Raw genomic sequence first — 525,404 nt, 5'->3', positions numbered from 1 at the left:
GCAAAGCAGGAGACTTATACCTTTGCATATTCAAAATGGATTTGCAATTGGAGCCGTAGATAGGCCGTTTGCAGAGAAAATTGAATTTTGTTAGAAATTTGCTAATGCGAGTTTCAAACCAACGGTCTAGTTTCACTCTCTGGCCATCTGATTATTTACTGTAGCTATAAGATAGCTTGCTAAGTGTATCACTAGTTGACATAGTTTTCTATTAAAAAAAATCAAGATATACGTAGTGTGTCTGTTGTTTAATGCGTCTTTTCTCTCATCATTTGATAAAATAGTGTCCATTAATGTTTCGCTATAACGTGATTCGCTTCTCACACTCTTGCTGCTTCACAGATATGGATTGTGGCTTGTGTCCTACATTCCGTTTGGCTAAGCAGCTTTTGTTAAAAAAATTGTTATTATGTATGGAATGCATTACTTTTAGTTGTAAAAAAATCATGGGAATCTACGATGTTTGGGGTAAAAACAAATGAAAAGAAGTGAAATACATGTACTTACTTTATTAGTTAAATGTTTTTTAACTGATAAATGTATTCTATTCATCCATTATCTGCACCGCTTATCCTCAAGGTCATGGGATGGGCTCCAGCACACCCGCAAACATCTGAGGATAAGTGAGGTGCTGGAGCCCATCCCAGCTTTCTTAGGGCAGTGAGAAGGAGACACCCTGAACTACTTTCCAGCCAGTTGCAGGGCACATAGAGACAGACAATTCACTAACTCATTCACACCTAGAAATTTGGACCGGACAATCAACCTGATATGCATGTTTTGGGAATATGGAAAGAAACTTGCGCAAGAACATGCAAACCTCGCACAGATAAGCTGGTGATAACCCCTCAGCCGCCGTGCAAATTTATTATCACCTATATGTATTGGATTTTTTTAGTCAAGCGGTTACAATTTTTTTAGTAGTAGCTTGGTTTATTGGTTGGCCTTGATTATTTGATTATATGGTTAGGACGACACCTTTGTTTTTGTTAGCTTTTGGTTTACTGAGGTGGATTCTCACGTGAGTGAGTGAGTGAGTGAGTGAGTGAGTGAGTGAGTGAGTGAGTGAGTGAGTGAGTGAGTGAGTGAGTGAGTGAGTGAGTGAGTGAGTGAGTCCGTTCGTCCGTCCGTCCGTATGTCAGTCAGTCAGTCAGTCAGCCAGTCAGTCAGTCAGCCAGTCAGTCTGCCCGTCCATCCGTCAGTCCGCCCGTCCGTCAGTCCCTCCGCCCGTCAGTCCCTCCGTCTGTCCGCCCGCCCGTCCGTCAGTCCATCTTTCAGTCGGTCAGTCCCTCCGTCCGTCCGCCCGTCCGTCCGTCCATAAGTCCATCTTTCAGTCGGTCGGCCGGTTGACCAGTTGGCCGGTCATCCGGTTGATTGGTGGGTTGGTTGGTTGGCTGGTTGGCTGGTTGGCTGGTGGGTTAATTGGTTGGTTGGTTGGTTGGTTGGCTGGCTGACTGGCTGGCTGGCTGGCTGGCTGGCTGACTGGGAGGCTGGTTGGTTGGCTGGCCGGTTGGTTGGTTGGTTGGTCGGTTGGTTGGTTGGCTGGTTGGCCGGTTGGTTGGCCGGTTGGTTGGCCGGTTGGTTGGCCGGTTGGTTGGCCGGCTGGTTGGCCGGTTGGTTGGCCGGTTGGTTGGCCGGTTGGTTGGCCGGTTGGTTGGCCGGTTTGTTGGCCGGTTGGTTGGTTGGCCGGTCGTTTGGTCGGTTGGTTGGTTGGTAGGGAAAATCATTTTTTTTACTGTTTCTTCCATTTGTGGGTTGGTTAATTTGGAGAGGTTCTAATATGATGTAATCATCGCCTGGTTCATCACTTTCAAACTTTGCAAGGGTTTTGCGGTTTCATTGTTTTATTCATAAATGCTACTCCAGGGGAGAGTACTTTTTGTCCATTACAATATATATTCACTGTGTCAGTGTCCTTATTTTTGCAGTTTTTGTCAAAGTGTTTTTTTCCGTTTGTTATTGTGCTTACTCTTGATCTCTTAACATTGGAATTTGTTTCCACTAAAGTAGGGAGCATTTCGTTTCCAACGGCATTTAGTGTTTCACATGTCTTGCCCTCAGTTCGACCCAGATAGTTTGCAAAAGCTCAGCTGCAGAATTCCTGCTGGGAACGTCGCTAACCTGATGTTGATGAGTCGGCGCCGTGCTTTGCCATGACTGACGCTTGAGTCAACAGTGGAGGCGTGCGGCCAGAGAGCTTCCAGGTTCAGCCAAAAGTTAGGAAAGGCACCCTGGCACGGACCAAGACGCTTTCCATCTGCTGCAAGCTCACAAAGAGGCCGGTTCACTTAAAGTTCAGCTGCGTTTAGGTCCGCCCGCCGGTTCACGCCGGGGTCGTTCTTCGGACCTGACATCCGTCTTCTCGTCGGGCCTGGGTGTCGTAAAAGCAGGTCACGCAGAGGGAAGGCCAAGGTAGGATTCTGAGAACAAAGTCAACTTGAGGCCAGTGTGCCACGCTGCCTGCTTTGGGATGCGTAGAGCAGGCCTGCTGTTTTGGATGTGCTTGATTACTCAAAATGTACTTAAAGGCGGAGAAGGGAGTAATAGAGTTTTTTTTCCTGTAAAAAAGGCTTCTCTTAAAGGAAAAAACACAGTAGTTATTTATGATGAATAAATAGTGTGTATGTCTATTTATTTCTTTGTTTGTTTGCATGTTAAATGTGCATAAACTAGAATTTTATTTTTGAATTAGTTGTGCGGAATTTGGAACTTTGTTGCACTCTGCCGCCATCTCTTGGCTTGTGTTATAATTGCAGCACCATTCAGCTCATTCATGATGCGCGTGCAGGTGCGTGCATTTCTTAGGCGCACCTGAACAAACCCTTTTTCAGTTTTAGGTTGCTGTTTGGATTGTAACAGAAGCATGCCTTTTCTTATTTTTACCATTCTTATGCTACACTGACAAAAATAAGTTTTTGGAAAACCGGCGCGGACGAGCATGACATCACACTCTCCAGAACTTCCCTCAGCCCCCATTCCTTGAACCTAACATGTTCCGCCCCGCCCCGAACAGCTCTACTAAAAGTCAAATTAAAGCAGTTAGGTGCAGTGGAAAATAAAGAACAAGGGCATTGCTAACACATACTTATTAGAGAAAGTACTCAACTTTCAGACAAATGAACCCTTTTAGGACATGCAAAAAATAATTACATAAATCAATATGCTGTTTGTTTATCTATCGCTTTGTTTGCCTTTTTGTTTGTAAAATGAGCAAAAAAAACGATTTTATTTCAAAGATTCTTGAAAAGTAGAATATTGTTTTGTGAGGTTGAAAAATGTCTAATAATAAAAAATGTAGAAAATTAAAATATAAATATTAATAAAAATACTATTTACTATTCGTATTAATTTAGTGTAAATTAATCGTAGTAGGGCAGTGCGGCACAGTTCATGTCATGGGAACCTTCCGTGGGTTCAAATCCAGCTCCAGACTTCCTGTGCGGAGTTTGTATGTTCTCCCCGTGCTTGCGTGTGTACCATTTCAGGTGAATTGGCCGGTCCAAATTGTCCCTAGGTGTGAATGAGCGAGTGAGTTGTCTGTCCCCGTGTGCCCTGTGATTGGCTGGCAACCAGTTCAGGGTGTCCCCTGCCCACTGCCCGATGATTGCTGGGATGGGCTCCAGCACCCCCGCGACCCTAATGAGGATAAGCGGTACGGCTAATGAGATGAGATGAGTAATCGTAGTAGTAGTATTAGTAGTAGTAGTGGTAGTAGTAGAAACTATAGTACAAAATAAATTACATATATTCTGCTGGATTTTTGGTTTGAAAAAAACAACATAATTTTAATGTTTTTTTTCAGTGTCAGGAATTTTGTTTTGTTTTTTTCCTTTTTCCACAAATATTTCGTGAGAGGCTTCTTAGTCAATTTTAGTAGTTAATGAATACATTTAGAAAGTGTTGTTCCTAAATACAATATTCCCTAAAATGCAGTTCAGCTTCCACAGCATCGCTGCTTCACAGATGTTCATAATATACTGTGGTCTGTATTCTGATTGGCTAAAAAGTTCTTATGAGAGTAGCTACTGGTAACAAAATAAATGCAAAAAATCTATCTATGTTTACAGGTACTCTAGACAATACTTTTATTTGTTAAACAAATGTTGGGATTTGTGAAAGAGTTTGTTATTTGGTTTTCTATGTGTAGTAAGAGGATTTAATTATGTGATGATTGTAAAAGAATAATTAAGGTTTTTACTTCACAGAATTTGCTTATCCTGGGTTCTAATTGGAACATAACTCACACGATAAACGAGGGTCAACTGTAATTTAATCGCATGAGACAAAAATCAGTGCAAGCCTTTAACTTTGATTCCTTGCAGCACAGCCCCCACTTGTGGTTTCAAATCATACTGAAACTCGATTACAGAATACACCAAATTAAGCTTCAAAATCAAAATTTGAGAAAAACTGCATCCTCAAAGCTGTTTTTTTCAATAGTTTAAAGAACCTTTGATCTGGACTGATGACACTTACATCATAATCCTATCTACTAAATGCATGTCTCATCGTCTGTTTATTTTTCCATTACTGTTGCAAAGACAAACAGATTTAGGACAAATTCCTGATGGGGTGTATGCTCCAAGGGGAACACATTACCCCTAAAATGAAAATGTTGAATACCTTAGACATGGATGTAAAAAAGTAATCTTTATTGTTAGGCGTAGCTTTCATCCAAGACAGCAGATTGCTGCTTCCCCTGGCTAATCTCGTTGCAAAAAATGTTCAGTGCGTTGTTATAAATGACAATAAACTACTCAATTAAATTTAATTCAATTCATCCATCCATCCATTTTCTTCCGCTTATCCAGGGTCGGGTCGCAGGGGCAGCAGCGTCAGCAGGGAAGCCCAGACATCCCTATCCCCAACCACTTCATCCAGCTCATCCAACAGGATCCCGAGACACTTCCTGCCGGTGGGACATGCCTGCAACACGTCCCGAGGAAGGCGTCCAGGTGTCATCCATATCATATGCCCAGGCTACATCAACTGGCTCCTTTCAATGCGGAGGAGCAGCGGCTATACACCGAGTCCCTCCCGGATGACAGAGCTTCTTATTTGATCTCTAAGGGGAGAGCCCAGCCACCCTGCGGAGGAAACTCATTTCAGCCACCTGTATCCGGGATTGTGTTCTCTCGGTCATGACCCACAGTTCATGACCATAAGTGAGGGTTGGAACATAGATCGACCGGTAAATCGAGAGCTTTGTCTTTCGGCTAAGCTCACTCTTCACCAGGGCGGACTGGCACAGGGTCCGCATGATGGCAAAAGCTGCACCGATCCGTCTGTCGATCTCCTATCCTATCCTACCTTCACTTGGGAACAAGACCCCAAGATACTTGAAAGCCTCCACTTGGGGCAGGATCTCATACCCAACCCAGAAGGAGCATGCCACCCTTTTCTGGCTGAGTACCATGGAGGTGTCAAACTTCATCCCGGCTGCTTCACACTGGGCTTTATGTTCAATTCAATTCAGTCCATTTCAATCTAATTCTATTCTATTCTATTCTATTCTTCCTGCTTTAGCTCTTCTTATCTTTCCTTCACGGTTCACGGATCATTTAACCACATGGGTCATCGGGACTCTGAAGACACAACTTTGGATGGCTTTCTCCACGGTTGACGGTCTCTGGCCTGTACTTGGGTCATGGCAAAGTTGGCACCAGTCCATTCCTAAATGGACCAGCTGTCAACCAAACAAACCAGAGCCAAAATAATCTTTTATGTTTTAGAGCGAGCTCAGTGTATCTGGTCTGAGACTAAATGTCATAGCATTATTATTCTGTGTGCGTAGAATCGTGCTCATCCAGGTTGATTGTATCTTCAGCGGCCTTTATGATTTTTAGCTTGAGGTCAGCAGTATAGGACATACTTTTTTTTCTCAAAGCATGATTAATTGCAATGGCCCTGGGGAAGAAACTATTTCTAAACCTCTCAGTCCTTGTTTTAAGGGATCTGTAGTGTCAGCCAGAGAGTAGCAGGTCAGGGGGTGCGAGTAGCCCTTGCTAATGTTTTTATCTATGTTCCTGTTTTGCGAGCCGCCTTTGTCCTCCGGACAGGGCAGAGAGCAGCTGATGATTTTCTGGGCTCTGTTTATGCTCGTTATATTCAGCTGTGCTCCCAGCATACCACTTGGTGATGCCATACGCCACAATGGCCCTGTGACAAGACACAACAGCTTCTGTCCTTGGTCATTTTTCCTGTACACTTCTCTACCACACAGTTCTGGTGTTGGCAGACCAAGAGAGGTCTGATGTGTAATGCGCTCTTTTAGGGGTCTCGAGAAAAATACAAAAATATCAATACCAAAACAGAACGTTTAGTGTCTCTCACTCATTTTCAACACTGTCAAGTCTGGGAAATGATCCGAGTGGACATTTGAGTCACGGACAGTGTGCGTGGGTGTGTGTCATGTTTACATTTGAGCCTCTCGTCAAACACCCCACAAAGGACCTTGCCCCCGATAAATATGCCATGGCAGTGGGTTGAGGCGCTTCAGACTCTTCGAGAAGGACAAAGACCAGGACACAAAATGGTAACATCGTTGGTAGCCCGTGCTGGGCTCATGCTGCTGCTTTTCTCCTTGGCGTCTGCTGTAAGTCGAAAACAAAATTGGACATTTTAAACAGTTGGGGTAAAAGGATGACCAACTACGGGGTACAGAGAAGCTGCAAATGTATGCTACAATAGTCTTTATTATATTGTGTGTGTGTGTGTGTGTGTGTGTGTGTATGCATAGCCAAGAACGTTTGGTTTTAGAGCATTTGACCAAAATTAAGAATGATTTCCTTTTTAAGATATCTTTGGTGTCTATGGAAAAAAAGATGGTGTTTGGTGTTTGGTTTATAGAAAGTTGGTCCTTTACAACTATTACTATACTAAATATATGTTTGTTTGATCTAAGAACACATGCTTTTTAGAGGCTTGAAAAAAAATTCAACAAGATAAATGCCTTTGTTTGAAATTTGTTTTGTGGGGCTTTTTCTAAGTGAAGAATTAAACAAAACAGTTGTCAGAATGTATGAATTTTCTCCATAGTACTTTTCAGCAGGGAACCATGTTGCTTGATTTCTTTATTTATGTTTGGATCATTTATTTACTTCTACAAATTTACATATTTTAAAAAAGTCAAGTAACTTTTTTTTAAAAATAAAAACGATTTTAGGAGCTAGAACTTGGAAAAAATGGTGATACCCAAAGAGACAGCAAATTTCAAGTTTCATAGCCCTTACGGTGGGCGGCATTAGCTCAGGTAGAGCGCTCGTCTTGGGATCAAGAGGTCGCAGGTTCCATTCCCCCGATAGCAGGTAGTTGACTTGCATGGCTGTCACTGCCATCGGTTTGTCAGTGTGTGTAAAAGGGAAAAAAAGTGTGACGCACATTGTAAAGCGCTTTGGGAGGTCTTCATTGACTTGAAAAGCGCTATATAAATGCAGACCATTATTCAATCTTTTTCCAGCAAATCCGAGGAGATAACATTGCTGTTAGAAACGACAACAGCATGACGTGCCACACCAACGACGGTTTTGTGAGTACTGGCCCGAAACTGCACGACTGCCTTCTAACTGCCGCCACTTATGTACCGAACGGCCATTTGTAGGACAAGTACTGTCCCACCACGTGCGGCGTGGCCGACTACATGGGGAAGTACACGTCCAGGGCGCACGACAATCTGGATACTCTGCAAAAGGAGCTGGACGGCATCGCTAACCTGACGAGAGGAGCGGAGGAACGTGTCGTTTACATGAAAGATAGTTTTCAAACGGCCCAGAAGAACATACAACCTGGTAAGTCACTTCAGTTATACTGTCAGGCCTCAACGTCAAACAAGGAAAATCCCAATTTGTATAAAGGAAGAAACGATTTGCTCCCTGAATGCCAGTGAGGTTAGGTTAGGGTGACCAAACGTCCTCTTTTGCCCGGACATGTCCACTTTTTATACCCCGTCCGGGTGTCTGGCAGGGTTTTACAAATTCAAGAAAATGTCCAGTTTTAGTTATTTTTCACGAGACCAATTGACTGACGCTTGCACGGAATACGACGGCACCGGGTTGCCTGTGACTGGTTCCCTGGGAGCCTGCCTAGAGGTTGCTTCTGCTGTGCGCAGTAACAGAGAAAACGAGAATGCCTAGGCGAAAGTGCATCTTCACGGATGAGCTGCAAAAGAAATTCCCCACATACCGTCCTGATCGCAACAGATGGGAGGCAGAGTGTACCGTGTGCGAAACTGGCACATATGTTTCCGTGTCTAACAAAGGTGCCGGAGACCTGACAGCTCACACGGACACAGAGAAACACAAAAAAAGCTGTGCGTGGTGAGAATTCTTCTGCTAAACTGACCGACTTTCTTTTAAGTCCCGGGGAAACCATGGAAAGCAAGAAGAATTAAGACTTAAGTGATGTTTTTTATTTGTTAAATTAAAATAGATTGAGAAATGAAATTGTGAGAGACAAAACTGGAGTAGCAGTGGAACTGAGTAATCGTGTGGTTGAGACAGTACTCGGTTGGTTTTGGCACATGGATGGGATGGATGAGGAACGTATGTTGAAGAGGATCTACTGAGCAGAAGTAAATGGAAGGAGATGTGGATGAATGGTGTTATGAGCACCCTGGAGGAAAGAGGTCGAAATGTAGTGGAAGCTAGAGCGCTTGTTGTTGATAGGAATAGGTGGAAAGGTATTGTGAAAGGATAATGGGATGTTTGGACGTGTTCTAAGGGATGGGAAGGGCACCTGTATGATGCGGCAGGGGTAAACCAGTGAAAACTGTCGGGCCCTGCTGTTGAACAGAAGAGTGTGTTGTGTCACCCTGACCCGAGTGACATGGCCGCTTTCTCGTGTCTCGTTTCATCTGGAGGGACAAAAGCATGACCAACTTGGGTGCCGAGGTGCTTAACTTGTTTTGGTGTTTGGGCATTTGGTATTTTTTTTGTTTTTTGCTGCTTTTTCCTTTTTTCTTTTCTTTATTTTTGTGTATTTGTTTGTCTTGTGGTCGGTCACCCCTCTTGAGGGATATGACCAGGGTAGATAGAGAGATACAGTAGAAAGAAAATAGTATCGTTGTGAGGCCACTGTTTGATTTACATGATTTCACTGAAAAAAGCTTTTTGTTAAAGCTGGATATTCTACAGAAGAAGTTTTATTTAGAACATTGTTTCAGATTATTTTTACAGTAAAAGACAGTTATTATTTTGTTCAAGGTTTATCTGCTAATACAGAGGAGGCATTCGTTTTTATTAGTATTTCACTTGAGTTTTTTTACGTTATTATTGTTCGACTATTTTAGGAATAATAAAGTCTGTTGGGAAACCTTTAAGAATTTAAATTCGTGTATTTGGTTATATAATTATTATTTTGTTATAAAACTTGAATTTCAATCCATATGGAGGAGGCTGACTGTAAATATAGTCAAGTCAAGTCAAGTCAAGTCATTTTTATTTGTATAGCCCTAAATCACGAAGAGTCTCAAAGGGCTTCACAGATTGTTACAGTAGCAGTAGCTCAGGAGGTAGAGCGATCGTTTTAGGATTAAGGGATCCCAGTTCGAATCCCGGCTTGTCCGTGTTACATGTCGAAGTGTCCTTGGGTAAGACATTGAACCCCCATTACCCCCAATAAGCAGGTTAGCGCCTTACATGGCTGCACAGATCACGGCCGCTATTGGGAAATGTGAAGCACAATGTAAAGCGCTTTGGGAAGTCATTGACTTGAAAAGCGCTATATAAATGCAGATCATTTCATTTCATTTACACTATATTACACAAACTATTTTCAACCGACAAGAGGAGTAGGTTATTCGTATGCAATGGAGTAGAAGTGAGTTTTAAGTTTAGATTTAAACATTTCCACTGAGGTTGCAGATCGAATCTCAGGGGGAAGAGCATTCCACAGCACCGGTGCCCGGATGGAGAACGCTCTCGAACCAGCAGAAGACTTCTTTGCTCTCGGGATCATCAGAAGACCAGCACTCTCAGATCGTAGGCTTCGGACCGGGACATAGTGGCAGATCAGATCTGAAAGATAAGAGGGAGCAAGTCCATGTATGATTTTGTACAATACTAAGAGAACTTTGAAGTCACATCTTTGGCTAACTGGGAGCCAATGCAGGTTAGCCATAATCGGTGTTATGTGATCGTACTTTTTTGTCCTAGTTAAAAGCCTCGCTGCGGCATTTTGTACTAGCTGAAGAGACTTGATTCTGGACTTCGGGAGACCGGAGAGTAGTGCATTGCAGTAATCGAGACGGGAGGTAACAAATGCATGAATTATTGTTTCCGCATCAGACTGAGACAGTATTGAACGGATTTTAGCAATGTTGCGAAGATGGAAGAAGGCAGTTCTAGTAATTTGCTTTACATGCATCTCAAAGGATAGATCAGGGTCAAATATGACACCTAAATTTTTAACTGAGTCACTCTGTGTGATGTGACATTTGTCAATGTTCACAGCAGTTTTTGCGAATAAGTCCCGGCATTTAGAAGGACCAATGATTAACATTTCGGTCTTTTATTATTGTGATAAGGCATCTTTGAGTGAACTTCAAGTATATTTTAAGTATCCCGAGGCCGGGCCGAGTGGCCTCTTTTTTGGAAATCAAAATATTGTCACCCTAGGTAAGCCTACCTTTTATCCAATATTTGATTGGCAGAGCAAGGAAACAATATATAAACTGAAGGATACAGAAAATGTTTCATTGTCTTACTTTAACTCGTACATGAAGTCTATGTGCTGCTTCTTTTGAATAAAAGCATAAAAAAGTCCATGTGATGAGAAATTAGTTTGTTGGCTTAGTTAGATTACTATCACTAATTCTGTTGTTTAGGGCGGGTGTGTGTGCCAAATCACAATGCCTAGTCTCACTATCGCCCTCTGCCATGAGGCAAGAGAATTGTGTGCCTCACTGTGCATCTGCAGATTGTCAGCACAATGATTTGTTACATACTTGTTGTTTATAGAATATAATAAAACGTGAAATTGTATCCGTTTCGGAAAATAAAATCCAAACATTGTGAAGTTCAAGGAGAAAAAATGTTAACACTGAATAGATATAACCAATTAATATATTGTGTTTTTTATTTCTATGATGACAGGTAAGGCTGTGTCTCACCTGCCTTCCCTGACTGCACGTCAACACTGATTGTATTGCTAACATATAAAAGGAAACTCCTCTGGCTCACAGAATAATGATTAGCATTGATTTACTGTTATCTGTTACTTGCAGAAGTAGACACCTTAAAGGGACAGTGTGTATTATTTAGCACCTACTAATGTTGAAAACATTTTTGATAGTTTATAAAATCAATATTGATTTGAACTCTAAGCAGAAATACACGAACTATCAGATTAATTTGTTTTAAAAAAAAAATACTTGTACTTCAAAACATTTGTATCTATTTTGCATAACAAGAGGCTAGACTAGAGGAAGCTGTCATTATTTTCAGACATCTTGCTGCTCAGGGAAACCCTCAAAAAAACAAAACCTGTATTTTTTCTTCTTTCTTTTTTCTTTTGTCTTTGTTTTATTCTCTTTTACAGTTTTTGCTTTAATTCATTTTTTGTTTTTCTTTTTTCTCTTTTTTCATATTTTTCTGCTTTAACCCTTTTTCTTTGTCATTTCTACCTGTTTTTTTATTGTTTTCCTTCTCTTATTTCCTCATTTTTTTTCATTCTTTTTTCTTTTGTCCTATATTTTCTTTTTTCCATTTTCTTTTTCTTCTTTTTCTTTCTCTTAGTTTTTTTTTTTTTTTTAACTTTTTTTGTCTTTCCTTTTCCTTATTTTTGTCTTTTTCCTTTGTTCTTTCATATTGCATTATTTGTTTTTGTCCCTTTTTCATTTATTTGTATTACCCTTCCCCTCTTTTTAACTTCCGGTCTGGTCTTCTCGAAAGGCTAAGCAAAAAATTATTGTAGTTTGGTCCCTTTGAGTCTCTATTATATGTTATCTTTCTTGTGCTCGTTTGCGGTTGAGTGGCATCTAGTGGATCAATATACACAAGGTTTCTTTAAAGGTGTCATATGTTTTGTTGTTCCTAAATTAGAAATGCATAAACACTCTTCTCTATAAATTATGTCATGTTCTCATCCCAGGTGGTTGAGTATAATTCAGACTCAATTGTTTCTGTGCAGAATTACTAGACAATTTTGGCAGTAATATTAGCATTTAATGTGTGGTTTTTTTTCTATTTATTTTTTCAACAAACAACATTTGGCCAGAAACAAGAAAGTGAATGTCGTATTTGTCTTTTCAGATGTCTACTTCCAAAAATCGTCCAATATGCTAAACGACGTCATCCGCTTTGAGAGGACCATCATTGAACAAGAAGCGCAAATATTGTAAGTTGCTCAAGCGCTAGTATTTTAGAAGTATGGTAGAGTTTCAAAATACTACGGTGGATTTTTTGACATGGGTCGAAATGCAACTAGATACCCTTGGTTCCAAAAGGTGTTTGCCACAGAATGTTACATAACATTTGAACATTGTTCTAGCTCAGGATTTTTTGACCTATTACAAACACTTGATTCACTGTGAAATAGATTATGAAAGGGAAGAAATTCCTATACGGTTTTATTTATTTTTTTTACTTTTTAATTTGTCCATCATATGGTTTAGTGTAACATGACTTTACAAAGTTGTTTTCTTTTAACTATGATTAATTATTTGCGGTGGCTATGACTCTGGAGGCATTATGGGTTAATCATTTGGTTTAAGATGATGATTGAGCTAACAATCGTATGCTTAATAATGCTAACGCCACCACTTCATGAAGCATCTGTGTATCACTCCTCTCAAAGTGCATAATAAACAGCGATCTGATGCCCCCTACTGATATGGAAGAATATCACAGAGATACTTAAAATCAGTTGGTGTTTTAATTAGCTATATTTTGTCGAGAAATTAGACTATTTCCTGCAACGCATTTGACAAAGTCTGGGTTGAGAAACAATGTTATATCTAGCTATTAGATTTAGAATTGTCTTTATTGCCGTTGATAACAATGAAAACATAGTATTTTGCTCTCCCCAAAGTTCGTTACGTCACGTCTTTTGGGATTGTGTCACCATTCAAAATGGCGACTACCATTTAGTTATATGCTTATTACAAATACAGCATTTACAAAGCGCCGAAAGAATAGGCGAATTGGTGAATGAGGCAACCAACTCCCATCGTTTGCGAACGAAACGGCTCTATGAGATATCTCTTGGAAGTGGGAGCCGGATACCCGCCAATCGAGAGCCGGTTCACGTCAAGATGTTATTTTTCTCAAAGATTCTGTGTTGTTGACTTTGAATTTGATGTCATAAAAAGGTTAAAATTGGTTTGTATTTCTTTTTTTCTTTGTAGATTTATTAATATTTTTCTTTGTTTTTCAGTTTTAATGTTTAACTGTTAATCTTGCTTCATTCATCCCTTTTCTAGTTATTTATCATAATACATAACAAATGGTAATATATGGATCATACAACAAAAACAACCTGAAGTGCCATTTGGGAGTCGAAAGAGCTGGCTCTTTTACGTGACCCAACACTGATTACAACAATATTAGACGCACTACAGGATAATCATGGAATACAGACTTAAAAAGGAATAATAAGATGAAAAGAATACAAAAGCCAAAAAATTATTTAGAAGGTAGTGCTTGGAGACTGGCCTAAGTTGTAAGTGCGTCAGAATAAATTTGCAATGAAAAAGTAGTTCAATGTCATTAAACAGCCACATAATTCCCAAATAAGTAAGAAATAAGATAGAAATACTCATTTTTCTATGCATAAGCAACATTTTTTCATAGTCTTGTGCGCTTGTTTAGGGTGGTGATGGCCCTGTTATGCACTGCTAGTTATTGCTACTTATCCGTCTGTTCTAAAATGATTGTACTCATGCCTGATTGCCATAGTTTTCCAACGATTTCCTCATGCTTGGAAGATTCGTGAACATTTGAATGACTCCGTGTGTGATCTTATTGCGACTTCACCTTCCTACCTCAGCGAACTTCAGGATGCGGTCTCCGCCAACGAAAGGAGAATGGCCGACTTGAAGACGCTCTCCATTCAGTTGCAGAAAACCTGCAGCGAGCCCTGCCAGGACAGCGTTGAGATTCAGCCCCTCACAGGAACAGGTAGAAATAACTAAAGAACATTAGACGAATGACCTTTAGAATATTTCCCAATCTGTGTGTCTTTCGGTGTTTAGCCAGAGGCAGCAATCATCGATAAACTTGCTGAGTTGAGGGCAAACAGATACAATTTGTTGCCCGGCTTTGACATAGCAGGAACACACTGTGATTTAGTAAATAAAAGCAATCATAATTGAATTACTTGTATTTTCTTTCAAAGTACAATGACCTCATTTTTTTTCCATTAGATTGCCAGGATATTGCCAATAAAGGTGCGACCGTCAGCGGCCTTTACTACGTCAAACCCGCCCAGGCTGCACAACAGTTCCTGGTCTTCTGTGAGATTGACAGCTTTGGCCGTGGATTCACTGTCATTCAGAGGGTTGGTATCACTCAAAACATACTGATTGGTTAAAACATACAGTACTACATTGATTATACTACCACATGAAATATGTTACTGTCCTTGGCTGAGTTATATTCAAATATTTAAATAAATAAGAGACAGCAAAACAAAACACAGGAACCCCCATACGAGTTGGTGCGTTCTATGGTCTATACCTCTTTCAAGACAAAATTCGTATCGGACTTTCAACAATATAAGTACCCCAGGAATAAAAAAAAGAAAAAAAATGAATTACTATACATTTATTGTACAATGTTAGACCCAAAATTCCAGAACCAACGTTTTTAAGATCTGTTATCAGTATTGTCACAAGCCACTGCTCAATGCCGAAGTGTGGCTGATCTCGGAAGAACAGGCTGATGATTTACACCCAAAAAATAACGGCAAACAGATGATGGAGGTGCTGTATCTGAGTCAGATCAGGAGCCTTCTCCTGCTACTGGTAACCATGGGAACCACTACTATCTGTTTCATGTGGGGGAGCAAAGGCCTACCCAAAAAACAGCCTGGAGAGGGATGGACACAGCAAGGCTTTACTTGCATAAGGAACGCTACAGATAGTGGGGCCCCAACAACCCAGTTAAGGGACCAAAGAGCCGTGAGAAATTTATATTCATATTATGCTGTTGTATGGATGCAAAACAAAATTATAATCAGAAAAATAATGCTGTAAATGAACACTATTTGCCAAATCAGACAAATTTCCTACTGAAATTGGAAAAACAGCGAGAGAAATTAAGTATAAAAATGTACAATAAGAAAACCAATACCAAATAAATTGTACCTCTCTATCTGTCCTACAAAATAATTTTGCTCAATTTTTGGTAGAACGATAGGAAAGTAATATAGTTAAGTCATGTTTATTTGTATAGCCCTTAATCACAAGGAGTCTCAAAGGGCTGCAAAAACCAGAGATTATTGCAATCCACCGACTATTATTACACCATCCCCTGATCTAAAACTTACATGAGTGCAAGGAAAAAAAATAAAAACCTCAACATGAGGAAAATGAAGAAGCCTAGAGAAGGGACCACACATTTTCTCTCTCTTTATGTTTAGTTTTTCTGTTTCTATTTATTTATCTTAATTTTCTCTCCGTTTTTTCTTTTCTCTTGTTTTTTTTTATAACTTTCCCTTTTTTTTTTTACAGTGTAAAATCGTAAATTGATACTTAAAGTAAGCTAAATTGATGGATAATTTTGTCTTGGTATCAATAATTGTTATATTTAGGGAGAAAATGATGCAATTTTCAATATCAGATAATTTTGCTCATTCCAAGGATCATTTTTTTATTAGAGAGGTTTAGAAAACACATTTTAAAAATGAAAATGTTTCCAAAAACAGGAATTTAGTGTTTGCAGCCTATAAAAATGATATAATAATGTGAACAGGGTACCGAGCAGGACCATCGGGCATGACTAAATCAGGAATATAAGAGGGGGCAAGTCCATGCAAACTCGTGTATGTTAGTGTCAGAACCTTAAAGTCACATCTTAAACTGAAAGGAAGCCATTGCAATTCAGCTAAAATTGAGGCACGGTGGAGGGGTGGTCAGCGCGCAGCCCCACGGTGCATGGGGTTCAGGGTACTAGTCCAGCTGCCGCAACCTCCCCGTGTGGAGTTTGCATGTTCTCCCGGTTTCCTCCAGGCACTCCTGTTTCCTCCCACATTCTCAAAAACATGCATAATTGGCTGATCGCTAGGTGTGCATGAGCCAGTGAGTTGTCACTCTCTCTGTGCCTTGGCAAGTAGTTCACGGTGTCCCCTGTCCATGGATCGAAGACGGCTGGGATAGGCTCCAGAACCCCCACGACCCGACTGAGGATAGGCGGAGCAAATAATGGATGGATGGATGATCAAACTTTGTGTTTTAGTCAAGAATTTCGCTAAACCACAAATGTTGGTCTGATGAATATCATGCAAATTTATACAATACCGCCAATGTTTCCTTTCTGGAGTAGGAATCTGAGAAAGATACAGGTTTTTTTTTGGGCCTTTGCAGAGGCGGGACGGCAGCGTGGACTTCAACAAAGACTGGATCCAGTACAAAGAAGGCTTTGGCCACCTTTCTAACGATGACACCACTGAGTTCTGGCTTGGAAACGAGAAGATCCACCTCCTCTCCACGAGCAGCCCTATCCCGATGGTGCTCAGGATCGACCTGGTGGATTGGGAGGGCAACAAAAGGTATGCCCCCCCTCAGACGTATCCAGAATCTTCTCCGAGCGCTTTTTCAGACAAAAAAACACCTCTTCCAGGTATGCCGACTACGCAATGTTCCGCCTGGCACCAGAGGTGGATATGTACCGCCTGACCTACGGTTACTACTTCGGGGGCGACGCCGGAGACGCCTTCAACGGCTTCGATTTCGGCGACGACCCCAGCGACAAGTTTTTCACGTCGCACAACGGGATGCAATTCAGCACCTTCGACAAGGACAACGACAAGTACGACGGCAACTGCGCTCTGCAGGACGGCTCGGGATGGTGGATGAACCGCTGCCACGCTGCTCACTTAAACGGAAAATACTACCAGGGTTAGTCGACAAAACGTGGCACTTTCATATTTGTTCCAATCTCAAACGCTTCATTTCGACTCAGGCGGGCGTTACTCCGAAAAGGATACGGGCGAGTTCGGGTACGACAACGGTATCATCTGGGTGACGTGGCACAACCGTTGGTACTCCCTGAAGGAAACCACCATGAAGATCATCCCTGTAACACGCATTGCGGCAGGTGGCGGACAGCAGGCGGGCATGAAGCAGTTTGGAGTGGTCTAAAAAAAAATCTAATAATAAAGGATTAGTTGTTTGTTCTTAGTTGGGGCACTGAATAAAGTTTTGTTGGTTTTTCCTCTGTACAGTATTGCGATGGTTTAAATCAGTGGTTCTGACTACACACCGTCCCACCCTAATTGCAAGGCGTAACTCAAATCAATAAGAAATTCCACTTCTAAAATGTCTTTCTTTTTATGCATTTTTAAATCACATTTAGTAGAATGTATTTACACAAAAAAAGAAAAATGAACAAAACCAAAACAACTTCAAGTTATAATAGTCATTTCAATTAGCTGCATTTTTAAGGAAATTGAAAACGTTACACTTCTGTGGCTTTGGCTTCAAGATGATAAAATCCATTTATTATGAAGTTTTTTTATTCTCAACATGTGTAAACAAACTGTATTTTTCTGTGGGGGTTGCAACTCACATTTGCAAGGAATTATCACCATCTACTGTTAGGGAGCTTAAATGACCCTCAGTTATGTTAGGCCATAGCCTGTGACCCACTGAAAACGGGTCCTGGACCCACTTTGGGATAACGACCTACCAGTTCAGAAACACTTGTTCAAATCATTTACCCAAGCTTTGGAATTAATCTGGACCCTTTTTCTATGAGCCTCTTCCCCCTGACCCCTCCCTTTATGGCAGGTTTTTTTAACCACTGTTCCGCAGTACACTAATGTGTTATGAGACCTTGTCTAGTATGCCACAGGAAATTGACTAATTTTATCTTTTTTAATATGCAAAAAAAACATGTCAATGATCAGTGTCTTTGCTTTTTTTCCAGAGATCAACTGAGAAACTGTAACACTAATACATAGCATTAGGTGGCAGCAGCTTAATTATTCTTTCATATCCTAATTATCTTCCTGTGAGTGAGTATGGGGAAATATATTAAACAAGTTAGTTGAGTAAAGCTGTTCTAGATAAAACTACAAAAAAAAAAAAAACCTATTATTTTTGCAGATTTTTTTCTTTTTTCCAATTATAATAAAAAAATGAAAAGGTTAGAACTTAGTAAAACACTGTTTTGTTCCAATAACGGATCTTTTTTTGCTAATTTTATCCTTTTTTTTTTTAGAAAAACAAGCTGAAGGCTGTAGTAATGAATAATCAGTATTACTTCCTGATCCACCGTGACAACCAAATCTATATACTGTCAATTTAGGCAACATGATTTTAAAACCCTTTTTAAAAAAAAGCATTCATTTTTAAACATTTTCTTCTGACAGTGTGCCTAAAGGTTTTTGAATGAAAAAAAAGTGTGCACAGAAAAAGGTTAGGAAACACTGTTTTACAGCACCGGACACAGTACAGAAATAAATTGATTTTTTTACTTTTGCTTGTTTTGTTGTATTTCAAATCACGCACTTGAATTTGTTTGTTTACAAAAAACTGTTTGTACCATCCTACTTCACATATTGGCAAATTGCATTTTAAAAATTCTCTTCATTTCGTTAATCATTAATTGGCAAACATGAGTTAGGACATAGAGGTCACCAAACTTTGAACTTACGACTTAGAAAAATGAAAGGTAATACCGGTAAAAAACTATTAACTAAAAACATATGTTCTCTGGTAACCAGGGATGTGTTTAACTATGAAATAGAATTATTTCACAAGTTTTCAAATGGTTATGTCATCGGCATGTCTTAAGATGAAAAAACTCACCTATCGTTTACCTTTATTTGTACTTAAACACTAATTTCTGGTAATACCTGCTTTTTCCAATCAATTTAGAATTGTTATTTGCACCTACATTGTTTACCAGAAAATAAGGGCCTAAATAGTCTATGAATCCGATTCTCATTTCACTTTGTCTGTGTTTGCACTGGCCTAAATGTTTTCTGTCAGCTTCAACTTTAATGCCCCCTACTGGAAATGATTCCAATTCAGGGCTCAATAAGCTCTCTGTTGCTCCTGAGTGGAATGCAAAGGTCTGATTGTGCTGCAATAGAGCAATGTTTACTTTTAAATCTAAGCCCTATTGTCTCTCAACAAGTCTATGAGCTTGAACGATGTCTTGGACTGAAACACTCCCAAACCTAAACTTATTTATTTCACTCTTACTTACATTTAAAATGATACACAATCCCCAATTTGGTCTTTACCAATGTAATTGATAGACTAGTTTAAAGCTAAGATTGTAGTTTTAGCATATGGAAGTGTCCCTACCAATATCAAGCAACCATTGTTTTTTTTTTGCCCACCAAAATGTGATCACTTAAAAACATGTGCTATGCCCCGACCAATGCCACGACAAAACCTACGCCCTGGTTTAAAACTAAAGTCACAATCAAATCGATGTAACAGAATGTCCCGTTGTGTTTTATTCATGAGCACCCTCAGTGCACTATGACGTCTGGCAGCAGCGTAATCTGGCGGCCTGATTAGCAGTGTGATCGTGGCAGCAGGCGGCACAGATGGGGGCACTTCCAGTCAGCCGGGGCGAGTTCAGGCGTTGAGGAGTTTGCACCAGAGATGCGCATAATTGAGAAGACTATTTTTTTCAGATCTGCTTCAGGGTTGTCCAAAAAAATCAACCTAAATCTTATCGTTCAACTACGGTGTGAACCTTTCTACATATGCTGGCCATGGCAGGAGAAGGAATTGCTATTTTCTCTCCTACTTGTTTTACTTTGTTTTCTACCATTTATTGGGTAAGGCGTGTAATTGTTTACTGTGAAGGTGAGTAAAGTACAAACTCCCTATTTTTGTAGAATTGATGTACTTTACATTAATTCTTATTTGAACTATAGTAATGAGCTGCAAGCTGCTTGAACAGCTACTACCTAAGTAGAGCGTTACTTTGTAACATATGGATCGGTTTCGGTTAAGCATATTAGAGCGATATATCACTGTGGCACTCAAGTTTCTTGACTATTTTTTGCATGTTTTTTGAAAAAAAAAAATCATTTGGAAACCGCTAATCTAATTTAAAAAAAACAGAGATGTACGACCAAAGTGCATACTTGATGTTGGTTCTTGCGTTCCTATGGGCAACCTCTTGGGCAGACGTCTGTAACCTGACACTCTCTGTCCCAGAGGGACTCCCTGCTTACACTGTAGTTGGCGATCTGGCCACAGGTCTGAGCGGGACCACTGTGGGGTTCTTTATTTCAGAAAGCCGTGACTCAGATGTTTTCCATGATTTAGAGATAGACCCAGATACGGGTATCATCTCCACGACAGGAGTCCTAGACCGAGAAAGCCGTGCGAGCTATGACTTTGTGGTAGCCACCTTAGCAGGGGAGGTGGTCAGGGTTTGCATTGACGTGATGGATGTCAACGATAATTCGCCGGTGTTCCCTTCAGAAATTGTGGACCTGAGGGTGTCTGAGTTGAGCCCGGTGGGAAGCCACTTCCACCTCGAAGGAGCTCAGGACCAGGATGAAGGGGAGTTTGGTATCCAGGGATACAGGGTCCGAGGGGAATATACGGGGGGGGTGTTCCGGCTGGAGCAGCATAGTGCTTCTGAAAACTACCTCAGCTTGGATATGGTTCTGGACAGGACATTGGATAGAGAAGTGCAAGAGTTGTACAGCATGATCATAGAGGCTTTCGATGGCGACACTCCCGCCCGAATCGGGACTCTGCGTGTTAACATCTGGGTTCTGGATGAGAACGACAACGCGCCTGTGTTCAACAAGAGCAAATATGAAGCATTTGTATGGGAAAACTCTCCAGTTGGGTCGACTGTGTGCCAAGTTCGCGCTGTTGATGAAGACAAGGGGGAAAATGCCAGGGTCAGCTATGAAATCAACCGGCGCCAGAGTGTGAGCGAAGATTTCTTCTCTGTTGATGAGACCACTGGGATTGTGTTTCTCAGTAGGCCTCTGGATTTTGAAGAACAGGTGGAGCATACATTTAATTTAGTCTTTTTTACCAGACCATTGCTGATTTCTTTAAGATGATAATCATGTGTACTCAACATGTTCGGACAGGCTTTCCACGAAGTGATTGTCACAGCCAGAGACAACGGAGTCCAGCCAGAGACAAGCAGCACCCTTGTGGTTGTGAATGTACAGAACGTCAACGACAATACCCCTACAATCAGCGTGCTTTTTCTTAGCGAGACCGGAGATGCAATTGTCACTGAGGCAGCTGATATTGGAGACTATGTGGCGCGGATTTCCGTGTCCGACCCGGATGGCCAAGGGGAGAGGGTGTCAGTGCAACTAGAGGGTGGAGACGGGAAGTTTGCCCTCAAGCAGACAGAGGACTTTCTTTACGCACTGTGGGTCTGCGGTGAGCTGGACAGGGAAGAGAAGGATCTGTATGAGTTGAAGATTCAAGCCTTGGATTTTGGCAGTCCCCCTTTGAGATGCGAAACTATTCTCCTTGTAAAGGTGGCTGATGCTAATGATTGTGCCCCGATCTTTGATAAGGATGTCTTTTTGGTCCGGGTCACTGAAGATGCTTCTAAGGGGACTTCAATCATCAAGCTGGAGGCCTATGACTCTGACATTGGAGTCAATTCTGACATCTCCTACTCAGTCCTCAAATCTGACTGGGACTGCCCGGTGGCCGTAGAAGCAACATCCGGCCTGGTCTTTACAATAGGAGATCTGGACTGGGAGAAGCAGCCGGAGGTGTGTACACTTTTAGTGATAGCGGAAGATCAAGGGGAACCATCCATGTCGTCTACCACCACCGTCAGCCTGGTGTTGGAAGATGTCAACGACAATGAGCCAGTTTTTCAGCAGAGACTCTACAATGCCAGCGTGATCGAACACAGCCCTGCAGGAACATGTTTTTTACAAGTGAGTAACAGACACCCAACAAATTCTCAATAAAATGTTTGCAAAATGTGGCAATGTTTGCTGTGTATAAAAGGTTTTATTAGGTTTGATGAAGATTCTCAAATGTTTTTTTTAGTTATTTTGAAGAATTATCTTTATGAACAAGACAAAATTGCAATTCATTCTAACAAAAAAGTAAAAAAAAAATGCAGGTGATTTTGCATGGACTAAATTGTTTTGAACTTTTACGAAAATACATGCTTCCAGTTGAGCAGAATAAGTTTTTGGAAATGTGAACATTGCCATAGATTTGATAATAGTTCAAGCAGCATGGCGCAAGGATATACGTTCAGCTACCAATCTCCCCGTGCTGAGTTTGCATGTTTTCCCCTACGTAAGTTTCCTTCTGGCACTCAGGTTTCCTCCAACATTTCAAAAACATGTGCGGCAGTTTGATTGGCAGGTCCAAATTGTCCCTACATATGAGGGAGTGTATGAATGGTTGTATGTTTCTATGTGCCCATTGACCAGTTCAGGGTGTCCCCTGCCTACTTCCCCAAGTCAGCTAGGATGGGCTGCCCTTGTGACCCTGGTGAGGATAGGTAGTGAAAGAATTGGATACATTGATTGATGGTTGGATGGATGGATGGATGGATGGATGGATGGATGGATGGATGTGTGGGTGGGTGGATGGATGGATGGATGGATGGATGGATGGATGGATGGATGGATGGATGGATGGAAGGAAGGATGGATGGAAGGAAGGATGGATGGATGGATGGGTGGATGGATGGATGGATGGATGGATGGATGGATGGATGGATGGATGGATGGATGGATGGATGGATGGATATTGAGAGAACAAATGTTAGCTCCATTTAGTTTTCAGTTTGTGTTCCTCGATAGTTCATAAAGAGAATTTTTATTTTCTTAAGTCCTGATTCAATTCCAAAATGTATGAGGGTCCATCAGTGTTGTTGTTGTTTTTTAAACAATGGTTCCAGTGTTGTTAAACAACAGAAGACACGTGTTGCCTGTTACCACAAGACAGCATTCTTGTATGTGCTGATAGAATGAGTAACAGCAATATGAAAAGTCCAATGTTTTTAACTGGTAAAAGTAAATAAATTGTGTTAATAGTATTATGTGAGGTATAAGTATGGCAGACAATTGTGGCCTACATTTTTGCCACTGCTTAAGAAATGTTGTTAGTTTTTGCTCGAGACAGAATTGACTTAAACGTTTGCAAAACATAAGTACAACCAAAACATGATATAAGCTTCTGTTTCACATGTTTACATAGTGGATTTTCCTGTATTTTTACTAGGTTTCAGCCAATGACGCAGACGGACCAGGCTTTAGTGTTCTGGTCTATTCTTTGCTTGATGACTTTGAGGAGTTGAACCAATACCAGAACCAGAACTCTAACCTGTTCCACATTAACTCACATACTGGAGAGCTTTGTGTCTCCCGGGACATCGACAGAGACACTGGACAGACTGTCTATGACATCCTGGTCAAAGCAGAGGATCCGGTCTGTAGAAAATTACATATATTAAATAAATCTCAAAGCTTGTCTTGGATGTTAGGTCAATCGACGATCCGTAAATGGTTTCTGTTTCTATGAAGCCATAGAATAATCGAAAATCAACTGTTTTTCATATTTACTAAATGTTAAGCCAGAACAACAAAAATTGAACTGAAATATCTGTTTTGTTTTTTGAATGCAGAAGGTTAATGTATGTACATACTGTATATTATTTCATTAAATATAGTGTACGTATTATCCTATTGTACGTATCCATAACTCTGTTCCATTCCTGCCTTGGTAGGGAGGCCTTTATGCACACGTGTATGTGCATGTTGAGATCCAAGACCTGAATGACAACACGCCAGTGTTCCACCCAGAGCATTACGTCACCAGCATCAGTAGTCATGCGGCACCTGGAACTGAGATTCTTGGAGTGGTCGCAACGGACGCTGACTCTGGTCAATTCGGCCAAATCACTTATAACATCTTGCCAGGCAATCTCTCTGCTCTGTTTGCTCTCGACAAACAAACAGGTAATCAAAACTGCCTGGTAATGAAACATATTTACATAGATTCAAATCCATCTACTTGCATTCCCTCAGCAGGGATGCTGTACCTCGTGTCACCTTTGAGTCACATGGGAGCCTCCACCATCAGGTTGAACATCATGGCAAAGGACGGCGGGGGCATGTCCTCAGTTCGATCGGCACAGGTTATTGTCCATATTTTGGCCAGCATCCAGGCTCCGCCTATCTTCCGGAAATCCCGCTACGCCTTCACCGTGCCAGAGGATGCCCCTCAGGGAACCAGCGTGGGCACAGTACTAGCTACAACCCCAAAAGGTACATTTTGTAAGTCAAATTTATTCAAAACTGTCTTCAGGTGTCCCTGTTTATAAATAAGGTCAAGAAAAACATTTCAACGTAAATTGTTAACATATCTATCTTTTGCAGTTTTGTAAACAGAAAAGACAGTTTAGCCTTAAATTAACTATGCACGTATTTTGTTTCTGAACATCAAGCTCTTGATACTTACAACAACATATTTAAAAAAACAAAGTGTGCTTTTTCGTAATAATCCAGAGCACCACATTTATGTGACCAATGAGTCCTCTGTGCAGCATCTTTGAGGGTCTATAAGTGCGGACTGCATCTAAAGCATTTTTGTTATTGGTAACTGTCATGTTTCTCTTGGCATCAAAGTCACAGTTAGGTTTAACATGTTTTCTAACTGTTGCATTAACAAATCATTGTTTTACTCATGAAAGCAGTGAAATCAAGGTTTTCAAATCATCAAAGGTAAAACATGTGTTAACACCTCAAAAGTCTTTGATGTATAAAGTTTGACATACATGAACTACTCTTTTGCAGAAATGATCAAAAACAAGAATGGTGGCGAGATCGCAATTTCCTGCTAATAAAAGAAAGTACTAAATGTTAAAGTCGGAGAAGCACTAGCTATGTAATTATTTTTCTAAACAAAAAGCCATTTAAGTATCTGTAACACAATCATCCAAAGTGGTAAGTGTTGAAATTTTAACATTCGTGTTTTAAACCTCCAACACATAGCAGTATTTGGTGTACCCATTTATGATCATCATAATTATCATTTGTGTTCTTTAAAAAGTGCCAGTGCTACTTCCAGACAACGCTGCCCTTTAATCTCTAATCCCCTACAAATAGATTATCGGATAACAAACACCAGGAGAGCGCCAATAAATGCATGTACAATTGTGTGTTTGAAGTTAAAGGAAAAACCTGGCAGTGTGTGAAGCTTAACAGTTGCGCAGCAGTCACGTGAGGCCACTTAATTAATTAATGGCATCATTCCTTCAAGATTAAACAACAAGGTAAATCCAAAGCGTCATTAAGCCAGTCTGCAATCTTAGTACGAGTGTCTGAGTGTGATATGACAAACACTTAATTCAAAGGTTTTAAATCCGCTGTAATTACTCTTTGCTTAGTGAGGACGCCTTTGGTGTCCACGGAGGCAAATAACTGTATGACATTTTTTCAAATTTTAAAAAGAAAGAAATAGTTTGCAGTTGGCCAAGGGATCTCACAGCCTTCAATGATCCATCCAGAGTGCATCACCCTTTCCAAAGGTGAGAGCAGCGGGTAAATTTTAATGTTATTTCTTATTGCTTACAGACTCGACAGATTCGGTATCCTATCGAATCGCCTCTGGCAACCCACAGGGTCTGTTCTCCATGGAGTCAAAGTCGGGCCAGATCAGCACAATGAAATCTCTGGACCACGAGTCTGTACCGTACGCCTTACTCTTCCTGCAGGCTTACACCCAGTCCTCCCCTGTCTGCAGTGAGGCGCAGGTCAACGTTACTATCGCCGATGTTAATGACGCGTCACCTGCGTTCCTTAAAGCCCGCGATGCCATCTTCATGTCAGAAAACACCATGCCTGGCACTACAGTGTACATTGCCCACGCACACGATGATGACAGTGGGCCTAACGGACATGTGACTTATCATTTAAGAGGTCAACACTCTGGGCTGTTCACAGTGGACATGAATCTTGGAACCGTTACTCTCGAAAAAAGCCTGAGAGCAAAACCTCGGGAAAGGTTTGACGTTACAAAAATTACCGTTCCTTTATGTTTTTTTTTAACTACTGCTTCATCAATAATAATCATTTTGGTTCTTGTGATTTTTCAGTCCAATTCTATTAGACATCACAGCCGAAGACAGAGGAAATCCCGTGCGTAGCAACACCCTGACGCTAACAGTGAATGTGGACCAGGTTGCACTGGGCGACTGTTTGGCCTTTGAGTCGCTTGTCTACCAGGTGGAGATTGGCGAGGCCTACAATAGAGATTCCAGGGTGATCCAGGTGAAGGCCCACCACACCCATGAGGCCTGCAACACCATGGATCTAGTTTACTCCCTGGAGGAGGAAGCGGGCCTACCTCCACTACCGTTTCGTATCCATCCCAAAAGTGGTTGGTTGTCCGTTTGTGACGATCTGGACTATGAAACGAAATCATCCTATCGCTTCAGAGTTGTCGCTACATCAGACAAAAACAACACTACAGCAACAGTCTTGGTTCTGTTGCTGGATGTCAACGACAACCCACCGGTTTTCAGCAGGGCCACATACCACTTCCTACTGTCGGAAGGGCCGTTACCCCAGGGTCTGGTAGGACAGGTCAAGGCCACCGACCGTGACTCAGGGAAAAACGCTCGGCTGTCATATATCTTGCTTTCAGATGGAAAGTCCTTCCGTATTAATGCTGAAACAGGTAAAACTACCTACCCGACATATTAATAGCATCAGCAGGTGTGCCATTTGAAGATACACTATATTTTGCAAGTGGCCAGGATACTCAGCTCAATAATATAAGACTCACTTTCTGCGATTTGCAGGCGAGATTGTCAACTGGGTAAAGTTAGATAGGGAACAGCACAGCCAACACACTCTGGAGATTTTGGTTTCTGACCAAGGGAGCCCACGGCAGACCGCCAATGCTACTGTCCACATCCTTGTCACTGATGTCAACGACAACTCACCACAGTTCATTCACATGCCGGCTAGCAAAGAGCGCACTGTGCAGGTCAGCATTATATTTGAATGTAGATGGACAGGTGTGCAGATATTCTGTTGAATAAACAGAAGTAACATTTTATTTCTGAGAATGAATATTTTTTTATAGAAATGTTACTAAAAAATGATAAAAATTGCAAAAATTGGTAATAAGAAGTTACAAATAATACAAGTAAAATAAAAAAATGCAACAAAAGTTACCTAAACAACTTACCCCATACTACCTCCTGGGATTGAGCCTCAACAAATAATGAATTCTAGTCAAGACACTTGTTGAGAACAATTTGAAGGAACAACTTATATTTAGTACATCATGGCTTGTGTTCACGACATAGACCTTAACAAAGCAAAAAGAAGCAGAGTATTGGTTTTCTGGAAGCAATTTCTAAGGGTGGTATGGCTCTAAGCATTTTCAATCGAAATTTGCTTTGGTTTGAAGAAGAAACACTGCTTTACACTATATGTTTCAGAAAGAAATAACTGTGCATTAGGGTGGTCCTTAATGGGGGTCGAAATTTTTTGGGGGGAAATATTGGGCTCTGACCCCCCGCGTATGTTCTTATATCGATAAAAACACACTGTGTGCAATTTTGAACAATTTGGATAATATTTAGAGGTAGCTCAACGACTTTGAAATTTCCCAAAATGGTAAAATTTTGGCAATTTTCGAGAAAAAACGGAAATCTTAACCCTATGTGTACGGCGTTTTAGAACATCCAATTTCAGTCCATTGCTTATAACACAAGAAAAGTTACAAGTAACTTTGTACACTAGGTCTGATATAATGTGCGAAAAATCCTTATTTTTCATACCAAAATTTCAGAGGCCTTGAGCGACCTCTAAATATCCTTTGATTGTGATGAAACTTTGCCTAATTACGTTTTGTATATATTGGAACATATTCAAGGGGTCAGAGCATGAAATTTTAAAAGTCGAAAAATAAGGACCACCCTACTGTGCATATCCCTACTTTCAATCATAATTTTTTAAACAATTAAAAAATAAAAATTAGATGCCATTTTCAGATGGCTAGTGACACCAGTACAAGGCATTTTTTCTGCCCACAGATGTGAAAAAAAAAAAACAAGGTGAATTTTGAGGTAATGTTCACAAAAATACAGTTTTACTCAGAATAACTCATTGTTTTATTTTACTGTTAGATACTTCCTGGAGTACCATCCGGGTCCTTGGTGACAAATGCATTTGCCAAAGACTTGGATGCTGGTGAAAACGGAACTGTCACTTTTTCATTGCTGACTGGTAAGTAATTTTCTCCCAAACCTAAATTACTCCATTTGTCTGTTTCTTTAACCTTCTATTGTGTGTTTTAGTCTGGAATGAAGGTCAACATTTGAAACATTTTGAGATTGATGGAAGAAGCGGCGACATTAGGACAACTTTGCTGTTCCAGCCCAGTGCAGAAAGGACATACACCCTCCAAGTGACAGCCAGAGACGGAGGAACTCCTTCACAAGAGGAAACTGCACTCATTTACGTAAAGGTACGCTTATGGCTTGATTTTACACGCACCAAATTAATTTGTGCCATACAATTGCACAAATTTACCATCAGAGGGTAGCATTGGACACGTTTACCTTTTGTAGCAGTTGAGGCTTCATTGCCTGCATGAAAACTCCACACAGAAACTTAGTCCAGGGTTTCACATCAAACTCTGGAGTACTGAATTGTGAGGAAGATCAAAACAATGATCATAAACTTCCAAATCTAACCAAGAGTCACTTGCATGTCACTTTTAGAACAATATCTCATATTCTACTTTTAAATTTGTGCATCCTTCCCAGGTTTGTGAGTCAGAGGTCCAATCATCCCAAATTGTTGTGAGACACTTGTGGGTCAGAGAAGACGAATCACCGGGAACTATTATAGGTTCTGCTAACATCGTGTCTCTTGGAAGGAACCTTAGTTACTCCATTACGAATGGCAATGGAGACTCCCGCTTCGGCGTCAAATCCCAGTCAGGCAATGTCTATGTCTACCAGCCCCTGGACTACGAGGCGGCTACCCAGTACTTACTAACTGTGAGCATTGAGGACGACGTTGGCAATAATGTCACAGTGCAAGTGTTTGTGACCATACAGGATGTGAATGACAACCTGCCTTGGTTTCCAAACAAGATGATAGAATTTGCATTGAAGGAAGATGCCGTCATTGGGACTCTGGCATTTGCCTTTTGCGCCAGAGATGAGGATGGGACATACCCAAATAGTGCCCTGCGGTACTCCCTTACCTCACCACCGGGCCTCCCCTTGCATTTGGACCCTTGGACAGGGAGATTGACCGTGGCGGCGGTTCTGGACCGGGAGTTAAAGACGGACTATGCCTTCACTGTAACTGCGGAAGACCAAGCCAAGAGGCCGGAGGAGCGTATGCAAGCGTCAGTGATAGTGAGAGTCTTTCTGCTGGACGTCAACGATAATCGTCCCACGTTCAAATCGGCGGATGTAGTCCAAGTGGCAGAAGATGCAGCGGAAGGAAGTTTGCTCCACCGTTTTGTAGCGGTTGATTTAGACAAAAGTGAAAATGAGTCAGTTTCTTACGTGATACTGGCAGGAAACCAGAGAGGGTTGTTCACTCTGGAAGAAAAATCAGGTACACACACACACCTGTAGACCATTCTACTGTAACCATAGTAAAATCAAAAAGTTGAACCCAGAAGTGATAAAACACACACGTTCATTGTTCAGGACTCTTGCGGCTGTCTGCACTGTTGGACTTCGAAACAGCACGGTTTCACAGACTGGAGGTGGGCGCGGTAGATGCAGGGCTGCCTCCTCTCTCATCTAGCCAGATGTTAACAGTAGAGGTTCTCGACGTCAACGACCAACCGCCCATTTTCAGTCGCGACGTCTACCTCGCAAGCGTGGCTGAGAACAGAGAGCCCACTGAGACGGTGGTCCAAGTGTCTGCCACTGATGAGGATTCAGGTACGATGAAGTCATTATTAGTCGCTGTTCTTTTCCATGTGAATCAAAATGACCAGCCCTGATTCGTGACAACTTCTGTCAGGAATCTCCAAAAATACCCAATAGCCCCAACTCAGCTGCATGTCCATGGTCTTCCTGACATGAAAAACAGCACAATTGAAATCAGTAGTTGTACAACACAGTTGAGCTTGTATAAATAGTTCATTGAGTAAAAAAAATAGTCCACGCTAGGGTCAGTCACGCACTCACTATGTTGCTGTGCCATGCACTCACTGCAATAGCATCGTTTTTTTTGCCAGCAGTTCACGAAAACCTTGCAGAATAGAAATAAACAACAGAACGAGAAATAATTTCACGAGTCTAAGCTCTAATCACGGACGTTTATTTTAACACGGGCCGCCTTCTCCATCCCATTTATTTGGTTTGCTGCTGTCGACAGAGGAGCTCTGTTGAAGTGCTGTTGACGGGTGTTTTGGGAAGGGGTCTGGGGGGGCATCACCAGGGGTTCTTGCAAACATTCTAGGAGGTGCTTAGAGTCCAAAAACAGCAAGCAGGGGGCTTGAGGGTGGATTTTGGGGGTAGGGTGGTGCTGGCCAAGGAGTAAGGGAGGGTCTGAAAGGACTTTTCTGGTGATGTTGTTTAAAATCCAAGCCATCTGTGCCAATATAGAATGTGGTTTTGGCCACTATTATTGACCTTAAATATCAAGATAAGAAAAACATAGAAGCTAATCAGCCTTTTTTTCTGAAGAAACATTGAGTATCATAAACATTTTTAAAGGAAAATATGAAACAGATTTCTTTTTTTTCTTTTTATATAAAGAAAATTGTGTTAGACAAAATGCTTTCTATTATAATCATTTATATTTGTACTAGTTCTTTCTCTTGGTTCTCTATCTATCTATCTATCTATCTATCTATCTATCTATCTATCTATCTATCTATCTATCTATCCATCTATTCATCTATCTATCTATCTATATTTGTCTTTGTCTAAGCTCAATTGCATGTATAGTAAATGCCATAAAATAAAATTATTTACAATAAATAGTATTGTATAGTATTATAGTAATAAAGTATAATAAATATAAATATAATAAATAAACTATAGTATAGTAATAAAAAAAATGTAAATCATATTGTCATGTAAAATTTGGCACTGGCAGTGCAGTACAAGGACTATGTCCTCAAACTTGTTTATAATTTGTATTGGGAAAAAAATGGAGGGAAAAAAATAATTTAAATCATTATCAATCATTATCAATCATTGCAATCTTTATTTGAAGAATTAATTCTTTATTTTTTTAAAAAATTGTTGATTAAAGGTATATTAAGGTTGTACTATTGATATAATATTTTTTCATCAGAAAAGTCTGAAGCAGACTTTTAAAGGCTATTATATTGAATTGTCTGATTTTATGTTTTCGGGGAATTTCCCCCTGTTATTTTCTGAATGTTGTTTTGCTTTGTTTTATTCTGTTTTAAATTTCAAAATTAAAAGAAAAAGTCTTTGTTAAAGGGGGTAATTACTGCAAATAGGAATACATATACATATATACAAAAAAAACAAAAGGTAGTAATAAATAATCAATCAACACCTCAAACCAACCTTAATCATTTAATTTCTTTCCAACATTTGTAAGACTCTTTCCCTCTAAACCTTTTCCGAACATTTTTAACACCATAAGAAAATGAAACCGTGAAAATGTTTCCTAAAAACCCAAAAAAGTACGAATGAAATATATCCAAAACTTGTCCCATCACCTACCAAACGAAATGTCAGAGTATTTTAAATAAATGCGATATCCCTCCAAATGTTTATCTTCAACCTGACCGAAAAGGTCTGCTAAGTCTCCATTTTTGTTTTCTCTGCTCAACGCATTCCCCAGAGGAAAATGCAGTGGTGTGGTACAGTCTTTTACCAGGCCCAGGTTACGAGCTCTTCAGCATCAACCCATACACCGGCTTAATCACCACGTCGACCTTCTTGGACCGCGAGCAGCAGTCACAATTCACCTTGCGAGGTAGGAGTTGGACCAGACGTCAGAGCTCCAATCAACACATTCATTCCATGTCACTCATGCAGACCAAATTGTTTGCAGATGTGCCCTCAGTCAACATGCTGAACCATTAGGCTCAATCATGAAACCTAAAAACAGGAAAAATGGTCGAAAGCTGTGACAGAATTACACAGAGCTATTTATCAGTGACAAATACTCAAACATGTGGAGGAAAAGCAGAGGCAAAGACAAAACATACCATATATATTTACTTTTGCTTGAGTTGAACAATAATAGATAGAGGACTATGGGGATCTTAGTTATCATCGGTATATATTAATTATTCTCCGAGACGAGCCATTTTGAAGACATCGTGTCTTGTCTTCCTGAGCTGTGATGTCATTGGAGGAACACCAGCACCTTGCCAAGCGGTCACCGTATCCTATATGTATATATGTAACGCCTTAACCCCTCGGAATGAACCAAGGGACACGGCGAAACCGCCGCTGACGTCATGCAAGCTGGCCAAACAACGACGTCAACCAGAGCAAACCAAACAGGAAAGCCCTCGGCAGCCCCGACGCTAAGGGGAGCTAGCGGACATAATAATACAAACAGTGACACACGCAGCGAAACTCACAAGCGAGAAGAGCAAAAATAAGCGATATGCAATGGCTCTTCATTACAATTTCTATCTGTTTCTGAGGTGGCCTCAAATGTTTTGTTAATGGGATTCACCATTTTAAAAGTGTTTTGTTCCTTCAATGACATCACAGCTCTACATCGAACAAGCCAGATGGGTCAGCTTTGAGACAAAAGTTTTCAAGTCTCCCGATGCATGAAATATTTTACAACGTATCTGCAAAAATTGTGGGGAGGAACACTACAGGTTCTTTGCCTAATTTAAAAAATCTGTCCTCAAAGACCGAAAGCGATGAAATACCTCTGGAATCCTTCCAGTCGTGTCAGGCTTTTTACCACTGTTAAGAAATCAAATATGTGGAGAAAAAAATTGGACAAAGAAAAAATGTGTCAGAAAGTAGAGGAGCTTCAGTTGTTATATCCTGATTTCTGTCCTCAGTCCAGGCCCGTGACAGCGGCCCACGGGCCCTTTCCAGCACCGCCACGGTCCTGTGCTCAGTGCTGGACGACAACGACAACCCGCCAAGATTCTCGCGCTCTTCCTTCCAGGTCAGCATTCCGGAAAACCTGCCGCCCGGCATCGTGCACACAGCCCGGGCATCTGACACGGATGTTGGAGAGAACGGCACCGTTCGCTACTCCCTCTTAGGTGAGGACGTTATGTTTGTAGAAAAAATTGCTTTAAAGTATATTTATTTGATTCAGAATCTAATTCGGTGGTTACCTAATTGACCAGAAGATTGGGCCCACGGTTTCCCAACAGAAGTAATTCGACATAGCCTCATATTTTCTCCAGCATTTTCTTAAAGGAAGCGATACTGTAAACGTTTTTAAATTTTAGCGTTAAATTGTCGATTTTTCAGTTCATTGATATGGATAATGGTTGATCAGTCCAGAAGGAAAATAGTAGAAGCACAGAAATAAACAATGCACGTGTTTGACACTAACAAACTACAGGGCGGCATTATCTCCAGGTAGAGCGCTCGTCTTGGGATCTAGAGGTCACAGGTTCGATTCCCGGCTTGTCCGTGTTATATGTCGAAGTGTCCTTGGGCAAGATACTGAATTCCTAATACCCCCAATAAGTAGGTAGGCGCTTTGCATGGCTGACTCCCTATTGGTGTGTGAGTATGTGTGAATGGGTAAGTGTGAAGCACATTGTAAAAGGCTTTGGGAGGTCTTCATTGACTTGAAAAGCGTTATATAAATGCAGACCATGTGCCATTTACATTTATTTACATGACGAATGAGAATTGAATCCTACAAAAGAAAAAAAAGGGCATTGTTGACAAGCAGAAAACGGGAACGGGAAAAGAAATTCGGTAGAATTAGTGAAATGATTGATCCATAAACGGTGTTAAAACACTTAACTTACTTAATTGATCAAGAATTATTTTCATAGCATGTACGAGCTACTTTCTTATTAAATATGTTGAAGTCAATTAAGTCAATTCTTATGCATACGTTTTACATGTGTTTGTCTTCAGGCGAGGACTATGGCGCATTTGCAATAGACAGCTTCTCGGGCGCCATCAAGACGCTTCGGATTCTGGACCGCGAAGACCATCCAAAATACACAATGACCATACAAGCCCGTGACAGTAGTCTGGCCCCTCTCAGTTCCACCACGCAACTACAACTAATCCTCCTGGACCAGAACGACAACGCCCCGACTTTCACGCAAGACAGCTATCGTGCCACCATTAGCGAAGGTCTTCCAGCTGGAGCGACAGTCCTGAGCATCACAGCTCTGGATCCTGACCATGGACCCAATGGTGATGTGACGTACTCACTGGTGGAAGATAGCAACCATGGTGCCTTCACCATCCACGCCACCACCGGAACAATTTGGACCACTAAGACCCTTGACCGGGAGACCAAATCCCAATACTCACTGAAAGTCTTGGTAACAGATAGTGGAAATGAAGGCCGGATGAGTTCGTTGGTGTCTGTGATGGTCCTGGTGGACGACATAAACGACAACGCTCCTGTCTGCCAAAGCAATCCTGTCAATGCGCGAGTCTCTGGTGAGACACTTCCAAACCAAGTGGTCGGCACTGTGACAGGGATAGACCCCGACCAGGGCCTCAATGGAACTGTTCGGTATTCCCTGCCTGATGGCAACGAGAACCTGTTTGATATCAACGGGGAGACGGGCGAAATTTCAATGAGACGGCGGGTGAAGGCTGGGTTCCCAGGCAAGGAGTTGCGGGTAGCGCTAACAGACCGTGGAAATCCCGCCCTAACATCTAGCTGTGTGGTGTTCGTCCGACTCAAGGGTGACATCCAAGACTTGCAATTCACACACAATGTTTACAATGTCACTATTGCAGAAAATAGCAAAAAGGGTAAGTGGCATTGTTTTTCTTTTTTGACAATAATACCTTTTTGTATTTGGGTAAACGTATTTGAATCCAGATCGAAAATCGGGGGAGATCTTCATTTTTCTGGGTATACTCATTGTGTGTATTGCATTTTGGAGGGGGGTCAGATCTATGATAAATTCTGTAGTCTTAGAAAAAATTGTTAAAGGTGCTGTCTGAAATTAGAAACTTGGTTATTCTCTGTCGCCATCACCTCATGATCGTAGCCTTGGTCAGATCAAGCATGGTGCGCAAGTACTCGCATTTTAAATTAACTCCTTTTTCATCTTTTTGGGGTTTTGGATTGGCGTTTGGACTGTATTTGAATTTCATATATCTGACCCTCCACTGAGTTTATTTCTGTTTTCACACTGCAACTATTGTTTGGACAGCAGCCCCTTCTTCCCTTTTTATAACGTCAATTCTTTTTTCAGGAACTTGGATCTTAACAGTTGATGCCAGTCATCAATCTTTTGGCCAAATGGAAAATATATTATATTCCATATTCCCCAAAGACAGCGATGGTGTGTTTTCCATTGATCCCCACACAGGTAACGACATGCTGAAGTAGTGGAACCTTTAGCCTTGCACATAAGAAATTTCACAATATCTTCTAATCATCGAATTTCATTTTCCATGATGCAATCCGCAAAAACATCTTTGAAATGAATTTGTGCCATTATTCTTTGCTAAGCGCTTGATCTGGGAATTATTTCCAGGCCCCACAATTGGGAGTCATGTTCCAACCTTCTTGATATAAGAGAGCAATGAGATACCTATGTTGTTCAAGAGGTCGTGGACTGGACTGGAATGAAGTCCATAGCTTGCTTCGTTGAAATTGAGAAATAGAACAACGATGTTACATGTTCACTAAACTTGTTTACTGATGTGCAAGGTGAGATCCGAATATGCAAGGACGATGCTTTGGATTTTGAGACAACCCCCCAGTTGGAGCTACTGGTCTTGGCAGAGAGCGGCGGGCAAACAGCCCACTGCAAAGTAGTGGTGACCCTGCAAGATGCCAAAGACAAACCACCCATTTTTCTACAGGAGGCCTACCATGCGGCCGTGTGGGAGGGCCTAGAACGCAACACTTACGCCATGCAGGTGGGTGGCCGGAGAGTTAAAGATAATGGTTAAATCACCGTCCTTTACCATCCTTACATAAATCAGTCCCAACTTTTTCAGGCCCCCTCAACATTGTTAATTTTTATGTCAATTTTTTTTCTATTTCCCTCAGGTTTCTGATCACAATACAGGCAGTGAGGCAAAAGGGCAAACTGAGTTTTCCATCATCTCGGGGAACCTTAACGACGCATTCACTCTAAACTCACTCAGCGGGATCCTCACCACCAACGTGATGCTTGACCGTGAGATCACGTCCTTATACAAGTATGCTAAATTTCAAACGGTTAAATGATGAGTCCATAACCCTGGTTTGAATTGTAATGAGTTATAATCCCCAGCAGGGCCAGGACATGCAAGAAAGACCAGTCACCTTACAATTTGTTTCATTATAACCAGAGTTGGGTAGGGTTACTTTAACTGGATTACTTTTGGATTACTCCAATACAAAATATGCTAATAAAAGACAAAATAAACTAAATATGAATAAAACTATGACTCACAACACGTGGTAAGCTTTCTCTCCTGGCTTTGATCTCTGTGATCTCTGGCAAAACTAACATAAAATGCGACAGAAACAAAATGAAAATAAATCGAAACAGCTTGCCAACATCATTTTTGCCGTTCCATGTATTCCGTTACTCCCCAAGCCTGCACAAAATTTAGTAGTTTTATTCATATTTAGTTTATTTTGTCTTTTATTTGCATATTTGGTATTGGAGTAATCCAAAAGTAATTGAAAGTAATCCAGTTAAAGTAACCCTACCCAACCCTGATTACAACTTACTGACATATTCTTCCAATTGTTTAGATATTTAGCGTTCTGGTACATTGCCCTTAAAGGGGTTACGATTAACCAACATCCTTTTATTAACAATGAGTACGGAAACCATGGTATATATTGCCGGGATTTACATCGAAGAAGTAAGATGACTTGTCTTTTTCTGAAATCCTGCGCTAACAGTCCTCATATATGATTGCCTGGTGACTAATTCTAGGATTTCACCAGTTTAATGGCCAAAAGTCTGCTTCAGTAAATCATGATTCATGTATGGATCTTGTTCACATTACAGGTTGATGGTTCAAGCGTCTGACAAAGAAAAGCCTAACCTCAGCAGTACTGCCACCATATGGCTCCAAGTGATGGATGTCAATGACAACCGTCCTGCCATCCCCCCAATAGACGCCGTACTTATATCTGAAAGTAAGACCATTACTGACTAATAAGACCTTCAAAAAGTAAGATCCTCCTAATGTCAACTCTATCTGGCAGATCTCCCAGCCGGGTACGTGGTGACACAGGTGGTGGCAAACGACGTGGACTTGGGCCCCGCTATCACCTTCAATTTTGCAGGAGACACTGGTATGGAAGGCCCCTTTGCTATGGACCAGTACACCGGTGTGGTCACACTGACCCGAGAGTTGGATTTTGAGGAAGACGCCGAGCTCACGCTGACCATATGGGCATCGGATTCTCTCCACCAAACGCCCGGGAAATTGATAGTTCAGGTTGTGGACGTTAACGACAACAGTCCAGTCTTCAACCAGGTTTCATACCAGGTTTGTGTGAAAACAACATAGTGACTGTAACCACTTTCCAATTATTTGTGTAGGGGGTCAGTAAAACTTACAGATTGCTCATTGATTTTTGAGTTTAGGTGCAGTTGTCCGAGTTGGCTCTGGAGGACACGTTTGTCTTAAACGTGACAGCAACAGACAAGGACTCAGGGTTGAATGGCAAGATCACCTATAGGCTTCTCTCATCTCCTTTGCAAGGCTTTTACATCCAAGCACACACTGGTAAGAACTTGTAAGTGTTCAATAAAATCTTGTCCGTTTGCCAAAACCACTATGCAAGTTGTAAAAAGAATCCAGTTCAAGTTACAACAATGAAGCTCTTTGTGAGTTGAAATGATTAGCTCCAATTCCAGTTCCCACAAAAGATTGCAAAGTCTGGACTGGGAAGCATTTTCTTCATACTTTTGGAAAAGTATCATATCACAAAACGTAAAAATACTATAAATCGCCACTTAAGTACCACATTAGTAGGCGATGATGTTTTTTTGTAAAATAACAGAGTACCATTACACTTCCTTTTAATGTCACATTTTTGCTCTAAGATTTTTCAAGAGCTTAAGTTCATTTATTTAGTTTTTTTTCCAATATGCTCAGGAACCTCAGCATTAAATACTGTGTTGGAATAAATTCCCAGCTTCCGGTGTAACAAGTCAAACCTATACTGCTATCCGATACGCAACTCTCCAAGCTGAAATGGTCTCCTTATGTTTGCAAAACAATAAATAGCCCAGAGAAAATTAATGAAGCCAATGTGTAGAGAATTCAGCAGGGCAATGCACTGAAGTAGGACCATAAATCAGTCAGTGGGGTAATACGTTACCACTCCAGAGCTTTGTAATGGTGTGCACATGGTTTTGGTTAAAACAAAGGAGGTGCACGGGTAATGCTAACAAGCGAAAGGACGTGTTAATAGTTCATGTGTTGTGTGGCCCTACAATAGCCGTACTGAGACTTCAATGAAGTAGACATTTTTGGAGCAAACTATCATTTTCAACATTGGAGTGTTCTGATAAACTTACGACTGTTGAGTCGATATTAGCTTAGGATTTTTATTTGACTCCACGTACCCTTTTTACACTGCACTCGATTGTTGCATCAGAAAGGAAAACCTTTTCTTTGTGGAAGAAACAGGCAACCGTAATACAAATGGCGCACCCTTTCTTAATGAATTATAGAGAATTTTGAGTTTTTAAGTTCTCTAATACTGAACAGGGGCAAAAAATCTTGAACAGTACTCTTTATGTCACTTTTTCTGTGTCACAAATCCCAGGAAGAGTCCACATTTCTTATGGTTTTGTTCATTCCCTTCATGGTGTAAATAAGTAACCAAAATACAATGTTTATCCTTTCTACCTAGCTTATGGTATTAATTATTTTGTCTTTTAGGTTCTATTTTCACCAATAAGCCCATTAAGGCAACAGACAACGGCAACCCTGTTCGACTTATTGTCGAGGCCCGGGACAAAGGAAACCCCATGCTCTCTACCGTTACCTCTGTCGACGTGCTGATCCTGGACGCTAACGACCACGCACCGCTCTTTCACCAGAATGTATACACCGTCACTGTGCCAGAGGACACACCCATTACCTCCACGCTCTTGACCTTATTTGCTTCTGACCAAGATTGGAGCCCCGAAAACATTCATCTGGATTACGCACTGGTGGCAGGAAATGAAAGGAGGCGTTTCTGCTTGGAAGTAAAAAAGACACAAGTGGAGAATCGGATGAAAAGTGTCGGCCTGTTGGTGCTGTGCAACCCGCTGGACCACGAGACTGTTAACAACTACTCGCTCACTGTGAAGGTATCTGATCGAGGGACGCCTCAACTAAACAGCTCTGCCTATGTCATAGTGACTGTCTTGGACTGTGATGACTATGCGCCGTTTTTTGCAAGTACAGAGTACCACACTCAAGTCAGTGAAAACAGCCACCTGGGTACCAGCCTATTGTGGGTCAATGCATCTGATCCAGATGTACAAGTCAACAGTCTGCTGCATTACGATATTATATCAGGGAACAGCAGGGGGCATTTCAGGCTTAACCCAGAGTCTGGACTTTTGGTGGTTAATGATTCATTAGACTATGAGAAACACTCTGAATACATCCTCACCATTCGGGTGACAGATGTCACAGACTCTACAGAGCATCTGAAAGTTGCATTTACTGTGGTGTTTATTACAGTATTGGATGAGAACGACAATAGTCCCTTCTTCCTGTTCCCCATTTTTAATTGTTCCGTGCTGGAAAACCTTCCGGCATTTTCCCATGTCTGTTCCATCCGAGGTGTCGATAAAGACATGGGTGCCTATGGTCAACTTACCTACTCAGTCCTGTCCACCTGTTTCGGCGATTTTGATGCAATGACAATCAAGGAGTCTGCCTTGGCTTTGGACCCCCACACTGGTGATATTCACACCCGGCAGACGTTGGATTACGAACATAAGAGCGAGTACTGCTTGTTTGTGGAAGCCCGGGACAAGGGCAACAAGGCAGCCACAGTCAGAGTCCAAGTGTCTGTCAAAGGAGTGGACGAATTTAGTCCACTCTTTGCTCAGAATCAGTACCACTTCCCGCTACCCGAAGACACGCAGCTGGGAGACACAATCGGCTACGTAATGGCAATGGACCAGGATCAAGGTGTGGACGGGTTGGTGGAATACTCGCTTTTGGACCCACCGCCGTTTTTCTCTATCAATAAGACCCTTGGCCGCATCTATATTTCAGCACCTGTGTTCCGCAAATGGGGCAGTAGAGATCTGGTACAATTGGTTGTGTCTGCCAAGAGTCCCAGACTAGGGTCCAGGACGAGTTTGTGCCACGTTTATGTTAATGTCTCAAACTCAGCCAGGACAATCGTCGGCCTGCCACTCGACAGCCACTTGCTTATTCTGAGCATCTCGCTCGCATTAGTTCTTCTGATCCTCGTTGTCTTCGTCATTCTGGTGCTCAAGACAAAACTGAAAGAGGCTTGCCTCAAAAAGATGACCCCAAATCTTAACCAACCAGACCGTGCCTTCTCCCTGCAAGATATGAAACCTTGTATTTTGATCAAAAACTGTGATGAATCCAACCGCCATACGCCGTCCAACTGGAGTGGCCGTGGTTCGGCAGAAGGCGAGACAGCCGAGGATCAGGAGATCAAGAGGATCAACGAGTACCCTTGCTCCATACGAGACGTTAATCATACTTTGGAAAACGCAGGCGGTAATGACTCTCAATGCCACGCTTTGGATGTTGGTCCGAGAGACTTTGTATCTTCTGGGGACTGCTTGGTATCGGGGATGGCCAGCATGGAAAGTCTGCACCATTTCAGAGAAGAAAGAGGAGGCGAGGCACTACTTGTAAGGATTAGAGAACCAAATTTAGAATCGAAGTCTGCAGATTCCCTTTCCTCCCTGGAAGCTCTGAATGGGGGCAACACAAGGGACTACCTGCTGGACTGGGAGCCTTGCTTCCAGACTCTGGCATCGGTCTTTAGGGACATTGCAATGCTCCCAGACCAGGAGCTTCAAATGGGCTTTGAGAACTCGGAACAACCTCCTCCGCTTATTACATCCGTGGCCCAGCCGGGGCTGCGGACCGTTCTTCCCCGCAAAGCGTCATTGGCAACCACTCTGGGGCGGCGGCCCTCCTACCCCAGGTACATCTACTCCCCCATGATTAGGAACACAGGACTAACACCGACGGCCATGACACCAACGTTCTCCCCTTCCCTTTCGTCGCTCACCCTTAGGACCTCTCCAATCACATCTGACGCGGGTGGTATCAGGCTAGACTCGGGGCCCCTCACCACAAGCCTTTTAGAGACAGAAATCCAAGTATGAGAACGCATTAAGCTAGAGCGCATTTGAGCCTTCAAAACATGAGCTTTGTAACCAAGAAAGACATTCCCATCATGAGGACAAATCCACTCCTGTGAGAATTTCAACTGTACCACTTATCTGTTTGTCATTGTGAAGAAGGTAGAAGTCTACCTAACACAAATATTACCTTTTCTCGAGTTTTGGGGGGGATTAGGTAGAGGTCTACGCTCTGCTATGTAGCATTCTTGCTGTATTGACCAACAAAGCTGTAATTATAACAACAAAAAGGACTGTGATGCAGCTTTCCTTATTTTAGTTGACTTACTAGATATGTTTTCTGTTGCTATTTTGCTTTAAAATTAAAACTGTTGCATTTTGGATTGGGATCTTTATGGCTTCCAATGAATTTACTTTGAACCCATTTTTTTCTTATCGGGGCCTCCAAAACATAGTTACATAGGCCTCTAGCCTCAACCTATGCCTGTAAAAGGGTCCTAACTCAGTTGTTAGCGGAGAATACAATATAGTCCGCAGTACCTTAAACGTAGCAAAGCACAAGTCTTAACTTACTCTGCATTCTGTACATCATTTTAGAATTTTGCAAAATGATGGAAGTTCACATATCGGCCTCTGCCTGTTTTACTGCTCAGGCTAAGCAAACATTGAGGCGTACAGCTGCTGAAATCTCTGCCAGAGGTTTGGGCTGGAACAATAAACACTGCAGCCCTGAACCTACGTGTAATCACCTGTAGGCTCACTGTAATTTATTGACCCGCGTTTATGCACGGCTTAGTTCTTTGTTTCCCATTTGTGATTCCAGCCCAAAGGAGAAGATCTCTCACCAAATCAGGTAATCTGGCAGACCAGAAACAGAGTATTTTTAGGAGTTGCTGGTAAGGAGCGGTGAGCTCATGTGCACCCTCTTCAAAACACTCTTACTTCTGGCCTGAGGTGGATCGTTATCACAAACTCATTCCATTTGCAATATTTAAGGAAATTGCTTGAACATGCTTAGCAGTCAGGAAAAAAGGCAAAAACATTCTTATGTACTAATGTACAACGTGGCACCGTGAGTAAAAATAGTATGATGATGAGATCAAATCTAATGCTTTTTCTATTCTCATCTACAATCCAAATAGCCTGATGCAAGCATGTTCAAAGTCTGCCCCAGTGGCTAGTTACGGTTTGTAATATAAATGTTACTGGCCTGAGGCCTCTGTCATAGAATTGATCATTTGTCGCGCACCAGTAATTTTGACTGCAGTATAAAATACATTGGTACAAAAAAAAAAGCAACACATTTCACCAGATAATGGCATTAGCCCTTTGACCACCTTGCTCTTGGCTTTCTGTGAGAATTTTAGCCCACCCCATTTCTGACATGAGACTGTAAAAATAAAAGGTAAGTTGACTGTGAGGGCCGTTGCTTCCAGGACATGTGGAGATTGAAGTATTTTCTTCACTCAATTTTCTTGGAGACTGTGGCTGTTTTTAAATATCTAGAGGTACGCTGTGGAAAGGTGAAGAAACTAGAAGCTGTTTTAACGGAACAGCAGGGCTTTTTCAGGAGACCCCACGGGTCAAATGAAAACGTTACACAGCTACGAGGTCGAGATGATGATTGTCAAGCACTGCAACCGTCTCACAGAGGGTAAATTTATTGGAGACTGTTCAAAGAATGCCAGGCTGAATAGTTGACCCTACCCTCACACATTTTTAGCTTACCAAATCTGGAAAAAAATTTGGACACCCCTGGCCTACTGGTTTTGATTCAGTACTCTCGCAGGGTTAAATTCCTATTGCGTCCAATGCTGAACAAATGAGGTCAGCATATTTGTGGAGTGATCAAATCGTTGCTCAATTAGGGTAATATTCTACCGTAAAACCTCTGGAAAAACACCAAAGAGCTGGTATACACGAATAAAAACGGTATAAGCAAACAATAAGCTTCAATACCAGACGAGCCATAGCCCGTTACCGGTCTGCAGCCTACCGGTTACCAAGCCCTGTTTTAGAACACTTGTTTCAATTTTGATGACAATCGACACAAAAAGAAAGTATAGAAAATGTCCATTATTGTTTTTACCAAGACACACAAAGGCAGCAGCAAATTGTTTGCGCAATCCCGCTGACGGACATCTAAACAATAAACAGCGTCGGCCTCCTTGGAGGAGGTAATTCATCACAGAGGTCCTTACGCTCATGAGAAGCATGTGGAAATTTTGCTCCCCAACGCTTTCCGCACGGTCCCAAAGGGGCACGGAGAAGCTAGCTTGTTATCGCTCACTGACATTTGGAAATCACTTAAAGCCTTTTTAGGGAAGCTCGTGTTCCAGTCCCAAACTTTGCCGTTCTGACCTCTGGCAAAAATTAAGTTGGTCAAAATGTGTTTCTCTTTTGGACCAAAACACAGAAATTAAATTTGTTGATGATCTTACGTTACTTTGGGTGTCCTTAGTGTTCCTTCTAAAACAGGGGTGGATATACTACGGCGCACAGTCCACATGTAGCCCAGCAGGATATTTAATTTGACCATCGAATGAAAATACTGAAAATACAATGACAACATATATACTAGTAATAATAGTACGATTAATAAAAATATTTTCTCTGTGTCTACTACAAATGTATTACTACAGAACTACTACAAAGCTAAACATCAAAACAAGGACCTCATATATTTTGCTTTCACTCTAAAAAGAAAAAAAATTACAGGAATACTACGTAATACTACTACAGTAATACAATAATGCAAAAATACTGCCACAGAAATACTGCTATGAAATACTTTTAGAGTATTGCTACAAAATACAACTACAGTAACACTACAAAAAAGTAAATAAATATTATAAAGATCAGCATCCATTAGAACAATGTACTGTACAACTGCCACTGTGAATACAGTATACACATATTTATTACATATCATTATTTTACTTTTCTATCGTTTTACGGATTTTTTTATCTTTTGAATATGTTTTACCTGCCCTCAAATTCCATTATACTATTGTAGAAGGACTATTAAGGCCATTAATTTATCAATGTATAAATACTACTGCAGAAATACTACAAAATACAACAGTAATACGACTAAGAAAATACTACAAAGCTAAATATCTAATGTAGTGCTTTAATACAGGGACCTAAGATATTATCTTGCTTTTGGTCTGAAAATAAAAAGAAATACTACAGAAATACTACTACAGAATTACTCCAAAAATATAAAAACAGTAATACTACAAAAATATCTACACAGAAATATGTCTACAAAAATACTTTAAAATACTACAGTAATGCTCCAAAAAATACTTCCGCTCTAAATATCAAATTAGTCTACAAAGGGGACATTTTTTTTGTTTTACTTTCATTCTCAAAAGAAAAGTAATGCTGGAGAAATACTACTACAGTAATACTGTAATACAAAAAAATGTATAGAAATCCTACTCTCAAAATACGACAAAACTAAATCTAAAATTTTGTGTTTGAAAACAGATCTCTATTTTCTTATTTTACTTTCATTCTGCAGAAGGCAAACTACGGCCCGCGAGCCATATGCGGCCCATCAGACTTCTTCATCCGGCCCACCAAACAAAAATGGTCCGAAAATAGTGAAACTAATAATAGTTAATATAGTAATATAATAAAACACCTTGTGTTTTTTTGTGCCACCATCATCGCCATTGACCTTTTGTGTGTCCGCAACAAAAATACTCCAAAAAACCTCAAAAATTACTGCTAAACTGAATACCAAATTTAGTGCTTGAAAACGGGACATGATATATTACAGTATTTTATCTTCATTTTGATGAGAAAAAAATTATAAAAAAACAATGAAAAAATACTACTAAAATAATACTATGATACAAACATATAACTAAAGAAATATTAAAACAAAAATACTACAAAATACAGCTATGGTACTATTAATAAATTACTAAATGAATACTACAAAAATACTAGAACAGAAACACTTTAAAATACTTCTACAGAAATACTACGAAAATACCAATACAGTAGCACTTTAATACAAAAACACTGCTACATAATTATAACGACAGGTATACTACAACTACAATAATAATACGGATATACTACATAAATTTGTCTATGGAAATACAACAAAAATACTACAGAAGAAATACTCAAAAAATACAGTCAAACTATAAAAATACTACAAAAATACTAAAAGAAAATCTGACTGCAAAAATACTACAAAATACCACAAAACCACAACTCGAGTCATACGACAAAAATACTACAGATATAGTTTACCCTCAAAAATACAACTGCATAAATACGACAAAAAATACTACAAAAATAAAACATCAGTAATTCTACAGCAGTACTTTAAAATCATGACTCCAGGAATATTACAAAAATACTACTACTGTGATACTATTTTATTTTTTCCTCCTTCCCTGGTCCTAATGCCACATTTCTTAACTCAATGTGGCCCGCGAATGAAAAGGATTCACCATCGATGTTTTATGACATTCATTAAAAACACAAAATTGGTAGATTTTCAAAATAAAAACGAAATTATAATAGACACAATATATTCAAAGTTTTTCAAATTCATATGCCAAAAGTTGGAGACTGGATGTACACTGTATTTATTTATTCATTTATTTATGTATGTATTTATTTATGTATTTATTTTTTTCGGTAATTCAAACTCAACAAAGTTTATAGAAATAATTAGCTACGGTACTTTAGCTGTCGGAATCGAACTAGAAGGTCCATCTGAGCTCCTATTGGCCAAGGCCACAGGTTATAAAGGGGTGTGGGTTTGGGGGGCAGACAGAGAGGGTCAAAGTTGGATACACGAAGCAGCCTCAAGCGTCACATTTGGATTCAATCAAACCGCTCGTGTGTTTTTGTTTTTGCTTCTTTTTTTTGTTGCTTCTGCAATAATATGAAACAGATGGTACCAATCTGGTAGTAGTGCCAATGGAACCCCCAATCCCCCCCTCCCCGAAAAAAAACTTTTAACAAAATATACATTTGCTTTTAAAGTGCAAACAGTATGAATATCTATATTTTAAAATGAAATTCCATCATACCAAAAACGAAATAATTACACTATGTCATTAATGTTTATAGAGTAACGACCCTACGTTGTTGGGCATTCTACTTGGGCGAGGCGGTCGGGACTGTGGTTTGTTACAAAAGGGCCAGGGAGCCACTTTGAGAACCAAAGAGCCGCATGCTGCTCCAGAGCCGCTCGTACATGAAAGCAGATGTTTATAGATTTTTTTTGTAACTACTGGGGATGCCTTGAACCTAACTAAAGACACTCGAAGAGTTCTAAAGTCCATTTCTGAGTCTATAAGTCAGATATAAACACACACGTGCACATATGGATTTATAAAGAAGTTAACATACCTGTCAACCTCCACAGCTCCATGCCCTTACAAACGTCGTATTTTCCCTTACAAAATAATCTTACACCATTTTTTTTAAATGTGTTTATCTATGTAGTTTAACATGTTATATTGTACATGTGTTTCGTTATATCATATATATTGGCAATTAACATTTTGTTGTGAGATACTGAGTTGCTCGACATGAATGAGGTTTAATATTAAAAAAGTTCAAACATTAAGTAGCTTGGACGTTCACTGTAGAAGAAATAAATACATGCAAATATAATTAAGAAGAATTTTCTGATTCAAATTATGAATTCATTTTCTGCATTAAATAATTGTTGGTAATATACTGATCAAATGGATAACTATAAACCTGTCTTTTTTCATTTTCTCCTTTTATACTTCCTTTTTTTCTTAACTTCCTTATACAACATCACAATTCGTAATATAATGCATCAAAGCAAGTGAGCCGTTTGAGAGCCGGCTCTCTTTAATGAGTTGAGCCAAAAAAGCCGATTCTGTAAAAAGAGACGGACTTCCTTTCACTATACAACAACCACAGTTTTGTGATAGTCGGTGTATACCGGATGGTACCTCTAATTGACAAATTTGCGTTTTTCCGTACAGATTTTCTTGTACGTCGTACACGTCTTAAAATGCATAATAAACGTACTTTGTTCGGCAAAAACGTACAGGTTGACAGGTATGAGTTAAGATTAGATCGATTTGGATTAGATTGCTGGATTGGATTTAGATTTGGATAAAATGTCCGCAAAACATTTATACATTTAGTTATATATATATATATATATATATATATATATACTGTTTGAATTAACCCATTGATTTATAGTTACAGTCTTCGAAAGGCCTCCAGGTGACCTCAACTGTGAATGTCACCTCTTTAACAGCGTGTCCATGACAACCGAGCCAGTTGAACTTCGACCCTTTGTAGAAAGCGCCATTTGCTGTTAAGGGGCTCGAAACAGGCGACCCGTGGACCTTCTCCTGCTCGCCCGCTCTTAAAATACTTCCGTGACAGATGGGGTTTGGAGCACTTCCCGACATTTTTAAACCAGCCCAGAAAATGTCTACCCCCTCGATAATTTTGATGTTCATTTTAGCTGTTGAAGACATGCCAGGAATGAAAAAAACCCGAGTTGTTCCAAGACCCCTCCTGCGTGGCCCTGACATTGAACTAACTTGTCTAAAAATGGCTTGTGGACCCCCGTTGTTCTGTTTTTGCACAGGCAGATGACGAGGTACTAAATAAAACCCAATTAGGACCCCATGTTGTGCTCATTGACGTGACGCACAAACTCCACCATTTCATCGAAAAAAAATGAACGTTTTGCATTTGTAAAATGCATTTGCCGCAACCAGAATAGAATAGAATAGAATAGGGGGCAGCACGGCGGCGCAGTGGTTAGCGCGTGTGCGGCACAGTTCTAAGGTCTTGGGAACCCTCTGTGTGGGTTCAAATCCAGCTACCGGACTTCCTGTGCGGAGTTTGTATGTTCTCCCCGTGCTTGCGTGGGTTTCCTCCGGGCACTCCGGTTTCCTCCCACATTCTAAAGACATGCATTTCAGGTGGATTGGCCGGTCCAAATTGTCCCTAGGTGTGAATGAGCGAATGAGTTGTCTGTCCCTGTGTGCCCTGCGATTGGCTGGCAACCAGTTCAAGGTGTCCCTTGCCCACTGCCCGGAGATGGCTGGGATGGGCTCCAGCACCCCCGCGACCCTACTAAGGATAAGCGGTGCAGCTGATGAGATGAGATGAGATGAGATGAGATGAGAATAGAATAGAAGAGAGGAGAAGAGAAGAGAAGAGAAGAGAAGAGAAGAGAAGAGAAGAGAAGAGAAGAGAAGAGAAGAGGCGGGGCGAGGAGAGGCAAGGCAAGGAGAGGAGAGGAGAGGAGAGGAGAGGAGAGGAGAGGAGAGGAAAAGTTAAAAGATAAGAGAATAAATAAAAAGAAAGGGTAACAAACGAAGGGAGAAGAGAAGGGAAAAAAAGAAAAAAAAAGAGGATATAAGGAAATAAAAGAGAATAGAAGATAAAAAGTGGGTGGAAAGGCAAATTTTTTAAAAAGTAATGGAAATAACAAAACAAATGAAAAGAGAAGAAATAAAAGGCAAAGCTCAGAAAACAAAACAATAGAAAAAAAGGGAAACGTGTTACAGTACCCATTACAGTACTGAGAGATGTAATTACATTCCAGGTAGCTGTTCTTTTCTAAGCGTTAGTCCCAATAATGAGGTAAACCCTGCATAATAGTCAAAATATCCACCCGGCAACCTGTGCAATCTCCATTGCAGGTGTCCAATACAAAAAACAGAATCAACTTATCACTATGGAAAATGAAATCCCATTTCGCCGCATGCTGCCCACATGTTTCTGCACAGAGGAAGCAGAAAGTTGGAGGCCTGAGACAAAGCAGAAGTTTGGAGTTCGGATTGGGTTACATACAACAGCCCCTCCTACGTAACCCCCTCGTCCCCTTTTTCAACGACACCCAACATTGCACCCCCCGAGTGCACCGCAATCCTCTTAATGATGGAAAATGAACGCTCCATTGAGCGGACTTAAACATTGACGTTTCCTGACAATTCGCAGCAAGCCTCAGGACCACAGACAGATGACCTGACCCATCGGCTGATTTAGCTGCAATACGGCAAACATGTCAAGGCCGTTTTGTTTTGATTTCCACCATGAAGCCTGAGAAATGAGATCACAGATCGGGACAAAAATAACGCTGGCGCTAAAATTAGATATGTTCACGCAACATCAGACACACGAAAGACGATTGAGTTTTGCAATAAAAAGTTTAATCCTGAAGAAGGATCGTTTGTTTAATTCCGTGTGTGGAGATTGTCATTAAATTAAGAGGCTGGAGATGAACTGCTTCTCGAGAAGTTTTTAACTGGCAGAATATATTCTGGGGACAACCGCAATACAAGTCTTCAATCGGACAATCTTAGAAGTAGTCGTTCTATGACATTTTAGACATTTTTTAAGCGTTTCATAGGTCAACAGGAAACCGCAACTTCAGTTTTCTGCTTGCCATCTGTTTGCACATGTTTGTGTTATCAGCCAATTCTTAGTTTCAGTAAGGGTTTTTTGAGAAGTTGTATAGGTCAGCACGAAACCAAAACTTCAGTTTTCTGCTTGCACCTTGGTCTAGTGTTTTTTTGACATATTTCTCAAAAAGTTCCTGACATTACTTTAAACTTGTAGTTTATTGAAAAGATCCATTTATAATAAAAGCTGCTATAGTTCATGTATAATAGGTCTACAATACCCAAAACATTTCAAGAGCAAAAAATTGGAAGTAATGAAACACGTAAAATATTTCTTGGGCATGTTTTCACCTGTACAAGAAACATATTTACATTTTGTTTAGTTTGTTCCAAAGTTATCTTTCAAATTATGTTGTTTTTCCTCATGTTCTTTAAAAAAAAAGTATTTCAAGTAATTGATTTGAATTCACAATCCACTTCAAACAAAACACACACCAAAAAATACTTACATTTCGTTGAATAAAAGCCCATTTGGACAGATCATTTTTTTGTCTTTGTTTTAATATTTAATTATGTCACTGCATATATAAATAGTCATTAATGTGAGTTCCTCATTCATAACCTCTTTATTATTTCAGCCATTTTTATTTTCTTCTTTATTTAGTCATAACCTCACCATTTATGGATGTATTTGGTTGTAATTATTCAAATCCTCCATTATCTCAGAAGTGTTTTATTTAGTAGCCAGAAAATGGGATCCTCATATAAGTTCCTGTTAAAACCGGTTTGGACAAAATATCTTTGTTTTGGGGAATACCAATCAAAAGAAATCAACAATTTTTTTGAGCACTTGTTAATCATACAGCCTCGTTCTGTACCTAATCTCTGACCAGAATATTCTGTAGTAAAAACCTAAACTGAACTGCTCAGCTTCAGCATATGTTTTGGCCATCTCACAACCGGGATGTAAACGACATGCAGAGGAAGAAGCCATTTTTCTTCAATAAAAGCACAAATAATAAAACACATTGAGGCAACCAGTGCAGGAGCAGTTGGATAACATGTAAATATAGAATTTTGGAATGCCTGGATTTTTACAAAAAGGTCATCATACTAAAAAGTAGTAGTGTACTATAGCTGTTTGTACAATACCGCTAACAATATTTCTGATACTAGTTCAAATATTGTCTTGTAAGTTCCATGATTAAGCATGCCAAAATGTCACATGGAAACTGAGCTGCCAGGCCCCACAGAAATTAACTCTTCTGGCCCCAAGTAGTAGCTATTGTAAACAGAAGATAATTGATTACGGCCACAACTGTGCATTTAATTTTAGATGGGCCAAAACAGCACATTTATGGACAAAGGTGCCTTCTGTTGGTCCATACTTACAGTAACATGGGATCAGGGATAATGGTTCACGGCCACACAAGTGCAGTTCATTTTAGTAGAAAATACAGAAATGGCAAAAAGAAAGCCACCAGGCCTGACAAAAGTGTGCATTTCTACTCCCCACTCACAGAAATATTTAGTCAAGGATAATGGATTACGGCCACAGCTCGCATTTCTTCTTAGGTGGGCCAGGATAGCACACTTACAGACAAAAGTGCCTTCTGCCGGTCCATGCTTAGAGTTACATGTGACTGGGGATAATGGTTCATGGCCACACCACTGCAGTTCATTTTAGTTGGAAATGCAGCAATGGCAAAAACAGAGCCACCAGTGCTGACAAAAAAGTGTGGTATTCTGATCCCCTCTCACGGAAATATTCTATCAAAGATAATGGATTGCGGCCACAACAGCAGTTTACTTTATGTTGAACAGAACGTCCAAAAAGTCACCAGACTTTACAAAAATGCGCTCTGCTGCCCACTATTTGCAGCGGGGATAATGGATAGTAGAATATTATTCAACTCGCGATATACTGAGGCCGCAAAGTACAAAGCACGAAGTAGCAAGTGTTCACAACATTTTTTAAAGAGTTCTTTAATCTAAGATTGTGACATAAAACATATGACATTGTGTTTTTGATTTCTGAATTTTTCTTACTCGTTTTCCATTCTAAACGGGGAAAAAGGTACTTTGAGTTTCGTCGATTTGCGGTCATGAATAGAACTATATCAAAATTAGATGCGATTTAAAGAAGCACTTCTCACCACACATACACTGAACCAGGGGCGATTTTAGGTTCGGAGCACCCAGATCAGGGGAATGCCTATTACGGCCCGCGGCCCAAGTGCGGACCATAAGGCTTCTTCTTCCGGCCTGCCAAACAAAAATGGTCAAAATACAATGAAGATATATATCATATTAAATATAGTACCAGTAATAAAACATGATTGTTTGTGCTAATTTTGTCCCTATTGACCTTTTATGTGTCTGCAATAAAACTACAACAAAAATACTACAAAATTACTAAAAAGATGAATATAAAATTTTGCACTTAAAAAAATGGACTTAACATATTATTTCATCTTCATTCTGTTAAGAAAAATATACTATAGAAATAATACAAAAATACTACTTCAGTAATACTATGATACTAAAACACCACTACAGATATATTACAAAAAATACAGCTACAGTACTATAAAAAAATACTAAAGAAATACTACAAAGATACTAGAATGGAAACACGTCAAAATACTTTTACAGAAATTCTACAATACTGTACTACCAACACAGAGCAATATAAGACAAAAAACTGCTACATAATTATTACGACAGAAATACTACAAAAATACTTCTACAGAAATATTACGACACACATACTACAAAATTACAACTACAATAATCATACAAATATACTATGTATATTTGTCTATGAAAATACTACAAAAATACTACTGTGGAAATACTACATACTTATATTTCAAAATAAAAGTACAGTAACACTATAAAATATTACAAAAATAAATGACTGCAGAAATACTTCAACATACCACAAAAAAATACAACTAAAATAATACTACAAAATTCTACAATGGAAATACCACAAAAATACAACTGCAAAAATACTACCAAAAAATACTACTAAAATCAAACAACAGTGATACTAAAAATAATAATATAAAATCATGACTACAAAAATAATAAAACTTTATTAATACTGCAGATATATGACAAAAAATCGACGAATAAATCACTACAAAAATACTACTACAGAAATACTATAAATGAGCTGCTAGGAATTAAATAGACTCAAGCTTTTCAAGGCAGTGGAGTATTTCTGAAGCTGCGTTGTTCACGATTTTTGTTTGGTTTTATGTTTCTTTTTTTTTCAATTTAGCGTTTTTCATCCTATTTAAGCTTATCTTGTACTTTTTTAGGTAAAAGAGAATTTTGAAAATTCTCTGATATTCAGGGGGTGCTTAGGTTGAATTTAGGGGTGCTTGAGCACCCCCAAAAACGGTCTGGTTACGCCCATGCATCGAACTAAGCTTTTCGGGACAGTCTCCGCCTCGGTCCGACCCCCTTCTTCCGAACTACCGACTCCTCCCAGAATCAGTACTGAAGAAAAGCATCTCCAAGCGCTTGACTCTGCCAGTCTAGCACACACCCAAGCTGACAATGACGCCGCCAGTGGCTTTGGCCGCGGCTTGGGCCCTGCTGGCCCTGGCGACGACGTCACGTTCCGGGGCATCCGGGGGCCCGTACGACGCGGGACCCCTGCCGGACGACTCGGAGGAGCGGCCGTACAAGCGCAGCCAGTGCAAAGCCATCCCGGCCTCGCTGCAGTTGTGCCGGGACATGGAGTACAGCGACATGCGGCTGCCCAACCTGCTGGGCCACGAGAGCATGAGCGAGGCGGTTCAGCAGGCGTCCTCGTGGATCCCTCTGGTGCACAAGCGTTGTCACCCCGACACCCGAAAGTTCCTGTGCTCGCTCTTCGCCCCCGTCTGCCTGCCGGACCTGGACGAGGCCGTGCAGCCGTGCCGCTCGCTGTGCCAGGGCGTGGAGCGAGGATGCGCGCCCGTCATGGCCGCTTTCGGCTTCCCCTGGCCCCCCATGCTGGACTGCCGGGCCTTCCCAGCGGACGACGGAGACCACCTCTGCATCCCGCCCTCCGACCTCCGCAACGCCGTGCCGGACGCCGTCGGGGAAGGTGAGAGTGAGAAACAGAGGCACTGAAACGTTAGGAATGTTATTTTTATTAGTGGTTATTTTACGAGGAATATCGTTCTCACATAGATAAAATGAAAATAGCATTATCTTTATTGTCATCGATTATCAAAGAGATAACTGAGATAAGAAGGATGTTAGTATAAATAGACAAAATTCTGAATGGTAACATAATTGCTATGTAGTTTGTTTTTCAACAAAAATAGCAAAGCCAAAATTAACACAACGCATATTGTACGATTGAGAACAAAACAAGCCTACTTAAAATTTCGGAACAGAATCGAGCTTTTTATCCCATTTGTTATAGTTTAAAACAAACCAACCCCCAAAAAATTCCAGTGATTTAGGATTTGTAATCAGTATCATCACACTCTTCTCTGAAGAGCAGGACACTTTACACAGACCACAATGGCGACCAGATGATGAAGGTGTTGTATCTGAGTCAGGAAGCATATTCTGCCACTGGTATTCATAGAAAAAGGTCTGTTTTGTGTGGGGGAGGCAAACTCCAATCTAGAAAAACAGCCTGCAGAGGGATGGGCACCAACAGGCTGTATTTGCCCAAGACACACCACAGGAAATGGGGACCCGATGACCCAGGCGGTTAAAGAACCTTGATCTTGGAGTTGTGAGGATAGTGCAATGAAAAATTCACAAATCAGAACAAAAATATAAATTTTAAAAATATGTATGTATATTTTACTCAAAACTAAGGTTAGAATAACTCAGATCTCCAATAATTTTACCATTTTCAGTTACACTTACAATAACTATAATCTCAAAATAATTTTAATGGAAAAAAAATATTGTAAAATATGAATTTGTTCTGTGAAATGTTGTCTTTTTCACGCTTACTCTTAAGACAAATAATTAGATTTTTCTGTTATGACTCACAAATAGCCTATTCTATGAGATATTGCGTGGTTTTTGTTTGTTTGTTTTGTTTTTCGTTTCTAGTTTCGGGTTTACTGTTTACTGTTTCCTGTTTCTTGTTTTGTGTTTTTTTTTTCTCATTTTTGTTTCCTGTTTCTTGTTTCTTGTTTGTTTTTGTTATCTGTTTCTTGTTTTTTCTGTCTTCTTGTTTCTTGTTTGTCTGCGTGTTTGTGTTTCTTTTGCTTGATTTGCCTGTTTTTTGTGTTGAATGTTGATCACCACTGTTCCTTCTGGCAAAGTTAAGTGAGACTCTAAAATATCATACTCATATTCCTGTTAAAATGTACTTGTTTTTGCTGGTGGGCGCTATAGCTCACAATTCGTCTTCAGGGAAATTATTTATTATTCGACATGAGCTACGGGAAGTTTTCACCCATGTTGAATACTGTGCATGTTACGCACAAGTAACTGGATTTTGTGAAGATTTTGTTTTCACTTCATAAAGAAATTTAATCTGTGATTGTCTTTTCCTCCCAAAAAATGGAGTAGATAAGTTTAAGTGTTGAAGTCATTCAGTGGCATCTATCATCACTGATTTATTTTAATTGTGCCTGAACCAGTCAAGAAATAAGTCATAAATCATGCAAAAAATTAAAGTTTTACCATCACAACCACTATTACTACTCTCACATGCAGAAGAGTAATTGCAGGTGTTTTTGTGGTTTTGGTGCATGTATATGTCATGTTCTCTTCTTTAACACAGCCAAGTTGGTGCAAATGACTCAAGAGCACCTCTGTTGGTTACACGAAAGAGTGCACAAGATTTTCATTTTACTTGAGAAATTTTGTGTGTGTTTCAGTGCCTCGAGTATGTGACGCCTGCAAGGAAACAGATGAAAATGACAACGAAATCGTGGACAACTTGTGCAAAAACGATTTTGGTAAGCGTTGAGTATCCTTTGACTTCCATTTTTTTGTGTTAGCAAAAAAAATTTACACGTTTCCCAAAGAATAAATAGCACCCCATTCGTTTCTACAAATATTTACAGTAAATGTCTTTCCTATTTCAGTACTCTTTGTCATTTATACACTAAAGCGTGACTGTACGCATTTGACTTGTTACATTTTGGAAAATACAGAAAGTGTTTGTTCAGAAAGAGTCATTGCACATTATAAAATATCCATGGGAAGCTGACACGGTTTTCAAAAAATCTGGTTCAGTAAGAAAAGCTATTCATTGGGCTTTTGGGACAATGCCCCCTGTCTCATTTTGCCTGGATAGTCCCGGTTCTGCAGTGGGAAGCACTAAACAGAGCTCCGATTGCACAGCCACTCAAGTAAAAAATTAAATATATATTACCATTCAAAGGTTTGCGGTCACCCATAGAATTTTGTGTTTTCCATTAAAAGGTATCTGATGAGTTATCAGTTAAGTTGTCCAATGTTATTGTTCTTTTGACCATAATAATCGTTTGGTTTTGTTGACCAGTCTCAGATGCGCTTTTTTTGCCGCTCTGCCTTGAAAGCCAGCATCTCGGAGTCGCTTCTTCACCCGAGATTTTGACACTGGTGTTTTGCGGGTAGTATTTAACAAAGCTGCTAGTTGAGGCCCTGTAAGGTGTCTATTTATCAAACTAGACACCCCTATGTACTTGTCCTCTTGCTTCGTTGCGGCCTACAATTCTCTTTCTACTCCATTTAGAGCCTGTTTGTGCTGTTCTCTGATGGGAGTAGTACACACCGTTGTAGGAGATCTTCAGTCTCTTGTCATTTCTTGCATTTAATAGCCTTCATTTCTTAGAGAACACTCTGTTGGGTATCACACATATGTTCTTTTTTACTGGCCATTCTGAAAGTTTAATCACACCCACAAATATGATGCTCCAGATAACTGACCAGCTCAAAGGAAAGTTTTTTTTTTTTTACCTCATTTACCCAGTTAAACTGTTTTCAGCTGTGCTAACATCATTGCACAAGGGTCTTCTAATCATCCATTGGACCTCTAACACAATTAGCGAACATAATGTACTATTAGAACACTGAAATGCTGGTTGCTGGAAATTGACTTCTTGTCACGGTTGCCATGGCGCCCAATTGGCCCCGCCCGTGTGGCGCCAGCTCTGGCTCGTTGTCAGTTTGGCTTCCTTTCTATTTAAACCCAGTCCTGTCACACTTGGTCAGCCCGTCAACAAATGTCTGCCCCGCAAGACGTGGGTTTCGACTTGGTCCTGTTTCTGTTGGTATATCCTGTCCGGTATTGATCCCGTTTATTTTGTCCTGTTTAATTTTGGTTTCCAGTTTTGTCCTGTTTTTTATTTTCTCCAGTTTTCGTTCCCGTCTAGTTTCTCCTGTTAATTTCAAATACTCGATTCATTATTTATCCTGTCTGTCCCGTCCTGTCCGGTATCGACCCCATCTGTCCGATATCAACTCGGGCAATTGGAATCTATCACATCGCTCTCTGGCTTCCTATCTTTTCACGCCAGACCGCTGCCTAACGTGCATGACTCCCCATTTCCCATAAAATAAAAGGCTTGTGTGAGAACGTCACGCGTTTGGGTCCTGCTCCTGTTCTGGTTCATGACACTTCTATACTCCTATGTAGATTTGCATTTGCATTCAAAAGCAGTCATTTGCCACATCAATGTCTGGGGTGAATTACTGATTAGTTTCATGTTATCTTCGCTAATAAAAACAGTATTTTTTTCCTTGAAAATATGGACATTTCTAAGCAACCCTTCACTCCCAAAACTCAAACGTTCTTATGGAAACTCATTAAAATAGCAGCTTAGTCCTTTTGGATTGTAACCGTGCTTATTTTTCACCACCTAGCTCTAAAAATCAAAGTAAAGGAGATCTCGTACACGGACGGCGACATGAAGATCGTGCCGGAGAACAAAAGCAAGACCATCTACAAACTGCACGGCGTGAGCGAGCGCGACTTGCGCAAGACGGCGTTGTGGCTCAAAGACGGCCTTCAATGCGTTTGCGACGAGATGGACGACATCAACGCCGCTTACCTGGTCCTGGGACGAAAGACGGACGACGGGCGGATGGTGCTCACTTCGCTTAAACGCTGGCAGAAAGGCCGCGGCGACTTCAAGAGAATTTCGCGCAGCATACGCAAGCTGCAGTGCTAGAAACGTAAAAAAGGAAAAAATAAATGGTCGGATAATTGAATTAATTTGGCAACATCTTGAAAATGTCCAGGTATTTTTACACTAGGAGAAGAAAATTACATAAAAATACTTATCCCTGAATACCGTATTTATCCAAGTGCGTGTACACGTTTATAATGCGCACCCCTAATTTTCGGAATAAATAATCTTTCAAAGTTTTAGGTTTCTTGTGGGTCAAAAGATGTGGTAGCATTCTGTTAAGGATATGTCAGAGTGTGTAGTTTCCTTATTTCGACATTGTGGTTCAGCCTTCGGGCATATTTATTCCTCAACAGCAGGGTTGGGTAGGGTTACTTTAACTGGATTACTTTCAATTACTTTTGGATTACTCCAATACCAAATATGCTAATAAAAGACTAAATAAACAAAATATGAATAAAATGACTAAATTTTGTGCAGGCTTGGGGAGTAACGGAACACATGAAACGGCAAAAATGATGTTGGCAAGCTGTTTGGATTGATTTTCATTTTGTTTCTGTTGCATTTTATGTTAGTTTTGCCGGAGATCAAAGAGATCAAAGCCAGGAGAGAAAGCTTACCACGTGTTGTGAGTCATCATTTTATTCATACTTAGTTTCTTTTGTCTTTTATTAGCATATTTGGTATTGGGGTCATCCAAAAGTAATTGAAAGTAATCAAGTTAAAGTAACCCTACCCAACCCTGCTCAACAGCAACAAGAACACGGCTCACGGAAATCTCCAATAGCGTGCGTGCGTAATTACGTCACACAATGGAAAACTTCTTACCGTAATACTACAAGTAAGAGCGTTATTAAATTGACAAATCTTAACACGTTCAATATTTCGCGAACGCAGTCAGGGATATCGTCGACTAGCAAATCATTTTGAAAATACTATAATATTCTTCCGTATACAATAATAAAAGTGCCAAATTTTGAGGTTTTTTTTTTTAGGTTTTAAAAAATGTTGCGCGTTAAACTCGAATAAATATGGCAGGTCGTTTTCGTGCAGAAGTTCATTAAATACACCAAGAGTGTTAGGTGAAATTTTGTTAGCGTAAAATAATTTTTCGTCATACAAAAACTTTGTCTCAAATATCAAAAACACATTATGCATTTATAAATGTTTTACAAGCATTCTCGTCATGATTTAGGTTAGTAGTTTCAAAAGAACAGAGAAACATCAGACTTTTTTTAACGCTACCTGAAAAAAATAATTTGCATTTCTATACATTTTTTTTTCTCTCAGACATAGGAATTTTCAATTATAATTTTAAAACACCACTAATTTCTTTCAAACGATGGAACACATTTGCAATTAAATACTGTTGTTTTTGTTTTTAGGTCAACAATGTTTCAGACTGCAGCCTAAAATTCATATTTTCAAGAGACATCGCCATTTTTTACTATAGTGATTAAATTGAGGTAGGATAACAATAATACACCCTTTTTATTTCACTTTAAATGACAAATGTTAACCTTTTTTAAGGTTAAATTGTAGAATTGAAGACTGTTTTTTGAGATTGGATCCATTTCGCACGTTTCATGGTTAACTCATGGTCGAATTTGTTCAGAATACGTCTCCAAATTGAGCACATTGGTTGAATTTTGAGCTGAAATTTTTAAGGAAGAATCTATGGAGGTAGATTTGTGTTTTTATTATTCAGTTAAAATAAAGTTGTTTCAATCAAATAACATATGTTCAAACAAAACAAACCTTCACGTCAATCGTAAAAAAAACTGTTTCAATCAATAAAAAAAGTATTTTAAGTAAACAAATATTTGATACTCGAAAAATTAGATTTAACCACTTTCTTTTTTTTTTAAATGTTTTCTTTTATTGAAGTCATATTTTCTGTGTTTGGATCACGTTTTCGGTAGGACATTTGTGTCTTTATTAATTCAATCCAAACAAAAGTTGTTTTAACCCCCCAAAAAAATTTGAACTCAAAAATACAATACAAAAATAAAAACAAGTGTTTATTTAATTGAACTTATTTTGGAACGAAATTAAAAATGTTTTGAAGTCGTTTTTTTTTTCGGTAGACTCATTTTGACACAAATATCCTGCAGTGGGCGGGTGCTTCTCCATTGGTCAGACATGTTTGAGTGACAAGTCTATGCACCAACGACGTCTTTTTATTTTTGATTGACGTGAAGGTTTTTTTGTTTGAAAATATTTAGTTTGATTGAATAATAAAGACACAAATCTCCCTCCATAAAAATCGAGCTGACATTTTAATTTCAAAGTGGATCATTTGACACAAATACCTTGCAATTCTGAAACTAATTCCACCAAATTCCCTATTTTTCTCAATAGCACTGTTTTTTTATTGTTGAAGTTTCTTTTCATGACTTCCTTCAAAGGTAATTTTTGATATGTGTGCAAATATTCGAAGCAGATTTCCTTTGAAATGGAAAACTATTTGTACGAATTTCTAGACGGTCAGAATCAATTTGAGTCACGTTTAGTAAAGTCATGTTTATTTGTATTGCCCTTAATCACAAGGAGTCCACAGATTATTGTAAGATACTTTTTGTGTTTTTCTTCTCTCTCTTTTTTCTCCCTATCTTTGCCTATTGCTGTCCCTTTTCCGTTCCGTCTTTCCTTTTCTATATTTTTCTCTCTTTCTCTTTTTTTCTCTACTTGTCATGATTACCGATGTGAATCTCCTGTGCCCGCTCCTTTGGCGCCAACTCCCTTGGACTCTGATTGGCTGTTCCTATTTATACCCACTCCTATCTGTCCCCATTTGTCAGTCCGTCTGCGAACCTCAGTTAAAACTAGGCAAGCCTTTTCGACCCTGACTCCCACCTGTTTTTGCTCCTGTCTGTCCCCCGGCTTCAACCCGTTTTTCGATACTGACCACGTCTACTCTCCCGTCCCGGCTTTCGACCTCTTTTGTCCCCGACCACTTCTACTCTACTCTCCTTTCCTGGCTTATGACTCGCTTACGACCACGACCACATTTTTGCACGCCTGTCCCGGCTACTGACCCGTTTTTCCGTTCCCGACACCGCCATCGCTCGCCACAGAAGATCCACTTTCGCGTTCAGAGCGACCTACTTCCCGCCTATAGCAAGCCCCGGATCGTGGGCGCAACCCTTTCTCGTTCTACCAATAAAACTTGTGAGAAACGCAACGCAAGTGGGTCCTGTCTACGTTCCGGTCCTGACACTACTTCTCACAGTCTTTTTTCTCTTTTCTCTTTTTCCTACTCTTTATCTCTCTTTTGCTCTCTCTCTTTTTCTATTTCTTTGACGTTTTGTATCACCGAACACTCAAAATACGTTGATAAAATGCAAGTGAGTTCTCGTTGCTTTTGTTATCTTCACGATTTCTCGAGCCAAAAATGAGAGATAGCTGGCTATGTTCTCCATTTTTTATATAGTATACTAAGTTTTTACATTTAAATAGTACATATAAAGATTTTTTCATTTTCATTTCGGACTTAAACAAAAACATGTTTGTCTCGTAGATATGTAGCATTTTGGTTTGTTTTCAATTATAAATGTTGATTTTGCTAATAATCATCTTGTCATGTGTATGTGCAATATTTGTCTTTAAAGTTTGGATTTTGTGAATATCTCAACTTGATTTTTTTGATTTATGTGTTTTTTTTGGGGGGGTGATTGAAATGCCAATAAACAAAATGATCGGTAAACAGATAAATGAAATTATTTTTGTGTTTTACATTTGATGAATCAAACTAAATAAACACATTAATAATATTAATATTTTATGTATTAGGATTTTCAACCAAAATAATGTAATCAATTACTTGTATTTAAATATCTGTGTTTAATTTTCAGCACACACTAATGGTAAAATAATGTTGTGTTTTTAGCATTCTAATTTAGCTGCATGACACAATACAGTGAAAGTGACATCTAGTGGTCAAGTAATAGACACAGGACCTTTTAAATAGATTTACATAACATGAGCCTCTTCTGGGGGGCTGGCAATTGTCGGCCATCTTTCTGCCATGGGTACCCCAAAAAAACAAAATAAATGGCCCAAAAAAAGAAAGGAAAATTGTGATTTGGTCTCTTTTAGTCTCTGTAGTTACTTTGAGTTTTGTAGTTTGTATTCTTATGTTTTAGCACTCTAACTTGGTCGCACAACACAATAAAGTGACGTCTATTGGTCACTTAATACACACTGTACCTTTAAAAAAACTACATAACATGAGCTTCTTCATGGGAAGGTGACAAACTTGTCGGCCATCTTGCTGCTATGGGTACCCGAAAAAACAAAAACCTGGTTAAAAAATGAGAAGAAAAATGTGTCTTGGTTACTTTGAGTCTCTGTAGTTACTTTGAGTTTATGCAGTTTGCATTCTTGTGTTTTAGCACTCTAATTTGTCTGCACGACACAATACAGTGTCATCTAGTGGTCACGGTAGTTCAAACAGTACCTTTGAAATTTTTTTTTACATAAAATTAGCCTTTACAGGGGGAGCTGACATATTTGTCAGCCATCATGCAGCTATGGGTACCAGAAAAAACAAAATCCCGGCCCAAAAAAATGAGAAGAAAAATGTGATTTGGGCACTAGTTTGCATTCTTGTGTTTTTAGCACTCTAATTTGGCTGCACCACACAATACAGTGAAATCTTGTGATCAAGTAACACACACTGTACCTTTAAAATGGGGTATCCATTGACGATCTACTTAATGTTATATTGTCTTTGAGTATCAACAGCCGATATCAGTTTCCTCTGGCTGCCTTCATGATGAATTTCTAGAAAGTTATGTCATTGAGTGTTAATTCAAAGACTCAAACACAAAATGTGACAACATAAACAGGGACTTTATTGTTTGTTTAATGGGTTTCATTCTTCAATATAGTGGCGTATATAAGTCCAATTTCAACAGCTTTACATTCATTCATATCTTTCCTGGCGTGTACAGTCTTTAAATAAGATATTTTTCATCTATTCTGTTTGGTACCAAGCATATTCAAATGGGAAGGTCGGGGGGATTATCACAGTGCCTGTGTTGCACTTACAGGACTGGCTTTGGGTTTGCTGTTGAAAGTTTGCGCGAGAAAAAAACACACCAACGCTATAATTTAGTCGATAAATACAGTCCAATATATATATATATATATATATATTTATATGTAAAATAAGATGTCATTCTGTGCTCAAAGCTAAGCTGTGCTGCAATCGTCGGTAAAGAAGATGGTAGTGCTTTTTTATGAAACAGTGTTTTCCTCTTTGTCATCAGTCTTTTATTACTCAACGTTTTTTGTGCGAATATGTCTGTGTCTGCAGTTTGTCAGTTATGGGGATGGTTGCCATGTTTATAAACCACACACAAGAAACAACAAAATGACACAACAGCGAACAAGTTCCTTTCCTTAGTGTTTGTACGTGTGAGTGTGTGTGTGTTTGTCGATTGAATATTTAAACATGAAGGAGGATAAAAGGAATGAAAGGAGCGACGGGAGCAAATGTTTAGAAGTTAAGCGTCTCGGACATCATTTTCCACCAGTCCATCAGCTCTTCTCTCTCCTCTTCCTTGCGTTCCATCAGAGATTCAAGCTCAAAGTCAACCTGTTGGAGAAAAAAACAAAATCATGGTAAACAGAATTTAATGGCATTCCAAACACTTGATTTTAAATGTCCGAGGCATACGCGAGCTAGGTGGCTGCTTAGGGCCCTGCAACCACTAGGGGGCCCCCAAGAGTGGTTAACTATTTTGGTGCAAACATCTTTGCGTGTCTACTCAAAAATACTTCTACAGAAATACAACAAAAATACTACACAATAATTACAAAACTAAATACCAAATATAGTGCTCGATAACAGGGACTTCATATATTATATTGCTTTTATTCTGAACATGCTACTACAGAATTATTTAGACCAAAAACACTACAAAAGGTCAATTACATTAATATTACACAAATACTTAAAAAAAGACAAAAATAGTATTGTGGAAATACCAAATTTTAAACAAATAAATACTCCTAAACTACTGCTTTGTAAATACATAAGTTATACGTCTACTGAAATACTAAAAGAATACCTTTGCATAATACTATAATATAAAAAACTACTAGAGAAATATTACCACAAAAATACTACTACAAGAGGATTGCAACAAAAATACTGCAAATTACACCTATAGCAATACTACAAAAATTCTCCTATGGAAATATAAAAATACACGACAAAAATAAAACTGCAGTCACATTCTAATTTGGAAATACTACAAAATACAACAGATATAATACAAAAATACTTAAAACATACTACTGCAGTAATACTAGAAAAATACAATAATTATAAGACTCCTGTAATACAAAAATACTACAAAAATACTACGGATGTACAACAAAAAAACTACTTTCTAAATTCAACAAAAGTACTACAGAAATACTAAAACAAAATACTACTGTACTATGGAAATATGACGTAAAAATTACTTCAGAAATACTACAAAAATAGTGCAAAAATAAAACTACAGTAACACTACAAAAAAACTACAGAAATACCACAGAAATACAACAAACATTCTTATATGGAAATACAACAGAAATAGTACAAAAATACTAAAAAAAATAATACCACAGTATTACTACAAAATACTATAATCATAAAACTACTGTAATAATTGAAAAACTACAAAAATACTACAGATATACAACAACAAATCTACTTTCGAAATACAATAAAAGTACTACAGAAATACTAATAAAAAATACTGCTATGGAAATACCACATAGAAATTACTTCAGAAACACTCAACAATAGTACAAAAATAAAACTACAATATCACTACAAAAAAACTTCAATAAAAATCCAACTTCAGAAATACTGAAAAAAAAACTTAAAATAACCAAAGTAATTCCTTCAAAAGTACACAAAAAATGAATTGCTTAAAACAGGGATTTAATATACTTTTTGCTCTAACTGTGGTCATTTTAAAACCAATTTGATGAAACTAATCTATTTCAAAAGACGTATAACATAGATGCAGCCCCTGACTCCACATAGTTGCCCACCCCTGGAGTAAAACATGGAATGAGATCTAGTAGGTATAGAAATGATCAAGTAATAGGGGGCCCCAAATCTAATTTTGCTCGAGCCCCATAAAGGCTTGGGCCGGTCCTGACCCCTAGGGTCGTCGGGCCACCACTTCCTGTTGTGCGTACAGGCTGGCGGCGCCTATCCCTCTCGAGCTGTTTTTTTATTTTTTTGATAGGGGTTTGCTCCACCACATGAGTTTCCGGTAGCAGGAGAGGCCTCCTGATCTGACTCAGATACAGCACCTTCATCGTCTGGCTTCCGTTGTTTTTGGGTGTGATGCCTCATGAAGTGCTTCAGAGATAAGCCGGACCTCAGCATTGACATGCAGCGGCGTGTAAAATTACTAACCCTAATGTACATGCAGTTTATTTCATTATTATTATATTGTGCAAATGTTTTCCGTATGATATCAATATTTAGGTTTTCAAACAGCGCTAGTTTATATATATACTGTACTTAATTTAGTACAATAAATTAGGCCTTTTGGGGAGGTAAAATATTTCATTTAAATTTTCATTTGACATATATATATATATATATATATATATATATATATATATATATATATATATATATATATATATATATATATATATATATATATATATATATATATATATATATATATATATATATATATATATATATATATATATATAGGCAGCACGGCGGCGCAGTGGTTAGCGCTTGTGCAGCACAGTTCATGTCATGGGAACCTGTCGTGGGTTCAAATCCAGCTCCAGACTTTCTGTGCGGAGTTTGTATGTTCTCCCCTTGCTTGCGTGGGTTTCCTCCGGGCGCTCCGGTTTCCTCCCACATTCCAAAGACATGCATTTCAGGTGAATTGGCCGGTCCAAATTGTCCCTAGGTGTGAATGAGCGAATGAGTTGTCTGTCCCTGTGTGCCCTGCGATTGGCTGGCAACCAGTTCAGGGTGTCCCCTGCCCACTGCCCGATGATTGCTGGGATGGGCTCCGGCCCCCCCGCGACCCTACTGAGGAAAAGCGGTGCAGACAATGGATGGATGTATGATTAGTAAAAAAGAAAGTGTACGGCTAATGAGATGAGATATATATATATATATATATATATATATATATATATATATATAATTTGTACATATCTGACTGGCTTCATATTAAACCATACATTGATTTCTTTATCATTTCTAATAAAATCATGTCATGTGACTGCGTTGACTGTGAATCTTATTTGAAAATATTAAATAATGATGATAAGATGTGAACTGTTATAAGTATTGTGTTTATTTTTATTGATATTATCACTGGTGCCGCAGTGACATTATGCGCATTATGACGTTGAGGGATGGGTACTGCGAAGATTAGTGTATAAAATATGTGATTATTGTAACTATTATAATTCTTGATATCTGACCTATGTAATAAGTATATCCATGAGATTTTGTTGTATTGGACACAAGAGGAGCTATCTACAGTATAAAATGTATTTAATAGGGAAGATAAAGGGGTAGGAAAAATGAGCATCTGCTTCTGACTACCCCTTTTCGAACATGTTGTGTGACATTATTTCGTTGTTGACTCATTGTTTTTGTCCTTTTTTTATTTTTATGTTCGAAATAAAGTTTTCATTCATTCATTCATCTATTTTTACATGTAAAGCAATACTATGTATTCATAATTTCCTGAAGACACAATTTTAACAAGTGTTAAGTCCATCAATAGGACTAGACCAAGATAAGCGTTGGCTTTTGCCGTCACCCCCTTTTTTTCTTTCTGTTATCTAAATTGTTTCATGTAGTTTTTTATTTTGAATTCATTGTAATACATTTTGAAATATGTAATACAGTACTACAAATGTAGTTGTTTTCAGAAGTTACCTTTAAATAAGATTTTTCCAAGACTGGTGCGTCCTCTGCGGGTTGACAATATTAATGATTCAAAGTTCAGTACAAGTGGCATCAACATGGAGTACAACTTGTAATTTACATGTACTCCATGTACAAGTAAAGTTCAAGTGCTGGTTTTGGCATGGACGAATAAGAATATTGGGAAATCACTTGATCCCAAGAGCCAAGAAGAGATCTGCAGGTTCGAGAGCCTTCTCCAAACGGGCACCAGTGCTGTGGAATCCTCTGCCCTCTGAGAATTTTACTGCAACCTTGGTAGAACTGTTTAAATTCAGGCTTTAAACACACTTCTACTCTATAGCTTATGAATGAAAAATATTTCAGGTTGACAATGTCTTTGTATTATATGTTAATGCAACATCTGTTTGACTCAGTCATCCTGGAAGTGGGAATACCTCATGCGTGGTCCCTTCTCAAGATTCCTTGACTTGACTTGAAAAAATTAGCTATTGTTCTACCGATGTCAAGACCAAACCTAAGCCCTTGTACTACAATACTGTATGCAGAAAACAATAGATGCAGTAAAGTTAGATGCAATTCAAGGTTTCAAGCTGTGGATTGATTTAAATGCATTAGTTATTGAACCTAAATGAAAAACACCCATCCCTCCATTATCTACTCCGCTTATCCTCAGTAGGGTGGCGGGGATGCTAGAGCCCATTCCAGCCATCTTCGGGCAGTAGGCAGGGGACATCCTGAACTGGTTGCCAGCTAGTTGCAGTATATGAAAAACATTTACCATATTTTCAAGACCATAAGGCGCACATAAGTCTACGATTTTCTTCTAAATGTAGGGCCCGCCCTATCGGGCAGTGTAGACCATCTTAGTGGCCTTAAAGTTGGGCGCCCACCCCCGAGGCTGAGAGGTCAAAGGTTCTCGAGTCTTGGCTACGTCAAGACTTACATCATTTTTGGGTGAAATCCGATGTTTTTGTGAGATCGTTTACATTTCTGACTAAAGGCGACTTCTACGCAATCTTCTGTGACTGTTAGGCCTTCTCCCTTGTTAGGCACAAGTTTTCCACAAGAAGAAGAGGACACTTGACGTCACCCGCAATGCATTGTATGCGGAAATACTCATGGATGCTAACGCCTTAGCGTATCTAGAAAATTTATCGTCATCATCTTTGTGCTTGGTAAATGCATTTTCAAGATGAGGATGTTGCCACTTTGGCATGTTCCATACCCTGGTGGCGGGGCTGTGCGGAACGGCGACCTTCTTGATGACAGTCAGATAGCCTGGAGCTGAGGCTGCCACCTTGTAGTTGCCAGGAGTCAGCAGGCGCCAGTAGTCGCCATCTTTAGCTAGGGGGAAAAAGCGCAAATGGTCTTGTCAAACTAACGCTGCAGAAGTGAGAAATCCCAAACGTGACCATTAGATAAAGCCATGCACTCAGCATTTTAAAAGCACTGTCTGTTAAGCAGAACGCATCTCATTGGGGGTAATCAAATTTGATTCCCAGTAGTCACAGGCCGCATTTTCCCAACTTAGTCATTCCCGAACAATCAAGAGTAAGCAAAGGAATCGAGGGTTATTAAAAACTGTTATTTTACTTGAGTATTTTGTCCACAAATATGCATTTATTTTTAACATGGGTATTTTTCAAAGGAGTTTGGTGTTTCTTGATCATGTAATTGTTTTTGTCTTATGCATCTCTATAGTAATACATTTTGCATCATCATAATGGTGATATTAAGTTACTTAAATTGTAATCCCTTGTTTACCATGCTTAATGGGGACCAGAGGCCCCCGAGATATGCAAAAATCCACAAAGTAGACCCCCTTCCATTTTTAATATGATTTCTGCTGGCCCCCACTCGCAGCAATAAGGGAATAAGGAATCACGAATACTGTTCGTTTTAAAAAGAGAAAGAAAAAATGGCCCCTTGCATGACATCAATATTTTCTCTCGGTCTGTGCTCTCAGCAATAGTCGACTGGTGATAATTGATTGTGGCCAAAAGCGTGCATTTCATCTCAGGCGGGTGAGAATGTTACAGCTCCCATCGAAAGGGCCTTCTCCTGGTCCCCGCTCACAGCAATATGTGATCAAGGATAATGGATACTCGCCATATGGGTGCTGTTAATTTTAGGAGGAATAAGGAGAAAGAAAGAGCCACCACACATGACACAAATGTTCAATCTTGGTCCCCACTCAGCAATACTCGACCGGGGATAATGGATCGTGGCCAGAACTATTTCATTTCATTTTAGGCAGGGAAAAAACAACACGCCTCCAGACAAAAGTATGCTCTATACAAGATGTTATCAATATTCTCAGTTTTCTAGCAGCACTTACATTTTTACGTATTTATTTTCAATAGTTAATACAATGAATTAAGCATTTTTGGCCATTAAATACTCAATTTTAATTCTTCACATTTTTAAAATAAACGAAAACTGTCATAATTTTTTTGATTGAATCTCTTTTGTTGTTCCTCTTTTTTGGGAATAAGAATCTTGATTAAAGAGTCATTTATTGAGAAAATTATGTATAAGCATCATACTTTGACAGTAATACACGATCAGGGATAATGGCCGCTCGAGTGCAATTCACTGTCTGGTTGAGAGAACGGCATGAAAGAGCCACCAGGCCCCCGCTCACAGCAATATGCGATTGGGGATAATGGATCGCGGAATATTTTGCAAACCAAGGCTGCAAAGTAAGATGGGCCAAGTAGCTAGGTTACAGTAAAATATTTTGCATGATAGATTGTGATAAGAATTTCAGTAGTGTTCAGTAGTGTTTCTATGTTTTTTGTTTTTTCAAAATAAAATAATATCCTTATGTCAACACCTTGGTAATTTTCTTCTACCCAATAACGTCATGTTAAATTATGTTTTGGTCTTTTTAAATACTTATGCCGGAAATTGAAATGTATATTTTAGAATTGATAAAGACAATTTTCATATTTTGAATTTCTTTTCGAAGTAGCATTTAAGAGCACGTTTTTAACTTGAAAGTGCCGCTTAGATAACTCTAAAGGAACACGCACACCAAACCTGCTGTTACTGCAAGTGTCCAGTAGATGGCCCTAACGCACCATAAACAACCATGGAACGATTGACATTCTACAGTATACATAAATGACCATTGCTTTATTCCTTTTTTTCAATTTTCGTAGTTTTCATAGATAAAGCGAGTTTCCTAATTTGCTATAAGCTAGTGTGGTAAACCACGGATGATTTCTCGCATTTGGGAGGAATGTTGCTTGCGTATGTTTGCATACCTGTCAACCTGTATAGTTTTGCTGTACAAAGTACGTTTAATATGCATTTTAAGACGTGTACGACGTACAAGAAAATCTGTACGGAAAAACGCAAATTTGTCAATGATGGGTACCATCCGGTATACACCGACTAACACGAAACGGCAAATCAATCAAGTCAAACGAGTTCCCCGCAGAAGCCTCTATCTCGGTATCGTTTTTTCGTTGCAAACGAAGCGAGCGGTTTGATGTAGTGAAAGGAAGTCCGTTTCTTTTTAGAGAACCGGCTTTTTCGGCTCAACTTATGAAAAACTAAACAGCTCACTTGCTTTAATGCATTATATTACAAATTATTATGTTGTATAAAGAAGTTAAGAAAATGAAAAATGACAGGTTTGTGGTTATCCCTTTAATCAGTATATTACCAACAATAATTGAATGCAGAAAATGAATTCATAATTTGAATGAGAAAATGTATTATTCTACTTAATTATATTTGCATGTATTTTTTTCCTTCTACAGTGAACGTCCAAGCTACTTAATCTTTGAACTTTTTTTATAATAAACCTCATTCATGTCGAGCAACTCAGGATCTCACAACAAAATGTTAATTAACAATAAATATGATATAACGAAACACATGTACAATATAACATGCTAAACTACATAAATAAACACGTTTGAAAAAAAAATGGTGTAAGATTATTTTGTATTTTGTAAGAGAAAATACGACAGTTTGTAAGGGCCTGGAGCAAAAGTATGCATAAATGAGCATTGCTTTATTCCTTTTTTTCAATTTTCGTAGTTTTCATAGATAAAGTGAGTTTCCTAATTTTCTATAAGCTAGTGTAGTAAGCCACGAAAATGTTCTAGCATTTGGGATCAATGTTGCTTGCGTATGTTTACGAGGCTACCTGTGGTGATGTCATGCTCGATTCCCTCCACAGAGATTGTAGCGTTGCTAATAGTGTTTCCCTGCAAGTCCCGCACGAAGCCCTTGACGCCGCGATGAACCTGAATGCAACAAGCACACTACCTGCTCAAAAAATCGCTTTTTAAAATTCAAATCCCAAGCGAGTCTGTTGATGTCCACCCACCTGCTCCATGTAGCTGACCAGCGAATTACGGTTCTGGTCCCAGTAGCTCTTGAGCAAGTCTTCGGCTGGGAATTTGTCGCAGCTCAGCTCCAGCGTCACCTCGAAGCAGTTGCTGCTCAGGTAGTTGAAGTCTTGCATTCCTGAAAACAAAGCCATGTTCGCTAGTTTGTGTATTGAGAATCAGCTTAATGCTAACCAGGGAAGATATCGGACTGTTTATTCCAAAAAGTGATTAAGGTCATTCAACACTGTTCAGAAGAGTCCCTTCTCATGAATGAAGATCACATTACACATCAAACTGATCCACTGATTAACACCAGTGTAGGACACGTTACTTAAAAAAAGTAACTATGATTACTCACTACTTCATACCTGTCAACCTGTACGTTTTTGCCGTACAAAATACGTTTATTATGCATTTTAAGACGTGTACGACGTACAAGAAAATCTGTACGGAAAAATGCAAATTTGTCAATGATGGGTATACACCGACTATCACGAAACAGCAAATGAATCAAGTCTAACGAGTTCGCCGCGGTAGTCTCTATCTTGGTATAATTTTTGTCGTGGCAAATAAAGGGAGCGGTTTGATGCTACTTTGCGCATGCGTCTGCCGCCTGGGTATTTCCCATCATGCATCATTCTGAAAAAAAAAAAATGGTGTAAGATTATTTTGTATTTTGTACGGTGAAATACGACAGTTTGTACGGGCATGGAGGTTGACAGGTATGCTACTTCTTCCAAAAAGTAACTGAGTTAGTAATTGAATTACTCGGTAGTGAAACTAACTAATTACCAGGGAGAGCAACTACTCCTGTTATTTTGAAAATAAGTTGTTGTATGTCAAAGAATTAGAAAAATGTATGAGCAAATACGAAACACTGCGTTTACGTGAAGAGATGGTAATTTCAGTGATTTTTATGGAAACGGCTTTTTCGGCTCGGCTCCCTAAAAAGAGCAGTCTCTTTAGCGTCCCGAACGGCTCTTCAGGTTATTTTTGTTGCTTCAATGCCTGCATTACCAATTATTATGTAACGTTATCCACAGAATGACTTAAAAAGACGGAGAAAATACACAAAACAAAAAGAAGAGAAAAAAGAAAAGAAAGAAAGGGAGAAATACAATAACAGAAGGGAAAAAAAGAAGAAAAAATAAATAAACTTTACATTTTGATGCAAACACATTAACACTGGAAACCACAGGAAAGCTTATCAACATATTAAATGTCTTTTTTTAAAAAAAAAGATAAAATACAAGATCATTTTAACCTTTTTATGCTCAACAAATCCAAAGTCAACTACACAGAATCCCCCAAAAGTGCATATTGACCAATCACAAGAGAAAACAGGCATCTCGCGGGGAGCCAGCTATTGATTGGTGGGTAGCCGGCTCCCTTCGATCACTTCCATAGAAAACTTTAGTTTGCGAACGACGTGAGTAGGATGCTGTCAAAAATCAGCCCTAATTTGCCTTTTCTTTCGGTGCATTCTTTAATACTATATTTGTAATCGCCATCTAACTATACGGTAGTCGCTATTTTGAATGGTGACATGATCCAAAAAGACGGGTCGTGAATAACTCTGAGGGGAGTGAAAAATCGCCGTAGGTTTGCGAGGGCAAGCCGCCGTTGACGTTTTGCCGTCAAAGTAACTCACCACTTTTGCCCATTATTAACATAATTTGTTAGATTACCTCGTTACTGAAAAAATAACGCCGTTATGTAATGGCATTATTTATAACAGCGTTATTCCCAAAACTGGTTAACACTGACAACTATATACAATTAAATTAGGGGGAGGTTTTGTGTATTTCATTATAGTTACAGTGGGTAAAGCAATTTCAAGCACTTTTTAAAGACTTTCAAAGTCAATTTTTCATTTTTTCCAGTACCGTTAAAAGAGGAAATCCAGTGCAAGTCAAAAGGAAAGAGGGCCTAAACTTTAGTTTCAAACCCTAACTCCATCCCCAACCTTATTTCAGTACCCTAAAATAGGTTTAAAATCCTAATTTGCAGCCCAACCCCTAGCTCTTAACCCTAAACCTACACCTAACCCTAGGTGTAACCCTCCCCGAAACCCTTTTTAAAACTGTCAACCTAGCTCTTAATGTATTTTGGAACCCTACATTAATTTGAGAAACTAATATGGAGTTTAAACTCTAGTAGCCATAAACCTAGCCCCAACCATATTTCAGACCCTAAATCCAGTATAAAACCCTAATAAAGCGCTAAAACCCTAGGTTTTAGAGCCTAGTCATTTTCTGAACCATAAAATAAGTTTAAACCCCTTATTTGAACACCTAAACTAACAAGCATGGTAACAATTTGAAGCAATCACTTTTCAAACCTTGAAAACATAACATTGAAATTCAAGCATTTTCAAGGATTTCAAGAACTCTTACGAACCCTGTAATAGACTCACCTGATCATGGGGTTTTTTTTTAAGAAAAAACTGCAAATGTCCATGCTAGGGCTCATAGCTTACACATACGCTACAATTAAGCTAGGCTGATCTCAAACAGGTGGTAAATGCGGCCAAACCGACAACTTGCCAGTTCGACCCGCTCCCAGGTTCACTTATTAAAAGTCTTTTTGGCGTCCTTGGACCTTCAATTCTAAATATTATAAACATATCACTCTCCTCAGGTGTAGTTCCAACAGCTTTTAAGTCCGCCGTTATTAAACCCACACTGAAACGACCCAACCTTGATCCAGAAATATTAAGTAATTACAGACCTGTGTCAAACCTACCTTTCCTCTCTAAAGTACTCGAAAAAGTAGTGGCACAGCAGCTGAATGCTTTCATATCCGAGAATAACCTTTTTGAATCCATGCAATCAGGATTCAGGGCTAACCACTCTACTGAGACAGTTCTGATCAAGGTAACAAATGATCTCCTAATGTCAATGGATTCTGGCGCTTCATCACTTTTGCTGCTGCTGGATCTTAGTGCTGCTTTTGACACAGTGCACCACAATATCCTACTAGAACGGTTGGAAAAATGGATTGGTCTCTCAGGAACCGTCCTCTCGTGGTTCAGATCCTACCTCTCAGATAGGACGCACTGTGTTAAATATGGTGAAATGACATCTGAGCCCTTTAATGTTACCTACGGTGTTCCGCAGGGTTCAGTGCTTGGCCCCCTTCTTTTCAACATTTACATGCTTCCATTAGGTGACATTATTCGCAAGTACAATATCAGCTTCCATTGCTACGCAGACGACACTCAACTCTATCTTCCGTTGGAGGAATCTTCCACACTAAACTGTGGAAATTTGGAGGCCTGCCTCACTGAGATAAAAGAGTGGATGTCACTCAATTTCTTGCGTCTTAACTCTGAAAAGACCGAAATGTTAGTCATTGGTCCATCTAAATGCCGTGACTTATTCTCAAAAACTGCTGTGAACATTGACAAATGTCACATCACACAGAGTGACTCAGTTAAAAATTTAGGTGTCATATTTGACCCTGATCTAACCTTTGAGATGCATGTAAAGAAAATTACTAGAACCGCTTTCTTCCATCTTCGTAACATTGCCAAAATCCGTTCAATACTGTCTCAGTCTGATGCGGAAACTATAATACATGCATTTGTTACCTCCCGTCTCGATTACTGTAATGCACTACTCTCCGGTCTCCCGAAGTCCAGAATCAAGTCTCTTCAGCTAGTACAAAATGCCGCAGCGAGGCTTTTAACTAGGACAAAAAAGTACGATCACATAACACCGATTTTGGCTAACTTGCACTGGCTCCCAGTTAGCCAAAGATGTGACTTCAAAGTTCTCTTAGTATTGTACAAAATCATACATGGACTTGCTCCCTCTTATCTTTCAGATCTGATCTGCCCCTATGTCCCGGTCCGAAGCCTACGATCTGAGAGTGCCGGTCTTCTGGTGATCCCGAGAGCAAAGAAGTGTTCTGCTGGTTCGAGAGCGTTCTCCATTCGGGCACCGGTGCTGTGGAATGCTCTTCCCCCTGAGATCCGATCTGCAACCTCAGTGGAAATGTTTAAATCTAAACTTAAAACTCACTTCTACTCCATTGCTTATGAATAATAACCTACTCTTCTTGTCGACTGAAAAATAGTCTGTGTAACATAGTATACTAATCTGTGAAGCCCTTAGAGACTTATTGTGATTAAGGGCTATACAAATAAAAATGACTTGACTTGACTTGACTTGATTGTTGCATTCGATTCAATGCAGCTAAAATGAGGACTAATATACGTTGATGATAACAAAGTCCCCTGAATATTGGGTGGTTAAACAGTTGTTCAATATAAACACTGTATAACACAGTCTTACTGTATTATACCCGAGCCTCCACAGACTCGGCCACTATGCTGCAAGTGACACTGGCCGAGCAGAAGAGGAGCAGGGCAAGGAATCAAATACAGTGGAACCTTGGTTTTCGAACGCCTCTCAGTTCGGAAAAATCAGTGTTCGAACAAAAATTTCGAGAAATTCTTGCTTCGCTGTTCGGTCAAAAAATCGGAGTTCGAACGCCGGTACGCCAGGGTGCGATGCTGAGCGGCGTACGGGTGTTTTAGCCCCTGATTATGCCTCCGAAGAAGGTCGGTGCAAGCAGGACAGGTGAAAAAAGACAAGTTGTTCGTACAACTATTGCCTTTAAGAAAGACATAATAGCTAAATATGAAAGAGGTGTACGAATTTCCGATCTTGCTAGTGAATACAGCATGGCTAAATCTACTATCAGTACGATAGTAAAGAATAAGGAGGCTGTGAAATCGAGTGATGCGGCTAAAGAAGTTAGCGCTATAAGCAAGCAACTGTCGCGAAATTTGGAAGAGGTTGAAAAACTTTTGATGATTTTTCTCTCCCCACCGTCCACCACAAAGGTAAAAAATCCTATTCATAATCCTTTTTTTTATTTTTACACGTTCACGTTAGCCTAATCTTTCGTACAGAAGATTACGATAACGCGAATGTACGGTTAGCCTGGGTTAGCTTTGTTTACGTAAAACATTCAGGGTGTTGGAACGGAGCTCCATTTCCAATGAAGCGCTAGCCACTTTTTGTGGAGACCCGGGTGCTAAATGACGTGTAAACGACCTGATTTTTTTATTTTTACACGTTCATGTTAGCGTAATCTTTCGTACGGAAGATTACGCTAACGCGAACGTATGATTACCCTGGGTTAGCTTCATGATTACGTTCATGGTAAACATTCAGTGTGTTGGAACGGATTAAAACGATTTTACATTACTTTTAGTGGGAAAAACGATTTTGGTGATTGAACATTTCGGTTTTCGAACAGGGTTCTGGAACGGATTATGGTCGAGAACCGAGGTTCCACTGTATGAAATATTTCCGACGCTGATTTGTTCTTGACTTTTTATTTTTTTTCATCATATTTAAGGCTATCCTGTCTTTTATGAAAGAAAATTGAGTTTTAAAAATGCTATAATTTTTCGGAGTGCTTGGGTTGAATTTGGGGGTGCTTGAGCAAAAACGAGCTGGTTATTTTGTTTCACTATTTCTCAGCTCAAACTTTTTATTCATGGTACCAGAGAAGAATGTTAAAATTGTTGCGAATTTCACACGTTACAATGACAAAAAAAATTAAATCAGTTATTGATAAAGTAAACTATTAAAAAAAAAAAAAAAAGTCAGAAATGACTCTAGCCACATCCCACTAGGGGGATATGGCTGTGGTATCTATATAATATAAACTATTAACACAATACCAACATGATATTTATATAAAGTCCTTAAAAGTCCGATTCATGATCAGATACGCCAAAGAGTTGTTTCACCTGTTGGGCATTTTTGCTTTTATTTATATCATTTAGGACAACTTTCTGTTTTCTCCATTCTCTAACATTCGTGCGATAATGAGATAATTTGCCGTCTATATCACTGGCGGTCTAGTGGGTAGGATTAAGTCCTCTCCTTCAAGTGACCCGGGTTAAGTTCCCGCTGCATCCAATGTTTTGCAATTGTAGTCAGCGATATTTTTCGACTGATAAATCATTGCACAAATATGGTAATAGCTCGTGTACGGCTCGCACCCGAACTTTGAGTTTCTTTTTAGGTAAGCATATGAATAAATGAATGAATGAATGAATGAATGAATGAATGAAAGAGAGAAAGAAAGAATGGATGAATGAAGCTTATTTGTGCACAGCACAAATAAAAATAAGACAGCATCACCACTAATTAACCTAAGGCAACAACAAAACAACAAAAACAGCAAAACAATTAACAAGTAATTTCTATAGAACATAAAAAACAAGGTCCTAACACAGACCCTTGAGGGACTCCAGAGCAAATGCTCATAACACTTTAATTGCTATCACCAATCTTATTTGAGAGTCATGATTTTACACAGTGATTAGCAATTCCTCTTATTCCAGCTTCAAAGCATATTGTGATTTATTACGCCAAAATCGTTCCTTAATTCTATGAAAATACGGACGGAATACAGCTTTTGCGTTATATCATTCACAAGATCATAGAACACTGGAGCCGTAGGATATTTTTCTTGACTGTCATTTAGACATTTATGATTGTTGATGACGTTTTTCAAATGCACTTTATACAAGAATAAAAACGGTAGTTTCTTACCCCCAGGAACGCTGTACCAGGCTCCCCCGTTGGTGATGCCGTCCTTGAAGCTGGAATCGTCGTCGTTCTTGCGGCAGGGTGCACGGTTTGGGTCGGACATGACGGGGTTGTAGACGGAGTAGGCCTTGGCCAAGGATTTGAAGATTGCGTCGTCGGGGCTGGCGCTGTACTCGTGGGCCGAGCCTTCCAAAGGGAACGAGCGGTTAGTTGCGTTCATTACGTGTGAAAGGCAGGATATACCGTATAGCAGTGGATTACCGGTGCGGGTCTCGTCGTAGGGGTAATTGGCCACCACGTCCCCGCCGTGCAGGTTAGCCGAGAGGACGAAAGGGATGTCCATGATCCAGTGGATCACGGCCTTGGTTTCCGGGGCCAGCTACGATTAGACATAATTTTGTATATAGATTAACACAATTCTGTAGAGAATGCATTATGGTTTGGAGATACTCGATTTTTATTTTTTGCTGAGTCTACATTAATGAAAAATGGTTGAAAGAACCTTGTTTTTTGTACCCACCTTGGTGTTTTCATCCACAGACTTCTTCATATTTTGCAGCAGATGGTTGTTCGCCCCTCCATCCCGCTCGTTGACATATACGATCCTGTCCAGGTCGGGGAAGTTGCGATTCAGGTCCACCCCCTGGGCGTTGGTGCGTCCCACGAACCAGTCCTTCATCTCTCCAGACTAAAAACAAGAAGGGCTCGATGGCTTAGTAACCCAGTCAACATTCCTCGACAAGTCAAACGTTTTACCTGGGAGGCGGCTTTCTCGAACCCATCCGGGTTCATGGAGGGCATGAGGTGTATGCGCGTGCTGTGGATCAGGTCTATGATGGTCTCATTACCCTGTTGGTACTGGTTGCAGAGGTACTGCGCCAGGTAGACCAAAAGCTCACGGCCCACCGCCTCGTTTCCATGCATGTTGGCGATGTACTTGAATTCTGGCTCACCTGCGCACAAAAATAAAAGAAGAATATTTAAAAACTTATGTTTGTGTGTTAAATGGTAGGTTAGTAATCGGTCATTATGGTGGTTGGTTGGCGAGTTAGCCAGTAATCAACGACGTCAGTAAATAAGTGTTTCAATCTGTCAGTAAGGTAAGCAGATAAAAGTGAGTTAGTCCAATAGTTGGGTGGTCATTCTTCCTGTCTGTTGGTTAATTAGTGAGTCCCTCTGTTACTCAATCAATCAGTCCCTTTCTATCACTTACAAGTTTGTTAGCTGGGAGGTCACTACATCAGTCCGTAGGTTAGTCTGTCAGTTAGATTTGCCAGTCAAAAATTTGGTTTAAAGTGTGGTAGTGCCTCTTTATGTTTGTCTGTAGGTTGGTTAGCTAGTTGGTGATTCACTTCATAGTGCATTGCTCAATTTAGCGAATCCACAATTGAAGTAACTTAGCCGATTTATTGATAATTTATTCTAGGTTGTCAGTCAATGTTTTACCGGGTGTTAATTTGCCAGTCATTGAATTGCTTGGTTACCTATTGAGCCATTTTGATAGGTCAGTCATTGAGTTATTTGCCTGGCATTCAGTTGGTTAGTAATTAAGTCAATTTACCAATGTCAGGTGTTGGTCATTATATGAATTGGCTTCTGATTTAGTCTAGTCCGTTCGTCAATAATTGGTCAAAGATTTAGATTAGTTGGTCACTGAATCTGTGCGAGAGCTGGACTGGTGGACATCTGATCCTCTTTTGGGAAAATAATTCAATTGATTAATATGATAGTCAGTTAGTGGGTTGGTAAATCTGTTGTAGATGAGTCAGCAAGAGCATTACTCTGCCTCGGATGGATGAATAATCGTTCAACTTATTTGACAGTTAAATAGATAGTTGCATAGCTCGGTTGTCGGCTGTTTGGTCCGTCAGTTAAACATTTAATTAGTCAGTCTGTCCACCAGTTGATTAGTTGGTAAATGTGTTGGTCTTAAAATTTAGTCAGTAGGTCAGTCAGTGTGTTATTCAGTTATTCGGTTAGTAATTTGGTTAGTTAATTTGGTTAGGTATTCAGTCACCAGTCAGAGTCAGTTAATCAAATGCGCCAATTACACTTATTTGGCAAAGAGCAAATCCGCAAATCCATAATGACGTCAATAGGTGATGGAAAGTCATCTAAATGTCACAAACAACATGATAACACACTGACACACACGCACTAGCAGACTAACACACACTCACACACAAATGCACACACACCACATTGTAGCAATGACACACTGACTCATCAGTGGAAAGGTTAAACGGGATTGACCGTCACAGCCCGGAAATCCATTTCGGCAAATAGGATGTAACACACTCGCCCACACACAAAGTGTTCTGATTGAGCTCGATACGAGCAAATGGATTTTCATCGGGCTTTTTTCACAGAAAATTATTTTGAAAAGCAAAGGTGTGCAAATACTTGCTTTCATTGTAGAAAAAGTGCTTAAACATATAGCAAGATTGTATTTTGCTGCATTTCATTTCACACAGACATGAAAAAAAAAACAGTCAGCAAAGGCCTTTTACACTTCTGGAGGTAAGCTTGAACCTGTCACGAAATTGAAATATCTTGAAGTTGTCATGTAAGAAGAGGAAATCATGGACAGGATAGCTCAAACCACAGCTGCACTTGCCAGACTTAAACCCAGCTGGAGGGACAGGAGCATAGCAGTGAATTTAAGGACTATACTCATGCAAGCGCTGGTTACTTCCATCTACCTCTACGTTTTCAGGACATGGACTTGCACGGCAAAGCTGGAAAGGAAAATCCAAGCTACGGAGATGCGGTGCTACAGAAAACTTCTAGGCATCAGCTACATTGTCCAAGTGAAAAACGAAACGGTGTGCAACACCATCAAAGGGCACATCGGACCTTATGACCGATGTCAACTGTGCGCGGACAAAAACTGCAGTGGTATGGTCATGTCACAAGATCAACAGGACTGGCTAAGATCATTCTCCAGGATCTATTCCAAGGAGGCAAGAGGAGAGGAAGACGGAAAAAAAAATTGGGCAGACAACATCAAGGAATGGACTAGCCCTAACTTTGTCACAACCCAAACCCAGGAACCTTTAGCAGTCGACAAAGCTGTCCAGAATTGCGTCCTTAGTGGTGCCCCAATGACCCGGAGAGTTAAGGGACCTGTGAACCCATGATTTGAAGAAAACATGTATTAGGTTGAGACAGAAAAGTAACAGTATTACACTCAACGCGACCGTAACGAAGATTCGATGCAGCATTTCTGTGTGAAAGGCAAAGGATGTCTGCGTCAAAGGCACCACCACTGTGTTGGTTGTGGAAATCTTCATGACTAATGAGCGAGTAAATCCCAGCGGCTTCTCGGCTGAGTAACAATCAAACCCCCATGCACAAGTCAAGAGCACATCTGGTGGTCAGGTTATTTTCAACACCATCAATCTGGCTTTGATTATGACTTTGCAGTAATGATTCCAAGGTAGCAATTAACTCTTTACGTGCTCATGCGGCTTGAATGGTTTCCAAGAAGACCCAAGCACACATGAGTGGATTTAAAAAGTCTATACACCCGTTTTCAAATGACGGGATTTCGCAATTTGAAAAAAGTAGTAAGAGCAAGAGAAGTCAAGTCAAAGTGAGTCCTGTAACAAACTAAAAAGTACGAAACCCTGATTACTTACAATGAATGGCTTTATGAAGTTTGAGTGAGACCTGCTAAAGTGACTTGGCAAATATAACAAGCTCAGCAAACCATTAGTGACTTTAACGGTAACATCCATTATGAATTTTGTGGGGTTTTTTTTTGTTTTGTTTTTCAGTTTTTAGAGAATATTATAAAAGAAAGTGCAATCTGTTAAAAAACGGCATCACATTATTGAGAAATGATGATACTTGGCCTTTGATTTTTTCATTCAGGAGATGGAATAAGAGCTTACTCTGTCCACTCCACGCATCGGCCCGGTATTGCAGTACCTCCGGGAACGGTGCATTCGCAATGATCGCAGCAAGGCTTTAGGGCTAGGACCTTAGCTTGGCCTTTTGGCTGAGAGTAAGTGTCCCGGCTCCTAGGCTTTGTAGCGTATTATGAACTGACCGATAACGGATAATGGATAATGAATAACGAAGATAGATCAATAACCCTTAAAAACCCCAAACCAAATACTACGAATCTTCTGTATTTTATTACGCTTGTTCATAACAAATTAAGAAATATGTTTTTCGATGAAAACTACAAGAATCAAATTCTCATTTTTGTATTGACAATGTTGATAGTTCTTTGGTTATTTATGGTGCATTATTGCCATCTGCCTTATACTTGCAGTAAGAACAAGTTAGGGGTGTAGTTTCTTGCTGTCTCGAACCACTTTTGCATCAAAAATACTTCACTTAAATCAGGGGTGGGCAAACCTTTTTATTCGTACTCCACATTTACTTAAAGAAAATTCAGCTAAGGGGCCGAGCATTAAGGAAAAAATGATTCATTAATTGATGGATTGATTGATGTTTTTTTTCAATATGCTGATAGAGAGTCACAAATGTGATACCTTGAGCAATACATGAGGAAAAAAATGAAATGTTTATCCAATTTTTCTCATGTATTTACAAATAAATATGCATGAAAATATTTATATTTACTCGTCATATTTCATCTAAAACCTTTATTGAATTGGTTTAGAAACATTCAGTATTAAAGTTAAGTAATACAGATGCTACCCTACTTACGAACAAAATTCCGGACGATCGTTCGTAAGTTGAATTTGTTCGAAAGTTGCCTCAGTGCTATATTTTGTATGTTTAAGGTTTATATAAGTATGTTTAAGGCTTGTATAAGTAACCTGTATTGTTTTGTACTAAAAAATAAACATCTCGTAAAATAATATGCTCTATAAAGATAAATTAAGTTGAGTTTAACTTACTTTTAGAAGATGGGCTTCAAGAGTTAGGCGACTTCCTCCACCGTGGTGGAAAGTGGCCGAAAAAAAGTCACCCAACCATTTTCTCAACCGCATCCAGCTTTCTTACTCCACTTTTATTTCAAAAGAAACAACTACCCTCTTCCTTACACCAACCATATTGAGTGGATGCACAAGATATTAAACAATAAAAATGTCAAAGTTCATAGCCCGTTGGAGATACAGTATAGAATGTTTACACACGAACTAGGAAGAGAAAGCGACCTCTAACAGTGCCACCACACGACAGTCGCGGCGAGAAGCACTACAGTAATGTCCTGTACTCGGAAAACGGTGCACACAATACAAAATCTAACTTACAGCAATGTCCGGATATTTTTCGACATCCCCAAAAAAATGTTCGTATCTACCGCTTTACGTAAGTCCAATGGTCGTAAGTAGGGGAGCGTCTGTAGAAGGTTTTTTTACACTACATTTGCACTGAAAAAACGAATATGCAATAAGGCTAGCTTTAAAAATGTCTCTGCATTAAATGTGATAAATATCTTCAAATAAATTGTTTGAAATATAGCATGTACAGAAAAATGTCACCAGCTTTTTGCACGTTGGTCTTGAGCGCAGTCGACAGGAAGGTACACTAGGGACAAGAGTAACACTGTATTTCAATTAGTTGTACTTTTTTGACTATACATAATATTTTCCCAATTTGTATTTGGCATGCCGGATTAAAAAGCTATTTGTTTGATAGTTTCCTTTACAGAACAGCTCCATGTGAAAATGGCCTATAAGAATGAAATTTCCACATTTGGTAGAGCTGTTCCAGTTTTATCTATAGGAGAATTTTTGAATAATTACAATTTTATAGAAAGTATAAAGTGGGTTACAGAAGCCGGCTTTCTTAGTACATATGCAGTATACAATAAATAAAGAATTCTCCCTGAAAAACAACGATGCATACACTACCGTTCAAAAGTTTGGGGTCACTTTTGAAATGTCCATTTTTTTGAAAAAAGCTAAATTAGATGGATAATTTTTTTTTTAAAAAAATCATTATTTCTAACCTTAATATAGAGTATACTTTCTATTTATTTTGCAAGTCATATGATGAGTGAAGTGGCACGGCAGATGGGTGGTAAGCGCATCCGCGGCACAGTTCTGAGGTAATGGGATCAAATTCAGCTACCTGCCTTCATGTGCGGAGTTTGCATGTTCTCTCCACGCTTGCGTGGGTTTACTCCGGGCACTCCCACATTCCAAAAACATGCATGTCAGGGAAATTGGCCAGTCCAATTTGTCTCTAGGTGTGAAAGAGAGAGTGAGTTGTCTGTCTCTGTGTGCCCTGCGACTGGCTGGTAACCAGTTCAACGTGTCCCCTGCCCAATGCCGGAAGATAGCTGGGATGGGCTCCAGCACCCCCGCGACCCTACTGAGGAAAAGCGGTGCAGACAATGGATGGATGTATGATTAGTAAAAAAGAAAGTGTAATTTTCATAGAAAACACTCCAGACTAATGAAACAGTTGGGTATGTCAGCTGATTGTTGGAATAGCTGATGGAATTTTGAATTATTTAACACGGTGAATAAAACATACTTGTCAATGACCTGAGTAATAAAACAAATAATACGAAATACTGACACGTTGTCTCAAGGTGGTATTTCTCCTTCTTTTCTTGTACCAAAGCAATGGTAAACTCTTTTCACTTTCGAAAAGAAAATGTAGACTTCAATGTCCCACAAGGTTTTCTGAATAAAACATCCCTTTTCTGCTCTTTGGCATGAATAATCAGGTAAGCCATTCTCTCCTTCCGCGTAATTTTTTACGCACCAACTTTCCAGTTGGGTTTCCTTCGCAATGGCTGAATTACGTCATCAGGGACAGTTGGGTCGCTGGGAGTTGCCATGGTAATCGTGAATGGGTAGAGAGAGTTTATAGACGACTGGCGAAAAGGCACAACTTTTTAACGCTAAGTGATCGTTAGCATGCCTGCTCACACACTGGATGAAAGGTGCCACAATGATATAGTTTCTCCCTTACTTTCTTTTCACTGACTCTAAGAACAACCCGTTTTGTACTAATGACACGGAGGTAGTGTCTGTTCTCAGATACTGAAATTATCACTGTGTGAAATTGCTCAAGAAAATATATTAATTTAACAGGGGTCAGTGGGAAAGGCAACATTGGTGATGAAGGGATGTCTGTATGAAAAAAGCTCCAGACGTGAAGTGAAGTCGGACACATGTTGTAGGTTATGAATATTGAATACGGCCTGCCTCGTTCTCTTACATGATTCATAACCCTTTTTCTATGGTATATCATTAAATGGCGCTATAGCAATTTTTTTCTCTATGAGTCAAGTCATTAGAGGTGGGTAGTAATGAAGTACATTTACTCTGGTAAATTTGCTTGAGTATGTTTCGAGAACTTTTGTACTCCTAGGAGTATTTTTTAATCCCTATACTTTTATTTGAGTAAATTTGTGAAGAAAAAAAACGTACTCTTACTCTGCTACATTAGGCAACATTGAAGTTGTTTCTTTGTTACTTAATAAATCCACTCCACGTAAGTACATGTCTGTCTGTCTGTCTCCGCTAAGGCGCATTTATTTTGACAAAGAACTCCGTCAGGGTCTACCATATTTAACCAATCCAACGTAGCAGCCTTGTCACGTGACCATATTCAACTTCTCTACGGATGAAACAGATCGAAAATGTCGCTTAGCAATACAGACTATGAAAACACAGAAGAAGAGGAGCACCCCTGGCCTTACATCAAAAGCGTGTTCCCCTTAAAAAGGGTGACAAACACAAGCTCCAATATGAAGTGTCTCCTTTGTTCGAGTTCATGGGCTAGCTTTTTGTTCTGCTAGCAGAGCCTGTTAAGCTAAGTATCTGGGCTTTAAATCTGCTACTTGGTGCTACATGTGCTTAATTTATTTATTTCATTTATACTATTTTCGGGGTAAAGAGGAGGAAGAGGAGGAAGTTTAATAAAGTAATTTGTAAAACAAAAAAAGAAGAGACAGACGAAAAAGAAGAACAAGACAGAAGAGGAACAAGAGGAAGAAGAAAAAGATGAGGAATTAAGAAGAGGATGAGGAGGAGTAAGAATAATAAAAAGAGGAAGAAGCAGATGAAGAAGAAGAAGAGGAAGAGGAAGAGCAAGAGCAAGGGGAAGAAGTCTAATTAAGTAATTTGTAAAAAAAAAATGAAGAAGAGACAGAAGAAAAATAAGAACAAGACAAAAGAGAAAGAAGAGGAAGAAGAAGATGCAGAAGAAAATTAAGAAGAGGATGAGAAGTAAAAAGAAGAGGAAGAAGAAGATGAAGAAGAATAAGAGGAAGAGGAAAATAGGAAGAGGAAGAAAAAGAGTAGGAGAAAGATGTCTAATAAAGTCGTTTGTAAAAGACACAAAAAGTCTGACATTTGGGTTTAAGGTAAGATTTACTACAAAGACTGACTAAAATCCATTTACCCCTTAATTCAACAAATCTACTGAACCAATAGGTGACATCATTAGTGAGCCGTCTGGGTCTGCAAGGCCTTATATGCTGGCCTAAAAAATATCTTAATCATGTGATGCTAATTCCTTTTTTTCTATAAATACCTATTAAGTAATTCCAAATCGAATGTCAGTTTCCTTTCATTGCTTTCCCCTAGTTGTGCTGCTTCCAGATTTGAACTTTCATATTCAAGCATCACATTTCAGCCATTCCAAGTTGCCAGGGGCAGAAATTTACCCAGAGGCCTTCGCAATCACGTTTTCAGGCCCTGAGTCTTAACAACAGTGTCAATAAAGCTTTTGACTTAGCCAATAAGATTTCGAGTTGGCAGAGCAGGTCCTTCTGAAAGGCGTAAGGAAATGTCAGCGGTTCCACCAACTATGATTGGCTAGGAAAAACTATAGGAAATAACACAACAAAAAAAGAAAAGAAAGAAAATCCCTGTGTCCACTGCTTCTGTCAAACTGACTTTTTCAGCCCTAAACCTAAGAAGACTTTATTCCAGATATAAAATCTTCTTTAGGAAAGAAAGGAGGATGCATATTGTGGACGGATACAAATTATTTTTGGTGAGTAAAATGTGACTTTATTCCTAAGTAATAATGCAATTTTTGAGGTTATTATTGATGTTTTTTCAATATTTCGCAGATGGGGAAATAGATGCACCATTTCCTGTGGTGTGTCTTGTACAAGTACAGCCTGATGACACCCATTCCTCCCCAGCCCAACAAATGTTTCCACCCGGTCTCGAACTGGGGACCTTTTTCTTGTAAGGCGAACGTGCTAACCACTACCTGCGGCAAATGTTTTATAGCCAAAAAATAGTTATTAAGGGTTGGATTGATTTAGACTTAGCAGGACTGAAGGCCTTGGTGTGAAATGCACAGCCCACCACTGTTATCATATTTTAAACCTTTCCCTTTGGCAGGATGAAATAGGCGGAAGCATTTGCTGTTACATCCAAACAGGACAAGGTTTCTTCATTTTCCTCATCCTGGGGTTTTGAGTTTTTCCTTGCCCTCATGTAAGTTTTAGATCAGGGGATGGTGTAATAATAGTATGTGGTGTGCAATAGTCTATGGTCTGTGCAGCTCCTTTGAGACTCCTTGTGATTAAGGGCTATACAAATAAACAGGACTTGACTTTGTTTACAAAACTGCAGAGGGTTTTGACGTAATGGCGCACTGAAGAACCCGACAGATGGCCGCTTCCTAACACAGGCAGGTGGTGGAGGATAGGACGGGGAGGTGGAGGGTAGGAAATCATCAGCGGGCAACTCCCTCTAGAGACAGCCCACCAGCCAACCACAAGCTAGCTGTCGGCTCATCGGGCTAAGCCGATCTGTTGCCACGGCAACTGCTATTCCCGCCCCTCCTCGGGCAGCCACCTTTCCGGGAGCTTTAAAAAAACATGGCTGCACTGAATCTGTTGGGGCGATCTCGAAGGGGGGAAAGACATCTGGTTGCAATGGAAGAAAGACAAAAAAATGACATGCTACTCATGTTTGCGTGCCACCACCTCTTTTTGCTGCAGGGCAGAAATACTATAAATGTCTGCTAAATTGTGTTTTTCTTTGGGGGTAAGGGAGCTTCTACTTGTCTTTTATTACTTGCATTCAAATAAAAGACTGCACTATAGAAGATTTTAAAGCTGATGTTCTTTTCATTAAACTGAATTTGCTTGACACTTTGCTTTCAATGACTTGTAACAGCCAAAGGGAAAGTGACTATTATATAGCGCCTCTTAGGGGTTAATAACTATTCATCCAAAAACAGTGTTGATTCTAATAATAAGCAAAGATACATAGACTCAAAGGCAGCACGGCAGCACAGTGGTTAGCGCATGTGCGGCACAGTTCTGAGGTCATGGGATCAAACCTTTCTGTGTGGAGTTTGCATGTTCTCCCCCTTGCGTGGGTTTCCTTCAGTCACTCAGGTTTCTACCCACGTTCCAAAAACTTGCTTTCCAGGTTAATTGGCCGGTTCAAATTGTCCCTAGGCGTGAATGAGCGCGAGTTGTGTGTCCTCTGCGACTGGCTGGCAACCAGTTCAGGGTGTCCCCTGCCCACTGACCAAAGATAGCTGGGATGGGCTCCAGCACCCCCGCAACCCTACTGAGGATAAGGGTTGCAGATAATAGATTGATGGACATGAACTCGTTGACCAATTTGTATTTATTTCACATAACGTGACGCTCACCAGTCCAGAGCTTTCGCTCCGAAAATGCTGGTCTACTAGTGATCCCAAGAGCCAAGAAGAGAACCGCAAGGTTCGAGAGCGTTCTCCATTCGGGCCCCGGTGTCGTGAAATGCTCTGCCGCCTAAGATTCGATCTGCAACCTCAGTGAAAATGTTTAAATCTCGGCTTAAAACACAATCATATTCTATAGCTTATGAATGACAAATATTCCTGTTGACAATATCTGTGTATTATTTGTTATTGCAACATCCATTGCAGCCTGATCATCCTGGAAGGTGGAAGACCTCATGTGTGGTCCCTTCTCAAAGTTTCTCCATTTTACTCATGTTGAGCTTTTTGAGTTTTTCCTTGCCCTCGTGTAGGTTTTAGATCAGGGGATGGTTTAACAATAGACTGTAGTTGGCAATAATCTGTGGTCTGTGAAGCCCTTTGAGACTCCTCGTGAATAAGGGCTATACAAATAAACATGACTTGACTTGACTTGATTGTCTGCCATCTTACTGTGAAGCGTACCCAGAAAACCAAAAAACTTGTAAAAGGCTGAGTAAAAAAATGAGATGAAAAGTTTCATTCACTTTCATTCACCGTAGTTTTGATTCTACCTTGTGCTTTGTAACACTTGTTTTTGGTTACAACATAACAAAGCCTCCATGTCCACAATCGTTTCAACCAATGTTACATCTATAAATAAACTGAAACATCAACATGATGTGATAAATGTGATCGTATTCAATTTGAAAAAAGCAACACAAGAGTGCTGTACCATACCTTACTCTGCAACTGATGACATAAAATGACTTCAGTTGTTTGTTCACACTCAAACTCAATCTCCCAAAACTCAAATATGATTGGACTTGGTCTTATTTTGAAGTGTGTAGGTACCGGCATCAGGTATTGTATCAGTGCAGATACATCATATATTTCTGTATTCTCTATACTCGCAGGATCACTCAGGATCCTTGAATGTGAACTTCTGTAAGACTATGAATTATACTTAAAGGGGAGGGACGTAATTTTATTGTGGAGCGGTACCAGTGCAAGGTATCATCAGTATTGATGACAACTGAAGAGTTGAGTAATGGCATTGGTCTAAAAACATGAAACGATGCACCCACCCGTTGTAGTCTATTATCTAATTCAACATTTTTAATAAACTGTGAAAACTAAAAATTAGGTCTAATAAAGTTTTTTTAAATACATTTAATTGGCTCTAAAAATGCCATAAATAAGTGAAAACATGAATTATGCAGAAAAATACAGAAATTGTTCAGATGATACACTTACTGGCCACTTTATTAGGTACACCTGTCCAACTAAAACTTCATTTCTAAGCAGCCAATCACATGGCGGCAATTCGGCGCATTTAGGCATATAGACAGGGTCAAGACTATCTCCCGCCGCTCAAACCGAGCATCAGTATTGGGAAGAAAGGTGTTTTGAGTGACTTTGAAAGTGACATGGTTGTTGGTGCCAGAAGGGCTGGTCTGAGTATCTCAGTAACTGCTGATCTACTGCACAACCATCTCTAGGGTTTACAGAGAATGCTCTGAAAATTAAAAAATATCCAATGAGTTGCAGTTGTGTGGCCAGAAATGCCTTGTTAATGCTAGAGGTCAAAGGAGAATGTCCAGACTAGTTTTAACTGATAGAAAGACAATAGTGAATCAGATAACCTCCTGTTACAACCAAGGTAGGCAGAAGAGCATCTCTGAACGTGCAGTATCTTGAACTTTGAGGTGGATGGTCTACAGCAGCGGAAGACCATGTCGGGTGCCTGTCCTTTCGACTAAGAACAGGAAACTGAGGTTTCAATCTCCACAAGCCCATCGAAATTGGACAATAGAAGATTGGGAAAACGTTGCCTGGTCTGATGTGTCTCGATTTATGCTGCGAAATCCGGACGGTAGGGTCAGAATTCGGCATCAGCATCATGAACGCATGGATCCATCCTGCCTTGGATCAAGGGTCCTGGCTGGTGGAGGTGGTGTAATGGTGTGGGGAATGTTTTCTTGGCACTCTTTGCGCCCCTTGGTACCAATTGAGCATTGTTGCAACGCCACAGCCTACCTGAGTATTGTTGCTGAACATGTCCATCCCTTTATGACCACTATGTACCCAACTTCTAATGGCTACTTTCAACAGGACAATGCGCCGAGTCATTTAGCTGGAATCATCTCAGACTGGTTTCTTGAACAGAGTTCACTTTACTCTCTGAAGAATGCTTCCAGCACCTTGTGAATCCATGCCACAAATAATTGAGGCAGTTCTGAAGGCAAAAGCGGGTCCAACCAGTTACCAGCATGGTGTACCTAATAAAGTGCCCGGTTAGTGTATATCGGAAATGTTAAATCATGTACATACATAGTTTTAAAAGATTAACAATTTTTATAACCAGATTAAAAGGTAAGCAGATTTCTGCTTGTCTTATAGTTAAAACAACATATTTAATATTTAAACCAGTGTTTTTCATTCAATCTATTAATTACCTGCTCATGAGGTTGTACAGGATATTCAATAGTGTAACTTATTTTGTTTGATGAGGCAGTTTCAATTCCACTGCAAAAATAAACAACATTAAATAGCGTAAAACCAATTCCTTTTTTAAACTAAAAATTGATAATATAGAATACAGTAATCAAAAACTGTTCCATTGGCAAATATTTTTTGCTCATGTTAAGTATCCTTTTTTATTATTTTTTTAAAACAAGATAAAAAGAAGTTAAATCCAAAATTACAGCAAAATTATGAACCAAAATAATTAACTTGTAATACTTCCTGAGTCACGGTATCGACAAATTATAGGAAAATGTCATACTGTCAATGAAAACAACATGATAATTTAAGATTAATTTAAGCTTTAAAACGAGTGAAATAGGTAGCCAGGAATATTTAAACAAGTTGTCTTTTTTTCTCAAAAAGGATAAGAAAGACTGATGTAAACTGTTCAGCGCTGTGCTTGGCTGGCAGTAGGTTGGGCTCCTGCACTTCTGCGACCCTCGTGAGGATAATGGTTGGGTGGTGAAAGCGTTGGTTAAATATTACCCCTGATAATATGAACACCAATATATTTTACATATTGGTGTATTGATTGGAGGGGTAAGGTTCGTCCCTTTTCCTCAGCCAAAAAACTAATATGGAAAAGTGGTTGAAGTAGATAAAGGCATGCTGTCGCCCTCGTGTTCAACTCAACATGAAGATGATTGATGGGAACTGGGACAAAGTTATTTGTTCTAAAGAAGGTGTTCTATTTTTATTAAATTAAAGTATACGCTGCTGTTGGGTCTGTTCTAACACAGCACGCTACCTCACAGCATGACGTTTAGCTCCTTGCTGCAACATTAATTTGGTACAGACGCTGCCCTGCTTACGATCGTTCGTAAGCTAAATTTGTTCGTAAGTTTCTTCAGTGCTATATTTTGTATGGAATGTATGTTTAAGGTTTATATAAGTATGTTAAAGGCTTGTATAAGTAACCTGTATTGTTTTGTAGTCAAGTTTAACTTACTTTTGGAAGATGGGCTTCAAGAGTGAGGTGGCTTCCTCCTCCGTGGTAAAAAGTGGCCGAAAAAAAGCAATCCAATCATTTTATCAACCGCATCAAGCTTTCTTATTCCACTTTCATTTCAAAAGAATCGGCTCACCTCTACATTACACTTTACACCTCTCGTATTGAATGGATGTACGAGATAATAAACAATAAAAAAGTCGAAGTTCTTAGCGCAGCATACTAGGAAGAGGAAGCAAATTTCTTCTTTGGGGTTGATGCTGGGTGACCTCTCACAGCGCCACACGCCAGTAGCGGCGGAAAGAAGCACTACAGCAATGTCCTCTACTCAGAAAAAGGTGCACACAATACGAAATCTAGCTTACAGCAATGTCCGGATATTTTTTGACACCCTGAAAAAAATGTTTGTATCTACTGTTTTTCATAAGTATAATGGTCGTAAAGAGGGGAGCGTCTGTATTTTACCATGAAAATAAAAGCTGAACATGCCTCAAAAAATCCAGGATGGGTTCGTTCTGTCATAAGTTATGAACTTATAAAGTGATCTGCAAACACAGCTGAAAGAAAACTTTGCTTCTTTTCTAGATGTGTCAAGAAATATGATGGCGGTGACCTAAAACTCATTAAGAAGGGAAAACAAAAAAGTGTACATAGACTGTTTTACATTTGCAGTAAGAGTCCATCAGAGGTGACAAATCTGAAACAATTCCTATGTTACGCAACTACGGGGCTGACGACTTTGTCATAGAACGCCAACATTACAAGGTTTTTAAGCGTTTTTGGACACCTTGATCCCATGAATATAACTCTGGATATAATAATAAAGACACTTTTTTACTGTGTTTTGCGATGAGTCTGCATAATAAGGAAGAAATTATATGACCATAAAGGGTTGCTCTCTGTTGTTTCGGCCACTTTATTTGCTCCGCTTGTGATACATGGATCCCGTACCTATGGTGGGCGCGGCTTATCGTTCTGTCCGATCTATTAATAGCGCTTCGGCCTGCGGCTTCTACCAAGTAACAATCACGACCGCGGATCAGTGTCGAACTGCAAAATGGCGTCTCAAGCTCTCCGCATTTTTCATTTTTTTCTAATTTGTGCAATTTGTTCTCGGTGATGCGCTCTAATACGCATGCACTAACGAATGGTTCAATTAATGTCATTCATCTGCAACACACACGCACCCCAAAAAGAAGAATGGAAATAAACAAACAGAACCACCCCAAAAAAATCCAAATGGACCAAAAAGACTGACCCGGTTCATGCGTTCCGGGATTGTCAGACATCTCCAGGACGAGCAGCTCGCGTCCTTCGGAGCTCTCTCCGATGGTGTAGATGCGCGCAATGGTAGGACATTGCAGCCACACGGACACCAAAGCCTTGCGCAGTTCGTCGTAGCGATGGTACTCGAAGGAGATCTCGCCCTCCGCAGAAAATGCGCCAGACGTCGCGCACGCCAACACAACCAAGACGAGCGCCTTCATGGCCGTCACAGAGTCCAGGCCAAATTAGGAATGTCAAACTCGCTTGACGGATTGATAAGGACGCGGTAGAATGAGAGGCGCTTCTTTTTCTTCCTCCTCTTCTGTTGGACACGGAGAGGATGCGTACCTGAGTGAGCCAGTGTCAAGTTAAAATAGTCCAGAGGACTTGAGAAAAAGCGCGTCCGGTTTTCCAAAATAAAAGGCAGGTGACTTGTGCGATGCCTGGGCTTGGAATGGCGTCATGTGCGAGATATTTTTCTTTGAATATGACTTCTAACAAACATTTTGAATGAATGTGTAATGGGTAATAGATTATAATGGTCGCCCAATTAGTATTTAGAGCTGTTGGATCATCAAAATAACAAAAGGACATCACGGAGCTTTCACGAACCAGAACATGATCAGGACCCAAACGCATGACGTTTCTCACACAAGCCTTTCATTTATGGGAAATGGGGTGTCATGCAGGTTAGGCAGCGGTCTGGTCAAGTATTACTCTTGTCGTATTTATTTTTTTTGTTTGTATTTTTTGAGTTGAGTTTTTATTTAAGTTCTGTAGTTTTTTTTATTACTGTAGTTTCTCTTTTTCCAGTATTTTTGTAGCAGTTGGTTTCTTCATTTTCTTCATGTTGAGGTTTTTGAGTTTTTCCTTGCCCTCATGTAGGTTTTAGACCAGGGGATGGTGTGCAATAATCTGTGGTCTGTGCATCCCTTTGAGACTATTTTTGATTAAGGGCTATACAAATAAACATGACTTGACTTGACTAGTTATGCAGTAGTATTTTCTAAATATTTCTGTAGTATTTTGTTGTGTTTCGATAGATTTTTTTGTTGTATATCTTTGGTATTTCTTTTGCATTACAGTAGTTTTTTTTATGGTTTTAGTAATTTTATAACATTACTGCATTTTTGTACTATTTATATTATATTTTTAGTATTTACATAATAGAATTTTGTTCTGTAGCTGTAGTATTTCTCTAGAATTTTTATAGTACAGTATTACTGTAGTTTCATTTATGTGGTATCTTATTCGTATTTCCATTGTAGAATTTTTGTAGTGTTGCTGTAATTGTATTTTTGCAGTATTTCGGTTGTGATGCCTCAGTAGTAGTATTTCCGTCGTAATATTCTAGTAGTGTTGTATTATGGTATTATGTAGTGGTATTTCTCTAGAGGTATTTTTTCATCTGTTTCCGACGCAGTACTTTAGTGGTATTTTTGTCCATTTACTGTAGTATTCCATATTGATGAAATGAAATGATCTGCATTTAGATAGCACTTTTCAAGTCAATGACTTCCCAAAGCGCTTTACAGTGTGTTTCACATTTCCCAATAGCGGCTTTGTATTGCAGCCATGTAAGACGCTAACCTGCTTATTGGGGGTATTAAGGGTTCAGTGTCTTACCCAAGGACACTTCGACATGTAACACGGACAAGCCGGGATTCGAACTGGGATCCCTTGATCCCAAGACGAGCGCTCTACCTCCTGAGCTACTGCCGCCCCTAATGGTCAAAAAACCGCCATCTCCCGCTACGGAAGATCCACTTTGGTATTCGGATCACGATCCGATTGCATGAGCCGCTTGCTTCCTGCGTCTAGCGAGCACATGATCGTGTGCGCTGCCTTTCCTCTTTCTATCAATAAACTTGTGGTTAACGCTACGCATTTGGGTCCCGATTCCGTTCTGGTCGTGATAGTTAATCAATGCACACGAAAGGGCATTCTGTGCATGCTGTGGAATGCTCTTCCCCCTGATATTCGATCTGCAACCTCAGTGGAAATGTTTAAATGTAAGCTTAAAACACACTTCTTACTCTATAGCAGGGGTATCAAACATGCGGCCCGCGATTGAATCCGGCCCGCGAGACAACGCTCAGTGAAGCGCAAGGGAAAAACGAGCTGCAGGTCTAAATAAGGCCACTTGATGTTGCCAAATCCAGGTGCCTCTCACAAAGACAGTGTACTAGTATTCCTTTCTTTCTCTCTCTCTCTCTCTCTCTCTTCCTCCCTTTTTCTCTCACTCTCTGTGTCTCTCTATCACTTTCTGTGTCTATTTCTCTTTCTTTGTTTCTCTTTGTCTTTTTACCTTCTTTTGCCCCCTCTTCCATTTTTCCTTTTCTCTCTTTCGCTCTCTCCTGCTTTCCCCTTCTCTCCTTCTCCCATTCTCTCTTTCTCTCCTTCTCTTTTCTTTCCTTCCCTCTTTCTCTCTTTCTATTTCTCTTTGGATATCATTCTTTCTCTCTCTTTCTTTCCCCCTCTCTCACTATTTGTCTTTATATCTTTTTTGTTTCTCACATTCTCTCTCTCTCTCTCTTCTCTCTCTCTTTCTCCCTTTTTCTCTTTCATTGTCCCACCCTCTCTCTTTTTCTCTCCTTCACTTTGTCTTATTTCTTTCTCTCTTTTCCTTTCCCTAGTCCGGCCCCCGGGAGAATGTTTGTACTATCGTGTGGCCCCCGAGGTAAATTGAGTTTGACACCCCTGCTCTATAGCATATGAACAACCTATATTTAATGTTGACAATATCTGTGTATTATTTGCCCTCGTGTAGGTTTTAGATCAAGGGATGGTGTCATAATAGTTTGTGGTTTGCAATAATCTGTGGAGCCCTTTGAGACTCTTTGTGATTAAGGGCTATACAAATAAACTTGACCTGGCATTTAATTGTTGTAACATCCGCTTTGTTAGCTGCAGCAGGCTAACTTTACGGAGGAGCGTGTGTGTGCATCTCAGCAGGGGTGTGTCCTTGACGCAGCACTGCTATTATATAGAGAAAAACGACACAATCCTCAGGAATACTAGTAACCATAAGACAGGGAACAAATAGTCACGCATATTTAGCATTTTAAAAATATATCAGAGTTACTTTACAGGATTCATAAAAAGGTAAATACAGACGCATCATACCTCACACACCGTATTACCTCAAATCATCTCTGGGATAAAATACAAATAAAATCGTGCTTAAATAGATTTCTGTCTTTTACTCTTAGGGGAGGAAAGAAACAATCTAGTAGTTAGCAAAAGCAAAGCATTATAAAAACGCTTTTCTGGTGCTTATACAAGAAAGAAAGAACAAAACAAAATCACTAAAACAGTTTTACCGGACACACATTTTTTATTGTGGAATAGGAATGAGACAGCAGTTTTAGGGCAAAATCATTTTGCCCTGTCTGCATTTTGCTGTCTGATGAACATGATCTTGAGGCTACATGATAATTGAGAACTGAAACCAGATTCATTTCTATTTAAAAAGCCGTAATGGGAAGAGTAAGACTCAAGATTTCACCCTCATTGTCATAAAAAAAAATCGTATTATGTCAGTAATCAAACCAGCAGTATATAGTAAATTGCTGATGCTCTGCGTTCATTTCATTTAATGAACCCTTAGATGCAAAAAAAAAAACACCATGGGTTTTTATTCTTCACAATCTATAAAGATAAAAAACAAGAAGTTGTAATATCGTCATTTTCCATAAAACATGTCTATGACATGATGCCATTCGTCTTTTCATTTTCCACCTCACTCACTTTCGACGCCACTCATTGTAGAGTGCAAGTATTGGTAGGCCATGCATCCAAGAGTTAACCATGCTGTATTTGTACAATGTATTTTGAAATTGCCGCTTCGATGCCATCTAGCGGCTCTTTGTTTGTAAAGCAATTAAAATGGGGAGCTCCATTAAACCAAGTCATGTTTATTTGTATAGTCGTTAATTGCAAGGAGTCTCAAAGGGGTACACGGACCACAGATTATTGCAAAACCAAGAATATTATGACACCATCCCCTGATCTGAAACATACATGACGGCAAGGAAAAACACAAAAACCTCAACATGAGGAAAATGAAGAAACCTTGAGAAGGGACCGCACATGAGGTTAATCCTCCTTCCAGGATGACCAGTTTTGTAATGGCAAATATCCTCAGATTTTGGTTGTACCGTGTTTGTTGTGATCATGATTTACCTTGCTCATAAAAAACACATGTTGGGAAAATCATTTTTTTCTGTTGTTTATATTTTAAAAAGGGATAGAAAATATTACAAATATCAGAATTAGCACTGTCCAAATGGCCTCAATCAGTCAAGCCCATTGCCAGCTTGCAGCAGAGCCAACATTATAAATGCCTCCTTTCCCCCTGGACACCACCTCTTGGACCTGCTGCCTCTGGTAGGTGTTAGATGTTCCTTAGAACAAAAACTAAAGCCCCTTTTCCACTACACAGTTCTGGCCTTCCTAGCTTTTATCGGCCTCTCCCTGGGTACCTTTTCCATCATTTGTCAGTACTGCGCCTTGACGCCATTTTAGCATCATATTTGGCGCAAATCTCCGTCACGAATCAGAATCACACTCAGACTCAGACAAGCTACAATGGATGGACAGTAGAAACAGTGCACCTCGTCAGAAGACCACAGAATTTTGTGCGGTAGCCATTATTTCAAAATAGTGTTCATTGCAGCGAAAACACAAACACGCCACGCTATTTAAAAAAAATGACGGGGTGGACGAGCCGAACCTTCTTTTCGCTACTACCTTCTCTGAACAATCATTGGTCAGCAGTGCCCCAACGTAGCACACCAATCACTTGTTGGGAGTGAGGCAAGTGACATTTTAAGTCCCTGGTGCGGGTTATAGAACCGCAACAGAGAAGACACCTTCGGCCGTGTTCCCAGAGACTAAGAACCTGTTACTTTTTTTAAATGGGAAACCAAAAAAAGACTGGAGAGGCAAGGCAGGCCAAAATCATGTGGTGGAAAAGTGGCATAACGGTGGCATAACAGGGTCAGAGGCGGTTTCTTCCCCAGCTCCATGACCACCCTAAACAAGCGCACAAGAGTATGAAAAAATATATAACTTGCCTATGTATATAAAAATGGGTATTCATATCTTATTAGAGATACTGACTTAATTTTGAAAATTTGATGCTGTTATTGCACTTGTATTCATTGCACTATTGATTCTGATGCACTTTCAACATAAGCCAGTCTCAAAGTGCTACTTTGTGAACATGTCTATTTATCCTGACATTCTTTTTATCTTCTTCTTCTCTTTTGTGCCCTTCTTAGGACCTGTAGTGCCATGTCTAAACTCATTGTAAACAATGTTCACTACATTGTTATCAATGACAACAAAGACAATTGTAATTCTATTAAATAGCATGTAAAGATCAAATGGCAGACCAAAAAGAGATTATTGACCGTTGTATTTCTGGATCAACAGGAGACCATTCTACTCTTATTGTGAAATCGAGGCACATTTGGTCAATCTGACATGAAACCAGATCGGATTCCTGGCGTTGTGCTGTTTTACTGCATCTTCTTGTCCTCTCCCTTATTATGCATGTACTTATTGTACTGGTTGTCCGTGTTTAAAAGCTTGTCCCACCAGGTGAACGTGGATGAGTAGTTGCCCACAAAGTTCATGTGATGGAAGTCATGGAAACGGGCGCCAGCATAGAAGGGAATCAAGTGCAGAGGGTTGATTGGGATGTCGTACCCGCTGGGGACGGAAAAAAACATTTCAGCGAGTTCATTTCGAGCAGTTGACTTTTGAGACTGATGTTTGTAGAGTACCTGTGCACATCGATGGTCTCGAGCAGGCGCACTGCCACCCAGGCCCACAAGAAGAAGACGTGGTTGCAGAAGATCATGATCCCGATGAAAAAGCCAGCGCCCAGGATGATGGTCTCGGCGGGGTGGGCATACTCGGCCTGCATGCCGAACGGCGCCTAGCCGAGAAAAAAGGCGGCACATCAGCGAGGTTGCCGAATGTCGATGGTTTTTAGGGAAGTGTCCACAGGACTTACGGTGAACTCGTGGTGGACTTTGTGGATGTACTTGTAGATTCTGCGGTGGTGGAGAAGTCGATGGAGGAAGTAGTGCCATGCGTCTTCCACCACGGCGCAGCCGAAGCATTGAGCCAAGATATATGGCCTGTACACATGCATGTTTAAAGGGACACTGTGTTATATTTTGTCACTACATGTCGCAGAATTGTTTAGTGTAACCGAAAATGAGTGATACAAAGCACATGGAAGAAAAAAAAACAACAGGAACTCAAAGTGACCAAACCGCACTACTTATATTCTCCACTTATATTCTAATTTTTAGCCCAGCTTTTGACAAGACTTTTGGGGATATCCTTAGCAGCAAAATGGCAGACCATTATGTCAGCCTCCAGCCTCATGTTATGTAAAAGAAATGCAAATTTCTCAATCTAAAAGTATTTATTTTAGTCTAAATACAACATTGTGATTAATACAGCAATTTGATTTAATAAGCAGAAATGTGGTGCCCAGCGAATAGGTAACAACCAATCACATTTGAGTCATTTTTCCCATGTGACATTTGCAAACGACGCCATGATTTTCACGTTGTCACCTTTAAAAAAATAAATTAGAATCGATTTCAAAATACTGAATTTGCATTAACTTTCCAACAAAGTGAATTTACAATGTAGCACTCAAAAAGAAAAGAAAATAGTGGTTGCCTAACTTTTTTAGGATGATTGTTCAATCCTCTATTCAAAAAACCCCTCTTCCTTCCGAGTCCTCACAAATAAAATACAAAAATTGGGGTTTGTCTGGGCTCGCTCTCTCAAATCAAGTTAACTGGACGGGTTTGGGCTTTAATGCCCGCAAACTGGGTCAGGCTGTTATTTTTAAGCCCAATCTTACCTCTAATGGAGGTGTTGTCTGTGCACACAGATAGAGACATTCACTACCATCTTACTTAAAAGGACAGTGTGTATTATATACCACCCCCTTATGGTAAAAACAACTTCATTCATCAAAGACAATAAGGATTTAGAGATAACACAAAGCTATATGAACTATCATATAAACTTAAATATTTAAAAAATACTCTAAAAAAAGTGTGGTTTGATCACCATCAGTCTGTGTAGTTAGTATTTTCTTGTGCTTTTTAGAACTCTGTTGTTTCGGATGCACTACACGAGGGGTCTCCAACCTTTTTCAAGCCAAGAACTACTTTTTGATACTAATTAGCGCAAAAGGCCACCCATTGTTATATGCATTTCTAAAATAACTTATCATGTTATTACATGCTGTTACTAACTTATTACTATGTTATTAACAGGCGTATTATTGGAAATAGGATAATTAGTCTCAGTCAGTCACTAATCATTTTACTAAAAAAAAAAAAAAAAATCACAATAAACCAGCACTGATGAGCTATTTTCAGAACAGGTCCGTGGGCACCTCAGCTGTCCTTAGAGGACACCCTGGTGCCCACGGGAACCACGTTGGAGACCCCCTCACTACACAATGCAATGACATCTAGTGTTTGAATAATACATAAATGATTGATGATGACTGTTGCACCAAGTGTTTGTATTCCAAGCAACATAAAGCCAAATCTCAGCTCGTCCATTCACACGGCACTGACCATCGTGGCATGGAGTCCCAATCATAGGGGATGTTGAAGAACTCTGTGAAGTAGTATGTGCCGCAGATGAGAGGAAGCTGGATGAAGAAGTGGTTGAACAACAACATCCTAAAGCACCGCCACTGCTTCTCCCATGTTTCTGGTTTATCCTGAGCAAGCACACATACAGTATATATATCACAATATATGTAAAATTATGAAGTGGATTTAATCAATAGTGTAACATGGTTTTATGGTTTTATTGGTGCGTTCCATTACAAATGCTTTGCCGCCATCTAATGAAACCCTAACAGTTACAACCCCATATAAAAGAGAACAAAAGAGAAGAAACCAACACTGACCTGCTGGATTTTGTACTTCTGCATGAATGGTAAAAACTGAAAGACGAAGCCAGGGAGGCAAAATAGGAAGTAGATGAGCTCATGCACAATGAGCGAACCCCAAGTGGCGATCTGAAATTTAGTGTAGTTGCTCATCATGTAGTCCCACACGTGCTTGAAAGGAGATTGCAAGGGATTTCCTGGTAGGGCGGCATCCACATACTCCGCCGCCAGGTAGGCAGAAGTTAAGATGTTTGCTGTGCTGTTGACCTCCATGACTGTTACATTAAAGAGAAAGGATACAATATTGAACTCATTGGTTCAGCAACTTGGATCCCTGGGAAGCCCAATTGTTTCATTTAAAAGATCTGCGGGAAAATATGTAGCAGATAATGTCGCTCCTGACCTACTACAGTGCATTTGAACGGTAATTATGTTGCCATTTAAAATTCACTTAAAAATAAATATATATTATCTTTGACCTTTATATCTCAATACGGCATAACGACATGGCTCAGAGCCACACCATCTTATGTGGCCTGTGAGAGCTTAAAATATCTGAGGGTCTAAAAATTAAACAGTCAAAAGCATGATTGAACAAAAAACGCCATTTCTCACAATACCGGTCAACCACAACACCCGCAAATTGACAGCCAAATGCTTCTACATGCCAGTATTCTCATATCAATGCCAATGGGTGGAACTGAGACATCAACGATCCTAAAAATGTTCAAGAAGATTTTGGTAAATTGTTATGTTTAGAGTATAACATACCTGTACATGTGTGATGATGTTTTCATTGCAATACTAATGCTTGTGATTTGAATGAATATGAGGTCCAGTTAAGTCAAGTCACGTTTATCTTTTATACCCCATAACCAAACGGAGTCTGAAAGGGCTGCACAGACCAAAGACTTTGCAAACTACAAACTATTATTACACCAGCCCCTGATCTAAAACCTACACAAGGGCAAGAAAAAAAACTCATAAACCTCAGCATGAGGGAAATGAAGAAACCTTGAGGGGGGACCGCCTATGAGGTAATCCCCCTTCCAGGATGACCAGGCTGCAATTAATGTTGCATTAACAAACAACAAATTTTAAAAAAATATATAAAATAATTAATGTACGATGAAAAAAAGATGGAACTAGATCTAGGTCTAAAAGAAAAAGCCTCTACTTAATAATAATAATAATAATAATTTCCTTGTATTGTCATTCTGTTTAACAATGTAAACAGAACGAAATGTCGATTGCACCTGACCCGTTGTAGCGAGCCGATGCAGCCGCAGCCAACAGAGGGCGCCGCCGACCACTTTTTAAGTCTTAGGAATGACTCGGCCGGGGCGCGAACCACCGACCTCCCAGTCTCAAAGCGGGCGCCTTACCATCTAGGCTACTGAGCTGGTTCAGGCATAGAATGGGATGGCTTACTGTTCTTCAGAACATATCAATAATTTGGTGCGGCAAAAACTTAAGTAACAGGGACATTATGTGAAAATGAATCTTGGAAATGTTCCAAAGTAAATTTGTCTATTCAATTTTATGCATTCCTTTTTTTGAAATTGGTACACGATACTAGCGTTTTACTGTAGTTATAATGTTGTATTTGGAAAAAAAATATGCTCCCTTTCCTAAATGAGATAATATAGCAAAATGACCGTAAATACACAGAAACAAGTACTGTGTGAGCTTTCAAACGTTATCACAATGATAAGGTGTCTAATATTGACCTAACATTGCGCTGTAAGATTATCTAAACTACATTTAAGGTTACTAAATCACACAGTCAACCATTTTGTTGTTGTTGAAACTCAATTTTAAGATAATATTTAAACAACTGTTTATTTTGTATGAAATTGCTGAAAATTAAGATAATCATCAACTCATAACACACACATAACAAAACAATATGCAAATAGAATAGTATTACATGGTTTGTATAGACTCTCTTTTACAATGAAATATATTTATTTGCACCCAAAGTGTGGTCGGTTTACATTTTAAACTATAATTGTTGCCCTTTCTAAGATGCTAGTTTTATATTCTATATACCGGTAATTTGCTTTAATCCTAAAGCATATTTTCAATACGATGACGTAACAACCTTCTTATTCTTCTATCCTTCTTTACTCATTTTAATCATCAAATATCAACTTTTATTATTAGCTAATGTCGGAGCCCCAGTTCAACGACTAGAACTCGAATTATTTCAAAAAAACAATGTTAACACAAACTCTTTTGGATTTTAACCTTACCTTTCTGCCTAAAAAAATTGAATTAAACAATAAAACTTGAGCTAACTGTCTAAAAGTATTAGTACTCACCTTCGCTTTGGCTTCAGTAGCGAATGTGTGTCCTCGTCCTCGTTCCTCGTTCTCAAGTAGCCGAGCATTCGGCCTTCTGATTGGCCAGAGTAAAAACGCGCTTACGTCATGGTAGCAAACCGTGACAGTGATTGGCCAGTGAGATGAAGCGATGATAGTGAGATCGAGGATCTCCGCAGCGACAGCCAATCAGAGGGCGAGCACGGTTTTCACATGGTTTTCATATGTGAGGTGGTTTCGCCTTCATAGATATTTATTGGACAGTTGTGTTAGAACAGGGGTCGGGAACCTTTTTGACTCAAAGAGCCATAAAAGCAAAAAATATTAATTTTATTTTGGGAAAGAGCCACACCATCTATTATGAGACAAATTTACTAAATTGCTAAACCCGCGCCCCAGACAAAAGCTTAGTCTTCAGCACATTTATTTTTGATGATTTGATAAAAAATATGAAAAGAGAATAATGCCAGAGCCCCTGTCCCAAAATCAACAAACATACCACTTTAAACTTGTCTCTTTCTTGCAATTACTCAAGATCGGTTAAACTCATTTTGACCCTTTTTTTTCATACATATTGGTTTCAAAACCAGATGCAAGCAGGTGTTTTGTAAAAACGTGACATCATTCTGCAAACAGGGAGCCTGATGTGCTTACTTTTGGCGAGAGATGGGAGGGAATGCTTGCACTTTTTGCATAGCTCCACCCATACCTCCCACCAGGGGTCAGCAATAAATGATTGGTGAAAAATTAATGCCATTAATTGCGAAAAATTAATGGAATGGTTGCTTAAATTCATAAATCCATTTATTGCAAAATTTAAATAATTAGCAATTATTGCGAGTTTGCGACCCATTAATTGCGAAAATATTCGGGTTTTTTGTTAGTCGATTGCGTCAACAAACGTGCAAATTTTCTCGCCGCGCGAGCATTTCGTATGCGGTCAAGGGCACATACACGCACAATCGGGACAGTGCATGCATACGCGTAAGCTACCGTGTTTCCCCCATTATAAGGCCCAGCTTTTTATGAGAAATGAAATTCAACCTTCCTGCAAATAAGAGGCTCATATTACCTATGAAAACCGTAGATATCAACGTTATTTAACAACGGCAATGCTTTTCTAAGAATTTTTTAGCGAAAATGTATTACTTTTGCACATATTTTTATTTCAAAACCTCAATTTTTGACGATGATTTTGAAGTAAGGCCGGCCTTATATTCGGGGAAACACGGTAGCTGTACGTACATAGTGTGGTTGCAAAGCAGCTTTTTATTGGTCGGGACAAAATCGGGCTTGTTGATTAGCTCACGTTTTGCCTCAAGCACGTACGTCGTGGATGCACATACGCACATGTTGTACACATTTTTGTTCATAAATGAATGTGTAATAAATAGCAAAACCTCCTATTACTAAGGTGTCTTACTGCGCATGATAATGTTGGCATGAATGTTCTATCATTCACTGTTCATCTAACCTCAGTTAGTGTTCCGACATTTCGCATATTAACTTAGGAGGAATCGACAAATTATAATTATAAAACAAGCCCCAACATGACGGTAGCTGATGTGATCACCAATAACTCAGAAGATATTTTTTGTACTAAAAGTAAAGATTAAAGGGACCAGTTTGTTCGACCATATTGACACGGCTAGTATACCATTAAATTACCAATTAATGGCTAGAAATCCAATAAATACCCATTAATTGGCCTTGCCGCAAAAAAATTAATTTTAATTTTTTCGCACTTAAATATTTTTTTTTTTCCAAAAATCAATTAATGATGACCCCTGCCTCCCACTCACCCAATCAAATGACTAAATTCTCTTCCGGTGTTTTGGCGTATTTACAGTTCTGTGGATTCATCATAAGGTATCTGAACACTGAACACAGATTATATAGTGAACTTTTATAGAAAGGATTCTTTAGCGTTGTAAAGCCAAAACGAGTTTTTTTCCCCCTTTTTTTGTGTGACACCTTGACTGTAAATTGTAGTGAAAAACGTGCCCTATATATACAGTGAAGTAATGCTTTTTGATTTAATGTTGGTTTGGCTTTGCGTGTACCTGAGTTGAATAGGCTTTTCAATTTTTTAACAAGATGGAGAATTTTTGCACGCGAATTTGTCGCTGAGCCACAGATACTCATCGAAAGAGCCATATATGGCTCGCGAGCCATAGGTTCCCGACCCCTGTGTTAGAATGATTACACTTAAATCAACAAAATAACAAAACGGCAGAAGGAATTTAAAATGTATTTTATCACAATAATTATCATCAGTCCGTGTTGAAAAAAAATGTGGGAAAGTTTTAGGATACAGTATGTATTAGCCTACATTAAAATGTCTACTTTCTCAATTTGGTGTGAGCCAAAATACACTTTTTTCATTTTAGCTAAAATGATTATATTCTCTAAGTTTACATTACTTTATAGCGTGTTCATTTCTCTGGGGGGCAGGTATTTGGAATTCCCGGCAGACAAAAAGGAAGTTAGTAAGGCTTCTTCTTACAACATCCGAGCTCTGTAAATCGCCCCTTCCAAAAACATTTAAAGGCCCAGTGTGTATAATACAGCAACCCCTAGTGGTGTGAAAACACTTTGTTTAATTAAGTAAAACACTTTTGATACATCGAATAACCAAAATCACGTGTACTATCTCATAAACACGATTTGAAGTTTAGAAATTTGTAATGTTATGACACAACTAACATATGGGTGTGAAGCACATTATAAAGCGTTTTGGGAGGTCTTCAGTGACTTGAAAAGCGCTAAAAAAATGCAGACCATTTACATTTATCATTTTCACAATGGCTAAGGAAGTAATTCACCATTTACGGATCCCCTAACTGCTGTGGTCGTCAGGGCACCAGTTCCTGTGGTGTATCTTGGGCAAGTACAGCCTGGCGGCGCCCATCCCTCTCCAGGCCAATTTTTTTAGTCACGTTTGCTCCCCCACATGAAACAGATGATACTGGTTTCCATGGTCACCAGTCACAGGGGAAGCCTCCTGATCTGACTCAGATACAGCATCCTCATCTTCTGGACAATGTTGTTTTTCAGTGTAAAGCGTCATCCCACTCTTCAAAGATAAGCCAGACCTTGGCAATGACAGGCAGCGGTGTTTGTGTGACAATACTGATCAATTCATGGTTCAGGGATCCCCTTATCACATGGGTCATCAGGGCACCAATGAGGACGCAACTCTGGACAACTTTCAGATTCAGATTCAGATCTACTTTATTGTCATTCTAGTACACGTGTATACAGAACGAAATGTCGATACATCTGACCCGCACAGTTTCCTTGAATGTACAGATATAAATAAAATGTTGTATTGAGTTGTAGTAGGCAGCACGGCAGCGCAGTGGTTAGCGCTTGTGCGGCACAGTTCATGTCATGGGAACCTGTCGTGGGTTCAAATCCAGCTCCAGACTTCCTGTGTGGAGTTTGTACGTTCTCCCCGTGCTTGCGTGGGTTTCCTCCGGGCACTCCGGTTTCCTCCCATGTTCCAAAAACATGCGTGGTGTGAATGAGCGAATGAGTTGTCTGTCCCTGTGTGCCCTGCGATTGGCTGGCAACCAGTTCAGGGTGTCCCCTGCCCACTGCCCGGAGATGGCTGGGATGGGCTCCAGCCCCCCCGCGACCCTAATGAGGATAAGCGGTACGGCTGATGAGATGAGATGAGTTGTAGTATTGAGTGCTAATAATATACTAAATAACTATGGCTATGTATAGTATTTTACAGTAGCGCAAATAGTGCAAGAGGAGTAGCTAACCAGATGTGCAAAATGTGTCGTCAGGTAAACAAGTCAGGTAAACAGAACAATAACACTGTAACAATAACGCTGTAAGTACAATAGTGCAGAAAAACAGATGTGCAAGGAGTGGCTAGCTATATTTCCCCACTGTTGATGGTCCCTGGCCCGTTCTAAGGTCTTGGCACAGTTGGCACCAGTCCATTCCTTAAAGGTGTTGGCCCAGTTCTTTTTCTGTCTTCCTCTCCTCCTGCCTCTTTGGTCTGTGCCCTGGAGAATTATCTTGGCCAGTCCTGATCTTGTGACGTGACCATACTACCTAAGTTTGCAATTGCACACAGTTCACAACAGTTCTTCGTAGGGTCCAATGTTTCTTCTGTTTGTGCTCAAACCTTTTTTGTTTTTTGCATGGGGTATGTAGCCGATGCCTAGAAGTTTCCTGTTACATCACACCTCCCTGGCCTGGATTTTCCTTTCCAGTTTTTCTGTGAGAGTCAATGTCTCACAAGCGGAACAAGAAGGTAACCGGCACTTGCATAAGTCTGATAATTGATTTTACTGCTATGTTCTTGTCCATCCAGATGGGTTTCATTCTGGCAAGTCCTTCTGTTGTTTAAGCTAGCCTGGCCACCATTTCTGGTTCTGACCCCTCTTCTGATATGACAGCTCCATGATATTTAAATTTGGTGACAGGTTCAAGCTCTCTGTGGTTGATGGTGATGTTTGTGGTGATAGCTAGGGGATTGTTGGTCATTATGTTTGTTTTTATTCTGTGCTTATTTCCATTCCATACTCGGTTCATGCTTTGTCCAGGCAATTGACCAGATCTCTTAGTTTCTGTTGGTCTCCGGGAAAATCGGCAATTTCATCACCAAAACGGAGGTTAATGATTGTGTCCCCCAATACTGACTGTACCTTCATTTTGCTCCAGAACTTCTGACAATACTGATCCTAGATCTGAGATCTAAGAAATTGTGAAAGTTTTGTAGTGATCGATTCTTTTCAAAACTTTGTAAGTTACCAAACTTAGTGCAAAGGGTGGCTTATCTTTTAAACAAATTGTATGAAAAGCAGAGAGGAAAATAAACACAACAATCCATTTAAATAGTTTACTGATTTGGCAAAGGTTTTAAAAACAGATCACTGTAAGTCATTTCACAGCTTTTCCTTTTTAAATACATGAAGCATATTATGTATTAATAATGCTCTACAAAACATGTAATGTAAAACATATCCAAAGTCAATAAGCCCACACAACATCTTCCATATACAGTTGACAAAAAATGCAGCAAAAGCAGTCACTGTAAAGGTAGGAGACAAAGCGGGGGTAAAAAAAAATACCCTCCAAGTTTGGTCACTTTCTGGAATTGGAGAAGATAATGTAAAATTGGCACATTCATAGTACGTCAGTTTTATGGGGAGATGCGCTCAGGGGGAGCACATGCAATGAGCAAACATGGCTGCCGGGAAACAGTAAAGAACGTGCGATACTGTAACTTCACTCACAAAAAGAGCCAAATGGCTAGCTAGCACCTTTCTTTCAGAATGGCATGCATTTGGCATCCTCTTTTGACAAAGCCTTTCTTCTTTGTTGCATTTTCAAATGGTACCATTGAGATGTAAAAATTAAATTAGAAACGGCCTCATCTTTTAAAAAGGGACACCGTGTAATATTTCACCACCAGATGTCGGCGTTTTGTGCGGTGCAGCCAAAAACCAGTGCTACAAAGCACAAGGAAGAATACAAACTACAGACCTCAGTCATGAAAACGTAGCAATTTTTTTTTCTCAGTTTTGTTGTCCAGCAGGACGGCAAAAATCAAGTCAGCTCCCTCCATGTCACCCTAAATACAAATGTTTCAACTGACGAGGATTAAAAAGATGAGCGTATATATCATACTTTGTATGTTTTTGCTTATTATTTAAATTAATATTGCTTTTTTGATTGTTTTTACCACTAAGCAGCACTAAATAATACACAATGTCCCTTTAAAGAAAAATATTTGGGAGGAGCAGAAAAATGTCACAGGAAAGATAACTAATTGAGAATTAGTTTGCATATGAAATCAATTAGTTAGCTAAAGCTAGGTTTTATTTTGTGGAGAAGAATTTTATTATCTTGGATAAATTTGAAATATATATATATTTTTACAATAATGTTGGTAGAAAATTCTTTCTTTTTTAAGAGTACTTTATTTGTCTTTGAGAGCAAGAGGCAGGAAAAATAGTTTTAAATAATAAAATGTTCTAATAAAATAAAGTTGTGCTATTTTTGAGTAAACAATTTTACCAGCAAATTTAAAATTATCCATCCATCCATCCATCCATCATCTGTACCGCTTATCCTCAGTAGGGTCGCGGGGGTGCTATAGCACATCCCAGCTTTCTTCGGGCAGTGGGCAGGGGACACCCTGAACTGGTTGCCAGCCAATCCCAGGGCACACAGGGACAAAAAAAAATTATCAAATTAAAAAAAATCTTTAAGCAATTAAGTTTGGGGGAAGTATTTTCAAGAGTTGTTTTTTTACGTTTTGATAATAATATGTTTGTAATTAAAATCAAGTAGGTCATTTAAAATGTAAACGTTTTAGAAAAGTCAAATTAAACAACATTTTCAACATATAAGTTGGGATTTTGTTTATCCAAAAGTAGCTTTTTTGAGAGGGAGCGGAGAGGGAATTTTTTTCTTTACTTTACTTCATTGCTTTTTAAGAAAAGTTAAAAAAAAAAAAAAGATAATACCGAAGTATTCTGCAAAGAAAATATTTAGGATTTTTGAGGAAAACGTTTTCATTTCTCTATTTTGAAAAAAAATTGTAAAGAAAAAATATTTTTAAAGATAAAGTTTACAGATGCTCCCCTACTTACGACCATTCGACTTACGATAAACGGTAGATACGAACATTTTGCTGTAAGTTCGATTTTGTATTGTGTGCACCTTTTTCCGAGTACAAGACATTACTGTACTGCTTCTTTCCGCCGCTACCGGCGTGTGGCGCTGTGGGAGGTCACCCAACATTCACCCGGAAGAAAAAAATCCGCTTCCTCTTCCTAGTTTGTGTGTAAACATTCTATACTGTCTATACCATCTCCAGTGCATTAAGAACTTTGACATTTAAATTGTTTAATATCTTGAGCATCCATTCAATATGGTTAGTGTAAAGAGTAAGGAAGAGGAGAGCTGTTTCTTTTGAAACGAAAGAGGAATAAGAAAGCTTGATGCGGTTGAGAAAATGGTCAGAACGCTTTTTTTCGGCCACTTTTTACCACGGAGGAGGACCTTTTGAAGTGCATCTCCCAAAAGTAAGTTAAACCTCACTTTACCTTTATAGAGCATATTATCTTATTAAATGTTTATTTTTGGGTACAATAAACAATAAAGGTTACTTATACAAGCCTTAGACATACTTATATAAACCTTAAACATACATTCCATTTAAAATATAGAACTGAAGCAACTTTCGAACAAATTCAACTTACGAACAATCGTCTGGGACCTATCTTGTTTGTAAGTAGGGCAGCATCTGTATTAAGAAAAAAAAGGTTTTCACAAAAAAAGTCTGCTTTGGTGGAAAAAAACGACTTCAAATTTTGTATAATTCAAAAAAAGGCAGTGTTTATAAACCTTTACCAATTGTTGTCACTTTGTCTATAAAAGGTGCAAAAGGCTGCCGAAAAAGGAGGAGGAAGCGGCCAATTGTTTGAAAATCTCTTCAACACTCAAACACAAACGGAGCGACCACACACAGTGCATTCATGCAGCCGACAACTCAAAATGCACACAAACAAACACGCTCACAAACAAACTGGCTCACAAGCAACATAGAACCTTTGAAGGCAAGCGCACGAACAAGCACAAATGCTCCAGCGCAATAAAAGTTTCATAGTCCCACTAGAGCAGCATCATCTCTGCTAGCAAACGTTAGCACGTTTAGTAGCTATAAGTCAGTAGTCATTCAGTTACGGCATCTGACTGCCCAGCCGTCATTCAGGTCGCTTGTCCACCCACCCGCGACAGGATTAAAACACTGGTTTAACTCTGCCCCTCCTAGGCTCACGTTAAGTGCAAAAATAATCTTCGTGGTGGCCGACGTCATCACCTTCATCGTTGCGGGCTCCGTCTCACAACCTGTCAACGTCAGTGATCAACGTGCAAATGTGGCAAGGAGACAGCCACAGCTCCCACTTGAGAATTCAGCAAATTCTGCTTCTAATCAATAGCAGGGCTCCCCAGCAGTCATAAGGGCTTATCGATCACAGTCACACCTAAAATAAAAAAATAAAAAGGGAAAAGTGACTTTTTCCAAGAGTTAGGTTTTAAAGAGAAAGTTCGATAACTACAAGAGTATCATATTTACAAACAGTTTAAGTTACAGTGCTGTTTGGATAATTTAAGATTGAATTTGATGATTTTAAATGGGGATATTTGATACTAAATATCAAACTTGAGTGGTCATTAAAATGGTTTTTGGACATAAATATCTTTTTTTTGTCTGTAAAAAAAAAAACCCAAAGCTGATATCTTTAAACCCCAATGGTACAGCATGTGTTGTTGCATTGGGGTGGCGCTGTCCTATTCATTTAAGCTTGTTCCCTTTTTAGCTCTTTTATCAAGTCCTTGTGTTAAGCATACTTCCAATAGCCCTTTGGCCTGGTCCTGAGATAAATTGTTTCATTGAAGTCCTCGTTTTGTTATCCTATTGTTGTTATTTAATACCGTTTTGCCACACAGTTACTATTATTTGATTCAGACCATTCAGGTTCCCATTTTTCTGGTTTAATTAATTTCTGTCACACTCTATACTATATTTGAGAAAACCTAGAGTTTAAGGGCTGTAACAGTGGGGGCTCGCCTGGGAGTTTGTGTGTCCTGGGGCAAAAGCACGTATACAGTGTACCTTATTTGTAGGTGTGAGTACCTGTGTATGTAGGGATTGGACTTTTGGCCTTCTGTGTGCATATCTGTGTTTAGAGAGTACAGGGCATACATATACAGGTCTGCTTTTGATTTGGAGGAGTTTGTTAGTAACCTGCAGATCTGCCGCAGGGAAGACTTGTAAGCCATAGCAGAGCAATCTGTGCTAGCTGGTTTGGTGGATCTGGGGGTGTTTGACTTGCTTAAGGCTCGGGAAAGTCTACGTCTGGTGCTGCGCAATACACCACAGCAGAGCACAAGAACTCAGAGTTCTTGGCAAGCCTTGATGTTCAACTTAAACAAGTGCCGGTTGAGCATCGCACCCATATTGTGAGCTTAATTACGGGCGCGGTTGTTACACCCAACAATATGTTTATTCCTTGATATTGCATTATTTATTAACAATTTATACGACTTTACACTTTTCTGATTGGTTAAATGACCAATAAAAAGCAGCATACTTGTTTCCGCCATCAACTCAAACAACAGTTCCTTAAAATGGGCCATTTTGACTTAAAAACAGATAACTGATATAATTAGTTATTCATCCCCAACTTCTAATGTCCCTTACGTTGCATAAAAGTCTTATTTAATATCCATTCTTCCATCCATTTTTTACACTGCTTATTATCAGTCTGGTCGTGGGGGTGCTGGAGTCCAGCCCAGCAATCTTCGGGTATGCAGGGGAACTTTTTGGATGAAAACATCACAATGCCAATGACGTTGAATATCAAACATGTTTGATCATTCTGGCGCTCAGTTACCACAAGTGTGCGCGGCACCGGGGAAATCAGCATGCTACTCTTTGCACAATGCAAGTGCTCTAAGTAAAAAACATCCCAGTGATGTCTAAAACATTTACGATGGCCTTCAAGAGGAGAAATTAGTAGATGTTTTTACAAAATAATAAAATGTTCATATTTAATGTTTGAATGCATGATAGGGGAGAGATATTGGACAGCACTTTATTTGTTTTTAACAAAGTATTCACGACATTTAAACTTTGTTAACTAAAAATCAGTCCTCAATTTATAAATGTCAATTGAACAGCAGTAGAAGTTATTAAAAAAATGAACTGCAGATATATTTCCGTACAATTGAAGTCATTGTCAGGTAACTGGAATTTCCCTTAATCCTCGAGGAACAATGACAAGCCAATGCAATTTGGTCCAGTATCGTGGTAACCGCCGACAACAACACAAAAAGACAACTTCTCACATCTGTGTTACAATCTGCACTATTCTCCACAGTATGGTTGCCCTAGCATTGTTGTCGCAAAATATAGGGCTCACCTTGTACGCAATGAGGACCAGGTAGCCCCCGAAGAAGACCTGAGTAGGCCTTAGATAGGTTCTGAAAATAGCTCACCAGTCATTGTAATTTTCCAGGAAATTTGATTTCTAACGGGAATGATGTTTTAGTGGTTGACTGAGCCCATTTCAACTCGACTTCTAATAGTTACAACCCTGTAATAACATAGTAACAACACAATAATAACGTGATAACTTTCTATTTAAGAAATGCATATCAAACTGGTAGCCCTTCATGTCAAATCCGTAGCAAAAAGTATCTCGCATCTTTTAAAAGGTTAGTGACCACTGCTCTAATTTTTTTTTTGCAATTATTGGCTCTCGGTGTTGTGTTTTGAGAACCAACCGACCTGCGTAGCTTCGTCCCGTGCTCATGCAGGTTGGTAGCAGCGTCCACTTGTCTGAGGAGGGGTTGTAGAATTCCACCGATGCCAGATTGCAGCTGCCGTCGTCGCCCCCCACCACGTACAACAGGTTGTTGACAGCGCAGACACCTGACATAAAATATTCATTATATATCGGCTAATATGTTGTTTGAGAATTATTTTGCCTGTCATTCATTATGCTTTTACACAATTACACAATTCTGATAAATAAAAATAAATAAAGTGAAAGTCATTCAGTTTTATTTATTCATCACCAAAAGCAGTGATGAATAAGGGGGTGCGAAGCTGTGCCAAGGGAGGCGCGTATGACTTGGGGGATTTTGTTTTCACTTTGCGGTAATAAAGTGCAATTGCGCCCCAACTACTACAGGGGGCCGTGGCGCTATCATTGGCAGTGTGCGCTCTTGGTGAAGAAGTTTTGTTTACATTGAGCATTAGCACTCTGCACTGAGTGTAAAGTGTTGACACGAAGTGTAGCAGACCCTCAACCTAAAGTTTGAAAACAATATTTATTAGGGATGAGAAGCCAGGCGAAAAAGAACAGAGATAAAGAGACGAACAAAAGTCTCTCGAAAACTGAAGAAATATGAAAAAGCGTGACTATGGACGAGGAAAAGATCAAGTGCTGCAACTAACGATAATTTTAATAATCAATTAATAGGACGATAATTTTTTAAATGAATCGAAGAAACAGATAAAAAAAACACTTTATAAATTTCCTCTTCTTTATTCGAACATTTAGATTTTATGCACAAAACAGAATTTTCTACAATATTAAACAATTAAAAAAAAAAACAAGTGTTTTTCAAAGAACTGACAAAATAAATACAAATGTATGTTATACACCAGCAAATATATACTTTTTTATGTACATGAAAGGCATTTTTAAGGGACATGAGCTTTTGGAACAAGAAATCAACAAACGACATTAACATTCTATGTGTTTGTCAAATAACTTTACAATAAATACATACAAATAAATGTTATATGCATGCAAATGTGTAAGAGTCTTTTAAAAAGTGAAAAAAACGTTTGAAAAGGGGAAATAAATGCAGATGTGAAAACCCGGAAACATTATTTTCAACATTAACAAGCAGAGGGAGACCCCACATCTTTGCTCACTAACCCAATCACTCTTCCTTGAGAACTTTTCATTGAAATGCAAAAATGTGAGCGTGTCAATGAGGATCTCATTGATGACAGCTGCTCGCTGTGGCGTGCATGATATGTGTCTTTCTCATTGTGAAGCTTGTCATTGTTTGTGCTTTTCTATTGAGATAAGAACGTATAGCATTAATATTATTATGGCAAAATTATCACTCAGACTTTGCCAGAAAGGTAAAACTTGATCCTTAATCTTAAACTTATTAACATCAAGTGGAGATTTTTTATAGAGCACAATTAAAACTGCTTAAACCCACTCCATCCGGGGACATGTTTATGATATCATTGTATTGTTCAGCGCTTTTTTCCCCCCGTGTGTTTGGTGTAAATATTTCGAGGTTCCCTTTTGTTAATTAGTGGTTGGTACTGTTTTTTCTGATGTGCCCAAATAAATTTTATTCTATCACTTAACTTAACTAAAAGGTATCTCCCTCTAACACACACACACAGTGTGGCGTGCTCTCACACTTTTGCAGACTTCGGACGAACTGTTTTTTCCGTGTCTGTCATGTTTTATGAGTTGAATTGACCGTAGCCTTTGAAGATATCGCCTTAACTCGCACTCTACCTCGCTTTGTTATTCTTGCCGACTTGCGCTGCCTAGGACGTCACTGGCTCGGTGACGTAATGAGTGACGCATAAATCGCGCGACAACGGATCGATTAAGTAATTTGTTGCCAACGCCTTTAATCAGCGATTTTAATGATATGCTGTTGCAGATCAGTGTCGTACTGTATCTAAAAATGTTGGCACCTGAGATAATGGAGCCAAATAAATGTGGCCTTCATTTAAAGACATTACGCCCCAATCACGCGAAGCCGCTTGAGTTTTGTTTTTATTTTTGTCCGAAGTAATGCAAAGATTCGGCATTGAACAGAGGGGACATGTCATCGCCAATATCGAGCAATCAATGTTTTGTTCCTGAGAGCTTTTCTTATTCCTAGGAGGGGCATGACACCAAATGATTAAAAAAAAAACTGACCTAAATACAGTTAGCACTTTTTACCACTGTCAAAAGGCTGGCTGTATTTGAATCACATAATAATACCACTCTTGTCGGTCCTACCTGCATTACGGCGGCACATGTTCATATCGGCCACCTGTCGCCAGCTGTTGGAGGCCGGATCAAAGACTTCGCAGCTCTTCCTCACTAAAGGGCCGTCGTGGCCACCCACAGCATACAGCAAACCCTTCAGCACGCCAACACCTGGCAAAGCAGAAGAATGTATTGTGAAAAAGGGGTAGTGGAAGACAAACAGGGAAAAAAACCTACCTGCTCCGCTTCGTCGTGTTCCCATTTCGGCAATGTAACTCCATGTGTTGCTTTTTGGGTTGTAAGCTTCAACGGTGCTCAGGCATTGCCTGGTGGCGCCGTCGTAACCACCGACAGCATACAGGATCCCTGACAGAAACAAGGTATACAGTATGTTTAAAAAGAAAAAAATCACAGGTTCGTGCATTTATGATTTTGTGTTTCATTCCGAAATGACGTTGTTTAGTATTTTTAATTTTGGCCAGTGTATTCAATAAACCAGGGGTCTCAAACACAATATTGTGAGCCCCCCCCCTTATAAGTAAGAGTTTGACACATCTCACTGTTGTTGAACTGAAGCCTAAAGGATAGTAGACGAGTCTCAGAAATAACTTTTGTTGAGTTTCTTCTGTGGGTTAAAACATTTTATCTGCTTGACCATGGCTCTAAAACACAACTTGGCTGTACTAGCTTTGCCATATGTCATAGAAGTTAAATGCTCCGATAAATTATTTTGCAAGAAGCCATGTTCATAAGAGTTTATGTTCAGAAATTAATATCTCGAGCATCCATTCATTACGGTTAGTGTAAATAATCTAAATAATAATAATGACATTTTACTACTCACTATATATTTATAGTAGTTTCGTTGATCTTACTCGATTTTTTTTTCTAATTTTTTTACTCTGATTCTCAATTTTTTTGTTTATTTTTAGAACTTCTTTTTATCGATTTATTTTAGTATATTTGAGAACAACGGTATGATTTTATCAAGGCTTTTCTTGTGCTAAACCTGATACAGTCCAACCTTACCCTGACCCAATCTCTGGCAGCCCCCCAAAAAATCTGGTTGGATACCCCAACAATTAACAGAAATCTTTTAACTAAAATTATCGTAACTGTACTTATCGTGAGATAAAGAATATATGTAGCGTTTCTTTTAAATTCAATGAAGCAAACACTTGGAATGCGTAAAACGTCACTACACTTAACTTGCAAAAATATGGGGGCTAAAATTAATCCTTACCATTTACAACACCCACTCCTACACTGCTACGCCGTGTGCTCATGGGCAACACGTGGAACCACTCATCAGTCTTGGTGTTGTAAGCCTCGACCGTGGAAAGACCTAGCAAGGTACACATTAAATGGCAACATGTTTGAGCAATAGAAAGATCTGTGAAGCCATATCCAAACAGATAAAACCGACCCAATTAGAATATTCATCTCACATGCTAAAATACATTAACTTTATGAGAGAAGAATGTTTATCTTATTAAACCCACATAAAGAAAAAACATCGACTCTGCACAAAGAAACATCTGTACCTGTACTTCCGTCAAAGCCCCCCACAGCATATAAAAGTCCGTTGAGCACGGCGGCCCCAAGTGTCGATCGCCGGTCTTGCATACTGCATACAGTGGTCCAACGGTCCATCACGGGGTCATAACAATCCACCGTGCGCACTCGTAGGGAACCGTTGAAACCCCCTACTGCGTACACGCATGTTCCTACGTACACCACGCCTGGAAGTACATGAAAAAAAAAAAACCTGCAAATTCCTTTACAACCAAAATGTCAAAAATAAGTCTGTCGATGTATTAATAGCAGCTTGCAAGAAAACGCTGAAACCAGCACAAAAAATGAGACGCATCATGTCATAAAATAGTCTGCAGTTTTAAATATATATAACCAGAAGTTGCAAAAGTCTCACACACTCAATCCCCAGGCTTTCCAGTACTTTTTACTACTTGTTTTCCTTTTCCCTGCTTTTTGTGGATTTTCATCTTTGAAAGATGTTTTCATCCTCTTGTATTTTTACATACTCTTCAGTACATTTCAATATGTTGTAATACTTTTTGAACTTTTCAGCACATAGTTTACTTTTTTTACATTTTTGTGTTTTATTACCTATCAGTACTTTTTACCACTTTTAAGTTTTTATAGTTAAAGGTGGGTTTTGTTGTTTGGGGTGTCCTTAAAAGGTTGAGAGGACAATATTTTCACTATTGAGTATACTGGTAGGTTAACAATGCCCAACTAATTTAAAAGAGCCTTTATTTATTCTGCTTTTATCTTTCTTTTATCAACGCTGTTCCAGGATGCGCAACACATTATGTAGAAGAAAAGGGGGGAGCAGGGGGATGAGGTTGGAAAGTGTCTTTATGCCCGTCACAGTTTTTGTTTGAACGAGCTGACTGAGACTGTGATCATGATTTAAAGTCAGGAGAAGGCAGCAGAGAGTAAGAAAGTTTCAAATTCTGAACCAAACCTTTAACAGCCATTTTTGTAAATTTGTATACTATCCAGTACTTTTCCACGTGTTTTAATACTTTCTCTTACTTTGTAATACCCGTTTCTTTTTTACATTTCAGTACTTTTTCACACTTTTCAGTACATGTTCATACTTTACTCTAGTTTAAACTATAATGAAATCTCAGGTAATTCATGACATGTTTAGACAAAAGTAATGTTCCTTAAAGTTTCAACATTTTCCTAATGTTCTTAAGCTTCTTTTAAAAAAAACAAAGGAAAAACGTATTATCTTAGTAATTTATGGCAGAGTATGGGATCTTTTCAATGGTCCGGCTACTTGATATATGTAATGGCGGATGAGGGCCACAATATAAAACAAGTATGACATACAGTATTTACCTTATAGAATCTCTATTTGATAAACCTAATTTTGAGTTGTTTAAATCGTAAACATTGGAAAAAAAAGTCTGTTTTTAAGACACTGGGCCAAATTGCAACCAAGTCTAACTTTACTAATGAATAATAATAAAAGTATTTTATGCTTCTTCCTTATAGTTACTATTCCCCCCCTAAATTAAGTTTGGTTGCTTAGTAGCATAGCAAAGTATGCCATAATTACCCTGCCTTACAACACAAAACATGCAAATGTAAGGCAAGATTCATTAAAGATAAATTGCATCGTGTCATGGCAGCCTGGGTTTCTTAAACTAACATTCCGGTATATCTTTGCGAAAAGATCAATACAAACATTTACTATTATTTAGCATGAGCCTCTTTAGCTTCCTACCTGCTCTGCATCTGCGAGTGGGCAGCTCAGCAACCTGGTACCAGCGTTGCTCCTCAAAGTCATAACATTCAACACTACGAATGGCCTTAGGTGCCTGCCCGCCAACCACTACCATCACCTGAATCAAAACACGTGCCTTAATAATTCAGTTTATTTTACAGGAATGAAACTGGTCTATTTTGCTACCTTAGGGCAACAGGCGGGAGTCCGCATGCGTGTACGTGACGTCTTCATGAGTGCGCGCTGCTCAGCTGGCAGAAGGTGGTACTTCATGGCCTCGATCAGGTAATCCTTACACGCGCTGCTGTTCTTGATGAGGGATTCCTCCTCTACACGCTGAATTTATAAAAAGAGTGACCTATCAGCTTGCAGTACATATTTTCAGTCAAGTCACATTTATTTGTATAACACTTAATCACATAAAGTCTCAAAGGGTTGTAGAGGCCTACAATTCTGGTAGTTATAAAAATCCCGATCCCAAACCTACATGAGAGCAAGGAGTTAAAGACAGCAATAAAAATTTTTAACTGCCCTACCCGTGGTAGGCGATGGAAGGCTTTTGTGCATACATATTCATTGTAAATGACAAAAAAAAAAGAATAACCCGCCAAAAAATTACAGCCAAAAGGGTAATAACAGAAAAATATACATTTTTCCTTTATCAAATCAAATTAAAAAATTAATAACATTTATAAGAACTATAATAACAGCAATCAAAACAATATTAGAAACACTAATACTACTACTACTAAAAATAATAATAACATACAATGATATAAATTATAACTGTCTATAATAATATATACAATAACAGCATTATTAATAAAGATTAAAAAAAATATTTTGTAATAGTTTTAAGGCAGTGAAACTGAGGGAACAGCACCAACTCAAGTTCATACCATTTCTCCCTCTGCTCCGCCCATTCAAGACTGACATCTTACATACAAACATAACATTCAATTAATTTCACAGTGTAAAACACAATTATCAATGTTTTCAACTAGCAATAATCCCGCCTTGGATAGACCTCATAGGCTACGATACTATATTATATTTGTATATGGATATATTGTTGGAAATTACTAGAATCATGCACCCATTTTGTATGGAAGATCAATCCTGCATTTTGTAGAAATAAATCTACAAACAGATAAAAACCTAGAAATATATGCCATATAAATAAAATAGCACATAAATAAATTGTGTAATGCCTAAAGGTCTGACTGCCGTTTAGTTATATATTTACAGTATGCATTTGGTCATTTATGTATTCTGATATTTATTTTGTCATTTCTTTTGTCGTGTAGCTTGTATTGTATCATTTGTTGCGTATTTTGTCACAACAAAATGTTATTCAAATCAGGAGGCGACCCAGTTATTACGTTAGGTTATTTATTTATGATTTCAGTTATTTTTTAGCACATATTTGTGGGTTTTTATTTATTTATACATTTATTTTTGAATATGGCAGGATTGGTCTTCCATAGACATGATGATTAAATTCCCTGATACAAAATAAAAAAAACATTCAAAGAGAAGCTACACAAATAAAACACATCTTCCAAAATGCCATAAATTTTCAGACTGAAAGAAAAAATACTGTGGTGTTACCTGCACCAGGTATTCTCTGGTGAGCAGCGGCAGGCGCACATGCTCCATGAGGTGGGCCAAATGCTCTTGCCGCACGTCTTTGTCATGGTTGACCCAGGCGATGACTGATTCAAAGACCTACACGTGTACATCAACAATCGTCGGGTTTGTCAGCGTACCTTGCATGCACGTATTGTGTGTTGCATGTTTACCTTCTCCTCGCTAGGAATGGTGAGTTTGTCACTGGCAATGAGGCTGGAAACTTGTTCCATGCCCAGATTGAGGAACTCCTCGCTACCCACCACCTCGGGGAAGTGTTGCTCTGAAACAATAAACCGCCTTTGGTCACACGCCAGTAGCAATGAAAAAGTGAAACCCTAAAATCCATGAGTCAGTTTTAATTACCCAACGCTATATCTGTACCCATACTGCGCCTACATCTAGGGTGGTTTCAATCCGGGTTTTACTGTATGCTGCAGATTCAAAGATGGTCATCGAGTGACCTACTGATAAAGATCACTTCAGATACATGGATTAGCGACATATTTAAGTTGGTTGGTCATATTTATTTAAAGAAATTCCTCCTTCTGAAGCTGGTTTCACTCTCTAGTTGGAGTAATATAAGAATGCCAGGTGATCATATTATTGTGACTGGCAATAAAAGATGTTTAACGATATATCGTCTCACTCGTGTCAGGAAAGATGGATGTCCATTTTTGTCATTCTTTACTTTTTTGCCTTTATGGAATGTATACAACTCAATTTTGAGGCTTTTAAATAGTATGAATAATTCTGGAGGGGTGTTCTTAAAAATGTATCTGTTTTTGAGAGTTGTTTTGTACAACATGAGCAACTTTATATTGTAAACATTTAATAAAAGCAAAAACCCAAAAATCAAATGAAATAGGTCACATGACACTGAGGATATGCAATTTTCTGCGACCTTTGTGAAGAAAAAATGTGACTATAAAAATGGACATAAACATATCTGGGAGAAAATGATAAAACACTACAGGGAATAAAAATCGCAATGCTTTAAATTGCCTGGCAAAAAACATTGCGCTATCCTGGCGAAGGAATGCTTTCTTTTTTTTCCATTTTTAATGTAATACTTGATCAGAGTACCATCCAAAGCATGCCTGTTCAAAGAAAGGTACCTACAAGGTACTTACATTTATCCATCCTACATCTATAAAGTGCAGAAGGCAATATTTTTTTGTTATGAAGAAACACAAAGATTGAGAGAGAACATAATTTAAAAGCAGAGGAACGCAATTTCTTTTGGTGACAGAAGATTTTAGATTGAATTCTCCAAGGCCATCTTAGGGGTTCCGTCAATAAAGTCAGGTAAGATAAACTAAATAAATGTGAAAGACAATGCCCCCCCCAAGAAACCAACAAGCACACATATAAGCGCAGACGACAAAAATACAGATAGAACAAAATAATAAAATTTTTAAAAAGATAATGTAAGGCCACACATCAGGCAAATTAACCTGCATAGCAGTTGGCCTGCGTGAGCAGTTGCGAGCAGGCATGCAGGTCAGCGAAGGCACGTATGCCCAAACAGTTGGACGGATGCAGCTGCGAACTCAGGAATTCGCAACACGCCTTTTTCACCTCGTTCAGCTGCAGAAGACCTGCGGCTGGTAGCAAAGCCTGACACACGTTAAAGAGGCAATGAAGACCCAAATTGGGAAATACGGTCATAAAATCCATTGCCTCGAGAAAAGGCAAAATCATATTCCGATAGCTCCTCATGTTTGATAATGATTTGTTGAGTTGTATGTTACTTGCTACCTGCACATTTTCCTCCGTGACTTGGATCTCGGCAGTGTAGATGTAATCCACCAGGAGTCCCAAAGTCCACCCATCCATCTCCTTGATCCTCACGCGTTTGGCTCTGCTCTCTGCCATCTCCCCTGAAGCACGAATTTTTCCTCATTAGAAACCTAATCAGGGGTGTGAAAAAAGGTGGAGGGCACCTGTAAACATGGCATGGAAATAGGGGCTGCCGGCAGCAAGAACCACCCGGTGAGCGGAGATTTCCACATCCTCCGCTACGATGGTGACGTCACAGAGCATGTTTTGACTGTGGGCAAACAACATGGAAAAAAACATCAACAAAATAAATAAATTTTTAACAACTCTTTTCCCGCTAGTGTCATCTACAGTGTAAATAGAACAATTAGTAAAAAACAAAAAAAACGTTTGTCAAAAATAATTAATAATAAATAATTAATACCTGTGTGCACACCCTTGCACAACAGTGATTAAGCTGCATTCACATTTAAACAATCACACACCTAATGAAGCTCTCTACACTTTTTTAATTTTTTCTTCATATAATTATAATTATAACACTATAGCGCTTTTTGTTAAACCCAAATAAAGTTCAGAGGCTTTAATAAGCTGAAACCGTTGTTGACGTATTTTGATTTTCTTGTACAACTTGACCATAACATTGTCTACATGCATTACAACCGGTTGTCATGTATAAGTCTACTTAACCAACAATGGAGTATTCGAACTGCTTAGCAAAACGTTTCAAAAATATATTTCATTTGGTGTTGGATGAATGCTAGTTTACTTGCTTCGCTCTAAAAAGTATACACAGGGCCGTAGTCCAGCAAACACACACAACGCACAGTGTGTAGGGCATCAAGTGCCCAGGAGGGCACCAAAATAATTTAGGGTCGTTAAAAAAAAGTGTAAAGTGTTAAAAGTGTTAATAATATGCGCTAATATGGTTAAACAAAACCAAATTTCCCGAGAAAAGGTGTGAATCGGCTTTGTGTCCCGGCCTATCTCCAGTCTTGTGGTGCCCCCCTCCCCTCCCAGTGGTATGTTCGATTATGCCTCATTCGCAACTTTGTGAACACCTGAGCGAACATGGCTTCGAAACGGCAACAAGAGTTTGGAGCGGAGAAAGTAAAAAAAAAAAGCAGAAACGAGATGAAGCTTATGCGACGCTCGCCGGTTGTCCATGTTAAAATAAAGCTAACTATTGTACCGTATTTTCACACCCATTTGGCGCACTGTTTTAAAGGGCGCACTCTCCTTGGTTTGAATTCTTTTTTGTCAGCTCATATAGCCCACTGGCGTGTTGAAGGCGACCGCTCCAGCGCACTGGCCTATTAGATGTGAGTCTCACGCGTCCGCCTTTAATACCAAAACAAATGTCCTTATCAAAAAACAAAATTTGAGTTTGATTTGGGTCCAATCTAGTATTCATCACAAAGCAAAACACCAGAATACAATTAAAACATAAAGCATTTGTGCTTAGGGCAACTAAATAGTTAGCAAGGGCCCTAAGTATACGGTACATTAAACAATTAATTGAAAAATCAAATGGAGAAAAAGACTAGCATGAACTTGTTGTAATTTATTACCTTCGCAGCTCATTCATGACTTTGAAAGCCTTCCTCGTGTGTCGAGGATTGAGTGTGACCGCACCATGTTTCTCCACGCAATCCTCTTTGTCCAGAGCATGCGGGCAAAGCCTTGCACACCTGTGGCACAAGCACAGTTGCAATACGTAACAATGAATTGCATTGGAAACAACTGTATTTGTATGAGTTCCTTCTCAATTGGGTGAGTTAATGTTTATGTTTTGCTGGGGAAAATATTAGACTATCTCTTGTGCTCCAATTATTTTTAGCTTTGAACTTTCTGCTACATCTTGAAATGAAGGGCAACATAACATTTCAGAAAAGATTTAATAGTCACAGCCAACAATAATAATCACCATGGCAATAAACCGGAGCAGATGAAAGATTACAAATGCCGGCGGCTCAAAGTAACCCAACAGCAGCATTTTCTCTTTCATTTTTTAGAATTTAAACTTTCCCAGAGTATAGATTTTATTTTTCTTTAGGGTAATACATGGCCACTTATTTAAACCACAATATTTCGTGTTATTCAAGCAGATACAACTATGAACACACAAGTCTTCTGCAAACTTTTTAACATACTATTAAGTACACTTGTTGATTTTCCCCCGTTGTCTAACCCGTAGAGTAACATTTGGACCATTACCATTTAGTCCTTGAAAATGCATACCTGTCAACCTGTACAATTTTGCCATACAAAGTATGTTTTTTATGCATTTTAAGAAGAGTACGACGTACAAGAAATCTGTGCGGAAAAACGCAAATTTGTCAATGATGGGTACCATCCGGTATACACCGACTATCCCGAAACTGCAAATCAATCAAGACAAAGGAGTTCGCCACGGAAGCCTCTATCTCGGTATCGTTTTTTCCGTTGCAGATGAAGCGAGCAGTTTGATGCTACTGTGCGCATGCGTCTGCCGCCTGGGGATTTCCCATCATGCATCATTCCGAAAAAAAAAATGGTGTACGATTATTTTGTGTTTGTACGGGAAAATACGACAGTTTGTACGGGCATGGAGGTGTACAGGTATGAAAATGTATTTTACGCCTTTCCAAGTATTTCCATATGTCTGTTGCAATCTGCTGCAGACATTGAATTCTAGGCTCGTTCCACATTATAAAACAATAATGTTGTACTCGTGTCATTTAAAAAACACAGAGGCAATTGATCAAAAGGCTGTGGAAGCACTCGCCTCATGGTGTTGAGTTGGCCTTGAATAAAATCACATAAAACTTAATAGCAGGAAAAAAAAATCCCGAAATCAACATAATGCAGGCTGTCAACTACTAAAACCTAGCCCCCCGCAGCCCACCCCTCCTTCACCGCCTGACTATGCGCCACCATCCGTCACACTCGTAAACGTCAACTCACACACACGCGCGCATCCCTAATTCCATTTCCACTTACAGTGGATGTGGGTCCATGATTCCGCTTGTATTCAACGGCAGCACACTTGGCCCAGCGGGATGCACCATTCCATATCCGCGCGGTCTCTTCGTCCTCCTGGTCTTGTCGCTGGTGCGATAGGGCGGGGAGTTAGCTACACAGGAGCCCGACGGCAGTGACTCCCTGAGCGGACGCAGATGCCGAGGCGAGCCGGTGAGCCAGGGACAAGGACGGGAGCTCACTGGTGGCCACTAGATAAACTAACTACCATGGGCGAAGGAAGTGACTGGAAGGATACAGGGCAGATTTGTGATAGTCCCCCCAGTATGTCTCTTCTCGTTGCTGGGTGTGTTTGTGTTGGGAAAAGCTACATATTATTTTTCTTTTCCTCCTTTCTCCTTGCTCCTTGAGACGCACAAACAACGAGACGTGTAGGCAAGGAGGGTCCTCGACTTCTGCGACGTGTAGCTAACGAGCACAGCGCCATCAAGAGGTGGAGGACCGAGCTATCGGGGAACAACAGACTTTGTTTATCTTATTTTTAAACTTATTTTTATTTTACATTGATTTTATTCAATTTTATTTTATTTCATTTTATTTGTCTCTTCAACTGATGTTTATGAACATTTTTGAGTCAAGAAAAACTTGAATTCATTAGAAAATTGACCTCCCATTGATTAAAAAAAAAAGATTCCTGCCATCTGTTTTACGTTTTCCTCACCTCCCCCCTCATTAGCTACACCGCTTATCCTCAGTAGGGTCGCGGGGGTGCTGGAGCCCATCCCAGCAATCATCGGGCAGTGGACACCCTGAACTGGTTGCCAGCCAATCGCAGGGCACACAGGGACAGACAAGTCACTCGCTTATTCACACCTAGGCACAATTTGGACCGGCCAATTCACCTGAAATGCATGTTTTTTTTGGAAAGTGGGAGGAAACCAGAGTGCCCGGAGGAAACCCACGCAAGCACGGGGAGAACATACAAACTCCGCACAGGAAGTCTGGAGCTGGATTTGAACCCACACAGGAGGTTCCGAAGACATGAACTGTGCCGCACATGCGCTAACCACTGCGCCGCCGTGCTGCTCTGTTTTACATTTTTTTAAACCTTAATTTATTCTATTTCGAAAACTGGGAGTATAAAGTTTTTATTTTCATTTGAGGTTACAAGGGCTCAGGAAGTAGTAGGGTTTATTCTTTTTCATTAATTATGTTTCTCTAACCCACGACCCTACTGACGATAAGCGGTACAGCTAATGAGATGAGATGTTTTTCTAATTTAGGATTTTACCATATACATTTTTTACTATATCTTTTTCTTGGTTTTCAAGGAAAATAAAATATGAAAAAATAAAACAATTATCAGCAATTTTTCAGGTTTTTTTTTTGTTAAGAAAATAATTTAAAATGCAATTTTTTTTTACTTTGATATATATTTGTTCAATGCAATCTTAAACAGTATTACCAAACAAAATAATTCACTGAATATATATTTTTGTACTACTTCAGATTCAGATAATTGATAGTATATAAAAAGGAAGACAAATATTAATCTGCTGCCACCTACTGTTTTAGATGAATGTTAGTTACTCGACTGACAGGTGGAAAAAGAGGCAATAATACTCAACAATGGAATGCTTTTTTGCAAAGATAAAATTGATAAATTTCCTGCGGCACACTAGTGAGGAAAACACTGCATTAAAAAAAAAGTATAGGGAAAAAATATTTAAAATGCAAAATTTTAGTGAGAAGTTTGAATCTTATGAAATAAATGAACAGTACAAGTAAACAAAATTTAACGCGAAAGAAAAAAAAACATCTTTTAAAAATGGTATTTATATCGATGAGGCATACAAATCTGAATTTTTAGGTGACACAGTAAGCCTCCACCCTACCCAAAACATAAATAACTGTAATCCCCCTATTTACATTACAAAAAACCACAGCTATATTGTTATATACAGTAAATAAAAATTTAAAATTAACTACAGAAATGTATTGTGAACTGGAAAAAAAACAGCATCTATCCCACCTATTAACGCAAGGATCACAGGGTTTAGGTTATAACAAATCATTTACTTTATCAACTAGTTATAGAAGAATCAGAAAAATAACTTTTGCCACAATAAGTACGCAGAAAAAAATAAGTGGTATAGTTATCAGAAAGTCATTTTGGTTAATTTGATTTAAATCGCAATATCACCACAAAAATGTGCATTATGAAATTAACTTATGAAAGAAGTTTGTATGTATTTAAAAAAGGCTAGAGCATTATAAAAAGTTAAAAAACAGATGAGGTGGAATATATCCAATTTATATAGTATTATTTAAAGAAAATATATTTGTCAAAGAAAATATACAAATCTAATTCACAAGTTTAAGCAATGACACTCCATACACAAATGGTAGCTTACAATGATCATCAATGAAAAACAGTAACATCTAACAGTTGGAAAACTCAACCAACAGTCAAGGTATTTGCACAACCTTGAACCTAAGCTAGTTATTTTACAGCACACACCAACATAAACTACTTCAGCTGATAAAAAAAAATAAAATAAAAAAAAATTCGAGGGATTGGTTCATCACAGCATTCGTTTCTTTTTTTGTCATGTCATCCATCTGTGATAACTGGGACAGGCGATCGTTGTGAAAACGGCCAGAACAAGTCTGGCATGGTGTGAAATCAATGCATCTGAGGCGTCATATCAGAGAGGGGAGGGAAAAAAGGCTTAATATTCAAATAGAAATAATGTATCAAATTACAAAGGGAGAATTCAGACGGTAAATTGGAGAACTAGAATTAAAAACACTAATTTTGCATCACATTTGAATGTTAAATTTACAGTGAACACCGATCCCAAAGAACCAGCATGTGGCCAAAGATTGTTGTGAAACCATCACACAATATTGGTTAGTTGTTGTAATGCACATTAACTTAGAAGCCAGCAAAATTCAAACTGTTACTGTAAAAACAAGTCAGCTGGCGTACATGTTTCTACAAAAGAACCTTTTTCTATAATATTCCTCCAAAATATGACCAGAAACAGTGATCACCTTGCCTGATTTGGCAATATCACGTACTGTGAATCTCCACCATATTATCAATCTGCATCTGGGTTTGAAATTTGCAAGCAATAGTCCACAAAATTCATTATTAGTCCACATTAGTTTGGCTTTAAAGGGGCAGGGGGTAAATTGGCCGAGGCCTGCTCCAGGAAAGCCAGGGGTCCAGGCGCAGGCAGGTCACTGGGCTTGCGGTGCTGTAAACTGACGTCCTCCAGCACTTGCTGCCAGTGGTGCAGCTTGGACAAGTGCTTCTGCACCAGCATTTCTTTCCTCTGAAGCTCGTTGCGCAACTCCGACACATCCTGGACATCACAGAGATTGATATTTTTTTTTGTCTGACAGCGTGGCTACTCTAAAACAGTGAGCACAGAGTCGGTTTCCGATTGCTTTATTGAACATAAGATTTGTGACAAGGATGGCGCTTCTACTCTCACCCCTTCCTCCGTTCCTCGCCCTGCCTGGCGATCCGCCAGTCCCGTGGCCCGGCTGCTTGAGAGCTTTTCAAACTTCTATTGAAGCCATCGGGCTATTCGACGCTAGCAACGCGCAAAAGAGGGCAATGCTAATCCATTAACTGTGCAGTGAGGACCAACACATCTTTCGAAGCTTCGGACCTGCCAATAAATTTGCGGACTGTATTGCAAATCTTTCCAGACGCTTTGCCGCTCGAGAGCGCCATGGTGTAGCGGATTATTTTTTGGCAGTGTCGACAGCGCCCCGGTGAGTCGGTACACCATTACATCGCCGCTCTCCGGGGCTTAGCTACCCTTTGCAGGTTCAGAGATTCTAAGGACGAGCTGAGCACACGGCGGACCTTCAATTAGGACAAGCTGTTTTTGATCGCCGATCAACACGTCACTAATATAAAAAAAGGAAAAAAAAACGCAAGAGAGAAGCCTGCCCACCCCAAGCACGAATTCTGAGTCAGGTTCGGGCCCAAAACTTGCCTTACTGCAGACAATATGCAAGTAATCAAGAACGAAGGCGTGAAGTTAATAATTTGGTCTACTTTTAGGTGCCAAGCTCATTAAGTGCTACCTTTAGTGAGGATCAAAGCCATTTTTAATGGTGAGAAACAAAACAAAAATTGAGCACAGGGGCTTAAGTGGTCAGCGCGTGTGCGGCACAGTTTTGAGGTCATAAGATCAAACCTCATGTGTGGAGTTTGCATGTTCTCCCCATGCTTGCGTGGGTTTCTCCCGGGCACTCCAGTTTCCTCCCACATTCCAAAAACAGGGATGTTAGATTAATTGGCCGGTCCAAATTGTCCCTAGGTGTGAATTAGCGAGTGAGTTGTCTGTCCCTGTGTGCCCTGCGACTGGCTGGCAACCAGTTCAGGGTGTCCCCTGCCCACTGCTCGAAAATAGCTGGGATGGGCTCCAGCACCCCCACGACCCTACTGAGGATAATTTTTTAAGTAGATTCCCTATTACGTATCAACTTGCCTCTTTCAAAGCTTGCGGACTATGGTGCTTGAACAAAGATTTGAGCAAAAGCATGGAAAAAAGATGTACAGTATTCTTTGATTGTATTTTGCTTTTAATAACAAATTAACTGCAAAGGCGAGCAATCTGACTACACACAGCACGGCGTGAGGATGTTTTTTTTTCTGTTAGCTACAACAAGAAGGGAGCATGCACCTAAGAAAATTACGTCACAGGAATCTGGTCACTACATTGCCTCGGAAGAACAAGTAGATACACTGACTGTTTATATGCAGGCAGTAATCCAATTGAAAAGGAATGCTGGAAATCTGGAGTAACCTGAATGAATAACTTACATGCCTAGAGACAAAATAATAACCCCATATAGTATATGTCATATACATTGCTTTTGCGAATATTCAGATTAAAACAGTGAAGCGGGAGTGACATCATTACTCACATTAACATCGCGTTTCCACATTTCACCTCCAATAAAAAAAAAACATTTAATCCATGTCCCTCACAAAATTCAACAAAGTACCGTAATTGTTATCTTTGCGCTTCAAAAGTGAGCTCCATTTCTACTCCTTTTTCTTACAAGATGTGCTTTTAATATAGTTTTATAAAAACATAGTTACACTGTATATCAATGTCTACAACAGTAGCATTTTCACCATGGGGTCAGAAAATAAAACTTAAATGTTCCGGAGAAATTAACCGATACACAAGGCTTTTTTACTGAGTAAGCAAGATTTTGAATGCATCATTCGTCACTGTCCTACAAGTCCAACAAGGCTTTGGATCATAAAAATAACCCAAATGAGGGAAAATGCGTGTGTACAAGCAATTAGATTCCCTGTGTGCATATACACGCAAGTGTAACTGGAACATTTAATAACTATAAGAGTGGACTAGCCGACTTAATAAACGTGAGAGAAAGAGAGTGAGAGCACGAGCGAGCAACAGAGAGAGAACAAATTGAAACACTATTTTAAATGATTGGATGTTTTTTTTTGGGGTTCGATTTGATCAAAGCCCTACTGACTGACTGGCTGACTGAGAACAAGCCAGAGAGACAGAAATGCATAGCTTCTGCAGAACGATGAAGACCATGGGACACTAATTGCTTTTAGCAAGATGCAGTGGAACGCAGAGCCTGTGTCAGGTCATAGTACAGTATGAAAGACGCTGTGATGTGAATCTACATTGGAGATCTCAAGTAAAGCGGTGCTGCTGGCCGCTCGGCGTGATTCTCGGCTGCCATTGCAAATTCTCCCCCCAATTATTGCCGCATTTGAGCCAGTGACCAGATACAGCGAGTGATTTTGCGAGTGCGGTGTATGTGTGGGAAACATTCTTTTTTTTTTTTTATATTTAATTTTTCTAATCTAATGGCCAATCGGCTTGAATCTTGGATGGCCCTATGGCGCAGGAAGCATTCGTTGTTGATTTTATCCGATCTTTTTATTTTATTCATTTTTTCCAGCGAAGGAGTGAACCAGCGACAACTGAAGCGCGAAGTAGCGAGGGGTCAATGTAATATACACCTTAAATAATTTACAGCTCATAAAGGTGACCTAAAATCTGAAGTCAATGGTTAATTAGACTAAAATACCTCTTTGACCACTTGTTCTGGTTTCTGCACTGACAGCTGAAGCCTCTTCTGCAGGAAGAAGCACTCTGTCTGCCGGGCCACATCCAGAAACTTTTGTATGCACTGGTCCACGCCTGATAGATGGAACACCATAAACAATTTGACTTTCGATTTGATGGCAGCAACACAAGAATGTTGCTGTAAATGAAAATACTTTAAGTTCCTGACCAGTTCGGATCTCCTCCTGGTCAGTTCCATTTACGTAGTCTTGGCTTACCAAAGACGCAAAACATGCCTGAAGATGAAATGAAGTGACAAATATGACTAAGCTGCAAAAGCAAAAATAAAATAATAATAATAATAATAATTAAAGAAAACCATCAACCCTGGCATAATGAAACAGATAAATCAGTACGGTGAACACAGCTAACACACCAAGTTAGCTCTTTTAATGTGCCCAACCTCGAACGACGCTTCTAGTTCGTCAACCAGCGTATTGCTTCCCTGGCTGCGGTTCCCCGGCACGGGAAAACCGGGCTGACCCGGGACACCCGCGACGGGGAGAGGATGCGCATTTGGAGGCTGCTGTCCGGGGAACATACCGCTCATTGACGCCATTGCCAGTGAAGATTTTTTTCTGACTCGCAACACGCATGCGCAAAGAACGTTACGATTCTGGCAAACGTTCTTCTGGTTCTATACTAGCGTAGATATTTAGCGTCTCCTACCGGACCGGAGTATGTAGCAGGAGCAGTTGAGGATTAAAAAAAACTTTAAAATAAATAAGAACTATGGAGCTTCACCATGTATTTGTCATCTATCTATCCATCTATCTATCTATTCCTCCTCTCTCTTCCCAAAGTGACACAGAACATTAAGCCCACAGCGCAAGAGGTGAGTTGCTGTGCCATCCAACCCTTCCTTCATCAGCAGCAAGGCACGAAACCATACACTGGTTTACCCCCTCCGCATCATATGCGTTGTTATCAGTCATTCATAAGCATGAGTTGACTTAACTATTTTTCGTCATTCACATCTATTTCTTGCACACACTATTGCATCAATGGAATTAACCCACCTAACATCCAGAGCACGTTTCACCCCATCCATCCAACCATATTTGTACCTTCCTTTCTTCTATTTCCCACCACTTCTGTACTACACACTCTTTTAGTCAGACTTCCATCCATTCTTTCCATATGCCAAACCATCTCAGAACATTTTCAACCCTCTGGGCAGGCTCTCTCACAACACCTGTTCTTCTACTTACTTCATTTCTTAACCTATCCAGTTGTGTCACTCCATTTATATTATGTAAACATCTCATTTCAAATACATTTAAACTATTACACTCATTTACCCCACATGTCTGTTGGTACCACCAAACCTTTATACTATTTTCGCTTTCATCCATTCGCAGATCTCTATATTTGAACACTCCGTTCAGCACACCCAATGCCTTATCAGTTAATAAATAAATAATTATAGCATTACTTAATCATTAAATGTAAACACATTTACTAAATCCCAAACGTGTCTAAAAAACACCGTGGTGTAAGTTAAAACCAAATAGGAAACACTTGCATTTTAAAAGTTTATTCTGTTTATAATGTTTGACACCAACAAAGAAGATTTCCAGTTTGTTATTTTGACTATTCTTGTGCACTGTTGTTTGTTGTTTTGACTATTGCATCATTGTTGCTATCGGCCAATCATGTTGCTGTTCTTTAATAACCACAACCTTTAAGGCGGTTGTGCTTTTGTTGCCAAGAATATGTAATAAAAAGGGCTCAGGGGAGGGCTTTGATAACTGGTTGAACTTTCTTATTTGAAGGCTACTTTTCCTGTCCTCCTTGCAAGTTCAAGAAACATTGATGGCTTCTCTCCTAATTTTGAGTGTCTACCATCGTTTAATTTTGTCAAAAATATTTTTGGAAGTTTTTAAAATTCCCCTATTCCGAGAATGAAGCTAATCATGCATATCATTATGTTGTACCATTATTATATCAAAGTAAGTGCATGCACTGTAAACACATTTTAAGTTGCTCAATTCAAGTCCGATTCTTATGAAGATGACATTTTTGTCCATAAACACAAATAATTAAGATTTGACATTGATGGCTGGCGAACACTTAATTGGTGATTAATTTGCAAATATTTCGAAACCAATTTAAAGAGAAAACTGCATTTTTTTCAAGAAGGAAAATAATCAATATTTAATAAAAATAACAAAATCAATTAATCAAATTCAGTTATTTGTACTTTAATTGAAAAGGTGTTTATTTATTGTGCGCCAGTGATGCTGCAAACTCCACCAGGGTGCGCGTGGGCCTTCCCGACATGCCCTTCTTCAGGTACGGGATTTCGTCCTTGTTGCTCATCACCCCTGCGATATCCAGATGAGCCCAATGGGGCGAAGTGACAAATTCCCTCAGGAATGCTGCTGCTGTGCAAGCCCCGCCCGACCTGCAAGGAACCAAATCAGACGTTGTTTGGGAGCCTTCAGCCCATGATGCACAGCTGGCGACCGGCGAGGTACGCACCTGCTGTACTTGCCGATGTTGTTGAGGTCAGCTAGCTGGCAGTCTGTGACCTGTTTGGTGTAATGTTGGTACAAAGGCATTCGCCACACTCGATCGCCTGTCACGATACTGGCCTACGTAGACAGCAGGTTCTTTTAGTATCATCAGAACTTAAAATTGTGCATCAGTGTAGCTGTGTGTTGGACCTTCTGCAGCTGCTCCCACAGCCAATCTGAGTTGGTGAAGACCCCTGATGCTGCCGAGCCCAGCGCAACATCCATGGCGCCTTCGCAAATAAATTAACAGTTAATGATAGCGTCATGAACGCGGTTGCCAGTCACTAATATTAGCATGTCAGACACAGATTCTAGCCGCTAATGCCTACATCACATACGCAAGCCACCACAGCCTCTACGTGACAGTGTTCTAGTTAATGTTTAATACTTATACTGTACATACTACTTACTCTAGTTACTAGAAATTGGATAGGAGATATCTTATGATAAAAACCTTACCCAATAATTTCTAGACGCTACCACCAGAGGGCCAATTGCTTCAAACCGCTCACCACCAGCATCAGCTCGTCTCAGTTAACAAGTGCGTTTTCCACCATACAGACCTTATCCCAAGTACTTTTTTGGGGCACCCTAACTCCTCCAGCACCCCTCTCTCTCTCTCTATCACTCTACCACCCTGCATACACCTCCTATCGCAGGAGTCGGGAACCTATGGTTCGTGAGCCATATACAGGGATCAGAATGGAGATTTCCATTTTCAGCTGAAATAGCCAGCGTCCAGGAATAAACCAGGGCGGAGCCCCCCACACCGCCACCCTCCCCCCAAAAAAACCTGGGTTTTAGGCAATTTACTTGTCCAAAACCATGCTTATATTTAACATTTAAGTAACATTTTTAGAAAATTAAAATAATTTGCCCACATAACTGATTTTTTGTAAATACTGCAAGATAAGTTCAAATGCAGTTCAGTCCCTGCAGCTTGTGCAACAATGCGGCCAATTTTTCTAACGGCCGCCAGGGTGCGCCAGAGCAATAAAGGAAAGAGTGAGACAGTCGGATTTTGAATTTGTTTGCTACGCAAGAGAAAAAGTGAAAAAGTCGGAATGCCTTTGGGGTTCAAAAACAGCGGAAATCCGCGGATCCGCGGAAAATTCTGATCCCTGCATATATGGCTCTTTTCATGAGTACATATAGCTCGGAGATCAAATTTGACTGCAGGGCATATGTCGTTTGCGATGCAACGTTGACGGATTGGATATGAATTTGGTACATGCAAAGCCGAAGCACTGAGAGTTTAATGGTTTAGTCCAGTATATATAAGGCACTTTTTCAACTACAGTTCAGACAGATTGTCAGATTGTCACACTAACTTACCTCGAAATCCTTTAAATGGAAGCTTATTAAACCAGCAAACGAACTGTAAACATGTAGATTTGACAGAGAGCGCAGAGCCACGCCTACCATAGTTATGGATCCCACGCGAAGCAAATGGAGTGGCCTAAACAACAGCGAGCGACTATTTAGCCGTATAATGTCTTCCTTTTCAAGGATACTTGTCTCAAAAAAACAGTAGAAAAGGGCCTCAATTGTTATATAAAGGGTTATATGTATGGCATAAAGGTGTCTAAAGATGTTAATACCCTTTTAAGAGTGGATGCAAAATGCTGGAGAACAATGAGGAGGTCAGAAGCCCAGTACAACTGAACAGATATTATTTAAAATTTGTGAAAGATAATGGTAAATACAGGATAGACAAAATAGTGAGCCAGCACATCAAATTCACTAAACGAGTAGTGCAATCTCCACCCGTTCCTAGTCTCTGGCGAGGAACATATGAAAACTACATCACGAGCCTCGCAAACCTCTGTACACCGGATCATGAACTGCACATCCTATCTCTCCCATGATTTACAAGTTTTACTTTTAATTACGAAACGCCACCTTCGCTTGTATTCGTTTTAGTAATATGCTAATGAGGGTGCAGTGATATACTCAAATAGAGTGCAAGAAAAGCAGTTGAAGTAACTTACAAACTTCTCTCACTGACAACTAACCGACCTAACAGCAGCTTAATAGAACTAAAACACATACTGCAGAACAAATAATTTCTTTCGGTTCCCATCGATCCAATGCACGTTGAGATGGCCGCTATCATGCCATGCATTGTGTGTGACATAAAAAGGGGCAAGGATGTCGCCTGCCTCGCATTCTGATTGGCTGAAAACAGTGCTGTATGATCTATTGGGTGAGCGGTAGAGGTGGGCGGATCTCTGCACACAGCGCAAGCCACTCCCTTCTTTCTCTCGCTCAGTGAAGTCTGCGGCGAAGGTAAATACGACAATATCCTTCTCGTTTGCAGTAATTTGACAATTTTGTGAAATAACTTTTCTTGCACATTATTTTGAAACCATTCTTTAGGACAAAACTGAGAGTCAAAATGATCTTCAACACTCTTTTGTAACAGACAAATTTTAAGTGGTATATTATTAATATGAGACGCAGGCTCTGACATTATAATTATTACATAGATTTGATAAAGTGTGATGAAAAATTAGGTTTGGTCTGGAGAGCAGGTTTATCAGTTTTGTTGTTTTTTGTCGTAAAATATATGGTATGTCGCTCTCAATCCCCCCCAAAAAACGTGTATATATTTTTGCTTTAATTGCTCTTTGGGTAAAAAAAAAGACACCTATCCCATTACAACAGCCAAATTCCTCCATGATAAGTTCTCATCATAAACTTGAGTTATTTTCTGTTATTACAATCTAATTTACCATACTACTAATTTTTAATGTTCGATTACTTATTGAATGTGTTTTAGTGATCAAGAAAAGGTGTTCTATAGCTATTTAGGATTAACCTGGATGATTATGAGAGGCCAAGAACGGATTAATTGGTTTCCGGTTGTTTTTTATGGGGTAAATTTTTCTGAGATACGAGAAATTCCAGATGTAAGCTCCATCCAGGAACGATTCATCTCGTATGTAAAGGGGCTACTCTATTTGAACAGTTACGTGGTACTTATCATTATTTAAATAAAACTGCCTTATTTATCATGACTGAGTTGAGGCTACATTGCCCAGTCTAACTTTCAATGTGATGGTGTTAAGAGCCTTAGAATCTCACCAGTTAGAGTCGCAACGTTGACAACCGCTCTGGGGTTGAAGGTATGTGCATAGCAGAGTGCATCTGCAAGGATAAGCCGTCCTTCAGCATCAGTGTTGTCCACCTGTGCATACAGCGAAGCGGATAAGCGTTTGACAGTGACCGTTTACCATTCATATCAAAAACATCTAAATGACATTTCAAAATGCCCAGTCACCTGGATAGTTTTCCCGTTCTTTGCTGTGACAACATCACCTGGTTTGGTGGCCTTGCCGCTTGGCATATTCTCGCACAGCGGAGCCAAACCTAGGAGAGAAAAAAGGATTTCATTTCAGCCTTTAACAGTTTGCACAAAATGTTACTATTAAATTATACACTCATTATTCACATTCTTTCAAAATAAGATGTTTGCAAATGCCAATGTGTACTTTCAAGTTGTACATATTGACATTTTTGCTGACGTTCTGAAAACTGCAATAGACCAAACCAGTGACTGAAAACAACATCTTATATTTGTATATTTTATGGACTTCAAATTTGTTTTTCATTTTAAGGAAGCAAATCTTGTCTGTTTTTTTTTACTGATTACAACTAATCAACAAAATAATGTATACATTAATAAATTGCTCCCCGCGACCCTCCTGAGGATAAACGGTACAGATAATGAATGAATGAATAATAAATTACTTAAATAGCCTTAGACAGTTTTTAATTGTCAATAGATGAAAGGTGGAATAATGATAGGCCGAGCCAGTGAGGCTCACCAATGATGTTGATGGGCAGCTTAAGGGCCGCGGCCGTGACAACAGTGGAGCACACGGTGGCTGCTCCTCCCATATCTGCTCGCATCATATCCATGGACGCAGAAGGCTTCAGTGAAATTCCGCCACTACAAGAAGGCGAACGTTTAATAATGCGTAACTTGTCATGGTTCCTTTGTCATGTGGTCTACCTATCAAAGGTGATGCCCTTGCCGACCAGAAGCAGTGGTGCTTGGGAACTGTCGGAGGAGCCATTATAATGCAGCTCCAGGAAGACAGGGGGCTCTTCTGAGCCTTTGGACACGCTGAGAAACGCACCCATTTCTTGCTCCTTGATCCATGCCTGGTCTCTGAGGGCAGAAAATGTAAACACAAAACTCTTTTAAAATGCATAAATAATTAATTACGTTTGAATAGGCTTCAACAATCCAAGGAGTAAAGGCAATTTATAACTGAGCCACGACGGCCACAAATATTATTCTTTTCCCAGAAATTAATTGTAAAAATACAAAATAGGAAGCAAAGTTTTAAAACTGGGAAAATTAGCTATCTTCTTTAAAGACCTCAATGAAAACAATAAAGTTTAATAGTTATCCTGGTCACTATTTCGTGTGGCTTATTCTGATATGCATACATTGGCTACTAGGGGGCAGTTTATTATATGCATTAGGCTTAGAGGACATGGCGAAAGACAAAAATTAGCAGTCGTTTTTTACAGTAAAAATGATGTAACGCAATTTTATACATATGTTCAGCGGATCTTTAAACATTTACACATGAAATCCTTGGGCAGTCTGTTAGTGGCATTTTGTGCTCAAGCATTGAAAATGTATTTCCTCCTTTTTGTACAATCTAAAGGCAATTATTACAAATAATAAAACGTAGTCCATATGCATTACAAATTTAAACAATTATTTGCAAATCCCAAACATCTTGGTTCACAGATTTCTTTACTGCCTGGGTCGTCGGGAAACCACTTCTTGTGGTGTTTCCTGAGCGAACGCCGATACTTTAAAATTTGTTTTCCTGCTACTAATTGTAAATAGAATGTTGATAAAAAATTCGGTCTACATTGTTATCTGATAAAGAGAAACAAATATTACCTCCTATGGACTATGACCCGATTGCCATATTGGGCAAGCCGCTCTTCAATGGTGTTAGCAAAAGCGGTGGGAGTGATGCAATTTGCTGGGGCTTCCATAAGAAGACGGGCAAGGTTTTGGCCTTCAGCGTACAGCACTCCTTTCTCCCACGCTGCCACTTCAACACTTGATGCGACCATGCAAACACACACACAGATACATTTTAGATGTCTGTACTCTATGCAGTTAATTACCACTCAGATTATAAAATGTCTTAGTGGCCTCGGCCTCTGCAGTTGTTTTGAAACTAGATAAAATACACCTGTGGTTGTACCTAGCATGTGGCTGCACAGTCACTTTGGGCTTTTTCTTGGATTTCAGCTGGTCATACTCAAATAGGCCCAGTAAGGCCCCTTCTGCCGCTGCCTGAGGGTCCCCGCAGTCGTCCACTTGCACATGAGTTACTTCCTGGTCCTGAAGAACCCTGCAGCCGGCTGACACAGCCTGGCGGACGTTCTCCTTGCTGGAGTCCCAGTTTTCTGCCCCACACACCCCTGCCGTGAGATCATCCAGACCGACCACAGCAACACACGGGAAGTCCTGGATGACAATCAGAAAAATAAATATTACTTTCATTGTTGTTATATGACAATATATATTTTACATGTAATTACTTACCTTGTGGACGCCATAAAATACTCTGGCTTTGCCTTTCTTAAGAGACGGGCCAGAACTGCAAAGACATCTTGTGTTATTATTAATCCAACCGTTGTTTTATTGTACCGGCGGAGAGATCTTGGCTTTCCTGAGTGTGAATAATATTTGCTTGTATAAAAAAAACGTTTACATTTTCAGTAGTTCCGACAGTTTCCCAGACACTTGACGATCAAAACCTTCTGCAGCCTTGGTCAAATGAAGACTGTCATTCTCTCCTTTCTTTTCGAAAACTCCCAGCACCAAACCCTGCACGGAGCAAAAAATATGTATTCGATTAAAAGCTTGTGTTCCACAAAGAGGAGACCGCATATAAAAATATGTTTTTGATTATTCAAGACTTCTGTGGCTCACTTTTCTTTCCATCTGGAGACTTTTCGAGACGCAAAATGTCCGACAGCCGTTAGTCCGTGAGAGTGTCAGCGCAGTGACTCTCCTCGCAAGGAACATATTTGATATCTCGATATCATGTGTGGGATCAAAGTACAAAATTATAAAAGTGTGTGGAGCTAAAGGTCGCAGACATGAGCCGTAAAACACAGACGAAGGCGCTTGTTTAATTACGTCATCAAGACGCGACTCCGTCACCCACCCAAAAGTTGTTTAAGAACCTGATAAAAAATAACTTTTAAAAGGCGTATATGTTTTTCATGAAAAAAATGTTGTTTAATAAGGAATATTTATTATTACAGAAAAAACTCACATCCGACTAAATTTCAGTGGGTCATTTCATTACCCAGAAGCTTTTTGTTTATCCATCCATCAATCGATTTTCTGCGCCGCTTATCCTCAATGGGGTCATGTTGTGCGCTGGAGCCCATCCCCGGCTTTCCGTTTATTAGTTTGATTTAGTTTTTTTATTATTATTAGTTTCCCATTTAGATCGAATTCAAAATAGATAGTTTGCGTTATCATGTAAAAACTGTGGCAAACCCACTATTCACATATATATATGCGGGGATGAATCTATCTATCTATCTATCTATCTATCTATCTATCTATCTATCTATCTATCTATCTATCTATCTATCTATCTATCTATCTATCTATCTATCTATCTATCTATCTATCTATCTAGTTTTAACTCAATGTTCGGAAAGTAGAGTCGATTATTATTCTTCTCTTTCTTCTTATTCTTATTATTTTTTTATTATTATTAAATCCCACTAAAACGTGAAATAATTATGCTGCAACTTAGTTCATATAGTTTCCACATAACATATTCGGGTGACAGCAGGCAACTTAAAGCCAATCAAACCTAAATTTAGGCAAAATAGAAAAACATCACAGAGCCCTGTACCTGAAATGTCAAAAATTCAAGCTTCGTTTGTTTAGCACTTGAACTGCCATTTTAATTAAGATAAAACACTGTAAGTGGTAATACTGTTTCTATTTTTAACATTTTCCAAGGCTGCTTGAGTTAATATTCCAGTACGCCATTTAAATTGGTAATACAGCACTGTACCACTAAAAATCAAATCAATGGAAACATTATCTGGTCAACACAGGACATTGGTGGGGGAACAACCTAAATAAATAAAAGGTAGACAAACAGCAGTCATTTACAACATCATTATACGAACAAAATACAAAACTAGATAACAGACCAATCAACATCAGTGGCAGAGCTACATGGCAGCCAAGTCATGCAGGCCAGTCTTCATTAAAAATCCAAGAACGATTTTTTGGAAAGCGGCACAGCACTTTTTGTATTTCTATAATCATGAACATGAATATTGGCCATTACATTCACATTGAAGTCTTCTAATCAGAAGTGTGATCCTTTCACTGTCTAAAAAATCTGCTACAATTCTCGTCACTACTTGGCAAGTTTCTTGAGTGCAAACAATTCTTGACATTGTCTTTACTGTATATGTCAATAGAGCAAGTCCAAAGAGGAAATGGTGGGCGCCTCGGACATCTTAACTTCTGCTTTCGGAAGCTTGATACGGCTCATGGCGACCACTCCGCACACTGCCAAGTGAGTGCTCGCACTGGCTACGCTCAGCCAGAAGGACCAATCAAGCGCATCATCCAGGACAACCAAAGTGAAGAGGTTCTCCCGGTAGTTGACCACACGCTCAGTTAGGCTGTGGTGCCTCACAGCTGCCAGGAAGCACAGAGCAGCCAGGATGCCAAACACAGCTTGAAACACAACATAGGGAACATTTTCAAATTTACATTGGGATTAAACATACGTGGAGATGATGGAATTGTGAACAGCACTTTTTGAAATAAAATAATTGATCTGATGTTCTCCAACATGGCATAAGTTAACGAACCATGCAAATGAGTTAATACTAAAAATGACTCAAATGCTGAATCACGTACCGGCAATGACATTCCACAGGTAGAGTCCCTTATGACCTTTAATGCTCTGGTATGGGACCTTCCTTGCGTTGTAAATGCTGAATGACAGACTGACCAGTGCGAAGAACACAGCTGCCAGCAGGAAGAGGATCACCATCATGTGAAGGCCACTGTTCAATGTGCGCACCAACTTTGGGAATACTACAACACACACAGGAGGACACACATATAGATTATTACCATACAAGCAAATGGCCCGGCGTTGCCGATAGAAGATTGGAAATGGCTGCTTAGATTAGTCTGTTGTCGGGTACTGCAGTATCCAATTTGGCCACCAAAGGGCTTGAGAGACCACAAGAAAGCAGACCACACCAAAGCAGATGTTTATCGATTTTGTTGGAATTTATTGGGGATGCCTTGACACGAAACCTAGTAAAGTTTTCACGAAAATCTGTTCAACCGTTTTGGAGCTTAAAAGTCACATACAAACCCACATAAAACTCGGGATTTATAAAGTAGTTTAACAAGGGATAAGGTTTAGATTAGAGGAGAAAGGAAGTTTAAAGTATTTGGTGTTGGTAAAAGGAGTTGGCAAATAGTGGCATGTGTTTGCTGACTCTGTTGAGTTTGAGTAGTGAATTCTGAACACGCGGATGGCATGTGCAAAGTTGTGCAACCTTAGTTGTTGTCGTTCATTCCCATCTAAAAAGATTGATTTTGTTTTATGAAGCTATGTACGAAATAAAAATAGACCTGCTATACGTTTCCCAACAATAGAGTTTATTCCCAGTGATTTAGGATCTCATAATAGTATTTTCACACACACTGTGCTGCCTGTCAATGGCAGGATCCAACTTATCTCTAAAGAACAGAGGGATGCTTTACACTGAAAAACAACAGCAACCAGATGATGAAGGGGGCTGTATCTGAACCAGATCAGGAGGCTTCTCCTGCAACTGGTAATCATGGAAACCAGTACTGTGTGTTTCATGTGGGGGTTTACCAGGAAAAAAAACAGCCAGGAAAGGGATGGGTGCCTTGAGGCTGTACTTGCCTTAGACACGCCCAGGTTGTTAACCGTAAATATGCTATGCTATGCTGTACCAATAATTGGTCATAAATACAGCTACTCTAGTTGAGTCTACACACTCCAGTATTGTATGTCTGTGCTTTGCTACCTTACAAACTGGAGTTAAGGGTTTATCTATTGTCTTCACAAATAAAGAAGATGTTTGTCAAAGTTTTAGTTTTAAAGAATAATTACTTTTATTGTTGGAATCAGAAGATTGGAACAAGTTTAACTCCCTTATTTCCATAGAAGCTCTGGCGACCCCCTTTTACAAGCACAATTTGAATTACAGTAACTCCGCAACCATTGAGCTAAAGAGAGAATTAAACCAGTTCTTGGAAGAAGAGAAGACAGGCTTTATAGAGGGATCACCCTTACATTCAAATTCAATCATAGTAGTTCTCCAAAACATCCACGAGTTTGCAGAACTTCACACAATGCTTTATCGCAGAGGGATCCACGTGTGATGACGGTCAAATCACTGGCAAGAAATTACACAGATCCATGCATTCTGTAAAGAATTTTGTGTTATCTGTAACCAATAGAAAAAAGCTTTGTATCATACATTAATGCGTTAGTTTTGGTTGTCATAGGGGCAACAGTTAGGAATACAGAGGGGTCATGTATGATGTGGGTATCTGTTTCCAGGAATTGCTACACCAACAATTGCTACAACACAGGCCTTATAATACACCTGGTCATGGTGAAAAATAGTCGACATTATATGGACAACTGAGAGAGCAAGACTCAAAAACTTTTTGGTATATATTATTTCCATTTTATGTTGTCTTACAATGTGTTCACATTCAGTTCCATTCTCTACTTTAGTGTAATCCTTAAAAATCAAAGTCTTCTTTTTGTTTTGTTTTTCATGTTAAACAGATATTACATTATTTTAATTCATAGTTATGGTGGATCGCCAGATATTGAAAGTTTGGGTTGTTCTGGAAAAATGACCAAAACTAACCACTCATATCATGTTTTCTAACTTTTTCATGGCCAAAATAAAAAAAAAATTCCAGGCAGTCTGTACAATATTTGGTTGATAAAAATTTTCAAGTGAAACACTGTTTCTGAATGATCAATCAGGTGTTAACATAGCTTACTGTGGATTTTAGAGCGCCTTGTCCCAAGACCGCACTTCTTGGTCTTCCCTCCTCTGAACAGACCATAGTAGACATTGCCGGTGAACAGTTCTAGCTCCGGGTGGGACGCGTTGACAATGTCAACACCAGTTTGGCACAGAATGTGCCCAGTAACCCAGCGCTCTGTAGACAAGGCCACCAGCAGCAGAGCCACGGATCCGACGCAGAGCACTGAGGCCGCAGAGAAGCTTATTTGTTTCCACAGCGAAGGCATTCTAGGACGAGCACCCTAGAGTGTAGCCCCAGGAAAGGGAACACCGCGCCGGGCAGCGACCGCAGCCGAGCGCCAATGGTCAACTCCTGCATCAGTTTATCCGACGAGTTCAATTAGAAAAATGAATAGTTGTAATAAAACAGGAGGTGTTGTCACACTCGTAACTAGGGAGAGAGTAACTGAATCTACGGCGGTCAAACGGATCCCTTACTGGGAAGAAATTCTATCCTGCATACGCCTCGGTGCTCTTCAGCCTGGCAATGGACAGCAAAACGACAGTGGGAATTTAATTGGTGACCTTTAGATTGACATGCATCGATATTAAAACCATACACGCGGCGATAATTGTGTTTACTCAAACCCAAAGGTTACATTGCATGAACAATTGTACAAATAACTTGCTTATAGGAAAGTGTAAAAGGTATTTGTTATTCCAAAATGCATTATAGAATTTAGTTATCCATCTATAAAAAATACATCGCTATCCAGATATGATTTTCCTTTTATTTCATGATGCATTTAGCTAATTTTCATATTAATAATCAGATGAAAACACAAATAAAAAAATACAATGACAATTTGAATAATCAATTGAATTCATGCTAACAATTTTACTGTCAGTTCATAAAATCATTGTTTCCACAACGGTGATAAAATTACCAAGTGACTATTTAGATTGAGAATTAACTTGTGTAATTTATTGTGTGTAATCATCACATACATACTTTCTCTTAAGTTGCTATTCCTGATAGCGTAGCAGTGTCATTTCTTCCTTATTAAGCAAACCTATCTCAAAAGACGGTAAAAAGGGTGTCAATTATTATACATAAAGTTATATTCATGGCATCAAGACGGTAATAAGCTTGTAAGAGCTTATGCAAAATGTTAGTGATCTATGAGAAAGTCAGAAGCCTCGTACCAACTACACATATAAAATAGATTCAGATTTGTGAGAGCTAATAGTACCGGTATATAGAGGATATGATAACGTCACCTTTGCTGGTATTTGTGTCTTATGCTAATAAAAGTGCAGTGATATACTCAAAGAAAGCAAGTAAAGTGGTAACTTAAAAACCTCTGTCACTGACAAACTAACCGACCCAAAGGCAGAGTAATAAAAATAAAACACTACTGTAGAACAAATAACTTTGTTTCTGTTCCCTTCGATCCTATGCACATTGAAATGGTGAAGCTGCTAGCATGCCATGCATTGTGTGATACAAAAAGAAGCAGGGCTGTCGTCTGCCTCTCGTCTGCCTCTCGTTCGGCGCTCTTGGATCTATTAATAAGAAAATAAGGAGGATGGATTTTGTGCACAAATAAAAATGATTTTGGTGAATAAAATTTGGCTAAATTCCTAAATAATATTACAATTTAAAGAGGTTATTCTTAAACATTTGTATATCTATCACAGCTGTAGCTGCAGTAAATGCTTTTTTTAGCCATAAAATAGTAATTGAGGGTTGGATTGGTTCGGACAAGGCACGACTGAAGCCCTAGGTGTAAAATGCACGGCCTGCCACTGAATATTACACTCTATCCCTTTGACTTTAATTATTAGTATTAAGGCGGGTCTTCAAAGGATCATCCCGGGGAGTGCGAGTTTGAGACCCCTGATTTAAATGTAAAAACAACAACCAAAACAACAATGCAGTTTTGGGGAATGTCTTCCATGTTCAAATCTCTCTGCAAAGTTCAGTTTTCATTGTTCGTAAGTGGTGTCCTTATTTTCCCTATAGTCCATCCGTTTTCCCCATTTGGCCATGAATTGGGTTTCCTGTATTCTTTTACGTAATCTAGATCTCTCCATTACAAATATTTCCTCCACAGTACACACCCACTGCTCCACGGTGTGGAGATCTTGTTTGTGCCATCTGCTTGTTCTTTCTCTTTTTTGTAGCTTTCTGTGCATTTTTAACAATGTACTCATCTTTTCTCTGGAATATTTCTTCTCTCAAATGGCCTACATAGAGCACTGTGAATGTTTTAGGTATTCCATATCCCAATATTTTCTTCAAAGCAAACCATAATTTTTCCCAGTAATGTTGAATTCTTGGGCAAAGCCAAAATAAATGTGGATGGTCATCGTCTACCCCTCCACATGTTCTCCAGCATGGATGCTGAACCTGAGAAAAACCTCTCCTAATTTTGGTGCTAATAAAAAATCAGATTAAGTTCTTCCAGTTGAATTACCTCAGATTCCAGGATCTAGTGGATGTGCACTGTCTTTTATATATATTCTATCATTCGTCTTCTGTTATTTTTGAATCTATCTCATTTTCCTATTTCCTTTGTATGTAGAGTGATGAATGCACACTCCATGCCATCAAACATTCATACATATTGGAGATGGCTTCAAAAGTGTTACCTTTATAGGCTCTTCCAAAATGTTTAGGACCATATGACTAGTCCCCAGTTTTGTTTCTTTGTGATAGTAGTCTTTTAGTTGAAGGTAACGAAAACAGTCACTTCCTGTAACCCGAATTTCTTTTACTGTTCTGCAAAACTCTGCAGCTTGGCATTTTCAACCATCATATATATTTGCTGTAATACCTTTGTATGCCCATTATTGGAACCCTTTATCGTTCTGTCCGGGAATAAATCTGCTGTCGAAGGCAAACCCGCCTAAAATATCTTACTCCATATTTGAATTGTATTAATAGTTATTCCTACCAGCTGGTTACCTACATTTTTGATTATTTTTTTATAAGCTATTTAGTTTAAATACACTCATCTCAACAAATTACAAAATAAAAGTGAAGTGAAGAGGCTGTTTCAAAATTAACCTAATAACGAGTGCGCGATGACATTGGTTGGAGACGGATGACGTCACTCGTCCAAGCAGCGCGCAAAGATGGCGGACTCGCAGCCGACGGGTCTGGCGGACGACGCCGAAAATGAGGACAGGAAAAGCGGCGGGAGAACGTCTAATACCTCCAGAGACAAATGGAAAGACGGTGCCACGGAAAACCTGCATTTCTCCGGCAAACATTGCAGCGGGAAGAAACGTAACCTGTCAGGTGGGAAAGCTTGTCTGTGTCGGAGCGATTTCAGCGGACCCTCGGTTTTGACAGCAAGCTCATTCTGTTGTCATCGCCGGGGCAATTTGGGGATGGTGACCAAGAATTTGAAGTCAGAAATGTTGTTCCGGTTATTTTACTGTTATTTGAGCGCCCGTCTCATAGTATTTGTTGAAAGAAAGATATGCCGCGAGTAAAGCGACTCAAGAGTCAACTACATGTCACACTGACACTTAGCTGCATTGATGAAATACCACAGAAGATTTAGTGCATGTCCACTGCGCCTGTATTTTTGTAGTGTGTTGTTAAAAAAAATTGGAGTGGGGGTTACTCATGTTATTAAACTAAGAGTTCCTGGTGCATGTTTTCTCTGCAGATCTGTCCCTCGTCAGGTTTGTAACCACAGAGCTCACCAGGGGCTACTTCCTGGAGCACAATGAGGCAAAATACACTGAGCGCAGGGAGAAGGTTTACACCTGCCTCCGCATCCCCAAGGAGCTGGAGAAGGTGAGGCCAAAGCATCTTCTGTGTGTGTCATTTCTTTCGTTGCTTTAGATCGTTAGCTGCTACAATTCCATCTCTGTTTGAACCAAAGACATGTAAACTTGGCTGGCATGGTAATTAATATGAGCTGGAGGAATGACCAGTCGAAGCATGGCAGAATCTAGGAGTATTTAGGTTTATACAGACCCACGAACGCTGGAATTTAGTTTACTTGACTCTGTGTCATTGTGGAATCATAGCGCTCCAAATTCATATATCAATTCATTACAATACTGTCTATATTATTGGATGTGCAAATACCCAAAAGTGCACTCCCATTAATTGTTTGGTTTACTAATTACAATTTTTGGTCTTTTTGTCTAGTTGATGACATTTGGCTTTTTCCTTTGCCTGGATGCTTTCCTCTACGTCTTCACCCTCCTGCCCCTAAGAGTACTGCTGGCTCTCCTGCAACTTCTCACACTGCCATGCTGTGGTCTTCGGTAAGCTATCCTTTTTTTTAATAATACAGATGCTAAACTCAGTCGACTTAAGGAACCAAAACCGTCCAAATTGAAGTTCCATTTTGCCCAACTCGGATGATTACGAAAAGATCCATTGCAAACTAGTGCATCCAATATTTCTTAGGGTATCTGAGTGGATACTTTTATTATTGGACAAATAACCGTCTATCACTGTTGTATCAGAAGTGAAAAACCAGTGACAGCCCAAATAAACTAGTTGTGTATTGATATGTTTTACCTTTGGTAGACACTCAAAATCAAGAGAGAAGACATCAATACATTTTGAACTAGCAAGGAGAACACATTAATAGAGCCTTAACCTTAAATTAGAGATTATTTTTAAAGATCCTCGTTTGAGCCCTTTCTTTTTAATAAATCTCCTAGGTTACAAAGGCCGATTCACCCTAAAGGGTGTGAGTATCAAAGAAGAGCAACATGATTGACTGATAGTGACATTGATGTACCTAGTTCATAATAGTCAAAACAATGAACGGCAGTGTGCAATAATATTCAAAATAAAGAACTGGCATCCTATGCAATCTCCTTAGCAGGTGTCCAATATTAAAAACAGAATTATCTTATCAGCGTTTAAAATTAATACTATACCTCTGCTTACAAAACACTGTGTTCTCTGAATGTGCTGAAACCTTCAGTCATGTGCATATTTTTTCAATATTTACACATCCCTCTATTTGTAAAACTAACACTAGTTAACAGTTTAATCACTTTTTGGTGAAAAAATACATTTTGAGCAGTTATATTCAAGTATTATTTATCCATTTCTAATCAAACTTCCAATTCACACTCCTGTTTTTAAAAATGGTACCTACATTCTCTGCTCAAATCTTGACTGAATTAAGCACTCATAATTTCATTTTCTTGCATTAGTGGTGGGCCCCTCCTCCAGCCAGCCCAGGTCTGCGACGTCCTGAAAGGTTTCATCATGATCTTGTGTTATTCCATGATGAGCTATGTAGATTACGCCATGATGTACCACCTCATTAGAGGGCAATCCGTCATCAAGCTCTACATCATCTACAACATGCTTGAGGTACTCCCCAAAGGATGACAACGATGATAATGATAAAGATGAGACTCTTCACATTGTTTTCTTTTCACTCTGTCTCCTGCCAGGTAGCAGATCGCCTCTTCTCATCATTTGGCCAGGACATCCTGGATGCGCTGTACTGGACAGCCACCGAGCCGAGAGAGAAGAAGCGGGCACATATAGGCGTGATCCCTCATTTCCTTATGGCAGTGCTCTACGTCTGTATCCTCATTGATGGAAAATATATATTTTTTCTGCAATCTGACAACAAATAAGGTCTCTGAATCCCAAACATCTATGACATTTACTTTCAAAACGAAATTATTTCAAGATAGTTTTTTGGGGGTTTATTTTTTCCCGTGTGAATTTACTTTAACATGCAACCAGAAACGGTTTGTGATCTGCTGTAGATGCCACAAAATCATTGCAAAAAAATTCCCCTCATAAACATCATTGTGGCTTCACTTATTGAAAGTCCTTCCTCATAGCAATTTTTCGCAATAAGACATGATTTTTAACGAAGAAGTGAAAACTAGATGGTTTGCTTATATTTATGATACTACAGTGCCCCAAGGTGGCACAGCGGATGGGTGGTGAGCGTGCGGCCCTACTGTGCAGAGGTTTAGGGTTCAAATCCAGCTCCCACAGCCTCCTCGTGTTGTGTTCGTTTGTTCTCCCCGTGCTTGCGTGAGTTTTCTCCGGGCACTATGGCTTCCTACCACAGGTTAATTGGCTGGTCCAAATTTTCAGTCCAAGTTGTCCCTTGGTGTGAATGCGCGAGTGAGTTGTCTGTCCGGCAACCGGTTCAGGGTGTCCCTGAAGATGGCTTGGATGGGCTCCAGCACCCCCGCGACCCTACTGAGGATAAGCAGTGCAGATAATGGATGGATGGATGGATAAAGCTGCCCCAGGTGAAAGGGGACCAAAACACTCAACATCATTTTTAGTCCCAAGTTCTGATACAATATGATTAGAAGGTCTTTTTTTTTTTATCCGTCTATTATTTGTTTCACGAGATTGCACAACTTTATTTCATCCTTAATGTGCTTTATCTCAGTTCTGCATGCCATCCTCATCATGGTCCAAGCAACAACACTTAATGTCGCCTTCAACTCCCACAACAAGTCACTCTTGACCATTATGATGTCGAACAATGTGAGTAGTATATTTTTTGTCATTTTATTTAGACTTTGCAGCAGTGAATTTAAACTTAGAAATTAGATAAAACTTGTCACCTCATCAGATGAAAATCGAAGTTTAAAAAAAATAAAAATATTCCATGATCTTTGCCTCGTGAATCATGCAAATTCTTTCCATACCAAAATAAGAATTTAAAGGATATAGCTCCTGTGTTTGATTTTAAATTAGTTTTGTGCCAAGTCAATGTAAAGTTAAATGTTTGCTGTGTCTTTTTGCAGTTTGTGGAAATTAAAGGAAGCGTGTTCAAGAAGTTTGAGAAAAATAACCTTTTCCAAATGTCAAACAGTGGTAAGTGGATCTATGCACAAAATTATGTCATAAGGTAAATTAATAAGGAGTTTCATTTAGATTAATTTTCCTCAAAGGAGGTTGATCCAGGTTTGATTTTGTTTGGTTTATCAGACATAAAAGAGAGATTCACCAATTACATCCTTCTCCTTATCGTCTGTCTGAGGAACATGGAGCAGTTTTCCTGGAATCTGGGTAACCATACACAGATAACAAATGTCCCTTTAACCTCTAGGAATGAATGACACAACTCAGAATAGTGTCAAAAAATCTAATACTTCCTTTGATTGACCCAAATATTGAGACATTTTTTGTTTTCTTTTCTCAGACCACTTGTGGGTGCTATTTCCCGACGTGGCAATGGTGATTGCCTCTGAGGTGGCAGTGGACGTAGTCAAGCATGCTTTCATCACCAAATTCAATGACATAAGTGCAGACGTGAGTGCCTTGAATCATCAGTATGTGAAGTGTAGAATTATCGTTAGACAACTGCTTTCAATCCAACTTGGCCAGAGAGGTGTCATCTGTGATGTTTCCATTCACTGTTTCTGAGTCTGGTGGGTCGCAGAGCAGTTATGCAATGGGAGCCAGTGGCACAGGAAAGGATTAACCCCTTTATCTCGAACATTGTCAAGGCTAATCACTCAAATCTCGCTGATTATAAAACCTGTAGTCACTCTGAACAGTGTGCTACTTTCAAGAAGCTGGAGTAGCTTGGTAAACCTTATACACACATACAAGGAGGACTTAAAAACTTGAAATTCAAACACAGAATCTCTCTCAACTTAGAAGCAGACCTGCTAGGTTTACGTTAAATTGCAGAACTCCTTCAGCACTTGTACTTGCGTAACTAATTGAAAAGTCCTACCATTACTGATGTGTTGAATGGGTGTTTTTTTTCACATGTCTACCATAGTATGAAATAAAGTAATATGAAATTAGAACTTGCTTGAAAAACAGGAGAAGAATGTACAAAAAAACCCACATTATACCAAATGTGTTCTGATGGTCTGCACCTGAGCCCTTTTTATTATATATATCCTAGGTCACATAAACAGATTTGTCCTAAAGGATGCATTAATCAAAGAACAGCGATTTTATTGGCCGATGGTGACAATGATGTTAAGAGTGCATTCTGTAATAGTCAAACTAAACAACAGGGACAAACTGGCATCCTATGCAATCACTGCAGAGGTCCAATATTAAAATGAAAAACAAGTAGAATGAACTTATCAATAGCCATTTCAAAGTTAGCACAAAGCACATTCGTGACAAATGTTCTCTCACATTACATCACAGGTTTATGGAGAGTACCGAGCCAGCCTTGCCTTTGACCTGGTCAGCAGTCGGCAGAAAAACGTAAGCTTTTACATGATGTATGGTTTACCAGTGTTTTATATCAAGTAAAAATAAATTCTTTTTTTGTCTGTTGGTTTGTTTATGCACTCTTAAACCCTCTGTGGGGTTATTGATTAGCATTGGGTGAAATACCTAATCCAGCACTCGGGGAGTGAGCAAAAGCTTGTTTATCTATACCTAATGCCGTGTGTTGAGGAATTGTTTCAGTTTGTTGATGAGTTAAAGCTACCCGTTAATGAGTTACCAGGTTTTTTGTATAGCTGCATTTAAAAATCACACAAATTTTCATTACATTCCTAATTGTTTGCCCACTCAGGCCTATACAGATTACAGTGATTCTGTATCCAGGAGAATGGGCTTCATTCCACTTCCTCTATCACTGCTGGTGAGTGTTCTGAAAATCAATTATTTAAGTGAGTTTTATAGCACGTGTCTCTTTACCCAGCTCATTCGTGTGGTGAGCAGCTCAGTGAAGATCCATGGCTCACTTTCCTTCATATGTGTGCTGCTCTTCTATTTCGGGTAATTTTCAGGCGCAGTTCTTTTGTCGGGGGGTTAATATTAAGTAACTCATTCCCCCTGTGTATCATTTGTTTGAATAGGCTGATCACTTTGAAGGTGCTCAATAGCATTGTCCTGCTGGGTACTTCGTGCGCTTTTGTCAAAGAAGCAAATATGGAGGAGAAACTCTTTGACCCGCCTCCCTCGGCCGTCTCCAGTCGCGTGAGCTCCCGGGCTTACCGTGCTAAGCCACCTCACACTGCCACGCCACAGAAAGGTAATATGTTGCAAAATGTTGTATTTTTAGAAAATCTTAACAGTTGTATTTGTGAAATGCTGTATGAGCCCTACAGGGCAGCTAGTTTGCAATGATTCGACCTGACCAGTTTCTGAGCAGCTATCTGTTAGTGGATTTACTGTCTGTAATGAACACCAAGTTCCAAAGATTAGGGTTTCCTCATGTGCACTTGGCAGGAAGACAGCTAGGAGCTGCAGTTTAGTAAACAACTTTTTGGGGATTTGTTACTGCTTGCCTAAGATGCTCAGGTAAAATGTTCACCAAGACCATTGTGAGGGTCCAACAGAAGGAATTTCAAATGCCACTCTAATTAAACTTTGAATCTACCCTTAGTGAGGAAGGGCATACCAAGTTAGAGTTGGCTGTGCTTCATGCCTCCCTTATTTAGATAGCTAAACGGAGCTGTTGCCTTTCATGCACGGTACCTGTTAGGGTGACAATCCTTAAGCTCTTTTACGGACTGTGGCTGCTCTTGGTGAGTGATCCTGTCATTGAATTCCCATGTGTCATTTTTGGACTGTCGGATGCCAATTGTCACAACACTGAATGGACATTGGGAGGAGCGCCCCTGAATTGGGGGATATGAGGGGTCTCTTTTAGCTTCTTGAAAGTAAAAGCTCTGAATTTCACTGTAGAAGCTAAGGTGAAGCTGCGGACATTGAAAAGGAACTTTCACATCTGAGGTTATGGCAGGACTAAAAAGTGTGGAATGCACCTTTTAAGTCGCGTACAAGATCAGTGTCATCTAGGTGTTCTGGTTTCTTGGGTCCTCTTGACCTGGAAAAATAATAAAGCATTGGCAGTGATTTGGATGCTGCATTGGTCTTTTGTAGCTTAAAAGAGTGAACCGAAAGACAATGCTCTTGTATTACGTTATTCATGCTCCTGTTTTATGGGTCCTGACTGTGTTAACATATTTGCAGAATGCAAGCCACAGGAAATGTGTTTCCAATGGAGGCCAAGCGGTCGCCATGGAGATTCGGTGATAGACAAAGATAGTTAACCAGAAGGGCTCAGTTTAAAGCAAAACTCCCAAGCTAACAACTATTTTAATAGTCTAGTAGACACTGATTTTTAGAAAGGAATTTTTTTTCCCCCTAAATATAGAAAGGCGTTTATATAGTAATGTAGCAAATGATAATCAACATTATCTTTTAAAAAATCTTTTTAAGAAAACTGTGCAGATTTATACATAAACTAACTAAAAACAGTGTTTCCGCGGATAATTTGAAAGTTTTAAAAGGCATTGAATTCATGATTCTAAAAATAAGACCATAATTGGCATTAAAAGGTCTTAAGTCCAATCTTCGAAAGTCTTAAAAATGTAAACACAAATATTTTTTTTTATATTTATCATTTTTTACATCCAGGGAGTACAAAGTTTTTGTATTTTATGATGGTACTACACTCAGAATTATTAACGCGTATAGCAGTTTTATATTTGACAAAAAAAGTTCTACAATAGACCAAAAGGTTTTTTTTCATGCTTTTGAGGAAAATTGAGAAAAATTTGATGTTTTGCACTGACGTGATTATATACCAGGGTAGATTATAACTCTTAATACATGAAGTAAACCGTCATACATGTTGACGTAAGTGAATCGCATGAGGTCACTTTTGCGTTATTTGTACTTCATATGTTCCGATCAAAATTTTCATTATGATAAAATACTTCATAAATGTAGCAGATGCATTCTATGGAATTAGTAGTTATCTACCAGTTTTGACTGACAATCCATGAAGTAATGTAATCATCCTTTATATTTATTGTTTCCCATCTCCAAAACTTTGGAGTATTATGTTTTTCAGTTTTTAACTAGACCAAAATTTTCTTTGAAATAAACATTTGTTCAAAATCGTGTCTATTTCATGTGGGTATTTTTGGTTTGTTGATTGTGTTTTTTTTTTTTTTTGGGTTGTTTTTTTTTTTGACGTCACGGTCTTATATTTGTTTTTAAAAACCATTAAAAGGTCTTAAAAAGTCTGGAATTGAACTTGCCTTAAACCGTAGGAACCCTGTAAATGGGCCTATCTAAAGCCAATTAGGTACACACTCAGTCAGTAAATCCATAAATAACCGACTGTCTTTTTTTTAGGGACAGCTCATTGAACAATAAATTCAAATCAAGTAAATATTTGTATCTCTGTAAACCAAGGACAGCCTCATTTGCATCAGAAGAATAGTAAATAACACAAATATGTGCATTTTGTGGTCGACTGCAGTCTCTAACAAAATATCTTAACAATTTTCAACAGTTTGAAATCAAACAGACTTAACAACTGACGTTTTTACCGTTTTCACAACAACCACTGGTCTTTCTCATGGAGAAATATACGCGTATAAAATGTACAATACATATCATTAAAACCATATTGCCTTGAATGTTACTTGAATCTTACAGAGGCAAGTCAGACTCTTTCAGTCAACTGTCTGACTTCCCTTAAATGCACATGCATTACAGGGGTACTGCCATGATACACAAGGTCTACTTTTAAAACTTTGCAAAAAGTCTTTTTATTCGCCGTAAAGAAGTTTTGGCATGCGTACTTGACGTTGACGACGTCATTTCTGTATTTTACCGCTTGAGACAGAGATGTTATCGCACACGAGCAACTCTCACCGAGAGATTAGAATCATAATCATAAAATGCCCCACTCTGTTGGAAAAACGGGTCTTGGAACAATAGTCGACACCTTTTTCTATATTCGATTTTTGTCAACATCGACTAATTGTTGCAGCCCTAGAGTTTTATATGCCTCTGACCTGTTAACAACTCGGGTTCTCCTTGGGGGAGCTGGATAAATTTTCTTGGGACATAACTGCTTAGATAGATGCACAATCTAACCCTGATAAACTCCCCAAATATATATTATCGAGAGAGATTTAATCTCACAGATGTTCTTAATCCCAATTCTTGCTACAGAACCAGTGGCGGACAAAGCTGGAATCCCCTTGGCGTCAGTCAGCCCACAGCCAGCCTACGTGGCTGAGAACATGGTCCCCCCGGCCTCAATGCTCCCCAAGAGCGACTCGGACACCTTCCTCACCACGCCTGACGAGGAAGACGACGTCATTAAGATCATCAACACGGACACCGGTCTAGACGAGGAGGTGCTGGAACGCCGGACCCCCAAGAAAGACTTGCTGGAGATCGACCGCTTCACCATCTGTGGCAATCGCATCGACTGAACCCCGCAACGGTGGGGCCGACCGATCAGTATTTATTAATTTATTATCAACGCAAACCAGCAGAGGCTTTAAACTGTTACGACAAGCCGGCGCGAGGGGTTCGTTGGGGCTCGCCAGAGTCCGCTGGACCCGCTGCCGGTTGCTGTGCGACCTTCTGAAGTCGACAAAGTTCCAGAAACTGGAGATGTGAAACTGATGCTAATACGGTTTCAACTGCACTGTGTGTCCTTCAAAAGCACAATCTACAGTCCGTTCTTGATTGATTTTTAAATTGGGCAGATTTTTTTATACTAAAGAAAAATCTCCGTTTTTATCTGAAGTTGCAAACTCGTAGGTGCGAGCTGGAACCCCGGACTTTTATTTTTTTAATTGTACACGTTATTGAGTCTGGGTTTTTCAAACACAAAACGAAAAGCTCTTAAACAAGTATTTCTACACAGTAGTCATCAATCAGTAAAATGAGCAAGTCCTATTTTGGTTTTACGATATGATTTTTGTTATAAAATTCACTGGAGTCTTAATTTGGATATGCTTTGTTTTTTCACGACTTAGTCTCACACATTCTGATAAAAACATTACTTTCTTATACACGAAAGATCAAGAATGACAAGATTAAGTTCAAGTCCGTGTAGTGTTTGGGTAGATTTTATTTCATGCAAACAAGCCACTTTTTCCTTCTGCCTCTCCAGATTATTACCACAATGACCAAAGACAAACTGAGAGTTACTTATTCTCTAGTTTACGGCGAGAACAAAAAGGGTCATTAGTTTAAGAAAAATACGGTGAAGCCGTTAACTAAATTGAGCACAATTGTCGAAGCTCTGTGTCCATGGCAACATAAACAAGCATTGCTGAACACTTTTCACACCTTGAATAAGGAAGTTGTTTTTCTATTACGATACTAGAGTTTTATTGGCTATCGTAAAATAAAGAAAAAATACATGATCAAATGCTGTACCTTTTGAAGGGCATCTGAGGGACTCTTTCCTCAGAGTCCCTGGGAGGTTTTCGTAGTTTGTTGGCATTATATATATATGCTCCACAGAGCATAGATTGCATCCAGATGCTTATAATAATCTTTTTTATTTTTGAATAATATTCTGACTAGCAAGCAGCAAGGCGTAGCAGTGGTTAGAGCATGTGCAGCACAGTTCTGAAGTCAGATCGAACCTTCCTGTGTGGAGTTTGCATGTTCTCCCCGTGCTTGCGTGGGTTTCCTCTGGGCACTCCGGTTTTCATCCCACATTCCAAAAACATGCTTGTCCGGTTAATTGGCTGGTCCAAATTGTCCCTAGGTGTGAATGAGCGAGCGAATTGCCTGCGACTGGCTGGCAACCAGTTCAGTGTGTCCCCTGCCCACTGCCCGAAGACAGCTCGGATGGGCTCCAGCACCCCCGCCACCCTACTGAGGATAAGCGGTGCAGATAATAAATGAATAAATGGTAAATGGTCTGCATTTATATAGCGCTTTCAAGTCAATGAAGACCTCCCAAAGTGCTTTACAATGTGCTTCACACTTACCCATTCACACACACACACTCACACACCAATAGCGGCCATGCAGCCATGCTAGGCACCTACCTGCTTATTGGAGGCATTAGGGATTCAGTGTCTTCAGTGACACTTCGACATATAACACTGAGGAGCCGGGAATCGAACCTTCGACCTCTTGATCCCAAGACGAGCGCTCTAGCTCCTGAGCCTTAAAATAGGGTTTTAAAAAAAGACCTCACCAAATTTGTTAAGATTTCGCTTTAAATGAATATCCGTCATCAGCTTGTTTCCCCTCCATAAATTACCTTGCTAAGGTTAAATGATCGAAATGAGGAAAATTTGATGTTTTGCACTGACGTGATTATATACCAGGGTAGATTATAACTCCTAATACATGAAGTAAACAGTCATACATGTTGACGTAAGTGAATCGCATGAGGTCACTTTTGCGTTGTTTTGTACTTCATATGTTTCGATCAAATTTTGCATTTGAAAAGCAATCGTTTGTGTTTCCTCATGCTCGCCAAGTGACTATGAAACATTGTGCACCCTTATACAAATGTCAGGTTTTTGCGTGTAGATGATGTATTTTTAAGGCATTTTGGAACTACGACTTGTACAATAACGGTTCTATGACATATTGTATCTGAAACAGCTTATTCAGTTATGCAAATAACTGGGGATGTGTCGTTCACAGTTCACTAGTCAGTCGGTAAATAGGAGTCACCACCGCTTCAAGTGCCTCTGACTCTATTTTAGATTATTTATTTTCTAGAAGTCTATAATCTAGATGGTTTTTTGATTGTTAAATTATGTTATTGAAAAATGCTTCTACAGTGGGTAACATATGTTTTCACAGTTAGCCATATCCTTCATAAATACTTAAGCTAGCTCAACTGAATGCAAATTTACATCTCAACCATACCAGAATGCATGATTGTGATCTATTTCCCCTCAATTGTTTGAATTACAAATAATGTTACTGATGTTTATTTTGTTCGGTGTGCATGTGTGTGTGAGTGAGCTTTATCTTCACAGAAGAATAAAAAAAACATGTTTTTTGTAACGCTTACAAGTGTCTTAGCGTCTTTTCAAAAAACAAAAAAAACAAAGTCATAGTAACTAACAATGTCTGGAGAAATGTCTATAAGTTTGGACGCATTACTGTAGTTACCAAATACCTATGTAATTAAAGAGATGATGCTCAATATTTGGGAAGATGGACTAGTGCCAGTCCTGACAGAGCATGAGCTTTTATTTGATGCATTTTATTTTGTTAATGTGCTTTAATTATAATTTATGGAATATAGTAAACCCTTGTGGCGGCACGGTGAATGAGTGGTTAGTGCATCCGCAGCACAGTTCTGAGGTCATGGGATCAAATCTCCAGTGCAGAGTTTACATGTTCTCCCCGTGCTTGGGGGGTTTCCCCTGGGCACTCCCATTATCCAAAAACATGCATTTCAGGTTAATTGGCCAATCCAAATTGTCCCTAGGTGAGCGAGTGAATCTCTGTGTGCCCTGGGACTGGCTGGCAACCAGTTCTGGGTGTCCCCTGCCCACTGCCCGAAGATAGCTGGGATAGACAGGGATAAATAAGCCGTGCAGGTAATGGATCGATGGATAGTAAACCACAAGGGTTCCAACAAGTACCCACAGGCTTATCTATGAAGTAGAAATCTTCATTTTTTTACAATTATATACAACCCTGATCATACGCTCAAGCATTTTAAAGAGCTAGTGGGTTAAATGTAACCACTAGATGTCACTAATTTGTAGTCTAAGCTGAAATGAGTGCTACAAAGCACAAGGAAGATTACAAACTAAGGAGACGCAAAGTGATGAAAACTGCACCAGTTTACTTTAACAATGTGCTCAGTCTATTGCAAAGAAAACAATAATGAAAATAGGAAAGGGGTAAAGAAACAAAGGCAAATTAGGGAAGAAAACCAATTAAAAAAAAGGTGAAAAATAAAGAAATGAAAGAAAAAAAAGAATAAAACAGGAAAATAAAGGAAAAAGAAGAAAACGGGTTAAAAGAGAAGTATAAAGGGTAAAAGAAAGAAAAATAATGAAAAAATAAGAAAAGAAGCAATATGAAAGAAAAGGGAGAAAAGAGAAGAGGAAAGCTATGAATAAAAGTAGAAAAAAAGGGAAGGTAAACCAAAAATGTTTTCTGTTTTGTTGTTCCCGTAGCAACAAGATGGCGGAAAATCGTGTCAGCACCCTCTAGGTGAGACTCATGTTAGGTCATATAAACTCAAAAATTAAAAAAAAAACGCAAGTTGATATGATAGCTCATTAATTTTTGCTCATTATCCAAATCAATTTTGTCTTTATAAGGGTTTTTTTTACCACTAGGAGGCGCTAAATAATTCGCACATCCATCCATTTTCTGCACCACTTATCCTCACAAGGTCTCACAGGCTTTAAAGACATGTTTTTTGTTTTTAAACAAATAATTTGTATCATCAGGTAGAGAAGAAACGGAAAAACGGAATAAATATAACCATTTCAAATAATTTCGATTTTCTACATTTTCCATGAGGACAGGTGAGGCAAATCCTCTCTTGCCTCCCCTGACCTGCACGTCACCGAACTCAAGGGAACAACTGTAACCCATTTATTTTATTTTTTTTTATTTTGGATGAAACAAATATCAAATATCAAATGCATGGGGGTAGCGCAACATTTTTTTCTGTTTTTTTTCTTGTTTTGTTTTCATTTTATTAATTTTTTCCTATTCTTTTTTTTCTGTTGTTTAATGATTTCCTAGCTTTTATGTCACGGTCGCCGTGGCGACCAGTCTGCCGCGCCCCGAACTCAAGCTGTAGCAGGTCAGCTGATTGCTGGTCTGCTACTTAAGGCTGGGTTGTGGGTTTGGCGGGCGCTGGCTCATTACACATTCCCTGGTCTGTTATGCCTTGTCCTGTTTTAGTTTAAAACATTGTCCGTTCTGTTATGCCTTGTCCTGTTTAGTTGAGTTGGAAGAATCAACTGTTTGTTTTGTCATGTCCCAGAGTTTTGGACAACTTTTATTTTTGTGAATAAAAGTTTTGGATCGTTACGCAATTGAGTTCTCCCTTCCAGCCTCCGTTCCGGTCCGGTCACCCCTTCCACTCCACCACGCCTCGTGACAGCCCCCTTCCACTCCGCCTCGTGACATTTTAACTCCTTTATTTCTTTTGTTTTCCATTTTTCCTTCTTTGTTTCTTTTTCCGTGGCTTTTTACTCCCCTGTTCTTGTTTTTTTCTCTTTTTTTCTACATTTCCCCCTTTTTCCTTCTTTTTTTCTGTCTTTTTTCTTTTTCCTTTTTCTTATTTCCTGTTTTTTTACTTTCTGTTTTTCCTAACTTTTACCTGTTTTGTTATTCCTTCTTTATGTTTTCTTTTTTCTCTCTTTTTCTTTTGTTTTTTCTTCTTTTGTTGCTTTTATTGTTGTCTTTTTTTCTTTTTTTGTTGAATTTCCCCCTTTTAAGTCATTTTTATGATGTTACCTAATAATTGGTAATATATGGATTCAAACAACAAAAACCATCTATAGAGCCGCCTGGAGCCGAAAGAGCCAGCTGTTTTTTAGTAAGTAGAGCCGAAATAGCCATCACTTCGACAAAGGGATATGATGGGAGGGGCTGCTCCCTCCGTGGGTAGTGATGCACCCGCACAGTGTGCTGTAGGGGGCAGGAGAGTACACGCTGATGTCCGCTGACATGCACAATATTATATGAATGGGATAGCATATGCGCTGCCCAGACTGCCATCATTACTATGTCCACTTTTCTTTGGGTGGGCAGTGCATGTCCGTGGGTGGGCACCGCCCATCTCTATCCCTCTAGCAACTCTTCTGCTGTTTGGACATGCCCCAAACCTTCCAATGTTTTCTATATTTGATTTTTTTTGCTTTTGCCCCTGACAAATATAAGTATGTTTATTTCTCTTGTCTTTTTTTGTTTTTATTTACCTCCATTTTTTGGGCGAGCTAGTTTGATGACGTTCCCCGGCCTGTGTCAAAGGGGATTAAGAGCTCAAGCGGCGGGCAGATGAGTGACAGGCGGCCCACCGGTGACACACTGTTCACCCCCTTTCGTCGAAGGAGCCGGGTATCCCGGGGAAGATGCTCGTTGAGACGGAGAAATTGAAAAACAGTTCAGTTTAAGTGTGAGGTCTGAAGCGGACAGGTGTCTTCTCTTCCCCGGACAAGGCGTCGCTGGACTCCCGGATTTAATTGGTGTTTTCCCCCTCTTAACGGAGCCATGTTGTGGACACGGTGGCTGGTCCTCCTGCTCTGTTGGTGGGGGTCTGTTGGGGCCACAACCCCGTCCCCCGGCGGCCAGAACCAGAAACCTAACACTGGAGGGGACCCCCGCCGGCAGCGCTCGCCCCCGCCGGTGGAGCCGCTGGATTTTGGCTTCGTACCGGCGGCGGTTTACGATACTCACGCCTACTATGAGCCGGGGGCAATCGGGATACTCTTCCACATGGTCCACGCTTTTCTTTACGTGGTCCAGCCCAATTCCTTCCCCAAAGGTCAGATTTCTAAAAGTTCATTGAAGTTATGAAATGATTTAATAATATTATTACATACCTGTCAAGCTCCAGGGCTCCATGCCCTTACAAACTGTCGTATTTTCCCTTACAAAATACAAAATAATCATACACCATATTTTTTCCCATACTTGTTTACTTATGTAGTTTAACATGTTATATTGTACATGTTTTTCGTTATATTATATATATTGTTAATTCATATTTTGTTGTGAGATCCTGAGTTGCTCGACATGAATGAGGTTTATTATAAAAAAAAAGTTCAAAGATTAAGTAGCTTGGTCGTTCACCGTAGAAGGAAAAAATACATGCAAATATAACTAAGTAGAATAATACATTTTCTTATTCAAATTATGAATTCATTTTCTGCATTAAATTATTGTTGGTAATACACTGATTAAAGGGATAACCACAAACCTGTCTTTTTTCATTTTCTCATTTTGTACTTCCTTTTTTTCTCAACTTCTTTATACAACATAATACTTCGTAATATAATGCATCAAAGCAAGTGAGCCGTTTGAAAGCCGGCTCTCTTTAACGAGTTGAGCCGAAAAAGCCAGTTCTCTAAAAAGAGACGGACTTCCTTTTACTACATCAAACCGCTCGCTTCGTTTCCAACGGAAAAAAAACATACCGAGATGGATGACTTGATTGATTTGCCGTTTCGTGATAGTCGGTGTATACCGGATGGTACCCATCATTGACAAATCTGCCTTTTTCCGTACAGATTTTCTTGTACGTCGTACACGTCTCAAAATGCATAATAAACGTACTTTGTACGGCAACACCGTACAGGTTGACAGGTATGTTATTATCGCCTTTTCAGCATTCATCCTCTGTGCTAATTGTTAAAAAAACACATTTTAGTCCAATGGTTCGCAAACTACGGCCCGCTGGCAACATGCAGCCCATCAGACTTTTTGTCTCTACCCTGCCACTCAAAAATGATCAAAATTTATTAATAATATATATGTAATGGTACATAAGGTCCTACTAATTAAAAATATTTTTTGTGCCAGCATTGTCCCTTTGTATGTCTACATCAATAAAACTAAAATGGAAATACTACAGGAATACTACATAAATACTACAAAACCAAATATCAAATTTGGTGCTTCAAAACAAGGAGCTACTATATTATTTTGCTTTCATTCTGAAAAGAAAAAAACCATGACTATGAAATGAAATGAAGGTTCTATACAGTTGTACTATAATACAAAAATATTACACCACAAATACCACACAAATACAATTATATTAATATTACAAAAATACTAAAATACAACAGAAATACTACCAAAAATCATCCGCAGATATACTAAAGAAATACAGTAATACTAAATATTAGATTTAGTGCTCTAAAATCTATCGATCTATTATATTATTTTTCTTTAATTGTGAGCGTTTCAAAACCAATTTGATAAAACAAATCTGTTTTAAAACAGATACAAGGATTCTTCTTCTTCTTCCCTTTAAAAATCAAGTAAAAATTACCCTTCTTTTTATCTCTAGGCTGGGTAAAATTTGGAAGGAAAAGGGTTCTTTTTGCTCACTTCAGTCCCATAGTTTTGTCCTCATTTTTGTTTGCATGACATATTACAGCAACATCTAGTGGACAAATGTAAAACACTTTCCCTTTAAGAACAGCATAATGTTTTTATCAGCATGGAAAACCCCATTTGGCCCAACCTTACCGGGACCTTAGCTTTAGCGGCCCCCAACTCCATTGAGTTGAAGACATCTGATTTAAATGATGGGCAAAAACGAATGAACTATCATACAAACGTTTTTTTTTAATAGTCTTAAGGTGAGAAATTTGCATTTATATAACATAACATGAGCCTACAGGTACCATAAAACCAAAAACATCAAGACAGAAACATAAGAATAAAAATGGTGCGGTGTGATCACTTTGAGTCTCCGTAGTTTCTATTCTTTCTCTTGCTTTTCAGCACTAGTTTTTTGAATGTACGACACAATGCAAATAATACACTCTGTCCCTTTAGAAATGATTCCCTGTATCAGTTATATGTATATTAAAGCTTAAATTATTATGGTGTCTAAAATGCATTAACTTAGAATAATTTGTTGTCACTGGGACTAAGGAGGTAATATAGTTCAACATGTTGGTTTATATTTTTGCTCTAATTTAGGATTTTGTGTTAGTTTCAAAAAATAACAAAGCTAATACTTTAAATAAGACTTTTACTATAGCATAGGGGCTGAGTGGTTAGTGTGTCGGCCCCCACAGATCTCTGAGGTCCAGGGTTCAAATCCATCTACCAGCTTCCCTGTGCAGAGTTTGCATGTTCTCCCTGCTCACTATTGGTGGGGACACATTCCCTACACCCATGGTAAAGCTCCGCCCTTGATCCGCTACCATCACAAATGGGGGGGTGGATGCATCCCTTAACCGCTGGGGTCTTAGGGGCACCATTTCCTGTCGAGTGTCTTGGGCAAGTACAGCCTGGTGGCGCCCATCCCTCTCCAGGCCAAATAATCTGCTACCCCCAACTAAAATGGATAAATATTACAGTTACTCAGCTGATCACTGAAAGAAAGCAAAAGATACCGAAGAATGGCATATTTTTGGGCAAAGATATAAGTGGGCTATTTCCTGCAGGACCCTCGACATGGTCTCATGGCACAATATTTGTAGTTAAGTCGTCAAATCTTGATTCTCATGTATGCAAATACCAAATACTGATACCATTAGTTGGTAAAATACCCTTCCCTTAGCAAAAATGACACATTTATATTCCAACATGTGTTCTTTAATTCTGTCTATGGAATAGCAAAATCTAATTACTTTAAAATCAGGTTCCTGATTGTTATATAGCCACTAGAATGCAGAAGATACTGGTATCGGCTACAACTTTGTAGGTTTTGTCTCGGCATTGTTGAGGATATAGCACATTTTTTACTAAGTGACACACATAATATTGGTTTTGACAAAACAATGATTTCTCAATATTGGTGGGGACAGGTCCCCTACATCCATGCCCAAACTACGCCCTTGATCGGCTACCATCACAAGTGGGTGGGTGGGTCGATCCCTTAAGCACAAGGGTCGTAGGGGCACCATATCCTGTGGTGTGTCTTGGGCAAGTACAGCCTAGTGGTGCCCATCCCAGGCCAACAAATATCTTAAAAAGGCTGGTGTCAAAACTGATACTGATACCCAATATCGGTACTCACCAATCCAAGGTACCGTAGTTAGAACTGGTCAGTGCACACTATGAGTTTTACTTTTACAAATTATTCACACTCGAATAGGTCTCTTTAAAATACGTTATGTTCGACAGATATGGTTTTAGCAGAAATCTGATTTTAGTTTAGCAAAATAATATATAAATATTTTTCGCATTTTCTAACACAATACAGGCCAAATCGAAAACTAAATTATCATTAAAGTATGTTTTATATCATGTTTTTTTCCATAAATGTTCTGCTTTAGACCTCATAAAACTGACATTATTTTAGTTCACCCAATTAAACAACCGGTCTCCAAAATAACAAACAGATTCATCCATTACGAAAATAGTCGTTTGTTACACAAAGAACAGGATTTGCTCAACTGTGGTTGGTTGGTTGGGTTAGTTATATTCCAGGTCAATATTTATTAGGAAATCCAGAAATTGGATTCAAGAAAAAACTACTTAAACTTCCAAAAATATGCCAATTTATCAACAGTATACACAGTATGTAATACTAATAATGTTAACTAAAATCTTGACACAGAAATAAATAACATTGTTTCATCTGTGAAATATAATTGACACTTTGAGTGTTTTTTTTAATATAGATACTTGATCGGGTGCATAGTTTTTAAAAATGTAGGTCAGGACCAAGTAGCCCACAAGTTCCAATTTCATGTTTGTCTGATGTCATCGTTGAGGCCATGACAATACTGTAATCACGTGTTTTATGTTTTTCAATCTATAATGAACAATTTAAGATGTTTGCCCAAGACACACCACAGGTAATGGTGCCCCTACAACCCTAATGGTTAAGGGATCCAACCAACCAACCAACCAACCAACCAACCAACCAACCAAACAACCAACCAGATATGTTTTTTTTTATATTTCTAATCCAAAATCCTTATTAAACTGTATGCCAGGTAGTATTTTAACTCTATATAAACAGTTTTAATGATTAAACAAAATTGATTAGTCAGGACTTAAATTTCAAACTTACTATTTGGTTGCTTTTTAAAGCACGGCTGGCTATCGAGAACAACCTGTAAAAACAACATGGCTGCAGACATGGATGAGCAAATTTACAAAAGTGCAGTGATGCCAAATCGGCAAATGCTTTATAACTGTGAATAACAATGTTTTGAACCATTCTGCATCCCCCCAAAATAATTTCGTCTTGAATTTTTTTCCAATATTGTGTCCCCTGATTAGCAGATGGACACAGTAGCCCACACGCAAAATCCAGGTGGCATGTGCTGCTACCTAAACAACAAAGTCCAAAAGCACTGAGGATAAAACCGTGCACTATTTACACACTGAGGCTGTTAACATACTATTTACCCAACTGTAGATAATACACGTGCATCCTGGTCATTATAGGTTCAATTTCATTAGGACATCAGTATTTTTTAAATAAAAATACGTTATTTACAGAATGCATTGGTCATCACTCTTAAATCCACTACTCGTGCATATTTGTTATCTAGTTACATATGGTCCTTTAACACTGTCTCTTTTGATTCCTAGTGGACTCATTTTACCATTCTGTGCCAAACAGAAAAGTATTTCATCGAACCCCTATATTTTAACAACCAAGGGTTAATGAAGGCATACATTACTCATCAGCCTGTTCAAGAATGCAATTAAATAATGCACATTTGATATGGTAAGATTTCAAAATAGAGAACGGTGCTTTACTTTCTGAATGACATTTTTGGCTTAATAACTCGAGTCAAGTCATGTTTATTTGTATAGCCCTTAATCACAAGGAGTCTCACAGGGCTGCACATACCACAGACTTTTGCAAACTACAGACTACTATGACACCGTCCCCTGATCTAAAACCTACATGAGGGTAAGGAAAAACTCAAAAACATTCTCAGTGACCAATTTTCATAATCTAACAAAATCCATACGTTTAATTCAAATGTCAAACTTTTTCCACAAAGATGCGTATTATCAACAGTAATATGTCTCAGAACAAAATTGCTGACTTCTAGGTGTGTTTTAGTCATTGGGATCTTTACTTTTTTGATGCATAAACTTAGCTTTCGGGTGATGGTTCTGTTGTTGGGAGTTCCTTTCTCTAACTTCGGGTAACTCTATTTCTGAAATATGCCAACAAAATAGCTGCTCCAAACCAAAAGTTGCCTGCTAATTCTTGCCAATGATGTTTTCGTTTTCTTATAAAGTTTATTTGTAATTATTTAGTCATCTATTTTTCTAACAGTCATGTCAACCATTTGATTGTCAAATCAGGTGTTGCGTTATAAACCTATTGATTATTTCTAGTCCAAAAAAAAAATCACCAAAATTATTACTTTAAACCAAAATGTCTCACGTGCTCTTCATTTTCAGGCATCAGTTTTTATATCTTTGTTTCGAAAATACCACCCAAATTCATTTTAGTTGTACAATCGGAACTGAGGAATCATTTTTCATACTTTTCTGATTCACAAATCTAGAAATGTCCTCCCAAACAGCTGCTACAAACCAAAATGTCTGATTTACTATTTATCATTTGGCATTAAAGTTTGTTTTAAAATCTTACAATGTTCTGGTTACGATACACATGTTTGCAGGGTTTCATAAACGAATATGATGATCATATTAAAGTGAGCAGCAGATCAATGGCAGTCAATCGTGTTGCTGTTGTTAAAACCGACAACAAACTGCCGGGCGGGAACCTCGTAGATGAATTTTAGTCACGCCACGATCAAAGCTGCCCCGCATCTGTCATTGTGTATGTGAGTAAGTGGTCACGTTGGTGTGTTGACGAAGCGCAATAGGATTGGAGGCCTTTAAGTTGCAGCCATTTTTGGTGCACGGGGTTAGTCCAGCTCCGCTGGACTAATCAATTAACAGATCAGCGATTAGGGGAGGCTTTCCTAAGTCACCTGCATCACTGCGTAAAACTTTAATCCAGCGGAACCATATGCTTCAAGGGCCAGGGAACGTTAGGCCCTCAGGTTAACACAGGTGGGCTAAACCTGTGGTGTTGTTGGTTAGATTGTCTAAATACCTTATAGGTATCCGTACAAGTATTCGTCAGGAGCAGGATTCCATTGATTCTAATTATTTATCCATGTTTGTGTTTTTTTGTAGTACAGTACCTTTATTCTTAGCTCAGTTTTCATCTGTTTCCACTTTAGTTTTATATTAACTGTAAGGGTACTATTCCCCAAAACAATACTATGTAATTGCCAAATTAACATAATTTGCTAGTAGATATTGTATTAATCTTCTTAATAAACATAAATTCCATGCAACGAGTCTGTTAAACTTCTGATATTTAGACCAAGGACCTCAGATGAGTGGGTTAGATATTTATATTGGTTATCGCTCTGATATCAGCTCAAAGAACAGTATCTGGTTTAATCAGAGTTCGACCAAAGTCTCCGGTATGAGCATTAAAATACAAGCATTGTAATTTTGGCTTTAGGTTTTCTTTCCAACAAATGTATAAATATTGGACAAAGTGAAGCACAGAGGGGGAGGACTAAAATTAAGGTTGGTTATATTATTTTGAATCAATTCGAGGAACTACGATCGTTCGAGTATAAATTATATCATGCGCAAGAAAAAACATTAAAAACAAAAGCAAGTATAGTTCCTACAGCTTTCTGATCATATGATTTTGGTATCATACAATACTTCGGCTGTATATCGGAAGTGAAAAGGTTCTATCAGAACAACCCTTGGCACGTGTACTGAATTTAAAAGGAATTAAACGAGCTGCTCCAATTGGCCGAAAATTAGGTCTGATGTGCTTACTCCCACAACAGCGTGAGCATGAACTTCTAGATGGACACGAAAACCTAATAAATTAAATGGCATGTTTACTGTTAAGACTGCATCTTCCTTAGATTTAAAATAGTGGATGAATAAAGGTCTCATCTGTCTACCAACCACTGGATTTAGTTTCTCTGGGTTATGATAAAAGATGCTTTGGCCCTTGCCCCTTCCCTTAAATCCGTGTTTGGTATGGTTTGCAACAAAGGAGCTTTTGGGGCTCTTTCACTTGTGTTAGGATCCTTATCTTTCCGTAAAACACACACACACATACACACGCTCACACAAACAAACCAGATAGATTAGTGGATTACCATTCACAGAGCTAATGCTAACCTGCTGAAAGTGCAACTAGTGCAGATGGCATTGTCAAACATACACACATTTGTTCAAGCAGCACAGAAAGTGGGTCATTCCCATCGTTTTATCTGTTTGACGTTATAATTGAAATTGCTTCTCGATCCGTGGCACAGTTGGGATTGCATTTCAGTTTTCAACAACAATTTTCTGGAAAAGGAATTCAAGATAAACAAATTCCCCCAAAAGGCTGTAGTTACTTTTGTTCCTTGGTATAAGAAAGAAAGCAATATCAGACATTCAAAATCGATTCCTTTATCGTAGCACTTGAAGTAATTTGATGGCTGCATAAACAAACAAGAAAAGGTAGTTCTAAGGTCATGTAGATGCCACGCTGGGTTGCACAATGTCTGGTAGCTATCTTTTGTTAATCTGTCCGAGCTGGTCAAAGCTGAAGATTGTGCCAGACTATATTTACTCTTTACTGGAAGACACTGCTAATGTGCAGGGTTGTTTATGTGCTTGAATCATTAAAGGCCTGTTGCTTTGCTGCCTCACGCGGTAGCGGGACGGATGAGAGACTTAAATAATTTGTTTTTTGCTTTCCGATTAGGTGAAATTTAGTTAAGACGTTCAAATGTGTTAACGTGACTCTGGCGTAGGGCTCCCGCCTCCCCTTTGCACGTTTCATTTGTCGCATTTTCACCTCCTAGCGGGTCACTGAACTAAGCTGTCTAAGCTTAGCTGTCTTTCGCAGCTAATGCTAACTAAGAACCTGTAAACGTGAAAAAAAATGCTAAAAACAACAGGTGCTTCCTTTGTGACTCACTTGTGATGCACCTGTAGACCTGAATGACCCTCAATGTTTTCATAGCCAAACGAAAAGGTTTCAAGAGCACGTACAATGGAACCTTTACCGTTTTGGTTCAAAATATTCATTTTGGGGAGCAGATATCACCCAAAAAACAATTGAAAATTTCTTATAAGTTGGGGAAAAGAAAATTACCCTTCACATTGGTTTAAGGACATCAAACTGATCAATCCCCTGAAATTGCACAATACCAAGAACATTTCATGAAAAAATGTATCCTGAGTGGATGCCTAATTACAGTGAAAATATAGTTTTCCTGTACAATGTTCAAACTGTTGTTGTCAGATTCAGATATACTTTATTGTCATTCTGGTACACGTGTATACAGAACATAATGTTGATATATTTGGCCATTTTCTCACATTATGAAAATGTAAACCATATATGGATGTATAATAGTAGATCTCTCATCTCATTAGCTGCACCGCTTATCCTCAGTAGGGTCGCGGGGGTGCTGGAGCCCATCCCAGCAATCATCGGGCAGTGGGCAGGGGACACCCTGAACTGGTTGCCAGCCAATCGCAGACAATAGTAGATCAATCATTTTAAATATATGAATAAAGTACAGTCGTGCAAGAGGAGAATTTGGGATAGTTGTGCAAAATGGGCAGTAAGGTAAAAATATGTGCACAATATACAGTACATAGCGCAGTAGTGCAGAGGAGAACAAATGTGCAATGAGTGATAGGTACTCTGAGATTTGCCAGTAGTGCCAGGAGAAACAGATTTGCAGATTTCGCATCTAAATAGGCTTGCTAAATATGAGATTGATCATTTAACAGTCTACAGTAATGTCCAGGGACCAATGCTATTGCAGAACGTGGCGGTCCTACATCATACTTCTGACCAGAGCCCCATATGTTTTATGATCAAAAGCAGGATTTTCAAAAGTGCACAAAAATAATGAAGCATAATTCTAAGCAACAATGATATAATGTATATTTCTTTTAAAGAATATCAAAGTCTTTCTATTCAGGTGACCTATTAGTGTATGTGCGTGTTTACCTGCTGAGTAGCTGTGAAGGGAGGCCAAGAATCACTGCACAGGTAAGCCAAACGTTGGCTGACCTACATAAACATGAAGACAGCTGGACTGGAAACATCACTGTGGTCTATTTTCTTTTGATGGACCAACACTCATTTATCTGCTGTAGTGTTGTGGTGTGGGCAAACTATGGCTCGTGGGTCAGATGTGGACTGTCAGGCTTTTTAACCAGGCCCACCAAATGAGAATGGTAAAAACATAAGGATAATATGTATACAGTATATAACAGAAAAATAAATTACTACTCATACAAAAAAAAGCTTTTGGGTGCCACTTTTGTCCTCAAATATCTTTCATGAGGCATTGATGATTGACTCAAGGCCAACATTGAAATAGATTGCTACATTTTTCTGTACTGGCATTTTTTTAATCATGTTTTTCTTTTACTTACAAATCAAACTTCTGAGCTAGGTCTACAGTATGGCATTTTTAGTTTGTCAATGCATATTATTAAATTTAGTGCTTAAAAACAAGTACCTAACATTATTTTTCTCTAGTTGTGAGTGTTTCAAACCAATCGAAGTTGATGAAATTATTCTATTGATAAAACAAATACAAAGATAAAGCAAAACATGTCATAAACCAGAACAGGATCAGGACCCAAATGCATGACGTTCTCACACAAGCCCTTTATTTTACGGGAAATGGGGAGTCATGTATGTTAGGCAGCGGTCTGGCGTGGAAAGACAGAAAACCAGAGACCGACAAGATATATTCCAATTGCCGATATCGGACAGATGGGGGTGATACCAGACAGGACGGGACAGACTGGATTGCTAATAAAACAGAATATCGAAATAAAACAGGACAAACTAGACGGGAATGAAAATGGGAGAGAATAATAAACGGGAAAAAAATAGACGGAAACAAAACTGGAAACCAAAATTAAACTGGACAAAATTAACCGGAACAATACCGGACAGAAAATACCAGGAACAGGACCGAGTCAAAACTGACGTCTTGCGAGGCAGAAATTCGTTGACGGGCTGACAAAGGAAAAATGAGAGGACTGAGCTTAAATAGACGGAAAGCCAATCTGTCAATGAGCCGCAGCTGGCGCCACACGGGCGGGGCCAACTGGGCGCCGTGGCAACCGTGACACAACATGTATATATGTCACAAGCCAGGAACGGAGACAGGAACCAATATCGTTCCTCGTACTCAGTTTTTATTCATGAAGAGAGCAGTGCTTGCATCCACGATCCGATGATCGTCGGTCACAGGTAGCTGATGGCAGGAACACGGAAGTGGCACTTCCGTGTTGAGCGAGGGTAGTCGTTGACAGAGAGAAAACAGGTCAATGGCAAGGACAGGGGAGCAAAACAGAAACGGATCCAGAAAAGAGGTTGGCAACAGGTATCAGGCAGGAAACAGGGCAAAAAAGGTCGATGGCCGGGACGGAGGAGAAAAACTAGAAACGGGTCCAGAAAAAAGTCGGCAACAGGTATCAGGCAGGAAAACAGGGCAGGATAATGTTGGAGAGTACAAAAGCTTGCCTAGCTGAGAGCATAGGTTCGCAGACGGTCTGACGGCTTCCTTTCGGAAGATGGGAGTTTGAAAAGAGTTCAACAGCCAATCAGGACCCGTGGCTTTTGGCGCCAACGGGGCAGCCGCCGGTGCCCCGAATCAGTAATCATGACAATATATGTATATTCATTCATCTATGTAAATGAGAAGAATTGTATAGGTCTACATTACCTTTTTTTCTCCTGAATTGCTTATGTATGGGATCCGAGACTATATATCTGAAAGCAATCATCGTTTTCGTCTTAGCCTGTCCTCTTTGCGACTGAAAGAGTTCACCCACTCCTGCCTTACCTTCTGGTGGATGGTTCTAACGTACTTGCATTTCCAAAAATAACAATTGTTCCTTTACTTGCAATTACCGCCTAATCACCAAATCGTGTTTTTTTTCCTCCCCAGACCTTATTGTTAAAGTCATTAAGCAAAATATGGGAGGAATTAAACTTGAAGATTGGAGAAAGGTTGGTGGTCTGTTTCATTTGTTTACCCTATCAATGTGTATGTCACAGTTGAATAATAAATATTGCCTTTTTCTAAAATCTCATACAAATGACGCAGCCTGATAACGTCGTCCTCCTGCTCGAGGTATGTACAACAAAATTCATTACAACAAACTTTAATGTCTCATCAGGGCAACTAACAGATGTTGAACCTCTTCCTGCTTAACAGGGGACTTACTACGAGCTGGGCTTTCTGATTTGTGCCACCATCGGTATCTTGTTCGTGGTCCTGGTCCCCGTGTTGGGAATGTGCTTCTGCATTTGTCGTTGCTGTGAAAATTGTGGCGGAGAGATGCACCAGAGACAAAGGAAAAATGCAGATTGCCGTCGGGGCTTCTTCACCGCCACCCTTATCGCCACCACCATCTTCATCATGTGAGGACGCCGAAGCAATTTGAGCTAGCTACACTCTAAATACGTAAAAGTAACCCAAATTAGGTCCAAAATTGTCCAATCCACCACTTATGGTATTTTGATGCACTATTTTGAGGTCCACATTACCGATTCAGAGCAGAGCCTGAGGACTCTGGGTTGGGCTCTCGTATCACTGGGGTTGAAGTCACCGAGGTTGTCAAAAAACTCCCCGGTGGCAGGGCCCCGGGGGTCGATGAGATCCCCCCAGACTTCATTAAGGCTCTGGATGTTGTGGGCGTGTCATGGTTGACGCGCCTCTGCAACATCGCGTGGACATCGGGGACAGTGCCTCTGGACTGGCAGACTGGGGTGGTGGTTCCCGTCTTTAAGAAGGGGGACCGGAGAGTGTGTTCCAACTACAGGGGAATCACACTTCTCAGCCTCCCTGGTAAGGTCTATTCAGGGGTACTGGAGAGGAGGGTCCGCCAGGAAGTCGAATCTCGGATTCAGGAGGAACAGTGTGGTTTTCGTCCTGGCCGTGGAACACTGGACCAGCTCTATACACTCTTCAGGGTCTTTGAGGGTGCATGGGAGTTTGCCTGTCCGGTCTACATGTGTTTTGTGGACTTGGAGAAGGCATTCGACCGTGTTCCTCGGGAGGCCCTGTGGGGGGTGCTTCGGGAGTATGGGGTACCGCACAGTCTTATCCGGGCTGTGCGGTCCCTGTATGCCCGGTGCAAGAGTCTGGTCCGCATTGCCGGCAATAAGTCGGATTCGTTCCCGGTGAGGGTTGGGCTCCGCCAGGGCTGCCCTTTGTCACCGATTCTGTTCATAACTTTTATGGACAGAATTTCTAGGCGCAGCCATGGCGGGGATGGAGTCCGGTTTGGGGGCCTCAGCATTGCGTCACTGCTTTTTGCAGATGACGTGGTGCTGTTGGCTTCCTCAGCCCGTGATCTTCAGCTCTCCCTGGAGCGATTCGCAACCGAGTGTGAAGCGGCCGGGATGGGGATCAGCACCTCCAAGTCCGAGGCCATGGTTCTCAGTCGAAAAAGGGTGGTATGCTCCCTCCGTGTCGGGGAGAAGGTCTTGCCCCAAGTGGAGGAGTTCAAGTATCTTGGGGTCTTGTTCACGAGTGAGGGTAGGATGGAACGGGAGATCGACAGACGGGTCGGTGCAGCGTCTGCCGTCATTCGGACCCTGTACCGGTCTGTCGTGGTGAAGAGGGAGCTGAGCCGAAAGGCAAAGCTCTCGATCTACCGGTCGATCTACGTTCCTACCCTCACCTATGGTCATGAACTTTGGGTCATGACCGAAAGAACTCGATCCCGGATACAAGCGGCCGAAATGAGTTTCCTCCGCAGGGTGGCTGGGTTCTCCCTTAGAGATAAGGTGAGAAGCTCAGTCATCTGGGAGGGACTCGGAGCAGAGCCACTGCTCCTCCGCGTTGAGAGGAGCCAGTTGAGGTGGTTTGGGCATCTAATAAGGATGCCTCCTGGACGCCTCCCTCGGGAGGTGTTCCGGGCATGTCCCACCGGCAGGAGGCCCCGGGGGCGGCCCAGGACACGTTGGAGAGACTATGTCTCTCGGCTGGCTTGGGAACGCCTCGGGTCCCGTCGGATGAGCTGGAGGAAGTGGCTGGGGATAGGGACGTCTGGGCTTCCCTTTTAACGCTGCTGCCCCCGCGACCCGACCTCGGATAAGCGGAAGACAATGGGTGGATGGATGGATTACCGATTCAAATTGTTTTGGTTATGATAAACGTGTAACTACATTTTGTCAGTGCTTAAGACAAAATAACCCTTTTATAGGCGTCTTTTACACAGAATGAAATTATTTTAGTAAGGGGAATGGTTTCAAAAAATCTGATCCGATATTTTATATGAAAAACAAAAAATATATAAATTTTGGAGGGTAAAACAAATTCCTTTGAAGGGTTCAAACACAATGACGCACTTTTGGAGAGGTTGTAAATTGAGGGTTTATTTTTGGCCAGTTAGGAAAACCGTTAGGGTTGATTTAAATCAAAACGGGAAAAAAATGCGCAAGCTCATTTCTTTACACATTAAAATAACCCTAAATAGGTAAATAAATAAATAAATAAAAATGTGCTTGTCACTTTTGGATCAACTTAATCTAACTCTTTGATTTTTATTGCACACAATAATCCAATTTAGTTTTTTTTTATGAACAAACAACACAATTTTGTGCAGGGTTTAAAACACAATGACCCACTTTTTATCTCTTTTTGTGGCGGTGGTTTGTAAAGAAACCTACCAAAAATGGTTCGTTGCCACATTTTCCAGTTCAGTTTTGTTCGAGATATTTTGATGTGTTGTATTTATTTATTTTTTACATAAAAACACAGATGTTTTGGATTGTTTTGTCCAACAACCTATGAAGTTAAGTCATGTTTATTTGTGTAGCCCTTAATGTCAGGACCAGAACGGAAACAGGACCCAATTGCGTTACGTTTCCCACAAGTTTTATTGAATAAAAGCAGAAGGGCTGCGCCCACGATCAGGTGTTCGCTGGAGGCGGGAAGCAAATTGATCTCGTACTCAGATTGTGATCCGAACATGGAAGTGGATGCCGGGACAGGAGAGCAAAAACGTGGTCGGGGACAGAAAAGGGTCGTAAGCCAGGACGGCAGAGCAGACGTGGTCGGGATAAAAAAAACGGGTCGTAAGGTGGGAGGGGAGAGCAGACGTGGTCAGGAGCAAAACAGGTCGTTGTCGGAGACAGACGGGAGCAAAAACGGGACAGGTGGGAGTCGAAAAAGGCTTGCCTAGTATTCACTGAGGTTCGCAGACAGTCTGACAAAAGGGGATGGACAGGACTGGGTTCAAATACTGACAGGGAGCCAATCAAAACCCTCAGCAGTTGGCGCCAAATGAGCGGGCACAGCTGAGTCACATCAGTCATCATGACACTTAATCATAAGGAGTCTCAAAGGGCTGCACAGACCACAGATTATTGCAAACTAGAGACTATTATTACACTATCCCCTGATCTAAAACCTACATGAGAGCCATGAAAAACTCCAAAACTTGAACATGAGGAAAATGAAGAAACCTTGAGAAGGGACTGCCCATGAGTCAACTTCATCAGTCACTCAGATTTGTTTCTCCAAATTGGGTTACTTTTGCCCGAGCTGGTTTTAGATTGTTTCAAACAACGGAAAAGGTTATCATTTTTGTGGTGCACTGAATGAAATAGGTAATTAAATTACTCAATTAGAATTTCTTATATGGATGCAATTAGAGTATTTACATCCAGATATATATTTATTTAAAAAATTACAGTTTACAAACACTTAACACATCTGTTGGCTTCCAGATTATTTTATTGTGTGCAAAACACTTGACAAATTAAATTCAGTAATTGTTTTCTTAACTTATTTATGTAGGGTACTTTGTTTAAATGTTTTTTAATCAAATATGTATAATATAGTATAACTGCACACCCCCTGCGATAGGTGGCAGTGTTTTTCTCATTTTTAAAGTATGCACAAGATACACAGCGATTTGTCTGCAAAATGTACTTCTTACTGTACAATATAAAAAGGAATATAATGATGTATGTACTGTATGTCTCAGTATTGGGGTACTTGTGGCCTACGCAGCGAACCACAACTTGAGCTCCCACATCAAGAGTACTCGACGATTAATTAATACCAACATCCGAGACTTGAAGACATTTGCCAACAACACGCCCGCGGTGAGTCACTTCTTAACTCATTTAAATGACACAAAAAGGGCAAAATTAAATTTATTTTACTGTCTTGCAGCAAATTGAATACATGACAGCGCAGTACACGACAGCCAAAAATAAAGTATTGTCCGACCTCGACAGTAAGTGTATTTTTATGGCAGATGGAGCAAATGCCTTTGATTGTCTGGCTTTAACCGTATTGTTGTTGTAGACATTGGACCTTTGCTAGGCGGGAGGATTCACAGTCAGCTGGAGAAGGAAGTTGTTCCATCCTTGGACACTGCCCTGCGAATGGCAGGAGGTACATGCTTGCTTGTTTAACTTTTCTAAAATAGGATACAATGCATTCTTTTATTAAATATATTTTTAGATTTGTTCTGTTATTTGATCATGATTTATACATTAACCAGACGTGACACCAAATCATCATGTTACTGTTCAAATGTGTAAAAAATACATTGTCCTCTTTTTTTCAACTTTTCTTCCAAAGTTAAAGTTGAGAATGCGATTAAAGGTAACGAGTCATATTATAGATTTGTGTTTGTGTCAATGGAAATGTTAGGAAACAATTCTTGTGACGTGGTTTTTGTGGTGGTCCGATCATACTTGTGCCCCTTTCCTCATGTTTCCATCTTTTTGGGGTTCCATATCGTTGTTTAAATGTGTATTTGATGAAAAATGTTGATCTGCAGCCATGCGTGAGACAAAAGAGGCACTGGAGAATGTCAGTTCCTCCCTGCAAATCCTCCAAGAAGGCACCGATCGGCTCAAGGACAGTCTGTCCACAGAGCGGGCCTCACTATCCAACACCTTGTCCGACCCGGCCTGCACCAACGGTGCCGTTTCGCCAAGCTGCAACGCTATTCGCTCCACGCTCTTCCAGCTGGGCATCAATGCTGACTTTTCAAAGGTAGAATCGGAGCGAGATTTCATAATGACTGAAAAGAATACTAATATAGACACTCATTTACTGCTTTTTTCAGCTCCCAGATGTTGACTCCGCTTTGGAGAATGTCCACACAGTCCTGCAAACAGACCTCAGCAACATTATACAGAAGGTTAAACTGCATCCACTTTTTCATAAATATCAAAGCAATTTTGTGATTCACAAATATAAAGAATGTTTTTATAAGCATCAAAGATTGTCATTTCGTTAACTTAATTTTAATGTTATTATTTTGTATACAAATACATGATAAATATAGTTTGGTTTGGCAGTTTTCTAACATTTCTGAACCTTACATTTTAGGGGGAAAAACCCACATTTAAAGATATTTCATGTTAAATCACACTAACAATTTTGTTAGCCCATTTCAGTTTCCAACCCATGTTTTTTTTCCTTTCTGATGTTCAGGGCTACTCGTCCTTCAATGACACGCCGCGGCTGGTCAAAGAGCAAACCAAAAACATTGTAGCAGGTACACAAAATGCTTACGTGTCTGTGTACAAGGAACCCACTTGGCATTAGATTTGTTCCTCCATTATGTAAGCGTAAAGGTTATCTGAAATATTGAGTACCAAATGTAAGCTTTGCATGCACAAAACAAGTTTCAGCATGCACAAAATGTGTTTTGTAGTAAAAACTTGTTAGGTCAACCTAGCGCTACATTGCCCATCTGTTGTCAACCAAAGGACATTTTTTAGGTTAAGTACCATAATTTTCATAAGCGCAAAACATTTTTTGTGCAGAAAAATCATACATGATGGGCAACATTTCACATTACGCTAACCATATTTTCTATAAAATAATTAATTCTATATTAAAAAAAGAAAGAAAAAACATACATAAATGGAAATGCACTAGAGAAAAAGAATTGTGCTGTTTACCACATATACTAAAACTGTAAATGTACATGTATGTACTGGAACAGATTTTTTCAGAACAGTGCCTTTTAATATAGCATCACTCTTCCTGGACGAAAATGGAGTAGATCCAAGCAAATATCTAATCATTACCTAAAAATTAAATCATAACCATTCCTTAGTGTGGGTGCCATGATGAAGGGGGAATGATTTTAAAATAAATAACAATTGGTGATTTTATTTCTTAAAGAAAAAGTAGCCTATGTTTCTTTTCAGTGATTTTTCATCTCTTAAATTTTATTTCTACTTAGTGTGCCACTAAAAATCCACAGACAAGCCACAATGTTTTATAAATTGATTGGTTCAAAACCTTAAAAAAAAAGTAGTGGATTATAATCCTAAAAATATGGTTCTCATTTGATATTACGCTCATGTAATTGTGGCACAGATCTAAAGGCATAAACCATGGATTTTGCATTGGATACGTCCCAAATCAATTAATACTCAAAATGAGTCCTATTGAGTGACTGGCACGTCACACCTATCTTTGTAAGGAGGCTAGTGTCCCTTTCTTTCCGCCTAACCTTACGTTTTGAGGAAGAATGAGACAGTCTTGGTCTCCATGTGAGTGTGTATTGCTAGAGTAAGGATCAAAATAAAGGGGTTGGGGGATTAATGGGATTGAGACTCAAATGGCTCCTGCCTGAATATCTGCTATATAAACTGAATTATAGTTCACTGTACTAGTATTATCAATTTTTTCACGGTATTCACACACTTTTTTCTTCTCCTATCTTCATTTCTTTTTTTTTGCCGGACAAATAACCTGCAGCGTTACCTCGTGAGTGTTGCACGTTAACCATACAAAATGATGTTTGATTCAGTTTTTCATATTACTTACACGTGTTTGATGTGTGGTCTTGTGATTTAAAGGAGTAAAAGGGATGCTTGATAAAATTGGCTCAGAAATCAACGGCTTTGCCAAAATGTTTCCGGTGGAGGCATCTCTGACCAACTTCACAATATTCCTCAGTCAGGGACAGAAGAAGATTGAGTCCTACTATGCACAGATTGACCAGATTGATTTCTACAGGTTTGACACAATTACGATTGAATATTGAGACACTGACTTTTGAGAGTAGCGCCTCAAGTCTGAATAAATGTTCTTCAGATGGATCGGCTGTGTGGCGGTGCTGTGCATGGTGATCCTCATCCTGTCTTTCAATATTCTGGGCCTGCTGTGCGGCACGTGCGGCTACGATAAACAAGCTACGCCCACCACACGTGGCTGCCTGTCCAACACGGGTGGCAACCTGCTCATGGCGTACGTACCTAAACATGTTTGCAGCATTGAATGAATCCGAGCAAGAAATCAACACAGGTTCACAAACATTTGTTATTCGTTGTCTCTCGACAATCGGCCTCTGTTGCCTGCTCCACTTAAGGGGTGACTTGACCACTGACGTGCAGTCATGGGAGGCATGGAAATGTAAAATCGAAAATATATTAAATGGTTATATTCATTCAGTGTTAAAGTTCATTCTTATTTAATTTGACATTTTAGGGATTTTCGTGTGAGTTTTTACATTAGATTGTGAATATTATTAATACAATTAGAATGTAACGTATCACTGTGCTGACTGTCCCCAAATGCAGTGAGGCACGCAATTCTATAGCCTCATGGCAGAGGGCAATAGTGAGACCAGGGATTCGGATTATGCACACACCTCACACCCCCAACAATCGAATTAGTGACATGATTAGCAAACTAACAGGAAGTCAAGCCAGCCAGTAATTGCATGGATTTTTATTTTTATTGTTTTTTGTTTTGGTAATAGAGGATTTCCAATCTATTATTACTTTATTCAAAACGAGCAAAGCATATACTTAAGCCAAGACAATAAACCATTTTTACTCTGCTACAGTTCATACATTGCTCTCTTGCACTAATACTTAAATGACAAATAAGATGTTGGTTCTCACTGCACGCCACTGGACTTGGAATACATTTGTCAATGACTTGATTTATTTAATTAATGACTTGGGTTTTAAGCCACAAATTATGTATTTGACACTGTGGAGCACAATATCTTACTAGATTGGATGATAAAATGGATTGGCCTCTCAGGAACTGTCCTCCTATGTTTTAGATCCTACCTCGCTGATTCGACGCATTGTGTTGGATACAATGATATGATCTCTGAGCTCTTTAGTGTTTCCTGTGGCGTTACGCAGGGCTCACTACTTGGTCCCCTTCTTTTCGGCATTTATATACTTCTGTCCGCTGTTGTCTGTACAGCCCTTTGAGACTTCTTGTAATTATGGTCTATACAAATAAACATGACCTGACTTGACTATTGTTTCTTTGTTTCAATGTCAGCGGTGTAGGCTTCTCATTCGTCTTTGCCTGGTTTCTGATGGCCATTGTCACAGCGCTCTTTGTCACCGCGGGCAATGTGGAGAAGATGCTCTGTGAGCCACTGGCTAGCCGGCAACTATTCCAGGTATTCTGCCCCAAAAAAACATGCTTCCTATCTGAGTGTGTTGGTTTCATCTCCAAGCAGAGGAAAGGGTTTCACCAGTCATCTGCCTCGATGGTGTCCTGACATCTCTTCCTTTCAAGATCACATTAAAAACTTTTGTGATGCACTGTATTTCATGTTCAGTACGAGTAACATCTGACTTACGACCTGCTCATTTTTTTTTCAGAGGATGCACATTTTTTACATTTGGTATCTGGCACCACAACTTGTAACAAACCCACAACACATCCATAATTTTTCCCAGGCAATCAGCATGGAAATCTACCGCTACACTTCAGTACCTTAACTAGATACCGTCTCGGCAGGAGATGGCGCCACTGTAACGGATTTACGTTCGGTTGGTCGGAACTGATCCTGGTTGTAAATCGGATGTTACTTGTCTTCAAAATACGGTTGCCTTTTCACCAAAATAACCGGATGTTCACTGTATTCCAAAATAAATCGTTTTACTCTGACTACTTTTGTTTAGATTATAGACACGCCTTTCCTGGTACATCCAGCCAAGAAAAACTTCCTTCCTGGAATGCTGTTTCAAAACCCAAACATTGACCTGACGTTAGGAAGCATGTACAGGTAAAACAATGTATAAAACAACAACAAAATCATACATTCAAATTGTAAATAGCTGATGTAATTTATAGGCATTGCTGAATGACCATGGGTTAAAATAAATTAGGTGGAGACTGGATACAGGGGTCACACATTTAGCTTTCTCCTTCCCCATTTTATGATCTCTTATGCTAGTCCTCTCAAACTTTTCTACATGGAACATGGGCGAGACCAGCGTAAGTGTCAGGCTTACTATGTTTACCGAATGTTCTTTTCTCTAATGGGCCACGTTTCATCTTTAAATCCACGTGCTAAAGGCAGTGCTAATGCTTGTGGTAGTTCAGGCGTTCCGCATACTTATTTTAGATGATAGATGAGAGCTTTTTTTTTTTAAATAGCAATAAAACTTTGAACAATCATTTCACCTCTGACCAATCGTTGTTGTTCTTTTTCTTCAAGGGAGTGTCACGACAACAACGGCCTTTATCATGCTCTGCAGCTGGAGACCATGTTTAACATCAACTCCTTCCTGAACAGAACAGTGGCAAGTGTTCGGTCAAAACTCGCTCGTGAAAAGTGTGATGTAATTGTAATTGTTGGTTGTCATTAGTACAACAAAGACCTGGCCAAAGTCTTTGATAGCGTTCAAGTAGACCTGCAGGACGTCACGCTACTGGAGCAAGCGGGCAGAGACAACCTCATCAACTTTGCCAATGCAGGAATCGGAATCATTGACTACGAAGCGTATCTGGCTGAGGTACAGAAATGTTGTTGACAGTCATGTTATTGTGATTCCTCCTTGCAATTTGTAAGTCAATTTCCCACCTATTCACTTCATTATGTAAGTTAGGGCTGAACAATTTATGGGGGAAATTAAATCTACTTTCGACAACATTTCATGACCTAAGTATCCTGTTGCTTTCAAGTATGCCATCAATGACACAAGCCAAACAGCTTTCAGCTGGGTGAAAGCATTTGTGTTTACTGAATGCGATCACCCATCCCAGATGTTACCTAAGATACTAAGCTTGCCTAACTGAAGCTACATTTACAGTAAATTTCATAGACCGCCAATAATATCAATGTAGCTGTTAAGGAAAAAAGACTATGGAAAGTGAATTAGCTCTATTGTCATAGACACATAATGAAGAGTTAAGAGAAAAAAAAAAGATAAAAGTAATGTCATGATAAATAGGCGACAATATTCATTAGGTCGTGCTTGGAGACTGTCCTAGTTGTGAGTGGGTCAGAACAATAGTGCAATGACATTTAGCATCAACATAACCCCAAATTAAATTTTTTTAAAAAGGGATGATTATGGCAACATGGCGGCGCAGTGGGTAGCGCGTGTGCGGCACAGTTCTGAAGTCATGAGATCGAACCTCCTTTGTGGAGTTTTCATGTTCTCCCTGTGCTTGTGTGGGTTTCCTCCGGGCACTCTGGTTTCCTCCCATATTCCAAAAACACGCAAGTTATGTTAATTGGCTGGTTTTGAATTATCCCTAGGTGTGAATGAGGTAGTGATCTGTCTGTCCCTGTGTGCCCTGCAACTGGCCGGCAACCATTTCAGGGTGTTAACTGCCCACTGCCTGAGGATTGCTGGAATGGGAATGTGACCCTACTGAGTATAAGCGGTGCGGATAATGGATGGGTGGAAGATATGAGCATCATTGACAAGAAATATATTTTATTCTTAGTCCTTTGTGGGGGTTTTGGGGTTTTTAAGGGTTATTGATCTATCTTCGTTATTCATTATCCATTATCCGTTATCGGTCAGTTCATAATACGCTACAAAGCCTAGGAGCCGGGACACTTACTCTCAGCCAAAAGGCCAAGCTAAGGTCCTAGCCCTAAAGCCTTGCTGCGATCACCTGTTTAGGGTGTTGCTGATCTTGGGGAAGAAAATGTGTCCGAGCCTGGATAGTCGTTGTTTTAAGGGACCAGGGGAACTTGTCAAAGATATGGTTTCGGGGGTGAGAGGAGTCCTTGTTAATGGTGGCTCTGCTGCAGTAAACAATGAGTTTCTGGCCTATGTATGGACAGCAAGTCATTATTTAATTAAATAATTACAAATTAAAAGTGGTGAGACAATGTATATTTTCCAATCTGCCGAAATGACGCCATCTGGACGTAAAACTAAATGTATATACTGTACTGTTAGGTGTGATAAGACTGGTAATGAAGCATCGTTGCCAACAGATGGCAGAAATGTACTACTGGTACCTTGCACCATCGTTATTTTGTCTGTTCTTAAATTGAAATAAATTTGTATTTGGTGATACGATGACGAAAAAAATACACAAAACTTGACACATGTTTTACGTTTCTCTTTGAAGGTGAACAAGGGAATCACACTAGTGGACCTTCTAACATTCGCCACGGATCTGGAGGGCCAGGCCGACCAATTGGTGAGTAATTCGAGAACGACGTGATGTAGTGAAGCATTGGTGGTTCAGTGGTAGAATTCTCGCCTGCCACGCGGGAGGCCCGGGTTCGATTCCCGGCCAATGCAACGTCCCTTTTGCCTTTGACAAGTCTGTTAGATACGGCGAATCTTCCCTCAATAGAACTTATGCATTCTTCTGGAATATTTTTCTCTGTGAACGTAAGAATTTGCAGCCATATGGCACACTGGAGAACCTTTTAATGGAATAATCATTTTGTCTTTGCTAAATCTGTCAAACACGGCAAGCTTTACCTTCCTACATGTTATCCTTTCCTCTGTAATATTTTTTCTCTGTGCATGTATGCATTTGCAGCCACGTGGCGCACTGGAGAACGCTTTGAAAGGTCACGCCAGTAGCATCAGACAGATTCACAGAGAACTGGTGGTCCCGATGGAACAATCAATGGTATATTCCATTTAACATACACATTTGCAACTCTCACAGAGTGCTTATATGTACTATACTCAGGCCTCACTCATTCTCTCTTCCTATTCACTGTGACAGAAATATGTCCGTGCCAGGGTAAGCGCGGTGACTGTGGATGTTGTGTTTTCATGGTAGCTGTGACGTGACATGTCAACTTGTTGTGTGATGTTCTTAAATTAGAAACCTTATTAGCGTAACGAGAGTTTTCGTGTTGTTGTGCAGAGTACCATGAGTCAAAGTGTAAAGCAGCTGCAGAAATCATCCAATGACTTGCCGGTAAGACCAGACCTATTACTTGTTTGATGATTTACCGTGATTTTAAAAAGCCCTGGTTTTATTGACTGCTAATGCCATCTGTTTTCGCTAATGAGCTTGCCTTTTTTATTTTGGCAAAGGGCATTTTTTTAGCTATTTCAACCTCTTCACCTCTCCTACATGAGCAGTTGCACAGAGGAGATTCAGTTGATGGGGGCTTTGCAGAAGAAAAAAACGAGCAGGCCCCTTTCGAAATGGCCTGTTTTAGTTTAAAATAAAATACATTGTGTTCAAAGGTGCGAAATTCCTTTTGGTTACTTTAATGTTACACAAAATGAGATTCTTGGGCTATTATTTTAATATTGTGACATTGTAATCACTGCTCATGGTCAGTTGGGTTAGAATCTTTGACCATACCTGACAAATGTATTTTTTACTGTTTTGCATTTATTTTTAATTTTATTTAATATTTTACTGTAGTGGTGATCAACAAATATTGGTATACATTTGTTTTAAGTCAAGTCAAGTCATGTTTATTTGTATAGCCCTTAGTCACAAGGAGTCTCAAAGGGCTGCACAGACCACATATTATTGCAAACCGCAGACTATTATTACACCATCCCCTGATGTAAAACCTACATGAGGGCAAGGTAAAACTCAAAGACCTCAACATGAGGAAAATGAAGAAAACTAGAGAAGGGACCGCACATGAGGTAATCCCCCTTCTAGGATATTGTCAACATAAAATATATGTCATTCATAAGTTATAGAAGAGAAAATGTGTTTCAAGCTTAGATTCAAACATTTCCACTGAGCTTGCAGATGGAATCTCAGGGGGCAGAGCATTCCACAACACCGGGGCCCGAATGGAGAACGCTCTCAAACCTGCGGATCTCTTCTTGGCTCTTGGGACCACTAGTAGACCAGCGTTTACAGAGCGAAGGCGCCAGACCGGAACATAGGGGGAAATTAAATCTGAATGCTTTTTGATATACATTTTTTGCATTTATATTTTATGCCACATTTGATACAAATTATACTTTTTATTTTAGCTAATTTTAATGATTTATGTAGAATAAAATAGAAGTTATAGAATGAATTGCCAATGTCGCATGTCAAACGCACAACGGAATTATAGAGTGCCAACCTGTTTGTGCAAGACAATTTACAATAACACAAAAAAACACTGTGCAAAGTAATAATTTAAGGTTTATAGTGTAAAAATAAATAATAATACCTTAAATATAAATGTATTTGCTTAATGTTACTTTTACATTTTTGCAGCTTACGTTTTGTTGTCTTGATCCGTATTTCACTTCGTGTATATTTAACGTTTTACCATTGTCTGTATTTGACTTGAATTTTATAGTCGTTTATTTACTTAATTTCTTTTCTCTTCTTTCTCTTAGGTGAAGGTGACCAACATCCTGAGTGCCATTGACGCGTCAGAGTACCTCATCAGCAACAATGCCTCGCATGTGGTGAAGCAGGTGCTGGCATAAATAATAACGCCGTTATCTCCAGTGCATTTTGTCCAAATGTAGAGTAAAAAGTATAATGAGCTGTTCTTGCATATATCCAGGAAACGAGAAATTATGTCCAAGGCTTAGTGGGGTACTTCACCCAGTACACAAACTGGGTTCGCGATTCTGTGAGTATCGACTCCCATTTCATTCAACTGTGTTTTGCAACTCCAAAACGTTTAATTTTATCATTTATTGTGATTGATACTGCAGCTGACCGCCGAAGTGGCTCAGTGTAAACCTATCAGCAACATTGTGGACAGCATGGAAATTGTTGGATGCAGCTTTATTGCGGACTCCGTGGTAGGCGTCCAGCGTGTAAAGTATTCGAATGTATATATATGAAAACTTTTCATCAAGCATTGGTGGTTCAGTGGTAGAATTCTCGCCTGCCACGCGGGAGGCCCGGGTTCGATTCCCGGCCAATGCACATTACCCTTTTGTTTTCGTCAAGAACAAAAACAGTTCAACGTAATAATTTCAACGCTTTCCCCCCGTCTATAATTTTAAATACACCGTGTTTCAAGTAGTTTGTAACAAAAGTAACAGGGTCAGATTACAGAGACGCCCACTGTTGTACCTCGCTTGCGTCACTGCCTTTGCTCTTAAAGGGCCAGAGACAAAATCAAGGGTACCGTTCTATGGGTGTGGCAAGATGTGATTCTCATTTAAATTGGTGGATTTCTTTTTATATGATGTATTTTCATTAAATTATATATAATTTGTATGATTTGGGGTTTTAGTTGTATGCTTTACGTGTTGCCCACCATGCAAATTTATTAGTAATTTATAATAGGCAAAGAAGTGTCTCTTTAGATATAGCATAGTCTAACAGGGTGGTAAACATTTTTTACATCACGATTAGGCATGACATCCAGGTTAAAGACATAAATGAGAAAAATAAGATAAATGGTATAAATAGCCTCCGTTTCAGAAAATGGATGGATAGGTAGTACAAATGTCAATATGCAAAAATATCTGCATGTTAGTACTTCTGTACTGGCCTAAGTCATGAGTAATCAGAAGAAGAGTGCTGTGGAAAAGTACTGTCATGACATTTAGCAGCAACAAAATTCCATAATAAGTCTATAAATAGAATATGAATACCCATTGTTCTATACATAGGTAAGATATGTAGTTTTTCGCAGTCCGTTGTGTTTTTTAGGGTTTAGGGAGTCAAGTGTCTCTTGAAAGTAATCTCGTTATTTTAGTACACTTATTAAAACCTTACCCATATCACAACTCAGGTGTATTTTAAAACTAAGATTTTGAAAGTAGAAACTTTGCAAAAACTATCATTTTTATAACCTTTTATTAGGTTTCCTGGTAACAAATGAAAAAAATACATCAAAAGAGATGAAAACACGTTAAGTGCCCCTCTAATGCCCCAATTTTTCCCTTTGTGAACTTCATTGGAAAATCGCCCTGAGAGGAAAAACAGTAAATATACTTTGCCTAAATATTCCAAATGCTGTTTCTTCTAGAATACATTTTGGTTTGGATTGGGACTGTGCAGCATCCTCCTGCTTCCCAGTATAATAATCTCCATCAAACTGGCCAAACACTACAGAAGGATGGACACAGAAGACGTCTTTGAAGAGTGAGTCCACACACCACCTACAGTAGTACATCTAATAGATTCAGCTAAAATAATCGGGTACACATAATTACAACTGATATGTTGATTAAACGGCTGTGATGAATTCATCCAAATCATACAAGTCATAAAAACAAAATAAATGTGTTTGAAAAATCAGCAAACAAATCCACAACCTTGAGATTAGGGGTATTGCTCAATTGACTGAGCCAGCTCGCCTTTTTTTCACAAATATTTTGCATTTTTCACTACTGCTACACAAAAGCATACTATTTATCCAAATCTTAACAAGTTTTAAAGCAAAAATCCTATGCTTCCAAGACGGATGATTAATATTTGATTTCTCTTCTCTGTCCCTCATTGTATCTCCATTTAATCGCCATCTTTCATACTTACATTGTCATCCCTAGCTCCACTTACCCTTGGCTGGTTGCACTTTGACAGTTGACTCTTTTTCTTTTTCCTGACATTGTGTCCTCGTCTTGACTTTGGGTCTTTATCTTTACCTTCATCATTATCATCACATCATAATCAAAGGTTGTTTCCTGATTGGGGCCAATCCTGCTTTTGATGGAGGAACTTCTTGACTTCACACTTTTTTATACTGTGGACACTACAATTGCATTGTGGGTAATTAAAGTAAAAATGAAATAAACCAAATGTGGGCAGTTAACTACATTTTTGACTCATTTTTCTTCCTTGACCGAGTACAGGTTCTGTCACTATTGACATAAAAACGTCCACCTCCTAACCTTAGACATTCAATGTGGCTTTTAACTCAGCACTCGTGTTTTTTTCTCTCGTTTACTCACACAGTAAGTCTGCACTGCATGTAATTGAAATTAGTGATGTCAACAAAGTATACAAAAAAAAACCCACAATATTCAAAGTCACTCAATTAAAATAAATGAGTCAAACAGAGATTGTGCTGTCAGGGCCAAGTAAAGAGATCACCTGGTCCTGGCTCTTTAGTCAATCATGGCCAGGCAAAAACCTCAGCAGAGATCCTACTGAAATCACAGAGCACCCACTCTCTCACATACATCAATGTTGTAGTCCTCTATAAGTATTCCCTCAAACAAACACACGAGAAATAAGAGCCCATTGATGTTGGGAAATATTTGCAACGTTGTTTCTCACTTAAACACATTCAACTGTTTGAGGCTTTGTTCACATGTTTTAGATAGGGGCATGTCAAAAATATGGGCCATAGGCCTGCTGGATCATTTAAAACAGCCCGCTATAAATTTCTGAGTATGTCAAAAAAGAAGCAAGTCTCTCATTCATTTCTATCAAAGGTTATGCCTTTTAAAAAATAACTGCAAACCAAATTCTCTTTTCGGCCGTTAGAGGGAAATGTTGAGGTTGTATAGCGTGGTGAGTTATTTCAGGTGCAAAACTGCATTCAGTTGTAACACATTCCTTTCCAAACATGAAAATCTTTTTCCCTATTGTTAAAGATGACAAAAGTTGTGTCTAGAAAAGATCCCTCGCCATCTGTGATTATAATACGAAATGTAGGTGCGATGCTAAAGAAGAGTTACCATTTTTATTGATCCGGCCCGCTTTAGAACAGAAAATCTGGATCCTTCCCATAGCCTAACTGAGTTTGACATCCTTGTTTTAGATAATTTAGTCATTTTGTTGTATTGTTATGCATTCTCAACTCATCTCATTAGCTGCACCGCTTATCCTCAGTAGGGTTGCGGGGGTGCTGGAGCCCATCCCAGCAATCATCGGGCAGTGGGCAGGGGACACCCTGAATTGGTTGCCAGCCAATCGCAGGGCACACAGGGACAGACAACTTGCTCGCTCATTCACACCTAGGGGACAATTTGGACCGGCCAATCCACCTCCAATGCATGTCTTTGGAATGTGGGAGGAAACCGGAGTGCCCGGAGGAAACCCACGTGAGCACGGGAAGAACATACAAACTCCGCACAGGAAGTCCGGTAGCCGGATTTGAACCCACACAGGAGGTTCCCAAGACCTTAGAACTGTGTCGCACACGCGCTAACCACTGTCCCGCCGTGCTGCCCTTGTTATGCATTGTGCTTCTTTAATAAGTCACCTTATGCGATGCTTGCCTTCATTTGTTGAGTCCAGTATAAAAAAAAAAACCTCACTGAAAGCCAGGCTTTGGTTTTCCTATTGAAGGAAATTATCTATTAAATAAGGAGTGTCAAAGTCAAAGGATGCAAGGACCAAACCGAGGCCTGCGCTGATTGACTGTTGAAAATGTTCAAAATGATGCATGTAGTCAATTTAACCTTAAATATACTGAAAACCTAACAAATACATAATAATCAGATGAATAAATCAATATTTTCTCATGGCTCCGTCAGTAATCTGTTATTCTCAACATGTACTAAAGACACATTTTTTAATATAAAACCTAAATGACATGAACACTAAATGAAATCATTCAGGCACCATAAGTAGACTGTTGTTCTGAATTTGTATACTATTTTTGCATTCGCAATGATCGCAGTAAGGCTTTAGGGCTAGGACCTTAGCTTGGCCTTTCGGCTGAGAGTAAGTGTCCCGGTTCCTAGGCTTTGTAGCGTATTATGAACTGACCGATGACGGATAATGGATAATGAATAACGAAGATAGAACAATAACCCTTAAAAACCCCAAACCCCAAGTTGCATTAATTTTAGCAAAAGAAGGCTACAATCAATTTAAAGAATTTTTTTTTTTTTAATTATTCACCACACTACAATAAAATGAAGTACAAGCCAAAGTAATGTACAAATACGGGATTCCTGGCCTATGATACAATAATAATTCTAGATGATCTCAGGGGCTGAAAAAAACCCTTCCCGGGGCCAGATTTGGCCCACGGGCCTTGACTTTGACATAAGTATTTCAAAGGGATACCAAGTAACTCTGATCTTAACCTCTGTTTTGCTCACAAGTTGTTATTGCTTTAAAATTGGTGGTGTGCTTGTGTTTGCGTCTGTTTCTGTGTGTGTTTGATTGTGCAGTAGCTCCCCCTATAGTGACACCCTGTACCGATTCCCTCGGGCCTCAGCTCCCCCGATCTGCGACGACTATTGATACAAAACGGAGGTCTCGCTGTCAAAGAGGTAAAAGGTGTTTTTTCTGAGATTTTGTGGAGTATTTGAACACAGCGTTAGAAGCGGTGGTTTAGCTGCCAATACCTCACTTCCATCTCAGATATGATAAGGGGTTGAAAATGGTTCCCTGGCTTGGTGGGGAGGCCCACAGCCAGGGTGGAGGGGAAAAAAGAAGAACTGTACCTGCAACTACTACTTATATCTCGTCTCTGAGAAAAGAGAGAATGGTTACCAAAAACATTGGCTAATAAAAACAACCGCTGCTTTACCTATGAACGAGACGATCGTTCGTAAGTTGAATTTGTTGGTAAGTTGCTTCAGCGCTTTATTTTGTGTGTTTAAGCTTTATGTTTAAGGCTTGTATATGTAACCGCGGTGTACCCGTCCCACCAAGGATCAACATTTACACTGTACTGGATGATGAGGCTTTTATTTCAGTTACGTTAGCAGCGCTCTAGAGACTGCAATGGGCGATACAACATACACACACCATGTGGTTAGCACCTCCGCTGGTTCTCAACATCGTTCGCAGCGCGCTGGAGACTGCTCAAAGCATATCAAACAAATAGTTTTCTTTTCAGTTACAATACAATAGAATACATTTCAGAAAATCAACCATTACAATATCTTTACAAACATTTTAACAAGATACTTTTAACAAGTGATCGTATAGTGGTTTTAACTTTTACAATAAATTCAACTCGACATATTTTTCAATCTGAATTTTAACCAACATCATTCTTTTTATATATTTGTGAAAACAGAAATAATTGCAATAACGAGTGTAAAAACGGGAACAGTTTACCTGCAATGAGCGACACAACATACATACACCATGTGGTTAGCACCTCCACTGGTTCTCAACTTCTAAGAGGGAAATAGCCTTTCAGTACAGTGCAACATACGGCAAAATTAATGCAAATGACGACAGAAACAAAACGAAAATAAAACCAAACACCTTCACAACACCAATTACATTACTGTGTATGTTGCAAGATTTGTTAGTTGTGGTTTTAATGGTGTCCATTAACTTTTTGCAGAGCACCAAAAGATCGCGGCTTACCGTTAGCAGCGCGCTGGAGACTGCTAACAATATCCGCCTTCCGGTCATAAAATCAGAGGCTAAACTAAACCTTACCCCATACCAGCAGGTGGCACTGTTGGACTCGTCATTGCAGGACACTTATACACAAACTATCCAAACCTATTTCAGCAGGAATTTCAACAAAACAAAAGCTAATAATACACCCGTTACATATACATAACCTGTATTGTTTTTACTAAAAAAATAATCATTTCATAAAATAGTATAAGATAAATAGAGTTGAGTTTAACTTACTTTTGGAAGATGCGCTTCAAGAGGACCCACTCCGTGGTAGAAAATGGCCGAAAAAAGCATGCCGACCATTTTCTCACCCGCATCAAGCTTTCTTATTCCACTTTCGTTTCAAAAGAAACGGCTCGCTTCTTCTTTACACTTTACACCAACCATATCGAATGGATGCACAAGATATTAAACAATAAAAATGTCAACGTTCTTAGTGCACTGGAGATACAGTATAGACATAGTATAGACAGTATAGAATGTCTACACACGATCTAGGAAGTATAAGATGGATTTCTTCTTCAGTGTGGATGCTGGGTGACCTCTCACAGCGCCACACGGCGGAAAGAAGCACTACAGCACTGTCCTGTACTCGGAAAAAGGTGCACACAATACGAAATCTAACTTACAGCAGTGTCCGGATATTTTTCGACATGCGGAAAAAAATGTTTGTATCTACCGTTTTACGTAAGTCGAATGGTCGTAAGTAGGGGAGCGTCTGTATGTTGAAAACCAGTTAGATAAAGTCTTAGTTAGCTGAAAAGATGCATGAAATTCTGTCACCATATGTCCTTTTTATGCACAGGCCTTGGATTTGTCATCCTGATTTTACAAGAAATCTTTAAGGGGACGGTTTGTATTATGTGACCACTAGATGTCTCTGCATTATAGGTCAAATCTTGACCAACATGTGCCAACAGTGTTTTCTAAGAAAAAATAAAGTGGCAAATCTTATTTTAATCCATGTCTTTTGGTACATAAAACATTCTCTCCTCAGAAACAACTTTACGAGTAAATAAAAAATGCAATAAAAGTGAAATTCTCCTTTTCCTTTCCACAGCGGAACAGAAAACTGGAACTGAAGAGTTGCTGATCACAAAAGCTGGTTTCCTCTTATCCCGATTTAAGAAAGAAAATGTAAAGGAGAAAGGCTGTTTACTGACTGTTCTCGAATTCTCCCCTTGTTTCTACAAAAACGACATCCTGGATTCCCGTTCTTCGGATGAGCTCGAAATCAATAAATGAAGTCAACAACCGAGGAGGAACTCCCCACTTGGAACCAACTCATGCATTGAACAATAGCCAGGAATTATATTAACTCACCTACATGTCCACATATCTATGTTGTCAGTCTCATAGACACAACATGTACATTTTTTTAAATGTTTTTGCAAATGTTTGTTTTTCTAAAATATGTGTAGCTTGGATTTTTATAGAAATAGCCTCGTCTCTCCTCTTCGAGCATAGCTGGATAAAGGACTACAAAATTATGCATACTAGATTGCTGAAAAAGAAAGGATAAATATTTTGTGGAATATTAAATTGTTGGTATATGACACAGTTCGACCTGCTTTTTGTTTACTTACAATAGATATTTGGAATATTTTTTAATAATGGCCAATGCTAAGGGACATCCACTTGCATTAAATACTCACTTAAATCGTATTATACATGTATTTATTTCCCAGGCAGCATACAAAAGGTTCTACTCTCAGCTGCTGGTCAGCTAATACAACCCCTAGCAAGAAGTATGGAATCACCTGTCTCGAGCAAGTACCCACTCAGACATTCTGTTAAAAAAAAAAACTCAGATCACAAACATGAAACAATCGTAACATATTGCAATTCAGAAACATTAAAATAAATGAAGAAAAAACTCTGTGGTAGTCAATAAATGCTACTTTTATAGAGAAATCGCAGGGGGGAAATGGAATCATGAAAAACAGACAAAAGAAATTAAAACTCAAAACATATCACTAGTATTTAGTTGTGTCACGGTTGCCCATTGCCCTCAATTGGCTCGCCCGTTTGCCGCCAGCTGCGGCTCGTTGCCTGATTGGCTTCCCTCCCATATAAGCTCAGTGCTCTCACTCACCCTTTGTCAGTCCGTCAACGAACCTCTGCACCCGTAAGACGTGTGTTTTGACTCTGACCGGTTTCCTATCACGTCCTGTTTGATATCTGACTCCTGTCTCCAGTGTCTGATATCGATCCCGTCTGTCTCGTCCTGTCTGATATCTGATTCCAGTCTCCAGTATCGATCCCCTATATCTCGTCCTGTCTGCCCAATTCCCGTAAAAAAGAGCTTGTGTGAAAACGTTACGCATCTAGGTCCTCCTCCTGTTCTGACAAGTTGCACCACATATGGCTTTTATGACAGCTTGCAGTCTCAGAGGCATGGACTTGATGAGTGCCAAACAGTATTCTTCATCATTTTGGTGCCAACTCTCTTTGATTGCAGTTGCCAGGTCATCTTTGCAGGTCAAAACCTTGCTGTGGCCAATTATTTTCAATTTCCACATCAGGTTTTCAATTGGGTTGAGATCTGGGCTATTTGGAGGCCATGACATTGACTGGATGAGTCTTTCACAGTTTTTGCTCCGTGGCATGATCTTCTTGGCATCTTGGAAAGATACTTAATCATGCCCACCCACAGATACACCCACCCAGAGGAAAGTGTATGTACAAAAAATGAAGCAAAAGAAGAAAAGAGTAAAAAAGGAAAAAATGGGGGGGGGGGTAAAAAGCTAGAGAAGAGAAACAGAGAAGAAAAAAGGAAGAAATCAATTAAAAACAAAAATTTGTACAGATCTTGATCACACGGAGTCTCTAAGGGCTGCACACACCACAGATTATTGCAAACTACAGACTATTATTACTCCATATATCGATCTAAAACCTACATGTGGGCCCCTTTCCAGGATGACCAGGCTGCAATAAATGTTGCAATAGCAAATAATACACAGATATTGTCAACGTGAAATTTAGATCATTCATAAGCTATAGAATAGAAGTTTGTTCTAAGCCTAGATTTAAACAGTTCCACTGAAGTTGCAGATAGAATCTCAGAGGGAAGAGCATTCCACAACACTGGGATCCGACTGGAGATCGCTTTCGAACCTACGGATTTCTTCTTGGATCTTGGGATCAATAGTAGAGCAGCATTTTCAGAGCAAATGCTCCTGACAGGAACCTCGGGGGAAATTAGGTCTAAAGGTATGAGGGAGCAAGTCCATGCATGATTTTGTATACTACCATCTTAAGCTAACGGGGAGCTAATGCAGGTTAGCTAAAATCGGGGTAATGTGAAAAAGGAAGAGAATAATTTTTTAAAAATACATATTTTGGGGGGTCCCATTGATCAATAAATTACCAATAATAATAAAATGTAATGCACAAAAATGAATTTAAGGATTTAATTAATGCCAGATCAACTTGCTCTATTTTCAGAAAATCCTTTTTCACTTTCCAAAACTTACCACCACATGCTATGCTAACAGAAAATGTGCTTTCTATTATTTAAGCTAATCTAACCATGAATGTCAAATATAGAATTTCCCACAATGTTGAGAATATTCAATGTTTTTGATTATTGTTTATACTCACATACAGGGTTGGGTAGGGTTACTTTAACTGGATTACTTTCAATTACTTTTGGATTACACCAATACCAAATATGCTAATAAAAAACAAAAGAAACTAAATATGAATACAATTATAGCTCACAACACGTGGTAAGCTTTCTCTCCTGGCTTTGATCTCTTTTATCTCCAGCAAAACTAACATAAAATGCGACGGAAACAAAATGAAAATCAATCCAAACAGCTTGCCAACATCATTTTTGCCGTTCCATGTATTCCATTACTCCCCAAGCCTGCACAAAATTTAGTAATTTTATTCATATTTAGTTTCTTTTGTCTTTTTTTAGCATATTTGGTATTCGAGTAATCCAAAAGTAATTGAAAGTAATCCAGTAATCCAGTTAAAGTAAGCCTACCCAACCCTGCTCACATATAAGCCTACGTCCCATATAAGCCCACCTCGTAAAAACACTTTAAAATAGCCACATGCTAAAAGAAATAGGTTACCAAAGCTCACAAAGTTTTTGTGTTTTTGGCAATTCGTTTAGTGAAAAACAAATCACAAGATGTGTGATTGACTCAGAAGTATTGGCTTGATCAACCCGGAGGCTAACAGAAGCTCCCAGTCAGTCTGTCACATGTATCAAGAGGCGAGAGTGCGTTTTTCCGGGTAGTATTGGTCCCGCTGCCAAAGTACACACAAGACACCCACTCGTATGTTTTAGGCTTTTGACAGCCTTTTGGAGCAAATGCGGGCGAAATATCTCAACATCCTTGGAAAAAATCATTGAGTGATTGAGTCTATAACAGGGGTGTCAAAAATGCGGCCCACAGGCCAGGATCAGGCCCTCCAAGGGTTTGAAACTGTTCCGCAAGACAACAGTAAAAGAAACCCAGGAGGGAAATGAGCTGCTGGTTTTAACATGTACACTTACTGCCACCAAATTCAGGTGCCTATCCCAAAGCAACTGGAGCAGTATTTGTTTCTATCTCTCTTTCTTGCTTTTTTTTTCTTTCTGACTCATTCTTTTCCCTGTCTTTCTCTTTACTCTCACTCTCTCCCTCTTTTTATTGCTCTTTCTCTTAAACTCTGTCTCTCTTTATCTTTCTCCCTACCTCTTCTCTCATTTTTCTATATATTTCTCTTTCTCTCTCTCTCTTGTTTTCTTTCTCTCTTTCTTTGTCTCTGTCTTCTGCTCTCTTTCTATCTTTATTTCTCTCTCTTTGTTCTTGCTCTTTTCCCCTTTTCTTCTCTGTTGCTAAATCTTTCTCTCCATATCTCTCTTTTCTCCCCCTCATTCTCCCTTTCTCTCATTTTTATCTAGTTCTCTATTTATTTTCTTTCTTTATTTCTCTTTCTTTCTCTTTCTCTACCTCTCTTTCTCTACCTCTCTTTCTTTCCCTCTCTCTTTTTTCTCTCTTTCACTATTTCTCTCTTTTTGTCTTTTGCCTTGTCTATTTGTTGCTCTTACTTTCTTTCTCTTTTTCTTTGTCTCTGTCTTTCATTCTCTTTCTTTCTCTCTGTCTTATTTTCTCTATTTTCTCCTCTCTCTTTCTAACTCACTTTCTTTCTCTCTCTCTCTCTCTTTTCTTCACCTCTCTCCCTTTCTCTCTATCTTTCTTTCTCTCCTTTCCTCTCTCACTCTCTCTGTCTTAATTCATTCTCTCTTTTTCTTTCTAGTCCACCCCCAAGGTAATGGTTTCCCTACCATGTGGCTCCCAAGCTAAAACGATGTTGACTCTCCTCGTCTACACGCAAGGAAACGTCGATTTCTATAAAAGTGTGAAAGTTTTGCGTAACTAAACAGGCAAAAGTCTTATAAAACCTCACTACAAGTATATTTACCCCAACCTTTTTTCCACGTCCCCCCCACACTGTGCTCTTTTCCTCCCCCTCTTGATTGATGGACTTCCTGAATGGGGGCAGGGTGTTGGTCAGGAAATCGGGCCGGCAGCAGACTAAACATTGCCACCAATCTCCCACTTTGTCCCCTTCGCCGTCCACTTAGCACCTGAAAGGCGTCTTCTGTTACTTTCCAGTCTCAATCCGAAACACGCTGCGCTCAAATGTCTTTGGAATGCCTGTGGTGTCATCCCTTCTCAAAAAATATTGTTTTAGAGGAGGAAATAGTATATTCTTAGAAATATATTTGTTTCAGAAATGTTGGTTTTGGGATATATACTCTTTGCAATGGAGCAATGAGAAAACATCTGGGGGGGTCGACTATGTAAACACTTAGATCAGGGGTGGGCAAACTTCCAGTACAGCTAAAATTTTCTTTTTGTATTTCTTCTTTATTTATTTCTAACCAGTACGACGATTATTAGAAACATTTTGTTAATAGCTCCCACTTGAGTTTGTTTAGCGTGGTGAGTTGGTTCAAGTGTAAAATTGCATTCACACAACTGTTAAAATAAAACAGTTGATGTAGTATATGCCAAACATGGAATTCATTGTTTTCCTATTGTTTGTTAGTATTATACTTGGGAAAAAAATTCCTTGTCATCCATGTTTATAATATGTAGACTGCGCTACTAAAGTAGGCCGAAATATATAGCATCGTACTGAAAAACTACGGTAAGCTAAACATTTGAAGTTTATATTCTTTTACTGATCCAGCCTGCCTGGGAACTGGAAGTCTGTATCTGGCCCCAGAGCCAAACTGAGTTTGAGATTCTTGATTATAACTGACTTTGTGAATTATTTTGCGGTGGCTCCTAGTGGTAAAAAAATAAATAAATTCAATTAAAATAAAGGAAAGATTTTGATTTGAAAAATAAGCAAAAATAACAATACTCGCAGGGTGAGGAATGTCTAGTTATTTTACATCGCATGAGAGCAGTGTTTATCAACTGGTGGGTCGGGACCAAAAAGTGGGTCGCAGATCCCTTTTTAGTGGGTCGCGGGCCCTTGCTTTAGCAAAATAATGCTAAGGAGAAGAAAAAAAAAACCTTGGGTCAATAACAGTCCTTAACAGTATATGGCGATGATGCCCTACTCGATCTCTTGTAAGTGTTCAGTCAACCAGAGGGAAATTGAAAAACGGTGTCAATAACGATTGTAAAATAAATGTAATTGGTCTGCATTTATATAGCGTTTTTCAAGTCACTGAAGACCTCCCAAAGCGCTTTACAATGTGCTTTACACTTACCCATTCACACACTAATAGCAGTGTGAATCATACTATTGCAACTACCTGTTTTCGGGGGATCAAGGACACCTCGACATATGAGACAGAGGAGCCAGGAATCGAACCCGCGACCTCTTGATCCCAAGGCAAGCATTTTACCTCCTGAGCAACTCAGTGTAGCAATACAATCAAATCGTGACCACAGAATAGCATCCCACCTCGATCAAATAGCCATGAGATGGCAGGGGTGGATTTGATTAGATCCTTGTCTGCCTCGAGGAAGCCCAACATGCTAGTGTTGCTTCCTGTATCTGTCGAATGATTGTGTGAAGCAGGCGTTGTGTAGCAGTGAGAGTCGCGATATCTGATTAGTAAAAGGTAGTTAACTCTTCAAAAGAGCTTATTCATTTAAAAAAAAAAGATGACCTGATTGTCATTGTCTTTTCTGTACAAAAATGGTGGACAAGTGTTTGCCATGGAAGCCATGTTGTAGGGTACAGTGAATGGTTTGTAAATGATATATTTTAAGCTATTTACATGTATGTTCATCTTTATTCATGTCTTATCTTGTTGCATACATTGCTTTGCGTTGATAAAGTTTAATTCAATAAATGTTGAGAAACGCTAGTCTACACTCTCAGTAGTTAGAAGGCATCCATCTCACTTCGTTTTTTTTTCCAGGCTTAAAACACACTTCTATTCTATAGTTTATGATGGACCTATATTTAAAATGTGGACAATATCTATGTATTGTTTGTTACATCCATTGCAACCTCTTTTCTCCCCCTCATTCTCCCTTTCTCTCATTTTTTCTCTCTTATTCTCTATTTGTCTTCTCATTTTTCTCTCTTTTCTCAATTTCTCCCCCCCTCTCATTCTCTCATTCTTTCATTCTCATTCTCCCCCTCTCTCTTTTTCTCTCTAGCTTTCTTTCTCTCTGTCTCTCTTTCTCCTCTCTCATTCTTTCCCTCTTTCTTTTCCCCCCTCTCTTTCTTTCTCCCTCCTTTTCTCTCCCTCTTTCTGTCTTAATTCTTTCCCGGGTCATCCTTTTTATTTTATCTTTTATTTATTATATTTTATTTTTATTGTTTAGTAATGCAACATCCATTGAACCCTGGTCATCCTGGAGGGGGATTACCTATTCTCAAGGTTTCTTCATTTTCCTCATGTTGAGGTTTTTGAGTTTTTCCTTGCCCTAATGTAGGTTGCAGATCAGGAAATGGTGTAAAAATAGTCTGTAGTCTATGCAGCCCTTCGAGACTCCTTGTGACTAAGGGCTGTACAAATAAACATGACTTGACTTAACTTATTCACTACATAATAAAATAATTACTGATGTTTAGGTTCACACTTTATTATCATTATTTTGATTTGATTTTCTTTGGTGGCTATTTCTAAGCAGTAATATAGGGTCACTTATTTGCCATATAGGGTTATATGCGAGTATATACAGTACTTCCAGTAGTTTCGCTGGTCTTTTTTTTTTGTAAAGTTAAAAATATATCCCATTATCTCTGCTTCAAACTGCACAGTCCTTTCAATGGATACATTTGTGAAGTCTAATTTGTCCTAGATTTGGGTCGCAGCTTGTCATTACGTTGGAATGGTGAGTCGGGAAGTCAGAGAAGTATACGCCAAGCCCAATTTTTACAGGCTTGTTTAGCAATGCAAATGGCTTAACAAAGCACTACTAAGTCTATGCTAAGTAGATTTTGGCATGTTTTTAGGCAAATGCATGGCTTATTAATTACTTTATATTCCAGACTATGAGGCGCACATAAAAACAAAACATTTACCAGAAAGCTCCGCCTAATAATTAGCTGTGCCTAATAGTCCAGAAAATACACTATATTGTGATAAAGTTCGTTATTTTCTGTAATGCAATTGGATGTGTTACAAATCAGATGAAATATTGAAAGCTTCTATCATTTAAAAATTGATGATTATGGCTTGCAGCTTACTTGTACACTATTCCACGATATGCTAACATTTTGAGGTCGGATATTTGAGTTTTTGACATAATCAGCATATTATGATAGACTTAGAATATTTCAGTGGATTTGTAATAATCCCAAAATGTTTGATTTTTGTTTTTATTGCATTACTGAAAATCAGTCATGTGCAGTTAGGGGAGCTAGTTGAGGCTGTGGTTCACTTAAAACATATGAAATGGGTATATTTATTCAGTGTTAAAGTTCTTGCTCATTAAAGTATTTTGGAATTTTCTTTTTCGAAATCGCTAAATATTCACATGATATATTATGAATATCATTCATAAAATGAGTACGTAATATAATACTGTGCTGAGCTTATGCACAAGCAGAGTGAGGCAAGCAATTCTCTTGCCTCATGGCAGAGGGCGATAGTGAAACCCCAGATTCTCAATATGGGCTTTAATTCTCAGAATTTATATTTTACATTCTTACTCTGCCAATTAAATGATAAATAAGATGCGGGGTCATTTATCCATAAATCTGACTGCCTCATCAGACACAAACCTCATCGCACCTCAATGTGAGTACGTACATATTTATCTGAAGAAGCCTTTGTCAATTCAAGACGTGATGGTGCATTCATGTATGGTCGTCTAACATTAAGAATCTTTGAAATATTGCCATACATTCCAGATTTATTCTGGCAGCTCAGAATGAGAAGCATGTTCTTTTTATTTGAACAGGTCATTTTTCACTCTTTTAATAGGAACGTGTGCATCCACAAACACATATAGATGCCATATTTTTATGCATCAATAGTGAAAGAAGCTCTTATATGAGATTATATAACGCCACGAATGGTATTACTTCCCGTGTTGTGTGTTCTGCATCATTAAATCCCCCCGACTCCCACCCAAACCCTCAAATCGCCTTTTTCACACTTGCCAGGTGAGTGCGCGTGTGCATGTATGTGTGTGGCGTGACAGGGGGGCCGAGCAATGCGCCGACCCCAAAGAATGGCATCTTTGTGCACCTCGACGTAGGCACTCTCTGATGGTTTTGATTAGGTTCAGATGGATGGAGGAGAGGGCGACATGGCAGATGAGTGGTTTAGTTCAGAGGGGCGGCACAGTTCTGAGGTCATGGGTTTGAATCCAGCTACCACCCTTCCTGTGCTGAGTTTGCGTGTTCTTCCAGGTTTTCTCCCACAGTCCAAAAACATGCATGTCAGGTTAACAGGCACTCTCTGATGGTTTTGATTAAGTTCAAATGGATGGAGGAGAGGGGGACACGGCGGATGAGTGGTTAGTTCAGATGAGCGGCATAGATCTGAGGTCATGGGTTCGAATCCAGCTACCATCCTTCCTGTGCGGAGTTTGCATGTTCTTCCAGGTTTCCTCCGAGAGTCCAAAAACATGCATGCCAAGTTATTAGGGACTCTCTGATGGTTTTGATTAGGTTCAAATGGATGGAGGAAAGGGCGGCACGGCAGATGAGTGGTTAGTTCAGATGAGCGGCACAGTTCTGAGGTCATGGGTTTGAATCCAGCTACCACCCTTCCTGTGCTGAGTTTGCATGTTCTTCCAGGTTTCCTCCCACAGTCCAAAAACATGCATGTCAAGTTATTAGGGACTCTCTGATGGTTTTGATTAGGTTCAAATGGATGGAGGAAAGGGCAGCACGGCAAATGAGTGGTTAGTTCAGATGAGCGGCACAGTTCTGAGGTCATGAGTTCGAATCCAGCTACCATCCTTCCTGTGCGGAGTTTGCATGTTTTCCCAGGTTTCCTCCCACATTCCAAAAACATGCATGTCAAGTTATTAGGGACTCTCTGATGGTTTTGATTAGGTTCAAATGGATGGAGGAAAGGGCGGCACGGCAGATGAGTGGTTAGTTCAGATGAGCGGCACAGTTCTGAGGCCATGGGTTTGAATCCAGCTACCACCCTTCCTGTGCTGAGTTTGCATGTTCTTCCAGGTTTCCTCCCACAGTCCAAAAACATGCATGTCAAGTTATTAGGGACTCTCTGATGGTTTTGATTAGGTTCAAATGGATGGAGGAAAGGGCAGCACGGCAAATGAGTGGTTAGTTCAGATGAGCGGCACAGTTCTGAGGTCATGAGTTCGAATCCAGCTACCATCCTTCCTGTGCGGAGTTTGCATGTTTTCCCAGGTTTCCTCCCACATTCCAAAAACATGCATGTCAAGTTATTAGGGACTCTCTGATGGTTTTGATTAGGTTCAAATGGATGGAGGAGAGGGCGACACGGCGGATGAGTGGTTAGTTCAGATGAGCGGAACAGATCTGAGGTCATGGGTTCGAATCCAGCTACCATCCTTCCTGTGCCGAGTTTGCATATTCTCCCAGGTTCCCTCCCACATTCCAAAAACATGCATGTCAGGTTAATTGGCCGGTCGAAATTGTCCCTAAGTGTGAATGAGCGAGTGAGTTTTCTGTCTTTGTGTGCTCTGCGACTGGCTGGCAACGAGTTCAGGGTCTCCCCTGCCAATTTCCAGAGGACAGATGAGATGGGCTCCAGCACCCATGCGACCCCTACTGAGGATAAGCAGTCCAGATAATTAAATGAATGATGAAAAAAGAATACCTGTCAACATCCATGCCCTTATAAACTGGCGTATTTTCCCTTACAAAAATACAAAATCATCTTACACCATATTTTTTTCCAAACGTGTTTATTTATGTAGTTTAACATGTTATATTGTACATGTGTTTCGTTATATCATATATATTGTTAATTAACATTTTGTTGTGAGATTCTGAGTTGCTCGACATGAATGAGGTTTATTTTTTAAAAAAGTTCAAAAACTAAGTCGCTCGGACGTTCACTGCAGAAGGAAAAAATACATGCAAATATAATTAAGTAGAATAATACATTTTCTACAAAAATACTACTAAAAGACAACTAGAGTAATACTACAAAAATACTAAAGAAATGTGACAAAAATACTACTACAGTAATACTATATTACAAAATACTACAGTTATTTACTAAAAAAATACTACTAAAAGACAACTAAAGTACCGTAATATTACAAATAACTAAAGCAGGGGTGGCGAACACGTGGCTCTAGAGCCGCATTATTAATTCATTTTCTGCATTAAATTATTATTGCCAATATACTGATTAAAGGGATAACCACAAACCTGTCTTTTTTCATTTTCTCCTTTTATACTTCCTTTTTATCTTAACTTCTTTATACAACATAATAATTCGTAATATAATGCATCAAAGCAAGTGAGCCGTTTGAGAGCCGGCTCTCTTTAATGAGTTGAGCTGAAAAAGCCGGTTCTCTAAGAAGAGACGGACTTCCTTTCACTACCCAACTACCACGGAATGATGCATGATGGGAAATCCCCAGGCGGCAGACGCATACGCACTGAATCATCAAACCGCTCGCTTCGTTTGCAACGAAAAAAAAACGATACAGAGATAGAGGCTACCGCGGTGAACTCGTTTGATTTGATTGATTTGCCGTTTCGTGATAGTCGGTGTATACCGGATGGTACCAATCATTGCCAAATTTGCGTTTTTCCATACAGATTTTCTTGTACATTGTACACGTCTTAAAATGCATAATAAGCGTATTTTGTACGGCAAAAACGTACAGGTTGACAGCTATTAGAAAGACAGAATTTTACAAATATAAAAATAAACAATTCATAAAAAAAATGTGTATAATAGCTCAGTATAACTGTTCCCCCAATTTATCAACCCTATCCCATCTGTGTTGTGGGTGTGGCCTAGGCGGAGCCTTATATCCATCCAAAGAAAGGCGCCTTTGTCCGCTTCAGCTTTATAGATCTGCACTCTGACCATTTCTTCCCTCTGCGCACCCGTGCCTTTACCGGAAACTTCCAAACATGACGGCCCAAGTTTTGGTCATGGCGCTGGCGCTGTGGGCGTGCGTGTGCCACGCTCAAACCAACATCAGCACCAACCAGCAGCAGCGAAGCATCTGGGATGAGCCCATCCGCTTCAGCACCAAGAGCAAGGACTCCTGCACCATGGTAGTGTCGGGGGCTTCTGACTACACCCGGCTTCGCGTTTCCTGCAAGGGCCCCGCGTCTCCCAGTGGGACCCAGGGGCGCTCCTACTATTGTGATTTCCAGGGCAAGCCTAACCTCTGCCGTGCCTACAGCCTCAACCCGCGCCACTTCTTCACACAAATTATGTGGGAGATGCGCAAGCTTACTCATGCCTGCCAGGGGCCCAAACTCTACCGGCCCCCCATGTGTAAGAAGCACCCCGACGAGGTCCAGATGACCTTCCTTTCCGCTTGGCCCCGAGCCGCAAAACCCGGGAAACCGATATTGTCTCCCAACGCTCAACCCAAACCCGTCGCCACTCAGAAGCCGCAGAGGCCTCTGACTCCAATCAGGCCCCAGCCGGGCCGGGTCGTCCCCGTTCCAACCAGGAAAACCACCCCCAAGCCCACCAAGACCACTGTCAGGCCCCCGACGGAGCAGCCCGAGTCCAAGGCATCCCGTTTGGCTACGGAGTACTGTTGGAAGAGTTTCCATGGCATCTGCAAGTACGTCATCGGATGGTTCAAGAACTGATCCATACAGGTGAGTCATGCGGAGGACCTAACTCAGTTTTTAACAATTCCACATATTGTTAAGATAAATTGTCTTGACATTCATTGTGAAACGTTGTATCAAACAACCTTCTTAAGGTTTCTTCATTTTTCTCATGCTGAGGTCTGAGTTTTTCCTTGCCCTCATAAAGGTTTTAGATCAGGGGGTTGGTGTAGTAATAGTAGTTTGCAATAGTCTCTGAAGCCCTTTGAGACTTCTTGTGATTGAGGATTATACAAATAAACTTGACATGGCACGCCATGGTAAACTGGTAATAAAGTCTTTAAAATAAAGTCTTTAATAAAGCCTTTATTTATAAGATAAAAGACTGTCAGGATAAAGAGACACAAATATTTGCAAAGTACGGCCCTAGTAGTTAAGGGATACCACCAACCAACTAACCAGTGCTTATAGACTGGCCTTATTTACACTAACAGCGCAATGAATAAAATACTGCATCGTAACAGTAGTGCAATAACATTAAGCAGCAACAACAAAAATCCTAAATAAGTCTCAAGGTTTCTTCATTTTCCTCATGTTGAGGTTTTTGAGTTTTTCCTTGCCCTCGTGTAGGTTTTAGATCAGGGAATGGTGTCGTAATAGTCTGTGGTTTGCAATAATCTGTGGTCTGTGAAGCCCTTTGAGACTCTTTGTGATTAAGGGCTATACAAATAAACTTGACTTGACAAGATATATAGTTTCACAGTTTTGTGCGCTTGTTTAGGGTGGTGATGGCCTTGGGGAAGACACTTTCTCTGAGAATGTTAGTCCTTGTTGGAAGGGACCTGTAGTGCCTACCAGAGTGCAGGAGGTCAAAGAGTTGGTGGCCGGGGTGAGAAGATTCTTTTAAAATTTTAGGGGCTTTGCCTTGGTATCACGAGCCGACACTGTCCTTTGAAGGTCTATTTTCAGCCAAATGCATTTATCAGTGACTAGCTGCTGATATAAAAACCATGTTTGCGCATATACAAATGTGTTTAATACATTGAAAAGTATTTAGAAAAACAATTGATTACAAATTTCAAAGTAAGATGAATTATATAGTCAAGTCATGTTTATTTGTATAGCCCTTAATCACAAGAAGTCTCAAAAGGTTGTACAGACTACTAGTACTATTAAATGGCATGAGTTTGGTCTTGGCATTGATAAGGACAATTTTGGTGGGGGACAAAACGACGATTGCGCGATTCTGTTGGGGGGACACATATCCCCCGTCCATGCCAAAACTACACCCTTGCCACTACATTAAAAAAAAAACTTACTAAAAATATTACTTTAAAAAGCTACAATTCACCCAAACCCAAAGACTTTGTTGTGCTCGGTAAATTAAAAAAAAAAATCACATATTCGTTGAATCTTTTAATCTTTCTGTATTTAAGCTTTAGAGGGGAAAGCTAGCTAGCTAGTAGGTTAACTTAACAAGCATTGTTACATTAACAAATATATAAAATATAATTTGCGACTAAATTATTAGACGATATTTTATATGTTACATGTTCTTTGTTTGAATTTAACGTGAAGATAAATCTGACATATTTTTAGTCATCTTAACAATCTTAAATCATTGTGTTTTGTTTATTTGCTTATGTTGTTTTAGAATTGAAACGATCCAAACAAAATCAAGTCATGTTTATTCTTATAGCCCTTTATCACAAAGAGTCTCTAAGGGCTGCACAGATCACAGATTATTGTAAACCACAGACTTATTACACCATCCCCTGATCTAAAACCTACACGAGGGCAAGGAAAAACTCAAAAACCTTAACATGGGGAAAATGAAGAAACCTTGAGAAGGGAACGCACATGGGTTAATCCCCCTTACAGGATTAACAGGCTGACATGGATATTGTGATAACAAATAATACACAGATATTGTCAACATCAAATATAGTTTATTCATAAGCTATAGAATATAAGTATGTTTTAAGCCTGGATTTAAACAATCCATGCGCGGCCAATCCTCAAAGTCTTTGTCATTTTAAAGATTTGTAATCGAAATTATATAAGCGAAATTTCAAAAAAGAATAACAGGTTTGTGTTCAAATTTTACATTGATAGTTAACAGGAGGAACTATGGCACTTTTAAGATGCATGCCACCAGTTACTAAAACTGCAAATGCACTAAATCAAAGAAAAAAATAGAGAAAACTTTAAGTCTTTGCAAGACCAAAAACACTGCAAATAAATAGCAAAGATTGAAGAAAGTATTTAAGAATGTTTGATGCAGATGTCAACCAGTTCAGGGTATCCCCAGCCCACTGCCCGAAGACAGCCTGGATGTGCTCCAGCACCCTCGCGACCCTACTGAGGATAAGCGGTGCAGAAAATGGATGGATGGATGATTCATATATCACTTTTATTGCTTTGTTTTCAGGTGCAGGGCACCACTGAAGGACTTGTCACATGATCTCGTCGTTGCCTACACAGCATCACTGTAATGAGAAAAAACCCTGGCAGAATAAAATCAAGAATTGTAATTTTCATCCCTTCTGTGTGCTTGGTTTTCTTCGATTTTCTCTCCTCCTCTCAAGTGGCCTCCAATCAAAGACCTCCTTGTTCCGCATATGTCAACAACACATCTGTGAGTGGGTCAGGAAGTTGTTAACATTGAGAGCTTCGCTTATACCAGTCCCTATTCAACTGTGAACACGCTGTGTTATTGCAACAAGGTGGTCTGTGTGTTTTACGGTCTCACCCACTGACCCGGGAACATAATTGTTAGAACATAAGTGGAGAAGTGAGGTTTTAAAAAAAAAAAAAAAGATGAAAAGAAAGTCTGCACAAGTGACATGAGGGTTTGTGTCTGGTGAGGCACAGTCAGATTTATAAACAAAGTAACCTTCATCTTATTTATCATTTGCTTGGCAGCGCAAGAAAGCAATATAAAAATTTCAGAATAGAAAAACGTTTTATTGTCTAAAGTTATATATGTTATGGGTTTTAACCCACAAAAATGCATTTATTCGAGAAATGAACTCCTTGCCCTGAAGAATTCTCGTGTCGGCGTGATGATGGGGCCCTATCGTGGCTGCAGAACCGGAGCTAAGGTGAAGGCTAAGCGGCTGGCCAATGAATGCCACTACACCCCTAGCATAGTGGAGGTGCAGTTCCACTTCATTCTGGAAGAATTAAAAAAAAAAAAAAAAAAAAAAAAAAAAAAAAAAAAAAAGTTCCCTGAAGCTAAGCCCACCCAGGTCCCCTTACCAGAGCCCTGCGCACAACCTGCCCCCTGAGAAGGGTGCACCCCACTATTTGAGAATCACTGCTTTAAAGAATGTTTTTTTTTACCACAAGGAGTTGCTAAATGATACACACTGTCCCTTTAACCAGGTAATATTTTCAATAACGTTTTGACCTAAAAAGACTAACTTTCCTAGGCGTTTCTTACTGGCTTGCATCATCTCATCAAAAATTCTTGTGTGTTTAAAAAAGCCAGCACACTTTGTGTTTATCATGCCATTGTGAAGATGCTGAAGACTGTGCTTGTATTTCTTCTCCTTTTGGGTCCCACCCATGGGAGCACCCTCAGAAATGGTAGAAACATTAAAACTCTGTTTCAACTAATGTAGTTTGTTCACCTCTGCTCTGGGTGCTCGCCCCTAAAGTTCTCAACCTAAAATCATTCCTGGTCCCACTTGCAACATGATGCCAACAGAGGTCACCCACGGAGCTCAGACTGTGGCGGGCCGCAGCAGGTTCCCCTTAAGGGACACCATTAACTTTAATTTTCACATTTTAACATCATGGATGTTAAAATACAAAGTGTTTGTTTGTATGTTCTATATACCAAGCGTTATACACAATCGTAATGGCTTTCTTCTGTAATTGAATAAGCGATTTCATACAGACGCTCCCTACCTAAGACCATTCGACTTAAACGGTCGATACGATTATGAACAAATTCAACTTACCAGCAATCGCCCAGAACCGATCTTATTCATAAGTCGGGCAGCTTCTGTATTCCCCTTAAATGTATTTCCCCAAATCTCTATACAATAAATTAAATAAGGCAACATGAATGGACTTTACATGATATGAAGGATTTTTGCGTCAAATATATGTCGGCATCTACTTATAACTGCTATGTGCTTTATTTATTTGGATTGTATGCCATTTATATGAGGTCTCCAGCTAATATGGTGGATAATAAAAACCCTGAGAAACTTTTTTCCATTTAAACATAACCCATCTTTTTTGTATTGGCTTTTTTGTCTTTCCCAAATATTCCAACCCATTTTTGATACATTTTAATGCTAGCTTGTCTTTATCAAACATTTTTTGGGGGGGTTGTTAAATCCTACCATTGTTTCTACCTGCAATTCCTGTAGATTTGTACCAAAGCCTCATATTGTAGTGTTGTCAGCAAATAGAATATTTTTTAATAATGATTGGTACCCTAAAGTTGCCATGTACGGGCTAATGCACAAATTAAGAAAATACCAGTAGGTAGGAAAAACAGAAGAGTGTTCCGAACACATTTTTTGAAATCTCAAAAACTATTACAGATGCCCAAAAACATGCCTGTTACAAATGGACCACCACCAACAAAATTTCCTCCGCAGAAAGCTCTAATAAGGCAAATACCAACCTGTCTTTTCAGACCGTTATAGTTTATATTTATTGAGTTTGACATTAGATTATCTGCAATTACTTATTCTAAAGAATGTTTTCAAGAGCAATGCAATCTGTTGCCGAGTTAGCATATTTCATGCTCAAAGACAAACCACAGGAAAAATGATTTGATTGTACTTCATTGAGAGTGTATTATGTTGAACAAGTGCAAACAGAGGTGGGATCATTTGTAAAATTAGTAAACCGTTAAAAAGTGGAATGGACTCGAAAGTCAAACTTTAGCTACCTATCAAAGATGGGCGATCAGATTTTCAAAATCCCGACGCCTCGTACGTCGGCATCGCATGCAATACGTTTATGAGGTGAGTAACTTTGGACGAGCTTGGTCGTCGTCCTAGACCGCTGGAGGTGGAGTTGACTGATGCCATGTTTATGCGTCATCCCCGCCACAGAGGAGGAGCAAAGCCTTGCGGTAGTCGCCACCGGTATCACTCTGTGCAAACAAACCCCAAAAATGTTAACATTTATAGTAAGACATATCAAGTGGAGTCAGTGCTGAAGCTGTTACCTTGATCATGGAATGAAGAGAGCAGGCAAACATCCTCCTAAACTCTGTTCTGATGTTCAACAGATCCAACTCGCTGCGAGAAGTCATTACTCGGATCACAGTGTTGTCGTCAGTTCCTGCACCCTGAAAACAAAAAGCCAAAACAAATATCAATGTGCCTGTCCATCCGACCTTCAGGGTTCAGACAAGTGCTTGAAATCTTTTAAAATGCTTGAATTTAATTATGTTTTCAAAGATTAAATAGTGCTTGAATTGTGAGTGAAGGGGCTTGTTTCGCTTTGCCATTCCAATTCTTCCCATGTGGCATTAGTTTGTATTGCACTGACCTAAGTAGCATCATCGCCCCTTACGGGTTTGCACCTAAGAGGACAGGTGCATGCTACACCTAAACAGGGCACTATGAAATAAGTATTAGTGCAAGGATTACGTATCAGATATAGACATTTAGTATGGGACATGCAAAAAACATGGTAGCATTTCTCAGTGGTAAAGTAAAATGGAAGAACTTCCTGGAATTTAAAATGCAAGCCACCTAATACAGTCATTTTACTAAACTCCAGGAAGAGATTTGTCTCAAAAAATATTTACACACGTATTGTTCAGATCCACAAATATATTCACTACTTACTCTATATCTGAAACTTATGTCTCGAGAAGTGCAGACCCAAGATTAAAAACCACATATGTAAAATACATTTGTGGATCTGCAAAATACAGGATTCACACCAGATTTTTCTGGTACGGAAGAAATTCAAAATAATCCCGTATAAAGTCCTTAAAAGTGCTTGAATTTGGCAATGAAAATGGTGTACGACCTTGCACCTTCCATCTTTTGACATACCTTCATTGCGTAGTAAAGAGTCTCAGCAAAATAGGCTGGGACGCTCCTAGCACACTTCACTGCAAGGAGGAACAGAAAACAAAATTACTCAAGATTCTAACTCAAAAATACCTGGACACAGGCATCCCCAACTCCCGAGCTAGGGCCTGGTATCGGGCAGGGGATCATTTGGTACCAATGTGCACATTATTTTGCTTATTATTGTTTTATTGACACCGCTAAGGTCAGACTGAATGTGAACCCAGAGGTCGAGGTGGTGCTTTTGAATAAAAATCAGAGCGATTTACACAAGCGGGCGCAGTAGCCAGTTATGCAGAGCAACTGTCGCAATGGAAACTAGGAAAATACAGTGATGGATAAATCAATTCAAATTTCTGCGCTCATAGCCAATCTTTAGAAAGAATGGTAAACGACAACCCATAATGTCATGATACAATAATCATGCTAGACATTTCTTCAGTCAATGGAGCAAAGATTGATCATTGCTGTTTATGGATCCAAGGAATCCCTACGTCAACAACTTGACCAGCAGTGAACGGAGACCGGACAACAGCAACATACTTTTCGTGAAATTCCTTTGGCAAGTTTGTGTTTTTCATGACTTGCCACACAGTTCAATGTGTCATGTTGCGTTAAGCGTTACAATAGCGACAAGAGTGTGTTTCAGTGAGTTGGGGCCCCTAAATATTGCACATAATCACACAGTGGATTTATGCAGAGAATTATTATTGTTATCATTGGAGTGAATTGGCCAGGCCATAAAAATATCAAACTCGAAACTGTATGTGGTACAGTAAAGGTTGGGGACCACTGACCTAAGATATGCAATGGAATTTGTCTTACCGACGGCGAGCAGCAGCTCTCTGAGGCTTCCTGACGTCTCCCTCCTGATGCTCTCCTCCATCTCGTAGCCTGACATCTTCATGTAAGCGTCAAAGACTTCAAAAAACAACAGCGCACAAAAGTGAGTCGGTGGACTTGGCCGTTGCGCCCTTTGCTGACCTGTCCACAAACCTTTCCTGAGGTGCTCCTCGCTGCGGTTTCCCAGGATGGTGACAAAGGTCTGCTCGTCGGTCCCGTACTTGTTCTCGCCGGCCTTGAACAGGACCTACCCAACAGCATTTTGAAGAACTCTAAATGAGTTTATCAACAATGCTAATCAAGCTAACATCCTAGGAAACTAGCTAACAAACACAGATTTCGTTCAAGTAAGTGGTTTTCTAACAATCTACGTATTGTAAGTTGCAAGCTTATGTTCGATTAAAAAATGTCACAGAATATGTAGTCATGATTGCATGGGTTTCCAGCTATATTTGTTTATTTAATCATCACATCACTATGCTGCTTCTTGTGTTCACTTGACGTTTAAATGCATCTATTCGGTGGTTATACTTTGCCAACATTGTTTCCAAGTGGTGTTCTGATAAGTCTGCCCTACGCTCATCATACCACCAGCAAAATACAGTTGGATTCAGTCTTAAGGGGTTGTTGTGAATCTTGGGACTTACTGTTAAGTTTCATTCTTTTCATACCATGCACCTTTCCTATAAAAACAATGGTCAGCCATTTTGTAGATGCTATTTTAGAGAGGAATTGTCCAGTTCACAAGCCCAGAATATTCTGTTTATTTCTTTGTATATTGTTGTAGTAAAAGTCCTCAACTTAACCCGTCCCTACAGCTCGTTTATTCTTCCAAATACTCAGTCGAAATGCCGGATGTTGAATTAGACATGCGGCAGAACACGGACTGTCTACGCCAATACGAACAAAAAACTAATGCTTATATTTGGGGGGATAATATTAGAGGCAGTTCAAGTGTTCATTCTATGTTTTAAATTTAAATAAAAATTACAACAACACTAATAAAATTTTCTGGAGAACAGGGAAGTTAATCTCATGCTACCATTTAATGAAGAATTGCATTGTTAGCCATCTTGACTAGGTACAATAAAAATCGTTAGATCATTTTTTGTGGCCCTCCTAGCTAGCTAGCGAACAAAATTTATATCTATTTCGAGCACTTATTTAGCATGTTTTGATTTCTTGCAGAAGTACTTCCCAGTTAACTTCTTACCTGTGGTTATGGCCAGAATTTACTAGCTAGCTAGGTAATAAACTACAATCCAACATATTAAACGATAATTATGTAACTTAATTTTCGAGCCAGCAAGCAAGCCAACAAATTGTTTTTTCTAACTTGCTAGCGCTAGTTTAGCATGTATTGATAGCTTGTTAAAGCGATCCTAATCCAGTTATGAGTTTTTAGTTTGCTAAGTAACTAACTACAATGAAATTTTTAAAAAATGTAGTTGATCTGAGCTTTTTAGAACTAATTACATGTTTTTTAGTGTAGCTTGCTGAAGGTCCCTCTACCTAGCAAGTTTGCTGGCTAGCTAGTTAGCTTGAGGGCTGGTTTTGAGACACTTTGCTCTGAATTCGTTTCTCTATCTCCCTCTAGAGGCCAAAATCGGTCAGTGCATGGTCAACTGCACATTTAGAAACTTATTCCCTGTTTGTGGTTTAAGGGTAGCTTTTTTAAATAAATATTTTTAGAGATAATTTATGCTTGAATCAAATATTTAATTATAATATTCTGTAATATTTTGCATGCATACCTCAGCATCGGCCTGGATTTTGTCATGCTGGATGCCCGTCTGCCTGTTGGCCTGCGTGGAAAGAGTTAAGAGATGAGATCACTACTCAAAATTTGAGCAGTTGAATTAAAACAAGTCGAGGTCTACTGATAAAAGACAATTTCCGAAAGTAAACGTTCACAAGGTTACTTAGACACAAAACGGATGAGAGAAGATGAGGACCTGGAGCAAGATGACCAAAAGCCTCTTGAAGTGACCTGATGTGTCCCCGGAAACGTCCTCCTCCAGGTCATCATCGTACTCTGGCGAAAACAAACAAACAAAAAGTATTAGAGGCACCCAGCTTCAAGGTACATGAAATTAAAACTACTGTGAGGGTTGCTTCCGCTCCCCCCCACAAAATATAAACTTACACTATGAAATCTAGTTCCACCACTAAAACAGATTAATCCATAAACATTTACGACATATAGTAGCATTTTATTGTGGTTATGCATTTCCAATTGTATTTACTGTATTCTTCAGCCTATAAGCACAATAGGACAATGGGTTTTGTTTTTAGGTGCGCCTTATAGTCCCAAAATTACGGTAATATTTTTTTTTGTAATATTGCAATACTTGTTACTTGAGGTTTTTATCTCCTTACTAAATATTGTTTTACAGTTAAACTTCTATCTAAATATAACATCATGATATTCTCTTGAAATGTAGTAAGAATATTTTGCATACTGAATGCACAATTCTATGATATTTCTTAAAAGGAAAAACCCGTAGTTCCAATGCATTCCACACGACAACAGGCAAGCAGCTTTAAACTGCAATTTAAATGGCAACATTGATTTCTATATTGTCATATTTTGTCAGCAATCTTGTGATATTAATCATTTCAGTACAACGACACTTCATGAAAATGTTATTTCAATGAAAGAACAGATTTTTGATCATATTATTCATGCCTAAATAATCGTCAAACAGCGTTTTTTTTTTTCCCAAAATAGTTTTCAAGAAAGCATTTGTTTCATCTTTCAATCTTGAACAATACCTTTTAAAATCCAACTTATTTTAAATTACAGATGTGACTTGGATTTTAGAAAGAAAAAAGGGTACTTATTTTATAATGTCGGTACCTTAATATAAGTAAATAAATGATGTGGTAGGGTCACAATAAATTAAGTCCAGAATGGGAACAGCTCTTGTGTAAAGTCAGATTACCTTTTCTATAGGCAGCCACGATATCCTTGACCTGCTTAGGGGTCCTTGAGGCCAGGATCTCCACCAACACTTTCTCATCAGTGCCTGCCCCCTAGTTGTCAAAACTAAAGGTTATCAAAGTCTCACTTAAAATCCAAAGGATGTACTCTAAGTGTCGGTCTAACGTGCTTTTAGAATATACTAAACTAAGTAGTTAGCACATTCGCCCAAATTCAGGACCGGAAGGAAACATATGTTGGCCTGGAGATGAAGCGGCGTCACCAGGCTGTACTTCCCTAAGACAAACTACAGGAAATGTTTGAACAATTTTATTGACACTATTAACAGCAAATAAACAATGTGAGGTTAGAACATTTTTTCTCGACAATTTTAACAGCAATTAAGCATATTCACAATTTCGTTATATCTGACAATATGACGTTTGAACACTTTTTTCCGACATTTTTAACAGCAATTAAACACACAATTTCATTATATCATATCCCAACAATATGAGTTTTTATCGACACTTTTAACAGCAATTAAATACATTCACAATTTCATTATATCATATTCTAACAATATAAGGTTTGAACAATTTTTATCGACACTTTTAAAAGCAGTTGACCAATGGGTAAAGGGCAATACTATTGTGCAAGGGCATAGCTCTGGTGGGGGATTTTGTAAGGTTTATTGTTCTATATTCTTTATCAATTATCCGTTATCGGTCAAATCATAATACGCTACAAAGCCAAGGGGCCGAGACACTTGCTCTCAGCCAAGAGGCTGAGTCAAGGTCCTAGCCACAGAGCCAAGCAGCGATCAGTGCGAATGCACCGTTCCCGGAGGTTTTGCAATACACGGCCGATGCGTGGAGTGGACAGAGCAAGCTCTTATTCCATCTCCCGGTTGCAAAAATCGATTGGAACTAAATGTCCTTCATTGAAGCACACAAGCCCAGGTCATGGCAATAAGAGCAATTTCAGACCCACTATTGACATAGCTCTGGTGCCCCAACGACCCAAGTGGTTAACGGATCCAACTAACCAAATTAACTTGATCTTACCTTGACAGCATTGCGGAGTAACGTGACATCATAGGCAAGGGGCGAAGTCATCAAGGCCACGACGAGCGTCTCAAATTTACCACCGAGCTCTCCTTTCAAGTCTTGGATCAGATCCTGAAACGAGACAAAAGTAACTTCTCAATACCTTGTGAAGAAATTGTTTGGTTTCTGACTAACTAAACTTATTCCTCGGCCATCAAGTGTTAAATACTGTCTTTTTACCATAGTGGACAATTAATTGCACAAATATTAATTACTCTTACTGTATCACAGCTATAATGGATTGACAGAAAGCATGTATTGGCGATTGTTGATGTTAAATTCATCGATGGAATTTTGTTGTCAACTTTGAAATGTTCTAATGCATTTAAGAGCAACCTGCTGTTCACACAAACCCTCCTGATAGTGGCAAGGGCAAAATTGCTAACTTCAAAGACTTGTGCCTCATCATACAAGGACAGGTTCGGTATGCCTAGTTTGGTAAAAGGAGAGGAGCACACCTAGTGCCACTAGCAGTTAGTTGTAAGAATAATGACACCAATTACAAATTATAGAATTGCAAAAGCAAACAACACTGTTAACTAAGTGCTGCAAGCATTAGCTAAATGTGGTTAATGGCAACATCTGTAGTTGCTAATCCGTCAATAGTAAGCCACTACCTGATTGATTGACAATAGTAGTCGCAAAAGCCAACATATTTGATGTTAAGTTTGCTGGTATCTGCTGCGTCAACAAAGACCAGCTAGCTGCTAGCATTGGTGATAATGTTTCTGGTTGCAAATGTGTTGATGAAGTGTTGCACGATGCTAGCCTTGGCCATAACAAGGCTAGTCGCTAATGCTTACATCTCTAATGTTAACATTGGTAGTTCATGCTATGTCAACATAGTAATACTAGCTGCTAGCAATGGCGATAATGATTTCACACTAAGATTGTTAATTCCAATGTCTCTAGTTTCTGATGCCTAAGAAATTTAGGACAAATTAGTATTAGTTATGTTGAGCTGCAAGTATTTACCACCTTTGCATCTACTGTGTCACCAATCACAGATGTTAGAGGCCACGCTTCCTCTGCTTCTGGTGAAAAGGTTTAATAGTGCAATTTTTCAAAAACGCCTGCGTGGAAAAGGGGCTACGTCAAAGCCTTTATTAACATGATTAACTGACACAGCTATTTTATTTCCAGGTAACACCAAAGTTACTAAGCTGCTTGACTTAAGTCCATTTGTGTATACAAGCACAGCCACCAGATGCTCATTTTATGAAATCAATGTCTGGCCCTGCAACATGTAGTAGCCTGGCAAACCATACGACTACTTTAGCAGACAGCTGGCACAGCAATCTACTGTTACACCCGGTACAAAAACTAGATACTATCCGACAGCAGATGGCGCTAATTAATGGAATTACTACCGGCTCGTACTATCCTGACTATTATGGTGGCAACTCATCCTGGTTGAAGTCATATTTACCTGTATTTGTAAAGACTATCCTTCAAAAAATTTAACATCAATAATTCCTTAATATTTTGGCTGTATGCCAATAGTGAATTGTCCAAAGCACCCTACAAAAACATGACTTGAACAAGAGAATGTTTCTAAACAGTCTCCTTTCAAACTGTCAAATTTAGTTGACCTGAACACACCTTCCCAAAGAGAGTCTTGTAGGCGGTGGCGATTTGCTGGCGCTGGGCGTTGCTGCGAGATGTCAGCAGCTGCAAGATGGCGTCCTCATCGGTGCCTGTGACAATAAAGTACGCTTATCATCATCAAATCAACCCATCATGGGTAGAGTGTTGTAAAATAAAATAAAGAATCCTGTTGTAACATCAGAGCATGTGGCAAAAGCTGTAAATAGTTTGTGGTTTTCGCTTTATGAGATAACAACAGGCGTCCCTTTTGTCTTGCAGCTGTGCCTTATATTTGCTATATTATCTCATGCTTGTAATTAAACAGCGCATGTTCGTCGCTTCTCAAGTTTCACTGGTGTCTGCCTGCCGAGCGCAAATATTGTCACCAGCATCGTCGTAATTGAGTGAGGCATCAGGTGACATCAATGGGACGACGTGTGAGCCAGTGCCTTACCCATGCCTTTCATGGCCTTGTACAAAACCTCGGCATCAGCGCTGGCGTTAAAGTTGGCGCTGTCTTTCACGGTTCCTCTGCTGGCCTGTGAAAACAAGTTTTTTAAATTTTGATGAATATAGACAACAGAAAAGTAAATCAAAGGGAAATTATGTTTAATGTTTTTTGTTTTGTTTACTGGGGATAAAAGCGTAAAGATACTTAGAAGAGGTATCAGTGCCGATGGCAGTCTTATTTTAAGGTAGCACTGGCCACTACCAGTATTGGGTGCCCTTTAAAGGCCATTTCACAATCAAGAGCTAGAGGAACTAGTGCAGGGATGTCACACTAAATTTTAACCTTTGATTTTCAGTATTCATGCTTCATTCATTCAACCTACACTATTAACCTAGTATTATCACAGATGACAAGGGATCTGTTCTAAAAAAAACACATTTATTCACAAACAATGGAAAAAAAAAGATTGTTATCTTTGGCATTAAATGTGATAACTGGTATATCAAACAGCTGAGTGAATGCCGGTTTACACCTGAACCACCTCACCACGCTATACAAACTCAGCATTCCCCTATAGTGGCCGGAGAGAAAATTAGGTGCACATTTATTTTTAAATCATTACTTCTTTTTGGACATACTCAGAAGTTTATGGCGGGTCGGATTAAATCCTCCTACGGGCCAGATCCAGCCTGTGGGCCACATGTTTAACATGGCTGAACTAGTGGTAGAAGTAAACTACAGTTCAATGAAATACTATCAATGAAAATATATTTCTTGGGAAATTGAATAACCAGGGTGTTTTGATTTAATGTAACAGTACCATCTTGACCTAGTATCAATGACTATCTCACAGTTATGAATCATTATAAGTCTTAAAAAAGGTTTGGGTTAAGTTAACCATTTTGAATGGAAGCAGTACCTTTGTTATTTAATAAACATTTATTGAGTACAGTATGTATAACATTGATTATTTTCAGCTCCTGATTTTGTAACTTTAAGGTTGAATTGCATTTGTGCTAGTCAATTTTTTAACTGATTTCATAAACGTTTCAAAAAATGTAATCTTGTTTTGGGTACTTTAGGTCCCTGTAAAAACAAGATTGTTGTTTTTTGTTTTAATATATTCATTTTTCTTTTTTCACTCATTTTTTATTTCTTTTTATCTAGTTTTGTTGTAATTCGACCATTTCAGATAGCATTTACATTTGTTCAAATTGAAACTACAATTAAATCTGCAAAAATCTGAAGCTGTGCTGCAATTTGTTGCTGTACAACTTAAAATGGCTCATATTGAAACATTTGGAGGCAAAATATGTGCATATGTTATACCACATACTGTATTTTTGCAGACAACTCTTTTGGGCTAGCGCAAAATATTTTCAACTATATCAATTTTGAGAAAATATTAAGACCGTGTGTGCTTAAAGAATGAAGACAGATGACAGTCAATGAAAAGGAATGCCCAACATGAGTGCACGATCACTGTTGTACTTTATGTGTGCCTCACATCACATTTGTTTTCTTTGTGATTCGCTAAGTAATTCATACACTGCTTTAGAAAAAAAAGTCACACTTCTACCCCTTACTTATTGCCTTAACTGTGTATAAGAATGTGCCGAGGAAAGGCAAACTGATCAATACACACAGTGAACGCTAATGCGATAAGAACGGCATACACTCCCTCGCATTGTAAAGCGCGTATGACTCAACGCCTCGTTTCAGAGGTGGTGAGATGTTTAGAGAGAAAAACCGCAGGAATGTTGCCGCGAATGCGACAGTGGATCATGTGGAAGCTTGGCAAAAACATCAACAAGGAGAACAAGCAGCCGTTTTGTACTTTTTCAACCAGGAGGAATTCCAAAGTGTCCATGCGCTTCTCTATTGACACATCAAGGAGCGGCAGCACAAGTTGGAATCTAATCAATGCTAGCTGGGACAAACGACAGCAAGATTTGAACAAGAGCACAATGCAGATCGTTTACAGCGGAATGTTGGACATCGATTTGGATTGTTTTGCACCGCTGATTCACTGCATTAACCTTTATCAGATTTGTAGGTCGAGACGACACCAAGATTTGATTGAATTGCAGAAATAATGATTGACTCCTTTCCAAAAGTGCAGGAAGTTTTGGTTCTAGCCAGGAATTCTCAACTTTCATGAGCTTCTTTGGAATATTTTCCCGGTCATTGCACCTCTGATTAGTTCAAATCAGATGTTATCTGGATTGGCAAAATGTGAAACTGAGCATGGACTAAAATTTTAAGGATTTGGTTCATCCGTCAATTATTTTCTTGATAACATTTTAATTTATAAGATTTAATGATTTATGATTTTCATCACTGTATCCATAGCAAGTTATATTAAATAATGGAGCTAAAAAACTTTTTTTTTATCAATTAGTTGCTAGTTACACTACAACATCCCACATATTAAGCCAATTTTTTTTCCCATTGTTTACCAAAGGAAAATCATATCACCAACATCAGACAAACTGCCTACCTTAAAAAAATAATATTTTAAAGAGACCCCAAAAATAGTAAGTAAAGTCAACCTAAATGCTGACCATTCAAGCTGGTGAGGAAGACTTTCGTCAACTATTATTGCGCCAGTCTACATACCACTGCTGGCTAATGCTAAGCTAAATGCTGTGTATGGACCAGTGAGGGAACATCAATCATTTCATCTCCAAGAAATTACTTTACCTGAGATTCACCTAAACTTTGCATTTTTGCACTTCAGATTAGTCCATAGTTTAAAAAAAAATCACAGATGTAAATCAACCAACATCTATCATTTCATTCTTGATATCAATTGGCAAGATTAAGACATCAGCAAAATGTTTAATTTTCCTTAAGTATAAAAGCAATCAGTCCTCCATCATTGAAGACAATTGAATTTAACAAATATTTTCTACCCAGAAGCCAACATTCTAAGGGTTTAGATTATTCTGAATACAAAAGATGCATAAACAATGATTTGATATGTTGTTGATTAATCAATTAGTTGTTGCAGTTCCATATCAGTATATGAGACTCATCAGTATGGATTTTGTAATGGTTTATGTAAATATTTCTCATCTCATTAGCTGCCCCGCTTATCCTCAGTAGGGTCGCGGAGCCCATCCCAGCAATTATCGGGCAGTGGGCAGGGGACACCCTGAACTGGTTGCCAGCCAATCGCAGGGCACACAAGGACAGACAACTCGCTCGCTCATTCACACCTAGGGACAATTTGGAGCGGCCAATCCACTTGAAATGCATGTCTTTGTAATGTGGGAGGAAACCGGAGGAAACCCACGCAAGCACGTGGAGAACATACAAACTCCGCACAGTAAGTCCGGTAGCTGGATTTGAACCCACACAGGAGGTTACCAAGACCTTAGAACTGTGCCGCACACCCGCTAACCACTGCGCCGCCGTGCTACCCCATGTAAATATTTTCCAGGTGAAAAATAAAATAAATTATTCGGCCTATCATTCAAAAAGTAAATTTTAAAAAAATGATCATGTAATAGTTCCCCTTCAAAATCTGAGCAATGGTACCTTTGCTCCGAAATCTTCCTTCTCACAATAATCAATTTTTAAGAGGCCAGAAAAAGGATTTTTTTGTTCAACCTATTCAAATTGCAGGAGCTTATTTCAACTAAACTACAATTAAAGAAAATATCTTTAGCTTCCATATGCTGTAATATACAATATAGAGAACATGGTAACAGAAAAACTATGTCTATGTTGGAGGGCTCAATGATATCAATTATTAATCAGGGAGAACATAAAATACCTAAATCATTCACTGATTTGCAAAGCACATGCTTCTACTCAAGGGTTGAGCACCCAGTTCTCTGCACTGCTCATTTGAAATTGGATCTGCTGGACATAAGTAACGTTGCAAGTTGCTCTAACCGCCTAATGTGCGTTCCACAAATACCCGCATAAAGTAAATGAAAGGAAGTGAAGCTTGAGAAAAAAACTAAAAGGTCCATTTTCATCTGTTTTCACTTTTAGCCAGAGGAATGTGTGCCAACACTGAAGGTGGGTCCAAACATGACTGCGCCTGATCTTCTCTTATTGGAATGTTGACCTTACATATGTATACACACAGTAGAATGGTCTTATCAGCTTTTGTTTACAGGCTCGATTCTGTTGCCACGGACACAATTTAAGGGAAGTCCTCGGCTGAGTCAGCCCGGCCGCAGATGGCAACTGCTCGGTTTAAATGACCATGCAGCGGCTCCACCCTGACGTTGAGCAAAAAACGATGCTTCTCCTTTAAGGGGTTGGGAGGATAAATTTTGTACTCTGACTGGAAAAAAGGGTGTTTGAAAACATTTACACAGACAGATGAACACACCCCACCCAGAAGAAAAAGTGCCTGAATGAGTCATTTTGTCCAAAACTCCCCACTCCTAAAAAAGTTTTACGACCATATGATATGGGAAGGGATCCATTTTTCCTATCTTGGAGCTCGTTGGACTCTTATCGATTTGCCTTTTTATGATATACTAAAAAACATTGTAAGATATTTGGATAGAAAAAAATAATACACAACCTCTCTGACAGTATGGGTAACTAAGCAAGGCAATGTTTAAAACGTGTGTGGTGTATAGACACATGGTCGAAAAGAGATTAAAAGAAGCCAAGGGGCTTCCCCCCCAAAAAAAGACGTTTTTATTTAGTTGAAAAGTTCAGTATACAAAACAACTTTTTAAGGCGTTGAAGATATGTATTTAAACGACTTGAACTAAACTTGAACCACAATAAATTAAGTCAACACGGACTCAATTTAGTGTACGTCGGATGAGCTATTTGCAACCCAATTTTAGACGTCGAGTTTTGGAATAAATCGGGTCTAAAGCAGACATGTTTTAGCACAAAAGTAAAGATTTGTGACCTTCTGGTGCTCGTTGGGATGTTAATTGTGCCAGTGGAGTACAAAAAGAAGCTGACGTGTTACGTAATTGAAAAAAAGTGGGCGTTATAAAGGGAAGTTTTTTTTACTACTACAGGTCATACATTTGCATATATAACGGCTTTTACTTACTTCACAAACCAATAAAATGCCTTTGCAAAAGTTTGAATTTGTTTTTAAAAAGAAAATGCTGGAAAGAAACTCACCATTTTCAAACTGGTTGTTGTTTTTTTTTTCTTGAGAAAAGAAGTCCTGCCAAAGATGGAGGGGGGAAAAGTCACAAATTCAAACTCGAGAAAATAAACCTTCTAGGTTGTTGCAGGAAGAAACACTGTCCCCGAGCCGAATATGAGCGCAGACTTACCGAAAAGTTGCAGCTGTCACGCCCAGCGATTGCGGAGAGAAGCGATGAAGTTAGGCGAAAGAGGCCGAGAAGGACAAGAAGGACGGCAGAACCAAGGAAGCTCGGAAAAAGTCTTCTGGGCGTGTGAGTGAGTGGACGCGCCACACCCTGGTGAGCGCAAAGCATAGTGGGGGATGTAGTTTTAATTGGTCACTGACTTGCGGCAGACTCCAATGAGGTCGCAAAACAGACGAATTTGAAAAAAAATGCTCGTTTTATATTCTTCCTTTACCGTCCACTCAAAGTTACCTGTTCCCATTTTAAAAAAAACATTTAAAACAATGACGCCACCATCAGTCCTCTGAATTAATAAAATAACACCTTGTTTTTTTGGATTTTCATTGCATTTTTTCCAGGCACAAAATAAAGGACAATGTTTTAGATCATTGAATTTGGGCAACAAGACAAATTTAGCTCACCAACAATAGCTTAAAGAAATTTACTAACCTTGTAATAATGTGGTAGCCATATTGGGTGGGACAACGTTGCATTAGCTTAAAGTAGTGTTTACTAAACTACGGCCGCCAACAGAATGTACCCGCCCCGTGAGACGATGCTGAGAAGCTTAAGATAAAAAATATGATCCACTTCTGGTTAAACAATGAGTTGCAGTTTATAATATTTCCTCTGGATGTCGCCAAAGCATGCAATGATCCACTTCGGTCGTAGCCCTATTGCATGTTTTTCAATGCAGCTGATCAAATTTAGTGCCTAAAGGGAAAATATTACTTTGCTATTACTCTTAAAGGGACAGTGTGTAATACCTAGTGCCTCTAAGTCACAGGTGTCAAAGAGGCGGCCCGCGGGCCAGATCGGGCCCGCTATGGGATTGAATCCGGCCCGCGAGACAAGACTCAGAGAAGCGCAAGAGAAAAACAAGCTGCAGGTTGAAATATGTCCACTTGATGTTGCCAAAGAAAGACACTCTACTTGTATTTCTTTTCCCCCCTCTCTCTCTCTCTCTCTCTCTCTCTCTCTCTCTCTCTCTCTCTCTCTCTCTCTCTCTCTATCTCACTCTCCCTCTCTTCCAACCCTTTTCTCCCACTGTCTGTCTTTGTCTCTTTCACTCTCTGTGTCGCTCTTTTCTTTTCTTCCGCTTCCTTTCTTTCCCCCTCTCTCACGACTTATCTTTTTTATCTTTTTTGTTTCTCACGCTCTCTCACTCTCTCTCTTTTTCTTTCTTTGTCCCGCCTTCTCTCCCTTTCCCTCCCTCTTTCTCTTTTTTCTCTATCTCTCTTTTTCTTTATCTTTAATCTACTAGTCCGGCCCCCGACAGAATGTTTGTTCTATCGTGTGGCCCCCGAGTTCAAATGAGTTTGACAACCCTGCTCTAAGTGTTACAAAAACTTTAACTAAGTAAAACAAAACCGGAGAGTTTTTTTTAATTTATTTACATAGTGAAGTCCATACCTAGTAGTTGCTGCCATATTTGTCTGGTATCTTGCTGCTTGCTGTGACACTGGCACTGTTAGCATTAAACAACTGTGCTATCTTGTATTCAAATATTACACACAAACAAACCTTGTGAAAGGCTGGGCAAATAAATTACATAAAAATTGTGCTTTTTGATCACTTTGAGTCCCTGTTGTTTGGATTCTTCTTTTGGCTTTTTAACACTTGAATTTGTTATACCTGACACAGTGCAGTGACATGCAGTGGTCAAATAAAACAGACTGTCCCTTTAAAAGAAAAAAATGAACTGACATCGAAATTAAGTTGTGAATTGTGATTTTATCATATTTAATTTTCCTAAGCATTTCTTGATTTCCTTCCTTCCTTTCTTCCTTTCTTTCTTTCTTTCTTTCTTTCTTTCTTTCTTTCTTTCTTTCTTTCTTTCTTTCTTTCTTTCTTTCTTTCTTTCTTTCTTTCTTTCTTTCTTTCTTTCTTTCTTTCTTTCTTTCTTTCTTTCTTTTTTTCTTTCTTTCTTCCTTCCTTCCTTCCTTCCTTCCTTTCTTTCTTTCTTTCTTTCTTTCTTTCTTTCTTTCTTTCTTTCTTTCTTTCTTTCTTTCTTTCTTTCTTTCTTTCTTTCTTCCTTCCTTCCTTCCTTCCTTCCTCCCTTCCTTCCTTCCTTGCCCCTTTGCACCACATACTCAACTTCTGGATTTATTTGTCATGTAACATCCACATTTTGGTGGGCTTCTTAAAAATATGTTTGGGAGAAAACCAAAATTGTTATTATTGGGATTGATTTAAAAAATGTGTACATTCATTTTTTGCAAATATTTGTTGGAATCACCCTCTTCTTACTGGGAACATCATATGTACACAAAGTAAGAATTTCAAAATGCCCTCCAAAAAAAACGGCCATTTTTTAGAATTGGATTATTGTATTTTTTAAAGAACAAATAATGTGTCATGATTTGTCAACTGCCCTTACCTGTGCTCACCCTTTCAGCCCCATCTGCCACTCGTTCCCTAATTAGTCCTCCTCCTATTCAAGCACGTCATTCTTGTTGAGTCTGTCAGCGAACATCTGCACTTGCAAGGCAAGCATTTTTGACACTGGCTCCCGTTCTGGTCCCGACCTGTCCTGTATGGATCCCCTGTCCGTGGCCTCCCGATTGTTTCCAAATACCTGACTTGTTCCGATCCATGCTCCGTCTCCTCTCCCAGCTGCCAGACTTGTTCCGATCTCTGACCACGCTCCGCCTCCCGTCCCGGCTGCCCGACTTATTTCGATCTCCCACCACGCTCCGTTCTCCCGTCCCAGCTACCTGACTTGTTACGATCTCTGATCAAGCTTGGTTTGCGAGGGCTTCCCGCCCCGCCAGCCTGTTCCGCCTGCCCAGCGAGCACCAGATCTCGTTTTTTTTCCTCTCGCCCTGACTTACCCGATCCCTCAATAAAGCATTGTGTTAAATGTTACTCATTTGGGTCCCCTGCTATTACTGGTCGTAACATAATGGTTTTATTCATCAGGGTCTTCAGTGTCTTTAGTGAGTTCTTTATTAATTGTCCATGAGTGAGTTCCGTGCCTTGTATTTATCTGTTTTTTTTTTTTTTATCACCTAATGCTCAAAAACCACGTTTAATTTACCGTAATTTGAAAATCTTGATTGTATTTAGCGCCTCTCAGTGGTTGGAAAAAACTTAATTACTGTAATAGAAATATACAAAATTATTTCAGGGCGGCACGGCGGTGTTGTGTATGTAGTAGGGTTGTAGTAAGATTCAGAGACAGGCACGGACGGTACCATCATAGAGTGTTTACTTAACTTCTTCCTCTGTAGTTCTCAAGCACAAGTACAAGGCTGCACATTAGTATACAGCGACACCACAGGAAGGGGAGTGTATTACACGACACCACAGGCGGCTGAGTGGTTAGCGCGTCTGCGGCACAGTTCTCAGGTCATGGGATCGAATCCTCCTGTGCCGAGTTTGCACGTTCTCTCTGTGCTTGCGTGGGTTTCCTCCGATTTTGTCCTACATTCCAAAAACATGCATGTCGGAATAATTGGCCGGGCCAAATTGTCCCTGGGTGTGAATGCCGAGTGAGTTGTCTGTCTCTGTGTGCTCTGCGACTGGATGGCATCCAGTTCCCTGCCCACTGCCCGAAAATAGCTGGGATGGGCTCCAGCACCCCTGCAACCCTACTGAGGATAAGCGGTGCAGATAATGGATGGAGGGATAATGATTTCAATAGCAAACAAACTATTATATATAGAACATTCTTTTAAATCCTTGTAGGTTGAGGTATTTACATCTATTTTGCATAACATGAGGCGCACCTAGATGGTGCTGACAAGTTTGTCCACCATCTTGCTGCTAGTGGTACCCCCTCCAAAACCAAAAATCTTTTGAAATTCTGGCACAAAAAAAGAGAAGAAAAATGTTGCGATTTGGTCACTTTGAGTCTCCGTAGTTCGGGGTCTTCCTTGTGCTCTGCAGTACATGTTTGTGGTGCACCACAAAATACTGTGACATCTAGTGGGTAATTATTACAGTGTCCCTTTAACTAACCAATCCAAAAAACTTTATTATGGTTACCCTGCACAGTTTAAAAAACATAATCATAAGTTATCATTCAAAGGTACATTGTCTAATATTTGACCATTAGATGACACTGTATTGTCAATTGCAAATAAAAGCAAGTGCCATACAAGCAAAACTTAGCAGCAAGATGCAAGACAAACATGGCGGCGACCACTACATATTGAGTCTGCCATGTAAAATAAATACAATTTTTTAGACCTCTAAACATGAGGAAAAAATAACATTGGTGTGATAGTTCAGGCAGCACGGCGACGCAGTGGTTAGCGCATGTGCAGCACAATTCTGAGGTCGTGAGATCAAACCTACTGTGTGGAGTTTGCATGTTCTCCCCATGCTTGCTTTCCTCTGGGCTCTCCGGTTTCGTCTCACATTCAAAAAACATGCATGTCAGGTTGATTGGCCGGTCCAAATTGTCCCTAGGTGTGACTGAGTGAGCGAATTGTCTGTCCTTGTGTGCCCTGCGATTGGCTGGCAACCATTTCTGGGTGTCCCCTGCCCACTGCCCAAAGATAGCTGGGATGGGCTCCAGCATCCCGCGACCCTACTGAGGATAAGCGGTGCAGATAATGGATGGATGGGTGATAGTTCATGGATTTTTGCCTGTTATTCATTTGTACCACTAGGAGGCACAAAATATTACACATTGTCTCCCTGACCTGGCACAACAAATGGAATATTTCATTTGGCATATGGAAAAAATATATTTCCACTACTTCTAATCATGAATTACTAATAGAGGGGGATGATGATTTTCTTATTGTTTAAGCAGGACTCTTTCATACAGTAATCCAGCAATCTTCCCATGCAATACTGACAAACACAGTCATACTGTATTGTCAAAGAAAGAAATGAATGAATAAAGATAGTTTGACGACTTTATTACTCGATAATATTCGAAATTGATTTTGTGATAATGCTCTGTAGAGACGAACTCGCTGTTCCCAGAATGGTTTCGATTGGCACGTGACATCTTTCTGGAAAGAACTCATGACCACTATTGCTAGTTGGTAGGCTCCACACACCTCCCTAATTTTGTTGAATGGTACAACCCGTCTCTTATAAATACCACTGAATCTATCACCGGAGGAAAATATCGAAAGTGATTATATTGATAACACTGATAAAACATCGCTAAAATGGAGTGGACGCCTATGGAAATCAACCCGGAGGTGAGTTAAACCCACTGCCACCACCTTAGCCGACGTTCAAGGTGACAATGGTATAATTTCTGTGTTTTGGGGTGTGTCTGTTATGCTTACAGGTGCTGAACAAGGTGGGTGTTGAAATCTAATGGAGGAAAAAATTGCTGAGTCAATGCGTTTAAATGTATGGTAAGTTTAGATAAAAGTTAACGGGCGTCATGTTAGCTACCTACAGAATTCGTCAAAGTTCAACGGAAGCGTTGTGGTTTGAAGATGACTAAATACATTTTTAAATTCCTTTAGTATTTATGGGTGATGAAAAGGCGTCCACCCTCGTGCCTTGGTTAGCTTCTCTGCTAATGATGGGTGTGGTCTGTCTGTCTGGACCACTCTAGCATCCCGACATGCTATAGCATCTTGCAACCCATTTTGTCTCTGTGTGCACTGTAAACTTCATTTTTTTTTTCTAGCTGATGTGCAAATTTGGCGTGGGTGAGAGCTGGCGTTTCGTGGACGTCCTCGGTTTGGAGTCCGAGCAGCTGTCCAGCGTGCCTAAGCCCTGTTGTGCACTCATGCTGCTGTTTCCCATCACTAAAGAGGTAATCAGGGGAGAAATGACTGACTGCCTTGTAGACTGGTATTTGGGGATGGGGGGTTTGGGGGATTAATGCTGGGGTGTGGCAGGGATTCCAGGCTGAATACCCCTGGCATGGGGTGATGCTGAGCTTGCAGATGTGGCAGATCCTGATTGTACCGGTGATGAGTCGTCAGTTGATGTTTGGGACCAAAGGGATTATGGACTAACTATAGATGCCAATCATGTCTGCCCCCTGTCCCAAAATGTTTTGTTCGCACTCTAAGCCCCAAATCACAATTGCTCTGGGGCCACATCTGAGCCCTCTGCATTAGCTAAAGAAAACCAAGCAAATCCCCCATCGTGGTTGCTCAAACCTCTACCAACTATTCATACTTTTATATATGTTTTGAAATGTCAAGTATCATCTGTTAGAAGTGAAGTACAGGTGCAATTACTATAAAATTAATCAACAACGTGTGTAGAAAATGAATCTAACCATTTACGATAATTTGATTTTTTTTTTTTTTTTTTTTTCCTTTTAGATTGTTTTCTTTTTAAATCCTCTTACATTATGGAAAACCAATTAATTATCTTTGAGTTAAATTGCAACCAAACGTTTTGTCAAAGTTGTCACCAAAAATGAATGATCTCAATTTAAGACAATGTAATGTTTTTTACACAATTTATATTCAAATACATACTTTTGTCAGAATTTTGTGCCTGGATTCAGCTATTCCTTTCACCTTAAATTATAGGGATATGGGCCAACTTGGTAAATATTATGACATTTCAAGTCTTTTTACAATGATTTACACATTCTACTAATGTTTTGTTTTAAAATTCTTGGTTTGAAACTGAAACATTTTAGGTTATCCAATCCAATTAATTGACAAATTAATCAGTTATTTAAGTTTAATTTGTTGCAGGCCTTAAATGAATAAACTACGCCGTCATGACGAGTTATCTATTAATGACAGTCTGCAGCATGTATGTATTAATAATTCAATTAAACCATATTAAGTATTGCTCCCACTGGAAGGTAATTCTTTGAATTTCAATTATTTTTGGTAGGAAAAACTATACTTTCTAATTTTTCCATCTAATCCGAACAGGGCAATTTCACTTGGACTTCAAAGTACAATCTGCTTTTATCGAATTAAATTTTCTAACTTTTTTTTTTTTTTTTTTTTTTTTTTTTTTACTCTAAACCCATAACTACATGGCCTGTGACAAAAATTGTTTTTATATCAAGGTTTGCCATTTTTGTATTGTTTTTTTTTTTTGTTGTTGCTTAATTTGAAAATGTTGCAAATTCTTAAAAATGAGCAGAAAAAAAACTAATAAATTCTGGACCAAACTAAATGGTTAAAGCTATTGACTTGCCTGTCACTGTAGATTTTTACTGTTGCAGTTATGTTGTAGTTTTTGTGTGCAGCAAGGATTACAGAGGGAAGATTATCTTATGGCTCAATATTTTGGCCAAACCTTGGCGATATGGTTCATAGTACGGTAGGTAAATGATGGGTATTAGGAAGGATTAATTGTTTTCCTAATATTATATTGTACTGCATCCCGTGACCCTTTTTTTTATTGCATTTGAGGTTTTGCATGTTATGTGTGATTTGGCTCATGGATTTTTTGCATTTTTTTTTTCTTTAATTGTGTGTCTTTCTCAGCATGATACTTTCAGACAAAAGCAGACTGACAAAGTGATGCAAGGCTCGGAGGCTTACTTTGTGAAGCAGACTGCTACCAACTCCTGTGGCACCATCGCTTTGCTGCATGCGCTTGGAAACAATCAAACCAAACTGACATTTGGTAATGTTCTGTATTCTGGTACCACTTTTCACAAAAAACAACCACTGTTTAAAGTTCGTTTAGGATGACGTGAAATATTAGTACGGCTAGCAAAATTTGGATGTTATTTAACTATTTTTATGCAAGGATAGATAGATGGATACTTTATTCATCCCCGCAGGGAAATTCACATTTCCAGCAGCATCCCTGAGCTGAGAACAATACAACAATAAAGCAAAAAGAATACAATATGCAAATGCCCACTGTAGCGTGTTGTATAGTATATCTAAATAGTGCTACACAGAATACATATTGCAATGAAATTCGGTAATATGCAATGTAGGGGGTGTGGTTTATTGTGGGCTTTTACTCTGCCGGGTAAAGTTAAAGAGCCTCATGGCATGAGGAAGAAAAGATCTCTTCAGTCTGTCCATAGTACAAGACAGTGACAGCAGTCTGTCGCTGAAACTGCTCTTCTGTCTGGTTTTACATAATTTAACACCATTATCTCCATTCAGTTGCCTTATTAATTATACCTAGGTTGAAACGTGTAAAATGTGCTTGTTAGAGAGCGCCTCTGTTTTGAAGAAGTTTCTGGATGAAACCTCCAAGATGTCTGCTGACGAGCGTGCCAAATTGCTGGACAAGAACAAGGTGAGGGTCGTGGAAGAATATTGCTGGCAGATTTTCAAGGCCATATATTTTATTAAAAAAACAGCCTTGCATCATTTTCGTTTGAAATGTACTTTATTGGCCGATTTGAAAATGTTTTTTTTTTTGGTAATAAGGAAAATGATTATTGTGCAATACTATTTTGGGTTTCCTTTCATAACTCTGTTGTAATTTGAAATTGTGAGTTGCAAATCCTTATGATTTTTTTAAGACTCATTCCAAAAATTTAATTTCAACTCACAATATACATTTCAATGATTGTCAAGCAAAGCATCTAACACGTTTTGTACTGGAGTTATAATGGTTGCACATGTATGTGCAGTCAATGTCCACTAGGGGGACTCAAAAGACCACGATTGTGAAATATTTTCTTTTTCTTTTTGTTAAATGATAGAATCCATAAAACATGTGTACTGTACTGGAGTAACTAGATTTTTTTTTTTAACAAACTGCTGTCCAGGCAATCCATGATGCGCACAACGAGATCGCTGCTCAGGGACAATGTAGGGTAAGTTGACCTGAATTTATTATTTAGTGCACTTAAAAAATATAGGTGAATATTTGAGGGTGTGTATTTGAAAATGTCCCACAGCCAGAAGCAGATAAGGTCAACTTCCACTTTATTGCCTTTGTCAATGTGAATGGACAGCTTCTTGAATTTGGTGAGAATTATTTTCTCTATTGAATTGGTGAAGAGAACTGCTTTTGAAGATATGGTATATGTATAAGTTTATTAAAATTTAAAATCTTGACTTTTTTTTTTTCCCTATACAAAGACGGGAAGATGAATGGCCCCCTAAGCCATGGAGCCACCAAAGATGAGACCCTCGTCACGGTACAGAAATTGAATATTTTTTTCACTCCATTTGTAGTAGGGATACCTTTGAAACTAGTTGTGAGAAATTCCCATAAATAGTTGGTCTTAACGGGTGTAATCAAGGCTTAAACTAGGATAGATCATTTTAGAATTCCTAGTTTTGAGAAAAACACTTTTAACTTTTGGCACAAAGGGCTCTCATATGACTCTTATTTGTTTAAAACCTCTTATTTGGAACTGTTGTATTCCCACATTAGGTTTTTTCTTAAGTACAAATTGTAAATCTTATTTAAAAAAAAAAAAAAAAAACGAGTTTCCTTTTAAACATTTGACTCTGATATAAGAATATTCAGATGGTGTTTTTAGAAGGCCTTTGGACATAGAAATGTCTACAAATGTATTTTTTGAAAATGTTGTAATGAAACACTGGGTCAATAAGGTAGCATAATTTCCTTTCTGGTAGTTGTATACATTGCAGAACTGATGTATGCACATTTTTATAAAACTGTTGAATGATTGCTTGATACAGTAAATGACACACATTCTGAAAATGTTGTTGCTGATGCACTTTGGCAAATTGTAAAAGTTCTACACACTAATTGGCATGGGCTTGTATACAAATATACCACCCAGAATCATTAATTCACATTAACATCGTCATTGAGTGCAATTGCTCAGACTTAAGTCAACCACAACTAAAGAACATTTCTACCACTTCTGGAAAAATACAGTGTTGTCATTTAAAACACTGAGTCTTACAGGTTTGATGAACATTCTTCTAAAAATAAAGCGCAACCATTGACGTGGTAACATAACATGCATTGCAGCAAATGTGGACAGAAAAGAACATGGGCCAGATGGTCTTCTTTAAATTCTAAAGTAATCAATTCAGAAAGTTTATAGCACATTTTCAAATGACCACAATTAAAACTCACTTGCTTGATTTAAAATTTTGTATTTCAAAATAAAGTGATTTAAAACCAAGCGTTATCCTTAAGTGAACCTCAAATGTATGCTCGAGCGTTTTTAGTGTTCCTAACTCTTTCGTTTTTCCTTCCGCCAACTCTCGTCTAGGATGCCGCCAAAGTGTGCCGAGGCTTTGTGGAGCGCGCGCAGGGCGAAGTGCGCTTCTCCGCTGTGGCGCTTTGTCGTGCTTAAATTTCCAACCGGGACAAGAGGCTGACCGCTAACATGTCAGTTTATTTTGTTTTTTTTAGCACGTCAAGCAAGTATTGTGTTTACTCAACAAACGCCGATAGCACAATTGTTCAAGACAAGCAGAAACTGTAGAATTATTTTCCTCCTTAGATGTGAACAAACTTTTTTTTTTTTCTGCACAAGCACTTGTCTCTTTGTACGTTTTTGTTGCGCTTCGATGCTCCGCGGACCAATACGGAACTCGCTAAAAAGTTAAAAGAACTTTTTTGAGACCATTTAGATGCCTCTTGCTGCTAATTGATCGGTCTGATATTTCTCACAGCCTAAATGTAGCTTTAAGAATGCGTTTGTTCACATTGTAGGCCAAATTTGAAGCGTGCAATAGATTTTGATTAGTTCACACACTTGTGTGTGTTGCGGTGTTATTACACTGTTGTGTGACTGTTACTTACACCAATAAAGCGCTTTTGATGTGTGATGCTGCTTCAAATTATTGCAAATGCCATGAACGCACACAGGACATACAGTAGCATTCTCTATTTTTTATTTTTTCCTGCCGGAGTAAATATCTGAAAGGTTTGCTGCAAAAAGGATGGAATTTAAATGTTACTAAATCTGAATATGTGTAAGATTTTTGGCTAGTGTACTTTACAACTTTGGCCATGCATGAGTACAGTAAAGTAAACCCTTGCTTCAATCTGGCTTACTTTTCAACATTTTGCTTCCTCATGGTTTGGCATTTTTCTATGCTTTCTGCTTGGCTCAGTTGATGGTACAAGATTTGTAAAACGTTATTATGGTACTTTGAGTAAACATGCTTGAGCCAGTAAAAATGATTTGTTCTTTGGTTTCAGATGAATAATGTATTTAGTTGTATATGATTAATGTAAAAAGAATCCGCTTTATACTGCCCGGATTTTGCCTTAAAGCCCCCCCCCCCCCCCCCCCCCCCACCCCACTGAAAAAATAAGATAATTGCATTGTTTTTAATGCAAAATTGTAGGGCTATTTTATTTAACACTTTTTTCATTGTGCCTTGATGAAATGTAAAAAAAACTAAAGACTGAATTCATATTGTCAACAAAATAAAAGCACAAATGGAGAGTTTAATTGGGGGTTTAATATACACTGCGGTATCTCTTCAAAAATCCTAAGTCTGGGGTCATCAACCTGCGTCTTGAGACCTTTGTGATGCTCTTTAGTGCTGCCCTATACTGGCTCTTTGGAGTTATTTCCATGTTTGAAAATGGATAAGGGTAATACATATGTGTGTTGCTTGATATTTATTTGTAGGTCTACCAACATAACAATACTCATTACCAATTTTTTAAAATACATTTTAATGTTTAGGAATGCATACCTGTCAACCTCCACGGTTCCATGCCCTTACAACTGTTGTATATTCCCATACAAAATCTCACACCTTTTTTTTTTTCCAAACGTGTTTATGTAGTTTAACATGTTATATTGTACATGTGGTTTGTTATATCCTGTCTACATTAACATTTTGTTGAGATACTGAGTTGCTCGACATGAATGAGGTATATTTTAAAAAAAGTTCAAAAATGAAGTAGCTTGGACGTTCGCCGTAGAAGGAAAAATACATGCAAATATAATTAAGTAGAATAAAACATTTTCTTATTCAAATTATTCATTTTCTGGATTAAATTATTGTTGGTAAAATACTGATTAAAGGGATAACCATAAACCTGTATTTTTTCATTTTCTCCTTTCATACTTCCCTTTTTTCTTAAGTTCTTTATACAACATAATAATTCGTAATATAATGCATCAAAGCAAGTGAGCCGTTTGAGAGTTGTTTTTTAAAAAAAGAGACAGACTTCCTTTCACTACACAACTACCACAAATTTGCGTTTTTCTGTACAGATTTTTTTGTTCGTCGTACACGTCTTAATATAATAAACGTACTTTGTACGGCAAAAACGTACAGGTTGACAGGTATGGGGATGAAGCCCTTTGTTTTCATTTCCTAAAGGTTTTTACATGAGGCTTTTTCGTTTTTGGTGGCTCTCAATCACATATTTTTATTTGTTTTTTATTTGTTACTGCTTTTTTGGGGGGGGGATTACTGACCCATGCCCTATATAGTAATTTTTTACAAAATATTATCCACTTTTTATTCGATGTCGAAGTAGCATATTAATAGTTGATGTGAGCTAAATGTGCAATAACGGGACAGAAAGGCTCCCTCCCCGCTGTGGGCAGATTCCTGCGTGCGCGTCCCCGCCTCTGTTTGCGCGGGTCCGAAGCGCTGTTAGTGGAGGACAGCGTCCACCGGCGCGCGCACGCTTCTGTCGTCGGTTAAAGCATTCTTTTTCTTTTCTTTTTTATTTTGCTTGCTGCTTGGTGGCGGGTCATCTCAAGTCTCGTCCACGCGCTTCGTTGCCCGAAGCTGCATCACAACACTGCGGGAGTGTTCACCACCGAGGCTCGGCCTGCCCGGCGATGGCCAGCCCGCCTGCGGGTCGCGACGTCCGACCGGACTGTGCGGAGGCGAGTCGCCCGGAACCCGCCTGCCTGGAGGCTCAGAAATGGATCGAGGTAAAAGCGGACTCGAAAAGAACGATTTGTGGTGGTTGCAGTAGCGATTTGGGGCAGTGCAACTCTGGCTGGATATATATAAATAGCCATTGCACCGGTGCACTGTCACCTGTTCAGTGGTAGGGTGAGTGTTGTATCGGGTTACAGCTCTAAAAAATGTCATCCAAAGAATCCGTTATCTAATGAAAACCACTCCCACGCAGATTAGAATGGCTCGTGTTTTCTGGGAAGGCGGATTTTGTTGTGTTATGTTGTGTTCTAAGTGCGTGTTATTCCACGCCTTGAGCAGGACAGCCTCCTTATTTCACAGTGGTTGTCATGGCGATGAAACCGGGGCACTGTTCACGCACCAACAGCCTTCAACGATGTGGATGATGACGGGATGAGATTATCATGAGCATCTCATATCTTACTTTTGTTATATGAATATATGTTTATAAAGCCAAACGTTGAAGGTGGGGTGAATCGTTTGAGGTGTCCTTAAAAAGTTGAACGATACATATTTTTCTCTAAGAAGTGTGTGTAAAAAAATGCCCTTCTGAGTTCAAAGAGGCTTTATGATTGTACTCATCAAAAGGGATATACATGCAGGGAGTATACTGTGATAAGGGGTTGATAGTCATCACAGTTTTCTGTTTATTTAGTGGCTTGAATATATTGTAATCATTTTATTGAGCCAATCTTTAATCCACCCAAAATAAGAACAATACTCGTCTATATAATGTAAATATAGTCATATATATATATATATATATGTCAGAACCAGAACTGATACAGGACCCAATCGCGTGACGTTCTCACACAAGCTTTTTATTTTATGGGAAATGGGGAGTCATGCACATTAGGAAGCCGCTCGGGCGTGGAAGGACAGGACGACAGAGACAGACGAGATCGATAATGAATCAGGGTAACGAAAATAAACAGGAGAAACTAGACGGGAACCAAAGCTGGAGAAACTAACCAACAGTACAAGAATAAACAGAAAACAAAACTGGAACCCGAAATCAAACAGTACAAAAATAACTGGGAACAATACCGGACTGCAGATATCACAGGAAAACAGCACAGAACCCTTGTGGGGCAGAAGTTCGTTGACGGGCTGACACTGAAGCAAAAGAGCGCTGAGCTTTATATACACAGAAAGTCAATCTCTAAACGAGCCGCCGATGCGCCACACGGGTGGGGTCAATTGGGCACCATGGCAACGGTGACACACACAGGCAGGGCCAATTGGGCACCACGGCAACCTTGACACACATATATATATATATATATATATATATATATATATATATATATATTAGTTCTGAGGTCATGGGATCAAATCCAGCTACCAGCCTTCCTGTACGGAGTTTGCATGTTCTCCCCGTACTTGCGTGAGTTTCCTCCGGACACTCCAGTTTCGTCCTGTATTCCAAAAACATGCATGTCAGAATAATTGGCAGAATAGTCCAGATAGTCACTAGGTCTAAATGAGCGAGTGGGTTGTCTGTCTTGATGTGCCCTGCGACTGGCTGGTATCCAGTTCTGGGTGTCCCCTACCCACTGCCCGAAGATAGCTGGGAGTGGCTCCAGCACACCCGCGACCCTACTGAGGATAAGCGGTGCAGATCATGTATATATATATATATATATATATATATATATATATATATATATATATATATATATATATATATATATATATAACTTTTTTTCTAGACAACTTCCATGCACTCAAATTGAGAAAATTGTATCTACTAGAGGAAAAAAATATTTAAAAATAAATAAAATTAGTTACTTAAAACCAGCAAGTTCATGTGTAAGATTTTTACATTATTTGATATATCTTATCATTCTTTGCCGTGCAAATTTTTACAGACGCATTGCACAAAACAATTTATTAAATACACTGTGCCTATTCGTGAGCGAATAATTACTAGTTTAAAAGGGTAAAAAATGATCATCTGGTGTCACCTATTTATATGGATAAATGTTACCGTGACTTGTCTGATCACTGAAAGAAAGCATCAATATTGAGCAATGCTCAATATGCTCTTTTTCCAAAGATGAGATTGGGAAATATCCTGCGACACACTAGACAATATCTCACAGGACACTAGTGTGCCCCGGCACACTGGTTGAAAAGCACTGGGCTGAATAAGGTCTAGTAATGGCTATTTGTTTAAGTTATAAGTACCAAATCACATCTCAAGCCCGCATGATTTCTGGACCGTAGTGAAGAGGCATTTCCATGAAATGAATGTCTCCTTCTGTGCTGCTCTGTTGTTTTCTACTTTGGAATATATTGTCTATGTTTATTTTCAGCCCGGTCCTGGCTGCTTCTATTTGCGGTGCTCCTGTTTTTTTTTTTAACACTCTCACAGGTGGCAATGACTCAGTGCATGGGCCTTGTAACGGTATTCTAAATATGTGTCTGGATGAGACACACCTCAGACGCCCTGAGTTGAGTGACAGCCGTCACCTTGGCAACACGGCACGGCTCAGAATCCCAGGTGTCAGTTTTCTTTCCGAAGGGGACGGTGTGGCGCCACGTGACCTCTGCCGAAAATAGTGAGGTCAAACAATTGAAGAAATATGGGATGGAATTTACTAGTAGGACTATGATGCAGTTCCACCCTAGACATGTAGGTGGTGTCAAAGCATGTTGTTATGTAATGTACATCAGTGTTGGGCACGTTACAGAAAAAGATTATTAGTTACAGTTACTAGTTACTTCATTTCAGAAGTATTTGCAGTCTCTGGGAAGCCCTCTTCTGAAGTCCTTTAGCTCTCTCACGTCTCCCCGCAAAATGGCGTCTCGGCTCCTCCCATGGGCGTGCCAAGGAACTGTTTTGTTCCGACAAAACAATGCGTGCCGACCTCCGTCTGGATGTGCTGATTATCTTATCAGCAGTACGTCCCGTTCTGTAAACAACATCTTCCACCACTCATGCCTGCTCTGAACTTTCACTGCTCATTGAATAAAGGCACAGTCAGTAAATAACTACAGCATTAAACTAAAAAAAATGTAACTTGTATTCAATCATATAAAATCCTTTATAGTCAAATGCATAAAATCTTTCAGTAATTTACACTCTTGAAAGTATTAAGTTTTTAGTAAAAGTGTAACCCAGTGACTGTGTGTGTGGTCATTCTGCAAATCCTTGTAATTACACACATACACACACAAACACAGGCACACGACACACATGTGCCAGATGTTGCAGGCGTCCTTGGTGGCGGATTAACCAAAGCCCAGAGAGTGTGAAGCATCTAGAAAAAAAGATAAATCAGTTACTATCTTTGTAACAAATGCACAAACAAGTCTGTCTGAGAAAGAGGATGGTTTTAAAGTCATGCTTGCCTCACCCTGCGTACAGTTTCAAAATTGAGCGCAATTCTTACCTGAAACGAGAGTATCCGTACTACAGTAATACCTCGCTAGAACACAGTTCACGTTTCAATATCTCACTGTGTACTGCATTATGATTGGCCGAACAGTCTCTCCGCTTCCTCAATTCATGTGTATAAATCACGTGGCGGTTTAACATGTACAGTACTTTTATTTTGTTAAAGAGAAACTTTTTAGTCATTTATTTCAATGTATTGTATAATATAATAATTTAAAAACAATCCATTTAAATTACTGCACGGATTTCACCTATAACAAGCTCTTTTTGGAACACAACCTCAGCCGACAACGAGAAAATAATGCATACTTTATTAAGTATACTTAAGTATATCAAGTATACTCTAAACAATGCACCGGTTGTGTACTTTGAAGGTAAACTATGGTACTTCAATACTAAAATAAAAATCTGATATTTGTAAGTATACAAGAAGAAATCAAATATAGTTCCAGTATTTTTTATTTTAGACTACTATATAATTGTAAACCTAATAAAAGAAGTAATGTAATTTTTAACACTTACTTTATTCAATCAATGGATTTATTCATTTCCATCCTTTTAATGATTTCCTGTTTTTCAGTTGAAAGTAAAAACTTTTCTTCATATTTTTGACACGTACACTTTGATCTTATTCTGGATGAATCTGAAGACAAACATACTATCGTATGTGTGTGGAGTACTAGATATAAAATGTAGTATTTAAAAAGCATATTAGAGATATATTGTAACTGTTGAATAAAATGTATACATAAAAGTGCAGTTTGTAATTTTTGTCAATTAAATGTATTGTGTAGTGTAGCCCACTAAGGAATTAAATCTGGCGAGCGAGACAACGCTGAAGGAAGTGCAAGAGTAAAACGAGCTGCTGGTTGAAATATGTCCAGTTGATGTTGCCAAAGCCATGTGCCTCTCAGAAACGCTGTACTTTAATTCATTAATTCTCTCTCTCTCTCTCTCTCTCTCTCTCTCTCTCTCTCTCTCTCTCTCTCTCTCTCTCTCTCTCTCTCTCTCTCTCTCTCTCTCTCTCTCTCTCTCTCTCTCTCTCTCTCTCTCTCTCTCTCTCTCTCTCTCTCTTTGTTCCTCTTTGTCTTTTTCTTTCACTGTGTCTTTTTACCGTCTTTTGCTCTCTCTTCCTTTTTCCTCTTCTCTCTCTTTTCTCTCTTGCTTTCCCCTTCTCTTTCTCCCCTTCTCTCTTTCTCTCCTTCTCTTTTCTCTCCTTTCTATTTTTCTTTGGATTTCTTTCTTTCTCCCTCTTTCTTGCCCCCTCCCTTACTATTTTCTCTTTTTATCTCTTTTGTTGCTCATACTCTCACTCTCTTTTCTCTCTTTTCTCTCTCTCTTTTTTCTCTCTTTCTCCCTCCATCTCTTTCTTTGTCCCACCCTCTCTACTTTTCTCAGCCTCTCTTTCTCTTCTTTCTCTTTTTTCTTTCTCTCTAATCTACTAGTCTGGGCCCCGGGAGAATGTTTGTTCTATCTTGTGGCCTCAGAGTTAAAATGAGTTTGACACCCCCGATTTAAATCAATATACATCATTTTTTTAAAATTAAGATTTTTTTTTTTTTTTACTACACGGACACACTAAATAATACACACTGCCCATTTAAGATTTTCCTGAATAAAGTACTCTTTGGCTAATGGTAGCTTCACAACCTACTTAGTTCATATTAAATGATAAACGTAATTTTTGGGTCTCTGTCTTTTAATTGCATGCTGTGAGTGGCGGACCAGTGTCCTTAAAACCCCCAATTCAATTCCTGTCCACAATTGTCTGCCTCCGAGCTTGATCATCACCATGCATGTGTTAGACAACAATTTGTTTGTATTTGTTTGGCTAACCTCAAACGTTTTCCGCAAAGGAATCTGATGCAATTGTGTTCCATATAAAACGGAGCCAAGTTTTGGAAAAATCAGGGCGCGCGTGCGTTATATGGCCACGCACTGAACATTCTCGACAGCTACAGAAACCCAGCGATAGGTCTCGAGGGTATTTCAGCGCCAGTCGCGGAAATCTGAGCCCGTGCGTCCCTCATGCTGAATTACTCCGTTGTGACGTGTTGAATGGCAGCAGCAGCTAGCATTTAAACCCATAGTCTGTGTGTTTGTGTGTGTGTGGTCAGAAGTAGGCCAAAGTCGCATTTACTTGTGCACTGCTGTATTGCACAAAATGACAAGCTGCAGTGAAACAGATTATGTTATTGGACTATATTTTTATCAATCCGTGCATCCATTTTCTTTAATAATGGGATTTTTTTACCAACCTGATTTTTTTGCCAACAGAGGCAGGTTTTAGCTGCTAGTAAATCTCGTCAAATAATCCATCTAAAGTACAGATTTCTGTGATGTAACCTGCAGGGTTCACAATTTAAACCCTCAACGCAAATGAGAACTGTTTGTTTAGTCAGTTTGACAGAATTAAAAAAAAAATAATATATATATATATATATATATATATATATATATATATATATATATATATATATATATATATATATATATAATACTGGAGCCATATTCCCCTAGTGAGAGGTGGCTAGAGTCAAGAACACATTCCTGACTCTTTCTGGGAGATCAATACAGAGGAGAGGATTCCCAGCCCCCTCGCTCAACCCAAATGATGTGTTGGGAGTCATTCGCTGACCAAACTCCCCAATTCCAACCCCTAATGCCGAGCGCCAAGCAGGGAGGCAATGAGTACCAATGTTGTAAGTCTTAGGTAAGACTCGGCCGAGACTTGAGCCAGAGACCTCCCAGTCTCGGAGTAGGCGCCCTACCCCCAAGGCCACCGAGAATAAAGAATATATATATATTTTAAAAGTATCGCAATCGATCTTGACAAAGATTAGTTAATATAATGCGCTTTAAAGTCCCAGTGTGTAATATTCGACCACTAGACGGCAATGTATTATCGAACGTGAATGAAAACCAGTGCCAAGAGCAAAGCACAGCAGCAAGATGCCAGACATACATGACGGCCACTTCTAAGTAGGGACTCCACTCAGTAAAAGAAATATAAATTTCTCGACTTATGTTTTTTTTTTTTAAATAGAAAATTAGCATTGGTGTGATAGTTCAAGTATATTTGCTTAATATTCAAATCTATCACTGAATTAAATATTTATGTGACTGGCTGGCAACTAGTTCAGGGCGTCCCCTGCCCACTGCCTGATTTTTAATGTCCTTTTTTACAATATTTCGGTAACACCAAAAAACAATATTTTATATGAATAAAACCATAAAACGGAATTGGTTGTTTCCACAGAGTTTATTTTGGAATTAATTAGGTTATTCATGTTACACATTCCATAAATGTATACGTTAACTGTAGAATGATTTTAATAAATTGAATTGGTTTGTGTTAAAAGCATAGAACTTAATTGAATCAAACCTTGTGAATTAAAATCAAACCATTTAGGTAAATTACTATTGACACTTAGCCAAAGTTAGATAGTTCCATAGAAAGAGTCACTATTAATTGTAAAATATCACAAAAGCAATCCGGGCTGTCAATGTTTCTGTGTGGAGTTTGCATGTTTTCCCTGTGCTTGCGTGGGTTTCCTCCGGGCACTCCGGTTTCCTCCCACATTCCAAAAACATGCATGTCAGGTTAATTGGCAGGTCCAAATTGTCCCTAGATGTGAATGACGGAGTGTGTGGTCTGTCTGTGTGCCCTGTACTGGTGGGCAACCAGTTCAGGGTGTCCCCAGCCCACTGCCCGAATATAACTGGGATGGGCTCCAGCACCCCAGCAACCCTACTGAGGATAACCTGTGAGGAAAATGGATAGATTTAGCTGGGAATCATTTTTACATTGTCCACCATCTCTCACCCTATGATATTCTAGTAATGTTTTGTATGTGATTTGTTTACTGTAAAGGTCCAGTTAGAAAATTGCAAAAATAAAATGCTCAACTTTGCTACTAAATTATTGTTATTCAAACAGTTGAACATTTCGCTTATTTTAATTATTTTATGTACTGTAAAGTTATTCTTTATATAAATTGTAAAATTATAAAATAATATTATAGACAAACTTTACAGAGTCATCAACATAGCCCAGGGAATCATGGGCTGCTCTCTGCCCAGTATGGAGGACATTGCTTACTTGCGATAATGCAGCAGAGCCAACAACATTATAAAGGACTCCTATACCGCTGCCACCACCTCTTTGACCTGCTGCTATCTGGCAGATTTTTAAAAATGGGAAAACAGGCTCAGAGACTGTCATGATTACTGATGTGACTCAGCTGTGCCCGCTCTTTTGGCGCCAACCGCCACGGTTTCTGATTGGCTCCTTGTCAGGATTTGAACATAGTCCTGTCTGTCTCCTCTTGTCAGTCCGTCTGCTAACCTCAATGAATAGTAGCCAAGCCTTTTTCGACCCTGACTCCCACCTGTCCTGTTTTTACTCCCGTCTGTCTCCGGCTACAAACTGTTTTGCTCCTGACCACGTCAGTTCTCCAGTCCCCCGCTTACGACCTCTTTTTGTCCCCAACTATGTCTACTCTCCCGTTACGACTCGTTTCCGACCCCGACCACGCCTTGCTCTACCAGTCCCGACTACCGACCAGTTTTTCCGTCCCTGACACCGCCAAGATCCACTTCCGTGTTCGGATCACAATCCGAGTACAAAAGCGACTTACGAAAACACCGGATCTAGGGCGCGGTCCTTCCTCTTTCCTTGTTGTAAAGCTAGGCAATTGGGTCCTGTTTCCGTTCTGGTCCTGACAATTCTACCTGTTCTGATTATTATTTTTCATATTTTATTTGAAAAACAAATAACATAATTGAAAAAGGAACAAAGCTTGAAATGTTTACAGCAAATCAAGTTAAAAGTACAGTTACGGGTACATACACTATGTAAGGCTTAAAATTAGCAAATTTACCTGCCGTTTGAACAATAATTTATTCATGTTTTTTGCTGTATATTAAGTGTACAATAGTTGTTCCCTGCACCGTCACATTTTCTGTTTTAGAAATTTATGCCGACGCAAGTGGATTAGCAGCAGTGTTGTCATCCGCGTAGACAACAAAGGGATTATTTTTAATCATCCAGATGCATGCGGATTGGAGACTAATCTCGCACAGTAATCAATGTTGACAGTTGCAAGTTGTTTTAAATGGCTCTCTTTGATGCTTATTACTTCACAAGAGTTCTCGTGGATATGGTCTTCCCTGTTTCACATTAAAATGTACATCCTAAACATATATAATATACATTTTAAAACATCAAAGGGACATTGTGTATTATTTCACGCCTCCTATTGTTAAAAAAAAAAATCATGTTTATTTGTATGACTCTTATTCATAAAAAGTCACAAAGGGCTGTACAGATTACAGACTATTGTTACACCATCCCCTGATCTAAAACCTACATGAGGGCAAGGAAAAACTCAAAACCTCAGCATAAAGAAAATGAACGGACCTTGAGAAGGCACATGAGGTACTTCCAGGATGACCAGGCTGCAATACAATGCAATAACAAATAATACACAGATATTGTCAACATGAAATATAAGTCATTCATAAGCTATAGAATAGAAGTGTTTTTTAAAGCTTATATTCTAGATTTAAACAACATCATATAAATGTGCTTTTTTTCTTTTAAATACTCAAGGTCGAGAAATTTGCATTTATTTTACATAACATGAGCGTCGCCTAGAAGGAGCTGACATAATTGTCGACCATCTTGCTGTTTCGGGTACCCAAAAATCAAATTCATTTTAAAAGGCTGGACGAAAAAAGTTCAAATCAATGCGTTTTAGTCACTTTGAGTTTTCGAAGTTTTATTGGTTTGAATCATAAGCAAATCTATATGAACTTTTATATAAACGTGCATTTTTAAAAAAATACTTTTGCATGTCAATAAATTTATATTTGTTTTACATAACAAGAGGCTAATCTAGTGGGAGGTGGCCTTATTGGCTACCTTCTTTCTGCTACACATACCCGAAACATTTAAAATCATACAAAACAAACAAATTGTATAATAAATGGTGCCATTTGGTCACTTTGAGTCGCCGTAGTTTGTATATTCCTTGTGTTTTATAGCGTTGGTTTTGCTTGAACTACACAACACAGGGCATTCCAGTGGTCTCTTTAATTCAGGGGTCTCAGACTCAAAGCTTGGGGCCCAATTGCGGCCCTTAGGATGATGGTTTGAGGCCCCCTCCTTGATATGAAATTTAAAGGGACAGTATGGTTTACTTCGCTGTATCTTGTTGCACAACTGAAAACGAGTCCTGAAAATATCAAGAGAAATACTATACACAATAACTTTCAACTATTTATTTATTCTTTGTCCCACCTTTAGCCAGGTTTGTATTTTTTGGCAGACAATTATGTCATCTCGCTCGAGTAATACACCCAGTCCCTCTAATTGCAGCCCTAGCAGATTATGGATTCATTTATTTCTTACTGACTATTTTTTTTTTCATATTAAGTCTTAATGTTTTATTTTGTATTTAGATCTTCTTGTGTGTAGGGAAAAAAATGACTTTTCAAAACAGTGAAATGTTTGTATCCGAACTTTTTTGTGGAAATCCCGATTCGTCCCAAACTCACCCAGACCTTAGTTCTGGTGGCCTCCAACTTAATTGAGGTTGAGACCCCCAATTCAATTAAAGCATGCATATCGCAAGGAAAATCGAGTGCCTGCCTTGGCCATCTGGAGGAAGTGTTGGACAGAAAGACTTCCTATCATTTGAGTAGCGAATTATGAATAATTGTTAGCATTAGCATTAAGCTAGGAGTCTGATAGGCACTCTTGTCTTAAACACTTGAGGTCCTTTGTTTAAGAGGCTTCATTTTTGTGAAACATGAGAGAAGTATTTTTGGATAAATATTGCCATCGGAACTTATCTTTTTCCCAACGAGTGGCTCGCTATCATTGCTAGCATCGAAACACAAGTCACCTTAAGTGCACCCTAACTAGTCCGCCTTCCTTTTTGGCCAACTAAATAATGCATGAATTTGCTGTAAATTTTTCAAAAGCCCCGAGTCGAAATAACCTTAGCAGGTGTGAGCAGGACAAGCGGAACAACACCAGATGAGAAAGGAAAAGTTGTGAGAAGGACGGGGTCGCTAAAGGGAAACATCTGGAAGGGTTATATAAGAAGGAGCAGGAGGGGGGCATAATAGATCATATTTTTATGATTTGCACAAATGGAGCCGCTTCTGTTGGATGCTGGCACACACGTGCAGTGCATTAAAGGGTCTGATGGGGGGTGTCATAAATCATTGAATAGAGCTGGGACATATGGGTACGTGGGGGATGTGAATTTGGGAAAGAGGATGCAGCATGTTTTAGACAATGTGGTATGCATGCATGGTCATATTGAATTGAACTGAATTGGTCTTTATTGTCATTGATATCAAATTTGTTTGATCATTGTATGCAACGAGACATGGCACTTCAGGGTAAATGTAATAAAGACTTAAAAGAAAATAAATAAGATAAAAGAATGTCCTGATAAATAGGCAAAAATATTTTCAAAGTAGTGCTTAGAGACTGGCCCGAGTTATATTTACAGTGCAACGAAAAGTACAGTTGTGCAATAACATTTAGAAGCATTAAAATTCCCAAATACACGTACATAAAATACAAAAAATATATAGATTTACATAGTTTTGCGCTCTAGTTTAGGATGATTGAGACAACAGTGACGAAAATGGAAGGTTACTTTCCCTGTTTTGTGAAAACCAAAATGTTTGGCATGTTGGATAAAATATTTAATCCAAAATGTCATGTAGAAAAAAAGAAACATTCTGTAACTTTTTCTGTTCAAATTTGCAGCTGCAGTCATTTATGACCTAGTAGATGTCCCGCTCATCTCTAAAAAGCGGAATGATGCTTTACACTGAAAAACAACTCAGATCCGGAGGTTTCTCCTTGCCCAAGACGCACCACAGGAAGTGGTCTGTGAACAGTGAACCGTGAAGTGACACTAACCGCATTAGCATCCCTTGAAGTACCATTAAATGCTGCCTGTGGTCACATGCTAGTCCTGGCTGGTAGCGATTCAAGACTCAAGATTGTTTTTATTATCATTAACATAAAATGTCAAGGAAATTCTCTTTGTAACCGTGGTGTACAGTGTTTATGAAAGAAATTTAAAACATGAAACAATCAAATCAAATCAATTGAACATGACACAATGTGTGTTTCTACTAGCAAGGTTGGAGCTTCTGCCAAATACTATCTAAAGCAATCGAACACAAGCCACATTAGCATTAGAACTTTTAGACTGCTTCTCAATGCTTGCAATTGTTGACTTAGAATCAAATGCGTGCGTAATTAATTTGTTTTTTACAGGCATTTTTATTACCTTTGAAAAGGGTATAATTATGACAGTAGACACTAACTGACTTGTGCATATTGGCACTTTTCTGGTGAAGTATTTGTTGCTTAGTGATCTCTTCCTGATCCACTGTTTGACCAAGCATAGTATGGTAGCATTTTTTGCATTGATTTACATTGTAAGGGTAAGATAACCTAACGTTACGCAAGTTTTTCAATGTTTAGCCGGGTTCTGTTTCTCCATATGTATCATAGTGCTAATCGGAATTGGTGCATGATAGCAGAAATGCTTCAAGTTCACTACCTTCCTATTCATCTTTTGTTCACCGTTTCTTTGATATTATTTGCCATCCTTAATTGGCATAAGAGTATAAAGGAATTATTTCATGATGTAAGAATGTCATAGGTAAGTCAAGTCAAGTCATGTTTATTTGTATAGCCCTTAATCACAAAGAGTCTCAAAGGGCTGCACAGATCACAGATTATTCCAAACCACAGACTATTATTACGCCATCCCCTGATCTCAAACGTACACTGAATGTTCTTAAAAATAACGGAATGTTCTTTAGTTGTGAATGCAGTTATCTACTTTTTGTGAAGGATGTGATGGATGAATAGGTTTTTTTTTTTTTTTTTTTTTTTTTTTTTTTGGAACAATTTTATTGACACGATTAACAGCAAATAAACAATGTGAGGTTAGAACAATTTTTCTCAACAATTTTAACAGTAATTAAGCATATTCACAATTTCGTTATATCTGACAATATGACGTTTTAACAATTTTTTCCGACATTTTTAACAGCAATTAAACACACAATTTCATTATATCATATCCCAACAATATGAGTTTTTCTCAACAATTTTAACAGTAATTAAGCATATTCACAATTTCATTATATCTGATAATATGACGTTTTAACAATTTATGACTTTTGAATACATTTAAGGAATTGAAAGACTCAAATCCCTAACTATGGGTGATTAAATCCAGTTGTTGTGTATGTTAGTTGTGGGGTACTGCCCTGCTACCAAGGCATTATCCCTAACCTTTTCCAATCACGCAACAAACTCTTTGGTGCTGGGTGTAAATATCATCCTGACATGCGTTAAAATGAATCCCGATCATTTAAATTAGTTGGTGAGGTTTATTGATCAGTACTTTCATCCCTGCCATTGAAATTCTTCCTTCTCTCTTGCTGGCACTGTGAGATCTTGTGTCAAAAATGTTCATTCATTCATCAATTTTACTTTACCTTGGTCAGCAATGTAAATAAATCATAGTTTGCTAAAATCAGACCACGCTCATAATATATATATATATATATATATATATATATATATATATATATATATATATATATATATATACTGGACTGTCTTAGAAAATTAGAATATTGTGATAAAGTTCTTTATTTTCTGTAATGCAATTAAAAAAACAAAAATTTCATACATTCTGGATTCATTACACATCAACTGAACTATTTAAAGCCTTTTATTATTTGAATATTGCTGATTTTGGCTTACAGCTGAAAAAAACTCAAAAATCCTATCTCAAAATATTAGAATACTTCCTCAGACCAAGTAAAAAAATAATTTTATAACAGCAAAACTAAATCAAACATTTGAAAATGTCCATTGATGCACTCAGTACTTGGTTGGGAATCCTTTTGCACGGATTACTGCATCAATCCGGCGTGGCATGGAGGCAATCAGCCTGTGGCATTGCTGAGGTGTTATTGATGCCCAGGGTGCTTCGATAGCGGCCTTCAGCTCATTTGCATTTGTATGTCTGGTGTCTTTCATCTTCTTCTTAACTATACCCCACAAATTCTCGATGGGGTTCAGGTCAGGGGAATTAGCAGGCCAATCAAGGACAGTGATGCCATGGTCAGTGCACCAGTTACTGGTGGTTTTGGCACTGTGGGCAGGTGCCAGATCATGCTGGAAAATGAAATCCTCATCTCCATAGAGCTTTTCAGCAGATGGAAGCATGTAGTGCTCTAATATCTCTTGGTACACAGTTGCATTTACTCTGGACTTGATGAAACACAGTGGACCAACACCAGCAGCTGACATGGCTCCCCAAACCATTGCTGACTGTGGGAACTTCACACTGGATTTCAAGCAACTTGGATTTTGCTCCTCTCCAGCCTTTCTCCAGACTCTGGCGCCTTGACTTCCAAATGAAATGCAAAACTTGCTTTCGTCTGAAAAGAGGACTTTGGACCACTCTGCAACTGTCCAGTGCTTCTTCTCCATAGCCCAAGTCAGACGCTTCTTCCGTTGTCTTGAGTTCAGAAGTGGCTTGACCATGGGAATACGGCTATTGTAGCCCATTTCCCGGACACGTCTGTGAACTGTGGCTTTTGATACCTGGACTCCAGCTTCAGCCCACTATCTTTGAAGCTCCCCCAAATTCTGGAAGCGGCTCTTCTTCACAATTTTGTTAAGGCTGCGGTCATCTCTCTTGGTTGTGCAGCGTTTCCGGCCACATTTTTCCCTTCCAACAGACTTTTTGTGGATATGCTTTGAAACTGCACTCTGTGAACAGCCTGCTCTTTGAGAAATTTCTTTTTGTGTCTTACCCTCCTGATGGAGGGTATCAATGATGGTCCTCTGGACAGCAGTCAGATCAGCAGTCTTCCCCGTACTTGTGATTTAGTTTACTGAACCAAGCTGAGTGTTTTTAAGGCTCAGGAAACCTCGCAAGGTGTTTCGAGTTTATTAGATGATTCAGGTGATTAGTTGAATAGCCTACTTGTATACTTTTTCATGATATTCTAATATTTTGAGATAGGATTTTTGAGTTTTCTTAAGCTGTAAGCCAAATTCAGCAGTATTAAAATAATAAAAGGCTTGAAATAGTTCAGTTGATGTGTAATGAATCCAGAATGTATGACATTTTTGTTTTTTTAATTGCATTACAGAAAATAAAGAACTTTATCACAATATTCTAATTTTCTGAGACAGTCCAGTATATATATATATATATATATATATATATATATATGTGTGTGTGTGTGTGTGTGAATATCGTGAACCACCTGTAATCGGTAACCACCAAACTTGATTCTGGACCAAATAATATAATTTAAAGCAAATTTCTCTACATAGTTATTAGTAGTAGCAATGGTTATTTCAATGTATTTTTAGGACTCTCAATTAATGATAAACTAATAATAATTGTGTTTTGAATTTGTGTACCTGCACCTGTTGTCACGTTCTGGTGTAATGGAGAAGTGGATACCATAAAAGTAGACACAAAAATGTGATTTTAAAAACTTTATTTACAGGAAAGTTGGTAGAAAAAGACAAAGTTGCAGTATTTTCATCAAAGTAGTCAGTTACATCAACAAAGGCTTTGCGAACCATGCTCGCTACAACGTTAGAGAACACTAACTCAAACCGACCGAAAACAAGAACGCTAAGTACGCAGAATGAATACTCGTGGATCGAGCGAGGACGAAAAAGCCACGAGAACGAGACAATGAACGACGATGTAACAAAAGCTTGGCATGTTGGCAGAGAGCAAGCATAAAGGATAATAATCCGACAAACCAGTAAAGGTTGTGAGGGCCCTTTTATACACCCTAAAAATCTTTTATTCATCATCAAACTCTTTGAACTCAAACACAGACATGACACCTCCTCTGGACTGGGGAAATACCACAAATACTAAACGTTATGATTTCCTGCCTCCATTGATTTTCATCCACATTGCAAATTCCCTGACTTGTCATTTGCCGTCTGCCAGGCGGTCACTGGGAAGAGCTTTGGTGACAAGGACTTCCGAAGCGCATTGGAGAATGGCATCCTGTTATGCGAGTAAGACTCACACAGACGCCAACACAACATATACTGTACATGCACACGGACACTGACATCGTAGCCAGTTCTGAACTTGGCTTTATGGATATCCCTCCGTTTCTCTGCACAGGCTTTTGAGTGCAATCAGACCAGGCCTGGTCAAGAAGATCAACAGACTACCCACCCCCATTGCCGGCCTGGTAAGGAGAAACTCTAAGGAATCAGTCTTCTCCTATAAAGGAGAAAAATGATTGTAAAGTCTTCATGAGACAAAATTTCAAGTCAAAATATATTTGTGTAAACATTCTATACTGTATCTCCAACGAGCCAGGAACTTTGACATTTTTATTGTTTAATATCTCCTGCATCCATTCAATATGGTTGGTGTAAAGTGTAAAGAAGAGGCTTGCCGTTTCTTTTGAAATTAAAGTGGAATAAGAAAGCTTGATGCGGTTGAGAAAATTCGTCTGAACGGTTCTTTTGGCCACTTTTTACCACGGAGGGGGACTTCTTGAAGCGCATCTTCAAAAAGTAAATTAAACTCAACTTTATTTATCTTTATAAAGCATATTAAGACATGAATTGTTTATTCTTTAGTACAAAACAGTACTACGTGTAATATCTAAATAAGTTAAACTTGTGGCATTTTAAAAAATTCTACACGATGAAGCATGAAAAGGAAGATAACAAACACACCGAACAAAATAAACTAATGAGAGACAAGTTTTTTTCTATATAATGTTAACTGTAATTCCTGTAATGACCAAACAAAAATAAGTTATTGAATTCCATTCAGGATTTTTTTTAACTAATCGTCCAATGTATCGTTTATTTGTATTTCATTCCGTCAGATCTAATAACAAACATTTTCCACAACAAAAATATTATTTTTGTTAATGTTGATGTCATAGAATTTGTCAAGTCAAGTCGTGTTTATTTGTATAGCCTTTAATCACAAGGAGTCTCAAAGGGCTGCACAGACCACAGCTTATTGCAAACCACAGACTATTATTACACCATCCTGATCCAAAACCTACATGAGGGCATGGAAAAACTCAAAAACCTCAACACGAGGAAAATGAAACCTTTGGAAGGGACCACACATTTGGTAATCCCCCTTCCAGGATGACCAGGCTGCAACGGGTGTCGCAATAACAATTAATACACAGATATATATTTTAGTCCAAACTGTCGTGTACACGATCTAAAGCAGGGGTCTATAATGCTTAACTTTACAAATTAAAAATTGATATTCAAAACCATTTCTGGAAAATTGAACAACAACCCCAGTTATTTTACAGCAACTAAATAATTTAACACAAATATTCTAATGAAAATCATGAAGAGAAAAAAACTTTTATTTTTATTGTTTATGTTAGCATTAGCTCAGGAGGTAGAGTGCTCGGGATCAAGAGGTCGCATGTTTGATTCCCGGTTCCTCCGTGTTATATGTCGAAGTGTCCTTGGGCAAGACACTGAATCCCTAGTGCCCCCAATAAGCAGGTAAGCGCCTTGCATGGCTGACTCCCTGTTGGTGTGTGAGTGTGTGTGTGAATGGGCAAGTGTGAAGCACATTGTAAAGCGCTTTAGGAGGTCTTCATTGACTTCAAAAAGCGCTATATAAATGCAGACCATTTACCATTTACCATTTCTTGTAAACTATTAAAACAACCCGAATCATTTAAAACTAATTGTAATCAAATGTGTAAAATATAATATAATTATAATAATATAATTTGTTTGCTGTTATGTGCTAAAAAAAAACAAAGCAAAACTTCTCCATCAATCCTAAATGAAGGGTTTACACTCGTTTGGATGAAAAGTTTTATAGAGTTCAGCATATTCTGTGTTTTATTTGGCTTTTTTATCGTTTAATGTCACATCATGTTCTGTGATTTGCTAAAACAACAACATTTTAGCAAACTTCTCCATTCATCATAAAAGTAGGGTTCATGACTTGTGTTGAACTGGTTTAAATGAACAGCACGATAAAAAGTATTTATATCTGTCCCAATTTAGGATAATCTGTCAGTTTTTCTACGGGGATGCGAGGAGCTTGGCCTCAAAGGTTCACAGCTGTTTGACCCAGGAGACCTTCAGGACACATCCATCCGGGCAAACCTCAAGTACTTACCATCATAATTATTAAAAATATATGCCGAATAACAGTGTTTCATAATTTTTGTTTCTTTTCCCTTAGGGATTCTGACTGCAGCCGCAAACTAAAGAATGTGAGTTGCATCCTTTCCCTGCTTGTGCCAGTAAACAGCATCTTTTACTGTATTTTCCAGACTATAAGGTGCACTTAAAAACCCCGATTTGTCTGGAAATTTGAAAGTGTGCCTTATAACCTGGTGCACCTTATATACCGGCAAATACGGTGGATAAAAATGGAAATGCATAGTTCAAATTAAATGATCTCCATACAGTAACTGTTCTTACTTTGGGAAACATATAGAGTGGTCGAGTGCCCTCTTGTGGTTAACTTGTTAATCGTACAAAAATTATTTTACATTTTAACCAGTGATGAAAGGGGCTCTTATAATAAGAAAAATGCAACAAAGTATTTTTCAGTTTTCAGGGCTCAGTATTTGAGAGCTTTTCATCCAATATTATGTATTTCTGTTTAAATTGTGTTTGTGTAATGTAATAGAAATAAATAATGTTGGTTCCCAATCATTTGTGCCAGTGTTAGGTCACTGTTCTGCCTTTGACAAACATACAGTACAGAGTAGACTTGGAGTGCCCTCTTTTGGTTAACATGTTAATTTTTGCTTAAAGAAAACAAAGAAAAATGCAGAACTTCGATGGCAGCACAGACGCTAACTTCCGAATGTTCATTATGAATACTTTTTTTGTTGTTCTATGATTTGAATCTATTTAAATATTTTCCTATGCAACCCCAGCTCTTACTGTTGTTTTACTCCGGTGAACCAAAGAACCCATTTCTTTGTTGGAAAAATCTGACCCATAGGTTATTTCCATGCGCCTTATACTCCAGTGCAGGGGTCCGGAACCTTTGTTTGTAAGGCAATGAAAGTATTATATTCATATTGATATGGGACACAGGCTCTGGCATTGTCATTATTTAAATTATTTAAAATGTGCTGTAGAATTAGCTTTTGTCTGGAGAGCAGGTTTGGTGGTTTTGTTGAATTTGGCCCCAAAATATATGGTGTGGCTCTGTAACAAAAAGACAAACTTTGCTTTTATGGCTCTTTTGGTAAAAAGCATCCCGACCCTAGCTCCTGTGCACCCTTTGTATGATTAACAGAGAGACTTATAATCTTGTGCGCCTTATAGCACGGAAAATTCAGTAATCCTTGGTTTATTTCTTGCAGGTTCTGAACACCGTATTCTGGCTGGGCAAGGCGGCCAGCGGTTGCGCCTCCTACAGTGGGCCCACCCTCGACCTCAAAGAATTCGAGGCTCTTCTGGCAAACATGAAGGTTGTGGTGAGTGGGGGAAGGACTTGGTTTGAAACCGACTCGTCGGAGAGGCTGTCGGGGGTTGCTTTTGTTGTCTCAGGGGTGAACACCAAGAGGTTCTTTTGTTTAGTTTCACTCCTGTTTTGAGGGTCAAATAGGGTCTTTATCTCATCTCTGTTCTAATACTGAATATATCTTTGATGCTACAATTGAAATTCATTAAGATAAAGAGCAAGTTGTTTGACCAATTAAACCACTATTATAAAAAAAAGTTGTAATGTGACCAGATTCAAGAGTTACTGGGATTTCTTAGGAGTGACAAGATTGGATAGATTGAGAATAGAAATTGTGAGAGACAGAACTGGAGTAGTAGTGGAACTGAGCAAGCATGTGGATAAGAGAGTACTCGGTTGGTTTGGACACATGGATGGTTGAAGAGGATCTACAGATCAAAAGTAAATGGAAGGAGACCAAGAGGAAGGCCACGATTGACGTGGATGGAGGGTGTTATGAGTGCACTGGAGGAGAGAGGTCTAAATGTAGTGGAGGCTTGCGCTCTTGTTGGTGATAGGAATGAGTAGAGAGGTGTTCTAAAAGTATAGTGGGAAGTTTATACGTGTTCCAAGGGATGAGTAGGGCACCTCTATGATGCTGCAGGGGTAAACCAGTGAAAGCTGTCGGTCCCTGCTGTTGAACAGATGAGAGCGTTGTGTCACCTTGATCCGAGTGACATGGCCGTTTTCTTGTGCCCCGTTTCATCTGGAGGGACGAAAGCATGACGAACCTGGGTGCCGAGGTGCTTAACTTGTTTGGGTGTTTGGGCATTTGGGTTGGCCATGGTAAATTTTTTGTGTGTTTTTTGGTAATTTTTGCTATTTTCTTTTCTTTGTTTTTGTATATGTGTTTGTCTTGCTGTTGGTTAGCCTTCTCAAGGAATGTGACCAAGGTAGATAGATAGAATAGATCTAGACCAGGGTGTCCAACTCACGGGCACCAGGGGACCTGTTCTGAAACTAGCTCACCAGAGTTGGGTCATTGTGATTTTATATTAGAATGTTTTTTTGTATTGGTTGTCTAAGTCTATTTAACCTAATTTTAAGAAATAATCTGGTGAAGGTAAAGTAATAAAATGCTATTTTTAGAAATTAATTCAAATAGATAAATTTCACTTCATGGACTCTACGGACAAACAAAATCTATACAAGTATTGATAATTATTTCTAAGCAATAAAGTAAGAGAATAAAATGATAATCTATTCGTGTATTAAACAAATGTTTTTGCTTGTTCCTGTGCACATAGGACAGCGAAGAGGCAGCTGACGGCTCACAGAAACGCAGCGTTCGGGACAGCGGTTACGACTGCTGGGACTCGGAGCGCAGCGAGTCACTCTCACCTCCCAGACACACTCGAGATAACTCTCTGGACAGGTCAGAAAAACGCTGTAAAAGTCAAACAAAGACACACACACAGAAAAAAAACAATGTACAATGAACACAATTGTGTTTGGTTACCGTATTTCCTGCACTATAAGGATTATAACGCAAAACCCCCCAAAAATGGTCTTACGTCATATATTTTCCATACATAAGGCACACCCGACTATAGGGCGGTACTATAGGAACATCAACAAAACAGTCAGATAGGTCAGTCAAACTTGATCAACTTTAGGTAGTAAATAACCACAAAACCATAAGGACCTTTAATCGTTTACTTAGGTTGGTAGTTACAGTAGGTTAGTTAAGTAGAGCTAGTTATGCAGTTAAAGTTATCCAACAGTTAATATTGATTGTTTTACCTTCAAGCGATTACAAGTGTATGTAGGCATACTGTAGTTTAATAATGTGGGAACCAGCACCCCCAGCTATATGTGCATATCCAAATTTATTTTGGGCAGAAAAACGGTGGGCTAAATTTCCGTCAGGCCTGACAAACGTTTGATCTACTGTTCACCGCTCCCATCAATAAAGGGATGAGAGATAATGGTTTGTGGTGGCTCAAGAAAAGTTAATTTTAAGTGGAAATAACTGCAAAACAGAGCTACCAGACCCAACAAATATGCACTCTCATGGTCCTCGTTTGCAGCAATATGGATTTGGAGATAATGGATCGTGGCACGTGAGTGCAGCTCATTATTTTGTGGACAGAACAACAAAAAAGAGCTTTCAGTAGGCGCCTGCTCTCAGCAATAGTAAACGGGGATAATGGATTGTAGCCACACAGGGCAGTTCATTTTGGTAAAGCCACATTGGCACGCTTCAGCAGCCTGAACTGAAAATAAAATGTGCTCTGCTATCCAGCAAAGCTCAGTTAGAGTTAAAATTTTAATAAATATTTACAACCCGAAGTACAAATTGCAAAACAACGAGAGATCACAGTAATGTATACACATCAACTACGGAAGAACTCACTAAACAGATACAGAATTTTACATAAATCTAGCCAGAAAGCAGATATTCATTTGGTTTATTGAACGCAACATGTAAGAAAACTGACTCAACACTAAGAGGCACAAAAGGGGTTTTTCTCCGACCTCTCCACATTTGCAGCTTGATTGTGTAGTCCAACAATGAGACTTTGGTATTATTAAGAGCCATTCATTGGTTTTGATAACAGTCCTTTGTTTCATTGACAGTTTGGACTCGTTCGGCTCACGTTCGCAACACAGCCCTTCTCCCGACGTGGCCAACCGAAGCAACACGGAAGGTTTGCTACCACTTACAATATTAAAACGAATCATAAGATTTTACTGCTGGCACGTACGTCTTCTTTCTCAGAACGCATAAATCCAAGTTCCATTTATAGACGCAAGCGTGTCCAACGGGAAGGTTTAACCTTGTTGTGTCACATGGACAGCTGTATGTGTGTTACTGTGTCTCAGATGTGGCAGCTGTTTTTTGCAGTCATTGGAGATGTGAAGCCTGTGCAGTTAGCAACCAGATGGATTTTCTTGACCCCATCTTTTAACAATGCCAGGAAAAGAAGGCGACCCCGAAGCCGACGGCGGCAGGCGGCCCGACGTGCAAAAAGATGACATGTCAGCCCGACGGGCGGCCAGCGGCGAGGCCCGCACCCCCGTCCTCTTCAACCAGTTCCTGCCCAACCGAAGCAACGCTGGCCTCTACGTCCTGAGCGCAAAGCGGAGATCTCACGCTGAGGATGGAGAGCAGCGCAGGTAATGGGGATTTTGGAATGTTTGAAATAAGACCTAGCTTCCCTAATTCAGCATCAAACAGTCCCGCCGAGGACAAAAAGAGCTCAAAGAGCGTGACCTGGGCGCCGGACCACCAGGGAGAAAAAGTTGTGTGTGAACGGACTAGGCTGCGGAGGTTGGAGGAGGCAGGTATCAAAATCCTGCCTGCCGCCCTTCGCTACGGAAGGTCAGCTTTTGGAGTCTTGTGTTTGGACCTTGTCTAATGAGTTTTAAATTGATTGTGAAACTCATGCTGCTTGGTAAAAGAAGAGTGGTTAATTAATCGGATTTGTTGGTTGTTGCCGTGCTGTTCTTGTTAGACAACAACTAACTGCTTGAGAAGTGCTGACATATTGTTTGTGATACAAATTTGCTGGATGAATAACTGCTTACATCCAATTTTATACAGACGTGAGCGAGCCTTGGCTTTAGTTACAGTGAGTTGGTTGGTTAATGAACCACAATGAAGTAGTTGAGTTGAATGCTGGCGAAGTAATTCAATATATTTCAATTTTGCACCTTAATTATGTATATAATTAACAATTATAAAATTAGTCACACATTTAACATTTTAGTTCGTCCACTATCTGCTTAAAATATTATTTCAATTAGCCATCACCTAAAATATAGTTAATTAGTTAGTTAGTTGAACTAGTTAGTTGCGTATGTAGCTATTGAATTTGGTTACTTAATGAGTTGCATAGTTAGATCATGATATTTGGCTAGTTAGTTTGTTAGTTAGCTCAATTAGATAGATAGATAGATAGATAGATAGATAGATAGATAGATAGATAGATAGATAGATAGATAGATAGATAGATAGATAGATAGATAGATAGATAGATAGATAGATAGATAGATAGATAGATAGATAGATAGATAGATTACTAGATGGATAGATGGATAGATAGATAGTTTACTATCTATCTATCTAACTAGTTAGATGGTTAGTTAGTCGGTCGCCTGCTATGCGTATTGGTTACTTTGATAGCTAGTTAGTTGCATTGTTTTTTAATTGATGGTTATTTTACTTTGCCGGTGGACACATTTAAATTAACTTTCCTCTGTTAACTTTTTTGGAACCTGTTAGTTTTCCTCCTAAGTAACAAGTACAATATACAGTTATTATTTTAATTTAATTTACTGTTTAGTTGTAACTTAATCTTTTGGTTCGCAAGCCCTGACTACTACTACTGTAACTAATCAAGTCCAGTTACTTAACCATTGTTGTAGTAAGTCTTTTGTTTAGGTTGTATTTTAGCTTAATATTACCTTGAGGATGAAGTATTCTCCGTGTTTTGGATGATCAAGGATCTTTTGGTTTCTATTTATTTTATAACGAGGTTCCCTCGAAAAGGTCATGGTTTTGGTTTTCCAGTCAATTGGAAGGACTAATGTTTTCGTGGAATCACGCACGTTACTAACGTTTGGCATGGTGGAATGTCACTTGAATGGACCACTCTGCAGTTTTCTGCAATGACTTGTTGCCCTCCCGTCTTCAACTCAGCAGCTCCTCCCACACCACCTCCCCAAACCCTGAAAAACCACCATCTCCAAATATTATCCTTCGCCGTGATAATGACTTTTTGAGCACACAAAAATCGGCTTGGGATTCCTCCTCGGATGGGGAGGACCAAGCCGAAAGCCTGAAAGTGCCAGACATTCGCAAGGATGACCTGGCTTCGAGACGAGCTCTCCGGGGCCCATCGGTGCCCAGGGTGCATCAATTTGTCACAGTGCCTCCTCTGCTAGAGTGCAGCAGTAAAGACCAGGAACGTTGGGAAGGCATCAGGCGATCTTCACATGAAACATTAAAGAACAAGGATGTCAGGTTAGAACATGCACTCTTGTGTATAGGTGTGCAGGGTGTTGTGCATGCACTGTGGGATTTTCCCCACTCATTAATCTATCCCAACGATTGGACAGCGAGCTTGAGCAAATCCCCGACATCATTACCCGCCAAAAGGAAAACGACGATGAGGATTGTAAGGAAAACTTTGAAGATGCAGGAAGGGTTAGAGCGACACCGGACAAACGGATGGATGACCTTGCTCTCAGACGGGCAAGGGCTGGGCCACGCCCATTTCACCGGGACAGACCAATGAGCTTGACGTCGACAGCTATGAGCCAGGCCGATGTATTGAAGTGGGAGAAGCTCAGGATGAGTGAACCCAGGTGCCTCCAAACCACACACACTCACAAAAAAATCCTCAATATGCATGTGTGGGCATGCACATGTGTGTATCCTCAAGTTGTCCTCAAAATAAATACCACATTTTCTTTTCTATAACAAGATAATGGTTCAGCATTGTCGGGCATTTTACTCGGATGAGGATGTTGGGGCTGTTGTTTGTTGATACGTGTGCATAAGAAACAATTCCATCAATCAAGGTGTTTAATCCAATAGAAGATTCGATTCGGCTGCTTGGAATGATCTGTGTTCCGGAATACTTAATTTGGCCGCCAGAGGGCGGTAGAGACCCCACAAAAGCCCACAACAAAACATATGTTTCTCGATTTTGTTGGTATTTATTGGTGGTCCCTTGACACAAACCTAGCTAAAGACACTTGCGGAGGCCTAAAATATAACTCTGTACATTTTCATGAAAATCAATTCAGCCGTTCCAGAGCCTATAAGTCACACACAAATCAGGATTTATAAAGTAGTTTGGATGTGAGCGGCTTCTCATATAACTTGTAATTGCTTTTCACAACTTATAATTCAAGAGTATAAAGAAGTAAGCTACCATATTCTCCAAACTACGAAGCACACTTAAATACCCAAAATTGGCCAGAAATGTAAAAGTGCCCCTTATATACAGCAAAATATAGTGGATACGATTGGATATACATACAGTATTTATATGTGTATGTTGCTACACAAGGTTTTATTGTATTAAGTTTATCTCATCATTACACTATTTGTGCTCAGTGCCAGAAACAAATGTTACAGAATGGTGCAAATTAATATTTCATCCTGAAAGGTATAAATAAACGCAAAGTACGATTCTTCATCGGATACACCACAGTGTCTCATGCTTTTTTTTCTTTTATTTATATCTTTCATTTTTCACTTTTATCTGTCATTTGTTTCTGGCACCATTCGCAAAAATAGTGTGATAACGAGAAAAGATGGAATGCCTTTTCGAATGTCATCAATACCACTAGTGGTCTAGCGGTTACGTTTCAGTGTTTTCTCCTTTGTGACCCGGGTTTGATTCTTGTTGTATACATTGTTACGTGGTTTTGGTCTGTGGCATTATTGACAATATTTAGAATAATTGCGCAACGGGTATACATGAGTAGATACGGTAGCTCTTACTGTAGTTTAAATTCCATGTGTCCTATAGTCCAGAAATATATATGACAGAAGACAATTTTTGGGGGGTGCGCCTTATAATACGGTGCAGCCTATAATGCGGGAATTACAATAAACCAGTGTCTGGCAACATTTCAAATCTTACTCGCTTAAAGTGTCACAGTTAAGCGGTGCGCCTGTATTGTAGCTTTACCCCATTGAATAAATCAAGAAGACGACTGCTTCGCTAAGATAAATCTTCAAAAGTCCGCCCCCTAGTGGCGGCTTGTTTTCCTGTGAAAACAGCTCTAAATCTCCTTTAGTTCCCCCTCGCTTGGCTCCTTTTCACCACTTTATTTATTCTCCTCATTATTGTGCACTTCATTGCTGTCTGACAGGCTCTAAAAAGGGCAGGGAATGTGCCGACCATTCGTTGTGTGTGTCTGTGTCTCATTGTACATTTCATTGTGAGTTTGTGTGTTGCAGAGGAAAAAAAGAGGCAATTGTTGGCTGTGTGCTGAGGCTTTTGTTTTTTGTCTGCTTGCCGCTGATGTCATTAGATTGCACAGAGGAGGTTTTGTGTGGCTGAACATCACTCCAAATGAAAATGGCTGAAATGCTAATGGTTGTTATGCTAACATATAACAAGCTAGCGCTTTGCACTAAAGTTAGAAAGGCAAATAAATCTATTAGCAGTGTTGGGCGCGTTACTGAAAAAAAGTATTTAATTATAGCTTCTAGTTACTTTATTTTAAAGTAATTCAGTTACCCTTTCAGAATACTGACACCAAAAATGTGTTTGTTTCAAGTAACAATCCAAGCTGACCCCCTAAAACTGTCAAGACCAGAACGGAGACAGGACCCACTTGCGTTGCGTTTCTCACAAGTTTTATTGGAAGAAAGAGAAAGGGTTGCGCCCACGATCCGGTGATTGCTGGACGCGGGAAGCAGGTAGCTCTCATGCTCGGATTGTGCTCCGAACGGGGAGTCGGGGACGGAAAAAACGGGTCAGTAGCCGGGACACGAGAGCAAAAAACGTGGTCCGGGTCGTAAGCGAGCCATAAGCCAGAATAGGAGAGAAGACGTGGTCGGGGACAAAAAGAGGTCAAAAGCCAAGACGGGTGAGTAGACGTGGTCAGGATCAAAAACGGGTCGAAGCCGGGGAACAGACGGGAGCAAAAAACGGGACAGGTAGGAGTCAGGGTCGAAAAAGGCTTGCCTAGTGTTAACTGAGGTTCACAGACGGACTGACAAAAGGGGACAGACAGGACTGGGTACAAATACTGATCGGGAGCCAATCAAAACCCGTGGCAGTTGGCGCCAAAGGAGCGGGCACAGCTGAGTCAAATCAGTAATCATGACAAAAACTGCTTTGAAATACTTACATAAAATAAAACATATGAATAAAAGAAAATGTTTACACAAATCTGTGGAAGCATTAAAGCCTTCATATTTCTTGAACCCAACGAACACTTAGCCGAGACACTTCATTGCCATTAAGTCTCTTGGCTCTCTTGGCGGGGATCTCCCTCTCCATTTTGGGGTACTGTCCAACATGTTTTCTTTTTTTCTCCAGGCATGGTGTATTGCAAAAAATAATTTTACAAATAAAAAGACCAAAATTCAACACACTTTTACTGTAAAATCTTTTCTCGGGTTCACTCCATTGAATTTCGTGTTAGTTTGTTAGTTTGACACACAATCAAATACAGTATGTGCTTATAAGGTGACTCCCTGATTTCAGTATATTATTTTAGAGTTGTAAATTCGATCTGGATGCAAGTATATACGGTAGTGGAGAAAAAATTCAATGCTTGAAACGGCTCTACCTCTATATTAAATCGTAGTTTGTAGGTAAATATAAACACCCTTCATGGTTAGCATCTGCCAGGTCAAATGACAACATAAGTGAAGCAAGAGTAATTAGCAATCTGAGGTTATATCAATGATTACATTTATAATAATAATAATTAATTTTCTGGATTTATAGAGTAAAGAAGTAACAAAATAACGCACCAAGTAGTAACAGCAGTAGTGTTACAAAATTTTATTTCATTCCATCAATTTATCTGGGTGCCACCTCTGCTGGAGGTTTGTAACGCATCAGTCCCAACACGTCAATTAGGACTACCTTGTTGCATTATTTATGGATAATGAAAATTGTAATGGCTAATATGTTCATGCGCTAACCATTACTATAATAAAAACAATAATAATCAGAATAATAATCATAATTATAATAATAAAAATAGTAATAAAACATGTTATTTCAAAGTGCCTTTTAAGAGCACCCATGGTCACTGTACACAGAATATAAAACATAATTAAAACTAGAATAACGCAAACTAGCAATAAATACAAATAAAATCCACATAGAGTTAAAAGGGGGAGGAGGTCGATATGTGAGGCAGTTTCTTATGGATAGGCAAGGCTGAGGAGGTAGGTTTTGAGTCCAGAATTGAAAATGGGCAGGGTGGCGGCGTTCCGGAGGTCAGGTGGTAACGAGTCCCTGAAACTTTCATCCCCATGGAGGGAAGTCGAGAAACCGGTACGTTGTTATGGAGGGAGGAGGAAGATCTAAGGGCACGTGATGGAGTGGTACATACTTGTATAGAGATCATTCTGAGTGCAAAAGACACGTCGACATTTTACAAAGGATTGTCAAGGATTTGAATTTGTGGGAGATAAAAGAGAGTAACAGCGCAAATTGGAAATCACATTCTAACCATTAGCCCTGTTGACAGTATTTCAAACGAGAACGGCTAAATTGCGCGATTGCTAGTAGTTGGTATTACAAGTTGAACTCGGCCCAAAAGCTACATTCATACTCTGGACTGAAACAGGCCTTTCATTAAATAAGTCATTTTGATTGTATCGTTCCTTAAATCAATGTACTTTTTTACAAAGAAAACATGGTCCAAAAAAACTAAAGCAGATATCTTAGGATTGTATTGCCCGGTGTTCAAGTACAAATGAGAATGAGTAAAAATGCCAACAAAATATGCTAACCTACTGTACATAGCAGAAATGCATAAAAAATGCCAATACTGCTTGATTAGGCCTCTACATTCTGTAGTGTGATAATGTTCCAAATGGCTACAAATGCTAACATTTGCTAAGCTAACAAATACTGTAGTAAGACCAAATACCCTCTAGTTCCCGTCTGATTTGTCTGAAGTTGCTCATTTGGTTTCCTCTCTGTGTACTCTGTATGTGTGTTTGTAGCGAATCCGGGCCCGTCCCCGTCTGTCGGACTTGTCGGGAGAAAACGTACGGCAGTGGTGGACGGGGCCCCGTAAAATCGGTGCGGTTCGGGGGCGTGACGGAGATGGGGCCGCCATTTGGCGCGCCCGACTCGGGGTTGCTAGGACGACTCCTCTCCGATTCCAAGGTTGCTGTGCCGACCATTGGCCTGAGCTACCTGCTCTCAGAGCGGGAAGGCAGGTACAAACACGGCTGTTTGTGCTTGTTTGGACCGGGTCGATGATGCAGTAGTTTGGTCAGAGTGTTTGTTAGCAAGCTTTTGGTTTATTTATTTGTATTTTATGGGATGTAACTATCTGCATTTTTTTCCATTCGGTTTCTGCTTCAAATCAGTGAAAATCATGTTATGCCCTTGATTCTTACAGAGGATGTGGAATGGGAAAGAAGTGTACTGTATTAGTTCTACACCAAAATAAATAATTAACGTATTGAGATAGCAACCCAAAAACTAAAGAAGAGCAAATATTTGTTGTGCTGACTGAGTCAGGGTGGGATAATGACACCGGCTAAAATGCGTCTATACAGTATATAGTTAACATGCTAGCATATAGTAATGTAGCAATACATTTAATTTTACAATACACCATTTTTAAAAGTAAGGAAATTTGACAAAACTTTAGACTGTTGAAGTGCCAACATCACAAGAAAGCAACCCAAGATGTTTTTATTGTACTGTTTAAATGTTTCAAATTTCAGTGATAACCTAAAACAGAGATACAGTAAATGAGGATTTGCCATTGTTCCTTATGGTTAAAGGGACATTGTGTATTTTTTGGTTAAAAACGTAATTCGGCAAAAACACTATTATTGATTTGAAAAATAAGCAAAAATAAATGATTATCATATAAACGTGCATTTTTTAAAATGTGCATCTATTGTACACATGAAGATCACCTAGTGGGAGCTGACATGATTGTCTGTCATCTTACTGCTAAGGCTAACCCCATAAAAAAAGAAAACCTTGTGAAAGGCTTTAGATGAAAAATGGTACGGTTTGATCACTTTGAGTTTCCTCCACTTGTGTTTTTCCTTGTGCTTTGTTGCACTCATATTTGGGTTGCACTAACTAATACGACATCTAATGGTCAAATATTACATAGTGTCCTTTTGAGTATTCAAAACAGATAGTTAAACAAATGGATGTTTTACTAACTAAAACTGGAAATGCTAACACTATGGTAACAACTGGAATTCAAAAAAGGCATGCACCTAGGCAGTTGTAGAATTTTTTGATGGGTCTTTCGCGAAGTATTGTTCTAAAGTAGGATCGCTATAATGCTAACTTTGAAAACATTCATCAATGGTCATACTAGCATCTTGCGCTGGCTCGATGGTTGGATACTGTTTATTCAACTAAACTAACATTCTCACATTTGCAATGCTAATGTAAAGCTGTCGTTAGCATGTGCGGTTTTAACTATACAACAAGTCGGTTTTAGAGCCTTCTGTGACATCCTTACAGCTTCACAGATGGACGAACCGAGGAGGACTTGGCACCCGGTTCTCCGAAAGCTCCTTGCTCTCTGGCCGAGCTGGACGCTCGTCTTGTTCAGTATGAGAGCAGATTGAAGGAGGAAGAAGAAGATGCTGAGGAAAAGATACCAGACATTCAGAAAGATGACATGATGGCAAGGCGAACTGGAGTTTTTCATAAACAAAGCGTCTCTTCGGCATTTTACAACCGCTTTCTACCATTGCCTGCATCAAAATGCAAAGTCCAGATTCCGGGCACTAAGATAGTAGAGAAAAACATCAGGTGGGGTATCTGACATGTCAACTAAGTTGCTCACTATTGTGGAATAATATCAAATATCTCACCGGGGTTTGTGCTGCAGAGCGGAAGAAGGAAAAGTTCCCATTGAAGCTAGCCCATGCGCTCATATTGAAAAGGAACAAGTTCATGATGATAATGATGATGAACACGAGCCTCTTCCGAAATCGAAGAAGGATGACATGATGGCTCGTAGGAATGCATGGCTCCCAAAATCCAGTCCAGCTGCCAGGCAGTTTCTCCCAGTGCCTGGTGCATTTAAAAACAACACTTTGCAAAGTTTTGGAAACAAGGTGGCTCCCAAGTGTGAGGAAAAGATGGCGGGCGTAAGGTACTTTATGACGTTTTGCTCTCGGAACTTGTGACTAACAGGACGGAGGCTAGACGCGGATCCCATTGAGCTGTGTGAAAAGTCTGCCTTTACCAAAAAATAAACCAGACTAGCAGTAGCCGAGCAGCTGGCTTAGAACTGGTGCGGACCAGGGAATCTTACTGTGAGACAAAAAGAAGAGTGATAAGAGATAAAAAAGAGAGGGAGCAAAAGAGTGAGAGAGAGAGAGAAGAGAGAGAGAGAGAGAGAGAGAGAGAGAGAGAGAGAGAGAGAGAGAGAGAGAGAGAGAGAGAGAGAGAGAACAGGAGAAAAAAGGGAAACAAGTGCAAAATAATAGAGATGGAAAAAGAATGAGAAAGAAGTGATGAGAGAAGGCAAGTAACAGAGGGAGAATGATGAAACAAAAGAAAAAAACAGAAAAAGACAGAGAAAAGGAGTAAGAATGAGAAAGAGAAAGCAAATGAGTGAGGAAAAGACAAAGAAAAGTAAAAAATGTTAAAGAGTGAAAGACAAAATGAGAGTGGGAAATAGAAAAGAGGACAGAAAGAGAGAGGGTACAAAGGAAGTAAAAAAAGAGAAATAGAGTAAGAGAGGGAGTTTGAGAGAGGGAGAAAAGGTAAAAAAATAGATCAAGAAGAAACAGAGATGGTGAGTGGAAGAAAGAAAGGAAAGACAAAAAAGAAGAGGGTAGAGAGAAATATTACTACAAATGCTTTGCGAGTGGTGCCTGCTTGGGTGGCATCAAGTGGACATATTTAAAACTGCAGCTCATTTTTTCCTTACACTTCTCTCAATGTTGTCTCACGGGCCAGATTAGAACCCTTGGCGGGCCTGATCCGGCCCGCGTGTCGCCTTTTTCACGCCTGTGCTTTCGAGACAAGCAAGCTAGTGACTCACAAGACCTACCATAATTGTCCCCTATATGCATAAAGGCAGATTTTGACCACCCGTAAATCCCTTGCCCTGATTCCCATGCTTTTAGACGGCTGGTGTGTGCCTAATGTTCTGTACAGTGGTCTACATTTATATATAGCGCTTTTCAAGTCAATGAAGACTTCCCAAAGCGCTTTACAATGTGCTTCACACTTACAGTGAGAGTAGTGTCACCGAGGATTGGCACTAGCATGTTTGATGCAAATCCCTTCATCACCCCAGCCTTTATTTGATGCATTTGTCTCGCTCGGTTGTCAGCAATGCGGTCCGACATCTCGATATCCTGCCCGGGGTGAAGGAAGTGGACGAGCAAAAAACGAAAAGAGCGGACGTCATAAATGTATCCCCTTCCGAAATCGTGACGGACGACGTCCTCCCTCCTGGAGGTGAAACGGGGTTAGGAAAGGCCAGTAAAACGGAAGACCCCCCAAAAAAGAAAAACATCTGGGTGGGAGATGAAGATCTGCCACCAATGATGTGAGGCCTGTTATCAAAGCATGTGTTGAAGTATTCATTCGAGTCTGTTATTTGTATAAATTGCACGGATCTTCACATCCCCGTCATCACTTCGTTTTGTCCTTCCAGGATGAGCCGACGAGTCGCTTTTATGCCCGAGGAGGCCGAGTAAGTTTGTCAACGCGGCTACGGGCGACTTTTTGCATGCTAACAATCGGAACTTTTTTTGCAGTTGAACCTCCGACGTCACTTTTAAAAAATGTATTTTGTGTCATTAATGGCAGCAAATGGAATATCTCATTCAGTGTCATTGATGACTAAAGACGTAAATAGAATACATTTTTTTCTAAGATGACATCTCATGTCATTACTATGTAGTTACTATGCTATTACCAGGTTGTAATTATTAGAAATACGGGTTAAATAGGTTTGGTCAACCATTTAGAAAAAACATATTAGAAAACCACTATGACTCTTCACCGGTGAGATTTTCATAACAGGGCACCTCAACTGTTCTTAGGGAGCACCTGGGTGCCTGCGTGCACCACGTTGGAGACCCCTGATTTAAAGTGTAATTACAAAATAGTTAACAGCTAATTGATGAGTAATTGAATGTGGAGTTCCAACTGTAGAGGTTCCAATGTTTGTAAAGCTAACATGCATCTGCCCATCGCTAACATACATTTTTTTTTTATTTCATCTTCACTGTTTCCTTGTTGGTTGGATTTTGCTGACTTGGAGGCCTGTGTCTTGATGAAGGACAATTATTTACTGATATACTTTGTATACGTTATACGAGCATTGAAAATTGAAAAAAAAGTTGTGCACATTTGCATGTAGGCCTGGACGTGGCATACGGCTTCAAATGTTTGCATGATGTTTATTTTGCAACGCCATTCATTTACTGCTTGCATCGTCCTCAACTGACCAGTGCATAACGGTGTCTTCTGAATAGTTTGATTTTTTTCTGAGACAAGTGAACTTTCTGGTTTCAGGAGCGTGAGCATGGGGGACATGGTGGACCAGGACGAGGCGGGACACGCGCCGCAGCTCAGCCTGTCACGTTACGAGCGCATGCATGAGCAGTATAGCAACTTCCAAGATGAGGACGACCAGTGGCAGAGTGTAAGCTGTGAAAAAAATAACACTGGCATAACAATAGAACCTTTGTATTGTAATTCCCCCTGAAAAGAATGACAAGATTGAAATAAAACATCCATATTGATCCAAATTTCTTAGGGTCGCAACCTAAAATTGCCAAAGAAAGTTGGCTATAAGATTAGATAGAAAGATCGTATTTTATACAGAACCTATATAATTTTCAAAGCAATCTAATCACAATGTACGGCCCCTACATTCTCCTCATGCTGAGGTTTTTGAGGTTTTCCTTGCCCTCATGAAGGTTTTAGATCAGGGGATGGTGTAATAGTAGTCTGTACAGCCCTTTGAGACTTCCTGTGATTAAGGGCTACGCAAATAATCATGACATATCTGTACTTGCCTATTTCTAATTTAATTGGCGGGCTAGGCTTTGGCAAAAATTTATTTGAAATTTTTACCACAATAAAAGAAAATCTTTACATTTTGTCATTGTCATTTTATATTTATCGTTTCTTTTGTGGACACATTTTTACATTTTAAATGAGTACTTGATTTGGAGATTGTAGAAGTAGTAAAATGTAATAGATTTTTGGGCAGATACTGTATTGGATAATATATATATATATATATATATATATATATATATATATATATATATATATATATATATATATATTTATATACAGGGTTGGGTAGGGTTACTTTAACTGGATTACTTTCAATTACTTTTGGATTACTCCAATACCAAATATGCTAATAAAAGACAAAATAAACTAAATATGAATAAAATTACCAAATTTTGTGCAGGCTTGGGGAGTAATGGAATACATGGAACGGCAAAAATTATGTTGGCAAGCTGTTTGGATTATTTTCATTTTGTTTCTGTTGCATTTTATATTAGTTTTGCCGGAGATCAAAGAGATCAAAGCCAGGAGAGAAAGCTTACCAAGTGTTGTGAGTCACAATTTAATTCATATTTAGTTTTTTTTGTCTTTTATTAGCATATTTGGTATTGGAGTAATCCAAAAGTAATTGAAAATAATCCAGTTAAAGTAACCCTACCCAACCCTATATATATATATATATATATATATATATATATATATATATATATATATACATGACATGCATATTTTTATATATATGTATTTTATATATATATATGTATTATTAATATTTTATTTATTTACTATGCATTAAAAACATTTACTTTACATTACTAACAAGCTAAAAAAGAGAAAAAAAAACTTTTTTGTAATTATTATACATAAAATATAGCTAACGATAGAAATATGACTTAAAATTTTGATTTTTTTATTAGAGCAAAAGTAATTCTTATAATTGGGTGTCATGGCGGCTGAGTGTTTAGCGCATCCATGGCACAGTTCTGAGGCCATGGGTCCAAATCCAGCTGCCAGCCTTCCTGTGCAGAGTTTGCATGTTCTCCCCATGCTTGCGTGGGTTCCTTTCAGGCACTCCGGTTTCCTCTCACTTTCCAAAAACATGCATGTCATGTTAATTGGCCGGTCCAAATTTTCCCTAGGTGTGAATGAGCAAGTGAATTGTCTGCCCCCCTGTGCCCTGAGACTGGCTGGCAATCAATTTAGGGTGCCCCCTGCCCACTACCGGAGATTGCTAGGATGGGCTCTAGAACCCCTGTGACCCTACTGAGGATAAGCGGTGTAGGAGAAAAAAATATGTTAAAAATAAAATATTACTTAAAATCAACAATATACCTCTTTTACCATTAACTCCTTTTTTAAGCCTGTTTTACCCTTGTTTAAAAGAATAATTTTTATTATTACTTTTAACAACAACAAAATCGGAATAATTTATCTATCTATCTATCTATCTATCTATCTATCTATCTATCGATCTATCTATCTACAAATATTTTCATGTTACAGGACTTAGCTCGGTGGAAGAGCCGCCGCCGCTGTGCATCGCAGGAGCTTATCAAAAAAGAAGAGGAGAGAAAGAGGATGGAAAAGATGAATGGGGATGGAGGCGATAAGAGGAAGAGCATCAAGACCTACAAAGAGATTGTGGAGGAAAAGTAAGGTCGTGCTTTTCTTAGCATCTCGACCCCATTTCCACTGATAATCATGTCATTGGCCAGAATTATACTGCACAGTTCCCACTTTGGAGCAGTGATGTCTTGATTTTTCTTGATGATAACATTGGTTTCCTTGAAAAAGTGAATAAAGTTTAAAAAAAAGACATTTTTTCCTCCACGGGGTCTTGCTCTCATGATGCATTCAATGCCCTTTGTTTTTTTTATAGAAAAAACACATTTAAACTGGGATTTTATTTTCAGCAGCTGCGACAGCAATCCATTTGCGGAATTTGGAATTCCACAACTTCAAAATATCAAACTTTGTTTTCCTAGAGAACGGCGGGAGGCGGAACTTTGCGAAGCCTATCGAAGAGCGGCAACGCCAGAGGAGGCGGCCATGGTCCTGCAACGCTACGCTCTTCGTTTCACAATCAGCGATGCTACTCTGGACTTCTTAAATCTCCCTCGCTCCACCACAAATTCCGATGCGGCCCAGGCGCAGCAGGAACAGAAACCGGACCGCGAAGACTCCCGGCCAGAGTCAACACAGCAGAAGACATGTGAAAAAATACAAAAGGAGGTGGAAAAGTAGGTATTCACAACAAAAGATCAGAATTACAATAATAACCAAATTTGCAATTGGTACACTTTCGTTTAGAGTTCTGTATTTGCACATTTATATCATTGATAGCAAAAAAGAAAATAGAAACTAAGAAATGGTTGGCATTTCTTGAATCCCAAGTGTTTAACCTTCCTAATGATATGTTGGATGACTAATTTGAGTGATTGGTGACATCGTACAGACACCGTATGCGTCTGAGACACGTATTTGCTTCTTTGCGAGTCGTCAGAATGTTAAGGGGTTAATAAGTTTGACTGAACTATCTGACTGTTTTGTTGACGTCCCCACTGTAGCGCCTTATAGTCCGGTGCGCCTTATGTGTGGAAAATATAGGACAAAAAATTATTTTTGGGGGTGCGCCCTATAACCCGGTGCGCCTTATAGTCGTGAAAATACGGTAATCAATTACTGATGTATTTAGTAAAAATAAGGATTACAATCCAGGATTACCATTTTATTCAAAAGTATATTAAGTGATGGACTGGTCTCACAAAATACTGCAAACAAGGATACCAACGTATTAACCTTTAGTGCAAATGGCACTGAAGTGTGCGCGCCCATTTCTCCCGCTCACCAAATCAAACGTCTCTGGGTGTTTACCAAGAGCGTCTGGGTGTTTAAAGTTTTTTATGTGGCTTTTCATCATAAAGTGTCTACACAATAAACTTACATTGCTTAATGAGCTTCCATTTAAAGGATTATTTAGCGATTTACAGCCAAAACGTGTCTGTTGGTGTGACCACTTGACTGTAAACTGTCCTGAGACTCTGTATTGACACACACAGAAGAAATCAAATCAATCATTATTTTCTCTCTTGGCCTGGCCCATCATTCAAAATATTTAATCCAATGTGGCATGCAACAAAATAGATTTACCCTGTTCAAAACACAAGCCAATTTTGACACAAAGGGTTTATTGTAATCAATTTTATGCTTGTTTGCAATCGTATACACGACTCACGCAATGGCCTGGGATGCCATACATTGCGAATTGTTTTCTTCCACATTAGATTGCAATCATTAACTGATTCACGCTAACATAACACTTGTTAGAAGGGTCCTGTCCTGACCCCAGACTGGACCTCATCTGAACCCAACGGAAATTAACTTAAGCAAGCACTTGTTGACAGAGGAAAAGGACATACAGTGAATCGCGGGGGTTACCGTGCAAAAATTATTTGTGATAGGCCAAATCCAGGAAGTGCAAAATTTTCACGGTCCACGTTCACTGGTCCTTTTACCACCTGGGTCACTGAGGCATCACTTCTTGTCTTGGGCAAGTACAGCCTGGTGCCACCCATCCCTACAAGCCGTATACTGTATAGTATGTGTACCCTATTTTTTTACTAATAACTACTCTCTCAGACCCTCTACATGTAAAAGAACAGCTCTTATGCCTGAATGCCTTTTGCTACCCCTTGTGCAGGTGTCCTGATCAGGTCACGCCACTTGCCCCGTACAGTGAACCACAAAGCACGCCTCGTCCATCCCAAGAAATGCACAAACCTGCGACCCAAGCATCTCATCTCAAACCAGCACCAGCAACCAAACCAACACCAGCAACCAAAGTGGATGCACAAACACGACCGTTACCTCTGAAACCTAAACCTTCTCCTCCTTCTGCAATGCCAGCAATCACACTGCCGTCCCCTCCACCACAACCCTCCAGACCTGTCCCCCTGCTGGTGGCCAAACCTTATCGTCAGCCACGCAGCATGCATGTCAAGGTATGGAAATGTTTCTTCTACTGCATCTCATACACAAAGTGAAGCTAAGCTTTTATTATTTTTTTATTAAGTCAAGTAAGGTCATGTTTACTTGTATAGCCGTTAATCACAAGGAGTCTCAAAGGGCTTCACAAATTATTGCAAACCACAGACTATTATCACACCATCCCTCGATCTAAAACCTACATGAGGGCAAGACAAAACTCAAAAACATCAGCATGAGAAAACTGAAAAAACCTTAAGAAGGGGCCGCACATGAGGTCATCCCCGTTCCAAGATGACCAGGCTGCAATGGATGTAGCATTAACAAACAATACACAGACATTGTTAACATAAAATATTGGTCATTCATAAGCTATATAATTGAAGTCAATTTTATGTCTAGAGTTAAACAGTTCAACTGAGGTTGCAGACAGAATCTCAGAGGGGAGAGCATTCCACAGCACCGGGGCCCGAGTGGAGAACGCTCTCAAACCTGCGGTTCTCTTCTTGGCTCTTGGGATCACCAGCAGACCAGCATTTTCAGAGCGAAGGCTGAGAACAGGAACATAGGGGAAATTAAATCTGCAAGATACGAGGGAGCAAGTCCATGCATGAATTTGTATAACAGCAACAGAACCTTAAAATCCCATCTTAAGCGGGCAGGGAGCCAATGTTGGTTAGCTAAAAACAGGATTAAGTGATCCAACTTTCTTGTCAATATTTGATTTTGTAGTAGCAGAACAGTAGCAGAATAAACCAAGCTTTTAGTGTTAAAATAGATAGATAGATAGATAGATAGATAGATAGATAGATAGATAGATAGATAGATAGATAGATAGATAGATAGATAGATAGATAGATAGATAGATAGATAGATAGATAGATAGATAGATAGATAGATAGATAGATAGATAGATAGATAGATAGATAGATAGATAGATAGATAGATAGATAGATAGATAGATAGATAGATACTTTATTCATCCCCGAAGGGAAATTCACATTTCCAGCAGCATCCTTGAGCTGAGAAAAATACAATAATAAAGCAAAAAGAATACAATATACAAATAATGTCATCATGTTGTGTGTTTGTGGGCCAGAATCAGAAAGAAAACGATAGCGATTGTAAATTCAAGTATCACAGGATCCCAGTCGACATTCCTGATTAACGAGGAAGAAGAGTTTTCGTTAAATGCATTAAAGCAAAAAGATTAGACCGAGGCACTCATCAAAAATGCCTAGATCTCTTTGCCTTTCAGGGGGTCACCTTCACTTTGTATTTTCATATACAGGGAGTGCAGAATTATTAGGCAAGTTGTATTTTTGAGGATTAATTTTATTATTGAACAACAACCATGTTCTTAATGAACCCAAAAGTCTCATTAATATCAAAGCTGAATATTTTGGAAGTTGGAGTGGGGCTTTTTTAGTTTTAGCTATTTTAGGAGGATATCTGTGTGTGCAGGTGACTATTACTGTGCATAATTATTAGGCAACTTAACAAAAAACAAATGTATACCCATTTCAATTATTTATTTTCATCAGGGAAACCAATATAACAGCTCAACATTCACAAATATACATTTCTGACATTCAAAAACAAAACAAAAACAAATCAGTGACCAATATAGCCACCTTTCTTTGCAAGGACACTCAAAAGCCTGCCATCCATGGATTCTGTCAGTGCTTTGATCTGTTCACGATCAACATTGCGTGCAGCAGCAACCACAGCCTCCCAGACACTGTTCAGAGAGGTGTACTGTTTTCCCTCCTTGTAAATCTCACATTTGATGAGGGACCACAGGTTCTCTATGGGGTTCAGTTTAGGTGAACAAGGAGGCCATGTCATTAGTTTTTCTTCTTTTAGACCCTTTCTTGCCAGCCACGCTGTGGAGTACTTGGATGCGTGTGATGGAGCGTTGTCCTGCATGAAAATCATGTTTTTCTTGAAGGATGCGGACTTCTTCCTGTACCACTGCTTAAAGAAGGTGTCTTCCAGAAACTGGCAGTAGGACTGGGAGTTGAGCTTGAGTCCATCCTCAACCCGAAAAGGCCCCACAAGCTCATCTTTGATGATACCAGCCCATACCAGTACCCCACATCCACCTTGCTGGCGTCTGAGGCGGACTGGAGCTCTCTGCCCTTTACCGATCCAGCCACGGGCCCATCCATCTGGCCCATCAAGACTCACTCTCATTTCATCAGTCCATAAAACCTTAGAAAAATCCGTCTTGAGATTTTTCTTGGCCCAGTCTTGACGTTTCAGCTTGTGTGTCTTGTTCAGTGGTGGTCGTTTTTCAGCCTTTCTTACCTTGGCCATGTCTCTGAGTATTGCACACCTTGTGCTTTTGGGCACTCCAGTGATGTTGCAGCTCTGAAATATGGCAAAACTGGTGGCAAGTGGCATCTTGGCAGCTGTACGCTTGACTTTTCTCAGTTCACGGGAGGTTATTTTGCGCCTTGGTTTTTCTACACGCTTCTTGCGACCCTGTTGACTATTTTGAATGTAACGCTTGATTGTTCGATGATCACGCTTCAGAAGCTTGGCAATTTTAAGAGTGCTGCATCCCTCTGCAAGATATCTCACTATTTTTGACTTTTCAGAGCCTGTCAAGTCCCTCTTCTGACCCATTTTGCCAAAGGAAAGGAAGTTGCCTATTAATTATGCACACCTGATATAGGGTGTTGATGTCATTAGACCACACCCCTTCTCATTACAGAGATGCACATCACCTGATATGCTTAATTGGTAGTAGGCTTTCGAGCCTATACAGCTTGGAGTAAGACAACATGCATAAAGAGGATGATGTGGTCAAAATACTCATTTGCCTAATAATTCTGCACTCCCTGTAAATCCTGTGATAACTGAAGTGAGTGGAGGCTTAATGTAAACAAAACACTCACTGTAAGCGCCACTGCTTCCATCTATAATGGAGGTGCAATTAAACTTGTTTCTTTGCGTTCGAGAGCGTTCTCCATCCGGGCACCGGTGTTGTGGAATGCTCTTCCCCCTGATATCCGATCTGCAACCTCGGTGGAAATGTTTAAATCTAGGCTTAAAACTCACTTCTACTCTATAGCATACGAGTAACCTAATCTTCTTATATGTAATAACTTGTGAAGCCCTTAGAGACTAATTGTGATTAAGGGCTATACAAATAAAAATGACTTGACTTGACTTGACTTGACTTTGGAAAGTTAGAAAAACAAAACGCGCCCTACTTTTTGACAAACACTGACATAGAGCAAAAACTGGACTCTGCTACTCACCAGTTTGTTTTTATGTGGATCTTAATAAGATGGACGGCCTCATCCGCGTGAACGGTGACACGGACACTTCGCCGCTGCATTCGCCATTGGAGAAAGACATCCTGGTCACAGAGAAGGAGTCCTCACCTAGGCTGGAGACACGAGGCGGATCGCCTCCCCCTTCCCCTCGGATTGCACCCTCCTCCTCCTCACCTCCCTCGTCCTTCTCGTCGTCGTCATCCTCCACCATCAGCTCGCTCTTCAGCGGCAGAAATTGTGTCACTAAGACAACAATCGTCACTGAACTCACGCAGACACTGGTGGAGACCAATGGACCAGATCTCGGCAGTGACAGCCAGGTTACAAATCTTTCTTGAGGCTCGATATAAGAAGTCAAAAGTCCGCTTAAATGTATCCTAAACAACTGTCTGTCCATTCAAATACACCAGATTTTCTTAACCAATCTTTCTCGATGTGCCCCCTTGTGGAAATTTTTCGGGAGGCCAAGTTCTCCCTAACTATCCATCCATCCATTATCTGCACCGCTTATCCTCAGTAGGGTCGCGGGGGTGCTGGAGCCCATCCCAGCTATCTTCTGTCAGTGCGCATGGGACACCCTGAACTGGTTGATAGCTAGTCGCAGGGCACACAGAGACAGACAACTCACTCTTTCATTCATACCTAGGGACAATTCAGACCGGCCAATTAACATGACATGCATATTTTTGAAAAGTGGGAGGAAGCCTGAAAGAGACCCACGCAGGCACGGGGAGAGCATGGATACTCTGCACAGGAAGACTGGCAGCTGGATTTGAACCCATGACTGAGGTCATGAGATCGAACCTCCTGTGTGGAGTTTGCATGTTCTCCCCGTGCTTACGTGGGTTTCCTCCGGGCACTCCAGTTTCCCTCCCACAAAAACATGTATGTCAGGTTAATTGGCCGGTCCAAATTGTCCCTAGGTTCTCCAATCAGAAGACGCGGGGAGTTAAAGGGAGGAGGAAGAGGCGAGTGAAGAGAAGAGGATGGGAGGGGAGGAGCAAAAGAGAGAATAACTCAGCTAAAGAGAGAATAACTCGGCTTAAATTATTAAAAAAGCCGATACCGATATCCATCAAATCCTCAAATAACGATGCCGATAATTGGCCTGACCTCTACACTCAAAATAAGGAGAGAACACATCAATGGATTTTTAACTTGCAAGGAGAACAGGAGAGGACTGTACAAAACCTATTCTAAAAGGTCTTTCCCCCTAGCCTTTATTTTCATTAAATTTCCTTAGATTATAAAAAGCTGACCACCCGTAAGTGGTGTGGAAATCGTCAAAACAACAAAGTGAGAAAAAATAACGAACAACCGTGCGCATAATAGTCAAAACAAGCTAATATGGAGGTGTCCGATAGTAGAAACCAAATCAATTACTTAACTATCATTTCTTCCTTTTTATTTCACAGAAACAAATCAGTTACAAGCAGTTTTATTGTGCCGAAACAGTATAACCAACATTAAATGATTTATTGAACAAGCAGAAAAAAATCTTAAAATGAGCGTTTATTAAAAAAAAGAAAATCCAAAAACAAGAAAATAACAATTGAAATGAGCTCGATTATCAAAAATGTTCTTGTGCTACTTTAAGGACCTTTTAAAATGTCCTCATTTTCTTGTAAACTAAAATAAGAAAAGTATAAGGATTATTTTCTTTTAAGGAGTACGTGAAGAGTAATTGCTCTAATTTTTATATTTGTTACACTTCAAAAAAATATAATCTTTTATTAGATAAAATTTTACACAGTTTTAGTAAATGTTTTCTTGTTTTGTATACTTGTTTTCATTGTAAAATACTAAGATGTATACTTTACACTCTAGCATTGGGTATATGGTTATGATCAGCGACGTATTCTTATACGTATTGTAGAAAAATATTTGACTGTAAAAAACAATTGACTTTCAGATGAATCCGACTGCAACCGGTGAGAAACCAGATGAGGAAAAAACATTTCAGCCTTCATCATCGACGTCAATAACCAGCATAAAAGAATATTGCCCCAGTATCTCAGGTATGACTCCATTGTGATAAACTTTATAAAATATTTTCACAAAGGCTTTATGTGTAGAAAACGACAAAAACTAAAAGAAAACATATTTAAAGGAACGTGACCACTACATATCACTATATTGTGTCATGCAACTGAAAACAATTGCAAGGAGAAAACAAACCATGCAAACTTAAAGTTACGAAAACGCACCATTTTGCTTCTCATTCTTTGCTTAGCCATTTGTGAAGAAAGAAAAAATGAAAAAGAGAGGAAAAATGAAAATGAAAAGGAAGAAAATAGAAAAGAAAAAGGGGAGAAAATAGAAGAAAGAAAAAAATAAGATGAAACTTTAGGAAAATTTGAGAAAAGAAAGAAAAGAAAAAGGAGGAAAAATAGGAAAAAGAAGGAACGAATTAAGAATAGAAAAAACGGGATGATGAAGAAAAGAAAAAAGAGAAGAATTCAAAAAAGGAAAAAGAAAATATGAAGAAAAAAAGGATTAAAAAAAGAAGTAATAGAAAACAGGAAAAAATAGAAAGAAGAAAAAGTAAAAAAAAAACAAAGAAAAGGAATAGAAAAACAACAAAAAAAGAAAAAAAAGGAAATCGGAAAAGAGAGAAAAAAAAAGACAGGTTTTGGGGATTGGTAGCAGCAAGATGTCCGATTAACATTTCAGCTGCCTTGGTGAGTCTTACATAATGTCAAATAAATATACTTTTTTCCACCTATAATTCAAATGAGAGTACATGTATTTTTGCTTATCATTCAAATCGATATTGTTTTTCTAATGAATCAAGTTTTTTTTAACCGCGACGAGGTGCCAAATAATACACACTGCCTCTCGTCATGATCGATTCATTCAATCATGAGGGCCCGAAGTTAACGTGTGTGTTGTTTCCTCCACAGAAGGCCAAGAGGAAAGCAGTATGAGCGTAAGTACCCGCATCATATTTTCGTCTTAAGCTTTGCCTCGATTTCATCCTTCAATTGGACCTTGTGTTGTTTTACCCCTCGTCTCCACTCGTCCTCTGACCTATCCTTTTTTTCTGTCCTTTTGCTGTCCCGACATGCGCCCGTGTGTTTGTGTCTCTTTGTATGGTTGGATGGGGGTAGATTGAGACCCCCATGTTGAACTTGGCTAAGCGTGTTAATCACTGGGTCTGGGACCCCAATGAGGAGCGTAAGAGGGTGGAAAGGTGGCAGCAGGAGCAGGAGCGCCTCCTACAGGTACACGCTTGCTAATGCTTTTGTGTGGGTCTGAGTTACGATGGGTATAATCGGCTTATTAACATTCATAAGACACTTTATTTACAGTGTTCGTACAGGTGCTTGAAATCCATGAAAATGCTTGAATTTTAACATTGTGTTTTCGAGGATTGGAAAGTGTTTGAACTTCGGGTGAAATACTTGTAAATGCGTGATATTGTTGCAATGTTTTACAACAAGTTTGCTTAAAAACGATGCCGACACTGCTTTGCCATTGTATTTACTTTTCCCATGTGATTAACAGCAACTGGCATTAGTTTGTACGCCATTGTCCTATGAAGCACTATCACCCCAAAACGGTTGTGCCCAAAAGGACAGTTGTATGCTATACCTAAACAGGGCACTTACAAATCAATTATGGACATTTATTATGAGCCATTTAAAAAATTATGGTACCAGAATTGGAAAGTCATTATAAAAATGCTTGAATTTGGCCATGAAAAAGGTAAACGAACCCTGTATATAGTGCGCCAGCCTATTCAGATTATGTAAAATGTAATCGCAAAACTTTTCACGAATATATTTTTCCTATGTAAATAAATAATTTTAGTATAAACTTGGCTTGAAGGCACTGGTGTCAAACATACAGTCCTTAGGCCATATCAGGCCCCCCAACAGATTCGATCTGGCCTGCGAGACTATGCTGAGGGAAGCACAGGGAAAAAAAATGAGCCGCACTACGTCAAATAATGACCTGCGGTTTTGAATATGTCCACCGGATGTCGCCAAAGCTAAGCGCCACTCGCAAATTTGCTAACTACATTTCCATTTATCAACCACAGAACATTTGAAGCCACAAGGTTCCCAAATTCAGACAAATACTTTCATTAAACCAAAATAGAATAAAACAAAAAGCAGAAAAATACTTTTGAAATCCCCAAAACAAATTGCATTTGAATTAGTGTTTCCCTGAGTAAAATAAACTGTTTTGGAAATAAATTCAATAATTGTTTTGCCTTGTTTTTACTTAAGATATTAAATACGTATTATTAAAGGAAAAAACACATTGAGGTAAAAAACCCAACAATAATCATTTTATCATTGAATCCTACACCCCTAATTCATCATTTAATTTTGAGCCTTTAAAAGATCCCTAACCCTACAGCTAAGGCACAATTGTATGCTATTAGTTTAGCCCACACGAGAGTGCTTTTTCTATCATATGGCACCTGAAATGAGTTAGACACCCTTACTTTAAAGGGACATTGTGTACTATTTAACACCTCCTAGTGGTTAGCCAAAAATAATTCATTAAAAAATGTACTTGATTAATAAGCAAAAAGAAATGTACTATTAAATAAACATGTATTTTTAAGATAATCCTAGTTAAAGAAATGTGTCTATATTTTACATGAAGCTTACCTAAAGGGAGCTGACGTGATTTTGTGCCATCTTGCTGCTAAGGGTACCAAAAACCTTGGTGAAAATTGGTGCTGTTTGGTCACTTCTATTCCTAATTGTGCTTATTAGCACATTGTTTTTCGGTTGCACTAAACAATACAGTGCATCTAATGGTCAAATATTACGCAGTGTCCCTTTAAAACAAATGTTTGTTCAGCACCATTTAGAATTCTTATCAATATATTATCATTTTAAGACTCTTAATTAACGGCGTATCTCATGGTCAATGGATAATAAAAGCATGTTTGTGATCTGAACGAACCTTTCGGACTTATTGCCTAACTGGGGGTAATTCTTCTTAAAGGAACAGTACCAGAAAGAACAAGAAAAGTTGAAGAAAGAATGGGAGAAAGCTCAACTGGAAGTGCAAGAGGAGGAACGTAAACACAACGAAGAGGTAGGACTGTGTTTGAGAACTCTGCCCACCTACTTATTTTGGCCAAGTAGTTTGAGCCCCGGCGAAAAATTAAAGACATAAGTATTGAATCAGTTTGCATGAAGATTTATCTCTGTACAGGAGACAAAGAGTATGGATTAGAAAAGAAAAATCAATCCACGAGTAAAATGTGGTGAATAAAGATTTCCATACATATCCGGTAGGAGAGAAAGATTTTGGAAGCGACAGTAGCGCCCCTGAATACTTCTGTGAGGACCTCATCGCCGCTCGCTGGAGAGAAGGAAAACATGGGCCATCTTTTTACCCAGCAGCAAAATGGCCACAAAGACACCCGAGCAAATGAAGAGCCGCATTCTTCTAAATTGCACTTTTTACAAGGTGAGACATCAACAGCAAGTCAAGTGAAGTCATGTTTATTTGTATAGCCCTTAATCACAGGAAGTCTCAATGGGCTGCACAGACCACAGACTATTACAGACGACTGACTATCCTTAATTACAGTTTTCCATGATCTAAAACCTACATGAGGGCAAGAAAAAACTCAAAAGGTCGCATATTGTGTACCTGCTTACCTGAACATCACATGGAGGATACAAGACAGTAACAAAAGAAAAGCACGAAGCACCAGTAGAATGAACTAGCAAAAAACAATTAAAAATCATTATGCTCTAAATATCATTCTTCCGTTCTTGGACAGAGTGAAGCATCCCGACCAGGATCTGGATCCATTTTGTTACCGTTGCTGCATTTCCTGCACAGTTAAAAGCATGTAACATAAAATCTAAGAAATAAGGAAAAGAAGAAAAATGCGCGCTAAAAAGAAGATTAAAGCAAGAACAAAAATTTCAATCTAGGAAAAAAGAACCCAATGAAGAAAAAAGCAAATAAAGGACCAAAAAAAGGCAGGAAAATGACGTAAAAAGCTTGGTAAAATGAAACGAAAAGAAATTTAAAAATACAAAAAGTAAAGAAAAAAAAACATTAAAAAGTAAGATAGAAGGAAAAAGTAAGAAAAAATAAATAACAAGCTAGGCAAAAAATGAACAAATGACATTTAAAAACCAAAAAAAAGGCAAGAAAAAATAAGTTAAACGCTATAAAAAAGAAGAAAATTAAATAAAAAAGCAAAATAAGAAAAAAAAAGGAGTAAAACTATCAGCAGTGGGAAATCACATTCTGATAAGGATAACAATAAGAGTAACTAAACCCTGTTTGCTTGTTCTCTGCAAATATTAAATCGTTTCAAAGGGAACTCAAAACAAGTGAGAAATCTGTACGGATTGTAATTTGTAGCACTTTCTTAGACAACGGCATCTGTGACACCGAACCAGCCAAGAAGGCCAGTATGTGGAAGACAGCCTCTCTGGACCGAAACGTTCAGCCGAATCCCCAGCAAGGTGTTCAAAGGTATCTACTCATTCCAAGTCAAGTCACATTTTTTGTATAGCCCTTAATCACAAAATGTCTCAAAGGACTGCACAGGTTACAATAACACCATGCCCTGATCTTAAACCAACATGCAGGCTAGGAAAAACTCAAAACCTCAGGACGAGGAAAATAAAAAACCTTGAGAAGGGGCCTCACAAGTGGTAATCCCCGTTCCAGGATGACCAGGGTGAAATAGATTTAGTGTTGGGTAACAGTACACAAAACATAGTGAACATCAATACAAGAAAACATGGTAATATGTTAAAATTTGTCCAGAAAGTGCATGATAGCAACGACGCCCTGAGTCCGTAAAATAGTCCAAAAAGTTCAAATACCTGTACTTGCACAATCATTAGAAAAACTATACATGGAGTTGGCTAACTCAAATTTTGTCATATTTTGTCACATAATATTTTCCAATAAAATTAAAGAGTGTGCCATAAAACCACATCATTATTATTTTAAAGGGACATAATTTATAGTTTAGAGCCTCCGATTGGTAAAGAAATACCTTCATGATTTAAAAAAAATATATTCAGTGAAGAAAATAAGTATTTGAACACCCTGCTATTTTGCTCTCACTTAGAAATCATGGAGGGTTCTGAAACTTTCATCGTAGGTGCATGTCCACTGTGAGAGGGATAAACTAAAAAGAAAAACTATTTATTTGTGTGCTACAGCTGCAAATAAGTTTTTGAACACCTGTGTATCATAAAGAATTCTGACCCTGAAAGACCCGTTAGTCCACCCATTAGAAGTCCACCTGCACTCCGTGTATCATCCTGAATCAAATGCACCTGTTTGAGGTTGTTAGCTGCATAAAGACACCTGTCCACCCCATACAATCAGTAAGACTTTAATTTGTAACATGGCGAAGATCAAAGAGCTGTCCAAAGACACAAGAGACACAATTGTACACCTCCACAAGGGAGCTGAAAAGGGCTACGGAGTAATTGCCAAGCAGCTTGGAGAAAAAAGGTACACTGTTGGAGCAATCATTAGAAAATGGAATCTAAACATGACGGTCAATCTCAATCAGTGTGGAGTGCCATGCAAGATGTCACCTCGTGGGGTCTCAATGGTTCTAAGAAACGTGAGAAATCAGCTCGGAACTACACGACAGGAGTTGGTCAATGACCTGAAAAGAGCTGGCACCACCGTTTCAAAGGTTACTGTAGGTAATATACAAAGGCGTCATGGTTTGAAATCATGCATGGCACGAAAGGTTCCCCTGCTTAAACCAGCATATGTCAAGGCCCTTCTTATGTTTGCAGCTACAGAGAAGTCATGTGAGAACATTTTGTGAGATGAGACTAAAATTAAACTTTTTGGTTAAACTCCATTAAGTATGTTTGGAGGAATAAGATTGAAGAGTACAATCAGAAGAACACCATCCCTACTGTGAAGCATGGGGGTGCATTGGGGGTGTTTGTCTGTATATGGGACAGAACAAGTGGACTGCATTAAAAAGAGGATGACTGGGGCCGTGTATTGTGAGATTTTGGGGAACAACCTCCTTCCCTCAGTCAGAGCATTGAAGATGGGTCGTGGCTGGGTCTTCCAACACGACAACGACCCGAAGCACACAGCCAGGAAAACCAAGGAGTTGCTCCGTAATCAGCATATCACGGTTTTAGCATGGCCCGACATGAACCCAATCAAAAATCTTTGGAGGGAGCTCAAACTCCGTGTTTCTCAGCGGTAGCCCAGAAACCTGACTGATCTAGAGAAGATCTGTGTGGAGGAGTGGGCTAAGATCCCTCCTGCAGTATGTGCAAAGTTGGTAAAAGACTACAGGAAACATTTGACCTCTGTGATAGCCTATTGTACCAAATATTAACATTCATTATCTCAGGTCTTTAAATACTTATTTGCATCTGTATCACACAAATAAATCATTAAAAAAATCATGCATTGTGATTTCTGAATTTTGTTTTTAGTTTATCTCTCACAGTGGACATGCACCTACGATGATAATTTCAAACCCTTCCATGATTTCTAAGTGGGAGAAATAGCAAAATAATTATTAAATATATAAATTAAAAGAGAAATACCTTGTGATTTTAAGACCTTTAACCCAAAGTCATTCAATTATGTTATCTGAACTTTGATGCAATGGAGATGAAGTTTGTTATAAAAAAGGTGGAAACAATTCTGACCAGGAAGGACACCACTTGTTTACAAAAACCACACCCCACCACCAGCATTCTGTGGTAGACTCACAGTGCATTCAAAGACCAGACACGTCGTTGGAACTATTGAATATGCAAAGAAAAAGATATAGCATCTTGAATATTTTTCTTCCAGTAATATTTCAAATATTTGACAAACGAGTTTGACTTGATAAATGTTTTTGGATTCCTCTGGATTCGTCTATTTTAATGCAAAATATAGCTCTTATGATATTTTTCTTATGTAAAGCATGAATCTGAATCTGAATAAAGCGGCACTGATAGTAGTAATTATACGTAGAAAAAAACATACTCGAAAGGGACATTGTGTATTATTTAGCGCCTCCTCGTGGTTTAAAACATTTAGATTTGATCAAAAAGCCAAAAATACATGAACTATTAAATAAACATGTTTTTTAAGAGACTCCTAGTTCAAGAAATATGTTTCATTTTTTGTATTTCATTTGCATAACATGAGGCTCACATAGAAGGAGCTGGCAGGATTCCTGCTAAGGGTACCAGAAAACAAAAACCTTGTGAAAGGCTGGGCAAAAAATGAGAAGAAAATGTGTGCTGTTTGGTCACTTCTATTCCTCATTGTGCTTATTAGTACTTATTTTTGGTTGCACTACGCAATACAGCGCTTCTCGTGGTCAAATATTACACAGTTTCCCTTTGAAACAAATGTTTGTCAGGCACCCTACACAATAAAAAACGTTGTTTTTTAAAGGAGTTTGACTTGATATGTCTGTTTTAATGCAAAAAAAAAATAGCTTATAATATTATACTTGTATAAAACAGGAGTAAAGTGGCATTGATACTCGTAATTCTACGTAGAAACAAAATAAATAATCCAATTATGAGTGCTGTATTTCATTTTTCATGTTATTTCTGAGCTTTTTCCACTTCAGACTATTCCTGGAGGCTAATGAGTCCCAGCATTATTCTACTAGTACCTTTCCCAAGGCTATTTTTTACTACTCTTTTTTGTCTTTGTTTTTTTTTTTTTTGTTCTTCTTGGGCAACAGGTGTGATTCCCATGAGGGCATCGGTGGAACACAGCAGTCATCTTCAATTTTGCATCCGTCACCCAACAGGTAAGAAAACAGAGCCACACCCAAAAAAGATAACACGCAATATTGGAACCAAAGTAAACATTTTACAAGTCAAAAATATTGTGTAAATTATAACATTTATCTTTGTTGTTCCTTTGTATTGTGTAAATTATAACCTCCTTTTATCCTCACTATTAAATTTGAAACTGGAGTGCCACGCCCAATTTCGTTGACACAAAATGTTCAACCCATTTTGTAACAATGACAATAAAGGTATATTCTATTTTATTCTATTCTAAATATTTGTGTGATCCCTTTGCCTGCAGCAGGGGTGTTAACAGTAAAAGGCAATGCTCTGGTTGTAATCAAGCGCTGGGGAAAGGAGCGGCGATGATCATTGAAACGCTCGGACTGTTCTTCCACATGCAGTGTTTTAAGGTAAGGTTACTTATTTATTTACTGTTATTCCTATTTACTCTTACGCTTGAAATGTGTTTTAGTGCGGTCTATGTGAGGGGAAACTGGGTGACGTCACCACTGGGACTGATGTGAGGATCCGTAATGGACTGCTGAGCTGCCACCAATGCTACTTGGCATCCAGAAGTGAGGATGTGTTCTGATATATTCCATCCTTAACATTGAAGTTAATGTTCTTTCCCATAATAAAAAATTACCACAAAATAAGTTCAATTGTTACTCTTAGGTCTAAAACTGAGGTGTTAAACTCATTTGGGATTTGAGGCCCCAGGTAGACAAAAAACACTCAAGGGGGCTTGACTAGTGATCAAAGAGAAAGAAAGGGAGGAATTGGGCGGGCATCAAAGAGAGAGAGAGAGAGAAAGAGAACAGGTGAGAGAAAGGGAGACAGAAACAAGAGAAAGAAAGGGAGAGATAAAACAAATACAAAGAGAGATAAAGAGGGAAAGATAAAAAAAGATAAAAAAGCAGGAATGAGGGACTGACAAAGAGAGCAAGAGAGAGAGAGAGAACAAGGGAAAGAAAGAGAGAGGAAACAAAGAAACAAGAAAGAGAGATAAAAAGAAAGAGAAAGAAAGATAAAAAGAGGAATAAAAGACAGACAAAGAGAGAGAGAAAGAAATTGAAAAAGGGTGAATGAAATAGAGACAAAAAGACAGAGAAAAAGAGAGACAGGGAGAGAGAAAGGAAGAAAAGTAGAAAAGGGGAATGAAATAAAAAGAAGAGAGAAGAAAAGAGAGGTAGAGAAAGAGAAAATATAATGAAAGAAAAAGAGAGCGAAAGAGATAACAGGAAAGAGAGAAAAAAGGAATGTTAGAAAAAGAGAGGAAGAGAACAGGAAAGAAAAAGAGAGAGAGAGAATGAGAGACAGATAAAGAGAGTGAGAAAGACAGAACAAAAGTGAAAGAGAGACAGAGAAAAAGAGATACCCTTACAGTTGGTGTTTGAGTTGCTCATGGCTATGATGATATCGAGTGGACGTATTTAAAAGTGCAGTTCATTTTTCTTTTGCGGGCCGGATTAAAACATTGGAAGGCTTAATCCAGCTCGCAAGCTGCATATTTGACAAACCTGGTCCAAAAAATTCTCAGTTTTGCTCTTGCTTCAATCTGATCCTCTCTTTTATTTTCCTTTTAGGCCGAGGACAGCCCACCACACTATGAGGATGGGAAAACACACTTTAAAGTCTCACTTTACTCCAATAGGCAATGATCTAAACATACTGCACAAGCACAGTACATCAAGTGGGACAAAAAGACAGTGAACCCCTGTTTTTTGTAGTACTTGTCCAAGACTTATCAAAGAAAATATATTGAGTGACACTATTAAGGTTTGAGTGTCAGGGCAAGAAATGGAAACTCTCTGGAGATGAACAGTGCTGCAATACGATTGGTTGCCGTATGGATGCTGTCTATCTTATACCGCCCCCTTGTGGCTAATATGGGAAACCGCTAGCCGCATACAACTGGAGAAATGTAACTAAAATGTTTAGTTTTGAATAAACGAAGTATATCACGGAGTGTTATATTTTCATAAATAATCATCCAGCATTTGTGCAAAAGATGAGATGCTATACAACGGGGATTCAATATACAACTGTAACAAGATAAAGTATGAGTATTCACTACAATATGGTATCTATTGTTTTTACGTTGACAGAGTGACCATTTCTACTGCCTTACCTTATCTTACAACTATGTTTTGACGGTTTTGCATGATCATAAATTATTGTAAGTTTGACATGCAGTTCTCAAACATTTACGTTTATTTTACTTCAATATTGTATATCAACTTGCATGTTGACTTATAAAAGCTTTCCCTTTAAGCTGTTTTCAACCAGTGCCTTAATTGTATGTTTATGTGTGTTTGGGGTGGGTTCAGACCTCTAAATTTCTGCGATGTGACCTAAAAACAATTTCAATACCAGCAAATAAAACGAGTGAGCAAGCCCTTCCTCAACCCGTTTTCTTTAGTAGAGTTTAAACCAATGACATGCACGTTATATTTGCTGCTTTCCTCTTTATTATTTTTAGCTTGATTTCATAACATTCTGTCATCCGGTTTCATACACGAGTGTTGCCACGGTCCGTCTCAAACAATGGGCTTTTTTGTGTCTTCTGCTCAGCGTGCTGTCTTTTATAGCCAATGTGTTTGTCAATAAAACTGTTTAAAGTGGTTGGTGTCGTTTGTATTAAATTAAAAGGAAAAAAAAAGATTTCATGTTTATATATACATTTTAATTTAATACATTATAGATAATAAATTTGATTTTTTTTATTTAAAAAGGATACATTTAGAAATCCTCTAGTCTAAAACAGTGCATTTCAAAAAGTATTCAATAACACTTGAGTGCGCCACTGGACCAGCTGCCAGAAATCTATGGCTCGTGAGCCATATACATTATATATATATCGTTCTTTTCTTGAATACATATGGCTCGGAGATCAAATAGACATTAAGCAATGTTAATTAATTTAGCTTGAGCCACTTGTCAACCATGCAAACCCAACCAATTATCAGTAGTTAAGCTTTCTGTCCACTATATATAGAACACAAATTTGACTTCAATTTACAGTCTGGGTGTCATACCAACAGACCCCCTTTTGGCTGTAAATCGCTAAATAATCTTTTATATTGAAGCGTATTCAACATTTTAGGTTCACTGTTGATGGACTTTATGAAGGAAAGTCACGGAACAAACTTTAACCCTACACAAACTTTTTACACAGGAGCTCTAGCAAAGCACCTAGAGCAAATTGATTGGGTGAGCAGTAAAAATGGGTGGAGCAATACACAGGAAAGGAAGCGCGCACTCTTTCTCCTTTGCCCAGCGCCGTCTGCACTGAAGTTAAATACGTTGGTATCCTCATTTGTGGTATTTTTGCAAAATAACTTTGCTTGCACTGTGTTTCGAAACCAATATTTAGGACAAAAATGCTAGACAAAATGAGCCTCAACACTCTTTAGGAACTGCGGGAGCATGATTAAAATTAACTGGTATATATATAGTGTTATGGAACACAAGTTGTGGCATTCCTGTTATTTTATAGATTTTATGAAACCATCAAACATCACACAGTGAAATAAAATTAGCTGAAGAATTAGATTTTGTTTGGAGAGAGGCTTTGGCAGTTTTGTTGAACTTTGTCTTAAATGTGTATGGTGTGGCTCTCTAGAAAAAAGAAAAAAACCTCACTATTGTTCAGTGTATTTGCTTTCTTCCAGTGATCTGTTAAGCAACCCACATTGATCCATATTAATAGGTGCTCCCCAATTACTATTTATTTTTATTTTTATACACTAATATGTCACGGTCGCCTTGGTGACCAGTCTGCCCCGCCCCCTGGGCAACAGCTGAAAGCAGTTCCACTAATGGTGGGTCTGTATTTAAGGCTGCATGGTGGGCTCTGCGGTTGCGGGTTCATTAATACTCTTATTCACAATCACGGTCTGTTATGCCTTGTCCTGTTTTAGTCTGTTATGCCTTGTCCTGTTGAGTTCGTGCCGGAGGAACTCTGTATTGTTCTGTTTTGCCCCGGAGTATTGGGCGACTTTTATTTTATTAAATAAAACTTATGGATCGTCAACGCATTTGAGTTCTCCCTTCATGCCTCCTGCCTCCGTTCTGGTCCGGTCACCTTCCACGCCACCGCGTCTCGTGACAGAATGAACCAGCCAACAAATAGAACTCAGCGAACGATCCCAGCGCGACTTGGGAGAGCTGGAGAGCGCAGTTCGGCAGGCGCCTACTGAGTTGGCCTTCCCTGCCCGTTCGAACCACGGCCCCGCCCGTCGTGGCCCTTGCTGTGCCTCGAATGGGGTCCCGGGAAGAATTGACGCCTGCCTGTTCGACTCTCATGCCTGCCTGCCCGACTCCCGTGCCGATTGCCTGCTATTCCGTCTCCCCTGCGTGCCAGCCCGACTCCGACTCCGCTGCCCGTCGGGCCGACTCCGACTCCGCTGCCCGTCGGGCCGACTCCGACTCCGCTGCCCGTCGGGCCGACTCCGCTGCCCGTCGGGCCGAGTCCGACTCCGCTGCCTGCCAGTCCGACTCCGCTGCGTGCCAGTCCGACTCCCCTGCGTGCCAGTCCGACTCCCCTGCGTGCCAGTCCGACTCCCCTGCGTGCCAGTCCGACTCCCCTGCGTGCCAGTCCGACTCCGCTGCCTGCCAGTCCGACTCCCCTGCGTGCCAGTCCGACTCCGCTGCGTGCCAGTCCGACTCCGCTGCGTGCCAGTCCGACTCCCCTGCGTGCCAGTCCGACTCCGCTGCCCGCCAGTCCGACTCCGCTGCCCGCCAGTCCGACTCCGCTGCCCGCCAGTCCGACTCCGCTGCCCGCCAGTCCGACTCCGCTGCCTGCGTGCCAGTCCGACTCCGCTGCCTGCGTGCCAGTCCGACTCCGCTGCCTGCGTGCCAGTCCGACTCCGCTGCCTGCGTGCCAGTCCGACTCCGCTGCCTGCGTGCCAGTCCGACTCAGCTGCTCCTGTTTTGCCGGTTCTGATTTTGACTCTCTCATGTCTTGTCTGTTCTGATTCCGCCTGTCCTGTCTGAATCACCACTTCTGAATCTGTCTGTCCTGAGTGCGACTCTTCTGATTTTACCTGTTCTGATTTTCCTGTCCTGTTCTCGTCGGTTCTGCCTGTCTGTTGTCCCCTGTCCAGTTTGCCCACCAGACCCCCTCCCTGCCGAGCGCCGATTCCGATCCGCCCGACGCAGATGGCGCCTGCCTCTCCCCGTTCCTGCGGGTTCGGAGGAGGGAGCGGGGTTGCCCCAATCGCGAGCGTCAACATTCCGGGGCGTGAGGTTGTAATTTTTTTCTTTTTGGGACCTCGGGAGCTGTCCCTTAAGAGGGGGGCTCTGTCACGGTCGCCTTGGTGACCAGTCTGCCCCGCCCCCTGGGCAACAGCTGAAAGCAGTTCCACTAATGGTGGGTCTGTATTTAAGGCTGCATGGTGGGCTCTGCGGTTGCGGGTTCATTAATACTCTTATTCACAATCACGGTCTGTTATGCCTTGTCCTGTTTTAGTCTGTTATGCCTTGTCCTGTTGAGTTCGTGCCGGAGGAACTCTGTATTGTTCTGTTTTGCCCCGGAGTATTGGGCGACTTATTTTATTAAATAAAACTTATGCATCGTCAACGCATTTGAGTTCTCCCTTCATGCCTCCTGCCTCCGTTCTGGTCCGGTCACCTTCCACGCCACCGCGTCTCGTGACATAATAATTGGCTCGTGAGGTAGTACAAGGAAGTCTACTGAATAACACATGTCTGATTAAGTTTTTTGTTGCAGATTAAATTTGTTATTTTCATATTTCACAAAAAAAAGAAAAATCATCGCAGTAAGAAAAATGTTTGTTCCACTAGCATATATTTTGTGCTCATTTTGAGGATTATTTTGGGTTTTCTTTTTGAGGAAAAAAAAAACACAAAAAAAAACTAGTGCCAGTCATTAATTTGTTAGATTGTTTTGTCTGTCTTGGCTCAAAAAAAAGGTGAGAATGCTGTTCTAAAGGATGAAAAAGAGAAAAGAAAAATCAAATTACTAAATGAATATGTAAATCTGTAATATTAATAATCAAAATAACAGTTTAAATAACGCTTCCAAAAATATCATGAAATAATTTCAGCCAATCATAAGAAGAAATACAAAAGTAAAGAAAAAAATACTAATTTATAACATATTATTTTTACTATTTTTATGATAACTTTGGAACGTAATTAATTTCAGTTTGAGCATGGCTATTTTGGCTATTTTGAGAATATATATATTTTTAATTGAACACACGTCATCACAAACAAATTGGCATTAAAAAAGAACAATACAAATGAACGATTTTTGAGGGGACGACAAGAAAAAAAATGAACAAATAAAAAGACAAAAAGAAATAATCATAATGCGGACATCTTTAACAACAAGAAGGGCAGATCCTTAAGTATATTATAGATGTACTGTATATCATTGAATTGGAGTTGTTTGTAGTATTTGCAGACCCCACCACCCTCGCTAAAAATAAAAAAATAAATATAAAATGAATAAATAAATAAATACATTTGAGACCATACGAATAACGGAAGCTTGGTAACGCGAAGGTCATCACGTGACAAGAATCGGCGACTCCAGCATTTTGCCTGGTAGGCTGAAGGTTTTACGGTTTTAAACGTTACATTACCAATTTCAAGTTGCCCTACATCGTGCATGTTTATTTTGGCACACGATTCAGTCATTAGTGAGTAGAAAGAGGGTCCATATTACCATTTAGCATCCGAAATCACAAGCCACAGCCTACGGGTTTGTTGACTTCCGGGTTTGTCACGTGAGTATGACGTATTTTTTACGGAAGTTTGGGTACCAAAATGTCATGCTCTCAGCGTCACTTTTTGTTTTTTGGGGGGTAACCGCCGAATTTTGGGATGTGGCACCCTTTTTTTGAAAAGGAAATTATCAAATAAATGGATACCGGAGGAGCCTTTTATGCTGTACGTACCTGGTATTTTGTAACAATCTGTCGTCTGTTTACGCTTAGTCTCATATTGGGCATTAGCCAAAAAAGCTAAATATGGCTTGTGTGTGTTGTATTACAACGAACTTTCGCTTGAATAAAACAAAGCTTAATTTTTGGTATGTGAAATCAGAACGTCCCCTAAAACCATTGCATACGTTACATTTAGATGTACCTATATTTTTTAGTTACCAAGGATGCATTTGTATTTGAAACTATGATCATTTTGGGTGCAAGCCATTTACAAATAAGTAGCCGTTAAGTCGAATACACTCTGCCTATGGAATCGAATAATATAGTTGAATGATCAATTCTGAAATAGAGAAAATATTCAAAAAAGTGAGAAAAATACATTATGGCATACACTCCCGCTGAGTACCCTGACATCGGGGTTACTGTACGTCAGTGTTTTTCAACCAGTGTGCCGGGGCACACTACTGTGCCGTGAGACCATGTCTAGTGTGCCGCTGGAATTTGACAAATTTTATCTTTCCAAAAAATCATGATTCAGAATTTTTGCTATCTTTAGACGAGGAACTGTAATAGTCATCCATATCAGTAGGTGGCAGTATGAAATGAAATGAAATGATGAAATGAAATGATCTGCATTTATATAGCGCTTTTCATGTCAATGACTTCCCAAAGCGCTTTACATTGTGCTTCACATTTCCCAATAGCGGCCGTGATTTGTGCAGCCATGTAAGGGCGCTAACCTGCTCATTGGGGGTATTGGGGGTTCAGTGTCTTACCCAAGGACACTTCGACATGTAACACGGACAAGCCGGGATTCGAACTGGGATCCCTTAATCCTAAAACGATCGCTCTCCTCTGAGCTCTCCTCTCCTGAGCTACTGCCGCCCCAGTAGATTTTTATATACTAATTTACTGCTCATGAGGTAGCACAGTACATTTAATAACTTAATTTGTTTTAACAAAGCGGTTTAATATTGCACTGTAAAAAATAAAAACATAAATAAAGCCCATCATTCTTTTTTATTTTAAGTATTTTTTCTTCTTTTTATAAACCAATTACCTACTTATGAGGTAGTACTGTGAAATGTTTGACATAACTTCATTTTCAAACATTTTCGACAGACTGTGTGCCTCGGAACTTTTTTATAAATAAAAGTGTACCTTGCTTCATAAAGGGTTGAAAAACACTGTTGTGGGTGACTGCAGTCTTGTTAATAGTTTTGTATTTGTAGAATATTAAACTTAACCTTTTTTGCTGAAAAATATTCCCTTATGTCCATTACGTATTTCTGTTAGACAACGAGGTACTGTGTCTAAATATTAGAGTAAGTAACATATTTATTATAATGCCATTAAAGTTTTTTTACATGTTTATCTTTTTAATATGTCTTGGCACTATGTTTCAGAATTGTTAATGGTATACAACTGCTTTACTGTTTTCATTTTTCAAAGTAATGTTTTGGTTGTGGGTGTTAATTTGTAGTGTTTTCTCACTGCTGTAAATTCCTGTTAATTTGTTTTGAGCAATTTGTAAATGTTGATTTTTGCTCTTTTTTCCCATTTTTTTTTTTGCTAACAATTTTATGTTTATTTTTCTTTTATGTTGCCTAAGCAACTAAAGCACAGATTTCTTAGCCACTATGTTACAATTTTAGTTTTTGTTGTCTAACTGTTCAAAACTTTGATTTGTTTTTTTTTAAATCATTTGATCTCTCCTTTGTGCTTCATAATAATAGTTTTTTATTAATTGAATAACTGATAAATGCAGTCGTTTATGTAATATTGGTCATTAGTTTGTACTTGTCAGTTGTTGAAGGGATTTTGAGCCTGTTTTAAGTACTGTGCCGTCACCTCGAGGCAATAAACCCATGGGTGGGCCAGATCCTCACGGACCTTTGGTAAGGCATAACAACATGAATTTGAATCTCTGGAATAATATTACCCGATACAAAATCTTGATCCAGTATTCATGAATGGAAGTAATTCCTTTGTTGTGCTTGGAACAGGCGGGGTCGTCGACAGACATGACGCGCAGCGAGGAGGATTCCCTGGTGGACGGGCCGCTCATTTCAACTGATGCACTCCAAGCCGCCATCAGGAGAGAATTCCGCAGATTGCCAACAGCTTGCCACGCTATCCTGCTGTCTCTTCTACATGTATGGAGTCAGATTATGATTGATTGTGACAACATACCATTTGAAATAAATACCTTATCGTCAGCAACATAAGGCGCACAGGATTAGAAGGCGCACCCCCCAAAATGGTCTTTTGTGATTATATTTTTTGTATATAAGGCTCATTGGACTATAAGGCACTAGGAATTAAAATCCCTGTTAGAGTTAGGGTTGAATAAATACATTTAAATTAAAACAGAAATAATGATTCAATTCATAGAACATAAAGTAAATTAGCATTATGACATCTGGTTTCACCACTACAATTCATTCATAAATGGTTACTGTGCTGTCCTCACTCCGGAGTAACCCCTTTTTCGCCAGTTAGACAGCTAGTGAACGGCGTCTCAAATAACCTGACTTCTTTTCGGTGGTTACTGTTTATTAAGCCATTACCCATATAAGGTCACCTGAAAGTTAAAAAGAAAAAGTACAAAGAGTCCCGTTAGTTTGCTAACTATGCTGATACATTTGTTTCCATAAAACAAAAATCTTCATTCAAGTAATCACAATACGTTTTATACTAATGGGAAGTTATTGTCCAAAGTAACAACGTAGAGGATTTGCATTGAGCATGTTAACCACAAGAGGGCACAACTAGTTCGTTTTTCAAAGAAAAGAATAAGTGACCATGTTCGGTATCACTTAAAGGAGCTGTACAGATTTTGGATGTTTTTAACTCTGCCGCCATCTCTGTTTAAAGTCATCATTGCAGCCTTAGGTCATTCTTGATGCATGTTCTAGTACGTGCATTTCTTAGACCCTCTCAAACATTTTTTCCATTTTTCTCAGGGTTATTATTTGGTGTTTGGACTATATCTATCTATCTATCTATATTCTAAATAGGCCTCTTCTGACTTTTACCATTTTCATACTACACTAACAAATAGAGTAGCATGTGGAGACGAGCATGAAGTTGCCTGAACAGCTTCGCTAAAAGTAAGATAAAAGCAGAAAGGCATGGTGGGAAATATATAAGTGCTCTTTGAACTTATTTTGGCATTGTTAACACATAATAGAGGAAATATTTTACTTTCAACTTTTTAGGGACACCTCAAATGACCAACCCCCCCACCTTTAAATGTAAATATTTTTTGGATATAAGTCATACTGGATATAAGGCACACTTTCAAATTTATGTCCAGTTTGGTGGATTCAGGTGCCCCTTATAGTTCGGAAAGTATGAAAATAACTGTTAGCCGTGTAAAACTGCTATGTGTGCACTTTTCATTTGGTATACATTTTGTGGAAAAAAGTGTCATTTTATGCAGTCCGGTGGTAGGTACCTGAGTTTTTCCAATTGTTCATGTTTCAATCGTCAGCTTTAACTTCATGCCTTGTAATTCACAGGTTGCCTACGTGGTTCTGTCTATCTGCGTTACCGTGCTGTGCGTGTTGAAGCTAGGCAAGGAGGAAGTCTGCGCCAACATCCTGGGACCTGTGAGTGGTGACAGCGCGGTCATCTTTGGTAAGGCGGCCTTGTGGGTTCTGGTTCTGGTGTTTACCCGTTGTGCTCAGCACCACCACAGCCGGGCCCGCAACCGAGGCTACCTGCACTTCTACAGAAGCACCACCACGCTCAAGCAGCTGCCTCTTGTGGTGCACTCCACAGGTAGACGTCGATGCCCCACAGCAGATACTGGGTGACAATCGTCACACTTTAAACTTGTTAACGTGCATTCAGGAAACGCTCTGCTGTTGGTCGTCATTGCGGCGCGATTGTCGGTGTCTTTGCACACCTACTTGCTGATTAGCGTCTTGAGCCTGGAGCTGATTTTAGCATTGTCCTGCCTGATCTATTATACAGGTAAGTTAAACTTATTTTTTTTGTTCAAAATTTGATCATAATTAAGTCAAGTCAAGTCAAGTCATTTTTATTTGTATAGCCCTAAATCACGAAGAGTCTCAAAGGGCTTCACAGATTGTTACACTATATTACACTAACTATTTTCAACCGACAAGAGGAGTAGGTTATTCGTATGCAATGGAGTAGAAGTGAGTTTTAAGTTTAGATTTAAACATTTCCACTGCTACCAAATCCTACAAACCGTTCAACGTTAAAAGTTAACCTTTGTATCATCGAAATGGATGGCTTTGACGTTACAGTTCAATACTACCTCACCAGTTTTTAGCAAATCACGAAATAAGTATTGTCTATTAAATCTACGGGGGAAAAAAATCAAGCACTTGTTATTTTTGTATTGACTTTTTTTATTGTTCCTTGCTTATTTATGGTGCATTAGTGCCATCTGCGGGTGGCACAGCGGCTGAGTGGTTAGCGTGTCCGCGGATCAGTTCTGAGGTCATGGGTTCAAATCCAGCTACCGGCCTTCCTGTGCGGAGTTTGCATGTTCTCTGCACGCTTGCGTGGGTTTCCTCCGGATACTCTCGTTTCCTTCCGCAGTCCAAAAACATGCATGTCAGTTTAGTTGGCTGGTCCAAATTGTCCTTAAGTGTGAATATGCGAGTGAGTGATGAATTGTGCTATCTGCTGGATACTTGGAATAACAGCAGGTTTAAAGCGAGAATAAGAACCTCCCATTTCTATGTGTTTCAACCCAGATTACTTTAGGTACGTATTGGAATGGGATTTTAGGCGAATTTTACACCAACGGTAATTGGTTACGATTTCTGGTTTTCCTAATAAATCAAATTAAATGTATTATTCACCCAGCCTTAATTTTAAACATGTAAATACTTTTTTAAAATGTTTATATTTTGGATAGAGTATATGACCTAAAATAAAGAAATCAACTCATTCTGTTGAGGATTTTTTGAGGATGAATATTCTTGGATAAATGCACTTTCAGGGTGGACCCCCTGCTACAGTACACACAAATTGACAAAACTCTTCATATTTGGTAAAGTGGATTCCTGCATGGTCATTGTTTTTCATCCTCAAATTTTCTCTTTGCAATGAAATGTTGGAAGTTTATTATTTGTATCACGAAGCAACCAGCTATGTATTGTAAGTTGTATTTAGGGCAAAACACAAAGATTTCAGATGCAGCATGTGGAGAAAGACACACCCAGTTAGATTACATTACTCATACACACACATGCACACAACCCCCCACACAATAAGACTGAATTGGCATGACAAAAGCCACTCTGCCCTTTTCAAACCCGACAGCATGACAATCAAGCATTCTGCTCCGTCTTCTGTCCCTCCCTCCATCCATCCAACAACTGATCTGCTGATTTTGCACTCGGGATCGCTCACAAACGTACTTCTTTTGGAACCCGAAAATGCCTACCCTTAAAACATTTTAATTTTTCCATGACCATGCTTCGTAAAGCCCAATTGTGTGTTATATAGTGACTTCTAGTAGAGTAAAAAGACTTTTATTCCTTAAAAAAAGACGCTGTCGTTGTAAAAAAAAAAAAAAGTATAAACTCTTACAATGCACTATTTACCATTGCACTATTGTTACAACTTGTTCAAATATCCAAGCACTACCTTGTAAATAGTTTTGTTTATTTAGCCTGACATTCTTTTTCTTTTTTTTCTTTTAAGTCTTCATTATGTGTCTGTCCTGGAGTGCCGTGTCTAATGTTTTGAAATGAAATGAAATGATCTGCATTTATATGGCGCTTTTCAAGTCAATGAAGACTTCCCAAAGCGCTTTACAATGTGCTTCACATTTACCCATTCACACACTCACACACCAATAGCGGCCGTGCAGCCATGCAAGGCGCCAACCTGCTTATTGGGGGCATTAGGGATTCAGTGTCAGTGTTTTGCAAACAATTCTACCTAGACGTTGTTATCAATGAAAATAAATTGTATTTCTATTAATCATTCAACTCTTGGATTTTGACATTTTAAATTTCTTTACTAGCCACTCTTCACCCTGTTTGTGTCTTACTCGAGCGCTAACCATCTCCGGCTAGGTAGATTTTCTTTATCTTACGCAAAAGCAGAACCAGTAGAGTTTTTGTATAAACCTGCGGTGGTTAAGTAACAAAGAATTAGGCGTCAAAAGTCATATACTTTAGCCAACCCCTCTTTTGAACTTGAACTTTAAATTTGAGGTTTATTCGTTTCTGCTTTGGTATTGTTCTTGTTTTTTTCTCAATTTGAATATTTTTAAAGGGTATTTTGGTCAGTTTAAAACATTTGAAAGTAAGTACATTCAGAGAAAATTGTTTTCGGTAACTATGCTGGATTTCAGCCTGTGTTTTCTAAAGGCTAGATGAGTGCGAAGGAAGATTGCAGTTACCCCAAGTGTCTGATGGGATATTGATGAAGCAGATAGCGCAATTGAAAGGAAATCCATATTAAAGGGCTATTTGTGGTGCCACAGGGCACAGATGGGCAGATACCCCTCCACACCCACCTCAACACATACAGTTGAAGATAAGCTATTAGTGTTTAGCCTAGCCACAGGCTGGCTAGCCCTTGGTCGCTCCCCCCTACTCACACTTGCACATTGTCTCGGTGTTTACAGTGTTTGTGGAGGAGGTCTGCGTGTGTCACATTCCAGCTCGGATCAGGGTGGTGAGCCGTGAAGCGGAGTCAAGCTCAAAAAGAACATTCACCAATTAGATACAATCTGACTAGTTTGGATAGGGTCTAGTTAAGTTCATCTTTTGGGATTGTATTGCATTTTACGGGTCATCTGAAATTGAAGTATTTGTCTACACTAGTGATATTTGATACTACATTTTATCAGACTGATAACAAAACTTGAGTAGTTAACAACACAATACAACATATACTGTATGTACTATTTGTAGACAAAATTCCACACACCCAGCAAAAACTGATATCCTTTAAAGCAGTGCCCTTCATTCCGAACACAATATTTTCTTAAATAGTGAATTTATTTACATTTCAAAGGGTTATTGTGGATATTTTCCTGTCTCCTAGTCATAAAAACTTCCATTCATTAAAAATACGATTGATTAAAAAAATTAATGAGCTATCATTTATAGTGCCGAAAATAATTATTCGAACACCCTGCTATTATGCTATTTTTCCCACTTAGAAATCATGGAAGGGTCTGAAATTTTTATCGTACGTGCATGTTCACTGTAAAAGAGATAAACTAAAGAAAAAAATCCAGAAATCACAATTTTTAATGATTTGTTTGTGTGATATAGCTGCAAATAAGTATTTGAACACCTGATAAAATTAATTATATTATTAATTATAGTTGTACAGTAGCCTTTGTTTGCTATTACAGAGGTCAAACGTTTCCTGTAGCCTTTCACCAGGTTTGCACACACTGCAGGAGAGATCTTGGCCCAATCCTCCACACCTATCTTCTCTAGATCAGTCAGTTTTCTGGGCTGTTGCTGAGGAACACGGAGTTTGGGCAAACTTAAGACTGGCTTTGACATGTGCTGGTTTAAGCAAGGGAACCTGTCGTGCCATGCATGATTTCAAATCATGACATTTTAGTGTATTACCTACAGTAACCTTGGAAACGATGGTCCCAGCTTTTTTCAGGTCATTGAAAAAACTCCTGTTGTGTAGTTCCGGGCTGATTCCTCACCTTTCTTAGAATTATTGAGACCCCCACGAGGTGATGTCTTGGATGGGGCTCCACTCCGATTGAGATTGACTGTCATGTTTATCTTCCATTTTCTAATGATCGCTCCAACAGTGGACCTTTTTTTTACCAAGCTGCTTGCAATTGCTCCTTAGCCCTTTCTAGCCTTTTGGAGGTGTACAATTTTGTCTTGGGTGTCTTTGGACAGCTCTTTGGTCTTCACCATGTTACAAGTTAAAGTCTTACTAGTTGAATGGAATGGACAGGTGTCTTTATGCAGCTAACAACCTCAAACAGGTGCATTTGATTCAGGAAGATACATGGAGTGTAGGTGGACTTCTAATGGGGGGGCTAACAGGTCTTTCAGGGTCAGAATTTTACAATTTAGTTTACACAGGTGTTCAAATACTTATTTGCAACTGTATCACACAAATAAATTGTTAAAAAAATCATGCATTGTGCTTTCTGGATTTTTCTTTTTTCGTTTATCTGTCTCACAGTAAACGTGCACCTACAATGACAATTTCAGAGCCCTCCATGATTTCTAAGTGGGAGATATAGCAAAATAGCAGGGTGTTCAAATCCTTATTTTATTCACTGTAAATCTTAAAATACTCAAAGGTCAAGATCTCTTAAAAGTATTTATTTTACATTACATGGGGCTCACCTAGAGGGAGTTTACATGATAATCTGCTCTCCTGCTGCTAAGGGTACTCCAAAAAACACCCCGTGAAATGCTTGACGAAATAAATACAAGAAAAACGGTGCAGTTTGGTCACTTTGAGTCTCTAGTTCTATTCGTCCATGTGCAATGTAGAACTTATTTATAGTTACACTACACAATACAACAAAACCTTAAGGTAAAATATTACACATTGTCTTTTTAAATGTAATCTACTATTCCAAATGTATCATAACAATCCTTGTTGTTATTGGTCTCTAGTTGTCAGATGATTCTGGTATCTGATACTACTGTTAGTACAGACACTTTGCAAAAAGCTTGTATAAGCACAGATGCCTGTTTCTTCTACTCCTTGCTAACACGACAGCAAAGATGATCAATTCATAGAAGGGGGTTGTCGTCCTAAGAGGAGCCAAAGATAGTGAGCGCCTGCAGCCATGTAGTCCATACAGGAAGGCCTCGTTCCATTTCCCTTTGAAGTGCGTGCTCAATTGTGAGGGTGTGTTTGAGGTCTCCGCTGTATGTTTCTGGTCTCTCATTTGAACATGAATGCGGCCCGCCCGCTCCACGCACATCAAAGACCCTCCTCGGCCTTCAAAGGCTCACCCGCTCATGCGTCCGCTCTGCTAAAGCACTACAGGGCACGCTGCGGCTATACCATGCAGCACACATCCAGATACAGTGGTATTTATTACGAGTTTTATTTGTTCTGGGATTGTGCTCGTAGCTCTAAATTCTCGTGTTACGAGTGAATTATCCTGAGATTAAACAATTAAAAATGTAATGGTCCGCTCCCGTCGTACCCAAAGCATCCAAGTGTACAGCTATAAAACTAATTTTCCATCCCCAAAATCACATTTAAATATTAATTCAACATAAAAATAACATAAATAAGATGATAGTTACGCCAGTTTATTATGAGCGCCATGAAGAATGTGTGCTCATGCTGTTGGGCATGGTTGAGGCCGTTGTAAAGAGAAGTCACAGCGATCGCGTACCTGTTCACTCATACGCTTTCCCTGTATTTTATACGGTTTTTAATCTTTTCACATTGTGTATAACAATTTACTTTAAAAAAAAGACCGGTCTCGTCTTCCCCGTTTCGGCTCTAATCCGGATCATCTCTTTCACTTTTAGCAGATGACGTCATTCATGATTTAAAATATTGTCGCGTTTTTTAACCTAGTCTGTCTTGAAGTCACTAAACAAGTGCCATGTTGTATTTGTAAAGTTTATTATTGTTTAATAAGGAGGATTTGCTATCATTAATAAGGAAAGCCGATGGTGGGGAATGGCTGATATGAGATTGAGAGAATGTACTTACTGTACACTTAATTAAAGCTACTGTTATTTGAAATGAACGTACACACACACAAAAATTACTGCAGAATTACTTTATTTTTTGCAGTAGTAGTTTGCATGCGCAAATTGGATGAGCTAATGCTGTCGGTAAGCAGTCATGAGCAGTGAGTGGTCTCGAGCAGTTGGTAGCTTTTGGGACTGCTCGTGAACTGGATTTTTTGTATAGTGAGCAAAGGTTTTTGTTCGAAAAAAAAATCCTGGATCCCGAAATTCTTGTCTTTTAGAGGTGCTCATGTAAATAGTTACCACTGTACTTTAGCACGTTAGCACAGGCTAGCCTAATGTATGAGTGTGCAACATTACTCACTTATTCATATCTCATTATTTTTTCAAATCTAATTAAAGATATGAAAGCGGTCCTGCATTTATCATCTGAGGTGTTGCAGCCAACTATCTGCTGCCGACCCCATCGACCCCAGGATGAGGAGGCATTAGCCTTTAGCGCCTATACCAAATCGCCATAATCACCTGGAAATGCGCACGCTCGTCCTCAGCCTCTTGCTGCCCTTTAAGAATTCCGTGCACTCGCGTGCGAGGGAGAGAAGGACTATGACAAGGTGGCGTGAAATGCGGCACCTCCTTTCAATTGCTACTTCCTAGCCTTCCGTTCGACCCTCATGGGTATCTCTTGTCTGTTTCATCGTTTCTTCAGCCTGATGTCATCAAACTGTTGACGACACATTAAAGTTGCTACTATAGAGTAAAGTAAATGGGGCGGAAAAAACTTCTTGTTGTAGAGTTATAGCCAAAACTCAAATGTTATGCATAATCCAAATATGCAAGTACTCCTTTTGTCCACCTTGGATATCAATATCAAGTCCCATTTTTTGTAATGTAATCTGAAAAAAAAAACTATAAATACAGCTTTAGAAAGTAAAATAGTAAGAACACTGTCAAAAGTGTCGGACCTTTTTTTCTAATATCCACTTCAGAAAATATTGAATGATACAAGCTTTATTTAATTTCTTACAGTATGTATTTTACAACACACATTCTTACCCGAATTTTGTTTTTTTTTTGTTCAGAAACCCAATGTTTTCTTAAAATAATTTTAATGACTAAGGTCTGAAGTAGAATAATGATTGACTAAAATTAGGTATCCCCCCCCCTAATTTCTCAGAAGACTAAAATGAACAAAATGAGCCATTTTGTGAATAGCCATACCTAACGTTTACTACTTAGGTTTTACAAGACTTTTAACAACCTATTGACATAGAAACTATAAGGTTAGCCAAACTTCAACAAAAACATGAGCAAATATCTGAACGTGTCTTCCTGACGAAGGCAAATACAGTATAAAAAAAAGCTGGATAATAGATAAAACGTACTGTTTAGTATAGATTAATTGATTACCCCCTTCAATCAACAATAATACACAATGAGGAATGGATAAAAAAGCAAGAATTGGGCAGAAGTCTATTCATTTATCTGTAGGTTCTTGTAAAATTAGCATTAAAAAGCAGACAAAACAATCAAAAGCAATAAGTAACATACAGTTTATAACCAACAAATCAAATAATAGAAGCATATTTAAAGATGGGGTACATCGATTGAGGTGTCTTTAAAAAGTTGAAAGTATCATATTTTCTATTCTAGAACTTATTTTTTGTAAGTATGAGTTAGCAATACCCAAGTGAGTTCAAAGAGCTTTTGTATTTTTCTTTCTACCGTGCCTATCTGCTTTTATTTTGGTTTGAGCAACGCTTTTTCGGGAAGCGCAATACATTAGATAGATAGAAAGGGGGTGGGGGGGAGAGTGACTTTATGCATTTTTTTGTTAGTGTAGCATGAAATTGGTAAAAGTAATAAAAGGCCCGTTTTAAATACAGCCAAAACGCCAACCCAGACTCCCCAAAAAAGAAAAAATAGTCCATTTGAGCGCGTCTAAGAAATGCTTAAAATAATAAAACTTTGTGAATGGTTTGATTGAGGCTGGGATCATGACTTTAAGCCTGGAGATGACGACAGAGAGTTACAGTGTTTCAAATTTTGGACAGCACCTTTAACATATAATAGTCATTATAAACTACACAATAAATAACATTCTATTTTAAAAGACTTACATACTGAGTGGAATAAAAACATAGAATAACAGGTATTAACCTTTAGTATTGAGCAATATAATTATCAAACACTTAAAACATCTTGGCATTTTTTTGTGTAACTAGTGGGCTAATGAAATGTGGTTGCTGGACCCCAAATGGCTCCTACACTGTAGTCTGGACACTCGCAATCTCTCATAGTGATCATGCTACAGGAATGGTTGGCATCATGGGATGTAACAAAATAGATAAATACATGTTATACTGTCTTATTTATTGTCATAGTGTAAACAGTTAGTAAATGGTACTGCATTATACCCTTGTGTTCCATTTTGTTAAATGCTTCTCACATACCATTTGTATTTACACACACACACAAGCGTATTTAGGGCCTCATTATGCAGGAATGCTCAGCATTTCTTAGGATTGTGTGTCGATGCTGTGGCAGAGCAAAGAAAAGGTGGTACTCTTTAGTATCTCCTTGACAATTTCCTCTGACTAATGATGCTCCAGTCATGCTCATGTTTTAAAAGCCTGCTAGGGAAGTCAGAAATTTGTAGTTATACATTATTAAATCATGCAAATGTAGCTTAGAATGGTTATTCTTTGTTAGATGAAAAGCTACCTGGAGCTAACACTTTTCGTTATGGCCTTTAAAGCCGTGCAAGCATGGATGTAGCTTTCAGTTTTTAGGCATAACCCAATAATCGTTTGAGAATATAATCATATATCAATATAATCATTTTGCCTTCTGCTGTGGCGACCACCCCTATTCTCCACACTACGGCGCCGGGCGCACCCCACCCGTCCCCCCTGAGTAAAAGTGTATGTTTAGGGCCTGAGAATTGGAGCTCTAAGTGCAGGATATGGTGGCCCATAAGAGCTAAGTGTGGGTTATAACGACTAGTGTGTGAGTGTGCGTGTGGCAGCCAGGGAATGGAAGTCTGTAAAAGAAAGAGAGGGAGGAATGAAAAGGAAAAAAACAGCAGTGGCTGTCCACTTTCGCACCTGCATCATTACGTTGGCTAGCAAACTCACTATCAGGTTACGTCTTTGTGTCTTGGGACGATAGTGCAGAGTACAATATGGGACTAAGACATGTAAAAGCGTCAACTTGATTTTGACCCTGTATCTATGAGTCGTTACTGAACTCAACTTACACTCGAGCATCATTATTAAATCCACCGAAATTGGTGTAAAATAATCAAATTAGTTATGATAAAACTATTACATAATGCAAAACGCCATTACTATGCTCAAAGTTAAGAAACGAATGGCTGTTTTTGTGCAATTATTTTTATTGTTTACTTTTGTAAACTAGCGGTTAATGTTGGGTTTTTTTGTGCTGTGCATTTGAATAATCCATTTAGCCATGCGTATTACTGCGCACGCGCTCATCCGGGATATTTTGATGCAGAAAAGGCTTTATGGATTTATAGCAGTACAGAGACAAATGATACATGAAACTTTGACTTACTCGCTAGTTGTGTATGTGTATTTCTCAGGGATATTTCCATTTTATTTCCCACCCTAAAGGCAAAATTTTCTCAGCTCTATCCATTCATTCATAGCTGATGCCACAGTTGTATCCCTCTATATACAGTGTAAGTCCATGCTTCTGCCAAGCCACATACAAGCCTAACTTTGTTTAAATTGTGGACAAAGCAATGGAGCAAACTTATGAAGCAATTAAGCACAGTATTTTGCTGATATTGGTGAGTGACATGAATGAAATCATCCTTTATTTAATGTCAAAAGTTAAATGCGGAAATCTTGCGTGATAAGGTAGTTAATTCCCAGCCCCCACCGTTTGGATTTTTCACAAACTACATGTATTGTAATTGCTTGTTTTTCGGAATATAACTGATTTGTCAGATTGGTTAAAAAAAAAAAAAAATCAAAATTTTGATCCCACTCTGACTATTCCTTGCATGTAAACAGAGTCGCAGATGTTTGCATTTTCTTTATCTTGATTCACAAGGGAACATAAAAAAGTCTCATCTATGTTTTTTGTCTGGTGCAGAGCCTAGTCACTAGGTTTAAAAACTAGTTCATTGTGGTGGCACTATGCCCTAGTGCCAACACAATGAACCAGACAGCCAGATTAAATTGTATCTCAAAACTGCAAAAAAAACACAGGGGTCAGGGACCTATTCTAGAGCCACATGCGGTTCTTAAGCTCCACCCTAGTGGCTTCCTGGATTTTTTTTTAAAATTTGTACAACTGGAAAAATAATAGTCAGGGAAATGTGTTTTAACTTGGTTCCATTAGGAGGACAAACACAAAACAAACAGTCTTATTGCTGGCTGTAAAATGTTTTGAATAAATAATAATGAGTAACTAATATATGAATCCCTTTTGATTTAGTTTTTTACAAAAAGCTTATATTAGGCTTTTTGTGTGGCTCCAAACCTTTTTTTGTCTGTTATGGCTCTGATAACATTTTTGGTAGCTGACCCCCTTCTTTAGCAGATACTATTGTTTATTTTAAAAACAATTATTTTTTACCACTTCTTAAAAAAATCTCAGATAAGAGGGAAAGTATATGGAGAAATGAGCAAAATCCAATCTTTTTGCTCATTTTAAAGATTAGTCCCAATACTAGCTATCAGTTTTGGTGCAGGTATTCCCTTTCTTATGTATCCGAGTAGCGGTTATCTTGTAGTGACCATTTTAAAATCAGTAGATAGATAGATAGATACTTTATTCATCCCCGCAGGGAAATTCTCATAACTAGAAACTAATAATAACAATAATAACTAGTAACTAGAAATAGGAAAAAAATGCCAGTTATAACATGCAATTAAATGCGAGGGATTTAAATCTAGATCTTTAAAAATTACAGCCATTTTTATTTGTTGTAAAAGGTTATTTTTATAATAGTGGTCTTTAGTATCAGTATCAACAATGAGTTAAAAGTTTAGATTAATATTGCCTGAAAAAATATTTACTCATTTCATCTATATTAATCTAATTTGGTTACAATTTTTTTAAATCTCAAAATGGAAAAAAAGACGCCTAAAAAGATTAAGTGACCAACCTTTTTTGCATTGAAAGCACCATTATGGATTTTGTTAACAAAATGTTGTTTATAGTTGCCACCATAATTTGGAATCGCGTATGTGACTAGATGTCCCCTGCATTTGCACACCTCCAGTCAAAGTCATGATCTTCAACTCGGCGCGAGCTGCACCAGACGTCAGCGAGGAAGAACACGCGCACAACTTCAGCGTTGGAAGCCTACCGACAGAAACGGGATTCCGGTAAGGCACACCCAACATTATTGAGACTGTAAAAGCGTTCTATGCCTTGCTGGTTCACAAAGAAGTTCAGAGTGTTGCTAAAAACTTCAGCATTTAAATGCACGCTACCAAGCAGAACAAGGGCCAGTAACCGTGAGTCAAAGTGCCTTTAAAGCAGAGCCACACCATATATTTCAGGACAATAAATCAAACAAAACTGCTAAACAGGCTCTCTAGACAAAAGCTAATTCACTTCTACTCTATAGCATGTGAATAACTTATACTTTTCGTGGACAATATCTCTGTATTATTTGTGATTGCAACATCCTTTGCTGTCTGGTAATCCTGAAAGGGGGATGCCACTTGTGCGGTCCCTTCTCAAGGTTTCTTCATTTTCCTCATGTTGAGGTTTTTGAGTTTTTCCATGCCCTCATGTTGGTTCCAGATCAGGGGATGGTGTAATAATAGTCTGAAAAATAGTCTGTGTAATAACCTGTGCAGCCCTTTGAGACTCTTTGTGATTAAGGGCTATAAAAATAAAAATGACTTGACTTGACTAGCACATTTTATTTCACTGTGTGATGTTTGATGCCTGAGCCCCATAATAACAAACACCCCACTTAAAAATAGTCTCCAATCCTTACTTAACTCCCCTAACGTTCCGACGTCCCTCCGGCGGACTGTCAGACTGTTGATAAACAAAGTTGCGTCTTCACGATGTCACCAGAAACTGAACTATGTCATGTCACATATCATTGGAAAGCCTTAGCTCTTGGGATTCAAGATTCTTTTTCAAAATGTACTCCTCACAGAAACATCACAATCAATCTGAAACGAGTTACCCGAAAATTGTAAACACGGGATAGCTCACCAATAAGTCCCTTGGTCGTCAGCTATCGAAATGATTCTCTCTAATCGTGTCCAGTAAATCCAACCATGTGAAATGTTTACTCCTAAACAAACAATAATTTGCCTAAAAGCACTCCTGCATCGTTTGATGAATCTCGATGTAATCACTTCCGCTTTAAAAATAAACAGACTTGATTTTTAATATTGCTTTTGCCTGTTGATTCACATCTCTCAGCCAATAGCAAGCCTTTTTCACGGTCCACAACCCGCACTAGTCTATAAGGGCCTCTATTGATAAAATGGAGATCACACCCTTTAGCCAGTTGTAACCGAGTCAAAAGGTGATTGACACATTGGATAGCCAATGAAATTCAGATAAAAGCAATACAAAGATGTTAGGAGGGTATTCAAATTAGACCCCCCCCCCCCCCCCCCCCCCCCCAAAAAATCGTAATGACAATTGGGATTCATTTTTACGCACCATTATTATGCGCAAGTGTGCACAATCATTGCTTGACCTCTGGAAAGGCAAGTCAAACATTTACAACTCTTTCAAAATTTCAAAAAAAATGGCCAGGGTAAAATATACAGTTGCTGAGGTGAGTTGCTGTAAACTGGTGGTCTCCAAATGGCCACTTTTGGAAATGTCTAGACCTACACTTAGATAATGTGTAAAATACAATGTATATTTTGTTAGATTTTGATACAACTTGCCATGGGGCCTGGTAAGGCTTCAAGCTATTGCCTCGTCTGTTTTCCAGCAAAGATGCCCATGCTAAACTCATCTGCTGGCATTTGATTGCAAAAAACATTCTGGTGGTAATAAAAAAAAAACCTTCTACTTATGTGTGTTCCGACTCCAATTGCTCAATGTTAGTTGCACTTGCAGTGACTATTTCAGTTTGGGACTAAACTTAAAAGTCTTACCTCTCAAAAGCGACCAAAACCGTACATATTCTCCAAACGATTCAATTTACTTTGGGTACATCTTGGATAGGGATTTTAAGCAAATTTTACAAGTAAGGTGAGGGGTTAAAACTTGTTAAGTTCATTTTTTTCATCATTTGCATTTTATGGTGCTCTTTCTTTGGAGCACACAACAAACAAAAAACAACAAAGTTAAAAACGTTGCCGTGTTGGGTTATATAAACCATGTCAATGTCAAAGTCCAGTCTTCATTGTTTAAAGTGGTCTCATTCATTTTTCTGTAGTCCATCCATTTTTTTCCCATTTGTCCTGAATTGGGTTTTATTATTAAGAACTTTACCAGGTACTCATTCTTCTTCTGCAATATTTCTCCTGTATTCACCAAATAGTACACCTTGAATTTTTAGGGTATCCCTTATACGTTAATTTTTACCGTCATTTTTGTCCTGGATAATTGTTTTAAAACAAGGTGTAAACAGTTGTTTCATAAAAATGTCTCTTAATACTGCAACAGAGAAGGGTACAGTAGTATTTACCTTCATCTATGGGACGTGGTCTGTTTTAAAATTGGAAATCCAATGGTCATTATGTGTCCTCAATTCTGTTTTGTAGATGTGAATCTTCGTCGTCTTTGAAATCTACTTGAAAGACTTAAAAGTCCAAGGGCGTCATTGATCTTTTATCATTATTTTTTATAATTTTCACGGACTTAAAACTTGAAAAGGTATTCAGGAAATGGTAGAAGGCAGACGTCACACTCACATGTGTACTCTGTTGCATCTCATTGGCTATGGAGACAGGGAAACATTCTAATGACATTTCTTCTTACCAGCCTTAAAGGTAGTAAAACGCTCCAGCTCTCCTGTCGCTAGTGGTTGGATCTCGCTATTGCACTCCCAGCCTGAATGTGTTAAAATAGTTGATTTAATCTCATAGCCAGATGTACTCGTGAAAAGCCCCACACCCGCCTCAAGCCATACGTTCCCGATCTCTGTATTACAACTTGTTTTTTGTGTGTGTTCAGAGTGGGTTCAGGCCTGGAGGAGGTCGTGGAGAAGCAGGCGGACTTGATCGAGTACCTGAAGCAGCACAACCGCTTGCTGAGCAGGAGGCTGCTCAACCTTTCCGCTCAGCACTGAGCGCCGACTTAACTAGTTACGGACCCCAACTGTGGTCCACTCAGATGGGATGGAAGTCCGACTCAGCCTCACCTTGATTTGATTTGAACGCTATGGCGTGAAACGGGATGTTGTTGCACCGAAAATGAGGCGTCACTGCTCACACATGAGGATGGAGGGCCCATGGGAATTTATCACTAAGGGCCCAACAAAAGCTGCTACTCTGCCTCTTTTAGGCACACCTTGATTGGGAAAAAGGTAAATTCTAGATAGCCAGAGATTACTTTACTGTGTTTAAATGTGTACATAAAATGTCAACAATGCTCACATCTGTTTTTTAAGCGTTTTTTTTTTTTTTTGGTGCAACTTTTTTTTTTTTTTTTTAGGGCCTTGATTTATGTTTTTGGTGTACTTATTTCAATTTTACAACTTCAACTACCCCGCACCCTACCATCCCCGACCTGCAGGTGTCATTTTGATTTAGGTGGGAGGCAATACTCTATTAAGCATTAGCAGTTTTATTTTTAATTGTTTTCTTGTTGGTGAGAACCATGATACTTGCTCGAGTTCTTCAGTTTCTTTTTGTGACCGAATCCTGCAATTGTCAATTTTTCAAGCGTTTTGTTCCCTTGACGGTTAGAATGTCGTTTTTTAGAGTGGAGTTTGATGCATGTGTGTATTCTACTTACTTAAAGAAACTGTCAATGTTTATTAAAAATCGAATATTTTCAGAATAATTGTTTTCTGTGTATTTTTTATTTGATAAAACAATGTTAATTCGATTTTTGTCTTAAACTTTACGAAATAATGAATACCATATCGGTATACCAAAACACTTATTTAAATTCAAAATAATTTTACAATGGGCGGCACGGGTGTTTGGCGCGCAGCCCCATAGTGCAGAGGTTCGGGGTTCAAGTCCAGCTACCGCAGCCTCCTCGTGTGGAGTTTGCATGGTGTCCCTGTGCCTGTGTTGTTTCCTCCAGGTCTTGACGACAACCACCACAACAATGACGTGATCTCAAAGCGCCGAGATCGGCGTGCAGACGAAAACTCGAACCGCAAGACCAAGACAACAATGGCGTATCTGCCTGACAAAAAGTTTAGAGTGCGGTAAATCTTTGTTAAAAAAAAAAGTAATCGGGTAATAATGACAATTTTGTGTCAAAAAAGTTGCGTCCCGGGGACGCACGTTGATTTGAGACTATGCGTCCCCAGCAAAAATGATGCGTCTAGGACGCAGGGACGCAGGCAAACGAGAACACTGGACTAGTAAATATGGCTGCAAATATCAAAAACGATCTAAATGCACTTTTAACAAGTTTTCTTATAATGATTTAAGATGTACATTTTCTTCTTACAATAAAGTTAATACAATAAAACACTACTCATTAATACGTTTACCTACTCACATCTTTGCCAAAAAAGTGATTCAAGTGTGTCAAATGAACCATTTAAGAAGTAATTGACTTAATTCCAAAAAACAACGCTAACATGAAATGTAGTCTTTGAAAACGCAAAATTGCTCTTGAGTGGATAACACATTTTAAATATAAAGCCCTTCGATGAATAAAACAGACAAATCAATGTGTCTACCCCTGACACAAATGAAAAACAAATTCACTTAAGCAAATTTTATTTAAAATGAATAAACATATTTAATAAACATTTGAAGTGCATACAATGCAAGATTTGTTGTTTATGTACACGTTTGTCTCTTTGGTCCACAGCTTGATGGGTCAGCACTCTTGTCAAGTACTGCGTTCTCATTGTTTTTTCTTTGGCTTGGTAGTGACTCAAGGTGCTCTGTCAATATCAAAATGATTGTTCTGATCAAGAGTCTTTGTTCCGCCATGTTGGTACCAGCACATGTGAGGTGTCAGTACCGTATTCCTTCTCATTTCTGAGTCTCGAACCTGCAAAAGACGGTAACAAGTCGTATAAGAAGCCGCAACTGACAGTAAAAGAGGTAAACTCTAGTTCAAGGGTGTTGGAGCGTGCATGTCCCGACTTAAACGAGGGGCTCGGGCATTCCTCCTTCGCTTTTAATCCTTCCTCTCTGAGTCATTAGCCAGATTTATGTCGGCTCGTGGTCCCATGCAACCCTGCCACTAATCACACACACATACTAAAGTGCCACCTGTAGTCTAGAGTGTCTGCAAAAAGGGAAACGATTTCCACCCTCACACCTCCTTTCTCAAGGCCTTGAAAAGATCATCAAACGTGCGCACCATTTTTTTCTCACATTTGCAAAGTTCGCATCAGTGATGAGTTACTGTTTCCAGTTGAGGATTCTTTAAAAACAAATTTCTAGTACCACTGTGTCGGAAAAATGAAACGAAAACTTTAAATCACCTGAGGCGACTTCCTGGTTGGTTTCAGGCTCGGGTCTGTGAGTCTTTTTCATGCACCCTGTTAAAACATGTCCACCCAATTATTGCTCTCTTGGTTTTACGGGTGTCAGAGGCTAACCTAGCTAACTTTGAAGACCCCTTTTCCCAGATGAGTCCTCAAAATAGTTTTCTTATGATAAATTGTAGTTCCATTGTGGGTCCACTATCTCAGATTTCATTTGTGACGTTTGCTAACCAGTTTGCCTTTAAGGTAAACCGTTTTAAGCCCAATATAGTTTCATCGGCCGCTCTGCATTTATTCTACATTTGGTTGCTAAAGAGTGTGTATTAGATTAGAATTGTCTTTGTTGTCATTGATAACAAATTAGTGACCATTATTCACAATGAGATTAGACATGGCACCCCAAGATATAAAGGTAATAAAGAATAAAGAATGAGCTAAAAACGTCAGAATAAATAGGCAAAATGTATTAACAGTTATAAGGGTTTAAAAATATGTAGGGGTTAATATTGTCTTAATCCTCCCCAAACACTAATAAAATAATATAAAAAATAATGGTTAAGCCTGACAAGTTAAAGCAAGTTTACTGGCCATGAATTTAAAAATTTGGGTTAAAAGTAGGGCTTCAACAAACAGTTGCTCTTTGATTTAATCTGTTGTTTATTTGCAATTAAAATTGTACAAAACATCAAATAACTGTTATTCGATCCCTCGTATGGACAAGAGAAAAATCAAAAATTTTAATGAATGAAATCATCAGTCCGGGACAATAGTCCATTTTGGTGATCACAGACTGATGTATGCTTTTTTCAAACATAAGTTTGGTATTGTCACACTTTAGACCTGAGGCGGACTAACTACAGCCCAAGGGCCTTGTGCGGCACCAACCAAAACCGCTGGAAATACAATGACACACACACTAACTATCTACCCTGGTCATATCCCTCGAGAGGGGTGACCGACAGCAAGACAACCACATACAAAAACAAAGAAAATAAAAAGGGATAACGTAGCAAAAAAACAAAAGAATTTGACCATGGCCAACCCAAATGCCTAAACACCCAGACAAGTTAAGCACCTCTGCACCCAAGTTGGTCATTCTTTCATCCCTCCAGATGAAACGGGACACAAGAAAGCGGCCATGTCACTCAGGTCAGGGTGACACTACACACTCTTCTGTTCAACAGCAGGGCCCGATAGCTTTCACTGGTTTACCCCTGGCGCATCATACGGGTGCCCTTCCCATCCCTTAGAACACGGTGACAGCAAGGAAAATGACACAGACACACATATACAGTGCATCCGGAAAGTATTCACAGCGCTTCACTTTTTCCACATTTTGTCATGTTACAGCCTCATTCCAAATTGTATTAATTTAATCTCTTATCTCAAAATTCTACACAAAATACTCTATTATGACAATGTGAAAAAGTTTTTTTTTTTTTAACTTTTTTTGAATTTATTAAAAATAGAAAACTAAGAAATCACATTTACATAAGTATTCACAGCCTTTGCTTAATACTTTGTTGATCCACCTTTGGCAGCAAATACAGCCTCAAGTCTTTTTGAATATGATCCCACAAGTTTGGCACACCTATCTTTAGGCAGTTTTGCCCATTCTTCTTTGCAATAAGTCTCAAGCTCAATCATGTTGGATGGGAGACGTTTGTGCACAGCCATTTTTAGATCTCTCCAGAGATGTTCGATCGGATTCAAGTCTGGACTCTGGCTGGGCCACTCCAGGACATTCACAGAGTGGTTCTGAAGCCAATCTTTTGAGATCTTGGCTGTGTGCTTTGGGTCGTTGTCCTGCTGAAAAATGAACCTTCGCCCCAGCCTGAGGTCAAGAGCGCTCTGGAGCAGGTTTTCATCCAGGATATCTCTATATATTGCTGCATTCATTTTTCCTTCTATCCTGACTAGTCTGCCAGTTCCTGCTGCTGAAAAACATCCCCACAGCATGATGCTGCCACCACCATGCTTCACTGTAGGGATGGTATTGGCCTGGTTTCCTCCAACATGGCGCCTGGCATTCGCACCAAAGAGTTCAATCTTTGTCTCATCAGACCAGAGAGTTTTGTTTCTCATGGTCTGAGAGTCATTCAGGTGCTTTTTGGCAAATTCCAGACGGGCTTCCATGTTCCTTTTACTAAGGAGTGGCTTTCGTCTGGCCACTCTACCATACAGGCCTGATTGGTGGATTGCTGCAGAGATGGTTGTCCTTCTCGAAGGCTTTCCTCTCTCCACAGAGGAACGCTGGAGCTCTGACAGAGTGACCTTCGGGTTCTTGGTCACCTCCCTGACTAAGGCCCTTCTTCCCCGATCGCTCAGTTTAGAAGGCCGGCCAGCTCTGGGAAGAGTCCTGGTGGTTCAAAATGTCTTCCATTTACGAATAATGGAGGCCACTGTGCTCATTGGGACCTTCAAAGCAGCAGAAATTTTTCTGTATCCTTCCCCAGATTTGTACCTCAAGACAATCCTGTCTCGCAGGTCTACAGACAGTTCTTTTGACTTAATGCTTGGTGTTTGTGCTCTGACATGCACACTCAACTGTGGGACCTTATATAGACAGGTGTGTGCCTTTCCAAATCATGTCCAATTAACTGAATTTACTGCAGGTGGACTCCAAATAAGCTGTAGAAAGATCTCAAGGATGATCAGTGGAAAAAAGATGCACCTGAGATCAATTTTGAGCTTCATGGCAAAGGCTGTGAATACTTATGTAAATGTGATTTCTTAGTTTTCTGTTTTTAATAAATTCAAAAAAAGTAAAAAAAAAAAAAAAACTTTTTCACATTGTCATAATGGAGTATTTTGTGTAGAATTTTGAGCTAAGAGATTAAATTAATACAATTTGGAATGAGGCTGTAACATAACAAAATGTGGAAAAAGTGAAGCGCTGTGAATACTTTCTGGATGCACTGTATAATGGTAAATAAAGTACGACTTAAAAAAATTGTTTTGGTGTAACTCTTTTCCCCAGTGTCTTTGTTTCACGATGCTTTAATGGGTACTGCGCAACACCATCATTCAAATAGCTGGATACATTTTTACATGTTTTTTTGTCACATATTGTATTTATCGACATATTTATTATACAATTTAGTGCTTAAAAAAAGACTTAATATGTTATTTTGCTTTTATTCTGTGTATTTCCAGACCCCCAAAAATAATCTCTATTTATAAACAAATGTAATGTGATTTCCCTCCTGTCCCGTCTACCAAATGTTTTAACCCAATGTGGCCCACGACCCAAAAAGTTTGCCCACGCCTGCTTTAAACTAATTTCTTTTTATAAATAAATAGATAGCAGCCACATATCTGAGTTCAATTCCTACATATAGGTCTGCTCACCTGGTAAACCCACAAGATGTCCAGTCCTCACTTGTCTAATCAGGGAAAGGGGACTCTGGAGTGGAGAGGCAGACATCGTCGGTGAAAGCAAAAGTGTCTGTGATATTTTCTTCTCACATTCAGGAAATCTGCAAGAGAAAACACTCATTAACTCTACGTACTAAAGGTGGGCGGATCAATCAAATATCAATATTATTGATACTTTGATAGATCCAAATATCGACATTATCAATACTAACCATGAACTTGTATCGGATTAGTACTAATGTCCTGGGATTGATTATTTCACACCTCCACCAATTTCCTCAAAAGTGCTACCTCGCTATGTCTCACCCAGTGCCCTTGGCCACTCTCAGGGTTTATGCCTGAGTGAGTGACTGACAGGCACACTTTTAGCATCTCTCCTTACCTGGCCTGCTGCTGCATCCCAGACTGAAAAAAGGGCCAAATCTATGCATCCACACCGACTAGAAGCTAAAAATGACAAAGGCAAAGCGTGGTGTGGACTTTTTTTCCAACTACAGAAAAGAACAATGCCAGGTGTAATTGGTGTCGTAAAGTGGTTGCCTACTGTGTCAACACCACAAACTTGGACAAAGCTCGCCCTGCAGAGAGCAATGACTATTGGTAATATACTGATCAAGGGTCACTCCCCCAAATCTTTTTTTCTTTTCTTTCCCTGCTTTATTTCTTTTTGTTTGTTTTTTGTGCACAATTTAAACTTATTTTTCTTCTATTTTTTTATTTTGCTCCCCTCTTTTGTTCTAGGTTTTCCCTTTGTCTTTTTTCTTCTTTTGTTTCATTTTTCCTACATCCACTTTTCTTTGGGTGGGCAGTGTGTACCTGAGGCTATGCAATACCCGCCCCTGCCCCCTTCTGGTAACGCCCCTTACTACACATGATTATCATGTCCATAATTGAGAAAGTTTCCGATGGGGAAAACATGAAATGATCTTTTTCCATTCGAAAACCTGTCAGGTGACTTCTGCTTTCTCCAATTACTTTTATGTCTCCCTCCTCCCCCAATAAAACCGAACACACTCCTGCCTGCAAACACATATCCATTTCCAAACGTCCCCAATAAATCCACTGAACTCCCACAGCTCACAGGCTGCTGGACAAACCCAGGAAGAGCATAAAAAGGGCCAAGATGATTTTATGGCTCCCCCTTCCCTTCCTCCATCCCCACCGTTATCCCCGAACACAGCGCCTGGGGGCAGACGCATCTCGAGCTTCTCCTCCTGTGTCATTTTGTTTAATAAAAGCTTGGGGGCGTATTTGCATGACATTTTAAGGCAAGGATTAACACAAGCCTCGAACAATGGAGACCTGGCGAGTGTGTGATCCCGGCGGTGGTGCTGATGAGGATCGTCCAGCCTCCAAGCTCTCGTTTTTAAACAACTCACCTGTTGCAGTGGGGCAGAGTGTGTCATTAAATCCAATCGTAAAAACCAAGTTAAAGTGCCCACACATGCAGTCTTCAACTTGTCTAGAAGCCGGTTAAGTTCTGATTTAATTACTTTTTGTGACACAAGAATTCGACCTTTGGTTTGGGCGCTTTCCAAGAGGAAAATACGCCACCAGGCTGTATTTGTCCAAGACACACCACAGGGAATATATTATTTAATATAATCAACTTTCAAATAAAATATCAATTGTATCACACGACATCTACAGTTAGATTAAAAACAAATTATTACTCAATATGTGAATTATTAAACACAAAGTTGTTATTTTTGTCTGAGATGCACAAAGTTGGCAGTGACTTTAAACACTGCAATTACAGAAGAAATGATGCTTTCACCTGAAATACATAAGCAACTCACTAACAAAATAAACACATTTTTTTTTACCCGCGAATGAAGTTAGCGTTCGCAAATTGTATATATTATATTTGTATCATTAATATATTCGTATCGATTTAAACGTGTAATATTTATCATGCACGACGCTACCTGTCAACCTCAGTGTATTGCTCACCTTATTGAAGTTCACAGGTATGCAAGTTAATCGTGTGGGTTGTTTCAGAAACGTTTACATTTTACGACGTTGGCGGCAAAGCGTGAACGCCTCAACCAGCAGTGATGATTGGCGGCGCCATTTATTAAGTCACTCAACGATTGGATTTATCCTTAATTGAAATAAACAGAAGTTTCTTGTTTCCACTGCTTTTTATGTTGTTGGGCATATGTAATGATACCACACATACTTTCCTTTTTACAGGTACTTTTTCATTTAATAATTCACGACTTTGGCAGTTTTTACGACTTTGGCAGTTTTTACGACTTTGGCAGTTGCATTTGAAGGCATCCCAAGTTTGGAAGGACTACAGGGTAAAATTACGAACTTTTGTTAATAATGTATTCTATCAGACATTCTCGTCACATGCCAACTGACAGTACTTCATATTTAACGTATTTAGTTGGTTTTGGTGAATATTTTATCTCTTTACGTAATTCCTCATCTACCAGGGAGGAAAATCCAGTTGATCTAACATTGGAGCTCAGAAATCAGAGTTGAATTGTGGGAAGTTGTGTTCTTCTTACTCGGCCTGGAAATGGAGGCTGTCTCGACCACCACAGTGGAGGAAAACAGCATCAGCAGCAACGTGAGCAGGTAGAACAGGTTGAAGATCCTCATCTTGGGTCTGAAGGGTCCTGGTTTTAACACGACGTCGTTGTTCTTGTCAATATCGAGAGAGAAGCTTCTGTCTGTCTGGACAATCCTGAAGAATCCCCTCGAACTGAACGACGTCCTTGAAGAGCGGTCACTGTTTTCTTCCAGACTAGTGAGCTAAGTGACAAAGGTGCTTCTCCCCCCACCTCCTTTATACTGTCTTGCCAGCAGCCCCCTTGCTACCTCCCTCCTCAAAGACCCCGCACCCCTCACCCTCCACTTCAACTCCTCACACATGCACACATGAGCCTGGCACATATTGACCCCACATGTAGAGGGTAATTCAAATGACAGGAAGCCCCTCCACCCGACCCTGCGACTGTCCCTTTGCACAAGAACACACAACCATACACAATGTATGCTCGATTATTATACAGTGACTGACCTCACTCAATTTGAGCTAATTGGCCTTGCTTATAATCATCAAATTTCATACTCACCAACACTAGTTTTCTGTGTTTTTGATCATCGATTTTCTTCCCTTTAAAACGCTTTTTTTTTTAAATTCAAACAACAACAACAAAAATCTCGACTCGAGACTAGTGTTTTTATCCATGCCTTCTTTATCTTGAAGTTAGACCAAGTCTGTGCATGAAAATAAAAATGCTCCAACGATTGCATTAGATTTCAGTTTTGGTCAAAGTTCACCACTTCTGGTTTCATCACGCACATTCTGGAGACAGATTGGGATTTTGAGCGTAAGAATAGAATGCGCGTGTCAGATCCAGAACGGAGACAGGACCCACTTGCGTTGCGTTTCTCACAAGTTTTATTGGAAGAAAGAGAAAGGGTTGCGCCAACGACCTGGTGATTTCTGGCCATGGGAAGCAGGTCGCTCTGAACGCGGAAGTGGATCTTCCGTGGTGAGTGATAGCGGTGTCGGGAACGGAAAAACGGGTCAGTAGCCGGGACAGGGGAGCAAAAATGTGGTCGGGGTCGGAAGCGAGTCGTAAGCCAGGAAAGGAGAGTAGACGTGGTCGGGGACAAAAAGAGGTCGAAAGCCGGGACGGAAGCGTAGACGTGGTCAAGATCAAAAACGGGTCGAAGCCGGGGGACAGACGGGAGCAAAAAGCAGGTGGGAGTCAGGGTCGAAAAAGGCTTGCCTAGTGTTTAACTGAGGTTCGCAGACGGACTGACAAAAGGGGACAGATAGGAGTGGGTTTAAATAGGGACCGGGAGCCAATCAGAGTCCTAGGCAGTTGGCGCCAAAGGAGCAGGCACAGTTGATTCACATCGGTAATCATGACAGTGCGATAAAACCTACAACTTTTCAATGTCAATGGCATTTATATCATGCATGGACCTTATTTTGTAATTTGACAGTCATTATTGTCGTGCAAACCTGATTGAAACTAAAAAAAAAAAATCTAACAAGAAAAGGAATATTTACACATGAAAAGTCACATTCTGCACCTAAGCTTTAGTGGACTAATAACTGCAAACTCCCATCAAAAATCTCAAACATTGGAATACTGAAAAAGCTCCAGCGACTGTTAGTTTTTTCCCAAAGTCTTCCTCCAGATGTTTGACGTTTTATAACCTTGAGCATGTTCCATTTTAAAAGAATTTGAATTGTCTTTATTGTCATTGATAACGACATAGTGAACACTTTTTACTACGAGATTAAGCATAGCCCTACAGAATGAACACATAATACAGACTGAAAGGAGAAAATGTACATAAAAATGTCAGGATAAATAGACAAACATAAATACAAGGTTGTGCGTGGAGACTGGTTTAAGTTGTAAGTGCAATACAACGACAGTGCGATGAAGAAAATACGTCGATAGTTTTAACTCTTTTAAAAAAACACAATTTAAAAGACTGCAGTTTAATGAAGGTATACCTTTTTAGTTTTTAAATCAAGCTTTGCCTTGCTGTGATAGGAATGAGTGGAGAGGTGTTGTAAAAGGATAGTGGGATGTTTAGACATGTTCTAAGGGATGGGCAGGGCACCTGTATGATGTGCCAGGGGTAAACCAGTGAAAGCTGTCGGGCCCTGCTGTTGAACAGAAGAGTGTGTTGTGTCACCCTGACCCGAGTGACATGGCCGCTTTCTCGTGTCCCATTTCATCTGGAGGGACAAAAGCATGAACAACTTGGGTGCCGAGGTGCTTAACTTGTTTGGGTTTTTGGGCATTTGGGTTGGCAATGGTCGCTAAATTTTATTTCGTGTGTGTGTTTTTTTTTTTTGCTACTTTTTCCCTTTTTTATTCTCTTTGTTTTTGTGTATGTGTTTGTCTCGCTGTCTGTCACCCCTCTCGAGGGATATGACCAGGGTAGATGGATAGATAGAAATCAAGCTTAGTATTGGGTTTTGTGTTTTTCCCCAAAAAACATGCTAGCATTAGGACATTACTGCAAGTGAATGATTACTTTTGATATATTTACCGGCATCCCGGAACAATAATACTGGTATCCATGTAAAATAATACTGGCCTTTCACTACACCACATGTCAAAGTGAAGGCCACATCCGGCCCACAAGAAAGTACTCTACGACCCCTGAGATGATCTTAAGTCATTATTGGAACCGGCCCATAAAAGCCGGCAACCTGCAGTTATGTTACATGCACAAATACTACATTTCCCACAATGCAACGGCGATGCACCTGCGATCACTCACGAAAGAAAGGCAGCATTCCAGAAAAGTGGGATGTCGAAATTTTTTCAACCTCTGACCAGGAAAATGTCATTGGAATGACACTCCAGGTGGGAGGTCCTAGCCGCAAAGTCGGAGAAATGATATGTACACTGATTCTATCAAGTCTGGAAACACAGACGGTGAATGGTAAGCAGAATTTACACGATTATAAAAATATATTCATCTATTCATTATTAAATTAATGTAGTTTTTTAACACAACTTCACTTAAAACATAGGTTTGCTGGAGGTCCAAATGTCTTTTAACAAGCAATATTAAAAACAACTTTTTCAGGATCAGCCATTTTTGCAGTTTACGTTCTCTCTGAATGCTTTGAGGTCATATCTGGTACCTGGAATGCAGAAATAAATTAGGCTAACGAACATGAGATTGATGGACGTCATCCTTTCGATATGATTGGCTAGCTACTTCCTGCTGTGCGTACATGTAACAGACGTTAATTTTCAAATTGTATTATCATTTGGTTTCAGGCTGAATAGAAGTTTGTCATTAAAGGAATCTGTAAATATATCTTTAAGAAATTATTAGAATTGTTTATTATAACAAACTATTGCTTTATTTATCGGATCATGTTGGAATAGATCCGCAGGTTCGAGAGCGTTCGCCATTTGGGCCCCGGTGCTGTGGAATTCTCTACCCCCTGTGATTCGATCTGCAACCTCAGTGAAACTGTTTAAATCTAGGCTTAAACACACTTCTATTCTATAGCATATGAACAACATATATTTTATGTTGACAATATCTGTGTATTTTGTGTTATTGCAACATACATTGCAGCCTGGTAGGGGGGATTACCTCATGTGCGGCCCCTTCTCAAGGTTTCTTCATTTTTCAAATGCTGAGGTTTTTGACTTTTTCCTTGCCCTCATGTAGGTTTTAGATCAGGGGATGGTGTATTAATAGTCTGTAGTTTTCAATAATCTGTGATCTCGGCAACCCTTTGACTCTTTATGATTTTGTGCTATACAAATAAACATAACTTGACTTGACTAGCTTCAGAATGTTCAATCAGGTTCACTACCCTATTTGCGTCAGTCAACATTCTATCCATCGAGCTATTGGTTTGGTGCAAAACGTTTTATATGGCCCTCAGTTCATTTGACTTTGACACCCCTGCCCTACAATGAATAGTAAAAAAATGAAAATTTCATAGACTGTTGGATAATGTATTTTCTTATATTTAAAATACATTACGGCAGATTCCTTTGTAAAACTGTTCACAAGGCCAAGTGAATGATCAATTGTAGAGAATTTCAGGAGTGGAACAACTGTTGATTTATCGCAAGGTGCCTTTATTTCGTGGTCGTGGTCCTTTCAATAGTCGCCGGTGCCGACGACACCCCCGCATGCACGCAAACATGTGTGGGGGTGGCCACAGATCATCTTGGAGCAAACAGTGTTTGAAAAGAGATGCGCTGAGACCACCTCCTTAACTTGTGTGTCCGTCTGCGCTATTGTCTTGTTTGTTCCTCGTGTGTGTAAAAAGCAAAGTCTCTTTGAAAAACACATTCAAGGAATTCACAAAACTTGTTGAATAATGTCAAATATTGCAAAAAGACCAAAAAATCGATATATAATTTAACTCAGAATGGGTAAGTAAGGATACCGTGTATTGATACTTGTACAAGCCTCATCTAAATGGACCACTTGTAATATTTGACTGCTACCTGTCATTGTATTGTGTCGTGCTATCCATAACAAGGACAATAAAGCAAGAATAGAAACTACGGAGACTCAAAGTAACCAAACCGCACCATTAAAAAAAAAAAAATTGCGCCACCTTGCACAAGGTTCTGGTTTGTTTTGGGTACCCTTATAAATTTGCTGACAATTTTCTCTGTTTCCTCTAAGCGAGGCTAATCTTATGTAAAATAAATGTGAATTTTTCGGCCTACCAGTATTTAAAAAGGATACACGCTTATTATAGTTCATGTATTATGCTTATTTTTAAAAAAAATCAATATTGTTTTTTTAATGAGTGAAAGTTTTTTTTTTTTTACCATAAAGATGGGCTAAAAATACACACTGTGCCTTAAAGGGATTGATGGAACAGTGGCTACTGTCATAAATTAAAAGAATGTTGTAATAAATTGCCATTAAATGTATGCATTTTAAGTCAAATACTATGTTGGCTTTTAAACGTAAAAATAACGGAAATGTAAAAATATTAGTAATTTACCTTTTAAGAAATGTTCTACTGGTATCAGTTTTGATAATAGTTCAGGAGTTGAGTAATAATACCGGTATCAGTACATAATAAGCTGTGATCAAAAAACTATTGCTAAAGTCGCTTAGGCTATGCAATTTGATATAACATACATTTTTATTGATGTTGGGAGTATTGCCTGTTAGTTCTGGTTAATAAAGACAGTACTGAAATACAAATGTATTTGAAATCATACAAAATGAGTACTTTCTGAAAAGACTTGGCTCTAAAATGGTAAATACCAAATACTTGGATTAGTTTTTCTGAGACAAAAACAACTCAATTGTTAGGGTTGTTTTAATCTAAACAACATAACCCAGACTGTTTAGAACAAAATTAACAATCTTGGGGGGTTTCACTTTAAACTAAAATACTCTTCTTTTACAAAATTCTCTTGTACAAAATATTTCATAAGTCAAAAGTATTGAGTTGGTCCATTTCTTGACCCAAACTTGGGTTATTTTTACTGCTTTGAGTGTTGGGTTGCAGATACAAAGTAAAAGTGGTAAAAGTAGCTTATAACCGTAAGTGCTGTTGTCATATAATTTAAATTCTGAACTAGAAAAATGAAAGATTGACATTGTTTCGTGCAACTAGAGGAAATGCTGAATTAGAATACATACATCTCTATTATGTAACACTGGTTTTCTTTTTGGTCAAAAATTGTAGTCAAAAATTCCCATCTTTTGTACATTGCCCCCTCATTAGCGCGTCTGCTCAACCGGCCGTCCGGCATCTCCTCCGCACCGTTAGCGACTCCTCCATTTAACGTGCCACTAATCAATTAGCACATTAAGATGAAATGTTGCCCATTACATGTGAATGAGGATTAAGAGAAGCAGCAGGACGCTAATGGAGCGCCAGGCCTGCAAAACACTCCCGGAGACTTTGAACAAGCATCTCGTTTGACAAACCCGCACAAGACAACAAAACTTTCGGTGCGTGTCTTTGGCCCTGTGTACCTTTGCGTTTATGACTTTATGGTATTTGCAAAAATGTCCGCTCGGACAAGGCCGGAATTCCTGCTGGATTTGGCGGAACGCCCCGGCTTGGTTAGGTTTGCTTCGCATATCAGCAGCTATTGTCTTTTAAAAAAGTTTTATTTTGCCCCATTTGAATATGCTAATGGTGATTCAATTGTCATTCACAGCCACCTGGTATACAACTGACTGTGGGTTGCGTGTTGTACTTGTATTTGTATGTACTTGTATTTGTTACCTTCCTCTTCAGGATTTTTATTGTCATTGTGAAGATCTGTAGTCCTTATTGGAACATTTTGTTGATCCAAATGTGTCTGCACCCCATTTTAGGCTTCGTACCTGGTTTTAGAGCAGGCGTTACGGATAACATTTGAGTTGTCTGCAGATTGGCTCAGAAAACAGCTAACCAATGATGGTTTGAAGCACTGCTTCTCAATTATTTTCTGTCATGCCCCCCCTTTGAAGAAGAAATCCTTTCACGCCATCTCAAGATCGTTTTTTTTTTTGTTGAGTGATCACATAATATCGGTGGGGAGTAGACATTGATTGCTTCATATAAATGGTAACATGCCATCTTTGTCCATGCCACATATACGCCTTTCGGCATATTTTCCCTGAAAAAAAAACACCATAGCGTCTTTTCAGCGTGATTTGGTTGTAATGTCTTGAGTGACCGCTTAATCTATTTGGCTGTGTGCTGTCCGCTGCCAACATTTTTAACATAGCAAGCACACCGGTCTTTGCTTGTTTCCCCTGTGGTCTTAGTAAGGTGCTACAAACACTTCGTCAAATTTCCTAGCATTTGCTTTCGGGAAGAGATTTTTGTTTGTCTCTTTACCCTTTGCCTATTCCTGCATGTTTTATTTTTTTGTATGGGGTCACCTGTGGGTCTGCTTCAATTTTTGTCTGCACTTCATACTTCATACTTTTACTCTGTGTTATGTGAACTGCGTGGAGGCAAAAATGTAAACAAAAACCTCCAAAACACGGCAATGAGAACGCCATTGCGTCCTATTGTAGTGGAGGTGCAATTGCACTTGATTCTGGGTAAGTAAAAAAAAAAAGATTTCCAAAGTCAAATATGCCTGGCTGCTCTGGACGGAGCCTCGCACCACTCGAGGGGGGCCTGCCCAACTATTTACGAACCCCTGGTTTTAGGTGGTTTTCTAAAAAGGGGAAACCACTTTACTGACATGATAAATCAGGACCTGTGTCTAAGGAATTGTAAAATATTTGACCACTAGATGTCGCTGTTTTCTGTAGCGCAACCGAAAACCAATACTACAAAGCACAAGGAGGAAAACAAACTACGGACCACACCATTTTTCTTCTCATTTTTTGCCCAGTCTTTCACAAGGTTTTTGGTTTATGGGGGTAAAGGTAGAAGCTAGATGGCAACCTCATGTTGTTTCAAATAAATACAAGTTTCCCAACATCTGAATGTTTGAAAAATTGCACGTTTACATGATAGTTGTATGTTTTTCTCATTATTTAAATCAGTATTGTTTGAGAAATCATTGAAATGATCAATACCTTTTAAACACATTGATTTTTTCCCAAATGACTAAAATTAGCTTATAATTAACATAAGTAAATCACTCAGTGTCCTTTCACAAGGCAGATTTTTTGATGGTTGACTCATCTTATTGTAACCCTAATTCTAATAATTACAACTTGGTGATAACATAGTAATGATATGATAAGTTATCAGTTTAGAAACCCTTATCAAACTGGTAGCCTTTTTCGCAAATCAGTAACAAAGAAGTAGCTCTCAGCTTCAGAAAGTTTGGTGACCCATGTTTTAGAGATTAGGTTTAAGTTGGACTTTGGTTCTGGTTAGGGTTAGCATAAAGCAACGGTTGTTATGGTAAAGGTTAAAGTCAGGGCCTAGTAAATGCATCACGTCAATTAAATGTCTCAGCTCGAATAGAAAAACAAAACTTTGTGCTTGCGTTTCTCAACAAAAAATGTATTCAAGCCATTTTATTTTGGGCCGTAATATTGGCTCTTGCTGAGGGATTAAACCCCTTGACGTTGGATTTCCCATTCTTGCAAACACACGCACAACAAAATTGAATCAGTGTGATAGTCGTAATCATTTCACTTATCAAATTCTTATTTTCATAATGGGAAAAAGCCCAGCTAATCGGATTATAAACCAGGGAGTCCTTTTAGTAAGAGCTCTAATAAAAATCAAAACAGCTTAGTAGGGTAAACCCTGGGATACCCTCCAGTTGTCTTTCAATTTCCAAAGTCCAAACACCCCTTTTTCAAATTAAAGTTTTCAAGTGGTGCAAAGAAAAGTATATCAACCGATATCAATAAATAGCTCCGACAGCGCTTGTCCTCAGAACGTGAGGGCGACAACAGCAAGTGGCTGCCGATTTAGGTCGTCCATCTTTGTATCTATCACATGTGATCCACATGCTTGTACAGTGATCCCTCTAATTACGGATTTATTTTGTTCTGGGACTAGCTTTGTAACCTGAAACATTTGTAAGTAGAGTGATACCATAGTTGGGGAAACATCAGCAAATAAGTAATTGTGTTGGTGCCTAAATTTGAATATGCCTACTTTGTGTTATCTGTATAATTTTCATTCATTTTTAAATTGTTGGTAGGAATTGGGATTGAAAGTTTTTCAGTATTCTTAAAGCGACACTGTGTATTATTTGACCATTAGATGCCACTGTATTGTCCTGTGCAACCGAAAACGAGTGCTAAATAGCACAGGGAAGATTATAAACTACTGGGACTCAAATCGACCAAACTACACAATTTTTCTTTTCATATTTTTGCTCAGCCTTTTGCAAGGTTTTTATTTTTATTTTTCACGTACCCTTACAGCAAAATAGTCGACAGTTACGTCAGCTCCCTCCAGGCGACACTCATGTCAAGTAAAATAAATGCAATTTTCTCGACTATGAGTATTTGAAACAATGAACATTTATATACTTTTGAAAAAAAAAATTAACAATGTTTTTTTCTAAATTACATTTGTTTTTTTTACCACTGAGTTTTTAAGTATTACATACTGTCCCTTTGAGTCAGGGGTTCTCAACTGGTCAAAACCCACCATAGCACCTTGAATACAAGCCAGAACCCAAATCAAGAAAATATCTCCAATTCTCAAATATATTGTGCAGTTTGAAGCAGAGATAGTAGAAAATATTCACATTTTTAAAAAACAAAAGCAGCAAAACCTAAACGACGTCCAGTAATAATAGTCCCTTCCCAATTCCCTCGATTAGCTGCATTTTTACTCAATTTCTTCAAGATAATAAAATCAGTATCTATTCTCCGCTGTTTCTGCGTTTGGCCTGTGTATACAAACTTTATTGGTCTTTCGGTGTGAAATGGAGGGTGTCAACTTGCAATTATCGCCATCTGCTGATAAATATTTTGAACGGCCCTCCGATTTTTATTTTCTTAGCATTCTTTTGCCAAGGGCAAAGGTGACCCAATGAAAAGGGGTTGGTGACCCACTTTTGGGTCCCGACCCACCAGTTGAGAAACACTGCTCAAGGTTGTGCATAATTTGTTTAACAATTGTTTTTTCAATTAATCCCTAAATTACAAAAATGCTTATATAATTATATATTTTTTTGCTATTGTACCTACTTTTATTATCATAAAGTAAATGTTAAAAAAAACATGCAGATAATGATAAGAATGATAATGATGATTATGTCGACAATTTTTTTTAAAGGGTTGATTTGGAGGCAAATCCTCTTCAGGTTTTTCTTTCTATAATTGCTCTAACTTGGAAGTGGACCAAGTCATTACAGAAATGAGGCTAAACTAGATCTAGGGGGTGCTGTAGCCCCATCAGAAATGTGCTTATGTCTGTCATCCATATCCCCGAGAACTTGATATTTATTTTTCTAAAATATATTTAAGTTATTGACTTATGCCTCCAATCTCTCAAAGTCTAAATGATTTGGTCGGTTATCACGATCTTCTGTGCATAATGAAACGCGTGCCGGTGACACCTTTGTCCCCACATGAGGCTAGCTTAGCAAATGAGGCGTGCAGCCGGCCGCTACTTACTGACTCATATTCTCCCTTAGCTGGAATGGGAACATCCAAAAGCCCGTTGCATGCATTTGCATTTAGACAGCCATAACACACACACACGCGGGTCGTTATAGCACTGATTGAGAAAAGTTGAGACCGATCAAATTTCGCGGCACAAGCAAACTGGCAGTCTTTATTGTAACCGGATGGCTGACTGACGGAGGGCTCAGGGGTCGAAGGGCAACCCCAACGGGGAGCCCGCTCTGCCGTCCCTCCCTCCCGGTCTTCCCCAGCCAAGATGTCGCCGGGGCAGCAGAGGCCAAAAGTCAGGCGATTTGTTAAAGGCCAACTCAGACACTGCGGCCACTGGGGATCAACCAGACGCTTTAGGAAACAATCCGGAGTGTCACTTCCTTTCACCATACACTCATTCACTATTCAGAATACTATAGGGACAGCACTGGAATCCCAATTTTAAATGGTTATATATTTTTGATAAAGGGACATGTAAAATCCCTGTTGCGCACTAATTTACATGCATCTACCAAAAAGAAAACTAAATATACATAATAAAAAATATTTTTAGGTATACATTTCTGGAATCTACATATTTTATTTGTAATAGCTCAAAGTTCACAATTTTTCCGGTGTAAACATAACTATTTACTATAGGGGTGCTCATACTTTTTCAGCCCGTGAGCTACATACAAAATGACCAAATCAAAACATTCTACCCACCACAAAAATGCAAAACAAGTACTGGTAATCATTTTCAAATTAATTTATGTTTTATTTTTTCGCATTCTCTAAAGGTACAGTGTGTATTATTTAGCGCTTCTATTGGTAAAGGAAAACCTCATTAAAATGTCCTAATTAAACAAAATGATCAATAACTATTACTGTCTATGAATATGTATTTGTTTTAATGTTTGAGAATTTTTCATTTATTTTACACTACATGATCTTCCCCGAGGGACCTGACATAATTGTCCACTATCTTGCTGCATGAGGTAGCCAAAAAAACAAAAACTTTGCTTAAGGCTGGGCGAAAAAAAGAAAAGGAAAATGGTGCTATATGATCACTTTGAGTGTTCACAGTTTGTATTCAGGTTTGTGTTTTTAGCAGCCATTTTTGATTGCATTACTCAATACAGTGGCATTAAGTGGTCGAATAATACACTATGTTCTTTTGAAGGAGCTGGACAGAATTTGGAACCTTTTGACCCGCGACTGCCATCTCCTGGCTTGTGTCATTGTTGCAGCCTCTGTAAGCTCAGTTTTGATGCACATGCAAGTAAGTGTATTTATTGGATGCACTCAAATAATCTTCTTTTTTCATCTTTCTCGGGATTTGGGTTGGTGTGTGGACTTTATTTGAAGCATCCATCTTCTTACTTTCACGATTTTAATGCTACACTAAAATAGAAACCAAAAAAGCCCACAGGGGCATAAAGACGTCAATCTCCTGCAAAATTACCCGCACCTCCGTCCCCCTTACCTAATATGTTCTGCCCCAAAAAGCTTTGCTAAAAGCAAGATAAGTACAAGTACATAAGCGCGGTGTGAAATAAATCCTACCTAATAGAGAAAAGATTTAATTCAACTTTTTTTAAGACATCTAAAATGATGCACCCACTTTTAATTACCGTAACTAACACTGGCTAAAGCAATTAAGGATTCATGGGCGGTCTAGCATTACCAAAAAAAAATAATCTTAATTCCTGTAGTTGAATGTTGGCTACATTTCCCAATGGAAATATTGAATAGGATAAAAATGTAAACACCGTGATTCAAGCCTATGTTTTTCTATTGTTAATGTTTAAGTCCAATGACCATGCCATTGCAAGTTGGAGGATTAACACCAACCATCCATCCATTTTCTGCGCCGCTTATCTTCAGTAAGGTCGCGGGGGGTGCCGGAGGCCATCCCACTTATCTTCGGACAGTGGGAAGGGGACACCTTGAATTGGTTGCCAGCAAGTCGCAGAGAATTAACTCAAAAAGGTTAAATGCCCAATACTCAAAGGATGCAAATACATACATTTGTGGTACCCAGTTTAAATTCCAACATATGTTTTAATATTACCTAGTTATTATTTTCTATGTACTTTTGCATTTGTGAAATATTTATAAACTTCAATATCATACATTATTTACCTCTTAATAATAAAATGTTCATTGCATCTTATATCAGTATGTAATATTTTTAAAACAAATAAATAATTGAAAAAAAATTATCATCATTTATTTGTATATTTGGCAGACTCAGAATTCTCACTGGCTGCATGAGCATGATGTTCATGCTGACATGCTGCATTTGACCGCAAGATGGCAGCATGCCTCCAACAAAAATTATGCACTTAATGCACTATAACGGCCGTGCTTGACCAATGCTAACTCTGCCATCGACTGGTAGATCTCGATCGACGAGTCAGTGTCCTCTGATCGTCCTGTTCATGTTACTTACAGGGTGGCACGTGGCGGACTTGTTTGCTAGCATGTCTGTCTCTCAGTTCTGAGGTCCTGGGTTCAATTACAGCTACTGGCCTCCTTGTGCAGAGTTTGCATATTCTCCTTGTGCCAGCACGGGTTTTCCCCAGTTCTTCCCACATTCCAAAAACATACATGGCAGGATGAATCACGGTCAAAATATGTCTTCAACTGGCTGGTGTCCCCTTCCCACTGCTTAGATCGGTTCCAGCATCCCTATGACCCTAGTTAGTATAAGCAGTACAGAACATGGATGGATATAATATAATTTATCAAAAGAGAGGCTTCATTCTAATAACGGCAAAACCCAGTTGCAACCTGCAGTCAAAATAAACATCGAACAAGGAGAATTACGCCTTGCATATTTGAAACCGCAAAAAACGACCTAATGCTAATTGGTATCTATGTAGCAAACCTTTAAACAATGGATTAAACCTATTTATCATAACGTTCACAGTGTAACATGACTGTTAGTGCCACACTGATGAGCTCATATGGCAGTTGAGACCCACTTGAATTCTAAGAAGGCCTCCAATATGATTAGAGGCACGACAAAGAGGAAGTGGGATTCAGTGCAACTCATTGAACAATTCTGTGAATCCATCATTTTGTGTGAGTCCATGGTGACACATACCAACCTATTGACGTGGGGTGACAAAATTGTAATTATTTGTAATTCTACCGAAAGCTCCAACATATTTTGTTTTATTTTTTTTAATTACTGCACTTTTCAAACTATAAGGTGCACCTTAAAACTAAAAAAATGCCTTGTAATCTAGTGCACCATGTACACCAAAAAGTACAATACATTTGATTGGTAATGGATAATTACAATGATATGCTACTTGAATACAATAATCAGTTATGAAATTCAATTCAGTTTTGTGGTGAAACCCGATTTACTCGTGCTGAGGTGTTGAGTTTTTCCTGACCCGCATGTTGGTTTAAGATTAGGGGATGGTGTAATTGTAACCTGTGCAGTCCTTTGAGACATCTTGTGATTAAGGGCTTTTCAAATAAATGTGACTTGACTTGACAAAATGTCAGTATTGGTCTGTGGAATATGCTTGTTTTAGTTTCAGATGTTTAAGTAATTTTAAATTCATGTGCTTTATATATAGAAAAATGTTTCACAATTTATTTATTTTTTAGGTGTGGCTTATAATACGCTGAATGATTTTATATTTTATTTATTTGACTATAAGGGATTTTTTACAATCAAATACAAATTAAATTTAAATACAAAAGATATTCACTGGCTGAGCTGTGGGGCGAGGTCATTGTAGCCTAGACAAGAATGATGTTTACAGAAAAACAGCAAGAACGGGGACAACGACTGACGCAGGAAAAGGCTGATAAGCTTTGTTGGTGTGAGTCCTTTAGACGTGGCGGCGCCTTTCAGCGAGGAGGTGGCGACTAGGTGGAGGCCACGTGAGGAGTCTGCCACGGGCGGAGTCTGCCATGTGGGGAGCTCCTGGCCCACCCATGGGGGGTGGCTGACGCCCCGACGTATGAAAAGATGGAAGGAGAGACGAGAGATGGATGGGAGAGCAGATCGGAGCTCGTGAGAGGGAGGCTCGACGAAGACTAATTCGGCTAAATTCGATGGAATTCACTTAGTTAAATACTTTAAGAAAATAAATCTGCCCCCGTGTGAAAATGCCGACTATCTTTGTTCATTTTCCCATTAAGAAACGAGCATGCATTGTTACGAGAATAAAGTTTGTGTTTGGTTAACGGAGTCAGATAACTAATTCGAACAATTTGGTAAACGCTACATTTGTAATACAGTTTTTTCCCTAACAACGCTGAGCCTAATATGGAAAATATGGTATTATCCATAATATGAATTTCCATAATGGTATTGCCAAGAACAGAATTAGGAACATGATTCCTCCCTTTTAATCTTTCCATTTCTTTCACAAACTCTGGTTATGCAAATCTTGAAAAAAAAATAGTTTTTCACATCTTTGAGTTTTTTTCATTGATGTTTAGGGTTTAAAGGGACAGTGTGTAATGTTTAGGGCCTTCTAGTTGTACATAACAACTTTTCATCCTATAACAACAAACAGATTAACTATTGTACCAATGTTAATTTTTAGTTTAAAAAAAAATCCCAAGTCAAAAAAAATGTGTATTTCTTTTACACCGTAAAATCCCCACTCAAGTCGGCGCCATGTTTGTCCGGAGTCCTGCTGCCACACTGCCGTGTATCACTGGCCCTCGCTTGTACCAGACAACACAATGCCATCTAGTGGTCAAATATTACATATCCATTCATCCATAATCATACCTGTCAACCTCCAGGGCTCCATGCCCTTCCAAAATGTTGTATTTACCCTTATAAAATACAAAATAATCTTACACCATATTTTTTTTCAAACGTGTTTATTTATGTAGTTTAACATGTTATATTGTACATGTGTTTCGTTATATCATATGTATTGTTAATTAACATTTTGTTGTGAGATCCTGAGTTGCTCGACATGAATGAGGTTTATTATAAAAAAAAGTTCAAAAATTAAGTAGCTTGGATGTTCACCGTAGAAGGAAAAAATACATGCAAATATAATTAGGTAGAATAATACATTTTCTTATTCAAATTATGAATTCATTTTCTGTTTTAAATTATTGTTGGTAATATATCGATTAAGGGGATAACCACAAACCTGTCTTTTTCATTTTCTCATTTTATACTTCCTTTTTTCTTAACTTCTCTATACAACATAATAATTCGTAACATAACGCAAAGCAAGTGAGCCGTTTGAGAGCCGGCTCTCTTTAATTAGTTGAGCCGAAATAGCAGGTTCTCTAAAAAGAGACGGACTTCCTTTCACTACATCAAACAGCTCGCTTCATTTGCAACGAAAAAAACGATACCGAGATAGAGGATTCCGCAGCAAAATCATTTGACTTGATTGATTTGCGCTTGACAAATTTGCGTTTTTCCGTACAGATTTTCTCGTACGTCGTACACGTCTTAAAATACATAATAAACGTACTTTGCACGGCAAAACCGTACAGGTTGACAGGTATGCTTTATCTGCACCGCTTATCCTCAGTAGGGTCGCGGGGAAATATTACACAAAGGGGCTTAAAAAAATCGAGCCCATTTTTTATTTAAATTGTATTTATTCCCAGTTGAAGATCATTGTGTAATTGAAATATGTAAAATATTCTAGCATTATTTTGGGGGATATTAAAAATTGTATTTAACAACACCGTACTTATTTTACGTGTACTATAAATATAAATGAGTTATTTTGGGGGTCTTAAAATTAATGTGTACAATATACTATTTTCAGTATGTGAATAACAAAGTTATTCATATTTTGAAAGTAAAATAACAATCTGAAACATTTCAGTTACTTTTGGAGAATGACTAATTTTCAAATGATTTGCTTTATATTGCCATTTGGCCTCGGTAAGTGACATCTTGGCATTTTGTGCTGTATTTTTTGTCAAGCCACAGTTATTGGAGCAAAAATTAAAATGGTAAATATTAAACTTTAAATGAGTATACAAAAGAGGTCCTTTAGTTTACTTTTTGAATCCATAATTAGAATACACTTAAAGGGACAGTGTGTTTTATTTAACAACTCCTTCAGTCTTAAATAAAATATACTGAGTTGAATAATAAGCAAAAATACATGAACTATCATATAAATGTGTATTTTTTTAAATACTCATAGGTCAAGAAAATCCCATGTATTTTACACAGCAAGAGCCTCACCTGGAGGAAGCTTGCATAATTGTTGACCACCATGCTGTTACGGGTACGTAAAAGGCGAAAATTCCGCCAAAAACTCGCCCAAAAAAAGAAAAATTGTGCGGTTTGATCGCTTTGAGTGTCTGTAGTTTTTATTCTTCCTTGTGCATTTTAGCACTTGTTTTCAGTTGTATTACACAATACAGAGACAGCGAGTGGTCAAATGATACACGCTGTTCCTTTAAAAGTCATATTAGACCAGGGTGTGTTCTCTTTGGTTACCTCTCCTTTATTGACAATGTGTCTTTTCATGCTTTAATTAGTTTGTCTGCAGTTTAGGCTTCCTGCTGATCACTCTCTGCTTCCCTCTTGCAGTCTCACGTACTCCTTCATCTGCAGGGCCAAAAAACACACACACATTGTTAAGAAAATGCAATTTAGATGTGTTATGACTGTCCCAAAGCGCATGTTATCTCCTCTTACCTGTCTGAAGGGCCTCGTCTGGTTTGATGCAGACGGAAGCGACGGTGAAGAGCGAGAAAACGATAAAAGCGATCATGATGAAGGCCAGCTCGAAGCCAGAAAAAGGTGTTTCCATGGGCTTTTCACTGTTTCAATATAGAACACATCAAAAATTGACATTAAGGAAAAGTGGAACCAATTAAGATTACCTTCAGAGTTCCATCCATTATCTGCACCGCTTATCCTCAGTAGGGTCGCGGGGGTGCTGGAGCCCATCCCAGCTATCTTCGTGCAGTGGGCAGGGGATACCCTGAACTGGTTGCCAGCCAGTCCCGGGGCACACAGAGACAGACAACTCACTCACTCATTCACACCTAGGGACAATTTGGACCGGCCAATTAACCTGACATGCATGTTTTTCGACTGTGGGAGGAAACTGGAGTGCCCGGAGTAAACTCACGCAAGCACGGGGAGAGCATGCAAACTCCACACAGGAAGTTTCGATCTCATGATCTCAGAACCGTGCCGTGAACGCGCTAACCACTCAGCTGCCGTGCTGCCGGTCAGAATTCTATCGTAACCAAAAGTCTGAAAACATGTTTCATAAGAATCTGGCTTAAAATCATAACAGCTAGTACGACCTGTTAAAGCATACACCCAGTTAGTTTATTGACTTTGAGTTGCTATTCAGGAATAAAAAAACACTCATGTAGAATGTTGTTCCACATGATTATCCAGTAATAGAAGAAAAACTAGATCAACATTAGGCATGTAACAATACCTTTTTGCCGTTACAACATGAACCTCCCAGTACGACAAATTACACGGCGTTAAAGGTTGTCCAATAAAAAAGTTGAATGTATTGTGCTTTCATATACAACAGCAGTGAGCAAGGAAAAAGGCTAGGCCCTGCCTTGATGTTCTTGGCAGGTGGTTTATTGACTCAGTGGAGGACAGCATCATGTTTGAGTGGATCGCAGAACATTGTTGGAGTGGAGCAGTGAAAAATATCTGCAGGTATGACTGATATATTCAAGTCATACCTACCTCAGTGGCCAAAACATGGCTTATTCAAATTAAACTGAATGAAGTGCACTGCTGGAACTGCACAATTTGAATACGTCCCCATCTTTTAACTACCGGAAATACCGGACTATAAGTCACTACAATTTGTTTTGCGAGGCAGATGGTCGTGAGGGTGTCGGTGGGGACTTCGGATGCTTTCTGGGTCCTTCCCACAGATCGGTCGAGCTCCTCCATCAACGCGGCGGCGCTCTTTGCCCTGTGTACTTGCCAACACTAGTTACTAATTTACTATAATTATCGGGCAGGCAGTTATCGGACTGATGACAGCCTAATATGACGTTACCGTTTTCAGCACGATAGGAAAATAAACTTGATAATCACCTTCTGCCACACTAAATATTCCAAACATTTATGTATAGTGATGTTTGTATGTCGTAGTTCTATCACTTTGTCATGTGCGCAAGGAATGGGGGAGTTTAAGATCAGTTGCATGACTTATCATGTGTACAGGTTTTTGGATTGTACGGTCTTGTAATATTTAGTCAGTACAGTACATTGAGTTTTGTTTTGCAAATGTTTTAGCCACATTCCTGTGTATATTTTAATGCCAATTTAATTCATATTGACTGTTACGCTAATTGCTTAAGTTTGAGACCTCCGGTCACAGTTCACAAACGAGTTTCTTATGACCAACTCTGTAGCCTAGATGGTAGGGCGCCCACTCCGAGACTGGGAGGTTGCTGGTTCAAGCCTCAGCCGAGTCATACCTAAGACTTACAACATTGGTACTCATTGCCTCCCTGCTTGGCGCTCGGCATTAAAGGTTGAAATTGGGGGGTTTGGTCACCTTATGACTCCCAACACAGCAGTTGGATCTAAAATGGCGGCGCCCTGTTTGGCTGCGGCTGCATCGGCTCGCTACAGTTCAACTGTACGGGTGAGGTGTATCGACATTTCGTTCTGTGTGCATGGTTTCAAAGAATGACAATAAAAGTAAATTATATTCTATTCTATTCTTAATCGGCCACAATGTGTTACTTTTCTGTATTAGATCCCTGATTAGATTCCCTGTTAATTTATTTAGAAAAGTGTCAAACGGACGTGAATTAGTTCATTTTTATTGCTGTTAAAGCTCGCTGCTCAAAATACGGTGCGGTTTGTGCAAGAACAAAGTTGAGTTACTTCCTTAAATTTGGGCATGCATCTTTTAATCAGGTGTGCTCAGTAGTCCGGAATTTACAGAACTTTTAGTATTGAAACAATACAGGAAGATATTGCAGACATTATCTAGGTATAGTGATATTGGTACATATCTAATAAATTGACCGTGTATCAAAACGGGCAAAATGATGTTGATTTGGATGAGCTCTAAACAAGTCAATATAGTTCACAGACAATAGTGCTTCCAAATATTTCGAATCTTCTGTAGTTCTCCAGTTTAGAGCAGATAACGAAATAAACATTTTCTATAAAGCTATGAAAATCGGAAAAAATCCAACAATGCTCATTTTTGTATTGCCAATTTTGATTGCTCCTTATTTATTTATAGTTGCAGTAGCAACAGGTCTAGTGTGCGGTTTCTTTCTGTCCGAGAACAACTTTCCACTTAAAAATGACGCTCCTAAATGCTTTCGAATCCGGAAAATTATCTTTTTGTATTTTCAAATATGACTTTCAAAGGTCTTTCTATGGTTTATTTAATTATTTTTATTTATTATTTATTTATTAATTTACTTCATTTGTTCATGAACTGTGGGCCCTGACTGAAAGAACAAGTTCCCGGATACAAGCAGCTGACATGAGTTTACTCCGCAGGGAGGCTGGGCTCTCCCTTTGAGCTGGGTGAGAAGCTCGGTTATCTGGGGGGTACTCCGTGTAGAGCCGCTGCTCCTCCGCATTGAGAGGAGCCAGCTTAGGTGGCTCCAGCATCTGATAAGAATGCCTGCCTCTGGAGAAGTTCTTGGCATGTCCCACTGGCAGGAGGCCCTGGGGACGACACAGGACACGCCTCGGGATCCCGTTGGATGAGCTGGATAAAGTGGCTGATGATAGGGGGGTCTGGGCTTCCCTGCTTAGACTGCTGCCACAGCAACCGGTCCCGGGTAAGTGGAAGAAAATAGATGGATTGATAGATCAATGATTGGATGGACTTTCAATGTTTGACATCTCTGAGGTCATCTACGCGATAGGCAAAGTAACATCAAATAAACACATTGTCTTTTGAATTAAGCTCCAAGAAACACTTTGGAGCGAGATTCTGGTTTTGTTAGCCTTTCTTTTACTGTAAATTGATGTGTCATAAAATGTTGCATTTACAGAAAGGCCGTGACCTCACATGTGTGCAAATGCATGCATACAAAATACAGGTTGCACGGTTGAAGTCAACACTATTTTTTGTCATATCAGTCCAGCTCTGTGTACAGCATAAACCTGATTTACGGTAGTTAACCTTGAACAAATTACCTCTGAGTTCAACAAAAATATCATTGTTTCTATTCAATTTCACTTAAAATATGGATGGTTGTCATCATGTCTATAGTTTTGTAAATTAAACACGGCTCTTTTCAGGAATCCCGACATGGATAACACCTCATAATAATAACATTCTGTATCTTGTGTTAAGGTTTCAAATGTGATTTTGTTATCTCGCTGTATAGTAAAGTTTAGTTCATACAATACTCTGCTTGCACACTCAATGAGAAGCCTTCGCTCACATTCCTTATTACCTGTCAGACAGGTAACGAGGATTGTGCGCTAAGGTATTTTGAGTAGAAATTAAAAAAAAAGACTACAGGTAACGAGGATTGTGCGCTAAGGTATTTTGAGTAGAAATTAAAAAAAAAGACTCACCATGGGGGAAAAAATAAGCACGAATGTGTCGAATTCACACAAACATGAACAGGAAACTATTTAATCTCCATGATATGATCCAATGTACAGGCAGAGTCCAGCACGAGTCCAAGAGGGACGTACAACTGCATCCTAGCGCAAGGTACACACTTCCCTCACACCTATGCACACACTCGGGGAGGTAACCACCATGTGGACTTTGCTATGATATAAAAACAAACTGTCTCCTCCCTTTGGTGTGATGTGACGTTCCCCGACTGACAAGAGGAGGAAGTTCACTAGGGAGAAATTTGACATCCCGGTCTTCAGACAATCATCTCTTCGTTGCACCGGTAAATGCAGCTCCCTTCATTATAACAAACAAAAGAGGATTACAGTCTAACATTTGTGTTACATAACTCAGCTCCACAATCTCAAATTTACACTTACATCAGCTAAGAGTTCTCACCTTCAGTTTGCCCACGACCTTCGCATATTACCCCAGCCAATGTGAAAAGGCCAAAAACCAGGAGGGAAAAAACAACTGTGATGGCCTCCAGGTCACTCAAAAAGTTGGCCATAGTTGTCCAACACTGGTAACTAACCAAACATGAGCACCAAAAGTGCACTCACACACACTTATAGTAAAGTACACGCTTACACTTCTCAAGTTCAAGTCAGATCAAGTTGACCCAAATTAATAATGAATAGCCTTTGTGTTTTCTGTGTGTCTGCGTTTTAACACTTGTGGTCATTTGCATCTAAATAAATGCTCATTATTTGTTCTGGAAACAGCAAATGTAATGAAACATGAACCAGTCTTTTTAACCACAAATAATTGATAGTAACCCTCCAAAATTTCCAACTCCCTCTCTAGTGGCTGTTTTACAACCAGGAAGTGGAAATAAGAGGAGTTAAAGGAATAACAAATTGCCATTAATTTAATGACATTTAGGGGTAATCGTATGTTCACATTTGATTGTGTTTTGGTAAAAAAAGAAAAATCTGGTGAGGAGAAAATGTTACGTACTAATAGTGTCTGGAAGTGGGATCGGTGACCTTGCTGTCATTCAAATTTATGACAACTCTGCCCCAAGTAGGCATGCTTTATGAACCAATTCAATGAAATAAACGCTGTTACACTACTGTTTTTATAAAGAGCACCATTAATGAGCCTTATTTTCCTTTTTATCTAGTTTTTTCTATTTATGAAGGAAGGGACTGAAAAAAATTGTCTATAGGCGTCACTGTTCTCTGTTTCAACAGGTGCCAACCACCTGATTATTGCAAACTACAGACTATTATTACACCATCCCCTGATCTAAAACCTACATGAGGGCAAGGGAAAACTCAAAAACCTCAACATGAGGTCAATGAAAAAACCTTGAGAAGGTACCGCACATGAGATAATCCCCCTTCCAGGATGACCAGGCTGCAATGGGTGTTGCAATAACAAATAATACACAGATGTCTGTGCGGCCCTTTCAGACTCTTTGTGATTAAGGCCTATACAAATAAACATAACTTGACTATGCGTGGCTTTTCGTATCTTGAGGTGAAAGTCCAACACACAATGGGTAGTCTTTATAATTTGGCCACTATAAGTATCTACAGGTAAGAACGACTCCGCTGCATTTGTTGTATGTGTTTTAGTCGTGTAATCCCATTACCTCTGCGATAAGGGGTGAGGGGCAGACTGAGGTAAGTCTAAAACCTTAATCCCCCCGCGGAGCGTATGCTTATTATTACCCGCATGCATGGCACAATCCAGCACGCCAACACACACCTCCTTTTTTGTTTACTGCCTCCCTATCTCTCTCTCTCGTTCGGTCAGCAAGGCGGGGGGAGAGCTGCCGAGTAGTTTCCCAGTCGCCATGACAACCACACCCCCAACTATCCCCGCTGCCATCTTTGTAAAATTATTCCACCCTCCGGATCTGGACAAAGCCGCCTCGTCTCCTTATAGTGGGATGGACGTCCATCGGAGGAGGGCAAGGTGCGGGGATTCCGCGAGAGTGACGTCAACGTTGGTGTGTGTTTGAGAGTGCGTGTGTCTTTGTGTGTGAGTGTGTGTTGCCTGGAAACCGCCAGCATGCCCGTACACTCTACCACAGTGGTCCCAGTCCGGGAGAACGGCAAGAGCGTCCCTCGGCCTAAAGACAAGAACGAGGTAAGGTACTGATGCACTTCTTCAGAATGTGGATCGGCATCTAAAACCATGCACATTTTTTGTCCTCAAATACAAAGTGAAATTTAAAAAACTGCGGTAGTTCAATCAATTTGTTTTGAGAATCTAGTAAAATTTCGCCAAGTATGCAAAGTACTGCACGGCACATGAGCAAATTGAAATTAAACCCCACTTTTATAATTTTATTCATATGTGTTCATCTACTTTAGTTAGCATTTTCCCCCAGACAAGGATTTTTCAATAAACTATTTTCCAGATTATAAGGCGCACACTCAATAGCCTCCTTAATAAAAAATAAAACTGCAGTAAGAACAGCACTTGCATTTAAAAAAAAAAAGAAAATTAAAAAAAACCTGAAAATTAAAAAAAAAAAAACGTCTTATTTCATGGAACATAAATATTGGGAAATGTGGTTTCGTGACTGAAATACCCATTACTTGATTTACTCAATGGTTAACGTATGGAGATGCATTTCATTTCAATTAAGCATTCTTTATTTAATTAACTGTATTTCTGGTCTATGAAGCACTCCGGATTATAAGGCGCACATTCAAATCCATGGCAAATCTTTGGTTTTAATGTATGCCTTATAGTCTGGAAAGTACAGTAATTCATTTACTTTTTACTTTAGAACATAAGAGATCTTAAATTTACCATCATAACGTTGCTTTTTTCAGGTTATCTTTAAAAGAAAAAAAATAATAGTCCTATATCGTCTTAAATTACAGAAATGTATCAAAAACATATTGTGATAAAGTGTTTTATTTTCGTAATGCAATTCAGAAAACAAAGATGTCAGACTTTCTAAAATCATCACAAATCCACTGAAATGTTGCAAGTCTTTTATTATTTTCAAGGTGGGGGTGTCCTTAAAAAGCTGAAAGGTATTTTTTTTTTTACGATTGAGTATGTGTTAACAATGCCGAACTGAGTTTCAAGAGCTCTTGTGCTTTATTTTCCACTGCACCTATCTGCTTTTGTCTTACTTTTAGGAACGCTGTTTGTGGCGGAACACATTAGGTAGGAGGAATTTGGGTTGTGGGGGGTGCTGGAGAGTCTCAAAGGGCTGCACAGACGACAGATTATTGCAAACCACAGACTATTTTGACACCATCCCCTGATCTAAAACTTATATGAGGGCAAATAATACACAGCTATTGTCAACATAAAATATAGGTTATTCATATGCTATAGAATAGAAGTGTGTTTTAGGCCTAGATTTAAACAGTTCCACCGAGGTTGCAGGTCAAATCTCAGGGGGAAGAGCGTTCCACAGCTAACGGGGAGCCAATGCAGGTTAGCTAAAATCGGGGTAATGTGATCAAACCTTCTTGTCTTAGTTAAAAGCCTCGCTGCAGAATTTTGTACCAGCTGAAGGCTCTTAATTTTGGACTTCGGGAGACCAGAGAGTAGTGCATTACAGTAATCGAAACGGGAGGTAACAAACGCATGAATTATAAAAGGCTTGCAATATTTCAGTTGATTTGTAATGAATCCAGAATATTTGACTTTTTGGGTTTCTAATTGTATTCCAAAAAATAAAGAATTTGACCGCAATATTTAATTTTTTGAGAAACTCCTATACATGATAAAATAATAATCAAAATGTATATTCTACTTGTTATATTTAAAATAAACAGCTCATATTTTTACCAAATAAAACAAGCATTCTCAAAGGTTCGTACACATTTGCTTTTTTTGCCACTCAAAGCAAGCTTTTATCACTCTTGTCTGGATTTGTTCTCTTTTCTTAATGCACTGCTATATATGGACACGGTTACATCACTCACACACACTCATCCAACGTGCGCGCTTTCCTAGAGCGCGAGAAAAGGGAATCCAGATTTAGACATGAACTGGGATGCGAACACTGCAGAAACGATGAGGGATTACAGTTATGTTACTAAGTTTTTTTTGTAATGTCAAAATCGACTGTCCCTGGTCAAAATATGTCAAAGAAATTGAGTTATAAAGCGATATTTTACGAAAATATGGGTTTTAGTATGCTTGAAAAGTGGCAGGGTTCAGAAGGTAGCAAAACATTTTACTGTACCCTGTGGTCCACTATTTTATGGCACCCTGTTCCATTGGTAAGAAATAGAATTGGGAAATGTTCACTATTCATAAATGTATGTAAAATTAGGCTAAAACATCGATATTGCAAATAAATCCATACCATCTTTTTTTAATTATTGAAAAATAAAAAGGGTTAAAACATGTATTTTATCTAAGGATGTCATTTTTAGGGATACTGGTAAAACGCCAGTTATTTGCAATCGACACAAAAAAGTGAATAGGTTTTTTTTTTAGAATTGGTGCAGATGAGCAACTAGTTATCAGTTGTGGTATATTAGTAATAGTATTGAAAGTTACAGTAGTGTCAGGGGAACCTGTTATTGCTCCTCCCTACTTTTCATTAAGAAGAAATAGAAAAATTAGAATTGTCTTTATTGTCATTGATAACAACGTAGTAAACATTGTACACAACGAAATTAGGCCTGACATTCCAGGATAGTAATAAAACACTAAAAAATAAAAAAATACAAATAACTAAGAATGTCTGGATAAATAAGCAAATATGGTTGGAGACTGGCAGACATTGTAAGTACATCAGAACAATAAAAAATAGTTTAATGATATTAACAGAAAAATACTTTTAAAGAATAAGAGTGGAGAAATAAAAATATATTTATATATGTATTTTTACATAGTATTTTTTTAAAGGCTTATTGTTGCCCCGGGGAACAAACTTCTTGTTATTTTTCGTCTATCTATCTATCTACCCTGGTCATATCCCTTGAGAGGGGTGACCGACAGCAAGACAAACCCATACAAAAACAAAGAAAATAAAAAGGGAAAAAGTAGCAAAAAACACAAAAATTTTTGGACCATGGCCAACCCAAATGCCCAAACACCCAAACAAGTTAAGCACCTCGGCACCCAAGTTGGTCACGCTTTCGTCCCTCCAGATGAAACGGGACACAAGAAAGTTGCCGTGTTACCCGGGTTAGGGTGACACAACACACTCTTCTGTTCAACCGCAGGGCCTGACAGCTTTCACTGGTTTACCCCTGCCGCATCATGCAGAAGTAAATGGAAGGAGACCAAGAGGAAGGCCTTGATTGACGTGGGTGGATGGTGATATGAGTGCACTGCAGGAAAGAGGTCTAGATATAGTGGAAGCTAGAGCTCTTGTTGGTGATAGGAATGAGTGGAGAGGTATTGTGAAAGGATAGTGGGATGTTTAGACGTGTCCTAAGGGATGGGCAGGGCACCCGTATGATTTTTCTTAACATGAATAGTTAATACAAGGTGATTATAAGCATTACAAAATGCTGTTTTTTGAAATGAATCTTTATTACTGGTACATTAATATGATTGTTGATTATTCTGTTGACTCTTGTAACATTGACAGTCAAGATGTCAACACAGTGGCTAGCAGATATTTTGTTTTTAGAATAAAACCCATCTTCACCACAATTGCAATAAATAATACCGTTAAGTGTCCATCATGATTACTTCAGTCTCCAAAAGTATTCTTTTGTGAATCCCCAACATATCTAAATATATTCAGTATAGCCCTCACGCCACTCTGCTTAATCCCTCAACCACACCTTACCCAAGTCGCATGCACATGTTGCACTCAGCTGTCTTCAACCTGCACCACAGCCAAGAAGGAGTTGACACAGTGGCAAGGTAGGCTTTACAGTGTGGCTAATTGCTCATTTTATCATTGTTGCAATGCATTTGGAATAGCTAAATTTTATTTAGCAAAAGTGGAAGTAATATATGGATGATGTGGCTTCATTAAATTGGGTGGCTTTCTTATAAGCATAACTTGGTAAACATTGTTTCAAATAGTTTGAGGTGTTAACTATCTTTAGGAAGTAGGCAATTAATCAGGAGATCATTTAAAATGATGAAAAAGATTTTGTATTTTCCAACTCAAATGCACTTAGAATTACTAAAAAGCCTGCTAAAAAATTCTAACCTTATCTAGAGTTAATTGGACACTCTTTAAATGAAGTCAGATGGGGGCTGTGTTTTAGAGTAAATTGCTAATTCACATATTCATCAAAGGTGTCGGTAAATGTTTCCCTTTTTTGCATGTCCACTATATTTATTTCGTTTAAAAAAATAGAGCAAATAATTCTTACCTCTTTTTATTGATTACAATTTTTAACCCCCCACTTAAAATACAAAATGTATCACTTCATATTTTTGGGATAACAATATATTCTCTTTATTATTAAAAGTCACTGGCTTTACTGATTGCCTGAAATATCATGCTTTTTGGTTGAGTTTGAGTTGAACAATTCCCTTGCAGACAACTGTTTACTTTGCCTATTAAGTCTATCAGTAGATAAACTAAAGCTAAATGCTGAAGCCGAGATCGTTTTCCTTATTTTCTCTTCACCAGTTGTCATGTTTTACCTTCATTAAATTGTGCATTTTGAAACATTTTTTGAAATCTTGATGATGATCACCAAGTGCGGTTCCACATGCATGCACACACACAGGCACGGAGCCACTAATAGCAAATCAGGCAAGCAGAAAATCCCTTGATCAGCTTAGATGAGGCACTCTTGTCTGTGTGCCTTTTATTTGGTTTCACTGCATTGTAATGTGCACACAATTTACGTTTGTGTGTGTATGGGTTGAGCCCTGCTTTTGACTCTGAAGAAATTTCAATGTCATTGATTTATTTTTTTTAAAGCTCATTTGAATGTTAAATGTAATATGTAGATGCTAAATTGCCTATTCTCGGGTGGTTTAATACCTTGTTAATTTAATTAGTTTGCTAAATGAAACCTCCACCAAATTGCTCTAAAATCTTAAAACGATCAGATATTTTTCCCTCATTAACAGCAAGTATGAGCTTGTATTGATACTGTAATAATTACCAAACATCAGACGGATACACATATTTTTATAAGGTATTAGGTACACATGAGGTCCCCCATGTGAACTGTCCACGTGTTTAAAAAATAACATTTAGAAAGTGATCCCAGGCTGTGTTCAAAGAGTTAGATTGACCTTTTAATTTTAGACATTTTTTGGTCTAATTACTTAAAGAAATATTTTCGATTTTAATTTTCATTATTTGTCATTATACAGTAGTAAAAAACAACTCCTTAAAACCCCAAAACAATACTGATCATTGTAAAGCTGATGAATAAACCTATTTATGTCAGGACCAGAACGGAGACAGGACCCACTTGCGTTGCGTTTCTCACAAGTTTTATTGGAGGAAGGAGAAAGGGTTGCACCCACGATCCGGTGATTGCTGGACGCGGGAAGCAGGTCGCTCTGAACGCGGAAGTGGATCTTCCGTAGTGAGCGATGGCGGTGTGGGGAACAGAAAACGGGTCTGTAGCAGGGACAGGAGAGCAAAAACGTGGTCAAGGTCGTAAGCGAGTCGTAAGCCAGGAAAGTAGAGTAGACGTGGTCAGGATCAAAAACGGGTTGAAGCCGGGGGACAGACGGGAGAAAAAAACAGGTGGGAGTCAGGGTCGAAAAAGGCTTGCCTAGAGTTAAATGAAGTTCGCAGACAGACTGACAACAGGGGATTGACCGGACTGAGTTCAAATAGTGAGAGGGAGCCAATCAGAACCCGCGGCGCTTGGCTCCAAATGAGCGGGCACACCTGAGTCAAATCACTAATCATGACAATTTAGATGTGTCATTTTGAAAAACCAAATCAAATTTAATTAAAGTTTGTTTTTTTTAATCATTTGATTAAAACGTCATAACGAATATAAAACTTAAAATGAGCAAAGATTATCTGCCAGTGGAACAAAAATGTTTTACAATGTTCAAAACTAATACTTCTACCACTAATACTGCTAAGTAAAATAAGAAGATAATAATTAGAATCATATAAATAGATGCAGGATTTTAACTTTATTTTAATTGTATTGTTTGTAGAGCAACTTTAAACATCTTCATCAAAAAAATTGGTTATTTATAAAATAACACCTGAGGTACGCCAAGGCTCCACATGCTGATTTTTCTTCAGGAGTGTATTGTAGATTGAGGTGTTGAACCAGTCCATCTTGCTGCTTCATCACGAATCATTTATACTAAAAGCAGCATCCCCTCTTAATGATTTCCTGTCTGCTCCTCTTCTCTATTTCCGCTTCAGGGCCCTCAGGTCAAGGCCCCCGGTCGCTCAGGCAGTCGATCCAGCAACATCTCCAAGGTAACCGTGCGGGGTTATTGACCTAGCGTGGGGTTTAACTAAGAGAAAACAAAACAGCAACGTTTGATGAGAGCATTAGAAATACTTTGAAAGTCGTGCCACGCTCGCCCTAAAATGTCGTTGCATGTGATTGCTTCCAGACGAGCAACTCCACAGCAGGACAAACCAGCGTCTCCAAAACATCCGTCACCCCGTCTGCTCAGGATATTTGCAGGTAAAGCATTTACTGACTTGGTAAAACTAAACATACATACGTGACACTGAAGAACTGAAGTGTTGAATCTGTGTTTGTGCATGTCTCATTGTGTTGATGTAGGGGTTACTACTTGTAAAACTGTGTAATATTTGACCACTAACTCTTGCTGAATTGTGTTGTGCAACCAAAAACGAGTGCTACAAAGCACAAGGAAGATTACAAACTACGGAGACTCAAAATGACCAAACCGCACTATTTTCTTATCATTTTTCTGTTAGCCTTTTGTTTGTGGGGGGGAGGGGTGTCTACCCTTAGCATCAAAATGGCAGACAATCATGTTTGATTACTTGGAGTCTCCGTAGTTCGTATGCACTACAAAGTATAGCGACATCTGCTGGTCAAATATTACACAGCTTTCCTTTAGGTTATTCTAGGTTACCTGTTACACAAATTGCTGAAGTTCTCTCAATTGCAATGAATCGCTTATCTGCTGATGCAATGCATTGTTTGGTAGCATATATTTGTGGTTGTCTGTTTTGTTTTCGTAAACAGATGATAAATATACACACGCGTGTGTATTCTTTATCCATCTGGAACAGAGACTAATATAACATCAGCTTGCTTATTCATTTGAAACATTGTCCATTGTTCTTATGTCATTTCCATCTCCAACTCTCAAATATCCTGTGCCGATACAACTATCAAACACGGTTTGTGTTGCCACCAGAATCACAACACATAGTAGTCAAGTAGTGCATTAACATGTACCCTTTTGAAATTGAAAACATTGTTATTAAATCACAAATGACTGTAAGAAGTGCAAGCTAAATCATCAAAGTTTTGTCTGAAGTTTGTCATTTTCCACCTCATTGAAACATCATCTCATCTCAGCATCCATCTCGTGTGTGTGCGTGCATGTTTTTAGTGTTGTCCAGCTGACCCGCGTTGAAGAGGATGTGTCCGAATTGCCAACCCGTGGAGACAAGAAGAGCCGCTGCCCCGCCTCCATGACCATACCCGGCGCCGCCGTCCGAGGCCCCTCGGGCCCGGCCCCCAAAAAGCAGGTGAAACGTCGCCACCGCCGCAAGAGGAACGCCTTCGGCCCTTTGGACTGCGTGCAAGCCAAAGACCCGAACCAGAGCCAAAACCGACCGGAGGGTCTACCGAGGGCACGAAGGGAGCTCCCGCCACGCCTCCGCTGCCTTGACTCCACCTCAGAAGATGAGAAACCCGTGAACAGGAGCTGGACCGAAGAAAAGTCCAGGCGGGCTCGGCACCGAAGCCGCAGCAAAAGCGGCGAGGATGCAACGGAGGTGATGGAGCTGCAGTCGGTGGGCTCCGACGAGGGTAAGGACGACCGACCCCTGGTGGTAGACGAAGGAGTGAAAAACCGACGTGGCGGCAGCAGCAGCGGGCACAGTTCCCTCAGGGAAAGCCTGCCCAGTGCAGACAAGGAAGCCAGCCTGGTCAACAGCTCATCAGAGGAGGAGCTCATCACTAAAAAGTATCAGGAGAAAGGGATGGGTTGCGGGGACTTGTCCGTGCCCACGCCACAGAAATGCTGCAGCGGCAACGGAGGGCCTCCTCGCGTATGCTCCGACGACTCAGAGATGGAGGTGTGCAGGTGCGTGCGGCGACACGCTGCCCGCTTTGAACGGGGACGACTTAAGCTCTACCCCATCCCAATCTGTGCAAAGGAGGAAATCTCAAAGGGATTTCTTTTGCACATACATGTGCGTTCTTATGTGCAGGATCTGCCACTGCGAGGGCGACGAGGAATGCCCGCTCATCATGCCGTGCCACTGCACGGGCAGCCTGAGCTTCGTGCACCACGCTTGCCTCTACCAGTGGATCAAGTCGTCAGACACGCGCTGCTGCGAGCTCTGCAAGTTTGATTTCATCATGGAGACCAAACTCAAGCCTCTGCGCAAGGTAGATACAGTGAAGTAAAATGTTAAATCGTGATCCAAGAAGTGTTTAAATATCTTAAATATCAAGGGTGTCCAAACTTTTTACTCAGAGGGCCTTTTTCGGGGATGGTTGAAACACTGAAACCCGCCAACAGATGTAAAATCTTTACATTCCCAAACAATCTGTCACAAACTAACCATTTACAAAGCCCCTAACTTGGGAAAACATTATATCAGGGGTGTTAAAATGGAATTGATAGAAGGGCCGTATGAAATTTGAGCTATAAGCCGAGGGCGGGACTCAATGAATTGTGAAATTTTAAAACGACGCGTGAAGTCTATCAATTATCTGCCCCGCTTATCTTCAGTGAGGTTGCGGGGGTTCTGGAGCTCATCCCAGCCATCTTCGGGCAGTGGGCAGGGGAAACCCTTAATTGGTTGTCAGCCAGTCGCAGGGCACACAGAGACAGACAACCCACTCACACAAAGGGACAATTTGAACTGGCCAACTAACCTGCGAACACGCTAACCACTCATCCCCGAGTCTAGTGAACCTAATTGAACTTACTGAAAAGCTAACACATATGTTCCAATATGATCAGATAAATAAAGCAATAGTTTCTTAATTTTAATTAATTTTCAAAAGGCACAAAAGACACAATTTCCTTATTTATAAAAATCCCCATTTCATGAACATTAAATGAAAGAAGCAGGTATTAGTCATGCAACACCAGTAGCCTATATTTTATATTTTAATAAAAGAAACCTAAAATCACTTAAAAGAATAAAATAATAGCAAGTTTATATCATTCACTAAACTACAATAAAATAAAGTGCAAGTGGAATTACAGTAAAAACAATTACAAAATTATTTCTGGTGCATGATACAATAATGAATCAAGATCATCTCAGGGGCCGAAAAAAACCCTTTCGGGGGCTGGGTGTGGCCCGCGGGCCTTGACCTTGTGCTTTATGTGCTTTAAACAATATTTTCACAACTTTCACTGTAACACAGAGCAGATGGTTAATTCTAAAGAATGTAAAGGATAGAGTTGCATGAGTATAAACATTGGGCATCAGTATTGGTGCCAATAGCGCCATTTTTAGTATAAAAAATATCGATATTCACGATTGTAGCCGATACCAGCATCAGTCATTTAACCAGGAACCTGAAATTAAAGGAACCGTAGATTGACAATAAATGCAAATCATTTCTTTCCAATGTAAGCTAAATGAAGAAATATTGGTATTGATATATGGTATCGGTATCGATGACTTCTCAAAATTTGACTATTGATACAGGTCTGAAAAAATGTGTTATTGGCTTAGTTATAAAAACAATTGTTACTTTTTTCATTTTAAACTGCTGTTTTGTGTTTATATCAAAGGGACAGTGTATTATTTAGTGCGTCCTAGTGTAAAAAAACATCATTTATTAAAAAGAAAACAATATTAACTAATATATTAAGCAAAAATAGATTAATTTCAGACAAATGCGCATTTTTAAGAATACTGTAGGTCTAGAAATTTGTATTTATTTTACATAACATGAACCTCACCTAAAGGGAGCTGGCAAAATTATTAAAAGAAAAATTGTGCTTTTTGGTCACTTTGAGTCTCGATAGTTTAGATTTGTCTGGTGCTCTAGGCACTCGTTTTAGGTTGCACGACACAATACAGCAACATGAAGTGATCAAATGAGACACACTGTCCCTGTTAATCTCCACAGCGTATTAAACTTATGCATTTGTACCAGATGCCAAGGACAGCGGGTAACATAGTTTAGACACCAGCTCTACATTTTGTATTTCCCTACATATTATCCATGGTTTTTTTACCTGAAAATTTATTCACTTATTTATTCTTTCTTATCCTTATTATTTCCTCGTTTCCCCCCCATGAGTTCCCCAACAGTGACTACTGTAAATACACACCCACCTAAATGAATTGTTTGCAATATTTCCTTACCCAGTGGGAGAAGTTGCACATGTCCAAGAGCGAGAGGAGGAAGATCTACTGCTCGGTCTTGTTCCATCTCATAGCCATAGTGTGCATGCTTTGGTCCGTTTACATCCTGGTCAAGAGAACCTCTGAGGAGATCAAACTGGGCAAAAACGGTCAGTACCTCTGATGTGTGTTGTCTGTCGTTCTTGTCCTCAAAAAGTCAGGAAAACACATTTGAATCTCTTTGGACTATATTAGTGGGAAAGGTGAGATGGCACAACATTCATTTGGACAGGTAACTTAAAATTAGTTTTACCTGGTTATATCAGTATCAGAAATTATTTTCCCCCCATTTTATTAACACTCCACTTATTGAAACATGAAGATTTTGTTTGTTTGTACATGATTCAATTGTTTGTTTGTACATGATTCAAATTGAATCTTTTCTTCCGGCGCCGTCACGAATGGCAGCCACTCCAGCAGCTCCCGTGTTATTTTCGATTGTTCTCGATTGTTCTCAGCTCAGGGATGCTGCTGGAAATGTGAATTTCCCTTCGGGGATGAACAAAGTATCTATCTATCTATCTATCTATCTATCTATCTATCTATCTATCTATCTATCTATCTATCTATCTATCTATCTATCTATCTATCTATCTATCTATCTATCTATCTATCTATCTATCTATAACACACATATTGTAAGCCTCAGACAAAATGTGACTTGCATTTAAAATGTATAAAAACAATTTTTTTATTGATGAAGAAAACGGCAAAATTTTGTTGACAACATTATGATGAGGTTATTGTCATATTACACATGCGACATATTTGTATGCATGTAAAATGCAGTTATGAAGCAGCGACGTGCAGTAAGGGGGAGGCAGGTGAAGCACATTCATTAAAACATATTACAAATGTGTTAAATGGGTACGTTTATTCATCATTAAAAGTTCTTTCTCATTTTACTTTAAAATGTTTTGATTTCCTTTTTCCGAATGGCTGAATTTTCTCATTATTTTATAAAATTTGTCTAATACAATTAGTAAGTGATATATTACTGTGCTGAGCGTCTAAAGATGCTGAGTGAGGCATGCAATTATCTTGCCTTATGGCAGAGGGTGATGGTGATGTACACCTCAGTCCCAAACAATAGAATCAGTGTTATTATTAGCATGCTAACAGCAAGTCAAGCCATCCAGTAATTATTTTCCGGTTGCATGGACTGGTTTTCTCACAATCAAGGTTTACCTATCTATTGATGCTTTTATTCAAAATGTATAAATTAAGACAAAGCAGGTTTTTTCTATGCTCCAATTTCTATATTGCTTTTTCTTGCTCAGCCAATCAAATAATGAATAAGATATAGGTTTTTATATTTGTAAATCTGACTGCCTCACCATTTACACACTTCACAGAATGCACTTGTATGAAAGGATTAATGAAGCAAAAGACGATTTTGATCAGTGTTAATACAACACAAAACAGTTTATTGCCCTCTTGAGATCAACATGATTGGTTTGTGTCGCAATATAATGAGATAATGATAAACACACATTCCCGGAGATGGGCAAAAAGTGCTATTTTGCCGGCTATGGCTATGTTATGTGCAAGATAATGTTACAAAAATAAATGTTGCTCGGCAAACAAAAACAACAATAAATGTTGTTGATTTAATAATACCCCCCTCAGAACATTACAACTATCATAATATTACTTTACCCGGAAACTTTAGCAAGACAAAAAAATGGCACTTTTTGTTATATTATATCAATCAATGATGCACTACTGTCCTATGGCTTGTTGTAGGTACAAGGAATGTTAGTGTAATTTCATAGAAGTGTATTTGTATCCAAACTATCTTATGAAACGTATCCAGTGATGTTTTAGTCCCTGACAATACTAATAGCCAGTACTAAATAATACTATACCAGACAACATGTATCATGGCCACTTACCAGCTAAAGAATTGGAGTCAAGTCAAGTCATTTTTATTTGTATAGCCCTAAATCACGAAGAGTCTCAAAGGGCTTCACAGATTATTACACTATATTACACAGACCTTTTTTCAGCCGACGAGAAGAGTAGGTTATTCATATGCTATGGAGTAGAAGTAGAGTAGAGTTTTAAGCTTAGATTTAAACATTTCCACTGAGGTTGCAGATCGGATCTCAGGGGGAAGAGCATTCCACAGCACCGGTGCCCAGATGGAGAACGCTCTCTAACCAGCAGAACACTTCTTTGCTCTTGGGATCACCAGAAGACCGGCACTCTCAGATCGTAGGCATCGGACCAGGACATAGGGGGAAATCAGATCTGAAAGATAAGAGGGAGCAAGTCCATATATGATTTTGTATAATACTAAGAGAACCTTGAAATCACATCTAAGGCTAACTGGGAGCCAATGCAGGTTAGCCAAAATCGGTGTTATGTGATCGGACTTTTTTGTCCTAGTTAAAAGTCTCGCTGCGGCATTTTGTACCAGCTGAAGAGACTTGATTCTAGACTTCGGGAGACCAGGGAGTAGTGCATTACAGTAATCGAGACGGGAGGTAACAAACGCATGAATTATAATTTCTGCATCCGACTGAGACAGTATGGAACGGATTTTAGCAATGTTACGAAGATGGAAAAAAGCGGTTCTAGTAATTTTCTTTACATGTGTTTCAAAGGATAGATCAGGGTCAAATATGACACCTAAATTTTTAACTGAGTCACTCTGTGTGATGTGACATTTGTCAATGTTCACAGCAGTTTTTGAGAATAAGTCACGGCATTTAGATGGACCAATGACTAACATTTCGGTCTTTTCAGAGTTAAGACGCAAGAAATTGAGTGGCATCCACTCTTTTATCTCAATGAGGCAGGCCTCCAAATTTCCACAGTTTAGTGTGGGAGATTCCTCCAACGGAAGATATAGTTGAGTGTCGTCTGCGTAGCAGTGGAAGCTGATATTGTACTTGCGAGTAATATCACCTAATGGAAGCATGTAAATGCTGAAAAGAAGGAACTTTTACATTTGATAATTCCCCTTCCTTGTCGAAGTTGTAAGAAACAGGCCACAAAATGGCACCAGAGCACAAAAGGTGAACACTTTTTTATTATATACTCTCACTTCGTGTTTTCCCCCTTGATGCCTATACTTTTGCAGCCTAAAACAGAAGATTTTGCAAACAGGGTTTTGGTCGAGTTGGTTTCGAGGAATGATAACATCGATGTTATTCAGGCTTCAGCTAGTGATTACTGTACTTGTTCGAGTGTGAGGCGAAAAAAGAACTCAAGGTTTGGGTGTGTGTTGTAAACAAGGGCTGGGGTGACACGTGTCGGAGGGAGTGTGAGACCCCATTTTTGCGCAATGGTATTCCCCAGCGGCAGTGTTGTGGTCAATACGGCTAACTTGAGCATACGCTATGGTTTTCTGCCTCATTATTCTTATACAACTCATACACAGTCAAAACACTTAGATGTACAGCATTAGTATATTATTTGCGCAATGATTTATCAGTCGAAGATATCGCTGACCGGAATTGCAAAACATTGAATGCAATCACATCTCTCGAACCATAAGACACCTACGGTCTATTTTTGGTAACAATATCCAAATCACTTGCGTGGGCGATCTGTAATAAGGTTATTTTCGATGGCTCATGGGCAGAAGCGAGGCGTAGCTTTGTCCGACGGTGCCATTTCTAGGAATTCTTATCTGCTGTGACATAGTATTTCAGCATTGAATACCAATGACTTTTTAGCCCTGGGCCAAAGGAGCAGGGAATGTATTACATACCTGGCGACTGGGTTTTGGTTCTGAGGGTCCGCAATCCCGTTATGCTCAGGACAACGGACGGGCTGCCGCGGGTGGGACTGTGGTGTAAAAAAACGTCCGAGGTGGCGGGGCCAGACGGGACAGTTGGACGGCACCGAGGCGACCCCGTTAAGGAAGTCTTCACCCTCGCCTCAACGGTTGTCACTTACAATGCTTAGTTTGAGCTGAGAAATAGTAAAATTAAATTCTATACTGAGTTTAATCGAAAATTAGGGGTGCGCATTATCCACATGTGCGCGCTATTCTTGAATAGAATAGAATAGAATAGAATAGAATAGAATGTTGAGTAGAATGTTTATTGTCATTGTTACAAAATGGGTTGAACATATTGTGACAACGAAATTGGACGTGGCAATCCAGTTTCACATTTAACAGTGATGATAAAAGAAAACAAAGAAGATAAGGTTAGAATTTACACAATATAAAGAAACAAAGAAGATAAAGGTTATAATTTACACAATATTTACACAAGAAATGTGGGCATGTAGGATGTTACATACATACATATGGTAGGTATTGCAATTGCATGGTTTTACTATGTTGTTAATATGTTAGTACCCGGTTATTTCCAGGTTGTAAAGGTAGGGTTAAACTAGATTCCATCAACCACTTAAACATCTTGCCAGTTAGAAATCAAAATTCATAGAAAATCACAATGACATATCACTGGTTAGCTATTTTCAGAACCAGTCTGTGGGCTAATCATGTTTTTAGTGGCACCACGTTAGAGAGCCCTGTTCTAAGGCAAAACTTGAAACGGGCAATTTTATGCTCAGAGCTGTGGGGGTGCTGAACACCCACAGTGTCTGGCTGTACGTGTATAAAAGGAAAAAAAGTACTACTAATAAAAACATGTTTTTTGGTGCACACTTTGAACCATTGTCCCACAGAAATACTACTACAGAACTACTTCAAAAATACTAAAAAATTATTACAACGACATTTAGTGCTTAAAACTGTAATATTTTGCCTTCACTTGAAAAACAAAATAATGGTGTTTAAATACCACAAAAATACTACTACAGCAATACTACAATAACAAAATACTATTACAAAAATACTACTACAGCAATATTACATCGGAAATGCTACAAAAATCAACTAGAGTAATACTAAAAAAGTACTACAGATATACTAAAAAAAATCATACTATGGAAATACTGAAAGAATACTACAGTAGAAATACTACAAATACTTCAAAATAACTCCAGAAATACTACAAAAATTTCACAAAAATATAACTAAAGCAATATTACAAAAATACTAGATACACTGCCAAGATTATACTATGGAAATACAACTGCAGAAATACTACAAGAATACTACAGAAATAAAGCTACAGTAATACTACAGCAATACCACAACATCATGACAACAACAATACTACAGAAATACAACTACAGTAATACTACAGATAAAATACCAAAATTCAATCGAAAATATTACGAAAATACTACTGCAGGGATACTACGATACGGTGGTAGGAATCAAATAGACTGAACCAATTCGTTTTGTTTTACTTTTCTTTTTAATCTCATGTTTTTCATCATATCTTAGTCTATCTTGTCCTTTATTAAGGAACAGAGAGTTTTAAAAACACTAAGATTTTTGAGGGTGCTTGGGTTGAATTTCGGGGTGCTTGAGCACCCCTATAAATGGGCAGGTTACGCCCATGCTTGAGACCCTTTGTGAATTTGGATAATCCAGGTTGTGTGGCCATGATACATGCTAAAAAAAAGTAGTCAGCCAGTAGAAGTCATTTGTGTCTACGTGAAAAAGGAAGAGAGGGAAATTAACACTGTTGATTTCAGAGGAATTTTGGCGGATTTCTCTTCTGAAGTACTATACCCCCCAGGGTAAGCTCGCCACTACGTCATGATCTCCTGCGAGTGATGGTGGCGCCCCTGAGTGGCCAAATAACGTTACTACGACGTGTCCCCCTTACAGGCGTGCTGGAGTGGCCCTTCTGGACTAAACTGATCGTGGTAGCCATTGGCTTTACCGGAGGCCTCATTTTCATGTACATCCAGTGCAAAGTCTACCTGCAGCTGTGGCGCCGCCTAAAAGCCTTCAACCGCATCATCACGGTGCAGAACTGCCCCGACAAGAACCGACTCGCCAACGGGAAACGTCCGGAGTCTGACAGGCCCCCGGGGGCCGCACCTCCGGACTCGGATGCATCTCTGGAGGCGGCGGTGGCCCCCAGACACCATCCAGTTTGAAGGAGACAATTTGTGTCACGCTGGACTTGAATTCAAGTATGGAGATTTTTTTTTTCATTTATTTTTCTTGATACAAACATCATATTACAAAATAAACAAATAACCTGAAAAGCAAAAAAGGTTAAAGCCAGAAGGCCTGGAGACCCAAAATAACTTTGGAGACGTCTTCTATTAATCATTCAAAGCAGGACCCCACATCCCACCCGAATTTCAAGCCGCAACGCAAATCAAGAAAGAAAAAAGTTCACTTCTTAAATGTATTGAATCATAATGCTGTTTAAGCCGGGGAGTCGAATATGTTTTTGTTTTGTTTGTTTTTATTGACGAAATGACCAGAAAAAATACCCATTTTTAAGTCATAATACAGACACTCTCCTATTTACGACCATTCGACTTACGAAAAACGGTAGATACGAACAATCAAAAAATATACGGACATTGCTGTAAGTTAGATTTTGTATTGTGCACCTTTTTGCAAGTCCAGGACATTACCGTAGTGCTTCTTTCCGCCGCTACCGGCGTGTGGTGTAAGAGGTCACCCAGCATAAACCTCGAAAAATAAATGTGCTTCCTCTTCCTAGTTTGTGTGTAAACATACTGTACTGAATTTCCAGCATGGGAAGAACTTTTTTTTATTGTTTAATATCTCGTGCATCCATTCAATATGGTTGGTGTAAAGTGTAAAGAAGAGTCAAGCTGTTTCATTTTAAATGAAAGTAGAATAAGAAAGCTTGATGCGGTTGAGAAAATGGTTGAATCACTTTTTTTAGCCACTCTTGAACACAGAGGACCTCTTGAAGCGCATATTCCAAAAGTAAATTTAACTTAACTTTATTTATCTTAATAGAGCATATTATTTTATGATATGTGTATTTTTTAGTACAAAACAATGCAGGTTACGTTAACAAGTCTTAAACATGCTTATATAAACTTTAAACATACAAAATATAGCACTAAAGCAACTTACAAACAAATTCAACTTACGAGCAATCGTCCGGATCGTTCGTAAGTCGGGCAGTGTCTATATTCCAACAATTTGATGCATTTTTATTTGTATCTTTTAGTGCCTGAGTGGGTGACTAGCGCGCAGCTAGCTATATATCTGCGTTTTTCTGTGGTGTGAAATTGCTGGTTTTAACTAGAATTTGCCTGGCATTATCGCCATCTACTGTTAAGTCTCGAACAAAAATTTCGCGTGTATACACATATAAATCCGATAAAAGCAATGGCAACTTTTTATTTTCCTCTGTTGCCTGGTACCAAATGAACCACAGCCCGGTTTGCGAACTGGTGGTTGCCAACCACTGCATTAGACCATCGCTTTTCTCCCCTTATAAATGCTTACCGATTAGAAAAAAAGTACAACTTTTTCAAGTTCAAACAAAAATCTTGACTCCAGACTAGAGTTTTAGTTGTCTAAGTCTTTGTGTGTGAATAAACCACTCCAACGATCGCATTAGATTTCCATTTTGGTTTTCGTTTGCCACTTCGGCTTTGAAACCATCAATTTTTTTTGTTTATTTTCTTGAACTATTATATAGACTAATTGTCTACCGCTTTCATTTCTAAAGGTTGACATGTATACAATACATATTCTGTACATGTAGGAAGGTTGAAAACTGTAATACCCTCCTAGCTGTAAAAAATAATTATTTGGAAAATGATTGTTGCCATAGTGAATGTAGTGCCATCAAAATGACACCGAGCTAAACTACCAAAGAATCGTGACCGCAGACGATGTGTTATTGAAGCTTTGATTTCCTTCTCCGGATCGTGAAAATTGCACCATAAACTTTACATCTGTCAATCCATCCAACCATCGTCCGCAACGTTTATCCTTATTAGGGTCACGGGAGTGCTGGAGCCCATCCCAGTTATCTTCTGGCAGTGGGCAGGGGACACCCTGAACTGGTTGCCAGCCAGTCAGTCTCAGGGCACACAGAGACAGACAACTAACTCGCTTTTCACACCTCGGGACAATTTGGACCAGCCAATTATTCTGACACGCAGGTTTTTGGAATCGAGAGGAAACCGAAGTGCCGGGAGGAAACCAACGCAAGCACAGGGAGAACATGCAAACTCCTCACAGGAAGGCTGGTAGCTGGATTTGACCTCAGAACTGTCGTGCTGCCGTGCCGCCCTACATCTGTCCAATCGATTAAAAAATATAGGTGGTGTAGACGTCATATAAACTGTTTTAGAAACTTTTGACATTAATCCTTCAACATGGATGGAGATGGATTGGACAGCCGTTGTGTGAGAAAACTGTAGACAATCAGATTGTGGAACTGGAAGTAATGCGGTAAACCCGAAATTAGGGTGTTTTTTTTTTTGCTATATTTTTAAACCTAAATCTCCAATAAACACTAAATTTTTATGTATAACACTTCGTAATTATTGTTTCTAGTCTTGGTTTGTATTCCCAACACAGTTAATTGTTTATTAAGGGCAACCCAGTGACTGTTTACTTAATCTAAAGCAATTCACGTTTTTGTGTCCCTGCAGGTCACCTCGTGCATTGCAGGTGGCAGGCTCCCGTGTGAACCACAAGAGGAGGTCTCAGCTCCCGAAAGGCTGGCTAATGCTGACTAATGATTGTCTACGATTCTTTTGACTCTGACATTCCCTTTTTGCACTTTTTCAAACTGCACTAAATACTCTCGATATATTAATTCGAAGCAGGGGTGGGCAGAGTACGGCCCACATGCAGCTTGCACCAGTTTTTTAAATTATATTTTAGAATAAATACACTTGCGCTTTTTTTTTAATTTTATTTCATGACACTGACATATTTCACTGTTACATTTTTAACCTCAAGTTTGTGGTAAAACTAACACACGCGTAACCTCTAAATGATACAATGTCAGGCCCAACTTGATCAACTTTGCATCATGTGATGTGCAGGATTTCTTTTCATTGACTAGCAAGACGCGATCGATTTTGTACTGCTTCACTGTGGGCGACTGTTTCTTAATTCCCTCACAAGGATTGTCTAAAACGCATGCATGTGTCATATTTTTACTGGTCATCATTAAATACCAGTGCATCTCCAGAAATAGGAATACAGACGCTGCCCTACTTATGAACGGACGATCGTTTGTAAGTTGAATTTGTTCGTAAGTTGCTTCATTGCTATATTCTGTATGAAATTGTATTTAAATAGACGGTTTCATCAAATTTGTTGTGAAAAAATGTCATTTTTTTAAAGCACTAAATTTAATAGTATGTATGAAAAAAGTCCAAATGTATTTTTTGCGTGAAATTCGATGTATAGGATAAAATCAGTACGTGATTTAAAAAAAAAAAGGCAGGGACCAAAATATAAATGAGGAGGGCACCTACATGAGGGGTTATTTGCAACAAGCACCAAAATATATATATTTTTTGTACTACTCAAACAAAAAACATAACTGCCCAAGTCAATTGTAGGACTTTTCGAAAAAAATGCCTATCTCAAGGGCAAAGTTGCCTAGGATCATGAGTTAGGCAGAATTGCTGTTTGTTATGTGATCTCCAAATTTGATCGGTTGACCGACTTGAGGACTTTTGCAGTTAGTGCATCTTCCTGTGGGAAGCTGAATAGGGCAAAAATCTCAAGTCCCCAAAAAAAAAGGAAGAACACACTAAATACTCTGACGATATATCATATTTTGACCATTTTCGTTTGGCGCGCTAGGTTAATAAGGCTTAAGAGGCCCTTATGGAGCCCGCGGGGCACAGTTTGCCCACCCCTGATTAATAACAATAATTTAGTAAATAAACTGTTTTGGAGTTGAACTAGTGTGTATTCTGATTCGGCAAGATTGCAATGAATCCATTGACACATAACATGTTCAACCATATTCTTATTGACCTGCACCTGAGTTTCAAAACAAAATTTCATTCAGTTATTTGGTTTTCTTAGTTTCCTTGCGTGGAAAATCAACTCCCAACCGAACGCTATCATTTTTAACTTGAAGACATGATCATTTAGTGATGTATTTTCTGGAGCGTTCGGTTTTGTGGATCAGATTGCAGTCATTCAACATGGCACAGGGTCTAAAATAGACAATCTGTTTACAATCTGTTTTTTTTTTATCAGACGCCACAAAACATTGGGAAAAAAAACACCCTTTTAGAATTGTCTGGTTGGCCTAAAAGTCATAATTTGAGTGTAGAAAAAGAGTACATAGTGTTGGTGTTTTAAAAATCTTTAAAAAGGCAACAGAAAAGTCGTGTTTAGTTGGAGTCGGACGTCAAAAGGTCTTCCTATAAATCCTCGTCTTCATCATCATCATCGTCGTTAATATCGTCTCCTCTTTCTTCTTCTTCTTCTTTGTTATCCATCAGCCCTTTCTTGTCCTCCTCTGTGTTATTCGCGTCCTCTTTTTTGTCCTTGACTTTCAGGTCGTCGTTGGAAACCTTCCTCAGTTTAATGTTAGGGAGTTTCTTCAGATCTCCTGTCCACTCCCTACAAAAAGGCAAAACGTTTGCTTTACTTACCCAGGGTTCACTGGTAAAGTACCAAGTTTAGTCAAATAATGTTTACAAATAATGCTATAAAAATGTGTAAACAGACCGGCAGTGACATTTAAACTGCATTTAAAAACAATTAAATTCAAAACTGGGGCAGCACAGCGGCTAGCGCGTGTACGACACAGTTCTGAGGTAATGGTTTCTTCCGGTCACTCCCACATTCCAAAAACATGCATGTCATGTTAATTGGCCTGGATGTAAATGAGCAAGTGATGGTTGTATGTCTCCGTGTGCCCTGCGACTGGCTGGCAACCAGTTCAGGGTGTCCCCTGCCCACTGCCCGACGATAGCTGGGATGGGCTCCAGCACCCCTGTGATCCTGCTGAGGATAAGCAGTGTGGATGATGGATGTATATATTTAAGACCCAAGATAACAGAAGCAACCTTTTAAAATTAATATGACAGCCTCAAGAGTTGTTTTGTGAAGCCTTCAAGACTTGATTGGCACCATTCGATTAACAACCTGAAGCTATTCACTCACCTGAATGTTTTCAAATGTTTAGTGTTGATAAAATCGGGAATTTCTGTGAACACAAGGCATATTTACAATGCTTATCATAGCAAACATATTCCAGTTGATAGTATATTCGCGAGCGCGGACCGAATCCGGCGCCGTGGTAGAGCGCCCGCTCTCGCTCGATGGTATGCTTGATGAAGTCTTCCCTGGCACTGTGGAGACGACCCTTTCGTCCCTTGATGCCGTTCACCAGCTCGATCTGCTCCAGCTCACTGTCGAACCTCTGCAAGTACCTACAGAACACGCATGCGCAAGTATTGTGAGCCAATCCAAAATGTAAGCAAACACAAAGCACATCAAGACAGCTAATATCACTGTCACGTTGATGCGTTAAGTCAGAGGGCAACGTCAAAAACACCTTGATAACACTTGCGAAACAAAAATTGGAATTAAATTGATTAATTCAATTTTCTATCTTAGTTTTCTTAGGCGAGAACTGATTATTAATGATTAACAATTATTCGGAATGATTTAAAAATAATCAACAGAAATACTTTTTAAATGGAGTAACTAGTAACCATCGATTACCGGCTCCTCCGTGTTATACGTAGAAGTGTCCTTGGGCAAGACACTGAATCCTAATGCCCCCATTAAGCAGGTAGACGTCTTGCATGGTTGACTCCCTATTGGTGTGCGAGTGTGTGTGTGTGAATGGGTAAGTGTGAAGCACATTGTAAAGCGGTTTGGGAGGTCTTCGTTGACTTTAAAAGCGCTATATAAATGCAGACAATTCACCATTTACTCTTTTCAGAAACGTGCCAATCACTGAAAACAACAAACAGTCGAAATGCACAAAAGATTGATTCGCACCTTTCAATAATGTCACATGCATCCCTCAAGGTGTACGTGGTCTTTTCTGGGTCCAACTCATTTTGAAACCACAACAGCTTCTCACCTGTTTATAAAAAAAAAACGTCACACAATGATTACAAGTAATCACAAATGACTTACCTATATTGTTCAGACGTGAAGCTTTTTCAATTTTATGTCTGCAACAAAAAAAAACAGTTTTCAAGACACAGTGGAAATTCGGTAAGTTCGGTGTTTTGTAGCCCACAGTGGAAATTTGTATGGAAAGAAACGATAATAGAAATGGTTCGAACAAAAGCAAAAGCAGGACTGAAGTGGTAAGGCAGGGTCATCGTAAACCCACCGATCTTTCTTTTTGAGTCGTATTTCTTCCCGGGCCATGTAAGCTGCTTTTCGGCTGTACGGATGTACAACCTTCTCCGGGGCTTTTGCTTTCTTCTGCGTCTTCGGCTATAAAAACAGTCGATTAAAAACATGCAAAAAGCAGTGACGTATAGAATATGAATTCCGGCAACAAAATTGTGATCGATTTGATTTGTTGGTAAAGAAAATAAAATCACAGTCTCACCATTGGAATTGCTGTACTGAAAACTCGTGGTGGGTTTGTTGACAGCTGAAACGGAAACGGAAGCTGTCAAGTTGCAGTTGCGAAATACGTTCGGGTGGAACAATAGTGGGGGAACTATTCACGAGCATGCGCGAAAAAATAAATTATAAAAATAGATCCCTTTCCATCTAACGTCATCTCCGAATCACTACAGGATGCGTGCGCATCGTAGACCCAAAATATCTGGAGTAGGAGTACGAGTTTGAATAGAGCAAGGGAAGTTTTATATGTCTAGTTGCGTTTTAAGAGTGGCAATTTACGCACACACGCACACACAAAAACATGGACAGCTGTTGTTTATGGGTGCACAAATAACAATTTTAAGGAACACATTTTTGGGGGTAACTCTCTGGTAAAACTGGGCTTCTCAAAACAGCGTAGGTGCCTGTGACTGCAAGCCATTAAAATAAGAGACTGGACCGAATGTCTGTTTTGTATCTGGTAAGTTATCAAGGATGTCTGGTTTAGATTTACTTGAATGCTAAATGTCTTAGTATGTGCAAGTAGGATAAGTGTCAGGAAACTGTAAGTGTTTGCTTCCAATGTACTATAGTACTATTGATTGTCAGTTTGCTACAGGTGCTACCTACTAGATAATTTCCTATGATTAGTGTAACAATATTAATGACGTTATTACCATATTATCATTGTACATTTTATTTAGTATATATTTAATAATAATACTGATAGTTCCTATTCACATGACAACATCCGGGCAACCCAGGTAGTGGCGGCCATGCTGGATGGGTGTAACGTAAGTTTATCTCATTATTATTGTGACTGACATTCAAAATATGGCGATTAAAGCTCTAGTTTGGGTGTCGTTAAACTTTCCGGGCTAAGTTAAGACAACAAATGCTTACTGATGTGCATATTGGACCTTGTTAGGAGATAAATATTAAAATGTATTGTTTACCAAATTGTTCGAATTAGTTATCTGACTCCATTAACCAAACACAACCTGCATTCACCTAACAATGTGCGCTTGTTTCTTGATGGAAAAGATGGACAAGAGACCGGCATTTCCACACAGGGGCAGATTTAATTTCTTAAACAATTTAACTCAGTGAACTCCATCGAATATGGCCGAATTAGCCGAATTAGTGTCGCTCGAGTCTCTGTCAAGTCTCCTCTCTCGTTTTCCTGCTTCTCCTCTCTGCCCACGTTTTTCCGCAAGCTGGTGTGCCGGCTCCTCCCATGGGCGTGCCAGAGAACCCCCTACGTGGGCTCCACCATCTCGGAGAAGAGCGTCCCGATGTCTGGACCAACCAAAACAACTTCTCCAGACAATGCCCGCCGTCCTGCGTCAGAGTCCTGTTATCAACAGAACTAGACAAAACATTCCGCATTCGGATCAGCATGACCTGTCATTGAACTTAAGCCTACTCGGTGAAAATCTTCATTGCACTCAAAAAATGTAACTTGTATTCAATGGTATAAAATCTTTTATAGTCAAATGTATGAAATCCTTCAACCTATACACGCTAGAGAAAAGCATGTGTTGTAGGGGAAAGTGTAAATAAGACAATCTCTGAGACTGGTTTCAGCTGGAAAACGGTACACTGTCATCTGCAAGGCGTTTTATTGGCCCTGGCTATCTTTAGGGGTGGCATTGCTTTCATTCACAGCCTATTTCTACCCTCAAATCGCCTGATAAGCGTGTACTCCTTACGGCTAGGCTTTTAAGGACACTAAGGGCTTTTTCTTTGGAGCTCATTTCAGCCGTGAAACGGTGCAATATTTTCGCCTAGGGTTAAGGTTGCACACCCACTATCTACAAAGGGCACATTCCAAGTTAAGTTCTCACTATGGCCTCCACTCATCAGGTTACAGAAGGAATGGTCTTTATATTTCATTCATCATACAATAGTACAACAAAATTAGAGGGTTTTCAGTGCAAAAAGCGACAACGCTCCGATCTCCTGTCCCACCTACCCGACTTGCTCCCGTCCTCCTACCACGCTCCGATCTCCTGTCCCGGCTCCCAGACTTTCATCCGTCTCCTGACCACGTTCCGTTCTCGAAGGCTTCCTGCTCCTTCTGCCCAGCGAGCACCGGATCGGTATTGTTTGTTTCCCTGCGCCTGACTTCCTCGATTCCCCAAAAAGCCTTGAAACGCTGTCTGTTCTGGTTCTGACAGATTTATAAAACGAGTGGTGTCATTTCCATTTGTTGCGAGTCTTTGGCGAGGAGCATATGGAAATTACATCACTAGTTTCAAAAATTGGATATACTGGATCGCGAATTGCATATCCTATTTATCCCATAATTTACTATTTTCACTTTAATTACGCTAACTTAGCTTGTATTTGTTTTTGCCATATACTAATATGGGCGCAGTGATATACTCAAAGAAAGTGCAAGTAAAGCGGTTCCAGTAACTTACAAACGCCAGTAAATGTTGACCTCATTGGTTACCGTGGATATTTATCTAATTACTGCAAAACACATAGGATAAAGTTATTCATTCACTTTAAACAAATTATACATGATTATTTATATATATATATACATTAAATACTTGGACCCACTGCATACGCCTCACAGAGCACTTTAGCAAGAAAGAGATTCCGTATCAAACAGTAAAAAATTGAAACAAAAACTCTAATGAGCCCGTGTAAACGTTCTCTGTATCACTTACCGGTCTTATCAACGTTTGTGTTGGCCTCGTGTCCTTAGAGTAATATTTTCAAGGACTGGCAAGAGCCCAAACTCCACAGGTCAACAGTTTATTGCACTCAATTGAATCACGTTTCATGCTCAATGCAGATTAATTAAGATGAAGATTCTCTTTTATAGTAAAGCGCATAGATTGTCACGTTTGTGGAAGTAGCCACAAACATTAGCCGTTAGCATCACTTTTAAGCATGTAGCCATTAGAATGTATCCGTTAGCATAATTTGTAAACATGTAGTTGTTATCATGTACCCATTAGCATAATTTGTTAGCATGAAGCAGTTATTATATATCCGTTAGCATAATTTTTTAGCATGTAGCTGTTAGCATGAAGCGTTAACATTTAGACGTTAGCATAATTTGTCAGCATGTAGCTGTTAGCATATTTTGTTAATATGTAACTGTTAGCATTTAGCTGTTAGCATAATTTGTAAGATAGAAGCAGTTAGCATGTATCCATTAGCATAATTTGTTAGCATGAATCAGTCAGCATGTAGGTGTTAGCATGAAGCTATAACAATTAGACATTTTCATAAATTTTCAGCATGTAGCTGTTAGCATAAATTGTCAATATTTAACTGTTAGCAAGTACCCATTACCATAATTAGTAAGCAAGAAGCAGTTAACATTGACCAATTAGCATAATTTTTTAGCATGAAGCCTTTATGACTTATCCATTAGTATGCATGTAGTCGTGATCATTATTTGTTATCATGTAGCCTTTGGCATTTAGCCGTTATTAGCATACTTTTTAGCATGAAGCAGTAATCATGTGGCTGTAAGCATTACTTGTTAACATGTATTCGTTAGCATTAATTGTTAGCATGAAGCTGTTAGGATTTAGCAGTTAGCTCGTTAGCTCATTGCTGTCAGTGTTTCGATTGTTCTCAGTTATTTTCGATTGTTCTCAGCTTAGGGATGCTGCTGGAAAAGTGAATTTCCCTTCGGGGATGAATAAAGTATCTATCTATCTATCTATCTATCTATCTATCTATCTATCTATCTATCTATCTATCTATCTATCTATCTATCTATCTATCTATCTATCTATCTATCTATCTATCTATCTATCTATCTATCTATCTATCTATCTATCTATCTATCTATCTATCTATCTATCTATCTATCTATCTATCTATCTATCTATCTATCTATCTATCTATCTATCTATCTACAGCTAGCATGAGCTAATATTTGGGCCCAAAAGCAGGGACGGAGGCTGGTGTTCTCAACAAAGGATGATATGATATTTATGAACAAAAACTGGGACCACAAACAAAAACAAACCAGGTCTTAAACAACTAGCAACGTGCCCAAACCAGGAACAAAACACCAAACCTGACATGGTGACTGAAGACAGGGTGGAAGTGGCAAATGCAATTACCCGACTACCAAAGTACCCTTTGGCGTTGAGGGACCCTTCCCTCGGCCGCTTCTGTACCCCGTCCCTATGAGGAGATCCCTGTCCTGGCGGCTAGGATATGAGTCCTCGACTGCTTCTGGCACTGTTTCAGCGAAGACTCAAAAGGCCGTCCCATTTTCTGACAAAGGTTAGGTGATTGTCATCCTGGTTGCAATATTCATGTAGTTTCAACAGTAGTTTGACAACCATATTATAATGGTTTCCCAGTTATTTAACAGGAATAGTCACCTTTACGTCTGCAAGGACTTTGAACCACTAGGTCAAGAAAGAGCTTGTCCACTAACTAGCTGTTGTAACATCTTTAGAATCACAATAGTATTTGGTCATTTATAACAACGTAGTAAAGATTGTTTGCAATGAGATTAGACATGGCGCTGCAAGATAAACACATCAAAAAAGACCCAAATGGGATAAATATGATATAAAATAAATAGGCAAATGTTTACCAAAGACTGGCCTAGGTTGCCAGTGAATTTCCATTGCTTGACCTGTAAACATACTTTACTTATATTACAAAATTCTCATCATCGATGTTATCATATTTAGCGTTTGGATTCTATGTAAAAAAATGACATATTAGCTTTGTCAATATTTTGCTTAAAATGTACCTGATGTTATATTTTACTAGTTACTTTGTTGTTGTTGGGTTGTACGGAGCACAACAACAACGAAATAGTGATAAAGGGCTATACCAATAAATATGACTTGACTTGACCCCTATAAATGTCACGGTCGCCCGTGTGGCGCCAGCTGCAGCTTGTTGATAGATTGGCTTTCCTTCTATTTAAACTCAGTGCTCTCACTCACCTTTTGTCGGTCCGTCAACGAACCTCTGCCCCGCAAGACGTGGGTTTTGACTCGGTCCTATTTCCTGCTGGTATTTCCTTTCCGTGTCAAAACCAGAACAGGAATCATGAATGAGAACCCAATCGCGTAACGTTACTCACAGTTTATTGGGGAGAGGAAGAATGAGCGCACACTCGATCCGGGGATCGATGGTCGCGGAAGTAGATTGGAATCAGAACTAAGGAATGGTCCAAATCAAACAGATCGGGCCGAAAATAAAGCAGGATCAAAACACAGGCAAAAACGGAGATTCACAGGACTTGGCATATCACAACTGAGTCTAGTAGGAGTTTCGCAGACGCTCTGACACCAGGAGACTCACAAGACAGCGTTTAAGTAGTCCGGCAGCAATCTGTCAACGCGATTCAGCTGGTGTCGATGGGCGGGGCCGCTTGGGCGCTGTGGCAACCGTGACAGAACCTGGTGCTACACGGTGGGGACCAATTGGGCGCCATGGCAACCGTTACAGTCCGTTTATTTTGTCCTATTTAATATCGGTTTCCTGTTTCGTTCCCGTCTAGTTTGTCCTGCTTAATTTCAATATCCTGTTTTGATATCAATGCTGTCTGTCCCATCTGTCCGCTATCGACCCCATTTGTCCGATATCTGCTCGGGAAATTGGTATTGATCTTGTCGGCCTCTGACTTCCTGTCATTCCACCCCAGGCTGCTGCCTAACATGGATGACTCCCCATTTCCCGTAAAATAAAAAGCTTGTGTAATAAACGTCACGCATTTGGGTCCTGATCCTGTACCAGTTTTTCACAAAATATAATGTTCCTGTGTCATCTGGTGACTTTACAAAAGTCTTTGGAGTCAAGTCCTGTTTATTTGTATAGCCCATAATCACAAGAAGTCTCAAAGGGCTGCACAGACTATTGCAAACTACAGACTATTATTACACCATCCCCTGATCTAAAACCTACATAAGGGCAAGGAAGAACTCAAAAACCTCAAAATCCTGCCTGTTATATGCATGTTATTCAAACATCAGATTGGTGATGCATCCCAGCAAATGTGTAGTTGCATCCCAGCAAATGTGTAGTCCATGTGTGGACTACACTATTATTGGGAAAATCAACTTAGCCGGCAATCACTATCCAATCAAAAGTCTAACTAGATCAGGGGTGTCAAACTCATTTTAACTCGGGGGGCCACTCGATAGAACAAACATTCTGTCGGGGGCCGGACTAGTAGATTAAAGAGAAAGAAAAACAGAGATAAAGAAATAAGAGAAAGAGGGATGGGAAAAGGAGAGAGGGTGGGACAAAGAAAGAGAGAGAGGGAGCAGCGTGAGAAAAGAAATAAAAAGAGAGGTCGTGAGAGAGGGGGAAAGAAAGGGAGCGGAAAAAATAAATCCAAAGAGAAATAGAAAGACAGAAGGAGAGAAAAGAGAAAAGAGAGAAAAGGAAAAAGTTAAAAGAAGTTAGAGCAAAATAAGCTAAGAAGACACAGAGAGAGAAAGAGACAAAGAGCAACAAAGTAAGAGAAAAAGAGAGACACAGAGAGTGAAAGAGACAGAGACAGAGAGTGGGAGAAAAGGGGTGGAAAAGAGGGTGAGAGAGAGAGAGAGAGAGAGAGAGAGAGAGAGAGAGAGAGAGAAAGAGAGAGAGAGAGAGAGAAATACAAGTACAGTGTCTTTGTTCGAGGCACCTTTCTTTGGCAACATCAAGTTGACATATTTCAACCTGCAGCTTGTTTTTCTCTTGCCCTTCTCTGAGTGTTGTCTCACGGGCCGGATTAAATCCCTTAGTGGGCCTGATCTGGCCCGCCGGCCACCTGTTTGACACCTGTGTACTAGATCACTGATTAAAAGGTAAAACGTGATTGTTCCATATGTGATGTCTTTCTGTTAGAAACATGTTCATATAATGGATTTAAAAAGGGTCTGTTTTTTTACCAGACTGCTATCGATTGACAAAGTGCGAGGAATTTTCTTTCAAATAATCTCTAGGATTTACCCCACCACAGTGCATATTTTCAAGAGGTTTAAAAAGGATATTGATGTTTCGTGTAGATTTTGTTCTTCTGACCCGGAAACTGTAACACATTTTTTTGGGCACTGCCCTCGGGTGGAAAAAAGTCTGGTCTGAAGATTGTAATTTTATTGCTGATAAGATTGACGATGGGTTAGAATTATTTTGGAAAGATATTTTGTTTGGAATATATGACCCTGAGAAATATGAATCAAAGCCGAAAGAAACCTCTTATTATCGTTATGGCTAAATTTTACATTCGTGAGCGCAAATTCACAGGCAGAAAAACGTCTTTCATCACATTTCAATGCACAATAAAACAATATTTTGTCCATCAAAATTTCCCAAAACGTGACATAAAGCAATGTTTCTCAACTTGTGAGCCGGACCCAAAAGTTGGTCACAGACCATTTTTCAATGGGTTGCAGGCCTATAACTTGGCAAAATAAAGCAAGAACAAGAAAAAAGAAACAGGGGGTCAATTTATACAGTAGATGTCAATAATGGGTGTTGTTTCAGCGGCTTTTAAGTCCGCTGTCATTAAACCTACACTTTAACAACCCAACCTTCTGAAAAGCCTATTTAATTATAGACCTGTGTCAAACCAACTGTTACTTTCTAAAGTACTTTAAAAATTGTGTCACAGCAGCTGTGAATAATGTTTTTCAATTTATGCAGTCAGGATTCAGGGATTATCACTCAGCTGAGACAGCCCTGGTTAAGGTAACCAACGATCTACTCTTGGCAATGGTTTGCTTCACTTCATCACTGTTGCTTCTGCTGGACCTGCTGCATTTGACACTGTAGACCATATTACTAGATCAGCTGGACAAATTGATTGGTCTCTGAGGAACAGTCCTCTCATGGCCCAGATCTTATCCCTCAGATAGGACGCGTTGTGTTGGATATGGTGCTACTACCTCTGAGCACTTTAGTGTTACCTGTGGCGTTCCGCAGGGCTCAGTACTTGGTCCCCGTGACTTGACTTAATGCCCTGCTCAATCTCTTCTTCCTGTTCAGTCAATAGGTGCCATACCTAGTAGGTTGGAGAGGGACTGTTTTTGAGATAAAGTTTTTGAGGAGTATGTTAGGAGTGACAAGATTGGATGGATTGAGAAATGAAATTGTGAGAGACAGAACTGGAGTAGTAGCGGAACGGAGAAAGCGTGTGGATAAGAGAGTACTCAGTTGGTTTGGACACATGGAGAAGGTGGATGAGGAGCAAATGTTGAAGAGAGATAGAGCAGAAGTAAATTGAAGGAGACCAAGAAGAAGGCCGCAATTGACGTGGATGGACGGTGTTATGAGTGCACTAGGGGAAAGAGGTCTAAATATAGTGGAGCTAGAGCTCTTGTTGGTGATAGGAATGAGTGGGATATGTGTTGTGAAAGGATAGTGTGATGTTTGGACGTGTTCTAGGGATAGCAGGTCACATGTATGATGCGGCAGGGTTAAACCAGTGAAAGAACAGAAGAGTGTGTTGTGTCACATGTGACATGGCCGCTTTCTTGTGTCCCGTTTCATCTGGAGGGACGAAAGCATTACCAACTTAGGTGCCGAGGTGCTTACCCTGTTTGGGTGTTTGGGAATTTGGGTTGGCCATGGTCATTTTTTTTTTTTTGGGGGGGGGTATTTCATTCCTTTTTCAATTCCTTTTTTTTATGTGTTTGTTTGGTGTTGGCCACCCCTTTCGAGGGATATGACCAAGGTATATAGATGGAATGGTTGTTTTATTTTTGTTTTGGCCCATCGCAATGGATTCCAATAAAGTTAGTGATAAGAGGAGAGAAAATTGGAAAACAGGGAAAAAAACAATCGAGTTGATGAAGGAATGATTACAAAATAAGTAAATATTGAACGAGTGTCTGTCATTGAAGAAGTGCTTGATGGGTTAGTTAATGGTTTAAAAATGTTATATTTCTAGCTTTTTTACCAGTATATCGATGATTGTTATCTACACAATTGAGTAATGATCGTTGTTTGGGTAGACATTTCTTTTTATAATTTGGGTACAAACATCTTTCAGTGTATGTTTTACAGCTGTTTCAGGGGGTCGCTTATAGGCGATGTTGGCTTAGATGAGAGTATATACGGTACTTGAAGTCGTTTTAGTTTTGCTAGCCATTTAGTTTTTTGAAGGGAGGTGAAAGTATTCTACTTTCTCTGCTTTAAACTGCACTTTTCTCTGATTTGATACTTTTGAGAGGTAGACTTTTTTTCTTGTTACATTGTACCTCCTTTTGGCTTGTTATCAGGGTAGGGTGATGAGGCCTCAAGTCAGACAAGTTAAGAACGACAAAGTGCAGAGGGCAGAAGTGTAAAATGCAACAAACCTCACATTTGACATATTGATACAATTTCTCCTGAGGTCAATATCCTCCCCTTTGTGTTTATCATCTGGCCTTGCTAAAACTTTTTGACACAAATAAAAAAGACTTGAGAGAATCAAATATGTTTAATTCAGCAGTATTTGTTTGAAATCATCACATTCAAAGATCAGATTCCTGTTAGGAAATTAATTGATGAATGGTGCAGAGCAGGAGAGCCCTTATGTATGCACTCATTACATTTTCCCTTTAAATTCAGCATTATTTTTTCTTCCCGATACGTTCCAACAGTTTCGCATTGGCCGCCGCTTTCTTCCTCAACTCTTCGTTCTTGGCCTCTTCTAGGAGGACGCTCAGAATCATGAGAGGGACATCGAGGGACAGTGCGAAGCCGGAGCCAGGCCGTCCTTTCTTTGGCACCTGCGGGGCCTGGGCAGGGACCGGGTTGGCCGGACCAGGGCGGTTCCGTTGAGCTTGGATCCCGCAGGACAGCAGCAGAACCAGGCAGAAGCACAACATCAATGTCTTCATGCTTGCGGTTCTAATGAGAAACAGGAAATTATTAGAATTAAAATTGTGTAACCCTGTTAAAAAATGAGGTATAAAGGAATAAAAGACAACTTAGACATCATAGCAAGTTCCAATAGCCAGGAGGGGTGGGCGATACTGGGATTTCTGGTATCGATCCAGTACAAGTAAAAACAGGGTCGTATCGATCGATACAGATGTGATACTTTTTGCTTGGAAATCTGTTGATCACTGAATATTTGAAACCCTCTTCCCTTAAGTTAGGTCATCATCAAAAATATTAATCTATATTTTTGAGACAAGGCAAACAGTTATTTTTTTAAGAACAATCAAGGCACACTTGACAGTCTTTAATTTGTTTTGATTTGATCAACGCCATTCCTGCCATTTAATGGTGATTATCATACTGAAATCATTCCCAGAGGCTTGATACTTACCAGCAGGACCAAAGCCTTTGGAATTGTCTTTTATAAAAAAGAAAATATGTATTTATATTCATATTATCTCATCTCATCTCATTAGCTCCACCGCTTATCCTCATTAGGGTCGCGGGGGGGGCTGGAGCCCATCCCAGCCATCTCCGGGCAGTCATGGTGCCTTAATTCAAATTAATCAATTCAAAGTAGATGAGATATTTCCTAATCAATGATAGTCAATAATTTTGGTTTATAATTTTTCTCTCATTTTGGATATTGCTACATTTCAAACCCATTTTTCATGTTTTATTATAGTTTAATCTTAATAACAAAATAAAAAACCTAATGCTTAAACTGAGCAAACATCAGCCAGTCTATTTGTTTCTTACCATGATACTTTCTATAGTTTTGTATAAGAAAATGATAAAAATCAGCAAAATATGTGCAAGAGTTTGATTTAATTTGATTTATTTAATCATTTTTTTGCAGTGCGATCTTAAACAGTTTCAAATAAGTAGTGCTTGTAATCTGGCCTAAATTGTAGGTGTATTCGCAAAAAATAAAAGAAAATAAAAATAAAAACATACATTTCACAAAAGATCATTGTTTCAGTCTTGTGTGCCTGTTTAATGTGGTGATGGCCCTGAGGAAAAAAAAACTTTCTCCGAGCCTGTTAGTCCTTGTTGGTATACCAGCCGAAAGCACTCGTAATTATTGATTTTTTTGATCGTGCTACCAAACAAAAAGAAGAAGTGATTGAGGGCTATACAAATAGACAATGCTTAACTTAAAGAAAAAAAATCCAAAGCAACTCCCAAGTTCTGATTAAAAGTGTGAGCAGTCATACTTACTCGGTGTCACTGCAATCCAATGGATATTTACTTAATTGGGGAAAAAACTTCAAGTGCTGAAATATTCAGAATATTCTAATTATGAACCAAAAAATGTATCCAGGTGGGTTGCCTAAGTGAGTCTAGGTTTCGTCGTCCCCTCTCTTTTAATGTCCTCCCTCCCTCCCTTCATTTCCTCTCATTTCCGCCATCCTCCACGTTGTGTATTTCTCAGGTCTAAAAATTAGGGGTGGGTGATACTAGGATTTTTTGTATCAATCCGATCCAAGTTGATACAGGGCAGAATCGGCACCGATACTTAACACTTGGAAGTGTCATTGAATAATTCAACTCTCTCCCTGTATTTAATTTATACTCACAATAGAATATTTAAAAAAGACAAATACATATTTCAGTTAAAACTGTAGTGTAAATTGTATCTCATTGTCTCTATTACCATATGACAACTGATTTACAGTACAGTATATTTGCACAGTCATGGTTGCAGCTCGTTAATCTCTTTTTTATATGTTTATGTCAATTTGTGGTTTTGCCACAATATTTGACCATTTTACCGCATGCATCACACCTGACATTGTCCTGTCGCTGAAAAACTCATCCACATTGCACCACGCTTCTGATTTGCACTTCTTACTTGGAATAAAAGTCTGTAATAGTCTGTGGTCTGTGCAGCCCTTTCAGACTTCATGATTGGGGCTATACACATAAACAAGGCTTGAGTTGACATTATTCGAGCTAGTTACAATAACTTGTAAATTGACCACCAAAATAGTCAATTCAAGTAACATCCATCCATCCGTTTTCTGCTCCACTTATCCTCACAAGAGTCACAGGGGCCCATCCCAGCCACCTTCAGGCAGTGGGCAGGGGACACCCTGAACTGGTTGCCAGGCAGTAGCAGGTCCAGTAACAATATAGATCTCAAATTTGTTTTAAATGTTACAGTCGGCTGACACGAGCAATCTTTTCTGACTGCAACAAAGCCACCATTGAAAACTACAAAGAAAAACAAAAACTAACTCACCAAACTTAGGGTGTTTTTGGTCTTATGTGAATCACACCGTCACAGGGTGGAGTCAAGACAGTTTTTTTTAAGAGAAATTTGTTTTGCTAACAATTGCTGTTGATAATCGCAGCTCCTGTCTGTTCGTCTACACTGGAAATGAAGAAAGACTGCTAACCTCTTGCTATAATGTTTATAATGTCTATGATGGCTTTAAAAAAAAAAAAACCTTTGTGACAGGGAATAACAAATCATTATTCGCTAATTAAAAGAATTGATTTCATTATATGATCAAATATTGACGACAATGTGTTTCCTTTGAATTTTAGTATTTTATTTAGATGTCGAATTATTACTATTATCATTTATTTATTTATTTATTTATTTATTTTTAATTCGCTCTCTGACGGGGTTACAATCAAATTTGAGAATTTTGGCAGATACAAAAAGAAGATGGATACCTTTATTTAATTTATATTTCTTCATTCATATGGCGCAAAGGCTAATGCTATTTTAATGGGGTTGAGCCATAAACAATCCAAAGTCAGTTTCTCTTGGAAGATATAAATCAATTTCCAGTTGACGTCATCACCGCATACTCATGGGATACTCCGCATTGTCGACCCAAAACAGCGGGAGTAGCAGTAGGAGTTTGAATAGAGCACGAGGAGTTTGTATGTTGAGATGTGTTTTTAGAGTCACAATACACAAAATAAAAATCCCCAGCTTTTGTGTGCTTACAGTACATGGATCCCTTCACCAGTTGGGTCGTAGAGGGCGCCCCTTCCTGTGGTGTGTCCAGGGCATGTACAGCCTGGGGGCACCCTTACCTCTCTAGGCTGGTTTCCATGGTTACCGGTAGAAGGAGAAGCCTCCTGATCTGACTCAGATACCGCACCTTCAACATCTGGTCGCCATTAGGGTTAGTTTTTCTGTGTCTGTCATCTCGCACTTCAGAATGAGCCGCAATGATGGGCAACTGCGTTTGTGTGACAATACTGATTCTAGGTCCTAAATCACTGGGGAAAAATTATTTTGTTTTTAAATATTGAGTACCACATCGTACAATACGCATTGCTCTTGTGTGAACAGCTGCACAAATCGCAATTTTAAAGAAAATATTTTTCTTTTTGCAATTCCAAGAGAATACAGGCCTTTTCAAAAGCATCGTAGGAGCCAGATTAGGTAAACTGAAAATATGTGAGAGCCAACTAATCAGCCTGGCATTCCTTGAACAGTCTTTAATAAATTCACTGTCCGTGAAAGATTTGCATTGCTCAGCCATCAGGGTCACAACATCGTATCTCGCCTTGGTAACAATTTCATTTGACCTGCAGATCCTCGTGAAGAGCGCTGCTGTGCCGTTAAAACAGCTTACCACTGCTTCACCTTCTCACAGCGATCAACATTACTGGCAGGCTTCATATTATTTTATGACAGAGGCCGCTGTTCAGTAAAAATTTGATCACGGGCCGTAACTGACACCTGGACCAGACTATGGACATCCCTGCTTTAAAAGAACTGACTGAACCGAGGACATCATTAGGCATTTTCGCATTTGTGGTGTCCATTCGCAATGATCGCAGCAAGGCTTTAGGGCTAGGACCTTAGCTTGGCCTTTTGGCTGAGAGTAAGTGTCCCGGCTCCTGGGCTTTGTAGCGTATTGTGAACTGACCGATAACGGATAATGGATAATGAATAACGAAGATAGAACAATAACCCTTAAAAACCCCAAACCCCAAACCCAGTTGGGAAAGAGAAACGGATCTATTGACACTAACAAAGATGTTATATAATGAAATTGTGAATATGCTTGATTGCTATTAAGATTTTCGAGAAGGGTTGTTCAAACCTCACATTGTGTTTGCTGTTAAACGTCATATTGAAATATAATATTGTGAATGTGCTTAATTGCTGTTGAGATTGTCATGATTGTTTTCTGTTATTAGTGTCAATAAATTTGTTCAAACCAAAAAAATTCTGAGAAATATGGCGACACCACGGTGTTTTCGAGCTTGCTCTGTCCACTCCACGCATCGGCCCGGTATTGCAGTACCTCCGGGAACGGTGCATTCGCAATGATCGCAGCAAGGCTTTAGGGCTAGGACCTTATCTTGGCCTTTTGGCTGAGAGTAAGTGTCCCGGCTCCTAGGCTTTGTAGCGTATTATGAACTGACCGATAATGGATAATGAATAACGAAGATAGAACAATAACCCTTAAAAACCCCAAAACCCCATGGTAAGTAAGGGTAGGGCGGTTTGATCCAAATATTGATATTGGATCAATACTTTTGTCTTAAAATCGATACTGGCTTCCCATTTTGACTATCACTATAATAATGTTGTTGGTTGTCGTAAGATTATACAAACATTATAACTTTTAAATTAGGTCCAATTGTGGTTTCACTTTATTTGCCCAACTGATTTTGGCGCATAAAACAGAAGGTGAAAACGTATTTCATGATGCATATATATTAGGGAATGTAGTTTCACAACCAAAAGGAATCGATTCATACGTCACTAGCTACACTATTATCTTTTGAACAGTGGTGTCATTTTACCAAAGTGAATCTTGCACAAGAGTCATTTCAATACAAACTTCAAATTCTCCGTGCATTACTTTTCTGTTACATTTCCCCCAAAAATGAGATACAAAGTCATTTTAGTGACGTTTGCGCGCGATTGGCATATGCTCAGTGTGGCATTTCACACTGGGGGACAATTTTCGGCAAGGATGAAATGGTCAACACAGGCCTAGTGCGCCCTCTTGTGGCTGCAACGATCAATTTATTTTTAATAATCAATGACGGTCAATTATTCTTTCGGTTCATCGATGAAGAAAGTTCAATGAAAATACAAAACAGCAGAATATGCGATAAATTAAAACAATACAAAACCCAAAATGTGTGACGAATAACTTACCAATAAAAAAATACATAAAGCATATGCTATACACCTGCAAATGTGTCATATACTTATTTTCTACCACATCATCCCAAAATAATATTAGATTTACACTTATCACACAGGAACGAAAAAGTGCAATAAATGTAATTCTAATGTGTCAAAAAATCTCTAAATTGTAAACTAAATTGTTTATTTGGTTAATTCTTTGAATATCAACATCCTCAATGTGCAAATAATACATAATATGCTTAAGTATATTCCCTGGGGTTGAGAGAAATATGTCATCATTATTATTTTTCTTTTTACTTCGTTTACTTTATACGATCCCAAAACTGTATGCAACATCCTACGTGCCCACACTTCCTGTGTAAATGTTGTGTAAATTAAAACATTATCTTCTTTGTTCCTTTATCTTCTTTGTTTTCTTTTATCCTCACTGTTAAATGTGATACTGGAGTTGCCACATCCAATTTCGTTGTCACAATATGTTCAACCCATTTTGTAACAATGACAATTAAGGTATATTCTATTAGATTGTATTCTATTCTATTCTATTCTATTCTATTCTATTCTATGTTATCAGTGAATTTCCATTGCTTGACCTGTAAACATACTTTACTTATATTACAAAATTCTTATCATCGACGTTATCCTATTTGGCATTTGGATTCTATGTAAAAAAAATATTATCCAACTCCCCTTTATGTTTATCATCTGGCCTTGCTAAAACCTTTTGACACAAATAAAACAGATTTTAGAGAATCAAATGTGTTTAATTTAGCAGTATTTGTTTGAAATCATCACATTCAAAGATCAGATTTCTGTTAGGAAATGATATGATGAATGGTGCAGAGCAGGACAGCCATTATGTATGCACTCATTACATTTTTTTTCCTTTAAATTCAGCATTATTTTTTCTTCCCAAAACGTTCCAACAGTTTCGCATTGGCCGCCGCTTTCTTCCTCAACTCTTCGTTCTTGGCCTCTTCTAGGAGGACGCTCAGAATCATGAGAGGGACATCGAGGGACAGTGCGAAGCCGGAGCCAGGCCGTCCTTTCTTTGGCACCTGCGGAGCCTGGGCAGGGACCGGGTTGGCCGGACCAGGGCGGTTCCGTTGAGCTTGGATCCCGCAGGACAGCAGCAGAACCAGGCAGAAGCACAACATCAATGTCTTCATGCTTGCGGTTCTAATGAGAAACAGGAAATTATTAGAATTAAAATTGTGTAACCCTGTTAAAAAGTGAGGTATAAAGGAATAAAAGACAACTTAGACATCATAGCAAGTTCCAATAGCCAGGAGGGGTGGACGATACTGGGATTTCTGGTAGCGATCCAGTACAAGTAAAAACAGGGTCATATAGATCGATACAGATGTGATACTTTTTGCCTGGAGATCTCATGATCATTGAATATTTGAAACCCTCTTCCCTTAAGTTAGGTCATCATCAAAAATATTAATGTATATTTTTGAGACGAGGCACACAGTTATTTTTTTAAGAACTCTCAAGGCACACCTGACAGTCTTTAATTTGTTTTGATTTGATCAACGCCATTCCTGCCATTTAATGGTGATTATCATACTGAAATCATTCCCAGAGGCTTGATACTGATCAGCAGGACCAAAGCCTTTGAAATTGTCTTTTTTAAAAAAGAAAATATGTATTTATATTTATATTATCTCATCTTATCTCATTAGCTACACCGCTTATCCTCGTTAGGGTCGCGGGGGGGCTGGAGCCCATCCCTGCCATCTCCGGGCAATCATGGTGCCTTAATTCAAATTAATCAATTCAAAGTAGATGAGATATTTCCTAATCAATGATAGTCAATAATTTTGGTTTATAATTTTTCTCTCATTTTGGATATTGCTACATTTCAAACCCATTTTTCATGTTTTATTATAGTTTAATCTTGTTTTTCTATAACAAAATAAAAAACCTAATGCTTAAACTGAGCAAACATCAGCCAGTCTATTTGTTTCTTACCATGATACTTTCTATAGTTTTGTATAAGAAAATGATAAAAATCAGCAAAATATGTGCAGAGTTTGATTTAATCTGATTTATTTAATCATTTTTTTTGCAGTGCGATCTTAAACAGTTTCAAATAAGTAGTGCTTGTAATCTGGCCTAAATTGTAGGTGTATTCGCAAAAAATAAAAGAAAATAAAAATGAAAACATACATTTCACAAAAGATCATTGTTTCAGTCTTGTGTGCCTGTTTAATGTGGTGATGGCCCTGAGGAAAAAAGACTTTCTCCGAGCCTGTTGGTCCTTGTTGGTATACCAGCCGAAAGCACTCGTAATTATTGATTTTTTGATCGTGCTACCAAAAAAAAGAAGAAGTGATTGAGGGCTACACAAATAGACATGGCTTTACTCAAAGAAAAAAAATCCAAAGCAACTCCCAAGTTCTGATTAAAAGTGTGAGCAGTCATACTTACTCGGTGTCACTGCAATCCAATGGATATTTACTTACTTGGGGAAAAAAAACTTCAAGTGCTGAAATATTCAGAATTTTCTAATTATGAACCAAAAAATGTCTCCAGGTGGGTTGCCTAAGTGAGTCTAGGTTTCGTCGTCCCCTCTCTTTTAATGTCCTCCCTCCCTCCCTCCGTTCATTTTATCTCATTTCCGCCATCCTCCACGTTGTGTATTTCTTAGGTCTAAAAATGAGGGGTGGGCGATACTAGGATTTTTTGTATCAATCCAATCCAAGTTGACACAGGGCAGAATCGGCACCGATACTTAACACTTGGAAGTGTCATTGAATAATTCAACTCTCTCCCTGTATTTAATTTATACTCACAATAGAATATTTAAAAAAGACAAATACATATTTCAGTTAAAACTGTAGTGTAAATTGTATCTCATTGTCTCTATTACCATATGACAACTGATTTACAGTACAGTATATTTGCACAGTCATGGTTGCAGCTCGTAATCTATTCTTTAAATGTGTATGTCAATTTGTGGTGTTGCCACAGTATTTGACCATTTTACTGCATGTATCACACCTGACATTGTCCTGTCGCTGAAAAACTCATCCACATTGCACCACGCTTCTGATTTGCACTTCTTACTTGGAATAAAAGTCTGTAGTCTGTAATAGTCTGTGGTCTGTGCAGCCCTTTCAGACTTCATGATTGGGGCTATACACATAAACAAGGCTTGAGTTGACATAATTCGAGCTAGTTACAATAACGATCTGATCTGCCACTATGTCCCGGTCCGAAGCCTACGATCTGAGAGTGCTGGTCTTCTGATGATCCCGAGAGCAAAGAAGTCCTCGGCTGGTTCGAGAGCGTTCTCCATTCGGGCACCGGTGCTGTGGAATGCTCTTCCCCCTGAGATTCGATCTGCAACCTCAGTGAAAATGTTTAAATCTAAACTTAAAACTCACTTCTACTCCATTGCATACGAATAACCTACTCCTCTTGTCGGTTGAAAATAGTTTGTGTAATATAGTGTAACAATCTGTGAAGCCCTTGAGACTCTTCGTGATTTAGGGCTATACAAATAAAAATGACTTGACTTGACTTAACTTGTAAATTGACCCACAAAATGGTAAATTCAAGTAACATCCATCCATCCATCCATTTTCTGCTCCACTTATCCTCACAAGAGTCACAGGGGCCCATCCCAGTTATCTTCAGGCAGTGGGCAGGGGACACCCTGAACTGGTTGCCAGGCAGTAGCAGGTCCAGTAACAATATATATCTCAAATTTGTTTTAAATGTTACAGTCCGCTGACACGAGCAATCTTTTCTGAGTACAACAAAGCCACCATTGAAAACTACAAAGAAATACAAAAACTAACTCACCAAACTTAGGGTATTGTTGGTCCTATGTGAATCACACCGTCACAGGGTGGAGTCAAAACAGAGATTTTTTTTAGGAGAAATGTGTTTTGCTAACAATTGCTGTTGATAATCGTAGCTCCTGTCTGTTCGTCTACACTGGAAATGAAGAAAGACTGCTAACCTCTCGCTAAAATGTTTATAATGTCTATGATGGCTTTTTAAAAAAAAAAAAAAACCTTTGTGACAGGGAATAACAAATCATTATTCGCTAATTAAAATAGTTGATTTCATTACATGATCAAATATTTACGACAATGTGTTTCCTTTGAATTTTTGTATTTTATTTAGATATCGAATTATTATTATTATCATGTATTTATTTATTTTTAATTCGCTTTCTGACGGGGTTACTATCAAATTTGAGAATTTTGTCAGAACCAAAAGGAATCGATTCATACGTCACCAGCTACACTTTTATCTTTTGAACAGTGGTGTCATTTTACCAAAGTGAATCTTGCACAAGAGTAATTTCTATACAAACTTCAAATTCTCCGTGCATTACTTTTCTGTTACATTTCCCCCCAAAATGAGATACAATGTCATTTTAGTGACGTCTGCGCGCGATTGGCATATGCTCAGTGTGGCATTTCACACTGGGGGACAATTTTCGGCAAGGATGAAATGGTCAACACAGGCCTAGTGCGCCCTCTTGTGGCTGCAACGATCAATTTCTTTTTAATAATCAATGACTGTCAATTATTCTTTCGGTTCATCGATGAAGTTCAATGAAAATACAAAACAACAGAATATGCCATAAATTAAAACAATACAAAACCCAAAATGTGTGACGAATAACTTAACAATAAAAAAATACATAAAGCATATGCTATACACCTGCAAATGTGTCATATACTTATTTTCTACCACATCATCCCAAAATAATATTAGATTTACACTTATCATACAGAAACGAGAAAGTGCAATACATGTAATTCTAATGTGTCAAAAAATCTCAAAATTGTAAACTAAATTGTTCGGCTCGCTACATCGGGTCAGGTGTATCGACATTTCGTTCTGTGTACATTGTTACAAAGAATGACAATACAAAGGAAATTATTATTATTATTTGGCTAATTCTTTGAATTTCAACATCCTCAATGTGCAAATAATACATAATATGCTTAAGTATATTCCCTGGGGTTGAGAGAAACATGTCATCATTATTATTTTTCTTTTTACTTCGTTTACTTTATACGATCCCAAAACTGTATGCAACATCCTACGTGCCCACACTTCCTGTGTAAATATTGTGTAAATTAAAACATTATCTTCTTTGTTCCTTTATCTTCTTTGTTTTCTTTTATCCTCACTGTTAAATGTGATACTGGAGTTGCCACATCCAATTTCGTTGTCACAATATGTTCAACCCATTTTGTAACAATGACAATTAAGGTATATTCTATTTTATTCTATTCTATTCTATTCTATTCTATTCTATTCTATTCTATTCTATTCTATTCTATTCTATTCTATTCTATGTTATCAGTGAATTTCCATTACTTGACCTGTAAACATACTTTACTTATATTACAAAATTCTTATCATCGACGTTATCTTATTTGGCATTTGGTTTCTATGTAAAAAAAATTACATATTAGCTTTTTCCATATTTTGCTTAAAATATTCCCGTTCCTACAAAAAGTGTTATGTACCTAATGTTATATTTTACTATTTATTTTGTCGTTGTTGTGCTCTGTACAGCCCTTTGAGACTTTTCGTGATGAAGGGCTATCCCAATAAATATGACTTGACTTGACCCCTATTAATGTCACAGTTGCCATGGCGCCCAATTGGCCCCGCCTTTGTGGCGCCAGCTGCAGGTCGTTGATATATTGGCTTTCCTTCTATTTAAGTTCAGTGCTCTCACTCACCTTTTGTCAAACCAGCTGAGAATAATGTTTTTCTATTTATGCAGTCAGGATTCAGGGCTTATCACTCAGCTGAGACAGCCCTGGTTAAGGTAACCAACGATCTACTCTTGGCAATGGTTTCCTTCCCTTCATCACTGCTGCTGCTGCTGGACCTCACTGCTGCATTTGACACTGTAGACCATATTACTAGATCAGCTGGATAAATTGATTGGTCTCTGAGGAACAGTCCTCTCATGGCCCAGATCTTATCCCCCAGATAGGACGCGTTGTGTTGGATATGGTGCTACGACCTCTGAGCACTTAAGTGTTACCTGTGGCTTTCCGCAGGGCTCAGTACTTGGTCCCCGTGACTTGACTTAATGCCCTGCTCAATCTCTTCTTCCTGTTCAGTCAATCAGTGCCATACCTAGTAGGTTGGAGAGGGACTGTTTTTGAGATGAAGTTTTTGAGGAGTATGTTAGGAGTGACAAGATTGTATAGATTGAGAAATGAAATTGTGAGAGACAGAACTGGAGTAGTAGCGGAACGGAGCGAGCGTGTGGATAAGAGAGTACTCAGTTGGTTTGGACACATGGAGAGGATGGATGAGGAGCAAATTTTGAAGAGAGATAGAGCAGAAGTAAATGGAAGGAGACCAGACCGCAATTGACGTGAGTGCGCTAGGGGAAAGAGGTCTAAATATAGTGGAAGCTAAAGCTCTTGTTGGTGATAGGAATAAGTGGGAGATGTGTTGTGAAAGGATAGTGTGATGTTTGGACGTGTTCTAGGGATAGCAGGTCACATGTATGATGCGGCAGGGTTAAACCAGTGAAAGAACAGAAGAGTGTGTTGTGTCACATGTGACATGGCCGCTTTCTTGTGTCCCGTTTCATCTGGAGGGACGAAAGCATGACCAACTTGGGTGCTGAGGTGCTTACCCTGTTTGGGTGTTCAGGCATTTGGGTTGGCCATGGTAATTTTTTTTTTTGGGGGGGGTATTTCATTCCTTTTTCAATTCCTTTTTTTATGTGTTTGTTTAGTGTTGGTCACCCCTGTCGAGGGATATGACCAAGGCATAAAGATAGAATGGTTGTTTTATTTTTGTTTTGGCCCATCGCAATGGATTCCAAGAAAGTTAGTGATAAGAGGAGAGAAAAGTGGAAAACAGTGAAAAAAACAATCGATTCGATGAAGGAATGATTACAAAATAAGTAAATATTGAACGAGTGTCTGTCATTGAAGAAGTGCTTGAAGGGTTAGTTAATGGTTTAAAAATGTTATATTTCTAGCTTTTTTACCAGTATATTGATGATTGTTATCTACACAATTGAGTAATGATCGTTGTTTGGGTAGACATTTCTTTTCATAATTTGGGTACAAACATCTTTCAGTGTATGTTTTACAGCTGTTTCAGGGGGTCGCTTATAGGCGATGTTGGCTTAGATGAGAGTATATACGGTACTTTAAGTTTTAGTTTTGCTAGTCATTTAGTTTTTTGAAGGGAGGTGAAAGTATTCTACTTTCTCTGCTTCAAACTGCACTTTTCTCTGATTTGATACTTTTGAGAGGTAGACTTATTTTCTTGTTACATTGTACCTCCTTTTGGCTTGTTATCAGGGTGGGATGATGAGGCCTCAAGTCAGACAAGTTAAGAACGACAAAGTGCAGAGGGCAGAAGTGTAAAATGCAACAAACCTCACATTTGACATATTGATACAATTTCTCCTGAGGTCAATATCCTCCCCTTTGTGTTTATCATCTGTCCTTGCTAAAACTTTTTGACACAAATGAAAAAGGCTTGAGGGAATAAAATATGTTTAATTCAGCAGTATTTGTTTGAAATCATCACATTCAAAGATCAGATTTCTGTTAGGAAATGATATGATGAATGGTGCAGAGCAGGACAGCCCTTATGTATGCACTCATTACATTTTTTCTTTTAAATTCAGAATTATTTTTTCTTCCCGATACGTTCCAACAGTTTCGCATTGGCCGCCGCTTTCTTCCTCAACTCTTCGTTCTTGGCCTCTTCTAGGAGGACGCTCAGAATCATGATAGGAACATCGAGGGACAGTGCGAAGCCAGGCCGCCCTTTCTTTGGCACCTGCGGGGCCTGGGCAGGGATCGGGTTGGCCGGACCAGGGCGGTTCCGTTGAGCTTGGATCCCGCAGGACATCAGCAGAACCAGGCAGAAGCACAACATCAATGTCCTCATGCTTTCGGATCTAATGAGAAACAGGAAATTATTAGAATTAAAATTGTGTAACCCTGTTAAAAAGTGAGATATAAAGGATTAAAAGACATCTTAGACATCATAGCAAGTTCCAATAGCCAGGAGGGGTGCGAGATACTGGGTTATCTGGTATCGATCCAGTACAAGTAAAAACAGGGTCGTATCGATCGATACAGATGTCATACTTTTTGCTTGGAAATCTCATGATCATTGAATATTTGAAACCCTCCTCCCTTAAGTTTGTTCATCATCAAAAATGTTAATCCATATAAGTTAGTATTTCTCAACTTTTTTGAGACGAGGCACACAGTTATTTTTTTAAGAACTCTCAAGGCACACTTGACAGTCTTTGATTTGTTTTGATTTGATCAACGCCATTCCAGCCATTTAATGGTGATTATCATACTGAAATCATTCCCAGAGGCTTGATACTGACCAGCAGCACCAAAGCCTTTGGAATTGTCTTTTTAAAAAAAGAAAATATGTATTTATACTTTTTTTTTACAAATATTAGATTATCATGGTGCCTTAATTCAAATTAATCAATTCAAAGTAGATGAGATATTTCCTAATCAATGATAGTCAATAATTTTGGTTAATAATTTTTCTCTCATTTTGGATATTGCTACATTTTAAACCCATTTTTCATGTTTTATTATAGTTTAATCTCGTTTTTCTATATCAAAATAAAAAACCTAAAGCTTAAACTGAGCAAACATCAGCCAGTGTAATTGTTTCTTACCATGATCTTACTTTCTACAGTTTTGTTTAAGAAAATGATAAAAATCAGCAAAATGTGTGCAGAGTTTGATTTAATTTGATTTATTTAATCATTTTTTCCCATGCTATCTTAAACTATCTTAAAGGAAAAAAAAATTCTCCGAGCCTGTTGGTCCTTGTTGGTATACCAGCCGAAAGCACTCGTAATTATTGATTTTTTTGTTCGTGCTACCAAAAAAAAAAAGAAGAAGTGATTAAGGGCTATACAAATAGACAATGCTTAACTTAAAGAAAAAAAATCCAAAGCAACTCCCAAGTTCTGATTAAACGTGTGAGGAGTCATAATTACTCGGTGTCACTACAATCCAATGGATATTTACTTACTTGGGAAAAAAGCCCAAAAAAACTTCAGGTGCTGAAATAATTATCAGAATATTCTAATTTTGAACCAAAAAATGTCTCCAGTTGTGTTGTCTAAGTGAGTCTAGGTTTCGCTGTCCCCTCTCTTTTAATGTCTGTTTTCTGCTCCACTTATCCTCACAAGTCACAGGGACCCATCCCAGCCATCTTCAGGCAGTGGGCAGGGGACACCCTGAACTGGTTGCCAGGCAGTAGCAGGTCCAGTAACAATATAGATCTCAAATTTGTTTTAAATGTTATAGTCCGCTTACACGAGCAATCTTTACTGAGTGCAACAAAGCCACCATTGAAAACTAAAAAGAAAAACAAATACTAACTCACCAAACTTAGGGTGTTTTTGGTCCTTTGTGAATCACACCGTCACAGGGTGGAGTCAAGACAGAGTTTTTTTTAAAGAGAAATTTGTTTTGCTAACAATTGCTGTTGATAATCGCAGCTCCTGTCTGATCGTCTACACTAGAAATGAAGAAAGACTGCTAACCTCTCACTGTAATGTCTATAATGTCTATGATGGCTTTTAAAAAAAAAAAAACCTTTGTGACAGGCATTAACAAATCATTATTCGCTAATTAAAAGAATTGATTTCATTATATGATCAAATATTTACGACAATGTGTTTCCTTTGAATTTTAGTATTCTATTTAGATGTCGAATTATTATTATTATCATTTATTTATTTATTCGCTTTCTGACGGGGTTACAATCAAATTTGAGAATTTTGGCAGATACAAAAAGAAGACGGATACCTTTATTTAATTTATATTTCTTCATTTATATGGCTCAAAGGCTAATGCCTTTTTAATGGGGTTGAACCATAAACAATCCAAAGTCAGTTTCTCTTGGAAGATATAGATCCATTTCCAGTTTACGTCATCACCGCATACTCATGGGATGCTCCGCATTGTCGACCCAAAACAGCGGGAGTAGCAGTAGGAGTTTGAATAGAGCACGAGGAGTTTGTATGTTGAGATGTGTTTTTAGAGTCACAATATACAAAATAAAAATCCCCAGCTTTTGTGTGCTTACAGTACATGGATCCCTTCACCACTTGGGTCGTACAGGTCGCCCCTTCCTGTGGTGTGTCCAGGGCAAGTACAGCCTGGGGGCGCCCTTCCCTCTCTTGGCTGGTTTCCATGGTTACCGGTAGAAGGAGAAGCCTCCTGATCTGACTCAGATACCGCACCTTCAACATTTGGTCGCCATTAGGGTCAGGGTTAGTTTTTCTGTGTACAACGTCATCTCACACTTCAGAATGAGCCGCAATGACGAGCAGCTGCGTTTGTGTGACTGATTCTCGGTCCTAAATCACTGGGGGTGTAAATGAAATGAGCTATTTTGTTCTTAAATATTGAGTACCACATCGTACAATACGCATTGCTCTTTTGTGAACAAGTGCACAAATCGCATTTTTAAAGAACATATATATTTTTTTGCAATTCCAAGGGAATACAGGCCTTTTCAAAAGCATCGTAGGAGCCAGAGCGCCGCTGTGCTGTTAAAACAGCTTCCCGCTGCTTCAACTTCTCACAGCGACCAATATTACTGGCGGGCTTCACATTATTTTATGACAGAGGCCGCGGTTTAGCAAAGACGTGATCATGGGCGGTAACTGACCCCTGGACCAGACTATGGACATCCCTGCTTTAAAAGAACTGACTGGACCGAGGACATCATTAGACATGTTCGTGTTTGTGGTGTCCATTTCATATAAGGTAAGTAAGGGTAGGGCGGTTTGATCCAAATATTGATATTCGCTCAATACTTTTATCTCAAAATCGATACTGTCTTTCCATTTTGACTATCACTATAATAATGTTGTTGGTTTGTCATAAGATTATACAAACATTATAACTTTTAAATTAGGTCCAATTGTGGTTTCACTTTATTTGCCCAACTGATTTTGGCGCATGAGACTAAAACAGAAGGTAAAAACGTATTTCATGATGCATATATATTAGGGAATGTAGTTTCACAACCAAAAGGAATCGATTCATACATCACTAGCTACACTATTATCTTCTGAACAGTGGTGTCATTTTACCAAAGTGAATCTTGCTCAAAAGTCATTTCTATACAAAGTTTAAATTCTCTGTGCATTACTTTTCTGTTACATTTCCCCCATTAAATGAGATACAGGGAGCGGAACAAGGACTGGCAGACCATTCAAGACTCGTATGATTCAGGAGCACAACGGTGGGAGATAACGAAGAAACGAACAAATATTTTCTTTGAAAATGCAGGAAAACATAAAATACTTAAAGAGATGAAATCCATGTTGGGACTACAAAGAAGACTCCAACGCTATTTTACTCTAACACAAAAGGGGATCGAATTTAATGATGAAATCAGAGAGATCAAACAAGAACCGTAAAGCTTTGGCGGAAATAAAGAGCAAAGGCAGAATGTCACACTTTCACTTTACCTCCAGAAACCTTGTTAGAATATGATATGGTGAAATTGTGAATGTGTTTAATTGCTGTTAAAAGTGTCGATAAAAATTGTTTAAACCTCATATTGTTAGAATATGATATAATGACATTGTGAATGTGTTTAATTGCTGTTAAAAGTGTCAATACAATTGTTCAAACCAAAAAACAAAGTAATTTTAGTGACGTTTGCGCGCGATTGGGGTATGCTAAGTGGGGCATTTCACACTGGGGGACATTTTTCGGCAAGGATGAGATGGTCAACACAGGCCTAGTGCGCCATCTTGTGGCTGCAACGAACAATTCCTTTTTAATAATCAATGATAGTCAATTATTCTTTCGGTTCATCGATGAACAAGATACAATAAGAATAAAAAACAACAGAATATGCCATAAAAAAAACCCAAAAAAACAAATGTGTGACAAATAACGTAAAAATAAAAAAATACATACAGGCATATGCTATATCAAATGTGTCATATACTCATTTTCTACCACATCATCCCAAAATAATATTAGATTTACACTTATCATACAGAAACGGGAAAGTGCGAAAAATGTCATTTTTGTGTCAAAAAATCTCAAAATTGTATAATAAATTTGGTTAATTCTTTGAGAAAATCAACATTCTCAATGTGAAAATAATACATAATATGCTTAAGTATATTCCCTGGGGTTGAGAGAAACATGTCATCATTATTATTTTTCTTTTTACATCATTTACTTTATACGATCCCAAAACTGTTTGCAACATCCTACGTGCCCACACTTCCTGTGTAAATATTGTGTAAATTAAAACATTATCTTCTTTGTTCCTTTATCTTCTTTGTTTTCTTTTATCCTCACTGTTAAATGTGATACTGGAGTTGCCACATCCAATTTCGTTGTCACAATATGTTCAACCCATTTTGTAACAATGACAATTAAGGTATGTTCTATTCTATTCTATTCTATTCTATTCTATTCTATTCTATTCTATTCTATTCTATTCTATTGCTTTATTTTTTTCTCTGTATTTCTATAGCATTTTCTGTCCTCTTGAAAATTGCCAACATTGTATTGTTTGAATTATTTTTGCCAATTTCGTTTGTAATGATGCAACGTTCAATTAAAAAAGATTTATAAAAACGGTCTTAAGGTTTCCTCTGCCGGATTAACGCGGTACTACAACTCTACAGACGACAACTCGGACAACTTGTTGCCAATGTTGCCTCTAATTTTCCACGGGTCTGAGCGTTCACACAAAGTCGGCGAGCAACGCTTGAAACAACAGTGAGCAACAGCAATCCCAAGGGGGGCAACTAAGTCATTATCAAACATGTCCCAAATTTGACATTTTGCAGAGTTTCCGGCAATGCAAAATTATTTTTCTCTTGAATGAATTTACTCATGTACTATTGCAAAGGTTGTACGGCCTACAAACGTCTTTTGTTCTTACAATTCTTTCACAAGATATCCATTTCTTTTTTTTTCCTGATATATTTTGTTGCAAAATATTAACACTTTTGGGGGCTTATTTAGTCGGTTGCAAGATACAGAACTGTACTTAATCATATTTTTTAGTGGAAGTACAATGTTGGCAACAAGATTCACTTGATATAATAGGAAATTATTTGAATGCAACAAAAACTTTTTCTTCTTTTTTCTGTTTTTTTTTCAACTTTTTTTTTAATTCCTTTAAAAAAAAGTCGCATTGTATTTATTTTTTCCGAGCTGTTACTTTTTTCTTTTTGTTCTCTATTTCTTTTTTTCCTACGTTTCTTTCTTTTCTTTTTTTCTGGATTTTTTCTAAATTTGTCCTTCTTTTTTTCTCTTTGTTTCTTTTTTTCTCAGCTTTTCATTACTTTTTCATTTTGGTATTTTTTTTCTTTTTTGTTCTATTCTCCCCTTCTTTTAAGTCATTTTGTGCATAGTTTTACATAATATTTGGTCATGTTGGGATTAAAGAAGCAAAAACAACCTGAACAGCTGTTTAGGGCCCGAAAGAGCCGGTTCCTTTTAGTGAGCCAAGCCGAAGAAGCCGGTTCTCAACTAACTTTACTCAACTCCGTTCTACTTCGACTCGACTTCAAAATACCGCATTTAGGACACAACGTCAGGGGAACCTGTGTATTTTTACCTTCATGCACTGTAACTTTGACTTAAGCCGCTTCTTAATTACTCATTTTGAGCCCTCATTTTTGTGCGCTGGCTAGATTTTCTTGTGCGCTGAGAATGTGCGAGCAGTGCGCAATTGCGCACGTGCGCATCTTAGAGGGAACACTGGTTGTTGCTGACGCTTTTGATGGTGTCTGAATTTCTATAGCGCTTTCCAAGTTACTGAAGACCTCCCAAAACGCTTTACGATGTGCTTCACACTTTTGATGAAAGACCTAGCGAGAAACACCTAAGTATTGGTATTACTAAAGATGAAACTTATTTTACTTATCAATAAAGTTGGGGAAACTGTTCTCAAATGGCAATTGTGCAAGTTCTCCCGCATAAAAATATGAACAGTCAGGAAGGGGAGAGCGCTCGTCTCGGGACCGAAAGGTCAAATGTTTGATTCCTGGCTCTTTGGAGTTAAATGTCGAAGTGTCCTTGGGAAAGAGACTTAATCGATGTTATCGATTTGTTGTTGCAGCCCTGGAGATGATCTACTAGGGAAAAATGTGTTAATAATTTCACATTTAAGTCGCACCCAGGGTGTAATTCGACTACGAAAAGAACTCCGACGTATAGTCAACAAAATACGGTAATTGTCCTCCTGGTGAAGTACATTTCAACACGCAGGTACAAGAACAACTTGACTTTAATGGATTCCCCTAGCAACAATTTAGAAGTCGATAGACATTGTAGTTTGCCGCTCCTGCATACCTGATAGCCCGCGGCAGGAATGCGAGCATGCGGCAGCAAACTTGCGCCAACAAGCACAAAAAACCTTGCGTCACACCCGAGTAACTGGTGTCGTGGGCGTGTCCTAAATCTTCTTTTTCCTCTCCCATCCACGTAAGTCAGACTTGTCAGGAAGTTACGATGCTGTGACACACACAAAACACGATGGCAACATGTTCGCCTCTAGGCCTTCTACCAGAATGAGGAGCCAGCGTCGGAATACTTCACTGTTCCTGCTCTTGGTGTGGCTCCTAACAGGGACTTGGACTGGAACAGGTAAAGAAACTTGATTTATTTTCTTCTTTTTGTCAGCAAACACACAACTCTAGTCTGGTGCTGACTCCCTGAAGATTCATTGTGATTTTTGGGGAGTGAACCTGCTGACTGGTACTCTTCATCCAATCCTCATCCCACTAGTCCAGGTTCACACGGAACCGATTCCCCGGAAACATTTTTATAGTTTCATTTATAAAGCAAAATCCTGCTTGTATAGAAGCTTGGTACTTGGGCACAAAACGTTGTGCTTTTGTAATCTTTTAAAAAAAAAATTAAGCAGGAAGTGGTAAATTCCGGAAGGTTGTGACTCAAAGTACTGCAATACTGCAGGGTATGGATTCCACATCATGTAAATACAGGACCAGTATCGCCGAAAGTACAGTTACTTGCAGTGAAAAAGACTTGGAAGAGTAGTCTTACTGATTGAACTCCTGTTCTCAAATATAAGTAAAATAAATACATTGGGAAAATTTGTTCAAGGCTAAATTTATGGTGGAGGTCTCAAACTGACTGGAGGGCCACTGGAGCTAGGGTCTGGGTGAGGTTGGGCCAAATCCTGTTTTCCACAATAAAGGACTGATAAAACATTTCACTGTTTTCAAAATTCCCTTCACAAAATACAATCTAATAAAAACCCATCCTTAGAATAAATCAATCAGTAATCAATTAATCAATAATCCCCTAAGGCTGCACTTAAAGTGACATTGTGCATTTTTAGTGCCTCTTAGTGGTAAATAAAAGGTAAATTATTGAAGTATAAATATTTATTGAAACAATTAGCAAAAAATACATGAATTATCATATAAATGTGCATTGCTTTAAAATACTTGTAGGTAAAAACGTAACATGAGCCTTATCTAGAGTAAAAAAATGACATCATTGTCTGCCATCTTGCTGCTACGGGAACCTGAAAAACCAAAAACCTTGTGAAAGTTTGGGTGAAAAACAGAAGAAAAATCATGCTTTAAAATCACTTTGAATCTCCATAGATTATATTCTTACTTGCTATTTTCAACACTTGTTTTCGGTTGCACAAAAAAACACAGCGATATCTAGTGAACAAATAATACACACTGTCCTTTTAACTTTTATGATAAGACAAGGGGCTCAAAGTCTTCTTTGGAGGGCCGCATCGGCCCACGGGCCATGAATTTAAAACTCGTGGTAGATGGTAATCCCTCGTTTTTTTGCTAGGGTAAGGTTAAAAAAATATCAGTGATGGGTGAAATCGGTGACGTAGAAACTCATTATGTTTTTGTTTTTTACAAACAAAAACACACAAAAACTAAATTTTTACAGTCCCAAATATTTGTTTAACAATTAAAAATACTATTTAGTACTGTTTAGCACTGTATACCTAAAAACAATTTTACATTTCGTTTCCATGAAACTACTTATCCGTGAATGGTGAACCACCTTATAGGGAGTCTATTACACATTTTTAATTTATCATACATTTTAAACATAAAAACTAAAAGGAAAATACATACTTTTGTTAAGCTTCCTGAAAAAAGAAGAACTTCAGTAAAGGGGCCTCCCCTAAGGGTAATACTGTACTAATATTGAAACTACTGCTTTTTCATACTTATTTTTTTATCACTGTTCCGCGTTAGTGTCACATAATAGGGAGAGTAGGTATTAAGAGTGGAACCAAGTGAAAGGAAGCAGGAACTGAGGCAGGGGTGTTCCCAAAAAAAGATGGTCTTAATAACAAAAACAGGAACAAAGTAACAAACAAACGGACACAAAACAAATACCATGTCCAAACAAAATCAAACCTGATAACGTCCAAACCAGAAGCAAAGACGAAACCGAAAATGAAAATGCAAGGAACAAAGTAACAAACTAACAAGCGGGCAATGAAGTACGAAAACATTTCCTACAAGAAACCAGGGACAAAAGAAAACAAACCTGGTGTGGCTCAGGACTGCAAAGAAAAATGAGAACAAAAAACAATCAGACGTAGCAACGACAGTGAAAATTAAAATGACCCGATGACATGTGCTGTCCAAAATGTGATTTCAAAGAGTGAAGATAATTAAGGACAGGTGTGTGGTGATTAGACACACCTGTGCCTAGTTCCAAACCTGGGCAGCGCCCTCTGGTGGACAGTGGCGTACCAGATTCTAACAGATACGTTAGAAATTATGTCTCGTGATTTTGAATTTTTACGTTTGAAACAACTAAAATCTTGGTACAGTATCCCAAAACGAGAAGTGAAGCTCCCTGGAGGATTTGAAATGTTGTGAATGTTTTTCCTAACAGTTTTTAGTAAGGTGTGGATATATCTGTGGATTACACTGTATTCTAATGAGGTTTTAGCCCCACTTTTGGCCCCTCTGTAACACCACCCCAGCATATAACTTTGCATATAACACTGACCTTGGATCTAAAAGACATGGGGATCGTATTACAGCCTGGGTGAACAGACACATTTGATTTAAAGCATTCTTTGACTCATAACTTACTACTGATGGCTAAAGATGTCCAAATAACTGTCTTCTTTTTGTTGTGATGAGTGAGAATTCATTATAGTTTTTAGACAAGTTGAATGTCCCTCTTATTTCTGTCAGGCGCTGATTGGTTTATGAGGATTGCTTTTTTTGTTATGTTTTTTGTAGTGTCAAGCCAAGATGAAGGGACTGAAGAAGAAAGTGACATTGTGGAAGAAGTGACAGAAGACCAAGAACAAGTCGTGGAGGACAATGAAACCATAGGTCCACTTGGTTTTTATTAAATCATGACATACGACCACAATATATATGGTTCAATACTGTTATTAGAAATCAAAATCAACAACTTTAATTTTTGAGAAATAAAATAGCAACACAAATAAACTAATAGTAACAGCAGTCGGACTGCTAAGGAAATAAAAAATCAATTAAAACTCCCTAGGTATTGAAATGTCACTCGTAAAAGACCGGGGTGTCAAAGTCAGATGCACAGAGGGTCAACTATTGAGAATGGCTACAACTCGAGGGCCAGACTTATCGAATGTGGAACATTTTTAGTGTAAAGAACCTACTATGAACCTTACACATGTATTCCGATTTGACGAGATAAATAAAACAATATTTTCTCCTGGCTCTGTCAGTAATCTTCAGTTTTCAATAATAGTTTATTCTGTACTCCCCATGTCATGAAAAATAAATGAAAGAATCCAGTATTATTCAGGCACCATCAGTACTTTAAAATTATTTTTTCAAACAAGCTCGGTGGCTTTGGGGGTAGGGAGCCTGCCCTGAGAATGGGAGGTTGCTGATTGGCCGGGACATACTTAAAATTTACAACACTGGTATCCATTGCCTGCAGAGCTTTGGGTGTTCCAAATCCTGTGTTTAAGCACAACTAAAGTTTGTTTCCATATGAAAAGGTTAATTAAACATTACATATCAGTTGCAGTTAATTTTTCAATAAATAGTAACTTTGGCCCGTGGCTTTTCTGTTTAATTTTGGCCCACTGTAAATTTGAGTTTAAATCCCTGTTGTAACACATCAGTTGGGTTGAGTGAGGGGGCTGGGAATCCCCTCCTCTAAATCCTTCTCCCAGAAAGAGTGTTCTTGACTCTCGCCATCTCCCACTAGGCCCTAGTGACTAGGGGGATATGGCTATATATCTCATCTCATCTCATCAGCTACACCGCTTATCCTCAGTAGGGTCGCGGGGGTGCTGGAGCCCATCCCAGCAATCATCGGGCAGTGGGCAGGGGACACCCTGAACTGGTTGCCAGCCAATCGCAGGGCACACAGGGACAGACAACTTATGCGCTCATTTGCACCTAGGGACAATTTGGACCGGCCAATTCACCTGACATGCATGTTTTTGGAACGTGGGAGGAAACCGGAGTGCCCGGAGGAAACCCACGCAAGCACGGGGAGAACATATATATATATATATATATATATATATATATATATATATATATATATATATATATATATATATATATATATATATATATATATATATATGGTAGCAAAAGAAGGAAAATAGAACTTTTATACCATTTACTTAATACATTTATAAAAATATACAAAAGGATTTGAATACAATAATGTAAATCTATTAACCAAAAAAAAACAACACTTTGTTCAAGAAGAAGTGACTTACAATAAAAAACAATACACAATGATTCTTGGTATATAATACAAGAAAATCAATGGTGCCGTAGAAAGCCTTGTTGAGGGCTGGATTTGGCTCGCTGGCCTTGACTTTGACCTATATGTTTTGAGCAAATAATTCATCTTGTTTTTTATATGATTTACTTGTTAAGTGTCATTATATAGCAAGTATTTTAAACCCCCAAAAGCAGCATATTTTCCCCTCAGGACATCCGTGGATCTGATCTGAGATCATTACTGAACTCATAACATCATTGCTCCCTTTTTTATGTCTTTTAACCCTGATGATTAAGTTGCTTTTGTTATATTCTGCAGAGCCCACATTGTCCGACCCGAACGCAATTCCAACAGAGGAACCGTCGCCTTCTGAAGAAGGCATCTCGGAATCAGGTGAGATCACAACAACTGTGCCACAGTAGTTGTGATACAGAACAGTTCTAGTAGCTAAGTCTACATTGAAAAGGAATAAAAGTACACATCTTTAAAGAAATGTTTTTGTTACATTTTAAAGATAAGAACATGCATCAAATGAATAATGTAATGGCACTTCACAAAACAAATGAATAATTATCAAAGTAAAACAAAATAGAATAATAATGCAAATATATGCATTGCACACCCATTTTTATGCTACGTTCCAACTCTTTGTGCTACTCCCTTTGTTGTGCCCATCTTGCCCACTGGGTGGCAGCACTGTACATTAATTGTGTAAATACAAGCAAATAAGAATAGCCTCACTGAATGTTTATACCTGCGTTCGAAAACCTTTGGCTTGCGACCCATATATGGCTCTTTTCATGAGTACAAATGGCTCGGACAAAAAAATGCAACTATGAAATATTTCTTTATGGGAACTATAATATGTTTGAAAGTAGAGCAGAATTCGATTTTGCACAGCCAGTGCAACAATGAAGTAAATGGAAGTTTGGTCTAGGACATAAAGAGTACAGTCTTTACTCCAGTTTACAGTCAAGGTGTCACATCAATAGACTCGGTTTTGGTTGTACATCACTGAAGAATCCTTTACATGAAAGTTTATTGGATAATAAATGTTCACCCATAATTGCTAGCCAAACACACAGAACAATTTGATTGGGTGAGCGGTAAGGGTAGGCGGAGCTATGCACACACGATACGTCCCTCTCTCTTCCCACTTGCGCTTAAGGGAAATACATCCATTGTCACGATGCCAGGAATGGAGACAGGACCCAGTAGCGTTTGTTTACTCAGTTTTATTGATAAGAGGGAGAGAAGGGCTTGCTTCCATCATCCGAGGATCGACGAACACGGGTAGCAGGTGGCGGGAACGCGGAAGTGGCCGTGTTGAGCGAGGAGGGTCGAAGACAGGCAGGAAATGAAAGTCGTTTGCCGGGACTGGAGAGCAAGGGCGGTGTCAAGTTTGAAAACAAGGTCGGCAACAGGAGTCACGCGGATAGCGGGGCAAAACAGGTCGGATAACGGGAAGGCAGAACGGGGCAGAGTCAGGTCCGGAAAAAGGTTGGCAATGAGGATCAGGCAGAGAAAAACAGGGCATGAACAGAGTTTGACGTGAGAGCTTGCCGAGTTGGGAGCATCGGTTCGCACAACGATCTGACAGGGATATCTTGGAAGTCGGGGGTTTAAAAGGAGTTCAACAGCCAATCAGCTCTCAGGGCTGTGGGCACCAATTGAGCAGTCACAGGTGCTCTGAATCGCCAATCATGACATCCATAAAGTTTTCATTTGCTTGCACCTTGTTTTGAACCGTTATTTCTGAAAATAATTGAGGTCAAAATTAGCCTCAAAGATCGTGGGGGAGGAAAAACAAGTTTCAAGTTGTATATTTGTTGTGATGGGACACAGGTTCTGGAAGTATTTCATAAATTTTACCAAATCATCTAGCGACCAAAAAAGAAATAAATGCGCTTGGTGGTTTTGCTGAATTTTGTTTTTAAATATATGGGTGGCTCTCTTTAAATAATATATCAAAATATTTTACAATTATGGCTTTTCGGGTCAAAAAGGTTCCCGACCTCTGGTTTATGCTCTGTCATTAACTTGATTTTTTTAATAAATTAATTTCAGACATTCCAGCAGAAGATAAAACAGAAGATGTTGGATCAGGAGTGGACAATATAGGTACAACCTTAACATATTTTCGTTTGAAAGTTAGTACCGATACAAGGTGATTTTAGATTAGTAATACATACTGTATGTACATACAGTTTGTCATCTTTCATTTGTTCTTTTAGAATATTGTCATTGTAGTCATAATAACTTCAATATAATTAGTTGGCCTCTAAATGTGCAGTATATTTTCCCATTTTACCTTGTATTGCACAATTTTACCTCTACAAATATTTTATCATTATTCTTCATAGTTACATAATCCTGAAGTGTAATAATACACTATGTTATTATTACTGTATTTTAGAAATGTGTCAAGATCTTTCTAAATTTAAGGATTTACATTTTTATTTCATTGTACTTTATTACTATTGTTATAATTATTATTATTGCATTGAATAGTTATTGGTGGCACGGCGGCTGGTTAGCACGCAGCCCCACGCTGCGGGGTTCAGGATTCAAGTCCAGCTACCGCAGCCCCCACATGTGGAGTTTGCATGTTCTCCCCGTGGGTTTCCCCTAGGCACTCCGCTTTCCTCCCACATTCCAAAAACATGCATGTCAGGTTAATTGGCCGGTCCATATTGTCCCTAGGTGTTTAAAGCTTGTGAATTGTCTGTCTCTGTGTGCTCTGCGACTGGCTGGCAACCAGTTTAGGGTGTCCCCTGCCCACTGCCCAGAGATAGCTGGGATAGGCTCTAGCACCCCCGCGACCCTACTGTGGATAAGCAGTGCAGATAATGGGTGGATGAATAGTTATTGTCGCAGTAATTTTTCTTCTTCTCCAAGAGGGCAGCACAGACGACCCAAATTTGTTGGACTCGACGTTGAGCCCCCAGAGCGAGGAGGGTCTCAGCATCACCATCATCTTAATCCCGGTTGCCCTGGTGGTCTTCAGCATTGTCATTATTATGTTCGCGCTCTTTCTTAGACGCAGGTTTAAAATGGAAGCTGCAGTCCGAGGTACAAAATGAAAAGTGTGTTTGTTCTGTTATTATTTTTAAATGTACGCAAAATAATTTTTCATAGTCTTTTTTTGTGATAGTACAAGGAATATTTTTGTTTGTTTTCAGATTCCAAAAAGGAAGATCCTTATCTGGATGGTTCCAGCACAGAGAAAGTGCCCATGTATGTGCTTCGCCTGCAATTATCAATTGATTTCATTGGGAAAAAAAAAAATATATATATATATATATATATATATATATATATATATATATATATATATATATATATATATATATATATATATATATATATATATATATATATATATATATATATATATATATATATATACTTATATACGTATATACAATGTAATGTGTTGATGGATTTGATTATTTTCAAACATAACTACTTCACTAATGCATCAATTGTGATTTCATAGTGCAGTGGTTAGAACATTCGCCTAACATGTGAAAGGTTCGGGTGGAAATATATGTTGGCCTGGAGAGGGATGGGTGCCACAAGGCTGTACTCACCCAAGACACACCACAGGAATGGTGCCCTTACGACCCTAGTGGTTAAGGGATCCGCCCACCCTATGCATCAAATATTAAAAAACATAACCCCCAAAATAGTTTTAAAAAACCTTTTAAGCAACATTCATTTGAACAGAGACGAGCAATTCCTCAAAATAAGCAATCATTTTCCACCATCTTAGTGACTTAATTACAGTTAAAATAAAAAAACTGGGGTGCTATTCTTCCTTGCTTGTGTTTGCACAACTAATGTACTTCCACTCTGTGGGCAAAAAGGCACACCCAAAGAAGCGGCACGATGAGTTGTAACATAGCATCAAAGAAGACTGTGTAATGTATATTTTTGCATTAATATATTATTCTTTTACTTTTATAATTATTCATTTATTTTTATGAAGTGCCACACGTATTTTTATTGATACAATTTCTAATGAAATCTGACTCCGCGTGTAGGTGGCCTTCATTGTTTGAAACTTTATACAATTTTGTTTAATTTGTGTATTTATTTTTGACATATGTATTACTAATTAATTTGTGTACTGTACAATAAATGTGTTTATACAGCACTTTAAGATGCAATTCAATTTCTGAAAAGTGCTTTACAAATACATTTGATTTGATTCTTATTAAAAGGTAACACTAGCATTTTTTAAAGATATATACTTTTTATTCCCTTTGAACATAAAACATTAATAATTGTCATATGAGGTTACAATCTTGACAAATTAAAAATAATTGTGATTTAAATAATGTACTAAATCAAATTATATATGCTTTTAAGAAAGAAATATGACTTAAAAAATGTATATAGAAATCACAAACTTAAATCAAATTATGAATGATATGATTTGTTGTTTTAAGAATGTATATGTTAGGTCTTAACCAGTTCAGGGTGTCCCTTGCCCACTGCCCGAGGGCAGCTGGAATGGGCTCCAGCACCCCCGCGACCCTACTGAGGATAAAAGGTGCAGATAATGATGGATGGATGGATGTTAAGTCCTTCCCAAAACTCAAGAAGTTCAAATTTTGCCGAATTAAGTCATCCATGTGCGCACATTACATAAACACTTCATTATTTTCAGGTTTTAACTTTTGGTTTTGTTGTCAAGTAGAGAGGTCGCAGGTTTGATTACTGACTCCGCAGAGCTAAATGTGGAAGGGTCCTTGGGCAAGACACTGAACCCTTAATGCCCCGATAGGCAGGTAGCTGCCTTGCGTGGTGCCTATGGATATTGGTGTGTGAGTGTGTGTGTGAAACACATTGTAAAGCGTTTTGGGAGGTCTTTAGTGACTTGAAAAACGCCATAAAAATGCAGACCCTTTACCATTTACTATTTTAGTGAATAGATAGAAAAATAAATGCGCCTTATATGTTTTAAAAGCGAAACGGAAATTTTATGTCGAGGGCAGCAGGTCAAACATGTCGTATCACAAACCGGCTATGTCCTCCAGATTGGGCAAAGAGACGCAATGATTTTATGGGCTGTGTTGATGACACTCTGTATGTTTTTTTCTGTCTCTTGTCACAACCTAGAAGAGAAAATAAAGTGAAAACCTTTTTTTTCAATAATAAACTCTATGTTGCTCCAGTAATCCAAACATTTAATTTATGAAATATAAATGAAAAAAGTAGAATTTACCCATTTATATATTCATGAAACATAGGACATTTTTTCCCACTGGCTGTGACACAAGACTGATATCACAATTCCCATTGACCTTTATAATGAGATAGTGATGTTTCGTGTGTCCAGGCCCATGTTTGAAGAAGATGTTCCTTCGGTGTTGGAGTTGGAGATGGAAGAACTAGATCAATGGATGATCAAAGACGGTAAATTGACATTGGGGTAATGAAGTATTTCATTTTTGTGGGATGAGGGTTAGGAATGTGAGTATGTTGTGGTTTTCACCACAAGACTGAGTACTAAAAAAATACTCGATGTTTTGGACATTTCCACTGTGTGACCCACGGGTTACAAACGTCAACTGTTACGAAATTGAGGGCCCAAGTGGTGTAATATGGCCGACCTGTTTTGTTCTCAACTGAAAAGGCCGAGGTCCACTTGCTCAACCTCAGACTCCACGCAGCTTTTTTCAGTATTCGTTTCCACATTTTCTGAAAACGGAGGTGACCCAACATGCAAACACAAAAGTTTGCACAACACAAAGAATTAGGGGTAATACAAGGACGGAATAGCCACCCATTTAACAAAAAAAGGTTAAAAGTCAGTCGTGAGTCAGACAACTGGAATGTGATCGGTACAGTTGAGACCGGCGGGCAGCTCCTGTGATTAGCTGTTACAATGACAAAAACGAGGCAGCAGATGGCAGTAAATATACAAAACAGCTTAATATTTTTGGTCTTTCAAAACAGATTCAGGAACGGTTTTTTTTAAGCTTAAAAGGGACAATGTGTATTTAGCACCTCCCAGTCATCAAACTAGCTTCATTAATTAAAAAATACATTGATGAGCAATTAATATGTGAATAAATAAGCAAAAATACACGAACAATCACATACTGTACACGTGCATTTTGCAGAATATTCACAGGTTGAGAATTTGTTTTACATATTCATTCATCTTTATTTTTCATAAGACGAGCCTCACCTAGAGCAAAGGTGGGCAAACTACAGCCCGCCAACATGTTTAATTCGGCCTATGAAACAAAGCTGAGAGGCACAAGAGAAAACCGTTAATGTCATACAATGGCTTTAAATATGTCCACTAGATGCCGCCAAAACTGAGCGTCACTGTAGCTGTATTTGTCGACTAGTGACAACCATTTATCAAGCAGAGAACTTTTTAGGAAACAAACCATGTTTTCTGACTTAAAATTGAAGTCCCTTCACATGCATTTCTTAGCCCGTGTCCCTTTGCAAACCCCCATGAAGACTATATTTTTTTATTAGGCTCATGGCCAACATTCAATTAGCTTGCTACATTTTTCTGTTCTTACTTTTTTCAAATCATTTTGATTCTTCAATATATTAAATTCCATGCAGTAAAACATTTGTGAAGTAGGCCTATTGCTTTTCGATGCAAATTATCAAATTTTGTTTTAAAAAAAGGGAGATATTACTGCGCGATTACTCTTAATAAAAAGACATATATTTACTTGTATATTTTGAGTATTTCAAAACCAATTGGGTGAAATGATCTTTCTATATACAAATAGACAATAAAAAACCCTGTATGGATAAATGCAAACAAAAAACAAGGGATAGGCTTATGTTACCTTTTTTCGCATGTATTGCCGAAAAAGACTCATAAACAAAAAATAAATACATCAACCAGACAATTTTTTCTCTGGCCCCCATGCTAATTTTTTTTCCACCCAATGCGGCCAGCGAAAGCAAAAGACTTGGGTATATCCCTTAACCACTAGGGTTGTAGGGGCACTATTTTCCTGTGATTTGTCTTGGGCAAGTACAGCCTGGTTGCGCCCATCCCTCTCCAGGCCAACATATCCTATATAATTCGGTCTTGTCTTTAACTCAGACATGATGTGTTGTCATTGTTAGAGCAGCTTCGATTTCTAAGATTAACATTATGAGGCTTGAATGTTACACAGTACTAAGAACATACTTTCACATGCAATTTCCTTGTTGTCATTACATGTATGGCTACAGGTTAACGGTTGGAAAAGCTGCGTCATCACAATCTGAAGTCGTTTCCCAATCCCAAATGATCATTTCTCTGCGTTTCTGTTCATCTGGGAAGAGGAAGCACAGGAATGCTAAATGTGATCTTGTGATCTTCAATGGACAGCAGCACCGCAGCAATGCATTCAGACATGAATGTGAGGCCAGAAATCAATAATCAATCCTACCAGAGTGATTTGAATGACATATTTCCAGATTTTGTATTTATTTTTGATGAAAAATACAAAAGGGAGTAAGAAAAAAAACGGCCACATTTTAAAGTGTGTCTGTTCAACTAAAGATAAAGGTTTTTTGTTTAATTTTTAGTAGATTTTTTAAATTACAGTACATGGCTATTCATAACCTTGCCGCTCCCTACCTCTCTGACGTCCTTCACACTGCCACGCCATCCTGCACCCTCAGATCATCTTCCTCCCCCCATCTCACTATACCCCCTGCCCTCCTCAGCTCCATGGGGAGCAGAGCTTTCAGCCACTCCGCCCCCCAGCTCTGGAACTCATTGCTGCCTGACCGCCGAAATTCTGCGACCCTGTCTACCTTCAAATCCGGACTTAAAACTCACCTCTTCTGATTTGCGTCTTCTTGACCATATGCCTCACACACCGCTCCTTTTAACTATTGTGTGTTTTATTGGCTATTTATTACTTGCTTGTTTTTTACTCTTGTTTTACTCTTCATTACTGTTGTCTCCTACTCATATGTACGGGGACCTTGGGTGTCCTGAAAGGCGCTTCGAAATACAATCTATTATTATTATTATTGTTATTACAGTTCAAGCAAGCTTTTACATCACCATCATCATCCCTTGAAGATTTGCTTGGAAATAAATGTAAAAAAAACAAAAAAAACAAAACAAGACTGTTTGGATTTTTTTTTTATACCTAATTGATCTGATTGCATGATAGCAAAATACTTCATTTGTCTTATCAATTTGACAATTTGAAAAATATCTCCTGTGTACAACCTTAACCAGGTCTATCTAAATGTTTAAATAGTCCACTACGATGATACAAAAGTGGAAAAAAACACAATACTCATTGTTTACTTGTTAAATTTTTTGTTTATGGCACTGATCTCAATAAGAATTCAGTTTGAGTTTCTTATGTGTTGTATTGTTGTAAATACACAAACGCATAAAAGCCAAAGATCTCTTTCTTTTTGTGTGCTTTTTGTAAATATGCTAAGTTCTCAAATGTCTTGTCATGATATTTAAAGTTTGTTGTTTCAACTAAATAAAATGTATTGAGGAATTGTACAAAAGATCCGATCATCGCAAAAGATTTAAAAAAAAAAAACAAGATGTACATTGTTTTGATAATATAAAGTGATTAAAGATACATTACTGAAATATACAACAAATCATTACTTGTCAACGTATCTATTAACATGTCATATAAAGGTAATTTTGAATGAACACCGAGAAAAAACATACGGGTGATTTATAAATTTTCCCTGTATCATAAGCTTTTCTTTATCATTTCAAATTGTGTACGTTGCATAACAATTTTGTACGGGATAAAAAATAGAAGTAAAGTTGTTTTTTGTTGTATCGCTTTTTTCTCGCCCGTTGCGGTTCCAACCGTCAATGTCCGAGCTACACTAAATTTAGAGCAAGTAGGGAAAGAACTAATAAAGAGGCATCAATAATTGTTTATGTGGTTTCGTTGGTAAATGAAACAGACTTGTTTACACAAATTATCTTTGTTTTCGTTATACATAATCTGTTTTGCCGTGAGTAAATGGGTGCCGCGTTGTGTTTGTAAGATTATTATGGTTTATTAAGGGGAATGGCAATTGACTGAGGTTGACACGTATGAAAAAAGCCACTTTATCCTTTTATATAATTGTAGGGTATTCAATAAAAAAATAATAACTTTTCTGTTTAAATATATTTAACAAGTTGATTAGAAATAAAAACCTCGAGAATTTATGAAAAAAAAAACAATGTGAGCCACAAAAATCAGATTATTTCCGAGGGTCCATGAAAGCAATTCCTGACGTCATAAGCACGCGACGGCCATTTGTCAATGATCCTAATGCTATTGGTCGCGGTTTTGTAGCACGCAAAGCCAAACTGCATTTTTGACAAGCCGTTATCACTCTAAACGCTACCGCTTCTCTCACAAATACAAGCCGCCACGGACGAACAATATCAACACCAACGGTATATCTGCACCGAGGACTCCGAACCAAGCGGCTAACGCTATTGGCGTTTTTTATCCACTAGCACCCCCGCGCGGACGAAAGCTAACTTAGCCGGTGCCGCTAACGTGGTCTCCAGCGGCACTAGTGCGCTACACACTGGGAAGAGAAGACACGAGAGGGGGGGCGTCATCCACTCGGAGGTTTTGCTCCCTTGCTAATGAGGATATTTCGCTCTGGAAAAACCGCCACAAAGAGCTACCATTGAGGCCCGTCGTCTGTGGCTACCTTCGTGCTCTGAAGGTAAACACACCCGAGCATTTTTTTTACACTCAACCCGGGGAGCAAGGCACCACTTCGTGGGCCCTAGCATCTTGTATAGCATTAGCTGGTTAGCAATATGCTAACTCTTGCTCGCCTTTCGTGGTTATGTTCCCCACACGATTAAGCTTGTATTTGTATATGGTTCTGTGGAATTCACACATTTGCGTGGCATAGTTTGTGTTTACACGGAAAGTGTATCCTTTAAAAGGTACCGAGTTGAGTCCATACTTCTTAAACTTACTAACTTTGCTTAACTTGTCTCGTGTTGCCTTTGCACATCTCTTCATATCCCTTGATCAGTATGATCAAAATGCTTTGCACATTGATCCTTTCAAGCTTTATTATTGGGACATCTTTTGATATGTAGATCCTAGACCAACTTAACTAGTGCGACGGAAGCTACCGGATATCTTTGAGGTAACGTTTGGCAAATGGAACAAATTGCATTGTCGTAAAGAACGTGTGCCCACCGTCACCCAGTAGCCTGCTGGCTGGACATTGAGCAGTTGGTACGTGATGCAAAGCACATATCGGCGTAATTTAGAGGGATTTAACAAAAGAACAAAGTAGTCTTATTTCAAAAGCTTTCTTAAAGCAAAGGTCCGGCAGGAATTATGAATGAAGCATGCATCTGAGCAAGACCTCAGAAGCTGTTCAGTACAATAGAGGGTTCCTACCTTTGTGCTATAAATAGTAACTTTCCCCTGTGACCAGCCTAAGAGTAAGGAAACTCTGCCTGAGTGTTGCAAACGCTGTCACTCTCTGGTGTAAGTTATATTTTGTTGATTTGAGCAAGGAAACAGTTTATTAGATGGACATTGCAATTGTGTAACGATTAAAGAATATACAAAGACTTTCCATCGGTCAACTTTGATTTAGAAACTGAAATTTTGTGTTTTGGTAATAATGAATTCAAAATCCACAACTGATACACAATTGAGAAACAAGGGGAAAAACAGGGCTGGATTAAAAAAAAAAAGCTTATCGGTGATTATGTGATTATATTAATCATTAATACATGAGCGTGATCTATATGAAAACAAGAATATTATAAGCAGAGCCATAAGCTTAGAGGTCACCAAAATGCAACCTTGGGGTACCAGGTAGTCCCTCAAATCACAGCAGTGGACTCGTTCACAAAATGGCTCAACAGTGGCAGGTCATTGTTGTTTTCAAGGACATTGATACATTGAAACCAATTTGAAACGTGCTATGTAATGATATTGTGTTTTTTTTGTACAATCATGATCAATTGTTGATACAAATTCTGAATACATTTTGAATTAGCCTATCAATTAATGTGTACTCGCTTAGTGCCTCTTTAGGGACAACATTATTTTATGGATCACTACATCTATTTTAGCCCTACTTCTAAAAATTGCAAATTGTTACTATCTACAATGTAATGAACGTTTCTTATGAGATTAGACATGTCACTCCTGGATATAAACAGGAAAGACTTGAAAGAGAAAGATAAGATAAAAAATAATGTCAGTATAAATAGGCAAAACTATTTACAAGGTGGTGCTTCAAGACTGGTCTAAATATGAGTTCTTCAGAACAATAGTGCAATGACACTTGTCGGGAACAAAATTCCCAAACAATACAGGACGTAACATATGTATACCCATTTCTCTGTACATACACAAGAAATATATTTTTCACAGTCTTGTGTGATTGTTTAGGGTGATGATAGCCCCGCGGAAGAAACAGTCTATGTGCCTGTCACTCCTTGTTTTAAAGGATCTGGTCCACCTACCAGAGGGCAGCAGGTCAAAGAGTTGGTGGTCGTGATAAGAGAAGTCCTTTATGATGTTGTTCTCGCTACTTCAGTATCGCAATTCAGCAATGTCCTCCGGACTGATTTTCTGGGCTGTATTGATGACTCTGGTTTTTCCAATCTCCTGCCGTGCTACCAGCGTACAATACCGAGATGCTGTATACAAGAATGTTCTCCACAGTGGCTTCTTTCTATTCCAGCAGCTTCTGTTCCCGGTTACAACCTAATAATAAGATAATAATATTATAGTAACAATATATTCATATTTGCTTTAGATATCCGAAGTTCATATTAAACTGGTAATCATTCATATCAATCAGTAACAGAGGGGGTAATTCCTGGTTTCAAAAAAGACATTAACACCTGCACTTGCTGATCTGAAAGTATTCGCTGCCTATGCGAACATCTTGTCTCAATGAAAGCCTTACATTATAATTTACATTCTATTTCCTGATAAAATCCACATCAAGGACAAAAGTGCAAGCTGATCTCATCTCATTAGCCGTACCGCTTATCCTCATTAGGGTCGCGGGGGGGCTGGAGCCCATCCCAGCCATCTCCAGGCAGTGGGCAGGGGACACCCTGAACTGGTTGCCAACCAATCGCAGGGCACACAGGGACAGACAACTCATTCGCTCATTCACACCTAGGGACAATTTGGACCGGCCAATTCACCTGAAATGCATGTTTTTGGAATGTGGGAGGAAACCGGAGTGCCCGGAGGAAACCCACGCAAGCACGGGGAGAACATACAAACTCCGCACAGGAAGTCTGGAGCTGGATTTGAACCCACGACAGGTTCCCATGACATGAACTGTGCCGCACAAGCGCTAACCACTGCGCCGCCGTGCTGCCTGTGCAAGCTGATGTTAGGCGAAAATATTTTACCCAGGTTTTGCATCTTTAAGTGTTTATTTTTTGGCTCTTGGCTAAGCTAAAAAAGCTCTTGTGCCCAGATGGGAACTGAGATAATCAAGTTACTCACCAATGTTCTTGGAGAAGACATGCTTTGAACTTGATGTTGCAAAAGACCTGTGTCACTTTTGGAAGGTGTCATTCTTCAAAGTTGCTGATCAAAAAAAGTCCCATTGATTAGACTATGATGGGGCAGAAACACTCATGTTTCTGCTGTGCTTATCAGGCAAGTGTGAAACAAGGTTAACAGCCATAGAAGCAATAAAACATGAGAAGTGTATTGTGACAATACAGTCTCAATAGAAGACAAACCCTGTGTCTGTAGAGTAATTACCCTGTCGCCTCTTTAGTTTTTTTTACTAGGAATAATCATCACCCTTTAAATTTCATAAATTTTGATATTATGACAAAAAATACAGTAGTAAAATGTATAAAATGCAAAAGAAAATGGACAAGCATGCTCATTCCATTTCCAATCTCTGCACTTGTAGTACAACTATACACCACAAGGTTCTACATCCGGTTTGTATGTCTTTGAGGTAAGTGGGTAATTAAATTGTGCAACCTCTATGCCTGTCTTTGTTATGGGCTCTTTGGGTGGTAACTGGGTGTCCGGTAATTGTTGTCATGGATTTTCAAGTAGAAGAACACAAACCTGTCTTTGCGTTTGACCAGTGAAAGACTTTTAAAAACACTATAACACCTTGATTGAATTTACATCTAAGAAGAAATAATTGTTTAAGTTTAGCTGTCAGCATAAAATGAACAAGCTACAAACAAGTTTTCAAAACAACAACAGTAAAAGAAATATCCCAATGAAAATCTTTTTTTTTCCCTCTATAGCAAGATAATAATCACGATGATCACGATCATTTTAAATTATAAATCACACCCTGTGAAATGAAGGAATCACATCTGGTGGATACGATTGTTCTATTGTTCCACAGCTCTGGTAGCTGCATAACTGTTTAAAACAATGGATTTGACATTTCTGTACCTGTTGTATTTTACTTGGCACCTTTTCAAGATGGTAACGATCAGATGTATTAAAATGAGCTCTGTTTGTTCCTCTTTGTTTATGGGAAATGCTAGTCTCAGTTTTTCTTTTGTTTCGTGGTAAAGTAATCCCATATAAAATTGAGTCATTGATCAGTAAATGTCATTTTCTATAGATAAAAAGCTATGTAAATGCTTGTAATATTTATAAACGGTTAAGTAATTTTTGCGACTGCCTCTTACTGTGTTTTAAATGCATGTCGGACTTCTTCAGGTGTAATTACAAAAAAATACATGACCAGGGACTAGTTTTATAGGTGGTGATGCATCTCTGAAAATTTCAAAGCATCAGTAGGTGAAATTCTTTCTTGCCTGTGTTTTTATAAGCTTAAACACTTGTATTGCCGATAAGAGAGCAAGCCACCAATAAAATCCCATCATATATTCGAGGAAGAAGGTTGGGTGTTAGAAATAGCAAGAAAGACCTGCATTCAAAGTAGTGTGTGGGCTCTGTTCTTAAGGGAGGAGGAAATTAATGGGCTTTTCTGTCGTTTCCTGCACCAGATAACAAAACACGCAACATGCCTCAGATTCAGCGTCATCAGTTGGGATTGAGTGCTTTTTCATGATTAGCTAATCAGAGCCCTTTCTTTGGTTTTGTAGCTAACAACCATATAACTGATATGTCAATCATAACCGAAATTTAACATTCTAAAGGGGTTTTAGGCCTGTTCGACAAGCCAAATGCACGCTTTTTTTCTTTCTGTCAAAGTTAATCATTGCACGCTTATCATGCCACTGACCTGACTGGAGTACTATATATTTGTGACAATGTATGAATAAACTACCAAGACACGGATAATAATTTACAATCTAACTCCAATGAAGAAGTGTGATGTAATTTGGTTTTCTTCGGCTATTCAGCCAAATCTTAAGCATTTAGAATATTCATGTATGGACTTGAATACAGTCGATAGTCCGATTTCAATCATGTAAACGTTACCACTTACTTGATAAAAGACACTTACTTGCCCACTTTTGCAAAAATTTCCCCCTTGGGATCAATTTAGCTTTAAGAAATAAGTATTTCCATTTATATTGCTTCAATTTATGCATTTGGCAAATAAAGACAATTATGCACAACCGAACTGGGAACATGTGAGGCAATTACTTACATGAAAAAAATGTGCTGAGTGTATATTTATTCAGACGTGATGCTAAACCTGGGGTGCAGTTTCTCAAGATATGCAGATCACCCATGACCCACTTTCCTTATCAGCCTGAGATTTAATTATTTACTGTTTATTTCAGATTCAGATCTACTTTATTGTCATTCTAGTACACGTGTATACAGAACGAAATGTCGATGCATCTGACCCCCACAGTTTCCTTGAATGTACAGATATAAATAATGTTGTATTGTATTTTGGCTACGTATAGTATTTTACCATAGTTCCGATAGTGCAAGAAGAGTAGCTAACCAGATGCGCAAAATGGGCAGTCAGGTTAACAAGTCAGGTACACAGTAACATTAACACTGTAACAATAACGCTGTAATTACAATAGTGCAGAGAGCAATGTGCAAGGAGTGGCAAGCTATAAAAAAAACTGCCAGTAGTGCAAAAGTCAGATTAGCAGCCGTTTAGATTTAAGTTAACTATATGTTAGATTGACCATTTAACAGTCTAATGGCCAGGGGGACTAGACTATTGCGGAGCCTGGTGGTCCTGCACCGCACACTGCAGTACCTCTTCCCAGAGGCTAGCAGAGTGAACAGTCCATGATGGGGGTGAGAGGGGTCCCCGGTAATGTTTTTAGCATGGGATAGGCAGTGCTTCTGGCCAATGTCCTGAATGGAGGGAAGTGTAGTCCCGATTATTTTCTCTGCTGTCCTCGTTATCAAACTTGGGGCGAGACATCTTGTTGCTCCTAAATGTTAAAACCAGTCTGGGCTTGTCTTGGCCTATTTTGGTTTTCATCTGTTGGGCCAAAAGAATTGCTACAAAGTTGGAAGCACACTGTCTTGCTGAATATTCTTTTTTCACTTCTGTTATCCCGCACCCTCTAATTATGTTATTCTTTTGGCTGAAATAAACTTTTTTCCAACAACCTAATTTTTCACAAAAAAATATTCCTCCGTGGTTGTCGGATTGAGGCTTTTGGTGTGTTTGACAATTTGGGCTATCCCATGACAAATGCAAACAATGACAGGCAGCGATTCCAATTTTCTTTTGTTTATTGAAAGGGACAGGTAGAAAATGTCAATTATGCTACTTTCTAGCATTAACTTTCCTCAGGGGCTGGCAGATTCAGCTCTGGAGCCTTTTGTTCTCTCTATCAAAGTCCTCGGTGTGAAAACCTTAATCAGGGTGCTATAATGCAACAATAAAGAAAGAAAAATACATTTTTAATCATATGTGCATTGATGGTTATTTTGTGACTGTCACATCTGGATGTTGAACCTTAAGTGCAGTTTTGGAATGTGCGTATGACGTCTATCCTGGATTTTGACCTGGATCAAAAGGTTTCTCTGTTGGTAACATAGACAGCTGGGAGATCTGTTAAGGTGCCTTTAAGTCTATTAAGAGGGGATTACTCCTTCTGTACGGTCAAAGTGAACTAAGCGTTGCCGGAAAACAAGTCTGTCACTTTCTTCACTTTTTTTTGCCTTCTAAGTATGTCCTTACATCCTTCCTGTCTTTGATTCTTAGAAGCTTATCCCACCTGTTTGGCTTTCAAAATCCCATTCACAGTTTTGATTTGCAGTTAATAAAAAGCTCAATTTTCCCTCTTTTTTGTGCCTCTCCGGTCGCCACCTGCTATCCAGACTGGCTGCATTGAGATTTCAAGGTCAGGAAATTACAGTGCCGTGCTTCTGCCAGGCTGTTTGGCTTATGTGAGTTTCCATGGCAGCAGCATGTTTCAGGCAGCTCAGGTCTGTCCGCTACCGCGCTTTCTTTCCCTCTGGGATAAAACACCAACTTCACCCCGCCCTCTCCTTTAGCACCTCAATAAGATGTCATCTGTGACTGGTCTTGCAATGCAAGACTACCAAGCGCGCGAGTTGTCTGCAATTGCAGAAACCCAAACGGCTTAATGAACGCCTAGGTTGTGATTGGATGTGTACAGTGCACAAGTGATGTCACGTGGTGGCTATAAAACCTTGCAAATATAAATGATTTTAACTGTGATTTAGGAGTGTTAAGATGTTAAACCTTCTGAATGGTTTGTACAAATGAAAACGAGAGTGTGGGAAAAGAATCATGCACCATTAAAAAGGTCATAATATTCACCACTGTTAGAGGCATCGCTTCTGACATTATACATTGCACAAAATAAAACCGCTGAGTGCCCCTATATAGAGTTCCAGTCGTTGTAAAAGTAGGTTCCTTATTTTACCGCAAAGTAGAAATTGCTTGCATTTTCTCATTGCCCCAACCCTCCAGAAGCTTCTTTTGTCTCACAGTTATCAAGTGTCGCACCACAGCTGGATTTGCAGTAAACGCATCTGTTGTTTTTCCGGGCCTTAATGTCAAAGTCCACTTTTTGTTTATGACAACTCTAAAATTACCGTACTCAATCTTAATAACATAAATTGTGGGGCAATCCGTTTTATGTAGCAGCAGCTTTGATTTGCATTTTGAAAAGACTCATTTAGGAATTACAAAATATATTGGGAGGTAGAGTTGCAGGGTTTTGCAAAAAAAAACAAATTGCAACTTTTCAGATCAATATTGCAACTTTGAGGCGTTTTTCCATTTTAAAACACAAGTGCATTTTGCGTGCTAGGTTTTTTTTAGTATTTAATCATATTGGCATGCTTTAACCTTGAAAACAGTGCCTTCTTCTGGGGGGCTTTGTTATGGTTGATGTCTGCTCACACAAGGCTCAAACTGCACTGTCTTGCTCCTACGCAATCACACTACGTCAGGGGTGGCGAACAAGTTTGACATAAAGAGGCGAAATTTTTAACTGTGAGTCAAAGAGCCACACACTGACCTGCCATGACGGACAGACGCACACAATTAAAACCATATTATTTCCCATAACACACACCTCTCTTTATAATACAACAAGTACGGTATTGTTCTCGTGTTGATTTCAAGGAAAGTGTCCACCCTCAATACACACCAAAAAAACTAAACATGAAACAAGGCCAAGAGCCACAGTACTGTATATAGAAAATATGATTAGGCAAAGAGCCGCATTCTTATTGGCCAAGAGCCGCATGCGGCTCTAGAGCCACGTGTTCGCCACCCCTGCACTACGTCACATCGCAATACTGATTAGATTTCGTTTATTTGTGCAGCCCTAATATGCATCTGGAATGTCATCCATGTTGCAGCAACGTTGTTTTAAAACCATCAGTAATTTGAAAGATTAAAAAAGTATTCTTTTCTTGTATAACACATGGGAAAAGTCAATATGATTTATATATTTATCATTGGTTTGCAAGCTTCTCTTCTGGTTGTTTAAATGCTCATCAGCCATTCCATTCCCTATTTATAACTCTCAAAGGTTTCCGATCATCAAACTAATTTTAATATCATACAGAGATCAAGGAAATACAAAAGCTTATTTCAATTACACAGGCCACACCTAAAATATATTGCCACCACCTGTGTTGAATCAAGAGATCACTTCAACTGAATCTGTTAGACGAAGTGAAGTCGGCTACAAAATCTCAAAAAGACAAATGGCATGCCTTGATTTAAACAAATTTCAGAAGTAATTTAAAAAGGTGATTGAAATCTATCCAACAAGTCATGTTTATTTGTATAGCCCCTAATCACAAGGAGTCTCAAAGGGCTGCACACACCACAGATTATTGCAAAGTACAGACTATTATTACACCATCCCCTGATCTAAAACGTACATATGAGGGCAAGGAAAATCTCAAAAACCTTAACATGAGGAAAATGAAGAAACCTTAAGAAGGGACTGCACATGAGGTAACCCCCCTTCCAAGATAAACGGGCTGCAATGGATGTTGCAATAATAAATAGCACATAATCAAAGGGCTGCACAGACCACAGGTTATTACAAACCACAAACTATTATGACACCATCCTCTGATCTAAAACTTACACGAAGGCAAATAATACACAGATGGTGTCAACATTAAATATATGTTATTCACATGCTATAGAATAGAAGTGTGTTTTAAGCGTAGATTTAAACAATTCCACTGCGGTTGCAGATCAAATCTCAGGGGGAAGGGCATTCCACAGCACCGGGGCCCAAATGTAGAACGCTCTCGAATCTGCGGATCTCTTCTTGGCTCTTGGGATCCCTAGTAGATCAGCATTTTCAGAGCGAAGGCCCCAGACCGGAACATGGGGAGAAATTAAATCTTAAAGAGATGAGGGAGCAAGTCCTTAAAGATATGAGGGAGCAAGTCCATGCATGAATTTTTATATCAGTCTGTAAAAACTCACAATGCCATTTCCTAGGCCAGGGGCTGTAGGGCTTCAGTGAACTACTTTCTGAGCCTTTCTCCAGAAATGGGGAAAGTTGGGAAGAGTGACTTACTTTCCCAAGAGTGGTCGACCAACTAAGATTACTCCACGAGTGCAATGACGGTTCACCAAGGAAGTCACAAAAGAACCATAAAAACATCCAGGGAATTGCAGGCCACGCAGTCCTCAGTTAAAGTCATAACTTAATAGACACTTGCCAAAAATGGCATCCATGGGAGAGTTCACGGGCGAAAAAATGCTGCTGTAACAAAAGAACATTTGTTCAACACGTGTATATAAACTGTCTTTTCTGTGTTTTGCAATGCGGGTCTCATTTCGCATTTGCATGTAATTATCAGCATCTATTGTTAAAGGGTTTAATTGACCCTCAGTTATCATTTTCTTTCTTAACATTATTTTGCGATGAAAAAGGCCCTGACCCACTGAAAATCCGGTTAGTTACCCACTTTTGGGTCCCGACCCACAGGTTGAGAAATACTGATCCTGATCCAAATGTATTCATATTGCACTTTTCAGTCACTGAAATCCAACTCAATATGCTACATATAGACAACGAAATGAAATCCGACAAAGATCCGTAGTTTCACACCCATGAGGCACACATAAAAGTTTCCGATTTTCTACCAATTTTGCAGTACGCCCTATGGGGCTGTGCGCCCTGTGTCTTGTGTAAAGTGGCAGGTGTAGCTGAGGACGCGATGAGGCTCCAGTTCACGTTGCAGAGCTTATTGTTCAATTGTCATTTTTGGGTGAAATCCGATGTTTTAGTGAGATTCTTGACATTTCTAACTAAATGTGACTTCTATGCGTCTCCTGGGACTTTAAAGCGTCCTTTTTTTGATTGCCAACATTTCCCATTTGCGCGTAAGAGGGCGCGTGACTTCACACACATTGCGTTATTAGCGGAAGTGCTCATGGATGCTAATGCCGTAGGGTTTCTAGCAACTTGAAAGTTAATGTGCTACCAGATGCGGAACAGAGTTATGCCCCCAAATATTATTAATCCAAAACCTCACTTTCACTCCATTGAATGCTCTGTTTTTGTCTGCAATGGTGCAACGTGGAAGAAAATGGAAACCAAGCAGTCGCGAGAGAATTGAAGATAAATGAATCGAAGATTCGCAAGTTGGAGGAAGCTGAAAAGTGAACTCCATTAAGTTTTTATCTCTGTGTTTTGCTTTTGAAATCAGTACTCAAATAAACCCTAACCAAACTTAGTTTTGCAAACCGCTGTATTTTTAAAAACACTCACTTGTTTGCTTGTCCGTGTTGTGCTGAAAAGTGAACCACCCCACAATCCCCATGAATGAAGTGTCCACTCGTGCAAACATTACTAAAACGTCTTGGTAACCGATATTTGGGGGAATGAAATAGAACAATAAAGCACAGAGGATTTGCACGGTGTACGCGCGTGTGGAAACATTTCATGCAAGCAGAGGGCACCCGTGCCTCGCTTTTTTTGAATTACAATTGGTAAAAGAAAATAGCAACAGAGACTTATTGTTTCTCTTATTCTAGGCTGCAATAGACTTGACCACCTGATGACCTCGGGGACAGTGACTGCGACTGCGGCACTGACAGGACTTTGGTGCGCAGGAGGCATCCATGTGCCCGGGCTGGTGTCCAGAGCTAGTGGCCTAAGCAAATACATGCAAAGGGAACTGTAAGTAAACTTATTTTCATCAATCTCAGAAAGTGTGCTGTTTGTGACAAGTTTGGAATTAAATCTATCTGTGTGATGTGGTGAAAGCCTCGGTCACTTATAATAGAAATTTACTGTCCATGGGGCTTGAAATTTGGCGAAACCACAGTCGTCCCTGTATCTGTTGGCTATCTAGATGGCTTTAGTATACAGTACATATGTAGTGTTAATAATAACTTTGGTATGCCCAGTAGTGTCCACTTCAGTCATTTACGAGCATACATTTTTAGTTACATATTTTCCTCTGTTTTATGAGAGTGGCCATGCTGTGAATAAATATGTGTAGTAGTATTGAATACTAAGCATGCAGGTGGAAAAACTCAGTACTTAGTGGACTTTTCTTTGAATGTCCGCCAAAATGTCTTCGTTACATAATGGAATATCCATGGAATCCAAGTGTGTAAAATATTTACTTCAAAACAATCAATAAGGTCGACGGTTGAATAGGAATCCGCCTAAAACATTTCTGCTTTGTTGGACGTTGCGTTTTACAATCCTCTTTCGCCACATTAGTTCAGTTTACAAATAAACAGACACGTAAAATTATTCCCCAAATGGTAGTTAGCCTTCCTCTGGTAATTGACACCTTTTCCATGATGAGGGTCTGTCATGCTAGTTTTATTCATGCACGAAGCGCAAAGTTGCAAAAAGTCTTTCTTCACATATTTATTCCACGTGTCTCACTCCTACCCTTACTGCTCAGGCGCCCTGGCAACCGTTAGAAAAATGCATAAATTGTCCACATTGTTGCATAAGCCGCACAGTTAAATAGCCTGGGAAAAATAGTCGCAGCTTATAGTCGCAATTTTTGGTAGTACTGGCCTACCTTCTTGCTTACTGACTTCCTTTGACAACATCACTCCAATGAATCCGTTTTACCAAAAATATTAGATTTTTAGCCGTCCAACTTGTTGCCAAATAGGACTGCCTTGATGTTGATAGTTGTCTGCTGACCTTGCCCTGATGAAATTGGGTTCCAGTTCTCTTCTATCCTAGGCTTACAACGCTTTTTGTGTGAAAGCCCATCACTATGAATGAGAAAAATAGTTTAAAAAAACGTGATTTAAGTTTAAACAACAGTTAATTTATTGACTTATAAGTGGGCTTTTAATGTCATTTGTGAAATTTCAAGCCTTTTGTCTTGTCCTCTCTGGTGCAGTGACCACTTTGCTGTATAGATCAATATGCTGAGGCACTGAGCTGACACGATGAAAAGCAATATTCATAAATAATAAAGACTCTTTTACTGTAAATAGGTTTATTGGTTCCCAATCACCCCTGCATCACCACCCTGATTTCAAACTCAAACTGGACTTGTTTGGCTTCAACTTTAAGCTGCAAGGTTTTCATCAAAGCAAATAGGAGGCAGCCTGTGAGCAGCTTAAGCCTGTTTGAGTGTGTGTACCAGCATACGCTGACAGTGATATCAATGCTCGGACTCTTTTGTGCTCTGTGTATCAGAAAAATCTTCTATGAGGATGATAAAGTTCGCAAAATGATTAAATTGCCCCCATTTAGTTAAACCATAAAGGAAATTGGTGTTTTGTTCAGGAAACTACAGAAAAATGTAAAATTTCCTTTTCTTTACTGTCTTTATTTGTCACCCATACCAAATACTATATATACTAGTTAGAATGGGTCTGTTCTAAAGAAAGTTCGACTTATATGTATCCAAAAATATTATTTTCCCTTTAAATTCCCTGAAAATTAATTGCTGTTGACTGTATATTTTAATTTCCCATTCCTGATTATAAAACGGCCTCAAGAGTATTGCAAGTAGATAATACCTTGAATAGGGCTGGTTTTGGTGCTCACCCATCCATAATATGGATGGTTCCATGGCTGCTACAACTTGAGCCTGGAAAAATCTGAATCGCTTTTAATATCTTGTGCATCACTTGCTGCATTATTGCTATGCTGGTTTAAGATCAGGTAATTGTGTAATTTTGTAACTGTAATCCTGTGCAGTCCTTTGAGACATTTTTGTGATTAAGGGCTATATAAATAAATTTGACTTGACTTGACTATGAATTAAATTCTGTTATTATAAATCTATGATCTAAGTCGCCCATCAATGATTCGGTCACGTCTGAAAAATTACGACCTAAAACTATGTTTAGATTCAGCACAATTTGTAAACATCTTACAATCCACATGTACTCATTACTTTGACACTTTGATTCATTTTAAATTGTGGACCTCACTTTGTGGCACTTTTGTAGGATGTAAAGCCTTTTTCATGGCTGTAGAAATAGTTTTGTGTATTACAAACTTAGAACCCTTAGCAAAAAGGGTGGAATCATCAGTTGTGGACAAGTACTCACTCCAACATTTTATTCTGTAGAACAAACTCTAATCAAAAGCAGGAACAAATAATTACATTTTTCAAAACTCCTTGGTAATCAGAAACACTAAAAGAAATTAATTAAAAAAAACTTTGTGGTGGTCATTAAAGGTTACCTTTATGGACCAAGCACAGGGAAAAAATATGGAATCACTCTATTCTGAAGAAAAAAAAATGGAATCAGTGCATTTTGAATAGAAAACAAGGACGCACCCAGTCAATTTCCTTTCCTTTATTGGGCACCTGGCTTAGATTTAAGTCCGATTGTTAGTCAGCAGTTAAAATAGTGCAGTTATCACACCTTGGAGGGCACCTAGACTAAGTGGATTGGCAAGAATCATGGCTCCAACAAGTGAGATGTCTTTGAGACCAAAGACAGGACCGTTAAACGTTGTGAAGAAGGTAATTCTACTCCTATAGTTGCTAAAGATGTGGGCGGTCAGCAGTATCAAAGATTTGGACCAAGTTCAAACTGCATTGGAAGGTAGTTTAAGTCAAGCATACTGGTAAGGCCAAGGAAGACATGTAGGCGTCAAACAAACAAAAAAGGCCATATGTCTTGAAAACAGAAAATGCACAACAAGACAAATGAAGAGGAAATGGGAGGAAGTTGGAGTCAATGTATGGGACAGAACTGTGCAAAATCGCCTCAAGGAAATGGGATTTTCATATAGGAAATTCCCACAGTCCTTAATGATATTAGGCTGCATGTCAGGCAAAGGCACTGGGGGAGAGATGGCTTTGGTCAAATCTGCTATAAATGCACTAGTTAACATTGAGATTTTGGACATCTTGTTTATTCCTATAATTGATAAAATGTTTGGGGGGGATTAATTTATTTCCCAAAATGACGATGCATCATGCTACAGAGCAAAAACTGTGAAAGCATTCCTTGGAGAAATACGGATCCAGTCACTGTCATGGCCTGCAAAAACCCAAGATCTCAATTGATCCCAATTGAAAACTTGTGGTGGAAATTGAAAAAAAAAAATTCCACAGCAAGGTGACCTGCAAAGATGAGCTCTCAACTGCAATCAAAGAGAGTTGGCACCAGATTGATGAAGAATAATGTTTGGCACTCATCAAGTCCATGCCTCAGAGACTGCAAGTTGTCATAAAAGCCATAGGTGGTACAATTAAATACTAGTGATATGTTTTCACTGTTATTTCTTTGTCTGTTTTTAACGATTCCATATTTTTTCATCAGAATGGAGTGATTCCATTTATTTCCCTGTGCTTGGTCTTTAAAAGTACCATTTTCTGACCACCGCAAAGACTTTATTCATTTTTTTTATTTTTTCTGAATGCCAAGGAGTTGCACTTTTAAAAACTTTATAATGTTTTCATGCTTTTTATCAGTTTGTTCTACAGATTAATATGTCAGATTGAGTACTTGTCCAAGACTGGTGATTCCATACTTTTTGCTAGGCGTTTTATATTCTACGGCTTATGAATGACCTTGATACTTGTTGACATTGTCTGTGGATTGCAACATCCATTGCAAGGCTGGCCATTCTTGAAGAAGAATTACCTCATGTGCAGTCCCTTCTCAAGGTTTCTTTATTTTCCCCCATTCTGGGGTTCTGAGTTTTTCCTTGCCCTCATGAAGCTTTTAGATCAGGGGATTATGTAATATTCTGTGGATTGTGCATCCCTTTGAGACTTCCTGTGATTAAGGACTATACAAATGAAATATACTTTACTTGACTGATAACATATGCAAAGTGTGCCTTCGAGATGTTAGAAACTTCATTGGCAGGGTGAAGTCATGACTAATCAGCACATGTGTATTTAACTTATTTACACAATAGTGCTTTTATGTTATCCATTTTGTTCATTGACCCATGGCAATGTATTATTTCACTTGAAGTCATATGAAAAAGACTCAATATCAATCAGAATAGAATGTTTATTGTTGTGGTGCCACTTAATGCTTTGGAACGATTTCAATTAAACCTTTTGCTGCCATGAAGCACATCAGAGTGGGGGGAGAAGCCTTTCAGCTAATCGTGTTAGCTCTTGGGAGTTTTTATTGTTTTGAAACTAGGGCCCATCTGTATTTAGGTCAAACAGATTCTGAGTTTATTTTAGAAGACCTCTCTTTCCAGATGCGCTTTCTGTTTATGTTTGAATAGGTTAGTTTAAATATTTTAAGTCTAGCTTGGGCTATACTTCAGAACTATACTTTTTATTGTTTTTGTTACCTGCATTTGTAAAACAGTGCCCTAAAGACACATCAGTTTGTGTAAAATCCAATCAAAACATACATCTTTTTCTTGTAGGTCTTTTGATTATTTGCCGTGCATTTCTCCTGACACAATGGTGGCGATAGAGGCGATGGGGAATCAATCATTGTAATGGCTTTGCTATTAATATCACACTGCTGCAGCGTTACCTTTTCTTAGTCATCATATCTCCCTCGTGTACCCCATTAGCCCAGTCTCCAATGGCATCTTGTTACGATCAGATATTTGTTACCTGCTATTTGTCACAAAGATAGGAGGAAATCATTAATAAATCAGGAGTGGGACGGATCAGAAAGCTTTTTCCACAGATCGGTCCATGAATGTAGGTAACAGATCATTTTTGGGATCACCCAAAATAAGACAATTGGACATGGCACTCCAAAATGAATACTTAATAGAGACTTTGAATAGTAAAATCAGGATAGTCAGAAGTATTAAAAAGATAGTGCTGAGAAACTGGTCCAAGCTGTGATAATAGTGCGATGAAAAATAGTGCATTGTGACAATAATTCAATGAAAAGTAGGGCAATAACATTTAGCAGCAACAAAAATTCCCAAATAAGTCGCAATATATATATTTTTTGCAGTTTTGTGCTCTTGTTTATGGTAGTGATGGTCCTGGGGATGAAACTGTCTCTGAGCCTATTTTTAATTTAAGGGTCCTGTAGATTCTACCAAAGGGCAACTGGTCTAAAATGTTGGAGGCAGGGGTAAGAAGTGTTCTTTAGAAATATCGTTAGCTGTTTTGCTGTATAGCACGCCGGCAATGTCTTCCAGCCAACAATTTTATGTGTCGATTATCTGTTTATTATCTGTATGTATTCATTCTCCGCTGCCAGGACACACTTAAGTTTAATTTAACTTTCAAAATACTTGATTGAAAGGAAAAAATATTTTCTATTAAGTCTGTGTTGACAATGCCCAACTGAATTTAGAGGGCTTTTATATTTTTTTCCCCCACCTACCGTAAATTCCGGACTATAAGCCGCTACTTTTTTCCCTAACGTTCAACCCTGCGGCTCATTAAGTGATGCGGCCAATTTATGTAATTTTTCTAACGGCCGCCAGCGGCGCTTGAGTACAAAAGGTAAGATTTAGACCGCTGGAATATATGCGCCAAGGAAAAATGCAACTTCTAAGCTTGTGCACAAATTAAATTAGCGTAAACTTACCCTCATCATGCAAATTGCAAAAAGAAAGGCACATGACGCAGCTTTCAAGCTAAAAGCAATCCGATAAAGAAGGAAACAGACTTATTGCACGTAAACTTTACTTTGCGAGTGTGTTGCTAGCGTGTTTTGGAATAAGGGAGTGTTTTGGAATAAGGGAGTGTGGGACGACGTCTATATGACAGTTTTTTTTCCCGATACTGAAAAAAACGACTTTGATGGCGTCAGTTATAAAGAGGAAGATGAGGATGGTTTACTGTGATTAATAAGGGAGTGTGGGACGACGTCTATATGACAGTTTTTTTTCCCGATACTGAAAAAAACGACTTTGATGGCGTCAGTTATAAAGAGGAAGATGAGGATGGTTTACTGTGATTAATACAAGTACGGTATACTTTTTTAACAGGCCCGTTTACTGTTTTGCGAGCGTGTAGCTACCTGTTACAGTCACGGTTTGGGATGAAAGTTATATTATTATTATTATTAAAGCTTTGAAAACTCTCTCGGTGTACCATCTTTCTTTTGTAAATATGTGTAACCAGGACCCCTTCAAAGTTTATTTACTTCCGCTGAGGAGTTTCGATTATTCTTAACGCTAGAGACTTCAAATGTGGGTTTTTTTATGTATTCATCATATTTTAAGCAAATATTCATAGGACATATTTCTTTAGGGAATCGTCATACACGCAAGTGTATTTTCTTTGCACTTGACGCGATGTTCTACTGACATGTGCTAACGAAAGCGTCTACAGAACACCTAACGTTAGCGTAGCAGCCAGACGAGATGGAATCCAGCGAGGAAGGGGGCCTGAGTGCAGGCAGAGAGGAGAACTACTTCCAATTCTACACTTTCACCGACCGCTCCCATTCCAGCCGGGTGGTGAAAAGTATTATGGACTTGTGCCTGGAAGACGGCTTGTTCTCCGACGTCACCATCACAGTTGACAGTAAAGAATTCCACCTCCACCGACTGGTGCTGTCGGCGCAGAGCAGTTTCTTCCGCTCCATGTTCACCTCCAACCTCAGAGAGGCCCACAACCGCTGCATCGAACTGAAGGACTTGAGCGCTGCCGTCTTCCAGCTGCTGGTCGACTACATCTACCACGGCAACGTTAAACTGAGGGTGGAGGAGTTGCAGGACACCTACGAGATGGCCGACATGTACCAGTTAACGGCTCTTTTCGAGGAATGTTCTCGCTTTCTCTCACGGACCGTGGAGGTCAAGAATTGCTTACAGATGATGTGGCTTGCAGACAGGCACAGTGACCAGGAGTTGTACACATCTGCCAAGCACTGTGCCAAAATCCATTTGGCCCAACTTTATCTGACTGAGGAATTCCTTAATCTGCCGCTCTGTCTGCTTTTAGACATTATCAAAGATGGAGTTCCAAGCTCCCAGAATCCGACTCTTGCCATCGAATCATGGATAAACCACAACAAGGTGGAAAGAGAGGAGTTTACATGTATTCTTCAGGAAAATCTCAAAGAAATAGGCGAGAAAGTTCACATTTACCTGATAGGGAAAGAAGAAACGCGCACTCACTCCCTGGCCGTTTCGCTCCACTGCGACGAGGACGACGCCATCAGCGTCAGCGGCCAGAACAGTTTGTGCCACCAGATCACGGCCGCCTGCTAGCACGGGAGTGATCTCTACGTGGTAGGGGGCTCCATCCCGCGCCGTATGTGGAAGTGCAACATGCACACCATGGACTGGGAACGTTGCGCACCACTGCCCAGGGATCGCCTCCATCACACCATGGTTTCCGTCTCCAGTCAAGACGCCATCTACTCCCTGGGCGGTAAGACACTGCAGGACACGCTCTCCAACGCCGTCATTTTCTACACTGTGAAGGACAACATGTGGACGGAGACCAGCCAGCTGGACACCCCCGTCTCGGGGGCGGCCGGCGTCAATTTGGGGGGCACCGTTTACCTGCTGGGCGGCGAGGAGAACGACATGGACTTCTTCACCAAGCCATCGCGTCTCATCCAGTGTTTTGACACGGCGTCGCACAACTGTCGGATCAAACCGTACATGTTGCCGTTCGCCGGGTGCATGCACGCCGCCGTCCACATGGACGTCATCTTCATCGTCGCGGACGGGGACTCGTTGGTGTGCTACAACCCATTGCTGGAGAGCTTCACCCGATTGCGCTTTCCCGAAGCGTTGAGCTGCGTGCCCTCGCTGTGGAAAGTGGCTAGCTGTAACGGGTGCATCTACGTCTTTCGGGACAAGTGTAAGAAAGGCGAGGCCAACGCACTGAAGTTCAACCCGGCTACGTCTGTCGTTTCCGTCATCAGAGGGTTGAAAATCCTCCTGACAAACTGGCAGTTTGTTTTGGCTTAACAGAGCCAAAACGGAGAAAGCGAGTGGGAAACACTTCTTCGGTCAGCGGTATGAGTTTGGACGAAATGAGGGGGAAATTGAATGCTTCCAACTTTGTGGCAACCTTTACAGGCTCTTAAAGGGCTTTGAGAGGCTGATTTGCAACTTTATATTTTTGTAATGTATTTATTTTAGAGACTTTTCTGATATGTTTTCCACGGGCGAATCAGATTCAGATTTACTTTATTGTCATTCGTGTACACGTGTATACAGAACGAAATGTCGATACATCTGACCCGCACAGTTTCCTTGAGCGTCAGCCGGGATAGATAAGATTAACCATGTCTTCGTCAGAATTTTAGCGCATCAGTTCGTCATCTCGCGGTTCAGTTGTTAAATGGTCCAGTTTATTGTCCAGAGAGCAAACGTTGGAGAGGAAAATGGATGGGAGAGGCGTTTTGAAGGGTTTAGCCTTTAGCCTAGCTGTTAGCCCGGCCCGACAACCTCGCTTCCTCGTCCAGTCACGCCGCTGTCTTGCCACTCTGCTTCGCGGCTTTGTAGGCCGCTGGGTCAAAAAGAAGGGGCGAAAACAACGGGGGCTGACGGGAAGTGGAGTAAAGGTGAGACGTGTTTTTGGACGCAGCGGACAATAGCGGATGTATATATTTCCCACCCTTACCTTTGGAAATATAGACTTTTTCCTTGGATTACTTTCAACGGGACTCTGCAGGTCTGCATCAAATCTTAAGTACCGGTAACATTTTCCGTTCATTTTGCCGACTGTGGTTTTTGGACTGTGTACTTTATATTCAGTTACAATCGCGGGACTTAAAGTCGGGTTTGGGTTACGTTTGTGATTGTGTTACATGTTTTAATGTGAGCGCATGCGGCTTATATATACAGGTGCGGCTTGTGTAAGTACAAAAGCGGTTATCCTCTTAAAATGTGGTGGGTGCGGCCTATAATCAGGTGCGCTCTATATTCCGGAATTTACGGTATTTGCTTTAATCTATTATGAGAGCTGTTCAGGACTCACAGCACATTAGGAAAGTGGGAGATAGTTATTTCATGCTTGTCCTCGCGTTTTTCTGTTTTTGTAGCATGATGATGGTGAAAGTAAAAAAAGGCCCTTCTAAATACAGTCAACGCCGAACAAAACCCCCCAAAAAAAGAAAGTGTGTATAACAGTGGTCTTTTCATGAGTACATATAGCACACGAGCAATCTATGGCTCAATTTAATGACTATATATTGCTCGGAGACAAAATAGAACATGCGCATTTATTCTAACTACAGTTTACAGTCAAGGTGTCACACCAACATAACCTGGTATGGCTGTAAATGGCTAAATAGTCCTTTTATGGAACTTTATTAAACATTGTACATACATTTTTGAGACGCTTAATGATGAAAAGCCACAGAACAAATTTAACTCTAAACAAACACTTTACCCAGAAGCTCTAGCAAAGCCCCTAGAGCAATTTTATTGGGTGAGCGGTAGAATTGGGCGTAGCTATACATAGGCGCGCACACACTCTTTCTCCTTTCCTTTCTCCAGTGCTGTCTGCACTGAAGGTAAATAGGTTGGTTCCATTGTTTTCAGTGTTTCGTGACATTTTTACAATAGAACTTAGCTTGCACCTTGTTTTGAAACCTTTATTTAGGACAAAAATGAGCCTCAACACGCTAGAGTGACTGCGAGAGGGAAACACATTTTTACGTGTGTCCACTACACACACTCTGGCATTGTTATTATTTAATACATTTTATGAAATCATTTTATGTCACACAAGGAAATAAAATGAGATAAAAATTAACTCATTGTCTGGAGAGTGGGTTTTGGCAGTTGTGTTGATTTGTTTTTTTTTCTTAAAATATATGGTGTGGCTCTCTCTCTCTCAAAAAAAAAAAAAAATCAAAATATTTTTCCATTTATGGCTCTTTAGATCAAAAATGTTCCAGACCCCTGGTGTATAAGAAATGTGCATCCTTGTTTGCACCTCACAAGCAGCTTGACAGATGCTGCAATGATGACCTGAGCTACTCAGCGAGTAGACAACTGGATACTTCCAGACAGCACCTTTTAAAGTGCACTGGCCTTCAAAATTCCCAAGTCCATTGTGATGAAATGACTGGTTATTGCTAAATAGCCCTGGTATTTTGCCTGCACATCTCTATCTTTTATGAGCACTACAGAAACGGCTTGCCAAAACTTAGCGACAACTCGTATCTTTTCCTGCTTAAAATTATCAGAAGGAATTATTCTTCTATCAGCCAATCACCAGGGTGAATTTGCTTCCAATGTGTGGCCCTAGCCCCACTAACACAGAGTTCCGATTTTTCCAATACATTTTTTCGATATTAAACAAGGAAGCCAAAATGCACCAAGACATGTGATTTATATGCTCCTCAAGGTTTTTAAAACCTCCTCCATTCCTCTGGTTGCCATGATCACATGTGCCCCAATGGCTGCATTTTAGTTCTTAAACTAACCATGGTATAGTCTGTTCAGCCCTTTGAGACTTTTTGTGATTAAGGGCTATACAAATAAATATGACTTGACTTGGATTATGCGTGTAATGTGTGTCCAAGAAGTGGACATGGATCGACCATCATCCGTTGCACAATTATAAAAAATTTTTTGTCAATGATTTATCTCTTTTTACTGTGCTATAAAAATAAAAAAATCCTTTTTTTGCATTTCATTTATATAAAATGAACACAAAATGAGGGTTGGGCAATACAAATTTAAATCTGTTACGTTTTGTAACATTTCTTTGTTAAACAGTCAACAAAACTTCCCCAAAATGCATGTTTGTATTGTTACAGCTGTTCCCTGTTTTCATACAGATTATAGCTGTCGTCTGCAGCATTCGGGCAGATTACCATTGTAATCTCATGCGCCGTTTTTTTCTGCTTGGTAACAATTTTTCTTTCAAACCATACAACTGCATGCAAAAGTGGCTTGGTAGTTCTCGTGTGATTCTGCTAGACCGCTCGCCCTCCTTCTCGATTAATGGATGCGTCGGCAGCTCAAATGTCATTTTGAGGAGAGCACTTTTATCGACAACTTGGAGGAGCTCAGTCAGAACGGAGTTGGTTGTTATCCTAGCGCGGTATGTATTGTGTTTGTGTGTTTCGGCCGAGGAAAGCATCGTCAGTTCACAGCATCTGGAGTCGGATGAGGATTCTTGCTTCTTGTGTTGATGTCCTTGCAACAGTAGGGAAATGTGTTTTGTGGATGTAAGTGGAGTTGGTGGGGAAACGGTCCGAAACCTTTGGTAATGTTGCTTTCTGGATATAAGTTAACATCTGAATCCTGAAGATATCCTCATCCCTGGCACTCCAAACTCAAGGAACAAGCGGCATGTGGAATACAATGCAAAAAAGCCCTCGGAAGTGAGAACAACTTGGGGAGATTACGCAAACTACATTAAGGGGTTGTATTTTTTGTGCTCTAATGAGCAGTTGGATGTGCGGCTGTGGCTGCAGCATCATATCCTCTTTAATGAAGAGGCTGGGTTGCACGCCGTGCTGCTCAGACCTCCTCTCTTGCAGTCACACTTCAGAGCATCTGCAGCGGCTGGCTGCCGGTGACCGGCCGAAGTCCAAGGTAATGGCACTCATGTGTTTATTTTTTTTCTGTGAGCGGCCAAAAAGTCTGAGGTGGCGTATGCACTTATAGTGATCCTTCGGTAATAGCTGTTAATAAGGTACATAAGCATTGCCTGCGAAAAGTGAAAATCCGCAAAGTAGCGGTGCATCTTAGGTACGAACTTACCTTGAGATGACATAATTACAGACTGAGAGTATACGATTGTAACAAAATAACTATAGATCAATAAGTAATAACACACAATACAAAATTAGGGGACTTCACCTTCCAGTGTAAGAAAGCAATTTAGAGAATGACTGGCCAGCTGCACTCTAGCATTGGATGTCCTCAATTTGAGCAAGATCTCCAGGATGTTTAAAATATAACTTCTCCAAATGTTGTGTTTCCCACGAGTTGTAGCTACAGGTCATTCATTTATAGGTAGTGGACCTGGTGCAGGGGCAGCTTGTGAGGGTTGTTAGCTTAGCTGTAGCAGTAGGTCGGACCAGCAGCACCACTATAGCCCTCTCCCAGACGCCACCTCCTCGAACCCAATATTGATCCACAGAGCACCCACTGGTGATCACCATTTCTTTGCGCTCCTCTGACTTTCCTCAAAGTCTGATTTAATTGATAGTTTTGTTTTCAATGTAACAAGCCACTAACAGCTATCTATGCTGCGGTGTCCTCCTACTGTTTAACGGCATACACCAGCCTATCACAGTTGCACCCCTTCAACACAAAGCACCCTCCCTAATTTTCTCCTGATGTCTATCAGAACACATTGTACAATACAATGACAATCTAAACCATTCCATTCAAAATCCGCAAAGCAGTGAAACGGTGATAACCCGAGTGTGAAGTAGCGAGGGATCTCTGTACTCATTCTTCAGCAATTTTTAAAACTTGACGGATGTCATTACCTGCAGGATAAATGAAATATTGCAGGGAAAAACACAAGTTAAATCAAGTGATGCCAGGAATGACAAAACACAAACTTTAAAATTACTTGTGTACTTTTATATTACGTAGGAATGAAGCACAGCCATTATTATATAGATAACACAGAAAGGTATTTAATTTTGATAATTTACATATTTTAAATCAATGCTTGCTAACCTGATTACTCAAATTGTAATTGCTTCAAATTGCTGTACACAGCACACACGGAAACTTACCTCTCCAACTATAACATAAAAATATACAGGCACAGTGTAGGAGTGCCTCACAGTGCACATAACAGTATTGAATACTTAAGTTACTGCTTTCCTATAAGGCAGCATTTTGGTAGCATCCTGTAACTTCTTGGGAGGGATTGAATAAAGTTTTCTAACAATTAAAGCCAAAAATTCTGTTCAGTGTTTCATGAAAAATGTTTCAGCAGAAAAACAACAGACGATTGTCTGAATGTTTAACACCTTGCATGAAGATGTTCCCCTTTGATTCCGATTAAACAACACCATTAGCTGATGCTAATCAGTGATGTAAATAAATGTTATTGCAAGTCATATTTGGTGTTTGAAAAACCATTTGGTCAATCGAGCTTCTGATTATTTTATTCTAAACACAACTTCTGATGTCACATACGATAATGTATCAATATGTTATGACAAACCCGTCAAATCCTTGACTGAAGTTGCATGAGTCACAGTGCCCTTGTGCTTATGCTAAGTTCCTTTGAAACAGTTCTGAAACTCCAACAAGTGTTGCATCAGAGAGCAGCAGAGTAATTGATTATTTAATGGAAGCGAGAGCCCTGACAACAGTGTACTACAAATCAGTCATTCAAAATGGATTACTTTAGACTGGCTGCAGTGATTGCTGTTCTTTCTCAAGTGGACAAACAAATTATTCTCCCGAAAAGAACAAAGAACAGGATTGTTCATGTTTTCATTGCTGTAGACTTAGTTTCTAAAGTTCCTCCTGTCTGTTTTATGGGTTAGGAGACATAAAATAGCTGATTTTACAGCAGCCAGATCACTTCGGGGCAATTGGCCACTTTCACAATAGGTTATGAATTCTCGTAGATTCAAATACAATTTATGCTCTCACAATTAACAATAGAACCGCTCAAAGGAAAATTGTTATCATGCCACTGTTGCATGAAAACTGTAGTGATGACAGTATTCTTTTGGATGAAGACATGGTTTTTATATTTTAAAGACTATCATTCCCTCCGCCCCTAAAAAAAGTGCTCTCTGGTCATACTGATAAAAACAAATTGCTTATTCTTTGGTACGGTTAAATAAGGAGAGATAATGCACTATTGGAATGACATTGGCTCAAATCAACAGTTTGATGATGCTATAGCTGGGATTTAGCCATCTCATAATTTGAGGGCTGTAAACAATAGACAGAGAAGGCGGATATTTACCTGATTTTTATTTCTTCCGCAAAATCATGCAACTACTCAATTTAGATTTCCAACCATTTAGCCGCTGCAATGTAAAAGTGCATACATTTTTACTCAGGATGCACATATTTTGAAATCCTATATTCTCTTGTGGACGTCCAACTTCAAAAGGGAAGACACAAGGGACTTGACTCTAAATAGAAAAAAAAATCAATGAATAGCTTATGCATGGAACGGGAGAGGCAAAGAAAACAAATACAAAGGATTGTATTGAAGGTTTGAATGGAGTGAAACACATGGACAAAAGTTTTATTTTTTATGAAAAATAAAGCAACCTAGTTTTAATAATAGTGATATCGTTGACTAACATAAAATTAACCATTAATCCATTTTGGATGTTAGATCAGGATAATCATTTCAAACTATAAAGTAATTAGCCTTTGCAGAATATATAAAAAATCTGAAGTCAAGGGATTTGTTCACTTAGTAGCGAGTAAATTTAATTAGTAGCCCAACTTGAAAGTTATGTAAAACCAAAAAGTGATTTTCAGCAATGGTTTTGTCGCACAGCACTGCAGGTAGTTGCTCTTGAGAATCACTACTCAAAAGCTTCCTGGCTGTTTATTGAACCGTTTGCATTTGAAGTCAAGTGGACACTGCATCAATACTAGCAAGTAGTTCCTGAATGTCTTTATAGAAAGTCGATGTATTTTCGCCTCACTCCTGCTATGCTCTGAAGGTCACACACTTGTCATTTATTTGCTAACGTACCATAGAGTTCAGCCTTTATTTTTTTTTTTTACACTACTCTTGCTTTCACTAGTTTTAAAAACAATATTATATTTTTTTGTGCCTTGTATTTTAATTACTTGGTAAGCCTTGGTTTATAAATGAGCAGTTGTCACTATTTATTTATTCGTTATGCCATTAAAATCGCATCTGCACATTCTGTACACCTGCAACTGGAGACAAATGACATATTTTTCAGTAATTGGTTGAAGGGTAATTATGTAGAAGGTACTAACATGAGCGTTAATGGTTGCTAGACCCTTTCTAAAACCCTGTGATTAACTGTCGGCCATTCGCACTTCCAGGTCAGTCATGGTTGGTGGTGGATCATAGTCAAACATTTTGCCATGGAATCATTCAATTCCAAAGGTAAAAAAATAAACTTGGCTGTTTGCTTTATGGTGTTTTTAAATATTTTGCCCAGCCCATAACAGAGGTAGGGTCTCTCTCCTGACTAAATACCATCCTGTCACCCAAATACCCTAATATGAGTTTGTTGACAAACCCCAATTTTTGTGCGTGTTCCACGGAGCTAGAGCATTTTGTCTCCTATTTCATACCCTGGAACATGTAAACTATACAGTTTACAGCTGTTTAAAATTTACTTTACTTGTTCTGTAACTACATATGTTTATATTTTCTCTACTATTAAATGTAAAAAGACTTAATGGGCCCAACTGCAATCTTTCAACACTAAAATGACCTTCATACTCATGTCGGCTTAACGCCTGAAAATCGAGCACAAATCTGTTGTGGTATTTTAAATTTTATAGAATTGGGCCTTTTTTAATCAACCATACAGTACACTGTAGCTAAGTTGGGGTAATGAATACATTGTTTTCCAGATAACCGATTGAGCAATTAAGATAAAGAGACGATTTTATTCTCTACAGACTCGTCTCACCTTTTGGCGCACCACGTATGTTTTTAGATCATTATGAGGAAAGCGGATGAAAAACCTTTTTCAAGTTATTCTCAAGAGTGGCTACAAACAACTTTAAGCAAAATAGTTTACCATTTTTGATAGTTCAAATATAGTTTAATTAAGACACACACAATCTCTGATTTGTATTGATTTATATTACCAATCTTATACAGAAGAAACTTGAATAGAACACAAAACAAAATTAAAATAAAAAATTAAAGAAAGATAAAGGTTAGGGCCTCAACTGGCACCATTTAAATGGAAAAACGTCTGCTTAATTTTTTACATAACTCTCATTTGTTAGAATTCCCCCTTTAATGTCACACCAATACCTAGCACCGTGAGATGGACTGTGGTTCTGTTTGAATGAAGGTGAAGGCAAGGACCCGATGTCCTCAATGATGGAGCGGTGGGGAACCCTTAAGGCTGGAGACCGGATCACGAAGAGGACCAGGGGATGTAGTGTGTTGAAACTGGGTGGCTAGAGGCTTTCTTTGAGGTTGCTGACTGGGTCCCACCGGCTTGGACGTTGGCTCAATCAGGCTTAGATGCTAATGAGGCAAAGTTCTCTTTTTGATTGTTAAGCTGAAACTTGGTCAGAGCCTATTTTGGTTGCTTATGGGCCAGGATATGGTCCTGTGATGGTTGTATGGCTGGAACCTGGCTCACTGGTTTCAGAGACCCTTTTGGCCTCTTGTAACCCATACCTCTTGTCCGCTTGCTGGCTTCTTTTAAGTGAATTGCGAGGTGTCAGGCCTCCTGGCTCACGGTTCCATCCTCCTAGGCGTGGAGGCCTCCCACCCCTCCGAATGACCTGTTCCTTTGTTTCCCACATGTAAGATAAGAAGATAACCTCTAGATGTGAGATTTGTTATCAGATAGCTCAGTCTCTGTGAATAATTTAAATAAAGCATGGTATTCAAATGTTCTGACATTGTTTTATCATTTGATATGATTTGATAGCAAAACGGAATTCTGACCCAATGTTGACTGCACTACAACTCCTGAACTTTCATTTCCCCAGTGCTAGGGCTTTAATATATTTATATGGTGAGCATCACTACTTTGTTACTGACTACTGTGAATGGGTTAATTTGTTAAGATTTTGTAATCCCCACAAAATCACTGACCATCACTGGTGAGCTATTGTGCTGTTGGTCCGCGAGCCACCCAAGCGTTCTTTTAGGACTACTGTATTAGGTTGCTGCGGGAACCACTTTGTAGCTCCACCCCTACTGTATAAAACGTCCAATCACAACCAAATATACACAGATTTTGAAGGGCGTATTCTTTTTTTACACACTATACTGTCATAAGAAAGTATTTGGTCACCCCTTATTAGGGCTTCACGATTTTGGAAAAAAAGCCTAATTGCGAATTTTCAGACCTGTATTGTAATTTCAATGTGATTTTCGATTTTACTAGAAAAGTGCATTTCTGTGCTTGTTTTGTTTTTGGGGAGAACTTACCTCAAGATTATGTCCCTAGGGACTGAGAGTATACCACGATAACAATATAGCTATAGATTAACAAATAAAAACAGAATTGCAGTTGAATAGATAGTTTTTGTTCTCATTATATTTAAGTACAATGAAATTGGAGGCTTACTCCTTTCAGTGTTAGAAAATGATTTAGAGAAGCTAGCTAGCGTCCGGGAACAGAGACTTCTGCAAGGTCTTTGTGATGATTATTTTACAAAAGTCCCAAATGTAGCGGTTTTGCACAAGTGGTAGCTACAAGTTGTTCGTTTTATGGGTAATGGATCGTGCTTTGGTGACTAGCCGTTTTCGGTAGCGATGGCTTAAGAGTTGTTAGCCTAGCTGTTAGCGTTCCCTCCCGACACTGCCTCAGTCAATTCACTAAAAATCCAGGAAGCACCTGCTGGTGATCAGCTATCTTTGCACTATTTTGACTTTCCTCAGAGTCAGATTTAATTAATAAATGTATTTTCAATGTAACCAGCCACTATTGCTACAATCTAAGGCGTTTATTTTGGTGGCCAGTCGTGGTCCCAGATTCTTGACTGAGCACCTCGCCAACAGAAGCCTATCAAAGTCGTGCACACACGTCTTGCAAACTTTTCCTCGCCTTTATTGGCTGGTGCTATTAAAACCTGCTTCAGATTGTTGAACCACAAAATGTGACAAGTCTTGTTGGCCAAACACTCAACTCATTTAAGAAACTGGAACTATGAATCCTTGGAAAAAACGCAGTGGTTTGCAGTTACTCTAACGCATTACGTCACATTGCGATATTGATTCGATTTCTGTTAATCGTGCAGCCGTACTCCTGATCATTTGACTGACATTTGCTCTGATTTTTAACTATTGTTCACAAGTATCTACTGGTACTGACTGGAATCCATATGACCTTTAACTTTAACACGACCTTCCAAGTTTTATCTTGGAATGGTGTGTTCTTCTTATGCCATGCATACAGGTACCACAAATTGCTATGTTAAATAACAATTTTATTGTCATCAGTCCACACCACTTCATTCCAAAATGATGCTGATTCGTCCAAATGTGGTTAAGCATATCTTAAAACAAATTCATTTGTGCCGTTTGTGCAGAAAATGATTCTTGCGCATCACTCTCCCATACTACATTTTCTTGTGTAAAGTGCTGAATGATGCACAATGACATCATCTGCTGCAAGATCATGTTGTAGGTCTATGGAGCTGGTCTGTTAGTTGGGCCCGACTATTCTCACCATCCTTTGCCTTTGAGATTATTTTAGCCTGACACTCTAGGCCTTAAGTATAACTGTGTCTGTGGGCTTCCATTTCCTGAAATTTGTTTCTCAAAGTAAAAATCTTTTCATAAAACTGTACATGGTAGAGATGAGGTAAATATTTGATGCATCACAATTCTGACTATAATGAATCTGAATCGATTCATAATGGTTCAAACTTTAATTATTAAACTGTTTCTTATTACATAGAGTATTACAAATTGCAGGGAAGTTAGAAGCAAGATTCTGTTTGCACAGAGATATTAAATGGCACGTGTTCTTGACCAGGCCTTTGTAAACAAAAAGCTTCTCATTCGAACACAGACGCGTAGAAGCAGTTCGCTTTTCGCAATGATGATTGCGGAACACAACTTGACAAAAGTAAAATTCTATGCTAGTTGTGCTGTGCTAAGATATCAACCCCTCTGATGTGTTTGAGTGATGGTTGGACACGGGGTGACACTACCTGATGATTTTCGACTTAAAATCAAGGTAAAAAATATCTATGATTGAACTTTAAGGGACGGGTTGCATGGAATTATTTTTTACCTTAATTGTGCTTTTTATTATGGGGCGGCAGTGGCTCAGGAGGTAGAGCGCTTGTCTTGGCATCAAGAGATCGCAGTTTGAATCCCGGCTCCTCCGTGTTACATGTCGAAGTGTCCTTGGGTAAGACACTGAACCCCTAATACCCCAATGAGCAGGTTAGCGCCTTACATGGCTGCACGGCCGCTATTGGGAAATGTATCACAATGTAAAGCGCTTTGGGAAGTCTTGACTTGAAAAGCGCTATATAAATGCAGATTTCATTTTTCATTTCATCATCGGTGATTGAAAAGTGAAAGTTTGGCCATCGATTAAAAAAAAAAAAATGATGCCTAGTTGTCTTTCCAGAAATTTGAACACGTTTCATTCTTTCATAACACGGAGAGGTGACTTTGACAAACCTAAGGAATTGTTTTCCTATAAACAAAACAAAACAAAGAAAAACAAACTTTTCAAACTTCAGAATTAGTCATTCGACTTAAATTAGTACTTGTGTTCTATTTTTGCATTTTATATATCTGTACCTGAAATTAATTAAATACTTAGCTTGTTAGAAATGCACAGCTATTAAAAACATGTGTTTTATTCTTAGTGAGGGTAAAAATGTTAAAAAAAAATTCATTTGATGATCACTATCAGAAATAACTGTCGTCGCGTTACCAAATATTCCCAACTCTACAAACTACAAATCCCTTCTGATTTGCATCAGACATGACAACCTCCCCCCAAAGTAATAAGACACTTGTCTTCTTGCTTTAATCACGAGAAAAAATGGTACACCGTATCTCCTTGAAATTCCTTTTTAGCCACACACCCCTAACCACCTGAGTTGGATATGAATGCGTGTTCAAATATGTGACACTTCCTGTCTACTCACTTGCTATTTCGCAAGCCATGTGTGTACTGGTAACAATAGATTGAGCGGCAGCAACAAAGGAAGCAACAAACACATTTCACCACCAAAGTGCATGAACCTCGATCAGCCGAGACCACAGTTTTAACTATTCATGGTCCTTCCGCCTTGGCGCTTCAGGCCATAGAGCGATGGTCCCAGGGGGGCCGTGCAATCTGAGCTCTTGTCTAATGCTTCCCACCGCAGAACCGAGACTATCCAAGAAAATGGAGACTGGTGACATTGTCCTCAAAGTCAAATGAATATCTTTTAGTAGCGTACCAGATTTTTTTTTTTTTTTTAAAGGGTGCCGGCTTCCTAGACATATTTTCCAATGTCTCATGACCTGATAAGATTTCGGAGAAATGCAGCTTCATTTCAGCTGATCGTTGTGGAGTTAAAAAGGGGGGGATGTACTTGTTAACAGTTTGTTCTCTGGGAAATGTGTAAAATTGGCTCTTGTGTGGATATGCTTGATGTGATGTTGCTAAATATTTTAAACTGGATGAGTCCTGTACTTAATCAATGGGTTTATTGTTAATACCTGAACACTGTGAAGACTTTGACCCGATCTCCCTTTTTTGTGTCCGTCACAAAGCACCCAGACTGCATAAATATCACGGCGAGCTGTTAGCAGAGTTGTTTTCTTTTTTCCCCCCCATATTTTTCTTTACTGCTTCTTCTTACTGCTGTTGCTCGAAGTGACAAGGCCCATCTTCTGTTGAATAAGGCTTTAATTTAATTAGTTACTTTAGAAGTTTCTGTATGTTACAACTTGAGACCAACACTTTTGTGCCTGAGCGACTCTCGCCAGAGATAATATTCATGTAAAATGCCTTACTCAGTTGGAAACTGTATCTGGCATCAATGAATTCCATTGTCAACTATCTCTATTATTAATTTTTGTTTACAACATCGACTGATAATTGCAGTCCTAGTTACAAATAAGCAAAAACAAAATGTTATCATCTTCGAAACATGCACCCCTGCTTCTTTTTTTTTTAAATTAACACCGTAGATTCCAGAATATTTTACCCCTGTATTACTTTATGTGCTTAGTTTGGTGTTTCAGCAGATAACAACAGGGACACTTTATGTATATCAAAAATGTCCAAATAATAGGACTTAAGTCTTTATCTGCATTTGTTGCTCCACATAAGCTGCAAAAGCTGTTTCATTGTTCACTTATCAATGTGTTTTTTCCCTTTGTCTTTATGTTTCAGGAAAGACCTATTTTATTCAAATTCTAATGATTGACAGTTTGACACGTATTCTTTTCTCTCTTCAGCATGTCAAGACGTTCTCCTCTTCAGACAGCTTAGCGAAGGTGCAGGAGGTAGCAAGCTGGCTTTTGGAAATGAACCAGGATCTGCTGTCGGGGGGCAGCAGCAGCAGGCGGAATCGGGGCACCGGGGCTTCGGCGGCGAGAGGTAACGCCTCCTCCTCCGCCGCCCAGGCGCCCCAACAGCCGGCAGAGGAGGCCGACGAGGATGAGCACATGAGCCGGGTGCTCGATGATGAGGATCGGCCGCGACAACAGGTGAATAATACCACGTTTATACAATTCTTATATAAAGTGAGGTAGAATGCTTTGCTGTTACTGTATTTTCTGCAGTCTGTGTGTATAAAAGCCCAAACTAGCCCGAGCCCGACCAATTACCTAACACATAAATTAACACGAATTTTCCGATTTTTGAGGACTCAGGAGGGAGGAGGAAACTGTAATTTTGACTGACTCCGATTATTATTGATGACCCAAATTGCAATACATTTTATGTAACAGGATTCACGGTAAATACGGTACTTAAAATATTACTTTATGCAACTCTCCAGGCTGAGACCTCGCAAGTGGATGTGGACGGAGGACAGCCATGGGCGCCCACTAAGTCTGATCCAAGGAACGGCCCCCATGGCGAAAGCGGGGGAGACGAGGATGTTCCCCCCAGTAAGGTGAACCAAGCTGAGAAAGGACCCCATTGGACATGGAGGACTGAGCAGAGGCAGCGGACGCAGGAGGACGAGGATGAAGAGGAGGAGGAGGAAGAAGACGAGGAGGACAACCATAACAACAACAGTAGTAGTCACCAAGAGGAGGAGGAGAGGACAGAGGGAGGGGATGGACAGAGGAGAACAAAGGAGGAGGACGATGAAGATGAGGAGATGGACCAGGACAGTGACGACTTTGAGCATTCAGCAGAGAGCGGGCGTGAAGAGGATGAGGAAGAGGAGTATGAGGAACCTGAAGAAGGGATGATGTCCCCCTCCATCAGGAACAACACGACAGTTGCCAGCAACAATGTGGAATCACACCAAAGTTCCTCCAACAAGAAGGTAAGCTTCATTTTTCAAATGTATGAGTGTAGTGTGGTCACTGAGCACTGATACACCGTCAGTAAAAACATTGGCGCCCTCTTTTGACCAAAAGGCGTTTTTGCACCTTTCATTTCTAATGGCTTTTTAAAAATATATAAAAACAAAGCCTACTTAATGAGTGGTGTCATTACTCATTAATCACTTTTATTGAAATGTATAAAATATTCTTATATTCCACCACCAATCTGCCCAAAAATAATTCAGGCAAATATAATTACAATATTTATAGGGATTTTTTTTTTTTTTTCAAAAGCCTTTACTGTCCACTCTACTTCATTATTGCACATTTGTACTCTGTCCGTCCGTCCTCAATGATTCATTCATTAAATGAAAAAAAAATCTGGTAGGAGACTGACTGATCAAAGTACTCCTAACATACTTAGCACAGTTTGTGGGAAGCTTTTTAAAAAGTTGCTAATTTTAGTGCAAGTGACATGCTTGACTAAAACCTTTGAAGGACTTAAACAGCATGACTTGAATTGTTTTGCATGCTTACATCTAAAAATTGGCCCTACTTGATTTCCCCCCCCCTTTTTTTTTATTTTATTTTTTTTTTATTTTTTTTAGAAAATGCATTTGTTTTTAAATTAAAATTATGTGTGTTTTGCAAACTCACCCCTTAGCTTTCTAAATTTAATTCTTGTTTATCTTTGTTGAACTCTGCTTCTCTTCCAGACGCTTGCTTGGAATTTATCAATTTAGACTAAACTCTTCTCCAGCAGGGGGAGACATTTAGACAAGTTTTTTTTTTCGAACGTAGCGTTGGTCTCTTCCTTCTAACCCGCTTCTAAGCTTCCTCTGTGAACGATTCTCTGCTTTTTGTCAGACAGCCAAAGCTGCTGTTTATTTTTTACGGTTGTGCCTTTGATGCTTGATTACGTTTTCCACTTTTCAAATTTGCCCAATGCAGACAGATACACTTCTTTTGCTCTGCAGTGCTTTTGGAAGCCTATTGCAAAACAATTTATGCAAAAGGTGACCATCACTCACAATACAACATCTCTCTTTTTTATTATATTTAACTGTATATGTCACTCATTCAGCCTGTATTAATATGCTGATGCACGGCATTCATTGTTATTAACAGCAAAAAAATAAAAATCAATTATTTTGTTGACAGTTAAGAAAAGGGATGGAAAAACAATGGCACATTTAATGATGCTAACAGTCAATTATCCAATAAGATTGCCCAATAAACATAAAAGGCAGCCTAGGCTAGTAGTAGTTTTATTGTGATTGGTACAGTTGCATAACAACAGAGGTTCTGGTTTGAACCTTTGACCTACTGTGCTTGTGAAGTGTGCATATGCACATGGCTTTTCTCGACATCCTCTACAAATCATCCATGGAAACCTCAAACTGTTAATTTGCTCCACCACACTCTCTTTAGGACCAATATACATATACGCGAAACTTAAATTTAACAGAGACCCGACAATTGCTGGAGTGCAGTTAACAGCTGACCCACACTTATTCAGTAAATCAGACACCTTATTAAGTGGACTGTGCATTCTGAAGCTTTTCATACAATAGAAAGATGGTTACATTATAATTATTTAAATTGATTTCAGCCTGGTTCTAGTCTGCTTTAAATCCCTACACACAATTATAAAAAACACAGCACCAAACAGTAGGTTTTTTTTTTTTTTTTTTTTAATCATCAACTTCACAATATATGAATTCACAAGTGTCCAGACAATGCTTGCAGCATGAGAAGCACTGGATTGAAGTATGGGCACAAGTTGCTCAACTGATGTTGTATGTATATTTTGAACATGAAAGAAGAAATCTCACTAAAAGTTTTTGCCTATTGTAAAGCTACCAATAAGATGTCCTTGTCTGCCGGTTCTGCTGAGCATCAACATGGCTCTAAAAATTGAAAGTGGCTTTTGAAGTCACAGTGGCATCCAAGGGCGTGTGCATGTATGTTCAGTCCCGATAGATGGATGGGTGCACTAATTCTCTTCAAACAATGGTGGACACGAGAATAGAAGAAAGGTTAAGCCCTAAAATTCTTTGTGTGCCGCTGGCCTCTGGTCTTTTTGTTTTATACGTTTAAATGCACGGACAAAAAGTATTCTGTCAATGCCTGATTACAGCTACCATTTTGGTATAACAAAACTATACTTGGTTAGTGTAGCATAGCCATGGTCTTTATCACCTTCTTTTCAGTTGTCATTCGGTGTATGGGAGCATGCCCTTGATTACTAATGATTTAAAGGAGTGTAAAACATGCCATAAACTTCCATTTTAATTTGAGAAGGCGAAGATGTTTCCTAATGCTTGAAGACGGCCAGTATAGCCTCTTGCTAGGACAAGCCGTTAGGAAAGCAGAATGATTGTAAGCATCTGGAAATCTTTGGAGTCAGCAATTAATACTCTGGGTATTTACAAAAGAGACCTGCTAGTAATTTGAACCTGGACATATTTCCATTCATTGTCATTAATTACCCAAAATTGACAAAACGTTTTTATTTATTCACAAAAAAACAAAGCTAATAGCTAGCACAAGATCTTCTTGTATACAGTATCCATTAATGGGACTCTCTCTTACGTTGTTTATTATTTCTTCGTTGCTCTTCGTATTACTTTTACAATAAGCCATCTTGACATTAAGATGGCAAATTTACCATATTTATTCGTGTATAATGCACATTTTTTTTCAAACTAAAAAAAAAACATTAGTTTGGGTGTACATTATACATAAGGGTTTAGTCTATTTGCAACAATTGATCAGTCAATAACATCGCTGACCATAATCGCAAAACATTGGATGAAATGGAAATTGAACCTGGGTCGCGTCGGTAAGCACCACTAAAACACCAGTGATGTTGATGACATACAAAAAAGGCATTCAATTTTATCTCATTATCACTACACTTTCATTCATGGAACCCTAGACAAATCTTAGAGAAGGGAGAAAAAAGGAAGTTGTCTTGAAAGATATACAGGAAATAAACGCAAAAAAAACCCATGAGAAAAACAACTCTGGTGTATCTGAATCAGATTTCAAGGGACAATAAGTATATACATAGTACATTTTATGTTTGTATTTAACCATGGCCACACGTGTTCAACAAGGTTTGTCACTTACAACGTTTAGTTTGAGCTGAGTAAAAATGTAACATAATTCATACCCATTTTTAATAAAGAAATTAGGGATGCGCAATATACGCAGCGTGTTGGGGAGGCAGCGTCTCAATAAACTGGCTAGGAAAGCGAGCTCTGTTGTGGGCAAAGAGCTGGACAGCCTAACAACAGTAGCTGAGAGACAGGCACTGAAAAAGCTGAGGTCAATCATGGACAATCCATCGCATCCGCTTCACAGCATTATCTCCGGACAGAAGAGCAGTTTCAGTGACAGACTGCTGTCACTGTCTTGTACTACGGACAGACTGAAGAGATCTTTTCTTCCTCATGCCATGAGGCTCTTTAACTCCACCCGGCAGAGTAAAGGCCCACATTAAACCACACCACCTACATTGGATATTACCGAATCTTACTGCATTATGTGTTCTGTGTAGCACTATTTAGTTACTCGATATAACATGCTAAAGTGGGCATTTGCACGTCACACTGGGTATTTGTATATTGTATTCTTTTGGCTTTATTATTGTATTGTTCTCAGCTCAGGGATGCTGCTGGAAATGTGAATTTCCCTTAGGGGATGAATAAAGTATCTATCTATCTATCTATCTATCTATACTTAAGTGCGTATTATACATGAATAAATGTTATGTGCCTCAACCTCTCAAATTTTTAATTTTTTTTTGCTTTCTATTTGGTAAATTGTAGGTGCCCTTGAATCTTACATTTACCTTATTTTCCGGATAAAATTGTCATTGTATTACAAAATATTGTGATATTTGTTTGGTAACTGGATTCAGACGCTCACCTACTTTTGACCATTCGACTTGCGTAAAACGGTAGATATTTTTTTCGGGGTGTCGAACAATATCCGGACATTGCTACAAGTTAGATATTGTATTGGGTGTACCTTTTTCCGAGTACAGGAAAGTACTGGAGTGCTCCTCTCCACCGCTACCGGCGTATGGTGTTGTTTGAAGTCACCCAGCATCTACCCGGAAGTGAAAAAATCCCCTTCCTCTTCCTAATTTGTATGTAACGATCTCTCCTTCACCTGCCCGTAATCCCATCACTACCACCAATGTCGCGTGTCTTTTTGTGTGGGTAATGGCTTGCTCCTCGTTCATGAAAAATACTCAGAAACACTTACGGTCTCTTTGTAAACTCACCGAACTTTCTCCAAAACTAAACTCTCGTTTGCCTACTATCTGGCACCAACTCTCGCAACATTCGTCGCCCTTCTAACATCATTCATGCACACCTCACATTCTACGCCTACACTACCTCCAGCGCGCTTAGAACTTTGACATTTTTATTTTTTAATATCTCGTGCATCCATTCAATATGGTTGGTGTAAATTGTAAATAAGAGGCGAGCCGTTTCTTTTGAAATAAAAGTGGAATAAAAAAAAGCTTGATGCGGTTGGGAAAATGGTCTGAGCGCTCTTTTTCGGACACTTTTTGCCATGGAGGAGGACCTCTTGAAGCGCATCTCCCAAAAGTAAGTTAAACCTTCTTTTATTTATATTTATAGAGCATATTATTTTATAAAATGTTTATTTTTAAGTCCCAAAAAATGCAGGTTACTTATCCTAGCCTTAAACGCACTTATTTAAACCTAAAACATTCAAAACATAGCACTGAAGCAAATTCAACTGACGAACGATCGTCCGGAACCTAATCGTTTGTAAGTCGGGCAGCGTCTGTATTTGTTTAATTTTTCTGCACTTTCCTATCACAATATGATTGATCAAAAAGAAACCTTATCACTTTGAGGAAAACAACTCCCTTTTATTAATTTACAATTATTTGTTTTTCTGGAATCCGCTAATGTTGAATTGTTTGTCCAGCCAAGAAACGGGTGAATGCGGGGTCAGTGGGTTCGAGAATGCTCGCAATGTGGAAGTACCTCGGACACGTGCGCTGTGCTGCGATCCATTCCGCCGCCATAATTTCACCGCAGCAGATTCCAAAGTAACTTTGAGTGGGCGTGGTTGTGGGAGGCCATGTGTTGGGTGGCAGCTGCTCTGCTTTGACATTACAGAGTAGACACTTTTAAAGGGTGCCCGTCAGCAGGGGAGTTTAAACTAGGCTTGTGTGCGGCGTTGGTGTTGCTCATACAACTAACTTGGAGAGCTTTGTGTCCTGACTTTTTACCAGAATGATTTTTTAGTTTTTCTATATCCCTTGCTTTTGCAATGCTGCGGCATTGCCCAATTCCCCGTTTCTCATCTGGTGGGGCCCGTAGAAAGACCTCAAATCATGGGAAAGATAGGACTATCTCCAAAGCGTCACCAAAAAGCGAAACCATGGATGCGGTTGATACAAAGGACACTGACCACTTACCACCTCCAAAAATTCTCCGAATATTCAGTATCAACATCATTGCTCAGGGTTTACCATTCTGTCGTCGGCGGGTAAGTGCTATTTATTTAAATGAAAAAAACTGAATTGGTATTTCAAGATGCCTTCAATTTTTCTTTAAAAAGATCGCTGAAATGAAAACGACTCAATGGTTTCTTTTTTTTTCCTGTATACTTTAGGGGTATACATTGTTCAGAGAGTTGCCTATGTTGTTGCAAATTTGTGTGATTGCGGCTATAATTATGTATTATTGGTGAATATTGGTAAAGCGTGGCACTTTGTGCTGTAACTCCACCCTCAGAAAAAGTAGCACCCCCGCACATGACCCTAATTTTAGGATTGCTGCAATGTAGCACGGGTAATAATTGTGTGTGAGAAAGCTACAGGCTACAGTGTTAGAGTTAACATCACATTTTTTGCAGTGATGTGTTCAGGCCTATTTTGATTCATGTCAAATTGAGTAAAATCAATGCAAATCGAGTGAAAGATGCATGGTCCAGTAATTCATTTGTACTAAGGCTAGCCAAACATCCGAAAAGGATCCAAATACTAACAATTCATTAGTCCGTTTTTAGGTGGTGCACACAAGTTCATTAGATCCACTTTATATGACATTTATCCTCTCTGAAGTCTGGATCACTTGTTAAATTGCCGTATAGCAGGCTATAAAAACCTATGGTAATGTGTAGCTAATACTTTCTGAACTCTCGGTAACCCGGATAAAAACATTAAAACATCAGAATTGGATTGTAATAATTGCTACTTTGTTGGATATGTTTACAAGATTCAATAACATTATAAATTAATATACATGCAAGATTAAAAAAAGAACTCTTATTTATTTACCTTTGGTGTGACTTGTCTTGTGCTGGTCGAATGGAATAGCGGGTGTAAATAAAATTGGGGTGGAGACTAACAGTGGATTACAACTGAAAGTGATTTCGAAACTTCCACTTGCAAAGACTCTCATGTCCCTAGAAGATTTCATTGCTTTAATCGCTTCCTTATTTTTAATGGTCCTGATCGTCGATTGGTTATTGCAAATGCAGCATAGTGTAGCGACTTGTGTGCCTCTTTTCTATTTCTTGATAATTCCAATCTTTGTTTCCATGGTTATGTCTTATAGCTTCCCCTTTAGCATTACTGCAAGTCATAGCAAATAAATGCCGACTAAAAATCCCGGTTTTGTATCACCGACTCGTAAAGTCTAAACAAAATACATGAGATTGTGATCTGAATAAAGAGAAAGGCATTGTGGGACATAATTCAAGAGCATATTAACAGTGTCATGATGCAAACCAATAGCGGACCAGCATTTTATAAGATCTCGACCAATAGGAGACCGGCATCATAGAGACCTAGCCCTACATCCGTACTAACACTGAGAAGTTTTTTTTTATAGGTTTTCTGGCACGCAAAACTAATTTTTGTTGTCATATAGTGGGAACATTTCCGTAAAAAGGCAAAAAAAAAAAACCATCTCACTCCACATTATAAAGTGAAAATGTCGCAAGGCGGGGTCATCGTATCCCGGGAGTCTACTGTACAAATTGTCTGAAATGAGTGGGCACTACTTCTACTTGTGTGTCATACTTCCATTAGTTGCTGAGTGATGCAGTTGTCTGTTCAATACTATTAGAAAATAAGTTCACATATTTTTTGATGCAGGTAGTTTGCAAGCTAGTCTCTATTTTCTAAGAGCATGTTACCTGGCAAGCTAGCTTTCTAGGAACTATTGCAGTGCTAAGTTGAACATATTGATGGCGCAATAAAATGTCGAGCTGGGAGTTTATACAGCCTTTTCACAAAATGTGATGATACAGCGTCTGCTTGACTAGTGAGGGCTTTATTTGTCGTGATTTTGGATCCGGGTATATTATCTTGTTTTGCAACAAAAACACGGCCTTTGGATTCATCTTTATTTTACAATCTATTTGTTAGTTAATTATAAAAGTCTGCTTTTAAAGAAAAGTCAACCATCATGGGAACAACCATATATTATTGAAACTGGACCATTTGTTACAAATGTTCTTTTAGTGGTTGTTGCAAACTGACGATTAAATCTGATTAATCAGAAATACCCTCTTAACACTGTTAATAACACCAAATTAAATCGCTATGATTCCAATTAGGTTGTAATTCATAACAACATGATTTTTTTCTTTTGGTCAGAATGAGTTTTCTGTAAATGATCACATAACTTTAGAGAAACTTGACAAGTCCTTTGTGGTTTACAAATACTGAAATGGCAAAACAAAAGTCGGTTTTTTTTTTATGAATTGAGTTTGTCATTTGTGAACTTGGAAGAATGAAAGTCTTTGCTGTAAAACATGATTAGTCCTGTGTTTTTCGAATGGCTATTGGAGAATAAGTCAAGAGGTTTTATTAGGCATAAAGAAAAAAAAATAGTATTGGAGACTTTACTTTTAATTGTTATTATGCACCTCACCCTTACTGTATACACTTTGAAAAGTACATACACTGAAGATCAAAAATAGAAAATGATTAATAAAAAAATGAATAATTTTGAAATAATACCATCTTCACTGCTCGACAGTCTTAGGACATTTTGTTGTGTTTATACCATGGTACTACAACAGGAAATTATCTGTTTTGCTGTGTGACATGGAGCATCATCCTGCATGAAGACTGCAGGCTGATTGGTAAAGAACCTTGTGCTGTTGAACACACATTTGCATTCACTCAACCATGTACAGCAGTTTTACAAGATGCTCAACTCCTGCTGCAGAAATCATGCTCCAAACCATGACACTTCCTCTTCCACCTTTCACTGACTTTCTTTACATAGTTTGGGTTTAGTCTTTCTCCGATGCGTCGCCAATCATAACACTTCCCATTTGACCCAAATAAATAAAATTTGCTTTTCTCTCCTCTGTCCACACAACTTGCTCCTCAGCAAAGCTCAGATTAGTTTATTTTTTGAATTATTATTATCTTTTTGCCAATTAAAGGTTGTGTCACTGCAGTGTGGGCCTTCTGTCCAAAGATTTAATATTCTTGAAATTACAACTTTGGAACGATTATCTTGTCTTGCCACAGCTGATAGGGTCATCCCTTTTGTTTTTGTCTTGACATCTGGCTTTCGGAGGTTTCCAGTCACGTTATAACAGCCCACCATCTTCAAAGTCAGTCAAACTGGCAGTTAGAATGCTAGGTAAATAGGTGTTGACATATAATCAAGAAAAATAGCAGCATGTGCTAGCTTGGCACCATTAAGCGGGTGGCACCTGAAACGGTTCTCTAATTTCGATCAGTGCATTTTTGGCGTAACACAGGTTGTTTTGTTTAAAGGCCTTATTTGTTCTGTGAAAAAGTGTTGTTGTATTATGGTATAACAAAATGTCCTTAAACTGTTGAGCAGTGAATATTGTAATATTTTAAAACTGTTCTTTATTTTGTTAGTTCTCTTATTTTGATCTCCAGTGTATATCTGAAGATTTTCTTAAACATTCCCCTGTCTCTTCTTACTTACCCCATGCCTTCCTTTAACAGCAGGCATACACAGTAAGCTGATCTTGACTTTCCCACGGCAGCGATGTCTACGTCAACAACACCATTCATGTCGGTTCATGCGCTTTTTTTTTTTTAACTTTTTTTTAATACCAATTTTTGTACTTTTGATTAAAACCGATGTGATACCAGCTTCTGACCCATTATTAAACCTATGATGAAATAATTTCTACCATTGCATTTGAATTAAAGCCATTTCCTTCTCTCTATGTTGGAGCAACAGCTGTTTGGTGGTTATTGTGAAGCTAATTAACTTTGTTTTCCTCCTTGCGTTAGCATTCAACAAAATGTGGTTAGAACAATACATTAATGGCGGTATAGTTTATTAAGATAAAACATTCAATTTCTGACAATGTGGCCGTGTTAATTTTTACCCTTGAAGATTAAGTTGGAAATGCATTTCTATACGAAGGAAATATTGCCGGATTTGACTTATGTACCCTTCTGGCTTCACAAAAACACAAGAGGGTATGGTAAGGAGGCATCTGCCATTGACTATTTTAAGTCGCACACCAGAACCTGGGCAAATGGAGCCCGTCAGCAAAAAAGTGACAAAGTCAGCTGCGTGTCGGCCATAAAACTGGGGATTTTCCTTTTCTCAGATTGTTACTACTGTATTTTCTGGATTATAAGTCGCCCCGGGTATTGGGCTCTAAACAAAAATATATGTGAGGAAAAAAAAATTACTGAAGTCACAAGGTTGAGTTTTCTACAGCTGATGTACATGGCAAAAAATATTTTTCCATGAGCATATTTGCTCATTTTATTACTTAACTTGCTATATTACCTTTTTTCTTGTAAAATAGATAAATAAATAATACCTCAACTGAGCAAAATTATCTATTATTGCGGAGATATATAATTTTGCTCACCTGGTGGATAATTTTCCTATACGAATTAGCATGATAAATTGCAAGTGGGACAAAATGATTTTTCTTTAAACATGTTCTACTAAAGTTTTGCTTCATATTTTTTGCATTTTCGTGATAAAAAAAACCTTCCAATACAGAAGACGGCAATGTTTTTGACTTCGAAAAAGCTAGTTTGTGGCTTCATAGTTGATTGACAAAGTCTGTATCATGTTTTTTATTTAGCCCTTATAATGCTAAAATTTAGATGTATTGCAAATCTATCATTGTGTTGAAGTGCTTCACCGTGTGACTCAAATGTCTTGAGCATTTTTAATTTCCTGTTCTGCGCGTTTATGCCCTTCTCTGATATTAGTGTTGCGAATCATCCATGAATTCTTAATTGAAGTCTCAGTGTCGTTTTCACATGGCTGACCTTCTACAAGGTTCTCTTATGCATGTGGTACTTCGGCCTTCAGGAAAGATGGCCTATGAATATATCTTTAATAGGCTGTTACCAATATAGTTTGCCTGATGGGGTGGCAATGAACCCTGCTGAGTGCACTCCCAAAGCACTGCACTTTGGGCATTTGCTACAGTCCTTGACCTTTCAGGATGTTATACTGGCCTACCCTTTTTTCCCTTCTCTGTGAGATGTCTTGTTTAACATATTTTTATAATGGGAAATCGCACCAACCTTACGATCTTGTTTGATATCACAAAGAGCAGAGCTAGGGCTTTCCTTTGTTCAATCTGCACATCCTGTGAAGGTTGAAGAAGAAAAACAAGCTCAAGCCATGCCTCTTCCCGGTATTCACATTCAGCCGGTGCAGTATCAAGTGCGTCTATATTTAACAGCAGTAAGGGAATGGTATTGTAGGTGCGCGAGTATGGATGCGCATACCTCAATAGGAGTGTCAAATGGCAAGGTAGAATCTGAATAGTTGCATTGTCACAAAAGTATCTGTTACTTCACAGAAATGACAGAAAAATAGACATTTTAGATTGATAAATACATGGAAATTTACTTATTGCATCGTCAGCTGCCATCATCAGCTGCCATGTTCCAGAGCCTGTGATGGAAAAAAATCGCAATTTAAAGTACCTCTTTAGTTGATTTTAGAAATGCATATACCGTACTTTCCGCACTATAAGGTGCACCTAAAAGTCTTAATTTTTTTCAAAAGCTGACCATGCGCCTTATAATACAGTGCGCCTTATATATGGCTCAATATTAAATCGCAAGGTCTCGCAACTTACGCAACAGCCGCCTACTCGAATTTCCCCCGAACGTGGGGTAGTCCGCGTTGTATGCTGGGATTTATATACCGGCGTTTCATTGGCTAACCAATGTGTCAATCATCATTTGAATCGATCGCTATTGGCTAAAGTTATTCAGAGCCTCGGATAGGCTAGAGGGCCGAAACAAACCCTGCAATTGGCCGAAAAAGCTGTATCAATCATCAGTTAAATCGATCGTTATTGGCTGAAGTTATTCGCAGCCTCGCATAGGCTAGAGGCCCAAAACAAACCCTGCAATTGGCCGAAAAAGATGTGTCAATCATCCGTTAAATCGATCGCTATTGGCTGAAGTTATTCGGAGCCTCGGATAGGCTAGAGGCCCAAAACAAACCCTGCAATTGGCCGAAAAAGATGACTGAATAGCAAGCTTGCTAAACTACGCCATAAAGAAACATGTTTCATTAGTCTGTATTTGTAAATATTTTACTCTCCTGGATTTACTACACTCACGGTTGTAAAGAAGACCATTGTTGCGTATCACTATTGAACGTGAGAACTTAGGTGAGCTATGCGGCTTTATGTTTTCCCGGTATCTTGTTTTAGAACGATCTTGATGTTGCTGTGATGAGTTGAGTGAATTAAACTCAATTCCAAGTGTTTATTGTCATATGCACAGTAAAGTTGCGAGCGAAAAAGAAAATAGAAACTAAGGAATGGTTGGCATTTCTTGAATCGCAAGACTTTAACCTTCCGAATGATATTTGAAATGATGCATTTGAGTGACATCGTACGGACACCGCATCCGCACGTGTCTACAACACGTATTTGCTTCTTTGCAAGCTTTGGGAATGTTAAAGGGGTAATCAGTTTGACTGAATCATCTGACTGTTTTGTCGACGTTCCCATTGTAGCGCCTTATAACCCGGTGCGCCTTATCTATGGAAGATATAGGACCAAAAACTATTTTTTGGGGGTGCGCCCTATAGTGCGGAAAATACGTTAAGTACTTATAAACAGTAAATATAGAAAATACAAAAAATGCATGTGACAAGCTGCCACTTTTGTTTTCCAGTTGAGGTTCTATTTTAGTAATGCTGATTCCAGTTTTAACCATCATTCATACACATTATGACGTTCTTATGCATGGGTCAGGAACCTATGGCTCTTTTAATGATTACATATGGCTCAGAGGAAAAATTAACTTGTGCAACTTTATCATATACTGTTACATGTGGGGCCGTTTGCCGTGCATTCAATGCCAAGACAGTATTGCTCCTCAAAAGGGTTCAGTCCAGTATAAATAGTACACAATTTTAACACTAGTTTACATTCCGGGTGTCACACCAACAGACCTTAATGTGGTTGTGAAGTGCTAAATAATCCTTTATATGGAATCTCGTTAGACAATCTTTGCTCATTGTTGAGACACTTAATGATGCAAAGCCACAGAACAAACTTTAACCCAAAACAAACTTTTTACCCAAAGCTATATAGCTATTTAATTGGGTTAGCGGTAGAAATTGGCGGAGCTATACAGGATCCATTCCTTCTCGCCCACCGCAGTCCGCACTTAAGGTAAATACGTTGGTATTTTGTGACATGTTTACAAAATAACTTTTCTTGCTCCTTGTTTTGAAACCATTATTTAGGACAAAAATGGCCATTAAAATGAGCCTCAACACTATGGTAACTGTGGGAGGGAAACACATTTTAAGTACTTTATTTATATTAATATGTGACACAGGCTCTGAAATTATTATTAACTCACACAGTGAAAAAAAAAATTCTGAAGAAATAGCTTTTGTGTGGATCGCTTGTCTGATGGTTTTGTTGAATTTGGTCCTAAAACATATCGTGTGTCTCTTTCTAAAAAAAAAAAAAGTTTGCTTTTATGGCTCTTTGGGTCAAAAATGTCCCCGAGCAATATTTAACGCAAGTAGTAAAATGTACCAAATTCTTCCTAGTCAAGTAAGTTTCGGGAATTGCGCAAATGTTTCAAAATGTCACAACTTCGTCTTATTTGCTATCTGGACAATCAGGTGTTGTTGTGAGTAACAGCTTTGTTTTTTAATGGTAGATCACTCTAACTCACACATCCTGCTGAATGCTGAGTCAGTCCACAGAGTGGAGGTGGTATACTACTTTCAACAGACTCATGATTGTGTATTAAAAAACACTGAACGTTTATTAAATATGAAATTGAAATACAAATGTTATCCAGATAAAACGGTTGTTGTCGTCTTAGATTAGAACAAATTGTTAACATACATAATTAGTAATTCAAGTCTCCTAAACAACCGAATCATCATTTTCTTCAGATTTAGGCTCAACCAGCAGAGTAAATTTTCTCTGGACTGCCTTCCTTAAATTACTTACTTACCCTCAATGAGATTGATTCGATCCCTGCCATTTGAGCAAGTGATGATATTTGTTGTACATAACATGCATGCCTCTTCATTTGACCCCAGATAGAAGCATGGTCAGTATGCTCTTTATATTGCTTTGGGGCCAATCAGTCCAGATGGTTGCTCGCACAAGTAAGTTACCAGGTTCCTACATGTATAATCTCTATTCTTTAATGGCCCCTCTTCGCTGACTTGTTTGTTTTTGAAAATGCTGAATTGGCAATGTAAACAGTAAATTTTCATACATAAAAATCTGAAGACCCACTATTTAGATCTGAACTTTCCATTTTAGCCACTTGAGTACTTTTTGGGATTCTTTTAGGCATATTCCTTGTTAATATTGTCCTATCTTTGCCAGAGTTGTTGTTTCAGCAGGTTTTGTTTGATGTTGCAAAACAAAATTGCCACTCTCATTTTCTTGTTGGATCAAAACGTAAGAACTGATGGCGATCAGACAGGTATTCCTAAATCTTCCTCTTTGAGTTACGTTTATGAATACGGACTAATGGAATGTTGGTTCACTCATCTTCGATAGTTCTGCTAATTCTGCAGAACAAAAAATGGCTCAGGGGGAATAGGCTTATTATATGTTGAAAGAAACTGTGTAGGATCTTTAGAGGTCAGTTCATTGGAACAGAACTATAGTGACATGTTTATATTTTGTCAGTGTAGATTTTTTTCTTACTACAACATGTAGGACAGACTTGGATAATTCCTATCATCTTGCCGCACAGCAGCAGACTTCCATCTCCTCAGTTAACTTTTTTTCTTTTTTGCTCCTGAAACCTAAACACTGAAATTGCTCTTTGTGCAGTAAAAGCCCTCCTTGGATACATTCTAGCCGATACCAATTTCAAACCTCAAATCGATTTTCTGCGAGCCAAACGAGAGTTGGCCTCTGCAGCAAAACCTCACAAAGGCCCCAATAAACACCTTCATTACGCCCTTTTGCCCTGCAGTCTCAGAGAGGTCCCTTAATGGAATCTTTAAATCATCCATATAGCGTAACGTTGTGGAATCAACATTTCACTGTTGTCTGTACACCTGTTCTCTTTTTTTTAACCGCAGGCAAGTGACAGAGCACCTGTTTAATAATGCGCCAATGTCGTAAATATTTCAACATTTCAAATTTCTATATGACACGTAACTCATCCATGGTTAAAAAAACATTGAAAAATCACCACAAAATTAAAAGACATTTACAAGAAGTTGGTCGATCAAAGATGTGTTGTGAAAGTGATTTCTGAATTATTTCTTGAGTTTATTTTGTTATTAACTGGTCGGCAGTAAATTGTTTTATAGGAGTCTGCTCGTCTAGTGTGATACCTGAATCATATACACTATCATAGATTTGGATGATTTTTTATAACTACAAATTAACATCTTCAGATAATATTCCTTGTTTGAGGATAAAAAGGTGTTTTGGTTTAAATTGGTTGATCCTGGAGGTTTTTTGATTCATGGTACTCAAATATTTGATTGTTGCCTCCAGGGGGCAGCATGGCCTCAAACCTAGTGTGGTGTACTTGCCCTTGAATGTTTCAAGAGAGGATTCTTCACATATGAGCAGTGCTTATCAACTTGAATTGTTTCGCTGCCTATGCAGTGCTGCTAATTTGTGAAATTGCAACCACTTAACAAGTACTCAACATGTCTGTCTCCTTTGCTTGAGTGTGTAACATTTGTGCTGATTAGATGCGTGTCAAGCACCGTGTCACACCCTTGTCATATTTTACTCCTTCCCCGCATGCATACCCCACCTACTAAAAGCTTGGGTAAATATGTCACTTATATCACAAGTTTACTTTAATGCTTTTTTCTTAATTGATTGTGAAGGATTCCTGTGCATGTTAAAATTATGCCACCAATGTGTCTGGAGTCATTTTCAATGCGAAAGATTTATGAAAAGAAAAGCTTGTTTAAATTAACTTGTGTTCGAAATTGAAAAGAAAAATCACAAATGCTTCTACCAACACTTACCTAATAAAACATGCCTGGTTTTATTTCTGAAAGCAGCCTGCTGTTGCAACCTTTTTGTCTACTAAATGAAGATATCGCTTATTTCTAATAGTGTGATTTTCTGTTGTCCTCTATCAAAGCTAGTAATCAATAATTTAGGAGACCTGTATCAATAACACAGAAATATTTCACCTTTCTGTTACATTACCAACTTTGCCCAACTATTTTTTTAATGAAAGCTATTTGAGTTGAGTTATTTGCTGAAAATCCACAGTTCACTTATTAAGAAAAGGCAGCAAAAATGATCAGTCATAAATTTCTTTGACTTAACTTTTTTGATGGTATCCCTTTATGTTTTGTTTAAAAATACAAGGTGCAAAAAAAATAATATTGGCGGAAAAAATAGTGTGATACTGTTATCTTACCATCGTAGGTTTCATTCAAGAAGCATCCGTAATCATCCTGCGCTTCAATGTGCATTGGCCTCCAGTGGAAGACCCCGCCCCCGCCCGGTCAGCTTTTTATCTCTATATTTAGTAGCATGACTCAGGCCGGTTTTCTACTCCCACTGAATACACGTATTACAAAGATAAATTGCTTTGTGTTTTTTTTTTTCCCCACCTGGGAGAAGAACTCACAAGCTCTTATCTCATTTGTGGTAAAATAGCAGACCAAAAGGCTCAGCTTCGACAAGTGTTCTTTTGGTCACCATTAAAATATGCTATTATAGTAGTAAAATGATAAATTAAAGCAAATACGAGTGTTAAACACTTCTAGTCTCTTGTAATCCGAGGACCCGCCTTTACATGACAATAATTCACCATATGTCCAGTTTTAATTTCACAGATTTACATAATTGAAGATCCCCCAATCTTCAAATTTTGCTCAGCAATAATCATTTAATGTAACATTTTAAAGCCATTTTAAGAGCACTTGCAGCACAAATCCTCAAAGCTCATTGTACACCCGCATGTGTGCCTTCCGCTTCACTTCGCCTCATGTTCTGCAGGCCTCCTCCTTTCACACCCTCTCACCACAGTGAAGCAAATAAAGTGCTGATCTGGTGCGCTTGGCCGCTCTTTTCTCAATTGCGAGGGGGGCTGGACTCCCACAGGGCCCGCTGCAAAGCCAACGAGTACTGCTGCTCAGTAGCCAGATGACAGCTGTGGATAACAAGTGCCTTGTTATCACAATTAAAAACATTTTTCTACAAAACTGTTATCAGAATTCTAAAGAAGCGCACTTTAAACCCGGGCCGGTTTAACTTTTATGGTCATCAGCCGCAGTTCATTTTTGGGGGCGGCAGTAGCTCAGGAGGTAGAGCGCTCGTCTTGGGATCAAGGGATCCCAGTTCGAATCCCGTTCGATTCCGTGTTACATGTCGAAGTGTCCTTGGGTAAGACACTGAACCCTAATACCCCCAATAAGCAGGTTAGCGCCTTACATGGCTGCAAGGCCGCTATTAGGAAATGTGGAGCACATTGTAAAGCGCTTTGGGAAGTCATTGACTTGAAAAGCGCTAAATAAATGCAGATCATTTCATTTTGACTTAGACATGACTATGGATAGTGGATAGATAGTGTTTGTACATGAGTACTACGATGGGTGTGCCAAATTTATGAAAGAACAATCCTAGATTTCTCAATGTAATGGCATTAAAGGTGCTGTCCAGAATTTTGAAATGGTCTATCAGCTGACGCCATCTTCTGGCTCAAGTCATCCTTGCAAAGTCTGTCAAGCTCCTGGTGTGTTGCGTGCAAGTACGATCATTTCTTAGATGCGCTCGAATAAACTCTTCATTTTCTTACTTTCCTTACTTTAATACTACACTGACAAATAACCGCAATGGCTAGCATAAAATCACTCTCCTCCCACTCTCTCATCCCCCCCATTCCTGCTTCCTAATATGTTGCGTGTCACAAACAGCGTAAGTAAGATAAAAGCTGATAAGCTCAATGGAAAAAGAAATATAAAGACTCTGAACTCAGTTGGACATCGTTAACACATACTTGATGAACAAAATATTTTACTTTTAGATATTTAAGAACACGTCAAACGACACAGTCCACCTTTAAAACTAAATGAGAGTTGTAATAAACCACATTGGAGCTAATCACGTAACAAAGAACAGCCCACAATATGTGACCATATGTCACCAATGTTGCAGCAAAGTGTCTTAAAGGATTTTAAAACAATTGAATATCCAGTTTTGTATAAATTTTTGCAGATTTTTTTTATTCTCTGGAAATCCATATTTAATTGTTCAGAAGCACTGTGTGAAGTAACGGAACAACCCACTATAATTTTGCTGACGTAGCTATGATATTGCCATCAGAATTTTGGGACAAAACATAGGCCCTAACTATTATAGCCATCATAGAGGTTATGATTCACCATTTTTGATACCGGCCCAAGTGTTCAAATATAATCAAAGCTGATTGTTTTTCTTTTTTTATACCGCTTGTTAGCAAATACCCAGTTCTTGTCCCACTTAACAATTAAATTGTGTCACAATCAAATTCACGGGCAGATACTTCAACTGATATACTAAAGACACTTCTTTTTCCCCTAAATGATTGTTTCCACTCTGCTGGGGCATGAAATTGCTGCGTGAGATCTTATCTTTGTTCCTCTGGGCAGGGAAATGGGGGTGCGGGTGAGGGGATCATCCCCATGAAATTGAAGCCTTAATCAGCACTATCTGCTAAACGTCTTCACTAAATTGCCAGACGTGCGCTCCTCTTCATAGACAGCAAGCCGGGGCGTTATCCCTGATGAGGCCAGAGGCGCTCACTGCAGCCTGGAGGCCAACATGGAGAGACTCCTGTTGCCAGGCAACACGTTTACAACTGATGGGTGCTGGGGGGATGTACAGGGCTAGTGGTGGGGGTCCTCTGTTGCCCACGCCCCTGCCTGTCCTCCGTCATTGCAACGTTGCGATTAGATCTGTAACTCGCTTGACCTGTTCAAGTATTGATTTGATTTGAAACTGCTTGGTGCTTCCAGCCAGCGTATCCTTCCAACCTCAAGTGTCTGACATCAGTCAGGCTGCCGATTCTCGTGCTGCGGAAGGGAAATAAAAGCAGTGCAGCTGCTGTAGTTGTCACTTAGAAAAAAAACAAAAAAAACATTTGCGTTAGTAAAAAACCAACAATACAGAATACACTGCATCTCACTTTGGTTTTCGCTAGGTGATCCATCACATGGCACAATATGATGGCGTCTCGTGTTATCGTACATAATAACTTAATGTGGTTTTGCAATAAATACCCCAAACATTGTTCTTCTTAATTTCTTAATAGGTGTGTGCCCATTACTTCTAAAATTTTGCCTCAATAAAATTACTTCTTTTATAAATGTTTCTCCAATCGCTCCATGATCTTTTGACAGCCCTACTCCCAGGGCGTATTTCTAGACCTGCGGTGCAGACGTAAGAAATGTGGAGAGCATGGTCTTCTTATTGATTGCGTGCAGTGTGCATTAGGCGTGTAATGGTTAAAAGTTAAAAAAAAAGGCCAAACCCGCTCTCCAGACAAAGGATAATTCTTCAGCAGGTTGTATTTCACTGTGTGACATTTAATGATTTGATAACGTCTATGAAATGATAATGACAGAGCCTTTGTACCATACCAATATAAATATTCCACTTTAAATGTGTTTCCCTACCAGTTACTTTAGAGTGTTGAGGCTAATTTTGTCATTTTTGTCCTAAATAATGGTTTCAAAACCAGTTCTTTTTATAAAAATGTCACAAAATACTGCAAATGAGGATACCAACGTATTTACCTTGAGTGCAGACAGCACTGGGTGAGGAGGAGTGTGCGTCTCCTGTCCTGTGTATAGCTCTGCCCGTTCCTACTGCTCACCCAATCGAATTGCTCTAGGGGCCTTGCCATAGCTTCTGGGTAAAATGCTTGTTTTCAGTTAGTTTTTTTGTGTGGCTTTTCATTGTAAAGTGTCTAAACAATGAACATGGAATTCTTAGCGAACTTCCACATAAAGGATTATTTAGCGATGTACAGCCAAACCGGGCTCTGTTGGTGTTACACCTTGACTGTAAACTGTAGTGAAAATTGTTTTCAATACATACTGGACCAATCTTAAAGCCTTGTCAGTATTGCCTCAGCATTGCATTTGCGATAATTAGTTCTTAGTGTAAGTATACATCAAGTTGTTGCGCAATTTACTTTTTTATCTCCGAGCCATATGTCCTCTTAAAAGGGCCACATATGGATTTTGTGCCAAAGGTTCCCGACCCATGCTGTATATACTCCCGTATAAACCTACTTTTCATATAAGCCGACCCCCTAAGACTATTTATGTACTGTATAAACATGTATATAAACCTACATCACATATAAGCTGACCTCCTAAAATTGTTTCAAAATATCCTTATAATAAAAGAAATACTTGCCCAAAATATTTATATAACGTGTTCCTAAACAAGGAAAATCATTTAAATGTCTGGATGATACAGGTGATAAAATCTGTAACAATGATAAAAATACAAATCAAACCATTTTAAGCCATTTGATGTTTTCGTAGTGCAGTTGTTAGCAGATTCGTCTAACACGCGAAAGGTCCTCGTTTTGAGACCGGGTGGAAACATTTGTTGGCCAGGAGAGGGATGGGCGCCACCAGGCTGGTACTTGCCCAAGACACTTCACAGGAAAGGATGCCCCTACAACCACAATGGTTAAGGGATGGAACCACCCACTTACTTTACCTTATATATACCTTTTTCTTATCTCACAATAATTTCCTTCTTCGACTCAATCAATGTTGTCAGTTTTCCTTCCCTCTTATCTCTAACCTTGTTGCGGCCTATTGTTAGGGGAGAAAGTTAATACAACACGCTAAACCACAATAAAATTAGATGTAGTCCTACTTGAACATAAACATGTTGGCAAGGATTGACTGAACAAGAACAAAACGATCAGGCGAGAGGGGGAGCATGAGGACATGGCGCAGACATTGTGGGAACAAGACGGATGCTCAGACACGGGGGCCAAGCAAAGCATTTGAGTCTGCAAGATACTCTGACTTTGAGGATGCTCAGCGAGCTAAACAGTCTGATTTTGGTGGCCATGCCTGTCTTATGCCCCATTGTGATAGTTTCTTATTAATGCACATATATTTTATGGTTTTAAATCTGGATTATATTCAATAAACATTGAGTTCACTCAACTGCCAGATATCAGACTTGAAATGTAAACGTTGTATTCCACTACTTTGCGATCATGGAGAATTTTTGACTCTGGTCTGAAGTCCTCTACTAGAAATTGACAAGTGTACCTGTAAAAAAGTTGCCGGTTTAAGAAATGAAAATTAAAAAAGATCTGCAGCATGGATTTTCTCTTCTAATTTAACAGTTCATCTGCTTGGCAATTTCATCATTTTCAATTTGTGCTTATCTCTGGCAACTGTAGGTTTTTATTTGTTTCCTGAACGTTTTATCTGCCAAGTCTCCCTGCTGTGAAGGGGGCCCCTTGTTCCTGTCGTCTGCCTTCCAATCCTCCTGCCTCTCGTGCGCATTACCATACAGCTGTCCTACCGGATGTGGTTAGAGACGCAACCACAGCAGATGGATCGGTCTGGATTAAAAGCACCAGACGAATGTCCGTCATTACGGTCCGCCTTTTGTCAAAAAAAAAACGGTCATTTGTAGTGTCGATGCTTGGCTTAGTGTAATGATCCACACACTCGCTCCTGTCAATTGAATATATGCTACTTTGGCTATTGGCTACTGTTTTTGCTTCTGTCAAGGGGTTTCGATGGATGTGATATTTAACAAAGGATTGTAATTATCTGGAGGAGTAAAGTAAATGAAAGCGTTTTGCACTCTCAAATTTTCATGAGAAGTTTTCGTTAAGCCTGTATTTTCCTTTTATTTACCTACAGTTTATATGCAAGATTTCATGTAATAAACAAAAATCGTCTAGTGTCACAACCTGAATCTATTAAACAAAAAAATATCTTATTTGTCTTTTCAGTAACCTACAGATATGTTTCTGATAATTCAGCTCCACTTAATCACAAAATCATTTTACAAATAAATAGACCAAATTTCAGCACATTTTTACTATAAATTCTATGTTCTATTGATTTTGTTGTAACGGCACAGCCTAACATTTGCTACTGGTGATACACAACCAAATATGTGCATACAAAGTGACTAATTTACCCCTGATTTCAGTTTTTTTTTATGTTTGTAAATATGGCTTAGATGTGAGTATATACACTAAAGAGACTTTCTCCATGAGGAGAAATTCAGCACTCTGTGACGGTGCCACCATAACTGTATTCAGCTGTACTTTGTGCGTAAATCTACACTCGCCCACCCTTCTTCAGCTTGGTTTGTAGCATTCTGAGCGAAGGAGGAACAGTTAACATTGTCATTCAGGCACTGCTTTCAATAAGTAGCAGACTAACACCATACTGCAACATCAGTTTAGCTAAAAAAAATTGTAATAATAACGCGTTACAGTACTCGTTACCAAGAAAAGTAATTGCATTCCATGAACACGTTCCTTTGTAACACGTTAGTCCCAACTGTGCTAGTCGGCTAAATTCCCATACCATGTGGAGATCATTTTTTATTGGCAATATGTCGTTTAGGCTGTAAAATGCAGCGCATGTAAATTTAGTTAACCTGCAAATTTGGATTACCGTAAATTCCGGACTATGGAGCGCCTCTGTTTATAAGCCGTACCCAGTACATTATTAAAGAAAAAACATTTTGTACAAACATAAGCCGCACCTGACTATAGGCCGCATGTGCCAACATTGAAACATGAGATATTTACACAGAAAGAGTTTAAATAATATACAGTACCTTAACCCCACAACGTTCCAATGGCCCGCCGTGTCCGTACGATGTCACCAGTCACCAAAATATGTCATGCCACATATCACTGGAATGATAAAACTCTTTGGATTCAAAATATATTTAAAATATTCACATCAAAGTAACATCATGATCAATCTGAAACAGATTATAAAGCCGGTGTAACACCAGTACCATGCCTGGGCCATCTTTAAGGCCGCTGGACTTTTGATAAACAAATACGCGTTTTCACAATGTCACCAGTCTTCTTCTGAAATGGTCATTTTGTCAGTCGTGAGATCAGCCATGATTATTCGTTGCAGGCAACGACCAATGGATTTCCCTTTTTTTTTTTTTTATCTTAAAATTTTTTGTCATTTACTGTGGTGACTGTAAACGTAAATGTAAATGTTCTGCATGTGCTGTCTGCTGGCAACTATAAATGACATGGTAAGGGTTTATCGTCAGACTAAATGTTAGGTCCTATTGATGTCTACCCCTGGTTCAGAAAAACCTCAAACATTTCCCACTGTAATATAATATTTTGTCAATAGCAACTGATAAAAAGACCACCCCCTAAAACGGATTAAAAAAATACACACATTGGTGGATTGTGGACTTTGCTGCTTAATATACAGTATATTCCATAAATGTTAGAAATCTACAATAAATCTCAAGAAGCCAACTTCCAATCGGCAAAGGAAATCTGCTATTGTAATTTAGAGTTTCTATTTTAGTTCATTTGCATTCCACAATGTTTTACATATTTATTCACCCACACAGTCATAATCCCCAAGTGTAAATAATGGATTATTTTTGTAATAGATTCCTTTAGAGGTGAGGGTTTTTTATTTTAATTTTAGTTTTTTGAAGTGGCCATTTTGGAGTTAGTTTGGTCATTTCCGAGAGTGCTTCCACGATAAACACGGTTTATCGCTAGCCATAAGTGTATTGCAGGCCGTAGGCTACCTACCTGATTTAAAGGCACACTTTGAATGCTTTTGTGACTGCATCATTCAAATAGAAGGGCATGTTTCCCTTTTGCCGTGCCATCTGCTGGCTCTGTGTTGCAGACGCTCCATAAATCCTGCTTAGCTTGCTTTAGCCAAGGGATTCCCAAACTGCAGAGCACTGAGATTAAGTGTCATGGCGGTCAGCTATGATAACAGAAAATCTACATTGCTTTTTCTTCTCTGGGTTTGAACTGGCTTTTTTTGGTCCGTCAATAAAATGTAGCTGAAGAAAAAACATTTTTAAACTCAAAGCATACCAAGGAGCTGGTGGGGCTTTATTTATTCTGGTGGTGTACAATTCAATAACACATCTTCAATTCCGTTTGGTGTCTGAGTAAAGACCTCGGTGAATAATACGTTGTACAAGCTTTATTCAAAATAGACGACTATCATTTTGACCTTGCTTTTGTTTTCTGTATGAGGAAGATGCTTTGTGTGTGTCCTTACTATGTAGGCGTTTATGACTGTAAGAAAACTGTCACACACAAACTCTTTTGAGAACTGAAATGGTACAGAAAATGCCTGACACAAAGCCGGCAGTTTTCACATTCGTTTTATATATTTTTTCCTTTGCACTCGAAGCGTTCTCTCTGATATTGCGAAAACAAGCTTACCAATGGGCCATTTTTTGGTTTAAAATGCATGTTCTCTCTTAATATAGCGTTATTAGCACTCTTCTCTGTTTTACATGTTACGTCTCTAAAGTGATAACCTCGTTTACTGGAGGACAATATTATAAGGACATTTTTTATTTATATTTTAGTCATACATATTAGGTTTACAGGTGCGATTATTTTTCATTCTTATTAAATATTTTTGGATATTAAGCATTGGGTAATAAAGTATTCTTCTGCAACATTCAAAATCAGCTTAATATAATCCTTCCCTTGTATTTTTCAGATGTGTTTGCACCATTTTCTTTTTTATTTTATTTTATTTTACATTTTTTATGTATTTTTTGCTTTGTGATACATCATTTTACTTCAAGCCTCAAAAAGATTTCTGAGAAAGAGATTTTCAATTCCCCAGCCTTCTTTTTGCTTGAATTTCAGTCTTTTTTACTTATGGTCTCTGGTGGCAGAATTGTGTCATTCCAAGTCAAGCCTGCTATCAGGAGCGCTGCTGGTGGCCCATCGAAGATAGCGCTAATCTAAAACTGGACACTTTAGACAAGAACCTTTGCTTTCCAAGCATGATGGGTGGATACATCTAAACAAGATAAAAAACACCCTTTACTGGATGAAATTAGAATTTAATTAACATGGATTACCTCCCTTGATTTTGTTTCAAATGTTTGGCTGTCAAATACAACCAGATGTAAGGTTTAGAAACCATTGCTCCATTTCTAATGCAAGCGAATGTTTCTTCTTCACAAAAGAACTCCTATTTACTAATTTATTTGCTTTATAAAAAGTGCAGGTGTTCCATTTCCTTTAAATCAATGTAAGTATTGGCAAGATAATCCAAGATAATAAGGATTTTACAGGTAAATAATCATATTATTCATCAGGGTTTCCCCGACATCCAAATTCTTCAAAGTGTAAATGGGTTTTAGGGAGTGTTGTGTAAAGGAAACTTAAAATACATGAGAGGATTGGCATGGTTGTATTAATCTTGTTTACCTGTTTAAATTTTGTTTTGTCGTTATCAGACAAAAAAACAGAGTCGAAAGACACCATGATAAGCCTTTCTAGACAATCTTTTATTGTAGTGTCTACGATATTTCTCCAGCAATAACTTTATAGATTTAAGATATGTCTTTTGGCTATCTTAAACGCGTTATTGCCTAACACCCTTCATCAAAAGATACTGAAGGTCTTTCCCAAAACCCTATGTTGGTTCACTAAAAATGATTGCAGTTGTGTGCACGGGATAAGTAAAACTCTTCAAAGCTAGTGGGATGAAGTGAAGTGAAGGTCAAGGTGAGAATGTGTCTGAATGAGATTTTTCAAATGCCTTTAGAACTTAAAATTCAGAGTCAACAGCGAGCACGCACAGAGATATGTAATTTGCCATGATTAAAGTGGTGTATGCATGCCAGTGTAAATGTAGATTTCCCAGCCAGGAATCACCTGGTGCATAATAGACACATTTCAATACCTCCCACTCTCTTAAAATACCACTATGGAATGTGAACTGCTCAGACTGCAGCCACATGCAAAAGTCATTCATCATAACAGGATTAAACATGGAATAAGGTTTTAGCTATACGAATACATGAGGACTTACAATAACTTGTGTCATTTTAGAGTTTTCCAACATACAAATGCAAAAGATTAACCCAGAGTGGAGTTGCATTAGCTCCACTGCAAGTTGTATTTTTAGTTTTAAGAAAACTAGGGGATGATGAATTTGAAGTCGATGTTGCTAACCATCAGCCCATCATTGGGCATTTTTAAAATACTGAAGAAGGTGCAAAAAAGCATCAAAACCCATTTTTTCTGTCTTCACACTAGAATTTAAGTGCACATTTCTGTTTATTTTAAGAGCTTGCACAATAGACTAAAGGCTTTAATACAATACAATTACAGGACTGTCTCAGAAAATTTGAATATTGTGATAAAGTTCTTTATTTTCTGTAATGCAATTAAAAAACAAAAATGTCATACATTCTGGATTCATTACACATCAACTGAACTATTTCAAGCATTTTATTATTTTAATATTGCTGAATTTGGCTTACAGCTTAAGAAAACTCAAAAATCCTATCTCAAAATATTAGAATATCATGAAAAAGTATACAAGTAGGCTATTCAACTAATCACCTGAATCATCTAATTAACTCGAAACACCTTGCGAGGGTTTCCTGAGCCTTAAAAACACTCAGCTTGGTTCAGTAAACTAAATCACAAGTATGGGGAAGACTGCTGATCTGACTGCTGTCCAGAGGACCATCATTGATACTCTCCATCAGGAGGGTAAGACACAAAAAGAAATTTCTCAAAGAGCAGGCTGTTCACAGAGTGCAGTTTCAAAGCATATCCACAAAAAGTCTGTTGGAAGGGAAAAATGTGGCCGGAAACGCTGCACAACCAAGAGAGATGACCGCAGCCTTAACAAAATTGTGAAGAAGAGCTGCTTCCAGAATTTGGGGGAGCTTCAAAGACAGTGGGCTGAAGCTGGAGTCCAGGTATCAAAAGCCACAGTTCACAGACGTGTCCGGGAAATGGGCTACAATAGCCGTATTCCCATGCTCAAGCCACTTCTGAACTCAAGACAACGGAAGAAGCATCTGACTTGGGCAATGGAGAAGAAGCACTGGACAGTTGCAGAGTGGTCCAAAGTCCTCTTTTCAGACGAAAGCAAGTTTTGCATTTCATTTGGAAGTCAAGGCGCCAGAGTCTGGAGAAAGGCTGGAGAGGAGCAAAATCCAAGTTGCTTGAAATCCAGTGTGAAGTTCCCACAGACAGCAATGGTTTGGGGAGCCATGTCAGCTGCTGGTGTTGGTCCACTGTGTTTCATCAAGTCCAGAGTAAATGCAACTGTGTACCAAGAGATTTTAGAGCACTACATGTTTCCATCTGCTGAAAAGCTCTATGGAGATGAGTATTTCATTTTCCAGCATGATCTGGCACCTGCCCACAGTGCCAAAACCACCAGTAACTGGTGCACTGACCATGGCATCACTGTCCTTGATTGGCCTGCTAATTCCCCTGACCTGAACCCCATTGAGAGTTTTTGTGGTATAGTTAAGAAGAAGATGAAATATACCAGACCTGCAAATGCAAATGAGCTGAAGGCCGCTATCGAAGCATCCTGGGCATCAATAACACCTCAGCAATGCCACAGGCTGATTGCCTCCATGCCACGCCGGATTGATGCAGTAATCCGTGCAAAAGGATTCCCAACCAAGTACTGAGTGCATCAATGGACATTTTCAAATGTTTGATTTAGTTTTGCTGTTATAAAATTATTTTTTTTACTTGGTCTGAGGAAGTATTCTAATATTTTGAGATAGGATTTTTTTAGTTTTTTTCAGCTGTAAGCCAAAATCAGCAATATTCAAATAATAAAAGGCTTGAAATAGTTCAGTTGATGTGTAATGAATCCAGAATGTATGACATATTTGTTTTTTTAATTGCATTACAGGAAATAAAGAACTTTATCACAATATTCTAATTTTCTGAGACAGTCCTGTATATCACACTTATGAGACAATTGTGAAGTCATCTCTCGGCCAAAGGCAAAATTTCTCATTGTATTAAAAGACTAGATATGTAGGCAGAACTCTTAAACATTTAAAGAAAAAGTTCTGGTATCCGAATGTTTTAGCCCCCCAGCCATGTTCCATATTTTGACGTCAAAATACTTTTTTTTTTTTTTTTTTTTTAAGGGTTAGGGTTAAAATGAGCTTCACTTAATAAACACTAATTGAATCCACATTCTATGAGTGTGGATGAGAATACACCCTGGAAGTGAAGTGTATCAATCATTGTACGGACAAAATGCACCCAAGCTGTCCGAAATAGATTTAAAAAGTGCCCTTGAGGGTTAAGAAAAGTGTTATTATTCCTAAAACATGAACTCTATCCTTACGGGAGGACCTAGATTCTAAAGATTAGCTGTAGGCTGTGTGTTAATGCTAAAATGTTAACGTTTGTAATTTCCCAGAAGCCATCCGGCTGTGCTGCAGTGCTAATGAGCGTTTCCATATAACCTCTGCTGCATAAAAGGATTACCTTATTATTCCTGATACAAAACCAACTTGCTTTACTGGGTTTATGGAGGTGTAACCAGTGCGATCTAAGTTTTAAATGCGCACTAGGTCAGTATTGGGGATGGGTGGATAAAAGGTGGGGGTAAAGTTTTACATAAGGGCCAGAAGGACAGCGACAAAGGAGAGGCTGCCCCATTGAAAGGCCACGACTCGGCCTCTCCTGCATGCCAGGCATTCCAAAGTGTTGTTTAAAGGCTGAGAGACGATGTAGCCTTTTCGCACTGCAGTCTTGTCTGAAACATCCAGCGCTTTCAAAGCCGTTCCGTTCACACCTAAATTTCTCTGAAGACACCTAGCTTCAAATATTTGCCTAGTTTGAGGGTCACTTAACTTTAAAAATGCTGTGTGTGTGCGTTTTTGTATGTGTGTGTGTGTGTGTGTGTATATATATATATATATATATATATATATATATATATATATATATATGTATATATATATATATGTATATGTATATATATATATATGTATATATATATATATATGTATATGTATATATATATATATGTATATGTATATATATATATATGTATATATATATATATGTATATATATATATATATGTATATATATATATATATATATATATATATATATATGTAATGGGACTGCTGCAATTTCCCATTATAGAGAGGGAAATACTCTTCCCCAAAACATGATTCGCTCTGTAAATTGGAAAACCTTACATGTTAACGCCCTGGTTAGTTCCATAATATGCATCTTTTCTTCGCAATAGGGCTGCAACTAACGACTATGTCAATGGTCAACAATTCAAAGACTTGAAATGATTAGTCGAATAATCAATTGTTTTTTAATCTAGCATGAAGTTGATTTTATGATGTGGCAAATAATAATAAACACCAAAAAATGGCTAGAATTAAAAATAAATCTTTAATTGAACATGCTCAGGATACATACAAAATTCAAATAAAAATGCACCTATTTGGCACTGTGCTTGGGTCAGTGGAGACATAAATACATATACCGCATTTCCTGACTGCAAGTTGCTCCACATTATAAATCGCACCAGCCCAAAAAATGCTTACACTATTAGGAAGGACCATACATGGCTGACATGCCTTGCTTTGTCAGTAACAATTCCAAATATTGTTAGTTATTCAGATAACTCTCGCATAAACAACTTGCTTACCAAACTATCAGTTTTACTTCTAATCACTAAAATGTACAATGCATGTCATCAAAATATTGGTTTGAATGTTACTTGAAGTTACACTTCGTTTTGTTCAACTGTTCGGCGTGCTCGCTAAATATTCGTGTGTCACACATCTACTGCCATGATACACTAGGTAGGCTTTGCAAACTTTAAAAAGTAGCCTTTTTTCTTTTTTTCTTTTTTTACCAACAAGCACGCTAAAAAGCTCAACTTTAAGAAGTTTTGGTACGAATACTTGATATTGGCGCTGCCATTTCTGTATGTTTGTTACCATTCCAGACAGACGCTTTTGTATTCATGTGGAGATGCCTTTCTCTCTTGGAAACATGTGTATGGCGACAATGGAATTCATTGTTAACTATTTTTATTATTGTTTCTTTGTTCAAAACATCAACTAATTGTTGCAACCCCAATTTGCATGTTTTTGTAATGCAACAGAGAACTTGCCTTTTATGTTTTAAACTTTTGCTGCTAATGTCAAAGACCACCATCAGTTACAGTACTTTAAAAATCATTGCCTCTTCTTCTTAGGGAAAAAATTAATTTGTCTCAAATAAGGCTGCACGATTAACCGAAATCGAATCGATATTGCGATGTGGCGTTGTGCAATAGGGTAACCGCATAACACTGCGTTTTTTTCAAGGATTCAAAGGTCCAATTTGTTTATTGATTGACTGAGTGTTGAAGAATTGTCACCTATCAGGGTTAAACATCGCCTGTTAATCAGAAGCAGGTTTTAATGGCACCAACCATTAAAGGCGTGGCAAAATTTGCGAGACGTGTGTGCACGACTTTGATGGGGTGGTGTAAGCCGCCAGTCAGCCAACCGCGCGTACACAAATGGTCACCAAAACAAACGCCACAGTTTGTAGCTTTACCATCACGTTACAGTGAAAATAAATTCATTACTTAAATCGGATTCTGAGGAAAGTCAGCAGTCAGAAAATCGGGTTCTGCCTAGATTTTTGACGTCCGGGAATTGACTGAGGCGGCGTCGGATTGCTAAGCTAACAGCTAGGCTAACAAATCTTAAGCCACCACTGCCGATCTATTGCAATTCGTAGGTAGGTAGGTACTGTACTCACATCGATGCAGGAATCATAAAGTAAAAAATTGTCAACAGACAGCAACCCTAACAAAGTTCAACAAAGAAGAAAATGTTGTTTTCTCAAGGTTAATTAAGCATGTTATTATGATTGAGTACTGACAAAAAAAGAACTAGCACAGAAAATGCACTTAAAAAATTAATTGAAAATCGCATCGAAATCGCAATACTGGTCTGAAAAATCACAATTACGTTTTTTTCCTTAATTGTGCAGCCCGAGCATCAAATACATTTAGTTTGCATGAACATTGCGACACATCAAAACGCTTTCTGTGGCACTTAAACAAAGGTGGAGCGCTTACTCAGCTCATCGTTCAAGAAGTGAGTGATACTCCGAAACAGCTGTCGAGCGAAAGACTACAGCGGTTCATGCCGCCCCAAATCCTGCTGGTGGGAACCCATCCAAATCCGGAAAAAGAATGGGCCTTTCTCCAGCTAATGTTTAATGCCAGGCGGTGAACTTGTGGCCGAAATACCTCTTGGGCAGCGATGTGTTTCTAAACAGGAGCGCGTCATTGTGCGATTGTCCTCTTTTTGTGGAAAGGAATGAGTACTTAGTGTGGGTTCCCTGCTTGAATAGCTTTCTAATAATAAAACAAGCAGAAGTGCAAGCCTCATTCCAAGCATGGCAGATGCAAAGCGTGAGAAGGAAGGGGGGATTTGGATGAATAAGGAAATGATGAATCACGACAACAGGCAAAATATAATGGAGCAACGTCCGCATGGAGTTGAATTAACATCTCTCTCTCTCTCAACCACCCACGCCACGGCAACGTTCACGTTTGAAGGGGTCGGGTCAAAAAGAAAATGAAGACAAGAGCCACTGTTATCTCCCGTGTGACATCAATGGGCTGCAAAGAAAATAAATAGGCAGGCAGAGGTCAGCGTTAGCAATTATCGGCAGTCGTTTGGATGCTACATTTTGAAGCAAATGCAGCAGTTTTGAATCAAGTTGAATCGGGGGACAAATGTTACGCAAAGGATTATTACTTGCGACAGAACCTTTTCAGTAGTAGAAAAGATGGCTGATTCATTTCAGAGGAGTAATGAAACGGTAAATAAATTAATATCTGAAATGGTCGGTTGCGCCCTTAGGTGTTTTTAAAAATTTGACAGAATATTTTCTCTATTTAGTATGTTTTAATGCCCAACCGAGTTCAAAGAGCCCTTGTATTTTTTCACCGCACCCACCTGCTTTCATATTACTTTTAGCTTAGCTGTTCAGTCCGCAGAACACAAGAGGAAGGGGAGGTGGGGGGCTAAGTGAATTTATGCTCAACACTTAAGTTATTTTTTAGTAAAGCATTGATATACTAAAAAAGATACTTCAACTATAATCCAAACGCCAACCCAATCCCAAAAATTATTAAAAAAAGAAGAGTTTATTCGAGCATGTCTAAGAATTACATGTAGGTTCATGGGCATCATGGAGGTTTACAGATGGTGCAATGATGACACAAGCCAGAAGATGGTGTCAGCAAGTTAGAAGTTCCAAATTTGCTACAGCACCTTTAAGATAATGCACTTTTACTTCCCCCAAGTATTTGTTTTAGGTTCATGTTGTGTGATTAATTCAGTTTAATTTAATCCTCTTCTTTTTCTGAGTTGTTTATTTCTGTTTTAACTCACAAGTGCTAGAAGCCCGCAATTTTATTTTGGTAGTATAACAGTTCCACAGTTCTTCTAAGAATTCTGCATGTTAAATTGAAATACACTCTCATCCGTCGATTTGTGAAAACTGGAAAAACAGACAAAAATAGTAATGCACATAAATGGCCTCTTAGTGTCTAACACGGTCATCATTTTCCCAAGATTTGCTTTTTGGTAATCAAAGCATAATTCGGCTGTCAGCTGCAACGTTGTGACCGGCTAATATTGGTCCTTTTGAGCTTGTGTGTAAACAAACAGGTGCACAAACGACCTGATAGAGAGCTTGGTCGCTTTCTGCCATCTCATCCTTTGCTTGAGATCATTTATGCGCTTTAAATGAAGTCTTCTGTTGTACTTTAGAGGTTGGCACAATGCTGGCTCTCCTTGATAGATCCAACATCTTATTCAAATGTTAAGAGACACAGTATTAAGTAAATATTAGAATTGGAATATACTTAAGTACGAGTTCTCATTTTGTTTTTCTTTTGCTCAAAGATGACAGGCACAAAGTGGAATGGAATGTTTTCTATGCCAGCCTGTTAGAGGATGTCACTATTCACATTTTTGCTTTTTTTTTTATTGGATGTTGTTTAATGAAGAGCATCGTTTCAGGGAGTATATTAACTTGTTGCATAGTCTCATTTTGTGTTATTGCAGTGTTGTGGACAGTCATAATCATATTTTTGGGGGTCTTGGTGAAAAAAAAGGTTTCAAGGTAAATCAAATTTGATTGTTGTAAAATTGTTACTCAATATAAGAATACAGACGCTACTTACGAGATTTGTAAGTTGAATTTGTCCGTAAGTTGCTTCGGTACTATATTTTGTATGTTTAAGGTTTGTACAAGTATGTTTACAGCATGTTTACGTAACCGGTATTGTATGAAAAAATAAACATTTCATAAAATAATATGCTCTTTAAAGATGAATAAAGTTAAGTTCAACTTACTTTTGGAGGATGAGCTTCAAGAGGTCCTCCTCAGTGCTACACCAACCATATTGAATTGATGCACAAGATATGAAACAATAAAAATGTCAAAGTTTTTCGCAAGCTGGAGACACAGTATAGTATGTTTACACACGAACTGAGACTGTGACCAGAAGAGGAAGTCTGTGGATGCTGGGTCACCTCCCACAGCGCCACACGCAGGTAGCGGCAGAAAGAAGCACTAGAGTAATGTCCTGTACTCGGAAAAAGATGCACACAATACGAAATCTAACTTACGGCGATGCCCGGATATTTTTCGACATCCTGAAAAGTTCGTATCTACTGTTTTTTGTCAGTTGAATAGTCGTAAGTAGGGGAGCATCTGCAATAGGTATTTGGGGAATTGTTACACAACTTTTGGGACATGGCTTCAACATGAAAAAATATCCGCAGTGGAATTCTGATGCATCCGGGATCTTGCAATGTTTGCTTTAAATGTGTACCATATCTCCAAGCGTTAATGCAAATAATCCATGCTTAATTATAAGCAGCAGCACAATCAGGAAGTCTAAGTCACCAACACGCCGCCCCGAAGATAATTACTTTTATATCAGTACCACCCCCTCCTTTAGTGCAATAGCTGCTCTACTTATGTGATTAGATTCTCATGTAGTCTAATTGCAATCAAGCATGTAGTGTAGCGTGTACTTGTGCCTTGGCCTAATATGTAGTGAATCGTTCAAAATTAGAAGAGGACATGTTATGTTTTCATGCATTATCTAAACGTTCAGCCTCACAGGGGTGCTTTGGCCTATCCCAGCTGACTTTGGGCAGTGAGAAAGGCACACATTGGACTGGTTTCCAGTCAATAACAAACGCATGGTTTTGGAATGTGTGGATGAACTTGCAAAGTATTCACAGAAAGTTCGTTGGAACTGAACCTTTGGAATTGATGTCTGAACTATGAGCTAAACGTCCTAAGTAGTCAGCTACCAAGCATTTATTTAATAAAATGGTTGAAACACTTTGTCGTGGTTCATCTGAGATAATTATTAAATCTTAAAATTGATATAATATAAATAAATAATAAATGAATACAAAATGATTGATAAATAAATAATTCAATAATAATTAAATCTTAGAGACATTGTGTAATATTTGACCATAATATACAACTATTGTGTTGTGCAACTGAAAACAAGTGCTAAATAATACAAACTACGGCGACTCAAAGTGACCAAACCGCAACATTTTTCTTGTAAATCCGGCTACTATGTAAAAAGCCACAGTGATGCTTGCCATCTGAATCCTTGTGAAATCGACGCTCAGTGTCACAGGGAGCGCAGTTCGTCACACTGATATATTTGTGACTGTGGTGACGACCACTATGGACAGTTTTGCCAGCACAGGTACGCGTGTCGGGTTTAGTACATGCATTCATCAGGGGGATTACGCAACAATTCCTGAACTGATTTTTGTCCAAATCTGTGCAGGGTTTTCAGATAAAGTTCCTGTCTTATTAAAAAAAAATATTGACCGTGATTATGATTGCTGCTTTTTTTTATCAGTGTACTCCAATGACTGTTTAAATCTAGGCTTAAAACACACATACGTTCTATAGATTATTACCTCAAGGTTTCTCAATTTGCTCATGGTAAGGTTTTTAGTTTTTCTTTGCTCCTGTCTAGGTTTTAGATCAGTGGCTGGTGTAATAATAATCTGTAGTCTGTACAGCCCTTTGAAACTTCTTGTAATTAAGGGCTTTACAAATAAACATGACTTGACTCCTCATTTTATAGCCAAGCCATTTTGTGAGAAAAGAAAAAAGGGGAAATGAAAAAGGAAAAAAAAAAGAAAAACGAAACAAAAAAGAAAATGATAGAAATAAAAGGAAAGTCAGAACAAAGAAAACAAGAAAGATGACAAAACAGAATAAAGAAAAAAGAACAAAAACAAGGTTTCAAAGAGATAAAAAAGAAGAACTGATGAAAAACAAAGAAAAATATGAGAAAAAAAAGAAAAAACAGACAAAAAAAGAAAAGGAGTAAAAAAAAGTTTTATGGTAGCAAACAATGTTGTCACCTCTCTCTAGGTAAAAGTCTGGTGTCATGTAAATCAGTGTTTTTCAATCTTTTTTGAGCAAGGGAATGTTTTTTACATTAGAAAAATTTTGCGGCACACCACTTACCAAAAATTTTATAAAATTACACTGAACAGTATGTTCAATTGCAATATAATTTATAATACCCCCAGTTTTTACAGCACAGACAATTGACAATGACACATTTGCAGAAAATGGTTCATAAATGTTTTATAAAATTTTAAAAAAGTGACATTGGATTATTTCTTACGGCACACCTGACGATCTCTGTTATGCGGTTACACTAGTGTCTCGATACAGTGGTTGAAAATCACTGATGTAAATGGTCTGCATTTATATGGCGTTTTTCAAGTCAATGAAGACCTCCCAAAGCGCTTTACAATGTGCTTCACACTTTTCCCTTTTACACACTAACCAATAGCAGCGTCAGCCATGCAAGGCAACAACCTGCTATCGGGGGCATTAGGGATTCAGTGTCTTGCCCAAGGACACTTTGACATATATCACGGAGGAGCCAGGAATCGAACCTTCTACCTCCTGAACTAATGCCGCCCCGTATGTAAAATAAATATTAATGTATTGATCTATGAGTATTAAATATGCATGTTTATGATCTTCTACATTTGATCATCATTCAAATCAATATTGTTTTTGTTTTTTTAATGAATGACGTTTTTCTTTACCTTTAGGATGGGCTAATTATTTCACGCTGTCCCTTTAATGAAGCACAAAATCCCCAAGCCCCATCCTCCTGAATCAGTTTTATGTTTGGCCTTTAGAATAGAATAGAATAGAATTTACTTTTATTGTCATTCTTTGTAACAATGCACACAGAACGAAATGTCGATACACTTGACCCGTAGCGAGGCGATGCAGCCGCAGCCAAACAGGGCGCAGCCATGACCAAACCCCCAATCCCAACCCTTAATGCCGAGCGCCAAGCAGGGAGGCAATGAGTACCAATGTGTTAAGTCTTAGGTATTACTCGGCCGAGGCTTGAACCAGCGACCTCCCAGTCTCAGACGGGCGCCCTACCATCTAGGCTACAGCTTTAGTATTGACTGCCACCCCTGTAGCAACCTTTTTTAATGAACCATTTTCTCGTGTGCTGCCATTATGATGTTATGAGTTATTTTGTATTCATAGCACTTTTATTATTATTTTTTAAGGACATACATTTTGGGGGTAGTCTATTTCATACCTGTCAACCTGTACGTTTTTGCCGTACAAAGTACGTTTGTTATGCATTTTAAGATGTGTACGACGTACAAAAAAAATCGCAAATTTGTCAATTATGGGTACCATCTGGTATCCACCGACTATCACGAATCGGCAAATCAATCAAGTCAAACGAGTTCGCCGCGGTAGCTTTTATTTCGGTATCGTTTTATTCGTTGCAAATGAAGCGAGCGTTTGAAGCTACTGAACGCATGCGTCTGCCTAATTTCGACTCCCCTGCAAAATCCTCCCCCTCTCGCGTGAATGCGCATTCTGCTGCGCTTCAGACAATAGCAATCGTATTCTATAAAATAAGCTTATTAAAACAATAAAGCTATTGTCGGAAGAGCAGCAGAATGCGTGTTCACGCGAGGGGGGAGGATTTTGCAGGGGAGTCGAAATTAGGCACTACACATCAATGGTTGATATTGTAGTTTGGTTTACAAAATAGAAATGCCAAATAATTTTTTCCTCCAAAAACATCTATTTGCAAATCTAAATTGAAAGTGTTATTAATGGATATTTTAATTACGCTGATAACAATTTTTCTTGATTTTTTTTTTTTAATTAAGAATTTGTACAGAATGATATAACGAAACACATGTACAATAAAACATGTTAAACTACATAAATAAACACGTATGGAAAAAAAATTGGGTGTAAGATTTCTTTGTATTTTGTTAGGGAAAATACGACAGTTTGTAAGGGCATGGAGCCCTGGAGGTTGACAGGTATGCTATTTAGGGCGTGGTACGTGCATCATTTTCTTGTGCAACAAGTGGTGGTAGGTGGGAGTTGACCCTTCAATCCGACATGCGCGCAAATCCTGGAAGAGGGCGCTGAATGCCGGACTGCACCATTCTTCTCCACTGGGGAGACTAATGCGATCCATGCGGGGGAGTCGTCTTTTTGCCTCGTCGCAGAGGAAGACATAAGACGCACACTCGCTCGCCGCTTTCCGCTCCTCCCCAACCGTGATCACTCCCCTTCCCGGCGGCGCGCGAGTCTTCAGTCGACAGCCGCATCGCGTCTTTTGCACGGACACGAGACTCGCTTTTTGGCCGGAGCTCATCTTCGCTAGTTTCCCTTGCGCGTAGAGTTCGATGCAATCGCGCGTGGGATTCTGCTGACAGCAACACGAGTGCGGGGGACTTGCCCGAGCATGTTCACAACCGAGGCGGTTACGGATCTACCTGCGAGTCGGCCACCGGCCCCACTCCGACACAGCCCCGCCACCGCCCCCGCAGAAGCGCCGCCACGCTACAGTCGGCGTCACTGAGCAAGGAAGGAAGCGCCTGCCGGCTCCCTAAAGCACCACCATGGGGTTTTACGGCACCCTGAAGATGATTTTCTACAAAGTGAGTCACTGCGTCGCCTCGCTGTTCTGTGGTTATGAGCTTTTTCTTTTTTTTTATGGTTAATGACGCGCCGCTCGTGGGTCAGGTTGCTCGGTCACTGCGGAGGACGGAGTGCTGCGTGGCGCAGAGATCCAACAGCCTAATTTGTACACGGCAAATATTCGAGCCGATTTAGGGTGCCAGCATTGCAAATTGCATTCATTGGTCTCATTCGATGCACGGGTGATGGTTTCTGTACTTAAGTGGAGGCGTTCTTTTTTTTTTTAATTTGACGCAACGTACTGTATTATACTCACTAGTACTACTGCTTTAGATTACCGCTTTTTCCCATTTGAAAACTCCCAAATAGAATCTACCCTTTCCATTTTAAACAACCCTAAAAAAAATCTTGACTCGAGATTAGTATTCAGTCTCTTAAATGAGCAGCATAAAAAGTGTGCCTGGATGTCTTTTCGGATGCTCATGCTGTAATTAAAATGATTGCTACCTTTTATTTTTTTATGAAAATGTTGACCTGAAAATGGCAACTACACCATGGTGCTACTTTTTTAATTTTGTATTTTTTGTATTGCCATTGTGACCTTTACTATAAGTAAAATAACGTATGGGTCGCTTCCTCGATGTTCTCTGGTTGATTAATGATAGTCAACAAATACAGCTACAATCGGTACTGAGAGTGGGGCTTCACTTTGGGGACATCCAGTGGACATATTCAAACTGCAGGTCATTGTATTCCACTCTTTTCTCTTGTGCTTCTCAGCATTGTCTCACAGGCTTTTCTCACCTTAACACCTACCGTTTTAAGGGGGGGGGGAGCATTTCTCCCCCCCAGTTTTAACTTTCTCTTTTAAACAACCACGTTTGTTTGTTTTTTGTTTTTTAACATTGCGTCTCGCATGTAATAAAAAATAGTGCTTGAAAAAAAAATCTACCACTCTACAATCTCAAAAGATTGCCACACACACACATATTATTATTATTATGTATTATTGCTTTTTACGACGATAGCTGAGGGTTCTCATCAGGTGGGCGGAGGCCTAAGCAGGGACCCACCGAGGAGAATCTTGCCAACATTAGTTTCAGGTTCGCTGTTTTTTTCAAATACCCAAACCCTATCCGACAATCATGCCCACTCCCTCTAGGTATAAGGATCATAATATATAAAATGAATGGAAATTTAACAACTTTAGTATTTAAAAAAATGCACGTTTTTAATAATCGTGTATTTTTGTCTCTTATTCAAATCACTTTTTTTTTACAACTGAATACCACACAATGTTGAAATACAGCAAACCTAACAATGAATAATTTAAATCACATGAGATACTTTAAAAAATGTATTTTGTGCTAGAAGCTGAGTGTGCAATAGCTAATATTAAATATGTTTTAAATGAAATGAAATGAAATTAAATGATCAAAAAAAAAACTTATTTATTAACAATTTTTGTGGATGTATAGAAAGCCACCCAATCTAGGATTCTTCCACTTGTACAACGTAAAATTTGAATTGTTCTATTTAAAAACGATATTTGAAACATAATTTCTATCTTTTGATACAAAGCTATAAAAGGCCTTTTTATCAAATAAAATCAAAATATTTTTGTTTGTTGACTTGTGACTGAAAGTTGGAAATGTGACTGGAAAAACTTTGGTTTGTTCTGTTGGAGTATCACAGAAGGTACTTTTCACCACTCTCTCGCCATTATACATTTGCCCCAGGCTGAGACCTGGGATAATGGGTCACTGTGTCAGCTTGAGTGAGATGGAGTATCCTTCAGGATATCTGCTGGGTGCATGCCATAAAGGAGCATTTGGGCCACTTCGTGTTATTTGCACACATGGGTTTTTTTAGCATGTTTAAAAACGTTTTCAAGGATAATTTGTAAATTATTCTTAAATGGTACATGTAGTTTGTGTAATTTGTTGCCTGATTAGCCCATGTTCAGTTCACTATATTCCAAATCATATTTTTCTAATAAAATGAATATTGAAGGGTTTTCTCCCTCCTCAGTAAATATCCCATTTGTTTTTGCAGAAAAGACTATAGTATTTGACTGTGTTATGCAGAAAGATTAGCTTGTTTGCAATATTTTTGATTTTTTTAATCATACTTGTAAGCCACCCAAGAGAGATCCATGAGCAATAATAATGTTTGGAATGTTGTCCAGCTGCCCAACTGAGCACTGCTCAAAAAAATAAGATTATATACTGTACCTCTAAGAACAAAGAATGCTTAAGACAAATACATTCTCATAACTTGAAAAACGTGTAAATCGGCAACCACAATTCAAGGTACCACTGAGATTTCTTTGTAATTCAACAAGAATTTATAAAACAAAACTGTGTGACGCACAAGGCAATGTCTTAAGATTTGGGCCGTTTGAAAAAAATGCAGGTCTATTGACATGTTGTCTGAGCGTATCAAACAAAAGTACTGTCACCTTTTCCATGATTACATTTATACTCTGTGAAAATCAGTGGAAAGGTTTATTAGTTCACGTTCCCTCACTCACATTTTTCTCGGTTTAAGGAGAGGCTTGTGACAGCCTTTTTTCCCTCTTCTCCACGCCTTATTTTTTTTCCCCTCCTGCGCGTAAACAAATAGAAGCCCAGTCACCAAACACGCATCATCTTTTACAGACTTCATCAACATCATGCCGACGTTCCTTAGTCTATTTTCTCCACAGAAAGCCAAATGTAGACCGAAAGAATGATGGCTGATAATAGTAACTGTTGCTGCTAAAATTCGTTGCAGAGTTTAACAATGAAGCGTTTTTTACTTTACCAGATAGTGGCTTTTAAAACACGTAAACACCTTTTTATATTTGTTTATTTAATTTGAAGGTGGCTGGTTGAAATTGACAATGTTTCAGGCCTTAGCCATCACTGAAGAGTGAATAAAATCTAAATGTAAACTCGCATGTTTTGTAGATAAAGCCATGGAATTTATATTTACCATTTTTTTATGATTTCCAGAAGATGCTTGCACGTATTTCTTTGAGACTGGTTATTGACTCATTTTTCTGGTGTATTTTAGGTACAAATGCAATTACTGTATTGCTGTCTATCTGCTGGTGGTGTATATATCAGGCACTAGAACAGGGATGGCCAACCCGCGGCTCTCGAGCCGCATGCGGCTCTTGAACTAGTTTCATGCGGCTCTTTAGGAGCTGTTATAAACTGGTTTAATGCGGCTCTTTCGAAGCTGTAACATGACATGCATCAAGATGTTTAGCCGGCACTGTAATTTGCCTTCCCTACAGCTAGATGGCACTCCGACAATGAATGTCTGTTTGAGTGACGTAAAACGAGCGACGAAAAAATATTTGTTTGACAAAATGTATTGTAGTCAATTTATGTGAAATTACCTCTTGAAATGGCAGGTAAAAAGGCACAGCCAAACTAAAATATGAAGCAGAACACAGGACGTTTTTGCCAGAATGGGAGAGTTTATATTATTTTATTGAACGTAATGGCAAGCCTATCTGCCTTATACGTAACGCGGCATTAGCACATTTCAAAGCTTCAAATCTTCAGCGTCAATTCAGCTCACTCCACCCTAACATCGAATTTCCAAAAGGGACTGAACTTAGTAAGAAAAAGTTGTTGACTACAAAAAGCAAGGCAGAATAACAGTTGCATTTCTTTCAAAAAAATTATGAAACACTCTGAGACCGTAACGCTTGCTTCGTATCAGTTAGCTTGGAACATAGCACGGGCTAAAAAGCTATACAACGAAAGGGAATTCATTAAAAATGCGTCATTGACGCCTTTGAAATCTTGGCTCCTGTAGACAACAAACTAAAACAGAGCAAATCAGATGTTCAACTGTCTCGCCACAGTATGGAACAAAGAATATCCGATATTAATGCAGCTGTTGAATAACAGTTGCACACTGACCTGCAAACAAACTAACTGCAAGAGCTACGGATTGAGCGCCAGCCATCATCGGATCAATGAACGGGCTTGTGGGGCTGTACAAAGCTGATCAAACATTTCCAGACTTTTGGGATTTCCACTGCATCATCCACAGGGAGCAACTCGTGTCTAAATCACTCAAATTTGACAACGTCATGAAACCTGTGATGGAAATCGTCAACTCCATCTGCACACATGCGCTTAACCGAAGGATATTCAGGAATATCATCGCTGAACTGGACCAAGGGCTTCTAGGTGATCTGCCGCTGCACTGCACTGTGAGGTGGCTGTCAAAAAGCCAGGTACTCTCTCGCTTCTTTGAGCTTTTGGATCCAGTGAAACTGTTCATGGAAGAGAAGGAAAGGACTATCCCAAGCTCTCAGACCTCAAGTCGATAATGGATCTGGAACAGTGCTCACAATGTTAACTGTTGAAAATTATTGATATTATCATCTTGGTGTGGTTATTTTCATCAGATCTAGTCGAGTAGAGATTTGTGTATGCGTGCGTACATGATTAAAAGATGTTTATGTGTATAATGTGGCTTTTTAGTAACAAAGAAAAAAAATAATCAACTCGCCCCGTCAACAACTATGATGTGGCTCTTTGTAGTAACACAGACGAAAAAATTGGCTCTTAGTCGCTGAATGGTTGGCCACCCCTGCATTAGAATAACATTGCACAGAGAAAGTCATAGCGTGTAATCTTGAATTATCTGAGAACTAAATGTTCATCTAATGAATGTGGAAAATACCAGTTGAAAACCCCTCACTGTGGACATGCTTTGAGTGATTTAGGTACACAGGCACTCACTTGTCAATATTCCTAATCTTGACTCTGCTGTCGCCTTTCTTTTTGTCAAAAGGTTCCTCACGTTTGTCTTTGGAGTATCTGTGCCGTTTTGTATGCTAGCGGGAGGAGGAAATCATCAATTGTGCTTTTAGATCACAGTCTTAATGTCCTGAGGGGGGTCTGGCTGATGGTGGTGACGCATTAGCGTGCAAGTCATGTATCTGTGCTGCTCTTCCCATCAGTCGCTTTTAGCGCATTGATTCTGTAGTCTGTATTCAATACATACTACAATGGCCGCAGTCACTGATAGACAGTATTTTTAGTGGTATTTTGAGGGATTGGGTTTTAATTATTGTAAAATTCAGTGTATACAGACGCACTTGATTATAAGCCACACCCAATGCATTTTTTAAAGGAAAAAACATTTTGTACATACATAAGCTTCACCTGACTATAAGCCACATGTGCACACATGAGATGTATACAAAGAAAGACTGTACACAAAGAGTTGTAGTCATATACAATACCTCAACCCCTTCACGTTCCAACAGCCCGCCGTGTCTGTATGATGTCACCAGTCACTGAAATATGTCATGCCACATATCATTGGAAAGCTTAAACTCTTGGGATTCAATTTATAATTTTAAAATATACTCATCAAAGAAATATCACAATCAACCCGAAACAAGATACTCGAAAATTATAAAGCCGGTGTAACTCACCCAGTACCATCCCTGGGCCATGTTCAACTTCTTTGACGGTGGTTGCGTCTTATAATCCGAATTTTAAATTCAATATCCAATTTTACCCTCTTTGAGATACTGAAACAGGCTGAATAATAAAGACAAACAAAAATAAACAATCTGGAGGAGAGACGTGTTTTCAAGCCTCAGCAAATCAACACTGCATCTTATGATATGATCTTAAAATATGCATCTTCTATTTTTGTTAATGCAGAATTTTCACATTTATATCACAGTTTAGTTTTCAACAGTCCTTGATGTCAAAATTAGTCTACAGTGGGATTTCGTGTTCCCTTTATGATTGGCATTTATTAGTTTGCATTTATTCGGTGCCAATAGTTAGTTGAAACATATTTTCAGTCAGTTTTATCCAATTGTCCTCAAATGCTTTTAAAATTTTGTTTGGTCATCTCCCAATATTTACATGTATTTAATTTATTTTCATACAGTGTATATATTTAACTTTTTTTGTATGCAGTTTTGCCAGCACTGCTATTTGTAAATTGAAGAATCTGCTCAGAGGCAAAGACAAAAGTTGATTATAGACATATCTGTCCATTGAAATGGCGCATAGCTCCATTGATGTTTACAAAACTATGAAAAATATGCCTTTGTTGTTGGACTTTTTGTTTTTAAGATTGTTCTAAAATCACAAGAATGTTTGTTGTTTGTATATTGTCATATTTATATTTTAGTTGTCCCAAAGACTTGGTAGTTCAAAATAATTGGTTCACTGCTTGCACTGTTGGAGTCACATTTTGTTTTTATTTTTTGCAATTGTTAAATAATCCTTTTATGATAACGCTCGCTTACTTTGCACAATCTACATAAGTTTTAAATTTAGGAGATTCCGGTGAACTTGTTAGGGCCACAAACATCTTGAGTCAAACGAGCAACATGCATAATTAATCGAGAAACGAAGCCATCTATCTACCTTGTATACATTCTTTGGACCACAGTGTGTGTTGAAGGGAGTGTTGATGAAATGGTGATCACTTGCATATGTGGCAGAAATTTAACAGATTGACTTAAACACAAGAGTCTTTGTTTGCTCTACGTATTCGGAAATGGGAATTTTATCATCTGGACACAGCACGGTGTGGTAGTGTTTGGTCTATTTTCATCACGGTTGAGAGGCTCTGGTCTCAAATCTTTGTTTTTCTGTATGCTTGAATTAGTTTTTTTTACGGCTACATCGCCATTCAAAACATTTAGTGTTGGCTTCGTTGAAGAATTGGTGCTCTTTAACTGCTGACCATTCCGACCGGGTTCAAAGGTCATCTAAGGTGGGCACCATCCACATCGGCTACATTAATTAATAACAAAATATTTATGTCTCCTTTTAAAGGATTATTTGATGGCATGATAGCTGATTTTGCATTGTACCTCATTAGCTTTGCATGAATCTCATTGGGTAATTTATTGATCCTCTGGTCTTTGTCTACATAGAATGAATTGAATGCTAGCAAATTTTAATATGCAGAGTTGCAGACACAGTGCTCACAACGTATGAGGCAATTCTGCACTGCATTCGGTAAAAAGGGAGAGAGAGAAAAACCTGACTTGCCTTTTAACCGCTTTTATACTATGTTGGAGTGGAAGGCAAAATAATTCAAATAAATGGTTCCAAATTGTAGTTTTATCTTTATCACTACCAAAAAAGCTTAATTCAAGTTTACTTGTCTAACGTTTTACCTGTTCTCCTTAGATGAAGAGAAAGTTGGACCATGGCCCCGAGGTCCGATCGTTCCCTTCAGTGAAAAAGGCCTGCAAAGATGCTGAATACTCAAGGTAAGCTGTGTCCTGATTAAATAAATAGGGTATCCATTTAAGGCCCAAGAACTGTTGAAAATGTTTTGGAGAAAAAAATAAATCAACCAAGTCTTATGAAATAGCCAAGGCAAAATACATTACTGTGTTGAAAATGTCACGAGAAAAGAGTAAAAAAAAGTCAATTGTGGCTATCTGGCCTCAGGTCTTCAAGTACCCACGGTCAGCTTTGTTGACTTTATCCACTCAGGATAAAAAGAAATGAAACGGTTAACAGACTCTAGTTTCAGCTGATACGCGAATCAAATGCCGTAAAAAGAGAAGCAAATCCGAAATGTTCAAATAGAATCACACTTTCCCGCCAGCTATCCCTGATGCTTTCCCATGAATTATTAATGTGCATGTTGCCCCATTAAAAATACACGGACGTACACAACAGGCACTTAAGTGTAAATGTGGCCATGTTACCAGCTATGTATCGGCATCCTGGCCCATTAAATATGAATCAATAATGAAATAGACCCTGGGCTTCGACAACCCCCCCCCCCCCCCCCCCCCCCCCCCCCCCCCCCCGCTTGCTGCAGCACTTTTGTATCCTATACACAAGGGATTTCAACTCGACAGTGTTCTCACAGCAGGGTGTGTGAAGGACGATACCAAAAGACATCAAACACACATATGAGGGTTCGGTTATACATTCATGCAAGATAAAGTACCCTGTTTTACCTTCCACACTTATTAACTGTGAAGGTGTTGATCAATTTTAAACAGCAACACCTACAGTTTACTGATCCCTCAACACCAGGGTCTTCAGTACTAAAGATCCACCAAAATGTTTTTTTTTTAGGACAGATACCAATAATTAGTATTAAGAGGAGGCCGATGACTGATATTTGGAGCTGATATTCATTTGCCGTAAAAGCTTTATATTAATGCACAACAGAACAAATATTTTTTTTATAAATTCAAATAAAACTGAAACCTTTTACAGTATATAAACATTCAACACAACTAACATGACTAATAAGTATCTTATTCTTTTGTAGTATCCCAAAGCCGCAAAAACAATGTATTTGAAGTGTCTTACTTTGCAAATATTAGTCAATGTTTAAATTTAATTCAAACATTTGTTTACACGGGGGAAACCCAATAAAACCAGGGTCTTACAGTGGTTTTCTGGTTACAGCAATCAATGAGCAACTACGTACAATAAACATGCATTACAAAAAGGCTACTACAGTAGAGTTGGGACTAAAAATCGATTCACATGTCTATCGTGATTTTATTTTTGGCGATTTTTAAAATCTGCATTTCTCCCCAGAATTGATTTTTGTGATGTCATACCCGGTACATGAAAATGCGGGAAAGCAAACGCATGTGGAAAATGGAGTAAGAAAGCGAGCTACAAGAACTAAGGCCCGCGCCCATAACTTTGACTGATGTTGAATGTTTGAACATGGTTTATTATCTCGGAAGTGTATGATTTAAGTTGTTTGTTTTTTAGGGCAGGAAATTAAATCGCAATCATATCGAATCAAGATTGCAATAAGAATTGCAATTATCATCGGCACCTTAGTATCGTGATGCAATTGAATCGTGACCAAATCATATCATCCCACCCCTATACTATAGCACGCCATATAAAGCCTACTTGTGTACAACTAGTCGTAGTCGTGAATATTAGGGCGTTTACATCGGGTCGCCTCCAGTGTTGGTAACGTTTGCAGGAATATGTCTTAATAAAAGTATTATTTAGACAATGATCACGTTTTTTTAAAAATTACATTATTCAATATTAATAAACTCATTATACAGTCTATGATCATGACACTCGTTCTATCGGAAGCCCAGCGCTAAGAGCATCGAAAAATCTGAGTGACACACCAGTATTGTCTGGTTCCTTCCTGCATGTTAAAATGTTTTTGACATTCCAGTCAAGGGTAGACACAAAGTGGGTGGAGAGAAAAAAAGATAGTAAATGCAAATGTGAAAATCATTTGCAAATATGAATAATATTAGCGACTGCCTTAACTCTCGGGAGTGGGCTACCTGTTTTAGCGGCTCCGCCCCTGGACGCTTATCCAATCAGAAGGCGAGGCGGTGGCTACTGTTTGAGACAGAAGGCAGGAGAGGAAGAGAAAAGTTTGGCCCGGCTGTTGCTCCTCATTGTGCTTAAAAATCGGTCTAATCAGCTAAACAACATGCCGATACCCATATTCGTCAAATTCCCAAATATTGGTGCCTATAATCTGTCGACCTCAAGTCTGTATACCAATTCCTTTGGTGTGTTTTGGGCAAGTACAGCCTGGGCGCGCCAATCCAACTTCAGGCTGGATTCTTTGGTAGGGGTTTTTCCCCTCACAGATAGTACTGGTTTCCAGTAACTTGAAAAGCCTGTTGATCTGACTCAGATACGGTACCTTCATTAACCAGTCACTATTGTTGTTGTGTATAAAGCGTCATTCTGTTCTTTAGAGATAAGTGTGAATATAAGGATTCTAGTGTGACAATACTGATACTAGATCCTAAATCACTGGGAAAAACTCTGACCCAAATATTTCCCCAAAATTACACTCTTGTCAAAATACTCAATCTAGTTGGAACAAGTACCTTAACTGGAGTGTAACACTGCGAAATTTTGAAACCCAGATGAGGGTTTGTCACAAATTTGTGTTATGTCCAGGCAAATAAAACTGCAATTCTGTTCAATGTGGTCAAAAAGCGCCTTGTTAAACAACATAATTTAATTATAGCTTCTTCACCCTTTGGTTTTATTTCCAACTTGAATAATCTTTTCTCCAATTAGCTGACTAACCTCAGTGGAAAATATTAAGTAATGGGCCAGCCAAATTTGTGATGCGTCCAAATAGAATTTATTTTTAATACTATTACATTTTACTTATTTTAATTTATCACTGCTCTTGAACTGACTTATCCTATTGTAAATTATCTTGCATCATCATTATGATGGTACATTTTGATGTTATTGTGCATCTTAAAAGTTTAAATGACAATACATTTTATTCCATTATTAAGAATTTTTGGAAGTTTCAAAAATTCCCAAGAAACTCCTATAATGAATGATTATGACTGGCATTTGCATTGTTTGATAAAAATAATAAAGTTGGTCATTATTGATTAGTTTTGGATCCCACTTAAGTATCCATAATATTGATTATTGTCCTTTTTGGGCCATTTGTTGGGCCATTTTATACCATACAGACCAACTGGATGTTACTTGAAATGACTTAATAAATTCTTCGGCTCATCTCTTATCTCATCAGCTGTACCGCTTATCCTTATTAGGGTCGCGGGGGGGCTGGAGCCCATCCCAGCCATCTCCGGGCAGTGGGCAGGGGACACCCTGAACTGGTTGTATTTTTTTTTTCATGCGAACTTAATTTTCAGCACTATAAGGCACACCGGTTTATAATTTGAATTTGTAAAAATGTCACTGCAAACGAGAAGGATACCACATTTAGCTTCAGGGCGGACAGCGCAAGGTGAGGGGGGAGAAAGAGTGCCTATTCCTACTGATCACCCAATCAAATTGCTTTGGGTGCTTTGCTAGAGTTTATGGGTTTTTAGTTTGATCTGTGGGTTTTAATCATAAATTGCTCAACAAAGAACATAGATTTTCTAATGAGCTCCCATATAAAGGATTCTTTAACGGTTTTCATCCAAAATGGGGTCCATTGGTGTCACACATTTTCTGTAAACTGCAGTGGAGACTCTGCCCTAAATATGCTGGACCTAACCCTATCGTTGTCAAAGATGTCTCGTCTTTGCACGTGCTCTAATCAGCCATGTATGCATCAATACAGTAAATGTTGGCGCAAGTACTATATTATCTCTGAGCCAGATGTACTCACAAGAAGTGCCATATGTGGCTCCCGAATAATAGGTTTCTGGCCTATGGGTTAAACAGTCTTTCCAATTCTTCACCTGTGCATCAATAACCTCTTTATTTAATATGTATACATACAAAAAGAGCATCCATAATATTTAGTTGAAAGACTCTGTTTCTGTCTCTTGCAATGTTGTTGCACTTAGGTTTCTCCAGTGCTTCACCTATCGGAATGCACTATGCAAATCAGTGTTTCTGGTACAATGAGTAAAAATAGTGTGATGATGAGAATTTCTTTAATGCATTTTTGTATGCCATCTGTACCACTGGAGTACAGTGTTGGTGGCTTCACTGCCACAAACCAGGTTCGAATCCCGTAGCCTACAATGTATTGCGATTTGGGCCAGTGATGACATGTATAGATATTGAACGTTTTTTTTTATCTTATCCACCATATTCGGTGGAATATTGGTTGCACTTTCACATTTAGAATAGAATAGAATATACCTTTATTGTCATTGTTACAAAATGGGTTGAACATATTGTGACAACGAAATTGGACGTGACACTCCAGTTTCTGACCAATTTGGAGTTTTTGGGCGCGCCTTATTATCCGAAAAATGCGGTGCATTTAAAGTGACCTTTCCAGAAATAATCACGCTCATTCATATTGTATGTATCCCTTTAACAATTGTCATAAAATGTTTTCTATTGTCTACTCTCAGCCCTATGGGAATTGTGCCATGCCCGGCGACGCCCACCACGTTTGGCCACATCCGGGCAGCCAATGGTCAGGGCCAGCAGAGGCGGCGTCTCACCTCTATCCAACCACCAACGGGGCTCCAGGAATGGCTTCGCACATTTCAGGTCAGCAGGACTCTTGATTGTTGACATTGAGACTTGTTTGGTCTATCGTATGTTGTTCCAATACACTGCTGGTCCGTAAATATGGCAGTTAAGAAACAATGCCAAAATGTAAGCAGTATTGACCACATTTAAATTTCATATTCAGGAAAAACCCTGTGTTGGGTTCTTGGTTGATAATTGTTGTCGTTGCAGTCTTGCCTGCGCATCTCTGGAAGTCAGCGTAGCGTGGGATTGGAATTACCCCAAGCTCACGGGTTAGGGGGTTTCGTTTAAAGCAGCCGAAACGACGACATGTTCTTGGTTCTAAAGTTAAATAGATAAATTTAATGTGGTTTGTACCTCGAGAGCGAAATTATTTTTTTAAGTTTGTATTTAACAGGAGTAAGGATAAGATGTTAATCTATGCATAATTACAGACTTTCTGACATAAAGATTGTATAATTACACAGGTAGGCAGTTGTATTTTTAACGCAGTGCTTTTATTTTTGCGTTTGGTTTGCTTTTTATTTTACATATAAAGAGGTCTTAAATAAAGGCCTATATTTCTACTACTGAAAGTGTATTTCAGGAAGCTGACATTGCCAAACATAAATTTACTCCTTGCTATTATCCCCAAGTCGGAGGCAGAAATGGCCCAAATAACTATCTATTTCCACAGAGTTCCTAACCACAATACAAGCATCAAATAAATAATTTCCTTTGTATATTATGTAGAACAATTGCTTTTTTCATAGTACGATTTATTTCAAACACAAGTGCTAATAATTGAATCAATGACTGGAAACCAGAATATCGCTGTAGATGCATTTTAACTTCATTTTTTTGTTGTCTGCACACTAAAGAGTTAATAGCGCTTCTTCTGCTTGTGGCCAAATATTGCAATGTTCACCAACATTCTGTCTACTGATTGTCATGCCCATTCCTATTTATAACGGGGATTTTGGAGTACTATTTGCAAACCAAGACTGGTTTTAATTCACTCTCTCGGAAGTAAGACGTCACCGCAAACATGTTCATGTCTGAGTGGTGACAGATGAGAGGTGAAGCTGCTTATTATAGCTGATTTGCAGTCACACCCGAGTTTGTGTGCATTTGTGCGAGCGCACTTCAGTGTATGTGTGTTTGCTTCTGTGTGTGTGTGTGTGTTTATGCTTCCGCGTATGATTTTACTGAGAGAAGTCCCTAGGACAGCTTACCGTATTTTCATGCTGACAGTTTTCTGATTGTACAGGCGGCTCAAAGCCAAATGTACATTCTGTACATTCCCCAGTCTCGTCACAACCTGTCGTCATTTTCGGGGAAAAGAAAAAGCTAATCAAAAGTTGAGCTGTGTAAATAAAACAAAACACAACACAAAGGTTTGGTTGCACAGGCACATTATGGTAGGAAGATCTTTTTTCTATGGCACTATCCCCGACGACCCAAACTATGTGGCGGATGACGAGTGGCGTGTGTGTTGAATCCAAAGTGCAACATAAGCACTGACAATAAACATTTTCTGCAGGAATCCCTCTGTTAAGAATGAAGCACTAAATGGCAAAGCCTTACCTTAATTTGTCTTTGCTCACGGTACAACTTAAAATCAATAAATACCATAATCTAGAGAAAATGAAACAAATAGCATGTGAAAGTACGCTTGAATTTGGTGGAGTGGTGCACATTTTAATTTCAAGGGGGAGGAAAACGAGAATTTCTTTAAAAAATGATTTCGCTTTGTTTAGAAATTCTGATTTAACAGGATTTAATGAAAATGAGATAATGGACCGCTTTAACGAGCCATTGCCAACAGTAAAATGACATTGTGAATAAAAAGAATTTACTGCAAAACATCTGATACAAGGTAGAACATTTGTATTAATAATTGAAAACTACACATTTGATAAATATAATCTGTAGGGTCATCTTCTTGTGGGTGCGTGTGTGAAATAGCTATCAGACCCATTTTAAGTGACCTTGTTTTGAGATGTAAATATCTAACATGATGTTGCTGGGCAGTAATATTATATTTTATTTTACTCAACGACACAGCACTCATGTGTGTATTTTGTCTTGGAGTTGCCATAGAAACTAAACATGTAAATCTTGTATGCACACAATGATACTTGTGTGAATGCGCACACCTCCAATTTGGCATTTTCTTGTTGCAGAAAAATGGTCAAAGCAGCAAGTTTTTGTTCATATTTTATGCGGGAAAAATTGATTCTGATATGAGGGCTTTGCTCCCTTATTTTTAACGCAAATTGCACAGTCCAATAGTAGTTTAAAGTCAACCTGGCTCAATTCATGATGCATTGGCACCAATTTTATCCATAGCCTGCTTTAAAGTGATTACTCATATAACAACTATAGTCCAGACACACTGGTTAGGGGAGTTTCTACAAATGCTGAAAATATCCCTAAATACCCCAATGACGCCTGTGTGACATAAGTGTTTTACCAGGTGATGAGACTGCAGCAGCGGAGCCTTTGCAAAGTGCACCCATGTTTTTCAGCTCAAGGTGGAAGGCACTCTAAAAGGGAAAACTCTACCGAACATTCTACACAGAGAGGGGAATTCTAGAACCCTCAGACACTAATTGCAGCACTTTTTGGAACTATTCATTATGTTGTTAGTCACCAATATGGGATTTGAATGCAATCAAAGAGCACACAGGTCACACGCAATAAAAACACTGATAAAAAATTTGGGCATTTTGGCCTGGATTCTGCGAATAAAATAATACTACTTGCAAAGTTTGCAAAGCAGGCCTTGTGCATCATGGCAGTACTTCAGTGATGCACGAACATTTGAAGAAAGCATGTCGGATAATTGGACAAAACTGAGTCTGACATGCCTCAGTAAGAATTAAGTAACTTTCAGGTTATGTGGTTTTCATGATATGTATTGTACATTTTATACATGTGCATTTTGCTATAAGAGCGTGAACATTATGACAGTCTGTGCCTGACTAATGGATTTGAATTAAAATGTATGCAGTCTGGAAGTTATAAAAATGAGGGAAACCATGCATACATAAAATTAACAAAATACTTGCCTTATACATTATACTTAGAAAACTTTCTATGCTGTATGTTTTAATGCACGTAAATGGTTTAAAACAGGGGTGTCAAACTGATTTAAGCTCAGGGCCCACGTGGTAGCAAAAAAACTCACACGGGCCAGACTAGTTTATTTAAGAGAAAGCAATAGATGGAGTTAGAAGGAGAGGGAAGACATTTTACTAAGATAAAGAAATAATGGTAGAAAAAAATGATAGAACCACAACAAGAGTGAAAATAGAAGGGATGAAAAGAAAGGGAGAAGGATAGCGAGATAGAGAAAAGAGAAAGGGAGAGAAAAGAATTGTTAAAACACATGGAAAAAAAGACAAAAAAGAGACAAAAAAGGGAGTGTTGGAGAGAAATACGGCTACGGTATTATGTGTTGTTTTGCTTTGGTAACATCAAGTGAACATATTTAATACTGCAGCTCATTTTTCTCTTGCACTTCTCTGAGTTGTCTTGCAGGCCAGATTCAGTCTGCTGGTGGGTCGGATTCAGCCCACTGGATGAATGTTTAACCCTGGTTTAAAATGTCAATTTAGATAGCAATATCAAACAGTATTGCCTCAATAGTAGAAATCAATACAATTACTTTCTCAAACGAGTGTTATTAGACAACACCGCGTTTTAGCAGTGTGCCTCAAGAAGAAAATCACAAGCCACTTTTCTTTGTGTTAGCGCTAAATTGGATAGCAAGTCTGATGTCCACGAACATGAGCTATGCGCAAAAGACAAACTGGCACCAATATTGAAGAGTTGCAGTGTTGTGACTCGGTAGAATTTGCTGGCTTGGTAGAACCTCGAGTGCGCAACTTGCATCGGTCATTCACATATTATTTACATGCTGAGACGGCAACACGTGTTCTTTGTTTGATTCAGTCAATAACTCACCTACACTGTAGCTAATTAGGCGGCGCTTAGTGGTCTTTTAATACACTAAAAGCACTTACTAAAAGCTGCAGTAGCAAATCTCAACAAACGGTGTGAATGCGCACACCTCCAATTTGGCATTTTCTTGTTGCAGAAAAATGGTCAAAGCAGCAAGTTTTTGTTCATATTTTATGCGGGAAAAATTGATTCTGATAGTTGCTGTTTTGTGGGAGTGAAAGACTTGTTTAGTGGTGGATGAGGTTCCATTAAGTTCTTGGTCCGCTAAAGGGATACCCAAATTCTAAAACACACATAATGTGAGAAAATGGTACATGTTTTTTGCGTAATTTCTACATTGTATATTTGAATGATTTTCTGAGAATGCATTTTGAAGACACTCTGTCTCGTCTTTGACTACCTGCGCCCAAGTCACCTTGGTAAGCCAGTCACCATATTGGTTTACATGTTAATTAGTAAAAAATGATTTTAGTGTTTTAAGTACAGTTTTGGTAGTTTTTGCGGAGAATGCCGAGGTGTTGTGTCATGGGTGACTGCAGCAATGGTATTAAAAAAAGGCGAGCAGTCAAAACGGGGCAAACTGGCAAAAATCCCACACAAAGAGCTAACGGGCTATACCAGCTGAGATACGGCAAGCTTGCATGCTGCTTAAAAAGGACCGATCGGCAGAATAGCATGAGGATGGCTGAGCAAAAGCATGCATTAGGCAGCCAGGATATCAGGAAGACCACAACAAAAAACTACAAGCCAACAAACATGAACCCAGCCGTAAATATACCAAATGATCACGGCAGGTTAATCGGACGCTAAAGTACTATAGAGGATGAACCGGCACAAATCGACGGGGGAAAAAAAAACGGGCGACTGGCGGACATGCATTAAGCAGGCATCACTGTGAGCGGACTACAAAAAAACTACCATGGCAAGTAACACAAGAGAAAAAACAATTAGCACGGCAGGTTGGCCACCTAGATAACTGAGCTAACTTACACCCAACAAAACTGGGATCCCGGAGGCTAACTGAGAGCTAACTGGACAATATATTAATTGCGAGACAAGTGGCGAAAAACAGTAACAGTCACAATCACTTATTTAAAATGAGGAGAAAGCAAAAAAGGAATGCACACTGTACACAACGGCAAGTAAACTTACTCTTTGATATAAAACTCGAACAAAACAGTCAGAAGTCCCTTAGCGCCATGGTACTCAAAGTTACAATAACCCCAAGCATAATTGAGCGCTAAGCATCTGATTACTACAATTGCTGTGTGTTTTTCAAAGGGATGCGCCATTTGTTTCGATTCTTGTGGTCTTCCGTGACGTGACCGCATTCGGGGATATAATGTCAAACTGTCTTCTATGACAATTTCTCAAAATTTATGGCGTGTAGAATATTTTGGAACATATCTGCTTACTTGTGGGGAGGAACACTACACGTTCTGTGACTAGTTGAAAAACAATTATCTTTTATATTCCATTTAAAGTCAATCGATTGGTTCACCAAAATTGGCTGCTTCACGTCATTCTTTACCTAACTTACTGGTGTTTAGTCTGTTGTTTTCTGGAAAAGCTTGGTTCTAGTTTTTGTAAATAACTGCCATTCTTTTATAAAATGGGGGATTTCTTGTGAGACTTGTAAACAACCTAGCATTCTGACTTCTTTCTTTGTTTTTTGTTTTTTTCTCAACTCTGGTCAGTTAAATTGTACCATATTACAATTTATTTTGATGTCCAAATTTTGTTCAGTGTTTACTGACAATGTTACACTATGGTTCATAAAAATATACGCTGATGCAATTTAATGACTACAAATTAAAAATAACGAATGACAATTTTAAGAAAACTCTTGACGCACTATAAATCAGTTACATGGGTATGTTTTGAAATGAAATAATAAAAGTATGCTGTATTTAGTAGATTACATTTCAGATTGCAGTTAAAAATGTGGCCTATGTATTCCTTCTGTATGCCCCCCTGATATGAAACCGGTTTAACATTTCTGGTAGATAATGTTGCAATCTTTAAGTTAACCTTATTGGAATATTTTCCTTGAATACACCTAGGATACAAGTATATTTGTGTTTTTTTTTATATTGATTGTGCTTAAAAGAAAATGACGACTAAGCCCCTTCTGCATATTACATCGTATCAACACGTGTAAAATATTACAAAATCGTATTGCAGTTGGATTCGATTGTTCTCTGTGTATCGGTCTGCATTGTATCGCCAGGTTCACAAAGATAATTACCTCTGCAGTTAACTGCCAAAATATCAAACAAAATGAGTAACTAGAGTATACAATATGTATAATTTGGAAAAATATGAAAAACGTGATTTAGAAGAAAATTGTCACCATAAATCCCTCTTGATTTTGATTTACTCCTCTTAGCAGTCAAACCTGCTTGATTTCTTTCCCAATTTGAGACAAAATATACACATTTTCAAAACCTCTTATTGGTTCTCATACAAGCAGCTGCTCTTACGTAATGTTTAGTCAGTACTGTGTGCTTTCCATTGTCATGAGTCCTGACATTCCACTTTGCGTGTTTGCAGCCTGAAATAGGCGAGATGCCTGCAGCCATCTCTGCCGCCGCCACTTCGTAGGGCACGTCGGGAGTTGTTAAATCTTAAAAGTGGTGAACACAAGGTGGCACTTGTCTGAGGTGCTAGCGCGCTTATATGATAAAAAGGAACCAAATGCCCCCCTCGTACATATTTTGATACCTTGAATTTGCAGTTACAATTAACAGGTGGATAGTGTATAACAAACTCGCGTATTGACTACTTGTGTACAAATTCTACAGAGATGAAGCTCTTATTTTGAAAAATGAGGTGAAAATATAGTAATTTAACTTAGACATTCACATGAAAACAATCAAATGTTTGAAAAAAATGCAGAGCTGTCGTGAAAACCACATTATGAATGAATATTTTGTGAAAAAAATGAACACATATCCAGCCTTTTACAACTTCCTTTTTATTGTTTTTGCTCATAGGATGGAGAAACTTCAACACACTTACTTAAGTTTCCCTGCATTGCTTTTCTTTTTTGGGAAGATTCTGATTGTACCGTTGCATTGTTTCCATGGCGACCATTAAAGAGCTGCTTTTCAATGGTTACCTGTGTGTTTGACTTATTATATATTTAATTGTAGAGCTGGACTGGCCCTGAGAAGTTGCTGGCGTTGGACGAGTTGATTGACATCTGCGAGCCTACGCAGGTTAAACATATGATGCAGGTCATCGAGCCACAGTTCCAGCGTGACTTTATCTCCCTGCTTCCCAAAGAGGTGAGGGGAAAAAAATGGCCCTTCAATTTCAATCCACCACTATGACAAACACACACTCTTTACTTCTTTGTACCCAATGTTAAGTGCTTGAATGAAAATATTCAACCTAGCTCTAGCACTAATCCAACCGCGGGCCTTCTTTGCATCAGTCACAGTCACTCGAGACCTCTCGATATGTGCGTAAAAAAAGTGAAGAATCTTTTGTGCACTTGATGTGACTGATCAAAGATGCATAAAGCCAAGCCCACCTATCGCTTGGTTCAGTCTGGTGCGATGGACTTTTTTCTCAATGTTTCATTGTAAAAGCTCCCAGAACAGAAACAGAAATAAGTTTTATCCTCTCAAGTGTTGACGAATAGGCACAATAAATTAGGGTCATGAAGCACACTGTTGACTTAAGGAACTTTTTTGTTCTTGTATAGTGCCGTTCTCACATTCCTCTTGCGCTCCCACAGCTGGCATTATACGTACTGTCATTCCTGGAGCCCAAGGACCTCCTTCAAGCGGCTCAGACGTGTCGGTACTGGCGTATCCTGGCAGAGGACAACTTGCTGTGGAGGGAAAAATGTCGGGAAGAAGGTGCGTGCCTAATCCTCTGATGCCTCATGTCGCTTTGAAGTCTTACAGAATGACCTTGCAGAAGTCAACTTGAATCCATGCCTCTTCACTTCTCCACTAGGCATCGATGAGCCTTTACCTCTAAAGAAGAGAAAAATTGTCAAACCCGGCTTCACTCACAGCCCCTGGAAGAGTGCCTACATAAGGCAACACAGAATAGACACTAACTGGAGGAGAGGGGACCTCAAATCACCCAAGGTAACAATACCGTTTAAATTTGTCTAGTTAAATATTCCATAAAGTTATTTGACCTTAAGCATTTACAACAGGATTGACGCTACTATTAAAATCTACATCTGGCAGCACAGAAAATGTAAACTTTGCGAGGTGACCTAAATCCACAAAGGAAATTAACGGCTTTAATTGTTCCCTTGTATTGCGTACATCTGCCAGGATACCTACTATAATAGGTTAACCTCAAACCACCAAAGGAAGAATTTTCTTTTAGATTGGTAAATCTTTAAAGAATTGGACCCTTATTAAATGTTTGAAATGACCTTAAAAATGTTCATTCACACAACTAAATCACGACCATAATATTTAAAGTGTTCTGATGATTTTTCTTTTTTTTCAAACACTTATGGCCCTTAAACACTTCCCTGATGAGATCGACTGGGGGCAAAACTAATTGATTGAGAGGGAACACAATTCCTCGAAGGTGATATTTCCATTCAAATTAATGAGCTTTAATCTTGAGAAATAAAACATAGAAAAAAAAGAAATCCAAACACTTCCCCAATGAACCCTTGTCAACACATCTTGAAACATTAAGTGGTATAAAGGGGCCCCCAAATGCCTGCACTGGGCTGTGAACACAGTGCCGGGTACTCTCGTCCACTTAAAAGATGACATGTGACCAGTCACAGCATGCTGTGCTGGTCATGCTCATACTGACATTTTACGCTAGTTCTTTGATGTTTTTCTCACTCTGCTTTCTCCAATCAGGTGCTGAAAGGTCACGACGACCACGTGATCACATGCCTCCAATTCTGCGGCAACCGCATCGTCAGCGGCTCTGACGACAACACCCTCAAAGTCTGGTCGGCTATCACAGGAAAAGTAAGTCTTCAGACCAGTTATTATGCGTACTGTAAAAAGCACTGCAGTTGTTCTGTTTAAAGGTGGACATACACTGAAGATCAAAATTAGAGAACAAGCTATAAAAATGAAATACTATGAAATAATAACATCTTCACTGTTCGACGGTTAATTATATTTTATTGTGTCTACATCATGGTACTAGAAATCATTTCTTAGAAAACGCACTAATCAAAATTGGAGGAAAAGAATAACTTGGTTATGAGAAAAAAAATTCTGAAGGTTAAGACAGTCAGCAATTGGTAAAAAGGGTACATGCCTCTGCTGTGAAGGAAGTCAGCACATCTTTGGCCACAGAATGACACAAGTCTCTCACACTTATTCCAGAGGTTCTTTTTTTTTTTGCTATGGCTAAAAGCTGTGCTAGAAAATGTGTTTGAGGCAAGATGTATTGTGTGCAAGAAATATTTGTGTTTTGTTTGTTTCAGTTGATTTTTGTCGACTTGGTCTTAAATAGGATTTCAAAGGGCATTGAAAGGTCTTAAGTCTTGAATTGAATTTGCCTTAAACTGTACCCTGCTTACCATGTTCAGCACTGAACTGGCGAGCAATTTCAGCTGCAGTGTGGGAACAATTACCCATTAACATGCTCCGCAGTGACATGTCCTAGCTTGCTTGTTTTCCGTGGACAACCTCCCTTCTTGGGTGACTTGAATGAGTTTGTAATTTTGTAAATATTCGATATTCTTAAAGTCAGATTTTGAACAATCAACTTGGTTTTCTATGGCTGATACGGTCATCCATTTGGTTTTCATATGGACATCCTGCTGCTGGAGCCTTTCAGTCACTTTAGAACGGCCCACCGTCTTGCAAAATTAGTGAACCTGGCAGCTGGAATGTCAGTTAAACAGATAATCAAGGAAATCGGCACCCTGTGCTGGTTTAACACCATTAAGTGGTAGGCACCCCAAAGTGTTTTCTAATTTTGATCTGTGCATTCTTGGCAAATATTTTTTTTTTTTTGTTGAAATGCCTTATCCATTTTGTCAAGAAGTGCTGTAGTAGCATGGTATGGACACAACAAAATGTCTTTCAACTTTAGGGAGTAAAGATGACTTTATTTTAGAATTATTCAATTGTTTGTAATTTTTTCTCTAATTTGGATCTCCATTAAAATATGTAATATTCTCTTTGAAACGTATGAAAATGAATTAGTCACAGGAATTCCTTGAGTCGGACAAAGAAAATTTGAATTTTTTGGGGGGAGAGCGGGTATCCTAGTTGTGTATAATTATTATTTCTGTTCCATGATTAGTAAGGTACACATGTTGTTACCTAACAACAATGTTGCTTCTTGTCTTTCCTTTGATGGGGCCAATGGACTAATTATAAATTTGAAAGCACCATTGATGCTAGCTAGAAACTGCACGTGAATTATTTACAGATCACTTTGTTTTCGATGTCTGTTGAAATAATTAAAATACACCACAGGATTATACTCAGTATTTGAGTTTTATTGGTTACATTCTACACATTTCCATTGGGTACGGTTGTCTCATTTGTTAGTTCTGTGATTATTGTGTAGTTGAGAAAAAAAAAAGAGTATAACCTGGGCTAGTTGACAGTTAATTTGTGTCATAGAGGAGGTATTGATTGATCCTTGTCATTAGGGAAATATGGCCATTCACATACTAATTGCAACTTTTAATTCTAATAATTGAATAAATGAACGAATAAAACTTTTATTTTGAACATAAGATAACAAAGCAAAAACAAAACTACAAATAAAAAAAGAAATTAAAACACAAACAATGTTATCGTACTTGTTTGAAAGGGAGTAGGAAGAAGCATATGCTTATTAAATCCTACCCCCAGACTTCATTAATGATGGCACTCCACATCTAGTTCCCCAGTGTATTTACCTGTAAAAAGCTAACTTATGAGTACATACCTGTCAACCTCCACGGCTCCATGCCCTTACAAACGGCCGTATTTTCCCTTACAAAATACAAAATAATCTTGCACCATATTATTATTTTCAAACGTGTTTACTTGCGACTTGTTGCAGCACTTATTTTACCATCATCATTAGGGGCTGTATTTGTGTACATTAAAAAAATTGGTGTATATTACAAAAAAAGATGCCAACATAGAGCCTTTTGTGAATGAAATTATAAAGCACCCGTGTAGACAAGGTTACTATTCCAAGACTTGGGTTGTTGGACCACAAAGCTCTGATGGTGTGCCATTGTCTAGTGCCAACAAAAGAAGAAATCACTATGGAAGTGGAATGTAAATAATTTGGTCTGAATTACTGCAGGACCACTGTTGTTGTAGCGCTTTGAGTAACAATCCTTTCTTCTCTTTGTTATGGAATACTTATGTGCGATTTTCGTATGTGTTTATGCTGCCCATAAATTGGATGCGGTTTCAGTGACAATCCTCATTTGTCCCGACCATTGCAAATGTAGCTCACATCCAGCTTCAAGAGAATGGGAGAGAGTGGAATTAAACCCACTCGACCATTTCAGCTCAAATTGACTGTCTGTGCCAATAAAAGTGCAGTGTAAAAGATACGTAAGGATTACCACCATCTGCATGTACTACCTTCCACGCAGTCAGCATTCGTTTTCAGTCTGTTACAGGTTGTTTCAACCTATGGCCGAGCCATTTTGCACACTTGCAACAATGTCTCATGACATCTGGCTACTCAAAACGGAAGGACATTAGAGGGTTTACTATTCGTCCAACACTCTCTCACCTCCGAGAACAATTGGTATAATTTGGAACAACAATATCTTATAAGGACATTGTGTAGTAATATGAAAACTTTCAGCCAGTAAAAACACATTGATTTGACTAAGCAAAAATACATGAACTGTCATACCACTGTTAGTTTTAATGAAAAAAATCACAGGTTGAGAAATTTGTATTTCTTTTACACCGTAAAAATCCCAATTTAAGTCAGCCCCATGTTTGTCCGGCAGGTTGCTGCCATCTAGTGGTCAAATATTACACATTGGCACTTTATTTGTAAAAAATGCATTGAGCTCATTTGTTGCCTTGGAGAAATACTTTATTTGATCTTGTTTAAATCAAAAAGCCCTGAGGAACTCTGCTTAAATTTTCTTTATTATCATTGGGAAAATGTATACAATTTAGCACAAAACATTTATTTATGTTTGACATTCTCTTTGGTTGCTAGTTTGTCGAGTAGTCCCATGGTCAATTAGCCATTAAATTTAATGTTATGTGAAAGAAACTATTTGGACATGTCCAATTTATTATACATAATTCTTATTTTATATAATTATTATAATTTATAAATAATTATTATACAATCCAATGTATGGTCGTTTATGTAGTACACATATCCCTGAAAATATTTTGGGCTTTTAATGATTTTACATACTGTATATCCCTGAAAAGAAACTTCTCTTGAAATTGATTTTTACTGAATTTTGTTGTTGCTTTGGCCATACTTAATTATGCTGCATAATAAATTTTGACAATAAATACCAATCTTGATAGGAGCCACAAGGTATTCGGAAGATTATCAGGTCCATTATCCATGTGTTCTGAAGCTACAACATGCTTCAGTAAAAGCAGCCCAATGCTCTTTGATGAGAAGGGCTCTTTTTTGATTGATTGCCAAGGAAACAACAATGCTAGTTATATTAATAGTTCATTTGGACCTAATTTAAGTTTACAGTAAAATTCAAACATGAACGAGGGAATCAAGCTATTCATATCCAATCACCACAAATATTCTATTAAACCATACAATGTTAACAAGTTACCCTAACGCAAGGAGCAACATCTGACGTAGAGTAATTTAACAAGGATCTTTGCCAATATTACCAGAGATTAGGTTTCATCTGAAATGAGTTGTACACCTCCCCACCTATAATTTCGTGACCAAGTGTGTGGCCACGGACTAGTGGTATGGGACCGCTGAGTTAGACTCTGGCGTCCATAAAAAGATTTCAGATGCTTTCTCCTCATGAGCACCAAAGGGTTCCTCTATCTTACTTTGCCAACAGTGCAGTTAAGCTCATGCCAACAAGAAGAGAATAATTTAGCGCCTTGGACACTTTTACTGCACATGTTGGACTCTTACCAAAGGATCTATAACAATGGGTGTCTTTTCGGTGCGCCTAAATTGTCAAGTTGGTACAAAAGAACCTGATTTTTGCAATTTTGTTGGGGGTTTGTGAACATTACTCCTTCTAAATAAATAAGGGCAACCTTTTCACACAAATCATATTATCTTCTGTGTCATCTGTATTACATATTAAAAGGGGCTAAAGGAAAAACCCAAAACACAAATTTTATAAACATGACAGCAGTCCCACTCACTGATCTGGAGTCTAACAGGATTTTCCCTATGTTGTGCAGTCATGCGCCGCAACGCTTTAATCACAGGACAGAGACTTGGCACAGGTTGTGCTGTAATCTTGCTTTTGCTCCCTGCAGTAAATCCTCTCCGCCCGTGACAAAGCTGCCACGTTCCTGTGTCGTACATACAGCAGCCTCTACCCACGCATTTTTAATTGAATACACTGAAGATCTTCTAATAGAGGCGCATAATAGATAACTGCACAAATCCAATTGATCAAGAGGATTTCCCTAAAGCGTGCTAATCAATTTTTAATCTGGCGCGCTTAATGAGAATAAATGAGAGCCTCCACGTCGTCGGACATTTGTGATGTTGCGCACCACTCTTCCTGAAAAACATGTTCTCCCCACAGTGTCTAAGAACGTTGGTGGGCCACACGGGTGGCGTGTGGTCGTCGCAGATGCGCGACAACATCATCATCAGCGGCTCCACCGACCGCACTCTCAAGGTCTGGAATGCAGAGACGGGAGAATGTATCCACACCCTCTACGGGCATACCTCAACAGTGCGCTGCATGCATCTGCACGAGAAAAGGTGAAGCTCCATGCTGTTGGTGATTCTGACCAAAAACTGAAATGTGTTAAGAATTGGTGTTTTTCTGGTCCGAAAGGTTTGTGTCCTGGTAAGTTATTAGCAAAACAACACTCCAGCTTGCTCCTGGCTTGAGTCAAAGAAAGTAGAAAAATGCTTGTGCAGCACCTTTTACCTAAATTGTAATTCTTCCCTGGCCCTTTAATCCCCTTTTGCAAAGTTGTTTGAGGAAAAAGCTTGTCAAGTAGTTTTGGACTCATCCTGCTGACGAACCAGCAAACAAATGGCGATTAAAGTAAAAAGTTGCTCAGAGGAAGTAATGAGCATTCTGCTAATGTTGTTTTCTTGGCTTAATAGCAGCGGCAATCTGACGGCGCAAAAGAGCATCTGTGTCGATGCGAAAGTGAGCATGGTGGCAGCCATTAAACAGGCCGTCTTTAGTGGGGCCTCCACTCACTCATTCACTCCACAATTACACCGGGGAGGCTCCAAAGTGCACTTTGCACCCCAGGGCCCGCCGAGGTTTTGTGTAGCTTCTGATGACTTTCTCGGTGGGATGACTGCGAGTTGAAAAGCAGACAGTGAGTAACATGACAGGCGTTTTTTTTCTCAAAAAAGCTTGGCCTTTTATTACTGTAGAAGGTTTTTTTCTTGCATGTCCTGCGAACTTGGCAATCCAACATTCATGTATCGTAAGTGTGTGCATCGTCAACCTGTGGGCATTAGCTTCTGATAAAACTCTTAGAATGTATTAGTGTTAACCTGTGTAAGCAATCCACCCTAAGGACTGTTTACCTCCCACAGTCTCTAGAAATAGCTCCATTCTGTGAGCTTCAAGGCCTCAGGTGGAGATTTTAGAATTGTTTTTGGGGGTACATTAAAGTATATAGCTGGAAAGAGTGGAGCGTAAAGTTTTGGGTTGTCAAAGAGAGGAAGCCTTAAGTTCAGGAAACAATGCCAGCTACATCAAAAATACTTTTTTTCTTCTTCATCCACACACTTTTCAATCTCATACATTTTTTCACCTTGGATAATGAATCTCCATTACAAGTGTCCTGATTGCAAGTATGAATTGGTGTTAGGTTAAGGTTAATTACAGTTGGCAGTTGGCCAATTTGTGGGATTAACATTTTTAAAAGGTTACGAAGGTTCCAGAGGTTAAAAGTTGAGTGAAGATGACAGTCAGCAGGTTTTGCTACTTACCGTAAATTCTGGATTTTTACACGTAACTGAAAATATGCCAAGCCCAATTTTTAAAGGGAAAACCATTTTGTACATGCATGTCCCATATCCAACCAAGTTGCGTGTGCCCACTTTGAAATACAAGTAATTTACGTCTAATACCAGTTCTGGCCACATGCCTGTGTCATGGCAGGCAGCGTGCCAGATCCCATACACTAGACCACTGGGGATACCAATGTCAGATGAAAAGGTATTAAGTTTTATCTCAACATCAGACTATATTTAGTCACAGTACCAAGTAGCTGATGTTTTGATTCCGCTGGGCCGCGAGAATATTGTCAGACATTAAACTGGTCCGTGGTACGACTGATATACAGTATTGTATCGCTGACTTGCAAAGTTTTTATGAAGCAAACGAGATTCTCAACTAAATGAAGAGAAAGACATGGAAGGAAGTAATTCGGTTGTATAAGATATAAATTAGTGCATGGCCACATGTATTCAACAAAGACAGTCACTTACAATGCGTAGTTTGAGCTGAGAAAAAGTGAAAAGTTTATACTGATTTTCATCACTTCCTGCTTTCTCATTCCTTTTAACATATGTGATACCATGACTAAAATAGTGTGATAATGAGGAAACGAATAAAAATGTTTTCATGTGTCATTTGTATCTCAAGTGGATTATATCCAGCACTCTTCCTGCAGCAATGCAGGGTTGATTCCCGTTTTCCCAATTTTGTGCCATTGTATTTTTTTTTCCCTCGTGATTAACGGCAGTTGGCATTTACATTTGTGAACAACCATCCCTGTCCCTAGCGGGCCTGGCGGTTTGGATTTAGGGCTCTTACCCTCGATTCTGGTTGCGCTATTGTTATGCAATTGTGGTTAAACGATAACATTTAACAAGTGATCAATAATTGCATAAATATGTTTCGTAAGTGTGTGATTTTGGTCTTTTGTCCTGCAGGGTGGTGAGCGGCTCTCGTGACGCCACACTGCGCGTGTGGGACATCGAGACGGGCCAGTGTTTACATGTCTTGATGGGCCACGTGGCGGCTGTGCGCTGCGTCCAGTACGACGGCCGGCGGGTGGTCAGCGGCGCTTACGACTTCATGGTCAAAGTTTGGGACCCCGAGACGGAGACGTGCCTCCACACACTGCAGGGCCACACCAACCGGGTGTACTCCCTACAGGTCAGTCGAAATCTCGACGCAACCACAATCGGACTGCCACGCGCTGACCACCAAACTTTTTTTTTTTTTTAATTCAGTTTGACGGGACCCACGTGGTGAGCGGCTCGCTAGACACAACGATCCGAGTTTGGGACGTAGAGACGGGCAACTGCATCCACACGCTGACGGGCCACCAGTCACTCACCAGCGGCATGGAGCTCAAAGATAACATCTTGGTGTCGGGGAACGCTGATTCCACAGTCAAGATCTGGGACATCAAAACGGGCCAGTGTCTGCAAACGTTGCAAGGTGGGTTTATGGTATCCACAAATTTTGAAAAAGAATGTACACGGGAACAAGTTCAGAGTCTGAACTTGTTTGTGTGCATTAGAGCTGCAACTAACGAGTATTTTGAAAGTTGTTTAGTCACTGACGATTGTAAGATTATTCTTTAAGACAGCAACTCAAAATGTTGAAACAGACAAATTTGTCACCAGTCTAGTTAAAACTCAACACTGAACTTCAACTTTCCCGCACACTCATCTCTTGGTTCTCATGGTGTTTTCTTTTATGTCCGCCCTACAACACACACAAGGCGCACTGCACGATAGGACGCGCCGAGCAGTTTAAAGAAAATCTAAGACTCACATGTGCGCCCCATGGTTGTGAAAATACGGTAGATATATATATATAAATATTTGAAACATTTTGTGAAGTACATTCGGTGATCACTGCAAAGTCTTAACAAAAGAACTCCTGAAATCAAACGCTTTTACCAACTAATGTAGGTCGTTTTGAAAGTTTTAACGACTGACGTTTCTTCTTCAGACTGCAGGCATCTGATTTCAAATACATTTGTCCGACAGTCTGGCATAACGCTCAAGCTCTTTTTTTATAGCGAAATATGCATGCATATAATGTTCAATGCATGTTATCAAAACCGTATTGGCTTGAATCTTACCAAAGCGAGTCAGACTGTTGTTTCTTTTAACTGTCTGATATGCTTTCATTTTACTGCCAAGGTACTTTAATACGTAAAGTTCTGCTTTGCAAACTTTGCATGTAGTCTTTTTCTTCGCTCTATCCAGGCTAAAATTTTTGTAAACTTTAGAACTTTACCTTTAATTTGATGCCGCTATTCCTGTATGTAACTGCTCAAGACAGACTCTGTTGCGCACAAGCAACAAAATTGATCGTCGACTATTTCTGTTTGACAAACCGTGTGGGATCGCCTTTAGCACAACTGGTAGCTCGCAGGAATTGGCTGAAAATGCCCTCCTAAATTCTCACATTAGCTAGCAGCAGGATGAAACAAAAGTGGGTCGCGCCCAGCCGTGATGCAGTAGAAACTGTCAGGGTACAGCCTCGGGCGGATGTTTACGTCTGAGATAAGAAGAGGGTCTTTGTAGGTTATATAACGAGGTCAGCGAACAATGTCTGCTACTCATTACCTTTAATGACACAATAGGCTGACAAAGCTCATCAGCCGAGTGTTGATTAGTTTGCCCGACGGCAAGCCCGCCACGAAGCGCAGACGGCTCCCGATGCCATAGCAACAGCGGCTGTAAACGCCATTTGTGTTTGATGTCGGCTCAAATTGATTTAATTAAGATATCTCTTTCAAACCTCTCACTGGCTGGGAAGTCAGCAGGCGCCGCCATCTTGACTTAAAGTGTCACGCCTTTCTCAGTGACAGTTGCACAAGTGCCAAAGCGTCGCTGCCTATCTTTTTTTTTTTTTTTTTTGAATCAAAGAGGAGGTACAATGCTTGACTCGTGTCGACTGCATGTGTTGCCATTTGTTTTGACCAGCGATAAGAGTGTCTGTCTTCCAAAGAAAGTTTGTCATGATTCATGATGCAATAAGCACGATCAGTTTTGAAGATTTAATGATATAGTTCAGATTAGTAAAGTAGCGGCTTTTCGGTGTTGCGCGAGAAAATTGGACCTTGAAGTTATGGCTTCCCTTGAGATGATTATAAGTCTGCTCTGTAGAGAAACAACTCTTGAATGTTTGCTGGGAGTTGGTGCTTACTTGTTTTGTATAATAATAAGACATTTGAGTTTTACTATATCTTAGAATGTTCCCATTTTGCATTTAAAAACAGTTTTATGTTCTATATATCCAGCGTTATGCTTGCTTTTGTAACCGAATATTTCTATTATATTTATTTCGCCAAATCTTTGTTAGTTCTAGCCTGAGAAAACTGAATGCACTGGATATAAAGTCAAACTACATGCAAAGAGTCCATAGTGTTAACTCATTCACGACTCGCCAATTTAGTTAAATTTGGTTCTTGGCGTCAGTGGCGCAGAGTGTGAAGCTCATGCCAGCGTCCCTTCCACCCTAACGTTCCTTTTTTTCTTTCATTTTCGCAGGTCCGCACAAACACCAGAGCGCCGTCACGTGCCTGCAATTCAACAAGAACTTTGTCATCACCAGCTCGGACGACGGCACAGTCAAGCTTTGGGACTTGAAGACGGGCGAGTTTATCCGCAACCTGGTGACGCTGGAGAGCGGCGGCAGCGGCGGCGTCGTCTGGCGCATCCGTGCCTCCAACACCAAGTTGGTGTGTGCCGTGGGTAGCCGCAACGGCACCGAGGAGACCAAGCTGCTGGTGCTCGATTTTGATGTGGACATGAAGTGAGAGCTCCGTTGTTACAGGGGTGGTGGGCGGGACTGGAAGGTGGAGAACGAGCTGGTGGAGGGGAGGGTCATGCAAATCTATGGGTTGATTGCTTTAAAAAAAAACCTCCGAGACCTGAGGGAGATGTGATTGGATTTGCAACCCGTTTTGTTGCTGTTCTGATCGCCTGTTCTGAATCTCAACATCATCAACTGTGAATTTCCATATCTCTCAGTCACAGTCACCAGAAACGAGCTATTTCCATCAGCCGTGTCTCTACGAAAAAAAGTTACCCTCAGATTTTCAGCCCAGTGTCAAGACCTCCTAAATTCCGTTTGCATCCCCCCCTACCTGCTTCTTTTTGAGACCACCCTCCACCTGCCAGCCCGTGGCCAAACCGTACTAATGCTGCTAGATAAACAGGAGGAGGGAAATTGACCTATTTTTGCTGGGACGTTTTAGTCCCAGGCAAAATTCCAAATTGAACTCTCGCGTTGCTGAAAGGGGAGAAAAGAAGACAAAAAATAGCAAACATCCTACTTTGTTGTTGTCATTTTTTTCCGCTTTTTTTTTCGCCACTGAAACTTGAGCCAAACGTGCCTCTACGAGGCGGAGAGGACGATATCGCCTGCAAAGAAAAAGAAAGGAGCACGGGTGTTGGTGTGCCAACGGACAACTTGTGAACTCGTTCATCGGGACAACCAGCGGGAATGTATCGATGCCGCGTGGACAAAAGATATATAGAAACACTTTATGAGATTTCAAAGGAAAAGAAGGAACGGACAACAAAACAAACGTCCTGACGCGTGACTGGTTGTCGTCCGAGTTGGGTCCAAGTGTTCGACGCGGCGGGCAAAGAAAAACGAAAAAAATGCTGAACCTTGTAGCCAAAACTTCTCTCCAAAAGTCACAAAGCTGAACTGTGAAAGTGGTTGTAACACTGTATAGTCGACAAAAAAATACAACAACAACAAAACAATCTTGCTCTTTCTCCTCGTTGTTCTTCTCCCGCTGTTTAATTTATGATCTGGTTTGACAAATCAGATTTGTTTATTTTTAAAATGTCTTTTTTTTTTTTCTCAGTTCGTGTAACCGACTGAAAAAGACAGACGGAAAGAAAAAAAACACTTCAAAGGGATTTATTTGTGATTTGTTTCATTCACTTAGAATTTTATTTTCTTATAACTTAAAGTGCAATAAAATGTGGGTTTATTTTACCTTTTTTTTTTTCATTTCAAGCAAAAATCTGTTGTCTGTTTTGTTACTATGTGTGAAGGAATCTTCTATGTTGAATAAAGCAAACTATTTGGGTAACGCTGTGGTGGAAGGAGTTATTTGATGTGTTGTGTTTTAAGGCGTTATTTTGGGTCAAATGCTTCAAAAGATAGTAACTTGCAACTATTTTGCATTACGGTATAAGGTTTGATTAATGATGGATCCTATAGAAGGGATGTCTAAGTTTTGTGCTCTAAAAACACAGATCATCTGTCAACTTGAAATTTCTAACTTAAAGTATTTCCGTATTATGCTTTATCATTCTGCCTACATTGGTAACTTACCCTACATATTATAGTCACGGATGACAAGGGACCTTTTCTAAAAGCAATGCATTAACATACAGACGCTCCCCTACTTGCGACCATTCAACTTGCGTAAAACGGTAGATGCAAATGTTTTTTTTTTTTCGGGATGTCGAAAAATACCAGGACATTGCTGTATGTTAGATTTTGTATTGTGTGCACCATTTCCATTACTGTAGTGCTTCTTTCCGCCTCTACCGGCTTGTGTTGGCGCTGCGAGAGGTCACCCATCATCCACCCCGAAGAAGAAATCCGCTTCCTCTTCCTAGTCCGTATCTCCAGAACTGTTACAATGTTATTGTTTAATATCTCATGCATTTATTCAACGTGGTTGGTGTTTAGTGTAAAGAAGAGGCGAGCCATCTCTTTTGAAATGAAAGTGGAATAAGAAACCTTGCTGCGGTTGAGAAAATGGTTGGATCGCTTTTTTTCAGCCGCTTTCTACCACGGAGGAGGAATTGGCCTAACTCTTGAAGCTCATCTTCCAAAAGTAATTTAAACCTAACTTTATCTTTGTAGAGCATATTATTTTATGAAACGTTTGATTTTTTTAGTACAAAACAATAGTTACTTTTACAAGCCTTAAACATACTTGTTTAAACCTGAAACATACAATGTATAGCACTGAATCAACTTACGAACAAATTCAACTTCAGCGATCATCTGGAAGTAGGTTTGTAGGGCAGCGTCTGTACCTGCCAACACTATTGCCTTGCCCTTTAAAAAGGCGTTTTTTTTTAATTGTAGTGCTTGAACTAATAGCAAAAAAGATTGATAAATTTCCGTTTCAGTAAAGTTTGCCACTTCTGGTTTTAAACATGCACATGTTTTTTGTTTTTTAACATTCTGGAGACAAGGTTTCGCACGTAAAAATGCAGTGTGCTATAAAATCTACGCGCTTTAATGTCACAGTTGCCATATATGCATTTATTTACAAACGGCTAGGAAAAAAATAATTTTATGTTTGGCATTAAATGTGCTTATTGGTTTATCCTAACAGTTGAGTTAAAGCAGTTTTCCACCATTCTATACAAACTCAACAATGCCTTCTAGCGGTCAGAGATTTTGGTTTGCATTTATTTAAAAAAAAAAAAAAAAAAAAACTTTTAATAGAAATGACCAAGTAACTACCTGGATTAAATTATCCAAATAATGCAGTATATAAGGTATGCCTGTCTTAAAGCTACTACGGACACAAATATGAGCACAACCCTATAGTGCGCTTGCTACGCCATTAAAATTGCTAGAAATTGCATTAACACCATTTTCTGAGAAGTGTCCACTTTGCTGCGTTGGTGCTCTTAGTTTTGAATGAATTTGGCCACATTTGAGGAGACACTGTAGCTGCAGCACAACAGCTAATAGAATACTTTGTTCCAGGTATACCCTGAGGCTTTAATTCTACAGTGCAGATACTCTACCTATCTCTATCGATCTACCTTGGTCATATCCCTCAAGAGGGGTGACCAACGCAAGACACATACAATAACAAAGAAAATAAAAGGGAAATAAATAGCAAAAAAACACACATTTTTTTTGGACCATGGCCAACCTAATTGCCCAGACAAGCTCTGGTTGAGTTACCATCTTTGCTAGACTCCATATTCTCCAATTTGCTTCATTGGTCATCGAAGAGTTTTTCAACCAGTGTGCAATGAGACCTTGCCTTCTTTGACCCAGGAAATTGCTCGATTAAAAAAAGTAAATAGACATTTTATGCAACGGAAGTAGAAGATATGAAACTCCAGGGTTAACTGGTAATAGACTTTAAAGAATAAATAAGACAAAAGCCTTTCAGGAAGAATAGTCAAAACTATTTACAATGTAGTGCTTAGAGCAGGGGTGTCAAACTCATTTTAACCCGGGGGCCACACGATAGATCAAACATTCTGTCGGGGGCCGGACTAGTAGAATAAAGACAAAGAAAAAGAGATAAAGAAATAAGAGAAAGAGGGAGGGAAAAGGAGAGAGAGGGAGAGAGCGTGAGAAACAAATTGTGAGAGGGGGGGGAAAAAAGGGAGAGGAAGAAAGAAATCCAAAGAAAAATAGAAAGACAGAAGGAGAGAAAAGAAAGCACAAAGGGTATAGAGAAAGAGAGAAAAGGAAAAAAGGAAGTTAGACCAAAAAGGTTATAAGACAAAGAGAGAGAAAGAAACAAAGAGCAACAAAGGAAGAGAAAAAAAGAGACACAGAGAGTGAAAGAGACAGTGACAGAGTGGGAGAAAAGGGGTGGAAAAGAAAGAATTAGAGAGAGAGAAATAAATACAAGTACAGCGTCTTTGTTCGAGGCACCTGGCTTTGGCATCATCAAGTTGACCTATTTCAACCTGGAGCTTGTTTTTCTCTTGGGCTTCTCTGAGTGTTGTCTCGCGGGCCGGATTCAATTTCTTAGCGGGCCTAAACCGGCCCGCGTGCCTCCTCTTTGACACCTGTGGCTTAGAGACTGGTCCAAGTTGTACTAATAGTGTGAAAAAATATTGTCTCGTGCAATGAAAAGTACCATACAATTTAGCAGCAACAATATTCCCAAATAAGTTGCAAGATTTTATTTATATATATATATATATATATATATATATATATATATACACAGTCGTATGCAAAAGTTTCATTTTCAAGATTTTCCTTTATAAATCATTGTTTTTTCGGATCAGCAATTTCAGTGAAATATAGCAAGCAAACAGTGATATCTGAGAAGTGAAATGAAGTTTATAGGATTTACAGAAAGTGTGCAATAATTACTTAAACAAAAGTAGGCAGATGCATAAATTTGGGCACCCTTGTTTTATTGATTTGAATACCTTTAGCACTAATTATTGGAACACAAATTCTGTTTGATAAGCTCATAGGACCTTGACCTACATAGACATGTGAAGCCAATCATGAGAAAGGGTATTTAAGGTGGTCGGTTGCAAGTTGTTCTCCTCTTTGCATCTTCTGAGGAGTGGCAACATTGGAGTCTCAGAACAACTGTCATATGACCTGAAAACAAAGAATGTTCAACTTCATGGTTTAGGGAAAGGATACAAAAAGCTAGCTTAGGGATTTAAGCTGTCAGTTTCCACGATGAGGAACATAGTAAATGGAAGAACACAGGCACTGTTCTAGTCAAGGCCCGGAGTGGCTAGTTCTTCCACTTCGAAATCATGGAGGTGTTAGAAATTGTCATCGTAGGTGCATGTCCACTGTAAGAGATAAACTAAAAAGAAAAATCCAGAAATCACAATGCATGCTTTTTTAACAATGTATTTGTGTGATACAGCTTTAAAGTAAATGAGTATATGAACACCTGTGTATCATAAAGAATTCTGACCCTGAAAGACCCGTTTGTCCACCCATTAGAAGTCCACCTGCACTTCGTGTAGCATCCTGAATCAGATTCACCTGTTTGAAGTCGTTAGCTGCATAAAGACACCTGTCCACCCCATACAATCAGTAAAACTTTAACTTGTAACATGGTGAAGACCAAAGAGCTGTCCAAAGACACCAGAGACAATATGGTACACCTCCACAAGGCTGGAAAGGGCTCCGGAGCAATGGCCAAGTAGCTCGGTGAAAAAAGGTCCACTGTTGGAGCAATCATTAGAAAATGGAAGAAGCTTTTTTTTGTGCTTATTTAGGGCAGTGATGCCCCTTGGAATGAAACTCACTGAGCCTGTTAGTCCTTGTTTTTAGGGACCTGTCGCGCATACCAGTTCAAAGAAGAATCCTCACTTTGCATCAATAAAGCACATTTTTCAATATTTTTACTGTCTCCTAGTGATGGGCCAAGTAACCTAACATTCTTCAGATCAGTTGTTAACAGCTGATTTCTATTTATTTCTCTTTTAATGCTAATTATCTGCTCATGAGGTAGAACAGGGAAATGTATTCAGTAATTTACTGTTTAATGAAGCTGTTTGAAAAAATGAAAATTACAAAAATAAAAAGCTTGTACATACTTTACTTGATTTTGATTAGGTTTTTTTTTTATTATACTGAAAGAAAAAAATAAAAAAAATGTTTTTGTTCCACTGGTAGAAAAGTCTTCCTCATATTAACCCTCGTTCACATAAAAATGTCATTTAAAAATATTTATTTTTTTCCTACTGTTGGAGCAATCAAGAAAAATTCAATGTTATAAGTTGTTTTTTTTTCTTGGTTTTTAACAAGTGGCGGGTCATCTAGACCCATGGACAACAGAAGGACTTTAAAAAAAAGGAAATAAAAATACTCAAGAAATATAGTAAAGATTCTAAAACAGTTTGAAATATCATATAATTTTTTAACCAAAATGAAGAACATGTATTACCCGAGCCACAGAGAGCATTAATGATAATAAAATGTGAAGCAACTTGATGGATGGATGTGTGCCCAGAGATTTTTTAATGAAAAAAGGTGTCCCTGCCAAAAAGGTTGAAAAACGCTTCTAATAATCCAAGAAGAAAATAACTGATAAAATAATTAGACATACAGACGCTGCCCTACTTACGAACAATCGTTTGTTCGTAAGTTCCTTCAGTGCTATATTTTGTATGTTTACGGTTTATATAAGTATGTTCAAGCTTGTATAGGTAACCTGTATTGTTTTGTACTAAAAAATAAACGTTTCATAAAATAATATACTCTATAAAGATAAATAAGGTTAAGTTTAACTTACTTTTGGAAGAGGAGCTTCAACAGTTTGGCGACTTCCTCCTTCGTGTAGAAAGTGAATGAAAAAAAGCGATGCAACCATCCACCGCATCAAGCATTCTTATTCCACTTTCATTTCACTTCTTAGCGCGCTGGAGATGCAGTATAGTATGTTTACACACGTACTAGAAAGTAGAAGTCGGATTTCTTCTTCGAGGTGGATGCGGAAAGAAGCACTACAGTAATGTCCTGTACTCGGAAAAAGGGGCACACAATACAAAATCTAACTTACGGCAATGCTCGGATATTTTTCGACATCCTGAAAAAATGTTCGTATTTACCGTTTTACGTAAGTCGAATGGTCGTGAGTACGTGAGCATCTGTACTAGTTTTCGACTCCATGTTCTCTGTTTTGCTGCAACTGTACTTTAATTTGCTTCAAAACATGTCATTGTTTTTGTTGTGCATGGTTCACGTTAACGCTTCATGGATCCCTTAACCGCCAGTGTTTTGGGCAAGTACAGCCTGGCGAAGCCCATTCCTCTCAAGGACGGTTTTTAGGGTTTTGCTCACCCACATGAAACATATAATACTGGTTTCCATTGTTACCAGTAGCAGGAAAGGCTCATGATCTGACTAAGATACAGCACTTTCATCATATGGTCGCTGTTTTTTTGGTGTAAGGTGCAATCCCAGTTTTCAGAGAAGGCCAAACCTCAGCGTTGACAGAACGCTATTTGTGACATTATTGATAATGGGGGAAAAAAATCATCCTCCGAAATAACGTGCATCATATTATATGCGAACATATATGGTAAAATAATTCAATGGTAGACCTTTATACAGCATTTTCCTATTTTGCAAAATCGAACTCAATCGTTGTCTCTGTTTTCCATTCTTTAGGTCTGTTACTATCGATAAAATAATAAACAAACTCACAACAAAATGAGACGTTGTCCCTCGTAAACAAAATCAGGATGGCATCGATAGACTGACCAGAGGAAAGAGATCTTAGGACCCATTGTTATGAGCAAGAAAAGACAAGGAAATATACAAAATCCCAAGAAGTTCGCTACACGTGTCATCAGGTTAACGATCTCTCTCAAAATAATGCCAGCCGATTGGCCAAGAGTGCTCAACTCATTCGGCCACGCGTTGGGTTGTGTTCGGGTTTCGATCTTTTGTTCAAATACCGTAGCAAAAATGACACTTTGTGAAAGTAAACTCAAGAATTAACCGGCCCTATTGCAGAACTCCAAGACTCCACAGTTTTCTCATTTCTGCTGTGGTAGTCTCTTTGTGCAGTGAGAAACTGTTTCAACGCTTTGTTATTGCTCTTTGGGTTCCATCTTTTTGGTTTGACTTTCTGTGAAAATGATGAATGGTCGCATTTCTCCAGGTTAGCTGCCATTTATCCTGAACGCACACTTTTTTCCCTGTTGTTTTGAGCGCCGCCTTCACGCTTGATGAACGAGCGGCTGCCTTCGCTGGTGTTTGCCAAGGCCGCCTCTGGATCCTGCCACCGTGCCGCAGTAGTTACTATGGGAAACTTTGTGGGTAAATCCTGGCCATCTTTTCCTGGGTTCAGTCACCGTTTCAGGCACAGGCGAGGGGGTTATTACACATGGGGGGGCTACATGAGAACTTTCCATTAATAAATAAAATAACAAATGTGTGCTGCAAAGTGGTTTTGTAATATATAACAACATATGACTTTGCCTGGGTGCTTAGCACGAGCCCCGTGGTGCGGAGGTTCAGAGTTCAAGTGCAGCTACCGCAACCTCTGTGTGGAGTTTGCATGTTCTCCCCGTGCCTGCGTGGGTTTATTCCGGGCACTCTGGTTTCCTCTCACATTTCCAAAAACATGCATGTCAGGTTCAAAATGTCCCTAGGTGTGAATGAGCGACTGGCTGGCAACTAGCTAAGGGTGTCCCCTGCCCACTGCCCGAATATATTTGGGATGGGCTCCAGCAGCCCGCGACCCTACTGAGGATAAGCAGTTAATCAAAGCTCTTAAATTTACGTTGATTGTTTTAATCTAATTTTGAATTAAATGTATTTTTTTGTTGATTGGATGGACTTTGATCATTTGATGATCTGACTGATTGTTTAAAAAAAAAAAAAAATTAATACGACGTTTCTACAGTGACTCAGTACTTGAGTAATTTTTTTCACCAAGTACTTTTTTACTTTTACTCAAGAAAGTATTTGGATGACTACTTTTACTTCTACTTGAGTAATATTCTGAAGTAACAGTACTTTTACTTGAGTAAATTCCTTGGCTACTCCACCCACCTCTGATTTTTAGAATCCCAGTCAGAGGTGAACTGTCCCCCACACCGCCCCTCCCCAACTCCCCTATGCTTCTCTTTATCCCAAACAGCTGGTCAAGCTCTCTGCAAACCTTTGCAGCAAGCTGGGGCGTCAAAGCTGAAATATAGGGGCACCTATTTCACAAGGGGCAAAGTCATCCATTATCTGCTGAAAAAGAAAATCCAGGCCTTGGAGACGCGATGCTACAGGAAACTTCTAGGCATCAGCCATTTAGCCCATGTGACAAACAAAACTGTGCACAACCATCAGAACTGTTTTCAACTGTGCGCAGACAAAAACTTGGTCAACTCAAAAGATCATCACGACTGACTGAGATAATTCTACAAAACACAGTCCAAGGGGGCAGGAGGAGAGGAATACCAAAAAAGAACTGCAACATTAAGGAATAGACTGGTGCCAACTTTGCCACGACCCAAGAACAGGCCAGGGGCTGTCAACAGTGGATAAGGCTGTCCAGAGTTGCGTCTTTATTGGTACCCCAACAACCCATGCGGTTAAAGGATCCGCGAACTTTATCTATTTGTATGTATATATATATATATATATATATATATATGTATATATATGCATTTATTTGTATGTATAATCAACTACGATAAAAGCTCAGCAGCTTGCACACCCCAACGGAGCTTTTTATCGTCGCGACTTTAATCGGGCATGTTTATGGACTGTACTTCCCTAATCCATTCAATACGTGGACTGAGCAATTAGGGAAAAAAACACTGGACCGCGTGTACAGTACGATCAAACATCCAGTTGGATCCGCCCATCTCTGTCTGTCCCCCACCCCCTCATACATCCCCCCTCCGGAGGAAACAAAGCCTATACAACAAAGACAGTGAAAACATCTTCTTTGTTCCTTTATCTCTTTGTTTTCCTTATCCTCACTGTAAAATGTGGAACTGGAGTCGTCCAATTTCGTTGTCACAATATATCCCATGTTGTAACAATGACAATAAAGGTATATTCTATTCTATTCTATAACTGGGCAGACTAAAAAGCCTCTAGGGCCACATTTGGGCCGAAGATTGCCCACCCCTACGTTAGGGTATTTTTCTATTGTAAATGTATTACTTCTTTTTGCAGATATTCCAAAACATTGTTATTCCCTTTATCTTTCCAATACACGAGCTCTGAACACATGTGCTGGTATGGTTGCTAATAAACTGCCAGTCTGGCTTCAAACAGACAACCGTCACAGGAAGGTGGTGACGCTGACAAATTCATCTAATGAGCGCAGGAACAACTGTCCACCCTTCCACAGGTTACGGCACCATCGGCTCTCAAGCTAGCTGCCTCGCATTGCTTGAGACGCTTCAAATCTGCCACAGCTGAGGCCTTACTGTAGCTGGGGCTACTTTGATTTTGCAGAATGTTGTGTTGTGATCACAATATGTTTAATTTGAAGGATGACAGACACTTTCTTCCTTTTGCGTTCGAATCAACACAGCTGGAGTGAGCAAGTTCAGCCTTTTATTTCAAGATCAAACTCATAAATTAAACAGATAATTCTGGGCTTTTGAGTGAAGAACAAGGCTGTAATGGTTTCAAGGGTTTGCTTTCAACGGCTTACAGTCATTTATATATCAAAGGGGCGAAACACAGAAGTTAGTGGAAAATTCCCTAGGTGCCAGCTTCTCATCGGTCCTTCATTCAGTCTGAATCCTGCTGGTGGTCTGTTAAAATGTAAGACCTCCCTCCCAACAATCAATCAAAGTACCACTTAGAACAATGTAGCGATAGTATAACTAAAAGATAAATTGATATATCGTTGTAACAAGTGAATATAACCAAATAGGTAAATAGGTGTATTTTAATAAATGTATTAAGATGAAAAGGTGCATTAAATTCCACAAAATTGTTAGCTTGATTAAAATATTGATTTCATTATTCAAACAAATGAAAAGCATATAACTAGACTCTCACAAAATTATGACTTCATGCAGTGACACATTTGAGTATTCTAACATCTTAAAGTTGACTGATCACACCAGAAAGTAAACATTGGGCTTTAAAGCGTCTCTTTTCATTGATTAATTCATCATGGTACGTTTATCACAAGATGTTGGGATGACTTCCGACAATTGAGAGGATTTTCCCCACGCTATTTCCTCTCTTAATGTGCAAGAATGCTTTTTATTATTTCGGACGGATGTTCCTTGATGTCTTTCCCTTTATATTCTTTAAATCCTAAGATCACACTTGACTTGGGAAAACGTAATCATGGTAGCCTTTAGTTGAAAGTCACCTGATGACATTAAGAGAAACACCTTCAGGATGGAAAAAAAGGTAGAATTGAATGATGAGGGAGAAGCTTAATGGTTCTGAAGTCATGGGATCAAATCCAGCTACCAGCCTTCCTGTGGGGAGTTTGCATGTTCTCCACATGCTTGCGTGCGTTTCCTCTGGGCACTCCGTTTTCCTCCCACATTCCAAAAACATGCATGTCAGGTTAATTGGCCAGACCAAATTGTCCCTAAGTGTGAATGAGAGTCAGTTGTCCATCCCTGTGTGTCCTGCAACTAACTGGCTGGCAACCAGTTCAGGGTGTCCCCTGCCCAATGCCCGATGACAGTTGAGATGGACTCCAGCACCCCCGTGACCCTACTGAGGATAAGCGGTGGAGATGATAGATGGATAAATGTTAAGGAAATAACACAAGGATAATAAAACTAATGGAAACCCTGACGTATAAGTAATCTAATGTAAAGGAAATGTCACCTAAAAATAAGACACAAAATGAGAAAATGGTGGCGATAACTACTCATTTGGTGGTTAAAGGATAAAAACAAGTTGAAACCTGATATACCCTCGAAATTTTGAAAATACCTGTGCTCTCATGTGACATGAACGTAATGAATAATAAATGAAAGAATGTGGAAGATGACACAATGAATGAAAATAATGGAGACATTTTCAAAGAGGATTTAGGAAAAAAATTAAATGATAGAACACTATGCACTCGAGTTGTGGGAAATCAAGCAATGACACTGGAAAGGATAAAATACTTGATAAAAACCTGTTAAAACCATGAGGGAACATGACCCGCATTTAATGCAACTGCTGATGAACTCGAATACATGATAAAAAATGAGTTTTTGCATACTTTCTCTCCTCTCTTTCCTTTAATTTTTTTTCTTTTTACAAAAAAAGGCTAAAAAATTAAATGGGAGCACAACATTTTTCCCATGTGCCTTTTTAAAATTCATTTTTCTCCTTTTTTTCCCTTTGTTTTTATAGCTTTTTACTTTGTAAAAAAAATAGAAGAAAACGTGATTGACATCTGAACTGAAACCATCACTTAGAATGCTGCTCTTCCTTTCATTTGTTTTTATATCTGGCTTATGAGACAAGAAGTTGGTCAAAATGACCCCTGCGAGATGAGCAGTGTAGGTTTTTATGACAGAACATTTCGTGCACTAATAAACTACATACCAGAGGCTGCAAATTCACAAGTGCCAAGTCAAAATGCTATATGGCTGACAGTTTCTTTTATACTGGGAGGGCGGTTCATGAGTAACAAAACCATTGAAATATAAAATGTATTTATATATATATATATATATATATATATATATATATATATATATATATATATATATATATATATATATATATATATATACATACAGTATATATATATATATATATATATATATATATATATATATATATATATATATATATATATATATATACAGTATATGTTGTTATTACACTTTATCTAATTACTTTTATTTTTTACATTTAATATCTTTAGTGTAAGTGTAAGTATGGACACGCATATTCTGTGGTTTCTAAAATTATATATATAAAAAAGATAATAATACAAGCAAAATGGCCGGGTTGATAGACGATTAAGTTTGAAGTCATCGGTGATTGTTAAATGCAGTAGCCAATTTGTCCACCGGAGTGTGTTAGAGAGCCCACAGAGCAGATCTTTATCGATTTTGTTGATATTTATTGGGGTTGTCTTGACACAAAACCTGGCTAAAGACACTCGCAGAGGCTCAAAGTATAACTGTATAACTTTTTACAGAAATCCGTTCAGCTGTTTTGAAGCCTATAAGCCACACACACACACACGCACACAAACAAATCGAGATATACAAAACGTTGAACTATAATAGATTTGGATTTTCTTTACCTTTGATTGAATTTGAATTATTTCACAAGAAAGTAATAAATGCAGGCTTATTGTGTAAGGTTAGAGCTCGTCAATGCCAGCCAGAGGGCGCCTCGGTACTGATTAGCAAATTGGGCACATCGGGGGCTCACTAAGACCCTAGTATTTCAATTCAGCTGTGACTGACATTTAGTGTCGATTCTGATGAGATACCTGTACCAGAAATACCAGCTACACCATGAGTTAAGTAAGACTCCCTTTTAAATAGTCCTGTTTTGAATGGACTGTGTTTTTTTAGTTGCATTCCTTCTCCCTTCTTCTTCGGAGCGCCTTGTGTTAAATTCCCCCTTTTCCGTTAATACTCTCAATCTGACGCTTGTGTCTGCACCTGGATCCTGTCATGCAATTCCTAATACATTGCAGCGAAAAAGATAGTGTTGAGTTACTAAAAATCCATCCATTTTCTGTGCCGCTTATCCTCACTAGGGACGCGGGGGTGCTGGAGCCCATCCCACCTATCTTCGGGCAGTGGGCAGGGATTTATTAAAATGTGGCACTAATTTTTAAGTCGTGTTGGCATGTGTTTTTCCAGCGATATTAATTTCATTATTCAATCGTAACGTCATTATTTTGAATAATGCGTTAATCATTTCACTGTTGTGAATGCACTTTATGTATATCCACATATTTGTATGAATATTACTTCTTATGTTCACTTGATGTTTCAATGCACTCCTTTCATTCTGATAAGTCCATAATCTTATCATTCAAATTCAAAAAATCCAGTTGCATCCAGTCTTAACAAACGTTTTTGTGTGGATGGGACTCCCTAAGATTTGACTGGAAAATCCCATCTTGTTAAATTTTATTTTCAGTTAAGATTATAGTTTGTCAATCAACGCCCCTTTTCTATAAAAACAGTGGTCAGTCATTTTCTCTATGCTTGTTTAGAATGAAACATCCTGTTTACAAGCCCAGAATATTCTGTTTATTTCTCATTTAGTTTCTTTGTAATTGAAGTCCTCAAATGAACTGATCCTTTCAGGTTTTGTTTCTTTGTCCGAATGCCTGGTTGGAATCCTGAAAGTTCATTTGAACACCTGCGATAAGGGTTAAGGGAGTTCTATGCTTATAATCAGGGTTGGGTAGGGTTACTTTAACTGGA

The 525,404-nt window shown here is 39.1% G+C and overlaps 24 protein-coding genes, 3 long non-coding RNA genes, 2 other non-coding genes and 3 pseudogenes across 49 annotated transcripts; 17 read left to right on the top strand and 15 right to left on the bottom strand.

Annotated features, from left to right (window-relative positions):
• Positions 1–6,464: 6,464 nt before the first annotated feature.
• Positions 6,465–17,376, top strand: fgg (fibrinogen gamma chain). Its single transcript, XM_088342067.1, has 9 exons — positions 6,465–6,595; positions 7,460–7,528; positions 7,601–7,787; positions 12,249–12,333; positions 13,984–14,114; positions 14,360–14,493; positions 16,520–16,704; positions 16,776–17,053; positions 17,118–17,376. The coding sequence occupies exons 1-9, from the start codon at positions 6,470–6,472 to the stop codon at positions 17,294–17,296; spliced, it is 1,374 nt and encodes a 457-aa protein (XP_088198193.1). The 5' UTR covers positions 6,465–6,469; the 3' UTR covers positions 17,297–17,376.
• Positions 17,377–20,247: 2,871 nt separating this feature from the next.
• Positions 20,248–41,939, top strand: dchs2 (dachsous cadherin-related 2). Its single transcript, XM_088342916.1, has 22 exons — positions 20,248–21,150; positions 21,241–22,059; positions 23,366–23,572; positions 23,871–24,102; positions 24,175–24,411; positions 25,720–26,149; positions 26,241–26,824; positions 26,949–27,136; positions 28,287–28,386; positions 28,458–28,627; positions 28,929–29,736; positions 29,832–30,071; positions 31,960–32,094; positions 33,152–33,361; positions 34,200–35,060; positions 35,510–35,626; positions 35,971–36,182; positions 36,316–36,467; positions 37,274–37,404; positions 37,474–37,760; positions 37,859–38,000; positions 39,165–41,939. The coding sequence occupies exons 1-22, from the start codon at positions 20,248–20,250 to the stop codon at positions 41,600–41,602; spliced, it is 9,603 nt and encodes a 3,200-aa protein (XP_088199042.1). The 3' UTR covers positions 41,603–41,939.
• Positions 41,940–53,514: 11,575 nt separating this feature from the next.
• Positions 53,515–59,652, top strand: sfrp2 (secreted frizzled-related protein 2). Its single transcript, XM_088343120.1, has 3 exons — positions 53,515–54,073; positions 55,824–55,904; positions 57,796–59,652. Exons 1-3 carry the CDS (start codon positions 53,539–53,541, stop codon positions 58,101–58,103), a joined length of 924 nt encoding a protein of 307 aa, XP_088199246.1. The 5' UTR covers positions 53,515–53,538; the 3' UTR covers positions 58,104–59,652.
• Positions 59,653–62,896: 3,244 nt separating this feature from the next.
• cpe (carboxypeptidase E) lies at positions 62,897–93,633 on the bottom strand. The gene is made up of 9 exons (XM_088342065.1): positions 93,253–93,633; positions 78,674–78,870; positions 78,438–78,605; positions 78,179–78,296; positions 77,921–78,103; positions 71,336–71,475; positions 71,153–71,252; positions 68,216–68,334; positions 62,897–63,663 (listed from the first exon to the last, which is right to left on the bottom strand). Exons 1-9 carry the CDS (start codon positions 93,479–93,481, stop codon positions 63,565–63,567), a joined length of 1,353 nt encoding a protein of 450 aa, XP_088198191.1. The 5' UTR covers positions 93,482–93,633; the 3' UTR covers positions 62,897–63,564.
• Positions 81,693–81,872, top strand: LOC148361312 (U2 spliceosomal RNA; annotated as a pseudogene).
• Positions 93,634–97,161: 3,528 nt separating the features above from the next.
• On the bottom strand, positions 97,162–103,563 carry msmo1 (methylsterol monooxygenase 1). The gene is made up of 6 exons (XM_088342064.1): positions 103,533–103,563; positions 101,227–101,483; positions 100,886–101,034; positions 99,286–99,412; positions 99,053–99,207; positions 97,162–98,978 (listed from the first exon to the last, which is right to left on the bottom strand). Exons 2-6 carry the CDS (start codon positions 101,479–101,481, stop codon positions 98,786–98,788), a joined length of 879 nt encoding a protein of 292 aa, XP_088198190.1. The 5' UTR covers positions 101,482–101,483; positions 103,533–103,563; the 3' UTR covers positions 97,162–98,785.
• A 4,816-nt stretch (positions 103,564–108,379) lies between these two features.
• klhl2 (kelch-like family member 2) lies at positions 108,380–126,182 on the bottom strand. The gene is made up of 15 exons (XM_088342063.1): positions 125,748–126,182; positions 124,337–124,456; positions 122,930–123,036; positions 122,745–122,866; positions 122,441–122,603; positions 121,157–121,266; positions 120,966–121,082; positions 119,541–119,690; positions 119,355–119,472; positions 117,640–117,837; positions 117,339–117,440; positions 116,333–116,461; positions 116,126–116,266; positions 113,860–114,003; positions 108,380–111,550 (listed from the first exon to the last, which is right to left on the bottom strand). The coding sequence occupies exons 1-15, from the start codon at positions 125,813–125,815 to the stop codon at positions 111,522–111,524; spliced, it is 1,818 nt and encodes a 605-aa protein (XP_088198189.1). The 5' UTR covers positions 125,816–126,182; the 3' UTR covers positions 108,380–111,521.
• Positions 126,183–128,019: 1,837 nt separating this feature from the next.
• Positions 128,020–132,466, bottom strand: med28 (mediator complex subunit 28). Its single transcript, XM_088343119.1, has 4 exons — positions 132,276–132,466; positions 132,042–132,108; positions 131,835–131,947; positions 128,020–129,097 (listed from the first exon to the last, which is right to left on the bottom strand). The coding sequence occupies exons 1-4, from the start codon at positions 132,429–132,431 to the stop codon at positions 128,894–128,896; spliced, it is 540 nt and encodes a 179-aa protein (XP_088199245.1). The 5' UTR covers positions 132,432–132,466; the 3' UTR covers positions 128,020–128,893.
• Positions 132,467–134,060: 1,594 nt separating this feature from the next.
• Positions 134,061–140,573, bottom strand: lap3 (leucine aminopeptidase 3). The gene is made up of 12 exons (XM_088343117.1): positions 140,369–140,573; positions 140,148–140,263; positions 139,979–140,033; positions 139,635–139,900; positions 139,322–139,486; positions 138,410–138,568; positions 138,222–138,346; positions 137,675–137,763; positions 137,479–137,581; positions 134,542–134,621; positions 134,357–134,469; positions 134,061–134,279 (listed from the first exon to the last, which is right to left on the bottom strand). The coding sequence occupies exons 1-12, from the start codon at positions 140,462–140,464 to the stop codon at positions 134,093–134,095; spliced, it is 1,554 nt and encodes a 517-aa protein (XP_088199243.1). The 5' UTR covers positions 140,465–140,573; the 3' UTR covers positions 134,061–134,092.
• An 836-nt stretch (positions 140,574–141,409) lies between these two features.
• Positions 141,410–149,652, bottom strand: clrn2 (clarin 2). 3 transcript variants are annotated; one of them, XM_088342060.1, is made up of 6 exons: positions 149,610–149,652; positions 145,478–145,538; positions 144,964–145,006; positions 144,500–144,838; positions 142,346–142,525; positions 141,410–142,159 (listed from the first exon to the last, which is right to left on the bottom strand). In XM_088342060.1, exons 4-6 carry the CDS (start codon positions 144,750–144,752, stop codon positions 141,891–141,893), a joined length of 702 nt encoding a protein of 233 aa, XP_088198186.1. In that variant the 5' UTR covers positions 144,753–144,838; positions 144,964–145,006; positions 145,478–145,538; positions 149,610–149,652; the 3' UTR covers positions 141,410–141,890. The 3 variants fall into 3 exon arrangements, with proteins under 3 accessions (XP_088198186.1, XP_088198188.1, XP_088198187.1); XM_088342062.1 differs by having other exon boundaries at positions 141,410–142,120; XM_088342061.1 differs by lacking the exons at positions 144,964–145,006; positions 145,478–145,538; positions 149,610–149,652 and adding an exon at positions 147,766–147,943.
• On the top strand, positions 147,604–157,613 carry tapt1b (transmembrane anterior posterior transformation 1b). The gene is made up of 14 exons (XM_088342059.1): positions 147,604–147,772; positions 148,149–148,279; positions 148,640–148,758; positions 149,668–149,830; positions 149,914–150,049; positions 150,885–150,982; positions 151,246–151,315; positions 151,430–151,510; positions 151,644–151,753; positions 152,615–152,674; positions 152,991–153,059; positions 153,120–153,196; positions 153,277–153,452; positions 156,398–157,613. The coding sequence occupies exons 1-14, from the start codon at positions 147,607–147,609 to the stop codon at positions 156,661–156,663; spliced, it is 1,722 nt and encodes a 573-aa protein (XP_088198185.1). The 5' UTR covers positions 147,604–147,606; the 3' UTR covers positions 156,664–157,613.
• Positions 157,614–162,037: 4,424 nt separating this feature from the next.
• On the top strand, positions 162,038–194,885 carry prom1b (prominin 1 b). 9 transcript variants are annotated; one of them, XM_088342050.1, is made up of 27 exons: positions 162,038–162,683; positions 173,830–173,891; positions 173,989–174,015; positions 174,100–174,305; positions 177,884–178,004; positions 178,075–178,138; positions 178,210–178,299; positions 178,691–178,908; positions 178,982–179,056; positions 179,353–179,416; positions 180,634–180,642; positions 180,735–180,894; positions 180,973–181,125; positions 182,182–182,305; positions 182,814–182,917; positions 183,353–183,437; positions 183,504–183,650; positions 185,230–185,301; positions 185,653–185,745; positions 185,845–185,862; positions 185,989–186,042; positions 187,431–187,511; positions 187,604–187,672; positions 187,758–187,847; positions 189,029–189,144; positions 192,135–192,233; positions 194,390–194,885. In XM_088342050.1, exons 1-26 carry the CDS (start codon positions 162,410–162,412, stop codon positions 192,202–192,204), a joined length of 2,646 nt encoding a protein of 881 aa, XP_088198176.1. In that variant the 5' UTR covers positions 162,038–162,409; the 3' UTR covers positions 192,205–192,233; positions 194,390–194,885. The 9 variants fall into 9 exon arrangements, with proteins under 9 accessions (XP_088198176.1, XP_088198175.1, XP_088198177.1 ...); XM_088342049.1 differs by having other exon boundaries at positions 192,132–192,233; XM_088342051.1 differs by lacking the exon at positions 180,634–180,642 and having other exon boundaries at positions 192,132–192,233.
• trnag-gcc (transfer RNA glycine (anticodon GCC)) lies at positions 185,335–185,405 on the top strand. The gene has a single exon. It is a non-coding gene; the product is annotated as a tRNA-Gly (tRNA).
• Positions 187,904–187,974, top strand: trnag-gcc (transfer RNA glycine (anticodon GCC)). The gene has a single exon. It is a non-coding gene; the product is annotated as a tRNA-Gly (tRNA).
• A 10,928-nt stretch (positions 194,886–205,813) lies between the features above and the next one.
• On the top strand, positions 205,814–209,057 carry fgfbp2b (fibroblast growth factor binding protein 2b). The gene is made up of 2 exons (XM_088343116.1): positions 205,814–206,565; positions 208,949–209,057. Exon 1 carries the CDS (start codon positions 205,858–205,860, stop codon positions 206,554–206,556), a length of 699 nt encoding a protein of 232 aa, XP_088199242.1. The 5' UTR covers positions 205,814–205,857; the 3' UTR covers positions 206,557–206,565; positions 208,949–209,057.
• A 2,255-nt stretch (positions 209,058–211,312) lies between these two features.
• On the bottom strand, positions 211,313–225,363 carry anxa5b (annexin A5b). Its single transcript, XM_088342048.1, has 14 exons — positions 225,246–225,363; positions 224,760–224,906; positions 224,602–224,647; positions 219,490–219,574; positions 219,051–219,145; positions 217,407–217,520; positions 216,362–216,452; positions 215,372–215,451; positions 215,171–215,221; positions 213,570–213,663; positions 213,399–213,494; positions 212,556–212,614; positions 211,715–211,837; positions 211,313–211,639 (listed from the first exon to the last, which is right to left on the bottom strand). Exons 3-14 carry the CDS (start codon positions 224,602–224,604, stop codon positions 211,577–211,579), a joined length of 954 nt encoding a protein of 317 aa, XP_088198174.1. The 5' UTR covers positions 224,605–224,647; positions 224,760–224,906; positions 225,246–225,363; the 3' UTR covers positions 211,313–211,576.
• LOC148361300 (U2 spliceosomal RNA) lies at positions 217,167–217,321 on the bottom strand (annotated as a pseudogene).
• A 4,488-nt stretch (positions 225,364–229,851) lies between the features above and the next one.
• uchl1 (ubiquitin carboxyl-terminal esterase L1 (ubiquitin thiolesterase)) lies at positions 229,852–235,432 on the top strand. The gene is made up of 9 exons (XM_088342047.1): positions 229,852–229,960; positions 230,053–230,064; positions 230,404–230,532; positions 232,187–232,328; positions 232,876–232,961; positions 233,440–233,487; positions 233,572–233,641; positions 233,756–233,814; positions 234,871–235,432. The coding sequence occupies exons 1-9, from the start codon at positions 229,928–229,930 to the stop codon at positions 234,952–234,954; spliced, it is 663 nt and encodes a 220-aa protein (XP_088198173.1). The 5' UTR covers positions 229,852–229,927; the 3' UTR covers positions 234,955–235,432.
• A 1,786-nt stretch (positions 235,433–237,218) lies between these two features.
• On the top strand, positions 237,219–290,826 carry LOC148361297 (uncharacterized). Its single transcript, XM_088342046.1, has 32 exons — positions 237,219–237,516; positions 252,959–253,029; positions 253,142–253,211; positions 255,031–255,137; positions 255,212–255,242; positions 256,353–256,466; positions 257,740–257,867; positions 259,073–259,143; positions 259,414–259,612; positions 259,674–259,817; positions 261,138–261,461; positions 261,557–261,805; positions 266,154–266,372; positions 267,655–267,948; positions 268,028–268,294; positions 269,486–269,704; positions 269,813–269,851; positions 270,679–270,808; positions 272,692–272,840; positions 273,174–273,428; positions 274,889–275,189; positions 278,471–278,779; positions 280,372–280,477; positions 281,363–281,388; positions 281,570–281,683; positions 283,428–283,520; positions 283,724–283,898; positions 284,825–284,927; positions 288,148–288,216; positions 288,501–288,612; positions 288,675–288,777; positions 289,789–290,826. The coding sequence occupies exons 1-32, from the start codon at positions 237,421–237,423 to the stop codon at positions 289,812–289,814; spliced, it is 4,713 nt and encodes a 1,570-aa protein (XP_088198172.1). The 5' UTR covers positions 237,219–237,420; the 3' UTR covers positions 289,815–290,826.
• A 4,154-nt stretch (positions 290,827–294,980) lies between these two features.
• tmem192 (transmembrane protein 192) lies at positions 294,981–313,751 on the top strand. Of its 3 annotated transcripts, XM_088342045.1 has the most exons (7): positions 294,981–295,123; positions 297,126–297,275; positions 298,644–298,733; positions 298,812–298,905; positions 298,978–299,100; positions 310,009–310,141; positions 312,921–313,751. In XM_088342045.1, exons 1-7 carry the CDS (start codon positions 295,097–295,099, stop codon positions 313,033–313,035), a joined length of 732 nt encoding a protein of 243 aa, XP_088198171.1. In that variant the 5' UTR covers positions 294,981–295,096; the 3' UTR covers positions 313,036–313,751. The 3 variants fall into 3 exon arrangements, with proteins under 3 accessions (XP_088198171.1, XP_088198170.1, XP_088198169.1); XM_088342044.1 differs by having other exon boundaries at positions 298,644–298,905; positions 310,036–310,141; XM_088342043.1 differs by having other exon boundaries at positions 298,644–298,905.
• An 882-nt stretch (positions 313,752–314,633) lies between these two features.
• apela (apelin receptor early endogenous ligand) lies at positions 314,634–321,534 on the bottom strand. 2 transcript variants are annotated; one of them, XM_088342040.1, is made up of 3 exons: positions 321,270–321,534; positions 318,724–318,851; positions 314,634–314,930 (listed from the first exon to the last, which is right to left on the bottom strand). In XM_088342040.1, the coding sequence occupies exons 1-2, from the start codon at positions 321,361–321,363 to the stop codon at positions 318,763–318,765; spliced, it is 183 nt and encodes a 60-aa protein (XP_088198166.1). In that variant the 5' UTR covers positions 321,364–321,534; the 3' UTR covers positions 314,634–314,930; positions 318,724–318,762. The 2 variants fall into 2 exon arrangements, with proteins under 2 accessions (XP_088198166.1, XP_088198167.1); XM_088342041.1 differs by lacking the exon at positions 314,634–314,930 and adding an exon at positions 315,401–315,426.
• LOC148361293 (uncharacterized) lies at positions 321,174–343,081 on the top strand. Its single transcript, XR_015851127.1, has 8 exons — positions 321,174–321,339; positions 321,421–321,529; positions 332,462–332,560; positions 337,959–338,053; positions 340,769–341,055; positions 341,894–341,945; positions 342,069–342,135; positions 343,049–343,081. It is a non-coding gene; the product is annotated as an uncharacterized LOC148361293 (long non-coding RNA).
• Positions 337,734–342,147, bottom strand: LOC148361294 (uncharacterized). The gene is made up of 3 exons (XR_015851126.1): positions 341,804–342,147; positions 337,949–338,073; positions 337,734–337,858 (listed from the first exon to the last, which is right to left on the bottom strand). It is a non-coding gene; the product is annotated as an uncharacterized LOC148361294 (long non-coding RNA).
• Positions 343,082–343,098: 17 nt separating the features above from the next.
• Positions 343,099–364,162, top strand: marchf1 (membrane-associated ring finger (C3HC4) 1). 3 transcript variants are annotated; one of them, XM_088342036.1, is made up of 9 exons: positions 343,099–343,952; positions 350,116–350,172; positions 350,313–350,386; positions 351,294–351,992; positions 352,120–352,300; positions 354,251–354,395; positions 359,857–359,901; positions 359,993–360,303; positions 362,773–364,162. In XM_088342036.1, exons 1-8 carry the CDS (start codon positions 343,875–343,877, stop codon positions 360,265–360,267), a joined length of 1,554 nt encoding a protein of 517 aa, XP_088198162.1. In that variant the 5' UTR covers positions 343,099–343,874; the 3' UTR covers positions 360,268–360,303; positions 362,773–364,162. The 3 variants fall into 3 exon arrangements, with proteins under 3 accessions (XP_088198162.1, XP_088198163.1, XP_088198164.1); XM_088342038.1 differs by lacking the exon at positions 343,099–343,952 and adding an exon at positions 347,451–347,666; XM_088342037.1 differs by lacking the exon at positions 359,857–359,901 and having other exon boundaries at positions 343,101–343,952.
• Positions 364,163–364,445: 283 nt separating this feature from the next.
• On the bottom strand, positions 364,446–366,798 carry tma16 (translation machinery associated 16 homolog). The gene is made up of 7 exons (XM_088342039.1): positions 366,678–366,798; positions 366,453–366,559; positions 366,251–366,288; positions 366,110–366,194; positions 365,384–365,532; positions 365,264–365,306; positions 364,446–364,717 (listed from the first exon to the last, which is right to left on the bottom strand). Exons 1-7 carry the CDS (start codon positions 366,678–366,680, stop codon positions 364,516–364,518), a joined length of 627 nt encoding a protein of 208 aa, XP_088198165.1. The 5' UTR covers positions 366,681–366,798; the 3' UTR covers positions 364,446–364,515.
• A 9,278-nt stretch (positions 366,799–376,076) lies between these two features.
• Positions 376,077–378,940, bottom strand: LOC148361290 (urocortin-3-like). 2 transcript variants are annotated; one of them, XM_088343115.1, is made up of 2 exons: positions 378,783–378,940; positions 376,077–376,504 (listed from the first exon to the last, which is right to left on the bottom strand). In XM_088343115.1, exon 2 carries the CDS (start codon positions 376,492–376,494, stop codon positions 376,225–376,227), a length of 270 nt encoding a protein of 89 aa, XP_088199241.1. In that variant the 5' UTR covers positions 376,495–376,504; positions 378,783–378,940; the 3' UTR covers positions 376,077–376,224. The 2 variants fall into 2 exon arrangements, with proteins under 2 accessions (XP_088199241.1, XP_088199240.1); XM_088343114.1 differs by lacking the exon at positions 378,783–378,940 and adding an exon at positions 377,759–377,907.
• A 3,480-nt stretch (positions 378,941–382,420) lies between these two features.
• LOC148361289 (urocortin-3-like) lies at positions 382,421–385,663 on the bottom strand. 3 transcript variants are annotated; one of them, XM_088343111.1, is made up of 2 exons: positions 385,494–385,663; positions 382,421–382,856 (listed from the first exon to the last, which is right to left on the bottom strand). In XM_088343111.1, the coding sequence occupies exon 2, from the start codon at positions 382,844–382,846 to the stop codon at positions 382,577–382,579; it is 270 nt and encodes an 89-aa protein (XP_088199237.1). In that variant the 5' UTR covers positions 382,847–382,856; positions 385,494–385,663; the 3' UTR covers positions 382,421–382,576. The 3 variants fall into 3 exon arrangements, with proteins under 3 accessions (XP_088199237.1, XP_088199236.1, XP_088199238.1); XM_088343110.1 differs by lacking the exon at positions 385,494–385,663 and adding an exon at positions 384,114–384,268; XM_088343112.1 differs by lacking the exon at positions 385,494–385,663 and adding an exon at positions 384,149–384,257.
• A 3,517-nt stretch (positions 385,664–389,180) lies between these two features.
• Positions 389,181–391,251, bottom strand: LOC148361288 (urocortin-3-like). Its single transcript, XM_088343109.1, has 2 exons — positions 391,077–391,251; positions 389,181–389,607 (listed from the first exon to the last, which is right to left on the bottom strand). The coding sequence occupies exon 2, from the start codon at positions 389,595–389,597 to the stop codon at positions 389,334–389,336; it is 264 nt and encodes an 87-aa protein (XP_088199235.1). The 5' UTR covers positions 389,598–389,607; positions 391,077–391,251; the 3' UTR covers positions 389,181–389,333.
• A 4,927-nt stretch (positions 391,252–396,178) lies between these two features.
• tmem154 (transmembrane protein 154) lies at positions 396,179–409,069 on the top strand. 2 transcript variants are annotated; one of them, XM_088343107.1, is made up of 8 exons: positions 396,179–396,331; positions 398,953–399,048; positions 400,769–400,843; positions 402,518–402,571; positions 403,349–403,522; positions 403,633–403,687; positions 405,798–405,874; positions 407,675–409,069. In XM_088343107.1, the coding sequence occupies exons 1-8, from the start codon at positions 396,229–396,231 to the stop codon at positions 407,677–407,679; spliced, it is 639 nt and encodes a 212-aa protein (XP_088199233.1). In that variant the 5' UTR covers positions 396,179–396,228; the 3' UTR covers positions 407,680–409,069. The 2 variants fall into 2 exon arrangements, with proteins under 2 accessions (XP_088199233.1, XP_088199234.1); XM_088343108.1 differs by having other exon boundaries at positions 402,518–402,572; positions 403,353–403,522.
• A 660-nt stretch (positions 409,070–409,729) lies between these two features.
• Positions 409,730–512,899, top strand: fbxw7 (F-box and WD repeat domain containing 7). 2 transcript variants are annotated; one of them, XM_088342034.1, is made up of 14 exons: positions 409,730–410,152; positions 420,863–421,007; positions 442,252–442,503; positions 442,797–443,294; positions 488,022–488,104; positions 492,656–492,797; positions 499,883–500,017; positions 500,473–500,596; positions 500,697–500,833; positions 501,581–501,694; positions 506,425–506,606; positions 508,755–508,980; positions 509,058–509,268; positions 511,338–512,899. In XM_088342034.1, exons 3-14 carry the CDS (start codon positions 442,321–442,323, stop codon positions 511,604–511,606), a joined length of 2,304 nt encoding a protein of 767 aa, XP_088198160.1. In that variant the 5' UTR covers positions 409,730–410,152; positions 420,863–421,007; positions 442,252–442,320; the 3' UTR covers positions 511,607–512,899. The 2 variants fall into 2 exon arrangements, with proteins under 2 accessions (XP_088198160.1, XP_088198161.1); XM_088342035.1 differs by lacking the exons at positions 409,730–410,152; positions 420,863–421,007; positions 442,252–442,503; positions 442,797–443,294 and adding an exon at positions 480,304–480,860.
• LOC148361286 (kelch repeat and BTB domain-containing protein 4 pseudogene) lies at positions 427,374–429,373 on the top strand (annotated as a pseudogene).
• Positions 453,863–459,249, bottom strand: LOC148361285 (uncharacterized). The gene is made up of 4 exons (XR_015851125.1): positions 459,197–459,249; positions 454,194–454,238; positions 454,070–454,101; positions 453,863–453,927 (listed from the first exon to the last, which is right to left on the bottom strand). It is a non-coding gene; the product is annotated as an uncharacterized LOC148361285 (long non-coding RNA).
• Positions 512,900–525,404: the final 12,505 nt, after the last annotated feature.

The sequence above is a fragment of the Urocampus carinirostris genome, chromosome 8 (assembly GCF_059441175.1).
Source record: "Urocampus carinirostris isolate Australia breed hairy pipefish chromosome 8, RoL_Ucar_1.0, whole genome shotgun sequence".
Taxonomy (NCBI): domain Eukaryota; kingdom Metazoa; phylum Chordata; class Actinopteri; order Syngnathiformes; family Syngnathidae; genus Urocampus; species Urocampus carinirostris.
Note: the sequence above shows the minus strand (reverse complement) of the source record. Positions and strands in the feature narration are given on the sequence as shown.

Coding starts and splice junctions, on each gene's coding strand:
- fgg (XM_088342067.1), top strand. CDS start 6,470: ATGCCATGGCAGTGGGTTGAGGCGCTTCAGACTCTTCGAGAAGGACAA. Junction 6,596..7,459: donor TTTTCTCCTTGGCGTCTGCT/GTAAGTCGAAAA, acceptor ATCTTTTTCCAG/CAAATCCGAGGAGATAACAT. Junction 17,054..17,117: donor AAACGGAAAATACTACCAGG/GTTAGTCGACAA, acceptor ATTTCGACTCAG/GCGGGCGTTACTCCGAAAAG.
- dchs2 (XM_088342916.1), top strand. CDS start 20,248: ATGTACGACCAAAGTGCATACTTGATGTTGGTTCTTGCGTTCCTATGG. Junction 24,412..25,719: donor ACTAGCTACAACCCCAAAAG/GTACATTTTGTA, acceptor TATTGCTTACAG/ACTCGACAGATTCGGTATCC. Junction 35,061..35,509: donor TGCAGAAAATAGCAAAAAGG/GTAAGTGGCATT, acceptor TTCTTTTTTCAG/GAACTTGGATCTTAACAGTT.
- sfrp2 (XM_088343120.1), top strand. CDS start 53,539: ATGACGCCGCCAGTGGCTTTGGCCGCGGCTTGGGCCCTGCTGGCCCTG. Junction 54,074..55,823: donor GCCGGACGCCGTCGGGGAAG/GTGAGAGTGAGA, acceptor TGTGTGTTTCAG/TGCCTCGAGTATGTGACGCC. Junction 55,905..57,795: donor CTTGTGCAAAAACGATTTTG/GTAAGCGTTGAG, acceptor TTCACCACCTAG/CTCTAAAAATCAAAGTAAAG.
- cpe (XM_088342065.1), bottom strand. CDS start 93,481: ATGAAGGCGCTCGTCTTGGTTGTGTTGGCGTGCGCGACGTCTGGCGCA. Junction 78,606..78,673: donor TCGAGAAAGCCGCCTCCCAG/GTAAAACGTTTG, acceptor TCTTGTTTTTAG/TCTGGAGAGATGAAGGACTG. Junction 78,104..78,178: donor CTACGACGAGACCCGCACCG/GTAATCCACTGC, acceptor TCCCTTTGGAAG/GCTCGGCCCACGAGTACAGC.
- msmo1 (XM_088342064.1), bottom strand. CDS start 101,481: ATGGAGGTCAACAGCACAGCAAACATCTTAACTTCTGCCTACCTGGCG. Junction 101,035..101,226: donor AGAAGTACAAAATCCAGCAG/GTCAGTGTTGGT, acceptor GTGCTTGCTCAG/GATAAACCAGAAACATGGGA. Junction 99,208..99,285: donor AAGTCCACCACGAGTTCACC/GTAAGTCCTGTG, acceptor TTTCTCGGCTAG/GCGCCGTTCGGCATGCAGGC.
- klhl2 (XM_088342063.1), bottom strand. CDS start 125,815: ATGGTGCATCCCGCTGGGCCAAGTGTGCTGCCGTTGAATACAAGCGGA. Junction 117,838..119,354: donor CACTCGCAGATGCAGAGCAG/GTAGGAAGCTAA, acceptor ATGTACTTCCAG/GCGTGGTGTACGTAGGAACA. Junction 116,267..116,332: donor AACACGACGAAGCGGAGCAG/GTAGGTTTTTTT, acceptor CTGCTTTGCCAG/GTGTTGGCGTGCTGAAGGGT.
- med28 (XM_088343119.1), bottom strand. CDS start 132,431: ATGGCGTCAATGAGCGGTATGTTCCCCGGACAGCAGCCTCCAAATGCG. Junction 132,109..132,275: donor AACTAGAAGCGTCGTTCGAG/GTTGGGCACATT, acceptor TTTCATCTTCAG/GCATGTTTTGCGTCTTTGGT. Junction 131,948..132,041: donor CCAGGAGGAGATCCGAACTG/GTCAGGAACTTA, acceptor TCCATCTATCAG/GCGTGGACCAGTGCATACAA.
- lap3 (XM_088343117.1), bottom strand. CDS start 140,464: ATGTTCCTTGCGAGGAGAGTCACTGCGCTGACACTCTCACGGACTAAC. Junction 139,901..139,978: donor TATTTTATGGCGTCCACAAG/GTAAGTAATTAC, acceptor ATTGTCATCCAG/GACTTCCCGTGTGTTGCTGT. Junction 138,569..139,321: donor CGGGTCATAGTCCATAGGAG/GTAATATTTGTT, acceptor TTCTGCCCTCAG/AGACCAGGCATGGATCAAGG.
- clrn2 (XM_088342060.1), bottom strand. CDS start 144,752: ATGCCTTCGCTGTGGAAACAAATAAGCTTCTCTGCGGCCTCAGTGCTC. Junction 142,526..144,499: donor AAGGCGCTCTAAAATCCACA/GTAAGCTATGTT, acceptor TGTGTGTTGTAG/TATTCCCAAAGTTGGTGCGC. Junction 142,160..142,345: donor CCTGTGGAATGTCATTGCCG/GTACGTGATTCA, acceptor TTGTGTTTCAAG/CTGTGTTTGGCATCCTGGCT.
- tapt1b (XM_088342059.1), top strand. CDS start 147,607: ATGGCGGACTCGCAGCCGACGGGTCTGGCGGACGACGCCGAAAATGAG. Junction 148,759..149,667: donor CTGCCATGCTGTGGTCTTCG/GTAAGCTATCCT, acceptor TTCTTGCATTAG/TGGTGGGCCCCTCCTCCAGC. Junction 151,316..151,429: donor TTTCCAAATGTCAAACAGTG/GTAAGTGGATCT, acceptor TTGGTTTATCAG/ACATAAAAGAGAGATTCACC.
- prom1b (XM_088342049.1), top strand. CDS start 162,410: ATGTTGTGGACACGGTGGCTGGTCCTCCTGCTCTGTTGGTGGGGGTCT. Junction 173,892..173,988: donor AACTTGAAGATTGGAGAAAG/GTTGGTGGTCTG, acceptor CAAATGACGCAG/CCTGATAACGTCGTCCTCCT. Junction 174,016..174,099: donor ACGTCGTCCTCCTGCTCGAG/GTATGTACAACA, acceptor CCTGCTTAACAG/GGGACTTACTACGAGCTGGG.
- fgfbp2b (XM_088343116.1), top strand. CDS start 205,858: ATGACGGCCCAAGTTTTGGTCATGGCGCTGGCGCTGTGGGCGTGCGTG.
- anxa5b (XM_088342048.1), bottom strand. Junction 215,222..215,371: donor TTTTGGTCATCTTGCTCCAG/GTCCTCATCTTC, acceptor CTTTCCACGCAG/GCCAACAGGCAGACGGGCAT. Junction 211,640..211,714: donor CTCTTCATTCCATGATCAAG/GTAACAGCTTCA, acceptor TTGTTTGCACAG/AGTGATACCGGTGGCGACTA.
- uchl1 (XM_088342047.1), top strand. CDS start 229,928: ATGGAGTGGACGCCTATGGAAATCAACCCGGAG. Junction 233,488..233,571: donor CTGCTCAGGGACAATGTAGG/GTAAGTTGACCT, acceptor AATGTCCCACAG/CCAGAAGCAGATAAGGTCAA. Junction 233,642..233,755: donor TGGACAGCTTCTTGAATTTG/GTGAGAATTATT, acceptor CCCTATACAAAG/ACGGGAAGATGAATGGCCCC.
- LOC148361297 (XM_088342046.1), top strand. CDS start 237,421: ATGGCCAGCCCGCCTGCGGGTCGCGACGTCCGACCGGACTGTGCGGAG. Junction 261,462..261,556: donor TTAAAGAACAAGGATGTCAG/GTTAGAACATGC, acceptor ACGATTGGACAG/CGAGCTTGAGCAAATCCCCG. Junction 288,217..288,500: donor TTGCATCCGTCACCCAACAG/GTAAGAAAACAG, acceptor CTTTGCCTGCAG/CAGGGGTGTTAACAGTAAAA.
- tmem192 (XM_088342043.1), top strand. CDS start 295,097: ATGGATACCGGAGGAGCCTTTTATGCT. Junction 295,124..297,125: donor CCGGAGGAGCCTTTTATGCT/GTACGTACCTGG, acceptor TGCTTGGAACAG/GCGGGGTCGTCGACAGACAT. Junction 297,276..298,643: donor TCCTGCTGTCTCTTCTACAT/GTATGGAGTCAG, acceptor TGTAATTCACAG/GTTGCCTACGTGGTTCTGTC.
- apela (XM_088342040.1), bottom strand. CDS start 321,363: ATGAGGATCTTCAACCTGTTCTACCTGCTCACGTTGCTGCTGATGCTG. Junction 318,852..321,269: donor AGCCTCCATTTCCAGGCCGA/GTAAGAAGAACA, acceptor TTTCTCTTGCAG/ATTTCCTGAATGTGAGAAGA.
- marchf1 (XM_088342036.1), top strand. CDS start 343,875: ATGCCCGTACACTCTACCACAGTGGTCCCAGTCCGGGAGAACGGCAAG. Junction 343,953..350,115: donor GGCCTAAAGACAAGAACGAG/GTAAGGTACTGA, acceptor TTTCCGCTTCAG/GGCCCTCAGGTCAAGGCCCC. Junction 350,387..351,293: donor TCTGCTCAGGATATTTGCAG/GTAAAGCATTTA, acceptor GCATGTTTTTAG/TGTTGTCCAGCTGACCCGCG.
- tma16 (XM_088342039.1), bottom strand. Junction 365,533..366,109: donor GCATGTGACATTATTGAAAG/GTGCGAATCAAT, acceptor CGTGTTCTGTAG/GTACTTGCAGAGGTTCGACA. Junction 364,718..365,263: donor AAACATTTGAAAACATTCAG/GTGAGTGAATAG, acceptor GCCTTTTTGTAG/GGAGTGGACAGGAGATCTGA.
- LOC148361290 (XM_088343115.1), bottom strand. CDS start 376,494: ATGAAGACATTGATGTTGTGCTTCTGCCTGGTTCTGCTGCTGTCCTGC.
- LOC148361289 (XM_088343111.1), bottom strand. CDS start 382,846: ATGAAGACATTGATGTTGTGCTTCTGCCTGGTTCTGCTGCTGTCCTGC.
- LOC148361288 (XM_088343109.1), bottom strand. CDS start 389,597: ATGAGGACATTGATGTTGTGCTTCTGCCTGGTTCTGCTGATGTCCTGC.
- tmem154 (XM_088343107.1), top strand. CDS start 396,229: ATGTTCGCCTCTAGGCCTTCTACCAGAATGAGGAGCCAGCGTCGGAAT. Junction 396,332..398,952: donor AGGGACTTGGACTGGAACAG/GTAAAGAAACTT, acceptor TGTTTTTTGTAG/TGTCAAGCCAAGATGAAGGG. Junction 403,523..403,632: donor AATGGAAGCTGCAGTCCGAG/GTACAAAATGAA, acceptor GTTTGTTTTCAG/ATTCCAAAAAGGAAGATCCT.
- fbxw7 (XM_088342034.1), top strand. CDS start 442,321: ATGAACCAGGATCTGCTGTCGGGGGGCAGCAGCAGCAGGCGGAATCGG. Junction 500,834..501,580: donor GGGACCTCAAATCACCCAAG/GTAACAATACCG, acceptor TTCTCCAATCAG/GTGCTGAAAGGTCACGACGA. Junction 506,607..508,754: donor ATGCATCTGCACGAGAAAAG/GTGAAGCTCCAT, acceptor TTTGTCCTGCAG/GGTGGTGAGCGGCTCTCGTG.